General features: G+C 33.4%; 19 protein-coding genes, 1 long non-coding RNA gene and 2 pseudogenes across 32 annotated transcripts; 21 read left to right on the plus strand and 1 right to left on the minus strand.

Moving 5' to 3' along the window:
* Positions 1–3,248: 3,248 nt before the first annotated feature.
* Positions 3,249–4,214, plus strand: LOC141522636 (olfactory receptor 13A1-like). The gene has a single exon (XM_074236177.1). The coding sequence runs from the start codon at positions 3,249–3,251 to the stop codon at positions 4,212–4,214; it is 966 nt and encodes a 321-aa protein (XP_074092278.1).
* Positions 4,215–21,233: 17,019 nt separating this feature from the next.
* On the plus strand, positions 21,234–22,199 carry LOC141522637 (olfactory receptor 13A1-like). The gene has a single exon (XM_074236178.1). It carries the CDS (start codon positions 21,234–21,236, stop codon positions 22,197–22,199), a length of 966 nt encoding a protein of 321 aa, XP_074092279.1.
* Positions 22,200–51,191: 28,992 nt separating this feature from the next.
* LOC141520795 (uncharacterized) lies at positions 51,192–129,373 on the minus strand. The gene is made up of 4 exons (XR_012477744.1): positions 128,933–129,373; positions 113,553–113,727; positions 95,687–95,799; positions 51,192–51,305 (listed from the first exon to the last, which is right to left on the minus strand). It is a non-coding gene; the product is annotated as an uncharacterized LOC141520795 (long non-coding RNA).
* On the plus strand, positions 53,852–54,787 carry LOC141520442 (olfactory receptor 13A1-like). The gene has a single exon (XM_074232086.1). It carries the CDS (start codon positions 53,852–53,854, stop codon positions 54,785–54,787), a length of 936 nt encoding a protein of 311 aa, XP_074088187.1.
* LOC141520443 (olfactory receptor 13A1-like) lies at positions 71,503–72,430 on the plus strand (annotated as a pseudogene).
* LOC141520794 (olfactory receptor 13A1-like) lies at positions 85,082–481,657 on the plus strand. Of its 12 annotated transcripts, none has more exons than XR_012477736.1 (8): positions 85,082–85,777; positions 126,016–126,102; positions 129,007–129,139; positions 244,842–244,917; positions 262,052–262,232; positions 264,463–264,584; positions 277,820–277,941; positions 423,824–423,904. XR_012477736.1 is itself a non-coding variant. In XM_074232634.1 (3 exons), exon 3 carries the CDS (start codon positions 129,633–129,635, stop codon positions 130,596–130,598), a length of 966 nt encoding a protein of 321 aa, XP_074088735.1. In that variant the 5' UTR covers positions 85,082–85,777; positions 126,016–126,102; positions 129,007–129,632; the 3' UTR covers positions 130,599–130,781. The 12 variants fall into 12 exon arrangements, 2 of the variants coding, with proteins under 2 accessions (XP_074088735.1, XP_074088736.1); XR_012477735.1 differs by lacking the exon at positions 423,824–423,904 and adding an exon at positions 334,742–335,128; XR_012477738.1 differs by lacking the exons at positions 277,820–277,941; positions 423,824–423,904 and adding an exon at positions 481,523–481,657.
* LOC141520444 (olfactory receptor 13A1-like) lies at positions 92,454–93,648 on the plus strand. Its single transcript, XM_074232087.1, has one exon. It carries the CDS (start codon positions 92,713–92,715, stop codon positions 93,646–93,648), a length of 936 nt encoding a protein of 311 aa, XP_074088188.1. The 5' UTR covers positions 92,454–92,712.
* LOC141523049 (olfactory receptor 13A1-like) lies at positions 214,801–216,010 on the plus strand. Its single transcript, XM_074236335.1, has one exon. The coding sequence runs from the start codon at positions 214,801–214,803 to the stop codon at positions 215,734–215,736; it is 936 nt and encodes a 311-aa protein (XP_074092436.1). The 3' UTR covers positions 215,737–216,010.
* Positions 263,053–264,175, plus strand: LOC141523050 (olfactory receptor 13A1-like). The gene has a single exon (XM_074236336.1). The coding sequence runs from the start codon at positions 263,155–263,157 to the stop codon at positions 264,088–264,090; it is 936 nt and encodes a 311-aa protein (XP_074092437.1). The 5' UTR covers positions 263,053–263,154; the 3' UTR covers positions 264,091–264,175.
* LOC141523051 (olfactory receptor 13A1-like) lies at positions 278,438–279,379 on the plus strand. Its single transcript, XM_074236337.1, has one exon. The coding sequence runs from the start codon at positions 278,450–278,452 to the stop codon at positions 279,377–279,379; it is 930 nt and encodes a 309-aa protein (XP_074092438.1). The 5' UTR covers positions 278,438–278,449.
* On the plus strand, positions 359,569–360,547 carry LOC141523052 (olfactory receptor 13A1-like). The gene has a single exon (XM_074236338.1). The coding sequence runs from the start codon at positions 359,569–359,571 to the stop codon at positions 360,499–360,501; it is 933 nt and encodes a 310-aa protein (XP_074092439.1). The 3' UTR covers positions 360,502–360,547.
* On the plus strand, positions 379,709–381,831 carry LOC141523054 (olfactory receptor 13A1-like). The gene is made up of 2 exons (XM_074236339.1): positions 379,709–379,731; positions 380,901–381,831. The coding sequence occupies exons 1-2, from the start codon at positions 379,709–379,711 to the stop codon at positions 381,829–381,831; spliced, it is 954 nt and encodes a 317-aa protein (XP_074092440.1).
* Positions 393,240–394,169, plus strand: LOC141523055 (olfactory receptor 13A1-like). The gene has a single exon (XM_074236340.1). It carries the CDS (start codon positions 393,240–393,242, stop codon positions 394,167–394,169), a length of 930 nt encoding a protein of 309 aa, XP_074092441.1.
* Positions 405,139–406,068, plus strand: LOC141523056 (olfactory receptor 13A1-like). The gene has a single exon (XM_074236341.1). The coding sequence runs from the start codon at positions 405,139–405,141 to the stop codon at positions 406,066–406,068; it is 930 nt and encodes a 309-aa protein (XP_074092442.1).
* Positions 416,328–417,259, plus strand: LOC141523057 (olfactory receptor 13A1-like; annotated as a pseudogene).
* Positions 427,828–428,757, plus strand: LOC141523058 (olfactory receptor 13A1-like). Its single transcript, XM_074236342.1, has one exon. The coding sequence runs from the start codon at positions 427,828–427,830 to the stop codon at positions 428,755–428,757; it is 930 nt and encodes a 309-aa protein (XP_074092443.1).
* LOC141523059 (olfactory receptor 13A1-like) lies at positions 449,882–450,845 on the plus strand. Its single transcript, XM_074236343.1, has one exon. It carries the CDS (start codon positions 449,913–449,915, stop codon positions 450,843–450,845), a length of 933 nt encoding a protein of 310 aa, XP_074092444.1. The 5' UTR covers positions 449,882–449,912.
* LOC141523060 (olfactory receptor 13A1-like) lies at positions 461,878–462,810 on the plus strand. Its single transcript, XM_074236344.1, has one exon. It carries the CDS (start codon positions 461,878–461,880, stop codon positions 462,808–462,810), a length of 933 nt encoding a protein of 310 aa, XP_074092445.1.
* A 9,375-nt stretch (positions 481,658–491,032) lies between the features above and the next one.
* LOC141523062 (olfactory receptor 13A1-like) lies at positions 491,033–498,427 on the plus strand. 2 transcript variants are annotated; one of them, XM_074236345.1, is made up of 2 exons: positions 491,033–491,046; positions 497,506–498,427. In XM_074236345.1, the coding sequence occupies exons 1-2, from the start codon at positions 491,033–491,035 to the stop codon at positions 498,425–498,427; spliced, it is 936 nt and encodes a 311-aa protein (XP_074092446.1). The 2 variants fall into 2 exon arrangements, with proteins under 2 accessions (XP_074092446.1, XP_074092447.1); XM_074236346.1 differs by lacking the exon at positions 491,033–491,046 and having other exon boundaries at positions 497,489–498,427.
* Positions 498,428–514,047: 15,620 nt separating this feature from the next.
* LOC141523063 (olfactory receptor 13A1-like) lies at positions 514,048–515,059 on the plus strand. Its single transcript, XM_074236347.1, has one exon. It carries the CDS (start codon positions 514,127–514,129, stop codon positions 515,057–515,059), a length of 933 nt encoding a protein of 310 aa, XP_074092448.1. The 5' UTR covers positions 514,048–514,126.
* Positions 515,060–541,676: 26,617 nt separating this feature from the next.
* LOC141523064 (olfactory receptor 13A1-like) lies at positions 541,677–542,673 on the plus strand. Its single transcript, XM_074236348.1, has one exon. The coding sequence runs from the start codon at positions 541,744–541,746 to the stop codon at positions 542,671–542,673; it is 930 nt and encodes a 309-aa protein (XP_074092449.1). The 5' UTR covers positions 541,677–541,743.
* A 27,323-nt stretch (positions 542,674–569,996) lies between these two features.
* LOC141523065 (olfactory receptor 13A1-like) lies at positions 569,997–570,926 on the plus strand. Its single transcript, XM_074236349.1, has one exon. The coding sequence runs from the start codon at positions 569,997–569,999 to the stop codon at positions 570,924–570,926; it is 930 nt and encodes a 309-aa protein (XP_074092450.1).
* Positions 570,927–576,716: the final 5,790 nt, after the last annotated feature.

Below are 576,716 nucleotides of genomic sequence, written 5' to 3' on the forward strand. Positions count from 1 at the left end.
CAGATACTGAGAGGTTAAATGACTGACTTGTCCATGGACACAGCATCAGTATGTCTGACTCTATATAGCTGATCCTTTCTTACCTACTAATTTTGGATATTTTGAATATTCTCTCTTAGATGACCAGCATTAGACCTTATCTATCTGTCTCTGTTTTTCTTGGGTTGTCTATGCATACATATTTCTTTTTTTTTTTTTAGATTTTTTTTTTTGCAAGGCAATGGGGTTAAGTGGCTTGCCAAAGGCCACACAGCTAGGTAATTATTCAGTGTCTGAGACTGGATTTGAACCCAGGTACTCCTGACTCCAAGGCCAGTGCTTTATCCACTGCGCCACCTAGCCGCCCCTGCATACATATTTCTTTAGCTCTATATGTGACCCCTAATGGTTTGATCTCATGTAAGTCGTTTACTTTCTCTCATCCTCAGGATAGAAGGAACTAGATGGGAAGACTTTTCAAAGATTTTCCAACTTAATTTTAAGTTTCTAATTGTAGTTGATATAATCAAACAACCAACCACTTAATTAACAAGTAGTTTTTTTTTAAATGTCTATTATGTGACAGATACTCAAAGTATCTCTTTTTAAGCTAAGTTTGATAGCTTAGAATTGATGGTGAAAGGATTAAATGGCATTGTCTGGATAACTGTATACATACCAACTTCTGTTCCTGACTCCTTCCATTCATCATGAGCTATAACTTATACACATCCTGTCTGATATCTTGTTTACTATTATGTAAGCATTTCAAAGCAACTAAAACACAGTTAACAAAAAAAAAAAAACAGTTAACAAGTATATTAAAAACAATAGTCACTGTGGACTCCTGGTTTAGAACTATTGTACAAGCTGACAGAGTGTCTTCTGAAGAAGATTTGAACCTAATTTTTCTGAGGTCTAGTATGGAAGGATCCGAGGGAGTAGAGAATTCATATTAGTATATCACACAGGCACTAGAGCATTTTTGTTGGGGTCTCAACTTTGTGGAACCTGATCCAGTCTGATATTGCTGTAAGGACCTGCACATTACAGAGGTAAGTGAACAGAATTTTTTTTTTTATCTAATTGCTCTGTCATCCATTCCCTTTATCAATTGGTTGGGGCAGGGGGAGTGAAGGGGACAATTGCTATGCTTAATTCATGAATTGTAAAAAAGTGAAAGTTTTCTCTACTATTCAGTCATCCTTACCTTTTCCTAGCCTGGGAGATTCCCTATTGTAGAAAAAAATTTGCATTGTTTGTACATTTATAGGAATCTTGGTAATTAATGATTTCAGCTACTACTATCTAAGACATTTGAAATAGCTTTCTGCTTGGACACTGCCTTAAGTGTCTCCCTACTGCAGTCCATCCTCTATTCAGATGTAAAATTAATATACAGAAAGTGAAGATTTGACTAACCCCAGAAATAAACTCTAGTTTTATCCCTATCACTTTTGAATCAAATAAGAAATCCTTTGACATTCAACACTCCTCTGAAATAGCCCCTCTTCTATCTTTTCAGTTTTCATGGACCTCACTTCTAACCACCCCTAGTTCCCAAGTACTCCATGATCCCATGGCATAGGAGAACTTCTTGCTGTTCCTCTCACAAAACCCCATTTAGTATTTTTGCTGAAGTTTCCTACTTTTGGAATGTTCTCTCTCCTCCTCTCCCCATTGTCAGGCAACTCAAAGTCTAACGAGGGGAAAAAAACATGCAAGTAACTATTTATAACGTAGATAGTAACTTGAGAAATTGTAGATAATATCAGCATGAAGATGATCATAAAAGGCTTCTTATAGAAAACATGATTTTAGCTGGGACTTCAAGGTGGCACAGAAAGTGACAATGACAAGGGAAGCATTCAAAGTCTTAGAAACAGTTTTGTGAGAGGGACAGCAAGGAGGACAGTATCACTGGATCAGAGAGTAAGTAGAAGTTGTGTAAGCATAAAATGTGTAAGAATATTGGAGAACATTAAAGGAGTGCAGATTCTGAAGAGCCTTGAGGGACAGAGGGTTTTATATTTGATTCTATTGAAGATGAACATAGGAATTTATTGAATAAGTTGGAAGATGTCATGGTAAATTAGGAAGACTAATTTGATGTTTGATTAAAGGGAGTGAAGTATGAAGAAAATTGAAGAAGGGAGATTGCCAGAAGGTTTTGAAAATCATCTAGTCATGAAATGATGAGAGCCTACATTAGGGTGGTCATAATGTCAAAGAAGAGAAGATGGTTATAAACTATTATTCTGTAGTTTATGATGTTTTATATGAACCAATGTGAAGTTTACTCTGCTTAAAATGTCATGAAAATAAAATCAATAGGACTTAGCAATACATCAAATATAGGGGAATGAGGGAATGAAAAATCTAAGAATGACATCTGGGTTGTAAACAGGACATCCTGGGAAGAAAGGAGTGGCCTTATGAGTATTAAGAAAATTCAGCAGGGAGAGGGTTTAGAAGGCAAAGTGATAAGTTCAGTTTTTGACATGTTGATTTTAAGATATCTGTGGGACATCCTGATGAAAATGTCCACTAGATAGATGAAATGGCAAGACCGAAGGTCAAGTGAGAGATATGTTTCATTGCATGAATCATCAGATGGCTTCGATCCATTGCTGGTCATTACCTTTGTTTGTAGATACCTCAGATCACTTATTTTCCTGTATTAGCGTGAATTCTGAGCAATAACTGCAGTGACATTGTTTGCTGAATCAGAAGATCCAGATGAGATTATTCCTGTTTTGATGAGAACCTGCATCTTCTTTCCTTGGTATTGGATGAGTCCAGAGGCCCTTTCCTGTCACAGTCTGCAGTTCAGGAAAGCATTGTCTAGCATGATCTCCCACATTTATATGGTAATGGTAACTCAATAGCATTCATTTTTTCTTTTAAATTGGGGGGTATGAACATTAAACATCTTTTAATGTTTGTTGATTAAAAAAGAAAATATAATGGAAATTATCGCCCCCAAAATCACATACATGTACCTGGCATCATCCATGCCTCATTCTTATTGAACTGAATATACTGATGTCGACTTTCAGCAGTTTAATCACCCTCTTTCATTCCTACCCGAGGTAAATGTGAAGTTTGTCTAAAATTTGGTTAAAATAAGCCAATAAAATCCTTCTTTATCATTTTTTCACAGGTTTTGTGTACTCTCCACAAGGGCTCAGTGTAGCCAACAATGACTCAGCAGGGTCCCAGCAGTCACTAATGGTCTTCTAACTACTTTGAACTTATCAAAATCCCCCATGCCTTTGACTAAGCAATCACCCAAACTCATGACCTTTAATAACCAGACATTTATCACTGAATTCATCCTACAGGGCTTCTCTGAAAACCCTCTCCTTGAAATCCTTGTCATTTGGGTCTTCCTTTTCCTCTATATCATGACACTTCTTGGCAACTCCCTCATTATTGCTTCAGTTTGGGTCACTCCAGGTCTTCATACCCCCATGTATTTTCTCCTGATCAACTTGGCCTTGTTGGATATCATTTGTACAACCACAGTGATGCCCAAATTGCTGGACAACCTGATGGAGGAAAAGAAAACCATCTCCTTTGTTGGGTGCATGACCCAGCTCTATGTCTTCACTTGGTCCCTGAGTTCTGAGCTCCTTCTTTTCACAGCTATGGCTTATGATCGTTTTGTGGCTATTTGCAGACCCCTGCATTATAGCACTCTGATGAACAACAAGATCTGTGGGATATTGACAGCGATTGTGTGGATTATGGGTGGAATGAATTCTGGAATCCACACAGGACTGATGGCAAAATTATCTTTCTGTGGCCCTAATATCATTGAACACTTTTTCTGTGAGATACCCCCAATCCTGCCACTTTCTTGCTCCTCAACAAAGTTGAACGAGCTTATGGCACTTTTGGCTGATCTCTTCCTGGTTGGTGTCAATTTCCTTCTGACCACAACATCCTATGGTTTTATCATCGCCAATATTCTGAAGATCCGGTCCGAAGAGGGGAAGAAGAAGGCATTCTCTACCTGTTCCTCACACCTCATAGTGGTCACTATGTACTATTTTTCTGTATTTTCTTCCTATATAAGTCCAAGTATCAGTTATTCTCCTGAAAAAGGGAAGGTCATAGCTATGCTATATACAACTCTGAGCCCTGTTATAAATCCATTAATTTATACTCTGAGGAACAAGGATGTCATGGCAGCCCTCAGAAAACTCTTTGTGAGGTTGTTCTCATTTTAGGGTACCTCTAAGTAACAGTACTTCCTCTAAGTCAGGGATCTCAACCTGGTATCCATGAACTTACTATTTTTGGTAACTATATGCATATACAATAAAAGTATTGCAGGTAGGGTTAGTGTCAGCAAAACCTGCTTTCAATCCCAGACTCAGACAGACAATTACCAGCAAGCCATAAACTCCTCCCTGCCTCACTTTTCTCATATGTAAAATGCTTATGGTATTGCTTTTCAGGGTTGAAGATGTAATGAGATGATTTGTGTAAAGTACTTTGAAAACATTATAGAATTATGTGAATGCTATTACTATTACTATTATTATATTTACTTCTTTTGTTATTTTATATATTTTATCTATGGGGATTATTTTGAAAAGGTGTTCATAAACTTTACCAGAACAACAGAGTTCCATGATACAAAATATTAAGGGCACTTATTGGTTATAAATGAAAGGAAAATGAAAATTGCTAGAAATATAAACTTTGTGATCATTAGTGCTGTTGACAGGTAGAGTAATGAATATTTTCATCAAAGTTATAATATTCTGGGGTTTGAAATATCAGTAACTCATATCATCTTAGTCTTTGGAGAACCCCAGATTTTTAAATCAAATAAGGCTTCAGCATTTTACCTAATTCATCCCTAGCTTTTCAAGCAAAACTAAATAAAAAATTAACCTGACTCTATGCTTTTCCATAGTAATAGTGACTTGGAAAATCTAGAAGACAATTACAATTCTTAGTACTTAATCTTCTGTGATTCCTAGAGCCTTCACAACTCAACTTTTTTTATTCTTTCATAGTTTCTTTTTTCTTACCTCTTGTGTGATTTTCTTTCTAGACTTAGCTGAAAGGGACTACACTTGAATAACTTTATTGCATGGTAGGTCAGTGTCCTAGAAAATGTCCTGTTAAATAGCATTGCTCAGGGATATTTCAAACTCTCTGGGGCAACAGAGAGAATCAGTGACTGAAATGAGCAGTTGAAAAAGTCACTACTTTCACCAGAGCTCTGGTACTTCATGTGGAACAAATAATGTTTTACTATAATTTTCTTTAGTCTTCTAATGCATAAATAGAGCAAACAGGATATTGGACATCAAAAACACTTGGAATTCTATTTGAGTACTTGTCCATATTTCTATGTGAGGTAAGAGAAAGAATTTTGGAGAGTTAAAGATTTAGAGTTGAGAAGGTACTCAAGAACCATCTAATCCCATTCACTCGTTTTGTAGATGAGAAAACAGTCTTCCAAATTTGAGTGATTCACCAAGGTGATTCGGGAAGTGACAGTTAGTATTTGAGCACAGGTTATTTGAGTGCTTTTGTTTTCAAAGCAACACATTTCATGTTGTCTTTGTAAGTGTGACAGAGTAGCATAAAAAGATATGAGTCCTGATTCCTGAGTCTTTTCTTTTCATATCACTAAACACTTATATGGTACCTTCTATGATTTTAAACTTGATTTTATTTTAAATTTTTGGAATAAAGCAAACATTTGCATAATATGGAATATATATAATAAAAAAGATAAATGCACTTGAAACTAAATATATGATGCAAAACTTGTTATTCCCATCAAAAATACAAGATAAATTCATGCAAATTTCCTTTTTCCCTTTATTCTTCTCTATGCTACACCCCCCCACCTAACATAGAAGTGATTACTAGCATATGTTATATCATATATATATATGAAGAGGCAAATATATATATATATATATATAATTTTATTCTCTATATTTCAGTTTTTTTCTCTCTGATATCAATTAGCATCTTTCTTCAAATGCCCTTTCTGGTTAATTGGGGTGTCTATAATTTATTCATTCAATGTTGCTATTAAAATAATATTACTATTACTTTATACAACATTTTCTTGGTTCAGCTCAACTTACTTCCCATTCATGCAATATATCCATATTTTTCTAAGATCTTTGAGGTCTTAGATCTGCATCATTTCTTCTAGCACAGTAGTCTTCCATTTCAATTGTGTCCCACAACTTGCTCAACTATTACTCATTTGATAGACAGCTAGCTATGCAGTTTTCAGTTCTTTATCACCACAAAATGGCCTGGTATTAATTAACATTTTATAAAGTATAGGATCTTTTCTTTTTTCTCTAATCATCTTTGGAATTAGACTTAAAAGAAGTATTGCTGGTTCATATGGTACAAACAGTTTATTTAGTCTTTAGACTTAATTTTTGCTTCAGTTCATAGTTCTACCGACAATAATAATTGCTCCAATTTTTCCACATTTCCTTCATTTTTACACTACTAATTTGGTAATCTTCTTTCCCTTTTTAAAAATCAAGTTGATCAATGAATAATTTTAAGGTTTTTGTATAAAATTAGCTTCAGTTTTATTAATTAGTTCAATCTTATTTTCAATTTTATTAATCTTTCCTTTGGTTTTCAGTATTTCCAATTTAGTTTTTAATTGGAGAGTTTTAATTTATTTGATGTTTTATCTTCCTAGCTTTCTTATTTGTATGCTCAATTGGATGAACTGGTCTTGAAGTAACACTTTGGCAGCATCCCATAAATTTTCATGTTTTCTTATTGCTTTTATTTTTTAAAATGAAATTACTAGTTGTTGCAATGATTTATTTTTTGATCTGCTCCTTTCTTAGGATTAGATTATTTTATTTTAAAAAAATTTATATTTTTATTTTTCAGTATTGAATATAATTTTTTCTTGCATTATGATATGAACAGAATGTGACTTCTATTTAGGCTTTTCTGCATTTAATTGTGTGGTTTTAATGTCTTATGACATCTTCAGTTTTGTGTGTGTCTGTGTAGGTGCCACATACTTCTGAGAAAAATGTATTTTAACTTTTCCAGAATTTTATTCATCACTTTAACTTTTTTTGCTTATTTTATCATTAGATTTATCTGGTTCTGAGCAGAAAAGTTAACTATTGTTTTATTATCCTCAAGTATTGTTTTATTATCCATTTACTCCACTAACTTATTAAATTTTACCCTTCAAAAATAGAGAAGCTATACCTTTAGATCCATAATGGTTAGTATTGATATAATTTGGGGCTTTCATCAAGACATATAATTTCCTCATTTATCTCTTTTAATTGTATTTTTTTTTTACTTTTGGCTTTTGTTCTAAGATCAAGGTTGTCACCCAGGTTTATTTAGCTTCATCTGAAGCATAAGGGGTTTTGCTTCAACCCTTACCTTTGCCCTACATAAATCTCTCTGCTTCAAATGTGTTTCTTGTCAGCAGCATAAGATTCTAGTTTGTGATCCATTCTGCTGTCCATTTTCCCTTTATGGATGAGCTCACCCAATTTATAAGTATGATAATTAATTTTTACATTCCTTCTTGCTATTTTTCAATTTTTTATCCCTCTGTCTTACTCCCCACCCTTTCTTTCCTTTCTCACAAGTCGTTTGCTTCTGATTACCGACTTTCCTAATATACCCTCCCTTTCATCCCTCTCCTGTCCATCTACTATCCTTGTTCCTTTTTGCTTCCTTATTGAGGAAGATATATTTCTATATCCAACTGATTGTTTATGTTATTCCCTCTTTGAACTATTTTTCATGATTTATTTTGTTTTTATGTATTTATTTATTTTGAATTTCACAACCTTTCCCCCAATCTTGCTCCCCCCCCCACTACCCCACACAAAAGGCAATCCTAGTCTTTACATTGTTTCCATGGTATATATTGATCCAAGTTGAATGTGATGAGAGAGAAATTTTATCCTAAAAGTAATAGTCTTTGGTCTCTGTTCAAACTCCACATTTCTAAAATATTCTTGTTTAAGAGCAAACATTATACCCCCTCCCCCACAAAAAATATAGACTCTCATGAGAAATAAAGTATTCTTCATCATAAGTCTATCACAGAAGCCATCTCCATAAATTTTCACAGTTGCCACTGTTGACTGTAACTCCTTCCATACATTCTTCCCCACTACCACATTCTATATTCTCTCTCTCTCTCTCTCTCTCTCTCTCTCTCTCTCTCTCTCTCTCTCTCTCTCTCTCTCCCTCCCTCTCCCTCCCTCCCTCCCTTCACCCAGTCGCTCTTCCAAAATGTGCTGTAGGGCAGCCAAGTGACACAGCAGACAAGGCACCAGCCTTGGGGCCAAGATGTTGTGGCTTGCTTCACCTTGGTGCCCTAACAGTGATGACTTCCTGCCCGGAGGGGAGCTGAGAATAAGGAGTCAAGCCACACTGCCTTATGCCTCCAGCTCAAATTTATTACTGCTTAGCTTCTACATATATACTGTTAGGTCTTCCAGGGTAGAACAAAGAAAATGAGGTAATTGGGGTGATGTGGCAAGCGGGTCTACAGCACTTGCATTACAGGATAAGGGAGTAAGTTAGGGAGGAGGTGGTAAAACACAGCTGTGTCCTGTGCCCTTGGGCCGTGGGGTGGAAAGACCAGCTCCCAAGGACTCTGGCACACCTTATCTCTCAGGGAGGCATGCCAGCTCCTGAGACTGTCCAGGTGGCAGGGCCCTTAGAATAGCCTGTGTTCCCACACCAAGAGACCCCCAAGCCCACATACTACCCCAGAGACCCCACAAGCACCCAGCCCCATGGTCCCAGACAGGCCATTCAATCCCAGCACCTAGAAAAAAGTAAAAAAGATAATGTGTTATAACTGACTAATCTTTCCCATAATCTACCCTCTCCTCCATCACCCACATCCCCCCTCTTCCCCCTGTCCCCCTTCTCTCCTCCTTACTTCAGATGTCTGTACCCTATTGAGTATGTATGCTGTTTCCTCTCTGAGCCATTTCTGATAAGAGTGAAGATTCCCTCATTCCTCTGCACCTTTCCCCCTTCCATACCATTGCAAAACAAATGTCTTTTTTATGAATTATCTTAGCCTGTTCCACCTCTCCTTTATCTTACTCCCTGTACATTTACTTTAGCCACTGACTCCATTTTAACAATATCTTATATCTTCAAATTCAGCTCTCTCCTGTGTTTCATCTATAAAAGCTCCTTCTACCTGCTCTACCAAATGAGGAGGCTCATATGAGCATTATCAGCATCATTTTTCTATACAGGAATACAGGTAGTTCATCATCATTAAGTCCCTCATAATTTACCCTTCTCCTCCACTCTCTATGCTCCACCTGAGTCCTGTATTTGAAGGTTAAACTTTCTGTTCAGCTCTGGTCATTTCAAGAGGAACATTTGAAATTCCCATGTTTCATTGAAAGTCCATCTTTTCCCCTGGAAGAGGATGTTCAGTTTTGCTGGGTAGTTGATTTTCTGTTGCATTCCAAGCTCTTTTGACTTCCAGAAAATTATATTCCAAGCCCTATGAGCCCTTAATGAGGTTGCTGCTAAGTCCTGTGTGATCCTGACTGCAGCTTCACGATATTTGAATTGTGTCCTTCTGGCTACTTGCAGTATTTTCTCTTTGACTTGGGAATTCTGCAACTTGGCTATAATATTCCTGGAGGGTTTTTTTAAGATCTCTTTCCAGGGGAGATTATTGGATTCTCTCAATTTCTATTTTACCCTCTGTTTCTAGCATATCAGGGCAATTTTCCTGTAGGAATTCTTTAAAAATAAGGTCAAAAACTCTTTTCCTGATCATGATTTTCAGCTATCCCAATAATTTTTAAAATGCTTCCTGAATGTGTTTTCCAGAACAGTTGTTTTTTCAATGAGATGTTTTACATTTATTGCCAATTTTTCATTCTTTTGGTGTTGAAGTATTGTGTCTTGATTTCTCATAAAGTCATCAGCTTACTTTAGCTCCATTCTACATCTGAAGGGTTTGTTTACCTCAGAGAGCTTTCTTATCTCCTTTTCCATAGGGCCAATTCTACTTTTTTACCATTCTTCTCCTCAATAACTTTTTGAACTGTTTTATGCATTTGATCTAAGCTGGGTTTTAACATGTTATTTTCTTCAGCATTTTTTTGAATCTCCTTGGCTAAGCTGCTGACTTCTTTTTCATGTTTGTCCTACATCTCTCTCATTTCTTTTCCCAATTTTTCTTCTATTTCCCTTATTTAATTTTCAAAATGATTTTTGAGCTCTGTCATAATCTGAACCCAACTTCTATTTTGCTTGGAGTCTTTAGATGCAGAAGCTTGTACTTCCTCATCTTCAGATTGAGTATTTTATCCTCCTTCGGATCATAGATAAAGTATTTGCCAATAGTCCAGTTCTGCTTTTTTCTGTTTACCCATTTCCCCAGCCTGTGCCTGGTTTGGGGGTGCTTCCTGAGCTTTTGAGTATTATTGGAACAACCCCTTCCCACAAGGACCTCAGTGTGTGAATCTCTGATGCTCTCCTGGTTTGTGAATGACCACAAGCACACCCCTCTGCCATGGGGCTAAGTGGGGGGGTCCCCTGTTCTTTGGGGGGGGGCCTAGACTGTGACCGGATCTGAATGTGGTCAGGGCCCCAGAGTCCTGTTCCAGGGACAGAGGACAAACTTTGGAAATCTCTCGCCACTTCCCTACCTTCAGTGGACTGAACATTCAGGGCATATTTGCCTAGAGGCCCCTGCTTCTCTTTCGTGGATCTAGGCAGATTGACTGCCTGCATGACTGCTGCAACCACCCTGAGGGTCTGGGCTTCAGGCTCACTCTGGTGGAGGTCTCCCTGCTGAACCGCCAAGTTGTGCCCAGTGCTCCCTGGAGTGTAGATCAGGAAACTGCTTCTGCTGCCAAGAGCCATGTCTCCCAGGTGCTCTGAGGCTGTTCCTAGGAGGCTGAAATTTCTTCACTGTTGGGCAACCCTTCTAACTCCATGAAAAGGAGTTTTCCACTATTTTTCAAGTTACCTTGGGTTGGAGAATTGCCTCACTGAATCTTTCTTTGGATTCTGAATCACAAAAAATTAGTTAGAGTCATAATTTAAAGATTTTTGAAATATTTTGGAGAGAGCACCTAGGAGAGTCTCTTCTGTTGCCATCTTGGCTCCACTCCTTTGAACTATTTTTTGATCAAAGGTTTAAAGTTTACCTGCCATGCCACACTATCCTCCCCTCTAAAATGATAGGTCTTTTATCCCTCTTTTATGTGGATTAGTTTATCCATTATATCATTCCCTTCTTGCTTTCTGTGCATTTTTCTTTCTTACCCTTTTAAATATTTTTGAGAGGTAATCATATCAAAATTACCCTATATCCATATACCCTTCTAATTGTTCTTATAGTATCAAAGTTTTTTAGTTAGAAATGTTATCTTGCCATAAAGAAACTTTATATTGAATTTCTTAAATTTTTTTTCTTTCTTGTCTCTTTTTTATTTGTTTTATGTTTTTCTTGCATCTTTTAATTGTTCAAATTGTTTTTTTCAGCTCTGGATTTTTAATTTAATTTTTAATCTAAAAATGACCTCAATTTTGTTAAATGGTCATTTTCTCCCCTGACAGATTATGTTCAATTTTGTTAGGTAAGTGAGTCTTGGCTGTAATCCTAATTATTTAGGACATGAAATTAATCTTTACTTAATTATTTGGGACCTTTGGAACCTTGTCCAAGTCATTTCACTGGAGCTGAGTTTTTTCCAACAAAAAGAATAACTTTGTCTCTGGGCTGTCTGAGTTTTTTCTTTTCAGCTCTCTATCTCTGATATAAAGTTTAATGGTACCATATTTAGAGAAGAAGAAATCTTAGGATCAAAGAAGTCAACTTAAATTGTTTAAGGTCAAAGAACTTAAAAGTGTCTAAGCTGCAAATCAAAACAGGTTTTCTCATTCTAAAGTTAGTAATTAGCTGTTATCTTTCTTTTGCACTATTCATGATAATCTTTTTTCTTATCTGTATTCCAGTACTTAGTACAGCCTCATATATTAGGTAATAAATGCTTACTGCATTTAATAGGAAGAAGAAATACAAATAATACTTGCTCCTTGTCTTCTAGGAGGAAATGTAGTGAAAAGCCAAACAATGGGAGAAAATCTAGTGTGAAACAGGAGAAAGGTTAAAGAACAAGGGAGAAAATCTAGTGTGAAACAGGAGAAAGGTTAAAGAACAAGGGAGAAAATCTAGTGTGAAACAGGAGAAAGGTTAAAGAACAAGGGAGAAAATCTAGTGTGAAACAGGAGAAAGGTTAAAGAACAAGGGAGAAAATCTAGTGTGAAACAGGAGAAAGGTTAAAGAACAAGGATGCATATGTTTGGGAAGTGATATTACTTCAGGTAGAAGGTATTAGGGAAGGAATTTTAAATTAATCTCATTTGAGGCAGATGCTAATATTATTTTCAATATATGGTGTTACCAGTTAGCAAAAATTGTTATTTTCTACATATTCATTACAAGCTATCTATTACTACCTCAAATATTTACTTGGATTTCAATGGAAAATTTACAATTTTTCTTCCAAAGTTCAACTGATTTGTTTATTGGAGGGACTTTTCCTTTTGAAGACATCCACTGGTGAATATAAAAGACATCTTGGGGCCCAGTGAAAGTGAGCAACCAAACATTGGTGACAGAATTTATCCTGGAGGTTTATTCTGATACAATTTCACTTCAGGTTGCTCTTTTTTGCATCTTATTCTTCCTTAACACCATAGTCTTGGCAGGTTCTTCCCTTTAGTGATAACCATAACCATAAATTCAGGGCCACATACAGTCATGTATTTTTCTTTGTCATGTCAGATATCGTCTGAACCATCACAATTCTGCCCAAATCTTGGGAGAACCTATATTGGGTGCATGACTTAGCTGTATTTCCTTATATGGTTTTTGAGTGCTGAACTCCTGCTATTTATGGCTGTGGCTTATGACAGATATGTCATACCACGATGATAAGGAGAATGATTTGTATCCTCCTATCTGTCAGTGTCTGGGCCATTAGTGATATCAGCTCATCAGTACAAACTGGCCTTATAATACAGCTAAGACTTCTATGGCCCAAATAAAATTGAGCACTTTTTGTGTGAAATACCCACTTTGCTCCTGCTCTCCTGCACCTCCACATATCTGAGCAATATCACATGTATATGCATATTTTAAAATTACATAATTTCCTTCCACACTCCCTTTCCACTCCCCTCTGTTCAAACGTTAAAAGTCTGGTAAATATTATACAAATACATTTTTGTTGAACATGTTTACAAATTAGTCGTTTTCTGTATGAGTAATTAAGATTATGGGAAAATTAAGAAAACCATGTGAAAAGAAATAAAAGTATAAAAGAAATTTTAAACAATCGAATGTATTGTTCATTCACATTCTGAAGGGGTTTTTTTGTCTTGTTTTGTTTTTCTTCCTCTGGATGTGGATAACATTGTCTATAGCAGATCTGCTAGTGTTGTCCTAGTTCTCTGTACTACTGAGAGGAGGGACAGCCATTATGGTTGATCAGCTCACAATGTTGTTGCTAATGTTTACAATGTTCTCTTGGTTCTGTTTCTTTGCTCATCATAAGATCCTGAAACTCATTCCATGCTTCTCTAGAATCCAATCATCCACGGTTTCTTATAGAATTGTACTACTCCTATGAAATACATGCACCATATCTTTTTCAGTCAGTTCCCATTTAATAGGAATCTCCCAATTTCCAAATTTTACCTCTACAAAAAGAATTGCTATGAATATTTTGAAAAACATGGCATTGTCTCCATTTTTAATGATTTCTTTTGGCTTTAGGCATAATCTTAGAATTATTGGGTCAAAGGATATGAACATTTTTAATGATCTTTGAGAAAATAGTTTCATATTGCTCTTCAGAATGGTTGGATCAGTTCACAACTCTACCAAGGAATCATTAATGTCACAAGTCTTCCACAATTTCTCCAGTATTGATCATCTGTTTTAATTTGCATTTCTCTAAACAGTAAAGATTTTGAGTATTTTTTCATGTGAATAGATATGGCTTTAATTTCTTCATTTGAAAACTGTCTATTCATATCCTTTGATCATTTGTCAATTGGGGAATGATTTATAATCTTATAAATTTCTTCCAATTCTCTATACATTTTAGAAATGGAACATTTATCAGAACCCCTGACTGTGAAAATTGTTCAGTAGGTTTCTGTTTTCTCTTCTAATCTTGGCAGCAATGATTTTTTAATGCAAAACATTTTTACCTTAATATAGTCGCTGTCCTTCATTTTGCAATTCATAAAATACTCTATTTCTCATCTGGTCATTAATTTCTCCCCTTCCTATAAATCTGACAGAGTATTTCTTGGTCTCCTAAGTGTCTATGGTATTAGCCTTTATGATTAAATCCTATATCCATTTTGACCTCACTTTGGTATAAGGTGGGGTTCTGTGCCTAGTTTTTGCCATACTACTTTCCAATTTTACCAACAATTTTTGTCATGGAGAGATTTCTTATCCCAGAAACTAGTGCTTTTGAATTTCTCAAACAATAGATTATTGTGCTCATTTTGCTATTGTTTCTTTTGACCCTACCCTAATTCTTGAATACATCATTCTGTTTTCTTAACCAGTACCATGCCACTTCATAGTAGACTTTTGGATCTGGTAGAGCTAAGTCATCTTCTTTTATATTTTTTTCATTAGTTGCTTTGATATTCTTGACTTTTAATTGTTCCACATGGATTTTTTTACTACTTTTTCTTGCTTGGTAAAATAGGTATTTAGTAGTTTGAATTGTTTGCCACTGAATAAATAATTTAATTTGGGAAGAATTGTCATTTTTATTATGTTATCTCAACCTAAACAGTAGCAATTGGCATTATTCCAATTTTTAGATCTTCCTTTATTTGTGTGAAAAGTGATTTGCAATTATGTTCATACAGTTTCTGGGTTTGTCTGGGAGGTACATTTCTAAATATTTAATGTAGTCTGTTGTTTCTTTAACTGGAATTTCTCTTTCTGTCTCTTGCTCTTGGACTTTGTTATTCATATATAGAATTGCTGATGATTTATGTGGGTTTATTTTATAATCTGCTACTTTACTGAGTTGGTTAATTTTTTCAACTATTTTATTTCCTCTTCTATTAATCTGGGAAGTTTGTATTTTGTTAATATTCCTCCATTTCGCTAAGGTTATCAAATTTATAGATATATAGTTTGGCAAAATAACTCAAATATCTCTTAAATTTCTTGCTCATTAGTGGTAAATTCATTCTTTTCATTTTTGATACTGGTTATTTGGTTTTTCTTTATTTTTTAAATCAGATTAGCTAAAGGTCTATCTATTTTATTATGTTTTTTCATAAAACCAGCCCTTTGTTTTATTTATTAGATAAATTTTTTTCTTGCTTTTAATTTTATTAATCTCTCCTTTGATTTTCAGAATTTCTAACCTGATCTTTATTTTGGGGCTCTTGAATTTGTTCTTTTTCTAGCTTTTTAGTTCCATACCCAATTCATTGATCTCCTCTTTCTTCTTTTTATTCATATAAGCATTTATGGATATAATCTTTCTCCTGAAAACTACTTTGGCTGTATCCCATAAATTTTGGTATGATTGTTATCATTTTCTTGGATGAAATGATTGATCATTTCTGTGTTTTAGTGTTTGATCCACCCATTCCTTAAAATTAAGTTATGGATTTTCCAATTAATTTTTGGTTTATCTTTCCCTGGTCCTTTATCATTTATAATTTTTATTGCATCATGATCTGAAAGGTATACATTCATTTTTTCTGCCATTGCACATTTGATTTTTAAGTTTTTATAACCTAGAAAATGATTGGTTTTGGTATAGGTGCAATATAGTGCAGAAAAAAAATCATATATCCTTTCCAATTGCCATTAAATTTGCTCCCCATGTAATTCATGTCTAAGTTTCCTAAGATTTCATTCAGTTTCTTAACTTCCTTCTTGTTTATTTTGTGGTAAGATTTTTTGAGTTCTGAGAGAGGGAGATTGCAGTCTCCCATTATTAACATTTTGCTTTCTATGTCTCCTTGCAATTCATTTAGCTTCTGCTCTAATAATTTGGATGATATACTATTAGGTACATATATCTTTAGTAATGAGAATACTTCATTGCCTATAATATCTTTTGAGATGGTGTCATTTTCTTCCCTATTCTTTTAATGTGATCTAAGTTTGTTTTTGCTTTGTCTGAAATCAGAATTGCTATTCCTGATATTTTTGCTATAGTGTATGTGTATGTCTCTGCTTCAGATGTGGTATTTGTGAACATTATATTTCAGAATTCTGGTTTTAAATCCATTCTGCTATCTGCTTATGTTTTATGGAAAAGTTTATCACATAAACTTTTACTTTTAAGATTATTAATACTCACCAATGTTTTACTACGTTTCCCCTTTAAATTTTAACTTTCAGTTAATTTTTACTTATTTCTTCACCTTCCCATTTATCAGTCTCTTCTTCACTTTGCTTTCCCTTTCCCTACTACTTCCCTGTAGAGCGGGATAGATTTTTAAACCCATTTTTAAACCTAGAGGTATACTATCTTGGCTTCACCCTGGTAGAATGTATGAGTTTCTAAAAAGGATTCATAAATACTCAGCAGACCAATTTTTTTCTACAATATAGGGAACCACTCCTCATGGAGTTATTAACATTCAAAGCAAAAATAATATATCATTGGTGTCCAGTCTAGTACATAATGTACCAAAAGTCCAGGCTAATGACTCCAATTAATTTGTAGTATTGAATTATGACATCTAAAGACCACTACTGGTAGGGGCTGGCACAGTGCATTGAGCACGGACCCTGGAGTCAGGAGGACCTGAGTTCAAATCCAACCTCAGACAATAAGTACCCAGTTGTGTGAACTTGGGCAAGTCATTCAAATCCATAGCCTTGCCAAAAAAAAAATAATAATAAAGACCACAACTGGTAAAGAATGAATATCAATAGAGTGTTTCTTATCAACAATTCCTTTAGAAATAAGAATCATGTACTTTTGACTATTGGCTTAGGAAACAGAAAGTCTGACTTCTAGGTTCAACTTTATTCCATGACTTTACTCACTTCACGTTTCCTCTTGGTATCTCACTCTCCTGATTTGGAAAATGAGGGTTAGATAGATGAACGTTAATAATTCTTCCTCTTCAAAAGTTCTGTAACTGATTTTTAAGAATTTTTCTCCTGGAGAATTGACCTGGGATTGAATTTATATCCCAACAGTACTCACAACACCATCACCATACGCTAATTGTTCCTTCAGGATCCTTCCCACAAAAAACTGATTGAGAGGATCCCCTGTGGCCTTTATGAATCTCACCCCTTTAGACATTATGCTGACTATTTTCTTTAAAGCTGGTTCATTCTTTATTTGCTCAAGAGTAGTCCTGTAAATGGTCAGAAATCTTAGTCTTATCATATCTTTAATGTCATTGCTCTTGAATTATCTAAAATAATTCTCTTCTCCCAACTTTACTAAAGACAAGGCTTAAGGATAGCATTAGGGGACTGCCAGAGTACTGCCTCCATTTAATTGCATTCACAGAAAAGTTCCAGGTGAGCACAATTCTCATGGCTGTTGGGATGTATGAGGTACAGTCAATAAAAAGAAAGATATTGACAAGAGGTTATATTGAGTTAGCCTGAAAGTAGTAGAGAGAACAAGAGCTGACTTCTCATCCTGATTCCTCCACATACCTGCCAGTTAAACCCTGATGAAGTCACAATATCTCTGGTCTTCAGTTTCCTCATATGAAAAAAATTGGATTTATAATAGAGCTTTATGGTCACTTCTATCTTTATAAGTATATTCTTATTTCTGACCAGTTTTCTAATCTCTTAAATGTTTCATTTGTAATAAAATGACCTCTCTAATAATTTTTGACTCTAATATTTCTCAAGTTCTCAAATTAGTTATCTCCCCTCCCCTAGTGAAATATCATCTTAATTAATGATCCTTTATAATTAGATTTTCATGATTTTGACACATTTTTAAGAATGTGGGGAATCTCTAATAATTTATCAAGGAAGTTTGGAAACCATTTTGTAAATAATTAGCTTAGAAATCTGCTTCAGATACTGAGAGGTTAAATGACTTACTTGCCCATGGACACATCAGTATGTCTGACTCTAAAGTCATTCCTTATTTACCTACTAACTTTGTATATTTTGAATATTCTCTCCTAGATGACCAGCATTAGTCCTTAACCATCTTTCTCTGTTTAACTTATTGTGTTTATGCATACGTATATCTATAGATCTATATAGGAATAAATTTTATATATATATATATACTCATATATATATTTATGTATAAGTGTATATACACTGATATGCACAGATGCTAAGTGGTTTGATCTCTTGCAAGTCATTTACTTTCTCTGACCCTCAGGATAGAAGAAATTAGATGGGAAGACTTTTCAGAGTTTTTCCAACTTCATCCTAAATTTTGAATTGTAGCTGATATAATCAACCAACCACCCACTTAATTACCAAGTAGTTTTTCTTTTAAAAAATATCTATTATGTGACAGATACTCAAAATATTTCTTTTTAAACTAAGTTTGATGGCTCAGAATTACTATTGACAGAATCAGATGGTGCTCTCTGGATAACTGAATATATATCCACTTCTGTTCCTGAATCTCCTTCCATTCATCATAAAATATAACATACACATCCTGTCTGATTTTGTTGTATAGTATTATGTCAGATTTTCACAGGAAACTGGATTAAAACATGGTTAACAATAAAAATAACAAGTTTATTAAAAACAGCAGATTCACTCATGGACTCCAGGTCAAGAACTATTGTAGAAGTTGACAGAATGTCTTCTTGAGGATATTTGAACCTAATTTTTCTGAGGCCTCATCTGGAAGGATGAGAAAGAGTAGAGAATTCATATTACTATATCACACAGGCACTAGAGCTTTTTGTTAGGAATCTCAGTCTTATGGAACCTGATCCAGCCTGATATTGCTTTAAGGAGGTGGACATTCTGAGGCTAGTGAAGGGAATGTGTTTTTCTACCTAACTGCTCTATCATCAATTCCCTTTATCATTTGGGCCCTGGGAGGCCAGGGAGGGGATGGGGATAATTGCTATGCTTAATTCATGAAGTGAAAAAAAATGAAAGTTTTCTCTACTATTCAAGTCATCCTTATCTTTTCCTTCTAGCCTGAGAGACCCCTATTCCAGATAAAAATTCTCATTTTTGGAATCTTGGTAATTAATGATTTTAGCTACTATTTAAAACGTTTCAATTAACCTAATGCTTGGTCCCTGCCTCAAGTGTCTCCCTACTGTAGTCCATCATCTACTCAGATGTGAAATTAATATTCAGAAAGTGAAGATATGATTAACTCCAGAAATAAACCCTAGTTTTATTACTATCAGCTTTGAATCAAATATGAAATTCTTTCTCTGATATTCAAAGATCTTTTGAAATGGACCCTCTTCTATCTTTTCAGTCTTCATTGACCTCACTTCTAACCAGCCCTAATTCCCAAGTATTCTGTCATCCCATGGCATAGGACTTCTTGTTGTTTCTCTCACAAAACCCCATTTAGTATTTTTGCTGCAGTTTCCTATTTTTAGAATGCTCTCCCTCCTCATCTCCCTGTTGTCAAAAAACTCACATTCTAATAAGGGAGAGAACATGCAAGCAAATCTATATGAACTATATAGAAAAGGGGAAATTGGAGATAATCTCAAAGAATTAAGATGATCAGAACAGACTTCTTATAGAGAATAGGTTTTTAGCTGGGACTTGAAGGTAGCACAGAAAATGACAATGGTGAGGGAAGTATTCCTAGTCTCAGAGACAAAGTTTTGTGAGAGGGGCAACAAGGAAGACAGTGTCACTGGATGATAGAGTAAGTAGGAGTTTTGAGATTATAAAATGTGTAAAAAGATTGGAGAACATTAAAGGAGTGCAGATTGTGAAGAGCCTTGAGAACCAGAGGGTTTCATATTTGATTCAGTTGAAGACAGAGAAACGGGAGTTTATTGAATAAGTTGGAAGATGTCATGGTAAATTAGGAAGTCTAATTTGATATTTGAGTAAAGAGAGTGAAGGGAGGAGTATGGGGAAATAGAAGGGAGATTGCCATAAGGTTTTGAAAATCATCTAGTCATGAAATGATGAGAGGCTACATTAGGGTGGTCATAATTTCAAAGGAGAGAAGATGTTTATGAGTATTATTCTGTAGTTTATGATGTATTGTATGAAGTAATATGAAGTTTACTCTGCTTAAAATGTCAGGAAAGGAAAATAAATAGGGCTAAGCAATACATTAAATATAGGGAAATGAGGGAATGAAAATGCAAGAATGACATCTGGCTTGTAAATAGGACATCCTGGGAGGTAGGGAATGACCTTATGAGTATTAAGAATATTCAGGATGGAGAGGGTTTAGAGGACAAAGCTTTTGACATGTTATTTTTCAGATATCTGTGGGACATTCTGATGGAAATATTCACTAGATAGTTGAAGTACCAAGACTGAAGGTCAAGTGAGAGATATGTTTCATTGCATGAATCATAAGGTGGCTTCTATTCAATACTGGTCATGTCTTTATATTCAGTTGCCTCAGATCACGTATGTTCCTATATTGGCATGGACCTTGAGCAATAACTGCAGTGAAATTGTTTGGTAGAATGAGAACCAGAAGAGACTATTCCTGTTGTGGTGACAACTTGCTTTTTCTTTCCTTGGATGAGTCCAGAGACCCTTTTCTGTCACAGTCTGCAGCACAGGAAAAAATTGTCTAGACTTCTGTGTACCTTAGAATTTGATGATCTCCTGTGTGACCCCACAGTTCTATGGTAATGGCAACTCAATAGCATAAATTTTTCTTTTAAATTGGGGGTAGGAACATTAAACATCTTTAAATGCTTTTTCATTGAAAAAGAAAGCACAAGGAAAATATCACAAAAAAAATCACATGGTATCATCCATGCCTCCCTCTTTCTGAACTAAGTATACTGATGTTGACTTTCAGTATTGTAATCACACTCTTTCATTCCTATCCAAGGTAAATATGAAGTTTGTTCAAAATTTGGTTAAAATAAGCCAATAAAACTCTTCTTTATCATCCTTTCACAGGTTTTGTGTGCTCTCCACAAGGGCTCAGTGTACCCATCCATGACTCATCAGGGCCCCAGCAGCCACTAGCGGTCTTCTAACTACTTTGAATTTATCAAAGTCCCCCATGCCTTTGACTAATCAGTCACCCAGACTCATGACCTTTAATAACCAGACATTTGTCACTGAATTCATCCTGCAGGGCTTCTCTGAAAACCCTCACCTTGAAGTCCTTGCCTTTTGGGTCTTCCTATTCCTCTATATCATGACAGTTCTTGGCAACTCCCTCATTATTGCTTCAATTTGGGTCACTCCAGGTCTTCATACCCCCATGTATTTTTTTCTGACCAACTTGGCCTTGTTGGACATAATTTGCACAACCACGGTGGTGCCTGAATTGTTGAAAAACCTGATGGAGGAAAAGAAAACCATCTCCTTTGTTGGGTGCATGACCCAGCTCTATGTCTTCTCTTGGGCCGTGAGTTCTGAGCTCATTCTTTTCACAGCTATGGCTTATGACCGGTATGTGGCTATTTGCCGACCCCTGCATTATAGCACTCTGATGAACAACAAGATCTGTGGGGTATTGATAGCTATGGTGTGGATTACAGGTGGAATGAATTCTGGATTCCACACAGCAATACTTACACAATTATATTTCTGTGGTCCTAATCTAATTAAGCAATTTTTCTGTGAGATACCCCCAATCCTGCCACTTTCTTGCTCCTCAACAAAGGTGAATGAGCTAATGACACTTGTGGGAGATCTCCTCCTGGGTGGTGCCAATTTCCTTCTGACCACGACGTCCTATGGTTTTATCATTGCCAACATTTTGAAGATCCGGTCTGAAGAGGGGAAGAAGAAAGCATTCTCTACCTGTTCCTCCCACCTCATGGTGGTCACTATGTACTATTTTTCTGTATTTTGTGCCTATATAAGTCCTAGTAACAGCTATTCTCCTGAAAAGGGGAAGGCTGTGGCTGTGCTATACACAACTCTGAGCCCTGTTCTAAATCCATTAATTTATACTTTGAGGAACAAGGATGTCAAGACAACCGTCAGAAAGCTCTTTGTGAGATTGCTCTCATTTTAGGGCGCCTTGAAATATCGTACACTTCTAATTATTTATGAACTTAAAAACATTTTTGATAACTATATACCTATATAATAATAGTGTTCCAGATAGGGTTCTAGGCTTACAATCAGCAAAATCTGCATTCAATCCCAGACTCAGGCAGTTATCAGCAACCCATAAACTCCTCCCTGCCTCAGTTTCCTCATATGCAAAATACTCTTGGTATTTCTTCTCAGGGTTGAAGATGAAATGAGATGATATTTATAAAGTACTTCACAAACATTACAGAATTATGTGAATGCGATTACTCTTACTATTATTATATTTACTTCTCTTATAACTTTAAATGTTATTTGGAAAAGGTGGTTGTAAACTTTACCAGAATAACAGAGATCCATGATACAAAATATTAAGAGCACTAATCGGTTATAAATGAAAGGAAAATGAAAATTGCCAGAAATGTAAACTTTGTGATCACTAGTGCTGTTGACTTAGGTAGAACAACGAATATTTTGACAAAGTGTGTGATGTTCTAGGGTTTGAAAAAGCAGTAACTCATATCATTTTACTCTTGAGAGAACCCCAGGTTTTAAAATTGAATAAAACTTTAGAATTTTGCATGTCTTTCTTTCTAGACTTAACTCAAAAGGGAACCATTTGAATAATTATCTTGCATGATAGGTCAGTGTCCTAGAAAAATTACTGTTAAATAGTTCAAACTCACTGGGGTAACAGAGAGAAACAGTGACTGATCTGAGCAGTTGAAAAAGTTACTGCTTTCACCCAGAGCTCTAGCACTTCATGTACAATAAATAGAGGCCTTGTGAGTGTTTTAATATAATTTCATAAATAAATATCAAAGACACTTGAAAATCTATTTTGAGTGCTTGTTCATATTTCTAGGTGAGGTAATAGAAAGAATTTTACAGATTTAGACTTGAGTTTTTAAAGATTTAGAGTTGAGAAGGTAATCAAAAACCAACTAATTCCATTCACTCTCTTTGTAGATGAGGAAAGTGAGTCCTCCAGAAGTCAGTGTTTTACTAAAGCTATTTAGGAAGTGCGTGACAGGTAGTATTTGACCACAGATTATTTGAGTGCTTTTGTTTTCAAAGTACCACATTTCATATTGGCTTTGTAAGTGTGACTGAGTAGTGTAAAAAGATATGAGTCCTGACTCCTGACTTTTCTTTTCATATCAATAAACACTTATATTATATACACTATGTTTTTTAAATTGATTTTACTTTAAATTTTTGGAATAAAGCAAAAATTTACATAATATGGAATATATAATAGAAAGATGAATGCACATAAACTAAAATATACAATACAAACGTTGTTATTTTCTTCAAAAAATACAAGAAAAATTCATGTAAATTTCCTTTTTACCTTTTTTTCTTCTCTACTCTATACCCCCATCAAACCTAAAGATGACCACTAACATATATTATATCATATATACGAATAGGTAAATATATGTAAATTTATTGTCTATATGTTGATTTTTTCATTAGTATCAGATGCGTCTTTCTTCAAATGTCCTTTCCAGTTAATTTGGGTATTCTTAATTGTCAAAATAGATCATTCATTCAATGTTGTTTTTATAACATTGCTGTCACTGTATACAATATTTTCTTGGTTCTGCTCATTTGACTTCTCATTTCATATAATATATCCATGTTTTTGTAAGATCATTGAGATCTTAGATCTTCATCATTTCTTCTAGCACAGTAGTATTCTACTGCTATTATGTCCCACAACTTGCTCAGCTATTACCCAATTGATAGACAGCACTGCAATTTCTAGATCTTTACCTTCACAAAATGGGCTGATATTAATTAACATTTTACAAACTATAGTATCTTTTCCTTTTTCCCCCTAATCATTTTTGGAAATAAACGTAAAAGTGGTATTGCTGGTTCAAATAAAAAAAAACCACTTAATTTACTTTTTGCACATAATTTCTCAATGTTCTGCAAAATTGTGGGTTCAGTTCATAGTTCTACCAACAATCAACTCATGCTCCAATTTTTCCACATTTCCTTCAATTTTTTTTATTTTTCCCCTTTAATTATTTTATGCAGTCTGGTAAGTATAACCACCTTGATTGCACATATTTTTCATTTCTCTAACCAATAATGGGTCAGAACATATTTCATATGGCGATAAATTGTTTTAGATTTCTTCCTGTTCATATCTTTTGATCATTTATCAACTGAGGAATTACTTTTGTTATTATTGATGTGACAAAGTTCTTTAGGTAAGTTTGATATGAGACCTTTATCTAATAACCTGTCTAAACTCTCCCTTCTACTTTTCTGCTTTCCTTCTAATCTAGTTACATTTTATTCTTGTACATGAATTTCTAATGTAATCAAATTATACTTTTGCTTCCTCTTACTTATTTGTGAATTGTTTACTTCTCCTAAGCAGAATGAGAAATATGTTCTATGTTCTTCTGATTTTCTTGTAATATTCCTCTTTATATTTGGATCATGAATTTATTTTTACTTTTACCCAGTTTGTATAAAATGTCTTTCCAATTTTCCCAACAATTTGAATGAATCAATGAATTCTTATCTCCAAATTCTTATCCTTGTAATTCTGATGGCATTGGTTTAGTTTTGGGGAAAAAAAATTTAATTTAACATAATAAATGATATCCTTTACATTTTATAATGTTCTGTCATTTTTGGTCTTTAATTCTTCCCTTATCCATAAATCTGACAGATGAGCTGTCCCGAGTTCATTTAACTTGCTTATGGTTTCAGGCTTCATGTATAAATCATATATATCGATTTTGAAATCATTTTGGTGTATTATGTGGCATGTTGGTCTCTGCCTATTGTCTGTCATCTTTTTTCCCAGTTTTCCCAGTAGTTTTCATCAGATATTAAATTTTGATCCAAAAAACCTGGATCACCAGATTTAACATATATTAGATTACTATGATTCCTTTTTATACTGTAATTTGTACCTAATCTATTTCACTGATTCATTACTCTAATTCTGAACAAGTGCCAGATTGTTTTGACTACTGGTACTATATAACTGAGATTCAGATCTCTCGTATTTAGATGTCCTTCTTTTGCATTATTTCATTCATTCTCTTGATATCCTTATGCATTTGTTCTTTCAGAAACATTTGGTTATTATTTTTGCCCTAGAAAATAATTTTTCATCATTTGATATGGCACTGAATACATAGATCAATTTAGGAAAAAAATGTCATTTTTATTATGTTGAATTGGCCCAGCCATGAGCAATTACTATGTTAGATCTTTATTTTTGCTAAAATTGTTTTATACCAGTGTGCATAAAGTTTCTGAATCTGTCTTGAAAGATAGACTCTCAAATAGTTTATATTGTTTACAGTTACTTTAAATAGAATTTCTTTGTGCAATTCTTGTTGCTAGATTTTATTGGTAATACTTAGAAATAATGATAATTCATTTTGGTTGTTTTGTATCTTAAAACTTTTATTTTATTTTCCTGGGTTTTCTACATATAACATCATAGGCAAAGAGTGACTTTTTTCCCTCATTGCCTATTTTAATTCTTTTAATTATGTTTTTTCTCTTTGCTTGTTATAGCTAACATTTCTAATACAATAAATTAAATCATAGAAGTGAAATTGGGTATCCCTCCTTCAGACCCATTATAGGAAGGTTTCAAGCTCAATCCTTATTTCAGATAATGCTTGCTAATAGTTTAAGAGAAATATTACTTATTATTTTGAGGTAAGCTTTATTTATACCTATTGGCTCTAGTGTTTTTCAGAAGAATGGGTGCTACATTTTTTCAAAGATTTTTCTGCATCTATCAAAACAATCAAAATAGTTGTTTATTTTTTCTTGATATACTCAATGATATCAATCGTTTTTCCTTTTATCACTTAGCTTTGTATTTCTATTTTATATCCCTCATGGACACACTATATGATCCTTGTGACATATTGATGAAATCTGCTTGTTAGCTTTTAATTTAAAATTCTAAATTCATTAGGGAAATGGGTTAAAAATATTCTTTTTCTGTTTATGCTCTTTTTGATTTGGATATCAGCACCTTATTTGTGTATTGTTAAAAGCAATTTCACAGAATTCCTACTTCAGCTATTTTTCCAAATCATTTATTTCTTTAAAAGTTTTGTAGAAACTCTTATGAATACATCTGATTCTGTGATAATTTCTTTGGAAGTTCTTTGATGGCTTGTTAATTTTCTTTCCCTAGGTTTTCATTATTCATTTCATTTCTTCTTTTGTTAATCTAGGTAATTTATATCTTTATAGATATTCATCCATTTCATTTAGAGTGATAATTGTATAGGTATTGGTTTGGCCAAAATTGCTCCTAAAAGTTGTCTTAATTTCCTTTTCATTGGTAGTGACTTCAACTCTTTCATTTTTACACTACTAATTTGGTAATTTTCTTTCCTTTTTAAAAATCAAGTTGATCTATAAATTATTTTAAGGCTTTTGGAAACTAGGTCCAGTTTTATTTATTTGTTCAATTTGTTATCAATTTTATTAATCTCTCCTTTGTTTTTCAGGATTTCCAATTTAGTGTTTAATTAGAGATTTTAATTTGTTTGTGATTTTGTCCTCCTAACTTTTTAATTTGTATGCCCAATTGGTTGAACTGGTCTTTAAGTAACACTTTGGCTGTGTCCCATAAATTTTTGGATGTTTTCTTATTATTGTTATTTTTAAAAGTGAAATTATTACTGGTTGCGATGATTTTTTATTGGTTCCTTTCATAGGATTATATTATTTAATTTTCTAATCATTTATAATTCATTTTTCAGTATTGAATGTAATTCTACTTGTATTATGATCTAAACAGAATGTGACTGCTATTTCTGCTTTTTGGCATTGTGTGACTTTTCTGTCTTAATACTTGTTTAATTTTGTGTGTGTCTCTGTAGGTGCCACGTAATTCTAAGAAAAATATATATTTATGTTTCCAGAATTTTATTCATCTCTTTAATGCATTTTTTGCTTATTTTGTAGTTACATTTATCTAGTTCTGAGACAGAAAGTTGATTACTGTTCTATTATTCTCAAGTATTGTTTTATTATCTTTTTACTCCACTAACTCATTAAATTTCTCCTTCAAAAATATAGATGCTATACCTTTAGACATAAAATGGTTAGTATTGATACAGCTTAATTGACCGTAGAGCTTTCAGCAAGATACAGTTTCCTTATTTATCTCTTTTAACTGGCTTTGTTTTTTTTGACTTCTGTTCTGTCTAAGATCAAGCTTATCACTGAGGCTTTTTTACCTTAATCTGAAGCATAAGGGATTTTGCTTTAGGCCTTTACCTTTACCCTATGTAAATCTCTCTGCTTCAAATGTGTTTCTTGTCAACAACATATTTTAGGATTCTAGTTTGTAATCTATTCTGCTGTCCATTTGCACCTTATGGATGAGCTCACTCTATTTATATTTATGATAATTAACTTTGTATTTCCTTTCTTGCAAGTTTTCAATTTTTTATCCCTCCTCCACCTCTCTCTTACTCCCCACCCTGTCCTTTTCACAAGTCATTTACTTTTGATTACCAACTTTCCCAATATACTCTTTCCTTTATCAGTCTCCATCTCTTCTCTGCTATCCCCTGTCCTTTTTTATTTCCTTATTGGGTAAGATAGATTTCTATATAAAAACTCAGTATTTACATTATTCCCTCTTTGAACTATTTTTTGATTAAAGGTTCAAAGTTTACCTGCCATGATACACCATCCTCTCCTCCATGATAATAGTTCTTTTATCCCTCTTTTATGTGGATTAGTTTAACCCATTCTATAATTACCCTCTTGCTTTCCATGCACTTTTCTTTCTCATTCTTTTATATATTTTTTGAGATATAATCATATCAAAATTACCTTATATCCATACCCCTCTTAATTGCTCTAATAATATTAAAGGTTTTAAGAGTTAGAAATATTATCTTGCCATAACTTTATATTCAATTTCTTAAATATTTTTTCTTTTCTTTTTCTAAAAATTTTTTATGTTATGCTTTTGGCTTTTAATTTTTCAAATTGTTTTTTCCACTCTGGATTTTTAATTTAATTTCTCATTTAAAATGTCCTCAATTTTGCTAAAGGTTCATTATCCTCCCCTGAAAGATTACATTCAAATTTGTTGGGTAAGTGATCCTTTCTGCAATCCTAATTATTTAGGATCTGAAATTAATCTTTACTTAGTTATATAGTACCTTTGTGACCTTAGTCAAGTCACTTTACTGGAGCTGATTTTTTTCCCCTGCAAAAGATAAAAGTTTGTCTCAGGGAAATCTCAGTTTTTTTTTCCATCTCCATGTCTCTGATATAAAGGTTAACAGTACCATATTTACAGATGAAAAAATCCTAGGATCAAAGAAGACTTGAATTGTTTAAGGTCAAAGAACTTAAAAGTGTCTGAGCTGCAAATCACAGAAGGTTTTCTGATTCTAAGGTTGGTAATTAGCTGCTGTTTCTCTTTTTTCTGCACTATTCATGATAATCTTTTAGCTTATCTGTATCCCAGTACATAGTACAGCTTCTTATATTGGGTAATTAATAAATGCTTCCCTAATTTAATAGGAAGAGGCAATATAAATAATACATGGTCCTTGTCTTCTGGGAGGAAATGTAGTGAAAGTCAAAGAAAGGGAGAAAATCTAGTGTGAAACAGGAGAAACAAATGGTTAAAGAACAAGGATGCCTATGTTTGAGAAGGGATATTACTTCAGGTAGAAGGTATTGGGGGGGCGGAGCCAAGATGGCAACATGAAGGGATTGAGTCTTAGGAGCTCTCTGATAAAAAGTCATAAACTAAGGACTCTAACTAAACTTTCGAGAGACAGAACCCACAAAAGAACCCAGGGAAACAGTTCTCCTACTCAAGGTAACCTGGAAAAGAACAGAAAGGCTCTGCTCCCCGGGGTCGGAGGGGTGGCTCACCAGAGCAAAAGAACTTCAGCCTCCCAGAGGCAGCCCCAGAGCACTGGGAGCCGTGGCTCACAGCAGCGGGGGAGTCTCCTGAGTTGCACCCTGGGGACCACCGGGCACAAAGTGGGGGAACAGGGGGGGACCTCTGCCAGAGTGAGCACGTGGAGCCCAGCCCTCAGGGCACACAGCCAGCAGCTTGGTCTTTTGGCAGCCCAAATCCAGGAAACAGAAGCAGGCAGAGCTGGTAAGCAGGAGCCCCCAGGGCATGAGCCCATAGAGCTGAAGAAGGGGAGTGAAGAGAGAGAGACACTGCCCAGCTCTGTCCTCTGCCCCTGGAACAGGACTCTGGGGCTCTGACCACATTCAGATCCTGATCCCAGTCTAGGCCCCCCCCATAGAACAACAGGGCCCCCCCCACCTCGGCCCCATGGCAGAGGGGGGTGCATATGGTCATTCACAGACCAGGAGGGAGGACAGAACCTCACACACTGAGACCCTTGTGGGAGTGTCCCAAAAGCTCAGGAAGCACCCCAAAAAACAGGCTTAGGCTGGGAAAATGAACAAGCAATGAAACAAGAGGAAGACCATTGAGAAATATTTTGCAAATGAGCCCAAGAAGGATCAAAATACTCAGTCTGAAGATAAGGAAGCACAAGCTCCTGCATCTAAAGACTCCAAGAAAAACAGAAATTGGGCTCAGGCTATGATAGAGCTCAAAAAAGACTTTGAAAATCAAATGAGGGAGTTGGAAGAAAAACTGGGAAAAGAAAGGAGAGAGATGCAGGAAAAAAACATGAAAATGAAGTCAGCAGCTTAGTCAAGGAAATCCAAAAAAATGCTGAAGAAAATAGCATGCTAAAAAACAGCTTAGGTCAAATGGATAAAACAGTTCATAAAGTTATTGAGGAGAAGAATGCTTTAAAAAGCAAAATTGGCCAGATGGAAAAAGAGATAAGAAAACTATCTGAGGAGAACAAATCCTTCAGACAAAGAATAGAATTCAGGGAGATTGATGAATTTACCAGAAATCAGGAATCAATACTTCAAAACCAAAAAATAATGAAAAATATCTCACTGAAAAAACAACTGATATGGAAAACAGACTTAGGAAAGATAATTTGAAGGAAAGATAATTTGAAAATTATTGTAATACCTGAAAGTCATGATCAGGAAAAGAACCTTGACATCATTTTCAAAGAATTACTACAGGAAAATTGCCCTGATATTCTAGAAGCAGAGGGCAAAATAGAAATGGAGAGAATCCACCAATCCCCCCTGAGAAAGAGATCCCAAAAAACCAACCCCCAGGAATATTATAGCCAAGTTCCAGAACTCCCAAGTCAAAGAGAAAATATTACAAGCAGCCAGAAGGACACAGTTCAAATATCGTGGAGCTGCAGTCAGGATCACACAGGACTTAGCAGCAGCTATATTGGAAGCTTGTAGGGCTTGGAATACAATATACCAGAAGGCAAAAGAGCTTAGAATGCAGCCAAGAATGAACTACCCAGCAAGGCTGAATGTCCTCTTCCAGGGAAAAAGATGGACTTTCAATGAACCAGGGGAATTTCAAAGGTTCCTTTTGGAATGGCCAGAGCTGAACAGAAGGTTTGATCTTCAGATACAGGACTCAGGTGAAGCATAGAGATCAGAGGAGAAGGGGGAAATATGAGGGACTTAATGAGGATGAACTGCATGGATAGAAAAATGATACTGATAATATTCATATGAACCATCTCAGTTAATAGAGCAAGTAGAGGGAGCTTTTATAGTTGAAGCACAGGAGAAAGCTGAATTCGAAGATAAAATATGGTGTAAAAATGGAGTTAATAGGGAAAAAAGGGAAATGAAAAGGGAGAAAAAAAAAAGGAGAGGGGGAATAGTCCAAGATATTTCACATAATAAGATTTTTTTTTATTACAATGAGCTATTGCAATGATATGGAAGGGGGGAGGCAAGGGTGAATGAGGGAACTTTTGCTCTCATCAGAGATGGCTAGGAGAGGAAACAGCAAATATACTCAATGGGGTATAGACAACTGGAGTAAGAAGGAGGGGGGAGCAGGGGGGAGGGGTGGGGATGTGAATAAAGGAGGAGAGGATGGACCATGGGGGGACAGTGGTCAGATATAACACATTTTCTTTTTCACTTCTTGCAAGGGGCTGGGATTGGATGGCCTGCCCAGGACCATAGGGCCAGGTGGATTCCGGGCCTAAGGGGTGGTATGGGGGCTCAGGGCTTCTTGGCCCCAGGACAAGGGATCTGTTTGCTGCTCCACTCAGCGACCCTACAGCAGAGTCAGAGTGAAAGGAGAGAGAAAATATAGTACATAGTAGTGGAGAAATAAGAAAGGAGGGAGTTTCGATCAGCAATGGCAACATTGGAAAAATACAGAAGTAACTTTTGTGATGGACTTATCATAAAGAATGTGATCCACCTGTGACAGAGTTGTTGGTGTTGGAACAAAGACGGAAGCAAATTTTTTGTTATTATTATTATTTGGGGGAGGGTGCAGGGCAAGTGGGGTGGGGTGGCCTGCCTGGGGCCACATAGCAGAGTGATCTATGGGTGTCTGGGGCTGGATTCGGACCCAGGTGTTCCTGGCTCAAGGGCCAATGCTCTGTCTGCCACCCAGCCACCCCTACTATTATTACTATTTTATTTTATTTTGAGTCTTTTTTTTTCTTCTTTTTGGTTTTTGCAGGGCAGTGGGGATCGGGTGGCTTGCATGTCACATGGCTGGGTGATTGTTGGGTTTATGAGGCTGGATATGGACTTGGGTGCTCGTGGCTCCAGGGCTGGTGCTTCGTTCATTGAGCCACCTGGCCATACCTACAATTATTACTATTATTTTTTTTTAATTTTAATTTTTTTTCTCTCCCCTTTACTTTTTCACCCAAGCAAGTCTATCTATATTCATGGTGGGAGGGGTATTTTGTTTACTTGTAAACAAGTATATTTTATTAATGCAAAAAAAAACATTTGTACAAAATGAGAATAAAAAATAAATTTAAAAAAAGAAAAAAAAGAAGAAGGTATTAGGGAAGGAATTTTACATTAATCTCATTCGAGGCAGATGCTAATATTATTTTCAATATATACTGTTACCAGTTAGCAAAAATTGTTATTTGTATATATTCATTATAAGCTATCTATTACTACCCCAAATGTTTTTGAATTTCAAGGGAAAAATCTACATTTTGTTCTTGCTAAAGTTAAACTGACTTGTTTATTGGCGGGGTCCTTTCCTTTTGAAGACATCTGCTGGTGAATATAGAACACATCTGGTGATCAAATAACAGAGAACAAGCAATCAGTGGTGACAGAATTTGTCCTGGAGGTTTATTTTGAGACAATTTCACTTTAGGTGGCTCTCTTTTGCATTTTATTCTTCCTTAATATCGTGGACCCGTCAGGTTCTTCCCTGTAGTGGTAACCAGAACCATAGATTCAGGACAACAAACAGTTCATATATTTTCCTTGCCATGTCAGATATCATCTGAACTACCACAATTCTGCCCAAATCACTGGAGAATCAATCTTTCATACAAGAAATACATCCCCTATGTTGACTGCATGACTCAGTTGTCTTTCCTTACATGGTTTTTGGGTGCTGAACTCCAGCTCCTTATGGCTATGGTTTAAGACAGATATACTGCCATCTGTAACCCCCTCCATTATACCACGATGATGAGGAGAATGATTTGTATCCTCCTAGCTGGCAGTGTGTGGTCCATTAGTGATATCAGCTCATCAATACACACTGGCCTTATGATGCATTTAGACTTCTATGGCCCAAATAAAATTGAGCACTTTTTGTGTAAAATACCCACTTTGCTCCTGCTCTCCTGCACCTCCACTTATCTGAGGAATATCACATGCATATGCATATTTTAAAGTGACATTATTTCCTTCTACATTCCTTTCCACTCCCATGCCTTCAAAAGTTAAAAGTCTGCTAAATGTTATACAAATACATTTTTGTTTAACATGTTTACAAATTAGTCATTTTCTATATGAGTAATTAAGGTTATGGGAAAATTAAGAAAACCATGTGATAAAAAAGAAAAGCATAAAAGAAATTTATAAAAATTGAATGTATTGTTCATTCAGATTCTGAAAGGGTTTTTTTTTTTTTTTTTGCTTGGTTTTCATTTGGTTTTGTATTTCTTCCTCTGGATGTGAATAACATTGTACATAACAGATCTGCTGGTGTTGTCCTAGTTCTCTGAACTGATAAGAATGGCTACAGCCATCATGGTTGATCAACTCACAATGTTATTGCTAATATTTACAATGTTATATTGGTTCCATTTCCTATGCTCAACATCAGATCCTGTAACTCATTCCAAGCTTCTCTAGAGTCTGATCATTCCAGGTTTCTTATAGAATAGTACTACTCCATAAAATTCATATGCCATTACTTTTTCATTCAGTTCCCATTTAATAGGAATCTCCCAATTCCAAATTTTTTCCACTACAAATAGTGTTTCCACGAATATTTTGAAACATATGGTACTTTCTACATTTTTATGATTTTTTCTGGCTTTAGGCATAATCTTAGAATTATTTGGGCAAAGGATATGATCAGCTTTATTGGTCTTTAAGAAATTAATTTCATAGTACTCTTCAGAATCGTTGGATCAGTTCACAACTCCACCAACAAAGCATGAATGGCACAAGTCTTCCACAATTTCTCCAACATTGATCATTTGTTTTAATTTGCATTTATCTAAACAGTAAAGATTTTGAGTATTTTTTCATATGATTATACATGGCTTTAATTTCTTCAGTTGAAAACTGTCTATTCATATCCTTTGATCATTTATCAATTGGGGAATGATTTATAACCTCAAAAATCTGTTCCAATTCTCTATACATGTTAGAAATGGAAGATATATGTCAACCCCTAGCTGTGAAAATTGTTCAGTAGCTTTCTGTTTTCTCTTCTAATCTTGGCAGCAACGATTTTTTAGTGCAAAACATTTTTACCTTAATATAGTCACTGTCCTTCATTTTGCAATTTATAAAATACTCTATTTCTCATTTGGTCATTAATTTCTCCACTTCCCATAAATTGGACAGAGTGCTTTTGGTCTGCTAATTGTCTATAGTATCACCCTTTATGATTAAATTCTATATCCATTTTGACTTCATTTTGGTATATGGTATGGTTCTGTGCCTAGTTTTTGCCATATTACTTTCCAATTTTACCAACAATTTTCATCAAGTAGAGATTTTCTTATCCAAGGAACTAATGCTTTTGAGTTTCTCCAACAATAGATCATTGTGATCACTTTGCTATTGTTTCTTTTCAGCCTTTTAAAATTCTCTAATCCATTATTCTCTTTCTTAACCAGTACCATGCCACTTCATAGTAGAATTTTGGATCTGGTAGAGTTAAGTCACCTTCTTTTATATTGTTTTTCATTAGTTGTTTTGATATTCTTGATCTTTACTTGTTTCATGGGGATTTTTTTACTACTCTTTCTTGCATGGTAAAATAGTTATTTAGAAGTTTGAATTGTGTGACACTGAACAAGTAATTTAATTTAGGTAGAATTATCATTTTTATTAAATTAGCTCAACCTAATCAGGAGCAATTGACATTTTTCCAAATTTTAGATCTTCCTTTATTTGAGTGAAAAGTGATTTGCAATTATGTTCATACAGTTTCTGGATTTGTCTGGGAGGTAGATTTTGAAGTATTTAATGTATTCTGCTGTTACTTTATTTTTTTAAAGTTTTTTTAAGTTTTTGCAAGGCAATGGGGGTTAAGCGACTACCCCAAGGCTGCACAGTCAGGTAATTATTAAGTGTCTGATTTGAACTCAGGTACTCCTGATTCCAGGGCTGGTGCTCTATCCACTGTGCCACCTATTTGCCCCTGCTGTTACTTTAAATGGAATTTCTTTTTCTATCTCTTCCTCTTGGACTTGTTATTCATATATAGAATTGCAGATGATTTATGTGGGGTTTTTTATATCTTTCTACTTTACTGAATTGGTTAATTTTTTCTACTGTGTTATTTCCTCTTCTGTTAATCTGGGAAGTTTGTAATTTTGTTAATATTACTCCATTTCACTCAGATTATCAAATTTATTGGAAAAATAACAGAATTATCTCTTACATTTCTTGCTCATTAGTGATGAGTTCATTCTTTTCCTTTTTGATACTGGTTATTTAGTTTTCTTCCATATTTTTTAAAATCAGATTAGCCAAAGGTCTATTTTATTGTTTTTTTCATAAAACAAACCCTTAGTTTTATTTATTAGATCAATTTTTTCTTGTTTTCAATTTTATTAATCTCTCCTTTGATTTTCAGAATTTCTAATCTGATCTTTTTGGGGGGGGCTCTTTAATTTGTTCTTTTTCTAGCTTTTCTAGTTCCATACCCAATTCATTGCTCTCCTCTTTCTCCTTTTTATTCATATAAGCATTTAGGGATATAATCGTTCCCCTGAAAACTACTTTGGCTGTATAACCATAAATTTTGTTATGATTGTTATCCTTTTCTTGGATGAAATGATTGTTTATTTCTATGCTTTAGTGTTTTATCCAACCATTCCTTAAAATTAAGTTTTGTATTTTCCAATTAATTTTTGGTTTATCTTTCCCTGGTGCTTTATCATATAGAATTTTTATTGCATCATGATCTGAAAGGTATACATCCATTTTTTCTGCCTTTCTACATTTGATTTTTAAGTTTTTATGCCCTAGAGCATGATTGGTTTTGGTATAGGTGTGATGTATTGCAGAAGAATACATATATATGTATATATATATGTATATATATATATACATATATACGTATATATATATATATATATATATGTATATCTTTTCCAATAGCCATTATGTTTTCTCCCCACATAATTCATGTCTAAGTTTCCTAAGATTTTATTCAGTTTCTTAACCTCCTTCTTGTTTATTTTGTGGTAAGATTTTTCAAGTTCTGAGAGAGGGAGATTGCAGTCTCCCATATTAACATTTTGCTATCTATGTCTCATTGCAATTCATTTATCTTCTCCTCTAAGAATTTAGATGATATACTACTAGGTGCATATATCTTTAGTAATGAGATAGCATCATTGCATATAATAGCTTTTGAGATGGTGTCATTTCCCTTCTTATTCTTTTAATGGGATCTAAGTTTGCTTTTGTTTTGTCTGAAATCAGAATTGCTATCCCTGATATTTTTGCTCCAGTGTATGTGTCTCTGCATCAGATATTTTATTTCTAAACATTATATTACAGAATTCTGATTTTTAATCCATTCTGCTATATGCTTATGTTTTATGGGAAAGTTTATCACAAATACTTTTTACAGTTAAGATTATTAATTCTGCATTTTCCTCCATTTTATCTTTCTCCATTTATAATTTTATCTTTTCTTTTCTCTTATTCATACTCACCAATGTTTTGCTCCTTTGCCCTTTAAATTTTTAACTTTCAGTTACTTTTCACTTATTTCTTCACCCTCCCATTTAACAGTCACTTCTTCACTTTTCTTTCCCTTCCTCTGTAGAGCTGGATAGATTTTTAAACCCAGTTGGAAATTTACCTTGTTCCTTCTCTGGGCCAAATCTATTTTTTTACTTAAAGATTTTATTTGGAGTTTTTCAATTTTTCCCCGCAATTTTACTTCCCTCCCCCACCCACCCCAGAAAGCAATTTGTCAGTCTTTACATTGTTTCCATGATGTATGTTGATCCAAATTGAGTGTGATGACAGTGAAATCATATCCTTAAAGAAGAAACATAAAGTATAAGAGATAACAATATCAGACAATAACATATCAGGTTTTTTTCCTAAATCAAAGGGAATAGTCCTTGAAATTTGTTCAAACTCCATGGTTCTTTATCTGAATAAAGATGGTGTTCTCCATTGCAGACAGTCCCAAATTGTCCCTGATCGTTGGACTGATGAAATAAGCATGTCCTTCAATGTTAATTATCACCCTCATGTTGCTGTTAGGGTGTACAATGTTTTTCTGGTTCTGCTCATCTCACTCAGCATCAGTCCATGCAAATCCCTCCAGGCTTCCCTGAATTCCCATCCCTTCTGTGAGCTAAATCTATTGAATAGGAATTACTTAAGGTTCACACCCTCTCATCTTTCCCTTAACAATCATAGGTCTTTGACCCTCTCCACCTTGTGTTTTTATCCACTAATGCCTAGACTTCTCCTTTTATATGTTTTTCTTGTTTTAACCCTGTCTTATTTCTTACATCCCTTTTATCATATTCTACTCCTTCTATCTGACCAAAAAAGAAGTACTATCAATGGAAGTCCCTTAATCAAAGGTTTTTTACTTGACAACATGGTAAGTTCAAAGTGCTATCAATCAGAGATCAATCAAAGCTTGATTGATTGATTTCTTTATTGACTGATAACTAGCATTGCCTTAAAGTCACCCTAAGTTCCCTCTCCTCTTCTGTCTCATTAGAAATACACTTTTCAAGAGTCATGAATCATATCCAATAATAAAATTTAATACTTACCCCCTTTTTTAAGTACCCTCCATGGACACACAATTTTCATTGTCCTAAACATCACACAAGGCCAAATTATTTCATGAATTATTTGTACCACTCCTCTAAGCATACACTCTCCCAGACTTCCTGCAATTGGTAATTATGCCTTCCTTAATTAAAGTATGTAATAGAATGAGATCATTTCCCCATCTCTTTAGGTCCAGTCCTTCTACATAGGTTCCCATCCTTTTGGCCCTATGGTACTACAAACCTCTAAGCATACAATTTCTCCAACATGATCATTTGTTTTAATTTGCATTTTCTAAACAGTAAAGATTTTGAGTATTTTTTCATATGATTATACATGGCTTTAATTTCTTCATTGAAAACTGTCTATTCGTATCCTTTGATATTTATCATTGGGGAATGATTTATAACCTCAAAAATCTGTTCCAATTCACTATACATGTTAGAAATGGAAGATTTATATCAACCCCTAGCTGTGAAAATTGTTTACTAGCTTTCTTTTTCCCTTACTAATCTTGGCAGCAACATTTTTTAGGCAAAACATTTTTACCTTAATATAGTCACTATCTTTCATTTTGCAATTATAAAATACTCTTTTCTCATTTGGTCATTAATTTCTCCCCTTCCATAAATTTGACAGAGTATTTTTGGTCTGCTAATTGTCTATAGTATCACCCTTCATGATTAAATTCTATATCAATTTTGACTTCATTTTGGTATATGGTATGGTTCTGTGCCTAGTTTTTGCCATATTACTTTCCAATTTTACCAACAATTTTCATCAAGTAGATTTTTCTTATCCTAGAAACTAATGCTTTTGAGTTTCTCCAACAATAGATCATTGTGATCACTTTGCCATTTTTCTTTTGAGCCTTTTTTAATTTTCTAATCCATTATTCTGTTTCTTAACCAGTACCATGCCACTTCATAGTAGAGTTTTGGATCTGGTAGAGTTAAGTCCCTTCTTTTATATTGTTTTTCATTAGTTACTTTGATACTTGACTTTTACTTGTTCATGGGGGATATTTTTTTTTACTACTCTTTCTTGCATGGTAAAATAGTTATTTAGAAGTTTGAATTGTGTGACCCTGAAGTAATTTCATTTGTAGATTCATTATTAATCTCAACCTAAACAGGAGCAATTGACATTTTCCCAATTTTTAGATCTTCCTTTATTTGAGTGAAAAGTTATTTGCAATTATGTTCATACAGTTTCTTGGATTTGTCTGGGAGGTAGATTTCAAGGTATTTAATGTAGTCTGCTTTTACTTTTTTTTTTTTTAAGTTTTTGCAAGGCAATGGGGGTAAGTGACCTGCCCAAGACCACAGCTAGGTAATTATTAAGTGTCTGTGGTCTGATTAGAACTCAGGTACTCCTGATTCCAGGGCTGGTGCTCTATCCACTGGCACCTTTTGCCCCTGCTGTTACTTTAATGGAATTTCTTTTTCTATCTCTTCCTCTTGGACTTGTTATTCATATATAGAATTGCAGGTGATTTATGTGGGTTTTTTATATCCTTCTACTTTACTGAATTGGTTAATTTTTTCAACTGTTTTATTTCCTCTTCTGTTAATCTGGAAAGTTTGTAATTTTGTTAATATTTCTCCTTTCACTCAGGTTATCAAATTATTGGCAAAATAACAGAATTTTCTCTTAAATTTCTTGCTCATTAGTGATGAGTTCATTCTTTTCCTTTTTGATACTGGTTATTTAGTTTTCTTCCATATTTTTTAAAATCAGATTAGCCAAAGGCATCTATTTTATTGTTTTTTTCATAAAACAAACCCTAAAAGTACCTTATATCCATACCCCTCCTAATTGCTCTTATAATATTAAAGGTTTTAAGAGTTATAAATATTATCTGGCCATAACTTTATATTCAATTTCTTAATTTTTTTCCTTCTCTCTTTTTTAAAAAAATTTTTATGTTGTTCTTTTATCTTTTAATTTTTCAAATTTTTTTAAACTCTGGATTTTTAATTTAATTTTTAATTTAAAATGTTCTCAATTTTGCTAAAGATTCATTATCATCCCCTGAAAGATTACATTCAAATTTGTTGGGTAAGTGATTCTTGGTTGCAATCCGAATTATTTAGGTTCTGAAATTAATCTTAGTAATTTAGTACCTTTGTGACCTTAGTCAAGTCACTTTACTGGAGCTGATTGTTTTTTTCCCCTGCAAAAGAAAAAGTTTGTCTTAGGGCAGTCTCAGGTTTCTTTATCTCCATATCTCTGATATAAAGGTTAACAGTACCATATTTACAGATGAAAAAATCCTAGGATCAAAGAAGACTTGAATTGTTTAAGGTCAAAGAACTTAAATGTGTCTGAGCTGCAAATCACAGCAGGTTTTCTGATTCCAAGGTTGGTAATTAGCTGTTGTTTCTCTTTTTTCTGCACTATTCATGATAATCTTTTAGCTTATCTGTATTCCAGTACATAGTACAGCTTCATATATTGGGTAATTAATAAATGCTTCCCTAATTTAATAGGAAGAAGCAATGCAAATAATACATGCTCCTTGTCTTCTGGGAGGAAATGTAGTGAAAGTCAAAGAAAGGGAGAAAATCTAGTGTGAAATAGGAGAAACAAATGGTTAAAGAACAAGGATGCCTATGTTTGGGAAGGGATATTACTTCAGGTAGAAGGTATTAAGGAAGGAATTTTACATTCATCTCATTTAAGGCAGATGCTAATATTATTTTCAATATATAATGTTACCAGTTAGCAAAAATTGTTATTTGTACATATTTATTGTAAGCTATCTATTACTACCCCAAATTTTTTTGAATTTCAAGGGAAAAATCTACCTTTTGTTCTTGCTAAAGTTAAACTGACTTGTTTATTGGGGTGGGGGTCCTTTCCTTTTGAAGACATCTGCTGGTGAATATAGAACACATCTGGTGATCAAATAACAGAGAACAAGCAATCAGTGGTGACAAAATTTGTCCTGGAGATTTATTTTGAGACAATTTCACTTTAGGTGGCTCTCTTTTGTATCTTATTCTTCCTTAATATCATGGTCCTGACAGGTTCTTCCTTCTAGTGGTAACCAGAACCATAGATTCAGGACAACAAACAGTTCATGTATTTTCCTCCCCATGTCAGATATCATCTGAACCACCACAATTCTGCCCAAATCCCTGGAGAATCTTTCAGACAAGAAATACATTCCCTATGTTGACTGCATGACTCAGTTGTCTTTCCTTACATGGTTTTTGGGTGCTGAACTCCTGCTCTTTATGGCTATGGCTTATGACAGATATGCTGCCATCTGTAACCCCCCTCCATTATACCATGATGATGAGGAGAATGATTTGTATCCTCCTATCTGTCAGTGTCTGGGCCATTAGTGATATCAGCTCATCAGTACAAACTGGCCTTATAATACAGCTACACTTCTATGGCCCAAATAAAATTGAGCACTTTTTGTGTGTAATTCCCACTTTGCTCCTGCTCTTCTGCACCTCCACATATCTGAGCAATATCACATGCATATGCATATTTTAAAGTGACATTATTTCCTTCCACATTCCCTTTCCACTCCCGTGCCTTCAAAACTGCTAAATATTATAGAAATACATTTTTGTTTAACATGTTTGCAAATTATTCATTTTTGTATGAGTAATTAAGGTTATGGGAACATTAAGAAAACCATGTGATGAAAAAGAAAAGCATAAAAGAAATTTTTAAAAATTGAACATAATTTTCATTCAGATTCTGAAAGGGTTTTTTTTTTTTTGGTTGGTTTTTGTTTGGTTTTGTATTTCTTCCTCTGGATGTGCATAACATTGTACATAACAGATCTGCTGGTGTTGTCCAGTTCTCTTAACTGATAAGAGGAGCTACAGCCATCATGGTTGATCAACTCACAATGTTATTGCTAATATTTACAATGTTATATTGGTTCCTTTTCCTATGCTCAACATCAGATCCTATAACTCATTCCAAGCTTCTCTAGAGTCTGATCATTCCTGGTTTCTTATAGAATAGTGATACTCCATAAAATTCATATACCGTAAGTTTTTCATTCAGTTCCCATTTAATAGGAATCTCCCAATTCTGAATTTTTTCTGCTATAAATAGTTTCCATGAATATTTTGAAACATATGGTACTTTCTCCATTTTTATGATTTCTTCTGGCTTTAGGCATAATCTTAGAATTATTGGGTTAAAGGATATGAACAGTTTTAATGATCTTTGAGAAAATAGTTTCATATTGCTCTTCAAAATGTTGGATCAGTTCACAACTCCACCAACAAAGCATGAATGGCACAAGTTTTCCACAATTTCTCCAACACTGATCATTTGTTTTAATTTGCATTTCTCTAAACAGTAAAGATTTTGAGTATTTTTTCATATGATTATACATGGCTTTAATTTCTTCATTTGAAAACTGTCTATTCGTATCCTTTGATAATTTATCAGTTGGGGAATGATTTATAACCTCAAAAATCTGTTCCAATTCACTATACATGTTAGAAATGGAAGATTTATATCAACCCCTAGCTGTGAAAATTGTTTACTAGCTTTCTATTTTCCCTTACAATCTTGGCAGCAACAATTTTTTAGAGCAAAACATTTTTACCTTAATATAGTCACTATCTTTCATTTTGCAATTGATAAAATACTCTTTCTCATTTGGTCATTAATTTCTCCCCTTCCTATAAATTTGACAGAGTATTTCTTGGTCTGCTAATTGTCTATAGTATCACCCTTCATGATTAAATTCTATATCAATTTTGACTTCATTTTGGTATATGGTATGGTTCTGTGCCTAGTTTTTGCCATATTACTTTCCAATTTTACCAACAATTTTCATCAAGTAGATTTTTCTTATCCTAGAAACTAATGCTTTTGAGTTTCTCCAACAATAGATCATTGTGATCACTTTGCCATTCTTTCTTTTGAGCCTTTTTTAATTTTCTAATCCATTATTCTGTTTCTTAACCAGTACCATGCCACTTCATAGTAGAGTTTTGGATCTGGTAGAGTTAAGTCGCCTTCTTTTATATTTTTTTCATTAGTTACTTTGATATTGACTTTTACTTGTTCCATGGGGGATTTATTTTTTTTTTTTACTACTCTTTCTTGCATGGTAAAATAGTTATTTAGAAGTTTGAATTGTGTGACCCTGAATAATTTCATTTGTGTATCTCAACCTAAACAGGAGCAATTGACATTTTCCCAATTTTTAGATCTTCCTTTATTTGAGTGAAAAGTTATTTGCAATTATGTTCATACAGTTTTTGGGTTTGTCTGGGAGGTAGATTTCAAGGTATTTAATGTAGTCTGCTTTTACTTTTTTTTTTTTAAGTTTTTGCAAGGCAATGGGGGTGAAGTGACCTGCCCAAGACCACACAGCTAGGTAATTATTAAGTGTCTGTGGTCTGATTAGAACTCAGGTACTCCTGATTCCAGGGCTGGTGCTCTATCCACTGAGCAACCTGTTTGCCCCTGCTGTTACTTTGAATGGAATTTCTTTTTCTATCTCTTCCTCTTGGACTTGTTATTCATATATAGAATTGCAGGTGATTTATGTGGGTTTATTTTATATCCTTCTACTTTACTGAATTGGTTAATTTTTTCAACTGTTTTATTTCCTCTTCTGTTAATCTGGAAAGTTTGTAATTTTGTTAATATTTCTCCTTTTCACTCAGGTTATCAAATCTATTGGCAAAATAACAGAATTTTCTCTTAAATTTCTTGCTCATTAGTGATGAGTTCATTCTTTTCCTTTTTGATACTGGTTATTTAGTTTTCTTCCATATTTTTTAAAATCAGATTAGCCAAAGGTCTATCTATTTTATTGTTTTTTTTCATAAAACAAACCCTTAGTTTTATTTATTAGATCAATTTTTTTCTTATTTTTGATTTTATTAATCTCTCCTTTGATTTTCAGAATTTCTAATATGATCTTTATTTTGGGGCTCTTTAATTTGTTCTTTTTCCAGATTTTCTAGTTCCATACCCAATTCATTGATCTCCTCTTTCTCCTTTTTATTCATATAAGCATTTAGGGATATAATCTTTCCCCTGAAACTATGTTGGCTGTATCCCATAACTTTTGGTATTATTGTTATCATTTTCTTGGATGAAATGATTGATCATTTCTATGCTTTAGTGTTTTATCCAACCATTCCTTAAAATTAAGTTTTATATTTTCCAATTAATTTTTGGTTTATCTTTCCCTGGTCCTTTATCATATATAATTTTTATTGCGTCATGATCTGAAAAGTATACATCCATTTTTTCTGCCTTTCTACATTTGATTTTTAAGTTTTTATGCCCTAGAACAGGATTGGTTTTGGTATAGGTGGGATATATTTCAGAAAAATATCATATATATCCTTTCCAATTTCCATTATGTTTTCTCCCCACATAATTCATGTTTAAGTATCCTAAGATTTTATTCAGTTTCTTAACTTCCTTCTTGTTTATTCTATGGTAAGATTTTTCGAGTTCTGAGAGAGGGAGATTGCAGTCTCCCATTATTAACATTTTGCTATATATACATATATATATATATATATGTATATATATATATATATATATATATCCTTACAATTCATTTAGCTTCTCCTCTAAGAATTTGGATGACATACTACTAGGTACATATATCTTTAGTAAAGAGATAACTTCATTACGTATAATACCTTTTGAGATGGTGTCGTTTCCTTGCTTATTCTGGTAATGGGATCTAAATTTGTTTTTGCTTTGTTTGAAATCAGAATTGCTATCCCTGATATTTTTGCTACAGTGTATGTATATGTCTTGGCTTCAGATGTGGTATTTGTAAACATTATATTACAGAATTCTGATTTTTAATCCATTCTGCTATCTGCTTATGTTTTATGGGAAAGTTTATCGCAAATACTTTTTCAGTTAAGATTATTAATTCTGTATTTTCTTCCATTTTATCTTTCTCCATTTATAATTCTATCTTTTCTTTTCTCTTATTTATCCTCATCAATATTTTGCTCCTTTTCCCCTTTAAATTTTTAACTTTCAGTTAATTTTCACTTATTTCTTCACCTTTCCATTTATGAGTCACTTCTTCACTTTTCTTTCCCTTTCTCTGTAGAGCTGGATAGATTTTTAAACCCAGTTGGGAATTTACCTTGTTCCTTCTCTGGGCCAAATCTATTTTTTTAAAGATTTTATTTGGAGTTTTTCAAATTTCCCTCCAATTTTACTTCCCTTCCCCCACCACAGAAAGCAATTTGTCAATCTTTACATTGTTTCCTTGATGTACATTGATCCAAATTGAGTATGATGAGAGAGAAATCATATCCTTAAAGAAGAAACATAAAGTATTAGAGATAACAATATCAGACAATAACATATCAGTTTTTTTTTACTAAATCAAAGGGAATAGTCCTTGAACTTTGTTCAAACTCTATGGTTCTTTATCTGGATACAGATGGTATTCTCCATTGCAGACAGCCCCAAATTGTCCCTGATTGGTGCACTGATGAAATAAGCATGTCCTTCAAGGCTAATCATCACCCCCATGTTGCTGTTAGGGTGTACAATGTTTTTCTGGTTCTGCTCAGCTCACACAGCATCAGTCCATGAAAATCCCTCCAGGCTTCCCTGAATTCCTATCCCTCCTGTGGGCCAAATCTATTGAATTAGGAATTACTTAGGGTTCACACCCTCTCATCTTTCCCTTAACAATGATAGGTCTTTGACCCTCTCCACCTTGTGTTTTTATCCACTAATGCCTAGACTTCTCCTTTTTATGTTTTTCTTGTTTTAACCCTGTCTTATTTCTTACATTCCTTTTATCATATTCTACTCCTTCTATCTGACCAAAAAAAGAAGTACTATCAATCAAAGTCCCTTAATCAAAGGTTTTTTTAATTGACAACTTGATAAGTTCAAAGTGCTATCAATCAGAGATCAATCAAACATAGATTGATTGATTTCTTTACTGATTGATAACCAGCATTGCCTTAGTCACCCTAAGTTCCCTCTCCTCTTCTGTCTCATTGGAAATACAATTTTCAAGAGTCATGAATCATATCCAATAGTAATATTTAATACTTACCCCCTTTTTTAAGTACCCTCCATGGACACACAATTTTCATTGTCCTAAACATCACACAAGGCCAAATCATGTCATGAATTATTTGTACCATTCCCCTAAGCATACACTCTACCAGACTTCCTGCCATTAGTTCCCCAACTATGGTAATTATACCTTCCTTAATTAAAGTATGTAATAGAATAAGATCATTTCCTCATCTCTTTAGGTCCAGTCCTTCTACATAGGTTCCCATCCTTTTGGCCCTATGGTACTACAAGCCTCTAAGCATCTAGGAAACTAAAATAACTATTTAACTATTCTCTAAGTACTGAATCCTCTGAAGGTCATTCCTATAAAATTTACAATTGATGGCAAGTTATGGGAGACATTGTTTCTGGACAGCTCAGCATAGTATGCCCTTATCAGAGAAAGTGGTAAGCACTATTAAGAAGGCAGAATGAAAATAGGTTAAAGGAAACATGAGACACATAAGTTTAGGGTAACCACCCAAGCTTTTCCCTTGGACTATTTCTCTAGAACATAATGATGTCATTTGTGTCTTCATCAATAAAAGGACAAGAACCAAACATGCCCATATCCTATAAATCCAGTTTCTTCACCTATATTAAATGCTTTAACTATCCAAAGAGAAATACAATTCTCAAGAATTACAAGTATTTTATCTTTCCTTGTAGGTTGGAATGGGATTTATTCTTCTTGAGTAACATTTCTTTTGTTTTTTGTTCACCTTCCATTTACCTATGCATTTCTTATGTTTTGTATTTGTAGATTGAGTTCCCTGTTCGGTTTTAGTCTTTTTATCAGGAAACTTTGGAATTCCTCTAATTCATTGAACACCATCTTTTTCTCTCTGACAGAATACACTGAATTTTAGAGGGTAGCAATTTCTTAGTTATAATCCAAGGTCCTTTACCCTCCAAAATATAATATTCCAGGTACTCTGGTCTTTCAATGTTGAAGCTGATAAATCCTGTGTAAATCTGTTTGTGTTTCCTTTTTTCTTTAAATTTTTTTCTCCCTTGCTTGCAGTATTTTCTCCTTTAGTTGAGAATTCTGGAATTTGTCTTTGATTGTCCTTGAAGTCTTTATCCCAGGATCTATTTCTAAAGGAGTTCTGTGTATTCTTTCAATTATCTCTTCTGAATTTATTTTCTAGGTCATTTGTAGTTCCTAAAAAGTACTTTTCATTTTCCTTAATTTTTTCAGCCATACTTTGATTGATGGAATCTTATAATCTCATAGATTCACTGGTTTCTATTTCTCCTATTCAAATTTTTTAGGATTTTATTTTTTTTCACTTAGTATTTGTGTTTGCTTTTCCAATTACTTCACTTTACTTTTTGAGGAGTAGTATTCCTTTTCCATTTGGTTGATTGTAGGTTGAGATGAGTTGTATTCCTTTTTCCAGTTGGTAAATTTTATTTTTTGAATAGTTACTAGTTATCCAGTTGGTTATTTTTCTTTAAAAGGAGTTGATTTTTTGGTCAATTTTTCATAATTTTGCTGTATAACTCATTTCTTTTTTTCATTTTTCTTCTTCCTCTCTTCTTTTATTTTTGAAATCTTTTAAAAACTCTTCAATGAGATTTTGGATTTGAGTGCAATTAACTAAAGTTTTCAGACTTCCCCTGTAGGTAATTTTTCCACTGATTTCTTCTTCTGAGGTGACATTGTTGTCATCTGTATCTGCATAGTAACTTTCTATAGTTAGGTTTCTTGTCACTGTTTAAATAATTTTGATTGTTTGAGCTATGCTTCTGTTATATAGGGAGTATAGACCCAAGCTTTTCATTCTGGGACTGGGGTCTGATCCCTGGGATATCATTGTGCAATATATTGGCTATGCAGCCCAGGCGCTGCCTTTGCATATAGTTGTTTCCTCTTTTCTGTCAAGGCTCCTGCTCTTCTGTACTTTGTTCCAAAAACCAGTCGTATCATTTGTGTTAGTTTTTCCAGGGTTCAGACTTGTTTTGAGGTTGGGCCCTTCCTGTTGGTTCACTATTGCTACCTACCACTACCTATGCTGTTGCAAGCTGTTGTGATCTCAATTGCACTGCAGTCAAAAACCTCCTACATGCTTTTCTGCTCTCCCACCTAGCTTGGATTTACTTTTTCTTTTCACCCAAAAAACAGATCTTCACTGAAAATTTTCCATGATGTCTACAGTTGAAAACGTTTCAATCTTCTCTTTTTTTGCTGTGATCTATAGCTTTAATTTCTGTGTAGAGGCTTCATATAACAATATATAATGAAAAAAAATCTGGGTGTATGCTAACTTCATATCACCATCTTGGCTTCACCCTGGAATAATGTATGAGTTTCTAAAATGATTCATAAATACTCAGCTGACCATTTTTTCTACAATATAGGTAAACACTCCTCATGGAATTTACAATTATTAGTATTAATCAAAGGAAAATTATACATCACTAGTGTCCGTTGTAGTACATAATGTACCAAAAGTCAAGGCTATGGTCGAGTTAATTTGTAATATTGAATTATGATATACTAGCAAAGTAATTAGCCATGGAAAGTAAAACAAGGAAATCTCAGCCACATCACCAATCAGTAGAAAAATTTTCCATAAAATAAATCTCCAGATAATTATTGATTTCAATAGAAACATTTTCCAGAAAGTAAATTTCAAGAACATTAGTGTATAAGATAAGAAAACAAAGCTGTGAAACCTTTTTTCTTTCCTGGATAGAAGATTACTTTTTCCAAGATCTCCATAAATTCTCTCCCAAGAAAATAGCTATTTTTCTTGTACTCATTTCTTCCTTTCCTTCACCTTTGGAATAAACCATGAACTCCCATGTGATTACCATTTTACCATATATACAACTGGTTGTCATTGATTCATACCATCTCTACAGTTCTATCTACTGATGGTTCTCTAGTATCCTTGATTTTTATTTTTATACTGACAGCCTTTTGTAGCTCTACCTTATAGCTGCCCTTTCTGATTTGAGGGAGTATTGATGGAACCCTTGAGAGACTCACTGGTCAATACACTTCAAGTCGTTTAATACATTGACCTCCATTGTTTCCCAGGTTCATGGTCCCTCACAAGTGGACCACAAAAATGTTTCCAAGATGACTCTAATTTTGATAAGTTGCTCTTCTCAACATAATGTTGAGATATGTGCATAACTGAATTCATAACTTCCTTTCCTTGGGATTCATGCAATATGTCTCTTAAACTCCCCTGCACTGACTCTCTAAAGCTGGGGAATAAAACCTTTGAGATTATTGAATCAATTAACATTTATTGAACACTTTTGATGGTCAGACACTGTACTATTTGCACAGTCTGAAAAGTTCCTGACCGTGAGGTCCAGAGAAAGGAAGGAATATCCTAAACCTGATTACTGATGACACAATGGTGAGACCTTACAGCTTTTATTCCCTGGGACTTGCTAATACATTTCAGTTCATCTAAAGCCCACAAGTGGTAGGGGTAGCTAGGTGGCACAGAAGATAGAGCACTGGCCCGGGAGTCAGGAGTACCTGAGTTCAAATCCAACCTCAAACAATAATTACCTAGCTGTGTGACCTTGGGCAAGTCAACTCAACTCCATAGCCTTGCCAAAAATTAAAATAATAAAATCCACAACAGGTAGCAAATGAGTATCAATAGAGTGTTGCCTTGCAACAGTTCCTTTCGAAATCAGAATTATGTAGTTTTCACTATTGATTTAGGAAGCAGAAAAGCTGACTTATAGGTTCAGTTTTATTCTATGGCTTTACTTAATTCACTTTTTCTCTTGGTATCTTAGTCTTGTGATTTGTAAAATGAGTGTTAGATAGATGATCATTAACAATTATTCCTCTTCTAAAGTTCTGCAAATGATTTTTAAGAAATTTTTCTCCTAGAGAATTGACCTGGGATTGAGTTTATATCCCAACAGTACTCACAACACCATCACCATCAGCTAATTGTTCCTTCAGGATCCTTCCCACAGAAAACTGATGGAGAGAATCCCCTGTGGCCTATGTGAATCTAACCCCTTTCGACATTATCCTATTTTCTTAAAAGCTGATTCATTCTTTGTTTGCTCAAGAGTGGTCTTATTAATGGTCAGAAATCTTAGTGTTATCATGTCTTTTATGCTATTTGTCTTGAATTACCTAAAATGATTCTCTTCACTCAACTTTATTAAAGACAAGGCTTAAGGATAGCATTAAGGGACTGCCAGAGTACTGCCTCCATTTAATTACATTCACAGAAAAGTTCCAGGTGAGCACAATCCTGATGGCTGTTGTGATGTATGAGGTATAGTCAATAAAATAAAAAATAATGACAAGAGGTTATATTGACTTAGCCTGAAAGTAGTAGATAGAACAATAGCCTGGTTTCTCACCTGGATTCTGCCACATACCTACCAGTTAAAGCTTGATGAAGTCTCAATATCTCTGAGTTTCAGTTTCCTCACATGAAAGAATTTGGGCTTGGAATAGATATTTAAGGTCACTTCAATCTTTAAAAGTATCTCTTATTTCTGACTTCAGTTTTCTATATCTTAAATGCTTCATTTGTAATAAAATGACCTCTCTAATAATTTTTAAGTCTAATATTCATGATCTTACATCAGTTCTCAAAGTAGTTATCTCCCTCCCTCACCAAGGGTAGGTAGTGAAATATCAACTTAACTGATGATCCTTTATCATTAGATCTTCATCATTTTGCCATATTTTTAAGAATGTAGGGAATCTCGAATAACTAACCAAGGAAGATTGGAAACCATTTTGTAAATTATTTGCTTAGAAATCTGCTTGAGATACTGAGAGGTTAAATAAATTTCTTGTCCATGGACACAGCATCAGTATGTCTGACTCTCTAGCTGCTCATTTCTTACCTAGTAATTTTGGATATTTTGAATATTCTCTCCTAAATGACCAGCATTAATCCTTAACTATCTACCTCTTTTTAACTTGGTGTGTATATGCATACATATATCCATAGATCTATATATAAATATATATATATATATACTCATATCTATAGTAATATACTCGTGTGTGTATATATATATATATATATATATATACATATGTATAAGTATATATACACTGATATTCACAGATGCCAAATGGTTTGATCTCTTGCAAGTCATTTAATACTCTGACCCTCAGGACAGAAGGATTTAGAAGGGAAGACTTTTCAGAGTTTTTCTAACTTCATCCTAAGTTTTGATTTGTAGTTGATATAATCAACCAAAAAAAAGCACTTAATTAGCAAGTAGGTTTTTTTTTAAAAATGTCTATTTTGTGACAGATACTCAAAGTATTTCTTTTTAAGCTGTTTGAGAGCTCAGAATTGGTGTTGGCAGGATCAGATGATGTCTGAATAACTGGGTTTATACCCACTTATGTTTCTCTATCTCCTTCCATTCATCATGAAATATAAGTTATACAAATCCTATCTCCTGTCTGATTATTTTTGTGTATTATTATGTAAGATTTTCACAGGAAATTAGGTTAAAACATGATTAATAAAAAATCACAGTTCACAAGTTTATTAAAAGCAGTAGATTCACTCATGGACTCCAGGTCAAGAACTATTGTACAAGGTGACAGTGTCTTCTAGAGGAAGATTTGAACTTCATTTTTCTGAGGTCTTTTCTGGAAGGTTCAGAGAGAGTCGAAAAGTCATATTAGTACATCACACAAGGCACTAGAGCGTTTTTGTTAGAGATCTCAAACTTGTGAAACCAATCCAGCCTGATATTGTGTAAGGTGGTGGAAATTCTGAGGCTAGTGAAGGGAATGTTTTTTCCTACCTAATTGCTCTACCATCTATTCCCTTTTACATTTGGGCACTGGGGGGGGGGGGGCAGGGGAGGGAATGGGGATAATTATTACGCTTAATTCATGAACTGGAAAAAATGAAGGTTTTTCTCTACTATTCAGTCATTCTTACCTTGTCCTTCTAGCCTGGGAGACTCCCTATTCCATATAAAAATTCTCATCATTGGAATCTTGGTAATTAATGATTTTAGCTACTATTTAAGATTTGTTGAAATAGCCTATGGGTTGGACCCTGCCTCAAGTGTCTCCCTGCTGCAGTCCATCATCTACTCAGATGTGAAATTAATATTCAGAAAGTGAAGATGTGACTAACCCCCAAAATAAACTCTAGTTTTATCCCTATCACCTTTGAATCAAGTAGGAACTCCTTTGTCTGACATTCAAAGCTCTTCTGAAATAGCCCCTCTTCTATCTATTCAGTCTTCATGGACCTCACTTCAAAAGAGCCCTAGTTCCCAAGCATTCTATGATTCCATGGCATAGGACTTCTTGCTGATTCTCTCAGTTTCCTATTTTTAGAATGCTCTCCCTCCTCGTCTTCCTGTTGTCTAGGAACTCTAATGAGAGAGAGAACATACAACCAACTCTATATAAACTTGGTAGAAACAGGAGAAATTGGAGACAATCGCAAAGCATTAAGATGATCAGAAAAGGCTTCTTATAGAAAATAGATTTTTAGGTGGGACTTGAAGGTAGCACAGAAAGTGACAATGATGAGGGAAGGATTCAAGGTCTTAGAGAGAGTTTTGTGAGAGGGACAGCAAGGACAGTGTCACTCGATCAGAGAGTAAGTAGAAATTGTGAGAACATAAAATAAATAAGAAGATTGGAGAACATTGAAGGAGGGCAGATTCTGAAGAGCCTTGAGAGTCAGAGGGTATTATATTTGATTCTACTGAAGACAGAGAAACATAGGAGTTTATTGAATAAGTTGGAGGTGTTATGGTAGATTTGGAAAACTAATTCGACATTTGAGTAAAGAGATTGAAGGAAGTGTTAGGGAGAAAATTGAAGAAGGGAGATTACCAGAAGGTTTTGAAAATCATCTAATCATGATATGATGAGAGCCTACATTAAAGTGGTCATAATGTCAAAGGAGAGACGATGTTCATGAAGTATTTCTCTGTAGTTTATGATGTTTTATATGAATTAATATGAAGTTTACTCTGAGTAAAATGTCATGAAAATCAAATAAATATGATTTAGCAATACATTGAATATAGGGAAATGAGGGAATGAAAATCCAAGAATGACATCTGGGTTGTAAACAGGACATCCTGGGAGGAAGGGAGTAACCTTATGTGTATTAAGAAAATTCAGCAGGGAGAGGGTTTAGAGGGCAAAGTGATAACTTCCGTTTTTAACTTGATTTTAACATATCTGTGGGACATCCTGATGGAAATGTCCACTAGATAGTTGAAGTGGCAAGACTGAAGGTCAAGCCAGAGATATGTTTTATATTTTTTTAATTTTATTTCAGGTTTTTTAAGGCAAATGGGGTTAAGTGGCTTGCCCAAGGCCACACAGCTAGATAATTATTAAGGGTCTGAGACCAGATTTGAATTCAGGTCCTCCTGACACCAGGGCCGGTGCTCTATCTGCTTTAGCACCTAGTCACTCCCTGAGATATATTTTATTGTATGAATCATCAGATAACTTCAATTCGTTGCTGGTCATTGTCTTTGTATTCAGGTACCTCAGTTCACATATGTTCCTATATTGGCATGAATCCTGAGCAACAACAGCAGTGATATTGTTTGGGAGAATCAGAAGACCCAGAAGAGGTTTTGGTGAGAACCTGCTTCTTCTTTCCTTGGTATTGAATGTGTACAGAGACAATTTCCTGTCACAGCCTGCAGTTCAGGAAAGAATTGTCTAGAATTCTGTGTTCCTTAGAATTTGATGATTTCCTGTGTGACCACAGATCTATGGTAATGGTAACTCAATAGCATAATTTTTTCTTTCAAATTGGGGGTAGAACCATTAAACATCTTTAAATACTTTTTTATTGAAAAAGAAAACCACGAGGAAAAATATCCCCCAAAGTCACATAAATGTCCCTGACATCAGCCATGCCTCACTCTTACAGAACTGAGTATATTGGGGTTGAATTTCAGCATTGCAATCACCCTCTTTAATTCCTACCCATGGTAAATATGAAGTTTGGTAAAAAAAAAAATCTTTAAAATAAGCCAATAAAATCCTTCTTTATCATCATTTCACAGGTTTTATTTCTCTCCACAAGAACTCAGTGTACCCATTAATGATTCATCAGGGACTCAACAGTCACTACTGGTCTTCTAACTACTTTGAACTTATCAAAATCCCCCATGCCTTTGACTAATCAATCACCGAAACTCATGACTTTTAATAACCAGACATTTGTCACTGAATTCATCCTGCAGGGCTTCTCTGAAAACCCTCTCCTTGACATTCTTGTTTTTTGGATCTTTTTATTCCTCTATATCATGACACTTCTTGGCAATTCCCTCATTATTGCTTCAATTTGGGTCACTCCAGGTCTTCATACACCCATGTATTTTTTCCTGATCAACTTGGCCTTGTTGGGTATCATTTGCACAACCACAGTGGTGCCTGAATTGTTGAAAAACCTGATGGAGGAGAATAAAACCATCTCCTTCATTGAGTGCATGACCCAGCTCTTTGTCCTCTCTTGGGCAGTGAGTTCTGAGCTCATTCTTTTCACAGCTATGGCTTATGACCGGTATGTGGCTATTTGCAGACCCCTGCATTATAGCACTCTGATGAACAACAGGATCTGTGCGGTATTGATAGCTATTGTGTGGATTATGGGTGGAATGAATTCTGGATTCCACACAGCACTGCTTACACAATTATCTTTTTGTGGTCCTAATATCATTGAACACTTTTTCTGTGAGATCCCCCCAATCCTGCCACTTTCTTGCTCCTCAACAAAGCTGAATGAGCATATGGCACTTGTGGGAGATCTCCTCCTGGGTGGTGCCAATTTCCTTCTGACCACAACGTCCTACGGTTTTATTATTGCCAATATCTTGAAGATCCGTTCTGAAGAGGGGAAGAAGAAGGCATTCTCTACCTGTTCCTCACACCTCATGGTGGTCTCGATGTACTATTTTTCTGTATTTTGTGCCTATATAAGTCCTAGTAACAACTATTCTCCTGAAAAGGGAAAGGCTACGGCTGTGCTATATACAACTCTGAGTCCTGTCATAAATCCATTAATTTATACTCTGAGGAACAAGGATGTCAAGGCAGCCCTCAGAAGACTCTTTGTGAGGTTGTTCTCATTTTAGGGTGCCTCTAATTGTAGGTACTACCTGTATGGCAGGGACCTTAACCTGGTATTCATGTACTTAGAAACTTTTTTGATAACTATATACTTATATAATAATAGTGTTGTAGATAGGGTACTAGGCTTAGGGTCAGTAAAACTTGCATTCAATCCCAGACTCCAGCAGTTACCAGCAACCCATAAACTCCTCCCTGCCTCAGTTTCCTCATAAGTAAAATGCTTATGATATTACTTCTCAGCACTGAAGATGCAATGAGATGATGTTTGTAAAGTACTTTGCTAACATTATAGAATTATGTGAATGCTATTACTCTTACTATTATTATGTTCACTTCTTTTATAATCATATATTTTGTCTAAAGGATTATTTTGAATAGGTGGTCATAAACTTTACGAGAATAACAGAGATCCATGATAAAAAAAAACATTAAGAGCACTAATTAGTTACAAATGAAAGGAAAATGAAAATTGCTAGAAAGATAAACTTTGTGATCACTAGTGCTATTGATTTAGGCATAAGCAATGAATATTTTGATCAAAGTGTATGATGTTCTAGGGTTTGAAAAAGTAGGAACTCATATCATTTTACTCTTGAGAGAAGCCCGGGTTTTCAATTGAATAAGGCTTTAGCATTTTGCACGTGTTTCTTTCTAGACTTACCTGAACAGTGCTACATTTTAATAACTATTTTGCATGGTAGGTCAGTGTCCTAGAAAAACTACTGTTAAATAGCATTGCTCAGGGACACTTCAAACTCTCTGGGGTAATACAGAGAAACAATGACTGATCTGAGCAGCTGAAAAAGTCACTGCTTTCACCCAGATCTCTGGCACTTCATCTGGAACAAATAGAGGCCTTATGAGTGTTTTTAACTATAATTGTCTTAAGTGAATATTGAAGATACTTGAAATTCTATTTGAGTACTTGCCCATATTTTTAGGTGGCATCATAGAAAGAATTTTATAGATTTAGATTTGAGTTTTTAAAGATTTAGAGTTGAGAATGTACTTAAAAACCATCTAATCCCATTCACTCTCTTTGTAGATGAGGAAACTGAGTCCTCCAGATGTCAGTGATTCACTAAAGTGATTCAGGAAGTGAGTGACAGGTAGTATTTGACCACAGATTATTTGAGTGCTTTTGTTTTCAAAGTACCACATTTCATATTGGCCTTGTAAGTGTGACTGAGTAGTGTAAAAAGATATGAGTCCTGACTCCTGAGGCTTTTCTTTCTGTATCAATAATCCTGAGTCCTGAGTCTTTTCTTTTTGTATCAATAAACACTTTTATGGTACATGCTATGTTTTTTTTAAAGTGATTTTAATTTAATTTTTGGAATAAAGTAAACATTTGCATAATATGGAATATATAATTTAAAAAGATGAATGCACATTAAATACACAATGCAAAAACTTGTTATTCTCATAAAAATATAAGAAAATTTCATATAAATTTCCTTTTTTCCTTTTTTTTCTTCTCTACTCTACACCTCCATCAAGTCTAGAGATCATCACTAACATATGTTATATCATATATACAAATAGGTAAATATATGTAAATTTATTCTCTATAAGTCAGTTTTTTTCTTTAGTAGCAGATTGCATCTTTCTTCAAATGCCCTTTCTGGTTAATTCGGTTATTTATAATTGTCAAAATAGCTCATTCATTCAATGTTGCTTTTATGGAAGTATTGCTATTGCTGTATACAATATTTTCTTTGTTTTGCTCATTTGACTTCTCATTTCACTCAAAATATCCATATTTTTGTAAGATCATTGAGATCTTAGATCTTCATCATTTCTTCCACCACAGTAGCATTCCACTGCAATTATGTCCCACAGCTTGCTCAACTGTTACTCAATTGATAGACAGTATTGCAATTTCTAGTTCTTTACCATCACAAAATGGGCTGATATTAATTAACATTTTACAAACCATAGTGTATCTTTTTCCTTTTTTCCCTAATCATTTTTAGAAATAGACTTAAAGGTGGTATTGCTGGTTCAAATGAAAGAAACATTTTAATTTTTGTATGGACATAATTTCTCAATGTTCTGCAAAATTGTTGGTTCAGTTCATGCTCCAATTTTTCCACATTTCCTTCAATCATTTTTATTTTTCCCTTTAATTACTTTATGCAGTCTGGTAAGTATAACCACCTTGATTGCACATATTTTTCATTTCTCTAACCAATAATGGTTCAGAACATATTTTATATGGTTATAAATTGTTTCAGATTTCTTCCTGTTCATATCTTTTGATCATTTATCAATTGAGGAATTACTTTTCTTATTGTTGATTTGACAAAGTTCTTTAGGTATTTTTGATATGATACTTTTATCCGATAAACTGTTTAAACTTTTCCTTGCACTTTTCTGCTTTCCTTCTAATCTAGTTACATTTTATTCTTGTACATAAATTTTTAATATAATCAAATTATACTTTTTGCTTCCTACCTCATTTATTTATGAATGATTTAGCTCTCCCTAAGCAGAATGAGTTATATGTTCTATGTTCTTCTAATATTCTTGTAATATTCCTCTTTATATTTGGATCATGAATTTACTTTTACTTTTACCCAGTTTGTATAATTCGTCTTTTCAATTTTCCCAACAATTTGAATGAATCAATGAATTCTTATCCCTAAATTCTTATCCTTGTATTTCTGATGGCATTGGTTTAGTTTTGCAAAAACTTTTTAATTTAACATAATAAATGATATCCTTTACATTTTATATCCTTTACATTTATCTTTTTTGCTCTTTAATTCTTCCCTTATTCATAAAACTGACAGTTGAGCTATCACAAGTTCACTTAACTTGCTTATGTTTTCAGTCTTTATGTATAAATCATATATATCCATTTTGAACTTATTTTGGTGTATTATGCAGGATGTTGGTCTCTGCATATTTTCTGCCATCTTTTTGGGGGGGGGGGGTTTCCCAGGAGTTTTCATTAGATATTAAATTTTGATCCAACAACCTGGATCACCAGATTTAACATATACTAGATTACTATGATCCCTTTCTATACTGTAATTTGTGCCTAATTTATTATACTGATTCATTATTTAATTCTTAACAAGTGCCAGATTGTTTTGACAACTGGTACTATATAATTTAGATTGAGATCTCTTATATTTCGACTTCCTTCTTTTGCATTTTTCATTCATTCTTTTGAAATCCTTATGCATTTGTTCTTTCAGAAACATTTGATTTTTTTTTGCTCTAGAAAATAATTTTTCATAGTTTGATAGGGTACTGGATACATAGTTTAATTTAGTAAAATTGTCATTTTTATTATGTTGAGTTGACCCAGCCATAAGGAATTACTATGTTAGATTTTTTTTTGTAAAATTATTTTATAGCTGTGTGCATATAGTTTCTGAGTCTGTCTTGGCATATAGACCCTCAAATATTTTATGTTGTTTACAGTTACTTTAAATGGAATTTTATATCTAACATTTGTTGCTAGATTTTCTTGGTAATACTTAGAAATGATCATTTATTTTGGTTTGCTTTGTATCCTGAAACTTTGCTAAGGTTTTTAAAAATTCAAAATAGTTTATTTTATTTTATTTTCATGGGTTTTCTAAGCATAACATCATAGGCAAAGACTGAATTTTTCCCTCATTGCCTATTTTAATACTTTCAATTTCTTTTTCTTCTCATTGCTTACTATAACTAACATTTCTAATACAATATATTAAATTATAGAGGTGAAATAGGGCATCTCTCTATTTATTTCTATTGTCTCTAATGTTTTTTCTGAAGAATGTGTGCTACATTTTTTCAAATATTTTTCTGTATCTATTTAAATAATAAAAAAATATTTCTGTTTACTTTTTCTTGATATATTCAATGATGTCAAACATTTTTCTATTATCAATTAGCTCTTTATTTCTATTTTAAATCCCTCATGGTCATACTATATGATTCTTGTGATATGTTGCTGAAATCTACTTGCTAGCTTTTAATTTAAAATGTTCACATCTAAATTCATTAGGGAAATGGGTTAAAAATTGTCTTTTTCTGTTTATGCTCCTCTTTATTTGGATATCAGCACCTAATTTGAGTATTGTAGAAGCAATTTCACAGAATTCCTACTTCACCTATTTTCCAAATTATTTATTTCTTTAAAAGTTTTGTTGAAACACTTATGAATACATCTGATCCTGTGATAGTTTCTTTGGAAGTTCTTTAATGACTTGTTAATTTTCTTTACCTATGTTCGCATTATTTATTTCATTTCTTCTTTTGTTAATCTGGGTAATATTTATCTTTATAGGTATTCATCCATTTCATTTATAGGCCAAAATTGCTCCTTAAAGTTGTCTTAATTTCCTTTTCATTGGTAGTGACTTCAACTCTTTCATTTTTACGCTACTAATTTGGGAATTTTCTTTACTTTTTTAAAATCAAGTTGATCTACAAATTATTTTAAGACTTTTGTAAACTAGCTCCAGTTTTATTTATTTATTTATTCAATTCATTTTCAATTTTATTAATCTCTCCTTTGGTTTTACAAAATTTCCAATTTAGTGTTTAATTGGAGTGTTTTAATTTGTTTTATGTTTTATCCACTTAACTTTTTCATTTGTATGCCCAATTGGTTGAACTGGTCTTTAAGTAACACTTTGGCAGCATCCCATAAATTTTTGAATGTTTTCTCATTGTTGTTATTTTAAAAAATGAAATTATTAGTTGATGCAATGATTTTTTATCTGTTCCTTTCTTAGGATTACATTATTTGTTTTTCTAATAATTTATATTTTTACTTTTCAGTATTGAATATAATTTTTCTTGCATTATGATCTGAACAGAATGTGACTGCTATTTCTGCTTTTTGGCATTTGTGTGACTTTTATGTCTTAATACATGTTCAATTTTGTGTGTGTCTGTGTAGGTGCCAAGTACTTCTAAGGAAAAAAAAGTGCATTTATGTTTCCAGAATTTTATTCATCTCTTTAATTTTTTGATGGATTTTGTAGTTACATTTATATAGTTCTGAGACAGAAAGTTGAGTATTGTTTTATTATTCTCAAGTATTGTTTTATTATCTAATTACTCTACTAACTCATTAAATTTCTCCTTCAAAAATATAGGTGATATACCTTTAGATGAAAAATGGTTAGTATTGCTAATAGCTTAATTGACCATAGAGCTTTCAGCAAGATACAGTTTCCTTATTTATCTCTTTTAATTGGCTTTTATTTTGGCTTTTGTTCTGTCTAAGATCAAGGTTATCACCCAGGCTTCTTTAGCTTAATCTGAAGCATAAGGGATTTTGCTTTAGGCCCTTACCTTTACCCTATGTAAATCTCTCTGCTTCAGATGTGTTTCTTGTCAACAACATATTTTAGGATTCTAGTTTGTAATCTATTCTGCTGGTCAATTTCATTTTATGGATGATTTCACCCTATTTATATTTATGATAATTAACTTTGTATTTCCCTTCTTGCTATTTTTCAATTTTTTATCCCTCCTCCACCTCTCTCTCTCTCTCTCTCTCTCTCTCTCTCTCTCTCTCTCTCTCTCTCTCTCTCTCTCTCTCTCTCTCTTACTCCTCTCCTTGTCCTTTTCACAAGTATTTTACTTCTGATTACCAACTTTCCCAATATACCCTCTCTTTTATCAATCTCCGTCTCTTGTTTACTATCCCTGTCCCTTTTTTATTTTCTTATTGGGTAAGATAGATTTCTATATCCAACTGAGTGTTTATATTATTCCCTCTTTGAACTAATTTTGATTAAAGTTTTAAGGTTTACCTGCCATGATACACCATCCTCCCCTCCATAATAATAGATCTTTTATTCCTCTTTTATGTGGATTAGTTTATCCCATTCTAGCATTCCCTTCTTGCTTTCCATGTACTTTTTTTCTCATTATTTTATATATTTTTGAGATATAATCATATCAACATTACTTTATATACATTACCCCCTTCTAATTTCTCTTATAGTATTAAAGATTTTTAGAGTTATAAATATTATCTTGCCATAAAGAAATACAAAGAGTTTAAGTTTATATTGAATGTCTTAAATTTTCTCTTTCTTATGTCTTTTTTTCATTTTTTATGTTGTTCTTTTGTCCTTTAATTGTTCAAATTGTTTTTTTCAACTCTGGATTTTTAATTTAATTTTTAATTTAAAATGTCCTCAATTTTGTTAAATGTTCATTTCCTTCCCCCTGAAAGATTACATTCAATTTTGGGGGGGTAAGTGATTTCTTGGCTGCAATTCTAATTATTTAGGCTCTGTAATTACTCTTTACTTAGTTATTTAGTACCTTTGTGACCTTGGTCAAGTCATTTCAATGGAGCTGAGTTTTTCCCTGCAAAAGAAAAAGTTTGTCTCAGGGTGGTCTCAGTTTTTTTTTCCCTCCATATCTCTGATATAAAGGTTAACAGTAAAATATTTACAGATGAAAAATTCCTAGGATCAAAGAAGTCAACTTGAATTGTTTAAGGTCAAAGAACTTAAAAGTGTCTGAGCTGCAAATCACAGCAGGTTTTTCTGATTCTAAGGTTGTAATTAGCTGCTGTTTCTCTTTTTCCTACACTAATCATGATAATCTGTTTGCTTATCTGTATCCCAGTACTTAGTACATGCTCATATATTAGGTGATTAATAAATGCTTCCCAAATTTAATAGGAAGAAGAAATATAAACCATATGTGGTCCTTGTCTTCTGGGACAAAATGTGGTGAAAGTCAAAGAAAGGGAGAAAATCTAGTGTGAAATGGGAGAAACAAATGGTTAAAGAACAAGGATGCCTATGTTTGGGAAGGGATATTATTTCAGGTAGAAGGTATTAGGGAAGGAATTTTACATTAATCTCATTTGAGGCAGATGCTAATATTATTTTCAATATATGGTGTCACCAGTTAGTAAAAATTATTTTTTATACCTATTCATTATAAGCCGTATATTACTACCCCAAATATTTTTTGAATTTCAATGGAAAAATCTACATTTTGTTCCTGCTAAAGTTAAACTGACTTGTTTATTGAGAGGGGGGGTCCTTTCCTTTGGAAGCCATCTGCTGGTGAATATAGAAGATATCTTGTGGCAAAAATAACACTGAACAAGCAAACAGTGTTGACAGAATTTGTCCTGGAGTTTTATTCTGAGACAATTTCACTTCAGATTGCTCCTTTGCATTTTATTCTTCCTTATCATCATGGTGCTGGCAGGTTCTTCCCTTTAGTGTTAATTATAACCATAGATTCAGGGCTACATACAGTCATGTATTTTTCCTTGCCATGCCAGATATCATCTGAACCACCACAATTCTTCCTAAATCACTGGAGAAACTTTCAGAGAAGAAATGCATTCCCAGTATTGGGTGCATGACTCAGTTGTATTTCCTTACATGGTTTTTCAGTGATGCTCTTTGGGTCCTGCTCTTTATGGCTATGGCTTATGACACCTATGTTGCCATCTGCCATTATACCATGAAGATGAGGAGAATGCTTTGCATGCTCCTAGATGTCAGTGTGTGGGCCATTAGTGCCATCGGTTCAACAGTACACACTGGTCTTATGATACCATTGAACTTCTATGGCCCACATAAAATTGTGCACTTTTTGTGTAAAATACCCACTTTACACTTGCTCTCCTGCACCTCCACATATCTGAGCAATATCATGATAATCATTGCAGATATATACTTTGGAGTGATTAATTTGATGCTCACAATTATGACTCATGGCTTCATTATTTCCAGTATCCTGAAGATCCACAGCAAGGAACCGACCAACTCCTCTCACCTAATTGTGGTCACTATGTATTATATCACACTTACATACACATATATTGTTCCAGGCTCTGGATCCTATGTGGATAATGGCAAAGTAGTGGCTGTCCCATACATCATGATCAGCCCAACTTTAAACTCTCTTATTTATAGTCTATGCAACAAAGATTTCAAAATAGCCCTGAAGAAAATGTTTATATTCATTAAATAAATAATTATACTTTGTCCATAAGATTTAGTTATAATTCTACGTTAGAAATTCCATCAAAAATGATGATATAAAAAGCATTTTGCATTCTAGGAACCTTAGTTATTTGATTGATATAATGATTTTCACTCAGAATCTCAGAGCTAGAATGAACTTGAACCTCATCTCGAGTTCTCCTTACTTCCTCATTTCAGTTTTACTCCACAGGACAACCTCTCAGGCTCATTAAATTTATTTATCTTTGTCCCCTTGTTGCTTGTTTGCACTTATTGAGTGTTGGTTTTTATTTCAGTTTCTCTCACACCATTTCTCTTCTTTTCACTGAAATGCATACCTCTTCATTATTTATGTCATTTACAGTATATCTAATTACAGTATATCTAATTTACAGTATATCTAATAATCTTTATTTCCACTAATATCTTTCTCCCTTGTCCAATGCAATTCATTCTTCAAAAATAACTCTCCCAAAATGCTGACGTGAGTTATGCCCTTTCATTAGAAAAAGTTTTGGATGTTCCTTAAGAAAAATTGTAACAGAGAAGACAAAGTTTTTACCCTTAAGTTTATGGATATTTCCAGTCCCACTATCCAAAACCATGTGTTTTTATCCACATTTTACAGAATTCCTTTATGCCCATTCTATTTTCCAGCTAATCCATGCTGCTGCTGGTGTGTTAAAGACAAGTGGCCTTAAGTGTCAGAGTTGAGAGACCACTGGACTTGGAGCAGGAAGCTTGAATTTGAATTCTGTCTGAGATATCTATGTGTCCTTGGGCAATTTCTGTCATCTTCAGTAATATCGTATGTCAAATGAGGATCATAATATTTCCTGCTTTATAAAATTATTGTGAAAATCCAGAAATATAATAGATACACAATGTGCCTTTTAAACCTAAAAGAGTTATATCAATATTAGTCATTATCATTACTCTTGATTATCTGAGCAAAAAGTACTGGATTTGGAGTCAAAAAATATGGATTGTAATCCTGGGTCTTCTGCTTAGGACATCATGATGTTGAACAAATCACTTCATCTCTCTGAGTCTCAGTTTTCTCTGTTATGAAATCAGTCTTAGAGAGGATGATCTCGAGGTTTTTTCCAGGTATAGAATAAGGATAATATGATTTCTTTCAACTATAAGTCCATGGTATTCTATTTCTATAAATTCTTATAGATAGTTTTAAATTCCTGGAATTTACTTTCTCTTCAGTTCTGCTTTTCTAAGTATTTCTTTCAGGTGAACTCAAATGCCTCATTGTCTTCTAAACTTCTTCACTGAATATTTCCTTAAATATTTCCCAATTTTATGTGAACTTTTTGGAATTCATTTTAAAAAATCTGAGCTCCAAATTTCTGTCCTCCTTTTTCCTTTTCCTCCTCTTTGAGAAGACAAATATTTTGATATTAATTATACAAGTGAGGTTATGAAAAATATCTTTCCATATTAGCCATGTTGCAAAAGAGGAAACACATGAACGTGATGAAGATAGTAAAAAAAAGTATGCTGCAACTTGTATTTCATCAGTTTTTATTTAATCACTTCTCTCTCTTGGGTGAATAACATTTTTTTTTTCATTGGAATCTTGGAATTGTCTTAGATCATTGTCTTCCTCACAGTAGTTATGTCTTTCAGTGTTGGTCTTTCTTACAATGTTACTATTTCAATGTCTAAAGTTCTTTTGGCTTTGTTCAATTCTTTTGGCATATACTTTCATATAGGTTATCTCAGATTTTTCTGAAACAATCATGCTTGTCATTTCTGTTATTAAGATGGTTAACTGTGAGAATTATATATCACAATTTGTTTGGTCATTCCCCAAATGATGGACATTGACTCAATTTTCAAATTTTTTGGCACCACCATGAACTGCTATAAATATTTTTGTATATATTTTATTCCCTCTTTTTTGATCACTTTGTGATAACGACCTAGCAGTGGTATTGCTAGGTCAAAGGGCATGCACAGATTTATAGTTTTGGTGTCCTAGTTCTAAATTGTTAACCTTACTGTGTCAACAAGGCACCACTCCAACAATAGTTCCTTAGTGTCCCAACTTTTCCACAGCCCTCTATGATCTGCCATTTTCACTTTTGGACATATGAGTCAAACTGACACATATTGCTATATCAGAGTTTGCTTTTCATTTCTTTAATCAGTTGGAATTTAGAGCATTTTTATGTAATTATTGTTTTTTTATTTCTTCTGAAAACTGGCTCTTCATATCAATTGACAACTTATCAACTAGTGATCAGTCTTATTTTTTTATAAATTTGGCTCAATTACTAACATATTTGAGAAATTAGGCTTTTATCAGAGAAACTTTCCTTAAATTTTCTTCTCTTTTCTGTTTTCCTTATAATTTTTGCCACATTAGTTTATTTTGCAGAAACTATTATATTACATTTAATCAAAATTATCCTTTGTATGTCACATGATCCTCTCTGTCTCTTATTTGATTATAAACTCATCCCTTATTCATCTGACACATACACTTTCCTATGCTCTCTTACTTATTATTTCACCACTTTTTAATATAGTCTGGAATCTGGTACTGGTCCCAATTTTTCTTAAACTTTATGACATTTATTTATGAATTAGTAAAATATAAGCTCTTGCCTGAAGAGCAAGAATTTTTTGTTCGTAAGTAGTAGCATAGTGTGCTGTCACCAAATCAGTGATCAATATCTATTATGAAATTAAATTAAATGAAAAGGAATATCTGTGCAAAAGTAAAGAAATTAGTACGTTGTTTGTAGAACTATCAATTTGTTCAACCATTCTGGAATCCAATTAGGAACTATGCTTCCAAAATCTCTAAACTTTTGACCCAATCATAGTGCTATTATCCACATACCCCTGAAAGACATAAAAAAAGAGTAATACAATGTACATGGCTAAAACTGTTTGTTGGCATTTTTTTGATAGTATAAAGAACTGGGAACTAAAAATATGGTAAACAGAAATTGGAAAATTAAAATAATATGGAGTATTAATTAAAGAAAAACTGTAGTGTTTATCAAAAATGATAAAAGATATAGGTTCAGACAAACTACATAAGATACATAAAGTGATGAGGAATGAATAGATTAATTTCTAGGATACTATTGTAAAAAAATGACAATTTTGAAAGACTTAAAAACCTTGATGAATGCAATGATCAGCCAAAAATCTCAAAGGACTGATGATGAATTATGCTAAAAAGGGGAATAAATTAAACATAATGAATAAAACACAATTTTGGGAAATGGAAAATTAGGAACTTTTTATTACAAGACTATGCAGATTACTTCAGGATTTTTTTCTTTTTTCAAGATTTCTTTTTCAGTAGTTGGTAGAGTGAGAGAAAAAAGAAAATAATTGTTAACTGAAAAAATAATAAAAATTAGAATTAAAATACATTATTAGTGTTCTTAAATAATAACTGAGTAAACAAATTAAATGTGTTTCTTTTTTCAATTAATATTTAATTTTATTTTTCAAATTACATGCTGTGAAAGTTTTTCAACATTCATCCAGATGCATTATGCATATTTTTAAGTTGCATATTTTCCTTCCACCCTCCCTTCCTACCCACCATCCCCTTAAAGGTGAACAGCTTGGTGAATATTGTACACATGCATTTCTGTTTAACATATTGGCAAATTAGCCATTTTTCTGTATGAGAAATAGAAATTTTTAAAAAGTGAATGTAGTAGGGGCGGCTAGGTGGCATAGTGGATAAAGCACCGGCCTTGGAGTCAGGAGTACCTGGGTTCAAATCCTGTGTCAGACACTTAATAATGACCTAGCTGTGTGGCCTTGGGCAAGCCACTTAACCCCATTTGCCTTGCAAAAAACAAAAACTAAAAAAAAAAAAATGAATGTAGTGTTCATTCATACTTTGTAGTTTTTTTTTTTGGTTTTGTTTGGTTTTTTCCTTTCTTTGGACGTGGATAGCATTGTCAATAGCAGGTCTCATAGGGCTTTCCTAACTTACTGAACTTCTGAGAAGAACTGCATCCATGAAGGTTGATCAATTCACTGTGCTGTTGTTAATGCGCTCAATTTTCTCTTGGTTCTGTTTCCTTTGCTCAGCACCAGTTCCTGTAACTCATTCCATGTTTCTCTAGATTCTGACCATTCATGGTTTCTTATAGATGAATTGTATTCCTTAACATTCATACCAGAATTTCTTCAATCATTCCCAATTGATGGTTTTCTCTCAATTTCCAATTCTTTGTCACAACAAAGATAACTATTATGAATATTTTGGAAAAGAATGTACCTAATACTTTCTCACAGTAACATGTGGGATACTGAATTTTATTCATCTCTTTCTTTCTTTCTTTGGAATTTATGAAATATGGCTCTTAGGGGCAGCTAGGTGGCGCAGTGGATAAAGCACCAGCCCTTGGAGTCAGGAGTACCTGGGTTCAAATCCTATCTCAGACACTTAATAATTACATAGCTGTGTGGCCTTGGCCAAGCCACTTAACCCCATGTTTGCCTTGCAAAAACCTACAAAAAAACAAAAACAACAACAAAAAAAAAAGAAATATGACTCTTAATTCTCCTCTGACTCTCTAAAACTGGGGAAGAAAACCAAAGCGATAGTTCTTTCAGTTAATATTTATTGAACACTTGTTATATTCAAGACAATGTACTAGGTACAGGGCTTGCAAATTCAGAATCAAGAAAGTTCCTGCCCCTGAAGTCCAAAAAAGAATTTACAAAAATCAGTTAATGGTGACACAGAAACTAGTCCACACAGCTTTTATTCCTTGGTATTTTCTATTACTTTTTAATTTCTCTAAATACCACAGCAGGTAAATAAGGAATTTCAGTTTAGAGTTGCTTCTCAACAGTTCCTTTAGAATTCAGAATTATAACTAGTGAATTTTGGACCAGGAAGCAGGAAGCCTGGTTTCTACATCCAATTCTGCAACTGATTTCCTTCATGACTTAACTCAGTTTTCCTCTCTGTATCTCAGTCTCCTTATTCTAAAATGATGGAAAGATAGATGATCATTAGCAATCCTTTCTCTTCTAAAATTCTAAGGGATGTTAGGAATTTTTCTTCTGGCAAGTTGACCTGGCATTGAATTTATATCCCAATAGTAGTCATGACACCATCACCATCAGTTAATTGTTCCTTCAGGATCCCTCCCACAGAAAGCTGATTGAGACAATCCCTTGAGACCTATGTGAATCTATCCCCTTTAGACATTATGCTTACTGTTTTCTTAAAAGCTGGTTCATTCTTTGTTTCCTCATGAATTGCCATGCAAATGATCAGAAATCTTAATGTCATCATATCTTGCATGTCATTGGTCTTGAATTACCTGAAATAATTCTCCTCTCCCAACTTTAGTAAAAGTAAGGCTCGAGGATAACATCTAGGGAACTGCCAGAGAAGTGTCTTCATTTGATAGTAATCATGGAAGAGTTCCAGGTGAGAACACTTTTCATGACTCTTGGAGCTTAGGAGATTTCCTCAATAAAAAGAAAGATATGGCAACCTCTTTATTTTTAGACATGTTTTTATGAGTGTTGGGAAATTCTAATAAATCTATCAATGAAGCATGGACACCTCTTTGTAAATAATTGGCTTAGAGATCTGCTTCAGATACTGAGTCATTAAGTGACTTACTGGCCCATGGTCACAGAATCAATGTTTCTGTCTGACTCCAAAGCTGGTACTTTGAAATTCTCTCCTAGCTGACCAGCATTAGTCCTTAAGCATCTGTCTCTGTTTATCTTGGTGTGTGTGTGTGTATGAATATATTTATATCTATATCTATATATAGAGATATATAGACAAAGAGAGAGATGCCTTTCTCTATTTCTATATACATACATATATCAAGATGTGTATATATATATATGCATCTCTATATTTGTATGCATATATATTTTTTCATAGACACCAAGTGGTTTGATTCCTGGCAAGTCATTTACCTGCTCTATACCTCTGAATAGAAGGAGTTAGATTGGAAGACTTTTCAGAGCTTTTCAAACTACATTCTAAGAGTCTGCTTGTAGTTCACATAATCAAGCAACCTACCAATAATTAACAAGCATTTAAAAAAAAAGTTTGTGTACCAGATAGTTAAAGTATCAATACTTAAAATAAGTTAGATGGCTCAGAAATGGTGGTGATAGAACCAGATGACATTGTCTGGAAGGGTGGATATAGACCCACTTCTATTCCTGAATCCCCTTGCCATTCATTATGATATAAGATTTATATGCATCCTGTCTGGTTTCTTGTTTACTGTTATGTAAGGATTTCAAAGGAATGGAGGTTAAAATGTAGTTAACAAAAAAAAAGACAACAAAAATATGAAAAGCATCAGATTCACTCATGGACCCCAGGTCAAGACCTAAAGTACAAGGTGACAGAGTTTCTCCCTGAGGGAGGTTTACACCTAACATTTCTGATGTTAAAGTCTGGAAGGAATAGAAAGAGTAGACAATTTATATTACTAAATCACATAGGCAGTGGAGTTTTTTGTTAGCATATTATGGGGGCAAATAAAGGGAATCTCTTTAATCTCTTTAATCATCTATTCTCTCTACTATCTAAGGGGAGTGGGGGAAAATAATTGCTATGCCCAATTCATGAACTGGAAAGGATGAGTGAAAGTCATCTCATCTACTATTCACCCATCCTTACCTTTTCTCTCTACCTGGCAGACTTCCTTCTCCCAGTGAAAATACTTATTGATTGAGCCTTTATGGGAATGTTGGTAACTGATCATGCCAGCTGCTATTATTTAAGACTATTAAAATAACCTGCTAGTTAGAGCGTGCCTCAAGTGTCTCCCTACTGCAGGCTATCCTCTCCTGAGATGAGAAATAAATATTCCTAAAGTGAAGATCTGACCATGACACTAACCCCAGAAATAAACTCTAGTTGTATCACTACAACGTCTAGAGTCAAATACGAAATCCTTTGACATTTAAAATGCTTTCCTATTATACTTTACCCTATATTTTCAAACTTCATGTATCTCACATCTCACCACCTCCAGTTATCACAGACTCTCTGATCCAGTAGCACAGCTTTGTTGTTTTGCTCACAGCACCCCATTTCCTATTGTTTGCTGCAGTGTCCTATTCTTGGAGTGCTCTCCCTCCTCATCTCCTTGTTATCAAGGAATTCACAGTCTAACAAGGGAGAAAACATGCAATCAACTCTATATAAACAAGAAATGGACAGGATAAATTGGAGATAATGTAAGAGGTCAGCCACTGGAATGAGAATGGATCAGAAAAGACTTCTTGTCAAAGATGAGATTTTTAGATGGGACTTGAAGGAAAGAAAGAAAGAAAGAAAGAAAAAGAAAGTGATAATGTGAAGGGAAAGCATTCCAGGATTCAGGGACCAACCAGGGAAAATGCTCAAAATCTTGGGAAAGAGAATTTTTTTAGTGAAACAGGAGGGGAGTGACACTGAATCACACAGATTGGAGAATATTAAAGGGTGCAGATTATGAAAAGCCTTGAGAGAAAGAGGGTTTTATATTTTCTTCTAGTGAAGACAGAAAAGCATAGAAATTTGTTGAATAAGTTGGAAAGTGTCATGGCAAATTAGGAAGATTAATTTGACATTTGAGTGGAGGGAGTGAAGGGGGTAGTGTGGAGAGTATCGAAGTAGGGAGATCACCATAAGGTTTTGAAAATAGTCTTGTCATGAAATGATGGGAGTCTACATTAAGGTGGTCACAGAGTCAAGAGAGAGAAGATATTCATGAAGTATTATTATGAAGTTTCTGAAGTATTATAAAGTTTATTCTGCCTGAAATGATGTTTTGAAAGTGAAATCAATAGGACTTCACAACAGATTTAATATAGGGAAATGAGAGAAAGAAAATGCAAAGACACCTGGTCTGTAAGGCTGACTTTCTGGGAAGAAAGGGGAAAGGGTTTAAAGGGCAAAAAGAAATAAGTTCAGGTTTTGACTTGTTAATTTTAAGATATCTCTGGGACATCCAGATGGAAACATCTAAGAGATAGTTGTAGAGGCAAGACTGAAGGTCAAGTGAGAGATATGCTTTATTGTATGAATCATCAGATGGCTCCAATTCATTGCCAGTCATTGTATTTGTGTTCAGCTACCTCAGATCACTGACTCCTTTATTGGCATGAAGCCTGAGTAACAACTGCAGTGATTGTTTGGGAAAATCAGAAGATCCAAAGGAGTTCCTGTTCTGGTGAGAACCTGATTCTTTATTCTTTAGTATCGTATGAGTCCAAAGACCCTTTCCTGCCACAATTTGTAGCTCAGGAAAAGATTGTCTAGTCTTCTGTGTTCCTCAGAGTTTGATGATCTCCTGTGTAACTCCACTATTATATGATAATAGTAACTCAATAGCATAAATTTTTCATTTAAATTGGGGTAGGAATAGTAACATCATTAAGTGCTTATCCATTGAAAAGGAAAATACAATGAAAAAAAGCACAAAACAATCACATGTATGCCTTATTCTTACTGAATTGAGTATATTGTTATCTACTTTCCACATTTTAATAACAGTCTTTAATTTCTATCCATAGTAAATATTGAGCCTTGCATCAGATTTTTACTTAAATCAGCCAATAAAAATCATTCTTTTTCTTTCTTCATCAGGTTTTGTTTGCTCTCCACAAGGGTTCAGAGGACCCACCAATGACATATCAGGGACACAACAGACACTAATGATCTTCTACCTACTTTGAACTTATCGACATCCCCCATGCCTTTGACTAATCAATCCCCCAAACCTATGGCATTTAATAACCAGACATTAGTCACTGAATTTATCCTACAGGGATTCTCTGAAAACCTTGATATCTTTGTCTTTTGTTTCTTCCTGTTTTTCTATCTCATGACTGTTATTGGCAACTTCCTCATTATTGCTTCAGTATGGGTCACTTCAGGTCTTCATACCCCCATGTATTTTTTCCTAATCAATTTGGCCTTCTTGGATATCATTTGCACAACCACAGTGGTACCCAAATTGTTGAAAAATCTGATGGAGGAGAATAAAACCATCTCCTTTGTTGATTGCATGGCCCAAGTCTATTTCTTCTCTTGGGCTGTGGGTTCTGAGCTCATTCTTTTCACAGCTATGGCTTATGATAGATATGTGGCCATTTGCCGACCTTTGCATTATAGCACTCTGATGAACAACAAGATCTGTGGGGTGTTGGTGATTGTGGTGTGGATTGTGGGTAGGATGAATTCTGGAATGCACACAGGGTTGCTTTCACAATTGTCTTTCTGTGGTTCTAATATCATTGAGCACTTTTTCTGTGAGATCCCCCCAGTCTTGATACTTTCTTGCTCCTCAACAATGGTGAATGAGCTTATGACACTCTTGACAGATCTCCTGGGTGGTGCCAATTTCCTTCTGACCACAACATCCTATGGTTTTATGATTGCCAATATCTTGAAGATCCTGTCTGAAGAGGGGAAGAAGAAGGCATTCTCTACCTGTTCCTCCCACCTCATGGTGGTCACTATGTACTATTTTTTCTGTAATTTGTGCTTATATAAGCCCAAGTGCCAGTTATTCTCCTGAAAAGGGGAAGGCTGTGGCTGTGCTATATACAACTCTGAGCCCTGCTGTAAATCCTTTAATTTATACTCTGAGGAACAAGGATGTCAAAGCAGCCCTCAGAAAACTCTTTGTGAGGTTGTCCTCATTTTAGAGTGCCTTGAAATGTCAATATACTTCAGATAATAGGTACTTCCTCTAAGTCAGGGATCTTAACCTGGTATCATTGAATATAAAAATATTTTTCCTTAAAAATTTATCCTTATATAATGATCAATGTTGGAAGGAATGTGGGAAATCTAGGTCACTAATACATTGTTAATGGAACTGTGAACTCATCCAATCTTTATGGAAAGCAATTTGGAATTACACCCAAAGGGCAACAAAAATGTGCATACCCTTTGATCCAGCAATACCTACTGGGTCTATACCCTGAAGAGATCTTAAAAAAGGGTAAAAACATTACTTGTTCAAAAATATCCATAGCAGCCCTGTTTGTGGTGGCAAAACATTGGAAACCGATTGCCTTCTGTGGCGGGGGGGCAAGGAAATGAGATTAGGGGAAAATTTTGAAATTCAAAATGAATAAATAACATATACATATACATACATACATATATATATATCCTTAATAGTAAGTGTTGCAGATAGGGTACTAGACTACTAGACTTGGATTCAACAAAACCTGAGTTCAATCCCAGGCACAGGCACTTACCACTAAGTATCAAGTCATAAATTCTTCCCTGTCTCAGTTTCCTCATATGTAAAATGAGTTTGGTAGTAGCTCTTGCTTCTCAGGGTTAATTTGAAGATGCAATGAAATAATATTTGTAAAATACTTTGCAAACGTTAAAGAGTTATATAAATCTTATTGCTATTATTATTACAATTATTATTATTATTACTTCATTTGAATAATCCTATATCTTTTATCTAAAAATTATTTTGAAAAGATGACCATAAACTTTCCCAACATAACAGAATTCCTTGATCCAAAGAAAAATAAGAGCTTTAAATGGTTTAAATGAAAAGAAAATGAAAATTGCTACAAATGGAAATTTTTGTGATCACTAGTGCTGATGATTTAAGTATACTTATATATAATATATATGTATATATATATATATATATATATATATATATATATATACTGTTGCTATCTTATTTCTTTTAATCAAAGTGTATAATGTTCTGGGATTTGAAATATCATTGACTGATTTTATCTTACTCTCGAGAGAATCCTTGATAATTTAAATGGAATAGGACATTAGAAGTTTATCTAATTCATCCTCATGTTTTCAAGCAAAACTGAATCAAAAATCTACCTAGCCGCATGCTTTTCAATAGTAATAGTGACTTGGGAAAATCTAGAAGTCAATTACAGTTCCTTCTACTTTAGCTTCTGTGATTTCTTTTTTTTTTTCTTACATGGATCCCAGATACTTCAAAGTTCAACTTTTTTGTTCTTTCATGGTTTCTTTTTTCTTATCTCTTGCAAGTTTTTCCTTTTACACTTAGGTGATGGGGGCTGCTTTTGAATAGCTATCTAGCATGATGGGTCAGTGTCCCTGGAAATGTAGCATTAATTAGCATTGCTCAGGGATGCTTCAAACTCTCTGAGTATAAAGAGCCTGCAGAGAGAAACAATGACTGAGCTGAGCAGTTGAGGAAAGTGACTGTTTTCACCCAGAGGCCTGTCAGTCCTTGTGGAACAAAGAAAGACCTTACCAGTGTTTTATAATTTTCTCAAGTCTCCTAAAGCATAAAGCAGAGTGAGCAGAATACTGAATATCAAAGACACTTGGAGTTGAATCTGAGTACTTGTCTATATATCTAGATTTACAGATCTAGTGTTGGGAGGTAACACTAAAACCATCCAGTCCCATTCAGGCCCTTTATAGATAAGATAATTGAGTTTTAGAGAATTGTGTAATTGATCAAGGTGATCCAGGAAGTGAGTGACAGGCAGTATTTGCGCAGGTCTTTTGGGTGCTTCCATTTTGAAAGTACCATATTTTACATTAGCTTTGTAATTGTGACTGGATATTATAAAAAGATCTGAGTCCCGATTCCTGATTCTTTTTTTTTTTCAGATTAATTAGGAAACATTTATAAAGTACTTGTTTTGTGTTTTTCAAATTTATTTTTTTAATTTATGGAATAAAGCAAATATTTCTATAAGAATATATAATAAAAAGATTAATACATATGAAACTAAATCTATAATGCAAAACTTGTTATTTCTTTCAACAAAATTATCATGTAAATTTCCTTTTTTTCCCTTGTTTTCTTCTCTACTCTCACCCTCCATCTGCCCTAGAAATAACTACTATTATAGCAGTATGTTAATAAATTTAAATGTCTTCTCTACATATTTTTACTTGCTAGTTCATTCTCTAGATACAGATAGCAACTTACTTCAAATGCCCTTTCTGGCTAATTTGGATATTTATAATTATCAAAATATCTTATTCATTCATTATTGTTTTTAAAGCAATATTGCTGTTACTGTATACAGTGTTTTTTGTTTCTGCTCATTTTGCTTTTCACTATTTCATGCAAATATATATATGTTTTCTAAGATCATTGAGATCTTAGATCTTCATCATTTCTTCCAGCACTTTAGTATTCCACTGCAATTATATACCACAACTTTCTCAGTCATTCCTCAATTGATGGGACACCTTGCAATTTCTAGTTCTTTGCCACCACAAAATGAGCTGATATTAACATATTAGAAACTAAAGATTCTTTTCCTTTTTATCTAAATCATCTTTAGAATTAGATTTAGAAGTGGTATTGCTGGTTCAATAGGTAAAATCAATGTAATTACTCTGGAGATTGCTCTACAAATTGGTTGGTTTAGTTCATAGTTCCACTTCCAATTATTATGGTCCCAACTATTCCATATTTCCTTCAATTTTAAAAAAAATTCCCCCTTCCATTTTTGCTGTTTGGTTAATCAATAATCATTCAGAACATTTTTCATATGCCTATAAATTATTTTGATTTCTTTACTGGAAAGCTACCTGTTCATATCCTTTGATTATTTATCAATTGCATAGTTACTTATTTTAGATTTGGCAAAGTTCTTCATATATTTTTTAACATCAGAACTTTATCTGATAAAATGCCTAAAATTTTTCCTCTAAATTTTTGCTTTCTTTTTAATCTTTGCCACATTTGTTTTATTTGTACATACGCTTTTGAATTTCGGGCAATCAAATTATTCTTTTGTTTTCTATCTCTTGTTTACTCATGAATTGTTTACCTCTTCCTAAGTAGGATAAGTAATATGTTCTATGGTCTTCTAATTTTCTTGTAATATATTTCTTTATATTTTTGTCATATATTCATTTTAATTTTATCTTGATAAATGGTGTAAGACATTGATCTCTTCCCACTTTCTGCAATACTGCTTTCCAATTCTCGCAACAGTTTGAACCAAATAATGAATTCTTATTCCTAAATTTCTTATAATTTTGATTGCATTGATTTTGTTTGTGTAAAAACTTAGATTTACATAAATAAAATGATCATTTTACATTTTATAATGCTCCATCTTTTTAGATTTTAAATTCTTCCTTTATCCATAGGTTACAGATACACTATCCTACATTTGTTTAACTTGCTTATGTTATCACTGTTTATGTGTAAATCATCTACCCAATTTGATCTTATATTGGCATTCTGTGTAAGATGTTGGTCTCTACCTAGTTTCTACCATCTTGTTTTCCAGTTTTCCCAGCAGCTTTTGTAAGTTCATAGGATTTGTTATATACTAGATTACTATGTTCCTTTACTATAGTGTTATTTTTACCTAATCTATTGCACTGATCCATCACTCTGTTTCTTAGCAAGTACCAGATTGTTTTGATAATTACTGCTTCATAATTCAGTTTGAGATGTCTTAGTGTTAGAATTCCTTGTATTTTTTTCATTCTTTCCCTTGATATCCTTGAGCATTTGAAACTGTAGATACACTTTAATATTTTTCTATCTCTACATAATAATTTTTCATAGTTTGTTATGACATATAATAAATGTAGTAGAATTGTCACTTTCATTATGTTGAATTGGTCTATCCATGAGCAATTAATATTTTAGATCTGACTTTGTCTTGGCAGAAAGACTCTCTCTAGTATTTTATATTTTCTACAGTTACTTTAAAAAGAAATTTTTATTTCTAACTTGCTAGTTTTTTTTTTTGATAATACTTAGAAATGCTGATGATTTATATTGGGTTTATTTTGTACCCTGCAACTTTTTTTGAAGTTGTTAAAAGATTCAAGTCATTTATTCAGTTTATTTTCCAGGATTTTCTAAGTTTAATATCACATCTTCTTTAAAGAGTGATTGTTCTTTTTCATCATTGCCTATTCTAATTCTTTTAACTCTTTTTCTTATCTTATTGTTTTGGCTGAAATTTCTAATACAATGCATTAAATTACAAAGTTAAAATTGGGCAGCCTTCCTTCACATCCAGCATGGTAAGACCTCTAGCTTAATACCTATTACAGATAATGCTTGCTAATGGTTTAAGAGAAATATTGTTTATTATTGTAATGTAAACTCTATTCCTGTTGATTCTAGTGTTTTCCACAGGAATGGATGTTGTATTTTATCAGAAATCTTGTTTACATCTATGAAGATAATGAAATGAATTTTGTTGATTTTGATATTTATATATTCAGTTAAACTGTTTCCTAAAATCAATCTCTATATTTCTGTTTTAAATTCTACTTGATCTTAGTGTATGATCCTTTTGATTTATTGCCATAATCTCCATGCTAGTATTTTAGTTAAAATTTTCACATCAATATTCTTTAGGGAAATGGGTCTAAAATTTTCTTTAACTGTTTTTACTAATCTTGATTTGGGAATCAGCACCATATTTATGTGTTTTAAAAGCATTTTCGCAGAATTCCTTCTTCACATTATTTTCCAAATATTTTATGTAGTATTTGGATTAATTGTTCTTTATATGTTTTGTAGTATTCTCTTGTGAATCCCTCTGATTCTGAGATACTTTCTTTGGGAGTTCTTTGATGATTTGCTCATTTTCTTTTTCTGTGATTGCATTATTTATTTTATTTCTTCTTTTGTTGAATTGGGTAATTTACATTTTTTGTAGATATTCATCTACATTGACAATTATATTGGTTTATATTGACAATTATATTAGCATATATTGACAATTATATTGGTATATAGTTGGCCAAAATAGCTCCTAAGAGTTGTTTTAATTTCCTTTTCATTGTAGATGAATTCAACCCTTTCATTTTTAGAATACCAATTTGATAATTTTCTTTCCCTTCTAAAAATCAAGTTGGTCAATGTTTTATTCATTTTAGTTATATAAAACTAACTTGTTTTATTTATTAATTCTATCTTACTTTCAATTTAATTAATTTCTCCTTTGGTTTTCAGGATTTCAAATTTGGTGCTTAATTGGAGAATTTGAATTTCTTAGTTTTTTCACTTGTATGCCCAGTTGATTGATCTAGTCTGTCTTTATTTTATTCATGTAAACGAGTAGACCCATAAATTTTTCCTTAACTAACACTTTGGCTGCAGCCCATAAATTTTGGTATGTTTTTTCCTTGCTATTTTTTTAAATGAATTTATTTATTGTTTCTATAATGTGTTCTTTGATCCATTAATTTCTTAAAAGTAGATTAACAGCCAAATAATTTTAATCTCTTTATTGTTCAATACTGAATGAAATTGTTCTTGCATTATGATCTGAAAAGAATGTGGTTGCTTGTTCTACTTTTCCATATTTGGTTGTGTGAGTTTTTTATGTCTTAATGCATGGCAAATTCTCTCTCTCTCTCTCTCTCTCTCTCTTTCTCTCTCTCTCTCTCTCTCTCTCTCTCTCTCTCTCTCTCTCTTTCTCTGTGTGTGTGTGTGTGTGTGTGTGTGTGTGTGTGTGTGTGTGTGTGTGTGGTACCATATAATTCTATGAAAAAATCTTTATTTCTATTCCCATTCATTTTTTTCTCCAGAGATCCATAATATCTACACTTTTCCAGAATTTTATCCATCTCCCTTTTTTTTATTTTATGGTTAGATTTATCCAGTTCTTAGAAAGCTGAGGTTTACCCTCAAGTATAGTTTTATTATCTATTTCCTCCTGTAACTCATTAAATTTTACCTTCAAAAATGTAAATTTGTTGAATATATTTTAGTTTTGTTATAACTTAATCATCTATGGGGTTTTCAGCAAGGTATAGATCCTTTCTTTCTATTTTAATTGATTTTTTTTTTGTTTTTGCTCTGTCTGAAATCATTATTGTCACCCCTTCTTTCTTTGCTTCATCTGAAGCATAAAGTATTCTGCTTTAGGACCTTTCCTTTATCCTATGTATATTTTTCTTATTTAAATGTGTTTCTTTTCAACAACATATTGTAGAATTCTAATTTTTAATTCATTCTGCTGTCCATTTCCATTTTATGGATGAATCCACCTCATTCACAATAATTTTTTTATTACCTCTCTTCTCCTTTCTCAAATTATTTAACTTCTGATCAACACTTTCCCCAATATACCCTCAGTCTCTCTCCTCCTTCTATCATCCCTTTTTGCTTTCTTTTTGGGTAAGATAGATTTCTTATCATTCCTTCTTTGAACCATTTTTTAATTAAAGGTTTAAAGTTTGCCTACTACCCCATCTTCACCTCCATTATAATAGTTCTTTTATCCCTCTTTCATGTGGATTAGTTAATCCCAGTCAAACTTTCCCTTCTTTCTGTATAATTTTCTTTCTCATCCTTTCATATTATTTGAGATATCATCACATCAAAATTATTTTATATCTATACCCTCTATTTCCATATATCCCTTCTAATTGCTCTTATAAATAGTAGAGTTGTTTAGTTACAAATATTATCTTGCCATGTAGAAATATAATTATTTTAAATTTTTAAATTTCTTAAATTTTCTCTTTCTTTTGCTTTTTTTTACTTTTTGCTTCCCTTGAGTCTTTTCATTTATGTATTTATTTTTTATGTATTTATTTATTTATTTCATCCTTATACACATTATTATAAGCTATAAAATTTCCTTCTACCCTTCCTTCCTATCCCCCTCTCCTCAGAGATGAACAGTCAAGTTAGCATTGTACATATATATTTTTGATAAACATATTTACAGATTAGTCATTTTCAGTATTAGGAGTTAGGATTCAGAGAAAGAGATAGGTAAGATAATTTTTTTATAAAGTGTTCATCAGATTCTTAAGGTTGTTTTTTTTGTCTTGTTTTGTTTTTTTCCTCTGGATGGGTATAACATTGTCCATAGCCAGTCTAACATGGTTATCCTGGCTCTCTGAACTACTGAGAGATGCTGCTTCCATCAAGGTTGATCTTTTCACAGTGCTGTTGTAATTGTGTACATTGTTCTCTTAGTTTTGCTCCTTTCATTCAGTATCAGATCCTCTAACTCATTCCATGCTTCTCTAGTGTCTGACCATTCATGTTTTCTTACAGAATCAAAATATTCCACAGTTTTCATGTACCATAACTTGTTTAGCCATTCTCCAATTGATGAGTATTCCCTCAATTCCCAATTCTTTGCCCCTACAAAAAGAGCTGTTATGAATATTTTGGAACATGTGGGATTTTTCCTATTTTTTTTATGATTTCTTCTGGATATAGGCCTAGAATTAGAATTACTGGGTCAAAGGGAATGTTACCTTGAATCTTTTAATTGGTGTTCAATTTTTTTTTTTATTCAGCTCTGGACTTTTAGTTAGAAGTTCACGAAAGTCCTCTATTTTGTTAAATGTTCATTTTTCCCCTGAAAGATTATAATGAATTTTGCTGGGTAAGTGATTCTTGGCTATAATCCTAACTCTGTATGGCCTGAGATTAATCTTTACTCAGTCATTTAGGATCTTTGTTACCTTGGTCAAGTCATTTCACAGGAGTTTATTTATTTTTACTGCAAAAAGTGGAATTTTGTCTCAGGTCTGTCTGTTTTCTTTTAGTTCCATATTTCTGATATAAAGACTAACAATATCATATTAAAAGATGAAAAAACTAGAATCAAAGAAGACAAGTTGATTTATTTAAGATCAATGAGTTTAAAAGTGTCTGAGCTGGAGGCAGCTAGGTGTCACAGTGGATAGAGCACAGGCCCTGGAGTGAGGAGGAACTGAGTTCAAATCAGGCCTCAGATACTTAATTACATAGCTATGTGACCTTGGGCAAGTAATTTGACTTTGGGCAAGTCACTTAACCGCTTTGCCTTGCAAAATAAAAAGTGTCTGAGCTGCAACTCAAAGCAAATCTCCTGATTCGAAGGTCAGTGATTAGCTGTTGTTTCACTTTTTAACTATACTTATTCATGATAATCTTTTTACTTATTCGTATTTCCAGTGTTAATCACTATTCTATTGGGTAATTAATAAATATTTACTGAATTTAATAGGAAGAAACAATATAAATAATTTGTTGTCTTTGCCTTCTAAGAAGTAATGTAGTCAAAAGCAAAACAATGGTAAAAGGTATAGTGTGAAACAGAAGAAAGCAAGTAGTCAAAGAAAAAGGATACATATATTTGGGAAATGATATCACTTAAGGTAGAAGGTATTGGTTAGGGAATGAATATTCCATTAATCTCATTTGGGATAGATCTAATGTAGTTATTTTCTTTTTTAGGAGTTTTTTATCTTTATACTAGTGTAAAGAAAAGATAAAACATGGAGTTTTATTTTTCTGTCATAAAAAGTTTAGTGTTCTTTATGGAAAGTATATGATTCAACTATATAAATGTTTTATATTATTGCTAAGAAACAAAGGAACCCTCAATTTTTATTTGGGATATATTTGAATTGATATCAATTATCCACTTTTTAAAAAAAATGTTTTATTTGTGTTTTTCAATTACATGCAATGGTAGTTTTTAACCAATCATTTTTTAAACAAGATTTTGAGTTTTACAATTTTTCTCCCTCCCTCCCTTCCCTCTCCCTGTTCCCCCATCACAAAGCAATACACCATGAGCTCTATTGTTTCTAACCCTCCTAAACAGAGATCAGTATTGAATATGTAGTGAGAGAAGAGTCAGATCCAAACAGAAGAAAGAAAATAAAGAGAAATTAGAAAGAGATAATGCATAAGATGATTTTTAAAAATTAAAGATAATAAAGGTCTTCATTCAAATAAATAATAAAAGGTCTTCATTCAAACTCCACAGTTCATTCTCTGGACATAGGTGGGATTTTCCATCACAAAACCCTTAACATTGTCTTTGGTTATGGTACTGCTGAAATACACAACTCCATCAAAGTTGATCATGACTCCATATTGTTTTTAACATGTATATTGTTCTTCTGATTCTATTCATTTTACTCAGCATTGATTCATTCTGGTCTTTCTACGCTTTTCTTAAATCCCATCCCTCATGATTTCTTATAGCACAAGCTTTCCCTCACATACATATACCACAATTTGCTTAACCTTTTCCCAATTGATGGGCATCCCCTCAATTTTCAATTCTTTGCCACTACAAAAAGATCTGCTCTGGTGGTGGGTAGGTGGTGCTGCGGGGGTGGCTAGGTGGCATGGTGGATAGAGCACCGGCCCTGGAGTCAGAAGTACCTGGGTTCAAATCCAGCCTCAGACACTTAATAATTACCTAGCTGTGTGACTTTGGGCAAGCCACTTAACCCCATTTGCCTTACAAAAATCTAAAACAAAAAAACAAAACAAAACAAAAAAAGATCTGCTCTGAATATTTTTGTACATGTGGAATTTTTACTTTTTTTTCATGATACAGATCCAGTAGTGGTATTATTGGATCAAAGGGTATGCACATTTATATTGCCCTTTTGGCATTATTCTAAAAATTGCTCTCCAGAAAGGTTGTATCAGTTCACAACTCCACCAATAACACATTAGTGTCACAGCTTTCCCACATTCCCTCTAAGATTGATCATTTCTTTTTTTAGTAATATTGGCCAATCTGAGAGCTTTGAGGTAGTATTTCAGAGATGCTTTAATTTACATTTATCTAATCAACAATGATTTAGAGCAATTTTTCATATGACTATAGATAGTTTTGATTTCTTATCTGAGAAATTCTTTTTCATATCTTTTGACCATTTTTCAATTGGGGAATGACTTTGTTTTTTTTTATAAATTTGATTTAGTTCTATATTTTTAGAAATGAGTCCTTTGTCAGAAACACTAGTTATAAAAATTGTTTCCAAACTTACTACATTCCTTTTAAATCCTTAACTATGCAAAACCTTTTTTAATGTAATAAAAATTATCCTGTTTGTTTTCCTAATATTTTCTATCTCTTCTTTGGCCATAAACTGCTCCACTTTCCATAAGTATGATAACTATACTAGTCCTTGTTCTCTTAATTGACTGATATTATTATCTATTATGTCTAAATTCTGCACAAATTTTGACCTTATATTGATATAAGGTTAAGATGTTGATCTATGCCTAGTTTCTGTCACAAACTGGAATCTCTAGCTTTATTGAACAGTAGATAACTATAGTCATTTACTGTTGTCTCTTGCAACTAATCTATTCCACTGATTCACTAATCTATTTCTTAGCAAATACTAAACAGTTCTGATCACTGCTGCTTTTATAATATAATTTGAGATCTGGTAAGATTAGGGTGCCTTCCTTTGCATTTTTTTCCAATAATTCTCTTGATATTCTTGACCTTTTTTTCATATGAATTTACTTTGTTTTTCTAGCTCACTAAGGCTACTTTTTTGGAAGTTTGATGGGTATGGCACTAAATAAGTAATTTAATTTAGGTTGAATTGTCATTTTTATTATAATAGCTTAGCCTATCATGAGAAATTGGCATTAAGCCAGTTATTGAGATCCAATTACATCTGTGTGAAAAATGTTTTATAGGTGTTTTTATAAAGTTCCTGAGTCTCCCTTGGCAGGTAGACTCTGTAGTATTTTGTTTTGTTTGATATTATTTTAAATGGGAATTCTCTTTCTTGCTGTATCTTGTTAGAAATATTTGGAAATTCTGAGGATTCATATGGGTTTATTTCATATCTTGCAAAGAGAATTTTGTTTTTTGGTTACTCCTATTTATTTTTCTTCTCGTATTGCTAAAACTAACATTTCTTATAGAATATTGAATAATATTGGTGAAAAATTTTTCACCCCTGATCTTACTGGAATGCTCCTAACTTGTGTCCATTACATATAATCCTTGTTGATCATTTTAGAGAGATACTCATCATTATAATGAACATTCCATTAATTCCTATGCTTTCCAGTGTTAGAAATGGGTCTTGCATTTTGTCAAAAGCCTTTTCCAGCATCTATTGAAATAATTATTAAAGTTGCTATTGTTAATATGTGGTGTTACATTAGCAAAAATTCTTATTTTGTACATATTCACCATAACCTATCAACATCAATTGGACAAGCCACTTAACCCCATTTGCCTTGCAAAAAACATCAATTGGAAATGACTGAATAAAATGTGGTTTATGAATTCAATGAAATAAGTTGGTGCTGTAGAAACCTGACAGAAGGGATGACTTCAGAGAAACTGCAAAAGACTTGTATAGAATGAATAAAATTACTAGAAAAACTACATTGTCAAAAGCCCACAATTTTGAAATCCTTAAGAACTCTAATGAATGCAATTACCAGTCATGATTTTAGTGGACTAATAATGAAGAATGCTGCAACCTATACAACAAAAAGTGGACAAAATAAACATAAAGAAACACCATTTTAGGATAGGCAAAATGAAGGATTTTTTTTTACTTGATTATACATATTTGTTCAAGTTCTTTTTTCTTTTTTTTTTGCTTCAGTAGTGAGTATTGTGAGAGTTTAAAAAAACTGAAAAAACTGATAAAAAAATAATTATATCTTTGACAATCTTAACTAAGAAATGGGAAACCAAATTCAAAGTTCAAATTTCTAAAATGATCCGTACTCATCTAACCATTTTTTTACAATATAGATGCTCTAGTCGCCTTGGAATTGTGAGAGGTTAAAAAAACAAATAATGAAAAAATGATAAAAAATATAATAAATTATGTTGTTGGCAATCTTAAATAGGAAATGGGTGACCAAATTTGAAGGGCAACTTTCTAAGATGATTCATACTCATCTGACCATGTTTTTATAATATAGATGATCTATTCACCTTGTAATTTCCAAATATTTGCAAAGTAAGGATAATATAACATCTGAGCTCAATCTGGTACAAAATTTATCTTCTTTTAAAATTTATTCTTATTTTGTACAAATCATTTTTTCTACATTATTAAAATATTCTTGTTTAAGAGTAAACATCATACCCCTCCCCCCAAAAATATAGACCCGCATGAGTGATAAAGTAGAGAGAAAAAATAAAATAAATTAAATTAAATTAAATTAAAATTAAATTAAAAAGTTTTTAAAAATTTAAAACATTAAAAAAATAATAATAATAATAAGCGTAGGTGGGCCAGGCAGGGTTGCGGGCCGGCTGCTGAGTCTCCTCCCCAGAGCCAACAACAACCACTACCACCAGGAGGGCCACAGTTCCTGGGGGGCTACAGATGATGCAATGGCAATGGGAAAAGCAGGGGACAGGAGCAGTTCCCTCCTCATCCTCCATTCACAGTGGAGATGGAGAAGCTTCTTTTGACTCAGGGTCCTGCAGCTCCAGAGGAGGCAGTTCCCCCCCTGACAGCCCCTCCCCCCAAGAGGATGGTCAGAGAACGATGTGCGCATGCGCAGGAGCGTGGACCGGATACCCCCCCCCTGCCCCACCCAGAATTTCCGCTTCCGGCACCCTAAACTGTCCGTTTCTTTGAGTATGAGGAAAAGTGGAACTAGGAGAAAGGGGCCATTTTCCCAGCTGAGTTTCCCACAGCCTCCACCTCTCCTGTTGCGCTTTGGGACTAGGCGGCTACATTGGAAAACGCCTCAGCGTGGGGCTGACCTCTCACCCCGTGCCCGGCTGACCTCTCACCTTAGCGCAGCGGAACTCGAGGCCCTTCTGAGCAGGCCCCGGGCCTCGGCCTCCTTTTACATCTATCTCCTCCTTCCAAGCGGATCCCGCATGTTAGCCGCACTTTTCATGACCTCGCGCCCCCTTTCTACGTAAAACCCTCGGTTTCTTCAGTTCCCTGTTGTTTAGAAATGTTTGGTCTTATTTCACCGCAGATGCCCGGCCTGACCCGGTCTTCGTGGCCCTTGAGGCCCCTGCGTTAGCGCTGCGGCATTCATTCCCACGGAACTATCCCGGCTTTAGGACAAGGTGAGCAAGTACCCTGTCAAACCTGGATTTTTCTCAAGACAAAGACACGCGCTCAGAAACTCCCAATTTACAGTTAGAATAACGACAAAATGTATTTAAAACCAGCTTTGGGGCCGTTTGCTCCCAAGCCTCCCGGCGCTGACTGGCAATTTGAGAATTTACAGGAGGAGACCCGGCTGCACCAATACACGATGGACTCTACGCGGGGTAAACCCCGAAGTATGACCGCTGTGATGACACGAGGTTGGTTTTGGGGTGATGCCGAACCCTTCTGATAGAGAAGGTCCCCGGCCCAGGCAGGAGAAGAAAGATGGCACTTGGGGATTTTGGCTGTTGGGAGTTTTTCCTGCCTTTCCTTAAAAGATTGTTTTCCTTCCCCCCCACCCCCCACCCCAAGAGAAGCTCTTGAATACGTTCTAGTTGGTTTGCTGACAGGCTTCTTAATAAAAATTTCATTTCATCTGGATCCTTTGAAGATAGACACCCTCGTGCTTCCAGAGCTATTCCAAGCCTTTGGGGCGCTGGGTGGAGCTGTCTTGAGGATGGGGGAGCAGTTGACCAAGTTGGGTCATCTTCCAGAGGTCCCCCTTGTGAATCTTCCCCGGGGCAATGCTAGGGACCCTCAAAGCAGGATTCCCCCAGGCTTTCTGCTCTTGGTGACTCACAGCCTCTTCTTTACTGATACTTTCCTTCTTCAAAATGTGAAGCTTTAGTGTCAAATTGTTAGGAAGCATCAGGATCCTCAAAGTAGATTGGATTGCATTTCAGAACATGTGTCTGATGTAGAAATAATTTCCGTTTATGATAATAAATTTTCATTTCGGCCATTTAGAGAACCACTGTCAATATGAAATCAGCCATTTATTTGCTCATCTACTTAGTGCTTGAGGTAGATGTGAGTAAAATACTAAGACAACCAGTTAGGACAATTTGCAGAAACTGTTCCACCCAACTGCATTCTGTATCATTTTTATAAAGTGGATGTGTTTTTGACAGAAATGAATAGACAAGCCAAACACAGAATTTAATTCTTAACTGACTCCTTTGTATTAGTAAAACTGGCTGTGACAAGTATGAGATAACTCCTTGATTAGGCTTACATTTGCTTTCTCTTAGCATCTGAGAAATCATGCTAGGGTGTGAACCAGGGCCAAAATAAAAGCAACAATTAATTCTTTTTTAGATGTCTTTGTTATTTCTCTTCTCCAACTGAATTCTGAATGTGGTAACACTTGATTTGCCTTCTGCAACCTATATATTTCAAATCTATATCTTGGATTTTATTTGGAGGTGAAAGAAGAAGTCTGATGTGGCTATTCATAAGATGGCATTGAATCTATGGTTTGAAAATTAGAAAAATGGAAAAGGCTAGTTTACTCATAAGGACTAATAAATGACACCTTGTTTTGTATTAAAATTGGCAAACTTCAAAAGTAGAGGGAGATTTCTATTTAAAAGAGAAAGAAATGCATCACCCCTTTACAGATTAGATAGTTGGTTTTTTCCTGTTGTGTGGTTTAAAACTGGATTATCTTTACAGCTTTTTAACCATTAAAAATGAATCCATCTATTTTTTCTTCAGTAGCTGTGAAATCAACTGGTTTTGGAATCTTTCTGAAATAAAAATGGTTACACCTTGTTATCATAAGATGATACAAGGCAGTATTTATTGATAACCATGCTAGAGGTTTGGAGTGGAAGTCTTGGTCTCCCAAACTTTGAGTGAACAAAAAAATCAAGAAAGGGTTTCAACTATTAACAGTTGAAGTTTTGTAAAGATAAAGGTGGTTTCAGGGGTGGCTAGGTGGCGCAGTGGATAAAGCGCCAGTCCTGGAGTCAGGAGTACCTGGGTTCAAATCTGGTCTCAGACACTTAATAATTACCTAGCTTTGTGGCCTTGGGCAAGCCACTTAACACCATTTGCCTTGCAAAAACCGTAAAAAAAAATGAATGTGGTTTCAAAAGCTTTATACCTGTTTACAGTTTTGGGAATAAATGCAGGCTTCATTTTTCTTATGTTTAATGACTGGCCCAATATTTTTAAGTAGGATCAAGAGTAAAATTGCATAAAGTTGCACGTTGAAAAATGGAGCCAGTTACCTCGATGTAGCAGAGCATTGACTATTGGGGAAAATGAGAAATTGAAGACCACCATTCATATTCTTTCAACAAATTTAACCATTTGATGAAATGATTGGAATTAACTAAGCCAAAGTGATGCTGCATTCTTCATTGGTTTAGTTATTAGCAATTTAACTAACTATCTATCTATCTCTATATATATGTGTATATATGTATATATATATACATATATACACATATATGTACAGTTTACAATATGTGTCAGTTGTAGTTATAAACGCTTTGTGCCATTAAAGCTTTCACACAAAAAAGTCAAGGTTAAAAAACATCAAATGAATAAGTATTAGATAGTATTTGACTTCTACATAATTTACAAAAAATCAGGGAAAAAAGATCAATTAAAAAGAAATATTTAATTGAGATATTCTAGCAGAGTAATGTACCAGAAAAGTAAAAAAAAACCAAAAAACTTATTCTCAGCCACTCAATTTGGTTCAGTAGAAAAATTTCTGAGAAACTAAATTTCCAGTACATTAATGCTGTAAGATAAGGGAGCATTTCTGTGCAACTTTCCTTGTATCCTGGATTTCTCCTTAAAGGATCTCTGTAAATTTTCCTTCAAGAATCTGACTGTCGGGGTGGCTAGGTGGCATAAGTGGATAAAGCACCGGCCTTGGAGTCAGGAGTACCTGGGTTCAAATCCAGTCTCAGACACTTAATAATTACCTAGCTGTGTGGCCTTGGGCAAGCCACTTAACCCCATTTGCCTTGCAAAAAAAAAAACCTAAAAAAAAAGAATCTGACTGTGGTTCCCTTATTCTACTATCTTCCTCTTCCACACCTTTGACAAAATCTGTGAACTACATTGTGCCTGCCTATTTGCACCATATGTAATTAATTGTCTTTGATTCACTCCATCTCTGGTTGGGTCTGCTGCTTGTCCTCTAGTGCTCTTGGTTTTCATTTTAATTCTCAACATCTTTTGAAACCCTGTTCAGTTGTTGCTGCCCTTTCTGATTTGAGGCAGTGTTGAGTTCCTCTCAGGTCAATATATTTCAAGGCTTTTTTTTTTAATTTTTCAAGGCAAATGGGGTTAAGTGACTTGCCCAAGGCCACACAGCTAGGTAATTATTAAGTGTCTGAAGCCTGATTTGAACCCAGGTACTCCTGACTCCAAGGCCGGTGCTCTATCCACTGCACCACCTAGCTGCCCCCTCAAGAGGTTTTTAATAACAGTATTTTTTTCTATTATTTCCCAGCCTTGTGGCTCCAAACAATTGCTTGGCCGACTTGTTCTTCTCAGCAGAAAGTGTCCAACTCTCACTCAAAGCAATATATGGGTGACTGAATTCTTTTCTTTGTGGAGATTCAGGAAATATGCCACTTAAATCCTCCTACTATGACTTTCTAAGGCTAGGGAATAACATCTTAGTGATCATTCAATCAATTAATGGTTATTCAACATTTGTTATGTTCCAGACACTATAATAGAAACAGGGTCTGCACATACAAAATCAAGACTGTTCCTGTCCCTGAGCAACAGAGCAAGGAAGGAATTTACTAAAACCGTTAAGAGAGGAAATAGGGGCTATATCACACACCTTTTATTCTCTGGGGTTTTTGATTAACTTTCAGTTCCTTTAAAAACACAGCTGGCAAAGAAGGAATATAAGTATAGTGCATTGCTTATAAATAGTTCCTTTAGAAATCTGGAGCACATAGCAGGGAGATTAGACTAGGAAGCAGGAAGCCTGGTTTCTGACTTCACTCCTTAACTGATCTATTCCTCCCTGTGTGACAGTCTCCTTAAAATGAAGGGAAAATAGATAATCATTAACCATTCTTCCTGTTCTAAAATTCTATGAATGATGTTAAGAATTTTTCTCCTGGAGAGTTGACCAGGGATTGAGTTTATATCCCAACAGTATTCACAACACCATCACCATCAGCTAATTGTTCCTTCAGGGTACTTCTCATAGAAAGTTGATTGAGAGAATTCCTTATGGTCAATATGAATCCCCTTTAGACACCATGCTATTTTCTTAAAAGCTGGTTCATTCTTTACTTTTTTGAAGATTGCCCTCCAGATAGTCAGAAATCTTTGTGATCTCACATGTTGTATGTCATTGTTCTTGAATTGCCTAACAATTCTCTCCCAACTTTACTAAAGGCAGGGCTCAAGGATAACATCTAGGGAACTACCAGAGAACTGTCTCCAATTAACAGAATTGATGGAAGGGACCCAGGTGATCACAAACCTCATGGCTTTGGAGGTTTATGGGATTTACTCAATAGAAAGATATTAACAAGAGGTTATCATGAGTTAACCTGAATGTTGTTGCAGAGAGAACAATAACCTGGCTTAGAATCCTGGTTCTGTCACCTCACTACCTGCAAAATCGGGGTAAAGACAGCATGTCTGGGCATCAATTTCCTCATAGAAAACAGATTTGGAATTTGAATAGATCTTAAAGAGCTTCCACTTTCAAATGTATGATCCTATTTCTGACCTCAGTTTCTATTTGTAAATGTGTCATTTGAAAGAACATGATATCTATACTAAATTTTATCTCTAATATTCATTTCCTTTTATCAGTTCTTAAATTAGTTATCTCCCTATCTTCAAAGGGAGCTAATGAAATATCATCTTAGTAAGTAATCCTTAGAATATTTAATTTTATGCTTGGTTTTATGAGTGTGGGGAAGCTCTAATAACTCTACCAATGAAGAATGGAATGTATTATGTAAATAATTGACTTAGAGATCTTCTTCAGGTACTGAGAGGGTTAAGTGACTTTATTGCCCTGGGTCACAGAATCAGTACGTTTCTGAGGTAGGAATTAAGCCCAATTCAGGCTGATTCCTTTCTTATTGGTCCTTTCTTACCTACTAATTTTGGATATTTTGAATATATTCTTCTAGTTGATTCGCTTTAGTCCTTAAGCATCTGTCTCTGTTTATCTCTGTGTGTATACATCTTTCTCATTTCTTCTGTACTGTTACATAAGGATTTCAAAGGAATCTAGGTTCAAACACAGTTAACAAAATATGCAAAACAACTGGTTCACTCTTAGACCCCAGGTCAAGAACTCCCATACAAGATGACAGAATTTCTCCTTGAGGGTAGGTAGTTTTCACATAATATCTTTTAGGTCAGCGTCTGGGAGGACTGAGAAAGAATAGAGAATTCATATTACTATATCCATAGGTGCTGTAGATTTTTTGTTAGGCTTCTCAACCTTGTGGAGCCTGACGCAGTCTGACACTGCTGAAAGGAGGTGGGTGTTACAGAAACAAGTGAAGGGAATCTCTTTTTCCTTCTAATCTCACCATCATCTCTTCCATCTGGGTTACTGGGGGGGGGGGGTATAGGGGAAAAATAATCATTAAGCCCAATTTATGAAGTGGGCATCTACTGTACAGTCATTCTTTCATTTTCCTTCTATCCTGATAGAATTCCTACTCTATATGAAATGCTCACTAATTGAATATTTATGGAAATGTTGGAAATTGATCATTCTAATAAGGGAGAAAATATAAATTGGAGATAAACTCAGAGGGCAGCCACTATCATTAGAACGAATCAGAAAAGGTTTCTTGTAGCAGATAGGATTTTAGCTGGGATTGAAGGAGGCACAGAAAGAAAATGGCAACCATTGTCTCAGAGAATCAGGTAAAATGCTCAAAGCCTGGGGAGAGTTTTTTGAGGACAGAAAGACCAGTGTCATTGAGTCATAGGGGAAATAAGAGTTTGAGAATTTAAAATGTGTAAGATGGCTAAAGAACATTCAGGGGTGCAGATTGTGAAGGGCTTTGAGAGTCAGGGTGTTTTATTTTGATTCTAGTGAGGATAGGAAAAAATGTGAGTTTAGTAAATTAAATGGAAGGTGACTTGATAAATTAGGAAGACTAATTTGACATTTGAGTGGAGGGAGTAAAGGGAGGAGTATGAAATAGGGAGATCACCAGAAAGTTTTGAATATAGTCTAAACATGAAATGATGAGAAACAGTAAAAGAGTAGTCACCATATCAAATGAGAGATATTTATGAGGTATTATTATATAAAGTTTATGAAATATTATATGAAGTATTATGAAGTTTATTCTTCTTGCAAATTTGGTATGAAAGTAATATCAATAGGATAGTTTGAATATAGGGTAATGAGAGAATAGAAATGTAAGAATGACACCTGGGGTGTCTCACTTCTTGGGAGGAATGGAGAGATCTTACTAGTATTCAGGAAGCTCAGGAGGAAGAGGGTTTAGAGGGCAAAACTGTAAGTTCAGTTTTTGACTTGCTAATTTTAAGATATCTCTGGGACATCCTGATGGAAATGTCTAATAGATAGTTGGAGAGATAAGAATGAAGGTAAAGGGAGAGATAACATTTTGTTGTTTTATTGTATGAATTATCAGATGGCTCCTACTCCTTGCTGGTCAATGTCTTTGTATTCAGCTGCTTCAGATCACTGACTGTCCTATATTGGCATAAAACCTGAACATCAGCTGCAATGAGATTGTTTGGCAGAATCAGAAGACCCAAAAGAGATTATTCCTGTGTTGATGAGAACCTGCTTCTTTGTTCCTTGGTATTGTATGAGTCCAATGATCCTTACCTATCACAATCTGTAGCTAAGGAAAGGATTGTCTAATCTTCTTTGTTCCTTCTAGTTTGATGGTCTCCTGTGTGACCCCAGTGTTCTATGATAATGGTAACTAAATAGTATAATTTTTTTTTTAAATTGGGGGTAGGAACATTAAAGATCATTGAATATTTTATCTTTGCAAAAGAAAGTATAATGAAAGAAATCAGAAAAATATCCATGCAAGTCCCTGGCATCATTCATGCTCACTTAACTAAGTATATTGATGTCCACTTTCAGCATTGTAATTGCACTCCTTCATTTCCCACCAAGGGGAATATTAAGTCTTGTTACAGAGTATTGGTTGAAATCAGTCAGTAAAAATCATTCTTTTTCTTCCTTTTTTAGACTTTGCTCTTCACAAGGGCTCAGTTCACCCATCAGTGACACATGAGGGACACAACAGTCACTAGTGGTCTTTTGGCTGCCTTTGACTAATCATCATCCAAACCCATGGCTTTTAATAACCAGACATTGGTCACTGAATTCATCCTACAGGGATTCTCTGAAAACCCTCATGTTGAAATCCTTTCCTTTTGCTTCTTCCTGTTCTTCTATCTAATGACTGTTATTGGCAACTCCCTCATTATTGCTTCAGTTTGGCTCACTTCAGGGCTTCATACACCCATGTATTTTTTCCTGATCAACTTGGCCTTGCTGGATATCATTTGCACAACCACAGTGATGCCCAAATTGTTGGAACACCTGATGGAGGAAAAGAAAACCATCTCCTTTGTTGGGTGCATGACCCAGGTATACATTTTCTCTTGGGCCCTGGGTTCTGAGCTCATTCTTTTCACAGCTATGGCTTATGACAGATATGTGGCTATTTGTCAACCACTACATTATAGTACTCTGATGAACACCAAGATCTATGGGGTATTGGTAGCTGTGGTGTGGATTCTGGGTGGACTGGATTCTGGAATGCACACAGCAATGCTGGCAACATTGTCTTTCTGTGGTCCTAATATTATTGAGCACTTTTTCTGTGAGATCCCCTCAATCCTGCCACTTTCTTGCTCCTCAACAAAGGTGAATGAACTTATGGCACTTGTGGCCGATCTCCTTCTGGGTGGTGGCAACTTTTTTCTGACCATAATATCTTATGGTTTTATCATTGCCAACATCTTGAAGATTCGGTCTGAAGAAGGGAAGAAGAAGGCATTCTCTACCTGTTCCTCCCACCTCATGGTGGTCACTATGTACTATTTTTCTGTATTTTGTGCCTATATAAGTCCAAGCGCCAGTTATTCTCCTGAAAAGGGAAAGGCCATAGCTGTACTATATACGACTGTAAGCCCTGCTGTAAATCCATTAATTTATACTCTGAGGAACAAGGATGTCAAGGCAGCCCTCAGAAAACTCTTTGTGAGGTTGTTCTCATTTTAGGGTGCCTGAAGTGTCAATATTCCTCTAAGTCCGGCATCTTAATCTGGTATTCATGAACTTAAAAACATTTTTGATAACTGAATTCCTATATAATAAAAATGTTACAGGTAGGGTACTAGACTTGGAACTAGGAAAACCTGAATTCAAACCTAGTCTCAGGCAACTGCCAGCAAGGATCTTGTTATAAACTTCTCTCTGCCTCAATTTCCTCATATATAAAATGAATATGGTAATAGCTCTGACTTCTCAGGATTGACTTGATGATGCCATGAGATAATAATTGTAAAGTACTTTGCAAACATGAAGTGCTATGTTGATGATTTTACTATTACTATTATTATTCTTTTGTAATCCCATATATTTTATCTAAAATGATTATTTTGAAAAGGTGACCATAAACTTAATCAGAATAATAAAGGTTTCCGTGATACAAAAGATTAAGAATTCTAACTGTACAAATGAGAAGAAAATGAAAATTTCTTCAAATGTAAGTTTTTGTGATCACTAGTGTTGATGACTTAGTTATACCAATACATATTTTGTTTTTATAAAGTGTATGATGTGCTGAGTTTTGAAACATCAGTGATTCATATTGCCTCCCTCTTAAGAGAACCTAGATTCTTAAAATGGGACAGGAATATAGCATTTTCCCTAATTCATCTCCTTTTTTAGCTTCATATTTTATTTTATTTTTCTAGTTACATATTATGTAAGTTTTCCAACATTCATCTATATACATTTGCATATTTTTATATTACATAATTTCCTCTTACCCTTCCTTCCCAACCCCCTGCCCTCAGTGGCAAACTGTCTGGTGAATATTATACATACATCATTGTATTTAGCATGTTTATAGATTAGTCATTTTCTATATGAGGAATTATGATTAAGAGAAAAGAAAAAAAAATCATGAGACAGGAAAGAATCACAGGTGAAATTTTTAAAGGAAAATTTCATTTGGGATAGCTAGGTACACAATGAGTAGAGTACTGGCCATAGAGTCAGGAGGACCTGAATTCAAATCTGGCCTCAGACATTTGATAAATACCTAGCTGTGTGACATTGGGCAAGTTACTTAACCCCATAGCCTTGCAACCCCCCCCCAAAAAAAACCCCTTAATGTAGTATTCATTACATTCTGTTGTTTTTTTTTTTTTTTTGGTTGTTGTTTCCATTTAATTTTATTTCTCTGGATGTGGATATAACAGCTCTCCTAGGGTTTTCCTAGCTATCTGAATTTTTGAAAGGATCTGCATCCAACAGTGAAGATCAACTCACCATGTTGTTGTCAATATGTACTATGTTTTCCTGGTTCTGTTCCCATCACTCAGCATCAGTTTCTGTAATTCATCCCATGCTTCTCTAGAGTTTGACCATTCATGGTTTCTTTTAGAACAATAGTACTCTATAGCATTCTTGCATCATAATTTGTTCAGCCATTACCCAATCGATGGACATTTCCTCAATTTCCAATTCTTTGCCACTACAACTAGAAATGCTATGAATATTTTGGTATTTATATTGCTGACTCAAAGGGTATGATCAGTTTTATTGCTCTTTGAGTATAGTTCCATATTGCCCTCCACAATGGTTATATCAATCAGGACCTGGAGTGCACTGTGGCTAAAAAAAAAGCCTCCTGTTGACTTTCCCATTCTTTTGCAGAGCTGAGCTTTACTTCATCTTTTCCCCCAAAGAGATAGACCTCCATGTTGTTAAAAACTTGTTTTGATCTTGTCTTTTTTTGATGGAATCTGTGGGTTTTAATGTATCTTTAGAAGCTTCATTTTGTGTTGAAGAGAGAAATCTATGGGAGCAGCTAGCTTCAAGCTGCAGTCTTGGCTCCATCCTGAAAGTCTCTCTATCCTCTTGTTTTAAAGAAAAACTAAATCAAGAATCAACCTAGCTGCATGCTTTTCAATAGTAATAATGACTGGTGAAATCTAGAATACAATTATAATTCCTTCTACTTTAGCTCCTATGATTCCCAGATGACTCAAAGTTCAACTTTTTTCTTACATGGTTTCTTTTTTCTTACCTCTTGCATGTTTTTCTCCTAGTCTTAGCTGATCTGGGTTGCTTTTGAATAGCTCTCTTGCATGGTAGGTCAGTGTCTCAGGAAACATCTTGCTCAGGAATGCTTCCAACTCTCTGGGTATGAACAGGCAACAGAGAGAAATAATGACTTTGCTGAGCTTTTGAGAAAGTGACTGCTTTTACCCAAAGGTCTCTCATTCCTTTTGGAACTAAGAGAGGTCTTAGCAGTGTTCTATCTTAATTTTTCTAAGTCTGCTAAGCATAATATAAGTATATAATATAATATGATATAAGCAAGCAGAATATTGAATATCAAAGACACTTGGAATTCAATTTGCATGTTTGTTTATATTACTAGGATAGAACTAGAGTTGAGAGGGAACTCAAAAACCATCTAATCCCATTCACCCTCTTTGTAGATGAGGAACCTGAGTCCTAGAGAAATGAATGACTGACCAAAGTGATCTGGGAAGATAGTAACAGGCAGTATTTGAGCAAAGGTCATTTGAATGCTTTAATTTTATGGTTCCACATTTCACATTGACTTTGTAAGTGTGACTGGTTAGTAGTAAAAAGACCTGAGTCCTGACTCCTGAATCTTTTCTTTTCAGATCATTTAGGAAACATTTATAAGGTATCTGTGATGTTTTTAAATTTTATTTTCTTTTAAATTTTGGAATAAAGCATACATTTCCATAATATACAATATACAATAAAAAATGAATGCACTGGAAACTAAATCTATAATGCAAAACATCCAACAATATTAAAATGTAAATTTCATTTTTTCCCCTATTTTTCTTTTCTACTCTTCACCCCCCCTCCTACTCTAGAAATGACTATTATTATATGCAGTAGGTAAAAGTATGTAAAATTATTCTCTCTATATATTTCTATTTGTCAGTTCTTTCTCTGGATGCATATGGTATCTTTCTTCATATGCCCTTTAGAGTTGATTTTGGTATTTATAATTGTCAAAATAACATTCATTCAGTGTTATTTTTAAGGCAATATTGCTATTACCATATATAGTGCTTTGTTTTGCTCCTTTTGCTTTTTATTATTTAGTGCAAGTATATATCTTAGATCTTCATCATTTCTCCTAACACAGTAGTATTCCATTACAATTATATATAATATCTTGTTCAACCATTTCCCAATTGATAGACACCCTTGCAATTTCCAGTTCTTTGACACCACAAAGTGGATTGATATTAACATTTTAGAAAATATAGCTTCTTTTTTCCTAATTGTCTTTGGAATTTGACTTACTTTGGTTTTTGTTCATTAATGGTTTAATTAGCCTTTGGATATAATTTCAGATAACTCTGCAAAATTGTTGGTTCATTTTACAGTACCACCAACAATGAATCACTGTTCAATTTTTCAATGTTTCCTTCAAATTATTTTTATTTTCCTCTTTAATTATTTCTTGTAGTCTGGCAAGCATTACCACCTAGATTACATTTATTGTCCATTTTTTCTAATCAATTCAGAGCATTTTGCATTTTGTTATAAATTGTTTTGATTTATTCACTGGGAATTACTAATAGGGAATTACATATATAGCATTATAGATTTGTTTATAATTTTTGATACTGAGACCTTTATCTGAAAAAAATCTCTAAATTTTTTCCTCCCATTTTCTGCTTTCCTTCCAATCTTGACTATCTTTGTTTTATTTGTACAAAACCTTTTACATTTAATATAATCACATTATTCCTTTTGCTTTCTATCACTTGTTAATTTAGGAATTGTTTTTTACTGCTCCCTAAGTAGGATAAGTACTACGTTCTATGTTCCTCTAATTTTCTTGTAATAATCCTCTTTATATCTTAGCCATGCATTTATTTTGACTTTAACGTGGAAAATGGTGTATTGATTTCTGCCCAGTTTCTGCAATACTGCTTTCCAATTTCCTAACAATTTGAATCAAATAATGAATTCTTTTCCCCAAATTCTTATCCTTATAATTTTGTTGGCATTAGTTTTGTTTGTGCAAAAACTTTTGATTTTATGTAATCACAGTGATCACTTTTATATTTTGTAATGTTCCATCTTTTTTGGTTTTAAATTTTTCCTTGATCCATAAATCTGACACATAAACTATCTCGTGTTTGGCTTAACTTGCTGTGTAAATCATTTACCCATTTTGACCTTATCTTGGTATATTCTGTAAGATGTTGGTCTCTACCTAATTCCCACCATCTTGTTTTTCAGTTTTCCCTGCAGTTTTTGTCAGATAATGAATTTTTTTTTCCCAAAAAACGTGGATCACTGAATTTGTCATATTTTAGATATCTATGGTCCTGTATGATAATGTAATTTGTACCTAACTATTGCAAAGATGCATCACTCTTATTCTCAGCAGGTACAAGATTGTTTTGAGATTTTGTTTTATAATTCAGTTTGAGATCTCTTACTGTTAGACCTCCTTCTTTTGCATAGTATCATTCATTCCCTTGACATCCCTGAGCATGATTTTTCTAGCTCTTCAAAATATTTTCTTTTAGTTTGGTATAGCACTGATCACATAGATTAATTTTTAGTAGAATTGTCACAAATATTTTATATATGACTTTATTTGTGCTAACATTGTTTTATAGTTGTATTCATGTAATTTCTGAATTTGTCTTGGCAGAGAGAGACTTTCAAGTATTTTATATTTTCTTCAGTAATTTTAAATGGAATTTCTGTTTTTAACTTTTTTTTCTGAGATGTTGGTAATATTTAGAAATGCTGATTATTTATGTTGGTTTATTTTGTATCCTGCCACTTTAATAAAGTTGTTAAAAAATTTCAAATAATTTTTAGTCTATTCAAAATATATAGCATCATATCATCTGAAAAGAGTGATGGTTCTTTTTCTTCATTTCCTATCCTAGTTCTTTTAATTTCTTTTTCTTCTTGTATTGTTATAGTTAATTTTTATAACACAATATATTATATTGAGGAGGAAAAATTGGTTATTCCTCCTTCAAATACAATATTTGAAGGCTTCGTGCTTCATACCTATTATAAATAATATTTGCTGAGGTTTAGAGAAATATTTATTTATTATTTTCAAGTAAGCTCTATTTATTCCTTTCAGCTCTAATGTTTTTCACAGGAATGGGTGCTGTATTTTATTGATTAAGATAATGAAATAATTTCTGTTGAATTTGTTAATCGATATGTTCAATTATGTTGATAGTTTTCCTAATATAAAACTATCTCTTTATTTCTGTTTTAAATCCCATAAGGTCATACTATATGATCTTTTTTGATACATTGCCCTAATCATCTTGCTAGTATTTTACTTAAAATTTTCACACCAGTATTCATTATGGAAATGGGTTGAAAATTTTGTTTCTTTTTTTTCTTCTTGTTCTGGTTATCAGCATGTTTGTGTATTGAAAAAACAGATTCACAGGACTCCTCCACTTTTTTTCCACAGTTTTTTTTACAGTATTAAAATTAACTGTTCTTTAAATATTTTGTAGAGCTCTTTTATGAATCCATCTGACCCTGATATTCTTTTTTTGGGAATTTTTTGATGGCTTGTTACTTTTCTTTTTCTATGATTCTGTTGTTTATTTCTTTTTTTTTTGTTAATCTGGGTCAGTTATATTTTTGTAGATATTCATCTATTTAATTCATACTGACAATTATATTGGCATGCATTTCCCCAAAATGGCTCCTAAGAGTTGTCCTAATTTCCTTTTCATTGGTGGTGAATAAAACCCTTTAATTTTTATAATATTAGGGAATTTTCATTCCTTTTTCTTAATTATCAAGTTTATCAATGGTTTTCTTATTTTAAGGTTTTGTAGAAAACTGACATCTAGTTTTATTTATTATTTCAATCTTACTTTCAATTTCATTAATCTCTTCTTTAGTTTTCAGGTTTTCCAATTTGGTGATTAATGGGATGGTTTTAATTGTTTCTTGTTTTCTTCCCTAACTTTTTTCAGTTTTATGTCCAAATGATTGATCTGGTCTTCCCATATTTTATTGGTGTAAACATCAATAAAATGTTCAATATTTAGTGATACAAATCAAGTTAGGCCCTTTTTGTGAGAAATCCCTACTGCACATAACTGTCACCATAGCTTTATACTTAGGGGTGATTAATTTTGTGCTTACTATGGTATCCTTTGGCTTCTTTATTTCCAGCATCTGAAGATCTGTACCATGGAAGGCAAAAAAAAAGAAAGCCTCTTCCTGTTCCTTTCACCTCATTTTGGACACTATAAACATATATATTCTACCACATTATCACAGACTTTGGGTCCTCCCTGGATGATGGCAAAGCAGTGGCTTCTCTGTATACCATTATCATCCCCACTTTAAACCTATTCATTTTCATTCTATCCAAGAAAGACTTCAAAAGACCCTCATGAAAATGTTTCCATTCATTAAATAAATGCTCATAATTTGTCCACATGTCTTCATTCTCATCTTAATTTTGCAATTTCCATGAATAAAGATGATATAGAAAGCAATTTAGGTTTGGGGAACCTTAGTTGTTAGGTCTTTAGAATGATTTTCATTTGGAATTTCAGAGCTTGAATGGATTTGTGTCTAACTTGATCCTCCTCATACTCCTGCTGTGCTGCTAACTTCCTTATTTCAGTTTTGGGTCACTCAACACCCTCTAAATCACATTATTTAGTTATCTTTATTCCTTCACTGTTTCTTCATATTGAATCAGTTGTCAGCAAAATTTGGTTGATTTTTATTTTATAATATCTCTCCATTTATCACTTAAAGCCTACATTCCAGTTCTTATCCCTATCATTTATGTCAATTAAAGTATATCTCATTTATTTACGTGTAATATCTTTCCTCTTTCTTTCTTGCAATCTATTCTTTATCCATAACTATCCTAAAACCCAGGTTTTAACCATGCCCTTTCCTTACAAATAATTTTAGAATATTTTTGTGAAAAATGGGAAAAAGGAAGACAATTCTTGACCTTCAAACTTAAGACACTTTCCCGTCTCACTATCCAAAAAACATATTTTTATCCTTGTTTTGTATTGTTCTTTATATAAATTGTTTTCCTTTCGTTCTATGCTGTTGGTGGTGTGTTAAAGACAAATAGTTGGCATAATACAGAGGCCATTGAACTTGGAATAAGAAAGGCCTGAATTTGAATCCTGCCTCAAATATCTATTAACTTTCTGATTCTGAACAATTTGTTCAACTTTTGTTAACTTCATTATCCTCATATGTCATGTGAGGTTCTGAATGTTGCCTGCCTTGTAGAATCATTGTGAAGATCCAATAATGTAATGAATATGTAAAGTGCCTTTAAAATCTAAAGGATTATATCAATGTTAGGCATTTTTACACTTGATAATTATCCGGGCAAAAAGTACTGAATTTGTAGCCAAAAATATGAATTCAAATCTAGGTATTCTATATGATGCTATAATGTGACTTTGAACAAATCACTTCATCTTTCAGAGTTTCAGTTATAAAAGAAGTCTTGAAATAGATGGTTTCTGAGGATTTTTCCCTTTGACATTAATGATACTATGAGCTCTTTTAGCTCAAAGTCTATGGTTTCTCTTTCTCTAAATTCATATAGATATTTTCAAATACCTGGAATTCACTTGCTGTATCATATCAGGATTTCTAAATTCCACTTTCCATTTGCAACTCATACTGAACTCAGATACCTCATTGTTACCTAAACCTCTTCAGCTGAAAGTCTTCTGAACCTCTCTATTTTTTAATAAAAATAATTCTTTAAATTTATATGTAAACATTTTTCCTTTTTTTTAAAATCTGTGTTCCAAAATCTCTTCTTTTTCTATTTTCTCCTCTTTGAGAAGGCGTACATTTTGATATTAATTACATGAGTGAAGTTATGTAAAATCTTTCCAGATCAACCTTGTTGCAAAAGAGAAAACAAAGAACAAAAAGTAGGCTTTAATTTATACTTAGAATTCATCGATTTTTTTCTCTGAAGTTCGATAGTATTTTGTTTTTCTTTTTCATAAGCTTTTTAGAGAATTCAAATTATTTTAATAAAGTCATATATTTGTTTTTCCAACTTCATGCAAAAACAGTTTTCAACATTTATCTCTTGTAAAGTTTTGCGGTCTACCTTATTCTCCCTTCCTGTCATCCTTCCCCTTCCCCTTGACAGAGATTAATCTGTCATATGTTATACCTGTATATGTATTTATTTTAAACATAATTACTTTTAAGCCTTGTGAAAGAATCAGATCAAAAGGGAAAAATGACAGGAAAGTAAATATAAAGCATAAAAAAAAATTTTTAATTGAAAATAGTATACTTTGGCATGCATTCAGAATCTATAGATTCTCCTGTTGATATGGATCACAAGTTCTTTAGTATTATCTTTGATATTATACTACTGAGAAGAACTAAGTTCATCAGTTGATAATCATATAGTGTTATTGCTAATATGTATAATGTTCTCACTTCACTCAACAACAGTTCATACTATATGTTGCAGACTTTTCTTAAGTCTACTCAATAATATTTTTTAATTTTAATGTTTTATTTGTTTTTCTAACTACAAGCAATAATACTTTTTCCAGTCATTTTATTGTTGCAAGGTTTTGAGTTTTAACAATTTTTTCTCATCCCTCTCTTATCTCCTCTCTTCCCTCTGACAGATAGCCATCTCTTATAGGCTTTACATTTGTAACCTTGCTAAACATAGATCAAAATTAAATATGTTATGACAAGACTCAGATACAAAAGGAAGAAAGAAAATTAGAGATAATAAAATTACATAATACATAAGACAACTTTTAAAAATTGAAGATAATAAGCTTTAGTCTTCATTCAGACTTTGTTCCTTCTCTGGATTTGAATGGTATTTGCCATCAAAAGCCCCATAAAATTGTCTTTGATTATTGTACTGCTGAAATAAGTTCATCATGGCTGATCATGACCCCATGTTGTTGTTTTCATGTATAATATTCTTCTGGTTCTGTCCATTACGTTTGACATCAGTTTATACAAGTCTTTCCAGGCATTGCTGAAATTTCATTCCTCATGATTTCTTGTAGAACAATAATGTTCCATCACATACATATACCACAATTTGTTTAACAATACCAACATCCCCTCAATTTCCACTTTTTGCCAATAGAAATAGAGCTGCTATGAATATTTTTGTAAATGTGGGTATTTTTATTGTTTGTCACGATCCCTTCAGAATACAGACCCAGTAGCGGTATGGCTGGATTAAAGGGTATGCACAATTTTATTGCCATTTTGACGTAATTCCAACTCTACCAATAATGCATTAGTGTCCCAGATTTCCCACATTCACTCCACCTTAGATCATTATTATTTTTATTTACATTGGCCAATGTGAGATGTGTGAGATGGTACCTCAGAGATGTTTTAATTTGCATTTCTCTAAGTAATAATGATTTAGAGCAATTTTTCATAGATAACTTTTTTTTAGGTTTTTGCAAGGCAAATGGGGTTAAATGGCTTGTCCAAGGCCACACAGCTAGGTAATTATTAAGTGTCTAAGGCTAGATTTGAACTCAGGTACTCCTGACTCCAGGGCTGGTGCTCTATCCACTGTGCCACCTAGCTGCCCCTATAGATAATTTTGATTACTTTTTCTGAGAATTGCCTTTCTACATCCTTTGAACACTTATCAATAGTGTGATGAATTTTTTTTATAAATTTACTAATTTTTTAATATTTTACATAAATGAGTCCTTCAGAAATACTACTTGTAAAAATTGTTTCCCAAATTACTGCATTCCTTTTAATCTTGGTTGCAGTGGTTTTGTTTGTGAGAAAACTTTTTAACTGTAATCAAAATCCTTCAGTTTGTTCATTATAATGTTCTCTATCTCTTCTTTGGTCATAAACTGATCTTTTTATAGATCTGAAAGGTAAACTATTTGTTGATCTTCTAATTGGTTTATATCATCTTTTATGTATAAATCCTGCACCCATTTTGACCTTATCTTGGCATAGGGTATGAGATGTTTATCTGTTCCTGCTATCTGCCTTACTGTCTTTCAGTTTACCCATCAGTGTTTATCAAAAGTGAACTCTTATCCTAGAAGCTGGACTCTTTCGGTTTCTCAAGCAGTAGAATAACCTAGTCATGTATTTCTGTCTCTTTTATACCTAATCTATTTCACTGATCCACCACTCTCTTCCTTAGCCAATACCAGACGATTTTGATGAATAATTTTTTAAAATATAATTTTACATTTGGTATGGCTATGGTGCCTTCCTTTGCATTTTTTTCAATAGTTCCCTTGATAGAGTGCAGAGCCAAGATGGGAGTGTGAAGGCAGGAATTCCTGGAAACTCTTCCCCCCAAAACTCCAAAAGCTGTCAAATTATGACTCTAGCCAAAATTTAGAGGGGCATAGCCCACAAAAAGACTGAGTGATACAATTTCCAAGTCCAAGACAACTTAGAAGTTCCGTTGGAAAGGTCGGTTTCACTGGGATCAGGTGCTGGAAAAAAGTCACAGCCACAATGCAGCGTAGCCCAGGGATCACAGGGAACAGCTTGACAGGTTGATGAAAAACTCTGCTGCATCAGAGGGATTGCAGAGCAAGCTCCAGCCTCAGAGAAGCCCTCCTTGTAAGAACCTGCAGTGGGAATCAAGGAAGCCAGCCTGCACCTCCAGAGCACAGTCCACAAACAGTAAGGGGGTCAGGGGAGTCTGCAGAAATCTCTCTTCTCCCTATGGGGCAGGACTGTTGTTTGCCCACACTCAGATCCAGGTTGTGTCTAGGTTTCCATACTAAGATAGCTGAGCAGGAACCCACCTCACAGCTATAGGACAGAGGGGAGGGTCTGTGGTCATCTACATTCCAAAGCACAGGCAAGAGAGCAGTTAGAGCCTTTCATAAGACCTTGGAGGAATAAAGGTCCCAGTGGGGTGTCTCCAACCCCCCCCCCCAAAGCCTTGGAAGTGTGGTAAATCAGTCATAGGCTAAGGAAATGAGCAAACAAAAGAAAAAGAAGAATCTGACCATAGAAAATTTCTTTGGTCTCATGGAAGGTTCAGAAAATGACAAGCTTGCAGCTTCTGTACCCAAAACCTCCAAAAGAAATAGAAAATGGGCTCAGACTATGGATGATCTCAAAAAAGACTCTGAAAAGCAGTTTAGGGAGATAGAGGAAAAATTGGGAGGAGAAATGAGAGTGATGCAAAAAAAATCATGAAAATCAAGTCAGCAGATTGGTGAAAGACAAACAAAAATACTGAAGAAAATAATATGTTAAAATCCTAGGCTGAATGGAAAAAGCAAAACAAAAGGCAAATGAGAATTTCTTAAAAAAGAATTGATGAGCTGGAAAAGGAGATTAAAAGGTTCTCTGAAGAAAATAACTCCTTCAAATGTAGGACAGAACTAAAAGAAATTAATGACTTTGTAAGAAGTCAAGAAGAAATAAAACTATTCCAAAAAAGCCAAAAATTTGAAGAAAATGTGTAATATCTCCTTGGGAAAACAACTGACCTTGGAAGCAGATCCAGAAGAGATAATTTAAAAATTATTGGACTACCTGAAAGTCATGACCAGGAAAAGAGCTTGGACTTCATTTTTCAAGAAATATTTCAGCAAAATTGCCCTGAGGTCCTAGAAGCAGAGGTTAAAATAGAAATTGAGGGAATTTTCCAGTTACCTCCTGAAAGAGATCCCAAAAGAAAAACTTCCAGGAATATTATAGTCTAACTCCAAAACTTCCAAGTCAAAGAGAAAATACTAAAAGCTGCCAGAAACAAAAGATTCAACTATATGACTCTGTAGTCAGGATTACACAGGATCTGGCAGCATCTACATTGAGGACTTATGTGGCTTGGAATATGTTATTCCAGAAGGCAAAAGATCTTGGTTATAAATTTAGTTATAAACTGAGAATCAACTACCCAGCAAAACTGAGCATTCTCTTTCAGGGGAAAAGATGAACTTTCAATGAAACATGGGACTTTCAACTTTTCTATTGAAACAAACTGAACTGAACCAAAAATTTGATCTCCAAGTACAGGACTCTGGTGTACCAAGGACCTTGATGTTGAACTGTTTGTATTCCTGCATTCGTAGAAGATACTGACAACTCACACGAACTTACTCATTTATAAGAGCAGTTAGAAGGAGCATATAGACAAGGCACAGAAAGGAGCTGAATCTAATGCTATAATATAGTAAAAAGGGGGTGGCTAGGTGGCATAGTGGATAAAGCACCAGCCTTGGAGTCAGGAGTACCTGGGGTCAAATCCAGTCTCAGATACTTAATAATTACCTAGCTGTGTGGCCTTGGGCAAGCCACTTAATGCCATTTGCCTTGCAAAAAAAAAAAAACAACTTAAAAAAATATAATAAAAAGGCAGAGTCACTGGGTGATAAAGTACTGGGAGGAAGAGAAAGGAGAGGAAGAAAAGGGTTAGATATTTCACATAAGTGTCAAGAAAAAGCTTTTTTCCATGGAGTGGAATGGGGGAATGCCCTGATTCTCATCAGAAATACTTAGAGAGGGAAATAACATACACACTTAATAGGGTATAGAAATCTACCTTACCCTAGAGAAAAATGAGAAGAAAGGCATGGGATAAGGGGGAAACGGGAGGAGAGGGAAGGGGGAGGCGAGTAGGTGATAGAAGAGAGGGAAGATCATGGGAGAGGGTACACAGATACAACACACTCCTGAACAGGGACAGGGTGAAAGGAGGGAGAGAATAGAATAAATAGAGAGAAATACAGCTAGTAATATCAACTGTGGGAAAAATATTGAAGATTTTTGAGGTTTCACATCATCTTGGGGGGGGGGAAGGGGGTTTATGTTTACTCTCATAACTAGAATATTGTAATAATATAAAATGAATAAACAAGAAAAAGAAAAAAAAGAATTCCCTTGTTACTCTTGTATTCCTCCATAAGAATTTAGTTACTCTTTTTTCTAATCCTTTAAAGTAGTTTTTAGAAGTCTAATTGGCATGGCATTAAATGAGTAATTTAATTTAGTTAGAATTGTCATTTTTCACTATATTAGCTCAACCTACCTATGAACAATGGAGATTTGCCTTGTTATTTAAATCTGATTTTATTTGTTTCAAGTATTTTATAATTATTTTTGTAAACTTTCTGAGCTTGCCTTGGCAGATAGACTCCCAAATATTTTATGTTATCTGAAGTTATTTTAAATGGGATTTCTCCTTCTATTTCTTTCTGCTGTATCTTGTTAGATATATGTAGAAATGCTGAGGATTTCTGTGGATTTTTTTTATATCCTGTGACGTTGCTAAAGTTGTGAATTGTTTCAGTAGTTTTTAGATGATTTTCTAGTGTTTTCTAAGTATACCATCATATCATCTACAAAGATCAGTGTTGTTTTCTTCATTACTGATTCAAATTCCTTAATTTCTTTTTATTCTCTTATTGCTAAAGCTAAAATTTCTAGTATAATATTGACTAATAGTGTTCTTAATGGGCATCCTTTTTTCACTCCTGATATTACTGGGAATATTTCTAGCCTATACTCATTACATATAATGCTTGTTGATGGTTTCAGATAGCTACTGCTTAACATTTTTATGAACAATTCATTTATTTCTATGGTCTCTAGTGTTTTAGTAGGAATGGATACTGTTTTTTGTCAAAATTTTTTCTAGCATTTATTGAGATAATGTGATTTCTATTAAGTTTGCAATTGATATGGTCAAATTGGCTGATAGTTTTCCTAAGACTAAACTTACCCTGCATTCTTGGTATAATTCTTGCTTGATGATATTATTTTATCCTAGTGATAACTTTCTGTAATCACTTTACTAATATTTTATTTAAATTTTTTGCATCCATAATCATTATAAAAATTGATCTATAATTTTCTTTATTTTGATGCTTCCTGGTTTAGGTATCAGCACCACATTGGTGTCATAGAAGGAGTATGAGAGACTTCCTTCTTTACCTATTTTATTTTCAAGTAATTTCTTTAGAATTGAAACTAATTGTTACTTGAATGCATGGTAGAATTCACTTGTGAATCCATGTGATTCTGGAGATTTTTTCTTATGGAGTTCATTGATGGCTTGTTGAATTTTCTTTTCTGAGATATGCTTAAGTATTTAATTTCCTCTTCTTTTAACTTGGGCAATTTATACTGTTGTAAATATTTATCTATTTCATTTAGATTATCATATTTATTGGCCTAACATTTGGCAAAATGATTCTAAATTACTATTGTAATTTCCTCATCATTGGTGATGAAATCACTTTTTTCATTTTTGATATAAGTAACGTAATTTTTCTCTTTCTTTTTTCTTATTCAAATCATTCAAATGTTTATCTGTTTTATTAATTTTTCCATAAAAAACATTTCTTGGATTTATTCATTAATTCAATAGTTTTCTTGCTTTCTATTTTATTAATTTCACCCTTAATTTTCAGAATTTCAAATTTAGTTTAATTGGGGATTTTGTTTTTGCAAGGCAGTGGGGTTAAGTGGCTTGCCCAAGGCCACACAGCTAGGTAATTATTAAGTGTCTGGGACCAGATTTGAACTCAGGTACTCCTGACTCCAAGATGGTGCTCTATCCACTGTGCCATCTAGCCGCCCCTAATTGGGAATTTTTAATTTGTTCTTTCTCAAACTTTTTTTAATTGTATGCTCAATTCATTGATCTCCGCTTTCTGATTCTTCTGATGGTATCCATAGAAAATTCTAGACAATCAACTAAAAAACTACTGGAAACAATTAACAACTTTAGCAAAATCATAGGATATTTTTGTATAGGTACCATGTACCATGGTAAAAAAGGTATTCCTTTCTATCCCCATTTAATTTCTCTAGAGATCTTTCACATCTAATTTATCTAATGTTCTATTCACTTCCTTAATTCCTTCTTGTTTATGTTAATTTATATTTATCTTATTCTTAGAGAGGAAGGTTAAAGTCCTCCACCAATAGAACTTTGCTGTGTCTTCTTGTGATTCATTTAGTTTCTCCTCTAAGAATTTGGATGCTATAATGCTTGGTGAATCTATATTTAATATTGAAATTACTTCATTGTCTATGGTACTTTTTTAGGAGGATATAGTTTCTTTCCTAATCACTTCTAATGAGATCTATTTTTGCAACTGCTTTGTCTGAGAAAAGGAATGTTACCTCTGCTTTTTTCACTTCAGCTGAAGAATATTAAATTCTGCTACAGTCATTTGCCTTTTCTCTATATGTAGCTCTCTATTTCAAATGTGTTTCTTATAAGCAGGATAATTTAGAATGTTGTTTTGTAATCCACTCTGTATCTTCCATTTTATGGAAGATTTCATTCCATTCACATTCAAAATTATAATTACTATCTCTTTATTGTCTTCCATACTATCTCCCCTCCTTTTTTAATTGACAGCTTCTTTCACCTTATCCCTCATCTCCACGATTTTGCTTCTAATTTATAGTGCTGGTATGATCAAATCACTTCATCTTTCTATTTAAGTTATAAAAGAAGTCTTGAGCTAAATGGTCTCTGAGGTTTTTTCACTTAGACATTTATGACACTATAATTTCATTCAGCTTAAAGTCTATGATTTCTCTATTTCTAAAAATTCATATTGATAGTTTCAAATACCCGGAATTCACTTTCTCTTTACATCAAATTTTCTAAATTCCTCTTTCCATTTCAACTCATAATGAACTCAGATGCCTCAAAGTAACCTAAACATCTTCAGTAATCCCCTTCAGTTGTAAGTGTTCTGAACCTCATTATTTTTAACAACAATAATTCTTTAAATTTTTCTTAGTTATATGTAAACATTTTACTTTTTTGTTAATCTATATTCCAAAAATCTCTTTCTTTCTTTTTTTTCCTTTTACTTCTCTTTGAGAAGGTATACATTTTGATAGCAGTTATATGAGTGAAGTCATGCAAAATATTTCCATGTCAGCCATGTTACAAAAAAGAATACAAATATACATGAGAAAAATTAATGAAGAAAGAACTGTACTTCAATTTGTACTTAGGATTCATCAATTTTCTCTCTGAAGTTGGATGGTATTTTGTTTTTCTTTTTCTTAAAATTTTTTGAGTATTCTTTTTCTTTTGATAAATTCTAATATTTATTTCTCCAACTACATGGAAAAAAATTTTCAAAATTCATTTTAGTAAGGTTTTGAAGTCTCTTCCTGTCATCATTACCCTTCCCTTTGACAGAGAGTAACTGGATGAAGGTTCTATGTGTATAAGTATTTATGTTAAACATTATTCCATATTAGCCTTGTTGTGAAAGAATCAAAACAAAAGTGGCAAAAGGGAGGAAAGTCAATATAAAGCATAAAGCAGATTTTTAAAACTCTAAATAGTATGCTTTGGTAAGCATTCAGACTTATACATTCTCCTCTCAATATGGATCACAAGTTCTTTAGTATCTTTGGTCATTGTACTACTGAGAAGAGCTAGGTTCATCAAAGTTTATCATCACACAATGCTACTGTTGGGAAAAATGTTCTCCTCACTTCACTCAACATCAGTTCATACTATTCATTCCGGACTTTTCTGAAGTCTACTCATTTATAATTTTTTAATATTAATATTCTGTTTTTCCAACTATATGTTATGGTAGTTTTCACCAATCAATATTTTGGTTGCAATGTTTTGAGTTTTACAATATTTTGTCCTTCTTCCCTTGTCTCCCCGCCATTCCCCTTATAGAAGGTCATCCATTATATACTTTACATTTGTAATCATGCTAAACTTAGATAGAAATTAAATATGTTGTAAGAAAAGGATCCAGATACAAAGGAAGAAAGAAAATATTAGAGTTAACTAAATTACAACATGCATAAGACAACTTTTAAAAATTGCAGATAATAAGCTATGGTCTTCATTCAAACTCCATAGTTTTTTCTCTGAATTTGATTGGTATTTTCCATTAAAAGCTTCATAAAATTGTCTTTGATTATTGTACTACTGCCATGAATAAGTTCATCATGATTTATCATAACCCCATTTTTTTTTTTGTATGTATAATATTCTTCTGGTTCTTTTCATTACACTCAATATCAGTTCTCTTTTTTTTAAGGTTTTTTTTTAAGGAAAATGGGGTTAAGTGGCTTGCCCAAGGCCACACAGGTAGGTAATTATTAAGTGTCTGAGACCGGATTTGAACCCAAGTACTCCTGACTCCAAGGCCGGTGCTTTATCCACTACGCCACCTAGCCACCCCAACATCAGTTCTTTCGCTTTTCTAAAATTCTGTCCCTCATGATTTCTTATATAACAATAACGTTTTGTCACATACATATACCAGAGTTTGTTCAACGATTTCTGAATTGAATGAACATACCCTCAACTTCCAATTCATTTTTCACTAAAAACATAGCTGTTACAAATGATTTTGTAAATGTGGGGATTTTTATCCTTTTTCATGATCTCTTCAAAATACAGATCCTGTAGCACTATTGCTGAATTAAAGGGTATGCACAATCTTATTGCCCTTTGGACATAATCCTTACACTACCAACAGTGCATTAGTGTTCCAGATTTCCCCTTCAACTCCAAAATAGATCATTCTTATTTTCAATCATATTGGCCAATATAAGAACTGTGAGATGGTACCTCAGAGATGTTTTAATTTGCATTTTTATAATCAATAGTGATTTAAAGAAATTTTTCATAGATAATTTTGATTACTTTTTCTGAGAATTGCCTTTCCACATCTTTTGGCCACTTATCAATTGAGTAATGATTTTTTTTATAAATTTAACTCAGTTCTCTATATATTTTAGTAAGGAAGTCCTTTGTCAGAAATACTACTTGTAAAAATTGTTTCCCAAATTACTGCATTTCTTTTAATCTTGGTTGCAGTTGTTTTGTTTGTGAGAAAACTTTTTACTTTACTTTAATCACAATCATTCAGTTTGTTCATTATAATGTTCTGCATCTCTTCTTTGGTCATAAACCAATCTCCTTTTCATAGATCTGACAGTTAAATTATTTCTTGATCTCCTAATTGGTTTATATTATTATCTTTTATGTCTAAATCCTGGACTAATTTTGGCATAGGATATGAAATGTTCATTTATTTCTGCTTTCTGTCATACTATCTTTCAGTTATCCTAGGAGAGTTCATTGAACAGTGAGTTCTAATCCCAGAAGCTGGACTCTTTGGGTGTATCACAGTAGATTACAATAGTCATTTATTGCTGTCTAATGTGTACCTAATCTATTTCATTGATCCACAAATCTCTTTAATAGCCAGTACCAGACAGTTGTAATGACTGAGGCTTTAAAATATAATTTTTCATCTGATATGTCTAGGATATCTTCCTTTGCATTTCCTTTGCATTTTATTTCATTAATTCCCTTGATACTCGATCTTTTATTCTTCCAATTTGGCAACTATTTTTTTTCTCACTCACTAAAGTAATTTTGGGAAGTTTAATTGACATGGCACTAGATAAGTAATTTAATTTAGCTAGAATTGTCATTTTCATTATATTAGCTCAACCTACATATGAACAATTGATATTTGCCCAGTTATTTAAATCTGGTTTTATTTATGTGAATAGTATTTTATAAATATTTTCATAAACTTTCTGAGTCAGCTTCAGCAGGTAGATTTCCAAGTATTTTATGTTGTCTGAAGTTATTTTAAATGGTATTATTCTTTCTATATCTTGTTAGTTTTACATATATAGAAACGTTGACAATTTATGTGGTTTTATTTTATATCCTAGGACTTTGCTAAAGTTGCTATTTATTTCCAATAGCTTTTTGGATGATTTTCTATGGCTCTCCTATCATCTACAAGAGTAAAAAGTTTTTTCTTCATTGCTGATTCTAATTCCTTAATTTCTTTTTCTTCGGGTCGGCTAGGTGGCATAGTGGATAAAGCACCGGCCTTGGAGTCAGGAGTACCTGGGTTCAAATCCGGTCTCAGACACTTAATAATTACCTAGCTGTGTGGCCTTGGCCAAGCCACTTAACCCCATTTGCCTTGCAAAAACCTAAAAAAAAATTTCTTTTTCTTCTCTTATTGCTAAACCTAAAATTTCTATGATAATATTGAATAATAGTGTTCATAATGGTCATCCTTGTTTCACCTCTGACCTTATTGGGAATGTTTTAGCCTATCCCCATTAAATATAATGCTTGTTGATGATTTCAGATAGATACTGCTTAACATTTTTAGGAAAAATTCATTTATTCCTATGGTATCTAGTGTTTTTAGAATGGATACTGTTTTTTGTCAAAAATTTTTCCAGCATTTATTTAGATGATTACTTGATTTCTGTTAGATTTGCTATTGATGTGGTCAATTGACCTGGTAATTTTCCTAATGTTAAACCAACCCTGCATTCCTGGTATAAATACCACTTGATCACAGTGTGTTTTCTTAGTGATAACTTGCTGTAATTTCTTTACTAATATTTTATTTAAAATCTTTTGCATCCATAATCATTAAATTGTTCTATAATTTTCTTTCTCTCATTTGACTCTTCCTGGTTTAGGTATCAGCACCATATTGGTGTCATGGAAGAAATTTGGCAGATTTTCTTCTTCATCTATTTTTTCCAGCAATTTCTTAAGAATTGGAACTAATTTTTCCTTTAATGTGTAGCAGAATTCACTGGTGAATCCTTCTGTCTCTGGAGATTTTTTATTATGTAATTCATTGATTGTTGAATTTCTTTTTCAGAGATAGGATTATTTAAGTATTTACTTTAATCTTCTTTAACTTGGAGAATTTATAGTGTTGTAAATATTCATCCATTTCAGACTTCCGGCCAAGATGGTGGAGAGAAGACAGACATTTTGATAGTGCTCTCTCTCCCCTCAGAAATAACATGAGAAAAACCTCTTAATAGAAATTTGATCAACAAAACTCAGAAAGAGAAGCTAGGAGAAGATCACCTACCAGGAAGGTCTGTCTCAGGGGACTGTGGGTTAACCAGGTGAAGAGAGCAGAGGATCAGTGCTGTGGTCCACAACTGGGGGAGGCCAGAAGGTCAGGCTCAGCCCTGGAGAATTTGGTGAGTAGTAGGTGTGAGATCCAGCTTTAGATGTGGAGTCTTTGGCCAGGGAAAGAAGAGCTATGCAAGAGAGAGTTCCAGTAGAGTCTCAGAAGAAATTAAAGTAATAATTCAAAATTATTTTGCTCAATTCTATGCCAATAAATTTGACAATCTTAAGTGAAATCGATAAATATTTACAAAAATATGTTGCCCAGATTAAATGAAGAGGAAATTAAAAACTTAAATAACCCTATCTGAGCCAAAGAAATTCAACAAGCCATTATTGAACTCCCTAAGAAAAAATTTCCAGGGCCAGATGGATTCACAAGTGAATTCTATCAAACATTTAAGGAAAAATTGCTTCCAATTCTATGTAAACTCTTTGGAAAAGTAGGTAAAGATGGAACTCTGCCTAACTCTTTCTATGACACCAATATGGTGCTGATACCTAAACCAGGAAGAGTTAAAACAGAGGAAGAAAATTATAGACCTATCTGCCTGATAAATATAGATGCAACCTCTTCTTTCACCTTATCCCTCATTTCCAGTATTTTTCTTCTGAATACTACCTCCCTTAATGTGTTTACTGACTTTATCTAATCCCTCCCTTTTTTTTCCTTTTTCCATTTTCTCCTTTCTTTAGTCCTTTCTATCAGTCCTTCCTTCTCTCCTTCTCCCTTCCCCTCCTAATAGCTGAAATGTTATATAAATTTCTAAATTCAACTGAGTATTAATCCCTCTTTGAGCCAAATCTGATAAGTATCAGATTCAGGCAGTTCTCACTCCTCCCTTCTTCCTCTCTTTTGTAATTGGTCCTTTGCAATCTTGGGCCTGGGAAATATAGACCCAGAACAAACTGGAAACTGAATAACCTCATTTTAAAGAATGAGTGGATCAAAAAATAAATTATAGAAAGAATTAATTATTTTATACTAGATAATGACAATAATGAAACAACATACCGAAACCAATGGGATTCACTCAAAGTGGCTGTCAAGAGATATATTATATCTTTAAATGCTTACATGAATAAATTAGAGAAAGAGGAAATCAATGAACTAAATATGCAACTAAAAAAATTAGAGAAAGAACAAATTAAAAAACCCAATTAAATACCAAATTAAAAATACTAAAAATTAAAGGAGAAATTAATAAAAGCAAAAGCAAAAAAACTATTGAATTAATAAATAAAAACAAAAGTTGGTTATATAAAAAACAATAAAATTGATAAGTCTCTGGTCAGTTTTATTTAAAAAAAGAAAGAAGAAAATTGCTAGTATCATAAATGAAAAAGGTGAACTCACCACCAATGAGGAGGAAATTAAAGTAACAATTCAAAATTATTTTGCCCAACTCTATGCCAATAAATTTGACAATATAAGCAAAATGGATGAATATTTACAAAAATATAAGTTGCCCAGGTTAAATGAAGAGGAGATTAAATACCTAAACAATCCTATTTCAGAAAAATAAAGAAGCTGTCACTGAACTCCTTAAGAAAAAATCTCCAGGGACTGATGGAGTCACAAGTGATTTCTACCAAACATTTAAGGAACAATTGTTTCCAATTCTATATAAACTCTTTGGAAAAATAGGGGAAGATGGAACTCTGCCTAATTCTTTCTATGAAACCAATATGGTGCTGATACCTAAACCAGGAAGGGTTAAAACAGAGAAAGAAAATTATAGACCTATCTCTCTGATGAATATAGATGCAAAAATCTTAAATAAAATCTTAGCAAAACGATTACAACAAGTTATCACTGGGATAATACATTTTGACTAAGTAGGATTCATCCTAGGAATGCAGGATTGGTTCAATTTTAGGAAAGCTGTTGGTATAATCAATTATGTCAACAATAACCCTATCAGAAATTATATGATCATATCAATAGATGCTGAAGATCTCTTGACAAAATACAGCACCCATTCCTATTAAAAACACTAGAGAGTGTAGGAATAAATGGACTGTTCCTTAGAATAATTAGCAGCATCTATCTGAAACCTTCAGCAAGCATTTATATTCAATGGGGAGAGGCTAAAGGCATTACCATAAAGATCAGGGGTGAAACAAGAATGCCCATTATCAATATTGTATTAGAAATGTTAGCTTCAGCAATTAGAGAAGAAAAAGAAATTGAAGGAATTAGAATTGGGAAGGAAGAGACAAAACTCTCACTCTCACTCTTTGCAGATGACTTAATGGTGTACCTAGAGAATCCCAAGAAGTCATCCAAAAAACTACTGGAAACAATTAGCAATTTTAGGAAAATTGCAGGATATAAAACAAACCCTCATAAACCCTTAGCTTTTCTTTATATGACTAGCAAGATACAGCAGGAAGAGCTAGAAAGAGAAATCCCATTCAAAGTAACCTGAGACAATATAAAATACCTGGAGTCTTTTTGCCAAGGCAGACTCAGAAACTTTTTGAAAACAATTATAAAACACTTCTTACACAAATGAAATCAGATTTAAATAACTGGGTAAATACCAACTGCTCTGGATAGGTAGACCCTCCCCATTCTTAAGTACCTTTGTTTAATGTAAAATTTGTATCTTGATCTCTTTGGGCTTTACCCTCTACCTAATTCCCCTAACTCCCAGTAGAGGGGAAGAGAGTTCACCTTTTTCCCTCTGGGTGAGAGGCAATACATAAAAACCTGAGCTAGATTCCAGTTCAGGACCAGCAATCTTCTCTGACCATGGTCCAGCCTAAGCTGCATGGCTTATCTTTTCTCTCTCTCTCTCTCTCTTCCATATGTCTTGTAACCTTCATAATAAATTTTTGTTTTATTTGCACCCATGCTTTCCCAGTCTGAATAATGATTCCTCATAGGCACAATAGAACTTAGAACCCCAGTAGGCAGTGGCTACATTTTGGTGACCAACGAAGGGATTCTCTCTGTCCAAACTGGGAAATTGCATTGAGCTCCAGAGGGGAGAAGCACCTTTTTTTAGATCCTCGATTTTTATGAAAGTGGGAAAATTACTGAACCTCTAGCCCTTCTATGTTTACCTTTTTCTGAAAAATGGAAAAAGGGTTGAGTTTATGGGTTGTCAGCAAAGCTGATCCCATGTGGTGTTTGTCAGTAGCCATGGTGTGGGACTGCCCTGTTCAGACTGACCAGAGGAATGGGCAGTTCTGAGGTGTGTTTGGTTTATGCTGAATGGAATATTCCTTCTTAAGACTTAATATTCCTGAGTGAGACCCTTGTGGGAGTGTCCCAAAAGCTCAAGAAACACCCCAAACCAGGCCCAGGCTGGGAAAATGAGCAAGCAGAGAAACAAAAAGAAGATTATTGAGAAATATTTTGCAAATGAGCCCAAGAAGGACCAAAATACTCAGTCTGAAGATGAAGCACAAGCTCCTGCATCTAAAGACTGCAAGAAAAACAGAAATTGGGCTCAGGCTATGACAGAGCTCAAAAAAGACTTTGAAAATCAAATGAGGGAGTTGGAAGAAAAACTGGGAAAAGAAAGGAGAGAGATGCAGGAAAAACATGAAAATGAAGTCAGCAGCTTAGTCAAGGAAATCCAAAAAAATGCTGAAGAAAATAGCATGCTAAAAACCAACTTAGGTCAAATGGATAAAACAGTTCAAAAAGTTATTCAGGAGAAGAATGCTTTAAAAAGCAAAATTGGCCAGATGGAAAAAGAGATAAGAAAACTCTCTGAGGAGAACAAATCTTTCAGACAAAGAATAAAATTCAGGGAGCTTGATGAATTTATCAGAAATCAAGAATCAATATTTCAAAACCAAAAAAAATGAAAACTTAGAAGAAAATGTGAAATATCTCATTGAAAAAACAACAGATATGGAAAACAGACTTAGGAAAGATAATTTAAAGATTATTGGAATACCTGAAAGTCATGATCAGGAAAAGAGCCTTGACATCATTTTCAAAGAATTACTACAGGAAAATTGCCCTGATATTCTAGCAGAGGGAAAAATAGAAATGGAGAGAAACCACTGATCCCCCAGAGAAAGAGATCCCAAAAAACCAACCCCTAGGAATATTATAGCCAAGTTCCAGCCAAGTGAAAGACAAAATATTACAAGCAGCCAGAAGGACACAATTCAAATACCGTGGAGCTGCCATCAAGATCACACAGGACTTAGCAGCAGCTACATTGGAAGCTCATAGGGCTTGGAATACAATATACCAGAAGGCAAAAGAGCTTAGAATGCAGCCAAGAAAGAACTACCCAGCAAGGCTGAATGTCCTCTTCCAGGGAAAAAGATGGACTTTCAGTGAACCAGGGGAATTTCAAATGTTCTTTTTGGAATGGCCAGAGCGAAGCATGGAGATTGGAGGAGAGGGGGGAAATATGAGGGACTTAATGAGGATGAACTGCATGCATTCCTGCATAGAAAAATGACACTGGTAATACTCATATGAACCTTCTCAGTTAATAGAGCAGGTAGAGGGAACTTTTATAGTTGAAGCACAGGAAAAAGCTGAATTCGAAGATAAAATATAATGTAAAAATCTAGTCAATAGAAAAAAAGGGAAATGGAATGAGAGAAAGAAAAAGGAGAGGGGGAATAGTCCAAGATATTTCACATAAGATTTTTTTTTATTACAATGAGCTATTGCAATGATATGGAAGGGGGGAGGCAAGGGGGAATGAGGGAACCTTTGCTCTCATCAGAGATGGCTTGGAGAGGAAACAGCAAATATACTCAATGGGGTATAGACATCTGGAGTAAGAAGGAGGTGGGGAGCAGGGGGAAGGGGTGGGGATGTGAATAAAGGAGGAGAGGATGGACCATGGGGGGAGAGTAGTCAGATATAATACATTTTCTTTCTTACTTCTTGCAAGGGGCTGGGATTGGAAGGCCTTCCCAGGACCATAGGGCCAGGTGGATTCTGGGCCTAAGGAGTGGTATGGGGGCTCAGGGCTTCTTGCCCCCAGGACCAGGGATCCGTCTGCTGCACCACTCAGCGACCTTACAGCAGAGTCAGAGTGAAAGGAGATAGAAAATATAGTACATGGTAGTGGAGAAATAAAGGAGGGAGTTGTGATCAGCAATGGCAACATTGGAAAAATATGGAAGTAACTTTTGTGATGGACTTACCATAAAGAATGGGATCCAGCCATGACAGAGTTGTTGGTGTTGGTGTTGGAACAAAGACTCAAGCACATTTTTTGTTATTATTTGGGGGAGGGTGCAGGGCAAGTGGGGCTGCGTGGCCTGCCTGAGGCCACATAGCAAGGTGATCTTTGGGTGTCGGGGTCCGGATTTGGACCCAGGTGTTCCTGGCTCAAGGGCCAATGCTCTGTCTGCCACCCAGCCATCCCTACTATTATTACTATTTTATTTTATTTTGGGTGTTTTTTTTTCTTTTTGGTTTTTGCAGGGCAGTGGGGATTGGGTGGCTTGCATGTCACACGGCTGGGTGATTGTTGGGTTTATGAGGCTGGATATGGGCTCAGGTGCTCGTGGCTCCAGGGCTGGTGCTTCGTCCATTGGGCCACCTGGCTATACCTACAATTATTACTATTACTTTTTTTTTTTAATTTTAATTTTTTTCTCTCCCCTTTACTTTTTTTCGCCCAAGCAAGTCTATCTATATTCATGGGGGAGGAGGGGTATTTTGTTTACTTGTAAACAAGAATATTTTATTAATGTAAAAAAAATTTGTACAAAATGAGAATAAAAAATAAAGTAAAAAAAAAAGCCTTAATATTCCTAGTGAAGTTCTCCCAGAGTTAAAAATCATTAAAACAAAGACTATTTCTCTTAGACTATTCTTAGAAGAAAGAGGGAGAGAGACCTTTCATTCCAAGTCAGGCACCCTCCTGATTCTGTTAGTAGGGAAACAGTGGACTGTTTCCAGAGGGAGAACAGTAGACTGCCTCTTGTTTGATGATAAGTACTAAACTAAGAAAATAGTAGGTTTTCTTGGAAGATCTTGAATACTCATACATTAATTAATTTAGATAGACAACAAAAGGTCATTAGAAATCTTCTTAATAGTCTATGAAAACAGTTTATTCTTCTCTTTGTAACCAGGTAGATTTTTCAAGTGAATATTGTAACTCTGAAAACCTTAACCAATCAGTTTGGAAGAGAGGGGGCTAGAGAGTGGGAAATCATGTAATACTATATAATTTTGCTTGACTGTCACCTCAGGGCAACTCCTTGAGACTTGGAGTGTGCCCTTTTCTTGAGAAAAGCCAAAATAAACTTTCTTTTTGCTCAGAGAAGTCTTTATATTTTTTTAAGTGGAATTTTATCTCATATAATACCCCACTGTGAGTGAGGGTTGTTAAAGGACACTCAGTATATGTCCAATTGGCATGTTTGCATACCTGTAAATTGATGAGAATTAAAATATGGCAGAAAATTTGGTACCAATACTCCCTCAGCTGTGTGGCTCCTTGGAAGGAATTAGATTTGACAAAAGCAAAACACCTGAGTTCCTGGAAATTATCTTTGGGTGGAACTCTTTCTCTCATACTCTTTCAAATGCTGTTTCTCATTTCTCTGCCACACCCACCATCTTCAGAGGGTGTGGAAGAAGGGAAATCATCCTTTTTAGAGCTTCAAAATTTAAACCTATGTCTCTTATGGAATGCATGCTTCACTGCAGGAAGGGTAAGGCCACCCCAAAACTTGTTTTAGGAAACGGGGACCCTCATGCCTTCCTGGTTTGGGGAAGAAGAGGGGGTTGGGCAATGAACACGTTTTTTCTTAGGCTATTGATTGGGAAGCTTCCTGGTCAATTAGTTAAGAAAAAATGGGGAAGACTTTTTTCTGAGACCCAGTAACTGGATTTGAACTTTATAAAGTTCCTTAAGAATGCATTCAATTTTAACTATGGTTTGGCTCTTTCAGAATCTTAATGAATATTTAAGAGGTTCCTCAAGAAATTCTGATTGATTCTAAAATTTATTTTTTGACTGGTCTTAATTGGTACATTCAAAAAATATAATATAAATATATGTGTATATAATATAAATACATGTGTATTTAAACATCAGTGGGACATTTTCACATCTCTCCACTGGCCTGGAGAGGTGGGAAAATGTTTCTATGTTCTGAGATCTGGTACTGGCCAGGGTATCAATATCAGCTTGGTAAATGTGATACAAAAGAGTTGTACCTGTGTCTAAACTCCTGTCTGTGTGTGTGAATTCAGTTCTGAAATAGTTACAGTCAACCTGAGTTCAATGTTACTCCTTTTAGTTTGTGTTTTGAATTTAATTACTTAAAAAAAAGATTTAATTTAAAATTAAGTAATTAATGAAGTTGGGGTCTGAGCCTATCTGCTTATACTAGTTTGTAAGTGGCAAAAGTTTGTGAAATGATCTCATCTGTGAGCTAACATCTTGCCCTTAAGAAGTTTTGAAAAGAGGGCAAGAAGACCTTTGATAGAGGAAAAGGTCACCACCTTGTGTTTAAAAAGAAACTATCTGAGAGCTAAATGTGAGTAATTTAGTCACCTAAGTTTTGTAACAAGTCTTGAGAATTTGTGAGTGTAAAGAAGGAAAATATAATTGGGATAAATTGTATTTCAAGGAAATTGGGAATACTGAATCGTATATAATTTACTGATTTCTTTTGGTGAAGTGATATACTAAATTTTGTAATCTGATTTGTTTTGATTTTAAATTGATATATATTGTCAACAATTTCACAAAGTCTTTTGGTAAAGGAAGAAAGTTGTAATCTTTGTCTCATCATTTATCATCATATGTTTATGGAAGGGAATATATGTATATGTATTTATCAGTTATGTGATATTTTGTAACTTTTGTAACTTCAAAGGAATACTAATAGTGTTTGGTTCTCTTGTGAACATGTAAGCTATTTGGAATACTGTAATGTTAAAAACCTGGAATTATCATGTGATTGTTTTGAAGGGGTGGTCTAATGGTTTTAAGGAATTCTGAAAGTAAGTTGTATTCTGAAGATGGCTAGTAGTTAAAAGTTTATAGAAATGGTCTAGCTATATATGTAAACTGGGACTAAACTGTGCTTATGATGAATCATTACCCAGGAATGGCAAGGGTGGAAAGAAAATAAAAATTTATTAAAAGAAGTTACAACAGGGGCAGCTAGGTGGTGCAGTGGATAGAGCACCAGCCTGGAGTCAGGAGGAGCTGAGTTCAAATGTGACCTCAGACACTTAATAATTACCTAGCTGTGTGACCTTGGACAAGTCACTTAACCCTGCTACCTTGCCAAAAAAAAAAGTTACACCACATAAGAAAACAGTAAAGAGACAGAGATAAAAGAACAGTCTAGCAGAGTTGACAAGGGTAGAAAATCAGAGAAGTCTGAGGCCCTGAGCAGAGGTCCCACCCAGATTTTTATAGTCTTGTCCTTATCCAGAGGGCAAAAGGTGGATCCCTTCCAAAAGCCTAAGGAGGTCAGGATACAAATTTTACTTTAAACAACTACACAATGATAGCTGATTTATATCCCAGGAGTAGGCAACCTCCACCCAGTTTAACAAGATTTAGCAGCCTTTAAGATTACAAATTTTATTTCTGCTCCATTCATAATGCTCTATATCTTGTCAATTTACATCTCCAGAGCAGGATATCTCCACCCAATTTAACAAGGCCTGCCACTTCACAATTCTCTTCATCTTTCCTTGAATCAAAAACATAGGAATGCAAATCCTCACTATTCTACTTAATTCTTATGTGACTTTGAATAAATCCCTTCATAACTCTTGAGTCTCAGCTATAAAATAAGTTTTGGACTAGATGGCCTCTGATTTTTTTCACTTATAAATCAATGATACTATGATTTCTTTCAGCTCAAATACATAATTACTCTATTTCCTTAAAAATCATACAGATGTTTTCAAGTGCCTGGAATTCACTTTCTCTTCATATCAACTTTTCTAAATTCCTCTTTCCTTTCTCAATTGGGGTGAATTCAAATGCCTCATTGTAATTTAAATATCTTCTCTGATCACCTTCAATTTGAAAGTGTTCTTTTTTTCTACTTAATAAAAATAAACTTTTCTTAATTATACGTAAACATTTTTAGCACTCTATTTTGTTAAAAAATATGAGTTGCAAAATCTCTTTCTTTTTTCCCTTTCCTCCTCTTTGAGAAGGCAAACATTTTGATATTAATTATACTGGTGAGGTCATGCTAAATATATTTCCATATCAACTATATTACAGAAGAGAAAAAACAAATTTACATGAGAAAAATAAAGGAAAAAGTTATGTTTCAATTTGGAATAAACATCAGTTTTTTCTCTGAAGGTGGATAGAATTTTGCTTTTTTAATAGCTTTTCTGGAGATGATTTTATTTTAATAAATTTATTTATTCTTGCCACTATTGTGAAGAAAATTTTCAACATTTATTTTTCTAAGGTTTGGAGTTTCACATTTTTCTTCCTTCTTACCATCCTCCCTCTTCCTCATGACAGTGAGTAATCTTATTTAGATTACGCATGTATAATTATGTTAAACATATTTCCATATTAGTCATATGTTGTGAAAGAATTAGATCAAAAGGGAAAAATAAAAGGAAATAGGCATAAAGCATAAAACAGATTTTTAAAATTGGAAATAGTGTGCTTTAGAATGCAATCAGACTCTAGATTCTTCTGGATATGAGTCACAATTCCTTTAGAACTATCTTTGATTATTGTACTGCTGAGAAGATCTCATTCCATCATTGTTGATCCACACAAAATGTTACTGTTAATGTGTATAATATTCTTCTGCTTCTGTTCACTTTACTGAGCATCAGTTCATGCAGGGCTTTCCAAGCTTTTCTGGTCCACTCATTCATAATAAATTAACATAGTAATAGTATACTATTACTTATGCCAGAATTTGTTCAGCCATTCCCCAACTGATTAGGCATCCTCTCAATTTCCACTCCTTTGCCACTACAAAAATTTATGCAAAAAGCATTTTTGTACATATGCGTCTTTTCCCCATTTTTCATGATCTCTTTGGGATATAGACCTAATAGTGGTGTTGCTGTGTCAAAGGGTATATACACAGTTTTATTGACCTTTGGGTATAGTTCCAAAATTGTCTCCATAATTGGATCAGTCCACAACTCTACTAAGAATGCATCATGGTTCCAATTTTTTACAACCCTGGAAAATTTGTCATTTTCGTTTTTGCTCATGTTAGTCAGTCTGATAGATATAAGGTTGCTTTATATTTTTCTAAGCAGTAGGGATATATAGCCTTTTTATGTGACTATTAATGGTTTTGATTTTTTTCTTTTGAAAACTGGTTCTTCATATTTGACTACTTGTCAATTAGTGAATGACTTGAATTTCTTTTTATAAATTTGGCTCAATTTCTGAAATGTTTGAAAACTGAGGCTTTTATCAGAGAGCCTTTCTATAAATTTCTCCACTTTGCTCTTTTATTTCCTATTTTTGCTACATTTGTTTTATTTATAAAAAAAGTTTTAAATTTGATTCAATCTAAATTTTACATTGTTCTTCTCATGATCCCCTTTATCACTTGTTTGTCCATATAGTCTTCCCTTATCAGTATGTCTGATAGAAACATTTTCCCATATTCTCCTAATTTACTTATTATATCACCAATTGGTAATATAGTTTGAAATCTGATACTACTCTTAATTTTTCTTAAAATTCTTTTGTTTAGGGGCAGCTAGGAGGTGCAGTGGATAGGGCACTGGCCCTAGAGTTAGGAGGACCTGAGTTCAAATCCTGGCTGAGATACTTAGTAATTATCTAGCTGTGTGACCTTGGGCAAGTCACTTAACCCATTGCTTAGCCAAAACAAAATATATATGCTCTATTAACCTTGGAATTTCAAAATATTTTCATTCAAAGCAAGGATAATGTATAACTTGAGCTCATTTTGGTACAAAATTTATCTTCAGATAATGTGAAAATCACCAGGAGAATAATTATTAGATAGTATTTGACTTGTACATAATTTACAAAAAGCCAAGGAAGAGATATCAATTAAAAAGAAATATTGAATTAACATACTGACAGAGTAATTTGCCAGGAAAAGTAAAAATTAAATTATACTCAGCAACTCAGTTTGGATCAGTAGACAAATTTCTAAGAAACTAAATTTTCAGAATATTAATGTTGTAGGATATGGGAACAGTTTTGTGTAAGTAAATAAAATTTACTTATATACTAGATTTCATCTTGTAAATTTTCCTGTAACAACCTGACTATGGTTTCCTTATTCTACTATCTTCCTCTTACTCTTCTACATATTTGCTCCATATGTAATTGCTTGTTTTTGATTCACTCCATCTCTGTGGTTGGATCTGCTGATGGTTTTTTAGTGCTCTTGATTTTCATTTTAATTCTCAACATCTTTTGAAATCCTGTCTTCTTGTTGCTGCCCTTTCTGATTTGAGGTAGTAGGCTCGACTCCTTTGAGAATCACTTAGATCGATATACTTCAAGGCTTTTAATACACTATTTTCCATTTCCCATCCTAATGGTCCCACACAATTGAAACCAAAATGCTTGCCAGGTGATACTGTTTAGTCAACTGCTCTTTTCAACAGAAAGTGTCCAACTTCCACTCACAGAAATATATGGGTGACTGAATGCTTTTCTTTTTGGGGAATTCAGGAAATATGGCACTTAAACCCTCCCACTCTGACTTTCTAAATCTATGGAATAAAACCTTTGTGATCATTCAATCAATTAACATTTATTCAACATATGTTATGTTCCAGACACTGTAATAGGGCTACACATACAAAATCAAGACTGTTCCTGCCCCTCAGGAATAGAGAAAGGAAGGAATTTACTAAAAACAGTTAGGGAGGATATAGGGGCTATTTCACACATCTTTTATTCCCTGGTGCTTTCTATTAACTTTCTATTCCTCTAAAAGACACAGCTGACAAAGAAGGAATATCAGTATATCAGTGTTGTTTATGGATAGTTCCTTTAGAAATCTGGAGCATATAGCAAGGAGCTTAGACTAGGAAGCACAAAGCCTGGTTTCTGACTTCAATTCTACAACTGATTTACTCCTCCCTTTATCTCAGTGTCCTTAAAATGAAGGGGAAATAGAGGATCATTAATCATTCTTCTGGGTCTAAGGTTCTATGAATCATGTTAAGAATTTTTCTCCTGGACAGTTGACCTGGGATTGAGTTTATATCCCCACAGTATTCACTGCACCTGCACTATCAGCTAATTGTTCCTTCAGGGTCCTTCCCACAGAAAGTTGATTGAGAGAATTCCTTGAGGTCAATGTGAATCCCCTTTAGACACTATGCTAGTTTCTTAAAATCTGGTTCATTCTTTGCTTCCTTAAGAATTGCCTTCCAGATAGAAAGAAATCTTTGTGATGTCATATGTTGTAATGTCATTGTTCCTGAATTGACTAAAATAATTCTCCTCTCCCAGCTTAACTAAAGGCAGGGCTGAAGGATAACATCTAGGGAACTGCCAGAGAACTGTCTCCAATTGATCATATTCATGGAAGGGATCCAGGTGAGCACAAACCTCATAGCTTTGGAGGTTTATGAGATTTACTCCATAAAAAGATATTGACAAGAGTTTATCATGAGTCAACCTAAATGTAGCAGAGAGAATAGCCTGGCTTAGAATCCTGGTATTGTCACCTAACTATCTGCAAAATTTTAGGTGAAAACTCTGCATTTCTGGGTTTCAGTTACATCATAGGAAACAGATATGGAATTGACCTTAAAGATCTTCCACCTTGAAATCTCTAGATGTGTCATTTGAAAGAACATTCATCTCTAATATTTATTGCCTTTTATTCTGAAATTAATTGTCTTCCCTACTCTCATCATGAACAGCTAAAGAAATACCATTTTAATTAGTAAACCTTATAAACAGATTTTATTTTAGCTATGTCTTTGTGATTGTGGGGAAATTCTAATAACTATCAATGAAGTCTTGAAACCACTATGTAAATAATTGTATAAGAGATCTGCTTCAGATACTGAAATAGTTAAGTGACTTATTTGCCAAGGGTCACATAATCAGTATTTATCTGAGGTAGGAATTAAGCCCAGTTAGGTTTGATTCCTTACTGGTCTTTTCTTACCCACTAATTTTGGATATTTTGAGCATTTTCTTTTAGTTGATTAGCAAGAGTCCTTAAGCATCTGTCTCTGTTTATTTCTCTGTGTGTATGCATGTTTGTGTGTGTGTGTGTGTGTGTGTGTGTTTATATACACATACATACATACATATACATATTATTTCACAGTTATAGCTCAGTTTCTCAGAATAGAGGTGCTGTAATGGAATACTTTCCAGAACTTTACCACCTACATTCTATGATTCTACCTGTAGTTGATATAATCAAGGAACCTATCAATTAATAAGCAATTTTTAAATCTTCTAAAGAAGCTCCATAGAAATCTTTGGGGAAAATTTCATTAAAGAAATCTTTCACAAAGCAAAATAAAGGGGGAATTAGAGCCCTCATGAGATTTGATGTATCCACCTGTCTCATTTCTTGTGTACTGTTATGCAAGGATTTCAAAGAAAGCTAGGTTGATACACAGTTAACAAAACATTAACAGCAACAGGTTCATTCATGGACACCAGGTCCAGAATTCTGGTAGAAGGTGACAGTTTCTTATTGAGGGAAGTTTGCACTTAATACTTTTTAGATCAAAGTCTGGGAGAACTGAGAAAGAGTAGAAAATTCATAATACTATATCCCATAGGTGCTGTAGGTTTTTTGTTAGGCTTCTCAACCTTGTGGAGCCTGACCCAGTCTGACAATGCTGAAAAAGGAGGTGGGCATTAACAGGGGCAAGTGAAGGGAATCTCTTTTCCCTCCTAATCTCACCATCATCTGTTCTATCTGGGCTGGGGGAAGATATAGGGGAGAAATAATAGTTAAGTCCAATTCATGAACTGGGCATCTGCTGTCCAGCCATACTTTCATTTTCCTTCTAGTCTGATAGCCTTCCTACTCTTCATGAAAGTGCTCATTGATTGAATATTTGTAGAAATGTTGATAATTGAGCATTCCAACTGCTATTATTTAAGTGTATTGAAACTGCCTGCTTGTTGGTTCCTGCCCCAAGTGTCTTCCTATTCCAGTCCATCTGCTACTCAGATGTGAAATTAATATTGCTACCATGTAGATCTGACCATGGCATTAAACCCCAGAAATAAACTCTAGTTGTATACCTATTACCATTTGAATCAAATATGAAATCCTTTTCCTTGCTTTCAAAGCTCTATCCAATTAGACCCTCCCTTACTTTTTCCACCTTCATACATCTTACTTCTCACTATCCCCACGTCCCCTGTACTTAGGATCCACTATCACAGTACTTCTTGTTTTTCTCACAGCACCCCTTTAAGTCTTTTTGCTGCACTTTCCAATTTTTCGAGTACTCTCCCTCCTCATCTCCTTATCAAAGCACTCACAGTCTAATAAAGGAGAAAACATGGAAACAACTCTGCCTAAACAAGATATAGAGGGCAAACATTGGAGATAATCTCAGAGGGCAGCCACTAGCATTAGAATGGATCAGAAAAGGTTTCTTGTTGCAGATGGAATTTTAGCTGGGACTTGAAGTACGTACAGAAAGAAAGACAGTGGCAATGAGGAAGGAGACCATTGTCTCAGAGACAGTCAGGGAAAATGCTCAAAACTTGGGGAAAGATTTTTGAGAGAGGGACAGCAAGATCAGTGACATTGAATCACACAAGTAAGAGTTGTGACAGTGTAAAATGAGTAAGAAGACTTAAGAACATTAATGGGATGCAGCAGATTCTGAAGGACCTTGAGAATCAGAGGGTCTTATTTTGATTGTAGTGAGGATAACGAAAAACAGGAATTTAGTAAATAATTTTTAAGTGACAATGGTAAATTAGGAAGACTAATTTCACATTTGAGTGGAGGGAGTGAAGAAAGGAGTATGAAGCAGGGAGATCACCAGAAATTTTTGGAAATAGTATAAACATGAAATGATGAGAGATGGTAAAAGAGCAGTCACCATATCAAAAGAGAGATGTTTATGAAGTATTATGAAGTATCTACTTGCAAAGATGGTATGAAAGTAAAATCAAAAGGATTTAACAGCACATTGAATACTGGAGAATGAGAGAATGTAATGCAAGAATGACACCTGGGTGGTAAGTCTCACTTCTTGGGAGGAATGGAGTGATCTTACTAGTAATTAGCAAGTTCAGGAGGAAGAGGGTTTAGAGGTTAAAATGATGAGTTCAGTGTTTGACTTTGCTAATTTTAAGGTATCTCTGGGACATCCTGAGGGAAATATCTAATAGATCATTGGAAAGATAAGAATGAAGGTCACTTGAGACATACCTTTGTTTTATTGTTTTTATTGTGTAAATCATCAGATGGCTCCTACTCATTGCTGGTCATTTTCTTGTATTCAGGCACTTCAGAATACTGACTGTCCTATATTGGCATAAAACCTGAGCAGCAACTTCAATAAGATTGTTTGGCAGAGTCAGAATTCCCAGAAGAGATTATTCCTGTTTTGATGAGAAACTGCTTCTTTGTTCCCTGGTATTGTATGAGTCCAATGTCCTTACATATCACAATCTGTAGCTCAGGAAAGGATTGTCTTCTGTGTTCCTTAGAATCTGATGACATCCTGTGTGACCCTAGTGTTCTATGATAATGGTAACTAAATAGTATGATTTTTTAAAATTTGGGGGTAGGACCATTAAACATAATTAATAAACACTTGTTCTTTGAAAAATAAATAAAATGAAAAAAATCACAAAAATACCACTTGCATGACCCTGTCATCATCCACTGAACTAAGTATATTGATGTCCACTTTCCCCATTGTAATCACACTTATTCATTTACATCCATGTTGAATATGAAGTCTTGTCAAAGATTATAGGTTGAAGTTGGTCAGTGAAAATCATTCTTTTTCTTCCTTTCTCAGACTTTGCTCTATACAAAGGCTCAGTATACCCATCAATGACACATCAGGGACCCAACAGTCACTAGTGGTCTTCTGACTACTTTGAACTACTCAAAATCCCTCATGCCTTTGACTAATCAGTCTCCCAAACCTATAACTTTTAGTAACCAGACATTGGTCACTGAATTCATCCTACAGGGCTTCTCTGAAAATCCTCATGTTGAAATCCTTGCCTTTTGCCTTTTTCTGTTCTTCTATCTTCTGACTGTTATTGGCAACTCCCTCATTATTGCTTCAGTGTGGCTCACTTCAGGGCTTCACACACCCATGTATTTTTTCCTGATCAACTTGGCCTTGCTGGATATCATTTGCACAACCACAGTGATTCCCAAATTGTTGGAAAACCTAATGGAGGAAAAGAAAACCATCTCCTTTGTTGGGTGCATGACCCAGGTGTATGTATTCTCTTGGGGCCTGCTTTCTGAGCTCATTCTTTTCACAGCTATGGCTTATGATCGGTATGTCGCTATTTGTCGACCACTGCATTACAGTACTCTGATGAACAACAAGATTTGTGGGATATCAGTGGCTGTGGTGTGGATTGTGGGTGGACTGGTTTCTGGAATGCACACAGCAATGCTGGCACAATTGTCTTTCTGTGGTCCTAATAAAATTGAGCACTTTTTCTGTGAGATCCCCCCAATCCTGCTGCTTTCTTGTTCCTCAACAAAGGTCAATGAGTTAATGGAATTTGTGACTGACCTCCTCCTAGGTGGTGGCAATTTTTTTTTGACCACAATGTCTTATGTTTATATAATCGCCAACATCTTGAAGATTCGTTCTGAAGAGGGGAAGAAGAAGGCATTCTCTACCTGTTCTTCCCACCTCATTGTGGTTACTATGTACTATATTTCTATATTTTCTGCATATATAAGTCCAAGTGCCAGTTATTCTCCTGGAAAAGGGAAGGCCATAGCTGCTCTATATACGACTCTGAGCCCTGCTGTAAATCCATTAATTTATACTCTGAGGAACAAGGATGTCAAAATAGCCCTTAGAAAACTCTTTGTGAGGTTGTTTTCATTTTAGGGCTCCTGAAATGTCAATATGCCTCAGACTATGGGCACTTCCTCTAAGTCTGAGATCTCCACCTGGTATTCCTGAATTTTAAAACTTTTTGATAACCAAATATTTATAGATTTGGAGTTAGGTAAACCTTAATTTAAACCCAGTCTCGGGCATTTACTAGCGAGGAGTTTGTCATAATCTCTTTTCTGCCTTGATTTTCTCATACATAAAATGAATTTGGTAATAACTCTTGCTTCTCAGAATTGATTTGGAAATGCAATGAGATCATAATTGTAAAGTACTTTGCAAACATTAAAGTGCTATATAAATCATTTTGTTATTATCATTATTATTATTACTTCTTTTGTAATCCCCTATATCTTCTATAAAATTATTGTTTTTAAAAGTTGACCATAAACATTAACATAATAATAAAGGTTTCTATGATACAAAAGACTAAGAATTCTCAATGAGAGGAAAATGAAAATTGCTGCAAATATAATTTTTTGTGATCACTAGTGTTGATGACTTAGCTATACCAAAGCATATTTTATATTGCTACCTTATTTCTTTTGCTCAAAGGGTGTGATGTCTTGGATTTTGAAATATCAGTGAGTCATATTGTCTTCCTCTTGATAGAACCTAGATTCTTAAAATTGGACAGGACTATAGCATTTTTCTTAATAACTCTCCATTTTTAACTTGATACTTTAGTTTTTCCTAGTTACATGTTATGAAAATATTTCAACATTCATCTACATGCATATGCACATTTTTACATTACATAATTTCTTTCTACCCTTCCTTCCCACCCCCTCCCCTCAGAGGTGAGCTGTCTGGTGAATATTGTGCATATACCATTGTATTTAACGTGTTTCCAGATTTGTCTTTTTTTTTTTTTTTTTTTAGTTTTTGCAAAGCAATAGGGTTAAGTGGCTTGCCCAAGGACACATGGCTAGGTAATTATTAAGTGTCTGAGGCCGGATTTGAACTCAGGTACTCCTGACTCCAAGGCCAGTGCTCTATCCACTGCGCCAACTAGCCGCCCCAGATTTGTCATTTTCTGTATGAGGAATTGTGACTAAGAGAAAAGAAAGAAAATCATGAGACAGGAAAGAATCACAAGTGAAATTTTTAACAACTTAATGTAGTATTCATTCAGATTCTGTTTGTTTTTTGTTTATTTCTTCAGGATGATTTCATTTTCTTTCTCTGGATGTGTATAGCATTATCCTTAACAGGTCTCTTAGGGATTTCCTAGCTATCTGAATTCTTAGGAAGAGCTGCATCCATCAGGATGATCAATTCACCATGATGTTGTTAATGTGTAAAATGGTTTCTTAGTTCTGCTCCCTTCACTCAGCATCAGTTTCTATAATTCGTCCCATGCTTCTCTAGAGTTTGACCTTTCATGGTTTCTTCTAGAACAGTAGCACTCTATAACATTCTTGTAGCATGTTTAGTCATTACCCAGGTGATGGACATTTCCTTAATTGCCAGTCTTTGACACTTTAAATAGAATGCTATGAATATCTTGGTATGGATATTGTTGAGTCAAATGGTATGATCAGTTCTATTGTTCTTTGGGTATAGTTCCATATTGTTCTCCAGAATAGTTGGATGAATCAGGCCCTGGACTGCACTGGGGCTAAAAGCCTCCTTTTGGTTTCCCCACTCTCCTGCCTAGCTGAATTTTATTTCCTCTTTACCCCTCAAAGAGACAGACCTCCATAATTTTTACAGTTGAAAACTTCTTTTGATCTTGTCTTTTTTTGATGAAATCTGTAGTTTTAATGTATCTGTAGAATGTTCATTTTGTGTTGAAGAGAGAAAAGCTCTGGGAACATGCTACTTTCAAGCTGCAGTCTTGGCTCCATCCCAAAAGTCTCTCCATCCTCTTGTGTTAAAGAAAAACTAAATCAAGAATCAAACTAGCTGCATGCTTTACAATAGTAATAATGACTTGGGAAATCTATAAGGCAAGTATAATTCCTTCTACTTTAGCTCCTGTGATTCCCAGATGACTCAAAGTTCAACTTTTTCCTTACATGGTTTCCTTTTTTGTTACCTCTTGCATGTTTTTTTCTTTTAATCTTAGCTGATTTGGGTTGCCTTTGATTAGCTATCTTGTGTGGTAAGTCAGTGTCCCATGAACCATAGTGTTAATTTGCATTCATCAGGGATGCTTCAAGCTCTCTGAGAACATACAACAGAGAGAAACAATAGCTTTGCTGAGCTTTTGAGAAAGTGACTGCTTTCACCCAAAGGTCTCTTTCCACCAAATTTGGAACCAAGAGAAGCCTTACCAGTGTTTTATTTTAATTTTTGTAAGTCTCCTAAGCATAAAGCAGAGCAAGCAGAATTTTGAATATCAAAGACACTTGGAATTCAGTTTGAATGCTTGCCTATATAGCTAGGCTAGGTTCAGAGAAAGAATGTTATAATACTACAAATCTAGAGTTGAGAAGGAACTCAAAAACCACCTAGTCCCATTCACTCTCTTTGTAGATGAGGAAAGTGATTCCTTGAGAATTGAATGATTGACCAAGGTGATCCAGGAAGTGGGTGACAAGCATTATTTGAGCACAGTTCATTTGAATACATTTAGTTTCAAAGAACCACATTTCACATTGGCTTTGTAAGTGTGACTGACTGGGTGGTGGTTAAAGGATCTGAGTCCTGACTCCTGACTCTTCTTTTCAGATCATTTAGGAAACATTAATAAGATTTCTGCTGTGATTTTTTAAAAAAAATACATAATTTACTCATTAATTGTTTTTAAGGCAATATTGTTATTACTATATGTAATGCTTTCTTGTTTGCTCATTTTCATTTTTGTTTTTTCATGCAAGTATATCCATGTTTTTCTAATGTCATTGAGATCTTAAATTTTCATCATATCTTGTAACACAGTAGTCTTGCATTGTGATTATATACCACATCTTGTTCAACTATTTCCCCAATCCATGGACACCCTTGCAATTTCCAGTTCTTTGACACCACAAAGTGTACTGCTATTAATATTTTAGAATCTATAGGTTCTTTTCCTTTTTCCCTAAGCATCTCTCGAATTCGACTTCATTTTGTTTTTGCTCATCAATGGTTTAATTACCCTTTGAACAGAATTGTTGGTTCAGTTCACAGCACCACCAACAATGAATTACTACCCAATTTTTCAACCTTTCCTTCAAAATTTTTTCCCCCTTTAATTATTTCTTGCAGTCTGGCAAGTGTTAGCACCCAGATTCCATATATTGTACATTTTTCTAATCAGTTATTATTCAGAGCATTTTTAATTTGATTATTAATTGTTTTGATTTCTTCACTGGAAATTACTACCAGGGAATTACTTACATATTATAGATGTGATTAAGTTTTTTATATATTTTTTATATAAGACTTTTATCTGATAAAATATCTAAAATTTTTCCTCCAATTTTCTACTTTCCTTCCAATTTTGACTACATTTATTTTTATCTGTACATAAACTTCTTAATTTAATATATAATCCAATTATTCCTTTTCCTTTCTATCCCTTCTTAATTTCTGAATTGTTTACTTCTCCTTAAGTAGGATAAGGAATGTTCTATGTTCTTCTAATTTTCTTGTAATATTCCTCTTTATATTTTAATCATGTCTGTATTTTGACTTTAACGTGGTAAATGGTTTAAGTATAGGTTTCTGCCCAGTTTCTGCCATATTGATTTCCAGCTTTTCCAACAACTTAAAGCAAATAATGAATTCTTATTCCCAGATTCTCATCCTTACAATTTTGGTGGCATTGGTTTTGTTTGTGCAAAACCTTTTTAATTTTACGTAATCACAATGATCACTTTTACATTTTGTAATGCTCTATCTTTATTGGTCTTATCCATAAATCTGACACAGAAACTATCCTATGTTTGCTTAACTTGCTGTGTAGATCATTTACCCATTTTGACTTTATCTTGGTATATTGTGTAAGATGTTTTTCTCTACCTATTTTCTGCCATTCAGTTTTCCCTGCAGTTTTTGTCAGATGATGAATTTTAGTTCCAAAAACTTGGAGTACAGAAATTGTGATATTCTGAGTTATATGGTCTAGAATATATGTAATTTGTAACTAATCTATTGCACTGACCTATCACGGTAATTCTTAGCAAGTTTAAGATTGTTTTGAGAATTTCTGCTTTATAATTCAGTTTGAACTCTTACAGTTAGGCCTCCTTTTGCAATGTATCATTCATTACCTTGATATCCCTGAGCATTTGTTCTTCTAAATACATTATTTTTTTCTAGCTTTGAAAATTGATTTTTCATAGTTTGGTATGGCACTGAATCTATAGAATGATTTAGTCAAATTATCATTTTTATTATGTTGAAATGTCCTACTTATGAAAAATTAATATTTTAGATGTGACTTTATTTGTACTAAATTGTTTTATAGTTGTGTTCATTTAATTTCTGAATTTGTCTTGGCAGATAGTCTCTCAAGTATTTTTTATTATCTTCAGTTATTTTACATGGAATTTTGTATTTAACTCTTGCTAGTTTTTTTGGTAATACTTAAAAATGCTGAGGATTTTTGTTGTTTTATCTTTTTATGTTGGTTTATTTTGTATTCTGCCATTTTACTAAAGTTGTTAAAAATTTCAAGTAATTTTTCGTCTGTTCTAAATGTAGCATCATTTCATCTGCAAAAATGATAGTTCTTTTTCTTCATAGCCTATTCTAATTATTTTGATTTCTTTTTCTTCTCATTGTTATTCATAGCTATTACAGATAATATTTGCTAAGGGTTTAAGAGAAATATTACCATTTATTTTCAGGTAAGTTCTATTTATTCCTGTTGGCTCTTATGTTTTTCACAGGCATGGATACTGTTTTTTATTGATTAAAATAATGAAATAATTTCTGTTGAATTTGTTATTGATATGTTCAATTAGATTGGTAGTTTTCCTAATGTCAAACAGACTGTTTTAAATCACACATAGTCAGAATGTTTGATCCTTTTGATATATTGCCCTAATATTCTTGCTAGTAGTTTAATTAAAATTTTTATACCAATATTCAATATGGAAATGAGTCTAATATTTTTTCTTTCTTTTTTCTCTTCTTGATCTGATTATCAGCACATTTGTGTCTTGAGAAAGCAGTTTCACAGGACTCCTCCAGTTATTTTTTTCCAAGCACTTTTTATAGTATTGGGATTAATTATTCTTTAAATGTTTTGTAGAACTCTTTTTATGAATCCATCTGACCCTGATATTCTTTCTTTGGGAGTTGTTTGAAGGATTGTTCATTTTGTTTTTCTTTGATTCTGTTGTTTATTTTATTTCTTTTTCTGTTAATCTGAGTAATTTATATTTTTGTAGATATACATCTATTTAATTTATAATGACAATTATATTAGTATATATTGACCAAAATGGCTACTCACAGTTGTCTTAATTTTCTTTTCATTGATGGTGAATATAACCTTTCATTTTGTAATATAATTTGATAAAGTACTTTTTTTCATAATCAGGTTTATCAATGGTTTATTTATTTTAAGGTTTTGTATAAAACTGACTTCTAGTTTTTTTATTATTTCAGTCTTGCTTTGAATTTCATTAATCTCTTCTTTAGTTTTTAGTTCTTCCAATTAGATGTTTAATGGGTTGGTCTTAATTTGTTTCTTGTTTTCTTCCTCTTGCTTTTTCAGTTGTATGTCCAAATGTTTGATCTGGTCTTCCCATTATTTATTGATGTAAGCATCAATAAAATGTCCAATGTTCAGTGGTCCAAATCAAGTTAGGCACTTTTTTGTGAAAAATACTCACTGTTCTACTGTTGTTCTGTGCCTACCTGTCACCATAGCTATATACTTTGGGTTGATTAATTTTATGCTAACTATGGTGTCTTTTTGCTTCCTTATTTCCAGCAATCTATACCATGGAAGGCAAGAGGAAAGCCTTCTCTTTCTATTCCTTCCACCTCACTATATATTCTACCACAGTTATATACATATATTCTCAAAGTCTCTGGGTCCTCCTTAGATGGTGGCAAAGTAGTGGCTACTCTATCCACCATTATCAGCCCCACTTTAAACCCTGTCATTTTCATTCTATGAAAATGTTGCTGTTCATTAAACAAATACTTATAATTTATCCACAAGTCTTCATTTCATTTTTATTTTGAAATTTCCAATCATAAAAATGATATAAACAGCAATTTAAATTTTGGGAGCCTTAATTATTAGGGCTTTAGAATGATTTTCCACTCAGAATTTTAGAGCTAGAATGAAATCTTTGACCAACTGGATCCTCCTCACACCCCTGCTCTATTTCTAACGTCCTTATTTCAGTTTGGGGTCACTCAACATCCTTTCAATCACATTATTTAGTTATCTTTATTCCCTCACTGTTTGTTCATATCGAATCTGTTGTCAACCAAATTTTGTTAATCTTTATTTTATAATATCTTTCACTACATTTACCATTTCATCACTGAAAGCATACATCCCAGATCTTATTCCTATCACTTATATCAATTATATATATTTAATTTATTTGCTTCTAATGTCTTTCCTCCTTCTACCTTATAATTTATTTTTCATCCATAGCTATCCTAAAGCCCAGTTTTTAATCATGCCCTTTCCTTACCAAATAATTTTAGAAAATCCTTGTGAGAAATAGAAAAAAAAGAAGACAATTCTTGACATTCATGCTTTAGACATTTTCCAGTCACACTATCTAAAAAAGCGTATATTTTTTATCATTATTTTTGAATTGTTTCCTTTAAGCAAATTCCATTTTCCTGTCAATCTATGCTGCTAGCAGTGGGTTAAAGAAAATTAGTCAATATAATGAAGAGACCACTGAATTTGGAGTTAGGAAGGCCTTGAAATTGAATCCTCCTTCAAATATCAATTAATTTTCTGATTCTGGACAATTTGTTTAACTTTTGTGAATTTCATTATCCTCATGTCATGTGAGGTTAAGAATATTGTCTGCCTTATAGAAGGTCCAATAATATAATTGTGAAGGTCCAATAATATAATGAACATGAAAAGTGCCTTTAAAATCTAAAAGATTATATCAGTATTAGCCATTATTGCTACACTTGATAGTTATCTTGGCAGAAAAGTATCGAACCTGTAGCCAAAACATATGAATTCAAATCATAGCTATCCTTTATAGTGCTATTATGATCAAATCACTTCATCTTTCTCTTTCAGTTATAAAAGAAGTCTTGAGCTAAATGGTCTCTGAGGTTTTTTCACTTAGACATTAATGATACTGTGATTTCGTTCAGCTTAAAGTCTATGATTTCTCTATTTCTAAAAATTTATACATATAGTTTCAAATACCTGGAATTCACTTCCTCTTCACATCAAATTTTCTAAATTCCTCTTTCCATTTCAACTGATAGTGAACTCAGATGCCTTAAAATCACCTAAACATCTTCACTAATCTCCTTCAGTTATAAGTATTCTGAACCTCCTTATTTTTTTAACAACAATAATTCTTTAAATTTTTCTTAGTTATATGTAAACATTTTTACTTTTTTAAAATCTGTGTTGCAAAATGTCTTCCTTTCTTTTTTCCTTTTCCTTCTGTTTGAGAAGGCATACATATATTAATTATATAAGTGAAGTTATGCAAAATCTTTCCATATCAGCCATGTTACAAAAGAGAACACAAATATGCATGAGAAAAATTAATGAAGAAAGAACTGTACTTCAATTTGTACTTCGGATTCATCAATTTTCTCTCTGAAGTTGGATGGTATTTTGTTTTTCTTTTTCTTAAGGTTTTTTTGAGTATTCTTTTTCTTTTGATAAATTCTAACATGTATTTCTCCAACTACATGGAAAAAATTTTCAACATTCATTTTAGTAAGGTTTTGAAGTTCACCTTATTCTCCATTTTTGTCATCATTACCCTTTCCTTTGACAGAGAGTAATTGGATGAAGGTTATATGTGTATAAGTATTTATGTTAAACATAATTCCATGTTAGCCTTGTGAAAGAATCAGAACAAAAGTGGCAAATGGGAGGAAAGTCAATATAAAGCATAAATCAGATTTTTAAAACTGAAAATAGTGTGCTTTGGCAAGCATTCAAACTCCATAGATTCCCCTCTCAATATGGATCACAAGTTCTTTAGTATTATCTTTGGTCATTGTACTACTGAGAAGAGCTAAGTTCATCAAAGTTTATCATCACACAATGCTACTACTGGGAAAAATGTTCTGCACACTTCACTCAACATCAGTTCAAAATATTCATTCCAGATTTTTCTGAAGTCTACTCATTTATAATTTTTTAATATTAATATTCTGTTTTTCCAAATATATGCTATGGTAGTTTTCACCAATCAATATTTTGGTTGCCAGGTTTTGAGTGTTACAATTTTTTGTCCTTCCTCCCTTGCCTCCTCCCCCATTCCCCTTACAGAAAGTCATCCATTATATACTTTACATTTGTAACCATGCTAAACATAGATCGAAATTAAATATTTTGTAAGAAAAAGATCAGCTACAGAAAGGATGAAGAAAATATTAAAGTTAATAAAATTACATAATACATATGACAACTTTTAAAAATCACAGATAATAAACTATTGTCTTTATTCAAACTCCACAGTTTCTTCTTTGAATTTGATTGGTATTTTCCATCAAAAGCTTTGTAAAATTGTCCTTGATTATTGTACTGCTGCCATGAATAAGTTAATGCTTGATCATGACCCCATGTTGTTTTTAGTATGTATAATATTCCTCTGGTTCTTTTCATTACATTCAACATCAGTTCTTTCCATGCTTTTCTAAAATTCCATCCCTCATGATTTCTTATATAACAATAATGTTTCATCACATACATATACCACAATTTGTTCATCCATTTCTGAATTGATGTAAGACTAATTTTGATTGCAGTACTTACTCATCCAATAGTGGAATGACTATAAAGGAAGGATTCCAGAGAAATTCCCTGAATAAAACAGATTGTAAAGTCTGTCCAAATTTAACAGGACTGCCTCTCCCCTGAGGCATACAAAAGGCTTCAACATTATGAAATCTGGAAAACCTAACACTTGGAATTCCAAGGAGATGTTAGAATATATACAACAAAAACAGATACAAGATGTGTTAGAATTCCAGGGAAATGAACAGTTTTGCCTTCCTTGCCATACACAGGAATATATGAAAAAGATCGTGAAAGAATAGTTAGTATAGGGGCTGCTAGGTGGCATAGTGGAGAAATCACCAGCCTTGGAGTCAGGAGTACCTGGGTTCAAATCCAGTCTCAGACACTTAATAACGACCTAGCTGTGTGGCCTTTGGCAAGCCACTTAACCCCATATGCCTTGTAAAAAAAAAAAACCTAAAAGAATAGTTAGTATTGGTGAATGATATGTGAACTCTAACAGCCTTAGTTTATTGGGAAAGAATAAAAAAGTCGCAGAAACCGTGGTTTCTACCAACAAGGACTGAAAGGAAAATTGGTTATTGTAAGAGTTAAGGGATGGATGGACAAGCATAATGGCTTTCACTATAGATTATTAAGGGAGTATATCAAAGAACATTACTTACACAGAAAATATAAAAAAACTTTCCATTAAATGAATTGCTTAATAACTTTAAATGAATTAACAATTATACAGTGTAGTAATAAACAAGATATCAGATAGGTTGAGGTCATCATGGTCTGAGTAGGGATAAAAAATCAATTAACTATATGATTGATTATGAAACTTTTAACCACATGATTAAACTTGTAACCACATGAATTATATGATTGATAATGAAAATTGTACACTTTTGTAACTGAGGAAATGATCTTAGCTTGCTTGATGCATACATGATTTTGAGACTATAAAAATAAATCTGAGCAGCAGTCAGTCAACCTGCTCCTGCTTTAACCCCTGTGTTGACTCAACTCATTTTGCTGACTATCCTTTTTATCAGGTTCCAAGGACCCTGCAGAGGCTGGACCCCTGCAGGCTGGTGCTCAGAACAGGGACTTGATGGTAATATACTCCTTTTTCTTACCAGGATAGATAGGTTTCTGCTGGGGAAATCTGCAGGCCCCCTGATGAGAGTTTTATCAGGCAAGAAAGAGCAGTAATCTTAAGAACATCATGGGTAATAATAAAAGTAGGCAGAGTCCTTTTTATTGAAATTCTGGCTCATTTATTACATAAAGAGGAATCAAGGTTTATAAGGTCTCATTTGTGCATCATTGCTGTCCTTGGGTTCCTGAAAGTGGGTCTATAGATCTTGATATTTGGCAACAGGTAGGAGAAGATATCAGAAAGTATTATCTAGAACAAGGCCAAGAGAAAGTTCCCACAGATGTGTTCAGTTTCTGGAGCCTGGCCAAGGACACTCTCAATCCTGACCATGAAATTGCAAAAAATAAGTACTAAGTTATCATCTGCAATTTGTGCTGCAACTGAGAAAACTCCTTTATTAACAAAATCCAGAAATAATTCAAGGGCATCTCCGAGGTGAGCCTTAGGAAGATCCTCCTCCTGATGAATTAACTCCTGTGAAAGAGGAGGAGCCTTGTTCTATTTATTTATTTATTTTTATTTTTATTTATTTACACTTCACTGAAATAGTCACCCCTCCACAATTTTTTAAAAAATTTATTCATTTATTTTCATCCATGTGTACATGTATATCTTTAAGTTAAAAATTTCTTTTTATTATGATAATATTTTCTGCCTTATAAATGCAATGTGTAGTTCCTGTTAAATAGTGGACATGCAAAATGCCCTTAAAATTTAAAAGTTTACATTAGTATAAGCCATGATTGCTGCACTTGATAATTATCTTGGCAAAAGTACTGCATTTATAGCCAAAACATGCATTTTAATCCTAGCTATTCTACTTAGTTCTTATGTGACTTTGAGCTAATCACTTCATAGCTCTGAGTCTCAGCTATAAAATGAGTTTCAGATTAGACTGTCTCTGAGTTTTTTCGGTTACAAATCAATGATACTATGATCTCTTTTAGCTCAAATCCATGGTTACTCTATTTCTTTAAAGATCATAAAGACATTTTCAAATCCCAGGAATTCACTTTCTCTTCATATCTACTTTTCCAAATTCCTTTTTTCATTCTCAACTCAGGGTGAATTCAGAAGTCTCAATGTAATCTAAATATCTTCACTGATGTCATTCAACTGAAAGTGTTCTTTCTCCACCTATTTTTTAACAAAAATATTAAAATAAACTTTTCTTAATTATACATAAACATTTTTAGCACTCCCTTTTGTAAAAAAAAATATGAGTTGCAAAATCTTTCCTTTTTTCCCTTTCCTCCTCTTTGAGAAGGCAAACATTTTGATATTGATGATACTAGTGAGGTCATGATAAATATCTTTCCATATCAACTATATTATAGAAGAGAAAAGAAAGCAAATTTACATGAGAAAAATAAAGGAAGAATGAATGTTTCAATTTGTAGTAAGCATTCATCAGTTTTCTCTCTGAAGGTGAATAGTATTTTCCTTCTCTTTATTATAGCTATTTTGGAGGATTATTTTTATTTTAATAAATTTATTTATTTATTTGTTCTGGCCAATATAAGCAAAGATAATTTTCAACATTTATTTTTTTTGTAAGGTTTTGAGTTTCACATTCTTCTTCCATCTATCATCCTTCCCCTTCCCCTTGACATTGAGTAATCTGATTTAGATTATACATGTATAATTGTGTGAAACATATTTCCATATTAGTCATGTTGTGAAAGTGTCAGAACAAGAAAAGGGAAAATGAGAGGAAAATGTGCGTAAAGCATAAAACAGATTTTTAAAATTGAAAATAGTATGCTGTAGTATACATTCAGACTCCTTAGATTCTTCTCTGGTTATGAATCACAATTCCTTTAGAACTGTCTTTGATCATTGCACTGCTAATTCCACCATTGTTGTTCAGTGCATAATGTTACTGGTAATTTGTACAATATTATTCTGCTTCTGCTCACTTCATCCTGCATCAGTTCATGCAAGGCTTTCCAGGCTTTCCTGAAGTCTACTTATTTATAATAATTTAAAAGAATAATAGTATACTGTCAAATAAATCAGAATTTGTTCAGCCATTTCCCAATTGATCAGACATCCCCTCAATTTCCACTTCTTTGCCACTGCATTAATTGCTGCAGTAAACATTTTTGTAGAAATGGGTCTTTTCACCCTTTTTAATCATCTCTTTGGGATATAAACCTAATAGTGATATTGCTGTGTCCAGGGGTATGCACAGGTTTATTGACCTTTGGGTGTAGTTCAAAAATCTCTGTAATTGCATCAGTTCAGTGTCCCAATTTTTCCATAACCTACAGAATTTGTCATTTTCATTTTTTTGGTCATGTTAGGCTATCCGATGAATGTAAGGTTGCTTTGCTTAGCATTTTTCTAATCAGTAAGGATTTAGAACCTTTTTATGTGACTATTGCTTTGACCACATCAATTAGTGAATGGGTTCAATTTTTTTTATAAATTTTACTCAATTTCTGAAATATTTGGGAAATTAAGATATTAACAGAGAACCTTGCTATAAATTTCTCCAATTTCTCATTTTATTTCTTACTTTTGCTACATTTGCTGCATTTATTATGTATTATTTTTGCTACAATTTGTTTTATTTATAAATTTCATAAGTATAAAATATGCTAAATAATGTTTGAAATTTAATTCAATCCAAATTTTAAATGGTGATTTCTATGTTCTTCTTTATCTCTTGTTGAGGCATAAAGTCTTCCCTTTCCAATATGCTTGAAAGTTACATTTTCCCATCTTCTCCTAATTTACTTATTATATCACCAATTTGCAATATAATTTGCAATCTGATACTGCTACTAATTTTCTTAAAATTCTTATATTTGTATTTCATTTCTTTATTCACTGCATTTTACCTGTTCATTGTTCACTACATCCTTCTGTGCATATATGTTCTCTTTGGTAGCCTCTTGTTTTGAAGGCAAGGCTTTTTTGTACCTCTGAATAAGCATGATGCATTGCCATCTAGTTAGTGATCTATAACTATAATTATATTAGAAATAATCAAAAGGAATAGCTGTGGGGAAACAAGAGCATTAGTACATTTCTGGTGGAGCTATCAGTTCAACTATTCTGCAATATAAATAGGAACTATGCCTCCAGAGAGTCTAACCTGCTTAAGTTTTGACCCACTCATACTATTACTAATTTATTTACATTTTTATTCATTTACACATTGCTGAAATAGTCATTATAAGAGTAAATATGGCTGTCTCCCTCCACAATTTTTTAAAAAAAATATTCATTTATTTTCATCCATATGCACATGAGTATCTTTAAGTTACAAAATTTCTTTTTATTACTTTTTATTACTAACCACATTCCCCCCAAAATAAAAAAAAAATGAAAACTAGCATATGGATAAACCTAAGGTGACAAATATTGAAATGACTGAATAAAAAATGTGGCATAGGAATTTGAAATGAGTTGTTATTGTAAAAGAAATGACAGAATGGATGACTTCAGAGAAACTGTCAAACACTTGTATGAAGTCATAGAGTGAATAGAATAATTATTAGAAAAACAACATTGTCAAAAGTCAACAACTTTGACATCTTAAGAACTCTAATGAATGCAATTACCAGTCATGATTTTAGAGGGTTAATAATGAAGAATGCTATAAACTATCTAAGAATAAGTTGATAAGGGGTGGCTAGGTGGCCCAGTGGATAAAGCACTGGCCTTGGAGTCAGGAGTGCCTGGGTTCAAATCCAGTCTCAGACACTTAATAATGACCTAGCTCTGTGGCTCTGGGCAAGCCACTTAACCCCATTTGCCTTGCAAAAAAGTGTAAAAAAAAATAAGTGAATAAAGTAAACAAACAATGAAACACAATTTTTGGTTATGCAAAATGAGGGAATTTTATTTACTTGACTATATATATATATATACACAAGTTTTTTATTTTCTTTTTTCTTTTTGGTTCAGTAGTGGATATTGTGAGAGTTTAAAAAAACTGAAAAAACTGATAAAAATAATTATATTTTTGACAATCTTAACTAGGAAATGGGAAACCAAATTCAAAGTTCAAATCTCTAAACTGATCCATACTCATCTAACCATTTTTTAAAACAATATAGATGCTCTATTCCTCTTGCAATTTCCAAATATTTGCATTGAAAGAAGGGTTAATATACAGCTTAAGCTCAATCTGGTACATAATTTATATTTAGACAAGGTGAACAAACACCACGTGAGTAGTGATTAGATAGTATTTCACTTGTGCATAAGTTGCCAAAAAAAGGCCTAGGAAGAAATATCAACTAATCTCAACTAAAAAGAAATATTTAATTGAGATCTACTAGCAAAGTACTTTGCCAGAAATAGTAAAAAAATAATAATTTATTCTCATCCTCTTAATTTGGTTAAGTAGAAAAATTTCTCAGAACCTAAAATTTCAGAAAATTGATGCTGTAGGATAAGGGAATATTTCTGTGGAACTTTCCTTATATCTTGAGTTTCTCCTTCAAGGATCTCTATAGATTTTCCTCTAAGAATCTGACTATGGTTCCCTTATTCTACTATCTTCCTCTTCCACACCTTTGACAAAATCTATGAACTTCCTTGTGTCTACCTTTTTGCACTTTATGAAATTGTCTTTGATTTACTCCATTTCTGTGCTTGGATCTGCTGATGGTCCTCTAAGTGCTCTTGATTTTCATTTTAATTCTCAATATCTTTTGAAATCCTGTCTTCTTGTTGTTGCCCTTTCTGATTTGAGGCAGTGTGATCGATTCCCTTGAGAGTTACTCAGGTCAATGCACTTCAAGCCCTTTAATATACCATTTTTCATTATTTCCCAACCTCATGTCCCCACACAATTGCAAAACCAAATTGCTTCCCAGGTGACACTGGCCAACTTGCTCTTCTCAGCAGAAAGTGTCCAACTCTCACTCACAGTAATATATGGGTGATTGAATGATTTTCTTTTTGGGGATTCAGGAATTTTTCTCCTGGAACATTGACCAGGGATTGAGTTTATATCCCAACAGTATTCACAACACCATCACCATCAGCTAATTGTTCATTCAGGGTACTTCCCACAGAAAGTTGATTGAGAGAATTCCTCGAGGTCAGTGTGAATCCCCTGTAGACACTATGCTATTTTATTAAAAGCTGGTTCATTCTTTGCCTCCTTAACAATTACCCTCCAGATAGTCAGAAATATCTGTGATGTCATATCTTGTATGTCATTGTTCTTGAATTGCCTAAAATAATTCTCCTCTCCCAACTTTACTAAAGGCAAGGCTCAAGGATAACATCTAGGGAACTACCAGAGAACTGTCACCATTTGATAGAATTGATGGAAGGGATCCAGGTGAGCATAAACCTCATGGCTTTGGAGGTTTATGGGATTTATTCAATAGAAAGCTATTGACAAGAGGTTATCATGAGTTAACCTGAATGTTGTTGCAGAGAGAACAATAGCCTGGCTTAGAATCCTGGTACTGTCATCTCACTAACTGCAAAATCTGGGTAAAGACAGCATGTCTGGGCATCAATTTCCTCATAGGAAACAGATTTGGAATTTGAATAGATCTTAAAGAGCCTCCACTTTCAAATGTATGATCCTATTTCTGACCTCAGTTTTCTATTTGTAAATTGTAATTTGAAAGAATATTATAGCTATACTGTTTCATCTCTAATATTCATTTCCTTTCATCAGTTCTTAAATTATCTCCCTATCCTCTTCAAAGGGAGCTAATGAAATATCATCTTAGTAAGTAATCCTTATAATAAGATTTAATTTTTCGCTTGGTCTTATGAGTGTGGGAAAACTCTAACTCTTATCAATGAAGAATGGAATGTATTATCTAAATAATTGACTTGGAGATCTTCAGGTCTTGAGAGGGTTAAGTGACTTTATTGCTCTGGGTCACAGAATCAGCATGTTTCTGAGGAGGGAATTAAGGCCAGTTCTATTGTTGTTCCTGGCTACTTGGGTTCAACTCTGCCTATGAAGAATCATTATTCAGACTGGGAAAGCATGGGTGGAAATTAAAGAAAAAATTATTTAAAAGGTTTCAAGATGTAGAAAGGGGGAGAGAGAGAGAGAGAGAGAGAGAGAGAGAGAGAAAAGAACAGCTAAACATCTTTGGCTAGGTCATGGACAGGGAAGACTGTTGGCCCTGAATTGGAGTCTAGCTCAGTTTTTTATGTCTTGATTCTCATCTCAAGGTCAAAAAGTGAACTCCCTTCCCTTATACTGGACCTGGAATTAGGTAGAGGGTAAAGCCCAAGGACATCAGGATACAAATTTTATATTAACAATGGTACTTTAAGAAGATTACAATTATTTCTGTTAGAATCATAATTCTCTACTTCAAGTCAATTTACATCTCAAGCGTCCATTTTCATCTCTACCCCAATTATTTCTGGTACATTCAAATTCTCTTCATCTTCCCCAGCATCAACTCAAAGACATCTCCACCCAGGTTCTACATTCACCATTCTCTTTTTTTCCCCTGCATCACTAATCCTACTTTTTTGTTAATATTCTTTTCTTACCTAATGTTTTTGGATATTTTGAACATCTCTTCTAGTTGATCAGCAAAAGTCCTTAAGCATCTGTCTCCATTTATCTCTCTGTGTGTATGATATATATATATATATATATATATATATATATATATGTATGTATGTATATATTTGTATATAAATAGACACACATGCACACACACACACACACACACACACACATATATTCACAGATACCAAGTGGCTTGATCTCTGATAAGTGATTTACTTGCTCAATTCCTCAGAATAGAGGGTGTTAGAATGGAACACTTCTCAGAACTTTTCCATCTACATTCTGCAGTTGGTATTATCAAGGAACTACCAATTAATAAGCAATTTTTGAAATGTCTACTATGTGCCAGAGTATTTGTCCTTAGGCTAAGTTAGATGCTCAGAAGTTGAGGTGACAGGAACAGATGATATTCCCTGGATGAACAGACACACTTCTTTTTCAGTTTCTGAATTTCCTCCCTTTTCAACATTTGACCACTAGATATCCATGTTCTTCTAAGGAACTACATATATATTAACTGAAAGCCTATTAAGTATGCATAGCTCTCAGGGCGGCTAGGTGGCATAGTGGATAAAGCACTGGCCTTGGAGTCAGGAGTACCTGGGTTCAAATCCGGTCTCAGACATTCAATAATTACCTAGCTGTGTGGCCTTGGGCAAGCCACTTAACCTCATTTGCCTTTCAAAAAAAAAAACCTAAAAAAAAATCTTAAAATATGCATAGCTTTCATTATAAAGAAATCTTTCACAAAGAAAATAAAGGGAAATTGGAGGCCTCATAAGATATTATTTATCTTTCTCATTTCTTTTGTACTCTTATGTAAGGATTTCAAAGGAAACTAAATTCAAACACAGCTAACAAAATATGAAAAGCAACGGGTTCATTCATAGACTCATGGTCAAGAACTCCAATACAAGATGACAGAGCTTCTTTTTTTTTTTTAGGTTTTTTTATTTTGTTTTTTTTTTTTGTTTTTTGTTTTAAATTTTTTGTCAGAGCTTCTTGAGGAAAGTTTGCACTTAATATTTTTTAGATCAAAGTTTGGCAGGACTGAGTAAGAGTAGAGAAATCATATTACAATATCACTTAGATGCTGGAGGTTTTTTATTAGGGTTCTCAACCTTATGGAACCTGATCCAGTCTGACACTGCTGAGAGGAAGTGGGCATTACAGGGGCAGCTGAAGGGAATCTCGTTTTCCTCCTAGTCTCACCATCATCTCTTCCATCTGGGCTGGTGCAGGGGTCCAGCCTCTGCGGGGTCCTTGGAACCTGACAGGAGGGATAGAGTTGGCGAAATGAGTTGAGTCAACACAGGGGTTAAAGGAAGGAGCAGATTGACTGACTGTATGCTGTTCAGATTTATTTTTTTTTGTCTCAGATTTATGTCTGAAGCAAGCAAGCTACAATCATTTCCTTGGTTACAAAAGTGTACAATTTTCATTATCAATCATATAATTCATATGGTTGCAAGTTTAATCATGTGATTACAAGTTTAATTATCAATCATATAGTTAATTGATTTTTTTATCCCTGCTCAGACAATATTGACCTCAACCTGTCTGTTACCTAGTTTATTACTACATTGTATAATTGTTAATTCATTTAAAATTTTTAATTGAGCAATTCATTTGATGGAAAGTTTTTTATATTTTCTGTGTAAGTAATATTCTTCGATACACTCCCTTAACAATCTATATTGGGGGTCTTTATGTTTGTCCACATAGAAACCTCAGTTACTGTGACTTTTTTATTCTTTCCCAATAAACTAAGGCTTTTAGAGTTCACATATTGGTCACCTTTGCTAACTATTCTTTCACCATCTTTTTCATATATTCCTGTGTTTGATAAGGGGGTAAAATTGTTAATATCCCTGGAATTCTATCTAACCCATCTTGTATCTGTTTTCCCTGTATATATTCTGACATCTCCTTGGAATTCCAGGTGTTGGGTTTTCCAGAGATTTCATAATGTTGAAGCCTTTTGTATGCCTCAGGGAGAGGCAGTCCTGTTTAATTTGGACAGAGTTTACAATCTGTTTTATTCAGGAAATTTCTCTGAAATCCTTTCTTTATAGTCATTCCACTTTTAGGATGAGTAATTGTTGCAATCAACAATAGACCTATAAATATTGGTGTGCATGGAATCCCTATATATATTGAAGAAGGAAATGTTCCATCAGGCAGTGTGACCGCCTTGAGTCTTCTTGCCTGGACTGTGTCAAGCAGCTTAGAGACCCTCCCAGCAGGCTGGGGGGAGGTATTGGGGAGAAATGATAGTTAGGTCTGTTTCATGAACTGGACATCTACTGTCCAGTTCTTCTTACCTTTTTCTTCTAGCCTGGTAGACATCCTACTCTACATGAAATTGCTTATTTATTTATCATTATGGAAATGTTGATAATTGATCATTCCAACTGCTATTATTCAAGTATATTGAAATAGTCTGATTCTTGGTTCCTGCCTCAAGGGTCTTCCTGTTCTAGTCCATCCACTACTCAGATGTGAGATTAATATTTCTGATAGGTAGATTGGCCATGGTATTAACCCCAGAAAAACTATAGCTGTATACTTATTACGTTGTGAATCAAATATGAAATTCTTTTTCTGACATTCAAAGGTCTTTCCAATTAGACCCTCTTTTACCTGTTCTGTCTTCATATACCTTACTTCTCAATATTCACACTTCCCATATACTTTAGGATCCAGTATCATAATACCTCTTGTTTCTCTCAAAACATTCCTTTAGGGGTGGCTAGGTGGCACAGAGGATAGAGCACTGGCCCTGGAGTCAGGCATACCTGATTTTAAATCAGGACTCAGACACAATAATTACCTAGTCCTGTGGCCTTGGGCAAGCCACTTAACCCCATTGCCTTGCCAAAAAAAAAAAAAAAAAGCAACAATTAAAAAAACACTCCTTTAAGAATCCTTTGGAATACCATTTTTGGAATACTCTCTCTCTGCATCTCTTTGTCAAAGAACTCACAGCTCAATAAGGGAGAGAACATGCAAACAACTCTGTACAAACAAGGTATAAGAAGATAAATTGGAGATAATCTCAGAGAGCAACCACTAGCATTAGAGTGGATCAGAAAAAATTTCTGGGAGCAGATGTCATTTTAGCTGGGACTTGAAGGAAGCCCAGAAAGAAAGAAAGTGCCAATGAAGGAGAGCATTGTCTCAAAGATAGAGAAAATACTCAAAGTGTGGAGAGAGATTTTTTTGAGAGGGACAGCAAGATAAATGTCATTGATTCATTCACACAGCTAGTAAGAGTTGTGAGAGTATAAAATGTGTAAGAAAATTGGAAAACATTAAGGGGGTAAAGACTGTTGAAGCCTTGAGTCAGAGGAGTGAGGATAGAGAAGCATAGGAGTTTAGTAAATAATTTGGAAGGTGAGATGGTAAATGAGGAAAACTAATTTGACATCTGTTTAGAGGTGGTGAAGGGAGGAGTATGAGGTAGGAATGATACAGGGGAAAGTTGAAGAGAATTTGAATGTAACAGAATCAATTTGGGTGGAGATGTAAATTGACCCTTGAGATGTAAATTGACTTGAAGTAGAGAATTTTGATTGTAACAGAAATAATTGTAATATTGGGGGTGGGGGTGGGAACCCTCCCATTCTTAAAGTACTATTGTTTAATATAAAATTTGTGGCAAGACATAAAAACCTGAAATGTTTATGAACTGTCATATGAAGTATTACAATGTTTATTCTTCTTGTAAAGATATTATGAAAATAAAATCAATAGAACTTTGCAAAAGATTGAATAAAGGAGAATGAGAAAATGAACATTCATGAGTAATTCCTGGTCTGTAAGTCTCACTTTGGTGGAGGGGATTGATCTTTTTAGTAATCAGGAAGTTCTGGAGGAAGAGGTTTAGAGGGCAATATATTAAGTTCAGGTTTTGACTTGCTGATTTTAAGATATCTCTGGGACTTGTTTCTAAGGGAAATGTCTAATAGAGGAAGAGATAAGAATGAAGGTCAAGTGAGAGGTACCTTTTCTTGGCTTATCTTATGAATCATCAGATTGCTGGTCATTGATTTGTATTCAGCTACCTCAGATCCCTGACTGTCCAATATTGGCATAAAACTTGAGCAGCAACTGTAGTAAGATTGTTTGTCAGAATCAGAAAACCCAGAAGAGATTATTCCTGTTGTGATGAGAACTTGCTTCTTTGTTTCTTGGTGTTGTATGAGTCCAATGGACCTTACCTATCACAATCTGTAGCTCAGGAAAGGATTGTCTAATATTCTGTCTTCCTTAGAGTTTGATGACCTCCTGTGTGAACCCAGTGTTCTATGATAATGGTAACTAAATAGTATATCTATTTTTTAACAATTGGGGGTAGGAGCATTATATATATCATTAAATACTTCTTTTTTTAAAAAAGTAAGTAAAATGAAAAAATCACAAAAAATATTACTTGCATGTCTTTGGCATCCTCCATGCCTCACTCTCACTGAATTGAACTAAGTATACTGATGTCTACTTTGGCATTGTAATCACACTCCTTCATTTCTGTCCATCTTGAATATCAGGTCTTGTCAAAGATTATTGGTTGAAGTCAGTCAGTAAAACTCATTCTTTTTCTTCCTTTCTCAGACTTTGCTCTACACAAGGGCTCAGCGCACCCATCAAGGACACATCAAATGAAACAACAGTCACCAGTGGTCTTCTAGCTACTTTGGACTAATCAAAATCCCACATGCCTTTGACTAATCAGTCTCCCAAACTCATGGCTTTTAATAACCAAACATTGGTCACTGAATTCATCCTACAGGGCTTCTCTGAAAACGCTCATATTGAAATCCTTGCCTTTTGCCTCTTCCTCTTCTTCTATTTTCTGACTGTTATTGGCAACTCCCTCATTATTGCTTCAGTTTGGGTCACTTCAATTCTTCACACACCCATGTATTTTTTCCTGATCAACTTGGCCTTGCTGGATATCATTTGCATAACTACAGTGGTGCCCAAATTGTTGGAGAACCTGGTGAAGGAGAAGAAAACGATTTCATTTGATGACTGCATGATTCAGGTCTATGTCTTCTCTTGGGCCTTGAGTTCTGAGCTCCTCCTTTTCACAGCTATGGCTTATGATAGATATTTGGCTATTTGCCGACCCCTGCATTATAGCACTTTGATGAACAACAAGATATGTGGGGTGTTGGTGGCTGTGGTGTGGATTTTGGGTGGATTGAATTCTGGAACGCACACAGCAATGCTGGCACAATTGTCTTTTTGTGGTCCTAATGTCATTGAGCACTTTTTCTGCGAGATCCCCCCAATTCTAACACTCTCTTGCTCCTCAACAGAGGTGAATGAGCTTATGACACTTGTGGCCGATCTCCTCTTAGGTGGTGGCAATTTCTCTCTGACCATAATATCCTATGGTTTTATCATTGCCAATATCTTTAAGATCCAGTCTGAAGAGGGGAAGAAGAAGGCATTCTCTACCTGTTCCTCCCACCTCACGGTGGTCACTATGTACTATTTTTCTGTATTTTGTGCCTATATAAGTCCAAGTGCCAGTTATTCTCCTGAAAAAGGGAAGGCCATAGCTGTGCTTTATACAACTGTGAGCCCTGCTTTAAATCCATTAATTTATACTCTGAGAAACAAGGATGTTAAAATAGCCCTCCGAAAATTCTTTGTAAGGTTGTTCTCATTTTAGGGTGCCTGCAATTTCAATATACCTCAGATTACAGGTACTTTCTCTAAGTTCAGGATCTCAACCTGGTATTGATAAACATAAACTTTTTTTGATAACAAAATTCCTTTATAATAATCATAATGTTACAGGTAGTGTACTAGACTTGGAATTAGGGGAAAATGAGTTTAAGCACAGTCTCAGGCAATTACCAGCAAGGAGCTTTTCATAAACTCCTCTCTGCCTCAATTTCTTCATCTATAAAATGAATATGGCAGTAACTCTTGATTCTCAGGCTTTATTTGTTGATGCAATGAGATATTTGTAAAGTACTTTTCAAATATAAAGTACTATATGATTGGTTTTGCTATTATCATTGTTATTAATATTATTACTTCCTATATATTTTTATCTAAAAAGATTATTTTGAAAAGGTGACAATAAATGTTATCAGAATAATACATGATACAAAAGATGAAGAATTCCAAATGAGAGGAAAATGAAAATTGCTGCAAATGTAAGTTTTTGTCATCACTACTCTTGAGGACTTAGTTATACTGAAACATATTTTATATTGCTACCTTATTTCTTTTGATTAAAGTACATGATGGGCTAGGTTTTGAAACATCAGTGACTCATATTTTTTTTCCTTGAGACAAAACCTAGATTCTTAAAATTGGACAGTACTATAATATTTATCTAATTTATCTCCTTTTTAAACTTGATATTTTATTTTTCCAATTATATATTATTTAAGTTTTTCAACATTCATCTACATGCATATGATTATTTTTATATTACATAATTTCCTTCCATCCTTCCTTTCCAATCCCCTCCCCTGTGCGGTGAACTGTCTGGTCAATATTGTACATGTACTATTGTATTTAACATGTTTACAGATTTGTCATTTTCTATTTGAGAAATTTTGATTAAGAGAAAAGAAAGAAAGTAATGAGATAGGAAAGAGTAACAAATGCAAAATTTAAAAAAACAGTGTTTTTTGTTTCCTTTTGATTTTCTTCCTCTGGATGTGGATAGCATTATCCATAACAGCTCTTCTAGGGGTTTCCTAGCTATCTGAATTCCTGAGAAGAGCTAATCCATCAAGGATGTTCAACTCACTATGATGTTGTAAATGTGTACAATGCTTTCTTGGTTCTGCTCCCTTCACTCACCATCAGTTTCATCCCATGCTTCTCAAGAGGTTGAGCATTCATGGTTTCTTATGGAACAATAGTACTTTATAACATTCTTGTAGCATAATTTGTTCAGCCATTACCCAATCAATGGACATTTCCTCAATTTCCTATTCTTTGTCACTTTAAATAGAACTGCTATGAATATTTTGATATGGATATTGCTGAGTCGAATGGTATCAGTTCTATTGCTCTTTGGGTATAGTTCCATATTGCTCTCGAGAATGGTTGAATCAATCAAGACCTGGACTGCACTATGGCTAAAAGGCTCTTGTTGGTTTTACCACTCTCCTGCCTAGTTGAGCTTTATTTCCTCTTTTCCCCCCACATAGACAGACCTCCATGATGTTTACAGTTGAAAACTTATATCACTCTTTTTTTTTTGTTTTGTTTTGATGGAATTTGTAGATTTGGTGAACCTGTAGTGGCTTCATTTTGGAATGAAGAGAGAAAAATACTGGGAGTGTGCTAGCTTCAAGCTGCTGTCTTGGCTCCACCCTGAAAGTCTCTCCATCCCCTTGTTTTAAAGAAAAACTAAATCAAGAATCACCCTAGCTGCATGCTTTTCAATGGTAATAATGACTTGGGAAATCTAGAAGACAACTTCAACTTCTACTTTAGCTCCTGTGATTCTCAGATGACTCAGAGTTCAGCTTTTTTTTTTTTAACATAGTTTCTTTTTTCTTATCTCTTGCATGTTTTGTCTCCTATTCTTAGCTGATTTGGGTTGCCTTTGAATAGCTATCTTGCATAGTAGCTCAGTATCCCATGAAACATAGTGTTAATTTGCATTAATCAGGGATGCTTCAAGCTCTCTGAACAGGCAACAGAGAGAAACCATGGCTTTGCTGAGCTTTTGAGAAAGTGAGTGCTTTCACCCAAAGGTCTCTCATTCCCTGTGGAACTAAGAGAGGTCTTACCTGCATTTTATTGTAATTTTTGTAAATATCCTAAGCTTAAAGTAGAACAAATAGAATATTGTATATTGAAGATACTTGGAATTCAATTTATATGCTTTTCTATATTACTAGGAGAGCTTCAGAGAAGGAATGTTACAGAACCAGATCTAGAGTTGAGAGGGAACTCAACAACCATCTAGTCCCATTCACCCTCTTTATAGATGAGGAACCTTAGTCCTAGGGAACTGAGTGATTGGCTAAAGTGATCCAGGAAGAGTGTGACAGGCATTATTGGAGTACAGTTCATTTGAATGCTTTTGTTTTCAAAAAACTACATTTCACATTGGCTTTGTGAGTGTGTTGACTGGGTAATAGTTAAATTATCTGAATCCTGACTCCTGAGTCTTTTCATTTCAGATCAGTTAGGAAGGATTAATAAACTTTCTTCTGTATGTTTTTATAATTTTATTTCAAATTTTTGGAATAAAGCAAACATTTCATTAATATTCAATATATAATAAAAAGATGAATGCATGTAAAAATAAATCTGCATTTCAAAACTTCTTATTCCTTTCAAACATATGTTATCATCATGTAAATTTCCTTTTTTCCTTTTTTCTTTTCTACTCTTCACCTCCCTCCTGCCCTAAAGATGACCACTATTATGTGCAAATATGCAAAAGTATATATATTTGTCAGTCCTTTCTCTGGATGCATGTAAGTGTCATTCTTCATACTTCCTTTAGAGGTTTTTTGGGTTTTTATAATTGTCAAAATAATTTATTCATCCAATGATGTTTTTAAGGCAATATGCTATTACTATTACTATATAGTGTTTTCTTTATTTTGCTCATTTTGCTTTCTATTTTTTCGTGCACATAAATCCATGTTATTCTAAGATCACTGAGGTCTTAGATCTTCATCATGTCTTCTACCACAGGAGTTTTACATTCTAATTATGTACCATATCTCATACAACCATTCTTTAATTGATGGACACCCTTGCAATTTCTAGTTCTTTGACCCATCAAATGGACTGTTTTTAACTAACATTTCAGAAACCATAGGTTCTTTTCCTTTTTCCCTGTTCATCTTTGGAATTCGACTTAGTTTTGTCAGTAGGTAAAAAGCAGTTTAATTACTTCTTGATATAATTTTCTATTCCTCTGCCAATTCGGTGGTTCAGTTCACAGTTCCAACAACAATGAATTACTGTCCCAATTTTTCCACATTTCCTGCAATTAATTTTTATTATCCCCTTTATTTTTTGTCTGGTAAGTGTTGTTACCCAGATTGAAATTATTTTGAATATCTGTAATCAATTATAATTCAGAGAATTTTTCGTATGATTATAATTTTTTTTTATTTCTGCACTGGAAATTACTAATAGGGAATTGCATAAAGTATCATAGATTTGAAAAAGTTCCTTTTTATATTTTTAATATGAGATCTTTATCTGATAAAATTTTTCCTCCAATTTTCTGCTTTCCCTCCATTCTTTACTACATTTATTTTATTTATACATAAACTTTTTAATTTAATGTAATCAGATTATTCCTTTTGCTTTCTATGTTGTGTTAATTTATAAATTATTTATCTCTATTAGCACAAGTAATGTGCTCTATGGTTTTCTAATTTTCTTGAAATATTCCTCTTTTTTATTTTAGTCATGTATTTATTTTGACTATAACTAGGTAAATGGTATAAGTATTGGTCTCTGCTCAGTTTCTGCAATACTGTTTCCAATTTTCCAGCAATTTGAACCAAATAATGAATTTTTTATCTCCCAATTCTTATCCTTGTAATTTTGGTGGCATTGGTTTTGTTTGTGCAAAACCTTTTTAATTTGGGAAAAAGAAATAGATTAATTTTACATTCTGTAATGCTCTATCTTTTTTAGTCTTAAATTCTTCCCTTATCCCTAAATCTGACATAAATTATCCCATGTGGTTAACTTGTTTATGTTATTCTTTCTATGTGAATCATTTATTCATTTTGATCTTATCTCAGTATATTTTGTAAGATGTGTGTCTGTAACTAGTTTCTACCATTTGGTTTTCTAGTTTTCCCAGCAGTTTTAGTCAAATAATTTATTTTTGTTTCAAAGCTGGGATCACTGATTTTATCATATTCTTAATTACTGTGGTCCCTTTCCATAATGTAATTTGTTCCTAGTCTCTAGCACTGATCCATCACTTTAATTCTTAGCAAGTATAAAATTGTTTCAATAATTGCTGCTTCATATTTCAGTTTGAGATCTCTTACTGTTTGACCTCCTACTTTGTGTTGTATTATTCATATCCTTGAGCATTTTTCCTCCCAATTCATGATTTTTTTTCCTAATTCTTTGTTGGGATCCGGGTCTCTAAGCTGTTTGAAACAGTGGCAGCAAGAAGACTCAAGGCAGTCACACTGCCTGATTTCCTTCTTCAATATATATAGAGAGATTCCATGGATACCAGTATTTATAGGTTTATTATTGATTGCAACCTCACCCTAATAGTGGAATGAATATAAAGGAAGGATTTTAGAAAAATTCCTTGAATAAAACAGATTATAAACTCTGTTCAAATGCAACAGGACTGCCTCTCCCTGAAGCATACAAAAGGCTTCCACATTATGAAATCTCTGGAAAATCCAACAATGGGAATTCCAAGGAGATGTCAGAATATATACAAGGAAAGCAGATATAAGATGGGTCAGATAGAATTCCAGGGAAATTAATAGTTTCCCCCCCCTTACCATACACAGGAATATATGAAAAAGATGGTGAGAAAATAGTATAGGTGACAGATATGTGAACTCTAACAGCCTTCGTTTCTTGGGAAAGAAAAAAATCACAGAAACTATGGTTTCTACCAACAAGGCCTGAAAGAAAAATTGGTTATTGTAAGGGTTAACAGATGGGTGGACAAGCATAAAGACCCTCACTATAGATTGTTAAGGGAATGTATCGAAAAGCATTACTTACACAGAAAATATAAAACTTTCCGTTAAAAGAATTGCTTAATTAACAACTTTAAATGAATTAAAAATTATACAATGTAGTAATAAACAGGTAACAGATAGGTTGAGGTCATCATGGTCTGAGTAGGGATAAAGAATCAATTAACTATATGATTATTAATTAAATTTGTAATTACATGATTAAAACTTGTAACCACATGAATTATATGATTGATGAAAATTGTACACTTTTGTAACCAAGGAAGTGATTTTTAGCTTGCTTGCTTGATGCATACATGATTCTGAGGCTATAAAAATAAATCCAAGCAGCTGACAGTCAGTCAATCTGATCCTGCCTTTACCCCTGTGTTGACTCAACTCATTTTGCCGACTCTATCCCTCCTATCAGGTTCCAAGGACCCCGTGGAGGCTTGGACCCCTCAACTCTTCAATATAATTTTTCATAGTTTGGCACAGCATTAAACACATACATTAATTTAGTAGAATTGTCATTTTTATTATTAATGAACAATTAATATTTTAGATCTGATTTTATTTGTGATAAAATTGTTTCATTACTGTGTTCATATAATTTTGGAATTTGTCTTGTCAGATAGACTTTCAAGTATTTTATATTGTCTTCAGTTATTTTAAAAAATGGAATGGAATTTTTGTTTTTAACTCTTTTGCAAGATTTTGTTGGTAATACTTAGAAATGCTGATGATTTATGTTTTTTGGTATCCTGCCATTTTACTAAAGTTGTTAAAAATTTCTAATATATATTCTAAACATATCATCATATCATCTGCAAAAAGTGATAACTTTTTTCCTTCATTGCCTATTCTAATTTTTAAAATTTTTTTTTCTTCTCTTAATTGCTGTAACTTACTTTTCTAATACAATATATTATATTGAGGGTGTGAAGTTGGGTATCCCTCCTTCAGACCCATTATATGAAGGCTTCTAGATTAATACTTATTATAGATAATGCATGCTTATTTTTAATTTAATTTTATTTTTAAGGTTTTTGCAAGGCAAATGGGGTTAAGTGGCTTGCCCAAGGCCACACAGCTAGTTATTTATTGTGTCTGAGACCGGATTTGAACCCAGGTACTCTTGACTCCATGGCCGGTGCTTTATCCACTGTGCCACCTAGCTGCCCCTATAATATATGCTTATTAAGAGAATCTTACTGGAGTGGCTAGGTGGCATAGTGGATAGAGCAACGGCCATGGAGTCAGGAGTACCTGGGTTCAAATCCGGTCTCAGACATTTAATAATTACCTTGCTGTGTGGCCTTGAGCAAGTCACTTAACCCCATTTGCCTTGCAGAAACCTTTAGAAAATGAGAATATTACTTATTATTTTTAGGTAAACTCTATTCCTGTTGACTGTAATGATTTTCACAGGAATGGGTACTGTATTTTATCAATTATGATAATGAAATGATTTCTGTTGAATTTGTTATTGATATGTTTAATTATGTTGGTAGTTTTCCTAATATCAAACCATCCCTGTATTACTGTTTTTAATCTCATGTGGTGATAATGTAATTCATATCAATATTAATTGTGAAAATTTATCTAAAATTCTGTTTATTTTTTCCTCTTCTTTATCTGATTATCAAATGCATCATATTTGTGTGTTCTAAAAGTAGTTTCACACGTCTCCACCACTTATTCTAAACTGTTTTTACAGTACTGAGATTAATTGTTCTTTAAATGTTTTGTGGAATGTCTTTGTGAACACATATGACACTGTTATATTTTCTTTGGGAGTTCTTTAATGACTTGTTCATTTTCTTTTCTATGATTGAACTATTTATTTTATTTCTTTTTTTATTAATCAGCATAATTTACATCTTTGTAGATATTCATCCATTTACTTTATATTACCAAATATATTGGTATATATATTTGACCAAAATAGCTCTTAAGAGTTACCTAAATTTTCTTTTTATTGGTGTTGAATTCAATCCTTTTATTTTTTATAATACTTACTTGGTAATTTTCTTTCCTTTTTAATAATTAAGTTTATCACTTGTTTATTTATTTTAAGATTTTATAGGAAACTGACTTTTAGTTTTATTTATTAGTTCAATCTTACTTTCAATTTTATTAATCTCTCCTTTTATTTTCAAGATTTCAATTAGGTGTTTAATGGGATAGTTTTAATTTGTCTGTTTTTCCTACCCTAGCTTTGTCAGTTGTATGCCTAATTGATTGATCTAGTCTTGCCATATTGTATTGATTTAATCAATTAGACCTGTAAATTTTCCCCTAAGTACTGCTTTGGCTGCATCCTATAAGTTTTGCTATGTTTTCTCATTTTTATTATTCTTAAATGTAATTATATATTGTTTATATGATTTGTTCTTTGATCGACCAGGTTTTGTGATTAGATTATTTAATTTTCACATAATTTTAACCTCGTTATTGTTCAGTATTGAATGTACTGTTTCTTCCATTAAGTTCTATAAAGTGTTTACTATTTTTTTATGTTATGAGATTTTTATATCCTCATACATGATCAGTTGTGTGTGTGTGTGTAGGTGCCATATATTTCTAAGTAAAGTACATATTCATTCCTGTTCCCATTCATTTTTTCTCCAGAGATCCATTATATCTAATTTCTCAAAATTTTAAACAACTCCTTTACTTCTTATTTTGTGTTTTGGTTTATCTAATTCTTGAGATAGGAAGCTGATGTTTCCCCTCATGTAAAGTTTAATTATCTATTTTTTCCTGTGATTCATTACATTTCTCCTTCAAAAATGTACATAATATATCATTTGATGCCCATATGTTTAATATCGATATGACTTAGCCTATGGGGTTTTCAGCAGGATATAGTTTCCTTCTTTATCTCTTTTAATTGGATCTTTTTGTGCTTTTTCTGTCTGAAATGATGATTGTTACTTCTCCTTTCTTTTCTTCATCTGAATGGTAAAGAATTCTGCTCTAGACCCTTACCTTTACACTGTGTGTGTGTCTCTCTGCTTCAGATGTATTTCTTTTAAATAACATTAAGATTCCAGTTTTTAAACTATTCTGCTATCCATTTCCAATTTCTGAATGAACTCATCTCCTTCACAGTTATAGTTATGTTGAATAATGTTGTATTTCCCTTCTTACCATTTTTTTTCTTCTTCATCCCTCTGCACTCTTACTCCTCACCCTTTCCTTCCCACAATATTTTTTACTTCTCATCATCACTTTCCCCAAAATGCATCCTTTTTATCAGTGTCCATCCCCCTTCTACTATCTCTGACCCTTTTTACTTGCTTATTGGAAAAGATAGACTTCTAATGGCAGCTAAGTGTTTATATTCTTACCTCTTTGAGTTATTTTATTTAAGCTTTGCCTGCCATTCCCCCACCCCCAACTCCCTCTCCCTTATAATAGCTATTTTATGCCTCTTATGTGGATTAGTTTATCCCATTCAATTATTCTCTTCCTTCCTCCTGTGCACTTTTCTTTCTTACCCCTTTAGATTTCATTTCAAATATCAGCACATCAAGTTTACATTATATCCATGCCCTCTATCTCCATATATCCCTTCTATTTACCCTTAATGTTGTTTAGGATTTCAAATGTTCTCTTCTTGAACTTCTTATGTTTCCCTTGAATCTTTTAATTTTTTTTCAAAATTTTTATGCAGCTCTGAAGTTTTAATTATAAATTCATGAAATTCCTCTATTTTGTTATTTGTTCATTTTCTCCCTTAAACATTATGTTCAGTTTTGCTGGGTAAGTGATTATTGACTGCAATCCTAATTCTTTAGGATCTGAGATTATTCTTTACTCAGTCACATAGGTCCTTTTTGACCTTGATCAGGTCATTTCATTGGAGCTCATTGGTTTTTCCATGTAAAAAAGGAGATACCAGAGATGCCAGGTTTTTTTGCTGAATATAAAGTCTGATATAAAGTTTAACAACAGCATATTTACAGATGAAAAATCTAGGATCAAAGAATCAAGTTCATTTGTTTAATATCCAAGAGCTTAAAAGTGTCTGAGTTACAACTCAAAGCAGGTCTTTTGATTCTTAGGCCAGTGATTGATTTTCCTTACATATTAATACTTTTCATATGAATTAACTTTCCTTTTGAAGAATTCAACTGGTGGATCCTGAAGATACCTTATGCTCAAAGATCAGTTAGCAATGAAACAAAGTTGACTGATTTAGTCCTGAAGATTTTCTTGATTTCAGTTGTGGGTTACTAAATACCCTCTCAATCACATTAATCTTATTTATCTTTGTAGCCTCATTGTGTGTTCACATTGAATATGTGAACAACAAAATTCTGCTGATCTTTATTTCAAAATATCTTTCATTCCTTTTACCTTCTCTTCACTCAAGTAGTTTATCCCAGATTGTATCTCCATCTTTTATTTCTAATTTTTTTGCCTCTAATATCTTTCTTCCTTCACTCATGTAATCTATTCTTCATACGCAACTATTCTAAAGTCCAGGCTTTAGCCATGTCCTTTATTAACAAAGAGTTAAAGGAGACTGTTGTGACAAATGGAAAAAGAGAAGACAGTTCTTTTCTTGAAAGGTTAAGGACCTTTTCAGTCTCACTATCTAGATCTCTCGCCCTCACCTTCGCCCTCTGTATTTTCACACACACACACACACACACACACTTCTGTGTGTGTGTGTGTGTGTGTGTGTGTGTGTGTGTCTATCTCCTTGTTTTGTATTATTCTTTTATGCAAATTCTGTTTTCCAGTCAATGAATGTTGTTGCTGATATGTTAAAGACAATTAAGAGGCATAAGGAAGCACTGAACTCTGTGTTAGGAAGTCCTAAAATTGAATCAAGCTTTAAATATTTGTTAACTGTGTGACCCTGGTCAGTTCATCCAAATTTTCTCACCTTCAATATCCTCATAACTCATATGAGGATAGTAATCTTGACTGCTTTATAAAATTATTATAAAGAACCAGTAAAGGAATGATTAATTACCTTGTCTTTTAAATTAAAAACATTATATCAGTTTAGCCATTATTGTTAATATACTTGTAAATATTTGGGCTAAAGTACTTAATTTTAGCCAAAACATATGAATTCAAAGCCTAGTTATTATTCTTAGGACTTTTATGACTTTGAGCAAATCATTTCATTCCTCTGAGTCTCAGCTATAAAATGAATCTTGCATTAGATGATCTATTAGGTTTTTTTTCAGTTATAAATTAATGAAACTATGATCTTTTTCAGCTCAAAGTCTAAGGTTACTCTATTTCTTTAAATTCATAATCTGGAATTCATTTTCTCTTCATATCAGATTTTCTAAATTTATTTTTTCCTTCTCAGGATGAACTCAGATGCCTCACTGTCACCTAAACATCTTTACTAATCCCCTTCAATTAAAAGTATTCTGTCCCTCCTGATTTTTTAGCAAAAAATATTTCTTTAAATTTTTTATTGCTTATATATTAACATATTTAGTACTCTCTTTTTTCAAAAAAAAATCTGAGTTCCAAAATCTCTTCCTTTTTTTCTTCTTTACTCCTCTTTGTGAAGGCAAACATTTTGATATTAATTATAGATGTGAGGTCATGCAAAATCTTTCCATATCAGCCATGTTACAAAAGAGAAAGCAAATATAAGAGAAAAATAAATACAGAAAAAAGTATGCTTCAATTTGTACATGGGGTTCATCAATTTTCTCCCTAAAGGTGCATATCATTTTGTTTTTCTTTTCCGTAGGCTTTTTTAGAGCATTCTTTTGATTTTAATAAATTTATCTTTTTTGTTTTTCCACTTTTCTACTTGCAAAGGCAGTTTTCAACAGTTATTTTTTATAGTTTTTGAGGTCCACATTCTTCTCCCTTTTCTGTCACCCCTTCCCCTTCTAGTTAACAGTGAGTAATCTTATATAGGTTATATGTGTATATTTATGTTAAACATATTTCCAAATTAGTCATGATGTGAAAGAACAGAACAAAAGGGAAAAATGAGAGGAAAATAGCTATAAAACAGGAAACAGTTTTTTGAAATTTAAAATAGTATGCTTTGGTAAGCATTCAGATGCCATAGGTTCTCCTCTCATTATGCATTACAAGTTCTTTAGTATAATCTTTGATCATTGAGAAGAGCTGAGTTCATCATAGATGATCATCATATAGTGATACAAAATCCTCTTTCTGCTCACTTCACTCAACATCAGTTCCTGCTATTCTTTCCAGAAGAATATGGCACCATCAAGTTCATATTTATCACAATTTTAAGTGATTTTCTAATTGATTGACATCTCCTCAATTTCTAATTCTTTTGCCACCCCAAAAATAACTGCAAGAAACATTTTGTATATGTGGGTCTTTTCCCTATTTTTTCATGATTTCTTTGGGATGCGGACCTAGCAATGATATTGTTGGATTAAAGGGTATGTTCATTTTTATTGGCATTTGGACATAGCTCCAAATTGATTTCCATAATGATTGGATCAGTTAAAAACTCCACCAACAATGCATTAGTGTCCCAATTTTTCAAAAACCCTGTAGTATTTGTTGTTTCCCCTTTTCCTTTCATGTTAGCCCATCTGTTAGATAGAAGATTGCTTTGCTTTGCATTTTTCTAATCACTAGGGATATAGAACCTTTTTATGTGAGTTATAATTGTTTTGATTTTTCTTCTGAAAACTGTCCCTTTGTATCATTTGACCACTTATCAGTTAAAGAAGGGCTTGAATTTTGTTCTTTTTAAATTTGGCTCAATGTATGAAATATTTGAGAAATGAGGATTTTTATCAGAGAATCTTACTATACATTTTTTTTTTTTAGGTTTTTGCAAGGTGGATGGAGTTAAGTGGCTTGCCCAAGGCCACACAGCTAGGTGATTATTAAGTGTCTGAGACCAGATTTGAACCCAGGTACTCCTGACTCTAGGGCTGGTGCTTTATCCACTGTGCCACCTAGCTGCCCCTGACTTATCATATATTTCTCCAATTTCCTGTTTTATTTCTTATTTTTGCTATATTTTTTATTTAAAAAAATTTTTAATTTACTTCAATCCAAATTTTACATTGTGCTTCTCATGATCCTCTTTATCTCTTGTTTGTTCATAAACTCCGCCCTTATCAATATGTCTGACAAACATTTTCCCATACTCCCCTAATTTACTTATTATATCACCAATTTGTAATGTAGTTTGAAATCTTATACTACTCTTAATTTTTCTTAAAATCCTTTTGTTTATATTTCATTTCTTCATCCACTGCATTTTACCTGTGCATTCTACACTACATTTATCTGGATACATATGTTCTTTTTAGTAAAATGTAAACTCTTGCTTTGAAGGCAAGATTTTTTTTGTACCCCAGAATAAGCATAGTGCATTGTCATCTAGTTAGTGATCTATAACTATCATTATATTAGAAATAATGAAAAGGAATAGCAGTGAGGAAACAAGAGCATTAGAACATTGTTGGTGGAGCTATGAATTAGTTCAGGTTTTCCGCAATCTATTTGGAACTATGCCTCCAAAGTAACTAAACTGCCTAAGTTTTGACCCATTCATTATTAACCACATTCCCCTCCCCCCAAAAAGGAAAAATAACATGGAAAACCTAAGGTGACAAATATCAGTTGAAAATGACTGAATAAAATGTGGCATATGAATTGGATGAACTAAGTTGGTGCTGTAGAAAACCAACATAAGGGATGACTTCAGAGAAACTGCAAAATACTTGTATGAAGTGATGCAGAATGAATAAAATAATTACTAGAAAAACATTGTCAAAAGTCAACAACTTTGAAATCCTTAAGAACTCTGATGAATGTAATTACCAGTCATGACTTTAGAGGACTAATAATGAATGCTAGAAACTATCCAACAATAAATGGAAAAACTAAACAAAGAATAAAAACACAATTTTTGGATATGCAAAATTGATGCAGGAGAAAGATGAAGAGAATTGTGAATGTAGAAATTGGGTGTAGATGTAAATTGACTACAACCTACTCTTGAGATGTAAATTGAGTAGAAGTAGAGAATTATGATTGTAAGGGAAGCTATTGTAATATATATACACACACACACACACATATATATATATATATATATATATATATATATATATATACATATATATATATATTAGGTTTTTGCAAGTCAAATGGGGTTAAGTGGCTTGCCCAAGGCCACACAGCTAGGTAATTATTAAGTGTCTGAGACTGGATTTGAACCCAGGTACTCCTGACTCAAAGGCTGGTGCTTTACCCACTATGCCACCTAGCTGCCCCCAAACTATTGTAATCTTCAAGGCTCCTCAAATTGAGCAGAGATTCCCATTACAGTTGATTCATTGTTTAATGTAAAAGTTTTATCCTGATCTCCTTAGGTTTTACCCTCTACCTATTTCATCATCCAGTAAGGGAAAGGGAGTTCACCTTTTGCCCTCTGAATAAGAGGCAAGGAAAAAACCTAGGTTGGACCAGAGCTGAGGGTCACCAGTCTTCTCTGACCTGTGGCCCAGACAATGCTGCTTGGTTGTTCTTTTATCTCTCTGTCTCTCTCTCCCTAGCCCTTCCTATGTCTTATAACCCTTTTAATAAATTTTTGTTTTATTTCCACCCTTCCTTTCCCAAGTCTGAATAATGATTCCTTACAGGCAGAAGGAACTCAAGTAACCCGCAGCTACCAAATGAGGGAATTGTTTTTACTTGTCTATACATATTTGTTCAAGTTCTTTTTATTCTTTTTTGCTTTACTAGTGAGTATTTTGAGAGTTTAAAAAAATACTGAAAAAATGATAAAAATAATATTGTTGGTAATCTTAACTAGAAAATGGGAAACCAAATTCAAAGTTTAAGTTTCTAAAATGATCCATACTTATCTAACCTTTTTTTTTACAATATAGATGCTCTATTTCCCTTGCAATTTCCAAAGATTTTCATTCAAAGAAAGGTTAAATATATAACTAGAGCTCAATTTGGTACATAATTTATATTTAGACAAGGTGAACAAACACCATGTGAGTAGTGATTAGATAGTATTTTATTTGTTCATAATTTGCAAAAAGAACTAGTAAAAAATAATCAATTAAAATATTTAATTGAAATGTAGTAGCAAAATACTTTGCTAAGAATAGTAAAAAAGTAAATTATTCTCAGCCACTTAATTTGGATCAGTAGAAAAATTTCTCAGAAACTAAAATTTCAGAATATTAATACTGTAGGATAAGGGAACATTTCTGTGCAACTTTCCTCGTATCCTGGATTTCTCCTTCAAGGATCTCTGTAAATTTTCCTTCAAGAATCTGATGTGGTTCCCTTATTCTACTTTCTCTTCTACATCTTTGACAAAATCTATGAACTTCCTTGTATCTACCTATTTGCACCATATGAAATTGTCTTTGATTCACTCCATTTCTGTGCTTGGGTCTGCTGATGGTCCTCTAGTGCTCTTGATTTTCATTTTAATTCTCAATATCTTTTGAAATCCTGTCTTCTTGTTGTTGCCCTTTCTGATTTGAGGCAGTGTGGTGAATTCCCTTGAGAGTCAATCAGGTTAATACACTTCAAGGCTTTTAATGCAATATTTTCTATTATTTCCCAGTCTCATAGCCCCACACAATTGCAAAACCACAGTGCTTCCCAGGTGACACTGTTTGATCATCTTGCTGTTTTCAGCAGAAAGTGTCCAACACATATGGATGATTGAAGTTTTTTCTTTTGAGGGATTCAGGAAATATGCCACTTAAATCCTCCTACTCTGACTTTCTAAGGCTAAGAAATAAAACCCTAGAGATCATTTAATCAATTAATGTTTATTCAACATCTGTTATGTTCCAGACACTGTAACAGGCACAGGGTGTGTATATTCAAAATCAAGACTGTTCGTGACACTGAGAAACAGAGAAAGGAAGGAATTTACTAAACCAGTTAGGGGTGAAAAAAAGGGGTTAGATCACACACCTTTTATTCCCTGGGGCTTCCTATTAACTTTAAATTCCTCTAAAAAACACAGCTGACAAAGAAGGAATATAAATATAGTGTGTTGTTTATAAATTGTTCCTTTAGAAATCAGAATCATATAGCAGGGAGATTAGACTAGGAAGTAGAAGCCTGGTTTATGACTTCACCTCTGCAACTGATTTACTCCTTCAGTCAATTAAAATGAATGGAAAATACAAGATCTTTAACAATTACTCCAGGCCTAAGGTTTTATGAATGATGTTAAGATTGTTTTTCCTGGAGAGCTGACCTGAAATTGAGTTTATATCCCAACAGTATTCACAACACCATCATCATCACCATCAGCTAATTGTTCCTTTAGGGGCCTTCCCACAGAAAGTTGACTGAGAGAATTCCTTGAGGTCAATGTGAATCCCCTTTAGACACCATGCTGGTTTCTTAAAAGCTGATCCATTCTTTGCTTACTCAAGAATTGCCCTCCTGATAGTCAGAAATCTCTGTGATGTCATATCTTGTATGTCATTGTTCTTGAATTGCCTAAAATAATCCTCCTCTTCCAACTTTACTAAAGGCAAGACTGTAGGATAACATCTAGGGAACTGCCAGAGAACTGTCTCCATTTGGTAGAATTGATGGAAGGGATCCGGGTGAGCACAAACCTCATGGTTTTGGTGGTTTCTGGGATTTGCTCTATAGAAAGATATTGACATGAGGTTATCATAAGTTAACCTTAATGTAACAGAGAGAACAGTAGCCTGACTTTTCCTCTTGATTCTGTCACCAAACTACCTGCAAAACTTTGGTGAAGACACAGCATGCCTGGACCTCAGTTACCTCATAGGAAACAAAACTAGAATTGGAATAGACCCTAAAGATCTTCCTCCTTGAAATATATGATCCTATTTCTTACCTCAGTTTTCTATCTCTAAATGTGTCATTTGAAAAAACATGATATCTATACTGTTTTATCTCTAATAATCTCTGCGTTTTATTAATTCTTCAATTAGATATCTCCCTACCTTCTTCATAGGGAGTTAATGAAATATCATCTTAGTAAGTTATCCTTATAGTAAGATTTTATTTTATGTTTGGTTTTATGAGTGTGGCGAAGCTCTAATCAATGAAGATTGGAATGTATTGTGTAAATAATTGCCTTGGCCGTTTATGTCCGGTGCTGAGAGGGTTAAGTGACTTAAATGCCAAATGGTCCCTGAATCAGTATGTTTCTGAGGTAGGAATTAAGCCCAGTTCCATCTCACTACTTCCTTACTTTTCTTTTCTTATCTAATAATTTTGAATATTTTGAACCTTCTCTTCCAGTTGATCAGCAAGAGTCCTTAAGCATCTCTCTGTGTGTATGCAATATATATATATATATATGTATGTATTTATACTTTTATACAGACACACATACACACACATATATGTTTATGTATATTTTTTCACATACACCAAGTGGATTGATCTCTATTAAGTCATTTACTAGCTCAATTCCTCAGAATAGAGGGTGTTAGAATGGGACACTTCTCAGAACTTTTCTAGCTACATTCTATGATTCTACTTGTAGTTGATATTATCAAGGACCCTAACAATTAATAATCAATTTTTGAAATGTCTACTATGTGCCACAGTATTTGTCCTTAGGCTAAGCTAGATGCTCAGAAGTTGAGGTGACAGGAAAAAATGATGTTCCCTGAATGAACAGATATATACCCTTTTCTGTTTCTGAATTTCCTCCCTTTTCAACATTTGACCACTAGATATCCATCTTCTTCTAAAGAAGCTACATATATATAAGCCTATTAAATATGCATAGCTATCATTATAAAGAAATCTTTGGGGAAATTGCATTAAACAAATCTATCACAAAGAAAAATAAAGGGGAATTGGAGGCTTCACAAGATATGATTTATATACCTTTCTCATTTCTTGTGTACTGTTATGTAAGAATTTCAAAGGAAATTAAATTCAAATACAGTTAATAAAATATGATTCATTCACAGACCCAAGCTTAAGAACTCCAGCACAAAATGACAGAGTTTCTTCTTGAGGGAAATTTGCACTTAATATTTTTTAGATCAAAGTCTGGGATGACTGAGTAAGAGTAAAGAATTCATATTACATTATCACTTAGATGCTGGAGGTTTTTTCCTTAGGATTCTCAACCCTGTGGAACCTGATCCTGTCTGACACTACAGAGAGGAGGGGTAAGTGAAGGGAATCTCTTTTTCCTCCTAATCTCACCATCATCTCTTCCATCTGGGCTGGGGGGAGAAATATTGGTGAGAAATAATAGTTAGGCCTATTTCATGAACTGGACATCTACTGTCCAGCCCTTCTTACCTTTTCCTTCTAGCCTGATAGACATCCTCTACATGACATTGCTCATTGATTGAATATTTATGGAAATGTTGATAATTGATCATTCCAACTGCTATTATTCAAGTCTATTGAAATAGCCTGGTTGTTGGTTCCTGCCTCAAGTGTCTTCCTATTCCAGTCCATCCACTACTCAGATATGGAATTAATATTTCTGACATGTATATTGGCCATGGTATTACCCCCAGAAATAACCTGTAGCTGTATACCTATCACTTTTTGAATCAAATATAAAATTCTTTATTCTGATATTCAAAGGACTTTCCAATTAGACTCTCTTTTAACTTTTCTGTCTTATATACTTTACCTCTCACTATCCCCACTTCCTATGTACTTTAGGATCCAGTATCATAGTACTTCTTGTTTCTCTCAAAACACTCTGTTAAGTATTTTTGCTGCAGTTTCCTGTTTTTGGAATACTCTCCATCCTCATCTCCTTGTCAAAGAACTCAGTCTAATAAGGGAGAGAACATACAAACAACTGTATAATTAAGGTATAAGAAGGGATAAATTTGATATAATCTCAGAGAGCAACTAGCATTAGAATGGATCAGAAAAGATTTCTTGTAGCAGATGTATTTTAGCTGGGACTTGAATGAAGCCCAGAAAGAAAATGGCAATGAGGAAGGAGCATTATTTCAGAGACATTCAGAGAAAATGCTCAAAGTTTAGAGAGGTTTTGGAGAGGGACAGCAAGATAAGTATCATTGATTCACACAGCAAGTTAAGAGTTGTAAGAGTACAAGATGTGTAAGAAAATTGGAAAACTTTAAGGGGGTGCAAACTATGAAGGTCCTTGAGACAGAGCATTTTATTTTGATTCTAGTGAGGATAGAAAAACATGGGAGTTTAGTTAATAAGTTGGAAGGTGAGATGGTAAATGAGGAAAATTAATTTGACATTTGTTTAGAGGTAGTAAAGAGAGGAGTATGAAGTAGGGATGATGCAGGGTAAAGTTAAAGAGAATTTGAATGGAACAGAATTTGAGTGGAGATGTAAATTGACCCTTGAGATGTAAATTGACTTGAAGTAAAGAATTATGATTGTAACAGAAATAATTGTAATCTTGAGAGGGGACCCTCCCCACTCTTAAAGTACTATTGTTTAATGTAAAATTTGTATTCTGATTTCCTTGGGCTTTACCAGTTACCTAATTCCTAGTTGAGTATAGAGGAGGTAGTTCACGTTTGGCCCTCTAGATGAGAGGCAAGACATAAAATCCTGAGCTGGACTTTACTTCAGAGTTGGTTCAGTCTTCTCTAACCATGACCTAGCCAAGGCTTCTTGGCTGTTCTTTTCTCTCTCTCTCTCTCTCTCTCTCTCTCTCTCTCTCTCGCCCTTCCTATGTCTTGTAAACTTCATTTGAATAATTTTTTTTTCATTTCCACCCATGCTTTGCCAGTCTGAATAATGATTCCTCATATGCAGAATCGAACCCAAGTAGCCAGAGGCTACAGGGAGATCACCAGAATTTTTTGAAAATAGTATAAACAGGAAATGTTGAGAGACTGTAAAAGAGTAGTCACCATGTCAAAGGAGAGATGTTTATGAATTCTTATATGAAGATTTATGAAGTTTATTTCTCTTGCAAAGATTATATGAAAAGAAAATCAATAAGACTTAGCAGTAGATTTAATATTGGGAAATGAGAGAATGAAAATGCAAGAATAATTCCTGGGGTGTAAGTCTCACTTCTTTGGAGGAAGGGAGTAGTCTTTCTAGTAATCAGGAAGTTCATGAGGAAGAGTTTTAGAGGGCAAAATGATAACTTCTGTTTTGACTTTCTAATTTTAAGATATCTCTGTGACTTCCTAAGGGAAATGTCTAATGAGAGATAAAAACAAAGGTCAACTGCTAACTACCTTTTGTTGGTTTATTGTATGAATCATCAGAAGGCTCCTATTCATTGCTGGTCATTGTCTTTGTATTCAGTTACCTCAGATCACTGACTGTCCAATATTGGCATAAAACCTGAGCATCAACTGCAATAAGATTGTTTGGCAGAATCAGAAGATCCAGAAGAGATTATTCCTGTTTTGATGAGAACTTGCTTCTTTGTTTCTTGGTATTGTATGAGTCCAATGGCCCTTACCTATCACAATCTATAGCTCAGCTAAGGATTGTCTAATACTCTTGACTTCCTTAGAGTTTGATGCCCTCCTATATGACTCTAGTGTCCTATGATAATGGTAACTAAACAGAATAATTTTTTTAAAATTGGGTTTAGGAGCATTATATTTATCATTAAATACTTCTTTGTTGAAAAAGTAAATAAAATAAAAAAAAAATCACAAAAAAATATCACTTGCATATTCTGGTATCATCCATGTCCCACTCTCACTGTATGAACTAAGTATACAGATGTCCACTCTTGGCATTGTAATCCTTCATTTCCATCCATCGTGAATATCAAGTCTTGTCAAAAGATTGTTGGTTGAAATCAGTCAGTAAAACTCATTCTTTTTCTTTCTTTCTCAGACTTTGCTCTACACAAGGGCTCAGTGCACCCATCAAGGACACATCAGGGACACAACAATCACTAGTGGTCTTCTAGCTACTTTGGACTAATCAAAATCCCACAGGGCTTTGACTAATCAATCTCCCAAACCCATGGCTTTTAATAACCAGACATTGGTCACTGAATTCATCCTACAGGGCTTCTCTGAAAATCCTCATGTTGAAATCTTTGCTTTTTGCCTCTTTCTGTTCTTCTACTTTCTGATTGTTATTGGCAACTCCCTCATAATTGCTTCAGTTTGGCTGACTTCAGGTCTTCATACACCCATGTATTTTTTCCTGATAAACTTGGCCTTGTTGGATATCATTTGCACAACCACAGTGATGCCCAAATTGTTGGAAAACCTGATGGAGGAAAAGAAAACCATCTCCTTTGTTGGCTGCATGACCCAGGTATATGTTTTCTCCTGGGATCTGATTTCTGAGCTCATTCTTTTCACAGCTATGGCTTATGACCGCTATGTGGCTATTTGTCAACCCCTGCATTATAGTACTCTGATGAACAACAAGATCTGTGGAATAATGGTGGCTGTGGTATGGATTGTGGGTGGACTGGTTTCTGGAATGCACACAGCGATGTTGGCACAATTGTCTTTCTGTGGTCCTAATATCATTGAGCACTTTTTCTGTGAGATCCCCCCAATCCTGCTACTTTCTTGCTCCTCAACCAAAGTGAATGAGCTTATGGCATTTGTGGCTGATCTCCTCCTGGGTGGTGGTAATTTTTTTCTGACCACAACGTCTTATGGTTTTATTATCACCAACATCTTGAAGATTCGATCTGAAGAGGGGAAGAAGAAGGCATTCTCTACCTGTTCCTCCCACCTCATGGTGGTCACTATGTACTATTTTTCTGTATTCTGTGCCTATATAAGTCCAAGTGCCAGTTATTCTCCTGAAAAAGGGAAGGCCATTGCTGTGCTTTATACGACTGTGAGCCCTGCTGTAAATCCATTAATTTATACTCTGAGGAACAAGGATGTCAAGGCAGCCCTCAGAAAACTCTTTGTGAGGTTGTTCTCATTTTAGGGTGCCTGAACTGTCTGTATACCTCAGATTATAGGTACTTCCTCGAAGTCTGGGATCTCAATCTGGTATTGATAAATTTATAAACTTTTTTTGATACTAAATTCCTATATAATAATAATGATATTAATAATGATGATGATGATGATAATAATAACAACAACAACAACAACAACAATAATAATAATAATAATAATCATAATAATCATAATGTTACAGGTAGGGTACTAGACTTGGAATTAGGAAAACCTGAGTTCAAGCCCAGTCTCAGGCAACTGCCAGCAAGGAGCTTGTAATAAACTCTTCTCTGTCTCAATTTCTTCATCTATAAAATGAGTATGATAATAACTCTTCCTTCTCAGGGTTTATCTGATGATGCAATGAGATATTTCTAAAGTACTTTAGGCTATATGAATACTTTTGCTAATATTATTCTTATTATCATTATTGCTTCCCATATGTTTTTATCTATAAAGATTATTTTGAAAAGGTGACAATGTTATCAGAATAATAAAGGTTTACATAATACAAAAGATGAAGAATTCCATTTGAGAGGAAAATGAAAATTGCTGCAAATGTAAGTTTTTTTGTGATCACTAGTCTTGATGACTTAGTTATACCAAAACATATTTTATAGTACTACCTTATTTCTTTTAAAGTGCTGTGTTTTGAAAGATCAGTGACTCATATTGTCTTCCTCTTCAAAGAACCTAGATTCTTAAATTTGGACAGGAGTATAACATTTTCCCCTAATTCATCTCCTTTTTTTAACTTGATATTTTACTTTTCCAATTACATGTTATTTACGTTTTTCAACATTCTTCTTCATCTTTGTGCATATTTTTATATAACATAATTTCCATCCACCCTTCCTTCTCAGCTCCCTCCCTTCAGCAGTGAACTGCCTGGTCAATGTTGTATATACGCTATTGTATTTAACATGTTTACAGAATGGTCGATTTCTATTTGAGAAATTATCATTAAGAGAAAAGAAAATTATGAAAGAATAACATAAGCAAAATTTTAAAAAACTGAATGTTGTATTTTTTGTTTCATTTTGATTTTGTTCTTCTCGATGTTGATATTATCCATAACATCTCTCCTAGGGGTTTCCTAGCTATCTGAATTCTTGAAAGCAGCTACATCCATCAAGAATGATCAACTTAGCATGATGTTGTTAATGTGTACAATCTTTTCTTGGTTCTTCTCCCTTCACTCAGCATCAGTTTCTATAATTTGTCCTATGCTTTCTCTACAGTCTGAACATTCAAGGTTTCTTAGAGAACAATTGTACTTTATAACATTCTTGTAGCATAATTTGTTCAGTCATTATACAATTGATGGACATTCCCTCAATTTCCATTTCTTTGCCACTACAAATAGAATGCTATGAATATTTTGGTATGGATACTGCTGACTCAAAGGATATGATCAATTCCATTGCTCTTTGGCTATAGTTCCATATTACACTCCAGAATGGTTGAATCAATCAAGAACTGGACTGCACTGTGGCTAAAAGCCTCCCATTGGTTTTCCCACTCTCCTGCCTAGCTGAGCTTTACTTCCTCTTTCCCCCCAAAGAGACAGACCTCCATAATGTTTACAGTTGAAAACTTATTTCACTGTTGTCTTTTTTCTTTTTTTTCTTTTTTTTAGGTTTCTGCAAGGCAATCAATGAGGTTAAGTGGCTTGCCCAAGGCCACACACAGCTAGGTAATTATTAAGTGTCTGAGGCCAGATTTGAACTCAGGTACTCCTGACTCCAGGGCCAGTGCTCTATCCACTGAGCCACCCAGCCACCCCCTTTTTTCTTTTTGATGGAGTTTGTAGCTTTGTTGAATCTGTAGAGGCTTATTTTGTGTTGAAGAGATAAAAGCTCTGAGAGTATAGCTTCAAGCTATCGCCTTGGCTCCACCCTGAAAGTCTCTCCATTCCCTAGTTTTAAGAAAAACTAAATCAAGAATCAACCCTAGCTGCATGCTTTTCAATGGTAATAATGACTTGGGAAATCTAGAAGAAACTACAATTCCTTCTACTTTAGTTCCTGTGATTCCTAGATGCCTCAAAATTCAGCTTTTTCCTTACATGGTTTCTTTTTTCTTACCTCTTGCATGTGTTTTCTCCTAGTCTTAGCTGTTGTGGGTTGCCATTGAATAATAATCTTGCATGGTAGGTCAGTGTCCCAGGAAACAAAGTGTTAATTTGCATTAATCAGGTATGCTTCAAGCTCTCTGTGAAGGGCAACAGAGATAAACCATGGCTTTGCTGAGCTTTTGAGAAAGTGACTGCTTTCACCCAAAGGTCTCTCATTCCTTGTGGAACTAAGAGAAGTCTTAACATTGTTTTATTGTAATTTTTGTAAGTCTCCTAAGCATAAAGTAGAGCAAGCAGAATATGGAATATTGAAGACAATTGGTATTCAATTTGCATGCTTTTCTATATTACTAGGAGAGCTTCAGAGAAAGAATATTATAGAACCACAGATCTAGATTTTAGAGGAAGCTCGAAAACCATCTAGTCCCATTCACCATCTTTGTAGATGACAAACCTTAGTCCTAGGGAATTGAACATTTGGCCAAAGTGATCCAGGAAGTGTGTGACAGGCATTATTTGTGCACAGGTTATTTGAATGCTTTTGTTTTTCAAAGAACTATATTTCACATTGGCTTTGTGTCACCGGGTAGTAGTTAAATTACCTGAATCCTGACACCTGAGTCTTTTCATTTCAGATCAGGAAAGGTTAATGATATTTCTACTATGTGTTTTTTACAATTATTTTATTTAAAATTTTTGGAATAAAGCAAATAGTTTCATAATATAAATAAATCTACATTTCAAAACTTCTTATTCCTTTCAAACATACAATATTATCATGTAAATTTCCTTTTCATTCCTTTTTTTCTCTTCTACTCTTTACCTCTCTCCTGACCTAGAGATGACTATTATTAAATGCAAATAGTCAAAAGTGTATAAAATTATACACACACATATTTCTCTTTGTCACTTCTTTCTCTGGATGTTTATTATTTCCTTTAGAGTTTTTTGGGGTATTTATAATTGTCAAAATAATTTATTCATTCAATGTTGTTTTTAAGGCAATATTGCTATTACTATATATAGTGTTTTTGTGATTTTGCTCATTTTACTTTTTTTTTAATGCAAGTATATCCATGTTATTCTAAGATCATTTGGTTCTTAGATCTTCATCATGTCTTCTACCAGAGTAGTATTATATTCTAATTATATACCATATCTTGTACAACCATTCTTTAATTGATGGATACCCTTGCAATTTCTAGTTCTTTGACACCACAAATTGACTGCTAATAACTTTTTAGAAACTATGGGTTCTATTTTTTTTTCCCAATCATCTTTGGAATTTGACTTAGTTTTGTCAGTGGGTAAAAGCAGTTTAATTACCCTTTGGATCTAATTCCCTATAGCTCTGCAAAACTGTTGGTTCAGTTCACAGTTCCATCAACAATGTATTACTGTCCCAATTTTTCTACATTTAGTTCATTTTTTTTTTATTTTCCCCTTTAATTATTTTTTGTATTCTGGTGTTTATCACCTAGTTTTCATTCATTTTGAATTTCTGTAATCATTTATAATTCAGAGCAGTTTTCATATAATAATTTTTTTATTTCTTTACTGAAAATTACTAATAGGGAATTAGATAAAGTATTATATTTTTGATATGAAACCTTTATTTGATAAAATTTTTCCTCTAATTTTCTGCTTTCCCCTCCAATCTTCACTACATTTATTTTATTTGTACATAAACTTTTTAATTTATTCTAATCAAATTATTCCCTTTGCTTTCTGTCTTTTGTTAATTTATAAATTATTTATCTCTCCCTAAGTAGCATAAGAAATATTCTCTGATTTTACAATTTCCTTGTAATATTCACCTTTTCATCTTAGTCATGTATTTATTTTGACTATAACTAGGTAAATGGTCTAAGTACTGGTCTCTGCAATACTGTTTGGTTTCTGCAATACTGTTTCCTATTTTCCCAACAATTTGTACCAAGTAATGAATTCTTACCTCCCAATTCTTATTCTTGTAATTTTAGTGTCATTGGTTTTGTTTGTGGAAACCTTTTTAATTTTGGAAAAAGAAATGGATCAGTTTTACATTCTGTAACGCTCTATCATTTTTAGTCTTAAATTCTTCCCTTATCCCTGACATAAATTATCCCATGTTTGCTTAACTTGTTTATGTTATCAATCTTTATATGTAAATTATTTATCCATTTTGATCTTTTCTTGGTATATTGTATAAGATGTGGGTCTGTACCTAGCTTCTACCATCTTGTTTTCTAGTTTTCCCTGCAGTTTTAGTCAAATTAATTTTTATTTCAAAAGCTAGGATCACTGAATTTATCATATTAATAATTACTATGGTCCCTTTCCATAATGTAATTTGTTCCTAGTCACTAGCACTGATCCATCACTCTAATGCTTAGCAAGTATAAAATTGTTTCAATAATTTCTGCTTTATAATTCAGTTTGAGATCTCTTACTGTTAGACCTCCTTCTTTTGCATTGTATTATTCATTCCCTTGATATCCTTGAACATTTGTTCCCCTAAATTCATGATTTTTTTCTAGCTCTTCAAAATAATTTTTCGTAGTTTAGTATGGCATTGTACACATACATTAATTTCATAGAATTGTCATTTTTTATTATTTTGAACTATTCCACCCACGAACAATGAATATTTTAGATCTGATTTATTTGTGATAAAATTGTTTTATAACTGTATTCAAATAATTTTGGAATTTTTCTTGTCAGATAGACTTTCAAGTATTTTATGTTGTCTTCAGTTATATTAAATGAAATTTCTATTTTTAACTCTTTTGCTAGATTTTGTTGGTAATACTTAGAAATACTGATGATTTATATTGTTCTTTTGTATTCTGCCATTTTATTAAAGTTGTTAAAAATTTTAAATATATACTAAATATAACATCATATCATCTGCAAAGAATGATAGTTTTTTCCTTCATTGCCTATTCTAATTCTTTTAATTTCTTTCTCTTCTTTTATTGTTATAGCTTACTTTTCTAATACAGTACATTATATTGAGGGGGTGAAGTTGGAAATCCCTCCTTCAGACCCATTACATGAAGGCCTCTAGCATAATACCTATTACAGTTAATGCATGCTTATTAAGAAAATATTACTTATTATTTTCAGGTAAACTCTATTGGTTCTAATATTTTTTCAAAGGAATGGGTGCTGTATTTTATCAATTAAGATAATTAAATAATTTCTATTGAATTTGTTATTGATATGTTCAATTATGTTGGTTATTTTCAATTATGTTGGTTATTTTCCTAATATCAAACCATCTCTGTATTTCTGTTTTAAATCCCACATGATTATATTGTATGATCCTTTTGCTATGTTCCCATAATCTCCTTCCTAGTGATTTTTTAAGAAAAAAATTTCACGTCAATATTCATTGTGGAAATGGGTCTAAAATTCTTTTTCTTTTTTTTCTCCTTGATCTGATTATCAAATGCATCATATTTGTGTGTTGTAAAAGCACAAGTCTCCTCCATTTATTCCAAACTGTTTTTACAGGGATTAATTGTTCTTTAAATGTTTTATGGGATGCTTTTGTGAATCCATCTGACACTGATATACTTTCTTTGGAAATTCTTTGATGGCTTATTCATTTCCTTTTCTATGATTAAATTATTTATTTTATTTTTTTTATTAATCTGGGTAATTTATGTTTTTGTAGATATTCATCCCTTTACTCTATATTGACAATTATCTTTGTAGATATTTGACCAAAATGGCTCCTAAGAGTTGTCTTAATTTCCTTTTTATTGATGGTGAATTAAATCCTTTCATTTTTATAATATTTATTTAGTAATTTTCTTTCTGTTTTAATAATCAAGTTTATCAATCATTTATTTAAGGTTTTATAGAAAACTGACTTCTAGTTTTATTTATTAGTTCAATCTTACTTTCAATTTTATTAATCTCTCCTTTGATTTTCAAGATTTCAATTATTTGTTTAATGGGATAGTTTTAATTTGTTTGTTTTTTCTTTCCCTAGCTTTGTCAGTTGTATGCCTAATTGATTGATCTGGTCTTGCCATATTTTATTGATTTAAGCAATTAGACCTGTAAATTTTCCCATAAGTACCACTTTGGCTGCATCCTATAAATTTTGGTGTTTCCCCATTTTTGTTATTTTTAAGTGAAATTATTTATTGTTTATAAGATCACACTTGTGATTTTTGTGATTAGATAATTTAATTTCCAAATGATTTTAACCTTTTTGTTCAGTATTGAAGGTATTTTTCTTCTATTATGATCTGTAAAGAATGTGATTATTATTTTTGCTTGTTGTGATATTTTTATATCCTCATACATGATCAATTGTGTGTATGTGTGTGTGCATGTGCCATATAATTCTAAGTAAAGTACATATTCATTACTATTCCCATTCATTTTTCTCTAGAGATCCATTATATTTAATTTTCCAAAATTTTAAACAACTCCTTAACTTCTTTTTTTGTTTATTTTGTGTTTTGATTTATCTAGATCTGAGACAGGAAGCTGAGGTTTTCCCTCAAGTAAAGTTTTATTATCTATTTCTTCCTGTAACTCATTAAATTTCTCCTTCAAAAATGTACATAATATATCATTTGATGCTCAAATGCTTAGTATTGATATGACTTAATTGTCTGTGGAGCTTTCAGCAGGATATAGTTTCCTTCTTTATCCCTATTAATTGGCTTTTTGTACTTTTGCTCTGAGATCATGATTGTCACTTCTGCTTTCTTTTCTGTATCTGAATCATAAAAAATTCTGCTCTAGACTCTTACCCTTACACTATATGTCTCTCACTGCTTCAGACGTATCTCTTTTAAACAATATATTATAGGATTCCTGTTTTTAATCTGTTCTGCTACCCATTTCCCTTTTATCAATGAGCACATCTCCTTCAAAGTTATAGTTATAACTAGCTTTGTATTTCCCTTCCTACTATTTTTTGCTTCTTCGTCCCTCCACAGTCTTACTCCTCACCCTTTCCTCCCTACAAGTTTTTTTACTTCTCATTTTAATTTCCCCAAAATACATCCCTTTTATCTGTCTCCCTCTCCCTTCTATTATCCTTGTCCCTTTTTACTTGATTATTGGAAAAGAAAGCTTTTTTTATTTATAGATTTTATTTATTTTGAGTTTTAAAATTTTTCCCCTAATCTTACTCCCCCCCCTTGACCATTTGTTAATTGGAGATTGTTGCCCAATTTATTACATTTCTTTTGATCTTGGTTATAGTGGTTTTGTCTGTGCAAAAGCTTTTAAATTTAAAGTAATCAAAATCATCTAGTGATCATTTAGTGATGTTCTCCATCTCTTCCTTAGTCATAAACTGCTTCCCTTTCCATAGATCTGACAGGTGAACTAGTCCTTGATCTTCTAATTTGCTTATAGTATTGTTTTTTATGTCTAAATCCTGTGGAAAAGATAGATTTCTGATGGCAGCTAAGTGTTTATATTCTTACCTCTTTGAGTTATTTTGTTTTTAAAGATATAAGTTTTGCCTGCCATTCCTCCACCCCCAGCTTGCCCTCCCTTATAATAGCCATTTTATGCCTCTTATGTGGATTAGTTTATCCCGTTCAGTTATTCTCTTCCTTCCTCTTGTGCACTTTTCTTTCTTACCCCTTTAGATTTCATTTGAAATATTAGCACATCAAATTTACATTATATCCATGCCATCCATATCTCCATATATCCCTTCTATTTACCCTTAATGTTGTTTAGAATTTCAAATGTTCTCTTCTTGAACTTCTTATGTTTCCCTTGAATCTTTTAATTTTTTTTCAAAATTTTTATGCAGCTCTGAAGTTTTAATTATAAATTCATGAAATTCCTCTATTTTGTTATTTGTTCATTTTCTCCCTTAAATATTATGTTCAGTTTTGCTGGGTAAGTGATTATTGACAGCAGTTCTAATTCATTAGGATCTGAGATTATTCTTTACTCAGTCACGTAGGTCCTTTTTGACTTTGATCAGGTCATTTCATTGGAGCTCATTGGTTTTTCCATGTAAAAAAGGAGATACCAGAGATGCCAGTTTTTTTTACTGAATATAAAGTCTGATATAAAGTTTAATATAGCATATTTACAGATGAAAAATCTAGGATCTAGGATCAAAGAATCAAGTTCATTTGTTTAATATCCAAGAGCTTAACAGTGTCTGAGTTGCAACTCAAAGCAAGTCTTTTGATTTTAAGAACAGTGATTGATTTTCCTTTCATATTAATACTTGTCATATGAATTACCTTTCGTTTTGAAGAAAATAACTGGCGGATCCTGAAGACATCTTATGTTCAAAGAGAAGTTAGCAATGAAACAGTGGTGACTGAATTTGTCCTGCATGTTTTCTTTATTTCAGTTGTGGGTCACTAAATAACCTCTCATTCACATTAATCTTATTTATGATTGTAGCCTCACTGTGTGTTCACATTGAATATATGGCCAACAGAACTCTGCTGATCTTTACTTCAAAATATCTTTCATTCCTTTTTACCTTCTCTTCACTCAAGTCATTCATCCCAGATCATATCTCCATCTTTTATTTCTAATTTATTTGCCTCTAATATCTTTCTTCCTTCCCTCATGTAATCTATCCTTCATACCCAACTATTCTAAAGTCCATGGCTTTCATTAACAAAGATTTTAAGGAAATTGTTGTGACAAATGGAAAAAGAGAAGACAATTCTTTTTTTTTAGATTTTTTTCAAGGCAATGGGGTTAAGTGGTTTTCCCAAGGCCACACAGAATTATTAAGTGTCTGAGGTTGGATTTGAACCCAGGTACTCCTGACTCCAAGGCCAATGATCTGTTCACTGTGCCACCTAGCCACCCAAGACAATTCTTTACTTGCAAGCTTAAAACCTTTCCAGCCTCACTACCTAGAACTCTCTCTCTCTCTGTATGTTATATATATATATATATATATCATTGTTTTCTATTATTCTTTTATGCAAATTCTATTTTCCAGTCAATAAATGTTGTTGCTGATTTGTTAAAGACAATTAGGAGGCATAAGGGAGGAACTCTGAGTTAGGAAGTTCTAAAATTGAATCAAGCCTTAAATATCTGTTAACTGTGTCAATTCATTCAAATTCTCTCAACTTCAATATCCCCATATGTCATATGAGGATAGTAATATTGCCTGCTTTATAAAATCATTGTATACAACCAGTAAAGGAATGATTATGTAACTTATCTTTTAAATTAAAAAAGATTATATCAATAAAGCCATTATTATTATACTTGTAAGTATTTGAGCGAAAGCACTGAATTTTAGCCAAAACACATGAATTCAAAGCCTAGTTATTCTACTTAGAACTTGTGTGGCTTTGAGCAAATCATTTCATTCCTCTGAGTCTCAGCTATAAAATGAATCCTGGATTAGATGATTTCTTAGGTCATTTCAGTTTTAAATTAATGAAACTGATCTCTTTCAGCTCAAAGTCTAAGGTTACTGTATTTCTGTAAATTCACAATAGATAGTTTCAAATACCTGGAATTCATTTTCTTTTCATATCAGATTTTCTAAATTCCTCTTTTAATTCTCAACTCAGAATGAACTGAGATGCCTCATTGTTACCTAAATATCTTTATTAATCCCATTCAATTAAAAGTGTTCTGTCCCTCTTGATTTTTTTAGCAAAAATATTTCTTTAAATTTTTATTGTTTATATATTAATAGTTTTAGCATTTTGTTTTTTGAAAAAAATCTGAGTTCCAAAACATTATGCTATTAATTATACATGTGAGGTCATGAAAAATCTTTCCATATCAGCTATGTTACAAACGAGAAAATATATATATGTACATATATATGAGAAAAATAAATATAGAAATCAGTATGCTTCCATTTGTACTTGGGTTCATCAATTTTCTCCCTAAAGGTACATGTCATTTTGTTTTTCTTTTCCATCAGCTTTTTAGGATATTCTTTTTGATTTTAATAAATTTATCTTTTCTTATTTTTCCAACTACATGCAAAGGCAATTTTCAACATTTATTTTTTTTATAATTTTTGAGGTTCACATTGTTCTCCCTTCCTGTCACCGTTCCCCATCTGCTTAACAGTGAGTAATCTAATTTAGGTTATATGTGTATACTTACATTAAACATATGATGTAAAAGAAGAGAACAAAAGGAAAAAATGAGAGAATAAACAGAAAACATGAAACAGTTTTTTAAAGTTTAAAATAGTATGCTTTGGTAAGCATTCAGATGCCATAGATTCTCCTCTCAATATGCATTACAAGTTCTTCAGTACTGTCTTTGATCATTGAGAAGAGCTGAGTTCATCAGAGTTGATCACATCATAGTGATGTAAAATATTCTCCTTCTGCTCACTTCACACTATCCTTTCCAGAAGAATAATGCACCATCAGATTCATATTTATCACAATTTTGAAGTGATTCCTGAATTGATTGACAACTCCTTAACTTCTAATTCTTTTGCCACCACAAAAATAGGTGCAATAAACATTTTTGAACATGTGGTTCTTTTCCTGATTTTTTTTTTTTTTATTATTTCTTTGGGATGGATAGCTAGCAATGGTATTGTTGGATCAAAGAGTATTTCCAGTTTTATTGACATTTGGACATAGTTCCAAATTTATTTCCATAATTGTTGGATCAGTTCAAAACTCCACCAACAATATATTAGTGTCCCAATTTTTAAACATCACTGTTTCCTTCATGTTAGCCAATCTGTGATATGGAAGGTTGTTTTGCTTTGCATTTTTCTAATCAATAGGGATATAGAGCCTTTTTTGTCACTATTAAGTGTTTGATTTCTTTTTCTGAAAACTGACTCTTCATATAATTGGGTCATATATCAATTAGTGGATGACTTGATTTTTTATGTAAATTTGGGTTAATTTCTAATATATTTTAGAGAGAAAGAGAGAGAGAATTTTTCAGACAAAATATATAGTCTTATTATATGCAACTAAAAAGTCTTCTGGGGGCTGCTAGGTGGCACAGTGGGTAGAGCATCAGCCCTGGAGTCAGGAGTACCTGAGTTCAAATCCAGCCTCAGACACTTAATAATTACCTAGCTATATGGCCTTGGGCAAGCCACTCAACCCCATTTGCCTTGCAAAAATCTAAAAAAAAAAATCTGCACACAAAAATATTAATGCATCTAGGATGAGAATGGAAGTTTTAAATACTAAAAAAAAAATCTTTGCATAAAATTTCTTAGCTAAAGGCTTAGTATTATATATACACATTTATAAACATGGATACCAAACAATGAATATGTATATACACACATATGTAAATGCCAAACCAAAAGCAGAGTATATAGATAATAGTTAAGTAGAATCAAGACACATAACTAAAATATGTATGTATATATATATATATATATATATATAAATAAAAGTTCTTCCCAATAAACAACATATGAAAGAATGCTCTATAACTGTATCATGATAAATGAAATTTTTTTTAGCTTTGACTATCTTACATCTTGCAAATTAGCAAAGATGAAAATAGTGTTGAAGGAATTATGAGTAGGTACATGTGAGAATTGTTGGTTTAACTCTGAATTAGTGCAATCTTTTTTTGGAAAGTAATTTATGGTATGTTGGTGTAGAAAGTAGAGTGATAGAATTTGAGGCAGGTAGACCTGAGTTCAAATCCAGATTTATATACCTACTTAGTTTTGTAAGCTTCTGGACAATCCAGTTAACAATTCTCAACCTCAGCTTCCTCATTTTAAATGAGGATATATATGTATATATAATTTTGATTCACAAGCTTTATTTCCATTTATCTACAGCATCATAGAGAGGGATTTTTTTTTATCAGAGAAACTTGCTATAAGTTTTCTCCACGTCCCTGTTTTACTTCTTATTTTTGCTACTTATTTATAAAAAAAAGTTTTAAATTTCATTTAATCAAAATTATGTTCTATATATCCCTTGGATCTCTCTGTCTCTTGTTTGTTCATCAGCTCTTCCCATATCAATATATATATATATGACAAATGCTTTCTCCCATGTTCTCCTAATTTGCTTATTATATCATCAATTATAAATATTGTCTGAAATCTGGTACTGCTCTCATTTTTAAAAAAAAATCCTTTATTTGACTTTCTTCACTACATTCATCTATTCACATATTTTTTCTTAGTAACTTATAAGCTTTTATTTTGAACAAAAGACTTTTTTTATACCTTAATGTCATCTAGTTAGTGATCAATAGCTATCATTAGTTTAGAAATAACAAAAAGCTGTGGGGAAGCAAGGATATTAGTAAATTTTTGGTGGAATTATCAACTGGTTTAATCATTTTTGGAATATAATTTGGAACTGCCTCCAAAGTGACTACACTGCATATGTTTTGACTCAATGATACCACTGTTAATCATATTATTCAACAAAGATTAAAAAGAGGAAAAGAACTTATATGAATAGAACCATTTATAGAAGTTGTTTTTTTTTTTTTTTTTTTTTTTTTTAGGTTTTTGCAAGGCAAATGGGGTTGAGTGGCTTGCCCAAGGCCACACAGCTAGGTAATTATTATGTGTCTGAGACCGGATTTGAACCCAGGTACTCCTGACTCCAGGGCCGGTGCTTTATCCACTGCACCACCTAGCTGCCCGTATAGAAGTTCTTTTGATGTGGCAAAGAACTCGGAACAAAGGCAGCAAGCATCAATCAGATAATGGTTGAATTAAATGTAGCAGAATGTAATGAAATAACCTGGTGTCATAAAAAGTGACAAAAGGTGTGGCTTCACAGAAATTGCAGGAGACTTATGTGAAATGATGCAGTATGAATAGAACAAATTCTAGAACAACATTACAATCAAACAACTAGACATACATAAGGTCAAGTCTACAAAAGATTTTAGAACACTGATCAATGCAATGACCTATCATGATTTTAAAGGCCTGATGATGAAGAATGCCACCCCCATCTAACAAAGAGTGTACATACTAAACATAAAGAATAACACACAATTTTTGAATATGGACAATGAGGGAATTTTTCTTGCTTAACTATGCAGATTTGGTCAAGTTCTTTTCTTTTTTTGCTTCAGTAGTGGGTAGTGTGAGAGGGAAAAAAACAAAAAAAATCTTTTGTCTGCATTTCTTCTCTTCACTCACTGCATTCTGCTTGGTATTATATTTAGCTGTACATATATTTTCTCTTTGGTAGAATATAAGCTCTTGCCTCAAGTGCAAGAATTATTTGTTCTCCAGTAATAGCATAGTGTGTTGTAATCTGTCTAAACATGAAATTAAAGAAAATGAAAAGGAATAACTTTGTGAGAGTAAACAAATTAGAATATTATTGCTGGAGTTCTCCATTGATTCACCCATTCTGGAATCCATTTTGGAACTATGCCTCCAAAGGCACTAAACTTTTGGTCCAATTATGCCACTATTAAACAAATCCTTATATGAATACTTATATGAATAAACAATTTTTGGAGTTCTTTTGATGGTGTAAAGAACCGGAACATAATGTAGACAATATCAATTAGAAAATGACTGAATAAATTGTGGCATATTGATGTAATAAAATGCACTGGTGCCTTAATAAATGATAAAAGACATGGGTTCAGAAAGTACAAAAGACTTATATGAAGGGATGAGAAATGAACAGAACAATTTCTAGAACATCATTGTTAAAAATGATAACTTTGAAAGACTAAGAACTTTGGTGAATGCAATGTCCAGTCATGATCTTAAGATGATGAAGAATGATACCCATTGCCTTATAAAGAGTAGATAACCGAGGTGGCTAGGTGGCACACTGGATAAAGCACCGGCCCTGGAGTCAGGAGTACCTGGCTTCAAATCCAGCCTCAGACACTTAATAATTACCTAGCTGTGTGGCCTTAGGCAAGCCACTTAACCCCATTTGCCTTGTTAAAACCTAAAAAAAAAATAAAGAATAGATAACCTAAACATAAAGAATGAAGTAAAATTTTGAAGATGGAAAATGGGGCAATTGCTTGACTCTGCAGATTTTTCAAGGTGTTTTTTTTCTTGTTCAGTAGTTGGTAGAATGAAAGGGAAAGAAAATGAATGTTAATTGAACAAGAAATAAAAGTTAATAATGAATTATTTTGTTAGTGTTCTTAAATAATAATTGAGGAAATAAATTCAATTCATAAGTTTCAAAAACAATCCATACTTATCTGACCATTTTTCCTACAATCTAGATGTTCCATTCACACTGCAATTTTCAATTATTAGCATTCAAAACAAAGATAAAACCTATAACATGTCCAATCTAGTACATAATTTATCAAAAGACCAGGCAAGAAAAACTAGTTTGAAGTATGTAATTGTAATGCATTAGCAAAGTATTTACCCATGGAAAGTCAAGCAATGGAATCAAGTCAAGCAATAGAAAATATCAGTAGAAAATTTTTCCAAAAGTAAATATCCAGAAAACTATTGATTTCAATAGAAAAAATTTCCAGAAACTAAATTTCTAAAACATTATTTCCTTGAGAAAAGGAAAAATTTCTTTGCAACATTCCTTTTATTTTGAATGGAAGATTTCTCTTTCAAATACTTCCATAAATTCTTCTCTAAGAAACTGATTGTTTTCCTTACTCTAGTTTCTTCAGCTGTTCTATCTCTGGATAATCCATGAATTCCCTTGTGATTGCCATTTTGCCCTGTAGGGTCATTGATTCACTCCATCTCTATACTTAACGTCCACTGATGGTTCTGTAGTGCCCTTGATTTCAAATTTATTCTCACCATCTTTTAACTCTGCCTTATTTCCTGCCCTTTCTGATTTGAGGGAGTGTTACTGGTTTCCTTGAGAGATATATACAGGCCAACACATTTCTTTTTCTTTTCTAGGTTGTTTTTTTTTTTTTTTTTTGCAAGGTAAACAGGGTTAAGTGGCTTGCCCAAAGCCACACAGCTAGGTAATTATTAAGTGTCTGAGACCGGATTTGAACCCAGTTACTCCTGACTCCAGGGCCGGTGCTTTATCCACTACGCTCCCTAGCTGCCCCAAGGTCAACACATTTCAAGGCTTTTAATACATTGTGTGTCCTCCATTGTTTTCCAGTCTCATGGCTCTTTACAATTGGAACACAAAAGTGCTTCCAAAATGACTCTAAGATTTGATAACTTGCTCTTTTCAACAGAAATTGCCCAACCCTTTTTCAAGTAGCATGTAGGTTACTGAATTCTGTTCATCTCTTCTCTTCTCTGGGATTCATGAACTATACCTTTTAAATTCTCCTGCTCTGACTCTCTAAAGCTGGGAAATAAAACCTTGGAGATTATTTAAATAATTAACATTCATTCAGTATTTGTTATGTTCAAGATTCTGTACTAGGTACAGGTCCAGAGAAAGGAAGGACGTCAATTAATGGTGACATAGTGGGTAGTCAGCACACATTTCTTTATGCTTCTATTAAATTTCAATTCCCTTAAAGACCAGAAATGGTAAAGTAGGAATATCAGCAAAGTGTTGCTTTGCAACAATTCCTTCAGAATTGTGAATTAGATAATATTGAGTCTTGGCCTAGGAAGCAGGAAGCCTGACTTCTAGCCCCAACTCTGCAACTGATTTCTTCATAACTTTTCTCAATTCACTTTTTCTCTCTGTACTTCAGTCACTTTATATGTATAATGTGGAGAAGGTAGATGATTGATAACAATTATTCCTGTTTTAAAGTTCTATGAATGATATTAAGAAGTTTTCTCTTGGATAGTTGACCTGGGATTGAGTTTATAGCCCAACAGTAGTCACAACACCATCTCCACCAGCTAATTGTTCCTTTAGGGTCCTTCCTGCAGGAAACTGATTGAGAGAATCCCTTGTGGCCAATATGAATCTATCCCCTTTAGACACTATGCTGAGTATTTTCTTAAATGCTGGTTCATTCTTTGCTTCCATGAGAATTGCCCTGCAAATGGTCAGAAATCTTAGTATTATCATATCTTGTATGTCATTGTTTTTGAATTGCCTAAAATAATTCTCCTGTACCTGTTTACTAAAGGCAAAACTCAAGGGTAATATCTAAAGGACTACCAGAGAGTTGTTTCCATTTGATAATATTCATGAAAGAGTTCCAGGTGAGCAAAAACCTCACGACTGTTAAGGTTTAATGGATTTACTCCATAAAAAAGAAAAGATATTGACAAGAGGTTACCATGAATTAGCCTGAAAGTACGATAGAAAACAATGATCTGGCTTCTAATTCTGGTTCTGCTACCTTACTACATGTAAAACCTTGGAGAAGGCACAACATTTCTGGGCCTCAATTTCCTCATATGCAAAAAATATATATATATATAATTGGAATAGATCTTTAAGGCCACTTCCATCTTAAATAGTATGATCCTATTTCTGACCTCAGTTTTCCATCTCTGAAATTTGCCATTTGAAATAAGATTCCCTCTATATAATGTTTTAATTCCAATATTCCCCACCTTATATTAGTTCTTTAATTATCTCCTCACTTCCCACCATGTGTAGCCAGTGAAATATCATTTTAATTAGTAAGCATTTATAATTAGATTTTCTTTATTTTTAGACTTTTTTCATGATCTGGGGAAACTCTAGTAATTCCATCAATGGAGACTGGACACTATTCTGTAAATCATTGACCTAGAGTACTGAGAGGGTTAAGTGACTTAGTTGGCCATGGCCACAGAATAAATATGTATCTGAGGAATTTAGCCCAGGTCTGTCTGACTTCAAGGTTGGTCCTTTCTTACCTATTAATTTTGGACATTTTGAGCATTCTCTCCTAGCTGACCAGCATTAATCTTTATACACCTGTTCCTTTATCTAGAAATGCGTATGCACAGGAAAGAAGGAGGTAGACTGGAAGATTTTTCAGAGCTTTTCCAACTACATTCTATGATTGTACTTATGGTTGATGGAATTAAACACCTACCAGCTAATCAACAAGCAGTTTTTGAAATGTATACTCTGTGCCAGATACTCAAAATATTTGTCCTTACTCTAAGCTAGATGGTTCAGAAATTGTGGTGATAGGAACAGATGATGTTGTCTGGATGCCTGGATATTCAACCACTTCTGTTTCTGAATCTCCCACCACCCCCTCTTTCCAATATTTGATCACTGGGTATTCATCTTCTAAAGTAGATACCTATATAATAATAATAATAATTGAAAGTCTATAAATGATTCATAGCAAGCACTATAATTGAACCTTTAGGACAATTACATTAAGATAATGTTTCACAAAGAGAAAAATAAAGGAAAATAGAGGCATTGTGAGATATGATTTCTATACATCCTTTCTGATTTATTGTTAATTGTTATTATTATTATTATTATTATTATTATTATTGTGGTTTTCAAAGCAAACTAGAGTTAAAATAGAGTTAACAAAATAGCTACAGATTCACTCATGGACCTCACGTCAAGAGCTCCAGTACAAGATGATGGAGTTTCTCCTTGAGGGAGGTTTGCATTTAATATTTTTGAGGTCAAATTTTGAGAGACTGAAGAAAGTATAGAGAATTCATATTACTATATCACATAGGCATTGAAGCTTTTTTGTTAGGGTTCTCAACCTTGTGGAATTCAGTCCAGCCTGACATTGTTGAAAGGAGGTGGGCATTACAGGGGCAAGTAAAGGAAAATTCTTTTTTTCTACCTAATTCCTCCATTATTTCTTTCCTCTGAGTAGGGGGATATGGGAGGAGGGGGACAGTAGCTATGCTGATTCATGAATTGAAAAGGATAAGTGAAAGTCATCTTATCTACTTACTATTCAACCATCCTTATCTTATTCTTCTAGCCTGGGAGACTCCATATACTAGCTGAAAATGCCCATTGATTGAACATTTATGGAAATGTTGTTAACTGATCATTCCATCTGTGACCATTTAAGATTATTGAAATAGTCTGCTGATTGTACCCTGCCTCAAGTTTCTCCATATTCTTTTATCTCCTCTACTCAGATGTGAAATTAATATCTCTAAAATGAATATCTCACTTTGCCACTCACCCCAGAAATGAACTCTAATTGTACCCTTATCATCTTTATATTCAAATATGAAATCCTATGTTTGACATTCAAAGCTCTTCCCAATTATATCTTCTTCTATCTTTTCAGTCTTCAGAGACTTCACTTCTCATCAAACTAGAACCTATGTTCTTTGAGATCCAGTGGAACAGGAATTCTTTTTCTCCTGCAACTCTCCATTAAGTATTTTTATTGTAATTTCCTATTCTTGGAATACTCTCCTTCCTCATCGTGTTGTCAAGTAACTCGGTACAATAAGGGAGAAAACATGCAAACAATTCTATGTGAACAAGATATAGGTATGATAAATTTGAGATAATCTCAGTGGGTAATCACTAACATTAAGATGAATCATAAACAACTTCTTGGAGGAGAGGGGAGAGGGAGAACATTACAGGTCTCAAGGGCAACCAGGGAAAAAGTCTGGGGATAGAAAATTTTATGAGAAGGATAGTAAGGAGGTCAGGGTCATTTATCACACATTAGGAGTTATGCGAATGTGGGGGCAGATAGGTGGTACAGGAGATAGAGCACTGGCCCATGAGTCAGGAGGACCTGAGTTCAAATTTGGCCTCAGACATTTTATAATTGCCTAGCTGTGTGACTTTAAGCAAGTCACTCTTAACCCATTGCCTCAAATAAATAATTTTTTAAATAAAAGATTTATGAAAGTATAAAATGTGTAATAAAATTGGAGAATGTTAAGGGAGTGCAAATCGTGAAAAGCCTTGAGAGCAAGAGGATTTTATTTTGATTCAAGTGAGGTTAGAAACATAAAGGAGTTAAATGAATAAGTCGGAAAATGACATGGTAAATTAAGAACACTAATTTGATATTTGAGTGGAGAGAGTGGATGGAGGAGTATGAACTAGGGAGATTACCAGAAGGTTTTGAAAATATTCTAAATATGAAATGATGTTAGCCTGCATTAGGATGCTCACAGTGTCAAAGAAGAGATGTTTATGAAGTATTATTATGAGGTTTATGAATTATTATGAATAATCTTCTTACAAAGATGTTATGAAAGTAATATCAATAGTACTTAACAACAGTTTGAATTTAGGGGAATGAGAGAATGAAAATGCAAGGATGACACTTGGATATAAGCCAGACATCCTGGGAGGAAGGATGTTTAGTAGGGAGAGGATTTAGAGGAAAAAATGATAAATTCAGTTTTTACTTTGTTAATTTTAAAATTTCCGTAAGATGTCCTGATAGAAACATTGGAGAGGTAAAAATGAAGATCAAGGTAGAGATATGTTTTATTATTTTATTGTATGAATCATCAGATGGTTCCTATTCATTGCTGGTCATTGTCTTTATGTTCAGCTGCAATGACTGTAGTATATTGGCCTAAAACCTGAGCAGCAACTACAATGAGATTGTTTGGTAGAATCAGAAGACTCAGAAGTTATTCCTGTTATTTTATTTTTTGTGAGAATTTGCTTCTTCTTTTTTTGGTATTGTATGAGTCCACAGACCATTCCTTATTACAGTCTGTGGCTCAGGAAAGGATTGTCTAGTTTTCTGATTTCCTTAGAGTTTGATGATTCCCTGTGTGACCCCACCATTCTATGATATTGTTATCTCAATAGCACAATATTTTTTTTTCAAATTGTGGGTGGGAACATTAAATGTCATTAAATATTTGTCTGTTGGAAAAGCAAATATAATCACAGAAAAATCACAAGCATTTCCCTGGTATTATCCATGCCTCACTCTTATATTGTTGTCTACTTTCAGCATTGTAATCACAGTCCATTATTTCCATCCATGGTGGAAAATTATATCTTACTACTGATTATTGGTTAAAATCAGCCAATAAAAATCATTTTTTTTTCTTCCTTTCTTAGGCTTTGTTTGTTCTCTCCAAAAGGGTTCAACGCACCCCTCAGTGAAACATCAGGGACCCAACAGTCACCAGTGGTCTTCTAGCTACTTTGGACTAATCAAAATCCCCCATGCCCTTGACTAATCAATCTCCCAAACTCATGGCTTTTAATAACCAGACACCGGTCACTGAATTCCTCCTACAGGGCTTCTCTGAAAACCCTTGCCTTGAAATCCTTGCCTTTTGCTTCTTCCTGTTCTTCTATATCCTGGCTGTTATTGGCAACTCCCTCATTATTGTTTCAGTTTTGGTCACTTCAGGGCTTCACACACCCATGTATTTTTTCCTGATCAACTTGGCCTTGTTAGATATACTTTGCACAACGGCAGTCTTGCCGAAATTGTTGGAAAACCTGGTGGAAGAGAAGAAAGTCATCGCCTTTACTGGGTGCATGACCCAGCTCTATTTCTTCTCTTGGGGAGTGGGTTCTGAGCTGATTCTTTTCACAGCTATGGCTTATGACCGGTATGTGGCTATTTGCCGACCCCTGCATTATAGCACTCTGATGAACAACAAGATCTGTGGGTTGTTGGTGGCTGTGGTGTGGATTGTAGGTGGACTGGATTCTGGAATGCACACAGTGATGCTAGCAAGATTGTCTTTCTGTGGTCCTAATGTTATTGAGCACTTTTTCTGTGAGATCCCCTCAATCCTGCCACTTTCTTGTTCCTCAACGAAAGTGATTGAGCTTATGACATTTGTGACAGACCTCCTTGTAGGTGGTGACAATTTTGTTTTGACCATTATGTCCTATGGTTTTATCATTGCCAACATCTTGAAGATCCGGTCTGAAGAGGGGAAGAAGAAGGCATTCTCTACCTGTTCCTCCCACCTCATGGTGGTCACTATGTACTATTTTTCTGTATTTTGTGCCTATATAAATCCAAGTGCCAGCTATTCTCCTAAAAAAAGGAAAGCAATAGCTGTGCTATATACAACCCTGAGTCCTGCTATAAATCCATTAATTTATACTCTGAGGAACAAAGATGTTAAAGCAGCCCTCAGTAAGCTCTTTGTGAAGTTGTTCTCATTTTAGGATGTTTTGAAATGCCAATGCAGATTATAGATCCTTTGTCAGGTTTTTCTCATTTTAAGGTGCCTTGAAATGTAAATGCACTCAGATTATGGGTAGTACCTTTATGTCACAGATCTTAACCTGGTATCCATGAAGTTAAAAACTATTTTTTGTAACTCTATTCCTCTATAATGATAGTGTTGCAGATATTGGACTAGACTTGGAATCAGGAATACCTGAATTCAATCCCAGCCTTAGGCATTTACCCACAAGGAACAAGTTATAAATAGTTCCTTGCCTCAGTTTCCTCATGTGTAAAATGACAATGGTAACAGCATTTGCTTCTCAGATTTGATTTGAATGTGCAATGAGATAATATTTGTAAATTACTTTGCAAACATTAAAGTGTTGAATAAATGATATTTGCTGTTATTATTATTTCTTTTTTAATTCTATATATTTCATCTAAAAGGAATATTTTGAAAAATGTGACCATAAACCTTATTAGAATAACAATGGGTTCTAGGGTACAAAAAATTAAGAACTCTAATAATTGTGAATGAAAGGGAAATGAAAATCGCTACAAGCGTAAACTTTGTAACCAGTAGTGCTGATGACTTAGGTATACCTTTATATAGTTTATATTGATACCTTATTTCTTTTAATCAAAGTGTTTAATCAAAATATTCTGGGTTTAAAAAATATCATGAATCATAATGTTGTTTTTTCTCTTGAGAGAGAGCCCTAGATTCTTAAAATGGGGTATGACATTTTGCCTAATTCATCCCTTGTTTTTCAGCAAAACTAAATAAAAAAAATCAACCTAGTTGAATATTTTTCAATAGTAATGATAACTTGGGAAATTTAGAAGATTCCCAGATGCTTCAAAGTTCAACATTTTTTTTCTTTCATGTTTTTTTTTTTCTTATCTCTTGCATGTTTTTCCTCCTGGACTTAGCTATTGGGGGTTGACTTTGAATATCTATCTTGCATGATAAGTTGGTGTCCCAGGAAAAAAGAGAGTGTTAATTAGCATTGCTCAGGGATGCTTCCAACTTTCTGAGTATGAACAGGCAGCAAAGAGGAAACAGTGGCTGAGTTGAGCAGTTGAGAAACTGACTGCTTTCATTCAGAGGTCTCACAATCCTTTGTGGAACAAAGAGAGACCCTCCCAGTGTTTCATTATAATTTTCTTAGGTCCCTGAAGGCTAAAGTAGAGCAAATAAGATACTGAATATGGAAGACACTTGGAATTCAATATGAGTACTTGTCTATATTTCTAGGCTAGATCCAGAGAAAGAATTTCATAGAATTATCGATCTAGAGTTCAGAGGAAACTCAAAAGCCATGTAGTCCCATTCACTCTCTTTATAGATGAGGAAACAGAGTCCTAGAGAATTCAGTGATTGGCTAAGATGATAGAGGAAGTGTGTGACAGACAGTATTTGACCACAGGTCATTTGAGTGCTTCCATTTTCAAAGATCTACATTTCACACTAGCTTTGTAGATGTGACTGCGTATTCTATAACAACCTGAGTATTGATTCCTGAGATTTTTTTTTCAGATCAATTAGAAAACATTTATATGGTACCTACTATGTGATTTTAAAATTCTTTCATTTAAAATTTTTGAAATAAAGCAGATATTTATATAACATAGACTATATAATAAAAAATTTGAATGCGTATGAAACTAAATCTACATTGCAAAGTGTGTTATTTCTTTCAAACATACATGATCAGTAAATATTGTGTTTTTGCCTTTTTTCTTCTCTACTCTCCCCTCCCCACTTGCCCTGAAGATAACTACTATTTTATATAAATAGACAAATTTATGTAAAATTATTCTCAATATATTTCTATTTGTCAATTCTTTCCCTGGATACAGCTATCATCTTTCTTCTTACATCCTTTATGGTTAAGTTGGGTATTTATAATTGTCAAATAACCTATTCTTTTATGCTGTTTTTAAGGCAATATTGCTATTACTGTATATAATGTTTTCTGGGTTCTACTCATTTTGCTTTTCATTTTTTTAATGCAAGTATATCCATCTTTTTCTAAGATCATTTGTTCTTGCCCAGTAGTGTTCTGTAACAAGTATATACCATAACTTACCCAGCCATTTCCCAATTGATGGGCACCCTTTTAATTTCCGGTTCTTTGCCAGCACAAAATAGGCTGCTATTAACATTTTAGAGACTATAGATTATTTTCCTTTCCCCCTAATCATTGTTGAAATCAAACTTTGTAGTAGTATTGCTGATTCAAAGAGTAAAAACAGTTTAATTACTCTTTGGACATAATTCCAGATTGCTCTGCAAAATTATTGGTTCAGTTCAGAGTTCCACTAACAATAAACTACTGTCCCATATCCACATTTCCTTTAAATTTTTTATTTTCCATTATAATTATTTTATGCAATCTATTAAGCAGAACCTTCCTGATTGCATGAATTTTGCATTTCTGTAATCAGTAGAGCCATCAATATACCGGTCTTTTGATACAGAGGATTTTCAGTGGTCCAAATCAAGTTAGTCACTTTTTGTGTGAAATTCCCATAATTCTACTATTGTCCTGCACATACCTGTCACTATGGCTTTGGGGTGATTAATTTTGCCCTCACTATAGTGTCCTTTGGTTTCCTTACTTGCAGCATCTGGAGATCTGCACCATGGAAGGCAAGAAGAAAGCCTTCTTTTCTCCTGTTCCTCCTCATCTTGGCCTCTCTATATTATGCCACAGTTATATGCATACATTCTCACAGACTCTGGGTCCTCCATGGATGATAGCAAACTAGTGGCTGTTCTATCTACCATTGTCAGCCCCACTTTAAACCCTTTCATTTTCATTCTATCCAAGAAAGACTTCAAAAGAGCCTCATGAAAATATTCCCATTCATTAAATAAATACTTATAATTTGTCTACATATCTTCATTCTCACTTTAATTTTGAAATTTCCATTCATAAAAATGATATGAAAAGCAGTTTAGGTTTTGGAAACCTTAGTTCTTTGGAATGATTTTCACACAGAATTTCAAAGCTAGAATGAATCTTTGACCAACTGGATCCTCCTCACACTCCTGCTCTACTTCCTTATTTCAGTTTTGGGTCACTCAACATTCTCTCAATCACATTTGATTTAGTTATCTTTGTTTCCCCACTGCTTGTTCATATTGAATCAGTTGCCAACCAATTTTTGCTGATCTTTATTTTATATCTCCCACTCAGGACAGCTAGGTGGCAGAGTGAATAGAGCACTGGCCCTGAAGTCAGGAGGAACTGAGTTCAAATCCGGATGCAGACGCTTAATAATTACCTAGCTGTGTGGCCTTGGACAGGTCACTTAACCCCACTGCCTTGCAAAAAACCCTAATATGTGTATGTGTATGTATATATATATCTTAAATCATACCTTCCAGTTTTTATCCCCATCATTTATATTATTTACAGTATATTTAATTTATTTGCCTCTAATGTCTTTCCTCCTTCTCCTTTGCAATCTATTATTCCTCCATAACTATCCTAAAACCCAGCTTTTAACCATGCCCTTTCCTTACCAAATAATTTGAAAAGATCCTTGTGACAAATGGAAAAAAAAAAGAAGACAATTCTTGACCTTCAAGTTTAAGATACTTTCCAGTTTCACTATCTAAAAACCATTTATTTTTTTCTTTGTTTTACATTGTTCCTTTATGCATATTGAATTTTCCAGTCAATCTATGCAGCTGGTGGTGTCTTAAAGACAATTAGTTGGCATAATGAAGAGACCAATGAACTTGGAATTGGCAAGGCCTGAAATTGAATCCTGCCTCAAATATCTATTAACTTTCTGATTCTGGACAATTCGTTCCACTTTTGTTAACTTCATTATCCTCATATATCATGTGAGGTTAAGAATATTGCCTGCCTCATAGAATCATCAGGAAGATCCAGTATAATAATGAATATGTAAAGTTCCTTTAAAATCTGAAAGATTATATCAGTATTAGCCATTATTAGCCATTATTGCTACACTTGATAATTATCTGGGCAAAAAGTACTGACTTGGTAGGCAAAAAATATGAATTCAAATCCTAATCATTCTATATAGTGTGGGTGTGACTGAGCAAATCACTTCATCTTTCTGCATTTCAGTTATCAAAGAAGTCTTTAACCAGATGGTCTGTGAGGTTGTTTCACTTATACGTTAATGATACTATGATCTCTTTTAGCTCAAAGTCTATGGTTTCTCTATTTCTATAAATTCATATAGATAGTTACAAATACCTGGAATTCACTTTTCATATCAGATTTTCTAAATTTCTCTTTCTATTTTCAACTCATAATGATCTCAGATGCCTCATTGTCACCTAAGCATCTTCACTAATCCCCTTCAATTGAAAGTCTTTGGAAACTCCATATTTTTTAACAAAAACGTTTCTTTAAATTTTCTTAGATATATGTAAACATATTTACCTTTTTTAAAAAAATCTGTTTTCCAAAATCTTTTCCTTTCTTTTTCCCTTTCTTCCTCTTTGAGAAGGCCTACATTTTCATCCTAATTATGAGTTTAATCATGCAAAATCTTTTCATATCATCCACTTTACGAAAGAGAAAACAAATATATATGAGGAAAACAAATAAAGAAAAATGTATGCTTTAATTTGTACTTAGGATTCTTCAATTTTCTCTCTGAAATTGGATAGTATTTTGCTTTTTTTCATGTTTTTGGAGCATTCTTTTTTTTTTTCTTAGGTTTTTGCAAGGCAAATGGTGTTAAGTGGCTTGCCCAAGGCCACACAGCTAGGTAATTATTAAGTGTCTGAGGCCAGATTTGAACTCAGGTACTCCTGACTCCAGGGCTGGTGCTCCATCCACTGCATCACCTAGCCACCCCCATTCTTTTTAATTTAATATATTCATATATTTATTTTTCCAACTACATGCAAAAAAGCAGTTGTTAACAGATTTATTTTTGTAAGGTATTGAGGTCAACCTTATTCCCCTTTCTTGTCATCCTTCTCCTTCCCCTTGACAGTGAGTAATCCTATTTAGGTTATACATTTATATGTGTTTATGTTAAACATGTTTCCATATAAATCATGTTGTGAAAGAATTAGAACAAAAGTGGAAAATGAGAGGAAAGTAAAAATGAAGCATAAATTATTAAAATTGAAAATAGTATGTTTTGGCATGCATTCAGACTCCATAGATTCTCCTCTGCATCACAAGTTCTTTAGCATTATCTTTGATCATTGAACTGCTGATAAGAGCTAAGATCATCATAGTGGATCATCATACAGTGTTACTACTGTTAAGGGTAAAATGTTCTGCTCATTTCATTCAACATCAGTTCATGCTATTCTTTCCAGCTTTCCTGATAGCTACTCATTTTTAATTTTTTTAATATAAATATTTAATTTGTTTTTCTAACTACATGCAATGGTAGTTTTTTGCCAATCATTTATTTTTTTGCAAGGTTTTGAGATTTACAGTTTTTCTCTCTACCTCCCTTGCCTCTCCCCCTCCCCTTGACAGAAAGCAATCCATTATAGGCTTTACATTTGCAACCATGCTAAACATAGATGAAAATTGAATGTGTTGTGAGAAAAGAATCAGATTCAAAAGAAAGAAAGAGAATATTAGAGATAACAAAATTACATAATACATATATAACTTTTAAAAACTGAAGATACTAGGCTTTGGTCTTCATTAAAATGCTACAGTTCCTTTTCTGGATATGAATGGTATTTTCTATCACAAGTTTCATAAAATTGTTTTTGATTATTGTACTGCTAAAATTAATAAGTTCATCATGGTTGATCATGATCCCATGCTGTTAATGGTATTTATAATATCCTTCTGGTTCTGTTTATTACACTCAATATCAGTTTATACAAGTCTTTTCAGGCTTTTCTAAAATTCTATACCTCATGATTTCTTATGTAACAGTAATGTTTCATCACAAACATATCCCACAATTTGTTGTCATTCCCTAATTGATGAGCATCCCCTCAATTTCCAATTCTTTGCCACTACAAACAGAACTACTATGAATATTTTTGTACAAGTGGGGATTTTTATCCTTTATTATGATCTCTTTAAAATACAATACCCAGCAGTATTGCTGGATCAAAGAGTATGCACAGTTTTATTGTCCTTTGGACATAATTCCAACTCCATCAGCAATGCATTACTGTTCCAGATTTCTCACATACATTCCATCCTTGATCATTATTCTTTAAAATTTTGACCAATCTGAGAGGTGTGAGACAGTACCACAGAGATGTTTTAATTTGCATTTCTGTAATCAATAATGATTTTTTTTGTATTCAAGGCAATCAGGTTTATCTTTTTATTTTCAAATTTATCTATTTAATTTTATCCATTTGTACATGCATATTTCCAAGTTACAAAATTTCCCTCCACCCTCTCTTCCCACCCCCTCACCTTAGCAGGAAACAGGTTAGCATTTACATACCTATTACGTTAAACGTATTTACTAGTTAGTAATTTTTGTCATGAGGAATTAGGATTGAGGGAACGAATATACATCTGAGATAATTTTTGTAAAGTGTTCATCAGATTTGGAAGGGTTGTTTTTTTTCTTTTATGTGTGTTTTGTTTTGGTTTTGTTTTGTTCCTCAGGTTGGGGGCAATATAGTCCATAATCATTAAAGTTGTCCTAGCTTTCTGGGCTGTCAAGCGGAACTGCTTCCATCAAAGTAATCCATTTCATAATGTTGTTGATGTGTTCATTGTTCTCTTGGTTTTACTCCCTTCACTCAGCATCAGATCGCTTAAGTCATTGCATGTTTCTCTAGAATATGACCATTCATGGTTTCTGATAGAACAATAATATTCCATAGTATTCATATGCCATAACTTGTTTAGCATTTCCCCAATTGATGGAAATCCCCTCAATTTCCAATTCTTTGCCACTACAAAAAGAGCTGCTATGAATATTTTGGAACATTTAGGACTTTTCCCATTTTTTACAATTTCTTCTGGATATAGACCTAGAACTGGAATTTCTGGGCCATGAATGGTTTTATTACTCTTTGGGCATAGTTACTCTCCAATCAATAATGATTTAGAGAAATTTTTCATAAATAGCTTTGTTTTTTTTTTCCCTAAGAACTGATTTTCCATGTCCTTTGACCACTTATCAATTGGGTAATGATTATTTATTTTTATAAATTTAACTCAGTTCTCTATATATTTTAGAAATGAGTCCTTCATCAGAAATGCTACTTGTAAAAATTGTTTCTCAATTTACTACATTTTTTAAAATCTTGATTGCAGTGGTTTTCTTTGTGCAAAAAACTTTTACTTTACTGTAATCAAATTCATTCAGTTTTTAAAATTATAATGTTCTCTTTCTCCTCTTTGGTCAAAAACTTTTCATAGATCTGACAGGTAAACTATTTCTTAATCTTCTAATTGGCTTATATTGTTATCTTTTGTCCTTAAATCCTGCATCCATTTTGACCTTATCTTGGCCTAGGGTATGAAATGTTTATCTATTCCTGCTTTCTGCCATACTATCTTTCAGTTTTCCCAGCAGTGTTTATCAAAGACTGAGTTCTCATCCCAGAAGCTGGACTCTTTTTATTTAGCAAACTGTAGATTACAATAGTTATTTATTGCTGTTTCTTTTGTATCTAATCTATTCCACTGATCCACCACTCTCTTTCTTCGTCAGTGCCAGATATTTTTTCATAACTGATACTTTATAATATAATTTTATATCTGGTATGGCTAGGGTGTCTTCCTTTGCAACTTTTCATTAACTCCCTTGATACTCTTGATCTTTTATTCTTCCATATGAATTTAGTTACTAATTTTTCTAGGTCAGTAAAGTAATTTTTTGGAAGTTTAATTGGCATGCCTCTAAATAAGTAATTTAATTTAGTTAGAATTGCCATTTTCATTATATTGTTCATATGCCATGAACAATTGGTATTTGCCCAGTTATTTGATCTGATTTTATTTGTGTGAATATTGTTTTATAATTATTTTCATAAACTTTCTGAATCTCCCTTGGCAGGTAGACTTCCAACTATTTTATGATGTTTGAAGTTATTTTAAATGGGATTTCTCTTTCTTTTTCTACTATGTCTTTTTAGTTATATATAAAAATGCTGAGTATTTCCATGGATTTATTTTATCTCCTGTGACCTTGCTAAAGTTCCTAATTGTTTCCAGTAGTTTTTAGATGATTTTCTAGTGTTCTCTAAGTATACCCTCATATCATCTACAAAGATGAATGTTATTTTCTTCATTACTAATTCTAATTCCTTAATTTTTTTAAATTCTCTTATTGCTAAAAAATAAAATTTCTATTACAATATTGAATAATAGTGTCCTTAATGGACATTCTTGTTTCACCCCTGATATTATTGAGAATGTTTCTAGCCTCTCCCCATTACATATATGCTTGTTGGTGTTTTCAGATTTACTGCTTAGCATTTTTAGGAACAATCTATTTCTATGTTCTGTAGTGTTTGTAATAGAAATGGATATTGTTTTTCATCAAAAAAATTTTTCAACATTTATTGAGATAATCTTGTAATTTGTTAGGTTTATTATTGATATAGTTAATTAAACCATTAATTTTCTTAATATCAAACAATCCTGAATTTCTGGTATTACTCCTTGTTTGATCATAGTGTGTTAGCCTGGTGATAAATTACTGTAATCACTTTACTAATATTTTATTTAAACTTTTTGTATCCCTAATCATTAGAGAAATTGGATTATAATTTTCTTTCTCTTTTTTTGATTCTTCCTGGTTTAGATATCAGCATCATAGAAAGAATTAAGAATTTCCTTCTTAACCTATTTTTTCCAAATAATTTATATAGAATTGGAACTACTTATTCCTTGAATGCTTAGTAGAATTCACTTGTGAATCTACCTGGCTCTGGAGATATTTTTCTTATGAATTCATTAATGGTTTGTTGAATTTTATTTTCTGAGAGAGGATTATTAAGTATTTAGTTTCTTCTTTTAACCTTGGATAATTTATATCTTTGTAAATATTCATCCATTTCATGTAGATTATCATATTTATTGGCATACAGTTTGCCATCAAATTAACCAAATTTATCTATTTATTTTTTCCCATAATAATCAATTCTTGGATTTATTTTTTAATTGAATAGTTTTCTTGTTTTCAATTTTATTAATTTCATCTTTAATTTTCAGAATTTCTAATTTGTTATTTAATTGGGTATTTTTAATTTGTTTCTTTCTCTAATGTTTTTAGTTGCATATTTGGTTCGGATCTTTCTGATGGTTATACCTAGAAAACCATAGAAAATCATCTAAAAATGGACTGGAAACAATAATCAACTTTAGCAAAGTCACAGAATATTTTTGTGTGGGTGCCATGTACTGTAGTTAAAAAAAAGGTATATTCCTTTCTATCCCCATTTAATTTTCTCTAGAGGTCTATCATATCTAAATTTCTTAACATTCTGTTCTTCTTATTTTCATTCTTGTTTATTTTATGGTTATATTTATCTAATTCTGAGAGAGGAAAGTTAAAGTCCCCCATCAGTAAAGCTTTGCTCCCTATTTCTTCCTGTAAATAATTTAGTTTCTCCTCTAAAAATTTGGATGCTATACTGCTTGTCATGTACACATTTAGTATTGAAATTACTTCATTGTCTATGATACCTTTTTAGAAGGATATAGTTTCCTTGCTTATCTCTTTTAATGAGATCTATTTTTGAAACTGTTTTGTCTGAGAAAAGGATTGCTCCCTCTGCTTTTTTTTCACTTCAGCTGAAGCATAATTTATTCTGCTCTAGCCTTTTGCCTTTACTCTGTATGTATCACTCTGCTTCAAATGTTTCCTTTAAGCAGGATATTATAGGATTCTGTTTACTGTGCTATCTTTTCCCATTTTATTGGAAAGGTCATCCAAACCACATTCAAAGCTTTAATTATTACCTCTTTATTGTCCTCCATACTATCCTCCCTTTGCTCCCCCTTCTTTCACCTTATCCCTCATCTCCAGTATTTTGCTTCTGAATACTGCCTTCCTCAGTGTGTTTACTCCTTTCTATCCATTCCCTCCATTTTCTTTCCCCTTTCCCCTTCCTTCCTTTCTGTCAGTTCTTCCTTCTCTCCTTTCCTCTTTCCCCTCCTAATATATGAAAGGTGAGTTAATTTCTTAATTCAACTGAGTGTTAATTCCTCTTTGAGCCAAATGTGATGAGTATGAGATTCAGGCAGTTCTCACTCCTCCCTTCTCCCTCTCTTTTGCAATAGGTCCTTTGCACTTCATGTGATGTGATTTACCCCATTCCATCTCCCCCTCCCATCTCTTTACTATCCCCTCTTTTAATGAGATATTTTTTTAATCATTCCACCAAATTCATAGACATATCATGAATGTCCATTCCTTCTGCCTAATTTTATTCCCTTTAATAGATTTACAATTCTTGAGAGTTGTGTGAATGTTTCTCCCATGTATGGATGTAACCAGTTTAATATTATTAAATAATAGTCTTTTCCTTTTTCCCTGTTTACCTTTTCATGTGTCTCTTCAGCCTCCTGTTTAAAGATCAAATTTTCTGTTTAGTTCTGGTATTTTCTTCAGGAAAAATATTTCACTAAATTTATATTTTTTTTCCCTTGAAAGAGAAGACTCAGTTTTGCTGGATAGTGAATTCTTGCTTACAATCCAAGCTCCCTTGTTTTCCAGAATATTATTTTCCAAGCCCTTCAATCCCTTACTGTTGATGCAGCCAGGTCCTGTGTATTCCTGACTGTGACTCCTAGGTCTTTGAATTGTTTCTTTCTGTTTGCTAGTAGAATTTCCCCTTTGATCTAATAATTTTGATGTTTTCCTTTTGGTATGACTTTTAAGAGGGGATTGATGGGGGCACCTATGTTATGCAGTGGCTAGAGCCACTGGAGCATGGAGGATAAGAGTTCAAATCTTGATTCAGATACTTTATAATTACTTAACTGTGTGACTTTGGGCAAGTCACTTAATTCCATTGCCTTGCAAATAGTAAAGAACAAGTCAGTAACTATTGGGGCAGCTAGGTGACACAGTCGATAGAGTACTTTCCTAGAAGCAGGAAGATCAGGATTCAAATTCAGTTTTTGACACTTAATAGTTACCTAGCATTTAGACAAGTCATTTAACCCCATAGCCTTGCCAAAAATGCTAATCAGCCTTCTGGTTCTTTATAATCAGGGCAATTCTCCTTAACTATATCATTTAGTATGGAACCTAGTTTTTTTGTCATTGTTGTTCAAGCTTTTCAGATAATCCTATGATTCTTTAATTGTCATTCCTGCATCTAATTTCTAGATCAGTTTTTTTAACCAATGAGATATTTAACATTTTCTTCTATTTTTTCATATTTTTAAATTTTTCCTTAATAGATTCTTGGTGTCTCATGAAGTCTTTAGTTACCACATATTCCATTTTTTTTTTAGAGAAGCATTTTCTTCATTTACCTTTTGAATGTTCTTTTCCAATAAGTTAATTCTATTTTTGCAAGGAGTTATGCTTTTCTCTTTGCCCAGTTGTATTTTTGAGGGAATCATCTTTACTTTCTGCATTTGACCACTTGTATTCTTAAAGAATTTCTTTACTTCTGCTATTTTTTTTTTGTTGTAAGATCTTAATTTTCTCTTGCAAAATGTTGATTTTATCTTGTATCTTCTCCCAAGTTTTCTGTTTCATTTTTAAACTCCTTTCTGATCTCTTCTAAGAAATCTTTCTGGTCAGAGACCCATTCATATCATCCTCTTTAGCTTTATCCCTTCTGTCCTACTTTTCTGAACTAATGTCCTCATCTCCAAGGTAACATTCAATAGATCCTGCTTTGCTCTGGCCTTTCTTCATCTTGGAATGTTATCATTCTCTTGGGTCTTGTTTGGTGGAGGGGTTACTTCACAGTCCTTTGATATTGAGATCCCTAGTGTCCTTGCCCACAGTAATCAGGAACTCCAAGGGGTTATACAGTGGAACAACCAGTAAGGAACTCCAGAAGCTTACTCTGGATTGTCTGTGTTGGGGTCCAAGGCTCACTCTCCAGGCCTGGACCTGGATCTGGGCTGTCCTTACACAATCAGGCCCAGGAAGGCCAGAGTCTCCCTTTGAATAATCAGTTCTGAGAAAGATTTGCAGCCCACACCCTGGCCTTGGGGCAAGGTGCAAACACCTGAGATTGTTTCTCTGTTTTTACTGCAAAAAGTCATGTCTTCCCAAAGGAGCAATGAGGGCTTTGCTGACAACCTGAGACTAGCAGGTGTCTCTTCCAGATCAACCAAGCTGGTTTGATGGGGTCTGCGTAGTCACACTAGAACTTTCCCTGTGGTTCACCAAGCATACAGCAAAGGCCAACACCAGGGTAGCTCTCAGGTTACCCTTCCTCGTACCCTTCTGTCATGCACTCTGCTCTCTTCCTGGGCATGCCCCCGCTCCCCTCTGACTGACTCTTGTTGGTGGGTGTTCATCTTCTGTTCTTTAGTGAGTGCTGTTGATCTGAAATCTGTTAGGAGCCTTGATTGGTTTATTATTCATTCATTCATTCACATTTTTTATTTACTTACACATTGCTAAAATAGTCTTGTTGTAAGAGTAAACATAAACCCTTCCCTCCACAAATATTAAAAAAAACCCTAGGAAAAATAAATGAAAGAGAAAAAAATTGTACTTCAGTCTGTGTCAGATACCATCAGCTCTGTCTCTGGGGTGGATCCCATTCTTTATCATAAATCCATCAGAGAAGGTACTTTCATATTTTTCTTATAATTGCTATTGCTGATTGTATTTCCCCTCCATCCATTCTTCCCGACTTCCATTTAATCTATTTTCTCTCTCTTTTCACCCTATCCCTCCTCAAATGTATACTATGGGGAAACCAAATAGTGCAGCAGATAGAGCATTGACTCTGAGTCCAGGAGGACTTGAACCCAAATCCCACTTCAGACACCCAATAACCATCCAACTGTGTAGTCCCAGGCAGGTCATCCAACCCCACCACCTTGCAAAATACAAAGTAAAAAAAGGGTGTGTTGCATCTGAATCTCCCATGATCTACTCTCAAATCTATCTAGGGTAAAAGATTGTATACCCTATTAAGTGTGTATGTTGTTTCCTCGAGCCATTTCTGATGAGAATGAAGCTCACTCATTGTCACTTGATTTCCCCCCTTCTACTCTATTGCAAATGCTTTTTTGTCATACTTTTATGTGAAATATCTTAGCCCATTGTACCTCCCTTTGTATATTCCTTTTTTCACTAATTGACTTCATTTTTATAATATATTGTACCTTTATATTCAGCTTTCTCCTATGCCTTGTCTAAACATGCTCCTCCTAACTGCTCTATTTATTGAAATGGTTCATATGAGTATTATCAATATCATCTTTCCATGAAGAAATACACACAGTTCAACATCATTAAATTTCTCATAATTTACCCTTCTCTTCCGTTCTCTCTATGCTTCACCTGAGGCCTGTACTTGGAAATCAAACATTCTGTTCAGTTTTTGTCATTTCAACAGGAAAGTTTAGTATTCCCCTATTTCATTGAATGTCTATCTTTTCCCCTGGAAGAGGCAGAGCTGTATAGTTTATTCTTGGTTGCATTCCAAGCTCTTTTTGCCTTCCAGAATAGTGTATTCCAAACTCTAAGAACCCTTAATGTAGATGCTGCTAAGTCCAGACTGTAGTGTCATGATATTTGAATTGTTTCTTTCTGGCTACATGTAATATTTTCTCTTTGACTTGGGATTTCTGGAATTTGACTATAATATTCCTGGGAGTAATTTTTTTTTGAGTTTCTTTTAGGAGATTGGTAAAGTCTCTAAATTTCTATTTTACCTTTTACCCTTTATTTCTTGGATTTCAGGGCAATTTTCCTATAGAAATTCTTTAAAAATGATGTCAAGTTCTTTTCCTGTTCATGACTTTCAGGTAGACAATACTTTTTTAAATGATCTCTTCTGGATCTCTTTTCCATATTAATTGTTTTTCCATGAGATATTTCAACTAATTTTTCATTCTTTTGTTATTTTTTGTTATTGTTTTTTGTTCCCTCACAAAGTATCAGCTTCCCTTAGATCCATTCTACATTTGAAAGAGTTGTTTCCTTCAGAGACTTTTCTTATATCCTGCTCTGGGTAATTCTGCTTTTTTAAAAAGCATTCTTCTTCTTCTTATTAACATTTTGGACTTCTTTTTCCATTTGGCCTAAACTAGTTTTTAACATATTACTTTCTTTGGCATTTTTTGGTATCGCCCTGACCAAGCTGCTGACTCGGTTTTCAAGTTTTTCCTGCATCTCTCTCATTTTTCTTCTAAATTTTTCCTCTATCTCCCTTACTTGATTTTCAAAATCTTTTTTTGAACTTTTCTATAGCCTGAGTCTAATTTTTATTTTTTTTTGGAGGCTTTGGATTTGGATGCTTGGATTTTGCCATTTTCCGAGTGTGTATTTTGATCCTCTATGGGACCAAAGTAATTATCTAAGATCAGGTTCTTTTTTCTGTTTACTCATTTCCTTAGCATGTGCCCAAGCTTGTGAGTATTATTGGGACACATCCACAAGGACCTCAGTTCCTGTAATATCTTAGGAGAGGCTTTCACTGCTTAGGATAGGGTTGCACTGGCCTGGGTTTCATGATCACTCTGTCAGAGTTTTCTCTGCTGACTTTCCAAGTAGTGCTTTGTGATCTCTGGGTTGGGAGGTCTGGAAACTGCTTATGCTGCCATGAACCAGCTCCTCCAGGGATCCAGACATGCTGTGGGCTGTTCCTGGAAGCCTGGAGCTCTGTTGCTCTGGCAAGCGTGACCCTGGCTACCCTGCTACACTACACCTTTCTAAGCCTGGGTGAACAAAGCCTTCCCATGGATCTTTAAGTTTCCTTTGGCTGGAGAATTGTTTCACTGGGTCTTTCTATGGGTTCTGCCTCTCTAAATTTTAATTAGAGCCATAATTTTAAGTATTTGGGAATTATTTTGGAAGAAAGCTTCTGGGAAATCCTGCCCTCAGGCTATCACCTTGGTTCCTCCTCAGATTCATTGTTTAAGAAGGAAAATCAAGAGAGCCTAAAACAATGTCTGGTTTGTCAATGCCACCTTGACCAGAAGTCTTCCTAATAATCTATACTCAACATCTTTAGAAACTCTGACTTGTTACTGCTGCCCTTTCTGATTTGAGGAAGTGCTGTTGATTCCCTTCAGAGCCCATGAGAGCCATTCCCTCTCCCTTACACTGTCTTCCACTGGTTCCTGACTCATGACCGCATGTAGTTGGAAAACAAAAATACTTTCCAGGTGACACTAAGTTTTGCCAACTTTCTCTTCTCAGTAGAAAGTATCCAATTCTCACCCACAGTAATATATGGGTAATTGAATTCTGTTCATTTTTCCTTTTTAGGTACCCAGGAAATATACCAATTAAATTTTTCTGCTCTGATAGGCACAGGTCCTGCAAATACAAAATCAAGAAAGTTCCTGCCCCTGAGACCCAGAGGAAGGAAGGAATTTACTAATCGAGTTATGGGTAAAAAAAGGGGCTATATCACAAATCTTTTATTCTCTGGTGTTTTCTATTACCTTTTAATTCCTCTTAAAATCACAGCTGTTAAAGAAGAAATATCAATATCATGGTGTTTATAATAATTCCTTTAGAAATCACAATCATAGATTTTATGGATCATCAGACAGGGACACAGGAAGCCTGGGTTTTGACTTTATCTCTGCAACTGATTTACTCCTCTCTGTATCTCAGTCTCCTTAAAATGAGGTGAAGATAGATGATTGTTAACAATTCTTCCTGTTCTAAAGTTTTACGGATGATTTTAGGAATTTTTCTCCTGGAGAGTTGACCTGGAATTGAGTTTATATCCCAACAGTAGTCACAACACCATCACCATCACTAATTGCTCCTTTAGGATCCTTCCCACAGAAAGCTATTTGAGAGAATCCCTTGTGGCCAATGTGAATCTATCCCCTTTAGACACTATGCTGACTATTTTATAAGCTGGTTTGTTCTTTGCTTACCTTAAGAATTGCCCTCCAAATCTTAGTTTTATCATATTTTGTATGTCATCATTCTCAAATTGGCTAAAATAGTTCTCCTGTTCTAACTTTACTTTATCAAGCCTGAAGGATAGCATCCAGGGGACTACCAGAGAGATGCCTCCATTTGATAGTATTTGTGGAAGGGATCCAGGTGAGCACAAACCTCATGGTTGTTGGGGTTTATGGGATTTACTGAAAAAGAAATGAAAGATATTGACAAAAAGTTACCATGAGTTAGCCTGAAAGTATTAGACAGAACAATAACCTGGCTTCTAATCCTGGTTCTGTCACCTACCTTCCTGCATAATCTTGGTGAAGTTACAACATCTTTAGGTTTCAATTTCCTCAGGTGCAACACATATGGAATTGGAATAGATCTTTTAAGGTCACTTCCATCTTTAAATGTATGATTCTATTTCTGCCCTCAGTTTTCCATCTCTAAAATGTTTCATTTGAAATAAGATCATCTCTAAAATAAGTTTTATCTCTACTATTCACTGCCATATATTAGTTCTTAAATTAGTTATCTCCCTATCCTCAACATAGGTAACTACTTAAATATCTTAATTAATAATCTTTTATAATTAAATTTTCTTTATTTTTAGATGTTTCTATGAATGTGAAGAAATTCTAATAGTCCTATCAAATGAAGACTGAGAATCACTGTGTAAATAATTAGCTTAGAGATGGACTTCAGATACTGAGGGGTTAAGGGACTTAATTGCCCATAATCACAGAATCAGCATGTATCTGAGAAGAGAATTAAGTTTGGGTCTGTCTGATTCCAAGACTGGTCCTTTCTGACCTACTAATTTGGATAGTTTGAACATTTGGTCCTAGCTGACCAGCATCAGTCCCTAAGCATCTGTCTCTGTTTATCTCTGTAGGTGTGTGTGTGTGTGTGTGTGTGTGTGTGTGTGTGTGTGTGTGTGTGTAGAAATAGATGTATATGTGCATCTATTTATATGCACATATGTCTTCATGGACATCAAGGGGCTTGATATTTGCTCTATTCCTCTGGAAAGGAGGATGTAGATTGGAAGACTTTTAAGAGCTTTTCCAACTATATTCAGTGATCCTGTTTGTAGTTGATGTAATCAAGCAAACTAATAATTAATAAACAAGCAGTTTTTGAAATATCTGCTATGTGCGAGATACTCAAACTGGACTAAACTAGATGGTTCAGAAATTATGATGACAGTAGTAGATGATGTTGACTGATGTACACACTTCCATTCCTAAATCTCCTCCCTTTCCAACATTTGACCAATGGATATTCATCTTCTAAAGAAGATGCTTATATAATACTAAATGAAACACTAGTAAATATGCATAGATCTTATTATAAGTGAATCTTTGGGCAAATTACCTTTAATAAATCTTTCAGAGAGAGAAATAAGTGGGGTTGGTGGCATTGTGAAACATTATTTCTACACATCGTGTCTGATTTCTTGTGTACTGTTATGTAAGGCTTTCAAAGGAAATTGGGTTAAAACCCAGTTAGCAAAATATTAAAACAACAGGTTCACTCATGGACCCCTGGTTGAGAATTCCAATACAAGATGACAGACTTTCTCCTTGAGGGAGATTTGCACTTAATTTTTTTGAGGTCAAAGTCTGGGAGGACTGAGAAAGAGTAGAGAATTCATATTAGTATATCACATAGGCATTGGAGTTTATTTGGTAGGGTTCTCAACTCCATGGAGCTTGACCCAGCCTGACACTGCTGAAAGGAGGTTGGCATTGCAAGGCCATGTGAAGGGAATCTCTTTTGCTACCTAATCTCTCCAACGTCTATTTCTTCTGGGGAAGAGAGTATTGGGGAAAATTAATAGTTATGCCTAATTCAGAAACTGCTAAGGATAAATGAAAGTGACCTTAGCTACTGTTCAGTCATTGTTCATTCCTTGAAACCTGGGAGACTCTCTACTCTGAACGAAAATCTTCTTTGACTGAACATTTATGGAAATGTTCATAATTGATTATTCCAACTGCTATTTAAGACTATAGAAATAACTTGCTAATTAGATCCTACTTAAGTGTCTCCCTAATCTAGTCCATAATCTACTCAGATGTGCAATTAATATTCCTAAAATGATGATCTGAATATGCCGCTAATCCCAGAAATAAATTCAAGTTGTATACCTATCACCTTTAGAGACCTTTGTTTGACATCCAAAGCTATTCTCAAATATACCCTTTCCTGTGTTCTCAGTCTTCATACACTTTTCTTCTTATCATCCCAGTTCCCATGTCCTTTGGGATCCAGTAACACAGAACTTCTTGATGTTTCTTTCACAGCACCACATTAAGTATTTTTTAAAATTTCTATTTATTTAAGGCATTGGAATTAAATGACTTTCCCAAGGTCACACAGCTAGGTAGTTATTAAGTGTCTGAGGTTAGATTTGAACTCAGGTCCTCCTGACTGCAGGACCCCAGGCTCTATTCACTGTACCACCTAGCGCCACACCCCCCCATTGAGTATTTTTGCTGCATTTTTCTATTCATGGAATACTTTCCCTCCTCATCTCCTTTTTGACAAGGAACTCACAATCTAAAATATAACTCTATATAAACCAGATATAGATAGGATAAATTGGAGATAATCTCAGAGGGCTGCCACTAACATTAAGGTGGATCAGAAAAGGCTTCTTATAGAAGGTAGGATTTTAGCTGGGACTTGAAGGAACAAGAAAAGAAAGTTGCAGTGAAGAGGGAGAACATTCCAGGTTTCAGGGACAACCAGAAAAATGTACAGTCTAGGGACAGAAAATTCCTTGAGAGGGACAGCAAGGAGGTCAGTGTCACTGGATCACATAGAGTTGTGAGAGTGTAAAATGAATAAGAATGAAGAATATTAAAGGGGTGCAGATTCTGAAGGGTCTTGAGAGTCAGATGGATTTATTTTGATTCTAGTGAGGATAGAGAAACATAAGAGTTTTTGGAATAAGTTGGTAGGGTGATATGGTAAATTAGGAAGACTAATTTGATATTTGAGTGGAGGGCATAGAAGAAGGTCTATGGAGAGAATTGAAGTAGGGAGTTCAAGAGAAGGTTTTGAAAATAATCATGAAAGGATGAGAGCCTGCATTAGGGTGGTCACAGTATCAAAGGAGAGAAGATTTTTATGAAATGTTATTATGAAGTTTATGCTTCTCATAAAGATGGTGTGAAAGTAAACTAAGTAGGACTTAGCAACAGATTGAATGTAAAGATATGAGAGAATGAAAATGCAAGAATGACATCTGGGGTATAAGTATGACTTCCTGGTAGGAAGGAGATGAACTTACAGACATTGCAGAAGTTGAGGAGGGAGATGGTTTAGAGGACAAAACTGAAGGTTAAGTGAGAGATATGTTTTATTATTTTATTGTATGAGTCATAACATGGATTCTATTTTTTGCTCATCATTTTCTTTGTGTTCAGCTACCTCAGTTCACTGACTGTCCTTATTGGAATGAAGCTTCTGCAACAACAGCAGTGAGATTGTTTGGCTGGATCTGAAGACCCAGAGGAGGTTATTCCTGGTTTTTTTTTTTTTGAGAACCGGTTTCTTCTTTCTTTGGCATTGTATGAGTTCACAGACCCCTTTCCTGTCTCAGTCTGTGGCTCTAGAAAGGATTGTCTAATCTTCTTTGTACCTTAGAGTTAGATAATCTCCTTTGTGATTCCCCTGTTCTGTGAAAATGGTAACTCAATAGCATAATTTTTTTAATTGAGTGTAGAAACATTAAATCACATAAAAGGTTTGTACATTAAAGAAAATGCAATAAAAAAAATCACAAAATAATCACAGGCATGTTCCTGGCATTATCCATGCCTCACTCTTACTGAACTGAGTGTATCAATGTCTACTTTCAGCGTTGTAATCTCACTCCTCCATTTCTATCCATGGTTAATATGAAGTCTTGTCACAGATTTTTGGTTTAAATCAGCCAATAAAAATTATTCATTTTCTTCTTTTCTAAGATTTCATTTACTCTTCACAAGGGCTCAGTGCACCTATCAATGATACATAAGATACACAACAATCACTAGTGGTCTTCTAGTTCCTTTGAACTACTCAAATCCCCCATGCCTTTGATTAATCAATCCCCCAAATCCATGGCTTTTAATAATGAGACATTTGTCAAGGAATTCATCTTACAGGGCTTTTCTGAAAACTTTCTTCTTGAAATCCTTGCCTTTTGCCTCTTCCTGTTCTTCTATATACTGGCGGTTATTGGCAACTCCCTCATCATTGCTTCAGTTTGGCTCACTTCAGGGCTTCATACACCCATGTATTTTTTCCTGATCAACTTGGCCTTGCTGGATATCATTTGCATAACGACAGTGGTGCCCAAATTGTTGGAAAACCTGGTGGAGGAGAAGAAAGTCATCTCCTTTCTTGGTTGCATGACCCAGGTATATGTCTTCTCTTGGGCACTGGGGTCTGAGCTCCTCCTTTTCACAGCTATGGCTTATGATCGATATGTGGCTATTTGCCGACCCCTGCACTATAGCACTCTGATGAACGACAAGATTTGTGGGATGTTGGTGGCTATGGTTTGGATTGTTGGTGGGCTGGATTCTGGAATGCACACAGCAATGCTAACAAGATTGTCCTTCTGTGGTCCTAATGTCATCGATCACTTTTTCTGTGAGATCCCTCCTATCCTGCCACTTTCTTGCTCATCAACCAAGTTGAATGAACTTATGACACTTGTAACCGATCTCCTCTTAGGTGGTGCCAATTTCCTTCTGACCACAACATCCTATGGTTTTATCATTGCCAACATCTTGAAGATCCATTCTGAAGAAGGAAAGAAGAAGGCATTCTCTACTTGCTCATCTCACCTCATGGTAGTTACCATGTACTATTTTGCTGTATTTTGTGCCTATATAAGTCCAAGTGCCAGTTATTCTCCCCAAAAAGGGAAGGCTGTGGCTGTGCTGTATACGACACTGAGCCCTGCTGTAAATCCATTAATTTATACTCTGAGGAACAAGGATGTCAAAGCAGCCCTCAGAAAACTCTTTGTGAGATGTTTCTCATTTTAGGGTGCCTTGAAATGTCAATACACCTCATATTATACTTGCTCTTCGTGTTGGAGTTTTAACTTGCTATCCATGAACTTAAAAATCTTTTTTTATAATTGTATTCCTATATAATAATAATGTTGCTGATAGAGTACTAGACTTGGAGTCAGGAAAACCTGAGTTCAAACCCTGCCTCAGGCTTTTACCAGTAAGGAGCAAGTTATAAACTCCTACCTGCCTCATTTCCTCATATGCAAAATGAGTATGATTATAGCTCTTGCTCCTCAAGGTTGTTATAAAGATACATTGTAAAGTACTTTGAAAATATTAAATTAGAGTTATATAAGTGGTATTGCTATTATTATTATTATTGCTTCTTTAATAGTCATATATATTTTACCTAAAAGAATTATCTTGAAAAGATTTCTATAAACTTTAACAGAATAGCAACAAGTTTTTTGACGCAAAAAAAATTAAGAACACTATTTGGTTATAAATGAAAGGAAAATGGAAATTGCTACAAATGTAAACTTTGTGATCCCTAGTGCTCATAACATATGTATACCAATATATATTTTATGTTGCTACCTTATTTCTTTGGATCAAAGTATATGATGTTCTGTGATTTGAAATATCAGTGACAACTTCCTTGGTAGCCAAGATAGCAGCTTGAAGCTAGTGTACTTCCAGAGCTTTTCCCTATATAACGCTAAAATGAAGTCTCTATAGTTGTTAAAACTACAGATCTCACCAAAAAAAGGACAAGATTGAAACAAATTTTCATCTGTACACATCATGGAACATCTACAGGGAAGGTATTTCTCTTTGGGGGAAAGGGGAAGTAAAGCCCAGCTTAGTCAGGAAAGCAGGAAAGCCAGTGGCAGACTTTTGGCATAGTGTAGTGCAAGTCCTGAAAGCTTGACAAAAGCATATGCCCTGGCATCTGGATAGCAAGCCAGCAGGGAGGGTCTCATCTCCAAACAAAGTCTGAACCCTGTGAACACTGGGTCAAAAGACAAAACTGTATTGAGAACAAACTACTGTATAAGCAGAGCATGGGCAGAAAGGAATAAATAACACCCTGCAAAGGTAATGTCTGGTTTGTATAGGCAACATCTTGGCCAATGATAAGCCAGGGGCCAGACCCCAGCCCTACCATAAAAAAACTTGGATCTGTAATCCTTCTATCCCAGGAGCAGACCTCAAACAATCAAAATGAGCAAAATAGCTACCCCCCCCAAAAAAAAAACTTTAACCACAGAAAGCTATTATGCAAGTAAAGATAATAAAAACGCCACCTCACAACAATCAGTGAAAAAGTGCCTAATTGGAAATCTCAAAGGAGTCTGTGATTTGGATTCAAATCCAAAACCTTATAAAAGAGGTAAAAAAAGAATTTGAAAACCAAAGAAGAAAGGAAGAAGACAAATGGGAAAAAAAAATCTTCACCTTGCAGGAAAATTAAGAATAATTGACAAAAGAAAGTCACAGCTTTATTTTACTTTTTTGGTGAGGAGCTTGCATTCTTTTTTTTATTTATTTTTTTAGGTTTTTGCAAGGCAAATGTGGTTAAGTAGATTGCCCAAGGCCACACATCTAGGTAATTATTAAGTGTCTGAGATCAGATTTGAACCTAGGTACTCCTGACTCTAAGGCCGGTGCTTTATCCACTATGCCACCTAGCCACCCAGGAGCTTGCATTCTTTTAAAAATTATATAATTTTTTTTTTTGTTTTCCAATTACAAACATGGTAGTTTCTACCAGCCTTTTTTTTAAAAGGTTTTGAGTTTTACAATTTTTCTCCCTCTTTTCCCTCTCTTCCCTTTGTCCAATACAAAGCTATTTGATATAAACTTTACATTTGCATCCATGATAAGCATAGATTGAAACTGAACATGTTGTGAGAGAAGAATCAGATCCAAAAGAAGAAGAGAGCATTAGAGAAGTTACATAATACATAATATAGCTTTTAAAAACTGAATACAATAATCTTTGGTCTTCCTTTAAAGTCCACAGTTCCTTCTCTGGATACATATTGTATTCTCCACCACAAATTCCCTAAAATTGTGTCTGATTATTGCATTGATAGAATGATCAAGTCCATCATGATTGATCTTTACCCCATGCTGTTTTTGGTGTGTATAATATTCTTCTAGTTCTGCTCATCCCACTGAGCATCAATTCATGCAAGTCTTTCTAAGCTTTTCTGAAATCCCATCCCTCATGATTTCTTTTTTTTTTTTTTTTAGGTTTTTTGTCAGGCAAACAGGGTTAAGTGGCTTGCCCAAGGCCACACAGCTAGGTAATTATTAAGTGTCTGAGACCAGATTTCAACCCAGGTACTCCTTTCTCCAAGGCTGGTGCTTTATCCACTACGCCACCTAGCCACCCCCCCCCCCATGGTTTCTTATAGAATAATGTTCCATCACATACATATACCACAATTGATCAGCCATTCCCCAATTAATGAGTATGCCCTCAATTTCCAATTCTTTACCACTGCAAACAGATTGCTATGAATATTTTTGTATATGTGGGATTTTTATACTTTTTCATGATTTCTATAGGATACACATCCAAGAATGGTTTTGCTGGATAAGAGGGTATACTACGTTTTATTACCTTTTGGGCATAATTCCAAACTGCTATCCAGAAAGGCTGGATCAGTTCACAGATCCACCAACAATGCATTAGTTTCACAGATTTCCCATGTGCCCTCCAACATTGATCCTTTCTGGTCATGTAGGTCAATCTGAGAGGTATGATGTGGTACCTCAGAGATGCTCTAATTTGTGTTTCTCTAATCAATAATGATTTAGAATAATTTCTTCATATAGATAGCTTTGATTTCTTCATCTGAGAATTGCCTTTGAATATCCTTTGACAATTTGTAAATTGGGGAATGATTTCTTATTTTTATAAATTTGATTCAGTTTTCTATTTACTTTAGAAATGAATCCTTTGTCAGAAACACTGGTTGTAAAAATTGTTTCCCAATTTACTATTCTTTTTGCTATTGGTTACAGTTCCTTTGTGCAAAAACTTTTTCATTTAATGTAATAAAAATTATCCAGCTCGTTTTTTATAATGTTGTCTATCTCTTCTTTGGTCATAAGTTGCTCTCCTTTCCATAGATCTGACAGGAAAATTATTCCTTTTTCTGATAATTTGCTTTTTATTTTGTTTTTTATTTCTATATCCTGTACCCATTTTGACCTTATCTTGGTATAGGGTGTGGGATGTTGCTCTTTTTCAAGTTTTTGTCATACTGTCTTCCAGTTTTCCCAACAGGTTTTATGGAAGAGTAAATTCTTATCACAAAAGTTGGACTTCTTGGGGTTTATCAAACAGTAAATTACTATAACTATTCCTATTGTCTCTTTCACACATAATCTATTCCACCCATCCACCACTATATTTCTTAGCCAGTACCAGACAGGTTTGATAACTGAGGCTTTACAATATAATTTTAGATCTACTACAACTACGCCACCTTTCTTTGTATTTTTTTCTTTAATTCCTTTGATATTATTGACCTTTTGTTTTGAATTTAGTTACTATTTTATTTCTAGATCACTAAAGTAAAGTTTTAGAAGTGTGATTGTCATAGCATTAAATAAATAGTTTAATTTAGGTAGAATTACCATTTTTCTATATTAGCTTGTCATGCATAATTGGCATTTGCCCGGTTATTTAGTTCTAGTTTTATTTATGTGAAAATTGTTTTATAGTTGTCTTCATAAAGTTTCTGAGTCTGCATTGGCAGGTGGATTCCCAATTCTATGTTTTCTAAATTTATCTTAAATGGGATTTCTTTTCATATCTCTTGCTGCTATATCTTGTTACTAATATATAGAAATGCTGAGGATTTATGTGGGTTTCTTTTATATCCTATGACTTTGCTAAAATTGCTAATTATTTCCAGTAGTTTTTAGATGATTTTTAGGGTTCTCTAGGTATATTATTATATCAACTGCAAAGACTGAGAGTTTTATTTCTTCATTCCCAACTCTAATTCATTCAATTTCTTTTTTCTGCTCTTATTGCTAAAGCTAACTTTGTAATGCAATATTGAATTATAGTGGTGATAATGGACTGCTTTCACCCCGATCTTTTAGGAATGCTTCTAGCTTATCTCCATTGCATAAAAATGCTTGTTGCTGGTTTCAGATAAATACTGCTTATCATTTTGAAGAACAGTCCATTTATTCCTATGCCCTCTAGTGTTTTTAGTAGCATTTAGTAGCATTTAGTAGCATAATAATTTAGTTGCATTTTGTCAAAAGCCTTTTCAGCTTCTATTGAGATAATCATATAATTTCTTGCCAAGATGAAAGAGAGAAACCAAGGCACTCTTTTAAGCTCTTTTGGCTTTTTCTCAGAATTGACATGAATCAAGCCTTTTAACAGATTTTTGGGTCCATAGAACCCACAGAAGAACAGAGGGGAACATTTTCCAGCAAAGTATGTCATGGGGGAACATATGTGTGTCCAGGGCAGAGAGCAGAGATCCAGTGCAGGGACTGTGGGGTGAGGCTCGGGACTAACCTGAGAACCAGGATGGAAACATTTGCTATGTGCTTGGCAAGCAGATAGGAGAGCTCCAGCACTGTTCCACACATCTACCTGACCAGATGGGCCAGTCTTGAACACTTGGCCTGCAAGCAGAGGAGCCCTGGTGTTTCCAGATGAGCCTCTGTTGTTCCTGTGGGAGTGCCTGATTTTCTCTAGTACCAACCTAGAAAACGTTCCCAGGTGTTTCCACCTTGCCCCAAGGCGTGTGTGTGTGTGTGTGTGTGTGTGTGTGTGTGTGTGTGTGTTGGGGAGGGACAGATCTTCCCCAGTGCTGATTACATTTAATCCCCAGAGAGAGCCTGTGGTTTTTCTAGCCTGGCGGTCCAGCCCAGATTGTACTAGCTCTGGGCCAGGGAGTGGGCCACTGAAAGCTTCTGGAATTCCTTATTGGGGAACCTACTGAGTAACCCCCTGGAGATCCTAACCTCAGTGAGCAAGGTCTCTAGGAATCCTAAAACTGAAGGTCTACAAACCAGCTCCTCCCCCCCCATCACAAGACCCTAGAGAAAAGTCCCAAAATGAAGAAAGGTCAGTGAAAAGTAGGGGTTCATAAAATATTAACTTAGAGATATGAATACTAGCTCAGAAAGGGATGGAGTTTCAGAGGAGAATATGGATTGGTCTCCAGACAAGAAAGACTTAGAAGGAATCAGAATGGAGCTTAAAGATCAAATGGAAAAAGAAACATGAGAAAATTAACACCATGCAAGAGAAAATAAGCATCGTACAACAAAATTCAAATTCTTTGAAAATGATATTTTACAAGTCTCTCAAAAACACCATTGAACAAATAGGAAAAGATAGTAACTCTTTCAAAAATAGAATTGACCAATTTGTAAAGGAGATGCAAAAGGTAAATAAAGAAAATTCTTCTCTAAAAAAATAATTGGAATCTGTGGAAACTAATGACTACATGAGACACTAAGGATCTGTTAAACAAATTTTTTAAAAATGGAAAAAATAATAAAAAATGTAAAATAATTCATTGACTTCATAACTGACCTAGAAAATAGATCCAGGAGACACAATTTAAGATTCATAGGACTACTTAAAAACTTTGAAAAAAAAGAAAAAGCCTAGGCTCCATATTCCAGGATATAGTGGAAGAGAATTGCCATGATACCGTGGAAACAGGGCAAAATAGGACTTGAATGAATACATCCATCCCTTCCTGAAATGGATCCCCCAAAATGAAAACACTGTAGCCAAATTATTGTAGCCAAATTCCAGAACTATCAGATCAAAGAGAAAATTCTGCAAGTGGCCAGAAAGAAAAAAATTTAAATTCATAAGAACCACAGTCAAGATTACATAGCACTTGGTTGCATCAGTATTTAGGGACCAAAGGGCCTGGAGTTTGATATTCTAGGGAAAAAAGAGTCCTTGGATTACAACCAAACATTCACTATCTAACAAAATTGAGTCTTCTCTTTCAGGGGAAACGATGAACACTCAATAAAATAGGAGACTTTCAACCTTTCCTAGAATTAAAAAAGAAAATTTAGTCTTCAAAATGGACATTCATGATATGCCCATGACTTTGACAGAAGGATTTAAAAGACTGAATGGGGTAAATTACAGTAAATGAAGAGGAACAAAGGACCTATTGCAATAAAGGAGAAGAGGAGGAGAAGTGAGAACCACCTGAAGCTTATTCTCATCACATTTGACTCAAAGATGGATTAACACATAGTTTGAGTTGAGTTTAGAAATTTAGCTTATCTTTCAAGTATTTAGAGGGAAAAGGGTGGGGTGAAGGAGGGACTATGTGCTTGGAAGGAAGAAGGGGTAAAGGGAAAGGGGAAGGAAAAGGGAGGGAGTTGGATAGAAGGGGGTAAACACATTGAAAGAAATAGTATTCAGAAACAAAATATTGGGGAGTAGGGATAAGGTGAAAAAAGGAGATAAATACAAAGGGAGGGGAAATAGCAATGGAGGTCAAGAAAGAGTAATTATAACTTTGAATGTGAATGGGCTGAACTCTCCCATAAAATGGAATCAGATAGCAGAGAAGATTAAAAACCAGAATCCCACAATAAATGTATTTGAAGTAGAGAGATACATACAGAGTAAAGGTAAAAGGCTGAAGAGGAATATATTATGCTTCAGTTGAAATGAAAAAAAAAGCAGGGCTTGCAATTCTTGTCTCTGATAAGAAAGGAAATCATATCTTCCTAAATGATACCATAGACAATGAAGTAATTTCAGTACTAAATATGTATGCACATAGTGCATGAGGAGATCAAACAGAATTATGATTTCTTCCAAGACAATGACAATAATGAGACAACATATCAAAACTTGTGGGATATACTCAAAGCAGTTTTTAGGGCATGTATTATATCTCTAAATGCTTACATAAAATAGAGAAAAAAAGATCAATGCACTGAATATGCAAATAAAAATATTAGGGAATAAAAGAATTAAAAATATCCTATTAAATACCAAATTAGAAATTTTGAAAATTAAAGGTGACATTGATAAAATCAAAATCAAGAAATCTATTGATCTAATAAATAAGACCAAGAGTTGGTTTTATGAGAAAACCAATAAAATAAGCCAGTGATTAATTTGATTAAAAAAGAAGAAAACAAAATTGCTAGTGTCAAAAATGAAAAAGGTAGGGGCGGCTAGGTGGTGTAGTGGATAAAGCACCAGCCTCGGAGTCAGGAGTACCTGGGTTCAAATCCAGTCTCAGACACTTAATAATTACCCAGCTGTGTGGCCTTGGGCAAGCCACTTAACCCCATTTGCCTTGCAAAAAGCTAAAAAAATTGAAAAAGGTGAATTAACCACCAATGAGGAGGAAATTAAAATAATTCTTTGGAGCCATTTTTTTCCAAATGAATATCAATCAATTTGATAATCTAAATGAAATGGATGAATATTTACAAAAAAAAAACCCCGCCACCCTAAAAGAAAAGAAAATTAAATATTTAAATAGCCCTTTCTCAGAAAAAGAAATTGAACATGCAATCAATGATCTCTCAAAGAAAAAAAAATCTCCAGGGCCAGATGAATTCACAAGTGAATTTTATCAAACATTCAAGGAGCAAGTGGTTCCAATTCTATATAAACTATTTGAAAAAAAAATAGGTGACAAAACTTTTACTAATTCCTTCTATGAAATCAATGTGGTGCTGATACTTAAATCAGGAAAAGTCAAAACAGAGAACGTAAATTATAGACCAATTTCCCGAGTGAATATGGATGCAAAAATTTTAAATAAAATGTTAGCAAAGTGATTACAGCAAATGATCATTAGCATTCCTACATATAAACAACAAAACTCAAGAGCACAAGATAGAAAGAGAAATTCCATTTTATAGTAATAACATACAACATTAAAAACTTGGGAATTTGCCTCCCAAGATAAACCCAGAAACTTTATGAACAAAATTACAAAGTCAGAACTAAGCAATTAGCAATAAATTGCTCAAGATTAGGTACATTTAATATGATAAAAGTTGCAGTTCTACCCAAATTAAATTACTTATTCACTGCAATATTAGACAAACTATGAAACAAAATTCATATGGAGCAAGAAAATATAAAGAATATCAAGAGAATTGATGAAAAAAAAATGTAAAGAAAGGTTGGCCTACGGGTGGCTAGGTGGTACAGTGGGTAAAGCACCGGCCCTGGAGCCAGGAGTACCTGGGTTCAAATCTGATCTCAGACACTTAATAATTACCTAGTTGTGTGGCCTTGGGCAAACCACTTAACCACTTTTTGCCTTGTAAAAATGTAAAAAAAAAAAAGGTTGGCCTAGTTCTACCAGATATAAAACTATACTATAAATCGGTTGTCATAACTGCTTCATACTGGGTAAGAATCTGAGTGGTAGAACAGCAGTGGTTTAAGATAAATTCAAAAGAAAAAGTGGTAAAACGATTTCAGTAATCTGTTTGACAAAGCCAAAGCCATTAGATTTTGGGATAAGAACTTAGAATTGGACCAAAAATGTTGGGAAAATTGGAAAATAGTATGACAAAAACTGGGCATAGACCGACATCTCACTCCCTATCCCAAAATAAGATCAAAATGAACATTAGATTTAGACAAAAAGGGTAATAACAGAGACCAATTAACAGATCAAGAAATACTCTATCAAATCTAAGGAAAGGGTAGAAATTTATAACCAAACAAGACACAGAGTATAATATAAATTGCAAAATGGATGATTTTCATATATTTAATTAAAAAGTTTTCCACTAATAAAACTAATGCTGTCAAGATTAGAAGGAAAAACAGAAAGCTAGGAAAGAATTCTCACAGCTAGGGGTTCTGATAGTGGTCTCATTACTAAAATAAAGATTGCATCAAATTTATAAGGTTATAAAGTTATTCCCAATTTGATAAATGGTCAAAGGATATTGAATAGGCAGTGTTCAAATGAAGGAATTAAAACTAATAAGATTAAAAAATGCTCAAAATAGTCACAGATTAGAGAAATGCCAATTAAAATAGAGATTCTTCCTCATACCTCTCAGATTGACTAAAATGACAAAAAGCTAAAATGATCAATGATGGAGAGATTGTGGGAGGATTGGAACATTAATTCATTGTTGGTGGAGTTGTGAACTGGTCCAACCATTCTAGAAAGAAAATATGGTCCTATGTCCAAAGAGCAATAAAACTGATCATACCCTTTGACACAGCAATATGACCACTAGGCCTATATTCAGAAGAAATAATAAAAAAATGAGAAATGTCCCACATGTTCCAAAATATTCATGTTAGATCTTTGCAAAGCATTGGAAATTAGGGGACTGCCCATCATTTGGGAAATGGCTGAACAAGCTGTGGTCTATGAATATGATGGGGTACTATTGTCTATAAGAAACTGACTAGTTGAACTCTAAAGCATGGGGTGAATTACAGGAACTGATTGAGTGGTGGGAGCAGAATGAAAAAAAACAGTGAATACATTAACAATATTGTGAGCTAATCACCTTCAATGATTGCAACTCCTCATAGCAGTTCAGGGAGGTAGCTAGGAGGGCAGCTATGGAGAATGCTATCCACATCCAGAGGAAGAATTTTAAAACAAAGCAAAACAACAAACAAAAAACCCTCTACAGAATCTGAATGAATACTACTTTCCCTTTTTAAAAATTTATCTTATGTCTTTCTTTTTATTTCATGGTTTTCTTTCTTTTCTCTTAATACTAATTCCTCATACAGAAAATGACTAATCTGGATACATGTTACACACAAATATGTATGTACAATATTCACCAGACTGTTCACCACTGAGGGGATGGGATGAGAAGGGAAGGTAGAAGGAAATATAACTTAAAAATATGCATATGAATGAATATTGAAAAACTTTCATGACATTAGAGAAATAAAATATTGATTGAAAAGAAAAAAAGATCAGTGACTCAGAATTTCTTATTCTAGATTCTGAAAATGGGATAGGAATATAGCATTTCACTAATTCATCCCTTTGTTTTCAACCAAAATTAAATAAAAATATGCACCTGGTGGTATGCTTTTCAATTATGTTTTTCCAATAATAATGATTCACAAACTCTAGAAGACTACTACAATTCCTTCTTCTTTGGCTTCTGTGACACCCAAATGCATCAAAGTTTAACATTTTTTTCCTTACATGGTTTCTTTTGTTTTACCTCTCACATGGTTTTCCTCCTAGACTTAGTGGATGGGGACTGCCTTTGAATAGCTATCTAGTGTGGTAAATCAGTGTCCCAGGAAAAGTAGTGTTAATTAGTTTTGGTCAGGGATACTTTACTCTCTGGGTGTGAACAGACAAAAGAGAGAAACAAAGACCGAACTGAGCAGTTGAGAAAGTGACTGCTTTCACCTAGAGGTCTGACAATTCATGTGCGGAACAAAGAGACACGTTATTCAGTGTTTTATTGTAATTTTCTTGAGTCTCCTATGTCTAATGTAGAGCAAACAGAATACTGAAGTCACTTGGAATTTTATTTGAGTGCTTGTCTATATATCTAGGTTAGGTTCAGAGAAAGAATTTTATAGAATTATAGATCGAGTTGAGAGGGAAATCAAAAACCATCTAGTCCCATTCACTCTCTTTATTGATGAGGAAACTGAGTCCTAGAAAATAGAGTGATTGACCAAGGTGATGCAGGAAGTGAGTAGCAGGCAGTCTCTGAGCACAGGTCACTTGAGTACTTCCATTTTCAAAGTACCAAATTTCATATGAGCTTTGAAAGTGCTGTGCACTTTTCTTTCTTACTCCTTCATATATTTTTGAGATATCATCACATCAAAGTTACTTTATATCAATACCTTCTTTCTTTATATACTCCTTTTAATTACTCATAATATTAAAGTTGTTTAAAGTTACAAATTTCATCTTGCCATATATAGAAATGTAAATGGGAATTTAACCTTGTATTTCCTAAATTTTCTCTTTTTTGTTTCTTTCTCTACATTTTTATGTTCCCTTTAATTCTTTTAGTTGTTCTTCAGTTTTTATCAGCTCTGAACTTTTAATTAGAAGTTCATGAAAGTCCTCCATTTTGTTAAATATTCATTTTACCCCTGAAAGATAATATTCAATTTTATTGGGTAAGTGATTCTTGGTTATAATCCTAATGATTTAGGCCCTGAGATTAATCTTTACTCTGCCCTTTAGGACCACTAATGAACTCGGGCAAGTCATTTCATTGGAGTTCATTGTCTTTTCCTATAAAAAAGAAGAACTTAGGGCTGTCAGGTTTTTTTTCCAACTCCTTATCGCTGATATGATGTATAATACTAATTTACAGACGCAAAAACCTAGGACCAAAGAAGTCGAGTTATTTGTTTAAGGTCCAGGAGCTTAAAAGTGTCTGAGCTGCAACTCAAAGCAGGTCTTCTAATTCTAAGGTCAGGGATTAGCTGTTGTTGCTCTTTATCCCATGCTATTCATGATAATTTTTTTCTTATCTGTATCCCCAGTGCTTATCACTGTCTCAGACATATATTAGGTAATTAACATATGTTTGCTGTACTTAAGAGGAGGAAGCAATATAAATAATACATGATCCTTGTCTTTTAGGGGGAAATGTGGTTAAAAGAAATATAATAGGAAAAGATATAGTGTGAAAAAAAGAAAGCAAGTGATTAAAGAAAAAGGATGCAAATGTTTGGGAAGTGAACTTAAGGTAGAAGGTATTAGTTAATGAATTTTACATTATTCTCATTTGAGGCAGATGTTAATGTTATTTTCAACATAGGGTGTCACTAGTTAACAAAAATTCTTATTTTGTACATATTCCATACAAGTTATCTGTTACCACCCCAAATATTTTTTTTAATTTTAAAAGAAAACCTATATTTTGTTTCTGTTTGCTCAACTGACTTGCTTAATGATATATGAAGGCACCTTATGTTATGAAGACATCCACTGGTTGTTTCAGAGCACATCTTGTGGTCAAATGGAAGTGAACAATCAAATAGTGGTGGCTGGATTTGTCCTGCCAGGTTTCTCTGAGACACTACTACTTCAGCTTGCTCTCTTTGCAACTTCTTCTTTAACATCATGATTCTAGCAGGCTCTTCGCTATAGTGGTTACTATATAACCATAGATTCAGGTCTCCAAACAATTAAATATTTTTCCTAGCCAGCCTTGTCATGTTAAATATTGGCTGCACATTCACAATTCTGCCCAAATTACAGGAGAACATTTCAGACAAGATATCTATCTCTATGCTGGGTGCATGACTCAACTGTATTTACTTACTTTTTTTGGGGGGGGTTGCTGAATTCCTATCTTTTCACTGCCATGGTTTATGACAGGTATGTGGTCATCTCCCTCTCCTCCATTGCATTACTATGATAAGCAGAATGATTTGCATCCTCCTGGCTAGTAGAGTGTGGGCCATTAGTGTCATCTGTTCATCAGTTCACTGGTCTTTTGATTTAGTTAACCTTCTGTAGCCCACATCAAGTTAGGTACTTTTAGTGTGAAATCCTCACTGCTGTGCCACTGTTGTCCTGTACCTCCACATAGCTGTAGTTTCATTTGTCTACTTTAGGGTGATTAATTTTGTGTTCATTATAGTGTCCTAAGCCTTCTCTTCCTGTTCCTCCCAGAGTCACTTCATATTATGCCACAGTGACATGCATACATTATCCCAGACTCTGAATCCTCCATGGATGATGGGAAGATAGTGGCTGTTCTATCCAATAGTATCAGACCCACTTTAAACCCTCTCATTTTCATTCTATGCAACAAAGTCTTCAAAACGACCCTCATGAAATTGTTTTCATTCATTAAATATAATTTGTCCATATTACATAGTTTTCATCTTAAGTTTGAAATTGTACTATATTAAGATGATATAAAAAGCAATTAGAGTCTAGAACTTAATTATTAAATCTTTAGAATGATTTTCACTCAGAATTTCAGGGCTAGAATGGATCTCTTTGACCGATTTGATACTCATCACACCTCTGTTCTACTCCCAACTTCTTTATTTCAGTTTTGGGTCACTCAAAACCCTCTCAATCACTTTTATCTTTGTTCCCTCACTGTTTCTTCCCTCACACTGAATCAGTTGTCATCAAAATTCTGTTGATCTTTCTTTCACATTTCTCATTCCATTTACCTTCTCTTCACTCAAATTGTACTTCCCAGGTCAAATACCCATCTTTTTTATTTAATTTATTTGCCTCTAATGTCTTTCTTCCTTCTCCTATGCGGTCCATTCTTCAGAAATTTCTATCTTAAAGTCCAGATTTTAACTATTCTAATTCCTTACCACATAGTTTAAGTAGCTTGTTGTGATAAAAAAGAGAAGACACTTCTTAACTTTAAGCTTAAGGCCCTTTCTAAATCTCACTATCCTTGTTTTGCATTATTCTTTTATGAAAATTCTAGTTTCCACCCATTCTTTGCTGTTGGTGCTGTGTTAATTACAATAAGGTGACATAATGAAGAGACTATTGAACTTGGAGTTAGGAAGGACTGAAATTGAATCCTGCCTCAAATATCTATTAATTGTGTGACCCTGGACATTCATTCAATTTTTGCCAATTTTAATATCCTCATATGTCATATAAGGATAATCATATTGCCTGCCTTATAGAATCATTATGAAAATCCAGTAAAATAATGTTTCTGTAAAGTGTCATTTAAACAATTAGGTCTGGAGGGACATTATTGTTAAACTTGATAATTTTTCTGGTCAAAAATTCTAAATTTTTAATCAAAGCAGATGAATTCAATTCCTATTTTTTAATCCTAGCTATTTATATATTTATAATCCTATTTTAATCCTAACAAATCCTTTTATTTTAATTCTAACTATTCTAATTAGTACTTGTGTGACTTTAAACAAATCACTTCATCTCTATAAGTCTCAGCTATGTAATGAGACTTGGACTAGATGGCCTTTGAGATTTTTTCAGTTATAAATTAATGATACTGTGATCTCTTTAACTTCAGAATCTATGGTTGCTTTATTTCTATAAATTTATAACAGATTATTTCAAATGCCTGGAATTCACTTTCTCTTCATATTTACTTTTCAGAATTCCTTTTTCCATTTTCAATTCACTGTTAACTCATATACTCATTGTCCCCTAAACATCTTCCCCGATGCCCTTCAACCGAAAGTGTTCTAGTCCCTCTTTATTCTTTTTTAGCAAAAAATATTTCTTTAAATTTTTCTTAGTTATATTTAAACATTTTTGACAATCTCTCCTTTTTAAAATTTGAGCTCCCACATATCTTCCTTTCTTTTCCCTTATCCTCCTCTTTGTGAAGACAAACATTTTGATATTAATAATGCAAGTGTGATCCTGCAAAACATATTTTCTTATTAGCCATGGTACAAAGGAGAAACCATATATACATGAGGAAAGTAAATAAAGGAAAAAAAGAATACTTCAATTTGTCCTAAGAGTTCAACACTTTTCTGTCTGTGGGAGGATAGTATTTTGCTTTTCTTTTTTTTTTTTTTTTTTTTTGCAAGGCAAACAGGGTTAAAGTGGCTTGCCCAAGGCCACACAGCTACGTAATTATTATTAAGTGTCTGAGACCGGATTTGAACCCAGGTACTCCTGACTCCAAGGCCGGTGCTTTATCCACTAACGCCACCTAGCTGCCCCGCTTTTCTTTTTTAGTACTTTTTTAGAATACTCTTTTTATTTTAATAGATATATTCATTTATTTTTCCAAGTACAGTCAAATATACTTTTCAACATAGTGCTTTTGTAACATGTGAGTTCCACATTATTCTCTCTTCCTGTCCTCCTTTGTCTTTCCCTTGACAGTAAATAAATCTGATATGTTATACATGTTAAATAATGCCAAACACATTTCCAAATTATTTATACTGTGAAAGAATCAGAACCATAGGGGAAAATGAGAGGAAAATAAACATAAAGCATTAAACAAATTTTTTAAATTGAAAACATTATGCTCTGATATGCATTCAGACTCCTCAGCTTCTCTGGATTTGAATCACAAACGCTTTAGAACTGTCTTTGATCATTGTACTGCTGAGAAGAGCTGTCCATTATAGTTGATCATCACATAATGTTAATATTATTGTGGGCACTATTTTTCAGCTTCTGTTCATTTCACTCAGTTCATGCAAGTAGTTCCAGGCTTTTTTGAAATCTACTCATTCATAATTTTTAAAGAACAATAGTACACCATCACCTTCATTTAAAGCACAAATTTTTTTTTCAGCCATTCCCCAATTGTTTGACATCACATCAATTTCCAATTCTTTCCCACCGCAAAAATAGCTGTGATAAACATTTTTTTTTCCATGTGGGTCTATTTCCCCCTTTTTAATGATCTCTTTGGAATACAGACCTTCCAGTGGTAGAGCTGAGGTATGTCCATTTTAATTGACCTTTGGGCATAGTTACAAATTAGTTTCCATAATGGCTGAATCAGTTCACAACTCATTGAACAATGTATCAGTGTCCCAATTTTTCTACAAACCTGCAGAATTTGTCATTTTCTTTTTTGGTTATGTTATCCAATCCTATAGAAATAAGGTATCACTTTTCTTAATTGGTAGGAATATAGAGCCTTTTTTGTGTGACTTGATTATTTTGATTTTTTTTTCAGAAGAGACTTTGCATATCATTTGACTACTTATCAATTAGTGAATGGCTTGAATTTTTAAAATAAATTTGATTCAATTTTTAATATATTTGAGAAAAGAAACTTTTAGAAAAGAAATTTGCCATGTTTCTTCTTTTCTGTTTTCCTTGTTATTTTGATATATTTTATTTATGCAACAAGTTTTAAATTTCATTTAAAATCATGCATTATACTTCCCATGGTCCTCTCTGTCTCTTATTTGGTCATAAACTTTTCCCTTATTAATATGTCCAACATATACATTTGCTCATGCTTTCCTAATTTAATTATTTTATCAACCAGTTTGTGAGATAGTCAGAAATCTGGTACTGCCCTTAATTTTTCTTAAAAAATATTCTGTTTGGATATTTTTTCTTCACTGAATTTTACCTGTGCAGTCTCTATTACACTTATCTGTGCATATATTTTCTCCTTAGTAAAATGTAAACTCTTGCTTTGAAGGCAAAGTTTTTGTACCTAAGGAGAAGTACAGTACATTGTCATATAGTTAGTGAATTGTCTATTATTATATTAAATAGTGAAAATGAATGGGAAGCAAGGGTATTAGTTTGTTGATGGAGATATCAATTGCTTCAGTAATTCTGGAGTATAATTTAGAACTGTGCCTCCAAACTGATTACAATGCATAAACTTTGCCTCAGTCTTAAGACTATTAACCATATTGTCCTAAAAAGATTAAAAAGAGGAAAAGAACTTATGTGTATAAAACTATTTAAAGCAGTTCTTTTGATTTGGTAAAGAACTGGGTATTAAGACAGCAATCATCTATTGGAAAATGGCTAAATAAGATGTGGCATAAACTGGTGCCACAAAAAATTGACAAAAGGTAGGGCCTGAGAGAAACTATAGAGGATTTGTAGGAAGTAAAGTAGAATGAATAAAACAATTTCTAGAGCAACAACATTGTAAAAATCCAAGCAGACATATACAAAATCAAGTCTGTGGAAGACTTAAAAACTCTAATCAATGCAATGACCAAGCATGGTTTTAGAGGACTGATGTTGAAGACTGCTAACCACTGTCCAACAAAGAGGGGGCGGCTAGGTGGCACAGTGGATAAAGCACCGGCTCTGGAGTACCTGGGTTCAACCAGTCTCAGACACTTAATAATTAGCTAGCTGTGTGGCCCTGGGCAAGCTACTTAACCCCATTTGCCTTGCAAAAAAAAAAACAACCTAAAAAAAGAGAATGAAACATAGTTTTGGGATATGGATAATTAGGGAATTTTTATAGCTTAACTATAAAAATTTGTTAAAGTTCTTTGGTTTTATATTTGCTTAGTAGTAGGTAGTATGAGAGGGGGGAAAAACAAAAAAAAATCTTTTGTTTGGATTTCTTCTCTTCACTCACTGCCTTCTGCATTGTATTTCATTTATCTCTGCATATATTTTCACTGTAGTAGAATATAAGCTATTGCCTCAAAGGCAAAAATATTTTGTTCCTCATCAGTGGCACAGTGGGTTGTCATCAATCTAATCATTAAATTAAAGAAAGTGAAAAGAAATAGTTGTGTGAAAATTAACAAATAATACATTGTTGGTGGAGCTATGAATTAGTTCAGCCATCCAATTTGGAACTAGGCTTTTCACTCAGTTATGCCATATCCCTCAGAAGATACAAATTAACCATAACAATATCCCTCAGAAGATATCAAAAAAGAAGAAAAATTATATGGATAAAATATTTATTGGAGTTCTTTTGATGATGTAAAAAACTGGGAACTAATGCAGTAAACATCAATTGGAAAATGGCTGAATAAATTGTGACATATTAATGTAATGAAATACCCTGGTGCCATAAAAAATGACAAAATTTATGGGTTCACAGAAATTATATGACTTATTTGTTCTTGACCACGTTCTTTCATTCTCAAACCAAGACATCAGGCAGGTGATGTCATGACAATCACATGGATTGGATTTGAGTGAGGGAGAGTTGTGCCAAGTCACCATCCGCACTTTATCCTCTAGACCTGGATTCAGTGGCCAGATAGGAATGAGGAAGACTATATATGATCCTGAAATGTGGGTCAGTGGTGAAGTCAGTGTTAAATGACTTGCTCAAAATCACACAATTAGTTTGTGTCAAGTGTCTGGTACTGGATTCAAAGTCTCATCCACTTGACTTCAAAACCAGTGCTCTATCCACTGTGACATCTAGCTATCTTGAATAAGACTTTATGAAGTGGTGAGGATTGAACAGAACAATAACTTTCAAAGACTTAAAAACTTTGATGAGTGCAATGATAAATCATGATCTTAGCAGAACGATAATGAATACTACCCACTGCCATGCAAAGAGTGGATAAACTAAACATAAGAATGAAGCAAAACTTTTTATGTGGAAAATGTGACAATTTTTATTGCTTGACTATGCAGATTTTTCAAGGTTTCTTCTTTTTTTAATTTAAATTTATTTTTTATTAAAGATATTATTTGTTTTACATTTTCCCCCCAATCTTGCTTCCCTTCCCCCTCCCCACCACAGAATGCACTCTGTCAGTCTTTACTTTGTTTCCATGTTGTACCTTGATCCAAATTGGGTGTGATGAAAGAGAAATCATATCCTTAAAGGGAAGTCTAAGAGGTAACAAGATCAGACAATAAGCTATCTGTTTTTTTTCTAAATTAAAAGGAATAGTCCTTGTACTTTGTTCAAACTCCACAGCTCCTTATCTGGATACAGATGGTACTCTACTTTGCAGACAGCCCAGAATTGTTCCCGATTGTTGCACTGATGGAATGAGCAAGTCCTTCAAGCTTGAACATCACTCCCATGTTGCTGTTAGGGTGTACAGTGTTTTTCTGGTTCTGCTCATTTCACTCAGCCTCAGTTCATGCAAATCCCTCCAGGTTTCCCTGAAATCCTGTCCCTCCTGGTTTCTAATAGAAAAATAGTGTTCCATGACATACATATACCACAGTTTGCTAAGCCGTTCCCCAACTGAAGGACATTTACTGGATTTCCAATTCTTTGCCACCACAAACAGGGCTGCTATAAATAATTTTGTACAAGTAATGTTTTTACCCTTTTTCCTCATCTCTTCAGGGTATAGACCCAGTAGTGGTATTGCTGGGTCAAACGGCATGCACATTTTTGTTGCCCTTTGGGCGTAGTTCCAAATAGCTCTCCAGAAGGGTTGGATGAGTTCACAGCTCCACCAGCAGTGTAATAGTGTCCCAGATTTCCCACAACCCTTCCAACAATGATCATTATCTTTCCTAGTCATACTGGACTATCTGAGAGGTGTGAGGTGGTACCTCAGGGAAGCTTTAATTTGCATTTCTCTAATAATTAATGATTTAGAGCATTTTTTCATATGGCTATGGATTACTTTGATCCCCTCATCTTTAAATTGCCTTTGCATATCCTTTGACCATTTGTCAATTGGGGAAATGGCTTTTTGTTTTAAAAATATGACTCAGTTCTCTGTATATATTAGAAATGAGTCCTTTGTCAGAATCATTAGTTGTAAAGATTGTTTCCCAATTTACTACTTTTCTTTTGATCTTGGTTACATTGGTTTTATCTGTGCAAAAGCTTTTTAATTTAATGTAATCGAAATCATCTAATTGGTTTTTGGTGATGTTCTCCAACTCTTCCCTAGTCATAAACTGTTCCCCTTTCAATAGATCTGACAGGTAGACTAGTCCTTGATCTTCTAATTTGCTTATAGTTTTGTTTTTTATGTCTATGTCCTGTAACCATTGGGATCTTATCTTGGTAAAGGGTGTGAGGTGTTGGTCTAATCTAAGTTTCTTCCATACTAACTTCCAATTTTCCCAGCAATTTTTATCAAAGATGGGGGTTTTATCCCAATGGTCAGACTCTTTGGGTTTATCAAAGAGCAGATTACTATAATCATCTCCTGCTTCTACACCTAGTCTATTCCACTTGTCCACCACTCTGTTTCTTAGCCAATACCAAACAGTTTTGATGACTGATGCTTTATAATATAATTTTAGATCTGGTAGGGCTAAGCCACCTTCTTTTGCACTTTTTTCCATTAAGCTCCTGACAATTCTTGACTTTTTATTTCTCCATATGAATTTACTTACAATTTTTTCTAACTTGTTAAAGTAATTTTTTTGGAATTTTGATTGGTAGGGCACTAAACAGATAGTTTAGTTTTGGTAGAATTGTCATTTTTATATTAGCTCTAACTATCCATGAGCAGTTGATATTTGCCCAGTTATTTAAATCTAAGTTAATTTGTGTGAGAAGTGTTTTATAATTGTTTTCAAAAAGATTCTGAGTCTGTTTTGGCAAATAGATTCCCAAATATTTTATATTGTCTGAGGTTACTTTGAATGGGATTTCTCTTTCTAGTTCTTCCTGCTATTTCTTGCTAGATATATATACAAAAGTTGAGGATTTATGAGGGTTTATTTTATAACCTGCAACTTTGCTAAAATTGCTAGTTGTTTCCACTAGTTTTTTAGATGATTTCTTGGGATTCTCTAGGTAGACCATCATGTCATCTGCAAAGAGTGAGAGTTTTGTCTCTTCCTTCCCAATTCTAATTCCTTTAATTTCTTTAATTTCTTTTTCTTCTCTAATTGCTGATGCTAACATTTCTAATACAATATTGAATACTAGTGGTGATAATGGGCACCCTTGTTTCACCCCTGATCTTATTGGGAATGCCTCTAGCTTTTTCCCATTGAGTATAATGCTTGTTGATGGTTTCAGATAGATACTGCTAATTATTTTAAGGAACAGTCCATTTATTCCTACACTCTAGTGTTTTTAATAGGAATGGATGCTGTATTTTGTCAAAAGTTTTTTCAGCATCTATTGATTTGATCATATGATTCCTGATAGGTTTGTTGTTGGTATAATTGAGTATACTAACAGTTTTCCTAATCCTACTTGATCATAATGTATTATCCTAGTGATGGCTGTTGTAATCATTTTGCTAAGATTTTATTTAGGATTTTTGCATCTATATTCATCAGCCAAATAGGTCTATAATTTTCTTTCTCTGTTTTAACTTTCCTGGTTTAGGTAACAGTACCATATTGGTTTCATAGAAAGAGTTAGGCAGAGTTCCATCTTTCCCTATTTTTCCAAAGAATTTATATAGGATTGGAACCAATTGTTCCTTCATTGTTTGGTAGAATTCCCTTGTGAATCCATCAGGCCCTGGAGATTTTTTTTTTCGGGAGTTCAGTAATGGCTTGTTGAATTTCTTTTTCTGAGATAGGGTTGTTTAGGTATTTAATCTTTTCTTCATTTAACCTGGGCAACTTACATTTTTGTAAATATTCATCCATTTCACTTACATTATCAAATTTATTGGCATAGAGTTGGGCAAAATAATTTCGAATTATTACTTTAATTTCCTCCTCATTGGTGGGGAGTTCACCTTTTTCCTTTATAATACTAGCAATTTGGTTTTCTTTTTTTTAATCAAATTCACCAAAGGTTTATAAATTTTATTGGTTTTTTTCATAATACCAACTTTTGGTTTTATTTATTAATTCAATAGTTCTTTTGCTTTAAATTTTATTAATTTCTCCTTTAATTTTTAGAATTTCTAATTTGGTACTTAATTGGGGATTTTTGATTTGTTTTATCTCTAATTTTTTTTAGTTGCATGTTTAGTTCATTGATTTCCTATTTCTACAATTTATTCATATAAACATTTAGAGCTATAATATATCCTCTGCAAGTTACTTTGAATCAATCTCATAGGTTTTGGTATGTTGTTTCATTATTATCATTATCAAGGATAAAATAGTTAATTCTTTCTCTAATTTGTTTTTTGGTCCACTCATTTTTTTAAAATGAGGTTATTCAGTTTCCAATTTGTTCTGGGTCTATATCTCCTTGGCCCAGTATTGCATATGACTTTTATTGCATTGTGATCTGAGAAAGATGTATTCACTATTTCTGCCTTTCCGTAGTTGATCATTAGGTTTTTATGTCCTAGTACATGGTCAATTTTTGTATAAGTTCCATGTACTGCAGAGAAAAAAGTATATTCCTTTCTATCCCCATTCAGTTTCCTCCATAAGTCTACCACATCTAATTTTTCTAACAATCTATTTACCTGCCTAATTTTTTTCTTGTTTGTTTTATGATTCGATTTATCTAGATCTGATAACAGGAGGTTGAGGTCTCCCACTAGTAGAGTTCTGCTGTCTATGTGTTCCTGTAATTCTTTCAGCTTCTTCTCTAAGAATTTGGGTGCTGTCCCACTGGGTGCATATATATTCAATATTGAAATGACTTTATTGTCTATGGTACCTTTTAGGAGGATAAAGTTTCCTTCCTTATCTCTTTTAAGGCTATCTATTTTTGCTGCTGCTTTGTCTGAGATAAGGATTGCTACCCCTGCTTTTTTTACTTAAGCTAAAGCAAAATATATTTTGCTCCAGCCTTTTACCTTTACTCTCTATATGTATATCTCTGCTTCAAATGAGTTTCTTGTAAGCAGCATATTGTAGTATTCTGCTATTTGCTTATGTTTTAAGGGAGAGTTCATCCCATTTGCATTCAAGATTATGATTACTAATTCTTTATTGCCCTCCATGCTATCTTCCCTCTTTTTGTATTTTCCCTCCTTTCCCCCCTTTTTATCCATATTCCCCAGTCTTTTGTTTCTGAAAACCACCCCCTTCAGTGTGTTTGCCCTCCTATATCACTCCCTCCCCTTTCTTTCCCCTTTCCCTTTTTCCCTTTTCTCTTCCCTTCCTTTTGTTATTTCCCCTTATTTCCCCCACTCCCCTTCCCTTTATCAGTCCCCCCTCCCCTTTTCCCCTTTTAATACTTGAAAGGTTAGTTGTTTTATAAGTTAACTGAGTATGGGTGGGTAGGTTGACTTTAATCCAAGTCTGATGAGAAGATGATTCAGGTGTTTCTCCTCTGCTCCCTTCTTCCCCACTATTACCATAGGTTTTTTTGTAACTCTTAGTGTAATGAGATTTACCCCATTCAATCCCTTCCCTCCTCCCCTCTCTTTCCTGTCCCCCTTTTTTAGGGCAGTAGTGTATTTTTTAGATCATTCTGAGTCATAGAAAATTCTAAGTGTCCGCCCCTTTTCGTTCTGTATATTCTATTGAATAGAGTCAAAATTCCTGAGAGTTATTAGTGTCTTTCTCCCAAGTGGGGTTAAAGCCAGTTACCTCCCATTAGATAATAGTCTCATGAATAGGTCATGAATGTCCATCATTTCTAGCTAGGTGTATTCTCTCTGTTAGAGTTACATTTCTCAAGGTTTATGAGAATCTTTTTTTTTTTACCCCCATGCTGGGATATTGCCAGTTTCAACTTATTGGATTGCAATTTCTTTTTCTTTTACCACCCCCCCCCTTTTCTTTTACCTTTTCATGTGTCTCTTGAACCTCCTGTTTGATGCCCAGATTTTCTGTTTAGCTCTGGTCTTTTCATCAGAAAGTTTTGGAATTCTTCCATTTCATTAAATGTCCATCTTTTTCCCTGGAAGAGAAGGCTTAGCTTTGCAGGAAAGTAGATTCTTGGCTGCATTCCAAGCTCCCGTGCTCTTTCAAAATATCTTGTTCCAGGCCCTTCAATCCCTTAAAGTTGATGCAGCCAGGTCCTGCGTGATCCTTACTGTAGCTCCTTTATATTTAAATTGTTTCTTTCTGGCTGCTTGCAGGATTTTCTCTTTTATCTGATAGTTCTGCAGTTTCGCCACAACATTCCTTGTTGTTTTCATTTTAGGATCTTTTTCTGGTGGGGATCGATGTACTCTTTCAGTAACTACTTTGCCCTCCGATTCCATGATATCAGGGCAGTTTTCCATCACTAGATACTTTTATTCTCTTCAATGTTTTCAGGAAGTCCTATAATTTTCAGGTTGCCCCTCCTTGATCTATTTTCGAGGTCAGTGGTTTTGTTGATGAGTATTTTACATTTGCTTCTATTTTTTCTATTTTTTGATTTTGTTTAACTGACTCTTGCTGTCTCATGGAGTCATTAGTTTCTGTAGACTCCATTCTATTTTAGGGGGAGGAGTTTTCTTCCTTAACCTTTTGCAACTCCTTTTCTAATTGGTCAATTCTACTTTTGAAAGAGCTTTCCATTTGACCAATTGAGGTTTTGAGAGAATTAATTTCTTTTTGCATTTGCCCATTTGAAGATCTGAGAGATTTGTTTTCTTGTTGCAAGGTATTAATTGTCTCACCCACATTTTCTAGTTGATTTTTAAACTCCTAACTTATTTCTTCAAGGAAGTCTTTCTGTGCTGAAGACCATATTGTATTCTCCTCAGAGGTTCCAGGTCTCTCTGAGTTAGTGTCTTTCCCTTCCAAGAATTTTTCTATGGATCCACCTTTCCGCTGATCCTTCTTCATTTTGCTGAGACCTGAGTTTTGGAGGGGCTGGTTCCCAGGGACCTGGGATCGCTAAAGGCTTTACTCACTGAGTGTTGTTTCTCTGGCTCGCCAGTAGGAGATGCTGGTTGCTTTCTCTGGAATGTCTGTGACCTTGATTGAGGCCCTCTCCTTTTCCTTGAAGGGAGGAGTTGGAGGTATTGAATTCTTTTGCCTTCAATCAATGGTGGGCTTTTCCCTGACCTGGGGTCATTCCTCAGCTGGGCTGATTCTTCTGCTCACACACCTGGGCCTGAGGCAGAAGTAGTTTGCATTTGTTTGTTAGGGGAGAAGTCTGAGTTGTAATGGGACTCAGACCAGAGGAGCCCAGGGATGGTGTCCACAGGTACCCTGCTCAAGAATTCTCCCCACCCCCAGCCCTGTCCAGGATTTCCAGGGGGACAGCTGCAACACCAGCGCTTCTGCTCACCCACAGACTCACGCCCCCATGGTCCAGCCCCACCTCTGATCCAGCAGGTCTGGCTCTTGGGCCCTCAGACTCCTGGTTCCAATTCAGCTGCTAATCTGGTTGATCTGGGCTGATCTTCCCTCTGGGCCCAGTCTCACCCACCATAATTGAGCCACAGCTCCTGCTGGAGACAAATCCTGAGGTAGATGTTCTTTCTTCTGGCTTTTCTTTCTGGGATTTTTTGAGTTGGATTTCTTTTAAGAGGTTTGTTTCTTGTGGTGGATAGGGAAGAGATCAGGAGACTTTAGAACTGTGCCTGTCTTCTCTCTGCCATCTTGGCTGGAAGTCCAAGGTTTTTTCTTTAATAGTTGAAAGAGTGAGAGTGAAAAATAATGATAACTGAAAAATTAATAAAAATTAATAAAATACATTATAAGTGTTCTTAAATTATAATTGGGTAGATAAATCCATTGTTTATGTTTCTCAATTCATACTCTTCTGACAATTTTTTCCAACAATGTAGATGCTCCATTCACACTGGCATTTCAATTATTAGTATTCAGAGCAAACAAAATATATGAACCCAATATAGTAAATAATTTACCAAAAGATTGTGAAAAGATTTTGTAAAAGATAAGGCCAAAATATTACTTAATTTGAAGTATTTAATTGTTATTTATATATATATATATATATATATATATATATATATATATATATATATATATATATATACACACAAAGTAATTAGCCATGGAAAGTTAAGCAATGAAATTTCAGCCATGTAAAATATTAGAAAATTTTTCCAAAAAATACATATCTAGAAAAATTACTGATTTCAATAGAAAAAATTTTCCATACAGTAAATTTCCAGAACATTAATTCTTTAAGATAAGAAAACATTTCTGTGCAACATTCCTTGTATCCTGGATGGAAGATTGATCTTTCAAAGATCTCCATAAATTACTCTCTAAGAAATGGATTGTTTCCCTTCTTTTAGTTTCTTCCTCTACTCTACCTTTGGCATAATCCATGAAGTCCCTTGTGTTTACCATTTTGCCCCATATGCAATTGACTGTCATTGATTCACTCCATCTCTATAGTTGGGTCCAATGATGATCTTCTAATGCTCTTGATTTTCATATTTATTCTCACTTTTTTCTTTTATATTATTACAATAATATTTTTGTGAGAGTAATCATAACCCCATCTCTTCCCCCCCCCCAAAAAGGATGAGAAACCTCAAGAATAGAGAGAGAATAAAAAACAAATATACTTCAATCTGTGTTCCGATTCCAGATTAGTTGCCTTCTTTATCCTAAATTCACCAAAGAAGTTGCTTCACAGTTGCTATTATTAGCTGTATTTCCCTCTACTCTATTCCTTCCCATTTTCATTTTTTCTGTTCTCTTTCTCTCCTTTCACCCTGTCCTTGCTCAGAAGCATATTGTATCTGAATACTCTCTCCCATTTTCTTCCTCTCTTCTATCACCTATTCCCCCCTTCCTCTCCTCCCCCCTTTCTGCCTTATCCCATCCATTTCATCTCATTTTTCTCTAGGGTAAGATAGATTTCCTCATCCTATTGAGTGTGTATGTTATTTCCTCTTTGAGCCATTTCTGATGAGAATGAAGACTCACTCATTCCCCCTCACCTTCCCCCATTCCACTCCATTGTAAAAGCTTTTCCTTGATTTTTTTGTGAAATATCTTAGCCCTTTCTTCCTCTCCTTTCCCTTCCTCCCAATACTTTCCTTTATCCCCCATTGACTCCATCTTTTTACTATATTATACCATCATATTCAGCTCCTTCCTGTGCCTTGTCTATATATGCTCCTTCTAACTGCTCTTATGAATGAGAAATTACATATGAGTTATCAGTATCTTCTTCCCATATAGAAATACAAATATTTCAACATCATTAAGTTCCTTATAGTTACTCTTTCTCATCCATCCCCTCTATGGTTCATCTGAGTCCTGTACTTGGAGATTAAACTTTCTGCTCAGCTGTGGTTGTTTCAGCAGGGAAATTTGAAAGTCCCTTGTTTCATTGAAAGTCCATCTTTTCCCTTGAAAGAGGATGTTCGCTTTTGCTGGGTAGTTGATTTTAGGTTGTAAACCAAGATCTTTTGCCTTCCAGGCTAGACTATTCTATGCCCTATGAACCTTCAATGTAGATACTTCTAGATCCTGTGTAATCCTGACTATAAAGCCATGGTAGTTGAATTTCTTGTTTCTTTCAGCTTTTAGTATTTTCTCTTTCATTTGAGAGTTCTGAAGTTTGGCTACAATGTTCCTGGAAGTTTTTGTATTGGGATCTCTTTTCAGGAGGTGACTGGTGAATTCCTTCACTTTCTATTTTACTGCTTCTAGATCTCAGGGAAATTTTGCTGAATTATTTCTTAAAAAATGAAGTCTAGGATCTTTTCCTAGATATGACTTTCAGGTAGCCCAATAGCTTTTAAATTATCTCTTATGGATCTGTTTTCAAGGTCAGTTCTTTTTTCTAATGAGATATTTCACATTTTCTTCTATATTTTTTGATAGTTTTATTTCTTCCTGGGTTCTCACAAAGTCATTAATTTCCTTTATGTCCATTCTGCACTTGATAGTTTATTTTCTTCAGAGAGCTTTTTTAGCTCCCTTTTCCAGCTGGTCAATTCTGCTTTTTTAAGGCATTCTTTTCCTCATTTACCTTTTGTTTGCTTTTTCCTTTTTGCCTAAACTGGTTTTTAGCATATTATTTTATTCCTTATATTTTGTATTCTTTCACCAAGTTGCTGACTTGGTTTTCATGATTTATCTGCATTGCTCTCATTTCTCCTCCCAATTTTCCTTCTACCTCCCTTAATGGCTTTTCAAAGTCTTTTTTGAGCTCATCCATAGCCTGAGTCCATTTTCTATTTCTCTTGGGAGTTTTGGATACAGAAGCTTCAATTTTGTCATCATCTGATGTATTTTGGTCCTTCATGGGACAAAAGTAATTTTCTATGGTCTGATTCTTCTTTTTCTGCTGATTGCTCATTTATTCAACCTATGACTGATTTACTGCACTTCCAAGGTTTTTTTTTTGGGGGGGGGGTTTGGACAATCCACAGGGATCTTAATTCCTCTAAGGCTTATGAGAGGTTTCAGGTCTTCTCCTCTACACTGGAGTTGTGAGGATAGTCCTTGCTGTGCTACAGTGGTGTTTTGGAAGCCCAAACTGCAACTTTCATCTGAGTATGGGCAGAGAACTGAGATCTGCCCCAGGAAGAGCAGAGAGACCCTCTACAGTCTCCGCTGACCTCCTTACCAGCTATGGGCTGAGAACTCTGGATTTGCAAGGTGGTGCTGCCAACTCCTGCTGCAGGTTCTCACTGCAAGGCTGCTTTGAGGCCGGAGTTCCCTCCACACTCATTCTGGTAAGGCAGAGTTCTCTTACCACCCCTTATGGCTGTTCCTGATGATTAAACCCCACCTTCTTCCACAGACCAAGGCATCCAGTCAGACTATGCTGAGCTGTGGCTGTTGCTCCTCAATGACTTTTTCCAATCCCCCGCCCCTGTGAAACAGACCTATCTGGGAGATGCTTGGACTGGGAACTTATATCACTCAGTCTTTCTGTGGGTTTTGCCCCTCTAGATTTTTGCTAGAGTCATAATTTGATGGCTTTTGGAGGTTTTGGGGGAATGAGTTTCTAGGAATTCCTGTTTTCATGCTGCCATCTTGGGTTCATCCCCCCTCCCCACTGTCTTTTTGAAGCTCTGCCTTGTTGAGGCCATTTCTGCTTTGAAGGAGTGTCGTTAGTTCCCTAGAGAGAGACACACAGGTAAACACATTTCAAGGCCTTTAAAACAAAGACTTCCATTGTTTCCAAGCCTCCTAGTTCCTCATAACTGGAACACAAAAAATGTTTCCAAGATGACACAAAGATTTGATAACTTGCTCTTCTCAACAGAAAGTGCCCAACCTTTTCTCACAGTAACATGTGGGTGACTGAATTCTGTTCATCTCTTCCTTTCCTTGAAATTCTTGAAATATGTCTCTTAAATTCTCCTGCTCTGACTCTCTAAGGCTGGGGAATAAAACCTTAGAAATCACTCAACAAATTAACATTTATTCAACACTAGTTATATTCAAGATACTGTACTAGGTGGGCCAACAAATATGGAATCCAGAAAGTTCCTTTTCCCTGAAGTCCAGAGAAATAGTGTTGCTTATCAACAGTTCTTTTAGAATTCAGAATTATATAATAGTGAGTATTGGACTAGGAAGCAGAAGACCTGGCTTCTACCTCCAACTCTGCAACTGATTTACTATTTCACTTCAACTTCAATTCCCTTATCCATAAAATGAGGGAAATAGGAATGATCATTAATAATTCTTCCTGTTCTAAAGGTCTAAGAATGATTTTAGGAATTTTTCTCCTGGAAAGGTGACCTGGGATTAAGTATATATCCCAACATTAGTCAGAATACCATCACCATCAGCTAATTGTTCCTTCAGGGTCCTTCCCACAGAAAGCTGATTGAGAGATTCCCTTGTGGCCAATGAGAATCTATCCCCTTTAGACACCATGCTGACTCTTTTCTTAAATGCTGGTTCAATCTTTGCTTCTTCAAGAATTGTCCTGCAAATGGTCAGAAGTCTTAGTGTTATCTTGTATTGCATTGTTCTTGTATTGACTAAAGTAATTTTCCTCTCCCTACTTTACTAAAGGCAAGAATCAAGGATAACATCTAAGAAACTGCCAGGTAGCTGCCTCCATTTAATAGTATGCACGGAAGAGTTCCAGGTGAGCACAAACCTCATGGTTGTTGGGCTTTAATGGATTTACTGAATGAAAGGAAAGATATTGACAAGAGGTTACCATGAGTTCATCTGAAAGTTGTAGAGGGAATACTAGTCTGGTTTCTAATCCAGGTTCTGCCACCTAACTTTTTATAAAACCTTGGTGAACACACAGCATCTCTGGGCTTCAATTTCCTCTTAAGAAAAAAATATGGAATTGAAATAGATCTTTAAGATCACTTCCATCTTTAAATGTATGAACCTATTTCTCAGTTTCCTATCTCTAAAATGTACAATTTGAAATAAGATGTCTATAATAAAATTTCACTGTAATATTCACTGCCTTATATTAATTCTTAAATTAGTTATATCCCCCATCACCATGAGTAGCTAATGAAGTATCATCTTAATTAGTTATCCTATGTATTTAGCTTTTCTTTATTTTTTAGACATGTATTTTTGAGTGTAGGAATTAAGATAGGAGGTAGGAATTAAGACAATGTCTTTCTGTCTCCAAGGTTGTTCCTTTCTTACTTACTAATTTTGGTTACTGTAAACATTTTCTCCTAGCTAAACAGCATTAATCCTTAAGTATCTGTCTCTTTATCTCTGTATGTATGCATATGTCTATATTTATATTTACTTATATAGATGTATATATGTTTATATTTTAACAGATGTCAAGTCGTTTTATCTCTGTCAAGTCATTTACCTGCTCTTTCCTTCCAGATAAAAGCTGTTAGATTGGAAGACTTTTCAGAGGTTTTCCAAGTGCATTCTATAATTATACTTATAGTTGATGTAATTAAGCAACCTACCAATTAATCAACAAGCATTTTTTGAAATATCTACTGTGTACCAAAGACTCAAAATATTTATCCTTAGGCTCCGCTAGTGGTTCAGAAATTATGGTGACAGGAACAGATGACTGGATATATATCCACTTTTGTTCCTGAATATCCTCCCTATTCAAGATTTGATCACTAGGCATTCATCTTCTTCTCCAAAAAAGATGTATACATAATAAGAACTAAAATCTTATACAATATACATAGCTCTCATTATAAATGCATTTCAGGGGAAATTTCATTAAACAAATATTTCACAAGAGAAAAATTAAGGAAAATTGGAGACATCATGAGATATAATTTATATACCTCCTTTCTTGTTTCTTGTATATTGACATGTAAGGATTTCAGAGGAAACTAGGTTAAAACAGTTAACAAACTATGAAAAGCAGCAGGTTCACCCATGGACCTCAGGTCAAGAACTCTAGTACAAGATGACAGAGGTTTGTACCTAATATTTTTGAGGTCAAAGTCTGGGAGAACTGAGAAATAGTAGAGAATTCAAATGACTATATTATATAGACACTGCAGAGTTTTTGTTAGTGATTTCAACCCTGTGTTTCTTGTTGCTGTCTGACATTGTGAAAGAAGGTGTGCATTACAGGGGCAAGTGAAGGGAATCTCTTTTCTACCTAATTCCTCCATCATCTATTCCCTCTAGGATAGGGAGGTATAGGGGGGAAACAATAATGAACTGAAAAGGATAAGTGAAATCACCTAATCCACTGTTCAGCCATCCTCACCTTTTCCTTCTGGCCTGGGAAACTCCCACATTAGATGAAAATGCACATTGATTGAACATATATGGAAATGTTGATAATTTATCATTCCATTTGTTACTATTTAAGTCTATTGAAGTAGTCTGCCAGTCGGACCCTGCCTCAAGTGTCTCCCTATTCCAGTTCATCCTCTACTCAAATGTGAAATTAATATCCTGAAAATGAAGACCTGACCTTACCAGGAATAAACTCTTTTTATATCCCTATCACCTTTGGAGTCAGAAATGAAATTCTTTGTCTGACATTCAAAGATCTTCTCAATTAGATATACCTTTTCAGTTTTCATAGATCTAATTTCTCAACAATTCTAGATCTCATTTTCTCTAAGATTCAGTGGCACAGGACTTCTTGTTTCTCTCACAACACCCCATTAAGTATTTTTGCTGCAGTTTCCTACTTTTGGAATACTCTTCCTTCCTCATCTGCATGTTGTCCAGGAACTCACTGTCTAATAAGGGAGAAAACAAGATATAGATACAATAAATTGGAGATAATCTCAAAGGGAAACCACTACCATTAAGATTAGTCATAAAAGACTTCTTGCATAAGGTGGAATTTTAGCTGGAACTTGAGGGAAGCACAGAATGAAAGAAACTAGCAATGAGGAGAGACAGCATTCCAGGTCTCAGAAACAACTAGGAAAAATATTCAAAGTCTGGGAAAAGAGAATTTTGTGAGAGGGACAACAAGGAAGTCAGGGTCACTGAACCACACAGACTTGTATGAAGGTAAAATGTATAAGACTATTGGAGAATGTGGAGGAGGGGGTGCAGATTGTGAAGGACCTTGAGAATCAGAGGATTTTATATTTGATTCTAGTGAAGATAGGGAAGAAAGCAGCTTATTGAATAAGGTGGAAGGTGACATGATAAATTAAGAATTTGATATTTTAATGGAGAGAGTGGAAGGAGAAGTATGGGGAGCATTGAAGAAGAGAATCCAACAGAAGGTTTGAAAATAGTCTAGTTGGCAAAAGATGAGAGGCTGCATTAGGATCATCGCAGTGTCAAAGGAGAGAAGATATTTATGAAGTATCATTATGAAACTTATGAACTATTATGAGGCTTACGCTACTTACAAAGAAGTTTTCAAAGTAAAATCAGTAAGACAAATTGAATATAGTGAAAGGAGATTTGGAAAAATGCAAGAATGATACTTGGGATGTAAGCCGGGCTTCCTGGGAGAAAAGGAATGACTTCATAAGTGTTAAGGAAGTTCAGGAGGGAGAGGGTTTAGAGGGCAAAATGATAAGTTCAGTTTTTGACTTGTTAATTTTAAGATATCTGTGGGATATCCTGATGGAAATGTCTAGATAGGTGAAGAGGCAAGACTAAATGTCAAGTGAGAGATATATTTTATTGTTTTACTACATGAATATTTTATTGTATATATCATCAAATGACTACAATTTTTTGCTAGTCATTGTCTTTGTGTTTAGCTACCTTAGATCACTGACTTTCTTATATTGACATGAAGCCTGAGCAGCAACTGCTTTCAGATTGTTTTGCAGAAGCAGAAGACCCAAAGGAGCCTATTCCTGTTTTTGTGAGAACTTGTTTTTTCTTCCCTTAGTATTGTATGTCTCCACAGACTCTTCCCTATCACAGTCTGTAGCTCAGGAAAGAATTGTCTAGTCCTCTGTTTTCCTTAGAGTTTTATGATCCCCTATGTGACCCCATTGTTCTATGCTAATGGTAACTAAATAGTATAATTTTTATAAATTGTGGATGTGAGGAAAAAGAAAATACAATGAAAAAAATCACAAAATTATCACATGCATGTCCTTGGCATTATCCATGCCTCACTCTTACTGAACTGACTGTATTGATTTCTTCTTTCAATATTGTAATCGTACTCCTTCATTTTCCACCTTGGTGTATATTGTCTTGTCACAGATTTTTGGTTAAAATCAGCCAATAAGTTATCCTTTTTCTTCCTTTCTTAGGTTTTTTTTTGTTCTCCACAAGGACTCAGTGTACCCATCAGTAACATATCAGGGACACAATAGTCACTAGTGGCCTTCTAGCCACTTTGAACTTTTCAAAATACCCTATGCCTTTGGCTGATCAATCCCCCAAACCCATGACTTTTAATAACCAGACATTGGTGATTGAATTCCTCCTACAGGGTTTCTCTGAAAACCCTCACCTTGAAATCCTTGCCTTTTGCCTCTTCCTATTTTTCTATATTCTGGCGGTTATTGGCAACTCCCTCATTATTGCTTCAGTTTGGGTCACTTCAAGTCTTCACACACCCATGTATCTTTTCCTGATCAACTTGGCCTTGTTGGATATCATTTGCATAACCTCAGTTGTACCCAAATTGTTGGAAAACCTGTTGGAGGAGAAGAAAGTCATCTCCTTTTTTGATTGCATGACCCAGAATTATGTCTTCTCTTGGGCTGTGGGTTCTGAGCTCATTCTTTTCACAGCGATGGCTTATGACCGGTATGTGGCTATTTGCCGACCCCTGCATTATAGCACTCTGATGAACAACAAGATCTGTGGGGTGTTGGTGGCTGTGGTGTGGATTGTGGGTGGGCTGAATTCTGGAATTCACACAGCAATGATGGCAAGATTGTCTTTCTGTGGTCCTAATATCATTGAACACTTTTTCTGTGAGATCCCCCCAATCCTGCCACTCTCTTGCTCCTCAACAAAGGTGAATGAGCTTATGGCACTTGTGGCCGATCTCCTTCTGGGTGGTGCCAATTTTTTTCTGACCACAACGTCCTATGGTTTTATCATTGCCAACATCTTGAAGATCCGGTCTGAAGAGGGGAAGAAGAAAGCATTCTCTACCTGTTCCTCCCACCTCATGGTGGTCACTATGTACTATTTTTCTGTATTTTGTGCCTATATAAGTCCTAGTAACAACTATTCTCCAGAAAAAGGGAAGGCTGTAGCTGTGCTATATACAACTCTGAGCCCTTCTCTAAATCCACTAATTTATACTCTGAGGAACAAGGATGTCAAAGCAGCCCTCAGAAAACTCTTTGTGAAGTGGTTCTCATTTTAGGGTGCCTTGAGGTATCAAATCAGATTATAGGTACTTCCTTTTTTTTCATAACTCTATTCCTATATAATAAGAATGTTGCACAGAGGCTACTAGATTTGGAGTCAGGAAACCCTGAGTACAATCCCAGGCTCAGACACTTACCATCATGGAGCAAGTCATAAACTCCTCCATGCCTGTTTCCTCAAATAGAAAAAGAGGAAAGCTCTTGCTTGTCAGGGTTGATTTGAAGATTCAATGAGTTAATATTTAACATTAGAATAAAATGAATGATATTACTAGTATTATCATTATTATTATTTCTTTTGTAATCCTACATATTTTATGTAAAAGAATTTTTTTGGAAATGTGACCATAAACTTTACTGGAATAACAAAGTGTTCCAGGGCACAAAAAAATTAAGATCTCTGAGTATTTGTAATGAAAGGGAAATGAAAATTGCTACTAATGTAAACTTTGTGATCATAGTGCTGATGACTTAGGTATACCTACTATTATACATATGTATTTATATATTTATATATATATATATTATATTTTTACCTTATTTCTTTTGATCAAAGTGTATCATGTTCTGGTGTTTGAAATATCAGTGACTCATATTGTCTTTCACTTGAGAGAACCCTAGATTCTTTTTTTCTTAGTTTTTTTTACAAGGCAGTGGGGTTAAGTGACTTGCCCAAGGTCACACAGCTAGGCAATTATTATGTGTCTGAGATTGAATTTGAAATCAGGCCCTCCCAACTCCAGGGCCAGTGCTCTATCCACTGTGCCACCTAGCTGCCCCTGAACTCTAGATTCTTAAAATGGGAAAGGACCATAGCATTTTACCTAATTCATCCCCTTGTTTTAACATAAAACTACATAAAAAAATCAACCTAGCTGTATGGTTTCAATGGTAATAAAGACTTGTGAAATTTAGAAAACAATTAGAATTCCTTCTCCTTTAGCTTCTGTGATTCCCAGAGGATTCCACACTCAACTTATTTTTTTCTTATATGGTTTCTTTATCCTCCTAGATTTAGCAGATAGGGGCTGCCTTTGAAGCTGGCTTGCATGGTTGGTCAGTGTCCCAGGAAAAGTAGTGACAATTGCTATTGCTCAGGGATGCTTCAAACTCTCTGGGTGTGAACAGGCAGCAGAGAGAAATAGTGACTGAGCTGAGCAGCTGAGAAATGGGCTGCCTTTATCCAGAGCTCTGGCAGTTCCCATGGAAAAAATGATTTTCATAAATCTCCTAAGGCTAAAGTAGAGGGAACAGTATATTGAATATCGAAGACACCTGGAATTCTTGAGTGCTTGTCTATATACCTAGGCTAGGTTCAGAGAAAGAATGTTATAGAATTACAGATATAGAGTTGATAAGGAACTCAAATAGTCCTACCCACTTTCTTTATAGATTAGAAAACTGAGTCCTAGAGAATTGAGTGATTGGTCAGGGTTATCCAAGAAGTAGGTGACAGGCAGTTTTTGGGCACAGGTCATTTGATTGCTTCCATTTTCAAAATACCACATAGGCAGCTAGGTGATGCGGTGGATAGAGCATTAACCTTGGAGTCAGGAGGACTAGGGATTGATTCCAGCCTCAGACATTTGACTCTTAATAGCTGTGTGACCTTGGGCAAGTTACTTAATCCTTATTGTCATACTTTCAAGGCAATCTCCAGTTACCTTTATTCATATCTGGCCACTGGACCTACACGCCTCTGGAGGAGAAAGTGTGACTGATGACTTAGCACAGCCCCCCCCCCCCCACTCAAATTCAATTCAAGTGCTTGTCATAGCATCACCTCCCTGATATTGTGGATTTTTGTTTTGTTTTTTTTTTGAGAATGAAGGACAAACATTTTAAGTGTGACTGAGTAGTGTATAAAGATCTGAGTTATGACTCCTGAGTCTTTTCTTTACAGATCAAATTAGGAAACATTTATATGGTTCCTGAAATGTGTTTTTAAAATTTATTTTATTTTAAATTTTAGAATAATGCAAACATTTCCATAATATAAAATATATAATAAAAAGTGAATGCACATGAAACTTAATCTCCAATTGAAGACTTGTTATTTCTTTCAAATTTAAAACAAAATAATCATTTTTTTTGCAAGGCTATGGGGTTAATTGACTTGTGGTTAAGGCCACACAGCTAGGTAATTATTAAGTGTCTGAGACTGGATTTGAACTCAGGTACGCCTGACTTCAGGGCTGGTGCTCTATTCACTGTGCCACCTAGCCACCCCTAAAACAAAATAATCTTGTAAATTTCCTTTTTTTCCTTCTACTGACCACTTCTCAATTGCCTAGAGATTATTACTATTATTTTATACAAATAGGTAAATGTATGTAAAATTTTTCTATTATATATTTTTATTTGTCAATTCTTTCTCTGAATGTAAGTAGTATGTTTCTTAATATAATTTTTATGGTTAATTTGGATATTTATAATTATCAAAATAACTTGTTCATTCAGTATCATTTCTAAGGTAATATTTCTATTATTTCATACAGTGTTTTCTTGGTTTAACTCACTTTTCATTATGTCATATAAGTATATCCATGTTTTTCCTAGGTCACTGAGATTTTAGATGTTCATCATTTCTTCTAGCATAGTTGTATTACATTTCAATTATGTACCACAACTTACTTAGCCATTCCCCAATTGATGGGCCACCCTTACAATTTCCAGTTCTTTGCCACACAAGGTGGGCTGTTATTAATGATTTACAAACTATAGGTTCTTTTCCTTTTTCCCTAATCATCTTTGGAAATCAACTTAGTAGCGGTATTGCTGCTTCTAAAAACCCTGTAATTACTCTTTGGATATAATTCCAGATTGCACTGCAAATTGGCTGGTTCACTTCACAGTTCCACCAACAATAAATTACTGTCATAATTTTTCCACATTTCCTTCAAAAAATTTCTTTCTATTTTCTCCTTCAATTATTTCATGCAGCTTGTTAAGCATAACCACCTCTAATCAATTATGATTGGAGCATTTTTGATATAACTATAAAATGTTTTGATTTCTTCACTGAAAAACTGTCTGTTTACTATGCTCAAAGAGCAATAAAACTGCTCATACCCTTTGACCCAGCAATTCCAATTCTAGGTCTATATTTAAGAAAAATTATTAAAAAAAAAATGAGAAACCTTCCGCACGTTCCAAAATATTCATAGCAGTTCTTTTTGTAGTGGCAAAGAACTGGAAATTGAGGAGATGCCCATCAATTGGGGAATGGCTGAACAAGTTATGGTACATGAATGCTATGGAATAATATTGTTCTTTAAGAAACCAAAAATGATCGGACTCTAGAGAAGCATGGAATGACTTATTGATCTGATGCTGAGCAAAGGGAGTAAAGCAAGAGAGTAATGTACCCATCAACAACATTGTGAGATGAACAACCTTGATGGAAGCAACTCCTCTCAGCAGTTCAGAGAGCTAGGACAACTAAATTAGATCAGCTATGGATAATGTTATCCCCATCCAGAGGAAGAAAAACAAAACCAAAAAACCCTAAACTCTTCAGAATCTGTTTATAAAAACTATCTCTTGTGTATCTCTTTCCCTTAATCTCAATTCCTCATTCCAAAAATGACTAATTTGTAAGCATGTTTATAAAAAATATGTGTGTACAATGCTAACTTTACTGTTCACCACTAAGGGAAGGGGGTGGGTGGGAAGGGAGGGTGGAAGGAAAATTTGAAACTTAGAAATATACATGTGCATATGGATGAAAATAAATAAATAGGAAAACAAAACTTTCTTTTCATATCCTTTGATCATTTATCAATAGGGGAATTATATATATTATAATATACTTGACAATTTCTTCATATGTTTTTATATGACTTTTATCTAAGAAAGTATCTAAAATTTTTCCTCCAGTTTTCTGCTTTCTTTATTTATACATAATTTTAAAAATTAAATGTAATAAAATTATTCCTTTTGCTTTCTATCTCTTGTTTATTTATGAATTATTTTGTCTTCCCTAGTAGAATAAGCAATATGTTCTATTTTTTCTAATTTCCTTGTAATATTATTCTTTATGTCTTGGCAATATACTCATTTTGACTTTAACTTGGTAAATTGGTGTAAAATATTAGTTTATGCCCAGTTTCTAATTTTCCCAACAATTTGAGCCAAATAATGAATTTTTGTCCCCAAATTCTTATCCTTACAATTTTGGTTGCATTGGTTTTGTTTGTATAAAACTTTTTAATTTTTTAAAATCAAAAGGATCACTTTTACATTTTATAATGCTCTGTCTTTTTTGGTCTTAAATTCTCTTATTCATAAATCTGATAGATTAACTATGCCATGTTCACTTAACTTGCTTATGATTTTACTTTTTATGTGTAAATCATATACTTATTTTGAACTTATCTTGGTATATTGTTTTCTGGTTTTCCAAAGTTTGGATCATGGGATTTATCATATTCTAAATTACTATGGTCCTTTACTATAATGTAATTTGTACCTGATCTAGTGCACTGATCCATTATTCTAATTCTTAGCAAGTGTCAGATTGTTTTGATAATTATTACTTTATTATTCAGTTTGAGATCCTTTACAGTTAGCCCTCCTTCTTTTGCATTTTTTTCATTCATTCGCTTGATATCCTTTAGCATTTGACCTTGGAGATATGGGTTTTTTTTTCATTCTTTCTAGTTCTACAAAATAATTTTCATGGTTTGGTATAGCACTGAATACATAGACTTAGAAGAATTGTGATTTTTATTATGTAGAACTGTGCTACCTTTGAGCAATTAATATTATACATCTGACTTTTTTCATACTAAAATTATTTTATAGCTGTGTTCATATAATTTCTGGGTTTGTCTTGCCAGATAGATTCTCAGATATGTTATATAGTCTACAGTTATTTTAATTGGAATTTCTGTTTTTAATTTTTTACCAGATTTTGTTGGTAATACTTGGAAATGCTGAGGATTTATGTTGGTTTATTTACTAAGCTAAAGTTGTTATAAATGTCAAGTAGATTTTTTGGTATATTCTAAATATCCTAGCTCCTTCTATGACAGTAGTATGGTGCTGATACCTAAAGCAGGAGAAATCAAAACAGAGAAAGAAAATTATAGGCCAATTTCCCTAATGAGTATGGAGGCAAAAATATTAAATAAAATCTTAGCAAAATGATTAGACTAAGTTATCACTAGGAAAATACACTATGACCAAGCTGAATTTATTCCAGGCATGCAGGGTTGGTTCAGTATTAGGAAAACTGTTAGTATAATTGTCTGTATCAATAACAAACCTAAGAGAAATCATATGATTTTCTCTATAGATGCTGAAAAAGTCTTTGACAAAATACAGCTCCCAATCTTACTAAAAACACTAGAGAGAGAAAGTAGGAATAAATGGATTGTTCCTTGGAATAAAAGACACTATCTATCTGAAACCATCAACAAGCTTTATATCCAATGAGGATAAGCTAGAGGCATTCCTAATAAGATTGGGGTGGTAGGGGGGAATAAGGATGCCTGTTGTCAACACTACTATTCAATATTGTATTAGAAATGTTGCCTTCAGCAATAAGAGAAGAAAAAGAAATTGAAGGAATTAAAACTAGAAAGGAAGAAACAAAACTATCATTCTTTGAAGATAACATGATTGTATATCTAGAGAATCCTAAAAAAAAATCTAAGAAACTACTAGAAACAATTAGAAATTTTAGCAAAGTCACAGGATATAAAATAAACCTTCATAAATCCTCAGCATTTCTATATATGACTAGCAAGATATAGCAGCAAGAGCTAGAAAGAGAAATCTCATTTAAAATAACTTCAGACAGGCAGACTCAGAAACTCTGAAAATAACTTTAAAACACTTCTCACAAAAATAAAATGAGTTTTAAATAACTGGGCAAATATCAACTGGTCATGGATAGACTGAACTAATATAATAAAATTGACAATTCTACTTAAATTAAACTACTTATTTAGGGCTTTGCCAAACTTCCAAAAAATTACTTTAATCAGCTAGAAAAAATTGTATCTAAATTATTATGGAAAAACAAAAAATCAAGAATATCCAGGGATTTAATGGAAAAAAAAGTTCAAAAGAAGGTGGCTTAGCCCTACCAGATCTAAAATTTTATTGTAAAGCAGCAGTTATCAAAACTGTCTGGTATTGGCCAAGAAATAAAATGGTGGATCAGTGGAATAAACTAGGTGTAAAAAAAAAAACAGCAGTAATGATTATAGTAATCTGCTGTTTGATAAATCCAAAGAGTCCAGCTTCTGGGATAAAAACTCTCTCTTTGATATAATCTATTGGGAAAATTGGAAGTTAGTATGGCAGAAACTTGGATTAGACCAACACCTCACACCCTATACCAAGATAAGATCTCTAAGATTTAGACATAAAAAACTATTATAAGCCAAATAGGAGATCAAGGAATAGTTCACCTATCAGATCTGTGGAAAGTGAAGCACTTTATGACCAAGGAAGAGATGGAGAACATCATTAAAAACAAACTAGATAAATTTGATTACACTAACTTAAAAAGGCTTTTGTACAAACAAAATCACTGTAACCAAGATCAAAAGAAATATAGTAAATTGGGAAACAATTTTTACAACTAGTATTTCTGACAAAGGACTCATTTCTAAAATATATAGAGAACCGAGTCAAATTTATTAAAAAAACAAGCCATTCCCCAATTGACAAATGGTCAAACGATATGCAGAGGCAATTTACAGATGAGGAAATCAAAGTGATCTACAGTCAAATGAGATATTGCTCTAAATCATTTCTAATTAGAGAAATTCAAATACTGGATCTATATCCTGAAGAATTCATGAAAATGGTAAAAACATCACTTGTACAAAAGTAGTCATAGTTGCTGTGTTTGTGGTAGCAAAGAATTGGAAATTGAATAAATGTCCATCAGTTGGGGAATGGCTGAACAAATTGTGGTATGTGTACATTATGGAACACTATTGTTCTATTAGAAACCAGGAGAGAAGGGAATTCAGAGAAACCTGGAGGGATCTGCATGAACTGAGGCTGAGTGAGATGAGCAGAACCAGAAAAACATTGTACACCATAAGAGCAACATGGGGGTGATGATCAAATTTAATTGTCTTGCTCATTTCATCAGTACAATAATCAGGGACAATTTTAGGGTATCTGCAGTGGAGAAAACCATCTGTATCCAAAGAAAGAACTGTGGATTTAAACAAAGACCAAAGACTATTACCTTCAATATTTTTTAAAGTTGTCTTATGCACTACATAATTTTGCTATCTCTTATATTTTATTCTTTCCTCAAGAATATGATTTTTCTCTCAACACATTCAATTTTGATCTATGTGTAGCATAGAAACAATGTAAAAATATCAGACTGCCTTCTGTAGGGGGATAAGGGGAGGGAAGGGAGGTTGGGGAAAATCATAAAATTCAAAACTTTACAAAAATGATAGGTAGAAACGGCTATTGTATATAATTGGAAAATAAATAAAATATATTTTAAAAAATCTGTGCCCAAATCTCTTTCTTTTTCTCTTTTCTACTTCTTTGGGAAGACAGATATTATGATATTAATTATGCATATGAGGGCATATAAAAGGTATTTCCATATTAGCTATGTTGCAAAAGAGAAAAAATGTACATGAGAAAAACAAAGAGAAAAGTATGCTCCAATTTTTATTTAGGATTCATCAGTTTTCTCTCTTGAGGTGGATAGAATTTTTTATGAAGCTTATTTTATTTTCTTATATTAATTGTGGAAGGAAGACATCCAGCATGGGGCATCCATGGAGCACTGCTTAAAATATCCCTAAATCTTGTGATGGAAAATACCATCCATATCCAGAGAAAGAACCATGGATGCAGATCAAAGTATGCTATTTTCCATCTATAAAATTTCTTTTATTTTTTCCCCTGTTAAATATAATAATTACTATGTTTTTATAAACCATTTTCTGGTTCAAAGTTTGTTTTTCTCATCTATTGTGAAGACTGGAATGTGTCCTCTTTAGACTTGGAAAGGAAGACTTGTCCTACCCTCTTTAGTCCTTTATAATTTGAAAAGAAAATCTTGCCTGACTCTCCTTAAATTAAGAAAAGAATTCAATCCACCTTTACATTTCAAAAACAAGCATACTCACCCTGTCCTCTTGGTGCTTAAACTCAAAAGCAAGTTACTTCCCTCAAGAAAACAGCATTGTAGAAGAATGCTGAGGTGGATAGCATTTAGCTTTTCTTTTTTTTTTTTTTAATCTTTTCATTTTAATACATTATTTATTTATTTTTGCAACTACTTATGAAAACAGTGTTCAACATTTATATTTTCTAAGACTGAGAGTTTCATATTATTCTCCCTGTCATCCTTCCCATTCTGCTTGACAGTGAGTAATCTGATATAGTTTATACATGTTGTATAATTATGTTAAACAGATTTCCTTATTTGTCATGTTGTTTAAGCAATCGAAAAAAGGGAAAAATAGAGGAAGATAAGCATAACATATGAAACACATTTTTAAAATTGAAAATAGTATGCTTTGGTGTGCATTCAGACTCCACAGGTTCTTCTCTGGATATGGATCACAAGTTCTTTAGAAGTGTACTTGATCATTTTGCTGCTCAGCAAAGCTAAATGAATCACAGTTGATCATCACACAATTTTAATGTTAATGTATACAATGTTCTGCTTCCTTTTTTCAGTGCATAAATTCCAGTGTGACTAGAATATCTACATTGTAAAAAAATGGTCAGATGAATATGAAAAATTTTAGAAATTTACATATTAAATTTGTTTACCCAATTACTATTTAAGAACACCAACTATATGTCTGTTTGTCTGTGTGTCTGTGTGTGTGTGTGTGTGTGTGTGTGTGTGTGTGTGTGTGTGTGTGTGTATAATCTGCTTTTTTTCAGATAATTTTTTGTATTTTTTCCCCTTCTCATTCTCCTCATCACTGAAGTAAAACAATAAAAAAGGAACTTGAACTTATTGGCATAGTCAAAAAATAAGTTTCCTCAATTTACATATCCAAAGAATATCTTTCATTCTTTAAGTTTATTTTGTCCACTCTTTGCTGGACAATGGGTAACATTCTTCATCATAAGTCCTCTAAAATTATGAGTGGCCATTACATTCATTACAATTCTTATATCTTTCAAAGTTGTTTACTTTTTCAGTGTTGTTTTTCTAGTAATTATTTTATTCATTTTGCATCACTTCATATAAGTCTTCTGCAGTTTCTCTGAAATCATACCTTCTGTCACTTTACAGCACCAGGTTATTTCATTAAATTCTTACATAATTTACCAAAAAATGTAAGAAATCCCCTTTAAAGAAATATTTAATTGAGATATGCTAACAAAGTAATTAGCCAGGAAAAGTCAAAAATGAAATTATTCTCAGTCACTCAATATATATCAATAGAAAATTTTTTCAGAAAAATATATTTTCAGAACAGTAATGCTTTAAGGTAAAGGAACATTTCTGAGAAACATCCCTTGTATCCTGAATTTCTCTTTCAAGGATCTCTGCAAATTCTCCTCCAAGAAACTGACTGTTTCCCTAGTTCTAGTTCCACTTCTACAACTTTGACAAAGCCTTTGAACTCCCTTCTGATTACCAATTTGCTCCATATGCAATTTGCTGTCATTGATTCTCTTCATCTCTCTAGTTGGGTCTCTGGATGGGCCTCTAGAGCCCTTGATTTTCATTTTTATTCTCAACATCTTTTGAATTTCTGCCTTGTTGTGGCTGCCCTTTCTGATTTAAGGCAGTATTGCATATTCCCTTGAGAGCCACTCATGTCAATACACTTTAAGGTCTCTGAAATACTGTCTTCCATTGTTACCCAGCCTCATGGCCACACACAATTAGAAAACAAAAATGCCCCCCAGGTAACAATAAGATTTGTCAACTTGCTCTTCTTAGACAAAGTGTCCAACTCTCACTCACAGCAATAAATGTTGTGACTGAATTCAGTTCATCTTCCTTTTTTTGGGGATTCAGGAAATATGCCTCTTAAACTCTCCTGCTCTGACTTTCTAAGCCTGGGGAATAAAATCTTACAGATTATTCAATCAATTTAAATTTATTCATCATCTGTTATATTTCAGACATAGATAAAAGACAGTCCCTGCCCCTGAGGTCCAGCGAAAAAGAAAGAACTTGCTATAGCCAGTTAGTGGTGACACAGAGGCTAGCTACACATCTTTTATTCCCTGGTGCTTTCTATTACCTTTCAATTTCTCTACAAATCACAGTTGGTAAAGATGGAATATCAGTACAGTGTTGCTTATAATAGCTCTTTTAGAAATCAGGATCATATATTTTAGGGATCATCAGACTAGGAAGCAGGAAGCCTAGTTTCTGACTTCATCTCTCCAACTGATTTACTCCTCTGTTTCAGTCTCCTGAAAATGAGATCAATGATCATTTATAATTCTTCCTATTCTAAAGTTCTATGAATGGTTTTAGAAATTTTTCTCCTGGAGAATTCACCTGGAATTGTGTTTTACATCAACAATAGTCATGATACCATCACCATCAGCTAATTGCTCCTTCAGGGTCCTTCGCACAGAAAGTTGATTGAGAAAATCCCTTGTGACAAATGTGAATTTATCCCCTTTAGACACTGTGCTGTCTATTTTCTTAAAAGCTAGTTCACTTTTTGCTTCCTCAAATATTACTTCCTACAGTTGGTCAGAAATCTTAGCATAAGCATATCTTTGTATATCATTGGTCCTGAATAGCCTAAAATGATCCCCTCTCCAAACGTTTTTAATGGCAAGGCTCAAATTTAACATCCAGGAGACTGCAAGAGAACTACCTACATTTGATATTATTTATGAAAGAGTTCAGGTGAGCACCAACTTCATGACTGTTGACTTTTATGGAATTTACTCAAAAAGAAAGGCATTGTCAAGAAATTACCAAGAGATAGCTTGAAAGTAGAAGAGAGAACAATGGTCTGGCTTTTAATACTGGTTTGCCAACCTAACTACCTGTGTAACATTTAGAAAGTCACAAGATCTTTCAGCTTCAGTTTCCTCATATGCAAAAATTTTGTATTGGAATATATCTCTTTGATCACTTTAGTCTTTAAAAATAGGATCACATGACCTAGATCTCAATTTTCTATCTCGAAAATGTGTCATTAGAAATAAAAGGACCTCTACTATAATTTTCACTATAATATATACTGCTTTATATTAGTTTATAAATTAATTTTTCCCTGCTCTCCCACCATGGCTAATGAAATATCAGCTTAATTAAATTCTTACAAATTCCTTCCAATTAGATTAATTTGTTTTAGATTTAATTTTATAAGTGTGAAACCCTAATACTTCCATTATAGAAGACTGGAATTAATTGGCTTAGAGAGTTATGTGAGATATTGAGAGGGTTTGGTGACTTGCCCATAGTTACAGTCAATAGATATCTGATTTTGGAATGAAGTGTCTAACTTCAAGACTTATCCTTTATTACCTTTATTATTAATGTTGGATCTTTTGAACTTTCTCCTAGTTGACCATCATTAGTTCTTAAGCAACTGCCTCTGTTTATCTGTATATAAAAGTATATATATATATAGATAGATATATATATATAGATATAGATATATATATGCATATATATGTATTTTAATACATGCATTTATGTAATATACATACATAGCACAAAATGCATAAATATCAACCACAGACATCTAAGTGTGTTATCTCTCCCAAGTCATTTACTATTTTTATTCCTTAGTTTCCTTAGTAGTAAAATGAAAACGTTGGAGTGGAGAAGTTCTTAGCAATTTTCCAACTGCATTCTATGATTCTAATTGAAGTTCCTGTAATCAAGCAACCTTCCAACTAATTAGCAAGTATTTTTTTGCCAGATAATGAAAAGTGTTGCTCTTAGGCTAACCTAGATGACTCAGAAATGGTGGTGCAGGAAAAGATAATGTAGTCTGGATGACTGGATAAAAATCAACTTCAATTCCTGAATCTTCTTCCATTCCAAACTTTGATCACTATATATTCATATTCATCTTCCTCTTTTTTTTTTTTTTTTTTTTTTTTTTTTTTTTTTTTTTTAGTTTTTACAAGGCAGTGGGGTTAAGTGATTTGCTCAAGGTCACATCGTTGGGCAATTATTATAAGTCTATGACTGAATTTGAACTTAAGTCCTCTTGACTCCAGGGCCAGGACTCTATCCACTGCACCTCATCTTCCTCTTTTAAAGAAGACTTATATGTATTTATAACTAAAAAGCCACTAATATAAAAAAAACTATCCTTATAAATGAATCTTGGAGAAATTAATATAAAAATTTTTCACAGAGAGAAACAATTATGGGCAATTGACTGTATTGAGAGATATGACATTCATTATCTCTGGTATCTCTGGAATTTCAAAGACGATTATATTAAAATAGTTATCAAAATATTAAAAGCAATAGGTTCTCTCATGAATACAAGTTAAGAACTTCAGTTATAGATTGCAGAATTTCTTTTTTAGGGAGTTTTGCACTTCATATTCCTGAGGTTGAAGATGGAGAGGACTGAGAAAGAGGAAAGTATTCATTTTGCTATACCACATGTAACTAAAGCTGCTTTATAAGGGTTCCCAACCCTATGGAACCTATTCCCAACCCTATGGAACTGCTGAGAGAAGATGGATATTATCGAGACAAGGGAAGGTATTCTCTATTCCTATTAAGACTTTTCATCACCTATTGCCTTTGGGGTGGGAATGGGGGAATTATAACTATGCCCAATTCATCTAATTTTTCTTCTTCCTGTGTCCTTTTCTTTCTCACCCCTTTATATTTTTTTTGAGCTTTCATCATATCAAAGTTACTTTATATTCATATCTTCTATCTTCATCTACCCCTTCTATTTTCTTAGAGTATTAAAACTGTTTAGAGTTTCAAATATTAACATGCCACATAGAAATATAAACAATTTAACCTCAAATTTCTTGATTTTTTTCTTGTTTCTTGTTTTACTTTTTTATGTTCTCTTGAGTCTTTTAGTTATTGTTCAATTTTTATTCAGCTTTGGACTTTTAATTAGAAGTTCATGAAAGTCTTCTATTTTGTTAAATGTTTGCTAAATGTTAATTTTCCCCCTGTAAAATTGTATTCATTGTTTCTGGGTGATTCTTGCCTGTAATCTAATCTGAGATCAATCTTAACTCAGTAATTTAGAACCTTTGTGTCCTTGGTGAGGTCATTTCATTGGAGTTCATTGTTTTTTCCTGTAAAAAGAGGAAAGGGTGAATAGAAGTCATCTCATCTAGTGTTCATCCAGTCTTACTTTTTCCTTCTTGACTGAATGACTTCTCACTCCAGATGAAATTTCTCAGTGATTGAACATTAATGGAAATGTTGATAATCCAGCTGGTACTATTTTAGATTCTTGTAATAGCTGCTGTACTTCTACATTTCCATTAATGGTGCTCATTAAGACTTGTCACAGCATTTTGGTTAAAATCAGCCAATAAAAGAAATCATTATTGTTTTTCCTTTCTCAGGCTTTGTTTACTCTCCACAAGGGCTCCATGTACTCATCAGGTACACAGTCTTCTAGCTGTTTTGGACTAATCAATCCCCCAAACCCATGGCTCTTAAGAACCAGACATTAGTCACTGAATTCATCCTACAGGACTTCTCGGAAAACCCTCACCTTGAATTCCTCATTTTTTTCCTCTTTCTGTTCTTCTATACCCTGACTCTTATTGGTAACTCCCTCATCATTGCTTCAATTTGGGTCACTTCAGGGCTTCACACACCCATGTATTTTTTCCTGATCAACTTGGCCTTGTTAGATATCATTTGTACAACCACAGTGGTGCCCAAATTATTGGAGAACCTGTTGAAGGAGAAGAAAGTCATCTCCTTTGTTGGGTGTATGACCCAGATTTATATCTTTTCTTGGGCTTTGGGTTCTGAGCTCCTTCTTTTCACAGCTATGGCCTATGATCGGTATGTGGCTATTTGTCGACCTCTACATTATAACACTCTGATGAACAACAAGATCTGTGGGTTGTTGGTAGCTGCAGTGTGGATTATGGGTGGACTGAATTCTTCAATCCACACAGCAATGCTGTTACAATTGTCTTTCTGTGGTCCTAATGTTATTAATCACTTTTTCTGTGAGATCCCCCCAATCCTGCCACTCTCTTGCTCCTCAACAAAGGTGAATGAGCTTATGACACTTGTGACAGATCTCCTCTTGGGTGGTGCCAATTTCTTTCTGACCATCATGTCCTATGGCTTTATCATCATCAACATCTTGAAGATCCGCTCTGAAGAAGGAAAGAAGAGGGCATTCTCTACCTGTTCCTCCCATCTCATGGTGGTCACCATATATTATTTTGCTGCATTTTTTGCCTATATAAGTCCAAGTATAAGCTATTCTCCTGAAAAAGTGAAGGCTGTTGCTGTGATGTATTCCACCCTGAGCCCTGCTATAAATCCATTAATTTATACTCTGAGGAACAAAGATGTCAAATCAGCCCTCAGTAAGCTCTTTGTGAGGTTGTTCTCATTTTAAGATGTCTTGAAATGTCAGTGCAGATTATAGATCATTTCTCTAAGTCAAGGAGTCTTAACTAGACATCCATGAACTTAAAACATTTTTCTTGACAACTATACTTCAATATAGTAAGAGTTTGTTAGACTAATGGACCTGGAGTCAGGAAGATTGAATCAATAACCAGCCCAGGCACCAGCTTGAGATTGTCATTAATTACTCTTTGTCTCAGTTTCCAAGGGATAGTAATAACTCTTACTCTTCAGAATTGTGAAGATAAAATGAAATAATATTTTAAAGTAATTTGCAAATGTTAAAGATATATAAATTATATAATTTGCTTGTCTCTCTTATAATTCTATCCATTTTATCTAAAATGATTATTTTGAAAAGATTTTACAGAAAACTAAAGTATTCTGTGACACAAAAAACTCAAGAACTCCTCTAAAAAGTCATACAAAGAAGCAAAGTCAAAGTTACTACAAATAAACTGTGATCACCAGTGCTGAGCCCAGGTATAGCAATTTATTTTATATTGTTTTATCACTTCTTTTGATTAACCTTTTCAAATTGTATTATGTTCTGGGTTTTGAAACATCAGGGACTCATAATCTCTTCCTCATGAAAGAACCATAGATTTTTGGAATAGTATGGGCCTATAGCATTTTACCTAGTTCATTCCCCACTCTTCAGGTAATATTAAATCAAAGTTCAACTAGCTATAAGTTTTCCAATTGTATTAATGATTTAGGCAATCTGGAAGATAATTATAATTCCTTCTACCATAGATTCTGAGATTTCTATATGTTCCAAAGCTCAACTTCATTTTTTTCTTATGTGACTTCTTCTTCCTCATCTCTTATATGTTTTTCCTCCTAGATTTGGCTGCCTTTGAATGGTAGGGTAGGGTTCCAGCATAAATAGTGTTAATCAACAATATTTAGGGATGTTTCAACTTCTCTGGATATTAACAGTAGAGAGAAGTAATAGTTGGAATGAGCAGTTAAGAAGATATCTGCTGGACAAACAGTGGCCTTACCAGTGTTTTATTGGTATTTTCTTAAGTCTTGAATATCAATGATACATTGGAAATTATTTTGGGTTCTTACCTATATATCTAGGCTAAATTCACAGAAAGAATTCTATAGCATTGTAGATTTATAGTTGGGAGGGACTCAAAGGCTATTTAGTTCTACCTACTCTCCTTATAGATGGGAAAACTGAATCCCAGAGAACTGAGTGATTGGTTCAGGGTGATCAAGGCAATTTGTGACAGAGGTAGTATTTGAGTATAGGTCCTTTGAGTGCTTCATTTTTCAATGTACATTTCACAATAGCTTTGTGGATGGAAAACTTAAAGGGAAGTGAATATGAGTTTTGAGTCTTTTTTTGTCAGATCAGTTAGAAAATAGTTATTAGATCCCTACTATGGGCTTTTTAAATTTTATTTTAATTTTTGAAATAAAACAAATATTTCCATAATGTATAATAAAACAGATGGTTGCATATGAAACTGTAGATTTTCTCTGCACAACTTGTTACTCCTTTCAAATATACAATACAAATATAATGTAAATTTCTTTTCTTTTCTTTTTTTTTATCTTTTCTCTCCCTCCCTGCACCTGCCCTAGAGGAAGTTATGATTAGATGCAAATATATACATTGTTTTTAAGACAATATCACTCTTACTGCATGCAGTTGCTTTCTTGGTTCTGCTCATTCCACTTTTCTTTATTTCATGCAATTATAACAATATTTCAAGCAAGTATACAACAGTTTCATGCAAGCCTAACAATATTTTTCTGGGATCATTAAGATATTTTCTTCTAGGACAGAAGTATTCTATTGTAATGTATATCACAACTTGCTCATCCATTCCCCATCAATCGGGGAATTTCCAATTTTTTACTACCACAAAGAGGGCTATAATATACATTTTAGAAACCAAAGGTTCTTTTCCTTTTGCTCTTAATCAACTTTTGAAATAGACCTAATAGTGGTCTTGTTTCAAAGTTTAATTAAGTGTTTGGGCACAATTCTAGATTACTTTGCAGAAAGGGCTGGACAAGTTCACAATTCTACCAACAATGAATTTAGTTTCCCACATTTTCCAAATATCCTTTAATAATTTTCTCTTCTTTAATCTTTTTAACATTTTAGGTAGGTATAAAATGTCTCAAAGTTGTTTGAAATTACATTTCTCTAATCAGTTATAATTCAGAACATTTTTATATGACTAAATTATTTTGATTTCTTTACTGGAAAACTATCTGTTCCTGTTCATATCCTTTGACCATTTATAGATTGGTGAATGACTTGAATTCTTATAGATCTGACAAAATACTTTATATATATATATATATGTATATATGAATATGGATGTAATTTTATTTATTTTTTCTAATAACATGCAAAAGTAATTTTCAGTATTCATCCTTTTGCAAGCTTTTGAATTTCACAAATTTCAACCTTACCCTTCCCTTTCCCCTCCCCATAGTCCTGGACAATCTTATATAGATTGTACATATACTATCATGTCTGATATACTACCATATTATTCTTGTTGTGAAGGATTCAAAACAAAAGGTAAAAAAAAATATGAGAGGAAAAAACCATAGCATATAGCGAATTTTAAATATTGAAAATAGTATGCTTTCGTTTGCATTCAGATTTGAAATGTTCTTTTCTGGATGTGAATCAAAAGTTATTTAGAATTGTCTTTGACCATTGTATTACTGAGAGGAACTAAATTCATCAAAGTTGAGCATCACACAATGTTGCTATTAATATGTACAATGCTATTCTTCTTTTGCTCACTTAATTCATTATCAATTCATGCAAGTCTTTCGAAGCTTTTCTAAAGTTCAACTATTCATGATTTCTTGCAGAACAATAGTTCTCCAGCATATTCATATACCATAACTTATAAAGTCATTCCCAAATTTATCTATATCCCTCAATTTCCAATACTTTGATACTACAAAAAGAGCTGAGATAAATCTTTTTGTACATCTGGGTCTTTTTACTTTTTTTTAGTGATCTCTGGAATATAGGCATAATATCAGTATTGCTGGATCAGATGATAAGCACAATTGTGTTGTCCTTTGAGTATAGTTCCAAATTGTTCTCTAGAGTGGTTGACTCAGTTTACAACTCTATCAACAATGTGTTAATGTCCCCATTTTCCAATATCCTCTCCAACATTGATCATTTTCGTTTTGCATCAAATTGATAGGTGTGAGGTGGTACCTCAAAAGTTGTTTTAATTTGCCTTTTTGTAATCAATAATTATTTGCAGCATTTTTTTCATATGATTATATATAGTTTTAATTTCTTCATTTCAAAATATCCATTTGTATCATTTGACTATTAATTGTAGAATAAATTTTATTCGTATAGTCTGATTCAGTTCTCCATATATTTCAGAAATGAGTCTTTTATCAAAAGCACTAGCTATAAAAATAATGTCCTAACTTACTGAATTCTTTTCAATCTTGACATCATTGTTTTTTTTTTGCAGACACTGTTTTTTTAGGTTTTTTGCAAGGCAAATGGGGTTAAGTGGCTTGCCCAAGGCCACACAGCTAGGTAATTATTAAGTGTCTGAGACCGGATTTGAACCCGGGTACTCCTGACTCCAGGGCCAGTGCTTTAACCACTGCGCCACCTAGCTGCCCTAGAAAACCTTTTAAATTTAATTTAAAACCCAATTGGTTTATGGTATCACCCTTTTCTAAATCTTGTATCCACTTTGACCTTATTTTGATATAGGGTGTGAGATCTTGATCTATGCACAGTTTTGGCTATAGTATTTTCCAGTTTACTTAGCAGTTTTTGTCTAATTGTGAATTTTCATCCAGAAACAAGAATATTTGAATTTATCACACATAGATTACTATAGCCATTTGCTGAGTATTTCTTTTTTTCTTAATCTATTTCACTGATCTGCTTTTCTATTTCTTAGCTATTATCAGAATGTTTCGATGACTGCTGCTTTTATTATATAGTATGAGACCTGATTTGGCCACCTTCCTTTGCAATTTTTTTCATTAATTTTGTTATTATTTTTGTTTTGTTGGGGTTTTTTTTGTTTTGTTTTGTTTTTTAGATTTTGCAAGGCAATGGGGTTAAGTGGCTTGCCCAAGGCCACAGGGCTAGGTAATTATTAAATGTCTGAGAGCGAATTTGAACTCAGGTACTCCTGACTCCAGGGCCGGTGCTCTATTCACTGTGCCACCTAGCCACCTCTCTTATTATTTTTGACTTCATGTTCATCCAAAAGAAGTTTGTTTTTATTTTTTCTAGCTTTGTAAAATAGTTTTTGGTAGATTGAATACATAATACAATTAATGTAGAATTGTCATTTTTTATTATATTAGCTTTACCTACATATGAGCAATTGATATTTCTACAATTGTTTAACTTTGACATTATTTGTGAAAAGTATTTTTAATTATTTGGATATTTTTGATATGAGATCTTCATCTGATAATTTAAATAAATTTAAATAAATTAAATTTAGATATCTAATTCCCCTCCCCTTAATTTTTTGCTTTATTTGTATTTTGGTTACATTTCTTTAATTTGTACATTGAACTTTACAATTTAATGCAATCAAAATCATACATTTTACCTCTAGCTTTGCTTTCTCAATCTTGTTCATTTACAAATTGTTTGTCTCTCTCCATAACTTTGATAAGTAAATGTTCCATGTTCTAATGTTTTTATAATATTGTTATATCTCAGTCTTGTATTCATTTTGATTTTAATTTGGTAAATGATGTAAATTAATGGATTATGTCCAGTTTCTGTCATATTGCTTTCCAATTTTCCTAACAATTTGAACTAATAATTAATTCTTATCCTTAAATTTTTATCCTTATAATTTTGATTGAATTGGTTTTATTTTTGCAAAACCTTTCTAATTTTATATAGATAATGATCAGTTTTACATTTTATAATTCTTTCTCTATTTTCTTTCATCTTAAATTCTTCGCTTATCCATAGATAAACTATTTCATTCTCACTTAATTGGCTTATAGTATCACCCCTTATGGGTAAATTATGTGCCTATTTTGTTTTGATCTTGGTGTGTGGTGTGACATGTTGGTCTCTAACTAGTTTCTACCATACCATTTTTTAGCTTTCCCAACAGTTTGGCTCAAATAATAAATTTTGTTCCATAAGCTTGGATCTTTGGGTTTATCATAAATTTTCAAATATTTCTGTTTCTTTACTATAATGTAGTATGTGCCTGATAGTTTGAGTGGTATGACACTGAATAAGATTAATTGAGATAGAATTTTCACTTTTATAATGCTGAATTGGCCTACCTATGAGGAATTAATATTCATTCAACTCTATGAATTCCTGTTGTTTTTTTTTTTTGGCGGGGGGGGGGGCAGGTACAACTTGTAAGTATTTTACATTGCCCAGATGTTTTAAATGAAATCTCTTTTTTATTTCTTGTTGTTGTACTTTGTTAGTAATATATAGAAATGCTGATGGTTTATTCTGGCTTAGTTTTTATACTGTAACATTGCTAAAGTTGTTAATAGTTTCAAGTAGTTTTTTAGTTGATTCTCTAGGATTTTCTAAATATAGTATCATATCATCTGGAAAGAATGAAAGTTTTGCTTCCTCATTGCCTATTCAAAACCCTTTAGATTCTTTTATCTTCTCTTAATGCTCAAGCTAACATTTCTAGTATAATATCAAATAATAGAGGTGATAAGGGACGTCCTTGCTTTATACCTGATTGTATTGTGAAGGCTTCAAGCTTATCTACATTACAGATAATGTTTGCTGATAGTTTTAGAGAAAAATTACTAATAATTTAAAGTAAGCTCCATTTATTCCCTATGAGATTTAGTGATCTCTCTTGTTGAGATGAATTCTTCAAGAGTTCATTGATGGTTTGTTCAATTTCTTTTTTCTAAGATTGCATTATATAAGTATTTTATTTCTTCTTTTGGTAATCTGGGTTATTTATATATTTGTATATATTGATCCATATCCTTTATATTGCCAGATATATAGGTATACCATTGGGCAAAATTGTTCCTAACGATTGTCTCAATTTTCTTTTCTTTGGTGGTGTATTCAACCTATTCATTTTTATAACTATAATTGCATAATTTTCTTCATTTTTAAAATATTTTAACCATTTTTGATAAAATCAACTTTTAATTTTAGCTTTTAGTTCAATCTTACTTTGTTTTATTAACCTCTCTTTGTCTTTTCAGGATTTCCTATATGATATTTAATTGTAGAATTTAAATTTCCTGCATGTCCAATTCATTGATCTTTTTTTCCCCTCCATTTTATTGATGCAAGCAATTAGATATATAAATTTCTGTCTTCTGCTTTTTCTGAATCTCACAATTTTTTTGCAAGGCAATGGGTTTAAGTGACTTGGCCAAGGTCACAGAGCTAGGTAATTATTATGTATCTGAGGCCAAATTTGAACTCAGGTTCTCCTGATTCCAGGGCTGGTGTCCTATTCATTGAGCTACCTAACTGCCCCAAATCCCACAAATTTTGCTGTGTTGTTTCACTGTTGTCATTTTTAAAATGAAATTGTTGATTCTTTCACCAACTTGTATTTTTTTAGGATTAGTTTATTTAATTTGCAATTAACTTTAATCTCCCTTACATCTGTCCATTTTTGAATGCAAATTTTCTTGCATTATAATCAGAAACTGTTTGTTTACTATAATTTCTGCTTTTTCCATTTAGTTTGTTGGTCTTTTAGGCTATTTTTTTTTCTGTGTGACTATGTAGGTCCCATCTATGCTGATAAAGAAAAGGAAATTCATTTCTCTTCCCATTTATTTTTCTCCAAACATCCATCATATCTAACTTTTCTAGAAATATATACACCTCCTTAACTTTCGTCTTTTTTGTGTGTGGTTAGTTTTATCAAGTCCTGAAATACAAAATTGAAGTCCACCACTTGCATAACTTTATTATTTATTTTTTCCTGTAACTCTTTCAAATTTTCCTTCAAAAATTTAGATGCTATATACCATTCAGTGCATTTTTGTTTAGTATTGATATGACTTATTTGTCTATGGTGCTTTAAGCAAGATAGTTTCCTTCTTTTTCTTCTTTTAATTCTCTCTGTATATTTTTACTTTTTATCTGAGATCATGATTGTCATCTCTAATTTCTTTTTTTCCATTTGAATAAGAGTAGATTCTACTCTAACATCTTGCTTTTACCTTATCTGTATCTCTCAGTTTCAGATATAGTTCTTGTAAATGACATATTGTAGGATTCTAATTTAATCCGTTTCCCTTTAACAGATGAATTTATACATTGTTGGTAAAAAAACTATTTATAAGAGTTCTTTTGGTGGTGGTAAAGACCTGAGAACAAATGTAATAAACCTCTTTCCCAACCAATAAATGGTCAAAGGATATGAAGAAATTAAAGCTATATATATAATCATATGGAAAAAATGCTCCAAATCATTGATAAGAGAAATGTAAATTAAAACAACAATGAGGTATCATGTCACACCTATCAGATTGGCCAAGATGAGGAAAAGGGAAAGTGATCAATATTGGAGAGGTTGTGGGAGGATTGGAATATAGATGCATTGCTGGTGGAGTTGTGAACGGATCCAACCTTTCTGGTGAGCAATACGGAACTATGCCCAAAGAGCTATCAAACTGTTCATACCCTTTGACCCAACAATTCCAATTCTAGGTCTATAGTCAGAAGAAATTATTAAAAAGGGTAAAATTCTACATGTTTCAAACTATTCACAGCATCTCTTTTTGTAGTGGCAAAGAATTAGAAATCGAGAGTATGTCCATATTATTGTTCTATAAGAAACAATAAAGGGTCAGATTGTAAAGAAGCATGGAATGGCTTAAGGGATCTGATACTGAGTGAAGTGAGTAGAACCAAAAGAACAATGTACACATCAACAATAATGGTGTGAGATGTACTACTTTGATGGAAACAACTCCTTTCAGCAGTCCAGAGGGTTAGGACAACTGTATTAGACTGCCTATGGACTATATTATCCCGATTCAGAAGAAGACAAACAAAACAAAACACACAAACATTAAAAAAATCATCCCTTCAGAATCTGTTAATCTGCTGAATGCTTTATAAAAAATTGTCTCTTATGTATCTCTTTCCCTTACTCCTAATTCTTCATACTGAAAATTCCTAATTTGTAAACATGTTTATCAAAATATGTATGTACAATGAAAACCTGAGACTGTTTGCCACTGAGGGGAGGGGAGTAGGAAGGGAGGGAAGAAGGAAATTTTGTAATTTAAAAATATACATGTGCATATATATGAATATAAATAGATTCATTTTTTAAAAAAATGTAATAAAATATAATAAACTTCAATTAGAAAATGACAATAAATTGTGGCATATGAATGTAAGAAAATACGTTGGTACTGTAAAAATGACAAAAATGTATGACTTTAGAGAAACTTCAAAATACTTGAAGGAAGTGATACAAAATGAATAGAACAATTTAAAGATCAACATTGTGAAAAATCAGCAGCCTTGAAACTTAAAAACTGATGAATGCAATGATCACTCATGATTTTCATGGATTAATGATAATGAGTAACTTTTTATTGCTTGACTGCTGATTTGATCAAGGTTCTTTCTGTTTTTCTTCAGTAGTGGGTTGAGGAAAGGTCAAATAAAATAAATAAATAATCATTAACTGAAATAAAATAATTAAGGTTTATAATAAAATACATTGCTAGTGATTTTAAATAGTATCTGAGTAGACAGTTTCAATGTGATGGTTTCTAAATTGATCCATACTCATCTGACCATTTTTCTTTTACAAAGTAGATGCTATATTCACACTAAAATCTCCCAACTATTAGCATTCAAAGCAAGGATAATATGTAACTTTAACCCAATCTAGTACAGAATTTACCAAAAGATCCAATGAAAAATACCAAATGAATAATTATGTAATAATATTTTACCTGTAGCACTTAATTTACTAAAAGACAAGGCAAGAAACACCAATTAAAGAGTAGTGAGATATACTCCAAAATATTTAGCCAGGAAAAGTCAACTGATGAAATTATTCTCACTCAATACACACATAAACACACAGACACATATATGCATGCATACCTACATATGAGTACATATGCACACATAAATATGAATATACACATATATTATTATTAGTATCAATAAAGGAATTTTCCAGACAGTAATTTACCAGAAAATTATAATATTAAGGTAAGGGAACATTTATATTTCTGTACAACCTTCCTTGTATCGTGGATGAAAGATTTCTCCTTCAAAGATGTCTTCAAATTCTTCTCCAATAAACTGGTTCCCTTGTTCTAGTTCTTTATTCTTCCACACTAATCACATAGTCCCTGAACCATTGTGGTTACTATTTTGCTTCATATGTGGAGAAGTATATAATTGACTGTCATTGATTCACTCCATCTCTATCCTTGAGTCTACTCATGGTAATACCTTTATTTTCATTTTTATTTTTCAACATCTTTCAAAGTTCTGCCTTGTTGCTGCCCTTTCTGATTTGAGGGAATATTGTTGCTTTCCTTAAAAGCTCAAGTCAAAATACTTCAAGGTCTTTAAAGATTTCATCGTTTCCCAGCCTCTTGGTCCCACACAATTGGAATATAAAGATACTTCCCAGGTAACTGCAATTTGCCAACTTGCTTTTTCTCAACAGGAAGTACCCAACCCTCAGTGTAATATGTAAATAACTGATTTCTGTTCAAATCTTCCCTTCTTGGAAATTCAGGAAATATGCCACTTATTTCTCCTGTTTAATCTCTCTAAAGGTAGACAATAAAACCTTAGAGATCATCTAATTAATTAGCAATCATTTATTCGACATCTGTCATCTTCCAGACACTGTACTAGACACAGGGCCCACAAATACAAAATCCAGGTAATCCCTGCCCTTGAGATCCAGAGAAACTAGTGAATTTATTTAAGTCAAGTAGTCGCTAAATCATATTCCTTTTATTAGCTGGTACTTTTTATTCCTTGCAATTCCTCTAAAGGCTATGACTGGTAAGGAAGGATTATCCAGTATGATGTTGCTTATCAACAGTTTCTTTTGAATTCAGGAACATATAATCACGAGCATTAGACTAGGAAGCAGAGGACTAACTTCTAATTTCATCTTTTAAACTGGTTTATTTTTCACTTTACTCAACTCTCTTTGCCTTTCTGTAAATTGAAGGAAAGTTATTGATCACTAACAATTCTTCCTATTCTAAAGTTCTATGCACGACTAATTTATTTTCCTCTGGAGGACTACTCTGAAATTGAGTTTACACACCAATAGTAATAATAACACCTTTATCTTCAGCTAATTGCTCCTTCAGGGTCCTTCTCACAGAAGACTGATTGAGAGAATCCCTTATGGCCAATGTGACTCTATCCCCATTAGAGTGACTGTACTACCTATTTTCTTAAAGGGTAGTGCAATTTGCCTTTGCTTAAGAATTGCCCTGCAGGTGGTCAAAGATCTTCTGACAATCATATCTTTGCATGTCATTGGGCCTGAATAGCTAACCTCTCCAAACTTTTTTAAAATCAGGGCTCAAGGTTAACATTTAGGAGACTGCACAAGAACTGCCTCCATTTGATTTTAGTCATTGGAAGAATTCCAGGTGAGCATCAACATCATAGCTCCTGGATTTTATGAGACATACTCAATTAAAAGAAATATATTGGTAAGAGGATACTGTATGGTAGCATCTGGCTCCTAAACCTGTTCTTCAGCCTATCTGTGTAACCTTAGCAAAGTCACAAGATCTCCAGGTCTTAATTTCCTCATATACAAAAAGTATAGGATTGGAATAGATCTTTAAGGTCAAGTCCACCTTTAAATATGTGTATTCTATATACTTCAATTTTCTATCTCTAAGGTGTGTCATTTGAAATAAAATAACCTCTATAACAATTATTCATTGCAATATTCACTGCTTTATTTTTAAATTTGCTCTCCCACCCTACAAAGCCATGGATTGCTAATGAAATACAACCTTAATTAAATTCTTAATCATTCTTACATATTAGGGTTTGTTTGTGTTTTGTTGTAGACATGAATTTATGGGTATGGGGAAACTCAAAAGCCTCTATCAGTGAAGGCTGGAAGCCCCTCTGGTATTAATTGGCTTAGAGAAACTCCTTCATATACTGAGTCAGAATCCCAGTCTATCTGACTTCTAGGTTGGGTCTTTGTCACCTAACAATTATGGATATTTTGAAATTCTTTCGTAACTGATGAACATTAGCCCTTTAGCATCTGCCTCTGTTTATCTGTGGATAGAAATATAAATGAATATATGTATATTTATATACATATATATGCCTACTTATGCATATATATAAACATATATATATAAAATCACAGAAACCTAGTCATATTATCTCTAATAAGGCATTTAAATGTCGTATACCTCATTTTTCTATTTGTAAAATGTAAGGGCTGAATTGGAGGACTTCTTAGACCTTTTTCAATGACATTCTATGATTCTAATTGCTGTTGCTGTAACCAAGTAGCTTACCAATTAATTAGCATGTAAGTTTTGAAATGACGACTATGAGCCAGTTGCTCAGTCTTTTCCTAAATCAGATAGCTCACAAATGGTGGCGACAGGAGCAGATTATATTGTCTGAGTGGCTAGATGTACACATACTTCATTTCTGAAATCATCTTCCATGCTAATATTTGATCACTAGATATTCATCTTCTTCCCTAAAGATGGCTCATGTATAATCATAATTGAAAGCCTATTAAATATATATTATATAGTTCTAATTATAAATGAATCTTTGGAGAAATTACATAAGAAAACATTTTTCAGAGTGTAACAATCATGGGAAATTGGAAGTATTGTGATCATAGGACAAACGTATTTCTTGTGTTCTGTCATATAAGATTTCAAAGGGAAATTATGTTGAAAAGAATCTAAAAATTTTTTAAAGCCAGAGGTTCCCTCTTAGATTTAAGGTCAATGAACTCCAGCCCTAGATGATAGCGTTCCTCCATGAAGAAGGCTTGCACATAATATTCTTGAGGTCAAATTCTGGATGAAGAAACAGGAGAGAATTTAGGTAGAATAATAGACACTTGAGCACAGGGTTTCCATCCCTGTGAAGCATGCTGAACGGAGGTGGTCATTTAATGGGCAAAGGAAGGAATTCTCTTTTTCTAGTCTTTCTATCTCCTTTTTCCTTTGAGGTGGGAGCAGGGGAAAGCTATTGCCATGCCCAATTCATGAATTAGAAAAGAATAGTGAAAGCCATCTTATCTACTGTTCAGACTTCTTTACCTTTTTCTTCTCACCTGGGAGATGTCCTACAGCAAATGAAAACATTAATTGCACATTTATGGAAATGTTGATCATTGCTGAATTCATTTGCTACTATTTTAGACTATTGATATAGCCTGGTGGTTGACCCCTGCCTCATATGTCTCCCTACTGGAATCTATTCTCTATTCAGATATCAAATTAATATTCCTAAAGTGAAGATATGACCATGTCATTAACAGAAACAAATTCTAGTTATATCCATTTCACCTCTAGAGTCAAGGATGGAATTCCTATCAAACCTAGTCGTATCTTTTCAGTTCTCATATACATCACCTCTTACCAGCCCCAGTTCCCATGTACTTTGGGATTCAGTGACACAGTGGTGTTCTTCTCACAGCACCCCATATCCATAAGCTACATGTTTTTCCAGTAATTTCCTATGCTTTGAATGCTCTCCCTCCTCAGCTCCCTACTTGGAAAACACTTACAGTTCAATGGGGAGAAAACACAGAAACAACTCTATATAAACATTTGACTAAATTGACAATAATAGCATATAGCAATCTCTAGCATTAGAATAGATCAGAAAAGACTTCTTGAATAAAAAAGGGACTTTAGTTGGGATTTGAAGGAAGCCCACAAAAAAAGGTGGCAGTGAGGAGGGACAGCATTCCAGGTATCTGGAATAATCAGTGAAGATGCTTAAAGACTGGGGATGAAGAGTTTTGTGAGAGCGACAGGACAGAGGTGACTGTGACTGGATCTCAGAGTAGGTAAGAGTGAGAGTGTAAAGTATGTAAAAAGACTGGATAGATACAGGTGTGCTGATTGTGAAGGGATTTTAAGAGGCAGTGTTTTATTTTTGATTCTGGAAGGGATAGGGAAAGATTTTGCTTTATGATATAAGGTAGAAAGTGACGTGCAATTAGAAAGACTAATTGGATAATTGAGCGGGGGGTTAACTAGTGTATGGAGAGAATTGAAGTAGGGATATAATCAGCAGGTTATTGAAGTAGTCTAAGACATGAAATGATGACTCAGAGTAATCACAGTGTCAAAAGGGAGGATCAAAGCTTCTACATAAATGTTAGGAAGGTAAAATCCATAGGACTTGGCAACAGATTTAATACAGGGAAATGGGAGAATGCCATCTCCAAGATGACACCTGGAATGCAATCCTGGCTTTCAGGGAGTAAGGGAATGTGATCTCAATAGTAATAAGGAACTTCAGAAAGAAGACTAGAGGACAAAATAAGGAGCTCAGGTTTTGACATGATTTTGAGATAGCTATGGGACAATTTGATTGCATTGTCTAATAGGTAACTAGAGATGCTTGACCAGAAGTCAATAGAGGGGTTAACTAATGTTTTATTATATGAATCAGAAGATGGCTCCTCTTTATTGGTGATTTTCATTGTGTCTTTGTTGACCTATTTCAGATCACTGGCCTTTCCATACTGACATGAAGCCTGAGTAGCAAAGAAGTGAGATTGTTTGGCAGCATCAGAAGCTCCTGATACGGTTATCTCGATGGCATGAGGACCTACTTCTTCTTTCCTTGGTATTTTATGAGTCCACAGTTCCTTCAATGTCTTGGTCCTTAGTTGAGGGAAGGATTATCTAGACTTCTCTATTCTTTAGAGCTTGTAGATCCCCCTGTGACACTCATTGTTCTGTGATAATGATAATTCAAGAGCATAAGTTATAGGGATTTTTAAATATTGGATGAAGGGACATTAAACATCATCAAAATGCTTGTTCTTTGAAAAGGAAAAATGAATAAAAAATCACCAAGAAATCACATGCAAGTCCTTGGCATCACCCATGCCTCACCCCTACTAAATGAATATTTCAATGTCTAGTTTCTGCATTGTAATTGCATTTCTTCATTTCTCTCCATGATGAAGTTTAAGACTCACCACAAATTTTTGTTTAAAATCAGGCAATAAAAATCATCATTTTTCTTCCTTACTGAGCCTTTGTTTGTTTCCTACAAGGGCTCAGTGCAAGCATCAGTGACACATAAGGGACACTTTTATCTAATTGGGACTAATCAATCTTCCAAAATCATGGCTTTTGATAACCAGACACTGGTCACTGAATTCCTCCTGCAGGGCTTCTCTGAAAACCCTCGCCTTGAAATCCTTGCCTTTTGCCTCTTCCTGTTCTTCTATATCCTGGCAGTTATTGGCAACTCCCTCATTATTGCTTCAGTTTGGGTCACTTCAGGGCTTCACACACCCATGTATTTTTTCCTGATCAACTTGGCCTTGCTGGATATCATTTGCACAACGACAGTGGTGCCCAAATTGTTGGAGAACCTGGTGAAGGAGAAGAAAACCATTTCCTTTGATGAGTGCATGATCCAACTCTATGTCTTCTCTTGGGCCTTGAGTTCTGAGCTCCTCCTTTTCACAGCTATGGCTTACGATCGATATGTGGCTATTTGCCGACCCCTGCATTATAGCACTCTGATGAACAACAAGATCTGTGGGGTGTTGGTGGCTGTGGTATGGATTTTGGGTGGACTGAATTCTGGAATGCACACAGCAATGCTGGCACAATTGTCTTTCTGTGGTCCTAATGTCATTGATCACTTTTTCTGTGAGATTCCTCCAATCCTAACACTCTCTTGCTCCTCAACAGAGGTGAATGAGCTTATGACACTTGTGGCAGATCTCTTCTTAGGTGGTGGCAATTTCTTTCTGACTATAATGTCCTATGGTTTTATCATTGCCAACATCTTTAAGATCCGGTCTGAAGAGGGGAAGAAGAAAGCATTCTCTACCTGTTCCTCCCACCTCATGGTGGTCACCATGTACTATTTTGCTGCATTTTGTGCCTATATAAGTCCAAGTAATAGCTATTCTCCTGAGAAAGGGAAGGCTGTGGCTGTACTATATACAACTCTGAGCCCTGCTGTAAATCCATTAATTTATACTCTGAGGAACAAGGATGTCAAAGCAGCGCTCAGAAAACTCTTTGTGAAGTTGTTCTAATTTTAGGATGCCTCAAATTATAGTTTCTTTTTCTAAGGGAGTTTTAATCCGGTATACACAAATTAAAAAAAAATTTCTTGGTAACTCTAGTCCACTATGGTAATAGTGTGACAGATAGAGTACTGGACCTGGAGTCAATAAGATATCAGTAAAAACCCATACTCAGGTACATATTAGTTTGAGAAAATCATTAACTTCTGTCTGTTTCAATTTCCTCATCTGTAAAATGAGGATAGTAATAACTGATACTTTACAGAGTTATTATGAAGATAAAATGAGATAATATTTCTAAAGTAGTCTGTAAACTTTAAAGAGTTGTATGAATGGTATTGTTAATTATTATTTATTATTACTCCTTTTCTAATCCAATATATTTTATCTAAAACCATCATTTTAAAAAGAAATCTAAAATCTTTACAAGAATAACAAAGGGTTGCATGATGTAAAAATAATTAAGAACTTATTCCCTATTTATTCATAAATGAAAGGAAAATGAAAATTGCTAAAAAATGGAATCAATAGTGCTGATGATAACTATACTTATATATATATATATATATATATATATATATATATATCATATCATTATTTTACCTCTTTTGGTCAAAACCTATGATGTTCTGTGGTTTGAAATATCAGCAGTTTATAATCTTCTTGTGAGAACAATAGATTCCTGGAATGGGATGGGATTATAACATTTTTTCTAATTCATCCCCTTGTCTTTAGGGAAAACTAAATCAAAGGTCAACATGGCTATAGCATTTTTCAGTGGTAATAATGATTTAGGTAATCTACAATACCATTTCATTTTTGTCTACCTTAGCTTCTTCCATGTTTTTCCTCTGATAGTGAATACCTTTGACTGTCTTGCAACATTGGTAAGTTTCCCAGGAAAAGAAATTACCATTGCTTATGGATGCTTTAAATTTTGGGGGTATGAACAGACAGCAGAGACTGCTCTGATCAGTTGAAAAGGTGACTGCTCTCAGCCAGAGTTCTGATGCTTCATGTGAAAGAAACAATGACCTCACCGTTTATTATTATTTTTATTTATTTTATTATTTTTACATTATCTAAAGCAGAAAATAAAGGAAACAGGCTATGGTACATAGAAATCTATTATTTAATATGTGCTCATTTTATATTAGTTTCTTAAAAAGAATTTTCTAGAATTGTGAATCTAGTATTGGGAGGGAACTCAAAAGTTATCTAGCCCCAACCACTCTCATTATAGATTAGGAAACTGAGTCCCAGAAAATTGAGTGGTTGATCCAAAGTCATCCATGTCATGAATGATGGAGAAAGTATTTGAACAAGTTCTTTGAGTGCTTTCATTTTCAATCTTCCACAAGTTCACATTACATTTATGAGTGCAATTAGCTAGAATGAGGAGGATTATGTCCTAATTCTTGAGTCTTTTTTTGGGGGGGGTCAATTAGGAAACATTTTTTAGGTGTCTGCTATGTGTTTTTTTAAAATTTGCTTTATTTTTAATATACAGAATGAAACAAACATTTTCATAATGTTAAATATATAATAAAAATAGATTGCATATGAAACTGCAAATCTACTATGCACTTGTTATTTTCACATATTGTTTCAAATTGTTTCAAATGTACAAGATTATTATGTAAATTTCTATTTTTTGCTTTTTTATTTTCTAACCCTTCCCCCCACACATGACCTAGAGATAGCTAATATTAGACACAAATAAGTAAGTATATGTAATAATTATGTTATATCTTTTTCTATTTATATCTTCATTCTCTACATGAAAATAGCATTTCTCTTGATATGTCCTTTTTTAAACTGAAAAGTTATGAATTGCATAGATTTTATGTCTGATGGGTTCAAATCTATACCAACAATGACAAATTCATTTTTTCTTTTCTTTTTCTTTTTAAGGTTTTTGTAAGGCAATGGGGTTAAGTGGCTTGCCCAAGGCCACACAGATAGGTAATTATTAAGTGAACTCAGGTACTCCTGACTCCAGGGCTGGTGCTCTATCCACTTTGCCACCTAGCCGCCCCATACATTCACTCTTTCTTGTCTTTATATGATAATATACTTATAACCCAAGAGATACACAAGTTTATATAGTTCATACAGCAGCATATTTGTATGTATGTATGTGTGTGTGTATATATATATATATATATATATATATATGTATGTATATGTGTGTGTGTGTGTGTATGTATGTATATTTGAGGGAAAACCCCAAATAAATGAAAGGAAAGATGCAACATGAATCTGAGGAGGCATGGACTTCTGAATGTCAGTTTGGAGAAGTCCCTAAGTCAAAACCTTCAGGGTCTTGGTTGGGAAGGTCCCTCTGGCAGAGTGTCCTCTTTGAAGGGGAGAATTCCAAAGCCCCTTTCCCAAGGAAGACCTATATAGAGCTTTACACAAAAGTGGCCCAGATCCAGGGGTTTACAAGACTGAACTCAGTAATCAAGGGGTTTTCGTGACCTAACTCAGTGATCCATGAGTTTCAGTCAAAATGCCTTCAGATTTTGAGTATTATTCTTATATTATCCAGATGTCTTTAGGTAAATATCCAGGAACAGATCAAGTCCATATTTGTTTCTGAGGAATATTCCCCAGCATTCCCCGCTCTGGAACATTTTTAAATTAATTTGGGCATTTGTAATAGTCAAAATGACTTCTTCCTTCAAAGTTTTTCTTAAGATAATTTTGTTATTATTATATACAGTAATTTCTTGATTTTGCCCATTTATCTTTTCATTATTTTTGCAAGTGTATCCTTGCTTTTCTAAGATGATTGCTTTAATCATTTCTTCCAGCACAGTAATATTTCCTGCTATCATACACTATGATATGCTCAGCCATTCTCCAATTGATGGGCACTCTTGCAATTTCCAGTTCTTTTCTGCCAGAAAAGTGGCTGCTACAAATATTTTAGTAATTGTAGGTTCTTTTCCTTTTTTCCCACTAATTATCTTGAAAATAGATGTAGTAGGGTTATTGCTGATTCAAAGGGAATAAAGAGTTCAATAAGGGCATAATGCCAGATTGTTCTCCAGAATGATAGTCAAAATTTCACCAACAATAAGTTTATATCTCAGTTTTTCCATATCCCTCTAGTATATTTTTTATTTCCTCCTTTAATTATTTTAGCCAATCTGATGTGTATTAAATGTCTCCAGGAAGTTTTCATATGTATTTTTCTAATCAATAATGATTTAAGGTACTTTAATATATCACTATAAATTCTTTTAATTTCTCCACTCTAAAACTGTCTTTTCATAACCTTTGACCATTTATCAGTTGGGAATTAGTTTGTATAGTCATAGATTTGACAAAATTCTTTACAAATATTGGAAATGAGACCTTTAACTTATAACCTGTCTAAAATTTCCCCTCTAGTTTTCAGTTTTCCTGCTGATCTTTCCTGTTTTATTTATGTGTAAACATGTTTTAATTTAGTGTAATTAAAATTACTGATATTGTACCTGACTTTGCTTCCTATTCCTTAATTGTTTATAAATTGTTTGCCTCACCATAAGTTTGATAAGTAGTATGTTCCCTGCTCTGATTTTCTTGTTTTAATTCTCTTTATATCAGGGTCATATGTTCATTTTGACTTTAACTTTGTAATTAGGGCAAGATATTGGTCTATGCCTAGTTTCTGCCATGCTGTTTTCCAAATTTCCCAACAGTTTTAGCCAAATAATGAATTTTTATCCCCAAATCCTTGTCCTTATAATTTTAGTTTCATTGGTTTGGTTTGTGTAAAAAATTACTTTTGTATAATCAAAATGATCAATTTTGCATTTTGTAATCCTCTATCTTCTTTAGTCTTAAATGTTACCCTTATCCATAATTATGATAGATAAATTATCTCATTCTCTCCTAAATTGCTTATGGTATCACCCTGTATGTGAAATTCATATTTTGTACCTATTTTGACCTTATCTTGAAAGATATTGGCCTTGTCCTAATTTCTGCCATGTTGTTTTTCAGTTTCCCCTACAGTTTTTGTCAAATAATGATTTCCTCCCCAAAAGCCTGGATCTTATCATATACTATATTATTATGGTCTTTTTATATAATGAAATTTGGACTTAGTCTATTCTACTCATACAATATTCCATTCTTAGCATGTGCTAGATTGTTTGAATAATTACTACTTTTTAATACAGTTTGAGATCTGATATAGACAGACCACCTTCTTTAGCAATATATATATATATATATATATATATATATATATATTTTTTTTTTTCAATGATTCTCTTGGTTTCCTTGAACTTTCTGGGTAAATTTTTGCATTATTTTTTCTAAAATTATGAAATGATGTTTTTTGTAATTTGACTTCTATGAATTAATCATTTAGAGTTATTTATGTAGAATTGTGATTTTTATAATGCTGAATCTGACCTACTCATGAGGAATTAAATTTTTTCCATTTTTTTAAACCTGAATTTTTTGGGCTAAAATTGTTTCATAACTGTGTTCATGCAGTTCCTAGGTTTATCTTGGCACATACAGTCCTAAGTAGTTAATATTGTCTACAGGTACTTTATATGAAATTTCTCTTTTTTGTTTCTTCTTGCTAGACTTTGTTGACAAAATTTAGAAATGCTGATGGTTTATGTTAGCTTATTTTTTATCCTTCAACTTTGCAAAAGTTGTCAAATACAAACAGGTTTCTGGTTTATATATAGCTTCATATCATCTGGGTAGAGTGATAGTTTTGTTTCCTAGTTACCTATTTTAATTCTTTTTTCTTCTCTTACATTTATAATTAACATTTCTAATGTAATATTATATAATAGAGGTGATAATATAAATCTTTGTTTCACATCTGAATGTTTTGGGAAGGCTTCTACCTTATCCTCATTACAGGTTATGCTTACTTAAGGTTTAAGAGAATTACTGCTTGTCATTTTAAGATGAGCTCCATTTATTCCTATGGGATCTAGACTTTTTAGTAGGAATGGATGCTGCATTTTATCAGTCTTTTTCTGCATCTATTGAGATAAGCTTCTGTTGATTTTCTTATTGATATGGTTGATTATGCTTCTAGCTTTCCCAATATCAAACCACTTCTGTATTTCAGATATAAATCCTATCTGTTCATAAATGAATATTTCTTAGGGAAATTGGTCCATAATTTTCTTTCTCTGTTTCCTCTTCTCCTGATTTGAGTATCAGCAACATATTTGCGTATTGTAAATTCAATTTCATACAACTCTTTCCTCTATTTTTCTAAATAGTTTATATAATATTGGGCCCTGGGGATACTTTCTTTGAAAGTTCATTGTTCATTTATTCAATCTATTTTTCTGAGAATTCATTGTTTAATTCATTATTAATTCATTTCTTAGTATAGATATTTTATATTTTTGTAGATATTTATTCATTTCATTATTCATCAAATGGATTGCCATACTATTGGGCAAAATAGCTCCTAAAAGTATTTTAATTTTTTTATTTTCATAATAATAATTTGATAATCTTTCCTTTTAAAAATTGATAACCAATTATGTATTTTAATTTATTTTATTTAACCAACTTCTAGTTTCATTTATTAATGCAATCTTTCTTTCACTTTCACTAAATTATCCTTTGTTCATTGGAATATGCAATTTGATGTTTATTTGGAGAATTTTAATTTGTTTGTTTTCAAGCTTTGTTAGTTGCACATACAGCTTATTGATCTTCCTTTTCTCTATTTTATTGATGTAAGTAATTAGAATTAAACATTTTCCCCTAAGTATCATTTTGACTGCATCCCCTGAATTACAATATTGTTGTCTCATTGCTATTATTTTTAAAAATGAAATTATTGATTATTTCTATGATGTATTCTTTGATCCACTTGTTATTACAATTAGATAATCAATTTCCAATTAAAATTTTCAGATGTTCATTTTTAATGTAATTTTTCTTGCAGTATGATTTATACAGGATGATTTTACTTTCTCTGTTTTTCTGCATTTGATATGAAGCTTTTATGCCATAATACTTGAACATAATTTTTGTTTGTGCTAAGATAAAGGAATATTTATTTCTATTCCCATTCATTTTTCTCCAGATATTCATCATAGCCATCTTTTCTAGAATTTTATTCACCTCCTTACTTTTTTGGGACGATTATTTTTAGTTAGATTTTTCTAATTCTGAGATGTACAGTTGAGCTTATTCCACTAATATAGTTTTATTTTCTCCTTCTTCCTGTAACTTATTCAACTTCTCCTTCAGAAATATAGATGCTATTACAGTTGATGAATATATATTTAATATTGATATGTCCTAATTGTCCAAGAAGCTTTCAGCAAAATAGAATTTCCTTCTTTATCTCTTCTAATTAGATTTCTTTTTTCTTTCACTCTTTCATGATTATCACCCTTGGTTACTTTGCTTCACATGATGCATAATAGATTCTAATCCAGTCCTTTACCTTTACTATGTGTCTATGTCTCTTCTTCAAATGTGTTTCTTGTAAACAACATATTGTGGAATTCTTATGCATTCTGCTGTCAATTTTCATCTTCTGGTTGAATTCATGCCATTAACATTTATAGTTAAGATAACTAGCTTTGTATTCCCCGCCCCATGCTATTTTTCTCTTGTTTAATCACTCCACTTATCTGTTGCTCCTCTACTCTTTTCTTCCTCAAAGGTGTTTTACTTCTTATCTCCTCCTTCCAAAATATAGCCTTCCTTTTGTTAGTTCCTCTGCCCCTTCTATCATCCCTCTCCCTTTTGAACTTCTTTATAGGATAAAATAGATTTCTGTATCAAATTAAGTGCTTATGTTATTTCGTTTTTGAGCCAGTTTTTGGTTAATGGTGTCAGGTTTGCCTGACATACCTTCCTCCATTTTCCACAGCATGATACTCTTCCTTCTTCTTCCTGTGCAATTATCTTTCTCACCCTTTTATTTTGAGATATCATCCCATCCAAGTTATATTCATACCCTCTTTGTAAATATATTTTTCCTACTTGATTTTTTTAATATTAGAATTGTTTAGTAAACATTTTAATACTTTTGAATTTCTACAATTTTCTCTTTCTTTCTGGTTTTTTTATCTTTTTGAGTCTTTCATATGGAGTTCAAATTTTTTATTCTGATGTGGTCTTTAAATTAGAAATTCTTAAAAGACCTTAATTTTGTTATGTTAATTTTTTTCCCTTGGAAGATTTTATTCAGTTTTGCTAAGGAAGTGATTCTTGTCTATATTCCCAACTCCTTCTCAGAACATGAGATTACTGTCTGACTCAGACAATTATGAAGTTGTAGCATTGATCTACTCATTTCCCTGGAACTCATTATTCTCTTGAAAAAAGAGGAATTTATAATCAGGGCTTTTCCAGGTTCTTTCCAAGTCCAGATGGCTGGAATAAAATTTAATAATACCCAATTTACAGGTAGAAAAGTCAAGATTCAAAGAAAGCAACTTGATTTGTTTAAGGTCACAGAGCTTAATAGTATCAGAAGTGTATCTCAAAACCTGAGGTCAGTGATTGGTTGTTGTTTTTCTTTTTCTATACTATTCATGATAACATTTTTTTCTTACCTGTATTCCCAATGCTTATCACAATGCCATGCATTTAGCAGGTAATCAATTAATTTTAAAAAATTTACTAGTAAGAAAGAATTCAAATATATATGGCCCTTCTCTTAGGAGGAAATGTGCTCAAAGGCACAATAATGGGAAAAGGTATGATGTGAAATAGAGGCAAACAAATGGAGAAAGAAAAAGATATATATGTTTGGGAAGTGATATTAGTTAGAGGTAGAAAGTGTTCTTTAGGGACAAAATTTTACATTAATCTCATTTGGGGTACATGAAAATATTATTTTCAATTTGTGGCTTCACCAGTTAGCAACAATTCTAATTTTGTACATATGCACAAAAGCTAGCTATTACTACCCCAATTATTATTTGAATTTTAATGAGATTTAATGTTAAAGTTCAACTGACTTGTTTACTGCCAAGTGAAGGAGCTTCTCCTTTGGAAGACATCCTTTGGTGGATTTATGAGGTATCATCTAGTCAAATGACAGTGTACAGTCAGACAGAGGTGATTCAATTTATCCTTCAGAGTTACTGTGAACCTCCTCTAATTCAGCTTACTCTCTTTTGCTTCTTATTCCTTTACACCATGTCCTTAGTGGACAATAATCTCATTGAGATGTTTATAAACCTAGATTCAGGACTCCCATGTGTATTTTTCTTGTTAATTTGGTCCTGTTATATATTAGCTACTCAGTTTTTTACTAACTGCTAGACAACCTTTTTAGACAAGAAATCCTTCTCCTTTGTTGGGTGTATGATTCAGTTGCATTTCCTAACATGATTTTGGTTACTGAACTCCTGCTTTTCATAGCCATGGCCTTTGACAGCTATGTGGCCAGCTACCTGATCATTACACGACCATGGTTAGCAGAATGATTTGTATCCTTCTAGCTTGTAATGAGAGTGCCATTACTGTCACCACCTCAATACAACATTGATCTTTTGATACAGTTAAGTTTGTGTGAACCATATCAAATCCAATCCTTTTTTTGTGAAATCCTTTCCTTGCCACTATTCTCTTACATATATGAAAAATGACATGATAGTTATTGCAGAGATTTACTTTGGGGTAATTACTTTTGTACTCACTATAATATTCTATCAGCCCCAATTTACACTTTCAATCAGCTCTCATTTACATTCAAAAAAGATTTCAAAACAGCCTTTAAGAAATGTTTCCATTAACTAAATTATTGTAATTTGTCCACTTGACATGGTTATAATTTTATTTTTTAAATTCCAATATAAAAAGATGATTTAAAAGCAATTTAAGTTCTAAATATCTTAGATATTAAATCTACAGAATGATTTTCACTATTTTAAATTTGGGTCACATAACATCCTGTCAGTCACATGGAGCTTTCTTGGTTCTGCTCATTTCACTCACTATCAGTTCCTGCAAACCTCTCTAAGCCACAATTTCTGAGAGAACAATAGTACTTCAGCAAATTCATTAGCTAGAACTTGTTCAACCATTCTCCAATTGATGGGTATCCCCTTCATTTCCAGTTCTTGGCCACTACAAAAGGCTACTTTAAATATTTTTGAACATGTGGGTCTTTTCTCCTTTAGTATGAGCATTTTGGGATATAGACTTATTATGGTATTACTGAATCAAAGGATATATATATATATATATATATATATATATATATATATATATATAGTTTGATTGCCTTTTCTTTGGGCATAGTTTCAAATTGCTCTCTAGAATAACTAAATTAGTCCACAACTTCCAGCAACAATGCAATTTCCTACATCTTCTCCAACATTCATGATTTTCCTTTTTGGCAATGAAGTCTGTCTAATAGGTATAAGTTGGTGCCTCAGTATGTTTTTAGTTTGCATTTCTCTAAATTATAGGAATCTAAGGTATTTTATGTAACATTTGCATCAATTCCTTCTGAAAACTGGCTATTCTTATCATTTGATCACTTTGATTATTGAATTGCTCTTATTTTTCTTTGTAAATTTGTCTCAGTTTCTAATATTTTTGAGAAATGAGACATTTATTAGTCTTTCTAAAAATCTCCTCTACTTTCCTATTTACCTTTTAATTTTTCTGCATTAATTCTCCTTAAGTAAAATTTTTATATTTCATTTAATCAAATTTATCCATTACAATTTCCACAATCCTCTCTATCTCTTGTTTGGTCATAAACTCTTCCTTTATTCATGTTTCTGACAGGTACATTTTCCTATGCTCTCCTAATTTACCTATGATAACATCACTTTGTAAATTGGTCTAAAATCTAGTACTGCTCCTAATTTTTCTTAAAATCTTTTGTCTGAATTTGTTTTCTTCACCTGTTGCATTGAAAATTGTATTATATTTATCTGTGCATACAGTTTCTCCTTAGTAGAATGTAAGCCTTTGACTTAAAGGCAAGAATATTTTATCCCTCAGAGTAGCAATAGTGTATTGTAAACTTGTCAAAGATTAATATGTATTGTTAGAAATGAAGAAAAGGAATAGCTAGGGGAAACAAAGAATCATGTCACTATGAACCATATCTGCTCTAAAAGATAAAAAAGTAGAAAGCAATTATATATGTTATATCCTATATATGTAATATATATATGTATATATATATATATATATATATATATGTATGTATGTATGTATGTATATCACAGTTCCTTTGGTGGTGGCAAAGTACTGGGATGTAAAGTGGTAAATTATTAGTTGGAATATGCTGAACAAATTGTGGCATAGAAACTGACAAAAGTTATGGTTTCAAAGAAACCTCAGAACCCTTGTATGACAAAATGTAGATGAATGGAACAATAACCAAAGCCACATTGTAAAAAAGACAACAACTTCGAAAGACTTAAGAACTCTGATGAATATAAAGGGAAGTCAAGGTTTTAGAGGACTGATGATGAAGAATGTTGCCCACTTCCAAACAAGGACAAACTAAACATACAGAATGAAACATAACATTTTGGATAGATAAAATGAGAGAATTTTTATTGCTTGTCTATGCAGACTTGTTTTATTTTCTTTTTTCTTCAGTAGTGTGTAGAATGAGAAGGAAAGAAAATTGATAATTGTTAACTGAAAAAAATTGCAAAAATTAAAAATAATTTCCAATGATCTTAAATAAAATTGGGTAAACAAGTCAAAAGTGTAAGTTGTTGAAATGGATCCGTACTCATCTTTTACAATGTGAATATGCTAATCACACTGAAATTTCCAAATATTTGTTTTAAAGTAAGCATAATATATAATTTGAGACCAGTCTAGAACAGAATTTTAGCAAAAGGCAAGGCAAGAAAGACCCATTAAAAAGAAACATTTAATTGAGATATACTAGCAAAGTAAATTATCTAGGAAAAATCAAGCAATGAAATTATTTTCAGTTGCTACACACACACACAGAGAAATTTTCCACAAAGTAAATTTCCACCATATTAATGTTTTAAGATAGGGGACACAGGAATATGTATATTTCAGGGCAACTTTTTTTGAATCCTGGATGGCAGATTTCTCTTTCAAAGATCTCTGTAAATACTCCTCAAAGAAAATGACTGTTTCCCTTATTCTTTTCTCTCCCTCTTCCACATCTTTGGAATCATCTGTGAACTCCTTTGTGATTGTTATTTTTTACCCAGATGTTGATTCACTCCATCTCTGTAGCTGGGTCTCCTGATGGTCCTCGAGTGCCTCAGGTCTCATTTTTATTCTCAATATCTATTGAAGCTCTGCTTTGCTGCTACTGGCATTTCTGATTTGAGGCAATGTTGCTGGATCCCTTGGGAGGCACTCTGGTACACTTCAATTAAGACACTGTCCTCCATTGTTTCCCAGCCTCTTTCTTGGCCCCACATAATTGGAACACAAAAATACTTCCCAGGTGACCAGATTTACCACCTTGCTCTTCTCAACAGGAAAGTGCTAGACCCTTACTCACCACAATATGTGGGTGACTGATTTCTGTTTATCTCTTCCCTTGTTTGGAATTCAGGAAATATGCCTCATATTTTTTCCTGCAGTCTCTTTAAGGCTGGGGAATAAAAACCTCAGTGATCACCGAATTAATTAATAACCATTTATTCAACATCTGTTATGTTCTAGATGTATTGTACTAGACCCAAGGCTTGTAAATAGAGATTCAAGATTATCTCTGTCCCTGAAGCCCAGAAAAAAAAAAAGAAAGAAATGAGTAAAATCAGTTAATGGATAAACAGGCACTTGATCACACACTTTTGTTCACTGGTACTTTATATTGCCTGGTAATTCCTGTAAAGACCACAGCTGGAAAAGAAAAAAAAATATCAGCATAATGTATATAAAATTATAAATCAATGCTTATAAATAATATATATATATATATATATATATGCTTATAAACTATTCATTTAGAATTCAAGATCATATAGTAGTGAGCATTGGACTAGGAAGCAAGAGACCTGACTTCTCACTAAATCTTTGTCATTAATTTACTCCATAGTTATACTCAACTCATTTCTGCATCTCAGTCTTGTTATCTATAAAATGAAGTAAGTTATATTATCCATAACAATGCTTCCTGTTATTAAATTCTATCAATGTCTTTAAAATCCTTTTCTCCTACAGATCTAACCTGGAATTGGATTTTTATTCCAAAAGTAGTAACAATACTATCACCATCACCTAATTGCTCCTTCAGGGTCCTTCCCCCAGAAACCTGATTTGAGAGAATCCCTTGAGGCCTATATGAATCTATTCCCTTTAGAGACCAAGCTGCCTATTTTCTTAAAAGCTAGTGCATTTTTTGTTTCCTCAAGAAGTACCCAGCATATGGTCAGAGATCTTAGGATAATCATATCTTTGCATGTCAATGGACTGAATAACCTAAAAGGATTCCCCTTGCAAGGTTTTTTCAAAGGTAAAATTCAAGGTGAGCATCTAGGAGACTGCAAGAGAACTGCCTCCATTTGTTATTATTCATGGGAGAACTCCAGGTGTGCACCAGCCTCATGGTTGTTGGATTTTGTGGGATATATCTAATTAAAAGGAAGATATGAGTTAGCCTGAAAGGAATAGAAGGAGACACAGTCTGCCTTATAATCCTGTTTCTCCCAACTGTTCTATTACTTGTGTGAAATGTTAATGTTACTGGTCCTCAATTATCTCAAATACAATGTATGGAATTCAAATAAATATCTAAGGTCAGTCACTTCCATTTTGAATATCTGATACTATGACCAGGTCCTCTGTTTTCTATGTCTAAAATGTGCCAAATTATCTTTATAATAATTTTTAATTTTTGTGTTCACTATTTTATATTAATTTTTAAATAAATTCTCTCCCCCTCTCCTATGACAAATGAAATACTACCTTAATTAATTTTTTAGTATTCCTTGTTAGTTTTTTTTAGACCTGATTTTGTGGGTGTGTGAAAACACTAATATAACTATCAAGGATGACAGGAAAGCCCTTTGTTATTAATCAGATTAGCAAACTACTTCAAATATAGAAAGGATTAAGTGTCTTAATTTCCCATAGACTCAGAATCAATATGTAGCTAGATACAAATTAAGCATATGTCTACCTGACTCCAAGGCTGGTCCTTTATTATGTGGTAATTATGAATATGTTAAAAATTCTTTCCACCTGACTTACATTAGTCTTTATGTATTTGCCTCTGCATATCTAGGTATAGAAAAATATATACATATATGTATATATTCACAAACACATACATATAACATGTATGCATTTATTTATATGTGTATACATTTAAGAACATACTCATATTTTTATTCACATATGATTATGTGTATGTACATGCACATGCACACATGCACACGCACACATTCATTTATTGTTGAGGTTTTTTTTTTTTTGCTTCATTCTAGAAGAAGATCATGACATCAACTAGGTGATACTGTAGCCGCTGGCTGCTTGGGTTTGGTTCTATCTATGAGGAATCATCATTTGGACTTGGGAAAGCATGGGTGGAAATAAAACAAAAATTTATTAAAAAGTTTATGAGAAATAGGAAGGGAGAGAGAGAGAATAAGAGAGAGAGAGAGAGAGAGAGAGAGAGAGAGAGAGAGAGAGAGAGAGAGAGAGAGAGAAGACAGCCAAGCAGCCTAACTGGGTATGGTCAGAGAAGACTGAATTGGCCCTGAACTAGGGTCCAATCCAGGTTTTTATGTCTTGCCTCTCATCCAGAGGGCAAAAGGTGAACTCACTTCCCATATACTAGACCTGGAATTAGGTAGAGGGTAAAGCCCAAGGAGATCAGGATACAAATTTTACGTTAAACAATGACTCAATGGTACCTTAAGAATGAAGAGGGTCTCCACGCCAAGCAGTTTTTAAGATTGCAGTTTTTTCTGTTACAAATATAATTCTCTACTTCAAGTCAATTTACTTCTCTGTTACATTCAAATTCTCTTCATCTTCCCCTGCATCGATACCATGACAAGTACATATGTTGGATATGATTGAGGGATGTACTGTGCTAAATTGGCAGCCTCACTATCTCCATCTGAGTTCAGTGACCAGATATAAATCAGGATGATATATATATATATCCCTCGATGTGAGGCAAACAAGGTTAAGTGATTAAGTGACTTGCCAAATCACACAGCTAACAGGTGTCTAAAAGTTGAATTTGAGCTCAAGTCCTCAGGACTTCAGGGTAATTACTCACTGTGCCATCTAGCTGCCAACTGACCCCTAGCTGTGATCTCTGGAAAGCCATTTGCTTGCTCCATCACTGTTTCCTTATTTATAAGATGAAGTTGCAACAAAGACTTCTCAGAACTTTTCCAACTCTATTATTTGATTTAATCATGCGATCTACCAATTAAAAGCATTTTAAAAATATCTATAATATGCCAGATACTCAAAGTGTTTTTTTTCTTAGTCTAAGTTAGATGGCTCAAAAATGGTGGTGATGGAAACAGATGATTTCTAAGTGACTGGATATATACCCACTTCAGTTTCTTGTCTAATTACAAAAGAATCTTTGGGGAAACTACATTATAAAAAACTTTCCCAGAGAGAAACAAGGAAGGAAAATTGGAGGAATTGAGACATGTGACTTGTGCACATCCTTTCTGGCTTCTTGTGCACTGTTTGTGAGGATTTGAAACACAGGTTCACTCAGGTTAAGAATTCCAGTCCTAGGTGACAGAGTTCCTGTTAGCAAGAGGTTTACATCCTGGAGGACTGAGAAAGAGGAGGGCATTCCTATTACTGTACCACATAGACACTGGAACTGTTTTGTAAGACTTCCCAATCCTTTGGAGCCTGACCCAGTCAGGCATTGCTGAGAAGAAATGGGCAGGACAGGGCCAAGTGAAGAAAATCTTTTTTTCTACCTAATCTCTTAACCACCTATTCCCTCTGGGGTTGGGGTAGGGAGAAACTATAAATTTGTCCAATTAATGACCAGGAAAGGAAAAGTGAAAGTCAGTTCATCTACTGTTCAGTCATCTTCACCTTTTCTTTCTAGCCTGGGAGGCTGCCTCCTTCAGAAGAAAATGCTCATTAATTGAACATTTATGGAAATGATAATTGGTCCAACCAGTCACTACTATTTTGGATTACTGAAATAGTCTGCTGATTGGTCTCAGCCTCAGGCACCTCTCTGATCTAGTCTCTCCATTGCTTAGATGTCAAATAAGTGAAAATCAGATTATGTCACTAACCCAGAAATAAACTCTAGCAGTATACCTATCACCTCTCAAGTCAAAAATTTTCTACTTGGCAATGAAAGTTCTTCCCAATCACATCCTTGCTTATCTTTCCAGCCTTCATACACCTCACTTCACACCTTTCCCAGTTCCCACGTACTCTGTAATTCAGTGACACAGGCTTCATTGCTGTTTTCTTCACCACAACCCCTATCCAAACTCTATATTTCAAGTAAGTTACTATGCTTAGGATACTCCCTCTCCTTATCTGCCTGCTTTCAAGGAGTTCATAGTCCAGTGGGGGAAAGCATGTGCACAATTCTAGAAACAAGATGTAAATGGAAAATAATCTCAGAGGGCAAGCACTAACATCAAGATGGATCAGAAAAGCCTTCTTGTAGAAGATTGGTTTTTAACTGGGACTGGAAGGAAACCAAGAAAGAAAGAATGATGCAGTGAGAGCTTTCCAGGTATTGGAGGCAGCCAGTGAAAATGTTCATTCTGGAGATGGAGAGTTTTGTTAGAGGGACAGAAAAGAACTCAGATCACTGGATCACAGAATAAGTAATAGTGGTGAAGGAGTTAAGTTTGTAAGGAGATTGGAAAATTAAAGGGATGGATATTATGAAGGGTTTTTGAGAAAGGATTTTATATTTAATTCTAGTGAGAATAGGGAAGCTAGTTTTTGAGTGAGGTAGAAGGTGATATGATCATTAGGCAGACTAATTGGACATTTGAGTGAAGAGTGAATGAGAGGGGCAGCTAAGTAGATACAGCACCAGCCCTGGTGTCAGAAGGACCTGAGTTCAAATTTGACCTCAGACACTTAATAATTGCTTATCTGTGTGACCTTGAGTAAGTTAAAAATTAATTTTTTTTAAAAAGAGTGAATGAGAATATGTACAGAAATGAAGTAGAAGGTTACTGCCATAATCTAAACATCAAATGATGAGGGCCTATATCAGGGAGGTCAAAGTGTCAAAGGAGAGAAGGAGGCCTCAAGAAGAATGTGTTGACAAAATTCGTTACACTTGGTAAAAGATTGAATATGGGGAATGAGAAAATGAAAATGGAGTGCATACCAGATTTCCTTGGAGGAAGGGAGTTGATTTTAATAGAAATAAGTTTAGAAGAGTACCTATTTAGAGGGTAAAAAGAATGAGTTTTCTTGTGACATATTGTTTTTAAGATAGGAGTTATTGAAATGTTTGATAGATTCTTGGAGAAGACAAAGTCAAATGTGAGGTATAGCTAATGTTTTCTTGTGTGAATCAGCAGAGGGCTCCTAATCATTGATGCTTTTGTTCAGTATTTTCTTTGTTCAGTATAGGTTTTCTCTTTGTTCAGTACAGGGTTTACTATACTGGCAGGAAGCCTGCGCTACAACAGAAGTGAGATTGTTGGGTCGAAACAAGACTCAGAAGGGGATCTGATTCTCCTCTCCTTGGTTTTATATGATTAAACAGACACTTCCCTCTCAGAGCCAATAGTTCAGGAAAGGATCGTTTAGGCTTCTGTGGTCTTTAGAACTTGAAGATCTCCTGTGTGACTCCCACTGTTCTATGATGAAAACTCACTGATATATATATATATATATATATATATATAATATATATATATATTATATATATATATATATATATATGTATGTATGTATGTATAAAGTATTTTTTTCTTTTAAATTTAAGCAAGATTTATCAGCATTAACATATTTGTTCATTTAAAAGTAAAATGCAATGAAAAAAATCACAAAGAAATCAAATGAATGTCCTTGGCATCACCCTTGTCACGTTGTTACTCAAGTGAATATATATCAATGTCTAGTCTCTGAATTGAAATTGCACTCCTTTTCCATCCATGGTGAACATTAAGACTTTCCCCAGATTTTTGGTTAATATAAGGCAATAAAAATTATTTTTTTCCTTTCTCAGGTTTATTTTCTCTTTACAAGTTTTCAGTGCACTCACCAGTGATGCATCAGGGACAAGGCAACCATGTGTGGTCCTCCAGGTACTTTGAAATAACCAATACCTTAGCACTTTGGATTTACCCATTCTCCAGGCTTTTGGACTAATCAATTCCCCAAACCCATGGCTCTTAATAACCAGACACTGGTCACTGAATTCCTCCTGCAGGGCTTCTCTGAAAACCCTCGCCTTGAAATCCTCATCTTTTGCCTCTTCCTGTTCTTCTATATCCTGGCGGTTATTGGCAACTCCCTCATCATTGCCTCAGTTTGGCTCACTTCAGGGCTTCACACACCCATGTATTTTTTCCTGATCAACTTGGCCTTGTTGGATATCATTTGCACAACCACAGTGATTCCCAAATTGTTGGAGAATCTGGTGGAGGGGAAGAAAACCATCTCCTTTGTTGAGTGCATGACCCAGCTCTATGTCTTCTCTTGGGCCTTGAGTTCTGAGCTCCTCCTTTTCACAGCTATGGCTTATGACCAGTATGTGGCTATTTGCCGACCCCTACATTATAGCACTCTGATGAACAACAAGATCTGTGGGGTATTGGTGTCTGTGGTGTGGATTGTTGGTGGACTGGATTCTGGAATGCACACAGCGATGCTGGTACAATTATCTTTCTGTGGTCCAAATGTCATTGATCATTTTTTCTGTGAAATCCCCCCAATTCTTCCACTTTCTTGCTCCTCAACGAAGGTTAATGAACTTATGACATTTGTGGCAGATCTCCTTGTAGGTGGTGGCAATTTCTTTCTGACCATAATATCCTATGGCTTTATTATTGCCAACATCTTGAAGATTCGTTCTGAAGAGGGGAAGAAGAAGGCATTCTCTACCTGTTCCTCCCACCTCATGGTGGTCACTATGTACTAGTCCAAGTGATAGCCATTCTCCTGATAAAGGAAAGGCTGTGGCTGTGCTATATACCACTGTGAGCCCTGCTATCAATCCATTAATTTATACTCTGAGGAACAAGGATGTTAAAGTAGCCCTCAGAAAATTCTTTGTGAGGTTGTTTTCATTTTGAACTGTCCATACACATCATAATGTAGTCCCTTCTCTTAGTCAGAGCATCTCAACCTGTCATTCATGAACCTAAAAACATTTTTCTTGATAACTGTATTCTGAATTAATAATGGTGTTGCAGATAGAGTATAGGACCTGTAGTCAGGGAGAGATGAGTTCAAACTCAACCTTAAGCACATACTACTTTGAGGAAGTCATTGATTTCTGTCTATTTCATGATGAAATATATGATGAAAATAACAGCTCTTCTCAGGGTTGTTTTGAAGATAAAGAAGACACTGTAAATGTGTGAAGTCCTTTTTAAAGAGCCATAAACATGGTATTATTATTATTAATACTTATTTCCTAATTTTCCTAATTCCTATTTTATTTTTTATTAGTTCCTTAATTTTATTTTTCCAAATGTTTGTTATGTAATTTTTACTTTTTTATTTTTTCAATTACATGTTATGAAATTTTTAACATTCATACACTTGCATATTTGCTGCTCATTTTTCTAACCACTCCCTTCCCAGCTTCATCCCCTCATCAGTGAACTGTCTAGTAAAAATTGTACATGTACATTTGTGTTTAATATGTTTAACATTAGTCATTTTTTCTATAAGGAATTAAGACAAATGTGGAAGAAAGAAAACTATGAGATAGGAAGGAAAAACATGAGCGAAGTTTTTTAAAAAGTAAAGATAGTGTACAACCACAATCTGGAGGGATTTTTTTTTTATTGTTTGTTTGCTTTTTTCTTTTCCTCTGCATGAGGATGGTAGTGTCCATAACAGATCACCAAGGATTGTCATAGATCTCTGAGAGGAGCTGCATTCATCATAATTGGTCAATTCACAATGCTGTTGTTTATGTGTATAAGGTTCCTTGGTTCTCCCTTTACTCAGCATTGTTTAATTCTTTCCAATTCTCACTAAAGTCCAAACATTCATGGTACTCTGGAATATACACAGCAATACTATGGTATTCTTCATGATACTCTACAACATTCAAATACCACAAATTGCTTAACAATTCTCCCATTGATGGGCATCCCCTCAATTTCCAACTCTTTGCCACATTAAAAAGAGCTTCTATAAATATTTTTGAACATGTGGGATTTTTTCAATTTGTTTTAATTCTTTTTGATGAAGGCTAACCAATAGTATTGCTGGGTCAAAGGCTATGATCTGTTTTATTGCTCTTTGGATATAGTTCCATATTGCTCTCCGGAATGGTTAGATTAGTTTACAATTCTACCAACAGTGCATTAATGTTCTAATTTTCCCACAACCTCTCCAACACTGATCATTTTCCATTTTAGTCATCTTCACCAATCTGACAGATATGAGGTGACATCTAAAAATTGTTTTTAATTTTCATTTCTCTAATCAATAATCATTTGGAACATTTTTCATATGATTGTATATAGCTTTAATTTCTTTGAAAACTACCTGTTCATATCTTTTGATTCTTTTTCAATTAGGCAATGACTTGTAACCCTAAAAATTTGATTCAATTATCTCTATATTTTTGAAATGAGATCTTCATCAAAATCCTTAGCTGTGAAAATTTTTCCCCAGCCTTCTGTTTTCCTACCTTCTTGGCTACATTAGTTTTATTAGAGTAAAAACTCTTTAACTTAATAAAGCCAAAGTGCTACATTTTGCAAATTACACTATACTCTATTGCTTGTTTGGTTATAATTATTCCTCTTTCCATAGATCTGAGTGATAGAGTATTTCTTGATCTATTAATTGGTCTGTAGTGTCACCCTTTATGGTTAAATTGTGTACACATTTTGCCTTATTTTCTGTAGAATGTAAAATACGGATCTATGCCTAGGTTTTGCCATATTATTTTTCAGTTTTCCCCCCAGCAGTTTTTGTCAAATAGTGAGTTCTTATCCCAGAAAGCAATGTCTTTGGGTTTGTCAAAAATAGATTACTATAGTCATTAATTGTTCCAGTCCACTGGTCCATTACTTGATTTCTTAACCAGGACCAGGAAGTTTTGGTAACTGCTGTTTTATAACATAGCTTTAGATTGGTTACAGCTAGACCAACTTCCTTTTCAATTTTTTAAAATAAATCCCTTGATATTTTTTTAATCACTTTTTGCTCCAGAATAATTTTGTTGCTATTTTTTCTAACTCTGAAAAATAGGTTTTTGGTAGATTGGTGTAGCACTGAATGAATAAATTAATTTGACTAGAATTGTCATTTTTATCATATTAGATCTATCCATAAGCAATTGAAGGTTTTCTAATTATTTGGAACTGACTTATGTGGAAGGCTTTTTGTTACTGTATTCATATAGATTTTGGATTTGTCTTGGGAGGTCGATTCCCAAGTATTTTATGTTGTCTCCAGTTACTTTATTTTATTTTTTAATCCTTTTTTTTTTTTTTTTAGTTTTTGCAAGGCAATGGCTTGCCCAAGGTCACACAGCTAGGTAATTATTAAGTGTCTGAAAGCAGGATTTGAACTCAGGTACTCCTGACTCCAGGGCCAGTGCTCTATTCACTTAGCTTCCCTCTCCTGTTACTTTAAAAGGAATTACCCATTCTATCTCTTGCCCTTGGACTTTCTTTTTCATATTTAGAAATGGTGATGATTTTGTAGGTTTTTTAAAATTCTCTTTCTCTGTTGAAGTTAATAATTGTTTCAAATAGTTTTCATTGATTTTCTAGGGTTTTCTAAGTAATCCATCACATTATATGCAGAGTAAATGATTTCTTTTTCCTAGTCAATTCTAATTTCTTCGATTTTTTTTTTGCTTCTCTTATTGCAAAAGCTAATATTTCTAATGTAATTTTTTTGAAAAGTGGTCCATGGACTTTACAGAGAACCATTGACTTCCATGGTACAAAAGAAAATTAATAGCCATTGATGAAAAAAAAAATGAAAGGTGCTGCACATGTAAACTTTGTCATCTCAAGTACTGAGCACAGTTATACCAATATATATTTTATATTGCTATTCCATTTCTTTTTATTAATCTTTTCAAAGTGTATGGTGTTCTGGTGTTTGAAGTATCAGTGATTCATAATTTCTTCCTCTAAACAGAACCATAGATTCTTGAAATGGGATGGGAATCTAGTATTATAGCTAATTCATCCCCTTGTCTTCACCAAAACTAAGTCAAAGATCAAATTAGCTAGTTTTCACTGATAATAATAGGTGATCTAGAAGACCATTACAATTCCTTCTGTCTTAGCTTCTCTGATTCCTAGATGTTATACAAAGCTCATTTCCTTTTTGGTGGTCCCTACCTTTGGGTTTACATTCCAGAAGTATGAATGAGATTATGTTTAAAGAAAGCCATGATCTCACCAGAGATGGCAATATACCAAAAACATGAGTAAGTAAATAAAAATACTAAACTTTTCAAATATTTAGAAGGCTAAAATTTTAGTGAAATCTTCATTGTAAAACACCTTTAAACTGTGATTGGTTCAAATTTTCTGCCTTTGTCATTAGATCAATTTTCTTAATAAAAAATTTCTTTCTTTCATAAGCACTTTCCAATTACTTTTCATAGTTAATGGAAACTAGCTAGGAGGACTCACTATAGAACAATATGTTCTATTAAGTAATTTTTTTTTAAAATGAAAGACTATCACATGTGTCATGCATTTTGACCCTCACTCCACTATCTTGGCTCCATCCCCTCTAACCCCTTGCCCCTGACAGTATTTAAACATAGTACTACTGAATACTTCCCTTTTGAAGGTACCACTTTTTACATTCAATTTGTGAATGTGACTGCATAACATAAGTAGCACTTGAGTACTGTGTTCATTTCTTTTCTAAATCAAGTAGTGAATATTTATTAAGTACCTGTTATGTGGTTTTTGAAAAAAAAATTTAATTTATTGAATTAAGTAATTATTTCCATAATATAATATAATAAAAAAGATAATTGCACATAAATCTGAAAATTAACTATGCACAACTTATTATTTATTAAATATTCAAGATAGTAATATGAATATCTTTTTCACTTTTTTCTTTCCTATTTTCCCTCCATCCCCAACTGACTTAGAGATGGCAACTATTAGATGCAAGTAATAAATGTATGTAAAATTGTCCTCTCTATATTTTTATTCTTCAGTTCTTTGATGCAGATATCATCTTCCTTTATATATCTTTTCTGCTTTATTTGTGTACTTATTTATTTATTCATTCATTCATTTGTTTGTTTATTTATTTGTTTATTTATTTTCTCAAGGCAATAGGGTTAAGTGGCTTGCCCAAGGCCACACAGCTAGGAAATTATTAAGTGTTTGAGGCCAGATTTGAACTCAGGTACTCCTGACTCCAGGGCCGGTGCTCTATTCACTGCACCACCTAGCCGCCCTTATTTGTGTATTTATAATAATCAATATTGCTTATTTATTCTGTTTCTCTTAAGGCAATATTGCTAATACTGTACATAGCACTTTATTTTACTCATTTTGCTTTTCACTATTTCATGAAAGTATGTTCATGTTTTTCTTAGATCATTGAGAAAATCATTTCTTTTAGGACAGTAGTATTCAATTGGAATCATACCACAATTTGTTCAGTCACTACCCCATTAATGGGCATCCTTGCAATTTCCAGTTCTTTGCCACCATAAAGAAGGATGCATTTTAGAAAGCATATGTTCTTTTCCTCTTCCCCTAATCATCTTCAGCAGTAGACCTAATAGTGCTATTGCTGGGCCTAAATGTATAGAACATTTAATAACTTTTGGGTCATAATTCCAGATTGCTTTGCAAATTTTTTGGATCAGTTCAAAATTTCACCAGCAATGAATTAAGGTTCCAATTTTTCTACATTCCTTTCAACATTTTTTTATCCTTTATTTATTTTAGCCAATCTGTAAGTATAAAATGACTTATGGTTGATTTAATTTACATTTTTCAAATCAATAATGATTGATAATTATAATCATAGGAATGCATCATATGATATAATATTTTTTGATTTCTTCACTGAAAATCTATTCATATCCTTTGATCATTTATCAACTGCAAAATGACCTGTATTCTTACATATTTCACATATTATTTTATATATTTTTGATAGTAAACCTTTATCTGATAAACTGTATAAACTATCACTCTCCCCCACTTTTTTGCTTTCCATTTGATCTTGGCTGCATTCATTTTATTTGGTCAAAATCCCTTTAATATAATGTAATCAAAATTGTCCATTTTACACCTAACTTTAGTTTCTACCGCTTGCTTAATTACAAATTGTTTACTTCTTCATAAGTGTATTAAGTAATACAATAGATGTTATAATTTTCTTGAATTATCTTGTTGATGTATTCATTTTGATTTTAACTTAGTAAATGGTGTAAGATATTGATATATGCCCCATTTCTCCTATAGTGCTTTTCAGTTTTCCCAACAATTGTTTGAAATAATGAATTCTTATCCTCAACTCTTATCTTTACACTTCTCAGCTGCAAAATTATTATTTTTTTGCTGTTGTGTATTAAACATTTCTTAGCCTGGACTGTTTAGTTTTGGTAATTATTCTTTTATATTATACTTTAAGATATGGTGTTACTAAATCTCCTTGTTTTACATCCTCCCATTATTTCCTTTGATATTCTTGACTTATTGCTCTCTGGAAGGAATTTTGTTATCATTTTTTTCTTATTTATAAAATAATTTTGGTAAATTAATAGGGATTGAATATATAAATTGTCTTTAGATAAAATTTTCATTTTTTATATTGACCCTTTCCTATCTATGAACAATGAACATATCTTCAATTATTTAAACCTGATTTTTTATATAAAAAGTTTTTATATAATTCCTGAATTTATTTTGGAAGGTATACACCAAGATATATTATATTGTCTAGAGTTATTTTAAATGGGAAAGTTCTTAATGTGTCTTAAATTGTCTATGCAATCTACTGATCATCTGTACCTGAGATTGGCATACTGGGAGTGAAGCTTGAAATTATTTGCATGTGTGTGGGTGAATATGTTTGCATTTCTGATGTGTATGGGAGATGACTAATTATAACTAAGTTATCTACTACCCTAGAAGTGGATATATTTTTGTGTTGGGAGAAAGAAAAATTGAATTTGTAGTCAAAGTGTCAAATAATGACTTATTATGCATGCCACCTAGCATGTCACTTTACTGTTCTATCCTCCAGTTTCATAATCTATAAAGTAAGAAAATCACAAGGTCACTGAAAAGGCCAAATTTATATTTATATACATGTGTATATAAATATACATGTATATTTATATACACATGTATATATGTATTTATATACATATATAATATCCTCACATATATATATGCAATTAAAATTTTTCTGCTGACAAAACAATACATTTAAATATATTTATGTGTGTCTATGTATGTAGGCAATGTTTCTTAAACAAAATGGTATGATAATAATATTCCAAGCTATACATATGGAGCCTTGTTTGGACAAGGGGGGAATAATTTTTTAAGAGCAAAGTATTTGCCTTCCAGATCAACACGTATTATATATGCATGCATATATGTATGCATTTACATGCATGCTTTTATGGATATATTAAATCATTCAGGTATACATACATGTATTCATACACATGTGTTTTTATATGTATATCTACCATCTCTCTTTCTGTCTCTCTGTTTAGTCAATAAATCATGTTCTATTTGACATGTCCATGGGATTTTCTTGGCAAAGATACTGTAGCTGTTTGCCATTTCCTTCTCCATTTGACCAATGGAAGAGAATATAGGGTTTGATCTGTTTATCCCCTGAAATGTCTTTCTCCCTCTCTACAGAGTCTCAGGGGCCACAATATTCTCATCTCTAACACAACTCCTCCCCCTTCAGTGTGTAGAATATTGGAACTGGAGCTACCAAGTTCAAAATGTGTCTCAGTCATTTATTAGATGTTTGAGATGAAACAAATGACTTATCCTCTTTCATTCTGTTTCCTGATCCATAAGATGGGATTAATAATATTTGCCTTACAGGATTATTGTGAAACTCATTTGAGATAATGTCTTTGAAAAACCTTCAGGTTTTTTGCAATAAACTTTGTGGCATGGTTTGTTTCTTCATGCTGACCCTAACTTCCTTAGCTATATTAGTCCTGTAGCAGCAGCAGCAGCAATAACAATAGGGATATCAGGAATCTCATTCTCTTTCTCTTTACTTGAAATTGTAGTTGAACTTAGAATTTCCTTAATTCCTTCATTTTGCTTTTCTGACCATAGGGAATTTGGTCATAAGGAACAGAGGCTAGATCTTTTCCTTCTCATTTTTTTTTACTTTGATTTTTATGTGTTAAGGACTAGAAGTTCATTCTCATCATGCCTTGTACCTTGGTCTTCCTGCAGTCAGACCAAGAGCTAAAAGAGATCTCAGAGAAACATGATGAACATGACTTCAAACTCCCTTTTATGTTGCTGTCCTTTACACAGTGCTAAGTTCTAGGATTCCAGAGACAAAAAATTAAATAGCTCCTCCCCTCAAGAGATTGTATTCTATTGGTGAAGAAAATATGAATGTAGATGACTAGTTTGGGAAGGGAAACTCTAGCACCAGGATCAATCTGGTAGGGATTTCTCTAGAAAGTTGTGCTTACAATGAACAAGAATGAAATGAAATTCTTAGAGGCAGAAATAAGGAGGGTGCCACAATACAGTTAAAGGAACAGTACATACTTCCAGTAAAATGAGTAATTCTTTCATGGAGAACTCACTGAAACCTGATATATAAGAAACACACAGGATCAGGGATCTTGGAGGGGTTGCAACCTGTATTAGTAGAAGGAAGAAATACTTTCATGGATAAAGAAATACTTTCACTAAAGGACACATATGAGTTCTCCATAAATGATGTATCTTTAAAACTTACAGATTCAAATAATCCAAATAAGGATGTCAAAGCTGATGAAAAGGATTCTTTGATGAGCAAAATTTCCTAGTGTTTATGAAATTTAAGATGAGCTCTGTGGTTATTTGCCAATAGTCTCTCAATAAGCATTTATAAAATATGTATGTTATGCTCCAAAATCTATACTAAGTGGTGAAATTCAAAATTTTTTGAGGCAATCTTCACACTCCTCTTATATCTCATTACCTTGGTATATGAAAAGTTGGCTTGAGGATATCAATGGTTTCTCAGATTTCCAAATACAATATTTATGGACACATTGGAAATTCTACATTCTGCATTATCTGAAGATAATTTCCTGGGTGACTCATATTTAGTTCTAACCTAATCTTGCTTCCTCTGTGGTATTGGCAGGAAATTTTGCCTATTCTTCTTTCTTTTCCTCTTCCCGCATTCCCCACCATTGTTAGTACCTTCAGAGCTTACCTTTCATTTACACTATATATTGCTTATGTCTAATTATTGTATGTTATCTCTTCATCTAGAATATGTTTTTCATGATGCAGGAATTGTGTTTTTCCCTTTCCTCTGTAGCCCCTTAAAAGTATGTTTACCCCCCCCCATGGAAAATGTTCTTTGTGTGTCATCTCTTTATAGGAAAATGAATCTACTGAAAATGAATCTGAATGATCTCCAAAGTCCTTTTTTTAGTTTTAGGTGTTTATAATCTATCCTCACATTTTGTTTCTAGAAATGATATAATCTATCCTGATTTTCTTGTTTGTTTAACCTATTAAGCTAGAGGTGAAATATTAATTTTTTTGTTATATCTGTATGTACAACCTGGGAAGATGCTGTGCTTGTCATATATTTGAGTTGCGAAGCAGGAAGGGCACCAATGGAACACAAGGAGAGAGTAGTGGCAGTCCATGTGGACATAGCTGGTTTAACTTTAATGGTTCAAATAGCACTTCTGAGGACTCACAACATTCATGGCAAACTTGACCTAATTGCCTCCTTGGAGTCTTTTGAGATAATGAATCTCTCAAGTGACCTATTCCATTTAGTACATGAAATGTGTTAAAAAGGAAAAAAAAAGTCCTTTGTCATCAAGCACTGACCTTAAAAAGACTGTAGTTAAGGTCTCTATATCCCAAGGCCATTCAAGGGTCTATTTTTGTTGTACATAAAATGGAACTCAACATTGACTGCATAATATCATTTTTTCTCTCACTTCAATACTGCCTGTTCTTATGGGAAAGTCCATCATCTTAAAGGTACAGGAAATAAACATTTTTGCAAGAAGATTGATTTACTATCAATGCAGGAATCCATGTGGGTAAATACTTGGTTATTCTATTTCATCAGAGCTATTAGGCAGGCTTATATTACTGTCAGTTTAATGGTGTAAAACTCAGCTGCTCATGGATCATTCAAAAGAACTGAAGATGTTTACTGTGGAGAAGAGAAGGCTGGGATTGGGGTGGTTCATAGAGTGTGATCCAAAAACTGCAGCAGATTTTCCATGGAAATAGTAGATGCCCTTCCCTATCCCTCAGTGTATGTTCTTTAAGGAAAAAGATGATTGACAAATTGGGAACTGTGTTGTAAATAAGTTTCCTTTTCATACACATGTTGGACCACATGGCCATTGACTTCTCTTCCAGTTCTGAAAATATATAATTGAAATATAGATAGAGGAAAATTTTCTAGAAATCATGTGGTCCAATGTTTTCGTTTCATGGATGAGGAGACTGATAAACATAGAGCCTGGAGAGATCTTAGATATGATTTCTTGAAATCCACTTTCTTTTGAAAGGAGAGGTACTCTATGGGTGCATTGCTTTGAAAATCAATACTTTTACTTTGAAACATTGTCATTCAGTACAGCACAACGATAAGTTGTTAATGAAATACCAAATTAATAAGAATAGGACCAATAAAAACAAATTCTTTAAAAGAGTCTCTCTTTGAGAGAAGGGATTTCAGAAATAAACTGTTAATGGAAATTATTAGATTCTTTGTGGACAAGGATGAGATTCTGCAAGAAAGTTTTCTATTTTTAAATCAAATCACATCACTAAATTTTCACAGCAATGGTGAAGGAAATTTAAAGAGACGTAGTTAGCAGTATTTTCCTCATGGTCCATATGGCATAATAATATTGTAAATAAATTTGTATTCTTGGGAAATTGTCATTTTCATATTTATTTTGTGGGTTTAAAATAGTTTTTAAAATGAAGGAGAAAAATATTTTAGATTACTTGAAAATAATTCAGTTTCCTAATCCATTGAGTAAAAATTAAATTTTCACAGAATCAAAAATCTTCCTGAAATGGAAAAATAAACCCTGACATGAATTTCTCTAAAGACATATGTTTATCTGCTGTTGTCTTTTTACATCTATAATTCTGCTGAGTCTGTTCTTTGCCAATTTCATGATAATATTTCTTCAAGTCATGTTGAAGACTGCCATTTCTGAAGATATCAGAAAAAGAGCTTTTAAGAAAGAGGCAATTTTTGTGACCCTAATCTGGTGGTGGGCTATGTAATTAGAACCATCAGGATATAATTTGAATAATTGTTAGAGCAATGGTATTTAATGTCACACAGCTATTTAGTGGCAAAACCAGGATGGGTTTCTTGATTTCCCTAATGTGCTTTCTTCTTCATAATTGAGCAAAAACCTCTGAAGCTATTCTGGGATCCTGGAAAAATATCCCAACCAATCTATGGAACTCCGACTCATGAAAAATTTGCAACTCTAACTAATAAATAATATCAAATAAATGTATAGTTAAGTGAAACATAACTAGCCAGGAATATAGGAAATAAGCCTTTTCTGACTCCTCTGAACCAGCTTGCTTCCTAAAATATTCATAGATATACACTTTGGGGAATATAAAGCTCTCATCACTTTAATCGCAGAAAGTGGATGTGGATATTCATGAAAGTTATTCCTTTTGTCTTCTTTGTGATATGTACCACCTCAAAATCAATGATCTGATTATTAGAGGGGAAATTATTTTGCATTTCTGTTATCCAGTCATCTGACAACATTCATTTAGCAAAAATTTATAAATTTATCTCTCTCTCTTTAATTTTTATATGTAAATATCATTTAAACAATAAATTTCATTCAAATATGGAGGAAACAAGATAGATGTGGATACATATATATATATAAATACATATATTTACATTGCATATGATGTATATCACATAGATATAAATATAGGTGACATTTATATACATATATGTATATATGTATGTATATATGTTTTTCCTGTGTGTGTGTGTGTGTGTGTGTGTGTGTGTGTGTGTACCATAAGATTCATTATTTTCAAGAGAAAGAAGGGGGTCAGGGAGGATTGAAAAGCTGATAGAATTGATCTTAGAGTTGGTCCTCTGATACACTTTAAAACTCAATATCCTAGATACTTTCCAGTTGCCTTACTCCATTGGGAGATTAAATTTCCTTATTTGGGATTCCCTCTACCAAAGAAATCATAGGGTTGAACTTAAAATGGAAGCTTTCATTGAGCAAACTTTGCTATCAAAGAAGTTATACTCTGGGATCATTTCCAGGGACCCTAAAAAAATAAACCACTTACTCTCTTACTCTTTCTTATAGACAGTGTAAGAGAAATAACCTCAAACTAGTTTTTTTGAAACCAATAATCAACTTTTTAAACACTTTCACTTTTTGGGACATTATCTTTACTAATGTAATTTTCTATCTGTCTGTCTGTCTGTCTATCTATCTATCTATTTAACTCGCATTTGTCTTGTTTCTTTGTTTCTTTATCTATTTCTTCCTTCCCTCCCTCCCTCTCTCTTTCCTTCCTTCCTTCCTTCCTTACTCCCACAGCTCCCTCCTCCCATTGTACTTTTGTTTCTGTGGCAGAAAATCAGGGCTAATAAATTCTTAAAAGTTGAATGTTTGGAAGGCAGGGGGAATATTGAGGGAGTGAGCATTTTAGAAGTTGAAGGTTAAAACAGAGGCTAGACTTGGGATTAGGCATGAACTGAGAAAGTTCACCTGTCAACTTATGTAAGAAAATTTTTATACAGTAACAGAAAATACTAGACTTTGAAGTATTGGAGAGAAAGCAAAAAAGACTGGATTTTTAATATTTAAAAATATTGCTGAAACACTTGCTCACTTTTTCTTGTTCAATAAAAGAAAATATCTTTTTTTAACAGTGATTTTTAACTGCACAAGAAGTTGATAGAACAATGTGATTCTGACATCCTTTCTATCTCTGGTTGAGCTATGAAACAAGAAAAATCTCTACAAGCTATAGGACTCGTATGAATACTATACCAGTGACAGTCATGAATAATCAGACTTTTGTGACAGAATTCATTTTGAAGGGACTCACAGACAAACCTCAATTGCAGGTTCTACTTTTTGTCCTTTTCCTCTTCCTCTATACAGTAGCTCTTGTTGGAAATTCTCTCATCGGGGCTGCTATCAGTTTGAGCACAGGACTTCACACTCCAATGTACTTCTTCCTTTTCAACTTGGCTTTGTTGGATGTCATCTGCACATGCACTGCTGTGCCCAAGCTGCTACAGATTCTGGGGGGAGAAGACAAGACCATTTCTTTTGGGGGGTGTATGACTCAGTTGTTCTTCCTGACTTGGTCTGTGTCTGCTGAGCTCTTGCTCTTCACAGCCATGGCTTATGATCGGTATGTAGCGATTTGCCAGCCTCTCCATTATAGCAAGATGATGAGTAGGGAAGTTTGTGTCTCCTTGGCTGGGGCTGTGTGGGGCATCAGTGCTTTTGGTGCCACAACAAATACCAGTCTCTTGTTGAGGCTTTCATTCTGTGGTCCCAATGTGATCGACCATTTCCTCTGTGAAATTCCTTCTCTACTGCCACTCTCTTGCTCATCTACATATGTGAATGATATCATGACAATTGTAGCTGACATATTCTTTGCTGTTCTGAATTTCCTGCTCACCATGTTGTCTTATGGCTTCATCATCGTTAACATCATGGCAATCCAGACCACAGAGGGCAAAAAGAGAGCTTTTTCCACCTGCTCCTCTCACCTCATTGTAGTGACCATGTACTACTCCACTGTGATCTATGTCTATCTAAGTCCAGGCTCCAGCTACTCCTCAGATAAGGGCAAGATCATGGCTGTTCTTTACTCCACAGTGAGTCCCACCTTGAATCCCCTTATCTATACTTTGAGGAATAAGGATGTCAAAAGTGCTCTCAGAAAACTCTTTATCACTCTTAAGGGGAAATAATAATTGCTCTAAATTTACAGGTAGCCTAACTTGAGGAATTTAGACTAATATTCGTGGAGTTATGAACTAATCCAACCATTCTGGAGAGCAATTTGAAATTATGTCCAAAGGACTAGAAAATTCTACATATCCTTGATCCAGAAAGACTCCTACTAGGTCTATATTTCAAAGCAAGCATAAAACAGAAAAGAAGTCCTATGTACAAATATATTTATAGTATTTTTATGGTGGTAAAGAATTGGAAATTGAGGGGATTCCCATCAATTGAGTAATGACTGATCAGAATATAATATATGAATGCGATAGAAATAGCAGATATATTTCCTGGAAAAATTGGAAAGACATATGAAATCAAACTAAAGGAAGTGAGCAGAGCTAGAATATTGCATACAATAATACTAACACTATGCTAAGATGAACAGTGATAGCCTTGACTCTTCTCAGCAATACAATGTTCCAAAAGACAGATCCAAAAGATTCAAGATGAAACAACACCAACCCAACCAGAGAAAGAACTATGCAACTATATGTGTTTGTGTTTGTAAAACAAAGAATACAATTTTCATATTTTTGCTTTATTTTATTGTGTTTTCCCTTTTTCTGATTCTTTCAAAATATGATATGTGAAAATATGCTTAACATGATTGTACAAGTATAATTTATATTAGATTGCTTTCTGTCTTGGAGAGAGGAAAGGGTAGGTAGGAGGGAGAAAAATTTGAAACTCAAAAATCTTACAAAACTGAATTCTGAAAACTATCTTTATAGATAGTTACAAAACTATTATTAAGATAAAAAGAAACTTTTATCACAGCATTGTATTAGACCCTGTCTAGCATTAGGTAAAATAGACAAACTTTCTCCATTCTAGCTCCTATTTCTATAATACATTTGAGATTGATAAAGTACTTTTTTACAACCAATTTTGTGAGATAGTACACTGTGGTGAATGAGGAAACTGAGATAGTATATGATTTTCCTGAGATCATAAATACAGGTAAGATCTAGAACTCACACTCAGTTTTCTTGGCTCAGTTTTCAGAAATAGATCATCGATATAGAATACTCAGAATGTGTGATAGAATTAAGAATGGAATCAAGAATGACACCCCCTTCCTTTTAACATTAACTATATGGATGATTATGTGACTTGAAATTAAAGTCCTTTGATTTTCTATGCATGGACTGACTAGAATTATGAAAAAAGTTCAAGTCAGAAAAATGAAAGATATAAACAATATTAATGACATCCTCTAAAGCTTAGATTCCAGGTGTTTACCTGATGGAAGATTACATTCCATTACATTCCATTCAATTCAGCCAAAATTCATTAAGTATTTTCTCTCCTCATCTCTGCATCCTAGGCATGGCTAGCTTCTTCCAAGACTCACCCCTAAAATATCAATTTCTAGAGGAAACTTTTTCTAATTCCAGTGCCTTCCCCTTGTTGATTACTTCCTATTTACATTGCATGTATTTTTTTTTTCTATTTCTTTTGTATATTGCCTCCCTAGCTATATTCTGGAAACCATCAGAACAGGGACAATTTTTTTTAACTCTAATGGTATCTCTTAATATTTAGCACAAATATTTATCATATGATTGTTCTTCAACCTATCAAACAGGGATAATGCTAAATTCTAGGATTACAAAGACATGTCTTGTTCAGGATATAAATATGGAGGCACAACATGAAAGACTTAATTGTGTTATCAAGTTCAGACATTAAGGGGGGGATTGTCTTTTCATTTTTTAACTGGAATTGATCTGGTAATAGTCCTGTTTTTAATTTCACAAATTTTGTTCATACTAATCTTATCAGAAGTCACTAACTTTTGCCAACCGAAGACTCATTGAACACATTGCACTTAGGTGATCTTAGTTTGCTCAATGTATTTTTAAATGCTTTCATTTTTTAAAAAAAAATTCTAAAATATATGCATTATGATCACTGCAGTGACAACCAATCCTGTCATATGCAAATCAGATTTTCCCTAATTTCATTCAGATGTGAACTTTTAATGTTATATAGTTAATAAGAAGTTCAAAATACCGATGTCCTGGCTTCTATGAGCTTGTAAAATCAATAAATATATCTGTTCTTGTCAGGTTATTATTCTTCGATTTGTGCTACTTATATTTTTAACTATTAAAAAGTTCATTGAGAATATGCTGATTGGCTCTTTCAAAAATGTTGATGAATTAATCAATGATTTTTCAGTAAATCTTTCTAAGTAGGAAATTTATTTCCCCAATTCCTAGTTCCTGTAGTACTTTGTGGATATACTCTTTGAACTTTTGAATCAATTTAAAAATATCGGAGACAACCAAGTGATTAAGACCTAATAACACTGGATCTGTGGCAATTACTACTCTTGTTAATTTTTCATTTAGTGCTTTTTTCATAATTATTATGTTTTTGGTTAACATGTGATGACTGAATACTTGGATGCTTATAATGCTTGGATGGCTAAATATGTTATCAATGACAGATTTTCCTGCTGACAAAAATATTTTACCTTTACTTTTCAGTGTACAAAATAAAATGTATAAATGGATTTTATTTTGTGGTTATGTTAATTTTTTTACTTTACATTATTTCAGTGAGGTCCAAATTCCCATCTTATACTTTCATTGGATTACTGAAATATTTATCTGAAGGTCAATGTACAACCTTAGAATAGGTAGTCAAAATAGTTTTTATTTCCTTTCTGCCCATACATCTAAAAAATTTTTTCATTCAAGAAATAAGAAACTGAGTTCTATTATTTTGCCTATACATGGCCCAGTTATTTGCATATAAGGGCAACTAGGTAAGACAATGAATAGAGCACTGAACTTGGATTCAGGAGAACAAAAGTTTGAATCTAGCTTAAGACACTTGACTCTTACTAGCTGTGTGACCTTGGGCAAGTCATTTAACCCTGATTGCCCCTCATCCAAGTCCATCTCCAGTCTTCCAAATTCATATCTGGTCACTGGACCCAAATGGCTTTTGAGGAGAAAGAAAGGCTGGTGATTTAGCACAGTATCCCCTCATTTAAATCCAATTTACATGATTGTAATGGCATCACTCCCTGTTGTCGTGGTCTTCTTCAGAAATGAAGGACAAAAAATATTGCATTTCAGGATAAATCATGTTTAACATGTTAATAAATCATCAAAATTAGCACACAGTGAAGTCACTCTATACATATATATATATATATACATACATATATATGTAAATATATATGAAAAGAAACAGAAAGGTGGTTCAGTGGAAAGAGAGCACCACCTTGGACTCAGGAATATTTATATATTTCTAATCTGACACGTATTAGCTGTATGATCCTGGAGAATTAACTGTGTTTACCTTAATTTTCTCATTTGTAAAATGAGCTGGAGTAGGAAATGGCAAATCACTTCAGTGTCTTTTTCGAAGAAAACCCCAAAATAGGGTCATAAAAAGCACAGTAGAAATGACTCAATAATGACTTTATTAAATCATAAAAATATTTTAAAAGTATATATATACATTTGTATGTATACATTTTTCATAGTTTTCAGTGAGTATGTAAGTATATATTTTTTCAATTCATAGATAATTTAGGAGTGGAACCTATCTTTTGGGTGCTTCAACCTAATAATGGCAAAATAGAAAGAAATATAAAAAGCTCAAGAACTCTGAGCCATGTTATAACCACAGAATGTCTTTTAAATTTTATAACTAATATGTTCAGTTTCTAATGTCAAATATAAATAAGAAATACTTGGATGTCATTGGACAAGATATTGGAAATCATAGAATTATACTTTAGAATTTGATAAATAGCTTGAGAGATCAAATTAATTCATTTCCTCATTTTAAAGATGAAGAAACTTGCACCAGTGAACAGGCATTTTACTAAGGTCACACAGTTAGCTAGTTGCAAAGGTGGAATTTAAATCATAGTCTAAATAAAAGATAAAACCTTATCTTTCTTCAAAGGGAAATCATGCTGGTACTACATCTGAAATTCTATGCAAAAATTAATTGCTACATCTCAAGGAGATATAATGACTGCTGACACAGTAGGAAAAAACATTGAACTAGAAGTCAAAAGAACTGAGTTCAAATGCAGGTCAACAGCTTGTGACACAGCAAACTATTGCTATAAAGTTTTCTTGGTTGAGTGACTGCCATACACTATTTCTACATCGGGGCAAATGACCACTTATTTCTAGAATCTTAGAATCATAAAACTTTCAAGCCATGTTTGGGAAAGACCTCAGAAACCATCTACTCCAGTGCTATAATTTTACCAGTGAACAATTGAAGATGTGAGAAGTCAAGCCTAAGTACTGCGAATTCATACTCCTCAATTAATAAATGAGTAGTTAATTTATGGCTTAGAAGGGTTCTAATTTCACATCATCCTAGGGTCAAATTTAGGACCCATGAATTTTATGAGTAATCAGTCTTTTTGGAATGGGAAAAATTAATTTTAGCATTTATTAATTATAGTAGAACTTTTAGATTAATTGCATTATCATGTTTGTCTTTCTCCACTTCATTTTCCTCCCAATTTAAAATTATAATTGATCATTTATATTGCTCTGTTTTTTTATTGTTCCAATATTGAACCCATTATTTTCATTTTATTTATTATTTTTGTGATTTTACTAACCATTTAACTAGTTGGAAGATAACCTTAATGCTATTTGAAATGACATGTAAGCAAAAAGAGATCAAGAGTGAAAAATAATAGAAAACAACTTTTAACAGAGTAGGGTAAAATTAAAATAATGAGACACTGGCTACTGAGTTCATCCTTCTAGGTTTCTCAGATAGGATCCATTAAAATTCTTTGACACCCCCCCCCATATAAACAATCCTCATTGGTAATAGTCCAATCATTGTGTTGGTTATTTGGAGCTTTGTTCTTTATAGTAATACGTATTTTTTCCCTAGTTACTTTGTCTGTTCTGGCCATCATGTGTATAACCGCTGTTCTTCCTAAGGTACTGGAAAATCTGATTTTTAAAAATAATATCACCTATGGTGGATGTGTGACCCAAGTATCCTTTCTTGCCTGTTATGACTTGCTATTCATAGCTATGATTTATGACAGCTAAGTGATCTTAATATCTTCTGCATTACAACACTATGATGAGTAAAAGTATTTGTGTCCTTCTGGCAGATGAAGCATGGTGAATATCTGGATTTAGCACCATTGATATTGGGTTTATGATTCATTTATACTTCTGTGTCTCCAATATAATTTATTCTTCTGTGAAATCTCCCAACGTTGCTTCTTTCTTGCACCTTAACATGTGTGAACATTCTCATAACAGTCCCTGTTGATTTCTTCTTCTGAAGTAGCAGCTGCTCATTGTGTCGTACTACTTTATCATCTCTAGCATCATGAGAATCTAGAGTACAGTGGGGAAGAAGAGACCATTCCCTACCTGTTGCTCTCACCCGAGTAGTGGTCATCATATATTATTACACTGTGTTTGGCCTGGTTCAACTCACCCCTCTCTCTTTTTATTATGATGTGTTTTTATATCATAATCTCTTTTTTTCTCTCTCACATTCTTACTAGCTCTACCTCTGCTTCTATTTATCTCATTTTTTATAAATTAACATTCTATTTTACTTTGCCTGATTCACATGAACATAAAGTTCATAGGACATCTATACCCAATACTTTCTTCCATCTTTAAATACTATTTATCTAATGAATCTCTATTTTGTGATAGTGATTTCCATTTTCTTCCCTTTCCTTTCCTCCTCATTATGAGCTCTGTATCATTTCTTCAGTGTCTTCTCCCAAGATCATAAAATAGAATAAAACCCTCCTCAGGCCCTCTGTATGCATAATTTACCTTCTATGACTCTAAGATACTAATATTATAAGAATACATGTGTTTATGATGTTTTAGATAAATATAAATATTCCATCTTTTAAATTTCCCTTTCAAATAAACAAGCGTACTTTTTAATGAATCTCTTGATGTCAATAATTCCAACTCAAAATGGCTGTTTAGTTGTGATTCTTTCATTAGGAATGTTTGGAAATTTTCATTTCCATTGAAAATCCATTTTTTTCATTGCAGAATTATCCTTAGTTTTGATAGATGTTATATTTGATTGTAAGCCTTTACATTTTGATTTCTGGAATATCATATTACAAGTGTTCCTTTACATAACATTGATCTTAAAAAGTTTTGTGTGATTCTGACTTCCTTGGCACTAGAAATCATTCTTTAGTTTTTTTCCTTGTATTTTTTCCCTAGAAACTCTGAATTTTAGCCAAAGTATTAATATGAATTTTCAATTTGTTATTTCTTTTATGGGGTAATTGTCAGATTCTATTTTCACATTGTCTTTTGATTTTTAGAAATATGGACAGTTTTTATCTTTTTATAGTTTTTTTGAAATATGGTTTTCAGATTTTTTGCTCATGACTTTAGATGGATTTGAGATAGTTTTCCTACTCCATTTGTGTTTAAACATTTTATTTTGTTCCATATTGTTGGAAAATTTATTGTTTAGGGGTGGCTAGGTGGCGTAGTGGATAAAGCACCGGCCCTGGAGTCAGGAGTACCTGGGTTCAAATCCAGTCTCAGACACTTAATAATTACCTAGCTGTGTGGCCTTGGGCAAGCCACTTAACCCCATTTGCCTTGCAAAAAAACCTTAAAAAAAAAAAAGAAAAAGAAAATTTATTGTTTATATTTAGGCCCTTTTTTTAGTTGAGTCAAGCTCTTCTTCACACCTTTTGGGGGTTTTCTTGTCAAAGATATTGCTTCTTCCAGTTATTTTACAGGTGAGGAAACTGAGGCAAATGGAGTTTAAATGACTTGCTCTGAGCTGTGCTCAGGGTCACAAAACTAGTAAATGTGTGAGATCAGATTTGAACTCAATCTTCCTGACATCAGGCCTAACTCTTGATCCAGTGTATTTTCCAACAACCTATAATCTATTCTAATTTTTAGGTAATTGAAATCTTTGATGAGGTTTACTACCATCTATTCAGAGTTTGAAATTCTCCTTGAAATTCTTTCCTTCCTAGTGATTACATTCTTTTCTTTCCTTATTTCTCTTCCAAGTACTTTTGCAATCTTGAGGCTAGGATATCTTTTTTTTTTAACTCAAAGTCTTTGCCTTTGTTATACAGTTACTTTCCTTTTGAGGGTTCACTCCCCCAGCAAATGTCTCTGACATTAAAGTATTTCTTTTGGGCATTTGTAGTTTTCCTTGATTTACTTTTCTGAGTAGTCTTCATATAAGGATTGAGGATATTTGTGCTTAAGCCACACTGAATAGTAAGGGCAAGATATATCTTCTTCTAAGTATGATGACTAATTATTATGGTTCCTCTTTCAAAGGGCTGTGTTGATGTTTTAGTGATAAGCTCTTAGTACCTGAGTTCAAATCTGGCCTCAGACAGTTAATAATTACCTAGCCGTGTGGCCTTGGGCAAGCCACTTAACCCCATTGCCTTGCAAAAAACTAAAAAAAAAAACCAGACGACTCATGATAAGCTCTTTCTAGAAGCTTTATCTTTCCATAGGCCTGCTTTAGTTTTTGCTTGTATTTATTGCTCCATTGTGGGTTCAAGGGCTTTTCTCTTTATGCAGCTCCCATGGTGGCCTTCAGAGATATCTGAGGATTTCTTTGTCCAGGGTATTTCTCTGATATTTGAGGTTGGCTTGCTAATACCACATTGGATTCCTTATGGCCTTCTCTGTTGCTGCCCTACGCATTGGACTTTCTTCTTCACTGTCTTTGGACTTTGTGGACATGCAAGTTGGCCTTGATTAGGAGTCTTTCTCCCTCTCCTAGTCTAGTTGCCACTGTTACAGAACAGGTGCAATGTGGAGTCCATTATGTCACAGTTACCATTGATTTTGCAATTACCCCATGCTTCATAATGAGATAAAAAGAAAACAATTAAGATATAGTGTCTACCCTCTTGGAACTTACGCTCTAGCAATTTATCAAATGGCATGTGACAATATATAAAAGTATAGTAACAAAAATTCAAAATCAATGTGCAATGGCTATAAGTGATAATTGACTTTAAGTACTTTAAGTAGTTAGGTACATCTCTAGATGTAGAGATCAATGCAAGAAAAGTCATTTTCAGAAATTAGAGGTCAATATTCAACCACCTTTGCACAAAATAACCTCTCCAAACTCATTAGTCTTCATTCACATGTAGTCCATTAATAATTTTCTGTAATTAATCCTCTTGGGATTCTTTGTCCCTAAACCTCTGAATTGGCTACATGAAATATTTCAAGGACATGTTAGAAATAAGATTATGTGATATAAAAATCCACTTAAATTCCTCTGAGTAAAAAAAAAAAAGTCTATTTCGACCTTTCTTGAGGAAAGGACACAGTCCAAGTCTCACAAAGGTAGTGAAGATCAAGGAGCTGCCCAGAACTGTCAGTCAAGCAAGAGTATATGGTCTAACAGGATCCCCTCCTCCTCCTTCTCATCCCTCTCTGTCAACTCATTGGTTAGTCTTCAGAGTTACATTCTACTTTTGAAAATCTTCCCCAGCAAAAAAAGAAAAGAAAGAAAGGTTTTCATAAAATGTTATCTCACATCCAGATGGAGAATAACCTTCAGGATTATAACCATCTTATTGAAGTAATGTGACTTGTCTTGGAACGCAAAATCTAGTAACAGTCTACCATTCAGCACTTATCAAACAAGAGGAGACTTATGAGGTTCTTTGGAATGCAGGGTTTTTCCTCATGGGAAAAAGTCTTCTATCCTAGTATTCAGTAAAAGCAATCTTATCAAAAGTTAGGAGAGTGAGCCACCTGTTTGGAATACAAGGGGCCTTCTTCTAGAAATAGTTTAAGAATAATAGTTTGTTCTTTCTTTAATATTTCTTAACCCTGAGAGGACTTCACTAGGAATTTTAACCCTGAATTGGTTTTATTGGGAACATTCCACTCATGATGCTATTCTGCTCATATTAGGTCATAGTTTCTTAGATTAATGATCCATGAATATATGAAAGAATATGTAATTGAAATAAAATTTAGCATTTCTTTGTGATCAAATGTATCCTCAATTAGATTATCATTGCAAAGACAATGTGAGTGCACTGATTGATAGGTAGAGTATTAAAATTCTAACTTTCAAAAATCAATTTTTTTTGACAATTGAAAAGTTGAGTAAAAGATGTTGAAGTCAGAAGATCAACCATCAATCTTAGTTTAAGGGCTGTCAGTGAAGAGAGATGATGGCACTGAAGACAAATAATGGAAGGAATGAAGAACACAAAGTAGTCCAGGTACCTTACTCAGCAAATGTGAGTATAGATCTACTAAGCCAGCTAAGAGTATGTAAATTCTAAAAATCAGAATTAGTAAACACATTAATTTGAAATGCTTGGTCACAAATCAGAACCTAAGTGGAACATTCAGAGGTATTTATGCTCTCAGGTTATTATCACCTATAAGATACTGATCAAAGAACACATGGGTGTGATATAGTATATAAGTAATTGGAGCTGCATGAAGATTGTTAACAGGTGAGGAAAGTACAATATGAATTTCACTTGTTGAAATAAAAAAATGAATTAATAAAAGCGAAAGAACACTATTTGGAATTCAAAAATATAGGTTGAAATTTTGTCTCATTTACTTTTTACATGACTTTGGGTGAGTTATTGAAGCATTAGTGGGTCTCTGTTTCCTTTGTGGTTAAATGATGCATCCTACACTTGACTGTGCTTTAGCTTTTTCGATCCTTGTATTACTGATTAGAGCTAAATTCATTAAAGTTGAGCATCACACGATGTTGCTATTAATGTATACAATGTTATTCCGCTTCTGCTCACTTAATTCAGCATCAATTCGTGAAAGTCTTTCTAAGCCTTTCTAAAGTCCAGCCATTCATGATTTCTTACAGAACAATAGTTCTCCAACATATTCATATATCAAAACTTATTAAATCATTCCCCAAATGATGGGTATACCTCATTTTCTAATACTTTGCCACTGTGAAAAGAGCTGAGTTAAATATTTTTTGTACATGTGGGTCTTTTTCCTTTTTTGTTCAAAGATATCTTTTGGAACATAGGCATGATACTGATTTTAAGTATTTCTGGATCAGAGAATGTGCACAATTTCATTACCCTTTGAGTATAGTTCCAAATCGCTCTTTAGAATGGTTGTCTCAGTTTACCAGCAATGTATTAGCATTCCAATTATCCCACATCCTCTCCAACATGATCATTTTCCTTTTTTGTCAGTTTAATCAATTTGATAGATATAAGGTGGTACCTCAAAAGTTGTTTTAATTTGCCTTTCTCTAAATAATGATTTGGTATGTTTTTTTCCTATGATTATATATAGTTTTTATTTCTTCATATGAAAACTATATTCATGCCATTTGACCATTTATTAATTGGAAAATAACTTTTATTTTTACAGTCTGTCTCAGTTCTCCATATAGTTCAGAAATGAGTCTTTTATCAAAAGTACTAGTTATAAGAATTATTTCCCAATTTACTGAATTCCTTTCAATCTTGATTGCATTGATTTTATTTGTACAAAGCCTTTTAATTTAAAGGCCAGTTGGCTTATAGTATCACCCTTTATGTGTAAATCTTGTACCCACCTTGACCTTATTTTGGAATAGGGTGTGATACTAATCTATGCCTAATGTTTGCTATAGTATTTCCAGTCTACCTAGCAGTTTTTGTCAAATTGTGAATTTTTATCCAGGAACTAGCATCTTTGAGTTTATCAAACAGTAGATTACTAAAGTCATTTGCTAAGTGTTTCCTTCATTCTTAATCTATTTCCCTGATCCACTTCTCTATTTCTTAGCCAGTATCAAGCAGTTTTTATGACTTCAGCTTTATTATATAGTATTAGACCTGGTATGGCTTGGCAATCTTCCTTCGCAATTTTTTCATTAATTCCCCTACTATTATTGACCAGAAGAATTTTGTTTTTATTTTTTCTAGTTTTGTAAATTTTTTTTTGGTAATTTGAATGCATAATTCAACTTAGGTAGAATTGCCATTTTTACTATATTAGCTTGACCTACTTATGAGCAACTGATATTTTTATAATTGTTTAAATTTTGACTTTATTTTTGTAAAAAGTGTTTTCTAATTCTTTATTTTTGGTATGAAAACTTTATCTGATAAATTAAATAGATGAGTAATTTCCCACCCTCTAATTTCCTGCTTTATTTCTAATATTGGTAACATTTCTTTAATTTATACAAGAATTTTTTAATTCAATACAATCAAAATCATCCATTTTGCATCTAACTTTGCTTTCTGTATCTTGATCATTTATAGATTGTCTCTCCATAAGTTTGTTAAGTAATATTTTTCATGTTCTTCTAATATTCTTCTAATATTGCTGTACTTCAGCCCTGTATTCATTTTGATTTTAACTTGTCAAATGGTGGAAGATATTGGATCATGCCCAGTTTCTTCCCTACTGCTTTCTAATTTTCCCAAGAATTTGAACTCAATCACAAATTTTTATCCCCAAATTATTGTCCTTAAAATTTCGATTGAATTAGTTTTGTTTTTGCAGAAAATTTTTTAAATTTAAATGATGAATTTTACATTTTGTAATGCTCTGTCTATTTTCTTTGGTCTTAAATTCTTCCCTTATCCATAATTTTGACAGACAAACTATCCCATTCTCACTTAATTTGCTAATGGTATCAGTCTTTATGTGTAAATCATGTTCCTATTTTGATTTGATCTTGGTATATGGTATGAGATGTAGGTCTCTACCTAGTTTCTGCCATACTGGTTTCTAGCTTTCCCAGCAGTTTTGCTTAAATAATACTGCTTTTGTTCCATTCGTGATTTATTTTTGATTTATGATTCTTTACTATAATGTAACATGTACCTGATAGTTTGGTATGTCACTAATTAAGTAGATTAATTTATAAAGGATTTTCATTTTAATAATGCTGAATTGGCCTACCCATATATTTTTCCAATTTTTAAAACCTGACTTTATTTGTGCTAAAAGTATAGTTGTGTTCATATAATTCCTGGTTTTTCTTGGCAAGTATACTCCTAAGCATTTTACATAGTCTACAGATGTTTTAAATGAAATCTCTCTTTTATTTCTTCTTGTTGGACTTTTTTAGTAATATATAGAAAGGCTGACAGTTTATGTTGGCTTATTTTTTTTACCCTGCAATGTTGCTAAAGTTGTTAATAATTTCAAGTAGCTTTTTAGTTGATTCTCTAGAATTTTCTAAACATAGCATCATATCATCTTGAAAGATGTAAATTTTGCTTCCTCACTACCTATTCAAAATCCTTTAATTTCTTTTATCTTCTCTTAATGCTACAGCTAACATTTCTAGTATAATATCAAATATTAAAGGTGATAATAGGCATCCTTGCTTCACACCTGATTTTATTGAGAAAGCTCCAAGTTTATCTCCCTTAAAGATGTCTACTGATGGTTTTAGAGAAAAATTACTAATAATTTAAAGTAAGCTCCATTTATTCCTCCGAGATTAAGTGTTGTTTAATAAGACTGATCTCATTCACCCTTGAGTTATATTCTCCTAGAGTTCATTGATGGCTTGCTCAATTTCTTTTTCTAAGAATACATTATCTAATTATTTTATTTCCTCTTTTGTTAATCTGGGTTATTTATATATTTGTAGATATTCATTCATTTCATTTATATTGTTATTATATAATATCTGTTTATATTGGGTAAAATTCTGCCTAACAATTTATGAAAGTACTAAACCGTTAATGTCATAATTAATTTGCCAAGTTTTGTCATTTTTCTTCCCTTTTAAAAATAATTTTAGCTCTTTTTAATAAAATCAATTTTTAATTTTTGTTATTGTTCAATCTTACTTTCAGTGTTATTAATCTCTTATTGTCTTTTCAGGATTTCCTATTTGTTATTTAATCGGAGAGTATAAATTTGATGCATGGCCAATTCACTGATCTTTTTCTCTCCACTTTATTGATGCAAGCAATTAGATATGTAGATTTTTCTCTTCTGCTTTGGCTGAATCCCACAAATTTTGCTATGTTGTCTCACCGTTAAAAATGAAATTGTTGATATTTTCCATGGTGTGACCCAGTTTAATACTTTGAGGATTAGTTTATTTAATTTGCAATTACTTTTTCATTTCTCTTACAATTGTGCATTACTGAATGCAATTTTTCTTACATTATGATCTAAAAATATTTGGTTACTATTTCTTTTCATGTCTTCTCTTCTTTAGGAAATATGCCATTCATTTCCCTTGTTTAATCTTTCTAGAGCTAGAGCTAGCTATCCTAACTAAATTAGTCTTTTAGAGATAATGCAATTAATTAATAATCATTTATTCAACATCTGTTGTCTTCCTGACACTGTACTAGACCCAGGGTCCAGAAATACAAAATCAAAGAAATCCCTGCCCCTGAGGCACAAAGAAAAGAAAGAATTTATTTAAGCCAGTTAGTGGCTAAACCATATTACTTTTATTTTCTATTCTTTGCAATTCTTCTAAACAAAAAAATCAGTAAAGAAAGATTATCAGTATAGTGATGCCTATGAACAGTTTCTTTAGAATTCCTTGAACCTTAGACTAGGAAGCAGGAGGACTGGCTTCTAGCTCCATCTTTTAATCCGATTTATTCCTTGACTTAATTCAACTGTCTTTGCCTCTCTGTAAAATGAGTGCAAATTATGTGATCACTAACAATTCTTCCTATTGCAAAGTTCTATGATTGACATTAAATTTGTTTTTCTACTGGAGGCCTACTCTGGAATTGAGTTTATAAACCAATAGTAGTCATAACACCTTTAACTTCAGCTAATTGCTCCTTCAGGATCCTTCCCACAGAAGACTGATTGAGAGAATCCCCTGTGACCAATGTGACTCTATTCCCTTTAGACACTCTAGACACTCTACTGCTTATTTTCTTTTTTTTTAATTTAAATATATTTTTATTAAAAATATTATTTGAGTTTTGCATTTTTCCCCCCAATCTTGCTCCCCCCCCCCCCCCAGAATTCACTCTGTCAGTCTTTACTTTGTATCCATGTTGTACCTTGATTCAAATTGGGTGTGATGAAAGAGAAATCATATCCTTAAAGAGAAGTCTAAGAAGTAACAAGATCAGACAATAAGCTATCTGGTTTTTTTTGCTAAAGTAAAGGGAATAGTCCTTGTACTTTGTTCAAACTCCACAGCTCCTTATCTGGATACAGATGGTACTCTCCTTTGCAAACAGCCCAAAATTATTTCCTATTGTTGCACTGATGTAATGAGCAAGTCCGTCAAGCTTGAACATCACTCCCATGTTGCTGTTAGGGTGTACAGTGTTTTTCTGGTTCTGCTCATCTCACTCCACATCAATTCATGCAAATCCCTATAGGTTTCCCTGAAATCCCATCCCTCCTGGTTTCTAATAGAACAATAGTGTTCCATGACATACATATACCACAGTTTGCTAAGCCATTCCCCAATTGAAGGACATTTACTGGATTTGCAATTCTTTGCAGCCACAAACAGGGCTGTTATAAATATTTTTGTACAAGTAATGTTTTTAGCCTTTTCCCTCATCTCTTCAGGGTATAGGCCCAGTAGTGGTATTGCTGGGTCAAAGGGTAGGTACATTTTTGTTGCCCTTTGGGCATAGTTCCAAATAGCTCTCCAGAAGGATTGGATGAGTTCACAGCTCCACCAGCAGTGTAATAGTGTCCCAGATTTCCCACATCCCTTCCAACAATGATCATTATCCTTCCTGGTCATACTGGCCAATCTGAGAGGTGTGACGTGGTACCTCAGGGAAGCTTTAATTTGCATTTCTCTAATAATTAATGATTTAGAGCATTTTTTCATATGGCTATGGATTGCTTTGATCTCCTCATCCATAAATTGCCTTTGCATATCCTTTGACCATTTGTCAATTGGGGAAATGGCTTTTTGTTTTAAAAATATGACTTAGTTCTCTGTATATTTTAGAAATGAGTCTTTTGTCAGAATCATTAGTTGTAATGATCTTTTCCCAATTTACTACATTTCTTTTGATCTTGGTTACATTGGTTTTATCTGTGGAAAAGCTTTTTAATTTAATGTAATCGAAATTGTCTAATTGGTTTTGAGTGACATTCTCCAACTCTTCCTTAGTCATATACTGTTCCCCTTTCCATAGATCTGACAGGTAAACTAGCCCTTGATCTTCTAATTTGCTTATAGTATTGTTTTTTATGTCTATGACCTGTAACCATTTGGATCTTATCTTGGTAAAGGGTGTGAGGTGTTGGTCTAATCTAAGTTTCTTCCATACTAACTTCCAATTTTCCCAGCAATTTTTATCAAAGAGGGAGTTTTTATCCCAATGGCCAGACTCTTTGGGTTTATCAAACAGCAGATTACTATACTCATCTCCTGCTTTTACACCTAGTCTATTCCACTGGTCCATCACTCTATTTCTTAGCCAATACCAAACAGTTTTGATGACTGATGCTTTATAATATAATTTTAGATCTGGTAAGGCTAAGCCACCTTCTTTTGCACTTTTTTTCATTAAACTCCTTGCAATTCTTGACTTTTTATTTCTCCATATGGATTTCCTTACAATTTTTTCTAACTCGTTAAAGTAAGTTTTTTGAATTTTGATTGGTAGGGCACTAAACAGATAGTTTAGGTTTGGTAGAATTGTCATTTTTATTATATTAGCTCTAACTATCCATGAGCAGTTCATATTTGCCCAGTTATTTAATTCTAATTTAATTTGTGTGAGAAGTGTTTTATAATTGTTTTCAAAAAGATTCTGAGTCTGTCTTGGCAAATAGACTCCCAAATATTTTATATTGTCTGAGGTTACTTTGAATGGGATTTCTCTTTCTAGCTCTTCCTTCTGTTTCTTGCTAGACATATATAGAAAAGTTGACAATTTATGAGGGTTTATTTTATAAGCCGCAACTTTGCTAAAATTGCTATTTGTTTCTGGTAGTTTTTTAGATGATTTCTTGGGATTATCTAGGTAGACCATCATGTCATCTGCAAAGAGTGAGAGTTTTGTCTCTTCCTTCCCAATTCTAATTCCTTTAATTTCTTTTTCTTCTCTAATTGCTGATGCTAACATTTCTAAGACAATATTGAATAGTAGTGGTGATAATGGGCACCCTTGTTTCACCCCTGATCTTATTGGGAATGCCTCTAGCCTCTCCCCATTGAATGTAATGCTTGTTGATGTTTTCAGATAGATACTGCTAATTTTGTTAAGGAAAAGTCCATTTATTCCTACACTCTCTAGTGTTTTTAATAGGAATGGATGCTGTATTTTGTCAAAAGCTTTTTCAGCATCTATTGATATGATCATATGATTCCTGATAGGTTTGTTGTTGATATAATTGAGCATACTAACAGTTTTACTAATATTGAAGCAACCCTGCATTCCTGGAATAAATCCTACTTGATCATAATGTATTATCCTAGTGATGACTTGTTGCAATCGTTTTGCTAAGATTTTATTTAGGATTTTTGCATCTATATTCATCAGGGAGATAGGTCTATAATTTTCTTTCTCTGTTTTAACTCTTCCTGGTTTAGGTAACAGTACCATATTGGTTTCATAGAAAGATTTAGGCAGAGTTCCATCTTTCCCTATTTTTCCAAAGAGTTTATATAGGATTGGAACCAATTGTTCCTTAAATGTTTGGTAGAATTCACTTGTGAATTCATCAGGCCCTGGAGATTATTTTTAAGGGAGTTCAGTAATGGCTTGTTGAATTTCTTTTTCTGAGATAGGGTTGCTTAGGTATTTAATCTCTTCTTCATTTAACCTGGGCAACTTATATTTTTGTAAATATTCATCTATTTCACTTAGATTATCAAATTTATTGGCATAGAGTTGGGCAAAATAACTTTGAATTATTACTTTAATTTCCTCCTCATTGGTGGTGAGTTCACCTTTTTCATTTAAGATACTAACAATTTGGTTTTCTTCTTTCTTTTTTTAATCAAATTGACCAGCGGTTTATCAATTTTATTGGTTTTTTCATAATATCAACTTTTGGTTTTATTTATTAATTCAATAGTTTTTTGCTTTCAATTTTATTATTTTCTCCTCTAATTTTTAGAATTTCTCATTTGGTACTTAATTGGGGGGTTTTTGATTTGTTGTCTCTCTAATTTTTTTAGTTGCATGTTCAGTTCATTGATTTCTTCTTTCTCCAATTTATTCATATAAGCTTTTAGAGCTATAATATATCCCCTGAGAGTTGCTTTGAATGAATCCCATAGGTTTTGCTATGTTATTTCATCATTATCATTATCTAGGATAAAATGGTCAATTCTTTCTATAATTTGTTTTTTGGTCCACTCATTTTTTAAAATGAGGTTATTCAGTTTCCAATTTGTTCTGGGTCTATATCTCCTTGGCCCAGTATTGCATATGACTTTTATTGCATTGTGATCTGAGAAAGATGTATTCACTATTTCTGCCTTTCTGTAGTTTATCATTAGGTTTTTATGTCCTAGTACATGGTCAATTTTTGTATAAGTTCCATGTACTTCAGAGAAAAAAGTATATTCCTTTCTATCCCCATTCAGTTTCCTCCATAAGTGTACCATATCTAATTTTTCTAACAATCTATTTACCTCCCTAATTTCTTTCTTGTTTGTTTTATGATTCGATTTATCTAGATCTGATAGCAGGAGGTTGAGGTCTCCCACTAGTAGAGTTTTGCTGTCTATGTGATCCTGTAATTCTTTCAGCTTCTCCTCTAAGAATTTGGGTGCTGTCCTACTAGGTACATATATATTCAATATTGAAATGACTTTATTGTCTATGGTCCCTTTTAGGAGGATAAAGTTTCCTTCCTTATCTATTTTAATACTATCTATTTTTGCTGTTGCTTTGTCTGAGATAAGGATTGCTACTCCTGCTTTTTTTACTTCAGCTGAAGCAAAATATATTTTGCTCCAGCCTTTTACCTTTACTCTATGTGTAACTCTCTGCTTCAAATGAGTTTCTTGTAGGCAGCATATTGTAGGATTCTGGTTTTTAATCCACTCTGCTATTTGCTTACATTTTAAGGGAGAGTTCATCCCATTCACATTCAAGGTTAAGATTACTAATTCTTTATTGCCCTCCATGCTATCTTCCCTCTATTTGTATTTTCCCCCTCCCCCTTTTATCCATATTCCCCAGTGTTTTGTTTCTGAAAACCACCCCCTTCAGTGTGTTTGCCCTCTTATATCATGCCCTCCCCTTTCTTTCCCCTTCATCTTTTTCCCTTTACCCTTCCGTTCCTTTTGTTATTTCCCCTTATTTCCCCCACTCCCCTTCCCTTTCTCTGTCCCCCCCTCCCCTTTTCCCCTTTTAATACTTGAAAGGTTAGATGTTTTATAGGTTAACTGAGTACGTGTAGGTTGACTTTAAGCCAAGTATGATGAGAAGAAGATTCAAGTGTTTCTCCTATGCTCCCTTCTTCCCCACTATTACCATAGGTTTTTTGTACCTCTTAGTGTAATGAGATTTACCCCATTCAATCCCCTCCCTCCTCCCATCTCTTTCCTATCCCCCTTTTTTAGGGCAGTAGTGTTTTTTTTAGATCATTCTATTTAAGTCATAGAAAATTCTAATTGTCTGTCCCTTTTAGTTCTGTATATTCTATCAAATAGAGTCAAAATTCCTGAGAGTTATTAGAGTCTTTCTCCCAAGTGGGGTTAAAGCCAGTTACCTCCCATTAGATAGTAGTCTCATGGATAGGTCATGAATGTCCATCATTTCTGGCTAGGTGTATTCTGTCTGTTAGAGTTACGTTTCTCAAGGTTTATGAGAATCTCTTTTTTTTACCCCCCATGCTGGGATATAGCCAGTTTCAACTTACTTGATTGCAATTTTTTCTTCTTTTACCCCCCCCCCCCCTTTTTTTTACCTTTTCATGTGTCTCTTGAACCTCCTGTTTGATGCCCACATTTTCTGTTTAGCTCTGGTCTTTTCATCAGAAATTTTTGGAATTCTTCCATTTCATTAAATGTCCATCTTTTTCCCTGGAAGAGAAGGCTCAGCTTTGCAGGAAAGTAGATTCTTGGCTGTATTCCAAGCTCCCGTGCTCTTCAAAATATCTCATTCCAGGCCCTTCGATCCCTTAAAGTTGATGCAGCCAGGTCCTTTGTGATCCTTACTGTGGTTCCTTGATATTTAAATTGTTTCTTTCTGGCTGCTTGCAGGATTTTCTCTTTTATCTGATAGTTCTGCAGTTTGGCTACAACATTCCTTGGTGTTTTCATTTTAGGATCTTTTTCTGGTGGGGATCGATGTACTCTTTCAATAACTACTTTGCCCTCCGATTCCATGATATCAGGACAGTTTTCCATCACTAGATCCTGTAATATTAAGTCCAGGCTTTTTTTGCTCTTCAATGTTTTCAGGAAGTCCTATAATTTTCAGGTTTCCCCTGCTCGATCTATTCTTGAGGTCAGTGGTTTTATTGATGAGGTATTTTTCATTTGCTTCTATTTTTTCTATTTTTTGATTTTGTTTAACTGACTCTTGCTGTCTCATGGAGTCATTAGTTTCTGTAGACTCCATTCTTTTTTTGGGGGGAGGAGTTTTCTTCATTAACCTTTTTGCAACTCCTTTTCTAATTGGTCAATTCTACTTTTGAAAGAGCTTTCCATTTGACCAATTAAGGTTTTGAGAGAATTAATTTTTTTTTTGCATTTGCCCATTGGAAGATCTGAGAGATTTGTTTTCTTGTTGCAAGGTATTAATTGTCTCCCCCAAATTTTCTAGTTGATTTTTAAACTCTTTCCTTATTTCTTCAAAGAGGTCTTTCTGTGCTGAAGACCAGATTGTATTCTCTTCAGAGGTTCCAGGTCTCTCTGAGTTAGTGTCTTTCCCTTCCAAGAATTTTCCATGGATCCACCTTTCCGCTGACCCTTCTTCATTTTGCTGAGACTTGAGTTTTGGAGGGGCTGGCTCCCCGGGATTGGGATCGCTAAAGGCTTTACTCACTGAGTGCACTGACCAGTAGGAGGTGCTGGTTGCTTTCTCTGGAGTGTCCTTGATCTTGGTTGAGGCCCTCTCCTTTTCCTTGAAGGGAGGAGTTGGAGGTATTGAATTCTTTTGCCTTTGATCAATGGTGGGCTTTACGCTGGCCTGAGGTCATTCCTCAGCTGGGCTGGTTCTTCTGCTCACACACCTGTGCCTGAGGCAGAAGTAGTTTGCATTTGTTTGTTAGGGGAGAAATCTGAGTTGTAATGGGACTCAGACCAGAGGAGCCCAGGGATGGTGTCCACAGTTCCCCTGCTCCAGAATTCTCCCCCCAGCCCTGTCTGGGATCTCCAAGGGGACAGCTCCAACACCAGCACCTTTGCTCCCCTCCAGACTCACGCCCCCATGGTCCAGCTCCACCTCCAATCCAGCAGGTCTGGCTCTTGGGCCCTCAGACTACAGGTTCCAATTCAGCTGCTAGTCTGGTTGATCGGGGCTGATCTTCCCTCTGGGCCCAGACTTACCCGTCCAAATTCAGCCACAGCTCCTGCTGGAGACAAATCCTGAGGTAGATGTTCTTTCTTATGGCTTTTCTTTCTGTTTTTTTTTTTTTTTTGAGTTGGATTTCTTTTAAGAGGTTTGTTTCATGTGGTAGATGGGGAAGAGATTAGGAGACTAGAACTATGCCTGTCTTCTCCCCGCCATCTTGGCCAGAAGTCTACTGCTTATTTTCTTAAAGGCTAAGTGCATTTTCTAAGAATTGTCCTGCAGATAGAGATCTTCTGACAATCATATCTTTGCATGTTATTGGCCCTGAATAGCTCACCTCTCCAAAATTTTCTATAATCAAAGCTCAAGGTTAACATTTAGGATACTGCATGAGAACTGCCTTCATTTGATTTTAGTCATGGAAGAATTCCAGGTGAGCACCAACATCATAGCTGTTGGATTTTATGGGATATACTCAATTAAAATAAATATATTGGCAAGAGATTACTGTGATGTAGTGTCTGGCCCCTAATCCTGTTCTTCAATCTAGCTACCTGTGTAATCTTGGTGAAGTCACAAGATCTCTGGGTTTTTATTTGCTCATATGCAAATAGTATGGGATTGGAATAGATCTTTAAGGTAAAGTCTACCTTTAAATATATGTATTTTATGACTTGAATTTCAGTTTTCTATCTCCATGATGTGTCATTTGAAATTATATGACTTCTATAATAATTATTTATTATAATAGTCACTGCTTTATATTAACTTTTAAATTAGTTCTTCCCTACCCACAAAGCCATGAATTGCTAATGAAACACCACCTTAATTAAATTCTTAATTATCCTAACAAACTAGGCTTTTTTGCTATAGATATGAATTTATGGGTGTGGGGAAAACTCAAATGCCTCTATGAGTGAAGGATGGAAAACCTTTTGTTAATAATTGGCTTAAAGAAATTACTTCATATACTGAGATAATTTAAGAGACTTCCTTACTTATAGTCAGAGTCCTAGTCTATCTGACTTCTAAGCTGGGCTTTTATTGCCTAGCAATTATGGATATTTTGAAATTCTTTCCTAACTGATAAACATTAGTCCTTTGGCATATGCCTCTGTTTATCTGTGAATATAAATATAAATATATATGAAATCACCTAATTCTATTATCTCTGGCAAAGCATTTAACTATTCTATTCCTCAGTTTCCTTATTTGTAAAATGAAGGAGCTGAATTTAAAGACTTCATAGACCTTTTCCAACTATATTCTATGATTCTAATCGATGTTGCTGTAACCAAGCAACTTACCAATTAATTAGCATACGTATGTTCTGAACTATCTACTATAAGCCAGATACTCAAAGTCTTTGTCCTTTTGCTAAATTAGCTCAGAAATGGTGATGACAAGAGGAGATTAAGTTGTCTGAGTGGCTAGATGCACACCCACTTCCTTTCCTAAATCATCTTCCATGCCAATATTTGATCACTAGATATGCATCTTCTTCCATAAGGATGACTCATGTATAATCATAATTGAAAGCCTATTAAATATATGTAGTTCTTATTGAAATTTCAATAAAAAATATTTTTCAGAGAGTAACAGTTAAGGGAATTTGGAAGTATTGTGAGATATGACAAGCAAATTCTGTCTGGTTTCTTGTGTACTGTTATGTAAGGATTTCAAAGGAAATGTTGAAAAGAAGGTATAAAATAGTAAAAGCCAGACGTTCCCACTCAGATTCAAGGTTAATGAACTCCAGTCCTAGATGACTGAGTTCCTCCATGAAGTAGGTTTGCACATAATATTCTTGAGGCTAAATTTTGGATGAAGAAACAGGAAAGAATTTAGGTAGAATAATAGACACTGGAGCTTCTTTGTAAAGATTTGGATCCCTGTGAAGCCTGCTGAGAAGAGGTAGTCATTTATTGGGCAAAGGAAGGAATTCTCTTTTTCTTTCTAGTCTTTCAATCACCTTTATCCTCTGAGGTGGGGGTAAGAGAAACTATTGCCATGCCCTATTCATGAATTAGAAAAGAAGAGTGTAAGTCACCTCATCTACTGTTTGGACTTCCTTACCTTTTTCTTATCTTCCGGGAGACTTCCTACACCAAATGAAAATGTTCATTGATTGAACATTTATGGAAATAGTGTTAATTGCTCAATTCATTTGCTACATTTTTAGACTATTGATACAGCCTGTTGGTTGATCCCTACCTGAAATATCTCCCTACTGGAATCTAGTCTCTACTCAGATATCAAAATTAACATTTCTAAAGTGAAGATTTGACCATGTCACTAACCCCAGAAATAAATTCTAGTTATATCCCTTTCATCTCAAGATCTAAGGATGAAATTTTTTTTAGTGCCTAAAACTCTTTCCAATCAAACCCATTCATATTTTTTTCGGTTTTTGTATACCTCACTTCTCACCAGCCCCAGTTCCCATGTACTTTGTGATCCAGTGGCACGGGACTCCTTACACCCCATATCCATAATCTAAATGTTTTTCCAATAATTTCCTATACTTGAAATATTCTCCCTCCTCAGCTCCCTACTTTCAAAGCATATACAGGTTAATGGATGAGAAAACACCCAAATAATGCTATATAAGCAATTGAATAAATTGGCGATAATAGCAAATAGCAATCTTTAGCATTAGGAAAGATCAGAAAAACACTTCTTGAATTAAAAGGGATTTTAACTGGAATTTGAAGGAAGCTGAGAAAGAATGGTGGTAATTTGGAGGGACAGCATTCTAGGTATCTGGAATAATCAGTGGAAATGCTTAAAGACTGGGGATGAAGAGTTTTGTGAGAGAGACAGGACAGAAGTGAATGTGACAGAGTAGGTAAGAGTTGTAAGAGTGTAAAAGTATGTAAAAAGACTGGATGGGGGTAGCTATAAGTGGCACAGTGTCTAGAGCACTGGTCCTGGAGTCAGGAGGACCTGAGTTCAAATGCGGCCTCAGACACTTAACAATTACCTAGCTATGTGATATTTGGCAAATCTCTTAACCCCATTGCCTTGCAAAAAAAAATGCTGGATAGATAAAGGTATGCTGATTATGAAGGGGTTTGAGAGGCAGAGTGTTTTATTTTTGATTCTGGAAGAGACAGGGAAATATAGTGGTTTACTGAGAGGTAGAATGTGACATGCTCAATTTGAAAGACTAATTGAATAATTGAGTGGAGGGTAAACTAGAGTAGGGAGAGAATTGAAGTATGGATATCATCAGCAAGTAATTGCTGTAGTCTAAGACATGAAATGATGAGTCAGAGTAGTCACAGTGTCAAAGGGGAGAATTGAATATAGGGAAATGAGAGAATAAAACCTCAAAGGTGACACCTGGGGTGCAATCCTGGCTTTCAGTGAGTAAGGGAATGGTCTCAATAGTAATAAGCAACTTCAGAAGGAAGACTATTTAGAGGACAAAATAATGAGCTCAGGTTTTGACATGGTGATTTTGAGCTATCTTTGGGACAATCTGATTGCATTGTTTAATAGGTAATTGGAGATGAATGACTGGAAGTCAACTGAGAGGTGTAACTAATGTTTTATTGTATAAATCAGTATATGACTCATCTTCATTGGTGGTTTTCATTGTCTCTTTTTTTTTCACCTATCTCAGATCAATGGCTTTCCTAAACTGACATGAAGCCAGAGCTACAATTGAAGTGAGATTGTTTGGAAGAATCAGAAGCTCCTGAGAAGGTTATCTCAATGGTGTGAGAACCCGCTTCTTCTTTCCTTTGTATTCTGTGCGTCCACAGATCCTTCCTGTCTTGGTCCTTAGCTCAGGGAAGGATTATCTAGGCTTCTGTACTCCTTAGAGTCTGGAGATCTCCTGTGAGACTCATTGTTCTCTAATAATAACTCAATAGCATAAGTTGTAAGGATTTTTTGATAACTGGATCCAGGGACATTAAACATCATTATAATACTTGTTCCTTAAAAGGAAAACTGATTTTACAAATCACCAAAAATCACATGCAAGTCCTTGACATCACCCATGCCTCACCCCTACTAAATAAATATTTCAGTGTCTAGTTTCTGCATTGTGATTGCATTCTTTCAATTCTATCCATGATGAAGTTTAAAACTCACCACAGATTTTTGGTTAAAGTCAGGCAATAAAAATCATCTTTTTTCTTCCTTTCTCGACTTTGATCTCCACAAGGGCTCAATGCACTCAGCAGTGACACATCAGGACACTATAGTCATCAGAGACATTTTAGCTAATTTGGACTTATCAATCCTCTAAACTTATGGCTCTTAATAACCAGACATTGGTAACTGAATTCATCCTGCAGGGCTTATTTGAAAACCCTCGCCTTGAAATCCTCATCTTTTGCCTCTTCCTGTTCTTCTATATCCTGGCGGTTATTGGCAACTCCCTCATCATTGCCTCAGTTTGGCTCACTTCAATTCTTCACACACCCACGTATTTTTTCCTGATCAACTTGGCCTTGCTGGATATCATTTGCACAACGACAGTGGTGCCCAAATTGTTGGAGAACCTGGTGAAGGAGAAGAAAACCATTTCCTTTGATGAGTGCATGATCCAACTCTATGTCTTCTCTGGGGCCTTGAGCTCTGAGCTCCTCCTTTTCACAGCTATGGCTTATGATAGATTTGTGGCTATTTGCCAACCCCTGCATTATAGCACTCTGATGAACAACAAGATCTGTGAGGTGTTGGTGGCTGTGGTGTGGATTTTGGGTGGACTGAATTCTGGAATGCACACAGCAATGTCTTTCTGTGGTCCTAATGTCATTGAGCACTTTTTCTGTGAGATTCCTCCAATCCTAACACTCTCTTGTTCCTCAGCAGAGGTGAATGAGCTTATGACATTTGTGGCAGCTATCTTCTTGGGTGGTGGCAATTTCTTTCTCACCATAATATCCTATGGTTTTATCATTGCCAACGTCTTTAAGATCCGGTCCAAAGAGGGGAAGAAGAAGGCATTCTCTACCTGTTCCTCCTACCTCATGGTGGTTACCATGTTCTATTTTGCTACATTTTGTGCCTATATAAGTCCAAGTAATAGCTATTCTCCTGAAACAGGGAAGGCTGTGGCTGTGCTATATACAACGCTGAGCCCTGCTGTTAATCCATTAATTTATACTCTGAGGAACAAGGATGTCAAAGCAGCGCTCAGAAAACTCTTTTTGAGGTTGTTCTCATTTTAGGATGCCTCAGATTAAAGGTTTTTTTTTCCTAAGGAAGTCTTTTTTTATAGGGTTTTTTTTTGGTTTTTTTTTTTTTTTTTTTTTTTTGCAAGGCAATGGGGTTAAGTGGCTTGCCCAAGGCCACACAGCTAGCTAATTATTAAGTGTCTAAGGCCGGATTTTGAACTCAGGTTCTCCTGACTCCAAGGCCTGTACTCTATCTACTGCGCCACCTAGCTGCCCCTCTAAGGAAGTCTTAACTTGATATCAGTGAAGTTTAAAAAAAAACATTTTTCTTGGTAATTATATACCACTATAGTAATAGTAGGACAGATAAAATACTGGACCTGGAGTCAAGAAGATCTGAGTAAAGATCCAGACTCAGGCACATATTAGTTTGAGAAAACCATTAACTCCTGTCTGTTTCAATTTCCTCATCTGTAAAATGAGGATAGTAATAGCTGTTACTTCACAGAGTTGTTATGAAGATAAAATGAGGTAACATTTGTAATGTACTTTGTAAATATTAAAGAGGTGCATGAATAGTATTGTTTATCGTTATTTATTATTATTACTCCTTTTCTGATCCAATGTATTTTGCAAAGGCATCTAAATTCTTTATAAGAATAACAAAGAGTTGCCTGACGTAAAATAATAAGAACTCATCCCCTAATTAGTCATACATGAAAGGAAAAGGAAAATTGTTACAAATGTAAACTTTGTCATCAATCGTGTTGATGACAACTATACCTATATATTTTATATGGCAATTTTACATTTTTTTGGTCAAAGGCTATGATGTTCTGGAGTTTGAAATGTCAGTGACTTTCAAACTTCTTCTTGAGAGAACCATAGATTTCTGGAATGGGATGAGATTATAACATTTTTTTTCTAATTTGTCCCTTTTCCTTCAGACAAAACTGAATCAAAGATCAAAATGGTTATTGGATTTTCAAATGTAATAATGATTTGAGTAACCTAGAATGCTATCTCATTTTCATCTACCTTAGTTTCTTCCATATTTTTCCACTTAGACTTGGCTTACAGTGAATGCCTTTGAGTAACTATCTTGCATCATAGGTCAGTGTCCCAGGAAAAGAAATTAGCATGGTTTAGGGATGCTTTAAATTTTCGGGATATGAACAGACTGCAGAGACTGGTCTGAACAGTTGAAAAGGTGACTGCTGTCTCAGCCAGAGCTCTGACACTCCATGTGGAGGAAATGATGCCCTCACCATTGTTTATTATTATTATTATTAATATATATTTTATTATTATTTTGCACATTCTAAAGCATAAAGTAAAGGAAACAGGATATGGTACATAGAAATGTCATCTTTTTTTAAGACTAGTTCTAATCTCATTTTTTAAAAATTTAGAGTAGGTCCTGTGAAAGAATTTTATTGAATTGTGCATCTAATGATGGGAGGGAGCTCAAAAGTTATCTAGTCCCCACGACTCTCCTTATAGATTAGGAAACTGAGTTCCAGAGAATTGGGGGATTGATCCAAAGTCATCCCAGGCCATGAATGAAGAAGGAAGTATTCGAGCATAGGTACTTTCAGTTCTTTCATTTTCTATGTACCACATTTCACAGTAGATTTGTGAGTCTAATTAGATAGGATGAGGAAGATTATGTCCTAATCCTTCTGTCTGCCAAATGTTTTTTTTAATTTACCTTTATTTTTAATTTATGGAATGAAACAAACATTTTTGTAATATAGCAAACATAATGCAAAGATGATTGCACATGAAATTGCAAATCTATTAATGCACAACTTGATATATTCAAATATAGTTTCAAATTGTTTCAAATATACAACAAAATTATCATGTAAATTCCCATTTTTTGTTTTTCTCTCTTCTACTCCTTCCCCCCACCCAATGAATTCGAAGTAGCTAATATTAGATACAAATAACTAATGTAATGTGTATGTAGCATGTACTAAGTAATATAACATGTAATAAGCATGTAAGATTTATTTGATATATATTTCTATTTATCACTTCATTCTCTGGATGAAAAGAATAGCTTTCTTGATATGTCCTTTTGCAACCAAAAGGTATGGATTGCAGAGGTTTTATGTCTGATAGGTGCAAATCTGCACCTACAATGACATGTTCACTCTTTAAGTCTTTAAAGGATAATATAGTTATAATCCAATAGATATACAAGTATATAGGCACATATATGCATGTGTATATATGTATATATATGTATATATGCATGTAGATATAAATGTATGGTTTTGAGGAAAAACATCAAAATAGAGAAAAGGAAAGATGCAACATCAATCCAAAGAGGCACTCCTGAATGTCAGGTTGGCAAAGTCCCTGAGTCACAATCTTCAGGTTGGAAAAGTTCTCTGGCAGAGTGTACTCTCCAAAGGGGCAAATACCAAGGCCCCTTTCCTCAGGAAGACCTATATAGAGCTTTACACAAAAGTGGCCCAGATCCAAGGGTTTATGAGACTGAACTCGGTGAACAAGGGTTTTCATGACCTAACTCAGTGATCCATGAGTTTCAGTCAAAACACATTCAGATTTTGAATAAAATCCTTACATTGTCCAGATGCCTTTAGGTAAATGTACAGGGACAGATCAAGTCCATAGGTATGGACCCCAAGACATGATTATGAGGAATATTCCCCATCACTCCCTACTCTGGGATACCCTTTGATTAATTTGGGCATTTATAATAGTCAAAACTTATTTGTTCGAAGTTTTTCTTAAGATAATTTTGTTATTATTGTATATACAATGCTTTAATGATTTTGTTCATTTATCTTTTGATTATTTTGGAAGTGTATCCTTGCTTTTCTAAGAAGATTGACTTAATCCTTTCTTCCAGCACAGTAATATTTCCTTACAGTCATATACTACCATATACTCAACCAATCTACAACTGATGGATATTCCTCCAATTTCCAGTTCTTTCACATCAGCAAGTGGGCTGCTATTAACATTTTAGTAATTGTAGATTCTTTTACTTTTTCCCTTAATTATTTTGAAACTAGTTGTGCTAGGGTTATTGCTGGTTCAAAGGGTATAAACAATTTAATAAGGACATAATTCCAGATTATTCTCCAGAATGGTTTCATTAGTTAAAATTTCACTAACAATAAATTTGTATCTTAATTTTTCCACATCCTGCCAATATATTTTTTGTTTTCCCTTTTTAATTATTTTAGCCAAACTGTTATGTATTAAATGTCTCAAGGATGTTTTCAGTGGTATTTTTCTAAGATTTGGGGTATTTTAAAATATCACCATAAATTCTTTTAATTTTTATAATATAAAAGTGCCTGTTCATGTATCTTGACCATTCATCAATTGGGAAATAATTTGTATTATCATAGATTTGACAAAATTCATTATAATATTGGAAATGAGACTTTTAACAGATAATCTTTTCTGTTATTTTCCTCCAATTTTCTGCTTTCCTTCTGATCATTACTCTGATTTATTTGTGTAAGAATCATTTAATTTAGCATAAGCAAAATTATCCATTTTGTATATGACTTTGTGTCCTGTTTCTTGATTATTTATAAATTGTTTGCCTCTCCACAAACCAGAGAAGTACTATGTTCCAACATTTTCTTGTTTTAGTCTCTCTTTATATCTAGGTCATATATTCGTTTTGACTTTAACTTGGTAATCAGGGCAAGATATTGGTCTATGCCTTGTTTCTGACATGCTGCTTTCCAATTTTCCAAACAATTTTAGTCAAATAATAAATTTTTCCCCTCAAATTCTTATCCTAATAATTTTAGTTTCATTGTTTTGGTTTGTGTAAGAAAAATTAATTTTGTATAATCAAAATGATCAATTTTGTATTTTGTTATCCTCTATATTCTTTTGGTCTTAAATACTTCCCTTTTCCATAATTCTGATAGATAAATTATCTCATGCTCTCCTAATTTGCTTATGGTATCACCCTTTATGTCAAAATCATGTACTTATTTTGACCTTATCTTGTTATATCATATGAGATTTTGGCCTTTTCCTAATTTTCTGCCATGTTTTCCAGGTCCCCTACAGTTTTGCCAAATAATGATTTTCCCCCCAAAAGCTTGGATCATTGGGTTTATCATATAATAAATTACTATGGTCTTTTTATATAATGGAATTTGGACCTAATCTATCCCACTGATCCACCACTCTATTCACAGCAAGTGCTAGATTGTTTGAATAACTACTACTTTTTAAATACAATTTGAGATCAGGTTTAGCCAGTCAACCTTCTTTAGCAATAATTTTTTCAAGGATTCCCCTGGTTTCCTTGAGCTTTCCAGATAAATTTTTGTATTATTTTTCTAACAATATAAAACACTTTTTTTTTGTAATTAGACTTATATAAATTAATATATTAGTCATTTAGGTGGAATTGCTATTTTTTTATGCTGAACTGACCTACCCATGAGGAATTATATTTTTTCCATTTTTTTTAGACCTGACTTTATTTGTGCTTAAATTGTTTCTTAATTGTGTTTATATAGTTCCTGTGTTTATCTTGGCTGGTACACTTCTAAGTATTTCATATTGTCTACTGATAATTTATATGAAATTTATCTTTTTGTTTATTTTTGCTGGACTTTGTTGATAATATTTAGAAATGCTGATGATTTATATTGGTTATTTTGTATTCTGAAACTTTACCAAAGTTGTTAATAACTTCAAGTAGATTTTTGGTTTATTTTCTAAATATAATATCTTATCATCTGTACAAAGTGATTGTTTTGTTTCCTAGTTACCTATTTTAATTCTTTTTTCTTCCCTTTCATCTAAAATGAACAAATATTTCTGATATATAATATTAAATAAAAGAGGTGATAATAGAAATCCTTGATTCATATCTGATTGTTTTGGGAAGCCTTCTAGCTTATCCTCATTACAGGTTATGCTTGCTGACGATTTAAGGGAATTATTATTAGTCATTTCAAGAGGAGCTCCATTTATTCCTAAGGGATTTAATCTTTTTAGTAGGAATGGGTGCTGCATTTCATCAGACGTTTTCTGCATCTATTGAGATAAGTAAAAGATTTCTATTGATTTTCTTATTGATATGGTTGATTAGGCTTCTAGCTTTCCCAATATCAAACCAGCTCTGTATTTCTGATATAAATCCCATCTGTTCATAAGTCAATATTCATTAGAGAAATTGGTCTATAACTTTCTCTATTTTGTCTCTTCCTTATTTGAGTTAGCAGCACATTTGTGTATTGTAAATGCAATTTCATAGGACTCTTTCACCTATTTTTCTAAATAGTTTATATAATATTGGGTCCTTGGGATACTTCTTTTGAGAGTTAATTGTTGGCTTATTGAATTTTTTTCCTGAGAATTCAGTACTTACAAATTTTGTTTCTTCATTTCTTATTAAGGATATTTTGTATTTTTGTAGATATTTTTCTTTTATATAACCTACTTCTAGTTTCACTTTCATTAAATTATCATTTGCTCATTGGAATGTACAATTTGATATTTTGATGTTTATTTGGGAAATATTAATTTCTTCTTTTTCAAGATTTTTTAGTTGCAAATCTAACCCCTTGAGCTTCCTTTTCCCTATTTTATTTATGTAAGTAATTAGAAATATAAATTTTCCTCTAAGTACATTGCATCCTATAAATTTTGATATTGTCTCATTGCTATTATTTTTAAAAAATGAAATTATTGTTTCTATGATGTGCTCTTTCATCCACTTGTCTTTTTACAATTAGATTGCCAATTTACAATTAAATTTCAATCTTTTTCAAATGTCCATTATTCAATGAAATTTTTCTTGCAGTATAATTCAAACTAGATGTTTTTACTTTTTCTGTTTTTCTGCATTTGATTTGAGGATTTTATGCCATAATACTTGGACACAATTTTTGTTTGTGCTAAGATAAAGGAATATTTATTTCTATTCCCTTTCATTTTTCTCCAGAGATACATGATGTCTAACTTTTTCAGAATTTTATTCACCTCCTTACTTTTTTTGGGGGGGAGGTATTTTTAGTTAGATTTATCTAGTTCTGAGATGTGCAGTTGAGGATCTTCCACTAATAAATTTTTATTATCTCCTTCCTCCTGTAACTTACTCAACTTCTCCTTTAGAAATATAGATGCTATTACAGTTGATACATAAATGTTTAATATTGATATGTCCTAATTGTCCATGAGGCTTTCAGCAAAATATAATTTCATTCTTTAATTCTTCTAATCAGATTTCTTTTTTTTCATTCTTTCTGAGGTCATGATTGTTACACTTGCTTACTTTGTTTCACTCAAAGCAAAATGGATTATATAGACACCTTTATCAGGTGTCTAGGTCTCTTCATCAAATGTGTTTCTTGTAAACAACATATTGTGGAATTCTTATGCATTCAGCTGTCAGTTTTCATCTTCTGGTTGAGTTCATCCCATTAACATTTGTAGTTAAAATAACTATCCTTGTATTTCCCTCCCTGCTCTTTTTCTTTTCTTTATCCCCTCCACTTCTCTCTTGCTCCTCTACTCTTTTCTTCCTCAAAAGTGTTTTACTTCTTATCCCCTCTTTCCAAAATATAGCCTTCCTTTTGTTAGTTCCTCTGCCCCTTCTATCGTCCCTCTCCCTTTTGAACTTCTTTATAGGATAAAATAGATTTCTGTATCAAATTAAGTGCTTATGTTATTTCCTTTTTGATCCAATTTTTGGTTTAAGATGTCAGGTTTGCCTGACATACCTTCCCCCATTTTCCACGGCATTATAATGATTCCTAACTTCCTCTTCTATGTAGGATGATATACTCCATGCAGTCACATACTTCCTAATTCTTCCTGTGCTATTATCTTTCTCACCCTTTTATTTTGAGGTATCATCGCATCCAAGTTATATTCATACCCTCTATCTACATATACTCTTCCTACTTGCTCTTATAATATTAAAATTAAGTTAAAATATTATTTTGCCCACTTACAAATATAAATAATTTAATGCTATTGAATTTCTTAATTTTTCTCTTTCTTGTTAGTTTTTTCTTTCTATTTTATAGAGTCTTTCATATGGAGGCCAATTTTTTTTAAAGTTTTATTCAGCTGTGTTCTTTAAATTAGAAATTCTTAAAAGATCTTAATTTTTCTAAATATTCACTTTAGCCCTTGAAATATTTTATTCAATTTTTCCCAAGTGATTCTTGTTTGTAATCCCAACTCCTTCACAGAACCTGAGATTACTTTCTATCTCAGTCAATTATGATATTTGTGACTTTGATCAACTCATTTGACTGCAACTCATTGTCTTCTCTTGTCAAAAAAGAAGAATTTAATATCAGGGCTTTTCTAGGTTCTTTCCAGCTCCATATAGATAATATGAAATTAAAAAATATCCAATTTACAGATAGGAAAAACCAAGACCCAAAGAAATCAACTTCATTTGTTTCAGGTCACAATGCTTAACAGTTTCAGAATTGTATCTCAAAACCAGGTCTACTGATTCTGAGGTCAGTGATTAGTTGTTTCTCTTTTTCTATGCTATTCATGATAATGTTTTTTCTTATCTGTATTTCCAATGCTTATCACAATGCCATGTATTTAGCAGGTCTTTTAATCTTTTTTTAATTTAATAGAAAGAATTCAAATATATATTTCTCTTCTATTGAAGGAGTAAATGTATTCAAAGACACAATAATGGGAAAAGGTATAATGTGAAACAGAGGAAAGTAAATGGAATAAGAAAAAGATGCCAATGTTTGAGAAGTGATATTACTTAGAGGTGGAAAGTGTTGTTTGGAACAAATTACATTACATTGGGAAAAATTATATTAATCTCATTTCAGGTAGATACTAATATTATTTTCAATTTGTGGTTGTACCAGTTAGCAACATTTCTAATTTTGCACATATACACAAAAGCTATTAGTACCCCAAATATTATTTGAATTTTAATGTAAATACATAGAATTTTTTTCTGCTCAAGTTCGACTTATTTGTTTATTGCCAAATAAAGGAGCCTCTCCTGTGTAAGACATCTTTTGGTGGATCTGTGAGGTATCATCTAGTCAAATGACAGTGTGCAGTCAGACAGAGATGACTCAATTTATCCTTCAGAGTCATATGAACCACTCTAATTCAGCTTGCTCTCTTTTATATCTTATTCCTTTACACCATGTCCCTAATGGAAAATATTCTCATAGAGATGTTTATAAGCCTAGATTCAAAACTCCCATGTATATTTTTCTTGCTAATTTGGCCTTGTTATATATTGGCTATTCAGTTTTGCCCCAACTACTTAATAACTTTGTAGAAAAGAATTCTGTCTCCTCAGTTGGGCATATGACTCAGTTGCTTTCCTTACATGTTTTTGGGTATTGAACTCCTGCTTTTCATAGCCATGGTCTATGGTAGCTTTGTGGCCATCTGATACTTGATCATTGCACTATCATGATAAGCAGAATGTTTTGCATCCTCCTAGATGGTAATGTGAGTGCCAGTAGTGTCATCAGCTCAGTGCAGCATTGATCTTTTGATGCAGTTAACTTTCTGTGAACCAAATCAACTTGGGTACTTTTTTGTATAGAATTCCTTCTTTGCTACTACTCTTCTACACTGCCACATATATGAAAAATGATGTGATATTTATTGCAGATAAACTTTGGGGTAATTTATTTTTGTGTTCACTATGTTATCCTATCAGCTCCACTTGTCAGCTTCACTTTATATCCTCTCATTTACACTCAACAAGGATTTCAAAACTGCCTTTAAGAAATGTTTTCATTAATTAAATAATTTGTCCACATGACATGGTTATAATTTTATTTTTGAAATTCTAGTATAAAAAGATGATATAAAAGCAATTTAGGTCCTAGATACCTCAGGTATTGGATCTATAGATGATTTTTCATTCCTTATAGGTTTGGGTCACACAGTACCCTCTCAGTCACATGGAGATTTCCTGTCCTACTCACTTCACTCAGCATCAATTCTCTCTATGCCACAATTTCTTTTTTTTCTTAAATTTTTATTAAAGATATTATTTGAGTTTTACAGTTTTCCCCCAATCTTGCTTCCCTCCCCCCACTCCCACCCCACAGATAGCACTCCGTCAGTCTTTACTTTGTTTCCATGTTGTACCTCGATCCAAATTGGGTGTGATGAGAGAGAAATCATATCCTTAGACAGAACAGAATTCTCAGAGGTAACCAGATCAAACCATGACATCTGGGGTTTTTTTTTTTTTCCGAATTAAAGGGAATAGTCCTTGTACTTTGTTCAAACTCCACAGCTCCTTATCTGGATACGGATGGTACTCTCCTTTGCAGACAGCCAAAAATTGTTCCCAATTGTTGCGCTGATAGAATGAGCAAGTCCTTCAAGTTTGAACATCACTCCCATGTTGCTGTTAGGGTGTACAGTGTTTTTCTGGTTCTGCTCATCTCACTCAGCATCAGTTCATGCAAATCTCTCCAGGTTTCCCTGAAATCCCGACCCTCCTGGTTTCTAATAGAACAATAGTGTTCCATGACATACATATACCACAGTTTGCTAAGCCATTCCCCAATTGAAGGACATTTACTGGATTTCCAATTTTTTTGCCACCACAAACAGGGCTGCTATAAATATTTTTGTACAAGTAATGTTTTTACCCTTTTTCCTCATCTCTTCAGGGTATAGACCCAGTAGTGGTATTGCTGGGTCAAAGGGTAGGTACATTTTTGTTGCCCTTTGGGCATAGTTCCAAATAGCTCTCCAGAAGGGTTGGATGAGTTCACAGCTCCACCAACAGTGTAATAGTGTCCCAGATTTCCCACATCCCTTCCAACAATGATCATTATCCTTCCTGGTCATACTGGCCAATCTGAGAGGTGTGAGGTGGTACCTCAGAGAAGCTTTAATTTGCATTTCTCTAATAATTAATGATTTAGAGCATTTTTTCATATGGCTATGGATTGCTTTGATCTCCTCATCTGTAAATTGCCTTTGCATATCCTTTGACCATTTGTCAATTGGGGAATGGATTTTTTGTTTTAAAAATATGACTCAGTTCTCTGTACATTTTAGAAATGAGTCCTTTGTCAGAATCATTAGTTGTAAAGATTGTTGCCCAATTTACTACTTTTCTTTTGATCTTGATTACATTGGTTTTATCTGTGCAAAAACTTTTTAATTTAATGTAATCGAAATCATCTAATTGGTTTTTAGTGATATTCTCCAACTCTTCCTTAGTCATAAACTGTTCCCCTTTCCATAGATCTGACAGGTAGACTAGTCCTTGATCTTCTAATTTGCTTATAGTATTGTTTTTTATGTCTATGTCCTGTAACCATTTGGATCTTATCTTCCTAAAGGGTGTGAGGTGTTGGTCTAATCTAAGTTTCTTCCATACTAACAGTTTTTATCAAAGAGGGAGTTTTTATCCCAGTGGCTTGACTCTTTGGGTTTATCAAACAGCAGATTACTATAATCCTCTCCTGCTTTTACACCTAGTCTATTCCACTGGTCCACCACTCTATTTCTTAGCCAATACCAGTTTTGATGACTGATGCTTTATAATATAATTTTAGATCGGGTAGTGCTAAGCCACCTTCGTTTGCATTTTTTTTTTCATTAGACTCCTGGCAATTCTTGACTTTTTATTTCTCCATATGAATTTACTTATAATTTTTTCTAGCTCATTAAAGTGATTTTTTGGAATTTTGATTGGTAGGGCAATAAACAGATAGTTTAGTTTTGGTAGAGTTGTCATTTTTATCATATTAGCTCTACCTATCCATGAGCAGTTGATATTTGCCCAGTTATTTAAATCTGATTTAATTTGTGTGAGAAGTGTTTTATAGTTGTTTTCAAAAAGATTCTGAGTCTGTCATGGCAAATAGACTCCCAAATATTTTATATTGTCTGAGGTTACTTTGAATGAGATTTCTCTTTCTAGCTCTTCCTGCTGTTTCTTGCTAGTCATATATAGGAAGGTTGAGGATTTATGGGGTTTATTTTATAAACTGCAACTTTGCTAAAATTGCTAATTGTTTCTAGTAGTTTTTTAGATGATTTCTTGGGATTCTCTAGGTAGACCATCATGTCATCTGCAAAGAATAAGAGTTTTGTCTCTTCCTTCCCAATGCTAATTCCTTTAATTTCTTTTTCTTCTCTAATTGCTGATGCTAACATTTCTAATACAGTATTGAATAGTAGTGGTGACAATGGGCACCCTTGTTTGACCCCTGATCTTATTGGGAATGCCTCTAGCCTCTCCCCATTGAGTATAATGCTTGTTGATGGTTTCATATAGATACTGCTAATTTTGTTAAGGAACAGTCCATTTATTCCTACACTCTCTAGTGTTTTTAATAGGAATGGATGCTGTATTTTGTCAAAAGCTTTTTCAGCATCTATTGATATGATCATATGATTCCTGATAGGTTTGTTGTTGATATCATTGAGCATACTAACAGTTTTTCTAATATTGAACCAACCCTGCATTCCTGGAATAAATCCTACTTGATCATAATGTATTATCCTAGTGATGACTTGTTGTAGTTGTTTTGCTAAGATTTTATTTAGGATTTTTGCATCTATATTCATCAGGGAAATAGGTCTATAATTTTCTTTCTCTGTTTTAGCTCTTCCTGGTTTAGGTAACAGTACCATATTGGTTTCATAGAAAGAGTTAGGCAGAGTTCCATCTTTCCCTATTTTTCCAAAGAGTTTAAATAGGATTGGAACCAATTTTTCCTTAAATGTTTGGTAGAATTCACTTGTGAATACATCAGGCCCTGGAGATTTTTTTTAGGCAGTTCACTAATGGCTTATTGAATTTCTTTTTCTGAGATAGGGTTGTTCAGGTATTTAATCTCTTCTTCATTTAACCTGGGCAACTTATATTTTTGTAAATATTCATCCATTTCACTTAGATTATCAAATTTATTGGCATAAAGTTGGGCAAAATAATTTGGCATTATTACTTTAATTTCCTCCTCATTGGTGGTGAGTTTACCTTTTTCATTTATAATACTAGCAATTTGGTTTTCTTCATTCTTTTTTTAAATCAAATTGACCAGAGGTTTATCAATTTTATTGGTTTTTTCATAATACCAACTTTTGGTTTTATTTATTAATTCATTAGTTTTTTTGCTTTCAATTTTATTAATTTCTACTTTAATTTTTAAAATTTCTAATTTGGTATTTGGGCATTTTTGATTTGTTCTTTCTCTAATTTTTTTAGTTGCATGCTTAGTTCATTGATTTCCTCTTTCTCCAATTTATTCATATAAGCATTTAGAGCTATAATATATCCCCTGAGAGTTGCTTTGAATGAATCCCATAGGTTTTGGTATTTTTTTTTCATTATTATCATTATCTAGGATAAAATAGTTAATTCTTTCTATAATTTGTTTTTTGGTCCACTCATTGTTTAAGACAAGGTTATTCAGTTTCTAATTTGCTCTGGGTCTGTATCTCCTTGGCCCAGTATTGCATATGACTTTTATTGCATTGTAATCTGAGAAAGATGTATTCACTATTTCTGCCTTTCTGTAGTTGATCATTAGGTTTTTATGTCCTAGTACATGGTCAATTTTTGTATAAGTTCCATGTACTGCAGAGAAAAAGGTATATTCCTTCCTATCCCCATTCAGTTTCCTCCATAAGTCTACCATATATAATTTTTCTAACAATTTATTTACCTCCCTAATTTCTTTCTTGTTTATTTTATGATTCGATTTATCTAGATCTGATAGCGGGAGGTTGAGGTCTCCTACTAGTAGAGTTTTGCTGTCTATGTCTTCCTGTAATTCTTTCAGCTTCTCCTCTAAGAATTTGGGTGCTGTCCCAATGGGTGCATATATATTCAATATTAAAATGACTTTATTGTCTATGTCCAGTTATTCTCTAACTGATAGCATCCCCTCAATTTCCAATTCTTTGCCACTACTAAAAGAGCTGCATTGGTTTTGATCCAATGATTTTACTATTAACCATAACTGCTCAGAAACATAAAAAAGTAGAAAGTAATTGTATATGTATAAAATTATTTATAGTATTTCCTTTGGTGGTAAAGAACTGGGAACTAAAATGGTAAATATTAGTTGTAACATGGGTGAATAAATTATGGCACATGAAGATCTTGGTGCCATAGAAACTAACAAAAGTTATGGTTTCAAAGAAACTGCAGAAGACGTGTATGACAAAAGGTAGAATGAATAGTACAATAACCAAAGCAACAATAAAAAGACAACAACTTCGAACTCTGATGAATATAACAAGTCATGATTTTAGAGGACTGATGAAAAATGAGACCCACTTCTCAACAAAGATTGGACAAACTAAATATAAAGAATGAAATACAAAGTTTTGGGCAGAGAAAATGAGAATTTTTATTGCTTACAGATTTTTTTCTTTTTGTCTTAAGTAGTGTTTAGAGTGAGAGGGAAAGAAAATTGATTGTTAACTAAAAAAATACAACAATTAAAAATAAATACATTTCCAATGATCTTAAATAAAATTGGTAAACAAATCAAAAATGTATATTGCTAAAAATGAATTCATACTCATTTTACCAGTTTTTTCACACTGTGGATACTCTATTGACATTGAAATTTCTAAATATATGCTTTAAAGTAGGGATGATATATAATTTGAGACCAATCTAAAACAGAATTTAGCAAAAGAAAAGGCAAGAAAGACCAATTAAAAAGAAATACTTAATTGAGATATACTAGTAATTATCCAGAAACATGTAGCGATGAAATTATTTTTAACCACTACACACACATATACACACATACACACACACACACACACACACAAACACACACACACACACACACACACACACACACACACAGACACAGAGAGAGAGAGAGATTGAAAGTAAATTTCCAGAAAATTAATGCTTTAAGATAAGAGGCAAGGGAGAGGGGTGATCTAGAAGACCATTACAATTCCTTCTGTCTTAGCTTCTGGGATTCCTAGAGCATACAAAGCTCACTTACTTTTTGGTTTGTGGCTTGCTTCTTTTTTCTCACCTCTTAAATGTATTTTCTTTTAAATGTGGCTGATAGGGGCTGCTTTTGAATATCTATCTTGCATGGTAGGTAAGTTTTCCAGGACATGTACTGTTAATCTCAGGGTTGCTTCAAGCTCTCTGAGTATGAACAGGCAGCAGAGAGAAGCAATAGCTAGGCTGAGCAGTTGAGAAGGTGGTCTCAGTCAAAAGTCTGACAGTCCATGTGGACAAAACAGTGGCCTTACAAGTATTTATTATTATTTTCTTGATTTTTTAAGACAAATAGGGGAGGGGCAGCTAGGTGGCGCAGTGGATAGAGCACCAGCCCTGGAGTCGGGAGTACCTGGGTTCAAATCTGGCCTCAGACACTTAATAATTACCTAGCTGTGTAGCCTTGGACAAGCCACTTAACCCCATTGCCTTTCAAAACCTAAAAAAAAAAAGACAAATAGGGAACAGAGTATTGAATATGAGAAATAATTATTAGATAATCTATACACTTTTCTGTATATCTAGGTCAGTTTCAGAGAAAGAATTATATTGAATTATAGATCTATATTGGGAGGAAACCCAAAGATATTGTCGTCCCACCCTACAGAGGATTCAATTTGTGTTTGTGACTGCATAACATAAGGAGAACTTGAGTCCTGAATTCTGAGTCATTTTTTTTTAGATCAAATAGTGAATATTTATTAAATGCCTCTTATGTGGTTACAAAAAATATTTCTAATTTGTTGAATTAAGTATTTCCATAACATAATAAAATATTATTGCAAACAAATATGAAAATTAACTATGCACAACTTATTATTTATTAAATATACAAACTTATAATATAAATATATTTTTCACCTTTTTTCTTTCCTGCTTTCCCTCCATCCCCAACTGCCTTATTGATGGTAACTATTATATGAAAATAGGTAAATGTTTGTAATATTAACTTCTCTATATGTCTATTCATCAGTTCTTTCACTGATGGCAGATATTATCTTCCTTTATCTTTTCTGTTTTATTTGTGTATTTATAATAGTCAACATCACTTATTTATTCAAAGTTGTTCTTAAGACAATATTGCTAATATTGTATATAGCACTTTATTTTACTCATTTTGCTTTTCATTATGTCATGCATGTATGTTCATGGTTTTCTAAGATCACTGAGATAATCATTTCTTTTAGGACAGTAGTGTTCAATTGGAATCATATACCACCACTTGTTCAGCCATTATCCCATTAATGAGCATCCCTGCAATTTCCAGTTTTTTGCAAACATAATGAAGGATGCATTTTAGAGACTTTAAGTTCTTTTCCTTTTCCACTAATCATCTTTGGAAATAGACCTGGTAGTTCTAGGGCTTGTTGAAAAATATAGAATGTTTAATAACTTTTGGGGCATAATTCCACATTGCTTTGCAAATGTGTTGGATCAGTTCAAAATTTCACCAACAATGAAATAGTGTTCCATTTTTTTTTCTATATTCCTTTCAACATTTTTTGTTTACCCTTTACTTATTTTGGTCAAACTGTAAATATAAAATGAATCATGGTTGCATTGATTTGCATTTTCAAATCAATAATGATTGATTATTATAATTATATGATTATATCATATGATATATTTTGGTTTCCTCATTGAAAATCTGTTCATAACTTTTGACCATTTGTCAGTTGCAAAATGAAATGACCTGTATTCTTATAGATTTGAAAAATTTCCTTATATATTTTTGATAATAGACCTTCATCTGATAAACTATCCCCAATTTTGTGATTTGCTTCTGATTTTGGAAACATTTGTTTTATTTGTTCAAAATCCTTTTAATATAATGTAATCAAAACTATCCATTTTAACACCTAACTTTACTTTCTATCTCTTGCTTATTGATGAATTATTGAACTCTTCATAAGTTTTATAAGTACTACAATCGATGTTCTTCTAATTTTCTTATAATATCTTGTTGCTGTTTTCATTTTAGTTTTAACTTGGTAAATGGTGTAAGATATTGATATATGTCCAGATTCTTCTATAGTGCTTTCCAGTCCCCCCCCCAAATTTTTCAAAATAATGAATTCTTATCCCCAAATCTGGTCTTTACACTTCTCAAATTCAACTTTATTATGTTTTTTTCTGCTGTATATTAAATGTTTCTTACCCTGGACTGTTTAGTTTTGATAATTATTGTTTTATATTATAGTTTAAGATATGATGTTACTAAATCTCTTTGCTTTATATCCCCCATTACTTTCCTTTGATATTCTTGACTTATTGCTCTCCAAAAGAAATTTTCTTATCATTTTTTCTTATTTTTAAATTTTTTTGGAAATTAATAGGGATTGAATATATAAATTGCCTTTAGATAAAATTGTCATTTTTCTATGTTGACCTTACTATCCATGAATTATAAGTTCCTGAATTTACTTTGGAAATGTATATACAAAGGTATTTTCTATTGTCTAGAGTCATTTTAAATGGGAAAGTTCTTTATGTGTCTTCTTTGTGTCTATGCAATCTACTGATCATCTCTATCTGGAATTGGCAGGGTAGTAGTGAAGTTTACACTTATTTGTGTGTGTGTGTGTGTGTGTGTATGTGTGTGTGCATGTATATGTTTGTATTTCTCATGTGTGAGGATATTACTAATTATAGCTAGAAGTGGACATATTTTTGTGATGGATGAAAGAAAAGCTGAATTTGTAGTCAAAAGATCCAATAATGACTTATTTTACTGTCACCTAGCAGAAGTCACTGTACTATTCTATCCTACAGTTTCATAATCTACAAGGCCAACTTCAAATATATATATATATATATATATATATATATATATATATATATATATATATATATATATATAGAGAGAGAGAGACATATATAGATATAGAGATAGAGATATATAATTAAAATTTTTCTCCTGACAAATCAATGCATTTAAATATGTTTATATGTATCTATGTAGGTATGCAATGTTTATTAAATGAAATGTTATGATATTACTATACCAAGCTATACATATGGCACTGTGTTTGGACAGAGAGGGAATAATTTTTAAGAGCAAAGTATTTGCCTTCCAGATCAACACTGATTATATATGCATGCACGCATATATGTTTATGCATATGTGCACATATGAAGATATCAATTAAAACCTATATAAGTCTATGCATACATGTGTATTGTATATGTGTATATATCTACCATCTCTCTTTCTGTCTGTCTATTTAGTCAATAAGTCATGTCCTACTCGACATGTCAATGGGGTTTTCTTGGCAAAGATACTGTAGCTGTTTGCCATTTCCTTCTACAGTGTACATTTTTACAGACGAGAGAACTGAAACAAATAGGTGTTAAGTGCCATGCCCAGAGTCACACAGCTATTAAGTATTTGGGGACAAGTTTGAATTGAGATACTACTTGTTCAAATCTGTTGCTTACTCTGTCTACGTGTCTCTTTCTTTCTCCACAAACACATTTTCATACAATGCAAAAACACACATCCACCTGTGCTTTTACAAACACACATGCATAGCTATAAATAGAGTGCATGTGTATATTTACATGCACATATATGTATTCAAGTATGTATTAATTATGTGTATGTGTGTAAAACATGCCTATATTTATATGCTATAAGTTTATCTTTATATTTTATATGCATGTATATGAATGTGTAAATGCATATACATACATAAAAAGATATACATACACAAACATATATAAAGGTTTTACATAGATATTGATATAATTTTCCTCCCTTCCCCAAAGAACTGTCATTTGTCTAGCTTAGTAAAACAATATTATCTCATTTCAATAACATTTTATCTTTCCCATAATGCTGTGTGATAGTAAGAAATATTAATAGTTCTGAAAAATAGATATTTGACCAATGACAGAAAATATAGGGTTTGATCTGTTTATCCCCTGAAATGTCTTTTTCCCTCTCTGCCATCTTAGGGGCAATATTCTCATCTCTAACACAACTCTTCCCCCTTCAGTGTATAGAATATTGGAAATGGAGTTACCCAAGTTCAAATTCTGTCTCAGCCATTTCTTAGATGTTTGACCTGAAACAAATTACTTATCCTCTTTCATTCTGTTCCCTTATCCATAAGATGGGAATAATAATAATATTTCTTTTACAAGATTGCTGTGAAAATCATTTGAGATGATTTCTTCGAAAGCTTTCAGGTTTATTGCAGTAAACTTTGTGGAACTCCATGGTATGTTTCTTTATTCTGACTCTAACATCCTTAGCTCTTAATCCTGTACCAGCAACAACAACAGCAACAGGGAAGCAGAGGATATCATTCTCTCTCTTTACTTGAAATTGTAGTTGAACTTAGAATTTCTTTAATTCCTTCTGTCTGCTTTTCTTATTTTACAGAATTTGTTCATAAAGAATAGGGGCTAGGTCTTTACCTTCTCATTATTTTACTTCAGTTTTTATGTGTTAAGGATTAGAAGTTCATTCTCTCTATGTCTGTTCCCTTTTCTTGCAATTTGATTTTCCTTCAGCTAGAACAAGAGCTAAAAGAGAAACATGATGAACATGACTTCAAGCTCCCTTTATACAGTGGTAGGTTCTAGAACTTCAGAGTCAAAAATTTAATAGCTCCTGCCCTCAAGGATATTATTTTCTATTGGTGAAAATAATGAGTCTAGATGACTAGTTTGGGAAGGGAAATTCTAGCAAAAGGATGAATCTGGTAGGGATTTCTCTAGGAAATTGTGCTTACAATGAAGAGGATGATATAAGATTCTGAGAGGCAGAGATAAGGAGGGTGCCACAATACAGTTAAAGGACCAGCATATACTTCCAGATAAATGAATAATTCTTTCATGGAGAACTCATTGAAAAATGATATTTAAGAAACCCACAGGGTCAGGGTTTTTGGAGGGGTTGAAACCTGAACTAGAAGAGGGAAGAAATACTTTCACTGATGAAGAAATACTTTTTCTAAAGAACACATATGAATCCTTCATATATCATGCATCTTAAAAAAAACTTTACGGTTTCAAATAATCCAAATAAGGATGTTAAAGATGGCAAAGCCAGGATTCTTTGATAAATAAAATTTCCTAGTGTTTCTGAAATTTAAGCTGGGCTCTGTGGTTATTTGTCAATAGTCTCTCAATCAGCTATTATCTCATTATCATGGTATATGAAGAGCTGACTTGAGGATATCACTCAAATTTCAAATTTCCCAGGTGCAATATTTATGGACACATTGGAAGTCTACAATCAACATTATCTGAAGACAATTTTCTAGGTGACTAATTTAGTTCTAACCTAAGCTTGCTACCTCTGTAGCCTTGGCAGGAGATTTTGCCCATTCTTCTTTTCTCTTCCCACATTTCACATCATTGCTAGTACCTTCAGTGATTACCTTTCATTCACACTATATATTTCATATGTATAATTTTTGTATGTTATCTCTTCATCTAAAATGTGTGTTCTATGAGGCAAGGATTGTGTTTTTGCCTTTCTTTGCAGCCCCTGACAAAATATGTTGCCCCACTTATGGTAAATGTTCTTTGTAGCCCATCTCCTTATAGGAAAGTGATTCTACTGAAAATGAAACCAATAACTGTAATGATCTCCAAAGTCCTATTTTAGTTTTATGGTTCTTTAATAATTCTTCACATTTTGATTCTAGAAATGGTATAATCTATCCTGATTTTCTTGTTTTTTGTTGTCCCTGTATGCATAACCTGGGAATATGCTGTGTTCTGGCATATGATTGAGCTACAAACCAGGAATGGCACTGATGGAGCATAGGAGAAAGTGGTGGCAGTCCATGTGGACATAGTTTTAACTTTGATAGTGCAAATAGGACTTTTTGAGGACTTTCAAAACTGATGGCAAACTTGACCTAATTGCCTCCTTGGAGTCTTCAAATAGTGAATCTCCCAGGTGACCTATCCCATCTAGTACATAAAATGTGTTAAAAAGGAACCAAAAAAAAAATCTTCCTTAGTCATTAACAAGTCCATTCAAAGGTATATTATGCTGTACTTAAAATGGACTCAACATTGTCTGCTTATGTCATTCCTTCCTCCATTTCAAATATTGATTGTTCTTATGGGAAAGCCCATCGTCTTAAAGGTACAGGAACAAACATTATCGCAAGAAGATTGATTTACTATTAATGCCATGATCCATGAGGTAAATGTTTGGTCATTCTATTTTATCATAGCTGTTAGGCTTATATTAATATCAGTTTAATGGTGTAAAATTCAGGTGTTCATGGACCATTCAGAAGAAATGTTTAGCATGGAGAAGAAAAGACAGTGATTGGGGTGGTACATAGAATGTGATCCAAAAAATGCAGCCAATTTTCCATGGATATAGTGGGTGCCCTTCTGTGTCCCTCAGTGGAAGTCCTTTAAGAAAAAGATGATTGACAAATTAGAAATTGTGTTGAAAATAAGGTTTTTTAATACATATTTTGGACCATATGGCCATTGACTTCTCTTCCAATTCTTTAAATATATAATTCAAGAAAGAGGATAATATCCTAGAGATCATATGGTTGAATTTTTTTATTACACAGAAAGGGAGATTGAGAGACATGAAACCTGGAGAGGATCTTAGACATGATTTCTTGAAATTCACTTTTCTTTTGAAAGGAAAGGTACTCTATGGCAGCATTGCTTAGAAAACTCAATACTTTTTCTTTGAAACATTGTCATTCCGCATAATATGATAAGTTAATGAAATACCAAATTAATAAGAGTAGGACTAAAGAAAACAAATTCTATAAAAGAGGCTGTCTGAGAGAAGGGAGTTTAGAAAATTAATTATTAATGGAAATTAAGAGATTCATTTTGAATAAGGAGGAGATTCAGCAAGAAAACTTTCTATTTTTAAACCAAATCATATCCCCAAATTTTCACAGCAATGGTGAAGACAATTTAAAGGGACTTAGCCAGCTGTGTTTTGTTCATGGTCCATATGACATCATTATCTCATAAATAAATGTGTATTCTGGGGAAATTATCATTTTCATATTTCTTTTGTGTTTTAAAAAATAATTTTCAAAATCTAGAAAAAATCTTTTAGATTACTTGAAAATAATTTCAGTTTCCTAATACACTGAGCAGAAAATATAGTTTCAAAGAATCAAAAATCTTCCTGAAATAGAGAAATAAACCTTGACATGAATCTCTCTGGAAGACATGTTTATCCACTGTTGCCTTTTTTACATCTTTAACTCTGTTGAGTCTGTTCTTTTCCAATTTCATAACAATAATTCTTCAAGTAATGATGAAGACCATCATTTCTGAAAATATCAGAAAAGGAGATTTCAAGAAAGAGGCAATTTTTTGACCCTGTTCTGGTGGTGGGTTGTATGATTAGAACCATCAGGCCATAATTTGAGTAATTATTATTTTAGGAAACACTAAACTCCCCCCAATACTACCCATTCTATATAAAAGGATGCTAAAACCACAGTCAAGGAGAGTAGGGAGAGTAATAAATTTAATATCGTAAAACCATTTAGTAGCAAAACCAGGATGGGTTTCTTAATTTCCCTCATGTACTTTCTTCTTCATAATTAGGCAAAAACCTCTGAAGCTATCTGGGATCCTGGCAAAATAACCCAATCAATCTATGAAGTTCTGACTCATGAAAAATTTGCAACACTATCTTTTGGCCAATTAAATATATAGTTAAGTAAAATACAACTATCCAGAAACATAGGAATTAAGCATTTTCTGACTCCCTTGAAACAACTTACTTCCTAAAATATTCATGGGTATATACTCTGGTAAGTATAAAGCAGTCACCATACTAGAAACAGAAAGTGGTTGTGGATATTCATGAAGATTATTCCTTTTGTATTCTTTGCTCTATGTTTTGCCTCAAAATCAATGATCTGATTATTACAGGGGAAAAATGGCTTTGGATTTGTGTTATACATTCATCTGACAGCATTCATTTAGCAAAAAATTATGATTTCCTTTCTCTCTCTCTTCCTTTACTTTTTATGTGAAAACATCATTTAAACCATATATTTCATTCAAATATGAAGGAAATAAGAAAGATGTGGGTATATATGCATATATTTACCTAACACATGATATACATATATAACATATAAGTATAAGTGGCACATATGTATATATGACATATATGTTACATATGCATATTTTTAATCATCTCTATTTAAAGAAGTTTGTGTGTGTATGTGAGTGTGTAAACCATAAGTAGTCATTATTTTCCAGAGAAAGAAAGGGGTGGAGGAAGACTGAATAATTGATAGAGAACTTATCTTAGAGTTGGGTCTCTGATACACTTTACAACTCAATGTTCCAGATATTTTCCAGCTGCCTTGTTCCACTGGGAGAGTAATTTCCTTTTTTGGGATTCCCTCTACCAATGAAATCATAGGATTGAACTTCAAAAAGAAGCTTTCAGTGAGCAAACTTTATTATCAGAGAAATCTCTTATACTCTGAGAGCATTTCCAGGGACCCTAAAAAATAAACCATTTAATCTCTCATTTAGACACTGTGAGTAACATAAATATCCTGAAACTGGTTCTTCCTGATTCTAAGATCATCTTTTTAGACACTTTTCCACTTTTGGGAATTTATCTTTACTAATTCAACCATATTTTCAGTCCCCAAATTCAATTTATTTATCTATCTATACATCATCTCTCTATCCTTCCTATCATCTATCTATCTATCTATCTATCTATCTATCTATCTATCTATCTATCTATCTATCTGTCTGTCTATCATCTGTCTGTCTTCCATCTATCTTGCATTTATCTGCTTTTTCTTTTTCTTTGTTCCTATATTTATCTATTGCTTCCTTCCCTCTCTCCCTCCTGCTCTCCTTCCTTTCTTCCTTCTTTCCACCCCGGCCCCAGACACACATTGTACTTCTCTTATTATTGGAGGATGTCATGACTGGTTAATTCTTCACCGTTGAATATTTGGAAGGCAGGGGAAAAATCGAGAGAATGGTCATTTTTGAAACTAAGGCATTAAAACAGAGGCTAAACTTGGGAGTAGGCATGAACTGAGAGAGTTCATCTGCCAACCTATGTAAGAAATTTTTCTTTAAAGAAACAGAAAATACTAGGCTTTGAACTATTGGAGAGAAAGACAGCAAAAAAAGACTGATTTTTAATATTTTAAAAAATATTGTTGAGACACTTGCTCACCTTTTCTTGTTCAATAAATTGAAATATCTTTCTTAAACAGATTTTTAACTGCTCAAGAAGTTGATCCTTTCTATCTCTGGTTGAGCTATGAAACAAGAAAAATCTCTACAAGCTATAGGACTCGTATGAATACTATACCAGTGACAGTCATGAATAATCAGACTTTTGTGACAGAATTCATTTTGAAGGGACTCACAGACAAACCTCAATTGCAGGTTCTACTTTTTGTCCTTTTCCTCTTCCTCTATACAGTAGCTCTTGTTGGAAATTCTCTCATCGGGGCTGCTATCAGTTTCAGCACAGGACTTCACACTCCAATGTACTTCTTCCTTTTCAACTTGGCTTTGTTGGATGTCATCTGCACATGCACTGCTGTGCCCAAGCTGCTACAGATTCTGGGGGGAGAAGACAAGACCATTTCTTTTGGGGGGTGTATGACTCAGTTGTTCTTCCTGACTTGGTCTGTGGCTGCTGAGCTCTTGCTCTTCACAGCCATGGCTTATGATCGGTATGTAGCGATTTGCCAGCCTCTCCATTATAGCAAGATGATGAGCAGGGAAGTTTGTGTCTCCTTGGCTGGGGCTGTGTGGGGCATCAGTGCATTTGATGCCATAACAAATACCAGTCTCTTGTTGAGGCTTTCATTCTGTGGTCCCAATGTGATCGACCATTTCCTTTGTGAAATTCCTTCTCTACTTCCACTCTCTTGCTCATCTACATATGTGAATGATATCATGACAATTGCAGCTGATATATTCTTTGCTGTTCTGAATTTCCTGCTCACCATGTTGTCTTATGGCTTCATCATTGTTAACATCATGGCAATCCAGACCACAGAGGGCAAAAAGAGAGCTTTTTCCACTTGCTCCTCTCACCTCATTGTAGTGACCATGTACTACTCCACTGTGATCTATGTCTATCTAAGTCCAAGCTCCAGCTACTCCTCAGACAAGAGCAAGATCATGGCTGTTATTTACTCCACAGTGAGTCCTACCTTGAATCCTCTTATCTATACTTTGAGGAATAAGGATGTCAAAAGTGCTCTTGGAAAACTCTTGTTCTTAAGAGGAAATACTAATTAATTGCTTTAAATTCTCAAGAAAGCTAGCTCAAAGAGTTAATATTATTGTTAGGGGAGTTGTGAACTAATTCAACCATTCTGAAGAGAAATTTGGAATTATGTCTAAAGGCTAGCAAATTATACATATCCTTTGATCCAGAAGTTCTATTACTAGGTCTGTATTTCAAAGAGATCATAAAAAAGGGGAAAAGAACTCATATGTCCAATTATATTTATAGCATTTTTGTGGTGGTGAAGATTGGCAATTGAAGGGATTACCATCAATTGAGTATGACTGATCAAAATGTGATATATGAATGCAATAGAAAATTATTGGATTATTAGATACAGTGAGCACATATATTTTAGAAAAATATTTGGAAAGGTTTACAAGAACTCATATGTAAGGAAGTGAGCAGAACTAGAAGAACACTACATACAGCACTATGCTAAAATTAACTGTGATAGTCTTAACACTTCTCAGCAATTCAGTGATCCAGATGATTCAAGATGGAACAATGTTAGTCAACCAGAGAAAGAACTATGGGGTCTGTATAAATAGCAAAGAATATTATTTTCACTTTTTTGCTTTTATTTTGATTTTCTCTTTTGTTCTGATTCTTTCACAACATGATATGTGGAAATAAGCTTAACATTATTGTACATGTATAATTTATATTAGATTGCTTGCAATCATGGGGAGAGGAAAGGGATGTTGGAGGAAAGAAAATTTAAAACTCAAAATTTTACAAAACTATCTTTATAGATAACTATAAAACTATTATTAAGGAAAAAGCTTTTGACATAGCATTATATTAGATCCTATAGAGTACTAGTTAAACAGACAGTTTCTCCATTTTAGGTCACACTTCTATAATACATTTGAGACTGATTAAGCACTTTTTTCTTACAAGCAACTCTGTGAGATAATTAAGTACACAGTGTGATTATCCTTTTATGGATAAGGAAACTGAGATAGAGAGTCTGTGATTTTTCAAAGGTCATATAGCTAGTAAATTACAGGTAAAATCTAGGTCTCAAACTCAGTTTTCTTGGCTCAGTTTTCCCCAAAATAAATCATGAATACTCAGAAAATATGTGATAGAATTAAGAATAGAAACAATAATGACACCCTCTTCCCTTTAACATTAACTATATGGACTATTGTGTGACTTGGAATTAAAGTCCTTTGATTTCCTTTGCATGGAATGAATAAATAGGATTATGGAAAAAAGATTGAAGTCAGAAAAACAAAAGGTTTAAACAATATTAATCAATGACATACCCTAAACTTAGATTCCAGGTGTTTACCTGATGGAAGATTACATTCCATTGTGTCAATATATATTTAAATTCAATTCAGCCAAAATTTATTAAGTACTGTCTCTCTCCTCATCTCTGCATCATAGGCATGTCTAGCTTCCTCTATGTCTCACCCCTAAAAATCTCACTTTCTACAGGAAACATTTTTTTTAGGTTTTTGCAAGGCAAATGGGGTTAAGTGGCTTGCCCAAGGCCACACAGCTAGGTAATTATTAAGTGTCTAAGACCAAATTTGAACCCAGGTACTCCTGACTCCAAGGCCAGTGCTTTATCTACTGTGCCACCTAGCCGCCCAGGAAACATTTTCTAATCCTTCCTAATTCCAGTGCCTTCCCTTTGTTGATTAATTTCTATTTGTATAGCATGTATCTTTTTTCTATTTCTTTAGTATATTTTCTCCCTAATTTTATCCTGGAGAGACTATTTTTAACTCTAATGGTGTCTCCAATATTTAGCACAAATATTTATTATCTGATTGTTCTTCAACATGTCAGACAGCCATTAGGCTACTTTCTGAGAATACACAGACATTTCAAGTTCAGGAAAAAAATGGAGGCACAATATGAAAGGTTTAATTGTGTAAACAAGTTCCCATTTTAAGAGGGGGGAAAAAAATCAAATCTTTTCCTTCTTTAACAGGAATTCAGCTGGTAATTATCCTGTTTTTAATTTCATCCACACTTTGCGTGTACTAATCTCATCAAGAGTGTCTGACTTTTGCTAACCAAAGACCTATTGAATACATTGTATTTAGAAAGGTGATCTTGGGTTGCTTACTGTCTTTTTAAATGCTTTCAATTTAAAAAAAAATATTCTAAGATGTATGCATTTTAGCTATTTCAATGACAATTATCCAATCCCTTCAGATGCAAGTCAGATTTTAAGAAGAAATTCAAAATACTGGTGTCCTGGTTTCTATATGCTTGTAAATCAATAAATATATATGTTCTTGTCAAGTTTAGTGTTCTTCTATTTATGCTACTTATATTATTCAGCTATTAAAAAGTTCATTGAGAATATTTTGATTGGCTCTTACCAAAACATTGATGAATTTATAATAATCTCTTTTTTAAAATTTTTACAAGGCAGTGGGGTTAAGTGGCTTGCCCAAGGCCAGCTAAGTAATTATATTAAGCATCTGAGGCCAGATTTGAACTCAGGTACTCCTGTCTCCAGGGCCAGTGCTCTATCCACCGTGCCACCCAGCTGCCCTAATATTCTTTCAGCAAATCATTCTACTTAGGAAAATTTATTTCCCCATATTCCTAGTTCTTCTAGTACCTTATGGATATAATCTTTGAACTCTTGATGAAAATCAAAAAATATGGGAGACATTCAAGAGATCAGGACCTATTACACTAGATCTGTGGCAATTAGTACTCTTGTTAATTTTTCAATTAATGCTTGTTCATAATTATTGTGCTTTTTGGTTAACATGTGATGACTGAACTTGTAATGCTTGGATTACTAAATATATTATCAATGATAGATTTTCTGCTGACAAAAATATTTTATCTTTACTTTTCATTGTACCAAATAAAATGAATAAATAGATTTTATTCTGTGGCTGTGATACTTTTTTGCTTTACATTATTTCAGTGAGGTCCGAAGTCCCAACTTATACATCAGTGGATTACTGAAATATCTGTCTGAAAGTCAATGTACAACATTAGACGAGTAACAGTGGTCATCATAGTTTTGGGTTTTTTTCTGTCTTTTTTCCTGTTCTGTCTTTAATCTATTAAAATCTTTCATTCAAGAAATCAGGAACTGACTTACTGTTCTATTGTTTCCCCTATATATAGCACACTTACTTTCATGTAAGGGTAGCTAGGTGAGACAGTGCTTAGAGCACTGGCCTTGGATTCAGGATGACAGAAGTCTGAATATGGCTTCAAATACTTGACTATTGCTAGTTGTGTGACCTTGGGCAAGTCACTTAACCCTGACTGTCTCATATTCAGGGCCATCTCCAGTCATCCTAATTCATATCTGGTCACTGGACCCAAGGTGAAATTGAAGCTGGTGATTTAGCACAGAACCCTCTCATTTAAATCCAATTCACATGCTTGTCATGGCATCGCTTCCTGCTGTCATGGTCTTCTACAATAATGAAGGATAAACATAATTATTATTTGTATATAGTAAATAAATGTCTTTCAGCATACATTATATTTAACATGTTACTAAATTATCATCAAAATTAGCATACAGTGAAGTAACTATGTATGTAAATATATGGAAACAAAAGAGAGTGGTGATTCAGTGGAAAGAGAGGACCATCTTGGAATCAGGAATATTTAGATATTTCAGTTGCATTCAAAACTGACCTCAGACATTTATTAGCTGTGTGACTCTGGAGAAATAACCTTGTTTACCTTAATTTCCTTATTTATAAAATGAACTGGAGTAGGAAATGACTAAGTGAGATATAAATCCACTTAAAAATATAGAGAGACTCCTCTAAGCAAAAAAAAAAAAGTTTATTTTGACTTTTCTTGAGAAAAGGTCATACTTGAAGTCTCAAAGGTAGTGAAGATCAAGGAGCTGCCCCAAATTGTCAGTCAAGCTATATTAGATGGTCTATCATGATCCCCTACACCTCCCTATCATCTCTTTCTATCAACTCATTAGTTAGTCTTCAGAGTTACATTCTACTTGTGAAAATCTACCCAAGCAACAAAGAAAAGAATGAAAGGTTTTCAGATGGTGAGAATAACCTTTAGGATTATAGTTATCTTATTGAAGTAACAGTCTACTTATCATCAAACAAGGGGAGACTTATGAGTTTCGTTTGAATGCAAAATTTTTCTCATAGGAACACTACTGTTTTCCCAGTTAAGATAGCTTTCTCATCAAATAGATGACTAACTAAAAATGCAAGGTCTCCCTGGAAATAGTCCACTGTTCCTCCCCACCAACAGAATTGGGAGGGTGCCTGGTTTGGAATGCAAGGTCTCTCTCCCTCTTTCTTCTAAGAATAGTCTAAGAGTAATAGTTTGTCACTGTTTTAATGTTTTTTTAACCCTGAGAGGACTTAACTAGGAATATTTATTCTTAAGAGGGAATATCCCACTCAATCCCTCCTCTTTTTTTTCTAAATATATATGCACATATATTTGGCATCTGAAGTCCTCTCACATCCTTGATACCCTCTCAGGTTCTATTCTCTCTTCCTGTCTACTTGGGACCCATCTTCTTGGAACCCCGACCAAACAACCCATACACACATCATAGACACAATGGAATAGGATGAACTAGTCTAGTTTCTCTCTCTTTTCCCCTGGAGACAGTCAGTATCTTTCTGTATCAGCAGAGTCCATTCCAGTCTCCAATTTGGATGGCTTGTTGAGATCTCCTCTTCTGGTAAAGGAATTTCTTAACACAACATCTTATCAAACAGATTTATATTTTCATCATTAGACCATAAAATTCTAAAGCTATTAACATTCACATTTTGCCTTACTCACTGTCACATTGATGTATATATATATATGTATATATGTATGTATGTATATATACATATATATTTTTTTTAACAAAAATACAACTTCCTTAATTGTTCACTTCATAAGTGAGTACATTAAAAATTATCAAGTTAACTTGAGTTTATAACATTTACATTAGATGGACTATCTTTGTAAAGTGTCCAGCAAGTGACATACAAATGGCCTTAATCTCTTGCTCTTCATTAAAATAAAAACTTGAGTGTCCTTAACTAAAATAAATTCTTCTTACTTCCCAAAATGTTTCTTAACTAAACTATAGGTGATTCTTTTCCTGATATACTCAGCTGATTTATATTCTTTTCTCAAAGCACAACTTGAAACTGCTACTGCACAGAAGTGTATCTTGAGATTATATAGCCTTCTTTATTCTTCTTACCTAAATTTCATTTTCCTAGCACAAAATAAAATAAAAGAAAAGAATCTTAATTCTTCTCAAAGCCATATAGCTAACACCAGAGGTTCAAACCATATGTTGGCCTATCTAGTTAATAAACTCCACTTGACCTAAAATTTCTATATCAGATTGACTTTTAGCAATTTACTATGAAGATCTAGGACATCAAAGGAAAATTCCCTTATAGATATAATTTTGAGTGTCAGTTTCCAGGTAGGGGGTCATGTGGATAGTCAAATGCTTTAAGTTGAATTTTAGATTTATCCGGTAAGACATTATTCAAATGTCACATGTGGGGAAGTCAGGTCAAAATGGTGCAACCTCAGGTCATACTGAAAAGTCACCCCTTCGGCTTTTTCTCTCAATACACCTGTCACCTTTGTAGTGTCCATACTTCCTTCAGGCTTCTGGACTTCAAGAAAGCATTGACTCAATAACACTTCCTTGGCTGCTCATACCAGATGTCAGACACAAAACAAAAGCCAATTAAAAGTCCCATGATCTAAAATAGTAATTCCATCTAATTAGATCTACAAGTGAATCCACTTCAGAAGGACTAAGTGCTAATTTTAATCTGGAATGAAGGATCACAATCAGCCCCCTTCCCTACATATATACATATATATATATTACCCATATCTACTCTGAGTTTCCCTGTCATCAGAATACATTAAATAAAGTGACTTTCTAAACATTCAAAAAGTAGTGAATTTCCCCCAGCATATCTGGAGCATTCCTTGACATGAAAAACAAACAAAAAACAACCACTTCTTCACAAATATGTTTCATAAGTCAACTAGAAGGTTTATCCCTCTGGTAGCACTAACTTCTAATCTGCAGACCCACATCCCTTTGTCTCAAATCATATCTGTTTTATTTCTGGACAAAGATGGTATATCAGAGGCCTCTTGGCTAGCCTGCTGTATTGCAATAAATAAACACCTCCTTTGGCTAGGGGACTATTTTTAGAATTCTCACATAACAATTATCTAGAGGTTGTAAAAGAAAAAAATCACAAATTATTATCATTATTTTCTTTCCCATTTTGCACAGGTGCTTTTACTTCAAAGCAAACATCCTCAACTTTGAGATTTTATATATATATGTATGTATTTGACAAGTTCTTATGCAAACAATTCTCTATATTAAATCTGTTTAATTATTAGCAATGTTTGAAATACAAATTATTACTTTTATGAATTCATTCAACCCACTAGAATATCTCAAGGGTCTCTAAATTTAACAAAACAGTAATAAGTGTAACACATTAAAAACTAGATTTCACAAAGCACTCTTTCCATTATTACATTTATACCTGAACCTACAGATCTAGAGCAAGGTCCAACACATCATTTAAAAAATTCCAGGGAACCCAAAGAGTTATGACCTTTGATTATTTCCATCATTATCCCTACAAAGCAATCAATCACTAAGTCTAGGTTTGACTACATTACAGTAAAATAGTTTATATTTTCAAAAGTAGATCACATGTTTGATAACACTCTTCAACATCTTATGCATTGTTCAGTTATCTAATTAGGCTACATAATTTTTAATTTCCTAATCATTTTCCAAAGCCCCTCATATTTATACAAATTGATTGAAAAGGGTATCTTGCAGTTAATATGTACCTCCTCATCTTATACACTATTCTTCTGAATCTGCATTTAATATGGGGGAAGAATATGAAATTTTACTTCTTTAAAATTTAAACATTAAATTCTTAACTTACATGAAACAAAATTTTCATGCTGACATCTTATTCTCTTAAAGCAAAAGAAAACAACAGATTCTCTTAAAGTTAACCTTATAATTATCTTTTACATTCAAACCTCTTTTAAATTTGTTCTTTATAAGCCTATCTCTTCTTCCAAAAAAAATCACTTCTACTTTCAAAACCAAGAAAATGCGATTCTCCATTAATTTTGTCATATATATGATAATTTCAAAAGCCCAATGTACACTTTTTACCAATGCCAGTGTTATATTGACACATATAATTTCTTCTTCTTAAATAACAAATATTACATAAGCTACATTGATCTTACATGTAGATATTTCCTTTTATAAACATGAGGTGAAAAAACAAAGCCTTTCACAGATTCTCTGGGCCCAGAGATATTATCTGTTGGCAAAGTATTCTCTAGTTTTCTCATAACAAATCTTTGCAAATATGATAGGTTAAACCTCAATTCATTCATTATTATAATGCAATTTTACATTCTCAAAAAAGTTGTTTGAATCTGTTCTTATACAAAGTTTACTAATTATTCACTACATATTTCAATTTCATGTATATGTCCTGTGATCCCTAAAATTTTACAACACAGAAAAATTCTTAAGACCATTTGTTGCTAAAAATCCCTTTTTTATAATTAAATGATTTTCTTTATACATCTCTTAAATTCCAAAAGTCATATTCAAAATAACCTTAAATCATTTTCTTTTTCAAAGCCTAAAAATGTTTGCAAATTCTGTTTATCTTTATCAGTGCAATTCTAACTTCTCATTGTTCTAATTTATAAGAGTTTTCTATCCTTTCTGACAAACATTTCTTAATATAAGAACATTTCATATTCTGGGAATTGGAGATTCCCCTCAATTTGAGATATTAAAGTAATATGTACTAATTCTTTACCTTTACTGTTTATCATTACTCACTCACCCCAGATATTTTTCCAGATACATAAACCCCAAACATATTTTGAATCTGTGTAAAATGTTACCTTCTCCTTGTTTAGTAATTCTAAAGCTTGATTAAGAGCACCTAACTCATGGTATATCCTGACAATAGTTTTGGCAGACTCCCAGTCTCCACCAAAGCTATTCTCTCCCTATCTATGACAGCATTTCCATTAATTCTTTTTCCTCCTATAACACGAGGAGGCATAAAATAATAAAATAATAAAAAAACAAGCTTTTTTTTACACAAACCCCTTAATTCAGTTTACCTTCAGATTACCTTGTATAAAAGATTGGCACATTATAGAATCAATAATAACATAATAAAAATTAACATTTACCTAGCAATTGCTTTCATATCACACTTTTTATCTTATTGGGTTTATTGCTTTTCCAATCTATTCACTGATAGTTATTGCATAAGTGGTAGTGTAATGCAATTTTCAGACTACCATAACCTCATTTAAGCATATATCTCCATTTGAACTTTTAGTTTTTAATACTAACCCCCCTTTTTAAATTTATTTTTAAATCACCTCCCAAGGCTTCCAAAATCCCCAAATCAATCCCTTTGTTTATAAAATATCAAACCTGCTCAAATCTGCTGTCTACATGCTTTAACCAATTTCCATACTTAACAAATGGTTCAAAAACCCCAATTGTCTCCATACCTTGATTCTCCTCCCAGTTCTTTCAGAACCCCTTACTCAGACAATATAACTTCCATTTTCCCTTAATATTCTTTTCCACTGTTCTTTTTCATTAACTCTTTTTGATTGTAGTTAATACTGTTCTGAACTAGCTATATAAATCACAGACATGATTCCATTTTCCACAATGCATTTTCCATTTGAAGGATTTGATCTCTAATACTTCTTGATTTTAAGTGGTAAAACTTATGAGAAGACAAACAGCTGCTCAAAAAAAAAAATCTCACAGCCTAATTGGAATATTACCTGCTCCCTTCTTCAGATAGAATAAACCATAAAACTTTTCTCATAAGGAGGAAGGTATAAAATCTTTCTTGGGGGCTCTTCTGTTCTTAAGTCCCCACTTGTTCTATTACTCTTTGTAATAGCTAACATTAGAAGAATCTATACTAATAAACTCCTGAAACTATAATGTTAACATATCATTATGGTAAAAGATTAACTATTTGTTTGCCTTTTCTGGCATTTCTGTGTAATCAAATTACATACTTTAGAATTAACCTGACTCTCTTGACTTTCTGGAATTTATTTTCCCAAAACTTTCTCAAATTAAAGCAACATTTCTTTCTATGACTTTTTTATTTAACATATTTGGTAATTTTCATTGTCTCTTTCCTGTCTCTTTAACTTCAAAATAAGGTTCCTTTTAACACTTATTTTACTAAGACTTTATGAAACAATTCTCTCTATTATTAATTAGTCCTTTTTCTTAATAAATTCCCCTTTTGCTCTCATTTCCATCCCAAGGTCTAGAGATAACAAACCAAAAAGGAAAACAAAACAGGCAAGTGCCCAGAGAAAAGAAGCAGGTTGGGGGAGAAGGGACAGGAGGAGAAATCATTCTGGCAACACATAATCACAGTGAAGAAGTGGGGAAGAGCAAAAATCAACAGCATTTTATCATTTTTCTGCACTTTTCCATTTTTACTTTGGATTTCTTCCCCATTATAAAGTCTAGACCCTAGAACTTTCAGCTAGCACTTCTGGACCCTTCTGTCTTGTCCTTATGGCCTCTAATCAATTGGACTTCTTTAAAATCTCTCCCTGCAAATTTTATTAATTGCTTCGGAGTATTTCTATCCCTGCACTTTTTTCTGTCCCCATCAGACACAATCTGCAGATTTGATCTGACATGGGAGCAACAAGGATCCGTCATCCAGGGCTATACCCGGGCTTGTGTAAAAAAACTTACAGTGGTGTGGTCTCTGGTCTTTTCCTGTGGTAAGTCTCTCTTCAGGATTCTTCCCTTGCTCCTGAAAGGATCTGCCTGGGCACTAAATCACAAGCTGCTAACAATTTCCAGAATGGCTCCCACTTGTGTGTGGATCCAAGAGAGTCTTAAAGAGGAGGTTAGTTCCCAGTCAGGGAACCAAACTGTGTGAGATAAAAATATACTTAAAAAATATAGAGATTCCTCTGAGCAAAACAAAAAAAAAAGTTTATTTTGGCTTTTCCAGAGAAAAGGGCACATTCCAAGTCTCACAAAGGTAGCAAAGATCCAGGAGCCACCCTGAATTGACAGTCAAGCAAGATTATATGGCCTAACATGATGCCCTCCTCCTCCCTATCACCTCTCTCTGTCAACTCATTGGTTAGTCTTCAGAGTTATGTTCTACTTATGAAAATCTACCCCAGAAACAAAGAAAAGAATGCAAATTTTTCATAAAATATTATCTCACCATGTAGATGATGAGAATAACCTTCGGGATTATAGCTATCTTATTGAAGTAACAGTCTACTTATCATCAAACAAGAGGAGTCTTATGAGCTTCATGAAATATAAGGTTTTTCTCATGAGAACAGTCTGCTGTTCTCTCAGTTAAGATAGTTTTATCATCAAACAGGTGACTAAAAATTGAAAGGTCTTTCTGGAAATAGTCCACTGTTCCCCACCCTCACCCCATAACAGAATCAGGAGGGTGCCTGGCTTGGAGTGCACGGTCTCTCTCCCTCTTTCTTCTAAGAATAGGGTCATAAAAAGTAAGCACAATAGAAATGATTCAACAACAACTTTATTAAATCATAAAATATTTTAAGAGACTTTATATATATATATATATACACACACACACACATATGTCTATATACATACTTTTAATACTTTGCAGTGAGTATATAAATACATTTTTTCAATTCGTAAAGAGATCATTTAGGAGTGGAACCTATCAGGTGCTTCATGTTGATAATGGCAAGATATAAGGAAATAAAATTAGTCAAGAATTGCTAAAATTGACATTAAAAGATCGAGAGCTCTGAGCCATGTTATAACCCCAGAATATCTTTCAAATTTTATAACTAATATGTACAGTTTCTAATGTCAAATATAAATAAATACTTGGACATTGGACAAGATATTGTAAATCATAGAATTATACTTTAGAATTGATAAATAATTTGAGAGGTCAAATTAATCCATTTCCTCATTTAAAGATAAAGAAACATTGGTCCAGTGAAATTAGACATTTTACTAAGTTCACACAGTTAACTAATTGCAAAGTTGGAATTTAAATCACGTTCTAAATAAAAGATAAAATCTTACATTTCTTTGAAGGGAAATCATGCTGGTATTGCATCTGCAATGCTAGGCAAAATTTAATTGTTACATTTCAAGGAGATATGGGGACTGCTGACACAGTAGAGAAAGCATTCAACTAGATGTCAAAAGAACTGAGTTCAAATCCTGATCAAGTGTCTGTGGCAGTAAACTATTACTATAAAGTCTTCTGGGTTTATTGACCCTGCCATACACTACTACATTGGGGCAAATGACTTACCATTTTTAGAATCTTAGCATCATAAAATTTTCAAGCCATGTTTGAAAAATACCTCAGAAACCATCTACTCCAATGCTGTAATTTTATCAGTGAGGAAATTGAGGATGTGGAAATTCAAGTCGATGTACTGGGGATTCATATTCCACAATTAATTAATGAATATTTAATTTACAGCTTAGAAGGACTCTAATTTCAGAACTTCCTAGGACTTAATTTAAGACCCATGAATTTTATGAGTAATCTAAGTTTTTGTGGAATGGGAAGAGAATTAATTTTAGGGTTCATTAATTATAGTAGAACATTTAGATTAATTGCATTATCTTGTTTGTCTTCCTCCACTACATTTTCACACACATTAAAAATTATAATTGATCATTTATATTACAAAATTTTTTTTCCCAATATTGAATCCTTTATTTTCATTTTATTTATTATTTTTGTGATTTTACTGATCATTTAACTAGTTGGAAGATATCCTTCAGGACTATTTGAAGTGACATGTAAGCAAAAAAAGAGATGAAGAGAAGGCAATTTAAGAAAAAAACTAGTAAAATAACAAGACACCAATTGCTGAGTTCATCCTTCAAGGCTTCACAGATAATGTCCACTAAAATTCTTTGACATATTCCACCACTATATACAACAATTCCCTTTGGCAATCATTGTGCTGGTTATTTGGAACTTTATTCATTTTTTTATTTAGGTTTTTGCAAGGCAAATGGAGTTAAGTGGCTTGCCCAAGGCCACACAACTAGGTAATTAGTAAGTGTCTGAGACCAGATTTGAACCCAGGTACTCCTGATTCCAGGGCCGGTGCTTTATCCACTGAACCACCTAGCCGCCCTCTGGAACTTTATTCTTAACAGTACTGTGTATTTTTTCCTAGTTAGCTGGTCTGTTCTTGACATCATGTGCATAAACTCTGTTCTTCCCAAGGTTTTAGAGAATCTGATTTTAAGAAAGATTATCTCCCATGTTGGATGCATGACCGAAGTGTCCTTTGCTCACCTGGTATGACCTGCTCTTCACAACTATGATGTATGACAAGTATGTGACCTTCTACCATCCTCCACATTGCAACACCATGATGAGTAAAAGTATTTGAGTTCTGGCAGTTGACATAAGGAGAATATCTGGACTTAGCACCATTGATAGTGGGCTTATGATTCAATTGTTCTTCTATGTTTCCAATATAATTTCATTCATTCTTCTGTGAAATCCCCCAATGTTGCTTCTTTCTTGCGCCTTAACATGTGTGAACATTCTCATAACAGTCCCTGTTGATTTCTTCTTCTGAAGTAGCAGCTGCTCATTGTGTCTTCCTACTTCATCTCTAGCATCATGAGAATCTAGAGTACAGTGGGGAAGAAGAGACCATTCCCTACCTGTTGCTCTCACCTGAGTAGTGGTCATCATATATTATTGCACTGTGTTTGGCCTATGTCATCCCCTTATTGAATTGGTGGCTGGGTTACATGCAGCAGTTATCCCCAACTTAAACTCTATTATCTACATTTTGAGGATATAAGGGAAACCCTCAGAAAACAAATATCTTTTCACTAACAGTTTAGAAATTTATAGTTTTCTGGATATGGTTGGTTTGTGCAAGAGTGTTCTTGCAGTAAAGATGAAAAGTCCTAAGACTTTGCCTTTCTAATATCCCAAAGATTTTTTCTCATGGTAGAATCTCAGATTCTAGAGTATAATGAATAAGTTATTCTTCTTTCAAAGTATGTGCAATGTATAACCCCCGTTATAGATGTAAATGAAGATGTAATGGATCTCCAAGGGAATTTAGTATTATGGTAGGACAGAATTAAGTGTGTGGTATGTGTATATGTGTGTGTGTGTGTGTGTGTGTGTGTGTGTGTGTGTGTGTGTGTGAGAGAGAGAGAGAGAGAGAGAGAGAGAGAGAGAGAGAGAGAGAGATTTTAAGGTGTGACACTGTGAAAAATGGAAAAAGAGAATTCATTAGCACAAAGGCCCTTAGTCTTAACCACAGCAGCAGAAAGTTCTAAGCAGCATTATGTAAACCCTGGTTCAACTCACCCCTCTCTCTAACCTCGGTTTCTATTTCTCTCTCTCTTTTTATAAATTATCATTCTATTTTACTTTGTGTGGTTCATATGAATATAAAGTTCTTAGAACATCTACACACCATACTTACCTCCATCTCTGAATACTATTTATCTGATGAATCTCTATTATGTGATAGTGATTTCTGTATTCTTCCCTTTCCTTTCCTCCTCATTATGAGCTCTGCATCCCTTCTTCAGTGTCTTCTCCCAAGATCATAAAATAGAATAAAACCATCCTTAGGCCCTTTGTATGCCTTATTTTCCTTCTATGAGTCTAAGATATTAATATTATAAGAATACATGTTTCTAATGTTTTAGTAAAATATAAACATTCCATCATTCCCATTTCCCTTTCAAATAAACAATTAAGTATACTTTTTATGTTTCTCTTGATGCCTATAATTCCAATTCAAAATGACTGTTTAGTTGTGAATCTTTCATCAGGAATGTTTGGAAATTTTCAATTCCATTGAAAATCCGTTTTTTCCATTACAGAATTATCCTTAGTTTGAGTAGATATATTTGTTATATTCGATAGTAAGTTTTTCTATTTTGATTTTTGTAATATCATATTACATGCTTTCATTTCCATAACATTGATTTTGAAAAGTTTTGTGTGATTCTGACTTCCTTGGCACTAGATGACATTCTTTATTTTTATCCTTTTCCCCCCCCCAGAAACTCTGAATTTTAGCTAATGTATTCCTATGAATTTTCATTTGGGTATTTCTTCTATGGGATAATTAGCAGATTCTATTTTCACATTGCCTATTGATTTTTAGAAATATAGACAGTTTTGATTTATACTTTTTTTGAAATATTGTTTCCAGATTTTTTTGCTCATGATTTTAGATAGATTTTAGATAGTTTTCCTATTCCTTTTGTGTTTAAACATATTTTGGTTCCATATTGTTAGAAAATTTATCATTTATATTTAGTCCCTTTTTAGTTGAGTCAAGCTCTTCTTCACACTTATTTGGGATTTCCTTGTTAAAGATATTGCTTGCTCCAGTTATTTTGTTTATGAAGAAACTGAGGCAAAAGGAGTTTAAATGACTTGCCCTGAGCTGTGCTCAGGGTCACACAATTAGTAAATGTTAGAGGTCAGATTTGAACTCAGTCTTTGTGACATCAGGCCCAACTCTTGAAACACTGTATTTTCCAACAACCTTTATGATCTATTCTAATTTTTAGGGAATTGAAATCTTTGATGAGGTTTACTACCATCTATTCAGAGTTTGAAATTCTCCTTGAAATTCTTTCCTTCCTAGTGATTCCATTCTCTTCTTTCCTATTTTGTTTTACAAATATGCAATCTTGAAGCTAGGGCATCTTTTTCTTTAAACTTCAATGACTTTATCTGAGTTATCCAGTTGCTTTCCTTTTGGGGGTTCACTCCCCCAGCAGATGTCTCTCATATTAAAGTGTATCTTCAGGGTATTTAGAGTTTTTCTTGATTTATTTTTCTCAGTCTTCATATAAGGATTTATGATATTTGTGCTTAATGCAGACTCTGCAACTGAACAGTAAGGGCAAGATATATCTGCTTCTAAGTATGATGACTAATTTTTATGGTTCCTCCTTCAAAGGGCTATGTTGATATTTTAGTGATGTACTCTTTCCAGAGGCTCTGCCTTTCCATAGGACTGCTTTAGTTTTTGCTTACATTTATTGCTGCATTGTGGGTTCAAGGGCTTTTCTCTTATGAAGCTTGCACCAAGGCCTTCAGAGATATCTGAGGATTTCTTTGTCTAGGGTATTTCTCTTATATTTGAAGTTGGCTTGCTAATGCCACATTGGATTCCTTATGGCCTTCTCCGTTGCTGCTCTATGCATTGGACTTTCTTCTTCACTGTCTTTGGACTTTGTGGACATGCAAGTTGGCTTTGGTTAGGAGTCTTTCTCCCTCTCCTAGTCTAGTTGCCACAGTTGTAGAACAGATACAATGTGGAGTCCATTATGGCACAGTTACCATTGATTTTGCAATTACTCCATGCTTCATAATGAGATAAAAAGAAAACAATTAAAATATAGTGCCTACCCTCTTGGAACTTATGATTTAGCAATTTATCAAATGGCATGTGACAATATATAAAAGTATAGTAACAAAAATTCAAAATCAATGTGTAATAACTATAAGTGATAATTAAATGTAAGTACATTAAGTAGAGAGGTGCATCTCTAGATGTAGAGATCAATGCAAAATTAGTCATTTCCAGAAACAGGATTCCTAAGAGGTCAATATTCAGTCTCCTTTGCAGAAAATAACCTCTCAAAACTCATTAGTCTTCACCTAAACATAGTCCAGTGATAATTTTCTATAATTAATCCTCTTGTGATTCTTTGCCCCTAAATCCCTGAATGGCTACATGCAGTATTTCAAGGACTTGTTAGAAATATGATGGTATTCTTCTATTAATAGCAGAATATAGTTTCTTGGATTAATGATCTATGATTATGTGAAAGAATATGTAATTGAAGTAAAATTTAGCATTGCTTTGTGACCAAATGTATCCTGAAGTAGATTATCATTGCAAAGTCAATGTGATTGATAGATAGCGAATTAAAATTCCAATTTTCAAAAATCAATTTTTTTGACAAATGAAATGTTGACTAAAAGATGTTGAAGGCAGAAGATCAAAAAAAATCTTGGTTTAGGGAAGGGCTATCAGTGAAGAGAAATGATGGCATTGAAGAGAAATGATCAAAGAAATGGAGAATGCAAAGTTGTCAAGGTATCTTACTCAACAAATGTGAGTATAGCTACTAAGCCAGCTAGGAGTATGTAAATACTAAAAATAAGAATATGTAAATGTATTCATTTGAAATACTTGGTTACAAATCAGAATTTAAGTGGAATGTTCAGAGGTATTTATGCTACCAGTTTATTGTCACCTATAAGATCCTGAACAAGGAACACATGGGTGGTATAATACATAAGTAATTGGAGATGAGTGAAGATTGTTACCAGATGGGGAAAGCACTATGTGAATTTCACTTATTGAAATAAAACATGAATTAATAAAAGAGAAAGAGCAGTATTTGGAGTTCAAAGATAGAAGTTGAAATCATGTCTCTTTTACTTCTTACATGACTTTAGGTGTGTCACTCAAGCATTACTGGGTCTCTATTTCCTTTGCTGTTAAATGAGAGAATTTGACTAGAAGATCTCTAAAGTCTCTTCCTTGTCTTAATCTAGGATTCTATGTTTCTAAGAGGTAGATATGCCTGTTACCCTGTCAATATAATGAGTATGACCAGGAAAATTTCAAAATATTTAGGAATTGAGTAAATTTTATTAACAAAAACAATGATAAGTACTACAGTGGATGAAGCTTAGGTTCAAAATGTCTTAAGAGAAGGGTTAGATGTAGGATCTTAGAACAAGAAAAATGCCTCCTTCTTGAAAAAAGTAGCTATTCACAAATGCAAGGAAAGTGAATCAAACTTCTGTTTTATTGTTGATGTGAATCAGGATGGCATGGATGACATGCTCAAGACAATAGCAGAACTAGGATTTGAAATTTGGTCCAAAGTACAGGGGTAATTTCATCCCACCATGCTCTCTCCTAGGGATAACTGAATAATAAGAATCACCTTAGGTTTGTAATACAAATAATATCATTCCCATTCTTCCCCTTTACAGAGGATTACAGTTGTAGATCTGATAAAGGTTTTAGAGACATTAAGACCAACCTCCTCCCCCACTACCATTTCACATAAAAGGAATCCAAGACTCATAGGGATACCATAGTCACATGACTACTAAGCATCAGTCATAAAATTCAAACTCAGGTCTTTTATTTTTCTTTTAGGTTTTTGCAAGGCAAATGGAGTTAAGTGGTTTGCCCAAGGCCACACAGCTAGGTAATTATTAAGTGTCTGAGGCTGGATTTGAACTCAGCTACTCCTGATCCCAGGGCCGGTGCTCTATCCACCGTGCCACCTAGCCACCCCAAAACTCGGGTCTTTAAAACCAAAGTCTTGGAGACATTTGACTGATAAAAATGATATTTAAAAGTAAAAGCTACTCCTAGTCAAAATTATGAATAAATTGAAATGATTCATAGTAAATAAGTACTTAAAGTTAATTCCAGTGGATATCCTATAGCTAAGCAATAAGCCCCCATAGTTGCTTAGGAAAGATATGATATGAATTATGAATAATTGATCAGGTAAAAAATTTTAATGAATAAAAGGAATTCCACATCTTTCAATAAGGCTCAATTATCTTGGAAATGGAAATGTAGTGTCTGGAAGAGAAGAAAGGGTACCTGGTGTGCAGTCTGACTAGATATAGAAGAAGACAGAATTTTTAAGAATTTTGCAAATCTTGAGGTGGCTAGGTGGCACAGTGGATAGAGCACCGGCCCTGGAGTCAGGAATACCTGAGTTCAAATCCGTCCTCAGACACTTAATAATTACCTATCTGTGGGGTCTCGGACAAGCAACTTAACCCCATTTGTCTTACAAAAAAAACCTAAAAAAAAAGAATTTTGCAAATCTTTTCTTAAAATTCCTAATAGGCATTTGAAAAAAGTTCACCCTCAGCCTACTAGGATTACTGGCTTAGAACAGAGTCTATTTTATTTAATAGTGTTCATCAGCATTTGTCTAGTTATCTCTCTTGTAATGGATCCTAGATGAGACTTCTGTTTCCTTATTTGACTGTAGACTTATGAAATTGAAGACAATGAAAATTAATATATACTCAAGATAGACATTTTACACTCAAGGTGTAAAAACTCTTTTCACTGATAGAAATCAGGCAATTTGGATATAATTTTCAGATTTAAGAGAGTCAATCTCAGACAGTGAGAGATGAAAAGATTTGCCTGTGGTTACACAGGTAGGATGAATTAGTAACAGAATATGAATTGACATCTTCCTTCTCCAAGGTTTTTCATATCACATTATTCTTCAGATTAAACCTTATTTAAAATATTAATTATAGCAAAACAATAGCAAATACTAAAGTTCTAGATTTTGTGTATATATATACATATATGTATATATACATATATGTGTATATATATATATATATATATATAAACTTACATACATACACTTTGGAAAATACAATGTAAAATAAGTTATTTGGAAAACTGCAAAGTGACAGAAGAATGCTTGAGATTATATTTGCTGACAAAAAATGTGGGCAAATATTATCCTGGTCCAAATTCTTTCTCTGTCTTCCCTCAGCGTGACTTCTACAAACCTGAGGGGGGACTAAACTCATACTCTAAGACAAATAAAAGAAAAATGAGAAAGATGATATAGATAATAAAGATGAATCACTAATGTAGCAGAATTCAAAGATGGAAAATCATGGTTAAAATAGGTTTAATAATTGGAATAGATAAAGGGACACTTGGATGGTGGAAGAACTCTGGAGTCAGGAGAATCTGAATTCAGACCCTTGACACTTGCTAGCTGTGTTACACTGGACAAAAGGCTTAATCCCACTTACTTCCAGAAACATATGTTATTTTAGTGTACATATGTTTATATAATATAAATATATATGTATACATATATATTATATATATATATATATAGTTGGCATTTTTGTTGGAATGAAATATTTCACAAAAGTTTTTGAAGTCCTTTGGCTTTATATGACAAATAGCCTTTGCTTGATAGCTGACATATCGACATTGGTTCCTATTGATCTCTCCACTTTAAGAAAGAGAAGTAATATAAAATCATAGAGATTGTGTTGGCAATTTATGTAGCATTTAATTCTAGTAGTCCCTTTCATGATGGGTATGGAGATTTCAATGTCTCTTCTCCAGGACCTTTCCAAGTGAGTAAAGACTTTGTTTAAAGTTTTAATTTTTTCAGCCATGTCAAACATATTTTCTCATTAGCCAGTGGTAGACACTTTGGAATCTTCCATTCTCTAGACTTCTTGATCATTTGGGAGAATTTTAGTTTCATACAGTAATAGAAGCACAGATTTAAATTGCAAGGAAGTCTGGCGGTCATGGAATCCAACCACCTCATTTTGCAGATTTAGGGTTAAGGCAGAGGTAAATTAAATAATTTACCCAGGATCTGTGAGAATATTAACTTCTCAGATTTTCTTCAGGAATATTTCCATAAAATGGAAATGATAAGAAGTTTGAGAAGTTACAACATTATATGTATGGAAGTTAATTTGTTTAAATATAAATAGATTCAAAGAAAAATGGATTGGTAGCATTGATTCTTAATATTTGTACTAAGGCTTGGACTGAATTTATGTTTTCATCAGTATAGAGATTTTGCAGGAAACAAACACCCTCCACCAATGCAAATCAGTACCTTCTCTGCAGTAATCTTTAAACTAAGGAATAAGGAATGAGGGAATTGAATGAGGTGAATGGGGAAACCACAGAATCGTGCAATTATATGAATTCAAAATTGGAAAGCACCTTAGAGGTCAATTAAATCAATAGATGGAGATGGAGAAAGAGATCCAGAGAAATTAATGATTTACCAAGGTAACACCAATTCCTTCTCCAGCTGGCATTCTAAGAAAGGAGAATATCAAGGAGAAGCATAATGATTGTCCAGTTGAAAAAAGATTTGAACAAAGACTTCAAATCTTGATGCAAAACATAGCAGAAAGTTGGTACCATAAATAGTTATTGTTTCATATGTGTACAAGAGTAACCTATGATCCTTCTGCATCAGAAGAGAATCCAGGCTGTATTAATAATTTTATAACATTTCTATCTCTTAAATTTATTGAATTTTACAAGTTGATATTTTTAATTTAAAATTTTATTAAATTATGGATTCACTTGGGTTACTGTTATATGTTGTACATAGATTGAATTTTAAAAAAATCTCTTATTTTCTTATAAAATTCATCAAGTTTGGAGAAAGAATCAGAGTTCTGTGACTATTTCAACTGGAACTGGAAGAAAGCAAGAGAAAAGGGGGTAAAAATTCTGTTTTCAATAGGATGTTGTTTAATAACCAGACACATGTGACTGAGTTCATCCTTCAAGGTTTCTCAGATAGTGTTCCACTAAGGATTTTGCTCTTTGGCACCTTTTTTTCTTTATACACAGCTGCCCTTACCGGGAATATCCTGATCATTGTGTTGGTTATTTGGAGCACCACTCTTCACACCCCTATGTATTTTTTCCTAGTCAACTTATCTATGCTGGATATCATGTGTATAACATCTGTTCTACCCAAGGTGTTGGAGAACCTGCTTTCTGATAAGAAAACCATCTCGTATGGTGGATGCATGGCCCAAGTATACTTTCTTATCTGGGCTGTATCTGGTGAACTCCTGCTCTTGACAGCCATGGCTTATGACAGATATGTGGCCATCTGCCACCCCCTGCACTATAGCACCATGATGAGTAAGAAGATTTGTGTCCTTCTGGCAGCTGGGGTATGGGGCATCTGTGGACTTAACACTACCATCAATACTGGTCTTATGATTCGTTTATCCTTCTGTGGTCCCAATATCATTAATCAATTCTTCTGTGAAATCCCCCCTGTGCTGCTTCTATCTTGCACATCAACATATGTGAACAATATCATGACAGTCCTTGCTGATGTATTCTTCTCAGTTCTGAATTTCCTGTTAACCATTGTGTCATACTGCTTCATCATCTCCAACATCATGAAAATCCGCACCAGAGAGGGAAAGAAGAGAGCATTCTCTACCTGCTCCTCCCATCTAATTGTGGTCACCATGTATTACTGCACTGTATTTTATGCTTATGTCAGCCCCATATCTCGCTATTCTCCTGAAAGTGGAAAATTGGTGGCTGTAATTTACACAGCAGTTAGTCCCACCTTAAATCCTCTCATATACACTTTGAGGAACAAGGATGTTAAGGAAGCCCTTAGAAAAGTGCCTCTATTTAATAAGTGAAAGCTTAGAAATTTAAAACTTTCTGTATGGGACTGATAAAGTTATTCTTGTAGTGATAATAGAAATTTCTCAGACTTCATCTTTTAATAGCCTCAAGATTTTACTTACTGTATAACTTCAGATTCTAGGGTAGGAGAATGCAATTTCTAGATACTATTTCTAGAATCCCCTAATGAGTTTTTAGTAGACATACAGCCAAAATGGATCTACTAGGGAATTTAGCATTCACCAAGATGGTGAATATTTTCCCTTCCTTTTGCTTTTTCAGAATTAGAAATGACTGAGAGAAGAGAGAAAGAGAGAGAGAGAGAGAGAGAGAGAGAGAGAGAGAGAGAGAGAGAGAGATTGATTTTGTTCTTGAAATTTTCATAAATTGTCTAAAAGAGAAGACTATGGTAAATAAATATTCTCAATCAGTAAAATGGCTCTGTAATCTCATTAATTAAGAATTGCCTCCCCATAAAAGGATCACAATTCATTATTATTCCTCATTAAATATCAGATTACCATATCATATCAAAACAGCTCAAAAAGTGAATGAAAAAAATAGTATGTTAACATCCTCAGGACAAAGCAAACCAACATAGTCCCATTTTTGATGTAACAGGGATAGAAAGTCATAATACTGTTCTACCTCTTCATGGTTATGACGTATGACTGGCATGTGATGTATCACAGCCCTTGTTTTATATTATCATAGAACAAAAAGAAATAGTTAAGTCTGAAAATCCCTGGCTCTGACTTTAGGGGAGTTGTTTTTGACTCCTCAACAAATACCAGCTTCTTGAAGGTCAAGTTATCATTCTATGGTCCTAATTGTTTGACTTCTTTCTTTGTGAGATCTCTTCTGTTGCTCCCCTGATCCTCTAAATACAGGAATGACTTCATGACCATCATGGCTAATACATTCTTTTATGTTCTGAGTTTCTGGTTTATTATGCTGTTCTATGGCTTCAGCATCTTCAGCATTATGGCAAGCCATACAATAGTGGCTTAACAGAAAACAACCACAATGACAATAACTTTTCTATCTACTCCTCTCACTTCATTGTAGTAATTCAACCATAGTCCATGTTTATGTAAACTCAGGCTCCAGTTGCTCCCCCAAGAAGGGCAAGATCATGGCTATGCTTTAGAGTGAGTTCTCCTCTGAGCCCTCTGATCTATACTTTGAGAAATAAGGATATCAATCATCCCCCAGAAAATATTTTCTTCTTCATGGGAAAAATGATGATTTGTTAATCTAAACATTAGAGAAGGCTGCTTCAGATTATTATAAAAATGTCAATTATTTTATCTTTTAAGAAACATTTAAACGTGGTGCTTTAGGGTATCGTCCAACACGATTAAAATAGCCAAATTTTCTCCCTTCCCCTTCATAATGTCAGAATACCTTAAGATGAAGAAAATTTTTGAAACCTGATGAGATAAAAATACACCTATTCTAACTCTCATCTTATTTATAAGAAAACTGAGACTCAAAGAGATTGTGATTTTCTATTTTTAAAATTGCACTGTATTTATTTTTCTCCATAATTTCCAAATTCACTGGGGGGGGAAAATAGAAATAAATAAATAATTCTTTTAATACATAGAATAGTAAATCAAATTAAATTCCCTTGTTGTTCACATCCAATAATGCATTTCTTATTCTGAATATTAGTCTATTATCTATCTGTCATTATATCACCATCATTCTCCTATATAAATACACTATTACCATGAATTATTATTTAGGTGACTCAAATTTGCAAGGTTTGCAGAATGACTCAATTTTAAAATTTATATTAGTATCCTTAACTAGTCTGCATTCACCCGTTTCACTCTGCATCAATTTATTCAAGTCTTTTTAAGTCTAATTTCATAGAGAACAATTTAATTTCATTACTTTATTTATCACAATTTTCCATTCAATTCTCTAATAATGGGTACTATCTTAGTTTATTCTTTTTCCACTATAGTGCCATTGTAGATTATTTCATATATGTACATAATATATATTATACATATATATTATACATAATATATATATGTATATATATATATGTATATATATGGTTATACTTCATGAAGGATTTTTCCATCTTTCTTTGACTTCCTTGGATATATAGATGTGTCAGTGACATAGATGGACAAGAGTGTGGACTTTCAAAGAACTTTTTATTTTCATAATTCCAAATTGTTTCTCGAATTGTTGGAGCAATTCACAGTTCCATCAGTAGTACATCAACACATCCATTTTCATTCTAAACTGTGAACAATTTTCATTTATTTTCTTAATTTTGCCAATCAGATGGGTCCTTGATTGAACTTCAAAACTGCTTTAGCTTGCATTTTATTATTAGTGATTTGGTGCACTTGTTCATAGGGCTAGTAGGAATATCTTGATTTGTTTCTTCTTGGTTAAAAAATTGGATTATCTAACTCTACTTTCTTAGATTAAAATAAAACTACTACTTTACACATGCACACATTTATCTATATATTATATTCAATGGTGAATTTATAGTTTGCTTTCTTTTTTGTCTTTTAATTTTCAATATTTCCACTTTGATGTGCAGTAAAAAAAGAGATGCTAATTTGTTATTTTTCACCTTTGTTAAGGTTTCATGTCTATTTCATCAATTTGCTTTTCTTATTTTCTGGTTTAAATGCTTTAAATTACAAAATGTTCCTAATGTGTGATTTATCTTCCTTCTACAAATTTGGTATAAGTTTACATTATAATAATAATCTTTGATGGTGCTTTCTTCTGTTTTTATAATTTATTTTTCCAGAATTAGTTTATTTAATTTCTATGTCAAGGGTTGTTTTTAGAATATGATTTTTATTGCATTATTTACTCTTTTCTGCTTTCATGTAGATATTTTTATATATATTTATCAGGATGTGCTTTATTTTATAAAAATTTCATACATAATCAAAAATAGGTAAAATTCTTTTTCTTTCCATTTAGTAATTATCAGACATTTGTTTTCTATAAATATTATAAAATTAAATTCAAATATTTCTTTTTTCCCCCTTTTACTTAGATTTGAAGGAACAAAAAGTAGTAAAATAATTTATCTCATGATTAGAGTGCTAATATCTTATTCTCTCTAGAATTTTTTCCCTTTTAAGCATATCAATGTTGTGATAGCATATATTAATTATTTAGTTCATTGTCTTTGGATCCTTTAACTATTACATTGTTTCTCTGCCCATCTATTTTTCTAATGTCCACATATATTGCAGACTTATCTGAAACTACTAACAGAATATTTTTCAGCTCAAAGCTGAATATTTTTTCTTTGTTATCTAGGAGAATGTTTATATTTCAAGTGTATTTCTTATAAATGGATTCTGCTTTTTAATTGGGCCCATTTTTTTGTTTTCCATTTTGAGGTTAAAATCTCATTTTTATTCACTATCATGATAATTACCTGCACATTTCTCTTCCCCCTTTTTGTCTCTCCTTCTTGTCTCTATTTACAACTTCTTAAAATTAAGAGGGAAGTGATAAAGAAGAAATTTGCTTAACACCTATGATCTACAAATTTAATAGGCTATTTCCCCTACATTGCCATTTATTTGTACTGAATTTTTTGAAATTACAGGTTTTTGCTACATCTTTCCTTTCTTTTTTTCCTCTGTTTTCACACCCATCCTTTTGATCCTGGAGATTTATTAGCTTATGACTATTACCTTATCTACTATTTTTTTCTCCTTAGCCTTCTTACCCTTGACCCCCCATCCCTTCTTAATTAACAGAATACAAAACTTAGATGGAATGTGTTTGTGTGTTTGTGTGTGTGTGTGTGTGTGTGTGTGTGTGTTGGGAGGGTGTTTGTTTGGCTGTATGTATGTATGTATGTGTGTTAAGAAGTCTTTTATTATATTTAAATTAAGTTAATTTCTTCATGAAGAAGTAGCATTATGATAAACCTGGCTCAACTTCATCAGGAATAACTCCTATTTTTTTCTCAGTACACCATTTATATATTAAAATGTCTTTCCCTCCTTTTATATCTCTTTCTGCTTCTGTTCCTGGAAAATTATGTTCAGCTTTCTTTTTGCTGATTCAGATAATTTTGAGGTTTGTAGGATACCTATACCCCCATCCAGTCCTCCATCTTTTAATTCTATACATCTGATGTATCACTATTACATGAAAGTGAATTCCTTTCCTTTCCTCTTCACTATGAATTATTTTTCCCTTCTCCTATGTCTTCTTCTAAGACCATAAAGTAGAATAAAACCATTTTGAGGCCCTTAGTATGTTTTTATAGCATAAAGACCCAAAGATATTAAGATTATATGATTACATGTGTTTCTGAAGATTTATCAAAATATAAACATTTCATTTTTCCTTAATCCATTTAAAATAAACACTTGTTTACATTTATGTTTCCCTGTATGCCAATAGTTCAAATTCAAAATGAATATGTAGTTGTGACTCTTTCCTTAGGAATGTTTAGAATTTCTCAATTCCATTGAAAAGCCATTTTTTTTCCATTACAGAATTATGTTTAGTGTTGGCAGATATATTATATTTGACTATAAGCCTTTATGCCTTGACTTTTAGAATATTATCTTGAATTTTTTTCTTCTTTTTATATTAAATATTTATTTATTCTCATTTTGTACAAATATTTTTTATACATCAAGAAAATATTCTTGTTTAAGAGTAAGCTAAATACCCCCCCCCCAAAAAAATATAGACTCGTTTGAGCAATAAAGTAAAGGAGAGAGGAAAAAATTGAAATAAAAAGGAAAAAAATAGTAATAATTGTAAGGTATGGCCAGGTGGCACAATGGACAAAGCACCAGCTCTGGAGCCAGGAGCACCCAATCCCATATCTGGCCCTGTATATCCAACAATAACCCAGCCACATACAAGCCACCCCAACTTGACTGCCCTGGAAAAACCAAAAAAGGAAAAAAAAAGGTCCAAAATATAATAAAATAGTAATAATAGTAGGGGTGGCTGGGTGGCAGCAAACTTTACTTTCCTTAACTTTGATCTTGCAATGTTTTCTGTAAATCTGACTTCCTTGGCACTACATATCATTCTTAAAGTCTGCTTGTATATTTTTTTCCATTGATCTACAAACTCTGAATTTTAACTAAAGTATTTTTATGGGTTTTCATTTTGGGTTTTCTTTTATGGGGAAACTGGTAGATTCTGCTTTCACATTGTCTTTTGGTTCTTAGATATTTGCACAGTTTTCACTTGTAATTCTTTGAATTATGGTGTCCAGACTTCTTTTGCACATGATTTTTAGATAGATTTTAGATGGTTTTCCTACTCCTTTTGTATTTAACTGTTTTTTTTTTTACTTCAATATTTTTGGAAATATTGTTGTTCATGCCTAGTCACTTTTCAGTTGTGCCAAACTCTTCCTCAAAGTTTTTAGGCAATTCTTGTAAAAAATACTCATTCCCCTTCCTTCTCCAGAACATTATACAAATGAGGAAACTGAGGCAAATGGAGTTTAGGTGACTTGTCCTGAGTTGCTGTGCCCATGGTCACACAGTTAGTAAATGTTTGAGATCAGTTTTTAACTCTGTCTTCCTGACTTCAGATGCAACTCTTGATCCACTCTACCTCCTAACAACCTATTTGGTCTATTCTAATTTTTAGGGAACTTAAGTCTTTTTTGAGGTTTTCTAAAATCTATGCAAAGTTTGAAATTCTCCTTTAAATTTCTTCCAATTATTACACACAAAGGACAATAAAAATGTGCATACCCTTTGATCCAGCAATACCACTAATGTATCCTGAAGAGATCGTGAAAAAGGTTAAACACATCACTCCTACAAAAATATTCATAGTAGCCCTGTTTGTGATGGCAAAGAATTGGAAATTGAATGAATGTCCAACAATTGAGGAATCACTGAACAAATTGTGGTACATGTTTCCAGGAAAGATGGGAATTCAGAGAAGCCTGGAAGGATTTGCATGAACTGATGCTGAGTGAGATGAGCAGAACCAGAGGAACACTTTACATTCTAACAGCACCATGGGGGTGATGATCAAACTTAATGGACTTGTTCATTCCATCTGTGCAACAATCAGGCACAATTTGGGGGTATCTGTGATGGAGAATATGATCTGTATCCAGAGTAAGAATTGTGGAGTTTAAACAAAGATGGAAGACTATTAACTTTTATTTATTTCTTTATTCGTTTGTTTATTCATTTGTTTGTTTGTTTGTTTGTTTTAAGTTTTAGCAAGACAAATGGGGTTAAGTGGCTTGCCCAAGGACACACAGCTAGGCCATTATTAAGTGTCTGAGACTGGATTTGAACCCAGGTATTCCTGACTCCAGGGCCAGTGCTTTATCCGCTGTGCCACCTACCTGCCCATTAAAGAAGTTTTTTGGCTTTGCTCTATTTTTTTTAAGGTTTTTGCAAGGCAAACGGGGTTAAGTGGCTTGCCCTAAGCCACACAGCTAGGTAATTATTAATTGTCTTAGACTTGATTTGAACCCAGGTACTCCTGACTCCAGGGCCGGTGCTTTATCCACTATGCCACCTAGCTGCCCCTCCTTTAATTTAAAAATAAAACAACAAACATTATCCTATGATGTAATTTTGCTATCTCTTATACATTATTTTTTACCATAAGGATATCATTTCTCTGTTATCACATTCAACTAAGATCAATGTATACCATGAAAACAATGTAAAGACTAACTTGGGAGGGGAAGCGAGACTAGGGAAAAATTGTAAAATTCAAAATAAATTAATGAATCAAATAAAAAAATTCCTTCCTATTGATTCCATTCTTTTCTTTCCTTTTCCAAGTATTTTTGCAATCTTGAGACTAGGATATCTTTTTAAAAATTTTTTTAACTCATTGGTTTTACCTGTGTTATATAGTTGTTATCCATTTTAGGATTTGCTTCCTCAGCAATTTTCTCTCAAATTAATGGCATTTGGAGTTTTCCTTGATTTTCTTTTCTCATCAGTGTTAATATAAGGAATTAGAGTGAATTGTGCTTAAGTTATACACTGTAAGAGAATGATGTGTCTACTTCTGAGTATGATGACTAATAATTGTGGTTCCTCCTTCAAAGGGCTATGTTGTTGTTTTGGTCATAAGTTCTTTCTAGAGGCATTGCCTTTTCATAGGTCTGCTTGAGGTTTTGCTTACATTTATGGCTTCAATATGGGTCCAAAGTCTATTCTCTTGCAAGGCTCCCACCATAGCCTTCAGAGATATCTAATGATTATCTTTCTCTGGGGATTTTCTCTTGTCTCTGATTTTGACTTGCTAATACCACACTGGATCCTACAGGGATCTGCCCTACATAGTGTCTTTGGACTTCATGAACATCCAAGTGGATTTTTATTATGGGTCTTTCTCTATTAGTCCAATTGGCACTGTTGTAGAACAGCTACTATGTGGAGCCCATTTATGGCACAATAGCCATTGATTTTGCTGCTATTGCATGCTACATAATGTGATAAAAAGAAAAGAATCATGATATGGCCTGCCCTCTTGGACATTATGTTGTAAAATGGCATGTGACTATGTAAATATATATGTATGTATATATATATATATATATATACACATATATATATATACATTTGTTGGTATATATGTTTGTGTCTGTGTGTGTGCAATAGCTATAAGTGAAATTTACAATATTTATAAGTAAAAATTAAATATAAGTCCATTAAGTAGAAAGGAACATCTCTAGATATAGAGATCAATATAAGAAAAGTAATTTCCAGATGTAAGAATCCTTAGAGGTCAATATTTAGCCTCATTTGTACCAACATCACCCCCCTAACCTTATTAGTCTTCATAGGCCATTGAGGACTTTCTGTAATTAAGCCTCTTGAGATTCTTTGTCCCTAAACACCTCAATGGCTACATGAAATATTTCAAGAGTTTGTCAGCAATATGATAGCATTCTTCTGTTAATACCAGGTCATAGTTTCTTAGATTAATGAACCATGACTATTTGTAAGAATATGTTATTGTAGTAAAATTAAACATTTCTTTGTGAATAGAGTATTAAAATTCCAACTTTTAAAAATCAATTTAATTTTTGAAAATTGAAAAGTTGGGTAAAAGATATTGAATGCAGAAGATCAACAATCAATCTTGGTTTAATGAAGGGCTATCAGGAAGAAGAAATGATGGAAGAAATGGAAAAGTGAAAATAATCCAGGTACATAATTCAATAAATATGAGATATAGCCAATAAGACAGCTCAGATTATGTGAATGCTAAAAATCAGAATAAATAGAGGCATAAACTTGAAATACTTGGTCACAAATTAGAACTGGAAAGGAACATTCAGACATATTCATGCCACCAGATTATTATCACCACGAAGACCCTGAGAAAAAACTACAAAGGTATGATATAGTATATAAGTAATTGCAGTTAGCTGAGTACTGTTAACACATAAGGAAAGTACTATGACAAATTTACTTATTGAAATAAAAAATGAATTAATATAAGAGAAAGAACACTATTTTAAGTTCAAAGATGTAGCTGAATTTGTCTCCTTCACTTATTTCTTACATGATTTTGGAATTCACCAAAGCATTACTGGGTCTCTGTTTCCTTTTCTATAAAATAAGAGGTTTTGCCTAGATCTCGGAGTCTTCCCCATCTTAATCTAGAAATCTGTGTTTCTAAGAGGTACATATGCTAGTTACTCAGTCAATATAATGATTATTACCAGGAACATCTCTAAATATTTAGGGAAACAACACATTTTATATAAAAAATAATACTACTTCAGTGGATCAAGCTAGGTGAGAAATGTCATCGGGGGCAGCTATGTGTAGAAGGGGACAAGAGCACTGGCACTGGAGTCAAGAGCATCTAAGGCCAAATCAAAGTACTGTACAAACATCAAATTCTGATAATTATTGCCTTGCTGTGTGACCTTAGGTTGCTCAATTAATCCCATTACTTTAAATAAATAAAGAAATTTTAAAAGTCTAATTAGGAGACGATTTAGATGTAGGACCTTGGAACAAAAAATGCCTGCTTCTTGAAAAAAGAAGCTATTAGAAAATACACGGTATGTGAATTAGTGTTCTGTTTTCTTATTGAAGTGGATTAGAGTACCTTGGATGATTTGCACATATCAATACATAAAATATCTCAGATTTGTAATCAGATTCTTTGACTCCAAGTATAGGATTAAATTCATCCATCTCCTATGGATAACTGAATAACAAAAATCACCTGAGGTTTGTAATGCAAATAATATCATTCCCATCCTTCCCCTTTGCAGAGGATTACAGATGTAATTCCGGTCAAACTTTAGAGGCAATAAGTCCAGCGTGGCTCTCACCCCCCCCCACTGCCATTTTGTGGAAAGGGAATTTAAGACCCAGAGATATCATGATCAGGTGATTGGTAAGTATCAGCTGCAAGATTGAAACTCAAGTCTTATAAAACTAAGTAAGTCCTGCTGATATTTGACTAGAAAATTGACCTGCAAAAATAAAAGCCCCTCCCAGGCAAAAATAAGGACAACTTCAAGTCATTGATGGCAAACACAGACTTAAGGTTAATTATAGTGTATGCCCTACCACTAAGAACAATCACCCATGGGTTACCTAGGAAACGTATAAGATGTGGATTTTGAGTAACTGATCAAGTCAAAAACCTTAGTGAATGAAAGGAAGTCTAAATCCTTCAATAAGCCTGAACTATCTTGGAACTGGAAATGTAGTTACTGGGAGAGAAGAAACAGAACCTGAGGAGTCTGATTAGGTGTAGGAGAAAATAGTTTTTTAAGACTTATACAAACATTTTCAGAAAATGCCACAGTAGACAATTTAAAAAGACAATAAATTCACTCTCAGACTACTAGGAATGCTTGCATGGGTGAGAATCTATTTTATTAAGAGGTAATCATCAATATTTCTCTGGATTTCTTCTCTGGAATGGGTGCCAGACAGGATTTTTGTCTCCTTGGTTGGTTCTAGGCTTATGAAATTTATAACAATGAATACTGATATATTCTCAAGGTAGAAAATTTACATTCAAAATGTAAAAACTCTTTCCACTGATAGAAATCAGGTAACTTTGATGTAACTTTTAGTCTTAGAGAGTCATCTCAGTCATTGAGAGATAAAGAGATGTGCCTGTGATTATAGCGGTAGAAAGTATTAGTGACAGGATCTGATTAAACATCTTCCTTACTCCAAGGCCTCACTAGGAGCCCATATCACATTATGCCTCAGCATAAACCTTACTTAACGAGTTAACAAATTATATTAAAAAGATAGTAAATAGTAAAGTCACACGCACGCACACACACACACACACACACACACATATATATATATACACATATTTTGTAAAATGCTATATGAAATAAGTTATGTTGAAAACTACAAAACTGATACAGGAATGCTTGAGGTTTTATTTGTGGACAACAATGTGGTTATCATATTGGTCCAAATTCTTTCTCTGTCTTCCTCAAAATGTGACTTCTACAAACCTGATGCAGACTATAATCTATCTCTTATTAAGAAATATAAAAGAGAGAAAGATAACATGGATCATAAACATGTATTAACTTTGTAACAGAATTCAAAAGGTGGAAAATCAGAGCTAAAAGAGGTTTAATATTTTGAATGATTAAAGGGGAATTTGGGTGTTATAGTGTGCCGATCACTGCTTCTGGAGTCAGGATAATCTGAATTCAAATCTGCTTTCAGGTCTTTGACACTTGCTACAGTGTTACCCTGGATAAGACACTTAATGCTCATTGCTTCCAATAATATCATGTGATATTGAAAAAGTATATACATATATACATACATGCTCATGAAATTTTGTTGGAATGAAATAATTCTTTTTTTAGGTTTTTACAATGCAATCGGGTTAAGTGGCTTGCCGAAGGCCACACAGCTAGGTAATTATTAAGTGTATGAGGCAAGATTTATACTCAGGTACTCCTGACTCCATACCTCGTGTTCTATCCAGTGTGCCTCCTAGCCACCCCCGGAATGAAATATTTTAATAAAATTATTGGAGGCTTATGTCTTTATATGGCTCTTATTCTCCTGCATGGACAGCTGACACACCTACATTTCTTCCCATTGATCTCCCCATCTTATCAATGAAAGACATTATTAATCAAACAGAAATTGTTTTAGCAATTTGTGTAGCATTTTGTCCTAGTAGTCCCTCATCCCACTTTCTAGAAAAGTACGGAAGCCATTTTTACAAATTCTAATGCCAAATTTAAAATTTTAGTAAATTATGAATTCACTTGGATTATTCTGTTATGTTTTTCATGGATTGATGTATTTAATATTTAATTTTCTCAAATAATTCAGCAAGATGGGAGAGAGAACCAGAGTCCTGTGATTATTTCAACTGCAACTAGAAGAAAACAAGAGAAAAAGGCGGAAAAAGTTCTACTTTCCATAGGATGTTAATGAATAACCAGACACAAGTGACTGAGTTCATCCTTCAAGGATTCTCAGATAGGTTTTCTATAAAGATCTTGCTCTTTGGCAGCTTTTTTTCTTTATACACAGTTGCCCTTACTGGGAATATCCTGATCATTGCATTGTTTATTTGCAGTGCTACTCTTCACACCCCTATGTATTTTTTCCTAGTCAACTTGTCTATGTTGGATATCATGTGCACGACTTCTGTTCTTCCCAAGGTGTTGGAGAACCTGCTTTCTGATAAGAAAACCATCTCGTATGGTGGATGTATGACGCAGGTGTGCTTTCTTACCTGGGCTGTATCTGGTGAGCTCTTGCTCTTGACAGCCATGGCTTATGACAGATATGTGGCCATCTGCCACCCCCTGCACTATAGCACCATGATGAGTAAGAAGATTTGTGTCCTTCTGGCAATTGGGGTATGGGGCATCTGTGGATTGAACACTAGTGTCCATACTGGGCTTATGATTAGGTTATCATTCTGTGGCCCCAATATCATTAATCAATTTTTTTGTGAAATTCCCCCTGTGTTGCTTCTATCTTGCACATCAACATATGTGAACAATATCATGACAGTCCTTGCTGATGTCTTCTTCTCAGTTTTGAATTTCCTGTTAATCATGGTGTCATACTGCTTCATCATCTCCAACATCATGAAAATCCGGACCACAGAGGGAAAGAAGAGAGCATTCTCTACCTGCTCCTCCCATCTAATTGTGGTCACCATGTATTATTGCACTGTATGTTATGCCTACGTCAGCCCCATATCTCGCTATTCTCCTGAAAGTGGAAAATTGGTGGCTGTAATTTACACAGCAGTTAGTCCCACCTTAAATCCTCTCATATACACTTTGAGGAACAAGGATGTCATAGAAGCCCTCAGAAAAGTGCCTCTATTTAGGAAGTGAAAGCTTAGAAATTTAAAACTTTGTGTATGGGATTGATAAGGGAATTCTTTTAGTGATAATTTTTTTTTAGTTTCTTTTTTGCAAGGCAAATGAGGTTAAGTGGCTTGCCCAAGGCCACACAACTAGGTAATTATTAAGTGTCTGAGACCAGATTTGAACCCAGGTACTCCTGACTCCAGGGCCCGTGATTTATCCACTGCGCCACCTAGCCGCCCTCTTTTAGTGATAATTAATAGAAATTCCTCAGCCTTCATCTTCCAATATCCTCAAGATTTCACTTATTGTATAATTTCAGAATCTAGGGCAGGAGGATGTAATTTCTAGATACTATTTCTAGAATCCTCTAATGAGGTTTTAGTAGAAATACAGACAAAATGGATCTACTAGGGAATTTAGCATTCTGATAGGCCAAAACCAAGATGGTGAATATTTTCTTTTCCTTTTGCTTTTTCAGAAATAGAAATGACTGAGAGGAGAAAGAGAGAGAGAGAGAGAGAGAGAGAGAGAGAGAGAGAGAGAGAGAGAGAGAAAGAGAGAGACAAGAGAGAACGATTTTGTTTTGAAATTTGCATAAAATGTCTAAAAGAGAAGACTGAGGTAAATAAATATTATCAATCATTAAAATGGCTCTGTAATCTCATTAATTAAGAACTGCCTCCCCATAAAAGGATCACAATTCATTATTATTCCTCATTAAATATCAGATCACCATATCATATCAAGACAGCTAAACAAATGAATGAAAAAATAGTATGTTAACATCCTTAGGACAAAGCAAACCAACATAGCCCGTTCTTGATGTAACAGGGATAGAAAGTCAAAATACTGTTCTACCTCTTCATGGTTATGACATATGACTGGCATGTGATGTATCACAGCCCTTGTTTTATATTATCATAGAACAAAAAAAATAGTTAAGTTTGAAAATCGCTGGCTCTGACTTTAGGGGAGTTGTTTTTGCCTCCTCAACAAATATTAGCATCTTGGTGAAGTTATCATTCTATGATCTTATTGCTTGATTGCTTTCTTTGTGAGATCTCTTCTGTTGCTCCCCTGATCCTCTAAATAAAGGAATGACTTCATGACCATCATGGCTTATACATTCTTTTATGTTCTGAGTTTCTGGTTTATTATGCTGTTCTATGGCTTCAGCATCTTCAGTATTATGGCAAGCCATATAATAGTGGCTAACACAGAACAACTACAACGACAATAACTTTTCTATCTACTCCTCTCACTTCATTGTAGTAATTCAACCATAGTCCATGTTTATGTAAACTCAGGCTCCAGTTGCTCCCCCAAGAAGGGCAAGATCATGGCTATGCTTTAGAGTGAGTTCTCCTCTGAGCCCTCTGATCTATACTTTGAGAAATAAGGATATCAAGCATCCCCCAGAAAATATTTTCCTCTTCATGGGAAAAATGATGATTTGTTAATCTAAACATTAGAGAGGGCTGCTTCAGATTATCATAAAAATGTCAATTATTTTATCTTTTGAGAAACTTTTAACATGGTGTTTTAGGGTATCGTCCAACATGATTAAAATAGCCAAATTTTCTCCCTCCCCCTTGATAATTTCAGAATACCTTAAGATGAAGAAAATTTTTGAAACCTAATGAGATAAAAATATACCTATTGTAACTCTTGTCTTATTTATTAAAAAAGTGAGACTCAAAGAAACTGTGATTTCCTATATTTAAAATTGCCCTGAACTTATTTTTCTTCATATTTTCCAAATCCACTGGGGGAAAAAGATAGAAAGAAATACAAAATTCTTTTAACAGATAGAATAGTAAATCAAATTAAATTCCCATATTGGTCACATCCAATAATGCATTTCTTATTCTGAATATTAGTCTATTATCTACCTGTCATGACATCACCACCATTCTCCTATATAAATACTCTATTACCATGAGTTATTATTTAGTTGACTCAAATTCTCAAGGTTTGCAGAATGATTCAATTTTAAAATTTATATTAGTATCCTTAACTAGTCTGCATTCACCCATTTCACTCTGCATCAATTTATTCAAGTCTTTTTAAGTCTCTCTGAAATAAAATTTTTCTAATTTCATAGAGAACAATTTAATTTCATTACATCATTTATCACAATTTTCCATTCAATTTTCTAATAATGGGTACTATCTTAGTTTATGCTTTCTCCACTATAGTAAGTGCCTTTATAGATTATTTCATATATGCATATATATATGGTTATACTTCATATAGGATTTTTCCATTTTTCTTTGACTTCTTTATATATATATATATATATATATATATATATATATATATATATATATATGTCAGTGAAATAGATGGACAAGAGTGTGGACTTTCAAACACTTTTTTATTTTCATAATTTCAAATTGTTTCTTGAATTGTTGGAACAATTCACAGTTCTACCAGCAGTACATCAATACTCCCTTTTCATTCTACCGTATCAACAATTTTCACTTATTTTCTTAATTTTGCCAGTTGGATGGGTCCTTGCTTGAAGTTCAAAACTGCTTTAGCTTGCATTTTATTATTAGTGATTTGGAGCATTTGTTCATAGGGTGAGGAATAACTTGATTTGTTTCTTCTTGGTTAAAAATTCAGATTATCTAACTCTACTTTCTTAGCTTAAAATGAAACTACTATTTTTACACACACACAGATATATCTATATATTATATTCAATGGTGAATTTTTTTGCTTTCTTTTTTGTCTTTTAATTTTCAATATTTCTACTTTGATGTGCAGTAAAAAAAGAGATGCTGATTTGTTATTTTTTACATTTGTTAAGGTTTCATGTCTAGTTCATCAATATGTTTTCCTTTTTTTCCTGATTAAAATGTTTTAAATTATAACATTTTCCTAATATGTGATTTATCTACCTTCTACACATTTGGTATAAGTGTACATTTTAATAATAATCTTTGGTGGTATTTTCTTCTGTTTCTATAATTTGTTTTTGCCGAATTAGTTAATTTAATTTCTATTTCAAGTGTTGCTTTTAGAATATGATTTTTATTGCTTTATTTGCTGTTTTCTGCTTTCATGAAGATATTTTTATAAATTTATCAGGATGTGTTTTATTTTATAAAAAATTCATACGTAATCAAAAATAGGTAAAAATTTTTTTTTTCCACTTAGTAATTACCAAACATTTGTTTTTTTTATAAATATTATGAAATTAAATTCAAATATTTCTTTTTTCCCCTTTTGCTTAGATTTGAAGGAGCAAAAAGTAGTAAAATAAGTTATCTCATGATTAGAGTGCTAATATCTAATTCTCTCTAGAATTGTTCCCTTTGAAGCATATCAATGTTATGATAATATATATTAATTTTTGAGTTCATTATCTTTGGATCCTCTATTACATTGATTCTCTGCCCATCTAATTTTCTAATGTCTACACATACTGCAGACTGAAACTACTAACAGAATAGTTTTCAGCTCAAAGCTGAATAATTTTTCTTTGTTATCTAGGAGAATTTTTATATTTCAAGTGTATTTCTTATAAATGGATTCTGCTTTTTAATTTGGCCTATTTTTTTTTGTTTTACATTTTGAGGTTAAAATCTCATTTGTATTCACTATCATGATAATTAACTGCACATTTCTCTTCACCCTTTTTGTCTCTACTTCTTGTCTCTATTTACAACTTCTTAAAAATTAGAGGGAAGTGGTAAAGAAGAAATTTGCTTAACACCTATGATCTACAAATTTAATAGGCTATTTCCCCTACATTGCCATTTATTTGTACTGAATTTTTTGCAGTTTCAAGTTTTTGCTACACCTTTCTTTTCTTTTTTTCTCTGTCTTCACACCCATCCTTTTGATCCTGGAGATTTATTAGCTTATGACCATTACCTTATCTACTATTTTTTTCTCCTTAGCCTTCTTACCCTTGACCCCCCCATCCCTTCTTAATTATCACAATCCAAAACTTAGATGGAATGTTTGTGTGTTTGTGTGTGTGTATGTGTGTTTAGCTGTGTGTATGTATGTATGTGTGTGAAGAAGTCTCTTCTTGTATTTAAATTAATTTAATTTCTTCAGAAAGAAGTAGCATTATGAAAAACCTGGCTCAACTTCATCAGTAATCACTCCTATTTTTTTCTCAGTACACCATTTATATATTACAATCTCTCCCTACTTTTATATCCATCTCTGCTTCTGTTCCTGTAAAATCATGTTCAGCTTTCTTTTTTGCTGATTCAGATAATTTTGAGGATTGTAGGACACCTATGCCCCCATCCAGTCCTCCCTCTTTGAAGTCTATACATCTGATGTATCACTAATACATGAAAGTGATTTCTTTTTCTTTCCTCTTCACTATGAATTCTTTTTCCCTTCTCCTGTGTCTTCTTCTAAGACCATAAAGTACAATTAATCCATTTTGAGTTTTTGTATAGCATAAAGACCGAAAAATATTAAGATTATATGATTACATGTGTTTCTGAAGATTTATCAAAATATAAATATTTCATTTTTCTTTAATCCTTTTAAAATAAACACCTGTTTACATTTATGTTTCCCTGTATGCCAATAATTCCAATTCAAAATGAATATGTAGTTGTGAGTCTTTACTTAGGAATGTTTGGAATTTCTTAATTCCATTGAAAAGCCATTTGTTTTCATTACAGAATTATATTTAGTGTTTGAAGATATGTTATATTTGACTACAATCCTTTATGGCTTGAATTTGGAATATTATATTGCAACCTTCATTTTCCTTAACTTTGATCTTGCAACATTTTCTGTGAATCTGATTTCCTTGGCACTACATATCATTCTTAAAGTCTGCTTGTATATTTTTTCCGTTCATCTAAAAACTCTGAATTTTAACTAAAGTATTTTATAGGTTTTCGTTTGGGGTTTACTTTTATGGGGAAACTGGTAGACTCTGCTTTCACATTGTCTTTTGGTTCTTAGATATTTGGACAGTTGTTCACTTGTAATTCTTTGAATTTTGGTATCCAGACTTCTTTTTCACATGAATTTTAGGTTGATTATAAATGGTTTTCCTACTCCTTTTGTGTTTTAACTTTTTATTTTACTTCAATATTTTTGGAAATTTTGTTGTTTATGCCTAGTCACTTTTCAGTTGTGCCAAACTCTTCCTCAAAGTTTTTAGGCAATTCTTGTAAATATTACTGATGCCTCTTCCTTTTCCAGACCATTATACAAATGAGGAAACTGAGGCAAATGGAGTTTAAATGACTTGTTCTGAGTTGCTGTGCTCATAGTCACACAGTAAATGTTTGAGGTCAGTTTTTAACTCTGTCTTCCTGACTTCAGATGCAACTCTTGATCCATTCTACCTCCTAACAACCTATTTTTTCTATTCTAATTTTTAGGGAACTTAGGTCTTCTTTTGAGGTTTTCTACAATCTGTGCAAAGTTTGAAATTCTCCTTTAAGTTTCTTCCTATTATTACACCCAAAGGACAACAAAAATGTGCATAACCTTTGATCCAACAATACCACTAATGTGTCTATAGCCTGAAGAGATCATGAAAAAGGGTAAACACATCACTCCTACAAAAATATTCAAAGAAGCCCTGTTTGTGGTGGCAAAGAATTGGAAATTGAGTGAATATCCATCAACTGAGGAATGGCAGAACAAATTGTGGTATATGTCCAGGAGAGATGGGAATTCATAGAAGCCTGGAAGGATTTGCATGAACTGATGCTGAGTGAGATGAGCAGAACCAGAGGAACATTGCACAATCTAACAGCACCCTGGGGGTGATGATCAAACTTAATGGACTTGTTCATTCCATCTGTGCAAAAATCAGGCACAATTTGCGTGGTATCTGTGATGGAGAATATGATCTGTATCCAGAGTAAGAATTGTGGAGTTTAAGCAAAGATGGAAGATTATTACCTTTAATTAATTTATTTTTCATTATTTATTTATTTATTTATTTATTTATTTTTTTTTTTTTTAGGTTTTAGCAAGGCAAATGGGGTTACGTTGCTTGCCCAAGGCCACACAGCTAGATCATTATTAAGTGTCTGAGACCGCATTTGAACCCAGGTACTCCTGACTCCAGGGCCGGTGCTTTATCCACTATGCCACCTAGCCACCCCTCCTTTAATTTAAAAATAAAAAAAACATTATCCTATGATATAATTTTGCTATGTCTTATACATTCTTTTTTTTCCCCATAAGGATATAATTTCTCTGTCATCAAATTCAACTGAAATCAATGTATATCATGAAAACAATGTAAAGATGAACAGATTGCCTTCTGTGGGGGCTGAGAGGAGGTGAAGTGAGACTAGGGCAAAATTGTAAAATTCAAAATAAATTAATGAATCAAATAAAAAAATTCATTCCTATCTATTCCATTCTTTTCTTTCCTTTTCCAAGTATTTTTGCAATCTTGAGACTAGGATATATTTTAAAATTTTTTTTTTAACTCAGTGGTTTTGCCTGTGTTATATAGTTGTTATCCATTTTAGGATTTGCTTCCTCAGCAATTTTCTCTCAAATTAATGGCTTTTGGAGTTTTCCTTGATTTACTTTTCTCATCAGTGTTAATATAATGAATTAGGGTGAATTATGCTTAAGTCATACACTGTAAGAGCATGATGTGTCTACTTCTGAGTATGATGACTAATAATTGTGGTTCCTCCTTCAAAGGGCTGTGTAGTTGTTTTGGTGATAAGTTCTTTCTAGAGGCATTGCCTTTTCATAGGTCTGCTTTAGGTTTTGCTTACATTTATGGCTTCATTATGGGTCCAAAGTCATTCTCCTGCAAGGCTCCCACCATGGCCTTGAGAGATATCTAAGGATTATCTTTGTCTGGGGTGTTTCACTTGTCTCTGAGTTGGACTTGCTAGTACCACACTGGATCCTACAGGGATCTGCCCTACATAGTGTCTTCGGACTTCATGAACATCCAAGTTGATTTCCATCATGGGTCTTTCTCTACTAGTCCAATTGGCACTGTTGTAGGACAGCTACTATGTGGAGCCCATTATGGCACAATAGCCAATGATTTTGCTGCCAATACATGCTACATAATGTGATAAAAAGAAAAGAATCATTATATGGTTCCTTCCCTTTTGGACCTTATGTCGTAAAACGGCATGTGACTATGTAAATATATATGCATATATATGTATATATATATATATATATATATTTATGCATTTGTTTGTGTATATGTATGTGTCTGTGTGTGTGTGCAATAGCTATAAGTGAAATTTACAATAGTTATAAATAAAAATTAAATACAAGTCCATTAAGTAGAAAGGCACATCTCTAGATATAGAGATCAATGTAAGAAAAGTAATTTCCAGATGTAAGAATCCTTAGAGGTCAATATTTAGCCTCATTTGTACCAACATCCCCCCCCTAAACTTATTAGTCTTCATAGGCCATTGACAACTTTCTGTAATTAAGCCTCTTGAGATTCTTTGTCCCTAAACACGTCAATGGCTACATGAAATATTTCAAGAGTTTGTCAGCAATATGATAGCATTTTTCTGTTAATACCAGGTCATAGTTTCTTAGATGAATGAACCATGACTATTTGTAAGAATATGTTATTGTAGTAAAATTAAACATTTCTTTGTGAATAGAGTATTAAAATTCCAACTTTTAAAAATCAATTTAATTTTTGAAAATAGAAAAGTTGGGTAAAAGATATTGAATGCAGAAGATCAACAATCAGTCTTGGTTTAATGAAGGGCTATCAGGGAAGAGAAATGATGGAGGAAATGGAAAAGTCAAAGTAGTCCAGGTAAATAATTCAATGAATATGAGATATAGCCAATAAGACAGGTCAGATTATGTGAATGCTAAAAATCAGAAAAAATAAAGGCATAAACTTGAAATATTTGGTCACAAATTAAAACAGAAAAGGAACATTCAGACATATTCATGCCACCAGATTATTATCACCACGAAGACCCTGAGAAAAAACTACAAAGGTATGATATAGTATATAAGTAATTGCAGTTAGCTGAGTATTGTTAACACATAAGGAAAGTACTATGTCAAATTTACTTATCAAAATAAAAAATGAATTAAAATAAGAGAAAGAACACTATTTGAAGTTCAAAGATGTGGCTGAAATTGTTTCCTTCACTTATTTTTTACATGATTTTGGAATTCACCAAAGCATTACTAGGTCTCTGTTTCCTTTTCTATTAAATAAAAGGTTTTGACTAGATCTCTAAGGAGTCTTCCCCATCTTAATCTAGAAGTCTATGTTTCTAAGAGGTACATATGCTAGTTACTCAGTCAATATAATGATTATTACCAGGAACATCTCTAAATATTTAGGGAAAAAACTAATTTTATTTAAAAAATAATAATACTTCAGTGGATCAAGGTAGGTTAGAAATGCCATCAAGGGGTAGCTAGGTGTAGAAGGGGACAAGAGCACTGGCTCTGGAGTCAAGAGCATCTGAGGCCAAATCAAAGTACTTTATAAACATCAAATTCTGATAATTATTGCCTTGCTGTGTGACCTTAGGTTGGTCACTTAATCCCAATGTTTTAAATAAATAATAAAAAAATTTTAAAGTCTTATTAGGAGATGATTTAGATGTAGGACCTTGGAACAAAAAATGCTTGTTTCTTGAAAAAAGCAGCTATTAGAAAATACAAGGTATGTGAATTAGTGTTCTGTTTTCTTATTGAAGTGGATTAGAGTACCTTGGCTTGCACCTATCAGTAAATAGAAGATCTCAGATTTGAATTGAGATTCTTTGACTCCAAGTTTAGGATTAAATTCATCCATCTCCTATGGATAACTGAATAACAAAAATCACCTGAGTGTTGTAATGCAAATAATATCATTCCCATCCTCCCCCTTTGCAGAGGATTACAGATGTAATTCCGGTCAAACTTTAGAGGCAATAAGTCCAGCGTGGCTCTCACCCCACCCCACTGCCATTTTGTGGAAAGGGAATTTAAGACCCAGAGATATCATGATCAGGTGATTGGTAAGTATCAGCTGCAAGATTGAAACTCAAGTCTTATAAAACTAAGTAAGTCCTGCTGATATTTGACTAGAAAATTGACCTGCAAAAATAAAAGCCCCTCCCAGGCAAAAATAAGGACAACTTCAAGTCATTGATGGCAAATCCAGACTTAAGGTTAATTATAGTGTATGCCCTACCACTAAGAACAATCACCCATGGGTTACCTAGGAAAGTTATAAGATGTGGATTTTGAGTAACTGATCAAGTCAAAAACCTTAGTGAATGAAAGGAAGTCTAAATCCTTCAATAAGCCTGAACTATCTTGGAATTGGAAATGTAGTTACTGGGAGAGAAGAAACAGAGCCTGAGGAGTCTGATTAGGTGTAGGAGAAAATAGTTTTTTAAGACTTATACAAATATTTTCAGATAATTCCACAGTAGACAATTTAAAAAGACAATAAAGTCACTCTCAGACTACTAGGAATGCTTGCATGGGTGAGAATCTATTTTATTTAGAGGTAATCATCAATATTTCTCTGGATTTCTTCTCTGGAATGGGTGCTAGACAGGATTTTTGTTTCCTTGGTTGGTTCTAGGCTTATGAAATTTATAACAATGAGAACTGATATATTCTCAAGGTAGAAAATTTACATTCAAAATGTAAAAGATATTTCCACTGATAGAAATCAGGTAACTTTGATGTAACTTTTAGTCTTAGCGAGTGACATCAGACAGTGAGAGATAAAGAGATGTGTCTTTAATTACAGGGGTAGAAAGTATTAGTGATAGGATCTGATTCAACATCTTCCTTACTCCAAGGCCTCACTGGGAGCCCATATCACATTATGCCTCAGCATAAACCTTACTTAATGAGTTAACAAATTATATTAAAAAGTAAAGTCATGTATATATATATATATATACATATATATATATACATAAATATATATTGGTAAATACAATATGAAATAAGTTATGTAGAAAACTACAAAACTGATAGAGGAATGCTTGAGGTTTTATTTGTGGACAACAATGTGGTTATCATATTGGTCCACATTCTTTCACTGTTCTCCTCAAAATGTGACTTCTACAAACCTGATGCAGACTATAATCTTTCTCTTATTAAGACAGATAAAAGAAAGATAACATGGATCATAAACATGAATTAACTTTGTAACAGAATTCAAAAGATCGAAAATCAGAGCTAAAAGAGGTTTAATATTTTGAATGATTAAAGGGGAATTTGGGTGTTATAGTGTGCCGATCACTGCTTCTGGAGTCAGGATAATCTGAATTCAAATCTGGTTTCAGGTCTTTGACACTTGCTACAGTGTTACCCTGGATAAGACACTTAATGCTCATTGCTTCCAATAATATCATATGATATTGAAAAAATATATACATATATATGCATACGTGTTCATGAAGTTTTTTTGGAATGAAATAATTCTTTTTTTAGGTGTTTGCAAGGCAATTGGGTTAAGTGGCTTGACCAAGGCCACAGAGCTAGGTAATTATTAAGTATCTGAAGCCAGATTTGTACTCAAGTACTCCTGATACCAGGGCTGGTGCTCTATCCACTCTGCTACCTAGCTGCCCCCTGGCATGAAATATTTTAATAAAATCATTGGAGGCTTATGTCTTTATATGGCTCTTATTCTCCTGCATGGACAGCTGACACACATACATTTCTTCCCATTGATCTCCCCATCTTATCAATGAAAGACGGTATTAATCAAACAGAAATTGTTTTAGCAATTTGTGTAGCATTTTGTCCTGGTAGTCCCTCATCCCACTTTCTAAAAAAACAGGGAAGCCATTTTTACAAATTCTAATGTCAAATTTAAAATTTTAGTATATTATGAATTCACTTGGATTATTCTGTTATGTTTTTCATGGATTGATGTATTTAATATTAAATTTTTTCAAATAATTCAGCCAGTTCGGAGAGAGAACCAGAGTTCTGTGATTATTTCAGCTGGTGCTAGAAGAAAACAAGAGAAGAAAGTGGAAAAAGTTCTCCTTTCCATAGGATGTTAATGAATAACCAGACACAAGTGACTGAGTTCATCCTTCAAGGATTCTCAGATAGGTTTTCTATAAAGATCTTGCTCTTTGGCAGCTTTTTTTCTTTATACACAGTTGCCCTTACTGGGAATATCCTGATCATTGCATTGTTTATTTGCAGTGCTACTCTTCACACCCCTATGTATTTTTTCCTAGTCAACTTGTCTATGTTGGATATCATGTGCACGACTTCTGTTCTTCCCAAGGTGTTGGAGAACCTGCTTTCTGATAAGAAAACCATCTCATATGTTGGATGCATGACACAAGTGTATTTTCTTACCTGGGCTGTATCTGGTGAGCTCTTGCTTTTGACAGCCATGGCTTATGACAGATATGTGGCCATCTGCCACCCCCTGCACTATAGCACCATGATGAGTAAGAAGATTTGTGTCCTTCTGGCAGCTGGGGTATGGGGCATATGTGGACTTAATACTACCATCAATACTGGTCTTATGATTCGTTTATCCTTCTGTGGTCCCAATATCATTAATCAATTCTTCTGTGAAATTCCCCCTGTGTTGCTTCTATCTTGCACATCAACATATGTGAACAATATTATGACAGTCCTTGCTGATGTCTTCTTCTCAGTTCTAAATTTCTTCTTGACCATAGTGTCATACTACTTCATCATCTCCAACATCATGAAAATCCGGACCACAGAGGGAAAGAAGAGAGCATTCTCTACCTGCTCCTCCCATCTAATTGTGGTCACCATGTATTATTGCACTGTATGTTATGCCTACGTCAGCCCCATATCTCACTATTCTCCTGAAAGTGGAAAATTGGTGGCTGTAATTTACACAGCAGTTAGTCCCACCTTAAATCCTCTCATATACACTTTGAGGAACAAGGATGTTAAGGAAGCCCTTAGAAAAGTGTCTCTATTTAGGAAGTGAAATCTTAGAAATTTAAAACTTTCTGTATGGGATTTATAAGGAAATTCTTTCAGTGATAATAGAAATTCCCCAGACTTGATCTTCTAATATCCTCAAGATTTTGCTTACTGTATAACTTCAGATTCTAGGGCAAGAGAATGCAATTTCTAGATACTGTTTCTAGAATCCCCTGAGTTTTTAGTAGAAATACAGACAAAATGGATCTATTAGGCAATTTAGCATTCTGATAATGCAAAACCAAGATGGTGAATATTTTCTCTTCATTTTGCTTTTTCAGAAATAGAAATGACTGAGAGGAGAGAGAGAGAGAAAGAGAGAGAGAAATGAGAGATTGATTTTGTTCTTGAAATTTGCATAAAATGTCTAAAAGAGAAGACTAAGGTAGAGTCAGTTAATTAAATATTCTCAATCATTAAAATGGCTCTGTAATCTCATTAAGAACTGCCTCCCTCAAAAGGATCACAATTCACTAATATTCCTCATTAATTATCAGATTACCATATCATATCAAGACAGCTCAACAAATGAAAGAAAAAATAGTATGTTAACATCCTCAGGACAAAGGAAACCCACATAGTCCCATTTTTGATGTAACTGGCATAGAAAGTCAAAATGCTGTTCTACCTCTTCATGGTTATGACTCATGACTGGCATGTGATGTATCACAGCCCTTGTTTTACATTACCATAGAACAACAAGAAATATTTAAGTTTGAAAATCCCTGGCTCTGACTTTAGGGGAGTTGTTTTTGAGTCCTCAACAAATACCAGCTTCTTGGTCAAGTTATCATTCTATGCTCCTAATTGTTTGACTTCTTTCTTTGTGAGATCTCTTCTGTTGCTCCCCTGATCCTCTAAATATAGGAATGACTTCATGACCATCATGGCTAATACATTCTTTTATGTTCTGAGTTTCTGGTTTATTATGCTGTTCTATGGCTTCAGCATCTTCACCATTATGGCAAGCCATACAATAGTGGCTAACAGAAAACAACCACAATGACACTAACTTTTCTATCTACTCCTCTCGCTTCATTGTAGTAATTCAACCATAGTCCATGTTTATATAAACTCCGGCTCCAGTTGCTCCCCCAAGAAGGGCAAGATCATGGCTATGCTTTAGAGTGAGTTCTCCTCTGAGCCCTCTGATCTATACTTTGAGAAATAAGGATATCAAGCATCCCCCAGAAAATATTTTCCTCTTTAAGGGAAAAAAGATGATTTGTTAATCTAAACATTAGAGAGGGCTGCTTCAGATTATCATAAAAATGCCAATTATTTTATCTTTTGAGAAACGTTTCACATGGTGTTTTAGGGTATCGTCCAACAGTAGGAAAATAGCCAGATTTTCTCCCTCCCCCTTCATAATTTCAAAATACCTTAAGATGAAGAATATTTTTGAAACATAATGAGATAAAAATACACCTATTGTAACTTTCATCTTATTTATAAGAAAACTGAGACTCAAAGATTTATGATTTCATATTTTTAAAATTGTACTGTACTTACTTTTCTCCATGTTTTCCAAATCCACTGGGGAAAAAAGATAGAAAGAAATACAGAATCCTTTTATCAGATAGAATAGTAAATCAAATTAAATTCCCATATTGGTCACAACCAATAATGCATTTCTTTTTCTGAATATTAGTGTATTATCTCTCTGTCGTGATATCACCAACATTCTTCTTTATTACCATGATTTATTTTTTAGGTGACTCAAATTCTCAAAGTGTGCAGAATGACTCAATTTTAAAATTCATATTGGTATCCTTAACTATTCTTCATTTACTCATTTCACTCTGCACCAATTTATTCAAATCTTTTTTAAATCTCTCTGAAATAAAATTTTTCTAATTTCATAAAGAACAATTTAATTTCATTACATCATATATCACAATTTTCCCATCCATTCTCTAATAATAGGTACTATCTTAGTTTATACTTTTTTCCACTATAGAAAGTTCCATTATAGATTATGTCATATATGCATATATGTATATATATATACATATACATATAGATATTTCTTTGGATATATAGATCTATCAGTGAAATAGATGTACAAGAGTGTAGACTTTTAAACAACTTTTTATTTTTGTAATTCCTTATTGGTTCTCAAATTATTGGAACAATACACAGTTCCACCAGTAGTACATCAACATCCATTTTCATTCTACCCTATCAACAATTTTCATTTATTTTCTTAATTTCGTCAATTGGTTGGGTCCTTGACTAAACTTCAGAGCTGCTTTAGCTTGCATTTTATTATTAGTGATTTGGAGTATTTGTTCATAGGGCTAGGAATGTCTTGATGTTTTTCTTCAAGTTTAAAAAATCAGAATATCTAAATCTAATTTTTTTAGATTAAAATAAAATTACTAGTTATATATACATATATATATATTCCATGGTGAATATGATTTTTTTGCTTTCTTTTTTGTCTCTTAATTTTTAGTATTTCTACTTTGATGCACAGTAATAAAGGAGGAGTTGATTTGTTATTTTTTGAAATTCTCTAAGGTTTCATGTTCAGCTCAATTTATTTTTCATGTATTTTTCTGGTTAAAATGTTTTAAATTATTAAATTTTCCTAATTTGTGATTTATCTGCCTTCTCTATGTTTGGTATAAGTTTACATTATAATGATAATTTTTGATGATATTTTCTTCTGTTTGTATAATTTGTTTTTGCAGAATTAGTTTATTTAATTTCTTTTTCAAGGGTCAGTTTTAGAATATGGATTTTATTGAATTATTTGCTCTTTTCTGCTTTCTTGTAGATATTTCCATATCAGGATGTGTTTTAGTTTATAAAAGTTTCACAAATAATCAAAAATAGGTAAAAATTCTTTCTCTTTCCATTTAGTAATTACCAGAAATTTTTTTATAGAAATTATAAAATTGAATTCAAATACTTTTTTCCCATTTTGCTTAGATTTGAAGGAACAAAAAGTAGTAAAATAAGTTATCTCATGATTAGAGTGCTAATATCTAATTCTCTCTAGAATTTTTTCCCTTTTAAACATATAGATGTTATGTATGTATAACTTACACTATGTTATAGTGTATGTTAATTATTTAGTTCATTATCTTTGGAGCCTTTAACTATTACATTGTTTCTCTGCCCATGTATTTTTCTAATATCCTGAAGACTTATCTGAAACTACTAACAGAATATTTTTTCAGCTCAAAGCTGAATAGTTTTTCTTTGATTGTCTAGGAGAATTTTTACATTTCAAGTGTATATATTATAAATGGATTCTGCTTTTTAATTTGGCCTATTTTTTTTGTTTTCCATTTTGAGGTTAAAATCTCATTTGTATTAAATATCATGATAATTAACTGCACATTTCTCTTCACCCTTTTTGTCTCTCCTTCTTGTCTCTTATTATTAACTTCTTCTTCAAAATAAGAGGGAAGTGGTAAAGAAGAAATTTGTTTAAAACCTATGATCTAGAAATTTAATAGGTTATTCCTCCTCTATTGCCATTAATCTATACTGATTTTTGTTCAGTTTCAGGTTTTGCTACAGCTTTCTTTTCTTTTTTTCCCTCCCTATTTTCCAGACTCATACTTTTGATCCTGAAGATTTCTTTGCTTATGACTATTACCTTATCTACTATTTTTTTTCTCCTTAGCCTTCTTATCCCTGTCCCCCATCCCTTCTCAATTAGCAGAATCCAAATCCTAGATGGAATGTGTGTATGTGTGTGTGGGATGTTTGTGTGTCTGTGTGTATATGTATGCATGTGTGTGAAGAAGTCTCTTCTTATATTTAAATTAATTTAATTTCTTAATAAAAAATAACATTACGAAAAACCTGGCTCAACTTCATCAGTAATCACTCCTATTTTTTTCTCAGCACACAATTAATATGTTACTATCTCTTTCCCTACTTTTATATCTATCTCTGCTTCTATTCCTGTAAAATTATGTTCAGCTTTCTTTTTTTTTTCGGATTCAGATAATTTTGAAGTTTGTAGGATACCTATACCCTCATCCAGTCCTCCATCTTTAAAGTCTATACACCTGATGTATCACTATGACATGAAAGTGATTTCCTGGATTCTTTTTCCCTTTTTCTAAGACCATAAAATAGAATAAAAACATTTTGAGGGCCTCCTTATGTTTTTTTATAGCATAAAGTCTCAAACATATAAAGACCATATGATTACATGTGTTTCTGAAGATTTATTAAAATATAAACATTATATCATTCCATAATCCCTTTAAAATAAATACGTGTTTACTTTTTATGTTTCTCTGCATGCCAGTAATTCCAATTCAAAATGACTATTTAGTTGTGACTCTTTCCTTAGGAATGCTTGAAAATTCTCAATTCCATTGAAAATCCATATTTTTCTGTTAAAGAATTATGTTTAGTGTTGGAAGATATGTTATATTTGACTATAAGCTTTTATGTCTTGACTTTTGGAATATTATATTGCAAACTTTACTTTCCTTAACTTTGATCTTGCAACATTTTCTGTGAATCTGACTTCCTTGGCACTTCATATCATTCTTAAAATATGCTTGTATATTTTTTCCCTTGATCTAAAAGTTCTGAATTTTAGCTAAAGTATTTCTATGGGTTTTCATTTGGCATTTTCTTTTATGGGGAAATTGGTAGATTCTGTTTTCACATTGTCTTTTGGTTCTTAGAAATTTGAACAGCTTTCACTTGTAGTTCTGTAAATTATGGTGTCCAGACTTCTTTTATGATTTTAGATACATTTTCGATGGTTTTCCTACTCCTTTTGTGTATTAACTGTTTTTTTGACTTCAATATTTTTGAAAGATTTGTTTTTATGCCTAGTCACTTTTCAGTTGTGCCAAACTCTTCCTCAAAGTTTTTAGGCATTTCTTGTAAACAATACTGATGCCCCTTCCTTCTCCAGACCATTAAACAAATGAGGAAACTGAGGCAAATATAGTTTAGATGACTTGTCCTGAGTCACTGTGTCTATGGTCACACAGTAAATGTTTGAGGTCAGTTTTTAATTCCATCTTCCTGACTTCAGATGCAACTCTTGATCCACTCTACCTCCTAACAACCTATTTGGTCTATTCTAATTTTAGGAACTTAGGTCTTTTTTGAGGTTTTCTAAAATCTATGCAAAGTTTGAAATTTTCCTTTAAATTTCTTCCTATTATTACACCCAAAGGACAAGAAAAATGTGCATACCCTTTGGTCAGCAATACCACTATTGGGTTTGTATCCAAAAGAGATCATGGAAAAGGGTAAAAACATCATTTGTACAAAAATATTCATAGCATCCCTGTTTGTGGTGGCAAAGAATTGGAAACTGAGTGAATGTCCATTAATTGGGGAATGGCTGAAAAAACTGTGGTATATGTACAACATGGAACACTATTCTATTAGAAACCAGGAGAGATGGGAATTTAGGGAAGCCTGGAACAATTTTCATGAACTGATGCTGAGTGAGAAGAGCAGAACCAGAGGAACATTGTAAATTCTAACAGTGCCATGAGGGGTGATGATCAAGCATAATGGACTTGCTCATTCCATCAGTGCAACGATCAGGAACAATTTGGGGGTATCTGTGATGGGGAATATGATCTGTATCCAGAGAATACATTATCCTAGTACATAATTTTGCTATCTCTTATACTTTTTTTTCCATAAGGATATGATTTCTCTCTCATCACATTCAACTTAGATCAATGTATACCATGGAAACATTGTAAAAATAATAGACAGCCTTTCTGTGGGGGCTGGGGGGAGGGAAGCGAGATTCTGGAAAAATTGTAAAATTCAAAGTAAATGAATGAATTGAATAAAAAATAAATTCCTTCCTATTGATTCCATTCTTTTCTTTCATTTTCCAAGTATTTTTGCAATCCTGAGACTAAGATACCTTTGCTTTTCTTTTTTTATTAACTCAAAGCTTTTGCCTTTCTTATACAGTTGTTATCCATTTTAGGATTTGTTTCCCCAGTAGTTGTCTCTCAAATTAATGGCATTTGAAATTTTCCTCGATTTTCTTTTCTCATCAGCCTTAATACAAGGATTAGGGGTGAACTGTGCTTAAGTCATACACTGTAAGAGCATGATGTGTCCACTTCTGAGTATGATGACTAATAATTTGGTTCCTCCTTCAAAGAACTGTGTTGATGTTTTGGTGATAAGTTCATTTCATAGGTCTGCTTTAGGTTTTGCTTACATTTATGGCTTCATTATGGGTCCAAAGTCATTCTCTTGCAAGGCTCCCACCATGGCCTTCAGAGATATCTAAGGATTATCTTTGTCTGGGGAGTTTCTCTTGTCTCTGAGTTTGACTTGCTAATACCACACTGGATCCTACAGGGATCTGCCCTACATAGCGTCTTTGGATTTTATGAACATCCAAGTCGATTTTCATCATGGGTCTTTCTCTACTAGTCCAATTGGCACTGCTGTAGAACAGCTACAATGTGGAGTCTCTTATGGCACAATAGCCATTGATTTTGCTGCTATTACATGCTACATAATGTGCTAAAAAGAAATCAGTTACGATATGCTGACTTCCCTTTTGGACCTTATGTTAGAAAATGACATGTGACTATATATACATATATATATATATATATGTATATACATATACATATATATCTGTATGTGTGTGCGTGTGTGTATGCAATCGTATAAGTGAAAATTAAACCTAAGTACATTAAGTAGAAAGGTACTTCTCTAGATATAGAGATCAATGTATCCAAGTCATTTTTCAGATATAAGAATCCTTACAGGTCAATATTCAGCCTCCTTTGTACTCACCCCCCCCAAAAAAAAAGTTCATTAGTCTTCATATGCCATTGACAACTTTCTGTAATTAAGCCTCTTAAGATTCTTTCTCACTAAACACCTCAATGGCTACATGAAATATTTCAAGAGCTTGTCAGCAATATGATAGCATTCTTCTGTTAATACCAGGTCATAGTTTCTTAGATTAATGAACCATGACTATGTGAAAGAATATGTTATTGTAGTCAAATTAAACAGTTCTTTGTGAACTTTGTTTAAAATTGCAACTTATAAAAATCAATTTATTTTTTGAAAATTGAAAAGTTGGGTAAAGGATATTGAATGCAGATCAACAATCAATCTTGGTTTAATGAAGGGGTATCAGTGAAGAGAAATGATAGTAGTGAAGAGAAATGATGGAAGAAATGGAAAAGTCAAAGTAGTTCAGGTAAATAATTCAATGAATATGAGATATAGACAATAAGCCCGGTCAGATTATGTAAATGCTAAAGAACAAAATAAATAAAGGTATAAACTTGAAATACTTGGTCACAAATCAGAACATAAGAGGAACATTCAAAGGTATTCATGCCACCAGGCTATTATCACCTCGAAGACCCTGAGAAAAACTTATGTAGGTATGGTATAGTATATAAGTAATTGCAGTTAGGTGAGTATTGTTAACACATAAGGAAAGTACTATGTCAAATTTACTTATTGAAATAAAAAATGAATTAATATAAGAAGAAGAACACTATTTGAAGCTCAAAGATGTAGGCTGAAATTATTTCTTTCACTTTGTTCTTACATGACTTTGGGATTCACCAAAGCATTACTGGGTCTCTGTTTCCTTTTCTATTAAATAAGAGGTTTTGACTAGATCTCTAAGGAGTCTTCCCCATCTTAATCTAGAAGTCTATGTTTCTAAGAGGTACATATGTTAGTTACTCAATATAATGCTTATTACCAAGAACATCTCTAAATATTTAGAGAAAAAACAAATTTTATCTAAAAAAATAATAGTACTTCAGTGGATCAAGCTAGGTTAGAAATGTCATCAGAAGGCAGCTAGGTGTAGAAGGGAATAGAGCACTAGCCCTGGAGTCAAGAGCATCTGAGGCCAAATCAAAGTACTGTACAGCCATCAAATTCTGATAATTATTGCCTTGCTGTGTGACCTTAGGTAGGTTATTTAATCCCATTGCCTTAAATAATTGTTTTTTTTTAAAGTCCTATCAGGAGAAGATTTAGATATGGGATCTTGGAACAAGAAAATGCCTGCTTCTTGAAAAAAGGAGCTATTAGTAAATACAAGGAATGTGAATCAATGTTCTGTTTTCTTATTAAAGTGGATTAGAGTACCTTGGATGATTTGCACATATCAGTAAATAGAAGATCTCAGATTTGAAATCAGATTCTTTGACTCCAAGTTTAGGATTAAATTCATCCATCTCCTATGGATAACTGAATAACAAAAATCACCTGAAGTTTGTAATGCAATTAATATCATTCCCATCCTCCCCCTTTGCAAAGGATTATAGATGTAATTCCAGTCAAACGTTAGAGGCAATAAGTCCAGCATGGCTCTCCCCCTCCCTCACCCCTACCCCCACTACCATTTTGCTGAAAGGGAATTTAAGACTCAGAGATATCATGATCACATGACTTCTAATTCAGCTGTAAGATTCAAACTCAAGTCTTATAAACCTAAGTAAGTCCGGCTGATATTTGACTAGAAAATTGTCCTGCAAAAATAATAGCCCCTCCCAATAAAAAATATGGACAAATTCAAATGTTTGATGGCAAATATGGACTTAAGGTTAATTACAGTTTATGCCCTATCACTAAGCAACAGTCGCTCATAGGTTACCTAGGGGAGATATAAGATGTGGATTTTGAGTAATTGATCAAGCCAAAAACCTTAATGAATAAAAGGAATTCTAAATCCTTCAATAAGGCTGAACTGTCTTGGAATTGGAAATGTAGTTACTGGGAGAGAAGAAGCAGAACCTGAGGAGTCTGAATATGTGTAGGAGAAAATAGTTTTTTAAGACTTCTACAAATCTTTTCTGAATTCCATAGTAGACTATTAAAAAAAATAAGTTCACTCTCAGACTACTAGGAATTCTTTCATGGGTCAGAATCTATTTTATTTCAAAGTGATCATCATCATCATTTCTCTGGATTTCTTCTCTGGATTTGGTGCTAGAGCAGAGTTTTGTTTCCTTGGTTGGGTCTAGGCTTATGAAATTAATAACAATGAAAACTGATATATTCTCAAGGTAGAAAATTTACATTCAAAATGTAAAAGTTCTTTCCACTGATAGAAATCAGGCAACTTTCATGTAACCTTTACTCTTAAGAGTCACCTCAGACAGTGAGAGATAAAAAGATTTGCCTGTGATTACAGGGCTAGAAAGTGTTAGTGATAGGATCTGAATCAGCATCTTCCTTACTCAAAGGTCTGACTGGCAGCTCTTATCACAGTATGCCTCAGCATAAACTTTACTTAACATGTTGATAAATTATATTAAAAGAGTAAATAGTAAAGTCCTAAATATATATATGTATATTTATAAATATACATATATATTTTGGAAAATACAATATGAAAGAAGTTATGTGGAAAACTACCAAAGTGACAGAGGAATGCTTGAGGTTTTATTTGTGGACAACAAATGTGGGTATCATACTGGTCCAAATTCTTTCCATGTCCTCCTCAAAATATGATTTCTACAAACCTGATGTGTACTGTAATCTAACTCTTATTAAGATAGATAAAAGAGACAAAGATAACATGGTTCATAAACATGAATTAACTTTTTAACAGAATTTGAAATGTGGAAAATCAGTGCTAAAAGAGGTTTAATATTTTGAATGGATAAAGGCGAATTTGGGTGTTATAGTGGGTCGATCACTGTTTCTGGAGTCAGAAGAATCTGAATTCAAATCTGCTTTCAGGTATTTAACACTTGTTCCTGTGTTACCCTGGACAAGGTACTTAATGCAAATTGCTTCCAATAATATCATATGATATTGAAATATATATATATATAATATATACATAAATGCTTATAAAATTTTATTGGAATGAAATATTTCAGAAAATTATTGAATTCTTATGTCTTTACATGGCTCTTATTGTCCTGCATTGATAGCTGACACACCTACATTTCTTCCCATTGGTTTCTCCATCTTATCAAAGTGTGGCGATATAAATCTAACAGAGATTGTGTTAGCAATTTACGTAGCATTTTGTCCTAGTAGTCCCTTATCCCACTTTCTTGAAAAGTAGGGAAGGTATTTTTACTAATTCTAATTACAAATTTAAAATTTTAGTAAATTATGAATTCACTTGGATTCCTCCTTTATGATATTCATGGTTTGATTTTTTTTAATATTTAATTTTCTCAACTAATTCAACTAGTTGGGAGAAAGAACCAGAGTTCTGTGATTATTGAAGCTGGCACTAGAAGAAAACAAGAAAACAAAAGGATGAAAAATTCTGCTTTCCATAGGATGTTAATGAATAACCAGACACAAGTGACTGAGTTCATCCTTCAAGGATTCTCAGATAGGTTTCCACTAAAGATCTTGCTCTTTGGCACCTTTTTTCCCCTTTATACACAGTTGCCCTTACTGGGAATATCCTGATCATTGCATTGTTTATTTGCAGTGCTACTCTTCACACCCCTATGTATTTTTTCCTAGTCAACTTGTCTATGTTGGATATCATGTGCACGACTTCTGTTCTTCCCAAGGTGTTGGAGAACCTGCTTTCTGATAAGAAAACCATCTCGTATGTTGGATGCATGACACGAGTATATTTTCTTAGCTGGTCTGTATCTGGTGAACTCTTGCTCTTGACAGCCATGGCTTATGACAGATATGTGGCCATCTGCCACCCCCTGCACTATAGCACCATGATGAGTAAGAAGATTTGTGTCCTTCTGGCAGCTGGGGTATGGGGCATCTGTGGACTTAACACTGCCATCAGTACTTGTCTTATGATTCGTTTATCCTTCTGTGGCCCCAATATCATTAATCAATTCTTCTGTGAAATCCCCCCTGTGCTGCTTCTATCTTGCACATCAACTTATGTGAACAATATCATGACAGTCCTTGCTGATGTCTTCTTCTCAGTTCTGAATTTCCTTTTGACCTTTGTGTCATACTGCTTCATCATCTCCAACATCATGAAAAAGCAGACCAGAGAGGGAAAGAAGAGAGGATTCTCTACCTGCTCCTCCCACCTGATTGTAGTCATCATGTATTACCGCACTGTATTTTATGCTCATATCAGCCCCATATCTCGTTATTCTCCTGAAAGTGGAAAATTGGTGGCTGTAATTTACACAGCAGTTAGTCCCACCTTAAATCCTCTCATATACACTTTGAGGGACAAGGATGTCAGAGAAGCCCTCAGAAAAGTGCCTTTATTTAGGAAGTGAAAGCTTAGAAATCTAAAACCTTCTGTATGGGTTTGATTTTCATAAGGGTATTCTTGTATTGATGGCAGAAATTGCTAAGAATTTGATTTTCTAATATTCTAGAGATTTTCCTACTGCATAATCTCATATTTGATAGTATGAATGCCATGTTTTTCTTAATTTCATAGAGATGTAACATCTAGAACCCCTTAATGAGTTTTGAATGGGAATAAAGACATATTGTTCCTGCAACTTATTCAGGTAGTCAAAAATCAGATATTGGATATTTTCTTTTCCTTTTGTTTTTTCATAAATTGAAAAAGCCTGAGAGAGAAATACTGGTCAACTTATAAAATCTGCATAGAATATATAAAGGAGCTGACTAACGTGAAATCATTTTATTAAATAACTTCACTAATTAAAATGATTCTGTAATCTCATTAATTATGAAATGCCTCTCAAAAGTGAATCACACACAAATCATTATTATTGCTAATTAAAAATAAGATCATCATATTATATCAAGGTATGTCAACAAATGAATGGAGAACAATATGTAACATTGTGACATGCACAGGATCATAGGAAATCATCAAAGACCACCCTCCAGCCAGCCACCACCTTTAAGTCTTTTTGATGTCTTCCTTAAGGACGCATATAAAAATACTAATATAGTTCATCATAGTTGCTGCTTAATATTGACATGTGTCCTCACCCCGCCCTTATTTTATATTATTATAGAACAAAAAGAAATAGTAAGTTTGAACCACCCTGGCGAAGGTTTTTGGTGGTGGGGTGGTGTAGACCAAAGCATTTGGCTCCACAAGGAATGCCAGCATGTTGTTCAGAGTGTCGTTCTATGGTCCACATGTGATTGACCATTTTCTTTGTCAGATCCCCTCTATTCTGCTACTCTCCTCATCCTCTCCATATACAAATGATATTTTGCCATCAAGGGTGTTCCAATTTTTATGTTTATTCTACTGTCCTATGTCTTCAGCATCATCATCATCATGGTAATCCAGACAATAGAAAACAGAAGGAACTTTTCTACTCACTCCTCTTGCTTTATTGTAGTTACTCTGCCATATTCTATGTTTATATAAGATCAGGCTCCAGTTTCTCCAGAGAGAAGGGTAAAATCATGACTATACTTTACCTACTTTGAACCCTTTTATCCATACTTCAAGAAATGAGGATTTCAGTGGCTCCCAGGAAAGATTTTCTTTTTCAAGGGGGAAAAATGATGATTTGTTCATCTAAACATTATGGAGGGCTGCTTCAGATAATTAGAAAATGTCAATTGTTTTTAATCTTTTAAGAAGCTTTCAGTATAGTGTTATATTGGTCACTATCCAAAACTAGGGAAATAGCCAAACTTTCTCCCTTCTAGGTCATATTTTCATAATATCATAAGATTAAAAAATATTTTTTAAACCTAATGAGATAAAAAATATACCTATTGTAATTCTTGCTTTATATATGAGAAAGCTGAGATTCAGAGAGGTTGTGATTTTCTTTTTAAAAATTGTCATGTATTTATTTTTCTCTACATCTTCCAAATTACTACCATCCACTGGCAAAAAGAAATACAGAAAGAGAAAATTCTTCTATTACACAGAATAGTCAATCAAAATAAATTTCCATATTGGTCATATCCAATAATATATTTCTTTTTCTGAATATTAGTCTATATCTCTCTGTTATAACATCACCAACATTCTTCTTTATCAATACTCTATTACCATGAATTATTATAGATTCAAACCCTCAAGTCTTTTAGAATGGTTCATTTTTAAAGGAAATTGGTGTACTTAATCCTCCATCATTTAACACTCATTTTACTCTGCATCAATTTATTCTAGCCTTTTTAAATCTCTCTCTAAAACAATTTTTCTAAGTTCATAGAGAACAATTTAATTTCATTACATCATATACCTTAATGTTCCTATTCATTCTCCAATAATGGGTACAATCTTCATGTCCATTTTTTGCCACCATAATTTTTTATACTATAAAAAGTGCTGCTATAAATTAAATCATATATTTATATATGTTTGTATGTATGTGTATGCTTATCCTGCAATTTTTCCCTCTTTCTTTGACTTCTTTAGGTATGTATACCTAACTGTGGAATAGTTGGATGAGACTGTGGACTACTAAATAACTTTTTCCTTTCATAATTCCAAATTGTTTCTCAACAACACATTCCTTTTCTCTTAACCCCAACAATACCTTTCATTTTTTTTTCTACACTTTGTCAATTGGATAGGTTCTTGATAGAACTTCAAAATTGCCATAGTTTGAATTTTGTTATTAGTTATTTGGAGCATTTGTTCATTGATCTAGGGATATCTTGAATATTTTCTTCTTATTTAAAAATCAGATTTATCTAACTATTTTCTTAGTTTAAAATAAAACATCTATTTTTATCTATATATTCAGTAATGTCTTTTTTGCTCTCTCTTTTTGTCTCTTAACATTCAATATTTCTACTTTGACATGTAATAAAAAGAGGGACTGATTTTCTATTTTTTGACTTTTTTTTAGTTTCATGTCCTGTTTATCAATTTGTCTTTCTCTTTTTTGGTGGTTTAATTGTTTAAAATTATAAAAAAAAATTTCCTTAATGTGTGATTTACCTGATTTCTATGAATTTGGTATAGGTTGACATTTTAGTAATTATCTTTGATGACATTTTCTACTGTTTTTCAATTTGTTTTTGGCAGATTAGTTCATTTAATTTTTAATTTGCTTTAATTTCTTTATCAAGTTACCAATATAGAATATGGTTTTTATTGCATTATTTCCTCTTTTGTGTACTCATAGATATTTATATACCAGGCCATGTTTTGTTTTATGAAAGTTTCTTACATAAACAAAAATATATAAACTTATTTCTCTTTTTTATTTAGTAATTTTAAATGAGAATTTTATTTTTTATAAATATTATAAAATTATATCCAAATGCCTAACTTCTTTCCCCCCCCATATCTTTTTTTTAGGTTTTTTTTTGCAAGGCAAATGGGGTTAAGTGGCTTGCCCAAGGCCACACAGCTAGGCAATCATTAAGTGTCCGAGACCGGATTTGAACCCAGGTACTCCTGACTCCAAGGCCGGTGCTTTATCCTCCTCCCCATATCTTTTGCTTAGATTTGAAGGAACATAATGAGGTATAAAATCCATTATGTCATGATTATAGCTCTACCTTCTAATTCTTTCTAGAAATTTTATATTTTTCCCTTTTAAATATGAAGATACTATGATGATTAATGCATATTTATTAAGTGTTTAATTAATTATTTGATCCTTTAACTATAAACTTGTTTTTCTGATCCTCTATTTGACTAATGTCTACATTTTTAAGACTTATCTAAAACTGCTACCATAGAATGTTTTTTGGGGGGGGTCCCAGGAGTTCAGCTAAAACTGAAGGCTTTTTTCCTATTGACTTATTTATGAAAATTTTTATATTTCAAGTGTATTTCTTTAAAATGGATTCTGCTTTCTAGTTTAATCTATTTTTTTTCCATTTTGGGCTTAAGGTCATCTCATTTGTTATCAATATTATGACTGTTAACTGAATATTTCCCTCTACCATGTTCTCCTTTTTGCTACTCTTTATGTACAACATCTCTTAATAAGATGGAAATGGTAAAGAATACCTATGGTCTACAAATTTAATAGGTTATTTTCACTCCAGTGCCATTTATCTAGTCTCGACTTTTTCCCAATCTCAGACTTCTACCATTTCCTCTCTTTTCTTTTATTCCCTGCCTTCATATCCATTCTTTTGATCCCAGAGATTGATTTATTTATGATTTATTTATTGATTGATTTAACTTATCTACTGTTTAGCCTTCCTACCCTCCCAACTCTCCCAACTCCTTCTTAATTAATAGAATCCATAGCCTAGGTGCAGTGTGTTTGTTATGTGTATATGTTTGTGTGTTTGTGTGTGTGTGTGTGTGTGTGTGTGTGTGTGTGTGTGAGAGAGAGAGAGAGAGAGAGAGAGAGAGAGAGAGAGAGAAAGAGAGAGAGAGAAGAAAGTCTCTTCTTAAATTTAATTTAAATTAATTTCATCATAAAAAAATTAAGGAAAAACCTGGTTCAACTTCATCACTAACCATTCCTATTTTTTTGAGTTCACTGCATTAATAAGTCTATTCTTTTGATATATCTCTATTATGTGATAGTGATTTTCAGCTTCTTCCCTTTCCTTTCCTCTTCATTATGTGCTTTTTATCCCTTCTCCTGTGTCTTCTTCTAAGATCAGGCTCTCTGTATGCCTCATTAACCTTCTATGACTCTTGAAGTTATTGAAATTACAAGAATACATGTTTTTTCTAATATTTCATTAAAAAAAAAACATTTCATGTTTCCATATTCTTTTTAAAGTTATCACAAGTTTACTTTTTATGTTTCCCTAGATGCCAATAATTCCAATTCAAAATGACTATTTAGTTGAGACTTTTCATCAGGAATATTTGGAAATTCTCAATTGAAAATCCATTTTTATCCATTATAGAATTATCTTTAGTTTTGGCAAATATGTTATATTTTATTGTAAGCTTTTATATTTTGACTTTTGAAATGTCATATTACATGTTTTCCTTTCCTTTACATTGATCTTGAAAAGTGTTGTGTTATTCTGATTTTGTTGGAATTAGGCTTCATTCTTTCTGACTGCTTGTATGTTTTTTTTTTCCTGCGACCTAGAAACTGAATTTTATCTTCAATATTCCTAAGAGTTTTCATTTGGGGATTTCCTTTATGGGGTAACTGGCAGATTCTATTTTCACATTGTCTTTTGGTTTTTAGAAATATGGGCAGTTTTCATATATAATTCTTTGAAATATGGTTTCCAAACATCTTTTTGCTCATGATTTTTGGATAGATTGTAGATAGATTGTTTTCCTACTTCTTTTGAGTTTAAACCTTTTTTCCTTCCATATTGTAGTTGTTTCAAACTTGTCCACACACTTTTGGAGGATTATCTTATCAAAGATACTGATGCCCCTTCCTTCTCCAACACATTTTACAGATGAGGAAATTGTGACAAATGGGGTTTAAATGCCTGCCCAGGATCACTATGCCCAGGATGGCACAGATAGTAAACAGCTGAGATCAGATTTGAGTTCAGTCTTTGTAACTTCAGGCCCAATTCTTGATACTCTGTATCTTCCAACAATCTATTTGTGCTATTCTAATTTGGGAGGAATTTAGGTTTTGATGAGGTTTTCTACCATCTTTTCAAAATTTTAAAATTCTCCTTGGAATTTTGTCCTTCCTAGTGATTTATTTCTTTTTATTTTATTTTATTCTTTTTTCTTTTCTATTTTCTCTTCTAAGTACTTTTGGAATCTTTAGCCTATGATAGCTTCCCCCCGTCCCATATTTTACTCCTTCAGCAAATGTCTCTCAAATTACAGTAATTTTTCATGGCATTTGGAGTTTTCCTTGATTTGTTTTGCTTATCAGTGTTCATGTAAGGGTTAAGGGTGAATCGTGTTGAAGTCAGACTTTGTAACTGAACAGCAAGGGCAGGATGTGTCTGCTCCTGTATATATGATAACTAATTATTATGGTTCCTTCTTCAAAGGATTTTGTTGATGCTTTAGTGATAAGTTTTTTTCTGGAGGCTCTGCCATTCCATAGGTATGTTTTAGGATTTGTTTGTGTTTTGGCTCCATTGTGGGTTCAAGAGCTATTCACTTCCAAGGCTCCCACCATGCCCTTCAGAGATATCTGAGGATTATCTTTGTTTAGGGTGTTTCTCTTGCCTCTGAGTTTAGTTTTCTAATATCACACTGGATCAACATGGTCTTCTCTGTTGAAGACCGACACATTGAATTTTCTTCTTCACTATCTTTGGACCTTGTGGACATTCAAGCTCTTTATTATGGGTCTTTCTCCCTCTATTAGTCTAGTTGTCACTGTTGTAGAACAGGTACAATGTGGAACCCATTATGGCACAGTAGCCATTGATTTTGCAGCTACCTTATGCAACATAATGCAATAAAAAGAAAACAATTCAGATATAGTTCCTGCCCTCTTGCAATTTATGCTCTAACAAGTTTTCAAATGGCATATGACAATAGATGAATGTACAATAACAGAAATTCAAAATCACTGTGCAATAGCTATAGGTGAAAATTGAATATAAGCATATGAAACAGAGAAGTATATATCTAGATGTAGAGATCAATGGAAGAAAAGTTATTTCTAGAAGCAGGAATCCTTAGAGGTCAATATTCAACTTCCTTTGCACAAATCCATTCCCCCCCCCAAAAAAAAACTCATTAATACTTACTTAAACATTGTCCAGTAACAATTTTCTGTAATTAATCCTCTTGGGATTCTTTGTCCCTAAATCCCTGAATGGATACATGCAATATTTCAAGGACTTGTCTGCAATCTGACAATATTCTTCTGCTAATACCAGATCATAGTTTCTTAGATTAATGATCCATGGCTATGTGAAAGAATATGTAAGTGAAGTAAAACTTAGCATTTCTTTATGACCAAATGTATCCTGAAGTAGATTATCATTGCAAATACAAATGTGGGTGCTTTGATTCATAGACAGACAACTTTCAAAAATCAATTATTTTTGATAATTGATGTTGAAGGCAGAAGATCAACAAGCAATTTTTGGTTTAATGAAGGGCTATCAGTAAAGAGAAATGATGGCACTGAAGACAAATGATGGAAGAAGTGGAGTAGACAAAATAGTTCAGGTACCTTACTCAACAATAAGCTAAAATATATAAATGCTAAAAATCATTATAAGTAAATTTATAAACTTGAAATGCTTATAACAAAACAACACCTAAGAGAAACAATCAAAGGTATTCTTGCTAGCAGGTAATTATCTCCTTTAAGATCCTGAGAAAAGAACACAAAGGTATGGAATAGTACATAAGTAACTGGATCTGGGGAGTATTGTTAACAAAAAAAGGAAAAATACTAAATGAATTTTATTATTGAAATAAAAATGAATTAATATGAGAGGAAAGAATACGATTTAGAGCTCAAGGACATGAAATCTTTTCTCTTTCACTTATATCTCTGGGCGAGTCACTGAAGCATTATGTATTCTCTACTTTCTCTGCCGTTAAATGGTGACTAGACATTCTCCAAGGTCTCTTCCTATTCTTAATCTAGAATTCTATATTTCTAAGAGGTACATTTACCTGTTACTCAAACAATAAAATGATTCTACATGGAAAATTTGAAAATATTTAGGGAACCAGTAAACTTTATTTAAAAAAAAGCAATTGTAGGTACTTTAGTGGATCAAGGTTAGATTTGAAATGCCTTATCATAAGCAGACTAAGATGTAGGACCTGGGAATACCTGCTTTTTTGAAGTAAGTAGTTATTAGAAAATACAGCTACAGTGAATCAATATTCTGTTTTGTTTTTGAAATTGATTAGGGTAGCATGAATGATTTGCTCAAGAAAGGTTCTTTGACTCCCAAGTACAACACTAACTTCATCTCACCATGCTCTCTCCTTTGTTATTCATGAGTGAATAACAAAAATCATCTGAAGTTTGTAATACCAATAATATTATTCCCATCCTTCCCCCTTGTTGAAGATTACAGATGTAGTTTTAGTGAAGGTTTTAGAAGCATTATGTTCAACCATCCCCACCCCCACCCCCACCACCATCACCTGGTCATTTGACAGAAAAGTAAACTAAGATTCAGAGATACCATGATTACATTATGTAAGCATTAGTCACAAGATTCAGACTCTGGTCTTTTTAACCTTAAACCTGACTAGAAAAATAACACGTAAAAGCCACTCTCAGTAAAAAAGGATAAATTCAAATGCTTGATAGTAATTAAATTTATAAGCTTAATTACAGTAGACAAGCTAAGCAACAATCACTCATAGGTTATATATGGATTGTGAGTTGTTGATCAAGTCAAAAATCTTAATGGATAAAAGGAATTCTAAATCCTTCAATAAACCTGGACTATCTTGGAATTAGAAATGTAGGTTCTAGAACTGAAGAAGAAGTACCTGTGGATTCTGAATATTTGTAGGAGAAAATAGTTTTTTTAAGACTTGTTACAAATTTTTCAGAAAATTCCATTAAATTAAAAAATTTAAAAAAATAATTAAATTTAAAAAAACTTCACCTTCAGAATACTAGGAATGTTTTAATAGGTCAAATAATCATCAGTATTTTTTTCGATAACTTCCCTGGAATGCGTACTGGACAAGATTTGAGTTCCCCTGTTTGGGTCTAGAATTATGAAATTGATAACATTGAAATTTGATTTATAACCAAGACAGACATTTTACACTCAAAGTGTAAAAGCACTTTCACTGATAGAAATCAGACATCTTGACTATAACTTTTAAACTCAGAGAGTCACTTCAGACAGAAATAAAGAGATTTGTGGGTGATTATATGGGTAGGAACCTGAATCAGTATCTTCTTTACTCTAAGGCTTGTCTTGTAGTTCATATCACATTAGGCTTCAGGAGGAACCTTATTTAATATGTTAACAAATTCTATCCAGAAGATGGCAAAATAAAGTCCTAATATATACATACATATATATATATATATATATATATATATATATATATAAATACAATATAAAATAAGTTTTGTGGAAAACTACCACACTGGCAGAGGAATGCTTGAAATTTTATTTGTGGACTAAAAATGTGGGCAGATTTTATACTGGTCCAAATTCTTTCTATGTACCCCCCAAAATATGACTTCTACAAACCTGAGTGTGGGCTATAATAATACTCTAAGATAAATAATATAAAAGTGAAAAAAATAACATGGATGATAAACATGAATCAATACTGTAACAAAATTAAAAAAATAGAAAATCATTTTAAAGAAGTTTAATATTTTTGAGTAGATAAAGGGTGGTATAGTGGAACAAGCACTGATTCTGGAATCAGGAGAATCAGAATTCAAATTTGAATTCAGATATTTGACACTTGATAGCTGTGTTACTTTGAGCAAGGTGCTTAATCCTAATTGCTTCCAGTAATATCACATGATATATGAAATTTTGTTGGAATTTTATTGCAATGAAGTATTTCAAAAAATTATCAAAGTCCTTAGTCTTTGCATGGCCCTTTCCCCTTTGCTTTACAGTTGACACACTTACATTTCTACCCTTTGATCTCTCCATCTTAACAAAGAATGGCAATAGAAATCTTACAAGTTTGAGCTGGCAATGTATATAGCATTTTGTCCTAGTAGCCCCCCCCCCCCACTTATCACTCTTTCCTAATGGGTTGGGAAATGTCAAAATGTCTTTTCCAGACCTTTGGAGGAGGAGGAAAAACTCTGTTTAAGGTTCTATTTTTTTTTCTGCACTGTCCAATATATTTTCCAATTAAGCAATAGTAGGCATTTTGGAATCTTTCATTCTCTGGTCTTCTTGATTATTTGGGAGATTGGAAGTGTGAACTGTTTTAGTACTTCATAAAGTAATGGAATCACAGATTTAAAATTGCAAAGGACCTTAGAAGACACTGAATCCAACCACCTCATTCTGCAGATGAGGAATTAAGGCAGAGGAAGGTTAAATAACTTGCCAAGGATCTGTGAGAATCTGACTTTCTCAGATTTTCTTCAGTAATATCCTAGTAAAAGAAAATGATAATGATAAGAAAGATTCTGATGGAAACATAAGGATAATGATTAAAAAGTTATAACATTTTAGGTAATGAAGTTAATTTGCACAAGTGTAAATACAAGAAAGGAAGCTGGATTGGTTGCCTTTATTTTTAATATTTGGACTAAGGCTTAGATTACACTTGTGTTTTCATTGGTATAGAGATTTTTTCAGGGAACAAACTCCCTCTACCAATGCAGATCAGCAACTTCTCTGCAATAATGAGGAATGAGGATTGAGTAAATTGTCTGAAGAGGATACTGGAAATCATAGAATCATGGAATTATATGAATTCAAAATTAGAAAGGAACTGACAGGTCAAATTAATCTTCGTCTTCATTTTATAGATGAAGAAAGAGACCTAGAGATATGAGTTTATTTACCAAAGTAACATGAATACCTTGCCCAATTGACATTCTAAGCAAGGTTCAAATAAAGGATAAAAAAAATTTCTTTCCCTTGAAACAAACCAAACTGTGATTACACATGGAATTTTAGTTGCTAAATAACATGAAGAAGCAAAATAATTGTGTAGTTAAAAAAAAGAATTTGTAGTCAGAGTTCGAATCTTGCTCCAGTGCCTCAGATAGGTGCCATAAGTGCTTCTTGCTTAGTATATGTCCAAGACAAATTTATTATTCCTTTTTCATTGGAAGAGAATTAAGACTTTATTTATAATTTTATAACTTTTATATTTATTAATTTGTCATTTTTATACATTCATTGTCCAAATTTAAAATTGTATTAAATTATGCATTCATTTGCACTGTTCCAATATGTTGTCCATAATCTGAATATTAAAATAATCTTTATTTTCTCATAAAATTCAGCAATGTGGAAGAGAGAACCAGAATTCTGTGACTATTTCAACTGACATTGGAAGAAAACAATAGAAAACGTAGGAAAACTTCTGCTTCCCGAAAGAATGTTGTTGAATAACCAAACATACGTGACTGAGTTCATCCTTCAAGGTTTCTCAGATAGTGTTCCACTAAGAATCTTGCTCTTTGGCACCTTTTTTTCATTATACACAACTGCCCTTACTGGGAATATCCTGATCATTGTGTTGGTTATTTGTAGTGCTACTCTTCACACCCCTATGTATTTTTTTCTAGTCAACTTATCTTTGTTGGACATCATGGGCACAACTTCTGTTCTTCCCAAGGCATTGGAGAACCTGGTTTCTGAAAAGAAAACCATCTCATATAGTGGATGCATGGCCCAAGTATACTTTCTTATCTGGTCTGTATCTGGTGAACTCCTTCTCTTGACAGCCATGGCTTATGACAGATATGTGGCCATCTGCCACCCTCTACACTATAGTACCATGATGAGTAAGAAGATTTGTGTCCTTCTGGCAGTTGGGGTATGGGGCATCTGTGGATTTAACACTAGTGTCCATACTGGGCTTATGATTAGATTATCATTCTGTGGCCCCAATATCATTAATCAATTCTTTTGTGAAATCCCCAATGTATTGCTTTTATCTTGCACATCAACATATATTAACAGTATCATGACAATTCTTGCTGATGTCTTCTTCTCTTTTCTGAATTTCCTGTTGATCATGGTGTCATACTGCTTCATCATCTCCAACATCTTGAAAATCCGGACCAGAGAGGGAAAGAAGAGAGCATTCTCTACCTGCTCCTCCCATCTAATTGTGGTCACCATGTATTACTGCACTGTATTTTATGCTTATGTCAGCCCCATATCTCGCTATTCTCCTGAAAGTGGAAAATTGGTGGCTGTAATTTACACAGCAGTTAGTCCCACCTTAAACCCTCTCATATACACTTTGAGGAACAAGGATGTTAAGGAAGCCCTTAGAAAAGTGCCTGTATTTAATAAGTGAAAGCTTAGAAATTTAAAACTTTGTGAAGGAGATTGATTTGGGTAAGGGTATTCTGGTAGTGATGATAGAAATCCTTACGACTTTGATTTTCTAATATCCTAAAGATATTTGTTTTGTATAATCTTGTATTCTAAAGTATGAGTGATATGTTACTCTTAATTTCATACAGATGAAAGCCCTTAATGAATTTTGAGTGGGAATATAGACATAATGCTTCTGCAAGGGAAGTTAGCATTCTGGTAGGTCAAAAATCAGATGATGGATATTTTTTCTTCCTTTAGCTTTTTGATAAATGGAAAAGTCTTATAGAGAGATGTTGGTCAACCTGGGAAACCTACAAAGAACAAATAATGGAATAGAATAAGGTGAAATCATTTTATTAAATAATCTCAATCACTGAAATGATTCTTTAATCTCATTAATTATGAAATGACAACCAAAATATATCACAATTCATTAATATCTCTAATTAAAAATAAGATCATCATATCAGATAAAGGTAGATCAAGAAATGAATGGGAAAAAACTATGTCATATTACAACCACCACAGGATCAAAGCAAATCATCAAAGTCCTCCCCCACCACACTGTTACCTCTATTTGATTTTACCCTTAGGGATCCATACAAAACTACCGATCTAGTTCTTCATAATTGTGGCTTATGATTCACATGTGATCTCTCCCAACACCTTTTACATTATCATAGAACAAAAAGAAATAGTAAGTTTGTATATCCCTGGCTATGACTTTGGCAGTGGGGGTGGTGTGGACCAATGCATTTGGCAGAACAAATACCAGCATATTAGACAAGGTGTCATTCTATGGTCCTAATATGATTGCCTATTTTCTTTGTGAGAGCTCCTCTATTCTCCTCCACATATGGGAATGATATCATGACCACTGTGGCTGACAAATTGTTTGTTGTTCTGAGTTTTCTGTTATTATGATGTACTATGACTTCAGCATCTTCATCATAATGGCAATCCAGGCAATAGAGGAAAACAGAAGAAACTTTTCTGTCTACTCACCTCACTTCATTGTGGTTATTCATCCATAGTCTATGTTTATATAAGTTGAGACTTCAGTTATTCCACAGAGAAAGGAAAGATCAGGGCTATGCTTTACAGTGAGTTCTACTTTGAACCCTTTCACCTATATTTTGAGAAATAAGGTTATGTGTCCCCCCGAAAAGATTTTCTTTCTCACAGGGAAAAAATGATTTGTTAATCTAAATATCAAGGAGGGCTGCTTCAGATAATTAGAAGATTTCAATTATTTTTTATATTTTAAGATGTTTTAAATGAAGTTTTAAATTAGATATTATTCAAACTAGGAAGATAAACTTTCTTCCTTCTAGCTCATATTTTTCCAGTAACTTAATATTGAAAAACATATTGACACCCAATAAGATTAAAAATACACCTATTATTACTTATTCAGTGCCATACCAATCAAACTACCAAATAACTACTTTGCCAAGCTAAAAAAAATATTCATCTGGAATAACCAAAGAGCAAGAATAGCATGGGAACTGATGAAAAAAAATGTAAAGGAAGGTTCCCTAGCTCTACCAGATCTAAAGCAATACTATAAATTGGCAGTCATCAAAACTGCCTGGGACTGGTGAAGACATATAGTAATGAATCAGGGGATTAGGATAGGTTCAAGAGAAACTGCAGCAATATACTATTTGACAAACTCAAAAGCATCATCCTCTGGGGTAAGAACTCACTATTTGACAAAAATTATTGGGAAAACTGGAAAATTGTGGGGCAGCTAGGTGATACAGTGGATATAGCACCAGACCTGGAGTCAGGAGGACCTGAGTTCAAATCTGGTTTCAGACACTTAATAATTACCTAGCTGTGTGGCCTTGGGCAAGCCACTTAACCCCACTACCTTCCAAAAAAAAGGAAAACTGTAAAATACTATGGCAAAAACTAGGCATAGATCCACATCTCATACCCTATACAGATAAGGTCAAAATGGGTAGAGGATTTAGACATAAAGAGTGATACCATAGATACATTAATAGACCAAAAAAAAAATCTATCAGATCTATGAAAAGGGTCTAAATTTATGACTAAACAAGAATTAGAGCACATTATAACTGTAAAATGAATGATTCTGACATCAACTTAAAAAGTTTTGGCACTAATAAAATCAATGCTGCCAAAATTAGGATAGCAGAAAGTTGGGAAACAATCTGCACAACTGGGAGTTCTGATAAAGGTGTCTTTTGTAATATATATATATATATATATATATATATATAGTAACATACATTATATATATAGTAATATATATTATATAGTAACATACATTATATACATAGTAATATATTGTATATATATATATATATATATATATATATATATATATATATATAGTAATATGTATTTATATATAGGAGAATGGCTAGTGGCTTTATAAATTTGATGAGCCATTCCCCAATTAATAAATGGTCAAAGGATATGAACAGACAGTTTTCAAATGAAGAAATTAAACATATCTAATCATATGAAAAATTCATTAAATCTTTATTGATTAGAGAAATGTGAATTAAAACAACAATGGGGTATCACTTCACATCTATCAGATTGGCCAAGATGAGAAAAAAGGGAAAATGATCAGTGTTGTTGGATCAATCATTTTGGGAGGATTGGGACTTTGATACATTATTGGTAGAGCTTTGAACAGATCCAACCTTTCTGGAGAGTAATATGGAACTATTCCCAAAGAGCAATAAATCTGTTTATGCTCTTTGACCCAGAAATTCAAATCCTAGGTCTGTATCCAGAAGAAATTATTTTAAAAAAAGGGAAAAGTCCTACAGATTCCAAAATATTCACAGCAGCTCTTTTAGAAGTGGCAAAAAGTTGGAAATTGAGAGGATACCCATCAACTGGGGAATGACTAAACAAGTAGTGGCACATGAATACTATGGAATACTATTGTTCTATAAGAAACCATAAATGTTTTGACTCTAGAGAAGCATGGAGTGATTTATGGGATCTGAAGTTGAGTGAAGGCTTTAGAACCAAAAGAACAATGTACAAATCAACAACAACATTGGGGGATAAACAACTTCTTGAAAGCAACTCCTCTCAGCATATCAAAGAGCTAGGAAAAATGTATTAGACTATGGACTACATTATTACCAGTCAGAGCAAGAAAAACAAAACAAAACAAAATACATGCAAAAAATCCTTCAGAATTTGATGAACGCTTTATAAAAATTATCTCTTGTGTATCTCTTTCCCCTAATCCTAAATCCTAATCTGTAAACATGTTTAGCAAAATATGTATGTACACTACTAACCTACCTAATTGTCACTGGGGGTGGGGAGGACTAGGGAAGGGAGAGTGGAAGGATATTTTTGAACTTAAAAATATACATGTGCATATAGATGAAAATAAATAAAAATGCATCTATTGCAAATTTCATTCTATATATGTGAAAAAGATGAGATTTGGGTTGTGAATTTCTTTTTTTAAAATTGTCATGTACTTATGTTTCTCCACATTTTTCAAATTACTACCATCCACTAGGGAAAAAAAAACAAAAGACAGAAATAAATATAGAATTCTTCTATCACATAGAATAATCAAGTAAAATAAATTCGCATACTGTTCACATCCAATAATACATTTCCTATTCTGAATATTAGTCTAGTTGTCTGTCATGAAAGCATCAACTTTCTTTTTTTTTTTATCAGATTGATTATAGTAATCCGCTGTTTTATAAACCCCAAGAGTCAAGCTATTTGGATAAAAGATCTCTCTTTGATAAAACCTGTTGGGACAATTGGAAGTCAGTATGGCAGAAACTTGGATTAGACTAACACCTCACACCCTATACCAAGATAAGATCAAAATGGATACAGGATTTAGACATAAAAGAAACATTATAAGCAAACTAGGAAATCAAGGAATAGTTTTCCTATCAGATCTATGGAAAGTGAAGCAGATGACTAAGGAAGAAATGGAGAACATTCTTAAAAATAAACTGGACAATTTTGACTACATTAAATTAAAAAGCTTTTGCACAGACAAAACCACTGTAAGCAAGATCAAAAGAAATGTACTAAATTGGGAAACAATTTTTACAACTAGTATTTCTGACAAAAGACTCCTTTCTAAAACATACAGAAAATTGAGTCACATTTTTTAAAAAGACAAGCCATTACCCAATTGACAAATGGTCAAAAGATGCAAAGGCAAGTTATGGATGAGGAAATCAAAGTGATCTAAAGTCATATGAAAAATTGCTCTAAATCACTAATTATGAGACAAATGCAAATTAAAGCATCTCTGAGGTACCACCTCACATCTCTCAGACTGGCCAATATAACCAGAAAGGAAAATGATCAATGTTGCAAGGGATGTAGGAAATCTGGGACACTAATTCATTGTTGGTGGAGCTGTGAACTCATTCAACCTTTCTGGAGAGCAATTTGGAATGAGGCTCAACGGGCAGCAAAAATTGATCCAGCAATGCCACTACTGGGTCTATACCCTGAAGAGATTATGAAAAGGGGTAAAAATATCACTTGTACAAAAATATTCATAGCAGCCCTGTTTGTGGTAACAAAGAATTGGAAATTAAGTAAATGCCCTTCAATTGGAGAATGGCTTAACAAACTTTGGTAAATGTATGTGGTAGAACACTATTGTTCTATTACAGACTAGGAGGCATGGTTGGTGAAGGATTTGATGAACTGATGCCGAGTGAGATGAGCAGAATCAGAAGAGCATTGTATGCTCTAACAGCAACATGAGGGTGATGGTAAACCTTAATGGACTTGCTCATTCCATCAGTGCAACAATTGGGCACAATTTTGTGGTTTCTACGTTGGAGAATAGGATCTGTATCCAGAGAGAAAAATTGTGGAGTTTGAATAAAGACCAAAGTCTATTACCTTTAATTAAAAAAAAATTATCTTATGTAATTTTGCTTTCTCTTGTACTTTGTGTTTCTTCCTTAAGGATATGATTTCTCTCTCTCTCATCACATTCAGCTTAGATCAATATATACCATGGAAACAATGTAAAGACTAACAGACTGGCTTCTTGGGGGGGTGGGGGGAGGGAAGCAAGATTAGGGGAAAAATTGTAAAATTCAAAATAAATAAAATCTTTTTAAAAAACCCTATTACCATGAAATATTATTTAGTTGATTCAAATTCTCAATTTTTACAGAATGGTTCAATTTAAAAAATAATATTGGTTTCCTTAATCTTTCTGGATTTATCCATTTCATTCTGCTTCAATTTAGTCAAATCTTTTTATGTCTCTGAAACAGAGTTCTTCAAGTTTCTTAGAGAACAATTTAATTTCATTGCATCATATACCACAAATTTCTCATCCATTTTTCAATAATGAGTACTATCTTGGTTTCCACCTTTTTGTCACTAAAACAAGTGCTGCTTTAAATTAAATTATACATACATATATATATATATATATATATATATATATATATATAATATGTTTATAGTGCATATGGGATTTTTCCCTCTTTCTTTGACATCTTTGGATATATATATATATATGTAGACCCAGCAGTGGAGTAGTTGGGCATGGATGTGGACAATTAAACAACTTTTTCTTTTCATAATTCCAGATGGTTACTCGAATGTTTGAACCAATTCACAGTTCTTTCAGCAGTTAAGTCAACACATCTATTTTCCCTCTACTCCAGCAGTATCTTTTATTTTATTTTCTTGGCTTTGTCAGTTGGATGGATACTGGATAGAACTTCAAATCTGCTTTAGTTTGTATTTTCTTGTTAGTGATTTGGGGAATTTTTTCTCAGGGCTAGGAATAGTTTGATTTCTTTCTTCTCATTGAAAAAAATCAGATTATCTAACTCTCTACTTTCTTAGTCAAAATAAAACTTGTATTTTTACCTATATATTCCATGGTGTACTTTTGCCTTTTTTTTGGTTTCTTTTTACTTTCAATAAATCTACTTTGATATGTAGTAAAACAGATGTACTGATTTGTTATTTTTGACTTTATTTTAAAATTTCATATCCAGTTATTCATCAATTTGTCTCTTTCCCTTTATTTGCTGGTGTGATTTATCTACCCTCTATAAATTTGACATAGGTGAACTTTACAGTAATAATCTTTGGTGACATTTTCTACTGTCTTAATTTGTTTTTGCAGAAAGTTTATTTAATTTTCAATTAAATTTAATATTTTTTTCAAGAGGCCTTTGTAGAATATAATATTTTTTGGCATTAAATTCCTCTTTTCAGCATTCTTGTAGATATTTACATCCCTGGACATTTGTGATTTTGTAAAAGGTTCATATATAAATAAAAATGTATAAAATTCTTTCTCTTTCTATTTAGTAATTACTAGATATTTCATTTTTTAAAATATTATGAAATTGTACTCTAATTCTTAACTTCTTTTCCCCTTATCTTTTAGATTTGAAGAATAACAAATTAAGTGTGAATTTAGTATAAATTAAATGATTTCATAATTAGATATCCCTAGTATAAATGTATTTTTCCTTTTTAAAAATGCAGATGCTATGTTAGTGTATATTTATTAATTATTTATTTCATTATATCCAAATCCTTTAATTATAAATTCTTTCTTTGCTCATCTATTTTTCTAATGTCTATATTTGCTGAAGACTTACATAAAAATGTTGCCATAGAATTTGGGGGGCATTGGGGGTTCGGTTAAAGCCAAAGATTTTTTCTTTAGTTCATCTCTGAGAATCTTTATATTTCAAGTGTATTGCTTATAAATGAATTATGCTTTCTAGTTTGGCCTACTATATTTTTCCCCATTTTGGTGTAAAGGTCATCTCATTTATGTTTACCATTATGATAGTTAATTGCATATTTCTCTCCACCCTCTTCTCCTTTTTTGCCACTTTCTGTTTATAATGGCTTTTTAAAAATAAAAAGAAGATAGTAAAGAAGCAATTTGCTTAACACCTATGATCTTCAAATACAATAATCTATTTTCACTCTACTTCCATTTACCTACACTAGATTTTCCCCAATCTCATATTTTTACTATTTCTTTAGTTTTATTCTCTTCTTTCTTACCCATCTCTTTGATCCTGGAGATTGATTTGCTTATGACTATTACCTTATCCATTATTTTATCCTCCACCCCCCCAATCCCTTTTTAATTAGTAGACTCAAGAGACCAGGTAGAATTTATGTGTGAAGAAATGCACTTTTGGTGGTGGCTAGATGGCGTAGTGAATACAGCACCGGCCCTGGGATCAGGAGTAGCTGAGTTCAAATCCAGCCTCAGACACTTAATAATTACCTAACTTTGTGGCCTTGGGCAATCCACTTAACCCCATTTGCCTTGCAAAAACCTAAAAAAAATGCACTTCTTTTTTTTCTCTTTTTTTCTTTATTTTATATTTCTTTATTCTCTTTTTGTACAAATAATGTTTTTTATACATTAATAAAATATTCTTGTTTAAGATTAAACAGAATACCCCCTCCCCCCACAAAATATAGACTCTCTTGAGTGATAAAGTAAAGGGGAAGAGAAAAAAAACTAAAATTAAAATAAAAAAAATAATAGTAATATTTGTAGGTATGGCCAGGTGGCGCAATGGAAGGAGTGCCAGCCCTGGAGCCAGGAGTACCCGAGCCCATATCTGGCCCCATACACCCAGCAATCACCCAGCCATGTGTCATGCAAGCCACCCCAATCCCAATGCCCTGAAAAAACCAAAAAAAAGAAAAAAAGAGACCCAAAAGAGACAAAAAGAGACAGATCATTGGCCCTTGAGCCAGGAGTACCCGAGTCCAAATCTGGCCTAAGACACCCAAAGATCACCCTGCTATGCGGCTCCAGGCAGGCCACCCAGCCCCATTTGCCCTACACCCCCCCTCAATAATAATAATAAAAAATGTGCTTCAGTCTTTGTTCCCATTGCAACAACTGTTGCGGGTGGATCACATTTTTTATGGTAAGTCCATCACAAAAGTTACTTCCATATTTTTCCACCATTGCCATTGCTGATCGCAACTCCCTCCTTTTGTATTTCTCCACTACCATGTACTATATTTTCTCTCTCCTTTCACTCTGGCTCTGCTGTATGGTAGCTGAATGGTACAGGAGACAGATCCCTGGCTCTGGGGCCAAGAGGCACTGAGCCCCCATACCACCCCTTAGGCCCAGCATCCACCTGACCCTATGGTCCCAGACAGGCCATCCAATCCCAGCCCCTTGCAAGAAGTAAAAAAGAAAATGTTTTATATCTGACCATTCTCCCTCTATGGTCCATCCTCTCCTCCATCACTCACATAACCCCCCTTCCCCCGTTTCCCCCCTTCTTACTCCAGATGTCTATACCCCATTGAGTATATATGCTGTTTCCTCTCCTAGCCACCTCTGATGAGACCGAAGATTCCCTTATTCCCCCTTGCCTTCCCCCCTTCCATATCGTTGCAATAGCTCATTGTAATAAAGAAAAAACTTATTATATGAGATATCTTGGCTTATTCCCTCTCTCCTTTTTCTTTCTCCCATTACATTTCCCCTTTTTTTCTATTGACTCCATTTTTGCACCATATTTTATCTTCAAATTCGGCTTTCTCCTGTGCTTCAACTATAAAAGCTCCCTCTACCTGCTCTGTTAACTGAGAGGGTTCATATGAGTACTATCAGTGTCATTTTTCTATGCAGGAATACATGCAGTTCATCAGCATCATCATTAAGTCCCTCATAATTTCCCCCTCTCCTCCAATCTCTATGCTTCATCTGAGTCCTGTATCGGAAGATCAAACCTTCTGTTCAGCTCTGGCCATTCCAACAAGAACATTTGAAATTCCCCTGGTTCATTGAAAGTCCATCTTTTTCCCTGGAAGAAGACATTCAGCCTTGCTGGGTAGTTGATTCTCAGTTGCATTCCAAACTCTTTTGCCTTCCAGTATATTATATTCCAAGCCCTACGAGCTTCCAATGTAGTTGCTGCTAAGTCCTGTGTGATCCTGAATACAGCTCCACGATTTTTGAACTGTGTCCTTCTGGCTGCTTGTAATATTTTCTCTTTGACTTGGGAATTCTGGAACTTGGCTATAATATTCCTAGGGGATGTTTTTTTGGGATCTCTTTCTCGGGGGGATTGGTGGACTCTCTCCATTTCTATTTTGCCCTCTGCTTCTAGGATATCAGGGCAATTTTCCTGTAGTAATTCTTTGAAAATGATGTCAAAGCTCTTTTCCTGATCATGACTTTCACGTATTCCAATGATTTTTAAATTATCTTTCCTAAGTCTATTTTCCATATCAGTTGTTTTTTCAATGAGATGTTTCACATTTTCTTCTAATTTTTCATTTTTTTTTTTTTTTTGGTTTTGAAGTAATGAATCCTGGTTTCTTGTAAATTCATCAATCTCCCTGAATCCTATTCTTTGTCTGAAGGATTTATTTTCCTCAGAGAGCTTTCTTATCTCTTTTTCCATCTGGCCAATTTTGCTTTTTAAAGCGCTCTTCTCCTCAATAACTTTTTGAACTGTTTTATCCATTTGACCTAAGCTGGTTTTTAGCATGCTATTTTCTTCAGCATTTTTTTGGATTTCCTTGACTAAGCTGCTGATTTCATTTTCATGTTTTTCCTGCATCTCTCTCCTTTCTTTTCCCAGTTTTTCTTCCAACTCCCTCATTTGATTTTCAAAGTCTTTTTTGAGCTCTGTCATAGCCTGAGCCCAATTTCTGTTTTTCTTGGAGTCTTTAGATGCAGGAGCTTGTGCTTCCTCATCTTCAGACTGAGTATTTTGATCCTTCTTGGGCTCATATGCAAAATATTTCTCAATGGTCTTCCTCTTCTTTCTCTGCTTGCTCATTTTCCCAGCCTGGGCCTGGTTTTGGGGTGCTTCCTGAGCTTTTGGGACACTCCCACAAGGGTCTCAGTGTGTGAGGCTCTATCCTCCCTCCTGGTCTGTGAATGACCATGAGCGCCCCCCTCTGCCACAGGGCTGAGGTGGGGCCCCTGCTGTTCTATTGGGGGGGCCTAGACTGGGATCAGGATCTGAATGTGGTCAGAGCCCCAGAGTCCTGTTCCAGGGGCAGAGGACAGAGCTCTGCAGTCTCTCTTCACTCCCCTCCCTAGGTTCAATGGGCTCATGCCCTGGGGGCTCCTGCTTACTGGCTCTGCCTGCTTTTGTTCCTGATCTGGGCTGCTGAAAGAGAATGTTGCTTGCTGTGTGCTCTGAGAGCTGGGCTTCACGTGCTCGCTCTGGCAGAGATCCCCCACTGTTCCCGCACTTTGTGCCCGGTGCTCCCCTGGGTGTAGCTCAGGAGACTCCCCCGCTGCTGTGAGCTGCATCCGGGAGGCTAAAGTCCTTTCACTCTGTCAGGCCACCCCTCCGGCGGGCTTCCCCTCTGACCCCGGGGAGCAGAGCCTTTCTGCTCTTTTCCAGGTTACCTTGAGTAGGAGAACTGCCTCACTGGGTCCCTTTGTGGGTTCTGTCTCTGGAAAATTTAGTTAGAGTCCTTAGTTTGGAAGTTTATGAGAGAGCTTCTAAGAGATGTTGCTCTCTTGTCGCCATCTTGGCTCCACCACCCCCCAAAAATGCACTTATTAAATTAAATTAAGTTTTTCAATTAATAACTATGAAAAAGGTGGTTCAATCTCATTATTATTCACTCTATTTTTTTGGTTACTACTTTCCTGTCTTATAATCTTGCTTTCTGTAGCTCTTTCCTTTCTTTTGTATTTATCTCTGTTTCTATTCCTGTAAAATTATATTCAGCTTTCCTTTTTCTGGTTCAATCAATTTTGAGGTTTATGGGATACTTATACCTCCAACCCTTCCTTCATTTTTGAAGTCTGTTCATCCAATGTATCCCAGAATATAAAGCAGTTCCTAGAGGCTACTTTGCTTAGTCCCATTTTTTCTTGCCTCCCTTGACTTTAGAAATCTGATACATGACAAAGAAAGAAATCTCACAAGGACAAGCACAGAACCTCTTGTTCCTGACTTCCTACTTACTTTCTCTGATTCCCTCAGTTCTTGAACTGTCTTGTCTTCCTCTCCTTTCTCAAAGTTCTCTTCCTGGCAAAGAGCTATTCCCTTCCACACTGTTCTAATCCTGGCCTCTCCCTGACCTTTTCCACCTGTTGGAATTTTAAGTAATCTACCTTATCCACCATTTAAATTATCAGGAATTATCAGAATTTAACATAAATCAGTTCATATCCAAGTCTACTTCACTTCCCCAGCATCACAGTCAATTGAACCTTTTAACTTACATAAAAATATTTAACAATTTGAAATTAGAATTATGGGAAGGTACTCCCCTAGAGTGAAAATTGTCCTGATAATTATGTGAAGGATCTAAGATATGATTCTTCCACCATTGTAAATCAGATCAATTCAACTCAATTTAATTGAATAATATTTCCATAAATAATAGGAAAGTCAAAATATCCTAATAAATGTTAAGGGACTACAAAGTGGTATAATGAATAGTCAGGGAGATAGGAGTTCAAATCCAGTCTCAGACACTTTGATACTAACTAGCTGTGTGATCTTGGGCAAGTCATTTAACCCTCATTGTCTCACATCCAGAGTCATCTCCAGTTGGCCGGATTTCTTTTGGATCAATGGACCAAGATGGCTGTGGAGGAGAAAGTGAGGCTTGTGACAGTACAGCCCCCCTCACTCAAATCCTATTTATGTGCTTGTCGTGGCATCCATGATGACATGGTCTTCCTCAAGACAGAAGGACAAATATCATCATCATCACTAAATGAAAGAAATGTACTAGACCTTAGGGATACAATGACAAAATTAAAACTGTCCCTTTCTTCAAGAAACTTGCATTCTACTGAAGGCTGTAACAGCTATGAAAATACAAGATAATTTGAGCAGAGAATTCATGTAATGGATCATGAACTGGGTATTGATAGAAATAATGGGAATTTGAAAGATAAAAGTGAGGAGAAAATACATTCTAAAAATGGGAGATGCAAAAGAATAGTGACTGGAGGTAAAATTTAAAGTTCATGCAATAGGTTATAGACCAGTCTAAGTTGAATAGAGACTACATAGAAGAAAGCAATATAACATAAATCTGGAAAAGAGACACAAGTTCATTTCCCAATTATAATTAATTCTGATATGAAAAGTCAATGATTTGTTTTAAATAGGGAGCAGATATTGTCAGATAGTCTTTTTTGACTGGAGTGAAGAGCATGTGGAATGTATTAAATCTGAAAAGACAAATGGGTTAAATCTGAAAAGACAAGATAGTGTCAGGCTATAGAATTTTGCCAATTTGTCAATTTGAGAAATTTGAATTTTAGTCAAAGGAGTTTGGATATTATTTGTTAATCACAAAGGAATCCCTGAAAAATTTGTAAGCAATGGCATTATGAAAATTGGGGCACTTAGTGACATAGTGTATATAAAGTCTGGTCTCATGTCAGGAAGACCTGAGTGCAAATCTGGCCCTAGATAGTCACTGGTTATGTGACCCTTACTTAATGCTTCTTGCCTCAGATTCTCCATGTGTAAAATGAGCTGTAGAAGGAAATGGAAAGCCACTTCATTATCTTTGCCAAGAAAAATCTCAAATGGAATCATGAAGAGTCAACCATGACTGATCTAAAAAAACTCCTCAATACAGTATCTATACAGCTTATTGAGATATATAATTACTTTATTTTAAACGATTGCTTTTCACAGAAATCTTTCTTCACTCATCTGTGGAATTCAAAGGATGTAGCTCAGAAAGCATCATAATCTACTCATTACATAAAATAAAAGATCACATTTGAAATGAATCAGTGAGACCTTAATTGTCCCTTAGAGGTTTAACTCAACACTACTGTCCCCAGTGTCCTCTCTTATATGTATAATTTTTGCAGTAATTGAGATCTTTTTAAAGGCTTATTGAAACTTTACTAAAAGAGCGATATCTGTATTTTGCAAGAATTGGGGATTTTTTGAAACATTTATTGATTTGATCAATCACTTGTAAAATATACACTTATGGTTGATCAAAAGCAAGAATCCATACAGTTTAGACAAGAAGATTTATTCTGTAAGTATGTAGATCTATGTAAGTAGGTTAAGGCATAACCCTGTTGCTTTGAATTTCCAGGATAATATAGGATGGATAGTGATCATTTAACATTTTTTCCTCACTGTATGCATGCTTAATAGAATTATTGATGAATGCTTAGAAAATGTTAGTCACTGATATATTCCTTTCAGTTATTATCAAGCATTTCACAAAGTTATGCTTAAGGAAACTGATCAAAGGAAATGGTCCATTTGCAAACATTTATTTCATTTTTTTATCATGCTTGTACAAGATTTGAAAGTGTGGAGGGACACCATATGATCACAAACTTCACATACTTGTAGCATTGTTCAGTGTGGAAAAGAGATTAGATTAGTTTGCTTTTAATCTTAGGGCATGGGGAGCTTTCCATGAAACCAGTACTGACCATGTGATCTGGGCAAGTCAGTTGATCTCTCAATGTTGTGGGTAATTCTATGACCAAATTGAAGAATAGATGGTAATTTGCATGCACAAAAGGAATTTCCTTATTTGAAAATTTTCTAAATAAATAATGAATTTATAGGTTCAGTCCCTTTTTCTGGATAGCCCTAATAAGCAGACAAGCCAGCTGCTATTTTTTGCCTTTCATTCTAATGCTGGCCTTATAGTTCATCTTCTTTGCAACTTCACATGAGCTTATTTCTCTTAAGTTGAAGTTTTCAATTTCATAACAAAATTTTTATCTTTGAATCTTGAAGTCTCAGAGGGAATTCATGGAAGATTTTCTGCTTGAACTGAGACTTGAAGAAAAAGAAAAATTTCAATGCTCAGAGAATGGAGCTAGTGTGGAGGATGGTTAGGAACAGTTTTTCCAAGTCTGTATAAAAAAGGGAAAAATCTCCTTTTCTTACTTATCATCAAATATGAAAATAAGAAAAATATAAATGATTTTTATACAATGCTTTGCTGTATAAGCTTTTGCTGTAAAGCAAATTGTATCTATTAATCAATCCCCATGAAAAAAAAAATGCATGGAAGTGGGAGAAGGAATGGTATAAATTGGTGATAGTATAGATAGAATATATGAAGGGGAGAATTGTCATACCATGCTTGGTCTAAATAACAAGTAGAGGACTCTTCACATTTTCTTTCATCAAATCATATATATATATATATATATATATATATATATATATATATATACACATATATATATACATATATATACACATGTAGTGTATGTGTGTATATTTATACACAAGTCTGTACACATAAATACATATAGATAAACACTACATCCAAAAATGTTTAGAGTTTGTATTTTTATTAATTTATAATGCAAACGTTATTTTGGGGGGGGGGGGTTATTTAATGCTTCAGAGGACCTGACTAGAAAATAAGGAAGTTTCTTATTCTTGGGAACAGGAAAATGTCATTCCAATTTTACTCATTTGGAAATCAGGTTTTTAGAACCTGATTTTTATAAGAGAGGGAGTTGCATGTGAATCTTTCCCTAATTTGTATATATGAAAATTCTATTCTATTTGGTGTTTGTTAAGTTCAGAATAAAATGAAAAATTAATTTTAAAACAGAAAGTAAATAAAGTGACTCATTAGAATTCTGTTAAGGTAGAGTTCTGAAGATCAATAGGTCTGCAAGGGGCAGCTACATAAGTAGACATGGAGTTAGGAATCTCATCTCAGACACTACATGTGTGACCCTGGAAAAATTTGTCTTCTTTTGTTTCCCTCTCTGTAAAATTTTGATTAAAAATATCACTTACTAGCTAGGGTTGTTGAAAAATGAAATCATATTTGCTAAGTGTTTTGTAAAATTAAAGCACTGCATATTATAGAGCTTAAAGTTCTATGGGTAAATGTTAGCCATTATTATCATCATCATCATTATCTTATCATACAGAGAGATCAATGACAATAATGGAACAAGAGAGTCAGGATATGATCCTATCAATAGCATATCAAATAGCTTCTCCTAAACAAAAAAAATAAGTAAAAGCTTTTAATGATGATCATATTTTGAGGCTCTGAGTCATGTTCCTACTGTCTCATTTTTTCACTCTATGTTATACATAGAGCCCAAGGCTGAATTAGAACACTGAAGGACTAGAAGACTTAAAGGCTTCTGAGACTGCCAGGAGAGTCATAGTCTTTGTGCATTTGTATATTTGCAAATATAGCAGATAAGATACTTGCTGTGTAAGTGAGAAGGAGAAAGATGATGATTATGATAATCTGAGTTGGAAGCTTGATTATAAGAATTTTAAGACTCATGACCGTAGAATTATTCCACTTACCAAATCACAAATGAGGAGATCTTGCACAATCAGACTCTCCATTTTTCCTGAGGAAAAACTGGATTCTACTGCCAAAACACAATCATATATTCTGCAAATATATACATTTAGTTACATCTACAGGTCAGAAGTTTCTCTAAAAAGAAAAAGGTAGCTAGATAGTAATCATAAAATTCCAACATTTCTGAAGTTGAAGAGATTCAAAGTTTATTCCAAATGAAGTTTTTATTTCTTATGCAACTCCTTCAAAAAGTGACCATTTAGGTCCTTTGGAAGACTTAAATTTCAGGGGAAAACTGATTCATAGAATCAGAGTCCAAAAAAATTATTTTTTGTTTAAAATTATTTTGAAAATTGGATTGAAGCATAGTTTCAATTGCCTTCCTATGTATTTGATTTTCTTCCTAAAAAATTCTTAGGGGCAGCTAGGTGGCACAGTGGATAGAGCACCGGCCCTGGAATCAGGTGTACCTGAGTTCAAATCCGATCTCAGACACTTAATGATTACCTAGCTGTGTGGCCTTGGGCAAACCACTTAACCCCATTTGCCTTGTAAAAACCTAACAACCACTTAACCCCATTTGCTTTGTAAAAACCTAACAACTAATAAAATCTTTAAAAGGGATTCATAAAATTCATTCCTATTGCCAAGAGGGTCTTTAATGGAAAGAAGATAAAGAACCCCTATATAAACTGTTAAGGCAGCCCGTGTTTTTTCCCACTTGTAGAAAGAGGTAGTTATAGCCAGAATTGAACAGGAAGAAAAGAGATATATAGAGAAGATAGATTAGTCAGGCCCAGTGTAAAGACAACCTATTTCTTTTCTCTTTGCATTGCTCAATTATTGCCAATCTGGAACATTAAAAAGTGAGATCTTAAAGTGACAATTGCCTAAAGGAAAATGAAAAGCTATGTCCTTTCATAAGAGAGATGCATTACATTTTAGATTTCAGATGTTGCATGAGAAAGACATTTGACAGAATATAGTCAAGTTGCAAAAAACTTTAATTCATGGAACCCTTTATTTTAATCAGTACAAATATATTAGGTTTTCTTCATAAAAATTAAGAATAGATTTTTTTTCTGTTTAAATTTCAGTTGATCTAAATGTTAATCTGAAATTTCTATCCTTGTAACTTCCACCCTGATTTTCCTCTTTAGGGTTATGTCTTGCTTATCTTCTTTAAATTTGACTGGTTCAAATCTTTTAGTACAAATTTTTGTCCCAACTGTATATCCATATATATTTGGAAATACCCCTAGTTCAACTCAGCCAAATCTCATGCTATTTTTTTATAGTCTCTTTTTCCTGGTTTCCCTTTTCTGCATGAGTTTTATTAATATTGATCCAAAAAAGCATAATGATATTAGTTATGTGTGTGAAATCTTGTATAACATTTCCATATTAGCTCACTGTACATAAATATTTTTTAAATTATTTTGAAAAGTGGATTGAAGCATAGTTTCAATTGGAAAAAAGTAGTAATTTTAACTTAGAGTTCAACAGATCTTTATAGGTTGATACTATTTTTAATCATGAGTCCTTTGGAATTTTCTTGATTCACTTTACTGATCACTATAATTAGGTCTTTAGTAGTTGATTATCTTTACATTATTATTACTGAATAAAGTAATTTCCTGTTTTTGCTCACATCTCTGTATTAGTTCACCTAGTTCTTCCTGTGTTTTAATGAAATTATTCCTATTTTCATTTCTTTTAACAAAGTAATACTCCATATTGGTCATATGCCAAAACTTGTTCAGTCATTGCACGATTAATAGCTATTCCCTCAGTTCCAATTCTTTGTTACCAGAAAAGGTGTTACTATGAATAATTTTGTACATAAGGGTACTTTTTCTTTAATATCTTTAGGATACAGAAGTAGTAGTGGTATTCCTGGGTCAGTGGGTATAAATATAGAACATTTTTATGGAGCCTTAGATAAATTTTCTCTATAATTATTAGACAAGTTCATAACATCTCTATATTACCTTATTCCTTAAAGTATTTAACATTTCCAATAGATATGAAGTGGTTCCTCAGAGTTTTTTTAATTTGTATTTCTCCAGTCAATAGTGTTGGAGAGTGCTTGTCCTTTGAAATCACTTATGATTTCTGAAAATTGCTGGTTTCATCTCTTGACAATTAATTAATTGAGGAAAAACTCTTATTATTTTTATAAATTTTACTTAGTTGCCTCTATATTTAAATAATGAGAACTTTAGCAGACAAATTTCCTGTAAAATTTTTAGTATTGCTTCATTATCATGGTACCTCTTATCAAAATGTGGTTTCCCTAACCATCTCTTTTCATTCTGTCTATTTTTTCTTTTGCTTTATCAAAAATGATTATTATCTGTCTTTTTTTACTTCATCTTGCTTTATTCTCTGTCTCTTGTTCAAATATGTCTCTAAAAAAATCCCTCAAAACATATCATAGATTTCTTGTTTCTAAACCATACTGTGAGTATATACCATTTATATTCCCAGTTATGACTAGTGTATATTTTTCTCTATCTTATATTTTTCTATTTATTCTTCTCTTTTATTTTTAATTCTCTCCTTCTTATGAGTAGCTAGGTGATGAAGTGGATGGGTAGATAGAGCACTGACCAAAGTCAGGGGGATGGGAGTTTGAATCCCACCTCAGACACTTGACACTTACTAGTTGTGTGACCTTAGGCAAGTCATTTAATCCTGATTGCCTCATGTCCAGGGTCATCCCCAGTCATCCTGTTTCATAACAAGCCACTAGACCTAGATGACTCTGGAGGAGAAAGTGAGGCTGGTGACTTAGCACAGAACACCCTCACTCAAATCCATTTCAGGTACTTCTCGTGGCATCATTGATGTCATGGTCTTCTAGAACAATGGGCATTTTGTTCCTCAAAACTCTATTTTGCCTCTTATCATTGCCTTGCTTAATATACTTTCTTGTCTATTATTCCCCCTTTCTTTTATCCTTTTCCTTTCATATTTCCCTGTTGGGTAATGTAGATGGATTTCTACATTCAACTGAGTATATGTGTATGTGTATAATATGTATTATAAATGTGTTTATATCTAATATTTAAAAGTATGTATATATAAACAAAATATGTATATACACAGAATCTATATCTATTATTCTACCTTTGAATTAATTCTTATTCCAGTGAGGTCTAAGCATTGTTTACCAACCATCCCTCATTATTCACTCTCCTGAAAGAGAACTTACCTGCATTTCTTTTTTTTATGTAAGATAATTTTTTCCCTATTGTACCTCTTTCTTCCCCCTTCTCCCAGTACATCCCTCTTTTTTTAAACATTTTCATTATTTTGATAATATTCTTGAATAAATTATCTCACAGTCATTACCTCTATGTAAACTGTTTCTAATTGCCCAAATAAAGATAAAGTTGCTAAGAATTTACATATATTTTCTTCCCATAATGTTAAGAGTTTAAACTTATTGGGGGTCGGCTAGGTTGTGTTGTGGATAGAGCACCGGCCCTGGAGTCAGGAGGACCTGAGTTCAAATCTGGCCTCAGACACTTATTAATTACCTAGCTTGTGTGGCCTTGGACAAGCCACTTAACCCCATTGCCTTGCAAAAACTAAAAAAAAAAAAAGAGTTCAAACTTATTGGATCTAGTATTATTTCTCTCATATTTACCTTCATATGTTTCTCCTGAGCAGATTATTCTTGGTTAGAATTCTAGCTGCTTTTCCTTCTAAAATGTCATATTCCATTCCTCTGTTCCCTTAGTGTAAGCTGCTAATTTTTTGGTATTAATTGATATTCATGATATTTGACTTGTTTCTTTCTATCTGCTTGTAATATTTTCTCTTTGACATGGAAATTCTAAAATTTCACTCTAATATTTCTGAGAGCTTCCTTTTTGGTATCCCTTTTAGGAAGTGATGAAAGGATTCTTTCAATTTCTTGTTCATGGATTCATGGTATTATATCATTTTACCTTTATATTTATATTAAATATTAGGAATAAGTTCTTTTTTTATTCTTGCTTTCAAATTTAACAATAATTTTTAAATTACTTTCCCCCAATTTTTCCCCAGTTCATTTGATTTTCCAATGAAATAGTTCACATTAAGGTTTTTTTTTCTCTTTTGACTTTATTTTGATTTTTCTTGATGTTTCATGGAATCATCTTTCAGCTGTCCAAATCTAATTTTTAAAGAATTTGTCTCTTCAGTGAGTTTTTATATTTTTTATATGAGCAATTCTGCTTTTGAGGTAGTTTTTTCTTCAATGAATTTTTGTTCTTTTCACTATTTGACCAATTCTGTTTTTAAAATGTTTTTACTTCATTATTTTTGTGTTTCTTTTTTAAACAGACTGTCAGTTTTCATTTTCATGATTTTCTTGCTTTACTCCCATTACTTTACTCAATTTTTCTTCTATCACTCTTATTCCATTATTTTTTTGGCAATTTTTCTTGACATTCATTCCAAATAGAATTTTTTTAGGCATTTGAGACATTTTACATTGTTATCTTCTTCTGAGTTTGTGTCTTGGACTTCCCTACCACTGTGGAAGGTTTTTCTGGTCAGGGTAGTTTTTTCATTATTTGCTCATTTTCCCAGTTTGTTTCTTGAATTTGCACTATGTTACACTTGGGACTCTTCTTGCCTGAGTCTGGAAAGACGCAATCCCAATTTTCAGGTTGTTTGGGCTACTTTTTTCGGAACTAGTTTGTGTGTTCTACAATTCTTGTGCTTCCAAGGTGTTGTGATCTGGGGAGAGGGATGGTCATTGGTCTTTTCATCTGCACTCTGGTCTTTACTCAGGAAGGCCCCTCCTTCCCTGCAGTTGCAAGGGCTATTATTCCTTTTAGAACTGGGAACAGGACATCTGCTCTCCAACAGCTGCCTGGCTAATATCACTGTCAGCCTTGAAAGACTCTTCAGCAACCTTGCTCCCTTTGTCTGCCCACCAGCACTCCTCCCTGCCAAGGAGTTGCAATGTAGATATGAGTATCATCAGTAGACATGCCAATCAGCATCAGCTGCACCCTGAAAAAGAGATGAGGGAAAGACACTAGATCATGAAGTTCAGGAAGAAAGAGGATATTTTATTTTATTTTATTTTATTACTTTTTGTTTTTGTAAGGCAATGGGGTTCAATGATTTACCCAAGGTCACACATCTAGGTAATTATTAAGTTTCTGAGGATGGATTTGAACTCAGGTGCTCCTGATCCCAGGGTCAGTACTCTATACACTGTACCCCCTACCTACCCCTGTAAGAAGATATTTTAACAAAATCTTTTGATTTCTTGTACCATCTTTCAGATTAAATAATATATTAAATAAATAATCATATGTATGAATATAGATATATACAAATATATATATACACACACATATATATATATATTATATATGTGATCTAACAGAAACAGACATACTTGAATGGATAGGGAAGATAAATCAAGTAATGGAAAGCTGACTGTGAGCATGTATAGGAGAAATTGGTTCATATGTACAATTGCCTGAAATCAATGGCAAGAGAACTTAATGGATGATGTAATCAATAATCCTTAATATAGTTCATTTCTAGATATAATTTTTTAACATTTCTGATGGTTCTATGAGTTTCGGGAAAAGTTACACTGCTCTCTATTTTACCCTTGTGCTCACGTTGTGAGGTTTAATACATAGTTTGGGTTTAAGGAGTTTTAAATTAAGCATGCACACTTATTATAAGTCTCTTCTTAATGTTTAGATGTTTTGCCTTTCATTTTCATACAGTTTGCTTAAAGCCTTGAAAGTCTAATCCAAAGTCTAATCCAGACCTCCTGACTGACCAAGAAACCTTTCCAGCTCAATGGCCTTTAGTAACCACTCACAGGTGACAGAATTCATCCTCCAGGGCTTCTCTGAACACCCCAACCTCTGGATTCCATTATTTGGTTGTTTCCTCTCATTGTACATGGTGGCCCTCACGGGCAATGTGCTGATCATCACAGCCATCACACTCAATTCAAGCCTCCACAGCCCTATGTACTTCTTTTTATTCAACTTGGCTACAATGGACATTGTTTGTACCTCCTCTATTCTGCCAAAAGTGCTAGAGGGGCTGCTCTTGGAGGAGAACACTATCTCCTATGGGGGCTGCATGGCCCAACTCTACTTCCTCACTTGGTCTGCATCTTCAGAACTTCTTCTTTTCACAGTCATGGCTTATGACCGCTATGTGGCCATCTGTCATCCTTTGCACTACAGTACTATGATGAGCAAGAGACTCTGCAATCTGTTAGCAATTGCTGTGTGGCTCATCTGTGCCTTCAACTCCTCTATTCATACTGGTCTGATGACACGACTGTACTTCTGTGGACCCAATGTAATAACACATTTTTTCTGTGAGATCCCTCCTCTCTTGCTGCTATCCTGTACTTCCACCTATATTAACAGTGTCATGACTGTCTTGGCAGATGCCTTCTATGGATTTATAAATTTTCTTCTAACTTTGGTATCCTATGGGTTTATTATCTCTAGTATCCTGAAAATTCAGACCTCAGAGGGAAAGAAAAGAGCATTCTCTACCTGTTCCTCCCATCTTATTGTGGTGTCCATGTATTATACAGCTGTTTTCTATGCCTATATTAGTCCTATTTGTAGCTATAACCCAGAGAGGAGTAAACTGGCTGGTGTGCTGTATACCATGCTAAGTCCAACTTTGAATCCTCTTATCTATACTCTAAGGAACAAAGAGGTCAAAATGGCCCTTAGGAAGCTCTTCCCAACCTTTAAAAATTAACTAGGAATTTCAAGCCTCTTGATACTGGGTATAGAGTTGGTACAACCTATTTATACCTATAATTGAGAATATGCATCTTTTTTAAATGCTCTGCATTGGTGAAATCCTTTGATGCTCGCCATGATCTTCTATGTTTGTTGTTATAAGGTATAGTTTTCTGGATTTATTTTTTTCTTTTATATATTATTTCAATTTGAAATGGTTGTTATCAGTTTTATAATTTTAACTATGTTACCTCAACAACCAAAAAATTTTCCCCTTTACTAGATTAAGGAAAAAAAAGCTAGGTTTCATTTCAGGTTACATTCATTTAGCTTTTGTTCTCAGTATATACATTTCTTCTTCTCTTCTTCTTCTTCTTCTTCCTCTCTCTCTCTCTCTCTCTCTCTCTCTCTCTCTCTCTCTCTCATCTATCTAAAAGGAAGCATGCCATCCTTGACAGAGACCTGATTTCATTTTGAAGTGAAAAAATCTAGACTTAATTCCTACCTCTTACACATACAGACTCTATAGTTCTTAATAAATCCCTTAACCTCTTAGTATTTCTGATAGTCTTTTAAACCAGTGGATTAAATATCAACCTGCCTTGACTGAGATCATTTTCTCACTGAAAGGTTCCTATAATAATAAATCAGAGGACCAGTTAAAACTTTCTCATGAATAATCAGGACCAATAGAATATTTTAGCTAAACTACTTTGTATATTAAATGCCATGACAATTAAATTAACAAAAATTATTTTCCTGAATTAAAAAAGAACAATAAAATATATTTGAAAGAACAAAGAATTAAGCATATCAAAGGAATTAATGAAAGGAAGAAGCAATACCAGAACTTGAATCATATTATGGAGCAATAGTTATTAAAACTATCTGGTATTGCCTAAGAAACAGAAAGTTAGATTAATGTAATAGTATAGACAAACAATTAACATCACCAAATAAATACAGTAACCTTGTAAAGACAACATTTGGGAATAAGAATTTATTATTTACTAAAAATTGTTGGTAAGATAGGAAAACAGTATAGCATACATATGTCATAGATCAATATCTTACCCAATTTGCCAAGAAAGGTTAAAATGTGTATATAACCTACATGGATATATAGCAATAGAGTACAAGAACATTTGAAAAAAATGGAACATATTTATTTGATTTTTTTGGAGAGGCAAATAATTCCATGAAAAAATCAGAGAAATAAAGCAAAGTTTGGTATAAAATATGTAATTTGATTACATTAAAATATTTTTTTACAAATGAAATGAATTTAGTTATGCTTATAAGTAAAGCAGAAATTTGGGAAAAATTATTAGTTTCTCAAATACAGGTCAATAATCATAGATATATTTGAATATAAGTAATTTTCCATTTGAAAAATTGTCAAAACCATTAAGTTTTCCAATGAAGAAATCAAAATATGTCATAGTCATATAAAGATGCTGTAAATATTTTTAGCTAGAGAAATACAACTTGAAACAACCTTAAGCTATCATTTTACACTTTCCAGATTGGTTAAATTAGTCGGGGTGAAAGTGACAATTTTGTGAGGAGATGTGGAAAAATTGTTACAGTAATTTGTTGTTTGAAATCGTGAACTGATTCAACTATTTTGGAGACCAAAAATTATGCTCGAAGAGTTATTAAACTGCCTATTCTCTTTGACCCAATAATACCACCAATAGGTTACTTTTCTCAAAGATTAGGGGGAAAAATGAAAAGAAACTATGTTTACTGCAATGTATACAGCATTTCCTTTTGTGGTGTCAAGGAACTGGAAATTTTGGAGATAGATACCCAATTAAATGGGGAATAGTTAAACAAGTTGTTACATATGCTCGTGCTGGAATATACTGTGCTGTATAGCATACTGTGCTATAAGAAATGATAATCTTGATGATGTGAGGAAAACATGGATAGACATGCAGGAAAACATGAAGAGTGAAATGAGCAGAATCAAGTGAACTTATACAGTAACAGCTATATTGTTTTAAGAACATCTTTGAGTGGATAAGATAAGTTCTTTTGACTATTATGAATGCCCAAATCAACGTCAAGGTCTATAAGAAGCAAGAGTCTATCTGCATGCAGAAAATGAAGAGATTAAAAAGCATATATTGAATAATTTAAATATATGAAAATATTTGTGTCTAATGGTGGTCATCTATAGGGCAGGGGAAAGAAGGGAAAACAGAACAAGAAATGTATATGATACCTTTGATATTTATTTCAAAGATATAGGATGTTTTGCATAATTGATTTGAAAATTCATGTTAAACCACCTTTATTCCATTATACAATTCAATTTAAACTCTCCTGTGTTATGGAATTTCTTGCTTTATTCCATGAATAAAAATTAAGGAAATATAAGTTTATCGATCACCAATAAATAAATGAATATTTCTAAATACAAAGAAGAGTAAGAAAAATCATTTTGTGTCACTGTACAATAGAAATTGAAGTCAGGGAACTTTCATGACTTCTGATGGTGAAAAATCTTTTCTAAAAACCAGTTGTAATATCTCTGGGTTTAGACTCCAAATGGAGAGCTAATGGGATAAGAGAAAGTGAATTCAGTGACTGATTGCACACAACTCATATAAAGACATGGGAAGAAAAGGAAATGTAGACCACAAATTGCCTCCCCACCCCATGCCCTCTCAGTGATTCTACAGAAGCTTGGTCTAGCTGTGGAAAATAAATATTTATAAAGTTATTTATAAACTTTTATAAATTTATATATAAAAAATCTATTATAAAAATCTATTTATAAAATTTATAAACCTATTCATAATAAAATTTATAAACCTATTCATAATAATAATTATGATTAATAATGATGATGATAATAATAATAATTGAGCTTAAATTCTAAGAAATGTAATACTGATTCTGCAGGAGTTATGTAGTGTATGGACTGCTTGGACTAGAATCAGGAAGACTCATTTTCCTAAATTGAAATCTGGCTTAAGACACTTTTTAGCTATCTGACTCTGGGCAAGTCACTTAACTTTGCCTCAATTTCCTCCACTGTAAAATGAGTTTGAAAAGGAAAAGGACCTTTGCCAAGAATAACCAGTAGGATCATGAGTAGATGAGCATGACTGAACAACCAAAAAAGGCAATACTGGTTTTTCACATCAAATAAAAGTATATTGTTACTTTGTCCTTTAACATTTACTTGAATATCACAATAAGCTTTCTTCACTCTCCCTCAGGTTTCAGAGAATCTAGTACAGCAAACATCATTGTCCACTTATTAGATAAAATAAAAGGTCTCATTTGGAATGAGCCTGTGAAAGAGTTTAATTGTCCCTTAGAGGCTTACTTTGGAACTCTTGTCCCCATTGTCTACTGGAGCTGATAAATGCATAGCTATTGGATTGATTGAAGTGATATGGCTATTTGAAACTTGGCTAATATTCATACTGTGCAAGAAATGAGGCTTTTTGAAGCCTTATTAATCAGATCATTAGTTTTTAAATTTTACATTAATGATGACCTGAAAGCAGTAAATCTGACAGTTTAGACCAGAAGACTTATTTTCTGAGTAAGTAGGCATATATGAATAGGATAGGACATTATCCTGGTGAATGGAATTGTGAAGATAACATGGGATGCATAGGGATCATCTGAATTTTTTCTTATTGCGTGCATAGTTTTTGGAATTCTTGATGAAAACTTAGAAAATATTTAGTCTCTAATGTATTTATAGTGTTTCATCATGCATTTCTCAAAGTGAAGTTTCTGGGAAATTATCAAAGGCAATGATCCATTTGCACACATTTATTTCACTCTTCTGTCATGCCAATACAAGTTTTGGAATTATAGGAGGGAAGACATATGATCTCATATTTTCAATATTTGAAAGGCTGTTTTGTATGAGAGAGATTAGACTAGTTTTACATTCAGATATAGAGCATAGGTAGTTGTCCATGAAGCCAAGATTGATCCATTTGATCCTGGCAAGTCACTTTACTGTTGAGTGTTCTAGGTGACTCAAAGACTAAACTGAAGAGTAGGTGGTGACTTGTATGCACCCTTATCTGGGAATCCTAGAAATGAATGAAATTGCTTTTCTAGTCCATTTTTTCTATATGACCCTAATAAAAAGAAACAGTCACAGGTGGAATTTATAAAGAGGCAAATTTATTCTTGATAAATGGAGAAATATGCCTGTAAATCTGAAATATGAAGAATTGAATGGCCTGCCTACGAATACAATGAATATTCCTCATTAGTGGTCATAAAGCATAAGTTGGATTGAAAAAAATCTTAGACCATTGTATACCAGAGATTATGGAAGATATGTGTTTCAACTTATCAACCATCGATTGAAATTCTAGAATTTCAATAGATCTCAAATCCCTTGAATTGTTAGCTAATATGAAAAACTAATTGCTGTTCTTTGCATTGCATTCTGTTGAATTTGTTGCTCATTTCCTTTGCAACCATGTTCATATGAATTCATTTTTCTAAGTTGAAGTTTCCAAATTTGAACCAAGTTAAAATCTTTGAATCTTGAAATCACAGAGGGACTTCATGCTTGAATTGAGACTTGAAGGAAAATAGAGTGGAGGATGGTGGGGACCTGTTATTTCAGGTCAATACAAAAAGTGGGAAAATTCTCCTCTGTTTCCCTATTATCAAAGGTAAGATGAAAAATTTAGAAAAAAATTTAATGCATTTTATATAGAATTTTACCTTTGCAATACAAATTACATATATTATCCCACATGAAAAAAACATGGAAGTGGAAGAAGGAGGAGTTGATTGGTGATAGTGTATGTGAAAGAGAATACTGTCAAATAAGGATAGGATTGTAAATGATAGAGAACATTTACAATTTCTTAGCAAAATATATCCATATTTATAGATATATTTTAAATATGTTTCTGTTTGTGTGTATTTTTATGCATACTCATTTATGTATACACCATAGATAGATAAATAGGTTGAAGGATAGATAGATAGATAGATAGATAGATAGATAGATAGATAGATAGATACATAAATATCTAGGAATATGTTTGGTTTGTGCTTCTAACAGTTTCATTTTTGGAATAAGATTAAGGGTTTTTGTTTAAAAGCATCAAAAGGCCTGCCTAGAAACTAAGGAGGAAGTTGCCTATTTTTGGAACAGGTAAATATTCCGGTCTTACTCATTTGCGAATCAGAGTTTAGAAAATACTCAAAAACATACTGGAGAGTTTCCTTTAGATTCTTTTTTTTTTTCCTAATTTGTGTATTTACAAATTCCACCTTATTTCAAGCTTGTTAAGTTCACAATAAAATGAATAGCTATATTTTTATAAAAGCAAATACTCAGAGTGACTCATTGGAATTTTGTCAAGTTAAGAGTTCTGGAGATCACCAAGCAGCCAAGAGGCAACTAGTTAACTGGACATGGAGTTAGGAAGACCTAAATTAAATCTGATCTCAGCCATTTGTCTTCTTTAGTTTTCTTGGGTGTAAAATTATGATAAAAAATAGCACTTACTAACTAGAATATTTGAGAGGATAAAAGGAAAATTTTACAAAACTATAACATTATAAATTGTATAGTTTAAAGTGCTATATACAAATGTTAACCTTCATCATCAACATCATTATCAATGATACAAAGAAGTCAATGACAGTCATGGAACAAGAGAGTCAGGAAATAATTTTAACTCTTAAAGTGAACATGATGAATTCCTTTCCCTTCTCCTAAATGAACAAATAAAGTTAACAATTATATAGCTATTTTTAGGGCCTGAATCATATTCTCATTGTTCACTTTATGTTAATCAAAGAGACAAAGGTTCTGACCTGAATTAAGTCACTGAAGAGGGAACAAGAAGTCTGAATGTTTTGGTGCTTTCTGAGACTATCAGAAGAGTGGAAGACAGTCTGTAAACTTTGAAACCTTTTCAAATGTAAAGAATATGATACCAGCAGTGGGACTGAGGAATGAGAAAAATGATAATGATAATTTGAACTGGAAGTTTGATCATAAGAAGCATGTTCAGTCTTGATTTGTATTGCCCTTTTTTTTTCCTGAAGAAAGGTTAGGTTCTGCTGTCCAAATACAATCGTATCCTCTGAAAGTGCATACATTTAGGTGCATATTTAATACCAGAAGTGTCTCTACAGAAGAAAAAGTTGCCAGATATTAATTAGAGAATTCCAACCATTTTGAGGTAGAAGAGATGTCACACTTTATCCCCCCCCAAAGCTTTATCCCTTATGTAACTTCCCCAAGAAGTGACCATTCAACTTTCCTTGGAAAATCTAAAATTAGGGGAAAATTTCACTTCTGGGTAGCCTTAGACTTTTGGTTCAAAAACATATTTTTGTTTTAAAAAGGAATCCATAAACAGTTGATCATGAAAGAGAATTATAAAAGAAAAAAGTGAAGAACCTGTTTATAGTCTCCCACAGGTAGGGAGAGAAAAATAGCCAAAATTGAACAGGAGGAAAAGAGAGATTTGTAGTGGATGAATCAAACTAATTTTCATCATCTCCCTTATAAAGAACATTTATTTTTCTATTTCAAGTTCTCCTGATATTACTTCTTGGTTGCTTATAGGGAACAATAAAAGTGATCGATATTAAAAATGTCAGTTCACTGAATGGCACTGGAGAGATACAGCATTTCAAAAGAAAGCTATGTTGCATTTCCAGAGAACAGCTAGACTGAGGAAAGCTTTTCCTTGAAATTAAAGAAGAGAATTATTCTTTTTGTTTTAAAATTAAATCCATCTCCATGTTGATCTGAAATCTCTATCCCTGAAACTTGCACTCACATTTTTCTCTCCTTGTTCAACTTTTACAACTCTGCCTTTCATTTAAATATTTTAAGTTATTTTTTTTTGTCCCAACTATATGATTTTTACATGGAAATATCCCCTCCCTCCCATACTAATTTATTCACTCATCTCCTATATTACCACTTCTGGATGAATTTCAAGTTGTTACAGAAATGTAGTAGTTGAAATAAGTGCAATATGTAAACATTCAGGTTTCAGGGGAATATAATTTCCTTTACTCTGATTATTTTATCTCTCTCAATGAAGCCTAAGTAAATATTCATGGTTTTGATTCTTTTACCTTCCTTCTGACACAAATTGACAGGTCAATCCATTAGCACCTTTTTTTCTCCTATAAGTATAATGTTATCTGGACAAAAGAGATGTGAAGGTGACTTTTAAAATTTATGTTCAATTCTCTAAACATAATCATTATCATATTTTACCCTATTTACACCATAAGAGATGCACCATTGTCCAAAATCTGTATATACAGTGTTACAGAAACTGTCTCAACCATAATTCATCATCAGTCTCAGAGCAAAATCACATTGAAAAATAAAGCTTAATTACAGGGAAAATAGAAGAAATAACTAAAATATTTTGTTTTAAAATTATCTTCTTTTATATTCCTTGGTTGAAATGCCTGCATAACTGATTTGAATGATCTGAAGGTGAAATATCAGGTTGAGATATACCCATGGAGTAGGAGTAAAGATTTCATGATGACATTGAAAGTTGCTTGAGTAGAAATTCATTGATCTGATATCTAGTTCTCTTTTTAATTTTCTGATTAGACAGGGATTTTTTTGATACTCTGGGTCTTAGTTTCCTAAAATTTAGAAGTAGGACCCACTGTTTTATAATGTCCTTTTTTAAAATTAAAAGAGAAAAATATTTGTTTTATGATTTAATACTGAACTCATAAATGTTTTAAATAAATGTACTTCATATATATATATTATTTTCAAGTATACATTATTTATTTTCTATTCATATTATATTGCAATTTTCTCCTTTTCCTTTCTCCTTCACCAGTTAAGATATCAATTATATATGTGAAGTCATATGGAAAATTTCCATATTAAGTAAATTATGAAAAAAGGAATGACAAAGCAATTTTCATTTAGATTTCATCAGTTTTTTTTTCTATTGGTGGGTAGTATTTTTATTATGAGTTCTTTGGAATTTTTCTTGGATCATTTTACTGATCACAATAAGTCTTTCACAATTAATAATCAATACCATATTACTGTGCTGCATACAATAATAGCCTGGTTCTGCTCACTTTTCTTTGTTTCAGTTCATAATGATCTTCTTATGCTTCACTGAAGTCATTCTCCTTGTCATTTCTTATAGCAAGACTTTTTTTTAATCTTGATGACATACCACAACTTGTTTAGTCATTCCACAGTTGATGGGTAACCCCTCTATTTCAAATTCTTTGCAACATCAAAAAATTTCTATAAATATTTCTCTATAAATAGAGTGCTTTTTTTCTCAGTGATTATACACAGTTTTATAGCTTTTTTAGGCATAGTTCCAAATTTTTCTCTTTCCATTTCACACCACCACCAGTGTACCTGTTTTCCCTAATCCCTTACAGCATTGGCATTTTCTGATAGGTATGAAGTAGTATCTCAGAGTTGTTTTAATTTTCATTTCTCTAATCAATAGTGATCCAGAACATTTTTTCCTATGACTATAGATCATTTTTATGTCTTCTGAAAATTGCCTATTCATATCTCTTGACAATTTATCAATTGAAGATTATCTTATTTTTATTAATTTGACTTACTTTCTGATATAATTTGAGTAATGATATCTCTATCAAGGAAATTTGTCATAAATATATTTGAATTTTGTTCATTGCCATTGTACCTTTTATCAAAATATAGTTTCCTTGCTCATCTCTTTTTATTCAGTCTGCTTTTGCTGTTCTTTGACAAATATGATTATGACTCCCCTTTTTTTACTTCATGTAATAGATTCTGCTCTATCACAGTTTTAATTCTTTCTATCTTTCTATTTCATATATGTATATATATATATATATAATTTATACATATATGTATAAACAACATAGTAGGATTCTGGTTTCTAATCCATTCTGTAAATCTACTTTCATTTAATGGGTCAGTTCATACTATTCACATTCAGCTACGAATTTTTCCTTCTGTTTATCCTTCTCTCTTTTCTAGCTGTATTCCCTCAAATATTATTTTGGTTTGACTTTGGTTAATTGCCTTTCCATCTTCACTTTTTTCTTTACCCAGAAAGGCTCCTGCTTCCATAAAGCAGCAAATGCTACTACTCCTCTTGGCCCTGGATCTGTGAGCAGTATCTCTGCTCTCCCATGCATGCCTTGCTAGTGCTCCTCTCTGTCTTGGAAGTTTGACCAGCAGCTGCTCCCTTGTGTGAGATCATCAACTCTCCTCTCTGCCAGAATCTATGACACAGATTTGTGTATCAGCAATAGAAGTGCCAATCAACATCACCTACCTTCAAAACCAGCAAACTATCTTTCTGAAATCTTTTCCTGATCTAGTTTTCTGATCTCCTTACCATTATTTCACTGAGAGCTCCTGTATCTGCTTCTGCTATTGCTGGTGTTGCCTCAACTATTTCCAATGTCCATCCCAGGTGAGCCAACCCTGGTTTCACAACCCTTTTCTGCTAACTTCTTAAATTATCTTATACTAAGACAGTGTCTCACCCTGAGTTTTGGATGACTCTGAAACCCCAAAGATCAATTTGAGAATTCATTTTAAAGTTATTTTGAGGAAAATTTTAGGAGAGATCAAGTGGGTGACAACCTCTATTCTACCATCTTGGTTCTGCCTCCTTCTTTCTATATGGTCTTGAACATGATTATATGACACTCACCTGAAGTAAATGGAAAGGGGAAGGAAATGAACCATTCTCTAGTACCTTCTCTGAGCCAGGAACCTTGCTAAGTACTTTTATGGATATTTTTACATTTGATCTTTCCAACAATCCTGTGAGGTAAGTGCTGTTGTTATCTCTGCTCAGGTGAGAAAATTGGGCTCAAATGTCTTGTCTAAGATCATGCCTGTAGTAAAGGGACTGAAGTTAGATTTGAACTTAGGTCTTTCTGACATTAATCCTAGCATTTCATCCATCACTAGCTGTACATCAGCTGAAGAAAAGAATAGAAATAAAGTGTGACAATGTCATAAGATAACACGTTTCTCTTTTGTTATCTAAAAACATAATATTTTTAACTAGCTGACTAGTACTACATGGAACATAGAAAGATTAGTTTCATAGGGTGAAATAAAAATCTTAAATCATGAACCAGAGAGAGGGAAAAAGAATGAAAGAATGCAGAAGTGAGTGAGTGAACAAGAGTCAGAGACCTCAAAGAACAGTATTCTGTGAGTATTTTGGTCATAATAAAATGAAAAGGACCAAGTGAATTTCAAAAGATATGTAAATCTTATTCTCTGCATTCCTAAAGCTTAAAACATATGCAGGAACCTGGGGCAAAAGACCATGCATTTCTGAAGCTTAGCTTTCTCATGCACAAAAGAATGAATAATGGTGTTGATACTACTGATTTCCAAAGTGATTGTGATAATAATACCTTGAAATTTGAAAAAAAATGTGGAAAAGCAACTAGACTGAAGTTAGGAAGGAAGGGGATATTTTACCAAAACTTTTTGATTTCGTATACCACATTTCAGATTTTATATACTATACACACGTGCATATTGAAAATGTCTATATGTATGAATATAGATATACAACCATGTATATGTGTATATACAAAATCTGTGATATAACAGTAATAAACATACTGAGATATAATGATAAAATAAGTAATGAATAAAATTGAATAAGCAAAGTGTTGTCAAGTAATGGAGGGTCTAGATGGGAAACATAAAAACAACTAATTCATAAGGAAAGGCAAAATTGATGGTAAGGACACAGAAAGCGAGAGAACTTAGTGGAAGATTAATTGTTAATTTATATTAATTCTAGATTTAGTTTTATGGGAACTGTTGATGATATGAATTTATCATTTTCTATATTCTTATCTTCTTTTAAGCAAAGTTAATACATAGTTTGGATTTCATAAGCTTAAAATCAGACTCAAACAGTTATTAAGTCTCCTCTCATTGTCTAGATGGTAAATTCTTCACAATCATACAGTTTGGTTGAGCCTTGAATGTCCAAAGCAAGAACTTCCTTTCTGATCCAGAAAACACTCACAGATCAATGGCCTTTAATAACCAATCACAGGTGTCAGAGTTCATCCTCCAGGGTTTCTCTGAACACCCCAATCTCTGGATTCCATTATTTGGTTGTTTCCTCTCATTGTACATGGTGGCCCTCACAGGCAATATTCTGATCATCACAGCCATCACACTCAACTCAAGCCTCCACAGTCCCATGTACTTTTTTTTGTTCAACTTAGCTACAATGGACATTGTCTGTACATCCTCCATTCTGCCTAAAGCATTGGAGGGGCTGCTCTCAGAGGAAAACACCATCTCCTATTGGGGCTGCATGACCCAACTTTACTTCCTCACTTGGTCTGCATCATCAGAACTTCTTCTTTTCACAGTCATGGCTTATGACCGCTATGTGGCGATCTGCCATCCTTTGCACTACAGTACTATGATGAGCAAGAGACTTTGCAATGTTTTAGCAGCTGGTGTGTGGCTCATCTGTGCCTTCAATTCCTCCTTAAATACTGGTCTGATGACACGACTATCCTTCTGTGGACCCAATGTAATTACTCATTTCTTCTGTGAGATCCCTCCTCTCTTGCTGCTATCCTGTACTTCTACTTATATTAATAGTGTCATGACTGTCTTGGCAGATGCATTCTATGGCTTTATAAATTTTTTTCTGACTTTGGTGTCCTATGGGTTCATTATCTCTAGCATCCTGAACATTCAGACATCAGAGGGAAAAAAGAGAGCATTCTCCACCTGTTCTTCTCATCTTATTGTGGTATCCATGTATTACATAGCTGTTTTCTATGCCTATATAAGTCCTATTTGTAGCTATAACCCAGAGAGGAGTAAACTGGCTGGTGTGCTGTATACCATGTTAAGCCCAACTTTAAATCCTCTGATTTATACACTAAGAAACAAAGAGGTCAAAATGGCCCTCAGGAAGCTCTTTCCATCTTTTAGAAATTAACTAGGAATTTTTGATACTCTTCATACTGGATAAAGGCATGGTACAAATTTATTCTTGTAGCTGAAAAAATACATCTTTAAACATGCATTGATAATACCCTTTGATGTTTACCATAATCTTATATTCTAGTGGATAGAAGGCTTAGACTTTTGAGGTTTTTGATTTTCTTTTAAGTACTAATTTTATTTGAACTACTTGCTTGCTAACAGCTTCACATTCTTACCTGGATTATACCTCTCTGACTGAAAATTTTTCCCTTTACAAGGTTAAGAGCAATAATTATATATCTTTTCTGGTTAAATTTAGCTTTTTCTCTAATATTTATATATTTTCTGTTCTTTCATTCCTTCTACTTATCTATTCAACTATATTTCTTTCTTTCTATCCATCTGTCCATCTATCTATCTATCTATCTATCTATCTATCTATCTATCTATCTATCCATCTAATCATCTGTCTAAAAGGAAGCTTGACATCCTTTACAGAGACTTGATTTTATCTTGGAGTCAAAAAACCTAGGTTTAATTCCAGCCTAACACATAGGCTCTGTAACTCATAAAAACCCTTAACCTCTCCAGGCAATCATTTAAATTTGTCTTTAATAACTCTTGTCAGTCCTTTAAAACTAAACTTTAGAGTAAGTCTTGTTCTGCCTTAATGGAGGTCATTTTCTTTTTAAAAAAAGTTCCTATTGCTAATAAAATCATAAAATCAGTTTCAATTTGCTTATGGGTAAGCAGATCCAAAATAATAATTTTACCTAAACTAATTTATGTATTAAATTATATATTCACATTTAAAAATGCCATTGATCTACCAAAAAAACTTACTGAATTAGAAAAATATCAAATGATTTAGTTTTAAATTACAAATTTCAAAAATATGAAAGGAACTAATGAAAATACACAAAGAAATGTGGATTAATAATAGCAGTTCTTAAACTATTATGGGACAATAATTATCAAAATTGGTACTGGCTAGGAAATAGAAAGGTAAATCAATGGAAAAGAGTAGATATGCATTTACAATATCAAGTGAATATAGTAACATTGTATTTGGCAAATGTAAAGACAAGAAATTGGGTTAGAATTCACTATTCAATAAAAATTTTGTGGTTTTTGGAAGATAGTGCAGCAGAAATCCTGGCATAGACTGATTTCTTACCCTGTTTAACAAAAAAAGATTAAAATAGTTAAATTATATAGACATAAAGAAATACAACAAGAAAATTCAAAGAACATGGAATATATTACTTAATAGAATTAAAGACAAGCCAAAAATTTATAAATAGATCCTGAAAAGCAGATTGAACTGTAAAAGTTGAGTATTTCAATTATATGAAATTAAAAGGTGTACATACAAGATAAATGTACCCAAAAGTAGAAGGAAAGCAAATAATTGATAAAAAAAATCTAATAGATAATTTCTCAGCTCAAGGACTCTCAAATATCTAAAGAATTTTTTCAAATCTATAAGAATATCAGTCATTTCCCAATTATGAATTATCAAAAAAATCCAAACATCCATTTTCCAATGAAAAAGAAATATAGTAATAGGGAAAAAAATTTCTTTAAAATATGATTAGAAAAATTCAAAGTAAAATAAATTTAAGATATTTTGCATGTACTAGATTAGGGGAAAGTGTCAAATTTCAAAAGAGATTTGAAAAAAAGTGGGATACATTCATTATTGTTACAATTATGAACTGATCCGGCCATTTTGGGGAGTAATCTGGAATTTGCTCACAGTTATTAAACTGTCTTTACTGTTTACCATTTCTAGGTGAATTTCCAAACAGGGTAAAAAGGAAAAGTGGCTATGTTTTCTAAAATGTTTATAACAGCTTTCTTTGGAAAAGAACTAGAAGTTGTAGGGCTCCCATATAAGGTCCTGATGGAATGTATGTTATACTGTGCATTAAGAAGTGATGAATTTGATAATCTTAGAAAAACATGGATAGACTTGTATGAAATAAAGAAGAATGAAATGAGCATGAATTTTACCAATATTAATATTCAAACCAGCAAACTGGCATTAAGATAGAGGTTTTCTGAATCCAGAGAATGAAGTAAAAAAATACAAGCATATAATGATTTAAATATTTAAATATATGTATATATTTGTATCTAACAATATCCATCTATAGCACAGGGTGGGGAGGGAAAAATAGTTGTTAAAAAACTTTGTTATACATCTAGGAGGAATAGGAAGTTAGACACAATAGATTTGTAGTTTCATTTAAAACCATCTTTTTCACGTATACTATGTTATTGAATTGCTTATTTCATTCCACATATAAAAATAAAGTAAATGAAATTTTAGGATCTAAATAATCACCATAAAACCAATATTTCTAAATACAAAGAAGGAAAAGATTTTGTAAACCTTTGTAATAGACATTGAGGTCATGGAAATCTCCTGGCTTTTGATAGTGCTGATAATGACTTTGAAGCAGAAAGGTAGACTTCTGTGACTGAGGCAAGATGGCAGAGTGAAGCTCTCATGCTCCTGGAGTTTCTCCCTACAGAACTTTAAATGAAACCTCTATAAAGACAATAAAGCTAGTTACCACCAAGAAAGGATAAGGTGGGAACAAATTTTAAAGTGTAGATATCATAGAGAATCTTCAATGAAGGTTGGTATCTTCACGAGGGGAAAGGGGAAATAAAGCTCAGCTAGGACAGAGAACAGCAAAGTCAGCAGGAGGCTTTTAGCCACAGTGTTGTCCAAGTCCTAGGAGATATACAACAGGACAGGTGCCTGCAGCTAGATAGCAAGGCAGAAGGGAGGATCTCAATTCAAAGCAAAGTCTGAACCCTGGGAACACTGGGACAAAACACTGGGACCAAACCACTGCATAGGCAGAGCCTATGCATTTATGTATTCCTCCTTTAGGAGGAACGAAATCTCTGTATAGGCATGTATAAGAAAACCTGGTTGTATAGGCAGCATCTTGAGCAACAATAAACCAAGGGTCAGACCTCATTTCTAGAGCAAAATATTTAGGTCTATACTCACTATACCCCAGCACCAGAACTCAAACAAACAAAATGAACAAAAAATCTAAAAGATACCTAGCCATAGAAATCTACTATACAGATAGAGATGAGAAAATGCCACCTCAAAAGAAGAAAACAGTAAGAAATTGTCTATGTGGGGAGTCTCAAAGAAGTATATGAATTAAACTCATCCAAAAGCTTATCAAACAACTTCAAAATATTTAAAAACAAAGAAGTAAGGAAGATTAAAATAAAAAAAGAAATGAAAGTCAAGCAGGAAAATTATAGGAAAATGAACAAAGAAATTATCTTCTTTCACAGTAAAAATAACCAAATAAAAAAAGTGTAAGTCTTCAAAAATAAATCGACCACTAGAAAAGGAATAAAACTCATCTAAAACTCAAATTGACAATTGAAAAGAAGGGAATGTATTTCAGTAAAAATTAAAATTAATCAACTGGAAAAGGAAACACAAATGTTCACTTGAAGGAAAAAACCTTAAAAATTAGAATTGGACAAATAGAAAACAATGAATCTGAGACTCCAAGATTCCATCAAAAAGTAAAAAGACTGAAAAAAATTAAGAAAACATTAAAGTACCTTGTAGCAAAAGCAAATGACCTAGAAAAGAGATCCAGGAGAGACAATTTAGGAATTATTGTTCCACCAGAAGACCTAGATTAAAAAAAGAACCTGGAAAATATCTTTCAGGAAATTATCAGGGAAAGCCTTCCAAATCTATTAGATCAAGAGACAAAAATAATCATTGAAAGAATGCATAGAACTCCTCTAGAAAGAGACCTCAGGATAAAAATTCCAAGAATTCTTATAGTCAAATTCTAGAATTCTCAAATAAAAGAATAAGTACTACAAGCAGCCAAAAAAGAAGCAATTTAAATATAAAGGAAGCACAAGGCTTATCAGTCATCATATTGAAAGATGAAAGGGCATAGAATATAGCATTTCAGAAGGCAAAGTACCTTGGATTAGAAGAAAGAGTTTCCTACTCTGAAAAATTCAGTATACTCTGTCAAGGAAAAAAAATGGAAGTTCAACAAAATAGAGGACTTCCAAAATTTCCTGATTAGAAGTTCAGAATTGACTAGAGAATTCAATCTTCAAAAAAAAGTCTCAAGCAATGCTTTAAAAGATAAAGAGGTGGTGGGGGGAGCTAATGTCAGTCAGTAACATTAAATTGTATACAATGCTACAAGGTAAGATAACACTTAAAACTTGAGAATTATATTTCTCTGAGAATAGTTAAAAGGTTGAATATAGTTGAAGAGATTGTCCTTAAAGGGTATGGGTATGGTTGAATCTTGTCCTTCTATTGAAGGAGATCAAAATAACATCACTATATTTGAGATAAATTACAGGGCTTTCAACAGTGGCTGATAAGACCAATATGAGCTCAGAATGTTCTACCATAGATCATAAAGAAATAGTCCAGGTGAAAAACTGTGGTGTTTACTCTAAATTTACAGGTCTCATGTTTCCTTTGATTCACTTTAAATCTATTTTGTTCATAGAGCTCAGCACTTTCTCTGATGACAACATCCTATGTTGAGTAATCCTCTGCCAGTGTCTCCCATGCTATACATTTATTTGTAAAGTTCTTAAGAGAGAACTTCAGAGTGTCCCAATATTTGGAGTAGTTAGAATCTCTATACTTAATTAAATCAGATATGACTTTATTTCACTAGATACTGATAAGATTATAGTACCATAGAGACAGAGGGTGGGAATTTACTTAGAAGGGTTGGACAAAAAGAGATTAGAAACTGATTTTACCTTAATCCATACCTCAGTTAAGTAGGGTTTTAAGTACCATGATTGGGTCACTGAAGGGGTGGAGTGTGGGAGAGAACATACTTGGGTGAAGTTCAAATGGTCCAAGAAATGATCTGACTTTACCTAATATTTTGGCTCAGGAAGACTGTGTATAGATGGAGGGTACTTGAAAAGGGTGTAATGTATATAGTGATTGTAATTTGATTTGACTCATTACTTGAGAAATGTATTTTTAATGAGACAGAAGAAGGGAGACTGAGGTAATCCAGTCTAACAATCCATCCATCAATCAATCAATCAACCTTTGATTGATTGTACTTTGATTAATAGGACATTAACTGATAGTGCTTCTGTCAAGTCAGATAAAAAGAGTGTAATTTGATAAAAGGGATATAAGTACAGGACAGGGTTAAAACAACAAAAACATAAAAATAAGGGGAAGGCTAGGTATCCTGGATAAATTACACCAAGTGAAGAGGCATAATGATCAATCATAGTAAAGGGAAAGAAGGGAGGGTGAGTAAATCCTAATCAATAGGTTTGGTTCAGAGAGGGAATAAGATTCATTCCCAACTAGGTTTAAAATTTTGCCCTACTCTACAGTAGAAGTCCTACTTTACAGGAAAGTGGTGTGGGGAGAGGGAAAGAAAAGAGAAGGGACTGATAAAAGGAAAGGTGAAGTATAACCTGAAGTATAAACTGAAATTTAACATTTAAAAAAATGAAAGGGGGAAGGGAGCAAAACATTGTTGAGGAAGAATAAGAGAAAAGGAAAGAGAAAAGTACAAATGGGTAAAGATAACATGGGAGAAAATAATTAATACTCTTCACTGTAACTGTGAATGGAATGAACACTCCCATAAAACCTATGCAAATAGCAGAATAGATTAAAAACCAGAATCCTACTTTATGTTGTTTATAAGAAACACAAATGAAGCAGAGAGATTAAAACGGGGTAAAGGTAAAGGTCTGGAGCAAAGTATATTATGCTTCAATGGAATTTAAAAAAAATCAAGGATAGTGATCCTCATCTCAAAGAAAGCAAGCACAAAAATAGATCTTATTAAAATGAATAAAAAATAAAACTATAGCTTCTTTTTTAATAAATATTTTATTTATTTTCAGTTTTACAATTTTCCTCCTATTCTTACTTCCCTCCCCAACCCCAAGAAGGCAATTTGCCAGTCTTTACATTGAAACTGTATCTTCTTAATAGGCATCCAAGGCAATGAATCAATATCATTATTCAATATATATGCACTAGTTGTACAGCATCCAAATTCTGAGAGTAGAAACTAAATGAATTACAATTAGGCATAGAGAGTGAAAATATAATAATAGGGGATCCCAAACTCCCTCTTTCAGAAATAGATAAATCTAACAACAAAAATAAACAAGAAGGAAGCTAAAAAGGTGAATAAAATCTTACTAAACTTATACAATAGACCTCTGAAGAAAACTGAATAGGATTAGAAAAGAATATACCTTTTTCTCTGCAGTATACGACACCTACACCAAAACTAAGTACAAGGGCAAAAAAAAAACCCTAAGAGTTAAATGCAGAAAGACAGAAATATTAAATGTATACTTTTTAGATAATGATACAATAAAAATTACAGGTAAATAAAGTGTCAGGGAAAGATAAACTAAAAATTAATTGTAAACCACATAACTTAATTGCAAGGAATGAGTAGAATAAACAACAAATCACAGATATAAACAATCATTTCATACAAGAAAATTACAAGAATGAGACATCATACCAAAATTTATGGGATGTAGTCAAAGCAGTTTTTAGGGCAAATGTTCTATCTATAAATGCTTATATGAATGAAATGAAGAAAGTGGAGATCAATGAATTGAATGTGTAACTAAAAATGTTATGAAAAAAACAAATTTGGGGGTGGCTAGGTGGTGCATTGTATATAGCACTGGCCCTGGAATCAGGAGTAACTGAGTTCAAATCTGGTCTCAGACACTTAATAATTACCTAGCTGTGTGGCCTTGGGCAAGCCACTTAACCCATTTGCCTTGAAAAAACCTAACAAAAAAGAGAAAAACAAATTTAAGATCTCCAATTAAATACCAAATTTGACATTCTGAAAATCAAAAGAGAACTTAATAAAATTGAAAACAAGAAAACCATTGATCTAATAAAACTAATAATTTGTTTTATGAAAAAAAAGATAATTCTTTGGTTAATCTGATTTTAAAAAGACAGAAGAAGATCAAGTAACAGTATCAAAAAAGAAAAGCATGAACTAATCACCAATGATGAGGAAACTGCAGAGATAATTTGGAGCCATTTTGCCAAACTGTATGACAATAAAGCTGATAACCTGAGGGAAATGGATGAATTTTCACAAAAATACAAATTTCCCAGATTGACAGGTGAGGAAAAAAAAATTAAATAACCCCATTTCAGAAAAAGAATTTGAAGAAATCATCAATAAACTTCCCAAGAAGTCTCCATGTCCAGATGGATATAAAAGTGAATTCTTTCAAACATTTGTGCAGCAATTAATTCCAATTCTACATAAACTATTTTAAAAAATAGGAAAAGGAGTTCTGCTTAAATTCCTTTTATGACACCAATATGGTACTGATGCCTAAACTAAGAAGAACCAAAGCAAAGAAAATTATAGACCAGTTGCCTTAATGAACATTGATTCAAAAATCTTAAATAAAATTTTCACAAAGAGATTACAAGAAGTTATGACCAGGATAATACACCATGATCACGTAGGATTTATACCTGGGGGGGGCAGGAATGACTCAATATAGGAAAACACTCAACATAATTGAACATATCAATAACAAAACCAACAGAAATCATTTGATTATTTCAATAGATACTGAAAAAGCCTTTGACAAAATACAGCATCAATTCCTATCAAAAACCCTAGAGAGTATAGGAATAAATGGAGTTTTCCTTAAAAATAACGAGCAGTATGTATCTAAAATAATCAGCAACTATTATGTGTAAAGGGGATAAACTAGGATCATTTCCTAAAAGATCAGTGTTGAAACAATGATGCCCATTATTACCACTACTATTAAATATAGTATTAGAATTTAGAAATGTTAGCTTTTGCAGATGATATGCTGGTATACTTAGAGAACCCAAAAATTCAACTAAAAACTCCTTGAAACAGTTAATAAATTCATCAAAGTAGCAGGATACAAAATAAGCCCACATAATTTATCAGTATTTCTATATAAGAAAAACAGCCCAAGAACAAGAGATAGAAAAAGAAATTCCCTTTAAAGCGATTGCAGACAGCATTAAATTCATGGGGATCTACCTCTCCAGACAAATTTAGAAACTGTATGAACATAAATTACAAAGCACTTCTCACACAAATAAAGTCAGATCTAAACAATTGGAGAAATATCAATTGCTCATGGTAAGGTCAAGTTAATTTAACGAAAATGGCAATTCTACCCAAATTATATTGCTTATTCTATGCCATACCAATCAAACTACCAAATAACTATTTTACTGAAGTAGAAAAAAAGAGTAAATTCATCTGGAACAACAAAAGATCAAGAATATCAAGGGATTTGATGAAAAAAAAAAGTAAATTTAGGTGCCCTAACTCTACCAGATCTAAAATTATACTATAAAGCAGCACTTATCAAAACTGCTGGTACTGGTTAAGAAATAGAGAAATGGATCAATGGATTATGATAGATTCAAAAGCACCAGTAGTAAATGACTAAAGTAATCTACTATTTGACAAACCCAAAGACATTAGCTTCTGGGATAAGAACTCCTTATTTAACAAAAATTGCTGGAAAAATGAAATAAAATATCAATTGGAAAAAAAATGGAAATGATAAGTAACTTTAGAATCTTTGCCAAGTAATCCCAATAGGGTCATGACTAATTGAACATGACTGAATGACAAAAAAGAGAATAATGATTTTCTACTACTCCTTAAATAGATACAGTTACTCTATTTTTATCATTTATGTGTTTGTCAAAGTAAATTTTCTTCACAAATCCTCAAATTTCAGAGGATCTAGTTCAGCAAACACCATCATCCATTCTTTTAATAAAATAAAACGTCACATTTGTAATGAGTCTGTGAGAGAATTTAATTGTCCCTTAGAGTTTTAATTGTCCTCTGTGTCTGCTAGAGCTGATATATGCATAATTATTGGATTAATTCAAATCTGTTTTAAGGCTATTTGAAAATTGGCTGTGACCTATATCTGCATTGTATAAGATCTGAATTTTTTGAAACACAATTTTCTGAACAAAAGCTTTAAAATTTACATTTATGATCGATAAAACATAGAAAAACAGAATGTTTAGACCAGAAGACTGATTCTGTGAATATGTGCATAGGATAGGCATATATGAGTAGGATAAGACATAATATTGCTGTTTTGATTTTTCAGAATGACTTAATAAGCAGAGGGAGCATTTGATGGTATCTCTTTGTGTGCATAGTTATTGAAATTCTGTTGAAATAATGTTAGTTGCTGATGTATTCCTAATCTCTCATCATCATACATTTCAAATTTATCCTTAAAGGAAATGATCAAACACAATTGCCCATTTGCAGACATTTATTTTACTCCTCTATCATGTTTATACAAGGTTTGGAGCTATAGTGAGGAGGCTATGATTAGAGACTTCAGATATTTGAAACACTTCAAATTTTTGTCATGTGGAAGAGAGATTAGACTAACATTGTATTCAGACATAGGTAGCTGTCCATGAAGCCAGTACTAATCATGTGATCTGGGCAAGTCATTTTACCTCTCACTGTTCTAGGTGATGATAAGACCAAATTGAAGAATAGATGATGACTTGCAGACGTAAGTGGAATTTCCTTTTCTGGAAGTTTCTAAATGAATGAAAGTACAGTTCTAGTTCTTGTAAATGGATAGTTCAAGTAAACAGAGACAGGAAGCATGGATGGAATTTATGAGGAAGAATTTCCATGATACATAGTAAAAAATGCCTATAAATTGAGATTATCCTGAATTGAATGCTCCGTCTAGGGATGCAATGAAGTTTCCTCTTATTGGAGGTCCTAAAGCACAAGCTGAGTTCTCTGAATGGTGTATAACTGATACTATGGGAGATACAAATTATGAGATGTTAAGTATTAAACTGTTTCCTATCACTGAGATTCTGGGATTCTCAGCACAAGTGAATCTCAAATGCCTTGGATTGTAAGTAGCTGATAAGACAAGTCACTTGCAGCTTTTTACATTGCATCTAATGCCAATTTTGCTGTTCATTTTCTTTGTAACTGTCCATATGAGCTCATTTCTCTAAACTGAGTTTCAAATGTTGAGCCAAAAATATAATCTTTGAATATCGAAGTAACAGGGAGACTTCATGTTAGAATTGAGACTTGAAAGAAAAAAAAAAACAATTTCAGAGCTTAGAGAATGGAGGTGGAGTAGAGGATGGTGAGCAATAGTTTTTCTAGGGTTATAGAGCAATGGGAGAAATCTCTTTTTTCTTCTTTATTATCAAATATAAGATTATAAGAATAAGAAAATCTAAATGAACTTTATATAAACTTTTATTCCCACATGAAAAATGTCTGAGAGTAGGAGAGGGAATGTTCTAATTTGGTGGTAGTAGAACTAGAATATGTGAAGGGAATATGGTCATGTTAGGGAGGACTAGAATGTGAAAATCCATAACCACAGAGCAAAGGATGTTTTAAATTTTATTTCAGCAAAATACATGCACATGCATTTCTATGCTTGTGTTTTGTGTATAAACATGCATGTACACACATTTACATATAAATAGATGTACCCAACAATGGTTAGGGTGTGTGTTTCTTTAAGTTTATAATGTGAACTTTTTTCTGGAAGAGAGGATCAGTGAGACTATTTTAAAATGTTTCAAAGGGCCCACCTAGAAATTAAAGAGGAAATTCCTACATTTGGGAAGTGATAAATATCATTCCAATTTTACACGTTTGGAAATCAGGATTTAGAAAATGCCCATAGACAAAAGAGAGAAAGGGAATTTCATTAACAATCCTTCCCCCACCCTTACTTGTAAATATGCAAATTCCATCCCATTTGATGCTTGCTAAATTCAGAAAAAAAGAAAAAAGATAATTTTAAAAAGAAAATATCCAAAATGATCTATTGGTATTTTGTCAAGCTAGAGTTCTGGAGATTAACATACAAGGAAGAGGCAACTAGATAAGGGGAGGAGTTGAGAAGACCTAAGTTAAAATCTGACCTCTGACACTTCTTACTTGTGACCCTAGGAAAATTTGCTTTCTTTAGTTTCCTTATTTGTAAAATTAGAACAATAAAAACTCCTTACTAATCAGGATGTTGAGAGCACAAGGAAATAATATTTACAAACTGTTTTGCCAAACAAAGCATTCTCTATCTTATGAATTGAAGTGCTTTATATAAATGATAGCTAAAATTATCATCATCATTATTAATGAGGACATAATTATTATGTAGTGAGGTCAATGAGAATAATGCCACCAATAGATCAGGATGTGATTTTGACAATGGTACCTTCTTCTAAACAAAGAAATAATAGCTTATAATGATGATGTTTGGAAGATCTGAATCATGTTCTTACAGACTCAATTTTTTTTCTCTATGCATATATAAAGACCAAGGTTCCAATCCTGAATTAGAGCATTGAAGAGGTACCCAGAAAACTTAAGGGGTTTCTGAGACTGTTAGGAGAGGTTTTAGACTTTTAAAATTTTTTTTTTATTTTAAGGCAATGGGGCTTAAGTGACTTGCCTAAGGTCACACAGCTAGGTAATTATTAAGTGTCTGAGGCCAATTTGCACTCAGGTCCTACTGACTCCAGGGCTTGTGCTCTATCCAATGGGATCCCTAGCTGCCCCGAAGTTTTAGTCTTTTTAAACTTTTAAGACCTTGCAAATGTAGAAGATATGATGCCTGCAGTGGGAATGAGAATGGCAGTTAGAAAGATGATGATGATGATGATGATGATGATGATAATGATAATTTGAGTTGGTCGCTTGATCATAAGAAGAATGACTAGACTCATAGAAGTCTGCAGTCAGAACCCACTTACCAAATCATGAATAAGGTCACCTTGTATATTTAAACTCCCATTTTCCCCCTGAGTAAAGGCTAAGATTTGCTACCAAAATAAAATACTATTTGCTCCATATATAAATTTGGTTGCCTGCATTAAGACCAGAGGTGTCTCTGAATATGAAAATATGGTAGCTAGATGTTATTCAGAAAATCTAACATTTCTGAGATGGAAGAGGTGCCAGAGTTCATTCCATTCTAATGCTTTATGCATTATGCAACTATCCCAGCAAGTGATCATTCAACCTCTTTTGGAAGACAAAGTTAGGAGGAAAGAAAAATACTCACTGGTATCCTTAGACTTGGCATTCAAGAACTTATTCTTATTTTTTTTTTTGCAAAATAGATTGATAAGTGGACTTAAATATAGTCTTTTATCATTCAAAGTATTTTATGTTTTCCTTTTAAAAACATATTAAAAGGGCTCAAAAAACTTCACCAAATTGCCAGTGGAGTTTATATGAGAAAAAATAAGTGAAGAATCCCTGCACAACCTGCTCATGCTGCATATGTCACTTTCTAAAGTTGAGAGAGTTATAGGCAGAAGTGAACATGAGGAAAAGAGAAATTTGTAGTAGATAAATTAGAGACTAATTTTAATTTCCCCCTCCTCACAGTGTAAAGACCATATTTCATATTCCAAAGTCTGCTGAATTGCTCAATAGTTGCTAATCTAGAACACTCAAAAATGAAAAAAAAGTAAAGTGATAGTCAACTGAAGGAAAATGGAGAGAAAAATGGAGAGACGTGTTATTTCATAAGAGAACTGCATTGCTTTTTCAATGAAGAACTAGACTTAAGAAGTTACATGAGAAAAACAATGGAGAGAATTATGAACAGGTCTCTGAGGTAAAGACTTTTGCTCTATTACAGCTTTGACTACAATTCAAATATTTGAAGGTATATTTGCCTCAACAATGATTTTTAACTTATGAATCTTTAAGTTATCCAATCAACTCACTATTTTTTAACCCTAATTTCCCTTTTCTGGATGAATTTTAATTATGTGTGAATTGATTCAATCTGAATGAACTAATATTATTTCAAAAATGTGGTACTCAGAAATAAGTACAATATGTTGGATATTCAGAGTTCAATAAGATTTTAATTTTCTTTACTCTCAATCGTTCCCCCTCCCCACAATGAAGCTTAAGAAAACATTACAATCACATGCCACAGCGTGTTTAACCATTCTCCACTTAATGGGTATCTTTCCAATTTCCTAATCTTTGTCATCACAAAAAAGGGTTGTTCTAAATAGAAATATAAACATAGATCCTTTTCCTTCTTCTTTAATCTCTTTGGGATACAGAAGTAATAGTGGTGTTGCTGGGTCAATGAATATACATAGCTTTATAGACCTTTAGTCCTAGTTGCAAATTTTCCTTTATAATTGTTGAATTAATTCACAATACCAACAACAATTCATTATTGTAGAATTTTTTCTTATTTCTTACAGTATGAAATTTTGAGAGGCATGAAGTGGCATTTCAGAGGTATTTTAATTTACCTTCCTCCAATCAATATCAATCAAGAACACTTTTTTTCCTATGAATATGATCACTTTTGTGTCTTCTGAAAACAATTCATATCTTTTGATATTTTATCAATTGGGGAATGACTCTTATTTTTATAAACTTGGCTTAGTTCCCTCATATTCAATGACTTGAGAACTTTATCAGAGAAGCTTTCTATTAATTTTTGATATTCATTTTCATGGTTCCTTTTATCAAAATATGGTTTCCCTGGTTTTGTCCTTTTATTATATTTTTGCTATTGTTTTTACAAAGATCATGATTGTTCTGCTTTTTAAAAAATTTTAGTTAATAGATTCTGTTCTATCACCTTGATTTAATTATGTTTCTATCTTTCTGTTTCATGTGTATCTCTTATATACAACATATTGAAGGATTCTGTTTTCCAATCCATTTTGTAAATCCACATCTCCTTTATGGGTGAATTCATGCCATTTACATTCACAGTTATGACTGCTATGTATTTTCTTCTATCCTATTTTATTCTGTTTATCTTTCTATGTTTTCTATCCTGTCTTTCCTCAAAATTCGGCTCTGCTTTTGAATTATGTTTTTCTTATTGCACCCTTCTTATTACCCTCCTTTATTTTTCTGTAGACATACACATACATTTTCTCAGTACAGATATATATTATATATATGTATATGTATATATACATATATATGACAGAGACAGATAGAAGAATATATCTATATATTCTTCCACTTTTGAATTGATGCTGATTTAAGTGAGGTTCAAAAATTGTATGATGGCACTCTTTTCACTGAAAGAGATTTTACTTGCATTTTTCTTTTATGTGGAATAATTTTCTCCAGTCTACTTCTTTCTTCCTTCTTCTCCTAGTGTACCCATCATTTTATGCCTTTCATGGTTTACATAAAATACCAGCATAACTGAATCACACCCAAGCCTTCTGGCTATGCAAACAACTTCTAATTGAACTAATAATGATAAGTTTCAGGAATTACATGTATTATCATTCCAAAAAGTTTAAATTTATTAAATCTCTTGTGATTTTTCTTTCAGGTTTACCTTTTATGTTTCTCTTGAGTTATACATTCAAATATAAAATTTTCTATTCACCTCTGTTCTTTTTTTTTTAAGAAATAACTGGAAGTCTACTATTCCTTTAAATATTTATTTTTCCCCTGAAGAATTATACTCTTCTTCTGGACAGGTTATTCCTGATTGAACTCCTAGCACCTTTGCTTTCTTTAATATCATATTCCTTTCTTTTACTCCTTTAATATAAAAGCTATTAATGTCTTTCCTGTTTCTGACTGTGCCTCCATGATAACTGAATTGATTCTTTCTAGCTGTTTGAAATAATTTCTGAGAGTTTTCCTTGATGATATTATCACTGGATTCTTTTAATTTTTAATATTTTTTTAATATATTTTACTTTTAGAATCTAAAATATCGGAACAGTTTGCATTTATAATTTATAGATGTATGATATCTAGGATCATTTTTGATCATCACTCTCAGATAATTTAATAATTCTTAAATTATTCTTTCTTAATATATTTTTCAGGTCAATTGTTTTTCCAATCAGATATCACACATTTAGTTCTATTTTTTCATTCTTTTGATTTTGTTTTCTTTTTCTTCATTCTCATAAAATTGTTATCTTTCAGTTGCTCAACTTTACTTTAAAATTTTTTTTCAACTTTTAAAGTTTTTTTCTATAGTTAATTTTGATTTGCTTTGTTTTGTTTTTCATTGTAAATAATGTAATTGTTTCATTGGTCTTTAGATTCTGACCTCATGTGAACCATAGTTTTGTTCTTTGGTCATAATAATAATAATTGAAATTGCTATAGAGCTGTAAAATTTACAAATTGTTTTACATATATTATCTCATTTGACTAAACAAGAAAAGTAATTATCAGGGCTAGACATTATCTTCTCTATTATACAAAGGAGAAAAAAGAATCTCAGGGAGGTTAAGTGACTTGACCATGGCCACTCAATTATGAAGATTCAATGAAAAGCAATCATTCTGACTCCTCTAACAATCAATGTAGTACATGTAGCCTTTCTATTTTAGATCATAATCTCATAATTGTTGCTAAAATAATAATTTTTAAAATGTTATATATATATACTTAATATGAATATATTATATATCCAATTTTCTTTTTTAAGGAATTTGTTTATTCAGTGAATTTTATTGCCTCTTACTATTAGGTCAATTCTGTTTATAAAATGTAATTATCTTAATAACATTTTGCTTACTTTTTAAGCCAGTATCACTTCTTTGTTCATAATTTTCTTTCATTACTTTCGTATCATTCCTCAATTTTTCTTCTACCATTCTTATTTCTTTAATTCTTCAGAAATTTTGGTAGGCATTGGTCCACTTAGTCATTTGCTGTGGCTCTTTGCACACTATTGTCTTCTTCTAAATTTGTGTCATGATTTGGCCTACCACTTTAGTAGCTTTTTATGGTTTGTTATTTTTTTTGGTTGCTCATTTTTTCAGTTTATTTTTGACTTTGAACTCCATGTCAAAGTTGGGCTCTTCTAACCTGGGGATTGGGAGAAATTGTACTAGGTACCATGCTTTGGGCTTTTGTGTGTTACCATTTTCTGAGCTAGTTCTGGTGGTCTGCTAGTTTTGATGCTTCAATCTGTTGTGATCTGGGTCACTGGTATTTTCATCCTCACTCTGGTCTTTGCCCCTGGAAGGCTCCTGCTTCCCTGAAGCTGTAAGGGCTTTTGTTCCTCTTGGCACCAGAACTGTGAATAGGGTCTCTGCTCTTCTGCAACTGTCTTGCTAGTGCTCCTCTCAGTCTTGGAAGTCTGACCCGCTTTCCTGCTCTCTTTTTTGTTAAATTAATTTTTACTAAAGATATTGAGTTTTACAATTCTCCCCCCAATCTTACTTCCCTCCTCCCCCACCCACGGAAAGCAATCTGTCAGTCTTTACTTTGTTTCCATGTTGTACTTTGATCCAAATTGGGTGTTATGAGAGAAATCATGTCCTTAGAGAAGAGACATGAATTCTAAGAGGTAACAAGATCAGACAATAAGATATGGTTTTTTTCCTAAATTAAAGGGAATAGTCCTTGAACTTTGTTCAAACTCCACAGCTCCTTAACTGGATACAGATGGCACTCTCCTTTGCAGACAGTCCAAAATTGCCCCTGATTGTTGCACTGATGGAATGAGCAAATCCTTCAAGGTTGAACATCACTCCCATGTTGCTGTTAGGGTGTACAGCGTTTTTCTTTTTCTGCTCATCTCACTCAGCATCAGTTCATGCAAATCTCTTTAGGCTTCCCTAAAATCCCATCCCTCCTGGTTTCTAATAGAACAATAGTATTCCATGGCATACATATACCACAGTTTGCTAAGCCATTCCCCAACTGAAGGACATTTACTTGATTTCCAATTCTTTGTCACCACAAACAGGGCTGCTATAAATATTTTTGTACAAGTAATGTTTATACCCTTTTCCTTCATCTCTTCAGGATATCAACCCATTAGTGGTATTGCTGGGTCAAAGGGTATGCACATTTTTGTTGCCCTTTGGGCATAATTCCAAATAGCTCTCCAGAATGGTTGGATGAGTTCACAGCTCCTCCAACAGTCTAATAGTGTCCCAGATTTCCCACAACCCTTCCAACAATGATCATTATCCTTTCTGGTCATATTGGCCAATCTGAGAGGTGTTACCTCAGAGAAGCTTTAATTTGCATTTCTCTAATAATTAATGATTTCGAGCATTTTTTCATATGGCTATGAATTGCTTTGATCTCCTTGTCTATAAATTGCTTTTGCATATCCTTTGACCATTTGTCAATTGGGGAATGGCTTTTTGTTTTAAAAATATGACTCAGTTCTCTGTATATTTTAGAAATGAGTCCTTTGTTAGAATCATTAGTTGTAAAGATTGTTTCCTAATTTATTACATTTCTTTTGATCTTAGTTACAGTGGTTTTATCTGTGCAAAAGCTTTTTAATTTAATGTAATTGAAATCATCTAATTGGTTTTAGGTGATGCTCTCCAACTCTTCCTTAGTCATAAACTGCTCCCCTTTCCATAGATCTGACAGGTAAACTAGTCCTTGATCTTCTAATTTGCTTATAATATTGTTTTTTATGTCTAAGTCCTGTAACCATTTGGATCTTATCTTGGTAAAGGGTGTTAGGTGTTGGTCTAATCTAAGTTTCTTTCATACAAACTTCCAATTATCCCAACAGTTTTTATCAAAGAGGGAGTTTTTATCCCAATGGCTGGACTCTTTGGGTTTATGGAATAGCAGATTACCATAAACATCTCCTGCTTTTACACCTAGTCTATTCCACTGGTCCACCACTCTATTTCTTAGCCAAAACCAAACAGTTTTGATGACTGATGCTTAATAATATAATTTTAGATCAGGTAGGGATAAGCCACCTTCTTTTGCACTTTTTTTCATTAAGCTCCTGACAATTCTTGACTTTTTATTTCTCCATATGAATTTCCTTACAATTTTTTTCTAACTCATTAAAGTAATTTTTTGGAATTTTGATTGGTAGGGCACTAAACAGACAGTTTAGTTTTGGTAGAATTGTCATTTTTATTATATTAGCTCTACCTATCCATGAGCAGTTGATATTTGCCCAGTTATTTAAATCTGATTTAATTTGTGTGAGAAGTGTTTTATAATTGTTTTCAAAAAGATTCTGAGTCTGTCTTGGCAAATAGACTCCCAAGTATTTTATATTGTCTGAGGTTATTTTGAATGGGATTTCTCTTTCTAGCTCTTCCTGCTGTATCTTGCTAGACATATAAAGAAAAGCTGAGGATTTATGAGGGTTTATTTTATAACCTGACACTTTGCTAAAATTGCTAATTGTTTCCAATAGTTTTTTTCGATGATTTCTTGGGATTCTCTAAGGTAGACCATCTTGTCATCTGCAAAGAGAGAGTTTTGTCTCTTCCTTCCCAATTCTAATTCCTTCAATTTCTTTTTCTTCTCTAACTGCTGAAGCTAACATTTCTAATACAATATTGAATAGTAGTGGTGATAATGGGCACCCTTGTTTCACCTCTGATCTTATTGGAAATGCCTCTAGCCTCTCCCCCTTGAATATAATGCTTGTTGATGGTTTCAGATAGATGCTGCTAATTATTCTAAGGGACAGTCCATTTATTCCTACACTCTCTAGTGTTTTTCGAAGGAATAGGTGCTGTATTTTGTCAAAAGCTTTTTCAGCATCTATTGATATAATAATATGATTTCTGATAGGTTTGTTGTTGATGTAATTGAGTATACTAACAGTTTTCCTGCTCTCTTATACCTGACCACCAGCACTCCTTTCTTACGAAGAACTGCTACAGAGATGTGCATATCAGCAACGGGGGTGCCAATTGGTATCAGCTGCACTTAGTGCCAGTAAAATGTGTCCCTGAAATCTTTTTTTCTGACCTCTTTACTATATCTACACTGCTGCTATATCTAATCTGCTGCTGCTGCTACTGTGATGCTGCAGCGATCTCCAAAGTTCCATTGCAGGCTCAACAGTACATGCTTTGCAGGTAAGAATTCACACCGGTATCCCAGCCCCCTCTCTTTATGACTTTCTAAGTGTTCCTAATTTGGGGAAATGTCTCACCTTGAGCATTTGATGACTATATCACTCCAAAGTTTAATCAGAGATGTTATTTAAAATTATTTTGAGGGAAGTGTTGGGAGAAATTCTATTTATGTTATATTGACTCTGTCCCATTCTTTCTATATAGTCTTGAGAGTGACTCTGATCTCACACCTGAAGGAAAGGGAAAGAGGAAGGTAATGAACAGCTATATTATATTTATTATGTTGTAGGCACTCTGCTAACACTCTTTGGATTTTTTTGTTTCATTTTCACAACAATTCTGTGAGGTAACTATTCAGGTTAAATGTCTTAGGTAGGATTATTTGTGTAGTTAAGGGTCTGAAGTTGAATCTGAACTCAGTTCTTCCTGGGAAAAGGAAGAAGATCCCTGGTCAAATAAAGTGTGCCAACTTTTTAGGACTACAAGAATAGCAGCTTTAGTAATTTATGGATTCTAAATAATTATAATATTTTCAAAATGATCACATGTACAATTAATGACAATTATTAGGGGTCAATCTGACATAACTATTATCTCATATTCATAATATAAATATAAGCATATAAATATAAACAAAACTACATAATAATATATTCATAAATACATAATAACTATTTAGATTATAATATCTCATTTAACTAGCCAATTAGGACTGTTTAGAGCAGAGAAGCATTAGTTTTTTTGGGAAAATATTAGTTGGGTTTTCTTGTAAGGGAAAAGAGCCTTAAATCATAAAGTAGAGGGGAAAAAGTTAGACAAAACAGAAGTGATGGAATTGAAATGAGAGAGAGAGAGAGAGAGAGAGAGAGAGACAGACAGACAGACAGACAGACAGACAGACAGACAGAAAGAGACAGAGACAGAGAGACAGAGTGAGCGAGAGAGAGAGAGAAAGACAAAGAGAGACATACACATAAAGAAGGTTCATAGAATAGTATTTACTAAGTACTTTCTATAGGATCTCTGAAGCCTGTGTTTACTAACTTCTCTTTACCTTTATTTTCTCACTCATAAATTGGCAGATACTGGTAGTGATACTATCTACTTCCCAAGATGAGTGAGATTAAAAAATACTTTTTCATCTGAAAATAAATGTATAAAAGTCACTAGACTATTAATTAATGGAAGGAAGGGGATACTTTAACATAATTTTTAATTTCATGTATCAGCTTAAACAGAATATGTGCACATATATATTTATATAAACCTAAATGTGTGAATGTAGATGTATAGAAATATAAATATAAATGTGTGTATATCATATCTGGGATTTGACAGTAATACACATTGTGGTGTGAATTGGGATGATAAGTACTAGAAAACCTAGAGTGCAAGCATATATAGAAGAAAGCCAAACAAAGAGAAGCAAGTGGAATAGGTAATAATTAATTTGGATTATATCTAAATTTAATTTTATAGAATCTACTGTTAGTATCAGCTTATGAAAAAAGTTATATATTTTATTCTTGGGGTCTCAATGTGAAATTTAATCTATAATTTTAAAAGGGCATGAGTTTCAAATAAAGTACACCCACTTATCAAATCTCTTTTCTTTGTCTAGATATTAATCCAACCACATTCATACAATGTAAATTTTGAAGTATGGGTCCAAGAAACTCCTGTCTGATCCAGAAAACACTCCCAGATCAGTGGCTTTTAGTAGCCATTCATAGGTGACAGAGTTCATCCTCCAGGGCTTCTGAACACTGCAAACTCTGAATTGCATTATGTGGTTGTTTCCTCTCCCATGGTGGCCATCACAGGCATGTCTTGATTATCACAGCCATCACATTCATCTCAAGCCTCCAAAGACCCATGTTCAACTTGGCTACAGTGGTCATTGTCTGTGCCTGCTTCATTCTGCCCAAAGTGCTGCCAGGGCTGCTCTCAGAGGAAAATGCCATCTCCTCTTGGGGGGGGTGCATGACCCCGCTTTACTGCCTTGCTTGGTCTGGATCATCAGAACTGCTATTCACAGTCGTGACTTATGACTGCTATGAGGCTATCTGCCACCTCCTACATTACAGTACTCTGATGAACCATCTGATGGCAGCTGGTGTGTGACTCATCTGTGCCTGCAAAGCCTCTTTACAATACTGGTCTGATGACATGATTGTATTTCTGTGGACCCAATGTAATTACTCATTTCTTCTGTGAGATCTCGCCTCTCTTGTTGCTCTCCTGTACTTCTACCTATATTAAAAGTGTCATGACTTGGCAGATGCCTTCTTTGTTTTTAGAAATTTTCTTCTGACTTTGGTATCACATGGGTTCATTATCTCTAGAATCCTGAAAATTCATACTTCAGAGGGAAAGAAGAGAGCATTCTCTACCTGTTCTTCTCATCTTATTGTGGTGTCCATGGATTGATAATGACTGTTTTCTATATCCTATTTATAGCTATAACACATAAAGGAGTAAGCTGGCTGGAGTGCTATATACTATATTTAACCCAACCTTTAATCCTCTGATCTATATCCTAAGAAATAAGAAAGCTCTTCCTGTGCTGTAGAAATTAATTAGGAGATATTGCGCCTCTTTATATTGGGTAGAGATTTGCTCAAGCCTCTTTATGCCTGTAGTTGAGAAATTACACATTTTTAAATGATCTGCATTGACAATATTCTTTGATGCTTGCCATGACCTTCTATGTTTGGTGTTATAAGGCTCAGATATGTGGGATCATTGATTTTCTTTTAAGTATTAATTCATTTCAGAATTTTTGTTACCTGATTCATACTGTTACCTGGGTTGTACTACTTTGAAAATGTTCACCTTTACAAGGTTAAGAAAAAGAAATAGTATCCTTTCAGTTTGCATATTGCTTTTGTTCTCAGTATTTATATATTTTCTGTCTCTCTGTATCTATTTCTCTGACTGTCTAATGATCTATGAACTTCCACTCTTCCCCATTCAGACTCTGTATCTCATAATAAGATCCTTAATATTTATAGACAATCTTCTAAATTTTTTCTTTAATTACTCATGTCAGCCCTTTAAATCTAAACTTCAGAGTAAATCTAACTTTCCCTTGATGGAGATTATTTCCTCAACAAAAGTTCCATGCCAATAAAATCATAGGATGAGTTCCAACTTGTTTATGAGTAGGCAGGGGCAATAAAATAATTTTATCCACACTTATTTATATATTAAATACATGCAAATTTCTAAATGTTATTAAATTATCAAAATTACTTACTGGATTAGAAAAAATAATGGCAAATTTTATTGAAAGAAGAAAATTCAAGCATATGAAAGGAACTAAAAAATGTAAAGGAAGGATTAGTAATACCAGTGGATTTTGTAATACCAGTTCTTAAACCCTGTTTAGCCATAGCCAATAATTATCAAAACTGGTACTCTCTAAGAAATAAAGGGGAAGCTAGGTGGTACAGCTTGATGGTGTACCAGCCCTGGAGTCAGGAGGACCTGAGTTCAAAGCCATCCTTAGACACTTAATAATTACCTATCTGTGTGACCTTGGGCAAATCACTTACCACCATTGCTTTGCAAAAAACAAAAAAAAAGAAGTAAAAAGATAGATCAATGGAACATAGTAGCCATTTATTTACAATGCCAAACAAATTTAATAACCTTGTATTTAACGACTGTAAAGACTTTGGGAAGAGAATTCAGAATATTGGAAAGCAGTATGGCAGAAATTTGGCATCAAGAAGATAAGAACAATATGAATGCATGATTTAGACATAAACAGAGAAATTATAAGAAAATTTGAAGAACAGAGAGCAAATGGGTTAACAGATTTATGGATAGAGAAAAATATGAATAGATTAAAGATAGAGATCAAATTGAAGTGTAAAACAAGACTATCTACATTTAATTCTAAAATATTTTGAACAATTAAAATAAATATAGCCAAAAGTAGAAGGAAAGCAAAAATAATTGACAAAAATTCAAACTGATTTCTCATATCAGCTTCCCAAATTTCATATATCTAAGAAATCAAGATAATTTAAAATCATATAAAAAAACTCTAAATGCTGATTAGAGAAATGTAACTTAGAACAACCTTAAGATATCATTTTGTCCCTATTAGACTATCAATAAGAGTTGATGGGGGAAGCATCAAATTTTTGAGGGCATATGTAAAAATGAGACAATAATTCCTTATATGTGGGATTTTGGATTGATCCAATCAATTTGGATAGCAATCTAAAATATGCTTAAAGAGCTATTAAATTGCCTATGCCTTTGGACCCAATTATATAATTTTGTGATCAATATCTAAAAATAATTAGGAAAAATGAAAAGCACCTATATATTCTAAAATATTTATACCAGCTCTATTTGTGGTTGGCAAAGAACTGGAAATTGTAGAGGGGTCTTTCATTTGGGGAACACCTGAATAAGTTGTCCCATATTATCATGATGGTATATACAATCAAGTTGTATATCATTCTATTAAAAATTAGGAGAGGAGTTACCTTAGAAAAAGTATGAATGAAATAATGAAGAGCAAAAGGATCAGAAAAAAAGAGAATACGAGAATTATGTATGTAGAACAACAATTTTTAATTGTTTTTTAAATTTTACAATTTTTCCCTCAACCTCCTTTCCTTCCCCATCCCCCACAGAAAGCACTCTGATAATCTCTATGGTGTTTCCATGCTATACCTTGATGAAAATTGAAAATTTTGAGAGAGTGATCATATCCTCATGAAAAAATAAAATATAAGAGATAACAAAATTACATAAAAAGATAACTGGTCTTTCATCTTTGTTTAAACTCTACAATTCTTTCTTTGGATACAAATGGTATTCTCCATTGCAGATACCTAAAATCGTCCCTGATTGTTGGTTGCACTGATGAAATGAGCAAGTATATTAAGATTGTTCATCAACTCCATGCTATAGCAGTATTTTTCTTTAAATTTTTCTTTATTTAAGGCAATGGATTAAGGGACTTGCCCAAGGTCACACAGCTAGACAATTATTGTGTCTGAGGCTGAATTTGAACTCAGGTCCTCCTGAATCCAGGGCCGGTGCTCTATCCACTGGACCCCCCTGACTGCCCCTACAGCAGTATTTTTTAAAGACCAACTTTGAATGAATAAATTATGTTGACCATTATGAACAATAAAACTAAGTACAAATATGAAGGAACAATTACAAATATATGAGGGACATGCTATCTGCATCGAGAGAAAGAACTAATGTATAAAAGTACATATGGAATGAGGAATCTATATGTATCAACATGCACATATTCATGTCTAATGGTAGTAGTCTCTAGGGCAGGGTGAGGAGGAGAAAACAGGAACAAAACGAAGTTTATCTACGAACTTTGTTATATATATTTAAAAGAAATAATAAGTTGGATATTATGGATTTGAAGGTTTTTGTACAATGATTTTCAGTTTTACTATATTATGGACATACTTACTTTATTCCATATATTTAAAATAAAATTAAGAACTTTATAATTTCTGATAGACAATTATTTCTAAATATAGAGCAAGGAACAAGATTTTATATTCCTTTGCCACAATGGCACATGAAACTCTCATGGCTTCTGATTGGCCAAAATCTTCCCTTGAAATTGGAACATCTCAAAATTTAGACTCCAAATAGATGACTCGTGGGATAAGAGGAAGTGGAGGAGTGATTGATTTCATGCAACTTTTGTAAAATCATGGAGAGAGAAGGAAATAAAGACTACAAATTGTTACACCATCCCATGGGGTGGCTAGGTGGCACAGTGGATAGAGCACTGGCCCTGGAATCAGGAGTAGCTGAGTTCAAATCCAGCCTCAGACACTTAATAATTACCTAACTGTGTGGCCTTGGGCAAGCCACTTTAACCCCATTGCCTTGTAAAAATGAAAAAAAAAATCAGAAAGACTCATTTCCTTATATTGAGATCTAATCTCAGACCTTTCATAGCTATGTGGACCTGAACAAGTCATTTAATTTCATATCAGTTTTCCTATCTATAAAATGAGAGGGAGAGATGTCAAACCATTCCAGTATCTTTACTACATCAAAACCAGTAAGATTATGAAGACCCAACCATGAGTGAACAACAAAAAAGACTGATTTTCCACATCCTGTGAAAGTGATATAGTAATTTTCTTTTAATATTTATTATTACAGTAAGATTTGTTCACAAATCCTTGGGTTTCAGAAGTTCCATTTCAGAACGCATCATTGTCTGTTCATTACATAAAATAAAAGATCGCCATGTGGTATAAAGCCAGAGTGAGTTTAATTATTCCTCAGAGCTTTAATTTATTATCCCCAGTGTCTTCTGGAGCTGATATATGTATAGTTATTGAATTAATTGAAATCTTCTAATATTATTGAAAAGACCAAGAGAGCTATATCTGAATTGTGCCAAAGAAAGAGGCATTTTGAAACTTTTGTTCATAAGTTCAGGAGCTCTTAAATCTTACATTTATGATTGATTGAAAGCCAAAAGGCAAAAAGATTAGATTGGAATACTTATCATATGAGTACTTAGACATATGGGAGTAAGGTAAGGCATTATCCTATTCTTTTGCATTGTCAGGATATCACTATAGCTATAGTGATCATTTAAATATTTTTCCTCATTCTGTGCATTATTATTGGAATCTTTGAGGAATACTTAGAGAATAATGTTAGTCACTGACGTGTCATTTTTTATTTAATGAATTTATTTATTTTGAATTTTACAATTTTCCCCCTAATCTTGCTTCCATCCCCCCACCTCCCACAGAAGGAAGTTTGTTGATCTTGACATTGTTTCCATGGTTTACACTGATCTAAGTTGAATGTGATGAGAGAGAAATCATATCCTTAAGGAAAAAAATGATTATAAGAGATAGCAAAATGACATAATAAGATAACTTTTTTCCTTTGGTCTTTGTTCAAACTCCACAATTCTTTCTCTGGATACAGATGGTATCCTCTATCACAGATACCTCAAAATTGTGCCCAATTGTTGCACTGATGGAATGAGCAAGTCCGTTAAGGATGATCATCACCCCCATGTTGCTTATTAGGGTGTACAATGTTCTACTTGTTCTGCTCATCTTGCTCAGCAGCTGATGTATTTCTAATCAAGGAATTTCTCAAGGATTTTTCAAAATTATCTTTCAGAGAAATGATCAAAGACAATGCTCCATTTTCAAAAAATTATTTCACTATTTGATCATGCCTATTCAAGCCTTGTAGTTATAGGAAAGAGTTCCTATGATCACAGATTTCCAATATCTGAAAGACTGTCCTGAAGAAGAGAAATTAGACTACTTTTGCATTCACCATAGGACTTAGGCAAACTAGTCTTGAAGTCGGGACTGAACATGTGATCTGGACAAATCAATTGAGCTCTCAGTGTTCTATGTGACTATGATATCAAACTGAAGATTAGGGGGTGGCTTGCATGCAAAGAGGCATTATTCTTATCTGAATAGTTTTCCAGTCCGATTTCTGCATAGTTCTAATAAATGGAGGCAGTAACCATTGGTAGAATGTAAAAGAAAAATACAATTGCTCTTAATATAAGGGGAAAATGTCCTTAAATAAGAATTATCCAAAACTGAATGGTCTAGCTAGGGGACAGTGGATTTTCCCCTTGTTGGACATCTTCAACCATAAGTTGAATGACAACATTCTAGAAATGTTGTTTGAAAGTTTATCGGGGGGCGGCTAGGTGGCGTAGTGGATAAAGCACCGGCCTTGGAGTCAGGAGTACCTGGGTTCAAATCCAGTCTCAGACAATTAATAATTACCTAGCTGTGTGGCCTTGGGCAAACCACTTAATCCCATTTGCCTTGCAAAAACCTAAAAAAAAAGTTTATTGGAAGTATAGGTTATGAGATATTAGCTATTGAACTGTCCCCTAGCATTAAAATTCTGGGATTCTTTGTGACAGTAGATCTCTATACCCTTGAACTTTAAATAGCTGATAAGACAAACTCATTTTACATCTCATTCTAATGTAGTCTTTGTTGTTAAATTCCTTTGCAAACTTTTTCATATAAGTTCATTTCTGTAAGTTGAGGTTTTCAATATTGGCTGAAAATTATAATCTTTGAATCCTGAAGTCACCAAGAAACTTCATGGAAAATTTTCTGCTTGATCTTTATTTATTTATTCATTCATTCATTCATTCATTCATTTATTCAATTTTCATCCATTTGTACATGCATATTTCTAAGTTATAAGATTTCCCTCCATCCTTCCTTGCCATCTCCCTCCTTTAAGTAGGGAGCAGTCAGGTTAGCATTTTACATACATATTTTTTAAAATATATTTATAAATTAGTAATTTTTGACATGAGGAATTAAGATTAAGGGAAAGAAATACTTAATATATAATTTTTATAGTATTCATCAAATTTGGTAGGGGTTTTTCTATATGTTTTGTTTTGTTTTGCTCTTTGTCCTCTAGTTGGGGATAACATAGTCCATAACTGGTCTAATAAAATTGTCCTAATTCTCTGGACTGTCGAGAGGAGTTGCTTCCATCAAGGTTGTTCATTTCATAATGTTGTTAATGTGTACATTGTTCTTTTGACTCTACTCCCTTAACTCAGCATCAGCACCTGTCAGTCATTCCATATTTTTCTGGAGTCCAACCATTTATGGTTTCTAATAGAACAATATTATTCCATAGTATTAATGTACCAAAACTTGTTTAGCCATTCTCCAATTGATGGGCATCCCCTCAATTTCCAACTCTTTGCCATTACAAAAAGAACTGCTTTGAATATTTTGGAACATGTAGGACTTTTCCCTTTTTTAATAATTTCTTCTGGATATAGTCCTAAAATTGGAATTTCTGGGTCAAAGAGTATGAACAGTTTTATTGATCTTTGGGCATATTGAACTGCAACTTGAAGAAAAAAATAATTTCCATGCTCAGAGAATAGAGATGCAATTGGAGAAGGTGAGGAACAGTTATTCCAATTCTATAAAAAATGGGAAAATTCTCCTCCTCTTCCTCATCACCAGATATAATATTAGAATGAGAAAAAAATGAATTTTATATAGCATCCTACCTTTGCAAAGCAAATTGCTTCAATTATTCCACAGGATATTGGAAGATGGAAGGGGTCAAATTGGATGACAGTGTCAAAAGACTATGCAAAGCAGAGCATCATCATATTAGTGTAGGCTAGATTTTGAGGGACCTTAAATACCAAGTGGAGCAATTGTTTTAGTTTTTCTTTCAGCAAATTATATATGTCTATCTATATACATATATAATGCATATATATATGCTTATGCGTGTGTATTTTTGGATATATGCATATATGTGCATATATATGCACAAAGATAGACACACCTCCAAGAAACTATAGAGTTTGTTTTTCTATCAGATTTTAATTTTATCATATTGGGGGAGGATGGTTAAGTTTAGATGCTTCAATGGACCATTTTACACACCAAGAAGGAAGTTTTCTAATTATGGAACTAAGCAAAAAACATTCAAATTTTTTTCTTCTCACTTTGTGTGTGTGTGTGTGTGTGTGTGTGTGTGTGTGTATGTAAGTATGTATGTATCTATATATATATATTTATTCTATTTAGTGCAGTTTTAATATAAGGATATTTTAATTTTTATAGTGCATTTATTATTTATTATATTGTATCTATTATTTATATTTATAATTATTTACATTATATTTGTTATATTATATTAACTTATGTTTATTTTATATTATATGTATGTGTGTATATATGTATATTTCATTCTATTTAGTGAATTTTAATATAAGGATATTTTTTAAAAAGTAAAAACTGAAAGATACCTATTGGTATTGTGTCAAGGTGTTTTGCACATATTCACATATCTATAAAATGGAGACTAACAGGCAACCAAGGAGCAGTTAGTTATGTGGACATGGAGTTAGGAAAACCTAAATTAAAATCTAGCTATAGTGACTTCTCACATGTGTGACCCTGGGCAAATCTGTCTTCTTTAGTTTTCCTATTTGTAAAATTGAAAAAAAAATAATTTACTGGGTAAGGTGTTTGAGAGGGTAAAAGAAATTATATTTGTAAAAACTTACTTATGAGGAAGGGTGTTTGAGAGGACAAAAGGAAATTATATTTATAAAAGCTGGAGTGTTAGGTTTTATATAATGTAAAGTGCTATATACCAATGACAGTTTTATCATTAGCATTATTAATAAGTGAGACCAGAACAGTGGAAGACAGTCATTGTAAACTTTGTAGAACCTTTGCAAATGTAGAGAATATGATGCCTACATTAGGAATGATATGATAATTTGAGGTGGGAGCTTGATAATAAGATGAATATTCAAACTCATAGCTAGAGAAGTACACTACTTTCAACATCATTAGTGAGGAAGCCTAATACTATCAAACTTCTATTTTTTTTCCCTCAGGTAAGCTTGGTTCTGCTGCCAAAATACAATCTGACCTCTTAAATGCACACAATTACTTATGTCAACATGCCAAGGTTTCTCTAAATAAGAAAAAAAAAGCTGTATGTTAATCAGAGAATCTCAACATTTCTGAGGTGGAAGATATGTCTGAGTTTATTCCACCTTAAGGCTTTATCATGTATGTAACTTCCCCAAGAAGTGGACATTTAGCCTCCTTTGCAAGACCAAAGCTTAGGAGAAAAATCTCACTCTCAGGTATTCTTAGACTTGATATCCACAAACTTATTTTTGTTTGACAAAAATATTTTGATGGATGGTTTTAAAAACAGTTTCAATTGTCATTCAATGTAACCTAATTTTCTCCTTTTAAAACCATCTTAAAAGAGATTCCTAACCTTCATCAGAATGCCAAAAGATATCTATAATAGAAAAAAATGGCGAAGAACTCTTGCAAAGCCTGTAAATGTAGCCCATGTCACTTTCCCACATGAAAAAAATTGAACAGCAAGAAAAAAGAAATTTGTAGTGGATGAATTAGACATTAATTCAAATCACACCTTTCCCTTGCCTCCCTCCCCAGTTAAAAGACCATATTTCATATTCCAAGTTCTCCTGACATTCCTCCAAGTTTATAAATCCAGAACACTGAAAGGAATGAAATATTAAAATGACAGTTGACTGAAGGAAAAAAATGAAAGGATTTAATTTCATAAGAGAAATGCAATGAAGAACTAGACTTAAAAAGTTTCATGAGGAAAAAAATTGAGAGAGTATGGTAATGTACAAAAATGAGAATCTTTCCTCGTAGTGATCTGAGTACAGATCATTTTTGAAATTAAAGAGGGGGAAGATTCTTTTTTTTTTATGATTCAATTGATCTGAACATTAATCTGAAACCTCTATCCTTTTAACTTCTACTCCTGTTTTCCTCTAGAATAAAGTCCTGTTCCTCTTCTACAGTTTTTATTGTGATTCAAATATTTGAAGATATATTTTTGTTCCAATAACATAAATTTTCATGGAAAAATCCAATGAATTCTCATGCTATATTTAAAGCCACTAATTTTCCTGGTTTCCTTTTTCTGGATGAATTTCAAATTGGTAATTATGCTCCAAAAATGTGATGCTCACAAATAAGTGCATATATGTTAGATGTTCAGAGTTCAGTAGAATTTTAATTTACTTTATTCTGAATATTTTATTCTCTCAATAAAGTCTAAGGAAACAATCATTGTTTTAGTTCCCTTGTCTGACTGCTTACCTAAAATGACTGATCAGTCTATGAAAATCTCTATTTTCCCCTTCAGTTGAAGTGTTGTCTAGAAAGAACTCCATTTTGACTTTGGAAATTGATTTTGAAAATTCATATTCTTTACTTTATATGAGTCATTATTATATTTCACCTTAATTACCTCAAACTAAAAATAAGAGATTGAACCCTGTCAAAAATCTGAATGTATTGTGACTGAAATTGCCACATCTGTTAGCAATCATTAGCCTCATTGAAAAATCAGCAAAAAATATAGATTGATCATAAGGTAAATAAAAAAAGAAGAAATAGTTAAAATTACTTTCATTTAAAAATTATCTACTTTATATTTCTTTATTTGGATTGCTTACAAAATTAATTTAAATGATCCAAAGGTCAAATATGAAAGAGAGATATACTAAAGGACCAAGAGTCAATCTGAGAGACCTCATGATAATTTTGAGAACTGCTGCAATTGGAGTACAATCATTTGATGGCTCATTCTCCTTTTAACTGTCTAATTAGACAATTTCTTTGGCTCTCTGGATCTTAGTTTTTTCAATTTTAAGAATTAAGGTTTTTGTTTTAAAAAGTTCTTTTTTAAAATTTAAGGAGAGGGGTGGCTAGGTGGTGCAGCAGATAAAGCACTGGCCCTGGAGTCAGGAGTACCTGGGTTCAAATCCGGTCTCAGACACTTAATAATTACCTAGCCATGTGGCCTTGGGCAAGCCACTTAACCCCATTTGCCTTGCAGAAAAACCTAAAAATAATTTAAGGAGAGCTTCATTGTTTTAAAAATTTAGATGAATTCAGAACTCAAATGTTCCAAACAAATGTGTTGAATATTTCAAATAGTTATCATTATTTTTAATCAAAATTCTTTAAAAAATTCTCTTCTCTCTGTCTCTTACCCCACCCACTGAGATTATATTTCCAAAGTATTTCCATATTGGTCATAGTGTGCAAAAATTAAGAAAGATAAAAAATGATATTTTCATTTTCATCTAGAGTTCATCACTTTTTTCTCTATAGGGGAAAGTATTTTTAAAATTTTCTTAATTAGTTTTCCTGATAATAGCAATGAAGTCTTTTACTGTTGATCATAATTGCAATACTGTTGTTATGATATACAAGCATATCCTGATTTTGCTCACTTCTCTTTTTGCCAGTTCATATATGTCTTACCATGCATTACTGAAAATATTTCCCTTTTGATTTCTTAGAATACAATAGCACTTCATCATTATCATTATCATCATCATCATCATCATATGACACAATTTGTTTGGCATTTTCCAGTGGATAGGTATCCATTAAATTTCCAAATCATTGCCACTACAAAAAATTTCTATAAATATTTTTATAGATATTGGTCCTTTTACACTTTTATTAATCTCTTTGGCATAGAGAAGTTGTAGAGGTATTATGGCATCAATCAGTATACACAATTTTGTAACCTGTTCATTCTAGTTCCAAATTTTCCTCTAATAGTTCAACCCATTCACAACTCCACCAACGGTTCATAAGTGTATCTATTTTCCCTTATCCCTTTACAGCCTTTGTCATTTCTGACAGTTAGAAAGTAGGGCCTCAGAATGATTTTAATTTGCATTTCTCCAATCAATAATGATCCAAAGCACTTTATTCATTACTGTAGATTGCTTTTATGTCTTCTGAAAATTACGTGGTTCATATCTTTTGACAACATATCAATTGGGGAATGTCTCTTAGTTTTTTTTATTTGACCCAGTTTCCTATATATTTGCAAAATAATTAATCAAATTTACTTGCTATACAAATTTTTATTGCTTTGTCATGATTTCTTGTATCCAAATGCATCTCTGAGTATATCTATTTTGCCTATTTTATATTTGTTTGATCAAAGATTATGATTATTAAAAGTACAAAAGAAAGTGATTTAGCCTTACCTGATGTAAAATTATATTACAAAGCATCAGTCATCAAAACTGTATGGTATTGTCTAAGAAATAGAGTGGTGGACCAGTGGAATAGACTAGGTGCAATAGAAGGAAGCAATTATAGTAATCTGATGTTTAATAAACCCCAAAAGTCCAGCTATTGGGATAAAAACTCTCTCTTTGATAAAAACTGCTGGAAAAATTGGAAATTAGTATGGAAGAAACTTGGATTAGACCAATACCTCACACCCTTTACCAAGATAAGATCCACATGGATACAGGACTTAGACATAAAAAAAACCCATGATACTATAAGCAAACTAGAAGAACAAGGAGTAGTTTACCTGTCAGATTTATGGAAAGGGAAGTAGTTTATGACTAAGGAAGAGATGGAGAACATCACTAAAAACAAACTAGATGATTTCAATTACATTAAATTAAAAAATGGGAAACAATCTTTACAACTGATGTTTCTGACAAAGGACTCATTTCTAAAATATACAGAAAACTGAGTTATGTTTTTAAAAAAAGCCATTCCCCAATTGACAAATGGTCAAAGGATATGCAAAGGCAATTTATAGCTGAGGAGATCAAAGCAATACATAGTCACATGAAAAATTGCTCTAAATTATTACTTATTAGAGAAATTCAAATTAAAGCTTCTCTGAGGTACCACCTCACTCCTTTCAGACTGGCCAATATGACCAGAAAGGATAATGATCATTGTTGGAAGGATTGTTGGAATTCTGGGACACTATTACATTGTTGGTGGAGTTGTGAACTCATCCAACTTTTCTGGAGAGAAATTTGGCATTATCCCCAAAGGGCAACAAAAATGTGCATACCCTTTGATCCAGAAATACAACTATTGGGTCTATACCCTGAAGAGATGATGGAAAAAGGTTAAAAACATCACTTGTACAAAAATATTTATAGCAACTCTGTGGTGGCAAAGAATTGGAAATCAAGTAAATGTCCTCCAATTGGGGAATGGCTTAACAAACTGTGGTATATGTATGTCATGGAACACTATGTTCTATTAGAAACCAGGAGGGATGGGAATTCAGGGAATCCTGGAGGGATTTGCATGAATTGATGCTGAGTGAGATGAGCAGAACCAGAAAAACACTATACACCCTAACAGCAACATCGGGGCAATGGTCAACCTTGATGGACTCACTCATTCCATCAGTGCAACAGAGACAATTTGGGGCTCTCTGCAATGGAGAATACGATCTCTATCCAGAGAAAGAAGTGTGGAGTTTGAACAAAGACCAAGGACTATTACCTTAAATTTAGAAAAAATAACTGGTATCTTATTGTCTGATCTTGCTATCTCTTATAATTTATGTTTCTTCCTTAAGGATATAATTTCTCTCTCATCACATTCAATTTGGATCAATGTATGCCATGGAAATAATGTGAAGACTGGCAAATTGCCTCCTGTGGTGGGGTGGGTGGAGGGAAGTAAGATTAAGGGAAAATTGTAAAACTCAAAATAAATAAAATATTTTTTAAAATGATGATGACTATTTCTGCTTTTTATTATATTTCAGTAATAGATTCTGCTCTGTTTCCTTGTTTTAACTGTGCTCCTTGAACCTCTAAAGCTTAGAATGTATTTAGATTCCTCTCTTAACTTTTATTTTCTCACTGATAAAGTGGGGGATACTGGTTATGATACTACTTACTTCCCAAAGTGATGAAATAAAAATACCTTGACATGTGAAAATAAATTTGGGAAAACCACTCAACTATGAACTTCAAGAAGGAAGGGGAAATCTTAATGTAGCTTTTTGATTTCATATCATATTATACAGAATACAAACACAGACACACACATACACACACATATATGTATAATACCCACATGTGTGAATGTACATTTTGTATGCACATATGTGTTATAAATAGAATATGAATGTAGGGATGAATTGGGTAGAAAAGTAATGTGCAAACATAATCAAGGGTTTTAGAGTGTAACTATATATATGTATATATATATATACATATATATATATATATATGAAACTGGTTCATATTGAAACATAACTGAAAGTGATCTCTTTTCCTTTTTAGATGTTTTCTGCCCCACATTCATACCATTTGATTAAGCATTGAAGGTTCAGTCCAAGAACCTACAGGAACCTTTCCACTTCAATGGCCTTTAGTAATAATTCACAGGTGACAGAGTTCATCCTCCAGGGCTTCTCTGAACATCCCAAACTCCGGATTCCATTGTTTGGTTGTTTCCTCTCTTTGTACATTGTGAGTCTTGTAGGCAATGTCCTAATCATCATTGTCATCACACTCAACTCAAGCCTCCATAGCCCCATGTACTTCTTTTTATTCAACTTGGCTACAATGGACATTGTCTGTACATCCTCCATTCTGCCCAAAGTGCTGCAGGGGCTGCTCTCAGAGGAGAACAACATCTCCTATGGGGGCTGCATGACCCAACTCTACTTTGTCATTTGGTCTGGATCATCAGAACTGCTTCTTTTCACAGTCATGGCTTATGACCGCTATGTGGCCATCTGCCACCCTCTGCATTACAGTACTTTGATGAGCAAGAGACTCTGCAATCTGTTAGCAGTTACTGTGTGGCTCATCTGTGCCTTCAACTCCTCTATCCATACTGGTCTGATGACACGACTGTACTTCTGTGGACCCAATGTAATTACTCATTTCTTCTGTGAGGTCCCTCCTCTCTTGTTGCTCTCCTGTACTGCCACCTATATTAACAGTGTCATGACTGTCTTGGCAGATGCCTTCTATGGTTTTATAAATTTTCTTCTGACTTTGGTGTCCTATGGTTTCATTATTTCTAGCATCCTGAAAATTCAGACTTCAGAGGGAAAGAAAAGAGCTTTTTCTACCTGTTCTTCTCATCTTATTGTGGTATCCATGTATTACATGGCTGTTCTATATGCCTATATTAGTCCTATTTGTGGCTATTATCCAGAGAGAAGTAAACTGGCTGGTGTGCTATATACTATGTTAAGTCCAACTTTGAATCCTCTAATCTATACCCTAAGGAACAAGGAGGTCAAAATGGCCCTTATGAAACTTTTGCCATCCTTTAGAAATTGATTAGAATTTTTCTTATAAGTTAGTGGTTAGCTTCTTATTAGTTAGTGATAAGCTTCTTTGTATTAGTTAGTGGTATGGAATAATCCTGTTTATGCCTTTAAATGAGAAAATGCAAGTTTTAAAAATTGATCTGCATGTGTAATATTCTTTGATGCCTACCTTCGTCTTCCATGTTTGGAACTACAAGACTCAGATTAATGGGAATGTTGATTTACTTCTAAGTATCATATCATTCTATAAAATATGCTACCAACTTCATATTCTTACCTGGGTTTTACCAATTTTATTGCTATTTTCCCCATTTACAAGATTAAGAGAAAGGATTGTTTCTTTTCAAATTACCTTTACTTTTTGTTTGGAATATTCATATATCATCTTCTTCTCTAATTATCTATCTATCTATCTATCTATCTATCTATCTATCTATCTATCTACATATCTAATCTATATATATTTTCAACAAGGATCTCAAGCAGGGCAAAAAGTATTATTCATGGATCTGATTTTCCTTCTTTTAAAAATGTTTTAAAATATAGACTTCTTATGTTTAACATAAAAATGATTACATGCACAATGATTGGTGCATTGGTAGATTCTATCTACGAAGAGTGACTTTTTGTTTGATCACTGAGTTATCAGCACATATATATATATATATATATATATTCCATAATTTTCTAGAGTTATGAAACCAATGTTTGTGAAGTATCACATTTAAATCAGGTTTTCAAACTTGAGAAATTTTTCTATCCCAATGTCCTAAGGTTTGAACGGTGGGGTCACATTCTAGACATCCTAATGATTGAAGACCGTCATATCCCTCAGTTCTTGTGATTATGTCTAGATAAGAAGAATAAAATTAAGGACAGTGACACAAAAAGGATCTAGGCTCTTCATGTGCTTCCCCATTGTACAGTATGCCCAAGCCACCATCCTTTATATACCTAAATAATATAGAACGGCATACAGAGGACTAATAAATTACCTAACCCATGATCCTTTTACTGCTTTTTTTCTTGTTATGACCTTACCCATGATATCTCATCAAAGAAAGACTAAGGTTTCCTTTACTTCAGTTGTCTTTTTAATTCATAGTAAGGAAGGGAAGAAAACAACTATAGTACCTGTTATGATCCTTTACCACTCATCTGTTTTTTCTCAATTGCAGGGTGCTTCTGATCAAACAGATTTTCCTCCAGAATATGTATAAAGACCATCTCTGCATTAGTAGTTCATTGTTAGAACTCAGTTCATTTGTTCTTGAGATTTTTTTCTAGTATTATGTAATTTTCTTTCTCTACAAAAATATCTCTCTTGGTCAGAACATAATGTTTTCCCTTCATAATAATTAAGGATTAGATACCATTGTGTATTAGTGGAAAGAAAACTGGAAGGTAATCAAATGACCAAGGAGTATATCTTGGCAGCTTGACTATTGGCTATTTAATCTAACTATTCTTGGCTTTAATTTCATCATCAGAACAATGAAATAGGGGATTCAAAATAGTTGACTCAAAAACTCAAACATATTTTCTATGTTTAACTACGTTTGAAGGATAGAACTCATCTGGCTATTATTCTGAGCCATCATAGAAATGAACTGTTAAACTTGACTAGATGTCTTATCCCAAAAGCCAAACTAATTGGAGTATAATGCTGTCCTATTTAGGACCACAATTAGCTCTTGATTGGTGCAAAAAAAAAGAATCCCTATGACCCTGGTTGCATTATAAAGATTTACACTGTTCACATTAATCTGATCTTCTATCTTAATTCTATGTTTCGAATTTCATGTTCTAGTTACAAAGGGTAATGTTTCCCTTAGGTATTTCTATTTGACTATAGTTCATAAAATTCATGGGATTTCCTGTTTACTTATCAAATTGCTATCAAATATCTTGGTTTTGAAATGTGTCCTTTGGCTGACCAGCAAAAGTAAATGCATTGTGTTTGTGGGAAAAGGGAAGGGAAGAGCTTCACAAGTTATGGTTGTGAATGGCAGTAGATTCACTGAGTATTTCAATCTTAAATGAACTTTTCATGAGGGATTAATTCTGAGTCAGGTGGTGCCTTCAGGTTCTGCACATCAAATGACATTATTCCTTTGAATTGATTGTACTTTGTCATGGTACTTAATATATTTTTTCATTTTTTTTTTCCAAGAAGAACTTTCCATGAAGGCTTTAGGCATAATTTTGAGATGCAAAATCTTGTCCTTATGACAGCCTTATGTCAGGTCAGTGGAAAAGATGAAAGAGAAGGGCAGGAAATAAGCTTGAGCTCAAGGAATATTTAATCAAATGTTGAATCAAGTTTAAAAAAACAATAACATGATTAAGGAACAAGGTTCTAGTGAGCTCACATTAATGCAATTAGTTTAGGCTCTGCATGTTACAAACAGATAATTCCTCAAACTCATGAATTTCCATTATATTGAAAAACAGTTTTCCTCTCAACAATATAGTGAGGCACATGGTACAAGAAGAATGATTTCCATATTAATGATGATTAATAATAGTATTGATGATGCTGCTGCTGCTAATAAATGAAATTGATATTGACATTTTCTATTTGCAAAGCATGACAAATAGATTTTTTCATTTAATGTTAACAATGACACTGCGTGCTAAAAATTGTGAGCATCATTATTCTCATTTTATAGAGTGGGAAATTGAGGATCCAAGAGTTTAAATGAGTATTCTGTGGTCAGATACTTATTCAGTGTTAGAAAAAAGAAACATAACTTGCATTGTTGTTGAATTTTAGGAAAATTGTGACCGTTTTTGTGGTTTATTTTTCACTAAGGAGTAAATCAAAATTGTAAACGAGATTCCTATGTAGTACAGAACATTCATGATATCATCAAAATTTAGACCACATAAGAGAAATATTTAGACCACTTAAGAGAAGAGAGGAGAATGGGAAAAAGGAGGATAGAATATGAGGAGGAATAGAGGGAGACAGAGAGAGACAGAAAATGGGAGCAAGGAGGGAGGGAGAGAGAGAGAGAGAGAGAGAGAGAGAGAGGCTACATAGAACAGTATTTACTAAATACTTTCTACAGGCATTTCTGAAGCTTATATTTATTATTTACTGACTTCTCTTTACCTTTGTTTCCTCATTCATAAATTGTGGAATACTAGTCATGATATTGCATACTTCCAAAGATAAATGAAATTAAAATCACTTTTAAATCTGAAATAAATGTGTAAAAGCCACTAGACTATGAAGTATAGAAAGGGGATATCAACATAATTTTTAAGTTCATGTATCACATTAAGTAAATATGTGCATGTATCTATATATCTACATATTGAATGGTCATATTGATAAATGCATATATATATTTATATCATATCTGATATGACAGGAATGCACATGATGGTATGGATTGGAATGATAAGCAATATGCAACCAAGTAATGGTAGACCTAGATTGCAAGCATATATATATATATATATATGTATATATATGTGTGTGTGTGTGTGTAAAAGAAATTCATACCTAGAGAGATGACTGATAGTGATGAAAGAAAAACAATAAAACAAAAAAGGAAATGGAATATGCATTAAATAATATGGATTATATCTAAATTTAATTTTATGGAATATGTCAGTAGTATGAGTTTATGCAAAAGTTGTTTATTTTATTCTTGGCGTCTCAATGTGAAATTTAATCTATAATTTTAAAAGTTCATGAGTTTTAAATCAAGTACACACACTTATGAAATCTCTTTTCTTTGTCTAGATATTAATCCAACCACATTCATACTGTTTAAGTTTTGAAGTTTGGATCCAAGAAACTCCTGATCCGGAAAACACTCCCAGGTCAATGGCCTTTAGTAACCATTCACAGGTGACAGAGTTCATCCTCCAAGGCTTCTCTGAACACTGCAAACTCTAGATTTCATTATGTGGTTGATTCCTCTCTCATGGTGACCCTCACAGTCACTGTCTTCATCATCACAACCATCACATTCATCTCAAGCCTCCAAAGACCCATGTTCAACTTAGCTACAGTGGTCATTGTCTGTACCTGCTCCATTCTGCCCAGAGTGCTGTCAGGGCTGCTCTCAGAGGAGAGCACCATTTCCTCTGGGGGTGCATGGCCCAGATTTACTGCCTTACTTGGTCTGAATCATCAAAACTGCTTCTTTTCACAGTCATGGCTTATGTCCTCTATGTGACCATCTACAACCCCCTGCATTACACTACTGTGATGAACATCTGATGACAGTTGGCATGTGGCTTATCTGTGCCTCCAATGCCTCTTTACATACTGGTATCATGACACAACTATCCTTCTGTGACCCAATGTAATTACTCATTTCTTCTGTGAGATCCCTCCTCTCTTGTTGCTCTCCTGTACTTCTACCTATATTAATAGTGTCATGAAAGTCTTGGCAGATGCTTTGTTTTTATAAATTTTCTTCTGCCTTTGGTGTCCTATGGGTTCCATATCTTTAGAATCCTGAAAATTCAGACTTCAGAGGGAAAGAAGAGAGCGTTCTCTACCTGTTCTCATCTTATTGTGGTGTCCATGGATTGCTAATAGCTGTTTTCTAAAGTCCTAGTTATAGCTATACCCCAGAGAGGAGTTAACTGGCTGGAGTGCTATAAACTATGTTAAACCTAACTTTGAATCCTCTATTCTATACCCTAAGGAATAAGAATGGAGCTTGGAAATCTCTTCCCATCCTATAGAAATTAAGTAGGAGATCCTATGCCTCTTTATATTGGGTAAAGATTTGTATAACCTATTTATGCCTGTACTTGAGAATTTACGTATTTTTAAAATGATCTTTATCATTTTTATCCACATGGACATGTGTATTTTTAAGGTGCAAAATTTCTTCCCAGCCTCCCTTACCATCCCCCTCTCCTCAGTGGCAAACAGTCAGGGTTAGCATTGAACTTACATAGTTTTGATAAACATGTTTGCAAATTTGACATTTGGTATGAGGAATTAGGATTAAGGAAAAGAGAAACAGAAGAGATAATTGTTATAAAGTGTTCATCAGTTTCTGAAGAGTTGGTTTTTCTCTTTTATTTGTGTTTCTGTTTTGTTTTGTTTTCTGTTATGTTGTTTTTCCTCCTGACCATAACCTGTCTAATATGGTTGTTCTAGCTCTCTGAACTGCTGAGAGGAGCTGCTCACATTTAGTTTGATCATCTCACAATCTTGTTATTAATGTGTATATTTCTCTCTTGATTCTGCTCCCTTTGTTCAGCATTCATTCATTTGCTCATCTGAGTCATTCCATCTTTCTCTAGAGTCCTACCATTTATGATTTCTTTGAGAACAATATTATTCCATAGTATTCATGTACCATAACTTGTTTAGCCAATCCCCAATTGATGGGCATCCCCTCAATTTCTAATTCTTTCCCATTACAAAAATAATTTCTATGAATATTTTTGAACATGTAGAACATTTCTGAATTTTTATAATTTCTTCTGAATATAAGCCTAGAATTGAAATTTCTGGGTCAAAGGATGCGTAGTTTTATTGTTTTTTGGGCATAGTTCTATATTGCTGTCCAGAATGATTGGATCCATTCACAACTCCACTAGCAATGCATCAATCTCCCAATCCTTCCATTACTTTCCAACACTGATCATTTTCCCTTTTTCTCATCTTGGTCAATCTGATAGGTGTGAGGTGATACCTCATTATTGTTTAAATTAGCATCTCTTTAATCAATAATTATTTGGAACTTTTTTCATATGATTATATATAGCTTGGCCATTTATCAATTGGGGGAATGACTTCTAACCTTATATGTTTGATGCAATTCTCTATATATTTTAGAAATGAGACCTTCAGAACTCCTAGTTGTGAAGATTGTTTCCCAGTTTTCTCTTTTCTTTCTAATTCTGGCAGCATTAATTTTATTAGTGCAAAGCTTTTTAAATTTAATTTAGTCAAATGCATTCATTTTTCAGTTTATAATTTACCCTAATTATTATTTGATCATAAATTTATCCCCTTTCCATAGATCTGATAGACAGAATATTTCTTGGTCTATTAATTTATCTATGGTGTCACCCTTTATGTCTGAATCCTATACCCATTTTGACCTTATTTTGATATACCAGGTGAAATGTGGGTCTATACAGTTTTTGCCACACTATTTTCCAATTTTTCCACTAATTTTTTGTCAAATATTAAGTTCTTAACCCAAAAGGTGATGTCTTTGGGTTTGATTGCTATAGTCATTTACTACGGTTTCTTTAAAGCCTTTCCTAATCTACTTATCTATTACCCTATTTTTAACCAGAACCAGGCAGTACTACAAAAACTGCCACTTTATAGTGTAGTTTTAGATCTGGTAGAGCTAGGCCACTTGCCTTTACATTTTTTTCCCATCAATTCTTCGCTATTCTTGACCTTTTGTTGCTTCAGATGAATTTAGTTACTATTTTTTCTAGCTTGGTAAAGTAGTTAATTGTAGTTTCATTGAGTAGAATTGTAATTTAGATTATATTAGTTTGACCTAATCATAAGCAATTGATGTTTTTCCAATTATTTAGATATGTTTTTATCTGGGTAAGAAATGCTTTATAATTGTGTTCACACAGTTTCTGAGATTGCCTTGGGAGGCAGATTCCCCAGTATTTTATGTAGTCCATAGGTACTTTAGGTTTTTGCAAGGCAAATGGGGTTAAGTGGCTTGGCCAAGGCCACATGGCTAGGTAATTATTAAGTGTCTGAGACCGGATTTGAACTCAGGTACTCCTGACTCCAGGGCTAGTGCTTTATCTACTGCGCCACCTAGCCGCCCCAGTCCATAGGTACTTTAAATGGAATATGTCTTTCTCCTGCTCTTGGGCTCTGTTTTTGATACATAGAAATGCTGAAGACCAGTGTGGGTTTATTTTATATCCTACTATTTTGTTGAATTTGTTAATTGTTTCAAGAATTTTTTAGATGATTTTCTCATATTCTCTAAGTATCATATCGTCTGCACAGAGTGAAAGTTTTTCTTCCTCATCATTGACAATATTCTTTGATGCTTGCCATGACCTTCTATGTTTGGTGTTATATAGCTCATATATATATATATATATATATATATATATATATATAGGTGTATACATATACATATTCATATATATATATCTACATGGGGTCATTGATTTTCTTTTCCTATTAATTCATTTTGAAATATTAGCTACCAACTTCATACTGTTACCTGGATTGTGCCACTTTGAAAAAAAAATTCCCCTTTACAAGATTAAGAAAAAGAATTAAGTATTCTTTTAGGTTGTATATAGATTTTGTTCTCAGTATCTATACATTTTCTGTCTGTCTTTCTATTTTTCTTGGTCTGTCTAACCATCCATCTATTTATCTGTCTATCCCTCTATCTACCTATCTAATCATCTCTCTAAAAGAAATCATGACACCCTTTTCAGAGATTTGATCTTGAACTCAAAAAATCTATGCTTAATTCCAGTCTTCCCCAGACTTTGTGTCTCATTGTTAGTCCTTTCAGCTTTATAGGCAATCCTTTACATTTTTCTTTAATTACTCATGTCAGTCCTTTAAAACTAAGCTTCAGAGTAAGTCTTGATTTCCCTTGATGGAGATTATCTCCTCAAAGGTTCCATGCCAATAAAATCACAGGACAAGTTCTAACTTCTTTATGAGTAGGCAGAGTCAGTATAATTTCACCCACTCTAATTTATATATTAAATACCATGCAAATCACCAAATGCCATTAAATTATCAAATTACATAACTGAATTAGAAAAAAATCACAAATTTTATTTGAAAGAAGAAATTTCAAGCATGGGGATGTAAAGGAAGAAGGATTAATAATACCAGTTCTTAAAATTCTATTGTAGGCCAATAATTATAAAAACTGGTACTCACTCAGAAATAAAAAAGATAGGTCAATGATACAGAGAAGACATTTATTTACAATACCAAATAAGTACAATAATTTTGTATTTGACAACTGTAAAAATAAAAGACTTTGGGAAGAGAATTCAATATTTAGCCATAGTTGTTGGGAATATTAGAAAGCAACAACAAAAAAAGAACAAAATGGATACATGATTTAGACATAAAGAGAAAAATTACAAGAAAATTTGAAGAACAGAGAGCAAATGATTTAACAGATAGGAAAAATATGATTAGACTAGAGAAAGAGATCAGACTGGTGTACAAAACAGATTATGTAATTTAATTATATTAAAAATGTTTTGTACAATAAAATCAATATAGCTAAAAGTTGATATTATACAGTTTACAAATGGAGCCTTGTATACCTATTATGTTAGTAACAAAGTTTGAGGGTGGAAGCATCAAACTTTGGAGGGGATATGAAAAAATGAGATACTAATTCATTGTTAAATTTTAATTTGATCCAACCATTTTGGAGAGCAATCAAGAAATAATCTCAAAGAGTTTTAAACTGCCTATACCCTTTTACCCAGCAATGTCATTATGAGATCAGTGTCCAAAGAAAATTTGGAAAAAGGAAAAGCATCTATTTATTCTAAAATCTTTGTAGCAGCTCTATTTGTGGTAGCAAAGAACTGGAAATTGTAGAGGGGTCTTTCAATTGGGGAACAGCTGAACAAGTAGTCACATATGATCATGGTTGTGTATATAATGAAGTAGTATATTCTTCCATTAAAATTATGAGGTCAGTTATCTTAGAAAAACCAAGTATGAAGTAATGATGAGCAAAATGAGCAGAACAAAGAAAATGCTGTTTGGGGTAACAGCAGTATCTTTTTAAGAGAAAATTTTAGTGAATAAGCTATTTTGACTATTGTATTATGAATACAAAAAAGTAAATACAAATATGGAAGAACAAATAAAAATATATGAAAGAAGATGCTATCTGCATCCAGAGGGAAAAAAAAAACTGATGTATAAAAGTATATATAGAATGAAAAAAATTTCTTTAAACATGCACATATTTGTGTCTCATCACAGTAATCTCTAAATAGCATGAGGAGTATAAAATAGGGGGAAAATTTATACAATAACTTTGGTATATTTTTAAATGGAATAGGAAGTTTCATATAATAGATTGTTATGTGTATAATGTTTTTCAATTATATTATAATATGTCTTTACTTATTGTATTCCATATATTTAAAATAAAAATTATAAACTTTATAATCATCAATAAATTAACATTTCTAAAGAAAAAGCAGCGGATGGAAAATGATTTTGTATTTCTTTGCAACAGTGGTATCATGAGACTGTCATGGCCTCTGATTGGCTAAAATCTTCCTCAAAATTGGAGCATCTCAGAATTTATACTCCAAAAGTATCTAGTGGGCCAAGAGGAAGTGGAGGAGGGATTGATTTCATACAACTTCTGTAAAAACATGGAGAGAGAAGGAAATATAGACTGCAAATTGTCTCACCATCCCATGCCCTAGCAGTGAATCTAGAAATGCTTCATTTAACTGCTGAAAATAAATGCTAAGGAAATCTATATAAGAACTGTATTTTATTTAAGCTTAAATACTAGGAAGTGAAATACTGATCCTGCAATGGATAGACAGATGGGTTAAGAATCAGAAAGACCCTACTTAAATTGACATCTAGTCTCAGATCTTTCATAGCTATGTGATCCTGAGCAAGTCACTTAACTCAGTCTCAGTTTTCTCATCTATAAATGAGCTGGAGAAAAGATGTCAAACCATTCCTGTATCTTTGCCAAGTCAACCCATGTAGAATTATGGAGAGTCAAACAGGAGTGAACAATAAAAAAGTCAATACTGATTTTCCACATCTTATAAAAGTGATTTAGTTATTTTCTCTTAATATTTACTTGCTTATTATAGTATGATTTCTTCACAAATCCTCAAGTTTCAGAAGTTCTAGTTCAGAAAGCATTATTGTCCACTCATTACGTAAAATTAAGGATTGCAATTTGGTATAAAGTCAGTGTGAGTTAATTATCCCCTAGAGTTTTAATTTAGAACTATTGTCCCCACTGTCTTCTGGAGCTGCTATATGTATAGTTATTGAATTAATTGAAATGTTCTTAAAGCATATTGAAACTTGACTAAGAGAGTGATATCTGTGTTGTACAAAAAATGAAACTTTTTGAAACCTTTAATCATAAATTCAAGAGCTTTTAAATTTTTCATTAATGGTTTATTGAAAGAAAGAAACCAAAAACATTAGACCAGCATACTTATCATGTGAGTATTTAGGCATAATCCCATGATCCTGTTCTTTTGCCTTGTCAGGATTTTTGCTCATTCTGTGTATGATTATTGCAGTCCTTCATGAATGCTTAGAAAATAATGTCATTCACTGATATTTTCCTAATCAAGGAATTTCTCAATATTATCTTTCAGTGAAATGATCAAAGACAATGCTCCATTTGTAAAGTTATTTCACTCTTCAATCATGCCCATTAAAGACTTGGAGTTATAACAGAGAACAGACATGATCACAGATTTCAAATATTTGTAAGACTGCCATATGGAAGAGAGATTAGACTAGTTTTGTATTTGTCATAGGATTTAGGTAACTAGTCATGAAGCCAGCATTAAATATGCAATCTGGAAAAATCATTAGAGTTCTCAGTGTGCTAGGTGACTGTAAGATCAAATTTGAAGAGTAGGGGGTAACTTGCATGCATAGTGGGAATATTCTTATCTGGATATTTTTCCTGTCCTATTTCTGGACAACTCTAAGAAATGGAGAGAGAGAGAGAGAGAGAGAGAGAGAGAGAGAGAGAGAGAGAGAGAGAGAGAGAGACCGAGACCATTGATAGAACTTAGATTGCTCTTAATATATGGGGAAAATATTCTTAAATCAGCATTATCCAAAATTGAATGATCTGGCTAGGGGATAGTGGATTTTCCTCTTGTTGGAGGTCTTCAAGCATAAGGTAAATGAGAATATTCCAGGAATGTTGTTTAACAAGAGTTTATTGGAAGTATATGCAATGAGATATCAACTTTTGAATTGTCCCCTAAAATTAGATGTCTACACCCTTGAATTTTAAGTAGCTGATAAGTGAAACTAATTGTTGCTTTTTAGATCTTATTCTAATGCAGTCTTTGTTTCCTATTTCCTTTGCAAGCTTGATCATATAAGTTCATTTCCATTAGTTGAGGTTCCCAATCTTGGATCAAAATTATAATCTTTGAATCCTGAAGTCACAAAGAAACTTCATGGAAGATTTTCTGCTTGAACTGCAACTTGAGGAAATAGAATCATTTCAGTAGTCAGAGAATGGAGATGCAATTGGAGAAGGTGAGGAACAAGTTAGTTCAGGTCCATAGAAAAATGGGAAAATTCTCTTCCTCTTTTTCCACACCAAATATAAAATAAAGTTGAGGAAAAAATGAATTTTATGTTGTACTCTACCTTTGCAATGCAAATTGCATCAATTATCCCACCAGAAGAGTGCCTGAGAGTGGAAGAGGAAAGGGTCAAATTGGATGAAGTATAAAAAGAATATGTGAAGTGCACTATCTTCATATAATTTTAGGGCCAGGCTGTGAGGGCCCTTAAATACTAAGTAGAGGAATTTTTAAAATTTTTCTTTCAGCAAATCATGTATGTATATCTATAGGCATATATATATATATATATATATATATATATATAAATTTATAGATGTGTACTTTTGTATATACTCATATAATGGACATATATGCACATAGCTACACCTCCAAGAATGTATGGGGTTTGTTTTTCTAACAGTTTTTTTTAATTTTATCATTTTTGGGAGGGGATGATTAATTTAGATGCTTCAAAGGGCTAGTCTAGATACCAAGGAAGAAGCTCCCTAACCATGGAAACAATAAATATCATTGAAATTTTATTCATTAGGAATTGGGACCTTAAGAAGAAGAAGAATGTATAGACTCATAGCCACAGATGTACTCCACTTTGAACATCATTAGTGAAGGTGACTTAAACTATCAACCTATTTTTTTTTCTTGAGGTAAGGTGGGTTCTGCTGCCAAAACACAATCTAACCTCTTAAATACACATATTTGGTTGCATCAACAATGCCAGAAGTTTTTCTAAATAAGAAAATAGTAGCTATATGATAATCAGAGTATCTCAACACTTCTTAGGTAGAACAGATGTCAGAGTTTTATTCTACCTTAAGGTTTTCTCTCTCATGTCCCTTTCCCAAGAAGCGGACATTTAGCTTTCTTTGGAAGACCAAAACTTAGGGGGAAAATCTCACTCTTGAAGTGTTCTTAGATTTAACATCCAAGGGCTTATTTTTATTTTACAAGAATATTTTGATAGGTGGATTTAAAAATTATTTCAATTGTCATTCTATGTATCTTATTTTCTCCTTTTAAAACCATATTAATTTATTTATATATTTTTTTTGGGGGAGGGGGTATTTCATTTACTCATAAACAAGAATATTTTATTAATGTATAAAAACATTATTTGTACAAAATGAGAATAAATATTAAATAAATAAATAAATAAATAAATAAAATAAAACCATATTAATAGGGATCCATAAGCTCTATCAGATTTCCAAAGAGGTCTATAATTGAAAAACAAATGATGCAAAATCCCTCTATAAGATATAAATGTAGCTTATATCATGTTACCACATGAAGAAATTGAACAAGAAGAAAAGAGAAATATGTTTTGAATGAATTAGACACTAAATTTAATCACACCCTTCCTCTGCCCCCCTCCCCAGTGTAAAGACCATATTTCATTTTAGAAGGTATCCTGACATTCCTCCAAGGTTGCTAATCCAGAACACTTAAATGGTATAGATCATTAAAATGATAGTTGACTGAAGGAAATTGGAAAGATGTAATTTTATTATAAAACAATGAAAAACTAAACATCAGAACTTGCAAGAGAAGAAAAAATGATAGAATATGGTCAAGTTACAAAAAAAATTTATATACAGGAGAATATTTCTTTACATTTATATGAGAATAGATATATTAGATCTTTTATGAAATTTAAGCAGGTAAATATTCTTTTAGTTGTAAGATTCATTTGATCTGAATAATAACCTGAATCCTCTATTCTTTTAACCTCTACTCCTGTTTTCCTCTCTAGGCTAAAGTCTTGTTCTTTTACTACAACATTTATTGTGGCTCAAATATTTGAAGACATATTTTGTTCCAATTATTTACCTTTCCATGAAAATACGTCTGAGTGATTCAGTCAATTATCATGTTATTTTTAAAGCCACTAATTTTTTGTTTACCCTTTTCTGAATGAATTTCAAGCTGTTAATACTATTCAAAAATTGTGGTGCTCAAAAATAAGTACAATATGTTAGATATTCAGAGTTCAGTATAATTTTAATTTACTTTATTCTGAATATTTTACTCTCTCAATAAAGTCAAAGAAAGCATTCATGGTTTAAGATCTCATGTCTGATTACTGGCACAAATTGCCTGATCAAGTCATTAAAATCTCTATTTTCTCCTTAAGGTGAACTGTTGTCTACAAAGTCTTGTGAAACTGATTTTTAAAAATCATATTCTGTTCTCTAGATGTGTCCTTTTTATATTTCATCTTATTTAACTCAAAATCATAAAATAAGAGATGGAACACTGTCAATAATCAGAATATACTGTGATTGAAATTGTCACATCCATTAACAATAATCAACCTCAGAGCAAAATCACAATGAAAAATATGGATTAATTATAAGGGAAATAGAAAAAGAAGAAATAGTTAAAATAACTTTTATTTTAAAATTATCTTCTTTATATTTCTTTAACTGAATTGCTTACATAACGAATTTAAATCTGAAGATCAAATATGAAAGTAAGATACCAAAGGATCAGGAATCACTGTCAAAGACATCATAATAATTTTGAAAAGTACTGGAGTAGATGTATATTAATATCATGTTCATTCTCCTTTTACCTGTGTAATTAGGCAATTTCTTTTGGCTCTCTAGATTTTAGTGTCTTCCATTTTAAGAGTTAGGATCATTGTTTTAAAGTGTCCTTTTTTAAAATTTAAGGAAATATTCATTTTTGTTTTTAAATTTAACAGAACTCGTAAATGATCTAAATACATGCATTAACTATATTCAAATACTTATGATTACTTTTAATTAAAATTGTTTTAATTTAATTAAAAATTGTTTCAAAAATTCTCTTCCCTCTGTGTCCCTACTTCACCCACAGAGAAGACAAACAATATCAATAATATTTCCAAAACATTTCCATATTAGCCATATTGTGCAAAAATTAGAGTACATCAGTACTTTCTCTACACGTAGAAAGTATTTTTCAAATTTTCTTCATTAGTTTTCCTGATCACAGCAACTAAGTTTTTTACTATTGAACATCATTACAATACTGTAATGATTGTGTTCAAGAATATTCTAGTTCTGCTCACTTCTTTCTATGCCAGTTAATACATGTCTTACCATGCTTTACTGAAAATATTTCCATTTCATTTCTTATAACATGAAGTACTTCATCACCATCATATGCAACAACTTGTTAGGTCGTTCTCCAGTTGATAGGTATCTTGCTTATATTTTCAATTCTTTGCCACTCCAAAAAGTTTTCATATATATATATGTATATATATATATATATATATATATATATATATATATATATATATGTATATTCCTTTGCCTTCTTGTTAATCTCTTTGGGATACAGAAATTGTAGTTGTATCACTTAGTCAATCGGCATACAGTTTTTGTAGCCCTTCAAACCTACTTGGATAGTAGTTGGACCATTCACAACTCCGCCAATAGTTCATTGGTGAACCTATTTTTCCCTGTCCCTTTACAGCATTTGACATTTCTGATAGGAAGAAAGTCAAATCTTAGAATGATTTTAATTTTCAATTCTCCAATCAATAATGATCTAAAGCACTATTTTTATTACTATGGGTTACTTTTACATCTTCTGAAAATTGGTTATTTATATTTTTGATAATATACCAATTAGGAAATGACTCAGTTTTATAAATTTGGCTCAGTATCCTATATATTTGAGTAAAAAGGCATTAATCCAATTAACTTGCTATGAAATTTTAAAATATTTTTATCATGGTTTCTTTTAGCCATATGTAGTTTCTCTCATTATCTCATTTTATTTTGTCTATTTTTACTTTTGTTTTGTCAAAGATTATGTTTAATATTTCTGCCTTTTTATATTTTAGTAATAGATTCTACTCTAGCTCCTTGTTTTAGCTATGCTCCTTGCACCCCAAAGCTTATAACAGGTTTAGGTTTCTTTCTTAAACTCTTTCTCACTCATAAAGTGGGGGATAATGGTCATAGTATTACCTACTTCCCAAGGTAAGTGAAATAAAAATACTTTGACATCTGAAAATAAATGTGGGAAAACAATTATGAACTTCAAGAAGGAAGGGGAAATCTTAATATAACTTTTTGATTTCACATACCATGTATCTGATTATACAGAATACATACACACATATGTATATAATACCCACATGTATATAATGCCCACATGCAAGAATGTACATTTTTGTAAGCACATGCTCATATCAGATCTACAGGAATACACATGTTGATATGAATTGGGAAGAAAAGAAATGTACTTTAGAATGTAACTATATAGAGAAGAAACTGGTTCATATTAAGACAATCCTAAAAGTGACTCCTTTTCTTTTTCTAGATGTCATCTGCACCACATTCATACCATTTGGTTAGTCATTGAATCCAAGTTCAATCCAAGAACCTACAAGAACCTTTCCATCTCAATGGCCTTTGGTAACCACTCACAGGTGACAGAATTCATCCTCCAGGGCTTCTCTGAACACCCCAACCTTCGGATTCCATTATTTGGTTGCTTCCTCTCTTTGTATGTTGTGAGTCTTGCAGGCAATGTCCTTATCATCATAGTCATCATACTCAACTCAAGCCTCCAAAGCCCCATGTACTATTTTTTGTTCAACTTGGCTACAATGGACATAGTCTGTATCTCCTCCATTCTGCCCAAAGTGCTGCAGGGGCTGCTCTCAGAGGAGAACACCATCTCTTATGGAAGCTGCATGACCCAGCTCTATTTCCTCATTTGGTCTGGATCATCAGAACTTCTTCTTTTCACAGTCATGGCTTATGACCGCTATGTGGCCATCTGCCATCCCCTACATTACAGCACTATGATGAGCAAGAGACTCTGTCATCTGTTGGCTGCTGGTGTTTGGCTCATCTGTGCTTTCAATTCTTCATTAAATACTGGTCTTATGACACGACTATCCTTCTGTGGACCCAACGTAATTACTCATTTCTTCTGTGAGATCCCTCCTCTCTTGTTGCTCTCCTGTACTTCTACCTATATTAATAGTGTCATGACTGTCTTGGCAGATGCCTTCTATGGTTTTATAAATTTTCTTCTGACTTTGGTGTCTTATGGGTTCATTATTTCTAGCATCCTAAAAATTCAGACATCTGAGGGAAAGAAGAGAGCATTCTCTACCTGTTCTTCTCATCTTATTGTGGTATCCATGTATTATATGGCTGTTTTCTATGCCTATATTATTCCTATTTGTAGCTATAATCCAGAGAGAAGTAAACTGGCTGGTGTGCTATATACTATCTTAAGTCCAACTTTGAATCCTCTAATCTATACGCTAAGGAACAAGGAGGTCAAAATGGCCCTTAGGAAACTTTTCCCATCCTTTAGAAACTGATTAGAAACTTTCAAGATTCTTCATATTGGTTAGAAGCGTGAAATAATACTATTTATGCCTATAATTGAGAAAATGAAAGTTTTCAAAAGTGATCTGTATCTTCAATATTCTTTGATGCCTGCTCTTATCTTTTGTGTTTGGGGCTGCAAGAATCTGATTTATGGGAATGTTGATTTTCTTTTAAGTATCATATCATTTTATAATATTTTGTACCAATTTCATATTCTTACATGGGTTTTACTAGTTTTATTTTAACTCTTCCCCTTAACAGGATTAAGAGAAAGGAATGTTTTTTTTTTCAAATTTCCTTTAATTTTTCTTTCTTAGTGTTCTTATATACTCTATCTCTCTATCTGATCCTCATTCTCTCTCTCTCTCTCTCTCTCTCTCTCTCTCTACTTAGCTACCTACCTACCTACATATTTAATCTATCCATTTTTTCAACAAAGTTCTCAAACAGGACAAAAAGTACTATGCATGGATCTGATATTTCTTCTTTCAAAAAAGTTTCAAAAATAGATTTCATGGGGTATCTGATCTGGAGAATACTATCTGTATCCAGAGAAAGAACTGTGGAGTTTAAACAAAGACCAAAGACTACTACCTTCACTTTAAAAAAAAGTTATGTACTACATAATATTGCTTTCTCTACTATTTTGTTTTTGCCTCAAGGATATGATATTTCTCTCAACACATTCAATTTTGATTAATGTATGGCATGGTAACAATGTAAAAATTATGAAACTGCCTTCTGTGGGGGGGTACAGAGAGGGAAGGGAGGTTAGGGGAATATGTGTAAAATTCAAAACCTTACCAAAAAAAGATAGGTAGAAACTACTATTGTAATTGTATATCATTGAAAAACAAATATAATACTGATTAAATAAAAAATAGACTTGACTTAACTAAGCCCAAAGATTGGTACATTGGTGCATTGGTGCATTTTAGACTCCTTCTAAGAAGAGTAACATTTTGTTTGATCATTAAGTTATCAGCATATATAATGAGAAATTCCTGTATATCCCATAATTTGCTAGAGTTATGAAATTAATGTTAGTGAAGTATCAACTTAGTAAACTTCATTTAATTCAGGTATACAATGAGAAATTTTTCTATCCCAATGCCCTTAAGTTGGAGAAGTGGGGTCACATTCTAGGACCTTCCTGCTGGTTGATTGCCCCTAAGAGCGTCTTCTCCCTCAGTTCTTGTGAGTATGTCCAGCAAAAACAATAAACTTAAAGGCAGAGACACAGAAAGATCTAAGCTCTTCATATGATTTCCATTCTATAATATGCCCAAACCACCAATCCTTCATCTACCTAAAAGATAGAGAGCAGCTTACACACGACTAAGAAATTGTTGAACTCAAGATCCCTTTAACTGCTTTCATTTTTTCTTGGTACTACCTCATCAAGACTAAGTTTGCCCTTCTAAGTCCCCAAAGTTAACTTCAGTTGTCTGTTTAATTCATAGGAAGAAAAATCAGTAAATAAAACAACCAAAGTACCTGTTATGATCCTTTACCACTCATTTTTTTCTCCATTGCAGGGAGCTAATGCTCCTGATCAAACAGATTTTCCCCTAAATATACATAAAGGCCATACCAGTAGTTAGCAGTTCATTGTTTGGCCTCAGTTCATTTGTTCTTGAGATTTTTATAAAATCATGTAATTTTCTTTCTTCTACAAAAGTATCTATCTTGATTAGAACACAAGAATGTTTTCTCCTCATAATAATAAGAGGTGAGATAGCATTATGTAACAGTTGCCAGAACATTGGAAAGCAATCAAATTACCAAGGAGTATATCTTGGAATTTAATTTTTGGCTATTTAATCTAACAATTCTTGGCTTTAATTTCATCATCTGAACAATGAAATGGTGGACTCAAAAATAGTTTCCATGTTTAACTACCTGTAAAGAATAGAAACCATCTGGTTATTATCCTGAACCTTCATTGAATCAACTGTTCTACTTGATTAGATGTCTTATCCCAGGGGCCAAGCTCTTTGGAGTACATGCTGGCCTATTTAGGAGCACAGCTGGCTCCTGATTGGGGCAAATAAAGATGCCCTATCACAGTTGCATTATTCAGATTTATACTGTTCACATTAATCAGGTCTTCAATCTTAATTCTATGTTTTGAACTTCATATTCTAGTCACAAAGGGTAGTGCCCCCTCAGGTATTTCTGTCTGACTAGAGTTCAGAAAATTCATGGGACTTCCTGTTTAATTTATCAAATCATTATCAAATATCATGGTTTTGAAATGTGTCCTTTGGCTGACCAGCAAATGTAAATACATTGTGTTGTGGGGAAAGAAGGGAAGAGCTTCCCAAGTTATGGTTTTCAGTGGCAGCAGTTTCCCACAGTATTTTAATCTTAGATTAGATTAGTTTTTCATGCCAGATTAATTCTGTGAGTCAGGAGGTGCCTTTATCAAACAACTATTCCTTTGAATTGATTGCATTTTGGCACAGTATTTATTTTTTTTTCATATTTTTCCAAGAAGAACTTTACATGAATGATTTAAACATATTTTCAAGATACAAAATCTTGTCTTTATGACAGTGTTATGTCCAATCAGTTGAAAAGATGAGAGAGAAGGGCAGGAAATAAACTTGGGTCCAAGGAATAATAAATCAAATGGAGAATAAAGTTTAAACATAATAAGATGGTTAGGGAACCAGATTTGTGTAAACATTGATGCATTTAGTCCATTCTCTGCATTATAATAATTCCTCAAATTCAGGAATTACCTTTAGATTGACAAAGAACTTTCCTTCCAACAGCATTGTGAGGTAGGTAGCACAAGTAGAAAGATCTCAAAATTAATGATGATGATGAGGATGAGGATGATGAGGATGAGGATGATGAGGATAATGATAATAATAATAATGAGGAGGGTGATAATAATAAATAAAATTCAGATTGAATTTTATATTTGCAAAGTATGACAAATAGATTATTTTATTTAATGATTTTCAGTGATTCTGTGTGGTAAAAATTATAACACGATCCTCATATTTTAGATTGCGAAATTGAGGATCAAAAAAAGTTTAAATGAATATTCTGTGGTCAGATACTTATTCAGTGTTAGAAAAAATAAGAACTTACTTTTCTATTGATTTTTAGCAAAATTGTGGCAGTTTTTGTGGTCTGTTTTTTCACTAAGAAGTAAATCAAAATTTTATAGGAGATCCACATGTAGTTCAGAAGATTTGGCATATCATCCAAATTTAGAAAATTTAGAAAAGAGGAGAATGAAAAAAAAGAAGATAGAATATGAGGAGAGAGAGAGAGAGAGAGAGAGAGAGAGAGAGAGAGAGAGAGAGAGAGAGAGAGAGAGAGAGAGAGAGAGAGAGAGAGAGAGAGAGAGAGAGAGAGAGAGAGAGAGAGAGAGAGAGAGAGAGACAGGAGAGTTGGGAACCATTGTGTATTGGGAATACAGTAAATTATTATCACCTGATGTCTTTCAGCATCAGAACCTTGTTTGATTAAGTACCACAGGAATGGGAATGGGAATGGGAGTGGATTAGAGACTAGAAAGGTATTTAAGCACTTTTATTCTGATAAATAAAAGGAGCACTTGGAGATCTTGATAGAGTACTTGTCTCCTTTGTAATCTTTTTCTCCTGCTCCTCCATTATTCACCTGGGAAGATTAAGAGAGTCCAGGAACTGGGACTCTACATATTGGTTCCTGAACCAGGGACTAAACATATGTGTGTTATCTGAGTAAAGTCTGGAAGAAGTACATAGCAGATACAGCAAGAGAACCAGATGATATCCCTGAGAAGAGGACTCTGGAGAAAGTAACAAGTTGATTTGTTCCTAAGGGGGCTGATTTTAAGCAAAGAGGAACCAGCAAGTGAGAATACAACTAAGTAGTTAACATTGTGGAGCTGGAAGTAGAGTCTGCTAGGCAGTACCACAGGGGATGAAGCTTCTTGCTCAGTAGGAGTTGGTACCAGTGCCATGAACACAATGTGTAGTACCTGCTTGCTGCTCTTTTTGGCTATGGTGGTTTGTCTGACTAGGCTATACGTTCTGGGTGCGATCCAGGTCCCTGGACCTGTGACCCAATGCAGAAAACTCTCTTTGCTGAAGCAGACCCTGATACAGCAAATACAGTGAGTTTCACTTCTCAGTTTACAGCAAGGTGCACACAACTCAGAAGTTGCTCTGGCAGCAGAGGGCTGAGAATTGGGCTTTCATTTGTTGAGAATGAAAGTGCCACATGCTTTTGGACATTTTGTTCTGGGGATGGCTACTCTTCACAAGGTGAAGCAACTCCAGGTGGTACTGGTGTTAACCCCTTAGGTGATGTTAAACGCTCTCTCTCATCCTCTGCTGCTCCCACCCTCTGCAGAGGAAGGGGGGAGGGAGAAGGGAAATCTTCCTTTCGGAACTTGAAAACTCAAGCTTATGTCTCAGATGGAATGTAGGCTTTGCTACAAGGACAAAACCCCTCCAAAAACTTATTTTAGAAATCAAGGGACCCCCATGCCTTCTTCCTGGTTTGGCGAAGAAGGGGGGGGTTAGGCAATGACTGTTTTTCAATAGGTTATTGATTGGAAAGCTTCATGGTTCAATTAGTTTAGAAAAAAGGGGAAGAAGATATTTTTCTATGACTGGGAAATTTGAATTTTGTCTTTCAAATGAAATCTGTGCCTATGGGTTATATTTCTGTTGACTGGTCTTGAGTGTGTGCATGTGTGTGCAATCTTTGTCTGTTTTTAAGTTAGGGATAAAATGTATTTCAAAGAATTTGGGAATATTGGTTTTACTATTGTTTAACTGATATTTGACTATTTTTGAACTTTCGCTTACAACTTGTGTATCATTCATTATATAATAATTTTATTTCAAAAACAAGAAGGGTGATAAGTTGGGAATCGTTGTGTGTTGGAAATACTGTAAATTATTATCACCGGATGCCTTTGAGCATCACAAGGTCAGACTTTATCCTCTCTCTTTTAGGAAGATCCTGTTGATATGGAAGGAAGGACAAAGAGCTGAAAGTGATGTTATGATCTGAAAAGAGAGAGAAAGAAAGAGGGCAAAAGGGAGAGAACAGGGATGGAGAAAAAGACAAAGAAAGAGACAGAGACATATAGACAGAGCAGAATAGAAGATATTCCCACAAAATCATTGATGTTTTTCTACATTATCAACAAAATCCACTGGGAAGAGGTTAAAAAGAGAAATTTCATTTAAAAAAATGCTTCAATCAATATAGAATACTTGGGAGTCTAACTGTTAAGTCAAACTCAGGAATTATATGAATGTAATTATAAAATGCATTTCAAACAAATGAAACCAGAAGTAAGCAATCAGATTAATTGCTCAAGTACAGACCAAGTTAATATAATAAAAATGACAATTCAGTCTAAGCTAAATTTATGTTTTCGAGACCATATCAATCAGATTTAAAAGTACTAATGAATAAAAAATTCATTTGGAAGAATAAATGACAAGAATATCAGTCAAGAGAATGGAAAATAATATAAAGAAAGGTGGTATAACAATACCAAATCTCAAACTGCATTTCACAGAGGTAATCATCAAAACAATCTGGCACTCTTTAAAAAACAGAATATTAGATTAGTGGAAGAGTTTTGGTACACAAATACATAGCAGTAAGTGACAATAGTAAAGTGGTGTTAGCCAATCCCAAAGAATCAGTATTTTCAGACATTGAATTCAATATTTGGCAGAAATTGATGGTAAAACTGAAAGGAGGTTTGAAAAAAGAAGTATTTCACACCGTGCTAATATAAGATTAAAATGGGTAAATGAGTTACTCATAAAATGAGACAAGCACATTAGCGCAACACAATACTTTTCCAATCAATTTTACTTATAAGGAAAAAATAATAGATAAACAAGAGGTAAAGATCATTGCAAAATATAAAATGGATAATTTTGATTTCATCAAATTCTAAAAGTTTTGCTCAGACAAAACCAATCTAGTAAAAATTAAGGGAAAAGTAGAAAACTGTTGGAAAATTTTCTCCAATTTGCTCTGATAAAGTTCTCATTTTTCAAATATGTAGAGAACTGAGTCAAATTTACAAAGTATAAGTCATTCTCCAATTGATAAATGATCAAAATCTCCTGATATGAGCACATAGTCTTCTGAAGAAGAAATCAAATCTATCTACAATCATATTTTCAATAAATTTATATATTGATTTTTCCAACTACCTGCAAAGATAGTTGTCAACATTCACTTTTTGTATGATTTTGAATTTCACATTTTCTCTCTCCCCTCTCCATTTGACAGTGAGTCATCTAATGTAGGTTATACATATAGGTTAATCATAGTTTAAAATAATCTAAATAACTATTGATTAGTCAAATGCAAATTAAAGTAACTCTGAGGTACCACCTTAAAACTATTTAATTGGCTAACAGATCAGAAAAGAAAAATAAAAAAATGTTGGGAGGGGATTTGAAAAAGTGGATCACTCATGCACTGTTGGTAGATTTGGTAGAGTTGGTAGAGTTAGTGAAGTTGGTAGTAGAGCACTTCCAAGGTGTGACCAAAGGACCATAAAACCATGTATTTTCCTTGGACTAGCAATGATACCATTAGATATGTATCCCAAAGAGATCAAAGAAAAATGAAAAGGACCCCGAAATACAAAAATATTTTAACAACTCTCTTCATGGTGACAATTAGAAATTTAGTTGATGACAATAACTGGGGAATGACTAAACAAGTTTGGTATATGCTTATGGTAGAGTTGTAGTTTTCTCTAAGAAATTACAAACAAGATGAATTCAGAAAAAAAGCTTGAAACTCTCACATTAACTGATTCAAAGCAAAACAGGCAGAACCAGAACATCGTACACAGTATCACCAAAATTGTTTGATGATTAATAAAAATATTCTGGGCAAATCAATGATTCAATACAATTCTGAAGGACTCATGATGAAAAATGCTATCCACATTCAGAGAAAGAACTAATGGAGTATGATGCATATAGAAGCAAACTTTGAAAACCTTATTATTTTGGAGTTGTTTGCTTTTTTTTTTTTTTTTGCTGTGTGCTTTCTTTTGCAACAAAGTTAATATGCAAATATTTTGCATAATTGCATTTCTATAATCTATGTCAAATTTCTTGTCTTCTCAAAGAAGTGGACAGACAAGCTAGGTGGAGAATATTGATTCAAAATTTCAAAAAAAAATTTTAATTTCTATTTATGTGTAACTGGGGAAAAAAAAGAAAAAAGTCCCAAACTTAGATAAACATAGGGGAGTTCAAATTTGTGCAAAATTCAGAAAAAGTTATCAATTAACTGCTTTGTTACTCAGTTTTCATCATTAGAGATCCAGGGATGACTGAGAAATTTTCTGAATCTTGGGGTAGTGTTCTGGGAAATGGCATTGTCCCAATCCTGAAATGTTGAACCTAGATAGGACTAAGTAGAGAAGCAAACTGCAGTTATTTGGTTTAACTGAGTAAAATCTCAGTTTCAGCTTTAATTTTCGACTTGAGTCACCAGGAAAGGACTCTAAGACCAAAAAGGAGCCTATAGCACTGCTATTCTCAACCAGCATTTTCCTAGAATGGTGATAGCTGCTAAGTTTGGCACCAGTCATTTATTCATTCATTCATTCATTCATTTCTTTATTTTATCCATATGCACATGTGTTGTTAAGTTACAAAATTTCCTTCCACCCTCCCTTCCCATCCCTTTCCCCTAGTCACAAACAGCCAGGTTAGCATTGTGCATACATATTTTGGATAGCCATGTTTACATATTAGTAATTTTCAGTATGAGGAATTAGGATTAAGGGAAAGAGAAACATAGGAAATAATTTTTATAAATTATTTTATAAAGTGTTCATCTGATTCTGAAATATTGTTTTGTTTTATTTTGTTTTGTTTGTCTTCCTCTGAATCGTGATAGTTTTGTCCGTAGATGGTCTAATACAGTTGTCCTAACTCTGAACTTCTGAGAGGCAGGTCAGAAACTTGCAGAGTCCAGACCAAGGGACAATGATTAGAATTTACATAAGAATAGAGAAATTTGGGGGCACTGACAATTTGGAATTTACCAGTCTGTGTTTAAATAGTTTTCCACTCAATATAATGAAAACAAAAGCAGAAACAGTTCAAACCTTCTTTCCCATGAAGAAAGTCAGTAAGTTTACAGGTAGATGATAATGTTTGTCCTTACTTCTTGAAGCTCCTAATATGAGTAAGGTGATACCATGATAAGTAAGTGAATTGCATTTGAATGAGGGGGCCCTATACTAAGACATCAGCCTCACTTTCTCAAGTTAAGATGTCTGGAGGTGGCCCTAAATGAGAGACAATAAGGGTTAAGTGACTTGGCTAGGGTCATACAGCTAATAAGTGTTAACTGTCTGAGACCAGATTTAAATCAAGACTGGGATCCTATCCACTGTATCACTTAGCCCCCCACCCCCCAAGTATACCAAAAGTTAAGTGAATAAAGGAAGAATATCCCATAAAATATTACAGAGACAATGATACTCAGTACTCAAACCAGGAAGAAAAATATGATTTCAAGAAATATGCAATTAAAAACTAAAAGAAAAGCACACAATGGGCAAAAATTCAACCAGAATTCCTAGACAATATAAAATAAGATTTTTAAAAATAATTATTTTAATAAATGAAATAAGATACTAGAAGAAAATATGGGGAAAGGAGTAAGAGCAAAAGAACTGGACAGTTCACCAAGAAAAAGGCAAGACTTGGCACAAGTTGTATCTGGGAAAATAACTCCTTGTAAATTAAATATAAACAAATTCATTAATGAGTCAAATATTAAAAAAAGCAAAGCCAGAATACTGAAGAAACTGAAGAAAATACAAGAAACCTAGAAGAAAAATCAAGTGAACTAAAAAGAGATTGAAAGGAAAGAATTTTAAATCATTGGGATTCTTGAACTCCAGGACCAAAAAAAAAAAACCCCAAAATGTCTAAAAATCATATTTCAAGGAATTAAAAAAAACCTACCCACAGGCTTAGAATCAGAAAGCAAATTGGAAAGAGAAAAATTCCCATCACCTCCTTTAAGAAGCCCCCATTTTAAAATTACAAAGACATGGGCAGCTAGGTGGCACAGTGGATAAAGCACTGGCCCTGGAGTCAGGAGTACCTGAGTTCAAATCCTGTCTCAAACACTTAATAATTACCTAGCTGTGTGGCCTTGGGCAAGCCACTTAACCCCATTTGCCTTGCAAAAACATGAGAAAATTACATAGACATTAAAATTAAAATACAATATAGAAAGTTTCCAGATCAGTGAAAAAATATTATAAGCAAACCAGATGAAAGAATTACCAATGAGCCACATTCAGGCTTATAGTGACGTATTTCTCATGGTTCCTTTAGGTTTTCTGTAGATTCTTACTTTTATTGTGGTTATTATATTTCTACTACACTTTTTCATTTCATAAAAAATAAAGAAGTTATAATATGTGTTTATTCTCTCAGAATTTAGAAGTTATCTATTTTTAAGTCGCCAACATCCTATTACTATAGTCAATTCATGTGCTTAATTCTCTAGAGGAAAAACAAATCCCATATGCTAGACAGATCAGTTCAGGAAGGGACAGAATTTAGAACTCAAAACTAAATGTTTAAAAAAGAAAAATGACTAAATAAAATGTAAGAATGATGTGAAGTTTGCAAGTAGTCAAAAATTATTGACTTCTAAAAATCATCATCACCTCATTATAATTTTAAATAGAATAAAGATAGAAAACTTCAAGTCATTTCATTTTTATTATTATTATTATTATTATTACACATTTATATTATGGACCTTTTCATAGGCAGATAAAATGACAGATTTTTGTAATTGAATAACACTCCTAGAATGAATGCTACTCTTCTGAGGATTTAGTTAAATTAACTTTAGAACATCTCCCGAAATAGGATGATATACATGACACACATATAGCATGTTTATTATAGGTTCTTAATTTTTTTTAAAAGTATCCATGCTTTAGGAATTTTTTTAATAACTTGCAGATTTTATAATACTTGATATGGAATACCTATTAAGAACTTTGTTCTGGAACTTTTACAAATTAGTTATATCCAGGCAGTTGTAGGCAACATCTATTGATGTTCTAATTCCATCACAGAATTTTTCTTAAAATTTCTTCAATTTTCAATGATGGTTGGAGGTATGAGGATTTGTCTAAGCTTATAAAGTCTCCTTTGTAAGATTCTGATGGCCTGCTTATCATGGTTCTTTCAGATTTCTGTAGATTACAACTTTTATGGTGGTTATTTTTTTCTGTTTTCCAAGGAATAAAAAAAGTCACAGTAAGTGTTGATTCTTTTAGCACTTAGATATTTGCCTATTTAAAAATTACAGCCTCCTATTATTAGAATAACTTTGTTTTGTTAATTCAAAACTAGGGCAAAAATTAATCCCCCAACATTAGTTAAGTCAGTTGCATAGTGGTATGTAAATTAAAGAAACTTAGCACTTCCTCTTTCAGTTGATTAGAATTATAGTATCATGGCTTCAACATAGCCTAAGAGAAGTAATATTTTAATTGTTCCTCTAGGGTTTAGTTGCCAGAATTCCCCAAGGCTCTCTATAGCTGACCTTTGGAAAATGACTGTATAATTGCATCCTCTTTCCACCCCTACGTATTGACCGATGAACACACAAACTAATGAGTATTGAAAATTTTCTATCAAAGTTATCTTCCAGGTATTACCCTCTAACAGGAAAAGGTAAGATTGCTAAGAAATGATAAAAAAAAAAAAAGCAGCTTCCTTTATTATAAGAGTGAGAGGGGGAAAAGGGGATCACAGGAGCAAGGAAGAAAATATGTTAAAATTTAATTAGCATATTTATGTTTTTATGGTAGATCATTTTGTATTTGTGTAAATTATCAAAAGTTGAAATGAGGGATAATAAAGAGAGAAAGATAGTGAGTCAGGGAGTTAAAGGGACAGACAGACAGACAGACAGATGGATGGCGAGTGAGATTTTTCCCTAAAAAAACAGAACAAAGGAGGGAAGGAGTGGCAGGACAGAGAATTTTCCCTAAAATAAGAGAGATGACATAATTGTTGGTCTGTATAAAAAAGTGTTACTTCTGATTATCTTTTTTAAAATTTCATATCAAAGTTTGTGATTGAGTCAAAGAAACAGACTCAAGACATTCTTTATTCGCAAATATTTTTATAAGCATAATTTGGTTTTACTACCACCACCACAAACACTACCACCTCACCACTATTTTTGTCCAGACCAGTTATTTCATGGATATAGGGGATATTTAGTATGGAAGTTTGCTTCATTAGCAGTTTGGCACCTGTTGTAACTTTTTTTTTATAGTTGCATGAGTGCACTAAGCATTAGAGCCTTGAACCATTCAAGTATGTGTCAGAGATAGGACTTGAATCCAGTTCTTGTGACAGTGAGACCATTCTGCACTGCCTCTCACATATCATGATTTGAATTCCTGGTAATAATATTTTGTCAGTGTCCATTATTTTGGAGTCATCAAAGAACAACTTTTTCTTTTCTGTGTGCTTTTGATCTAAAGTGATCTAAAGCTCTATGAATTCTTCTTTTACAATTACTTTATACAAAAATACACTTACAGGTGAATTGATAAATAGACATTTATATTTATTGTTTATGTGTATAAGAGAATAAGTGGCATTGATGGATTTTTCTGATTAAATTTCTGATTAGATAAGGTTTCTAATCCAAATAGTTCTAATCAGAATAGTTAACTGTGATTCTAATCAGATCTTTCTTTCACTAAGTTCAGTTCTCTTTTTACTCTGCCGTGGTGGCTTTTGGAAATCAGGGTTTATACACTAGCATGATTATGATTCCAAAAGAAGGGTATCTCTTAACACCCAGGCAATTATCATTGTTATCTGAACTAAGATAAGTAAATTAAGGAAAATTATTATTAATATTAATTTTTGTTTATTCTAATGATAACTAATAGAGTAGAAATATATTTTTTCTAATTACAATGATTTCTAATAGAATGCAAACATAATATAAAAATATGAATATGTGCTATACATTTAAATAAAATTTATATGGATAAATGTTTTGTACATTTATTCATAATATATTAAAATTATCAATACATCAACTCTCTTGTCTCAGGAACTTATTATCTTAGAAATTCACCAGACTTCAATTTCAAAACTCTATTCAAGGATCTAATCTTCCTCATCAATCAAATGGTACTTTGGGGACAGGAATTATGAGAACAGAAGGTGATGAGTGTGCTAAGGTATAAGAGCAAGGGAACTAGAATACACTAGTCAGTGAGCAATGGCTTAAAATTGATACACCTTTAGAAGCATTTTCAGGACAGGAAAGCTGCCATTTTCAAAAGGGAATATAAACTGTACTAACCTTTTTTTTTATGAAAGCACCGTGAATACAATTGTGATTTTGTTGTCTTGCTGGAGTCATAACTTATATGTTTGCCCATAACAGGTGAAATAGTAGTCCTTAGCAAGTCAAGTTGTGTCAGTCAGAACACAAACTGAATTCATCCCTTATTGGGTTAAAAAAAAAACAGAACCAAGATAGGAAATCACCATCTTTATACTGAATTACATTTTGCAAAGATATCTCTAGATGCACATTCATAGGGCACTGAATTAAGAGTTGGGAAACTGAGTCAAGAAATCTAGACTCTATGTCCAACTCTGTTGCTGTGAGGGCTTGTGTAAGTAAGGTGGCCCTCAATTTAAAGTGGTAATGGATTTTATAGATTACCTATGCCTTTGTATCTCATATTTTTTGATAAGCCCCATCTTCTCATTTTATAGAGGAAAATAGAGAAGAAGGAATTCAAGTGATTTTTCCAAGGTCAAAAAGCAATAAATTGTCAGCTAACTATCCTGTTTCTCACGTTTTTGTTAGTTAAAAATGAGAATTATATATGACAATAATAATAATAATAATGATAATGATAATGGATGTTTACATAATCTTTAAGATTTGTGAAGAATTTTTCATTCATTTTCTCAGTGGTGTTTAAAACAACTTTCTGTAGCTGGCAACTCAGGTTATTTATCACTACTTTGCAGATGGGAACACTGAGATTCACAAGGGCAAACTAAGGCACTCACCAATTATTCCATAGCTAGTTATCAACAGAAATGAGCTTCCAATTCAGATATATGCAGAATCTACACCCAGGAATCTAGCTGTGATTTCATGTTTTTTTTTAATATGTTGCTTTTTTAATACTCAGAAGCCGATAACATATTAAATATTCTAGAATATTCTAGTAAGGGCTTACTATTTGGCAGGCACAGTTTGTTAACTGCTGAGGAAACAAAGAAGGGAAAAAATAGTCCTTTTCTAATGGAAGCTCAGATTCTGATGGGAGAGGCAACATGGAAGCAATTATGTATAAACATTAACAGTCTTTAGAGAATGAACTAGAAATGATCTCCAAGGAAGATGACCCTTTTATCCCTGTGTCTGTGTCTCTGTTTCATTATATCTCTTCTTCTTAGTATTCATATATATATATATATATATATATATATATATATATATTCTATAATATTGGAAATTCATGATGAAGTACTTCCTTTACTAAGAAAGATCAATGCATTTTAAAACAATTTTATAGAACATATGATGATGCTTGGGACAAAGAAGAGAAGTGACTTGTGCAGAGTCTAGAAAATCAGAGGAAGGACTGAACTTAGGTCTCTCTTACTGGAAGGTCAGCTCTTTGATCATTACACTATCCTCATCTCTATGAAAACCTAGACCTCACTTCTGGATCTCTAGGTTCTGTTATATGACCTTTTACCTTATTTTGTCTGGACCCAGACCATTCTCACAAGTTCTCAATCATCTCTACATTAGGACCCTTGGTGGGTGCCTTACCCTTCTGTTTTCAGCATCCTTTTGTGTTTTGTCTCCTTTATAAGTTCCTTGAGAAAAGGGACTGTCTTGTAAATGTAGTTCTCAAAACTTAACATTGTGTCTGACACATATTTTCTTTTTTTTTTTTTAACAAATTTGTTTATTTTCATCCATATGCACAAGTATACTCCAAAGTTACAAAATTTCCCTCCACTCTCCCTTCTCACCCCCCCCTCTTCAACAGGGAACAGTCAGGTAAGCATTTCACATACATATTTTGCTAAACATGTTTACAAATTAGTGATTTATGAGGAATTAGGATTAAGGGAAAGAGATAACATAAGAGATAATTTTTTTATAAAGTTTTCATCAGATTCTGAAGGGTTTTTTTTCCTGTGTTTTATTTTGTTTTGTTTTTCTTCCTCTGGTTGGGGATAATATAGTCCATAATCAGTCACATACAGTTGTCCTAGCTCCCTGGACTGCCAAGAGGAGCTGCTTCCATCAAGGTTGTTCATCTCATAATGTTGTTGTTGGCGTCTGCATTCTTTTCTTGGTTCTATTCCCTTCACTCACCATCAGATCCTGTAAGTAATTCCATGCTTCTCTAGAGTCTGACTCTTTAAGGTTTCTTATAGAACAATAATGGTCCATAGTATTCATGTACCATAACTTGTTTGCCATTCCCCAATTGATGGACATCCTCTCAATTTGTAATTCTTTGCTAATAAAAACAGAGCTGCTATGAATATTTTGGAATATGTAGGACTTTTCCCCATTTTTTAATTTCTTCTGGATATAGACCAAGAATTGGAATTGCTGAGTCAAAGGATATCAAAAATTTTAATTACTCTTTCGGCATAGTTCCATATTGCTTTCTAGAAAAGCTGGATCCATTCAACAACTCCACCAGCAATGCATTAATGTCCCAATCCTCCCATAATTTCTCTAACATTGACACATAGTTTCTTAATGTTTTATCTATCCATCTATGTATGTATGTATATATATGTATTGTATGTATGTATCTATCTATCCATCTATCTCTATCCATCTATATACCTACAATATATTATTCATAATTATAAAAATGTCTTTTTAAAATTGATATTTTATTTTTCCAAATGCATGCATCCAGATACATAGGTAAATTTTTAAGTTACAAAATTTCCTTTCACCCTCTTTTCTCACCCCCCTCCCCTCAGTGGTGAACAGTCAGGTTAACATTCTACATATATATATATATATATATTGATAAACATTTACAGATTGATCATTTTTGGTGTGAAAAATTAGAATAAAGGGAAAGAGATACATAGAAGATAATTTTTATAAAGTGTTCATCAGATTCTGAAGGGTTTTTTTGCTTTGTTTTGTTTTGTTTGTTTTGCTTTGCTTTGTTTTTCTTCCTCTGTATGGGGACAGCATTGTCCATAGCTAGGTTAATAGAGTTCTAGTTTTCTGAATTGTTGAAAGAACTGCTTCCATCAAGACTGATCATCTCAAAATGATGTTATTGTGTGTATTGCTCTCTTGGTTCTGCCCTCTTTGCTCAGTATCAAGTCATGTAATTCATTCTATGTTCCTCTAGATTCCTTCCAATTATGGTTTCCTTATTAAAAATTAGTATTCTATAGAACTCATGAATCATAACTTGTTTAGCCATTCCCCAATCTATGAGAGTCCCCTCAATTTCCAATTCCTTGTCTCTACAGAAAAGAGGAGATATTAATATATTGGAACAGATAGGACTCTTCACATTTTTTATGATTTCTTCTGAATATAGGCCTAGAATTGTAATTGCTGGTTCAAAGGGAATGAATAGTTTTATTGCTCTTTGGGCATATTTCCATATTGTTCTCCAGAATGATTGGATCCATTCACAACACCAGCAATTCATTAATGTCCCAATCATCCCACAACCTCTCATTTTTCCCTTTTTCTCATTTTAGCCAATTTTATAGGTGTGAGGTGTAACCTTATGGCTGTTTTAATTTGCATTTTCTAATCAATAATGATTTGAAGAATTTTTTTCATATGATTGTATATAACTTTAATTTCTTCATTCGAAAACTATCTATTCATATTCTTTGATCATTTATCCACTGGGGAATGACTTGTAACCTTATAAAGTTGATGAAAGTCTCTATATATTTTAGAAATTAGGCCTTTTTCAGTCTAGTTGTGAAGATTGTTTCCCAAATTTCTGGGTTTTTTTTCTAATTTTGGCATCATTTTTAAAAGTTATATAAATGTTTTCTTTGTTTTCCAATTATATACAATAATAATTTCTATCTATCATTTTTTTGGGTAAGATTTTGAATTTAACACTTTCCACCCAATCCTTCCTTCCCTTCCCCCTACTTCCCAGAGAGAACAATGAGATAATCTTTACATTATTTAAATGCTATATGTGGATCAAAATTTATTGTGTTAAGATAAAAAAATCCTTGATGATAAAATATTAGAGACAGCAAAATATTTTAGTATTTAAGACAGCCCTTTTCTTAAAAAAATTGAAGGTAATAGTCTTTAGTCTTTGTTTAAACTCCATAGTTCTTTCTCTGGATACAGATGGCAATCTCTGTTGCAGATACCCCCAAACTGTCCCTGATAATTGCACTGATGGAATGAGGAAGTCCATTAAATTTGGTCACCAGAATGTTGCTCTTAGGGTCTATAATGTTCTTGTTCTGCTCATCTTGTTCAGCATCAATTCATGCAAGTCTTTCCAGGCTTCTCTGAAATCCCATCCCTCCTGGTTTCTAATAGAACAATACTATTCCATAATGTACATATATCACGGTTTGTTGAACATCCCCTTGATTTCCAATTCTTTGTCACCACAAATTGAATATTGTTGTACAAGTGATGTTTTTACCCTTTTTTCACACTCTCTTCAGGGTATAGACCCAATAGTGGTATTGCTGATCAAAGGGTTTGCACTTTTGGGGCATAATTCCTAATTGCTCCCCAGAAAAGTTGGATCATTTTATAGCTCCATCAACAATGTATTAGTGTCCCAGATTTCCCACATCCCTTCCAAAGTTAATCATTGTCTTTTCTGTTCATATTGGTCAATCTGAAAGATGTGAGGTGGTGCCTCAGAGATACTTTACTTGCATTTCTCTAATCAATATTGATTTAGAGCAGCTTTTCATATGACTATGAATAGCTTTGATTTTCACATCTGCAAATTACCTTTGAATATTCTTTGACTATTTGTCAATTGGGGAATGACTTTTTTAAAAATAAATTTGACTCAGTTCTCTATATATTTTAGAAATGAATCCTTTGTCACAAATGCTAGTTGTACAAATTATTTCCCAATTAACTATATTTCTTATGAACTTGGTTTCAGTATATTTGTTTCTACATAAACTTTTTAATTTAAGGTAATCAACATTGTCTAGTTTGTTTCTAATGATGTTCTCCATCTATTCTTTGGTCATAAATTGCTTCCCATTCCATAGATCTGAAAGATAAACTATTCCTTGATCTCCTAGTTTGCTTATAATGGTGTCTTTCATGTCTAAACCCTGCATCAATTTTGATCTTATCTTGGTACATTGTGAGATGTTGGTCTATTCCAACATTTTTGCCATACTAACTTTCAATTTTCTCAAAAGGTTTTATTGAAAAGTGTTCTTATCCTAGGAGCTGGGCTCTTGGAGTTTATCAAACAGCAGATTACTATAATCATTTCTTGCTGTCTCTTTTGCACCTAGTCTATTGCACTGATCCAGCACTGGATTTCTTAACCAATACCAGACAGTTTTGATGACTGGTGGTTTATAATATAATTTTAGATCTGGCAAGGCTAAGGTACCTTCTTTTGCACTTTTTTCCCCAAATAAATCCCTGGACATTGCTGTCATTTTTTTCTCCATATGAATTTAAATGTATTTTTTTCTAGCTTATTAAAATAATTTTTAGAAGTATGATTGGTAAGGCTCTAAATAAGTAGTTTAATTTAGGTAGAATTGTCACTTTTATTATGTTAGCTTGCCCTATCCATGCTCAGGTGATATTTGCCCGGTTATTTAAATCTGATTTCATTTCTGTGAAAAAAGGTTTTATAGTTCTTGTCATAGAATTTCTGAGTCTGTCTTGGCAGGTAGCCTTTCAAGTATTTTATATTGTCTAAAGTTATTTTAAATGGGATTTCTTTTTCTAGCTCTAGTTGCTGTATCTTGTTTTGTTTCTACCTTCTCAATTCAATTTCTTTTTTCCTTATTGTAGTAACTAAAATTTCTAATACAATATTGAATAATAGTGATGATAACAGGCCTCTGTGTTTCACCCCTGATCATTTTGGGAATGCCTCTAGCTCATCCTCAATACATATGATGCTTGTTGATGGTTTCAGATAGATACTGATTATCATTCTAAGGAACAATCCATTAATTCCTATGTTCTTTAGTGTTTTTAATAGGAATCAGTGCTGTATTTTATCAAAGGCTTTTTCACCATCTATTGAGATAACCATATGATTTCTGTAAGGTTTGTTATTGAAATAGTTAATTATATTAATAGTTTTGCTAATATTGAACCAACCCTGCATTCCTAGGATAAATTCTGCTTGATCATAGTGCATTATCCTAGTGATGATTTGCTGTAATTGCTTTGCTATGATTTTATTTAATACTTTTGCACCCATATTCATTAGGGAAATTGGTCTAAAATTTTCTTCTCTGATTTGACTCTTCTTGGTTTACGTATCAGCACCATTATGGCATCATAGAAGGAGTTAGGCAGAGTTCCATCTTCACTTATTTTTTTCAAAGAGTTTATTTAGAATTGGAACCAATTGTGCCTTAAAAATTTGATAGAGTTAAATAGTGAAACCTTCTGGCTCTGGAGATTTTTTTCCATAGGGATTTCAATAATTACTTGTTAAATTTCTTTTTCTGAATTAATTTCCTTTTCATTTAACCTGGCTAACTTATATTTTATTTAAATATTCATCCATTTCACTTAGATTATGAAATTTGTTGGCATACAGTTGGGCAAAATATTTCAGAATTATTACTTCAATTTCCTCCTTATTGGTGATGGGTTCACTATTTTCTTTATGATAATATTAATTTGGTTTTCTTCTTTCTTTTTTTATTAATAAAATTATTCACAGTTTTATCTATTTTTTTCATAAAATTGACTTTTGGTTTTATTCATTGGTTCAATAGTTTTCTTTCTTTCTATTTTAGTAATTTCTTCTGTAATTTTTAAAGTTTCTAATTTGTTATTTAATGGGGGAATTTTAATATACCATTTCTGTAATTTTTTTAGTTGCATGCCTTGTTCATTGATTTCCTCTGTCTCTACTTCATTCATGTAAGCATTTAATGATATAATATATCACCTAATTACTTCCTTGCTATATCCCAGAAGTTTTGTATGTTGTCTTGTTATTGTCATTGTCTAATATGAAATCATTAATTCTATCTATAATTTATTGTTTGATACACTCATTCTTTAAAATGAGGTTATTTATTTTCCAATTAGTTTTAGGTCTATTTCTCCATGGCCCATTTTTCCATGTAATTTTTGTTGTATTATGTGGTCTGAGAAGGAAGTATTCACTATTTATGCCATTCTACATTTGATTATGAGGTTTTTATGCCCCAGTACATGATCATTTTTTGTGTAAGTGCCATGTGTTGCAGAAAAAGTTTATTCCTTTCTATACCTATTCAATTGATATTTTTTCCAATTATTTAGAACCTACATTGTTTTGGTGAGAAGTCTTTTAATTGTCTTCATACAGTTTTGGGGTTTATTTAGGGAGTTAGATTCCCAGGTATTTGATGTTGTCTATCATTACTTTAAATGGAAGTCTTCTTTCTATCTCTTGCTTTGGGGCTTAGTTGTTTATATATAAAAATGTTGATGATTTATTTGGGTTTATTTTATATCCTGTTACTTTGCTGAAATCCTTAATTGTTTCAAGGAGTTTTTTTTAATGATCTTGGGTTCTCTAAGTATACCATTCTCTAAATATACCATATCTCATCTGCAAGGAGTAAAAGCTTTGCTTCTTCATTGCTAGTTTGAGTCTTCCAATTTCTTTTTCTTCTCTTATTGCTAAAGCTAGCATTTCTAATACTATATTGAATAGTAATGGCAATAATGGACATCCTTGTTTCACTCATGGATTTATTGGAAATGCTCCTAGCTTATTCCCATTACATACAATATTTATTGATGGTTTCAGATAGATACTTTTTCTTATTTTAAGGAAAACTCCATTTATTCCTAAACTTTCAAGTGTTTTTTCATTGGAATGGATGTTGTATTTTGACAGACTGTTTCAGCATCTATTGAGATAATCACATAATTTCTGTTGGTTTTGTTATTGATAGTTATATATAAACAACTATTTATAATTGAACCACAAAGCTTCCCAATCAATAGCCTATTGCCCAAACCCCCCTTCCCTAAACCAGAAGAAAGCATGGGGGTCCCTTGATTTCTGAAATAAGATTTGGAGGGGTCTTGTCCTTGTAACAAAGCCTGCATTCCATCTGAGACATAACCTTGAGTTTTGAAGTTCCAGAAAGGAAGATTTCCCTTCTCCCTCCCCACTCCTGCAGAAGATGAGATAGGCAGAGAATGAGAGAAAGCATTTAACAACAGTACAGTTTGGAGTTATTACAACAAAGGTCCTGATATATTTGATTGTAGGCTGGAGAGTGAAATTTGTCATAGGCCTCAGGGTCAGCATCAGGTCTGTGGCAATGAGAAGTCTCTGAAGTGGATTGTAGATATAGGGGTTCACACTTAATATGGCCAGCAGCAGCAGCCAAAAATAACAGCAAACAAGTCTCCTGCATCCCATTCTTGGTGGTGGTACTCTGGGGTGGACTGCTGCTTGAGAAAGAAGCTCTGTTCCCTGAAGTGTTGTGTCGGAGGCTCCACCTCCTTCTGGTTCCTCGGTGTTGAAAACTTTTCACTTTTGCTGGCTTCTTAATGCTTCTCACTTTTGCTGGTTCATAATGCTAAATACTTATATGCTGAATACTTACTTTTTCTTTCCTTCATACCTCCTTGTTCCATTTTCTTTAAAATCAGCCCCTAGTAACAATCAACCTGTTACTTCTCTGGAGTCATCTGCTCCTGGATGTCACCTAAATGTTCTTTGTATCTACTGGTCCTTTTCTCGGAACTCACTCAGATAACACCAACTTCATGTCCCTGTTTGGGCACCATTATGTAGAGTCACTTTTTGTACTCTCTTATCTTTTACCCCAAGTGAGCGCTGAAGGAGTGGGAGAAAAGAGACACAAGTTCTCCCTGTACACCAAGGTCTCCAAGGTCCACAAGTGCTTAAATATCCTCCCCTGGCCCTAATCCACTCCCACTCCTATGGCACTTAATAAAACAAAGCTCTGGTATTCAAGGACACCAGGTGATTGAGGTTTACAGTACTCCCACACACAACAGTTCCTAACATTGGACTTTACTTCCTCTTTTCCCCCAAAGAGACAGACCTTCACTGAATACCCTCCAGGATATCTATCATTTAATACTTCTTTTAATATTCTCTTTTACTTGGTGAGATCTGTAGTTTGAATGTCAGTGAAGAGGCTCCATTTCTCTTTGATAGGGAAAAGCTCTGGGGGCATTTTCGCTTCATTTTTCCATCTTGGCTTTGCCCCAGAAATCCTAATTATTACAATTTCTGTCTTTTTAATCATCATCACATCACCCAGTGAGTGGTACATGAGATGTGTTTGAAAAATGAGAGCTTATTGATACAGTAAAGACATTCCAATTTCCTTAGCACCATACTCAAAATCCTTGTTTTTAATTTATTCCAATCTAGAGATTTTATCCTTGGATTTAGAACTATAAAGTTCATCAGAGGTTATTTGCCTCACTGCTTCACTGTGTATGTTAAAAATATCTCTGTTTATCTGTCTTTTTCCTCTTTCTCTCCCTTTCCCTTCCTCCCCTTCTTCTTCTTTTTCCTTTTTCTTCTTCTTCTTCTTTTTATTATTTCTTCTCTCTCTCTATCTCTGCTTCTCTCTCTGTCTCTGTTTTTGTCTGTCTTTCTGGATGTTGGTCTCTGTCTCTCTCTTACTCTCTTTGTCTCTCTCTCTCTGTCTCTCTCTGTCTCATTCTCTCTCAGGAGGGAGCCCTGAAACTTGCAGCATATTTCTTTCAAAGTAGCAAAAGAGTTTGAATTCAAAGAATATTTTTAGCTACTAATTTGCAACTTTGAGGTTCCCATGGGATGTGAAAACTGTTCTTAAGAATGTCTACAAATCCTTTCAATTTCTTTTAAATCAGGAATTGCCTTCAACAAGATATGATATCAAAACATATTTCTTCTAAATTGACATTTGATGGAGCATTTTAAACAGTGTAACAAAAAGTGCCTTTGGTTCTAATTCTTATTCAGCCTAACCTTTGTGATTTTGGATAAAGCCCTCTTCTATTTAATACTTCCTTCATCAAATTAAAGTTGTAAATCGAAGAACTCTAGTTTCCTCTTGCTCTGACATTCTGTATTTTTGTGAATACTTCTATTTTCTTCGGCATGGAGAGGCTGAGAGCTATGGTAGTAAACACTGAAAGCTAAGAAGACCTAGATTTCAGTTCTATCATTGACAAATATAGGGTTTATGATGCAGAGTTAAATTAGTATTCTAGAGAACTCTCAAAGAGAGGCAATTGAATGCATTAATAGAGGCAATTTCTTTATGCACTAGTTTCTTATGTTAAAAAAATTCCTTAAATATCAGAATTTTTGCTCCAAATAGAACATGATGCAGAGTCAAGCAAATAATTTGTATTATAACTTTATGGTGGATTTATGCACTACTTTGCCCTTTAATATATCTTTTCTCCACATGAAAACTGAGCTTATAAAGTGAATTGCTGCATAGTATTATGGATAAATGATCACTATATTTTTGGTAATAAGTTTAGAAAGTAGATATGATGAATGGCAAAATTGTCCTTGAATTTTATGGTCATAATCATAAAATTGATAGTTTAAAATCATCAAAATGTCAATGTTCTTTCAGTATCAGAAAAAGAAAAAGAAAGCTCTGACCACTTCATTGAAAGACTAAAATGAACTCCAAATAAAACAAAGACAAAAACTGGCAGATTATGGGGAAGATTCTATTCATTCTCCCCATGAATTTAGTCCAATGGACAATTACCTATATTTTTAATATATTTTTTTCTTCAATCAGATTTTATCCTTTGCTATAATTTCATTTTATTTCTACTACACTTTAGTTTTTAGGGAAAATAAAATAACTGCTTCTATCTAAAAACTAATGATTTACTGGAAGATATTTTGTATAGTTCTATCTACTTGATATCAGAGCAGGAATTTGAAATTCAAATAATTCATGTATAAACTTGTCTGTTAGGCAAATAAAACAATAGCTTCATCTTCTATCTAATCAATATCACATCATTAAGAAAAAGTGGAAAAAAATCAAAACTAAACAGCCTGTACCAAAATGTCATAAGTAAATTATTGGCATTAAGATAAAATTTAGTTATCCACATCACATTTGAAAGTACTTCAGAGTGAATGCTGATAAACTATATTTTAAATTCTGCTGTACAGGTTGATGAGAAACAATTAAATTTCTTTCATTCCAAGGGAACGTTGTCATGAACAATGATGAATGCTTTAGAAACAACTGTTCAACTATGATGAAATCAGAGGAAACTGAAATTAGGGAAAACTGGTCCCACATGCATCTGCATAAAAAGAATGACTTCAAATCATTACTGATTAGAGAAATGCAAATTAATGCATCTCTGAGGTACCACCTCACACCTCTCAGATGGACCAATATGAAAAGAAAGGACAATGATCAAGGTTGGAAGGTGTGTGGGAAATCTGGGACACTAATACATCATTGGTGAAGCTGTGAACTGATCTAACCTTTCTGGAGAATAATTTGGAATTATTCCCAAAGAACAATAAAAATGTGCAAACCCTTTGCTCCAGCAATGCCACTACCAGGTCTATGCTCTGATGAGATCATGAAAACGGACAAAAACTTAACCTGTACAAAAATATTCATAGCAGCTCTGTATGTGGTAGGTGGTAGCAAAGAATTGGAAATTGCAAGGATTCCATCAATTGGGGAATGGCTGAACAACTTGTGATATATATATATATGTATTATGGAACAGCATTGTTCTATTAGAAACCAGGAAGGGTGATATTTTATAGAAGCCTTGAAAGACTTGCATACACTGATGTTGAATGAGATGATCAGAACCAGAAGAACATTATATATACTAACATCAACATAGGGGTGATGATCAACCTTAATGAACTTGCTTATTCCATCAATGCAATAATCAGGGATAATTTTAGTGTATCTGTGATGGTAAATGCCTTTTGTATCCAGAGGAAGAATTGTAGAGTTTAAACAAAGTCCAAAGACTATTACTACTATCTTCAATTTTAAAAAAAAGTCTTATTCTATATCTAATATTTTATTTTTTCCTCAGGGATATGATTTTTCTCTCCACACATTCAATTTTGATTAGTTCATAGATTAGAAACAACATAAAGATTATCAGACTGCCTTCTGTGGGGGGATGGGAGGAGGGAATGGAGGGTGGGTGAAAATTATAAAATTCAAAACCTTACAAAAATGATAAGTAAAAACTACTGTTGTATATAATTGGAAAATAAATAAAATATTTATAAAAATAAGAATGATTGAGTAGAACACTAAGTGAATTTTATTTTTAAATTGCATTTTACCTGCATTTTACCTGTTCATTGAATTCTGAGAAGGAACAACTGACCAATACTTATGAAAAAACCATGTTTACATATAATTAGAAATCATAATAGCAATCAGAGGTTAGGATACTTGCCCAAAGTACTATAAATATTAAGTGTCCGATGGTAAATTTGAACTTATGTTTTTTTAGGTTTTTGCAATGTAAATGGGATTAAGTGGCTTGCCCAAGGCCACACAGCTAGGTAATTATTAAGTGTCTGAGGTCAGATTTGAACTCAGGGACTCCTGACTCCAAGGCCAGTGCTCTATCCACTGTGCCATTTAGCCTCCCCTGAACTTATTTTTAATGTAAATGCAGGTTCAATAATTTATCCACTGTACCACTTAACTACTTAAATTATGACTTAAGTACTAACTATTTAATTCTGAGGCCCATAGTTTTGCATGACCCTTGGTTTCAGATCCTATTTCTGTTCCAGAGTTCATTAAAGATATAACACAACTTTACACATTTGCAGTCATCCACTTCCACTATGTATATCTTGGATATCAACTTTATTTCTGACTTGTAATAGCTTAGAAAATTCAAATGTCAAAGGAAATACAAGACAATTTGCAAATGAGGAAATCAAAGCTATCTATAGTCATATGAAAAATTTCTCTGAATCATTACTGATAAGATAAATGCAAATTAAAGCATCTCTGAGGTGTACCACCTCACAGCTTTCAAATTGACCATATGACCAGAAAGGTCAATGTTAGAAGGAATGTGGGAAATCTGGGACACTAATACATTGTTGGTAGAACTGTAAACTGATTCAGCCTTTCTGGAGAGCAATTTGGAACTATGCCCAAGGATCAATAAAAATGTGCATACCCTCTGATTTATCAATACACCTCTATACCCTGAAGAGATCATGAAAAAGTGGTAAAAACATCACTTGTACAAAAATATTCATAATAGCTCTTGTTTGTGCTATCAAAGAATTGGAAATTGAGGAAATTCCATCAATTGGGATAGTACAAATTGTGTTATACATATGTGATAGAACACTATTGTTCTATTAGAAACCAGGAAAGATGGAATTTCAGAGAAGCCTGGAAAGATTTGCATGAATTGATGCTGAGTGAGATGAGCAGAACCAGAAGAACACTTCATTCTAACAGCAACATGGAGATGATGATGAACGTTAATGGACTTGCTCATTCCATTAATGCAATAATCAGGGATGATTTTCGGGTAGCTGTGATGGAGAATACATCTGTATCCAGAGACAGAACTGTGGAAGTTAAACAAACCAAAGATTATTACCTTCATTTTTTAAAAAAGCTAACATGTACTACAACATTTTTCTATCTCTAATCTTTTGATTCTTCCTCAAAGATATGTTTTATTTTCTCTTTCAACACATTCAATTTTGAGCAATGAATATCATGGAAACAATGTAAAAGTTATCAGATTGCTTTTTGTGGGGGGAGGGAGGGGGCAAAATTGTATAATTCAAAACCTTACCAAAATGATAGGTACAAACTACTATTGTATATAATTGGAAAACAAAATATTTATATAATAAAAAATAAAATTCCCAATCATGTCCATCTCATAACCCAGATTCAAATAAATGAATTATAATTTGAAAGATAATTGGTCCCATTTCATGGCTGAGGTATGAATTGGGAGAACTTTCTACAAAAGAAAATGAAGGTGTTAAAAATGGCAGATGAAAATGAGCATGATTTCCCTGAAAGAAAAAAGTCTGTACGTGTGTGTGTGTGTGTCTGTGTGTGTGTCTGTGTGTCTGTGTGTGTATGTTTGATTTAACTCTGGGGAGGAGAAAATGAATTCATTGAAAGGAATGCTCTCTCAGCTAATGTTAATCTCTTTTTGGCCTGAAGTGCAATACAATAGAATGACTTTGCTAAAATTTGATTTTGGAACATCAGAGCATTTTTAATTGACCTAATTATAATTCATTTCTTTTTTCTTCTTTTTAGAGAGCAAAATAATCTGCTATAGGTTGGACTTTGTGAGAATACACTGACAAAAGAAAACCTTACAACTTACTCACATGGCAGCAAATAATCAATCATCAGTAGCTGAGTTTACCTTACAAAATTTCTCTGACAATCCTCAAGTTCACATTTTAATCTTCACCATTTTCTTAGGACTTTTCATAGCAGCATTCACAGGTAACTCAATCATTATCACTGTGATTATTCTAAATCCAGGCCTCCATACACCCATGTACTTTTTCCTTATAAATTTGGCTGTAATGGATGTTCTCTTCTCCTCCACGGTGGTACCTAAATTGCTGAGGAACCTACTGACCAAGAATGTCATTTCTTATGGTGGATGCTTAACTCAGATATATTTCCTAACTTGGTGTTTGGGGGCTGAGCTATTGCTTTTCACAGTCATGGCATATGATCGCTATGCAGCCATCTGCCAACCCCTCCACTACAACACTCTGGTAAACAAGCCAGTTTGCTGTTTCTTAGTAGCTGCAGTGTGGGCCATCAGTGGGATCAATACAACTGTACACATCATTGTTACTGCTCGCTTGTCTTTCTGTGGACCCAATGTTATTGATAACTTCTTTTGTGAAATTCCCCCATTATTGCCTCTCTCCTGCTCCTCAACCTATGGCAACAATATAATGGTAGCTTTATCTGACACATTCTTTGCTGTTATCTCTTTTGTGCTCATCCTGGTGTCCTATGGTTTCATCATCGCCAACATCTTGAAGATTCGGACTAAGGAAGGGAAGAAGAAAGCATTTTCTACTTGTTCCTCTCACCTTATTGTGGTCACCATGTACTATAGTGCTATAATTTACATCTATTTTCTTCCTTGCTTTGGCACGTCTCGGAAGGAAACCAAACTAATTTCAGTGTTTTATTCTATAGTGAGCCCAGCTTTGAACCCTATGATCTACTCCCTGAGAAACAAGGATGTGAAAATAGCACTCAAGAGATTATGTCCATTTCTTTTTAAATAATGGTCCATTTGGCAAATTGATATAGCTCAGAACATAGCATTATATCTTTGAATATCTTTGAAACAAAATATTATAAATAGATCACAGCCTGCCAACCTTTAGAATTCATTTTTCTTAGTAGGCAATGCTTCTGATGTGTTCTTGTTTGAACCAAGTCCCATGTTCCAATATTCTTGAATTCATTTAATTAAGGAAAAATCAGAATATCTCAAAAGATTAGCACAGAAACCTACAAAGTACAACATCATGTCAGATTCAAAGTTTAAACAGAATAATTTTATTGCCAAGGCATATTCTATGAGAATTCATTTGAGGATATGATTGCATATTTTATCTGATATCATATAATTATGGGAGACTTCTTGAAGCTTTTGTTACAAACCTCATAGGCTTCAGGTATGATGCAAAAGGCATCAATCAGTTTTCTTCCACCACAAGAGGTCTTCCTTTGATTTAACAGAAGAGTAAAGAAAAAGCATCTCATTAATCTTTCTTCTTATTCAGAGGAAAGAACTTCAGCTAAAGTTGATTGTACTAGAGAACTTTAGTGACTGACAATGGAAAAGGCATAGAGAAAGAACACCAGTCTGAAGGATAGGTCTTCAACTTGATTCATCTGCAGAATAAGTGATATCATAAATTTAATCCTGAAACCTCTGCAAGAAAAATGAATAAATAAACAGAATAAAAATACTTTTTTTATGTGAGGAATTACCAAAGTACCAAACCAAAAGAGCAAAATAACAAAACAAAAACCTATAAACAACCAAAAAAAAGCAAATTATGCACACAAGAATGATTAGAATTTATCAAAAATTGACATCTTTTTAATATTAAAAGAAATGAGAACTATGGAAGGGAAAAGAATAAACATTTATATAATGACTACAATTTACCAGACATAGTTTTAGGATATTTTTTACAAATCTCATCTCATCTTATTTGATTCCCTCAAAAACATTATATATATTGCTTTTATGCACATTTTGCTAGTAAGGGAACAGAGGAAAACAGAACTTAAGTGACCTCGCTGAAGTCATAGAGCTAGTATTTGGAGCCAAATTTGAAGTCAAGGTTTTCCTATTAGAAACCTAGCACTCTACCCACTACCCCACCAGCTACCCTCAAGAAGAGTAGGAGAAAATTTAAAATAAAACTCAACTGCTTAATTGGAAAGATATAAAAATATATTATAGAAAAAATTCAATAAAAATCTGAATGGACAAAATTAATTATTCTTAGAATAAAAAATGAATCTAAAAATAAAATAAAAATGAAATTAAAAGACCTAAAAGATATATCATATCAAAAAAATAACTGACAGACAATAGAACAAGGTGATAATATTTAAGAGATAGTGTAACAATCTCTAAGAATAACTGATGAGTCATCAATCCCCCCTGGAATTTATTGTTTTTCACAACAACAACAAAAAAACAAAGAGAGATCAGCTCTCAGTGTTGGATGAAGGTAGAGATTATTTTTTTCACACACAAAACAGTGTGAGTTTTGAAATTCTCAAAAATGTGAGTTTTATTTTATAAATCTCCTTATGTTTCTTGAGCTAAATTAAAAATTTACCAGACTGCCATAACAAACAAACAAACAAATAAAAGGATATCATTTTTTTCAACAAATCACTAAAGAAAACTTTCAGATATATAAAAATAAGTGGGAATATAAAATATAAATATACAAAAATAGAAAAAAAATCTACACCTCATAAAAGAAATCTCCAAATGACAGCTCTTAGAAATGCCATTGCCAATATCCAGAGATTACAGAAAACAGAATAAAATTACAAGAAACCAGAAAGAGTTAAATATTGAGCAATCACAATCAAAGAAAAGATTTAGCAGCTAAACCTTCAAAGAAATGAATAACAGGTAGTAAAATATTCTAGGAGGTAAAATACAATAGTCTACAATTAAAGTAGCTTGACTGGTAAAACTGTATTATCCTCTGAATAAAAAGGAAACTTTTAATGAAATTTTCACCTCTTTTTGATCAAAACAGAACTAAAAAGGAACTTTGAAATATACACATAGAATTAAGGTGGTCATTAATTTTAAAATAATTTAGAGTTCCATTATGATAAGGGTTACAAAAGAAGCGAATTGAGACAAAAGACTGATAAATAGCTTTTCTTTTAATTTTTTAAAAAAAGAAGAGGAAATTGGAAAATATACATTGGGGGAAGATGGGAAAGAAGTGGAAGATTTGTTAAGATGTAATCAGTTTTTACAAGTAGAAATGTTAAATATATATGTATATGTATATTTATTTGCATGTATGTATGTGTCAACAATGGCATAACCCACATGGAGTTTAGTATATAAATATATTTAATGAAACATGGATACAGATAAGAAAAAGCTGGAGGAAAAAGGGAAAATAAGTGGGAAGGAGGATTCAGGGCACTATTTTTTTGTTTGTTTTTGAATATTTGTACTTGTTCATTTATTTATTTATTTTCCAATTACATGCAAAGGTTGTTTTCAACATTAAACTTTTTTGCAAATTTCTGAGTCTCACATTTTTCTACCCCTTTTTCATGACCAGGAAACAATTTGATATTTGTTGTAAATGTGCAAAAATTTTAACATATTTCTATATTAATCATGTTGCAAAGGAAAAATTAGAACTAAGGGGAAAAATGAGAAAAAAAGAAAAAACATAAAAGTCAGTTTAAAAAATGAGTATGTGGATGCTAGGTGGCCCAGGATGGAGCACTGGCCCTGGAGTCAGGAGCACCTGAGTTCAAATCTGACCTCAGATACTTAATAATTCCCTAGCTGTGTGGCCTTGGGTGAGCCATTTAAAACCATTGCCTTGCAAGAAATTCTTAAAAACATGAGCATAGAATGCTTTGGTCCATCTTCAAAATTCAGTCTGTTTTCTGGATGTGGATAACGTTTTCTTTATTAGGTGTCTCCAGAATGTCCTTGATCACTGAACTTACAAGAGAAGTTGCTTCAATTGTCTCACAATGTTGTTATTAATGTGTATAATGTTCTCCTGATTCTGCTTGCTTCATTCAGTATCAGTTCCAACAAGACTTTCCAGGCTTCTCTAAAGTCTGAACCCTCATGATTTCTTAAAGAACAATTGTACTTTTTAACATTCATATTGCATATAGCATAGTTTTGTTGAGCCAATCCCCAATCAATGGACATAAAAAGAAGTATTTCCCAAATTTCCAGAAATATATATATATATTAGTTGGCCTTAGAATGTTTTTCTCCTCCGTTATCCCTTTTAATTAGATCTAGTTTGCTTTTGCTTTGTCTGAGATCAGGATTGCTACTCCTAATATTTTTTAAACTTCAGATGAAAGTGTAATGTATTTTACTCCAGCCTTTTACCTTTACCCTGATTAAATATTTTTCTTGAAAGCAACATTTTGTAAGTATCTGCTTTTTAATCTATTCTACTATAGAGTGCTATTTTATGGGAGTTTTTATTCCATTCACATTCAAAGTTAATATTATTAATTCTGTATTTGCCTCTATTCTATCTTTCATGTCTTTATACTTTCTCTCTCTCTCCTTTTCCTCCTCACCAATATTTTTCCTCTAACTACTGCATCTTCCAGTCTTATGAAAAGATATTTTTATAGAACTAGAAAAATTAATGACAAAATTTAAATGGGAGGAAAGTTCAAGAATTCTGAGAGAAATTACAAAAAGAAATGGAGATAAAGTAGGCCTACTAATATCAGGTCATAAAACATTGTACAGAATGGTATTTTTAAATTTATTAATGATTAAAAAAAGAGTAATTAGTTGAATGCATTATGTATATAACAAAGATGAGCAAATGCATCTAATTCCTTATCATTGTTCATTTTACTCATGACTCTTCAAGTTTCTGTGGACCATACTATCCAGAAGGCTTTTTTGGCAAAGTTACTAGAATGGTTTGCCATTTTCTTATCCTGTGGATTTAAGTAGGCAGAGGTTAAGTGACTTGCTCAGGGTCACACACTTAATTAGAGTTTGAAGCTGAATTTGAACTCAGATCTTCCTGATTCCAAGCCTAGCCTCTATCAACTGAGTCACCTAGCTAGCTTCCATATATCAATAAATGCAAAGAGCCCAACTGCTGTGATAAGGACTCATTTAACAACAGCAACAACAAAAAAGACCAACAACAAAATTGATAGGAAAATTGAATTGTATGAAAGAAATTAGATTTAGACTAATGCCACAAACAGTAGGCTGAGTTAAGCTCCAAATTGGTAGATGTACTATGTGTAAACAGTCATCACAAAAACAAATTAGAGAATCGTGGGGAAAAAATATTTGTAAGATCTATGGATAGGAGAAAATTCATGAAAAAGCAAGGAAGAGAATATTACAAAACATATCATGAATGTTTTAAATTATACAAATTTTTAAAATATTTATAAAAGCAATTTTCATAAAATTAACAGAGATAATTAACAAGAAAAATTCTTTGCAGTGTTTGCCTCACTAAATTAGTTAATTTGTTTATAATATTCCAACTATGGACCTGATTTAAATTTGTAAAAAACAGTCATTCTCCAATAAATAAATGACCTAAGATATTAAGAGACAGATCTCAAGGGAAAAACTCAGGATAGCTTGGATAATATGAAAACGATTCTAATTCACTACTTATTAGAAAAAAAGCAATTCAAAGCAACTTTAAGATTTCACCTCACATATAATAATGACAAAGATAATTAAAAGAAAATGATAAACATTGAAGGGGGTTGTGAAAAACTGGCACACCATTGGACTGATAGTGTTCTTGAGAATGTGAAAAACCATTCTGGAAAGCAGTTTAGAATTATCAAAACTTTCTAAACAGCAAATGTCCATTTGAATATTTTATATATATATTTATCTTAAAACACATAAATATCTATATGTCTCTATATATTGATATATTCATATTTATATATATATATTGAAGAAATTTGTTTTGCTTAACATATATATATATATATATATATATATATATATATACACATACACATATTGCAGTAATTTACTTTTTCTTTTTTCCCAAGGAGTTTAGGAATTTTTCTACCTTTTTATAGAGGGGTGAAACTGTTACAGATATTAAAACTGCATGAATTTTCAGATGACATCACTGTATTATTAGTTTTATTTTATTATAGAAAATGTTCCATGAAGTATAAATATCTATAAATAATAATAAAGGCAAATCTATGGGTAAAATATAAATGATTGAAATGTAAAATATATATGTATATATATATGTATATATACATATATATATATATGTATATATATATATAAAGCTTTTTTAAAAGAGTTGTCATATATTTTTAGTCTTTCACAGACCGATACAGACCCTTCTGTATTTTTTGTCAATGAAACCTCTTAGGGAAAATGAGCTTTATATCATTAAGTATTTAAATTTCAGAGTTGGAAGGATATATCAATTATGTATTTCTATCCATGTATACAAAAACCCTCTGAAACAATTTAGGTCTCAGGGCAGCTAGGTGGCACAGTGGATAAAGCACTGGCCCTGGAGTCAGGAGTACCTGGGTTCAAATCTGTTCTCAGAAATTTAATAATTACCTAGCTGTGTGGCCTTGGGCAAGCCACTTAACCCCATTTACTTTGCAAAAACCTAAAAAAAAATTTAGGTCTCTAATTAATGACCTTGAGTGTGATATCCAGAGGATGCTTGGTACATTTCTCAATAGTTCAAATTGTCAGGAAGATATTCCTTTTAACAGACTTTAAATATATCTATTCCTTCATTTTGCCCTTTGAATACCAAGTAGAAAAGAAAATATTTAATCTCTTTTATTGATGTTAGCTCTTCAAAAATGTAAATATTACATTCCTTATTCTAGATGTAAAAAGATATATGATGAACTTGATGATAATATAAGATTTCCGCTAATGTTGCTCAGTATTTAATTTTCATAAGTACTTAACCACATAGTGTACTATCATGGTTAAAGTGGAATACAGAAATATTAGACATGGAAGACACCTTATAGTTTTACTAAGTACAACTACATCAGTATACATGAATACATGAACACTCATTGAGAGAAAGCTCCATTGCCAGGTCTGTTGACTTGCATAGTGGAGGAGTTAGTCATTACTCTTAGCTATTAGAGACTGAACCAGGATTTTAGTGAAGACCTTCCTCTGTCACTTTCCAGAAAGTATGGGAATTTTTGGTCAGTAGAGAAGCCAAGATTTCAGTTATGCATCTGAATAGGTTCATTGTCTGATTCAAACTAGGAATGTTAGGAAAATGAGTTGAATAGAACTATGCTGTATATTTGGCAAAGCAGGAATTTGCCAGGATATTTTTTCCCAGCCTCAATTTTTTTTTCCATATGAAGCCTAGTATAATCCATATAGAGTCTCAAGTAGTTGTGCCCTTTTTTTGCTCTACCATTGTAGGGATTTTCATTCAGAGATGGATGGAAACTAGATGGTTTCTGATATTCCATTCAACTTTAGGGCTCTCTGATTGTGTTTGGGGCTGAACTCCTTCCCCTTGTTTTGGTAATATGGTACTAAGCAATAGGAGAGTGGCATCATAAATAAATAGTCTTAGCATCTTAGTAATTAGGAAGGGTGCTGTCCAATAATTGATTCTTAGGAAATTTGACAGTTAATAGAGGTATTTGGATGTGGCACCCTATAGAATTTGGGAACAATGCCCAAGTCTGATAGAGATGTTATCTTTTCATATTTCAATTTATTTTTATTTTTAATTTTAAAATTTCCCCCACCTTCATGCAATAGCAAATTTCAACATTTATTTGCAAAAATGTGAGTTGCAAATTCTCTCCCTCCCTCCCACTCTCACTCTTCCCATTGAAAAAGCAAGTTACTTAGTGTTGGGTAAAAATGTGTAACCAAGAAAAACATTACTAAAATAGTCATGTTGTAAAAGTCAACATAACCCTCCTTCTCCAAAGAAGGACAAACCTCAAGAAAAATAAAATGAAGGGAGAAAAAGTATGCTTTAGTCTGTATTCAAACATCATCAGTTCTGACTTGGGCATGTATAGAATTTTTTTTTTTTTTTTGCTAGGCAATGGGGTTAAGTGGTTTGCCCAAGGCCACATAGCTAGGTAATTATTAAGTGTCTGAGATGTGATTTGAACTCAGTTACTCCTGATTCCTGGGTTGGTGCTCAAATCCACCGTGCCACCTAGCAGTGGGGATAGAATTCTTAATCATAAATTCATCAGAGAAATCGCATCAGTATATTTTCCCACAGTTGTGATTACTAATGGTATTTCCTTGTATCCCAGTTCCCACGCCCCCATGATCTTACCTCTTTCTCTCTTACTCTGACTCTATTTCTTTGTCTTTCTCTCTGTATCTAGGTCTGTCTCCCTCTATATTTCTGTTAATTAACCCTAAATCAACAGATCCCACAAAAAATTTAAACAGCTTCACTAACTCAAAAACTTTTCATAAAAGATATGGAGCAACTTCAATAAAAAAAAAACCTATCTCTTCTAAGAAAAGATGTTTATAGCCCAACATAGTCAGGAAAGTTGGAAAGCCAGTTGGAGGTTCTTAGTTCCAGCACAGTTCAGGTCAAGACTCAGCAAACCAAGATTTCAGTGGGCCAGCAGCGAGGGTCCAAAACCCAACTTGGAGGACAAAGTTTGAGCCTTGGGAATGTTGATGCAACACACAGAACTGCATTAGGTTATCATAATACAGGGATCAAACCTCTGTACAGGCAACCACAATAGGTAGGCAGAAAACCAGGGCCACCCTATGAGAGGGAACAAACCACTGCATTGACAATATCTTGCCAGGTGGAAAGCCATATTTACCCTAAAAGAGGGAACAAATAGACACATAGGCAATACCCTGGCAAGCAGAAGGCAAAGGCTCCATACAAACCTATGCAAAGGAAAAACCTGAACAAACAGAAAGCCAGGGTTACTCTAAAGGAGGAAGCAAATCTCTGCAGAGGCAATACTTTGCGAAGGAAAAGTTCACCTAAAGGAGTGAACAAACTGCTATATAGTCATAGGCAAGTGTTAAACTAGGGATCAGAGCCTGATTCCAGCATAAAAACAGAATTATATTCCCTGTGCCCCAGAAGCGGTACTTAACTATCAAAATAAGCAACAACAACAACAAACCTAACAGGGCAAGAATTTTTCTGATATCTAATGATAAAAACACCGCCGCAGAAGAGGGAAGCAGTGACAAAATGCAAACGAGGGAATTCTCAAAGAAGTTTACGAATTGGCTTTAAATCTAAAAAGACCTTTTGAAAGAGCTCCAAAAGGATTTTAAAAACTAGAGAAGAGAGGAAGAAGAAAAATGGAGTAAAGCTATGAGAGCCATGAAGGGGAATTCTGAAAAACTGACTGAAAAAATAAATATTTTTAAAAGTAAAAGTGACCAACTGGAAAAGGGATGTAACTGACCTTGGAAAGGGAAACACAAAGGCTAATTAAAGAAAATAAGACCCCCCAAACTAGGATTAGACAAATGGAAATGAATGACTCTATGAGACAGCAAGATTGCATCAAACAAAACAAAAAGACTGAAAAAATTGGACCCCTTAGAAAAAAATGAACGACTTGAAAAATGGATCTAGAAGGAGATATTTTCTCAATTATTGATCTTGATGAAAACTTAGATCACAAAAATTTTGTAAATTATCTTTCAGGAAATGAAACTGAAAAGTTGCCCTAATGACCTAGAAGAAGAAAAAGAAAAAAATAGTTCCTGAAAGAATCTACTGCTTACTTCCAGAAAGAGATACCAGAATTGAGGGAATTTTATGGGCAAATTTTGGAATTCTCAACTAAAAAAAGAAAATACTTCAAGAAGTCAAAAAAAGAAGCAATTAATAAATAAAAGAAATAATAATAAAAAGAAATCATCAACAACAGAACTTCAGAAAATCCTAGAAAGACCTGTATGAATTGATCCTGAGTGAAGTGAGCAGAAGTAGAACATTGTACACTTTAACAACAAACTTTTTTGATGATCAATTATGATGAAATTTCTCTTCTCAGCAGTACAATTATCAAAGACAATTGTAAAGAAATTGTGATGGAAAATACCATCTATATCCAGAAAAGGAACTATGGGGTTAGAATACATACCATTTGCAATTTTAAAAATTGGTTTTATGTTTTTTTTTCTCTCATGTTTTTTTTTTTCCTTTTGCTCTGCTCTTTTTTTCCCCATCAGGATTAATATGGACATATATTTAACATATTTATACAGATATAATCTATATTAGATGACTGTCTTGGGAAGAGGGAGGGTAGAGAAGGAGGGAGAAATAGATGGAACTCAAGAAGTTTTCATAAATATTTATTGAAAACTTTCTTTACATGCAGTTAAAAAAATAAAGAAAAAATAAAAAGAACTAAACCAAAAACATAGTACTAAAGGAAGTTTCCTTAAAATGATAAGCAGTTTCTATTTGAAATCATCATTATGTATTATATGTAATTAATATGTACTGGAGGCATTTTTTTAGGTTTTTGCAAGGCAATGGGGTTAAGTTGCTTGCCCAAGGCCACATAGCTAGGTAATTATTAATTGTCTGAGCCCATTTTTGAATTCAGTTTCTCCTGATTCCAGAGCCTGTGTTTTATCCACTGAGCTACCTAGCCTTCCCCAAACTAGTGGTATTTTCAATAAGATTTGTGATGGAACAAAGATGATCACTGTGACTTCTGTTAGTCACATATTTTATTCTGTTAGTCATAACATATATTCTTTTAGTCAATATTTTATTAGAAATGTTAGCTTTAGCAATAAGAAAAGCAAAATAAACTGATGAAATTAAAATCAATAATGACGAAAAAACTTTCAATCTTTGAAGATGATATGACGTAATACTTAGGAAACAATAGAAAATCAACTAAAATATTTGAAATAATAACTTTAGTAAAGTAGGATATAAAATAAACACACAAATTATCAGCATTTCGATATCATGACCAATAAAGCACAAGATCAAGAGATAGAAAGGGAAATTCCATTTAAAGTAACTATAAATACATACAATATCTCCCAAGATAAACCCAGAAACTATATGAACACAATTACAAAATATTTTTCATACAAATAAAATCAAATATAAAGAATTGGAAAAATTTCAAAAGCTCATGGGTAGGCCAAGGTAATATAAGAAAAATAGTTATTCTTCCCAAATTAAATTGATATATTAAATTAATAAATTCAATTAACAATTAAATTGACAAATTGCCACATCCATAAAACCTATTTTACAGAGCTCAAAATATGGTACAAAATTCATATGAAGCAACAAAAGATCAAAAATATCAATGCAATTCATGAAAAAATAATCAAAGATAGGCAGACTAGCCATCGCAAATCTAAAACTTTATTATACTATGGCAGTCATCAAAACTATCTGGTACTGGTTAAGAAACAGAGAAGAGAATCACTAGATTAGATTCAGTACAAAAGAAGTAGTAACAAATAATCATAGTAATCTAGTGTTTGATAAAACCAAAGACAGTAACTTCTGGTATAAAAACTCACTATATGACAAAACATGCTAGGGTCAAAGAACAATAAAACTGTTCACAGACTTTGATCCAACACTTCTAGATCTATTTCCAGAAGAAATTATAAAATATTGGGGAAAGTCCTACATGTTCCAAAATATTCATAGTAACTCTTTTTCTAGTAGCAAAGAAATAGAAATTTAGGGAATTCCCATCAATTGGGGAATGGATTATAAAGTCAAGGTACATGAAGATTATGGAACATTATTTTTCTATAAGAAACCAGAAATGACTCTAGAGAATCGTGGAATGACACAAGATCTAACAGAACCAAGAGAACAATGTCCACATTAACATCAACATTGTGAGATGATCAACCTTAATGGAAGCAGCTCTTCATCGTTTAAGAGAGCTAGGACAACCATATTAGACCAGGTGTGGACAATGGTATTCCCAATCAAAGAAAGAAAAACAAAACAAAAAAGAAAAACTAGTCCTTCAGAAGCTGATGAACACTATATAAATTGTCTCTTATGTATCCATTTCCCTTCATTCTAATTCCTCATACAAAAAATAACTAATACGCAAACATGTTTATCAAAAATATGTATGTACAATGCTAACCTGACTGTTCCCCATTGAGGGGAGGGGAGTGGGAAGGGAGGGTCGATGGAAATACTGAAACTTAAAAATATACATGCACATATGGATGAAAATAAATAAATAAATACAATAAACAAACTAGCAAAGCTGTAAAAAAAGTATAGTAAAGTATAGTAAAGTATAGTATAGGCTAGGCATTTCTCACAACCCATACCAAAATAAGGTTAAAATGGGTACAGGATTAAGACATACAGGGTGATACCACAGACTAATTAACAATAAAAGAAATACTCTATCCATTTGATTTATGGAGAGAAGAGAAACTTATGATCAAATAAGCAATAAGGAACATTATAAATTGCAAAATGGATGTGTTTGACTTTATTAAATTTAGAAAAAGTTTTGCACAAATAAAATCATTGCAGCCAAGATTAGAAGCTTTCTAGAAGCTGCTGAATTGCTAATGTTTCTGAGAAAGGACTCACAAAATGTAAAGAGAATTATATCAAAATTAGAAGATTACAAGTCATTCTCCAGTTGATAAATGATCAAAGGATATGAAAAGGCTGTTTTCAGATGAAAAAACAATGAAACTATTAATAGTAGTATGACAAATGTTTATCATTATTTAATAGAGAAATGCAGTTTAAAATAACTCTTAGGCACCATCTCACACCCATCAGATTGGCTAAGATGACAATAAAGGAAAATGATCAATGTTGGAGAGGATGTAGGAAAATAGGGGCATTAATGTGCTGTTGGTGGAGTTTTGAACTGATTCAACCATTCTGGAGAGCAATTTGGAGCTATGCACAGAGAGCAATCACACTGTGCATACCCTTTCATCCAACAATACCACTCCTATATCTGTATCCCAAAAGAGATAAAAAAATGGGAAAAGTCCTACATATACAAAAATATCTATGGCAACTCCTTTTGAAGTAGCAAAGAACTGGAAATTGAGGGAAATGACAGAAATTGGAGTATGATAGGATAAGTTATGGAATATGAATGTTGTGGAGTATTATTATTATATAAGAAAACATGAGTGGATCTATTTTAGAATAGTGTGAAAAGATTTGAATGACTTGATGCTACGTGAAATGAGAAGAACCAAGAGGATATTATATACATTACCAAGAACATTGTGAGTTGGTCATCTCTTAGGAATACAGCCTCTCTCTGCAGTGCAGTGATCAGGAAGAATCTGAATGTAGAGCAAAGAATACTTTGTTCAATTTGTAAAAATTTACTCTTTTATTTTTCTTTCTTTCTCATGATTTTTTTCTCCCATAGTTGCAATTCCTTTTTCACAACAAGACTAATATGTAATTTTGTGAATCATGATTGTACATGTATGACATTTATCAGATTATTGCCTCCATAATAGGGGGATAGAAAAATTGTAGCACTCATAAACTTGCAAATGGCTAAATTTGCATGTAAATAAAAAATGAAATAAAATTTTAAAATGATTTCCACCTCTGAGGGGAGGGTGTTAGGAAGGGATGGTGGAAGGATATTTTTTAATTTGAAAATATGCATGTGTAAATTGATGACAATAAATAAAGGAAAAAATAAAATGACAAAACATGTATTCATATAAGGCCATCTCAGTAGTTAGTAGTTCATTATTTGTCTTCAATTCATTTGTTCTTGAGATTTTTTAAAGTATCACATAATTTTCTTTCCTTTACAAAATATTTATCTGGAATAGAACATAAAAGTATTTTCTCTTCATAATATCAAAGTATCAGATGCTTAGTCTTGGGCTAAGGAAATGAGTAAACAACAAAGACAAAAGAAAAATCTGACCATAGAAATTTACTTTAGTCCTATGGAAGATTAAAACACATACTCAGATGATGACAAATTGAAGCTTCTATATTTAAAACCTCCAATAGAGATAGAAGATGCGTTTAGACTATGAATGAGCTCAAAAAAGACTTTGAAAAGCAATTAAGAGAGATGAAGGAAAAATTGGGAAGAGAAATGAGAGCAATGAAGAAAAACAATGCAAACCAAATCTACAACTTGGTGAAAGAAATAAAAAAAATAGTGAAGAAAATAATATGTTAAAAACCAATTTAGGCCAAATGGAAGAAGCAAAACAAAAAAGGCAAATGAAGAGAAGAATGCCTTTAAAAAACAGAATTGGCCAGTTGGAAAAGGAGATAAAAAAGCTCTCTGAAGAAAAGAACTCCTTCAAATGCAAAATGGAACTAAAGGAAGCTGATGACTTTGCAAGAAATCAGGAAGAAATAAAACTCTTCCAGAAAAGCCAAAAATTAGAAAAAAATGTGAAATATCTCATTGGATAAAAACAACTGACCTTGAAAACAGATCCAGAGGGATAATTAAAAAATTATGGGGCTACCTGAAAGGCACGTTCAGGAAAAGATCCTAGACTTCATTTTTCAAGAAATAATACAACAAAATTTTCCTAAGATCCTAGAAGCAAAAGATAAAATAGATATTTGGGGAGTTCATTAGTCATCTCCTGAAAGAAATCCCCCCCCAAAAAAACTTCCGGCAATATTATAGCCAAATTCCAAAGTTCCCCAGTTAAAGAGAAAATACTCAAAGCTGCCAGAAACAAACAATTCAACTACTGTGACTCTATAGTCAGGATTACACAGGATCTGGCAGCATCTACATTAAGGGCTCATAGGGATTATAATATGATATTCTGAAAAGCAAAAGATCTTGGTTTACAACCGAATATAAGCTACCCAGGAAAAGTGAACATCCCCTTTCAAGTGAAAAAGATGGACTTTCAATAAAACAGGTTTCTTTCAAACTTTCCTATTGAAACAACCAAAGCTGAACAGAAATTTGATCTTCAAGTGCAGGACTCAGGTGAACCATAGAGGGAGTGGTCGAGAAGGACTAACTATGAGGAACTTAATGATGTTGGACTGTTTGTATTCCTGCATGGGAAGAAGATACTGAAAACTCATATGAACTTTCTCATTTTTAAGAGCTGTTAGAAGGAGCATATATAGACAGGACACAAGAAGGAGTGGAATATAATGGTATAATATAGTGAAAAGATGAAGTCAATGAGTAATGAAAGTACTGGGAGTAAGCGAAAGAAGATGATGAAGAAGCTAAGAAATTTCACATAAAAGGCAAGAAAAGCTTTTTGGAATGGAATGGGGGAATGCAAGGGGAAATGGGTGAGCCTTCATTCTCATCAGAATTGGCTCAGAGAGGAAATAACATACACACGTAATAGGGTATAGAACTCTATCTTACCTTAGAGAAAAATGAGAAGAAAGGAATGGAATAAGGGGGAATGTGGGGAGGGAAGGGGAGACTAGGTGACAGAAGAGAGGGAAAATTGTGGGAGAGGGTACTCAGATACAACACACTTTTGGAGAGAGCCAGGATGAAAGGAGAGAGAGAGAATAGAATAAATGAAAGTGGGGATAAATAGAGTGTAGGGAAATACAGCTAGTAATAGCAACTGTGGGAAAAATATTGAACCAACTTCTCTGGTGGACTTATGATAAAGAATGCAACTCATCCTAGAGACAGAGCCATTGGAATCTGAACATAGACTGAAGTACATTTTTTTCTCTCTCTCTCACTATTCTTGAGGTTTATCACCTTTTTGGAGCCGGGTAGGGGGGGTCTATGTTTGCTCTTATAACAAAATTATTGTAATAATATAAAATAAATAAATCTAGTAAAAGAAAATAAATTAACTTGTAACAGGAAAAAAGAAAGATTAAAACAATTAAAAATTTAAAAAATTAAAATAAAATGTTATAAAGAGAGCAAGAAAAGAAAAGAGAGGAGAGGAAATAAAGAGAGAATGGGAGAAAAGAGGAGAAAAGATGAGGAGGTAGAGAGAGGTGAGAGTAAGGTAAGAGTTGCAATGAGAGAAAGACAGAGATGGGGAAAAATGGAAGAGACAGAAAAACAGGTAGACAGAGTCAAAGTCAGAGACACTCTTTACTCCCTTTCTCATAGGAAGAGTCTGATATTTTGGAAGGAAGGACAAATAACTAAAAGTGATATTGTTCTAAGAAAAAGAACAGAGGACAGCAAAAGGGAGACAGCAGGGATAGAGAAAAATAGAGTGACACAGAGGAGGGAGGGAGGGAGGGAGGGAGGAGAGAGAGAGAGAGAGAGAGAGAGAGAGAGAGAGAGAGAGAGAGAGAGAGAGAGAGAGAAAGAAATACTTGTTGTTGACCATAGCCATTATTCTTAGCATAGTTCATCATAGAGACATCAATAAAGGTCCTCTGCTGAAAGTGAATACCTGAAAGTCTAAAATGTTACTCACAATGTCCTTTTAATAGTATTTATTCAAAACAACATAAGAATGATCTTTTTAATAGATGTTGTCATTCCCAAATATTTATACTCTCCAAGATGCATAGAATGAAATATTTTAAAAGTATAGACAGGTAGTCAAGGAAATCAAAATCATGTGGTACATGATAAGATTTACTTAATCCTTTTTTCATTTTTACTACTACAGTCATACCAATGTTCTCCTAAGTAGATACTTACATGGATCTTACAGAATATAAAATAAACCCACAATAATATTAGGAACAAAATACAGTAGGATGAGATTAAAAAGAGAAATTTCATTAAAAACACCCACAGAAAATATAGAATCATTGGGAGTCTATTTGTTAAGACAAACTCAGGAATTACATGAATATAATTGCTAAATATTTTTCATACAAATAAAGTCAGATCTAAATAATCAGATTGCTCAAGTTTTGGTCAAGCTAATTTAATGAAAATGATAATTCAATCTAAACTAATTAATATACCAAACAGATTATTAAAAGCATATAAAGCAAGAAAATCATAAGAATATTCTTCTGGAAGAATAGAAAGTCAAGAATAACAAGGGGGGAAAAAGATTAAGTAATGTGGTCAAGGGCTACAAGATCTCAAACTATTACAAACTGGCAATCATCAAGCCAATCTGCTACCATCTAAGAAATAGGGTGTTAGATCAGTGAAATATATTGGCTACACAATGAATAGTAATGCAACAATAATAATGAAATGACTGCCATCATGATTTTCAAACAAGAAATCACTATTTTATAAAAATTGCTGGTAAAATAGGAAAGAATATTTGAAGAAGACAAACATTTCACAATCTATACCAAGATAAGCTAAAGATGGGTAGATGATTTAAGCATAAAAGGTGATGTAAGCAAGTTAGAGGAATACAAAAAAAATTTACTTATCAGATATAGAGATAAGGGGAGAATTAATAAATAAGCAAGAGATAGAGACCATTACAAGGTATAAAATGAATAATTTTGATTCCATCAAATTATAAAGATTTTGTTCAGACAAAACCATTCCTGGCAAGATTAGAAAGGAAGTAGAAAGCTGGGAAAAAATTGCACTCCATATGTCTTTTATTCATTCATTCATTCATTCATTCATTCATTCATCCATCCATCTAGTCATTCATTCATTTATTTAAATTATCTACTTAGTTATTTATTCATTTCTTTATTCATTTATTCATTTGTTTGTGTTCATTCATTCATTCGTTTATTTATCCATCTATTTATTTATTTATTCGTTTATTTATTCATTCGTTTATTCATTTATTTATTTATATTCTTTCATTTACTTCATCTATATGCACATATATATTTTTAAATTAAAAGCTTTCCTTCCACCCTACTTTCCCACACTCCTCCCTTCAATGGTGAACAGCCAGGTTATAATTTTACATGCATGGTTTTGATAAACTTGTTTAGAGATTAGATATTTTCAGTATGAGAAATTAGGATTAAGAGAAAGAGATAATTAAGGGATAAAAATTGTTCATCAAATTTTGAAGGAGTAGGGCAGTTAGGTGGCACAGTGGAGAAAGCACCGACCCTGGAGTCAGGGGAGTACCTGGGTTCAAATCCGGTCCCAGACACTTAATAATTACCTAGCTGTGTGGCCCTGGGCAAGTCACTTAACCCCATTTGCCTTGCAAAAACCTAAAAAAAAAATTCTGAAGGAGTTTTTTTGTCTTTTGTTTTTTTTTTTCCTTTGTTTTCCCCTGGATGGGGATAATATAGTCCACAGCCAATCTATTACAGTTGTCCCAGCTCTCTGAAATGCGGAGAGGAACTGCTTCCATTAAGGTTGTTCATCTCACAGTGTTGTTGTTAATGTGTACATTGTTCTGTTGGTTCTGCCCAGGTGTTGGGGAATGGTTGAACACATTGTCCAATGTGATTGAGAGGATGCTCTCAGGACAAAAACCAAACCAAAAAAACCAAAAAACCAAAAACGTACAAGAGCAGCTGCATTGGAAAATGTACTTTATACAAAGTAACAACAACATTGCAGGATGACCAACTGTGAAAGACCTACCTTGTCTTTGCATCGCTGAGACCCAAGAGAACTCTAAAGGATTTATGATAAAGAATGCTATCTGTTCCAAAAACAGAGTTGATGCTATCTCGATGCAGAGTGAAGTGTGCTTTTTTCCCATTTTATTTTTCTTGAAGTATCTCTTGTTTAGGGGAGATGAGTTATATTTATTTTTACAATATGACTACTGTAGCAATGTTTTTTAGGACTACATATTTTAACCTAAATCAAGTAAATTGCTTTCTCAATGAGGGGGCGTGGGGTAGGAGAAAGGGATAGAATTTGGAACCTAAGGTTCTGGAAATGCTTATTAAAACTTGCTTTCACATGTAATTGAGGGGAAAAATTTAATTTAACTTAATTTAAAAAAAAGAAAAGATCAGGTCATTAATCTTATTATTCTTTTCATTTGATATATTATGGATATTTGCAAAGACAGATAAAATACTGATTTTTGTAATTGAAAAAATCCTTCTACATTGTATGCTACTCTTTTAAAGATTTAGTTAAATTATCTTAAGAACATCTGGAGGAATAGATAGGATAATATAGATGACACGCACTTAAGACGTTTGACATAGGATATTACTTTTACACATATCCAAGTTTTGGAAGTAATTGCTTTTTAAATAACTTAGAGATTCTTAATACTTGATATGGCAACACCTATTAGGAGTCTTATCCTTGAGCTTTTGCAAAATAAAATTATATTCAGGCAGTTGTTCATAACATTTCTGTCTCTATTGATGCTACATTTGCATCATAGATTTCTTGAATTTTCAGTGATGGCTTGAGACATGCGGCTTAAGGCATTTTAGTTTATAGAGGCTCAATTGCAACAGTACCACTTATCATTTTTTGAGGTTCTTATAGATTCTGACTTTTATTATGTTCATTATAGTTTTACTCCTTTTTAAATTTTTTTCTACCATTTAGAAGTTTGTCTAATTTAAGACCTCAACATTCTATTACTATGGTAAATTTATTTTGTTAATTCACTAGGGGAACAATTAAACTCTCCCTCCAACATCAGTTGCTTAGTGCCATGTAAATGAAAGAAGGACTTAGCACTTACTTTTTTAGTTGACTGGAATTATACTATAATGGTTTCAGCATAATCCAAGAGAAGTTAAAAGTTTAATTGTTCCTCTAGGGTTTAAGATGACAGTTTCCCAGGACTCTCTATAAGTGATCTTTGGAAAGTGACTGACATAATAGCATCCCCATTTCATCCCTATTTATAGACCAATGAACACACAAACTAATGAGGACTGAAAGCATTTTAGGAAAAGAATCTTCCAGTTCTCACTTTTCAGCAGAAAAAGGTAAGATTGCTTAAGAAATGAGAAATATTGACTTCCTGTGTTATAAGGAAAAAACAACTGACTACAAGAACAGGGAAGAAAAAAGATATGTTTAAATTTAAGCATGTTTATATTTTTATGTACTATCATTATATATATATATATTATATGTTTATATATATAAATTATAAAAGTTTAAGGGAGAGATATAAATAAAGAGAAAAGGAGAAAAGATAGTGAATTAGACACAAAAATAAATGAGAGTCAAAGATGAGAGAGAAAGTGGCAGAAACAGAGAATTTTCCTAAAATATGAAATAATTGTTGCTGTGAATTTTAAAAGTATTATTTTTGATTTTTTTATAAAAATTTCATCTTTAAGTTTGTGATTGTGGCAAATAATAAGACTAAATAAATTTTTTATTATAAGATATTTCTTTAAGCTTAATTTGCTTTTACCACCACCAGCATCATTACTACCATTATCACCACCATCACCAGACCGATGTTTTTTCACGAGTATAGGGAACATTTAATATGGAAATTGGCTTCATTGATAAGTATGGGACCTGCTGTGACTTTTTTGTCTTAGTTCTTTGGAGGTCCTAAGCATTAAGTTACTGACCCATTCAAATATCTCTCAGAGGCAGGACTTGAATCTAATTCTTCTGGACAGTGACTCCAGCACTCTGTTTTCTATTCTACACTGCTTCTCTCATCACATGATATAAATTCTTGGTAATAATATATTATAACTCCAAATATTTGAAATAATCAAAGAGCACATTTTGTTCTATGTAGTTCTGATATATAGCATAAGTTTTATGTCCTCTTCCTTTATAATTCCTATATACAAAGATATGATTATTATAAAGGAACTGACATATAGATGTTATAATATATTTATTATCAATAAATGTATAAAACACTTATCCAAGCACATAATATATAAACATATAGCATATTTATATATTATTATATTTGTACTATATTAGCAATCAATGAATTTAGCAAAATTATTATTAACATTAATGCTCTTAGTAATCATTTTAAAGAGCAAAATCATTATTAGTAGTAATTTTGTTTTGATTTACTTAGCTTAGGTCCAATATTGTTCATTACTGCCTTGCAATTAAATGATTTCCATCTTTGGGTAATACAATCATGTTAGTGTTTAAAACTCTTTATTTCAAAAAGACAGCATGGCATAGCAGGAAAGGAATTACACTCAGAAAAAAGAAGGATCTGATTAGAATTAGAGTGGATTAAATGTAATTAGAAATCTGATCTAATTAGAAATTAGGAGCAGAAGGATCTAGCTTCGCCCCTAATTTCCAATCAGATGAGTCAATTTAGTTCTCTGAGCCTGATTTCTCATTTGTCAAATGAAGATAAGTACATCTGCTCCATTTGCAGGACTGTGAGCATGAAAAGAAATATGAAAAAAACTTGGCTTTATACAAGCTTATAGATATCCTCAAAGTCCTAAATCTTTTATTAGAGATAATCTGAGAGCTTCAAAAACAATCTGTTGCATTGTTATTAGACTGTTATGATAGAAAACTGGTTAACTTTTCCTTTAGAAATTTGTGTTCAATAAATAATAAAATTCATTTCAATTTAGCAACTACAATGACAGGCAAAGTTTGGAACTTTCAGCATTCCCATGGTTATAACTCTTGCTTTTAGCTAATTCTTTATATTTTAGTAGATGAGAACAATGGCAAGAGGTGGATCCAGACATGGGAATCACAAAGGAAGGGTGAGGAGTGGGAGATGAGAAGTGAGAAGAGAAGTCAGTGACTGCTGGCCCACCTCCTCTCCACCTCCATCCCCCTCTACCTTTGCATGTTTCATCACAGCTAAGTGACAGCATAACCTCCTCCCTTGTCTTAGAAAGTCACCAGGAACTTTACTCAGGTATCTCATCTTCCTTCTCAATCCACTGGTGATACTTTGGGTTCTTGGGGACAAGATTTATGAGGACAGAGGCTGATGAGTGTACTAATGTAGAAAAGGAGGGAAACTGGGGAGGGGCAATGACTTGGATTTGATGCACCTTTAGAAGCATTTTTGCGATAAGAAAGGTGCCATTTTCATAAGAGAATATAGACTCTACTAAGCTTTTATATATGAAAGCAAATGAACATGTTTGCTATTTTGGTGTCTTGACACTTTATAGGAGCCCTAACTAATGTGCTTTTCCATATCAGAGGATACAGAAGTCAAGTCAAAAAGTTAAATTTACAAGCAATTTTTTAGAGATTTCAATGTGCCAGACACTATTACCAAGGACTCAGAATACAAATATAATTAGAAAAGAAAAGTCTCTTCTATCTAGCAGCTTCCATCCTGATGGTCGAAGACAACTGTAGACATGTCTAAATTGTGTCCAAAAAGACAGGGAAACCATCATCTTAATACCAAATTGCATTCTGCAAAGACATCTAGAATCACTGAATTTGGAGTTGGGAAACTGAGTCAAGAAACCTTGAATCCATGCTCAGTTTTGTCATTTGCTATGAGAGTCTAAGTAAGCCAAGGGCACTAAATTTAAAGTTGTACTGAATTGTATAGATCATAAAAGTCTTTGTATTTTATATATTTTTACAGTTTCCACTCTCTTGTTTTATATGGAATAGAGATTAAGCAAGGCAAGTGATTTTTCCAAAGTCAAAAAGCAGTAAATTGTCAGTTAACTACCATGATTCTCAAGTTTCTTTAGCTTAAAATAAAAATTATATCATCATAATAACATCATCTTCATTTGCAAAAGTCCCAAATTTATTACTATTCATTACTTTTACTATTATTACTACTGTTTAATAACAGTAATTATAACTAAATATTTAAATAGTATTTTAAGATCTGTGAACCATTTTTCATTCATTTCCTCAGTGAATTTTTATAAAAATCTTATGTGACTGTGACTGTCACCACTGATATTTATCCCTATTTTGTAGATGAGGACACTGAGATTCATACAGGCAAGCTAAATGACTCACTAAATAGTCCAATAAATAGTTATATACAGAAGTGAGTTTCAAATACAGATTTCTCCAGACTCTAATCCTAAAAAATCTGCCAGTTATTTAATGCTTTTTCATGTGGTGCATTTTTAATACTGAGGAGCCAATGATATATTAAATATTCCATCATGAATCAGTAAATATAAAGCACTTGCTATTTGGCAGGCACTATGTGCTAAATGCTGGGAATACAAAGAAAAGCGAAAAAATAGTCCTTGCCTTTGTGAAGTTCTAATTCTGATTGGGGAGGCAACATGCAAACAATTTTGTAAAATATAATCTATAGAGAATGAATTAAAGGTAATCTCCGAGGGATATCTCATTTTCTTTTTATTGAATTCATATGGTTTCTATAGCATAGGAAATTCATGATGAACTACTTTCTTTGCCAAGGAAGACTGATTCATTTTCAAACACTTTAATAAAATGTGAAATGTTTGGGATAAAGAAAAATGACTTGTGCAGGGTCTACCCAATCAAAGGAAGAACTGAACTTAAGTTTCTCTTACTGGAAGTTAAGTTCTTTGTCGACTACACCATCCCCATCTCCTGCTAATGATGAAAACTTGGGTTACATTTTTGGAACTCTAGGTTCTGCTATGTAAAGTTTTGCCTTATTTTGCCAGGGCCCAGACTGTTCTCACAACTTCCCAGTCATCCCTATATTAAGAATTCTTGTGGATGACTTACCCTTTTGTCTTCATCACCATCCTTTTTGTGTATTGTTTCCCTTATAAGCTTCTTGAGAAAAAGAACTGTCTAGCTTCCTTGTATATATGCATTCCCCAAAGCTTAACAGCAGTGTCTGACAGATAATAGGTTCTTAATAAAGTTTCTAACTCTATCTATCTATCTATCTATCTTTCTATCTGTCTATCTATCTATCTATCTATCCATCCATCCATCCATCCATCCATCCATCCATCCATCCATCCATCTATCCATCTATCTATCTATCTATCTATCTATCTATCTATCTATCTATCTATCTATCTATCTATCTATCTATCTATCTTTCTATCTGTCTATCTATCTATCTATCCATCCATCCATCCATCCATCCATCCATCCATCCATCCATCCATCTATCCATCTATCTATCTATCTATCTATCTATCTATCTATCTATCTATCTATCTATCTATCTATCTTTCTATCTTTCTGTCTGTCTGCCTGTCTCTGTCTGTCTGTCTATCTATCATCTATCTAGATATAAGCTATTATTATTCTTAATTATTCAAAGTTCATTCTTTGCATCATTATCACCTAATCCAGAGAGGAGTTTCAGTAAGGCCATTTGGAAGATGAGGTAAAGACATCCCAAGTTCCTCAGCATCATGCTCAAAATTGTTATTTTCCTTTCATCTCAACCTTGAATTTTTACTCATTGATTTAAAGCTATAAGTCCATTGGAAGCCATGTAGTCTCACTTCCTCATTGTGTAGATAGAAAATTCATCTCTGTCCATTTGTCTTCATATCTGTCTCTGTCTCTGTCTCTCTGTCTGTTGGTTTGTGTCTTTCTCTTGGTCACTCTTGGTCTCTCTCTCTCTCTCTCTCTCTCTCTCTCTCTCTCCCTATCTTTCTTGGTTTTTGCAAGGCAATGGAGTTAAGTATCTTGCCCAAGGACACACAGTAGGTAATTATTAAATGTCAGAGTTCAAATTTGAATCCACATGCTCCTGATCTGCATCACCTAGCTGCTCCTCTCTCTCCTTCTCTCTTTATAGGAGGGAGCCCTGAAACTTGTAGTACATTTCTTTTATTGAAACAAAAGTATTCAATTATAACTATTATGTTTTTTTATTTTAATTTTTTCTCTCCCCTTTACTTTATCGCTCAAGTGAGTCTATATTTATGGGGGGAGGGGGTATTTTGTTTACTCATAAACAAGATTATTTTATTAATGTATAAAAATTATTTGTAAAAAATGAGAATAAATGTCAAATAAAAAATTAAAAATTAAAAAACAAATGAAAAAACCAAAAGTGTTGAAATTCAAAGAATATTTTTAAACTCTGATTTCCTACCTTGAGATCTCAAGAGATGTGATAACTGAATTTCAGTCCTTAAGAATGTTTTTGTGTCGTTATAATTTATTTTCAAATAGGAATTGCTATCAACAAGTTTTGATTTCAGGTTTTGAAGATGTTCATACCAAATATACATTTGATGGAGTGTATTAAACATGGGAAAAGAATGATCCTTTGGTTCTAATTTCTACTCAGTCTCATCTTCTATGGGACCTTGGATAAGTCCCTTTCCTGTTTAATAACTTCTTTGTCAAACTAAACTGGTGAATCAATGCCTTATATCTTCATTTAGTTCTGTCATTCTGTATTTCTGTGAATACTTCTATCCTCATTAGCATGGAGAAGCTGTTTTTCATAGTCGCAAAACCATGAACTTAAAACTAAAGAGCCCTGAATTTAAGGCCTATGTTTGACTTATAGAAATGTTACCCAGAGCAATCAATATTCTAGACAGCTCTCAAGAAGAAGACAAATGTGTTAATAGAAGCAGTTTCTTTAATCACCATTTTCATATATCAATAAAAAATTACCTAAATATCAGTATTTTTTCCAAAAGAGATAGCATGCTTTAAGGTGAACAAAATCATTGATATTATAATCTTATTGAGGCTTTTTGCACTACTTTGCTCTTTAATATATCTTTTTCTCCACCTGAAAACTGATCTCATTAAGCAAAATGCTATTAGAATTACAGATAAATGACCAGTGCATTTTTGGTAAAAATTTTAGAAAGTAGATTTGATTACTTGTAAAATTGTGCCAGAATTTTGTGGTCATAATCATAAAATTGATGGCTTAAAATCTTTGAGAAGTCAATCTTCTTTCGATGTCAGAAACAGAGGATTCACTTGACTTAGAGGGATGAGAAAGTTCTACTTATTATATAGAGCTCATTGAGAATTAGAAAAACTCCAACTAAAACATAGATACAGGTTGCCAGATTTTTGGCAAGAGCCTTTTCATTCCAGTGATTTTAGTCCAATGATCAGTTAGCTTTGTTGTTAATATATTTTTCTTGAACAAATTTGCTCCCATGGTATAATTTAAGGTCATTTCTACTACTCTTTGTTTTATTGAGAAATTTTTTAAATGGTTCTTTTTAAAAACTAATAATTTTTAGAAGATAGTTCATATAGATGCTCTATCTACATGATCTTTGGGCAGGTAATTGAAATGAGAAAAATTCATGTATACAGGAGTCTATTGTGCAGATTAAAACAGTTTCCTCTTATAACCCATCAATTTCATGTCATACAGTGAACCAAGACAAAAGTAGGAAAAATAGCAAAATTAATTAAACTTAGTCAAAATATCATGAGAAAATCCTTGGGAGGTATCATGAAATTTGTTTATCCAGAACATATTTTCAGTTCTTAAAGAGTGAATGCTGGAAAACTATATTTTAAAGTTCTATGATACAGATTGAAGACTATGCAAATTCCAACCACTTCAAGAGCCTTGAAGAATTATGAATACACTAGAAGCAGCTGTCCAGCTAAGATGATATTAGAGGAAAGTGAAAGACAAAGCTGGTCTCATATGTATAGGCATAGAAATAAAAATACCTGAGTAGAACACTTAATTGAACTCTGGTGAAATTGTATTTTATATGTATTTTGAATTTTGCGAAGGGACAATATTTGTGAAGAAACTGTGTTTTTAAATATAATTGGATATCATGATAGCAAGTCAGAGATTAATGACTTCCCATTGTCTTATAAATAGTAAGAGTGTGATGGTGGATTTGAACTTAGTCATTGATCATGCTCCAGGCCAAGGAATTCATCCACTCTATCACTTAACTGTTTGGTTGGCTCTTGTCTTTCATTATTGAAGAGGACCAAATTGATATCTCTGTGATTGAGACAAAAATGGTTGTTTGGCCATTGGTACTTGTCCTTCACCACTGAAAAAGACCGAAAGTGACATCACTATATTTGAGACAATTACAATTATCCAATAGTGACTAATCAGATCAATAGGAGTTTGGAATCCTTTGCCACAGGCCAGGCACAATAGTCCATGGGAACACATGGGATGCTTACACTAAACTTCCGTATTTGCTTTGAACTGCTACAAGTCCACCTTCCTCAAAAAGTACAGCACCCTCTCTAATGGGCACGCCATATTGGGCAGTCATGTCCCAGTGTCTGTCATGGTATATAATCAATCTTAAAATTCTTTAGAGACCTTCAGCATGTCCCAGGATTACTTCTTCAATCCCCTTGTGAGCGTTTGCCCTGAATGTGTTCTCCATAAAATATTCTTTTTGACAAGAGTACTACTGGCAATCTAATAATATGTTCAGTCCTTCAGAGTTGCTCTCTCTGTAATAATAATGGAATGCTAGGCATTTTAACTTGAGAAAAGATCTCATTGTCTGGTAGCTTCTCCTACCAGGTGGTGTTCATAATCTTCCTAAAATAATTTAAATGGAAGTAATTCAATTTCCTGACATGACACTTGTAGCTTCACCAGGTTTCACAGGCATGCAGCAATGAGGTCATTACATTGGCTCTGTAGACATTCACTTTGGTAGTTGGTCTAACACCTCTTTTCTCCCACTCTTTCTTGAAACAAATTACAGAGTGTTTGACTGTAGTTGGTCAGACCAATATGAGCTTGGAAAACTCTGCCACAGGTCAGGCACAAATAGTCAATGTGAACACTTGGGGTGTTTACTCTGGACATGTCTCTCACATTTCCTTTGAGATGTTTCAATTCTGCCTCACCCCTAGAGCATAACAATCTCTTTGATGAGGGCATGCCAAGCTGGGTTGCCCTGCACCAGTGTCTTTGACTACTTAGCTAATTATATATGCACTAACTACTTGAGTAATAACTATTAACTCTGGGCCACATTTCTTTGGATGATTCTTGGATTCTATTTTTGATCTTGCTTCCGACCAATTTCCATTATAGATCCAGGACTACTTTATACCACTTTCCAGTCATCCACCTCTGGTATATATCTTGGGCATCAATTTTGTTTCTCACCTGTACTAACTTAGAAAATTCCCAGTGATTGCTATCTTTCAACCCCAGACGCAAATAAATAAATTATATCATTGAAAACTTATTTGGTTACATCTCATGGCCGAAGTAGCTATGGGAAGAACTTACAACAAAAGATTGGACATGCCAGTGAAGGTGTTTTAAAATGACAGATGAAAATGAATTATTTCTCTGAAGAAGAATAATTTATATATGTGTGTGTATGTATGTTTATGTGTATGTATTTTTAATTCTGGAGGGGGGATTGAATTCATTGAGACAAGATATCATTCACCAAATATTACTCTATTTTTGATCAATAGTACAATGTTGTTGGATAACTTTTTCAAAATTTGATTTTAAAAAATTAAAACAAATTTAATTTGCCTAATTTTATTTTAGATCTTTTATGTCTTCTTTTTAGTGAGAAAAATAATCTACTGAAGATTGGACTTTGTGAGAATACAACAACAAAATAAAACCTTTCAACCTACTCACATGGCATTAAATAATCAATCATCAGTAGATGAGTTCATCTTACAGAGTTTCTCTGAAAATCCTCAGATTGAGATTTTAATTTTCACCTTCTTCTTGGGACTTTTTATAATGGCATTCACAGGTAACTCAATCATTATTATTGTGATTACTCTAAATCCAGGCCTCCATACTCCCATGTACTTTTTCCTTATAAATTTGGCCATAATGGATGTTCTCTTCACCTCCACTGTGGTACCTAAGTTGCTGAAGAACCTACTGACCAAGAATGTCATTTCTCATGGTGGATGCTTAACTCAGATATATTTCCTAACTTGGTGTTTGGGGGCTGAGCTATTGCTTTTCACAGTCATGGCATATGATCGCTATGCAGCCATCTGCCAACCCCTCCACTACAACACTCTGATAAACAAGCAAGTTTGCTGTCTCTTAGTAGCTGCAGTGTGGGCCATCAGTGGGATCAATACAACAGTACACATCATTGTTACTGCTCGCTTGTCTTTCTGTGGACCCAATGTCATTGATAACTTCTTTTGTGAGATTCCCCCATTATTGCCTCTCTCCTGTTCCTCAATCTATAGCAACAAAATAATGGTAGCTTTATCAGACACATTCTTTGCTGTTATCTCTTTTGTGCTCATCATGGTGTCCTATTGCTTCATAATCTCCAGCATCTTGAAGATTCGGACCAAGGAAGGGAAGAAGAAAGCATTTTCCACTTGTTCCTCTCACCTTATTGTGGTCACCATGTACTATAGTGCTATAATTTACATCTATTTTCTTCCTGGCTTTGGCCAGTCTCGGAAGGAAACCAAAGTAATTTCAGTGTTTTATTCTATAGTGAGCCCAGCTTTGAACCCTATGATCTACTCCCTGAGAAACAAGGATGTGAAAATAGCACTCAAGAGATTATGTCCATTTCTTTGGAAGTAATTGTCCATTTGAAAAAAACTGATATAGTTCAGAAAATAGCATTAGGAATATCTTTGAAACAAAAAATTGTACATAGATCACACAGCTTGGAAAGCATTAGACATCATTTCTTCTGGTAGGCAATGTTTCTGATGTGTTCTTGAGTGAACCAACTAACTCCCTTATCACAGCTTATTCCTGAATTCATTTATTTAAGGAAAAACCAGAATACCTCCATAGAATAGTGCAGAAATATACAATGTGCCATACCATCTTAGATGCATGGTTTTAGTCGAGCTGAACCTTATTGCCAAGACATAGTCTAAGAAATAATTCATTTGAGGATATGATTGAGTATTTTATCTCATGTCAAACATATATGTGAGACTTTCTGGAGTTTTTGTTACAAATATCATAGACTTCAAGTGTGATCTAAAAGGCCTCAATCAGTTTTCTTGCACTGCAAGAAGCTGTCCTTTGATTTATCTGAGGAATAAAGGCCTCTCATTACTCTTTCTCCTTATTCAAAGGAAAGAACTTCAGCTAAGATTGAGTGTAATAGAGAACTTTAGTGTCTATGGCAATAGAAAAGGCATATAGAAAGAATACCAGTCTGAAGGATAGATCTTCAACTTGGTTTATCTACAGAATAATGGATAATCTAAATTAAATCCTAAGGCCTCAGCAAGAGAAATGAAGGAATAAACAGAATAAAATGTATGTATCATTGAGGATATTACCCACACAGTTTTTAGTGTATAAGTAAATTAAAATAAAGATGGATAGACATAAGAAAAAACAAGTTAAAAGAAATAAAAGTGGAAAGAATGATTCATGAATGCATTTGTTTCTTTGTGTGTCTGTGTGTGTGTGTGTGTGTGTGTGTGTGTGTGTGTATGTGTGTGTTTGCTTTTTCACAAGCCAATGGGGCTAAGTGATTTGCCCAAGGTCATACAGCTAGGTAATCATTAAGTGTCTGAGGACAAATTTGAACTCAGCTCCTCCTGACTCCAGGGCAGGGTGCTCTATCTACCACATCACCTAGCAGCCCCCCCCCCTTGTGTGTTTTAAAAATATCTTTATTTATTTGTTTATTTGTTTGTTTATTTGCTGATTTCATTCAAAGGTAATTTTCAACATTAAACTTCTTGCAATCCTCTGGGTTTCACATTTTTCTATCACCCTCACTTCCAACTCCATCTGTATGGAATTTGATTGGATGTAGGCTGTATATGTACAATACTTTTAGCACATTTCCATAGCAGTCATTTTATAAAAGAAGAATTAGAACCATGAAAAAGGACATGAGAAAAAAAGAACAAAAAGTAAAGATGTTTTTAAAAATAAGCATAGAATGCTTTGTTCTGCCTTCAGAATCCATAGTCTCTTATGGCATTTTTCTTAATAGGTGTCTCAAGAATGTTCTTGATTACTGAACTTCCAAGAGAAGTTGTTTCCATTGGCTCACAGTGTTACAGTTAAGGTGTATAGTGTTCTCCTGATTCTGCTTGCTTCACTTGGGATGAGTTCATGCATATCTTCCAGACGTATTTAAAGTCCCACTACTAGTGATTTCTTAAAAGTACAAAGGTACTCTATAACATTCATATAGTATAGCTTGTTCACCTGTTCTTCAATTTATTGGTATAATAAAGAGTATTTCACAAACATTCAAAAATTCATGTTAGTTAGCCTTAGCTATACAAAGATTTTTTCCTTCCTTATCATATTAATTAGATCTAGCTTTGCTTTTGTTCTGTTTGAGATCAGGATTGCTAAACCCAATTTTTTTTTTAGCTTCAGATGAAGCATAATATATTCTTTTCCAGCCTTTTACCTTTATCCTGCTTCAAATGTGCTTCTTGCAAACAACATTTAGTTAGAATTTGGTTTTTATTCTATTTTGCTATCCAACTCTGTATGATGGGAGATTTTATCCCATTCACATTCAAAATTGAGATTATTAATTCTGTATTTCCCTCTATCTTATTTTCCATATCTTTAAACTTTTCTCTCTTTTGTTCTTATACCTCCTCAGCAATGTTTTGTTTCTAACTGCTGCAACATTTTAATCTTCCCCTTCTCTAATGAATATAAATCTATACATTTAATTATTTAATTCCATACCAATTAAAGTTTGAAAAGATTTTTCTATAGAACTAGAAAACTTAATGACATAATTTAAATGGGGAAAAAGGTCAAGAATTGTGAGAGAAATAATGAAAAGAAATGGGTATAATGGGTCTAGCAATGTCACAAAATATTATACAGAGCAGTATTTTTAAAAAACAATTTTGTGAAAATTGAGGGGATGCCCATTAATGAGGAAAAGGTTAAACAAATTGTGGTGTATGAATATTGTGGAATATTATTGTTCTATGAGAAACCGTAAATGACTGGACTCTAGAGAAGCATGGAGTTAGTTACAGGAGCAAACAGAGCAGAACCAAAAGAGCAATGTATACATTAACAACAGCATGGTGAGATGATCAACCTTGATAGATGCAAATCCTCTCAGCAGTTCAAAGAGCTAGGCCAGCTCTCTTAGACAGGTTATAAACAATGCTATCCCCATCCAAAGGAAGAAAAACAAAACAAAACATAATAAGAAAAATTTCAGAATCCGATGAATACTACATTCATTTTTTTTTAAAAAAGTATCTCTTACATATTTCTTTCCCTTAATCCTAATTCCTCATATAGAAATGACTAATCTGTAAAAATGTGTAAAACAAATGTATATGTACAATATTAACCTGACTGTTCACCACTCAGGGGAGGTGGGTGGGAAGGAAATTATCTAACTTAAAAATATACATATGCATATGGGTGAATGTTGAAAAAAATTCATAACATGCATTTGGAAAAATAAAATATCAATAAAAACAATCAAAAAAATTTTTGTACTTAAAAAATGAGCAATCTGTTGAACAGATTATGTACATAACACAGAGAAGCAAATGAATCTAATTCCTTATCATTGCTAATTTACTCATGACTCTTCAAAAAGGTGTCAAAAAGGTGTTTTTGGCAAAGATACTGGAATGGTTTTTCATTCTCCAGTGGATTAAGGCAAATAGAGGTTAAGTCACTTGCCCAGGGTCACACAATTAGTTTGAGGCTAGATTTGAACTGAGATCTGAATTCCTGTCTCAGTGCTCTGTCAACTGAGACACCTAACTGATTTCTATAAATCAATAAATACAAAGACCCTTGCTGTTGAGATAAGGGAACATATAACAGTAACAAAAACACCAACAACAAAATTGATAGAAAAATTTTGACTAACTTCACACTATGTCAAGAGTAGACTGCAAATAAGTAGATTTCCAACACATAAAAGGTCACACTATAAACAAATTAGAGAATCATGGGAAAAAATATCGGTCAAATCTATGGATAGGAGAAAGTTCATGACCAAAAATGGGAGTATTACAAAGCACCATATAGATTTTTTATTATACAAAATAAAAAATTCTTTATAAACTTAAATCATAAAATTAAGATTGAGAGATAATTAACAAAAAATCTTTACAATAAGTTTGTCTCATTTCATTAATTTGATTATAATATTCTTATTTCCAAATAGCTGCAAAGCTGATTCAAATTTACAAGAAAAAGATCAATTCCCCAATAGATAAATGACCTAGGATATTAATAGATAATCTCAAAGGAAAATATTCAGTATAGTTTTGATAATATTGAAAAAGTTCTAATTTGCCACTTATTAAAAATAAAACAATTCAAAGCAATTTTGAGATTCCACCTCACACATAGTAATGACAAAGAAATGAAAAAAGAAAATGATCTGCATTGAAGAGGGTTGTGGAAAAACTGGCACACCATTAGACTGATAGTGTTTCCGTGGTGACTGGGTAACAACTATTCTGGAAAGCAGTGTGGAATTAACAAAAGTTTTTAAACAACAAAAATCCTTTGAATATTATATGGTTATTATATAACATATTTATTTATGTGTGCTCAAAACATATGCATATGTATGTAAGTATGCATATGTTTGTATATTAAATATATATATATATATATATATATATATATTTATAAATATACACATATAGCCAGAAATTTGTTATGTTTACTATTCATATATATTGCATTAATTTTCCTTTTCTTTTTTTACCAATGAGGCTGGGAAGAGAAGGAGAGAAAAATGGATTTTCTATTTATTTTTAAAGAGGTAACACTGTTACAGTTGTTAAATGCTGCATGGATTTTCAGGTGCGATCACTGTATTATTAGTTTTATTTTACAACAAGAAATGTTTCATCAAGTAAAAGTAATTAAGTTCTCTAAATAATAATAAATGCAAATCTATAGATACAATATAAATGTTTGCAATGTAAAAACAATATATACATAAAACTTTTAGTCTTTCATAGACTATTTCTTGCCAATACAACCCCTTAGGGAAAATGAGCTCTAAATCACCATAAATTTAAATTGCTGAGTTGAACTAACACATTGAAAATGTATTTCACACTTTGCATGCATACAAATACCCTCTAAAACCATTTAGGTCTGTGGTTAATGATCCTGAGGGTGAAATCTCAAGGAAACTTAATGCATTTCTGGACAATTCTAATTGTTGAGAAGATATTCCTTTTATCCAAATTAAATATATCTTTAGCTAGCTTCCTTCATTTTGCCCTTTGGATTGCAAATAGAAAACATCTAATTCTCCTTAATGATGTCAATCCTTCAAAAATGTATATATTACAGTCATCATTCTAGGTATAGAATATAAACAATGAGCAAAATGACAAAATGAATTTTTTTCTAATGTTGCTCGTATTTATTTTTCATTTGAATCCTTAACCACATAGTGAACCAAAATGTTTGCAGTAGAATCCAGAAATATTAGAAATAAAAGAGAGCTTAGTTCTTTACTAAGTACAATCACATCAATATGCAAGAAGATTTTGAGCCACATTAGGGGGAAGCTCCATAGTAAAGTCCTTTGATTTGTGTTGCAGAAAAGAAGTTAGTCCTTGCACTTAGGTATTAGAGACTGACTGAACCATTATTTTAGTGATGACCTTCCTCTGTCACTTTCCATAAAGGAAGTGCATCTGGATAATTTCATTGTTTGATTTTGCTCAATAATGTTAGGGAAATTCGTTGAACAGAACTATGCAGTATATTTTGCAAAGCTGCAGTTTGCTAAGGTGTTTTTTATAAACTCAACTTTTCTCCCATATAAAGTTTAGTATAATTGATTTAGAACCTTGAGAAGTTAAGCACTTTTTGGTTATATCATTGAGGGAATTCTTATTAAGATATGAATGATTACCCTGGTTTTTGATGTCTCATTCAACTTCAGGGTTCTCTGATAATGTGTTTGGAGTTGATCCATTTCTACCTGTTTTGGTAATAGGATGCACTGTAGGCAATTAGTTAAATAAAAGAAGTGGTATCATAAATAAATATTATTTTTTGGATGAGAGTTATAACATCATGTGAATGAGGAAAGCTGCTATCCAAGTATTGATTTTTAGGAAATTTAGCAGTTAAGATAGGTGCTTGAATGTGGTACCCTGCACAGTTTGGGAACCATGAAACAGTAATTGTTGTGATTAGATATCCTAGTCTGGCAGAGATGTTATCACTTCCTTATTTTATTTTTATCTACATTTTTATTTATTTATACATTAATAAAATAGTCTTGGTTTTTTTTTTAGTTTTTTTTCAAGGCAAATGGGGTTAAGTGGCTTGCCCAAGGCCACACAGCTACGTAATTATTAAGGGTCTGAGACCGGATTTGAACTCAGGTACTCCTGACTCCAGGGCCGG

This window comes from Macrotis lagotis, chromosome 4, assembly GCF_037893015.1.
Source record: "Macrotis lagotis isolate mMagLag1 chromosome 4, bilby.v1.9.chrom.fasta, whole genome shotgun sequence".
Lineage (NCBI taxonomy): Eukaryota > Metazoa > Chordata > Mammalia > Peramelemorphia > Peramelidae > Macrotis > Macrotis lagotis.

Bases quoted from the DNA above. Each gene is read 5' to 3' on its own strand.
- LOC141522636 (XM_074236177.1), top strand. From the start codon at position 3,249: ATGCCTTTGACTAAGCAATCACCCAAACTCATGACCTTTAATAACCAG.
- LOC141522637 (XM_074236178.1), top strand. From the start codon at position 21,234: ATGCCTTTGACTAATCAGTCACCCAGACTCATGACCTTTAATAACCAG.
- LOC141520442 (XM_074232086.1), top strand. From the start codon at position 53,852: ATGACTTTTAATAACCAGACATTTGTCACTGAATTCATCCTGCAGGGC.
- LOC141520444 (XM_074232087.1), top strand. From the start codon at position 92,713: ATGGCTTTTAATAACCAGACATTGGTCACTGAATTCATCCTACAGGGA.
- LOC141520794 (XM_074232634.1), top strand. From the start codon at position 129,633: ATGCCTTTGACTAATCAGTCTCCCAAACCTATAACTTTTAGTAACCAG.
- LOC141523049 (XM_074236335.1), top strand. From the start codon at position 214,801: ATGGCTTTTAATAATGAGACATTTGTCAAGGAATTCATCTTACAGGGC.
- LOC141523050 (XM_074236336.1), top strand. From the start codon at position 263,155: ATGGCTCTTAAGAACCAGACATTAGTCACTGAATTCATCCTACAGGAC.
- LOC141523051 (XM_074236337.1), top strand. From the start codon at position 278,450: ATGGCTTTTGATAACCAGACACTGGTCACTGAATTCCTCCTGCAGGGC.
- LOC141523052 (XM_074236338.1), top strand. From the start codon at position 359,569: ATGAATAATCAGACTTTTGTGACAGAATTCATTTTGAAGGGACTCACA.
- LOC141523054 (XM_074236339.1), top strand. From the start codon at position 379,709: ATGATGGGTATGGAGATTTCAAT. The intron at 379,732-380,900 runs GTCTCTTCTCCA...TGTTTTCAATAG, and splicing joins ATGGGTATGGAGATTTCAAT to GATGTTGTTTAATAACCAGA.
- LOC141523055 (XM_074236340.1), top strand. From the start codon at position 393,240: ATGTTAATGAATAACCAGACACAAGTGACTGAGTTCATCCTTCAAGGA.
- LOC141523056 (XM_074236341.1), top strand. From the start codon at position 405,139: ATGTTAATGAATAACCAGACACAAGTGACTGAGTTCATCCTTCAAGGA.
- LOC141523058 (XM_074236342.1), top strand. From the start codon at position 427,828: ATGTTGTTGAATAACCAAACATACGTGACTGAGTTCATCCTTCAAGGT.
- LOC141523059 (XM_074236343.1), top strand. From the start codon at position 449,913: ATGGCCTTTAGTAACCACTCACAGGTGACAGAATTCATCCTCCAGGGC.
- LOC141523060 (XM_074236344.1), top strand. From the start codon at position 461,878: ATGGCCTTTAATAACCAATCACAGGTGTCAGAGTTCATCCTCCAGGGT.
- LOC141523063 (XM_074236347.1), top strand. From the start codon at position 514,127: ATGGCCTTTGGTAACCACTCACAGGTGACAGAATTCATCCTCCAGGGC.
- LOC141523064 (XM_074236348.1), top strand. From the start codon at position 541,744: ATGGCAGCAAATAATCAATCATCAGTAGCTGAGTTTACCTTACAAAAT.
- LOC141523065 (XM_074236349.1), top strand. From the start codon at position 569,997: ATGGCATTAAATAATCAATCATCAGTAGATGAGTTCATCTTACAGAGT.